The sequence below is a fragment of the Dama dama genome, chromosome 19 (assembly GCF_033118175.1).
Source record: "Dama dama isolate Ldn47 chromosome 19, ASM3311817v1, whole genome shotgun sequence".
NCBI lineage: Eukaryota > Metazoa > Chordata > Mammalia > Artiodactyla > Cervidae > Dama > Dama dama.
The window spans coordinates 4,969,894-5,546,609 of NC_083699.1; the positions used below are offsets into that span (position 1 = coordinate 4,969,894).

The window sequence follows — 576,716 nt, forward strand, 5'->3', positions numbered from 1 at the left end:
TATCTTCTTCTTGGGTTGAACCCGTGATCATTATGTAGTCTCCTTCTTTGTCTCTTATAATCTTCTTTGCTTTAAAGTCTGTTTTGTCTGATATGAGTATTGCTCCTCCAGCTTTCTTTTGATTTCTGTTTGCATGGAATACCTTCTTCCATCCCCTTACTTTAAGTCTGTAAGTATCCCTGGGTCTGAGGTGTGTTTCTTGTAGAGAGCATGGATGGAGGTCTTGTTTTTGTATCCATGCAGCCAGTCTATGTCTTTTGGTTGGTGCATTTAATCCATGTACATTTAAGATAGTTATCGATATGTGTGATCCTGTTACCCTTTTCTTAATTGTTTTGGGTTTATTTTTTGTACGTTTTCTCCTATTCTTGTGTTTCCTGCCTAAAGAAGTTCCTCTAGTATTTGTTGTAAAGCTGGCTTAGTGGTGCTTTTGCTTGTCTATAAAGCTTTTGATTTCTCCATCAAATCTGAATGAGGGTCTTGCTGAGTATTTTGGATTATAGATTCTCCCCTTTAATCACTTTAAATATATTATGCCATTCCTTTCTAGCTTGTAGTTTCTGTTGAGAAATCAGCTGATAACCTTGTGGATGTTCCCTTGTATATTATTTGTCTTTTTTTCCTTGTTGTTTTTAATATTTTATCTTTAATTTCTATCAATTTGATTACTGTGTGTCTTGGTGTGTTCCTCCTTGGATTTATCCTGCCTGGGACTCTCTGTACTTCCTGGACTTGGTTGACTATTTCCTTTCCCTTTTTAGGGAAGTTTTCAACTATTGTCTCTTCAAATATTTTCTTGGGTCATTTTTTTTCTCTCTTCTCCTTCTGGGACCCCTATAATGCAAATGTTGGTGTGTTACAGTTTGTCCTAAAGCCCTCTTATGCAGTATTCTTTTCATTCTTTTTTCTTTATTCTGTTTGAGCCTTAATTTCCACCAACCTGTCTTTCAGGTCACTTATCTGTTCTGCCTCAGTTATTCTGCTATGGATTCCTTCTAATGTATTTTTCATCTCTGTTTGTTCTTTAGATCTTCTAGGTCTTTGGTAAATATTTCTTGCATCTTCTCCATTCTTTTTCTGAGATCCTGGATCATCTTCACTTTCATTGTTCTGGATTCTTTTTCTGAAAGACTGCCTATCTCCACTTCATTTAGTTCTTTTTCTGGGGATTTATCTTGTTCCTTCATCTAGAACATAATCCTGTGCCTTTTCAGTTTGATTAGATTTCAATAATTGTGGTTTTCATTCTGGAGATTGCTAGACTGTAGTTCTTCTTGCTTCTTCTATCTGCCCTCTGGCAGATGAGACTAAGAGGCTTGTGCAAGCTTCCTGTTAGCAGCAGCTGTCAGTGGGGAAAACTGGGTCTTGTTCTGGTGGACAAGGCCTTGATAAGTAAAAATTAACCCAACTGTCTGCTGATGGGTGGGACTCTCCTCCTTCCCAGTTAGTTGTTTGGCCTGAGGCAACCCAGCCCTGGAGTCTACAGCCTTTTCAGTTCAGTGCAGTCACTCAGTTGTGTCCGACTCTTTGTGACCCCATGAATCGCAGCACGCCAGGCCTCCCTGTCCTCGCCAACTCCTGGAGTTTACCCAAACTCATGTCCATTGAGTCAGTGATGCCATCCAACCATCTCATCCTCTGTCGACCCCTTCTCCTCCTGCCTTCAATCTTTCCCAGCATCAGGGTCTTTTCAAATGCGTCAGTTCTTCGCATCAGGTGGCTAAAGTACTGGAGTTTCAGCTTCAACATTGGTCCTTCCAGTGAACACCCAGGACTGATCTCCTTTAGGATGGACTGGTTGGAGCTCCTTGCAGTCCAAGGGACTCTCAAGAGTCTTCTCCAACACCACAGTTCAAAAGCATCATTTCTTCAGTGCTCAGCTTTCTTTACAGTCCAACTCTCACATCCATACATGACCACTGGAAAAACCATAGCCTTGACTAGACAGACCTTTGTTGGCAAAGTAATGGCTAGGTTGGTCATAACTTTCCTTCCAAGGAGTAAGCGTCTTTTATTTTCCTGGCTGCAATCACCATCTGCAGTGATTTTGGAGCCCAGAAAAATAAAGTCAGCCACTGTTTCCACCATTACACCATCTATTTGCCATCAAGTGATGGGACCAGATGCCATGATCTTAGTTTTCTGAATGTTGAGCTTTAAGCCAACTTTTTCACTCTCCTCTTTCACCTTCACCAAGAGGCTCTTTAGTTCTTTACTTTCTGTAATAAGTGTGGTGTCATCTACATATCTGAGGTTATTGATATTTCTCCCAGCAATCTTGATTCCAGCTTGTGCTTCCTCCAGCCCAGCATTTCTCATGATATACTCTGCATATAAGGTAAATAAGCAGGGTGACTATACACAGCCTTGACGTACTCCTTTTCCTATTTGGAACCAGTCTGTTGTTCCATGTCCAGTTCTAACTGTTGCTTCCTGACCTGCATACAGGTTTCTCAAGAGGCAGGTCAGGTGGTCTGGTATTCCCATCTCTTGAAGAATTTTCCACAGTTTGTTGTGATCCACACAGTCAAAGGTTTTGGCATAGTCAATAAAGCAGAAATAGATGTTTTTCTGGAACTCTCTTGTTTTTTCGATGATCCACCGGATGTTGGCAATTTGATCTCTGGTTCCTCTACACTTTCTAAACCCAGCTTGAACATCTGGAAGTTTATGGTTCATGTACTGTTGAAGCCTGGCTTGGAGAATTTTGAGCATTACTTTGCTAGCGTGTGAGATGAGTGTAATTGTGTGGTAGTTTGAGCATTCTTTGGCATTGCCTTTCTTTGGGATTGGGATGAAAACTGACCTTTTCCAGTCCTGTGGCCACTGCTGAGTTTTCCAAATTTGCTGACATATTGAGGGTAGCACTTTCACAGCATCATCTTTTAGGATTTGAAATAGCTCAACTGGAATTCCATCACCTCCACTAGCTTTGTTCATAGTGATGCTTCCTAAGGCCCACTTGACTTCACATTCCATGTCTGGCTCTAGGTGAGTGATCACACCATCATGATTTTCTGGGTCATGAAGATCTTTTTTGTACAGTTCTTCTGTGTATTCTTGCCACCTCTTCTTAATATCTTCTGCTTCTGTTAGGTCCATACCATTTCTGTCCTTTATTGAGTTCATCTTTGCATGAAATGTTCCCTTGGTATCTCTAATTTTCTTGAAGAGATCTCTAGTCTTTCCCATTCTATTGTTTTCCTCTATTTCTTTGCACTGATCACTGAGGAAGGCTTTCTTATCTCTCCTGGCTATTCTTTGGAACTCTGCATTCAAATGGGAATATCTTTCCTTTTCTCCTTTGCTTTTTGCTTCTCTTGTTTTCACAGCTATTTGTAAGGCCTCCTCAGACTGTCATTTTGCTTTCTTGATTTTTTTCCTATTTTTTTTTCTTTTGCTTTTGCTACAGCCTTTATGGTAGGGCTAGTGGCAAGCTCCAAGAGGGCTCACACCATGGGGCAGCTCCCCGGGCTGCTGCTGCCAGCGTTCCCATCCCTGCAGCAAGCCACTGGCAACCCAGGCTTACACAAGAGACCTTTCAACACTAGCAGTCAAGTCTGGTTCAGTCTCCTGTGAGGTTACTGTTCCTTTTCCCCAGGTCCCGGTGTACAAACAAGAGGGTTTTGTCTGTGCCCTCCAAGAGGAGACGCAAGAAACATGGGTTCAATCTCTGGGTCAGGAAGATCCCCTGGAGTAGGAAATGGCAACTCACTCCACTATTCTTGCTGGAAAAATTCTATGGACAGCAGAGCCTTGTGGGTTAAAGTCCATAGGGTGGCAAAGCGTCAGACATGACCAAGCATACATGCACAAGAGTGGAATCTCCATTTCCCCTAGTCCTATGCAAGTCCTGCAGTTCAAACCTGCTGGCCTTTAAAGTCAGATTCCCTGGGGATTCCTAGTCCCTTTGCCAGATCCTCAGGCTGGGAAGCCTGATGTGGGGCTCAGAACCTTCATAATAGTGGGAGAACTTCTTTGGTATTATTGTTCTCCAGTGTGTGGTTTGTTCAGCTAGCAGAAATGGGATCTGATTTTATTATGATTGCACCCCTCCTACCATCTCATTGCAGATTCTCCTTTGACATTGGAATCTTTTTTTTTTTTTTTGGTGGGTTCCAGCATCCCCCTGTCGATGACTGCTCAACAACTAGTTGTGATTTTGGCACTCCCGCAGTAGAAAATGAATGTACATCCTTTTACTCTGCCATCTTGAACCAGTCTCCTCCTTGATTCAAACTGTAAATAGAAGAAGCAAAAATGAAAGAGTATATCCTACCCTCATTGAAAACTGATTCTCTTTTAAAAATCAGAATTATGAGTAATTTGCCTAAAGGAAAGTAAATAGGCTTTGAAGTCATTAGAACTGGATTAGAATCCTGGCCCAAGCATTGACTGCCTTTGTGATTCTAGGCAAATTATGGACTTTTCTGAAGCTAATTTCTCTTATCTGTAAAATTGGAATAATAGCATTCTATCTCACAGGAAGGCTGTAAAGTTAATTCTTACACAGTTGACTCTTGAACAAAGCAGGGGATTAGGGGTGCTGACCTTCCACACAATCAAAAATCTACAAATAATTTATAGTTGGCCTAATACATGGTTTCTCCTTCCTGCTGATTCCTACCTGTCTCAGGTTCTTTCATACTGTGCTCCCACATCTGAGGATTCAACCCACATGGACAGTGTAATATTGTAGTATTTACTATTGAAAACAAGCAATGGATTAGTGGCCCTATGTGATTCAAACCCATGTTACCCAACAGTCAACTTTAACAAATGCTAGTTGCTTCCTCCTTCTCCTTTTCAAGAAATTCTATGTAGGAGAACATTTCCCATGAGTCACCCAATCTTTAATACTGCTTGCAGCCAAGTACTTCTTTCTAGTCTGTTAAGCAGGATGCACAGAATGATAAAAAGCATTCATTTTATGGATAAGGAAACTATAGCCCACAGGGGCGCAGGTCAGGCCATAGAAAACAGGATATAATTCCAAAAGTCTTCCAGTTCATTCGTGGAATACTTACTGGAAATCTATCAGACATCACATGCTGTGCTAGGTACCAGGAATATAAAACTGGGAAAGGTGATTGAGTTCAGCATCTTCTAAGCGAGATAAACACAATCAACAAACTATAGAATGATGATGTGTGATGGGTGCTAATATTTCTCCTGTTGAAGAAATTTAAGAGGCCAGGGCTGCGTCTGTACCAGAATATGAATGTGAAAATCAATTGATTCCAATTAAAGAGGCTGCAGAATGCTTCAGTTTGAATCTTAATAGAAGGAAAGTGACTTTCTACAGTGTTTTTGCTCATCCTAAAGCCTCAATCAGACATTCATTTATTTACTCTTTCATTCAACAGACATTTTTAGAAGACCCACTGTGTGTTGATATCATACATGGAATCAGGGATACATAGACAAACACAGTAAGATTGCTTCCTCGAAACTCAGAAACTGAAAAAATATAAATTGGCAGCTTTTTAGGCTTATAATATGTATATGTTTTAAAGAAATCTTAGGAGTAATCTAAAGTGTGATTTCTTAACGCAGATACTTAAAGAAAGTACTACAATTAGAGCCTTATTACTTCAAACATCTATCTTCAGTATAGAGGACTCTTCTCTTTTGAAAAGCAAGAGGAAAAGATGATTTTTGCAACTTGGTTAAGATTCATATTTGTTCATTGGCTCTCATGAATAAGCAGTCTGAATTGCCATGGTTGAGAATTGATTTCTAATGCACGTCAGCATCACTGCAGTATATTTTCAAATCTCAAAGCTTTGCTCTGACCCTGAAATAGAAATTATAAACTTGACATACATATGTATTTATATTGTATATGTGTGTAATTTTTCCACCAAAGCATACTAACTCAACTAGTGTACCACTATTAAAATACAATAGCAAAGTTATTAAATTAGTGTTACAACAAAATCTATATCTATTAATGGGTCTTTCTTTTATTTTTTCCTTGTATCTTCTAAACCATTTTCTCTTAAAATAAGCCGACCTCCCAAACTCTAGGGCGTTAGTGTCAGCACAGAACAGGCTGATGGACTAATCAATTTTTTGCTTTTTAGCATTATCTTCAGGGCCTAGATAAACATTATTTATTCATTTTTGTTTGGAACCAGCTTCATGGAACTATACTGAAGGGATTCAAGACACTATTTTATCTCTATAAATATCTTCTGGTAGTGGGTATAGCATATAGGAGAGAAGTGTTGCTTTCAAAGATTTATAATGACCTCAATTACAACACTCTGAAGAAAGGAAGTAGAGAGAATAATAAATATTCTGTGGACGCCTTTCCTCCAAGTCTTCTAAGGTCTCTTTTCCCCAAAACATCTCCAGTCTAGTATTGATTCAGAAAAGGGGGCCCATGTTCTTTTTTAAAACTTCCTTTTTGCAACATCAAGAGTTCTGCGATGGATGGTAGAACTGTCAAAACAATTTGTGATAGAAAAAACTCCTTTTTAGAGCACAATGTCTCCATATAGTGTTTCTGCAGCCTAATCTGAAATTATGCATTCAAGTCATGATGCCTCTCTACTATAAGAGAATATCACAGAACACCCTAAGCATGGATTTTAGACCATAACAATTTTGATATACGAACTGGTGTTTGTTAGAAATAATGTCTTTTCCTGGGAAGCTTGATCACAGGAAAGCTTTTCTTAAGTAAACACTCCAGGGAATGGCAAAAAATCGATCATCTTGTAGAAAAGGTCCTTCCCTAAAGGTCAAAGCCACTTTCATATGAAGTGCAGGTAGTTATTTATATAGAATAGTTTCAACGTAGTGAGGTGTGCCATAGCTGCTTCTTTTCTTTTCTTTAGTTTGTAAAGGCAAGATCATATGTAAAATCCACACCTCTTCTTGAGGTTTGTATACAGATGCTAAATAATAAAGTCTCTTGTAGATCAGACTCTATGGGTGATGCTGTGGAAACAGAAGCGTGGGTTACTGGCATCTCCTTTTTTTAAAATACAATTAATTAATTTACTATTTTTGGCTGTTTCCACTATTTCCAGCAAGAGGGGGCTTCTCATTGCAATGGCTTCTGCTGCTGCAGTGACTTCTCTTGTTGCAAAGCGCAGACCTTAAGCGTGCCGGCTTCAGTAGTTGTGGCACATGGGCTTAGTCGCCCCGCGGCATGTGAGATCTTCCCAGAGCAGGGATGCAACCCAGGTCCCCTGCGTTGGCAGGCAGATTCTCAAGCACTGAACCCCCAGGAAAGCACTGGCATCTCTTAACATACTCTGTTTATCTCAACACACTCTCATGCTCTAGTCCGTCCTGTTGTTAAAATAATGAGGTAGCCACCTCCTAAAAAGGAGGAAGTTAACTACTTGATGATCATGACCCCCTGGTGCCTAAGGATTGATAAGGTCAATAAGGTCAATCACCCTGTTACTTCAACATCAGCTAATCTGAGGATTGTGCACAGGCTCATCACTTAGCCTGCAACAGTACCACCTCCCCTGGCCTTTAAAAATGCTTTGCTTGAACCCTCTGGTGAGTTCAAGGTTTGTGGGGGCATGAACCCCCCCATTCTCCTTGCTTGACCCTGCAATAAACTTCTCTGCTCCAAAAAAAAAAAAAAAAAAAAAAAGAAGTAACATTATTCACATTGTAAAACACAGATCTTGATAAATTCTCTTCCTGCATCTCTGACAGCCTTCTCTCTACCTTCCTGTTATTGTCATTTCTGTCTCACACACATTGTGTTCTGTCACCGAACATCTGGGCAGATCAGAACATATCTGTGTGACACAGAGGGAAAGGAAATGCTTCACTGGGGTGTAGGTATCTTAAAGTGCTTCACTCATCATGACCGTTATTGCCATTCTTTTGTTCGAATCAGGGGAGCAGAGTAAAGACGGAATGAAGTTGGCATCTTTCCGTGCCAGTTCACAGAGCTTGGAAATAGTCTTGCCTTCCCCGACAGGCCCTCCTACTCTGATTACTTATAAAACCTGTCACTGAAGAGAAACTTCTGCCACAGATCATATGGTCTTATGGCTTTGATTCTTTTGGCTCCAAAGCCAACAAGATGTTTTCTTCTCAAACTGAACTACTTCATCACGCATCACAGCAAGCCAGAGTGACATGCTGACTACTATGCTTTCGAGCGTGCAGCTTCCACATCCGAATTGTACTCTCAGAGCGCCACCCCCCATCTTGAGACCCTTAACAGAGAGCTCAGTAGATTTTGATTCCTCTCAGATAATCAGGTGTTACATTGGAATTCATGTCAACCGACGTGCCTGCTCTGTGCCAGGGATTCACGGGGAGCCCTTCCTCGGTGCAGGGCTCCAGCTTCCCTCCCCTTGGAAAGCCCCGTTCCTGCTGCCTCAGCCTTGAGCCCTCACAGAGCCTGTCTTCTGTCCTTCACACTCAAAGCCACACCTCTGCTAACTCCCTCCAGAGGAATGAGTGTCTTCGCACCCACCAGAGACTTGACTTCTGGGGAAAGAGTACCCTGCCCAGGTTGTAACCAGGAGACACCACTGCTCCTGGCCATGGGGAATGGCAGACATCAGTTCCCTTGTTCACTTTAAGTGCCAGCTAAATCCCCCTTTCCACACACCGCTATAATCCTTGCTCACCACTCAGGTGTAATTCCTTCCAGTCATCTCTCTTCTGTCCGTCCTGCTCTGGACTCCCCCCTTAAACCTCTTTTCTGCCTTCTTTTGCAACTCTGTTCCACCGTTAACAACCCCCCACCCCCCACCATTAGCTGCTTCCCTGAAGACTCCATCCCTTGGCCTTGAGACATCCTTATTCTAAAGGCTGCCCCCAGGCCGCAGCCTGCCTAGTGGTGGCTGCCTACCCTCCAAGTGCCCGGAGCCTCTCCAGGGGTCCCCAACCCTTTTTGGCCCCAGGGACTGGTTCCATGGAAGACAGTTTTTCCACAGACCAGGTCGGGGGCGGGGGGGGGGGGGGGGTTGGTTTTAGCATGATTCAAGTGCATTACACATATCGTCACATTATTTCCATTATTACATTGTCTCTACCTCAGATCATCAGGCATTAGGTCCCAGAGGTTGGGGTCCCCGGCTTCCACCATTCACCTCCACCCTCAGGGAAAATGCACCCATGCCATGAGCCTCTTGACCTTCACCCTCCGGCCCCTCTTTACCATTTCAGCATTTCAGACACCTTATCACTGTCCATCACTAAAGAATGTTCCCCTCAAGAGGGCTTCATCTCCATCCCTCAGCATCTATGCAGCCTGGGTGGTTCGACATCCAGATGGATGGCTGACACCCTGGTCTCTGTCACAGAGTCCTCTGGTTGACCACTCACCACTTCCAAGTTTTCCTGGGCACGCATTTCCCTGCTCCCTGGCACAGGGGTGTGTCCCTAGGACTGAGTCTTAGCCAATGTGACTTGGGCATAAGTGATATATGCTGCTTTCTGGTTTGGAGCACAAAACCCTCTCACCCATGATGCCCAAACCTCTTCCCTCGTTTACTGATTAGTGTGGAGAAGCTCAGAGTGGCCTTGGGACCCACCTGGAGAAGGTGTCAGAGGTGCAAGGTGACGGCAGCGTGGTTCCTGAGTGAAAAGAGCTGCCCAGAGAGGGACATCCGCAGCAGCCTCTGATGTGAGTGAAAAGGAAGCTTCTTGCTGTGTGAAGCCAGTCAGCTTTTGAAGTTTGTGACAGCTGCTAGCCGTTTGCCTTAAAATATCCCTCATCTCATACGTGTAGCTGACTCACTTTGCTGTGCGGTAGGAACTAACATGACACTGTAAACCAACTATTCTCCAATAAAAGTTAATTTTTTAAAAATCCCTCATCTCAAATAACCTTCACCCCACTTTAGCCACCCACTCCCACGGTCCCAGATCACAAATATCCCTCTTCATCTCAACCACTCTCATACCAAGATCTTCAACTCATTTCACATTCCACCCCCTCCTAAATGCATTTGGGAAAGCCTCCGGCCTGTTGGAGTCCAGTTATCCCCCTCTTCTGCCCTTCTCCCCGGGGGCTGGTACAGCCGCGGCGAGCCCCTCCGCGCGTGGACCGCCCCGTGGGCCGTCACCGGAGCGGCTCCTGCGCGGGGAGTCCTGCTGCGTCTGCTTGGTCCCCCGTCCTGCGCTCTGCCCGCCCTACGCCTGCGCCTCTGTTCCGCAGCGCAGCCCAGCCGTGCACCCCGGAGCACGTCTTCCCGCTCTCCACCACCGCCATGAAGCGCTGAACCGCCTTCCATCAAAGGCCGGTCCCCTCACCGATGCTGTCTGTCCCCTGCGCCAGCCGTCCGGACCGCCCTTCCCGTGGAGCATCCCTCCTCAGTAGCTACAAATGTCCCTTCCCCGCAGGTCCCTTCCTGTTGCCGGCCCTCACTCTCCCCATCCTGCTCTTCACAACTCTCTCCTAATCTTCACAGATAAACTTCCTGCAGGAGTGCCCTCCCCTGCCTGTCCTCCGGGATCTGCCTTCACCGTATCAGTGAAACTGTCCTCATGGACCTCACCCATGACCCACTTATTGAGTCCAGCGGACACATCTCAATTCTTATCTTATTGACCTCTGGGCAGCATTCCACAGTGCTGGCCACTTCCTCCCTTAGAAACAATCTTTTCCCTTGGGTTCAATGACTTCTTACTCTTCCGGTTTTCCTTTTAAGTCTCCATTTACCTTTTTTTTTTTTTTTTCCTGTCAATTCAGAGTTCTTTTTGCCTTAAGCATTCTTATGTCTCTCTAAATATACCCTCCCTGGGCAACCTCATCCACCCTTATATCTTCAAGGAATCTCTTGTCTGATGGTTCCTAAGTGAAAATATCCATTCTAGATTCTTCTCCTGAGTTAGGGATTCATCTTAGTCCGTGTGGGCTTCCCAGACTGCACAGTGGTAAAGAATATGCCTGCAGATGCAGGAGATGCAAGAGACACGGGTTTGATCCCTGGGTTGCGAAGATCTCCTAGCGGAGAAAAGAGTAACCAACTCTAGTATTTTTGCTGGGATAATCCCATGGGCAGAGGAGCCTGGCGGGCTACGGTCCATGGGGCTGCAAGGAGTTGGACACGACTGAGCGACTCCGCACAGCACAGCATGGCACTTTTATCTCAAAATTTTCAAAGCTAAACTCATGACCTACCCTTTCCATGTCCCACGGGTTTCTTCCGTTGCTGTTTCTATCCTTGAAAAAGGCTTCTCCATCGACTCATCATCTGTGCCCAGAAATTCAAGAGTCAACCTGATTCTCCCCTCTCCGTCCACCCTCACGTCAACCTATTATTCAGCTCTGTAGATTCTCCTCTTAAATTCCTCTTGAGTCTGTTCACATCATTCAACTCCTGTTGCCACTGCTACATCCCAGTCTCCATCAGGTCCTGTCCCAGGGGGCCAGCACCTTCCTAACTAGTCCTGAGGCTCTCACTTTCCCCCTTACTGCTGCTGCTAAGCCACTTCAGTCGTGTCCGACTCTGTGCGACCCCATCCCTGGGATTCTCCAGGCAAGAGTACTGGAGTGGGGTACCATTGCCTTCTCCGACTTTTCCCCTTAGTAATCCGTTATTCACATGGAAAAGTCATTGCTATCTCAAATGTGAACACAGTTATCTCCTCTTCCCACTTAAAATGCTTTGCTCGTTAGTTATCTATTTTATGCATAGTATTGATAGTGTATATCATAATATTGTCATAATATTCTGCCAGTGTCATAATATTGACAGTGTATTGTATTGACAGTATATGTGTCAATCCCAAACTCCCAATTCCTCCCACTTCCCCTGACCCCCTGGGTATCCATAGATTTGTTCTCTACCTCTGTGTCTCACTATTTCTGCTTTGCAAATAAGATCAACTATGCCATTTCCCTGAATAAGAAGGAAGTCCGAAACGGAGGGGTTATGTGTGTATGTATGGCTGTTTCAAGGCTTCCCAGGTGGCGCTAGTGGTTAAGAATCCACCTGCCAATGCAGAAGACTTTAGCGACTTAAGATCAGGGTTCGATCCCTGGGTTGGGAAGATCCCCTGGAGGAGGGCATGGCAACCCACTCCAGTATTCTTACCTGGAGAATCCCATGGACAGAGGAGCCTGGCTGGCTACAGTCCATAGGATCGTAAAGAGTTGGACACGACAGCAGGTGTGCACAGGGCTGTTTCATTTTGCTGAGCAGTAGAAACGAACACAACATTGTAAAGCAATTACACACCAATAAAAAAATGTTTAAAGAAATCAAAATACAAAAACAACATGTTTTGCTGACTTTCTCTTTCCCTGAGGATTGTAGTCAGCTCCTAGACTCCACTCCAGACTTACAGAAGCAAAATCTATAGAAAACTCTCATAAAAATTCTTGTGTTAATACTCCCCTGATATGCTTGCTAAACTGACAGCTTCTTAGATCTGTTTGGAGATTCTGGCTCAGTGAGCTCGAGATGGTGCCCAGAAATGTGTGCTTTAACATGTCCCCCGTGTTCTGCTTGATTGTCAACAGAGTTTGGAAAACTCTGCTAGGCTTGTAAGCTCCACGAGGGCAGGGATTGGTCCTATTCTTTCTGTATTTGTATCTGTTATCTTTAGGCCCCCATGCAGTGCCTGTGTGTGTTGATAGAAAGATGGGAGGAAAGAAGAGAGTGATGTGTGAAATGAACATGGCTTTTATAGTGCTGCCAATTTACTGAGTTTGTGGTGTGGCTTCCTGGAAGTTTAACTGGTAACATTCAGTGTGAAAGGGACAACTTATCTACCTGCGTAGGTAGCCCAACTGCCTTTCTAGTAGAGAACCAAATCAAGGTAATCATGCTTAGAATGCAACTGAAGTCAGCTACACCCATTGTTTCTCCAGCGGAGTAACATGTGTAGCTCTTTGAAAAATAAAAAACATTCTGACGGAACCCGGGGTTGATCGTTATTGTCTTTATTATAATGTTTCTTAAGTATGCGTAAAACCATATATACATGTGTTATACTTGTAGAGCTTATATTATTATAAACCCAAAACAAACAAATAAAAGTACAAATAGCAAAACCAATAAAATTCAAGTTAGTAACATTAATTCAGAGTGGTGGCTGGAAAGAAATTGCTTTTCACCATATGACTATTGTATTGCTGCTGCAAAGCATTCTTGGTGTTTGGCCTGCCTTTTCTTTTCTTCTTCTTCTTTTTTGATATTTATTTATTTCTGACTGTATCAGGCCTTTGTTGTGGCACTTGGGCTTCTCTCTAGTCATGGTGCAGGCTTATTTGCACCATGGCATGTGGAATCTTATTTCCCTGACTGGGGGTCAAACCCACGTCCCCTGCATTGGAAGGCATATTCTTAGCCATTGAACTGCCACTGGATGGCCCTCACCTGCTTTTCCTATCCTATATATGATTCAGTTCTTCCACAATGTCACTTATCAGGTGACCACTCAGATGAAATGGCATATGCTCATACCCCACTGTTTTTTTTTTTTAAGATTATCATTTAAGTGAAAACACACATGAAAAAATTTTCATAGAGAAAGGTCCCATCCCAGAGAATGCACCCATGGATTCCATTTTCAGCAACATGCTGTAACCGATGGACTGATTTGCTAGGTTGGCCCAACAGGGGTTGTTCACACTCATGCTCCCCTGCTGATCAGGAGGATGCTAGACAATTTGGTGAGCTTCTATCCCCAAGACCTAAAGCAGAACTCATCATCAGTTACCATCTTAGCTGAATGAGTTGATCCTGGTATAGGAGCTTTCAGCATGCGAGCATGTTGAAGGATGGGCAACCACTGTCCACAAGCCCAGTGGGCTGTGCACCTCCAACTCACTAGCTTCCTAACTCTCCCCAGGAAGAACCTTGGGATCACTTGGCTATGATTACACCAGCAGCCTTCCCCGGGCTTCCCCCAGGGATTCTACTTCAAAAGAGAGAGGATGTCCTCACCAACTCAGTCTCCTGGTAGTTTCAGTTATCAACAAATTGGCTATCTGGGGTGTGTGTGTGTGTGTGTGTGTGTGTGTGTGTGTGTGTGTGTGTGTATGTCCCTTGAGAATTTACATAAAGTGAATCCAAAGGCTTTACCACCTCTGGATGGAGGTAACTATACTGCCTGCTGTTGAAAGAATTAGAGAAGATTGTGCTTGCTAAGTGTCCATTATGCCTAAACTAATCTCAGCGCAAGGGATGTGGAGCAACCAGATCCCTCTCTCTATGGTAAGATGTCCTTTAGGAGAGAGATGCAGATGGGGGAACAAGACTGGATTTATAACAGTGTGTTACATAAATTTTAAGTCATTGCTAACATATTTTTAAAAAATATTAGTTTGTTTATTTGGCTCTACTTCATTTAGTTGCAGAATCTTTAGTTCTGACATTCAGGTTCTAGTTCCCTGACTGGGGATCTAACCCTGGCCCTCTGCATTGGGAGCTCAGAGTCTCAGCCATTGGACCATGAGGGAAGTCTCATCACTAATGCATTTTTAAAGCATTGGTTTAAAAAAAAGTATACTTGATGTAGTTGTTTTGTTTCATTTTTGAGGGAGAGGGGATAGAGAGCAAAGAAGTACCTCTGTAGCCAGTGAATCCTAACACCGAGCTTCATTGCCTGCTGCTTCTGCCTACTTCCCACTGATCCTGGAGAGCACACTTTGGAGTTGGAAATGACTTTCCAAAAGGCCTAAAACACATTTAAGGATCCTTGACAAAAATAGTTATGAAATCATAATATTTATGTGGCTTCTGGCAACAGGAAGCATCAACCTCACATCAACAGTGATGTCATTTTTGTGTCATCCCTCTCTTGAAACCATTATGCAAATATATGCAAAGGTGGAGATTTAAGAATATATGCAAAGATGGAGAGTAAAGAGCAAGGCCTCTTTGCATAGTTAATAACTAAGTATTTTTTTCCTTATTTTGTAATATTTACAGCACCTAACATATCTAACTCTCCATGGGTTACAGGAATGTTAGTGTTTCAAATCATTACCAAAATAATTTCTAAGATTTTTTTTGAAGGTCTTAAGGAGCACTTCAAAATGCATTCTGAGCCCATCTTTTACTATGTTTGTTGTTGTTGTTGTAGCTTTTGCATAGAAGCACATATCTGCTTAAAACATCACATTCTGGCCAAGTCACTTTGAGCCCTTGTTTTTCACAGAGCATGCCAGTGGACAGAGGAGACTAACTTCATTCCACTAAGAGAGCAGGGAACCTACCCTTGGTGGTTCCCACCCTGCAACTCTGCTCAAAACATGTTTGCAAGATAAGCTATCAATTCATTCTTATTTTTGTTATTTGATGGCGGCCCATGCCCTGAAATCAAGTGAGCTAAGGGAAAATGACAGAAGTGTACACACACATACACGAGGAAAACTAATCTTACTTCTTCTCATGGGCTGTCTGTTGTTGAATATCCCAAAATGCTGTGTCAGCAGTCATATATATATCCAAGTGCCATATTTTAATCTGCACCTATTTTAGAGGCTGATGGGAACTGCTAGGAGATGTTCTACCATTTACTCCAGGATTCAGACTCAGATAAAGACCATCCCTAAGACAATTCAGTAGTGAACCTGGACACATTTTGGTATTCTGTATATCGAAAGTTGAATGGAGATCACTTCCTATAAGGTCAAGAGGCCTTTGAAAGTTCACCAACTTGGTCAGTTCTGGAAATTCTTGATTACCTCTGAAGCATGAAGTCAGTATTGGCTCACTCCAATAAGACCCACATTTTATTTGCAAACTCACTGACCCAGGTAATCAACATGTGATCACAGGAGACAGACGTGGTTGAATAATTAAGATACACCATAATCGGGACTCCAAGAAAGGTGAGTGCAGGGTGCTATGGAATCAGAGGGGGCAGGGGAGAGTGGGGCCGGTAGGGAGGCAGCGGGTGGCATGGGCATCCCATTAACATTTGTTAACGTGAAATGTATCTTGCACGGGGTGACATCGTAGCTGGGCTTTACAGGATGAATAGGAGTTGACAGGGCAAAGGAGAAAAGAAAGTGCATTCGGAGGGGATGAAGTGGTTCAAGAAAAGGCCACCTCAGTGTGCAAGCTTGCTCAAATCTCAGGAGACAAAATACTAGAACCATAGTGTGAAAGGAGCTTACATATTAATTACCTAATCCCACCCTCTAATATTACACAAGGACCAGAGAGGGTGAAGAGGGTGCTCAACTTTGGAGGATCTGAGATTCCAAATCTTATGCTGAAAAGTGGTAAAGAAGCAGGAAGAACCAGGCATTTATCCTGCTTTTACTATATAAACCATACCTCAGGAATATCTATGAGCCAATTACAATACATAGATCCTGGTTAGATCCTGATTTAAGCAAAGTATAAAGAAAAAATCAGGGCAATTTAATTCTAGTATTTGACGGTTTAAGAGGATATTAAATTTGGGGGAGTAATACAGTTATTTGGTTCTGTTTATAAGAAAGAGTCTAATCTCTTTGAAATATTTAAACATGAAATGATATGATATCTGGTATTTGCTTCAAATAATCCAGTGTGAGACAAGAAGGCAAAATTTAGATGAAACGAGTTTGACTGTAAGTTGATAACTGCTGAAACTGAGTACATAGGAGTTTATCAAACTTCCTCTACTTTTGTGAATGTTATTGTCCACTATAAAATGTTCATCAAACAGACGAAAGTCTGCCTGATGAATCAGTTGTTCTGAAAATCAGGACTGGATTCTCATCTTATCCCTAGGAACTAACAGCTACCAAGATTTACATTTATAACTAAAGTAGTTAGATTTTAAGCATTTTTGCCTACTTAAAGAATAATGATGAAATAATAGGTAACATGCAGAGTATAAATGGACTTCAGAATGCTTCTAAGTTGCTTTGCATCTATCAACTCATTTAATCTTCACAACAACCCTATAAGATAGTTCATTATTATTATCCTCATTCTAAAGATGAGAATAATAAGAGACAAATAATTCACCCAGGGGCTCACAGGTAGGAAATGGCTAATCTACTCACTTAACCAATCTGCAGCATGGTTCTCAATGACATTTACAGGTGGAGGAGAAAAGCCAGTGGCTTTAGTTACATGTTGTATCACTCATCTATTGCTGTGTAATAAACCACCTCAAACCAAGTGGCTCAAAACACCTATTATTGCTCACAGCTCTTGGGTTGGCTGGGCATGCCTGTGTTGCACCTGGCTTATTCCTGAAGCTGCATTCTGCGGGAGGGTTAGCTGTGGCTTTGGTCAGGTAGGATGGCTGGTTCTCTTCTCCATGGCAGAAGCTGAAAAATCTCAGGAGGAAAAAATGGAAAAAAAAATCCTAGAAAGCTAGGCGGGCGATGAGAGGAGAGACTCTGTGCACCGATTTTATACTTTTTAAAGTATTTATCAATATTACCAACATATGCAAATAGATTTTAAAAGATATGTATTTCTAGGGACTTCCCTGGTGGTCAAGTGGTTAAGATTCTATGTTTCCACAGCAGGGGACGTGGGTTTGATCCCTGCTTGGAGAAATAAGATCCTGCATGCCATGTGGTGCAGTCAAAACTTAAATTAAAAAATATAACGAATGGACTGTAGCCTTCCAGGCTCTTCTGTCCATGGGATTCTTCAGGCAAGAATACTAGAGCAGGGTGCCATTTCCTCCTTCAAGGGGTCTTCCCAACCCAGGGCTCGAACCCATGTCTCCTGAATATCCTGCATTACAGGCAGATTCTTTACCACTGAGCCCCCATTAATGAGGGGAAGCCCCCATTTAAAAAAGTAAAATAAAAGATAATTATTTCTAACGCGTTTGCAATGACCCTATAGCCCCTCGGTTCCTCCTTTTCATAGCAGTCATTCAGCTCCCCAGAGGCAACTACTTTCAATTCTGTTAGCCTTGTCTTGTGATTCCCCCACCACTTTTTAGCATGTTCATATATACCTTCTCTTGCTTGCCTTCATAATATAGTCATATTTCTATTTTTTTCTATCAAAGCCACATGTAGTTTTTATTTCTATTGTTAGTTCTTGAGCCAAGTATTGTACAAAGATTGTTCTTCCTTTCTTTAATTACTTCTCTCCTAAAATATTTATCTTATTTTTAAATTACTGGAGTTTTAAAAAAAACAAAAAAACAAAACATAGTTGATATCTTCCTACACACTGTAATCACTTTATGAAATACCCCCTTAGTAACTGTTTTCTACACAGTCAAATCTGTCAGAAAATTTCTCATTCTTTCTTCCCTATTTTGGTTTTGTTTTTGGCTTTCATTGAAGAATTTGTCCGGAAGTCCTCTGTTCTGCCCTAGGTTGAACTGATTGCTCTTTGGGCCTGTTGCCCAGTTCTCCTCCAGCAGCCTCCCTTACCAACATTTTCTTTGCTTCTTTGTTGCATTTCTTGTTTTCTCAGATCCCTCCCTTTTAGTTTATTTCCTCATAGCACAGAGATATGGGGAGTGGGGTGGAAATACACTCTAGTAACACTCTGAGAAAGGTTGAACAGGAGACTTTTGGTTTGGAAATTCTATAAATCCCCAAAATGTCTTTATTCCTTCCTATATTGGATTTTCTGGGTGCAGACTTCGAGGCTGGAAATTGTTTTTGCCTTAATTTAAACCCATTGTTCTACTCCTTCAGAGCTTTCTACTCTTACACTTGAGAGAAACAGTGATGTTCTGATTCCTGACTCTGAATGTGATCTATTTTATCCAGTATGTTTTTTGAATTCTTGTTTTCTGAAACTTCCTATTAACATGCATCAGTATATATATATATATATATATATATATATATACATATACATATATATATATATATATATATATATATTTCCATTTGTTGTCCTGGGAAATAGGTGGGGCTTTCCTAGTCCTTAAGTATAGAAAACTTGTCTTCTTCTTTTGATAATATCCCCACATTTTCTCTTTTCTTCTTTTTATCAAACTCCTATTATTCAGCTATTCAATGTCTTATAATCTTCAAATGTTCTTATTTTTGCTTTCATATGTACCATTCTTTTTAAATATTTTCTGAGAGATTTTATAGACTTCATTTTTCAACCTGTATGTTAATTTTTTCATTTTTATTAATATGTCCTTGATTTATAAAAGGTTCTTGTTTTCTGATTACTCCTTTTTATGGTATATTCTTCTTATTTTATGGAAGAAAGTGTTTATTGTATCTCTGAGAATATTAGTTATATTTACTTTTGAGTTTTCTTCTCCTTCTAGTTTTCTTTAGGTTATTATTTTTTTTTAATCTAGTCTTTGTACAAATGTCTGATGGCCTAGAGCTCTCTATTTTATATTAAAGAGTCAAATAGTAGAAATCTGACTGGAACCTCTTGTGCATGAGTGGGGCATGACCATTGGTAAGCTTCCTATAGGTCAAATGAGCTAGAATTTTCACTGGGGAACCCTAAATATCAGTAACTGTAGTGTTTTTCATCCTTAGGTGTCTTGAATGCCCAAACTTTTCTGAGACTTCCATGAGACAAATTGGCTTCTCACTAGCACTAAATTTTAATTTCCTCCTCTCTGTTAAGTGACTTACAATTCTTCCTTCTACCTTTTCTATTTGTATGGAGTAGTAGGAAAGATATTTTCTAGTTTATTAAAAAATGGAGTTTGTGTTTCAGTTTATTCTTCTTGTCATTTGGGAATAATTTTAAAAGAGGAAAGACAGGAGTAACACCATCACTCCACCACCTAGAACTGGATTGTAGAGATCTTTTTTGAAAAGTATAAGAAAGAGACTTTGGGGTATGGTGAGCAGAATTCTTTATCATCTGAGTCACCAGGGAAGCCATAAATAAAGATGGTAAAGAATCTGCCTGCAATGTGGGAGACCTGGGTTCAACCCCCAGGTTGGGAAGATCCCCTGAAGGAAGGCATGGCAACCCACTCCAGTATCCTTGCCTGGAGAATCCGCATGGACATAGGAGCCTAGCGTGCTGCAGTCCGTGGGGTTGCAAAGAGTTGGGCACGCCTGAGCGACTGAGCACCACACAGCAAGCAGAATTCTAAAGATGTCCTCCCTCCAGGGGAGCAGGGAGAAGGCGGGATGAGTCGAGACTGTAGCACTGACTTGTATACACGACCACGTGTAAAGCAGATGGCGGGTGGGAAGCTGCTAGCTAGCACGGCGAGCTCAGCTCGGTGCTGTATGATGGATGACCTTGAGGGGTGGGACGGCGAGGGGGAGGGGGAGGCTCAAGGCCAGGGGGTGTGTGTATACGTATAGCTGATTCGCAACTGTGCAGCAGAAACACAACAGTGTAAAGCAATTAAACTCCAATTAAAAACAAATTAAAAAAATGTTTTTAAATAGAGAGGTCCTCCCAAGATTCTTGCTCAGTGTTCATTCAATCAAACACTAATCTAAGGGTAGCTGTGAAGGAATCTTGCAAATAGAATTAAGGCTACTTAATAAGGAGACTGGAGAAGGCAGTGGCACCCCACTCCAGTACTCTTGCCTGGAAAATCCCATGGACGGAGGAGCCTGGTGGGCCGCAGTCCATGGGGTCACTAAGAGTCGGGCACGGCTGAGAGACTTCACTTTCACTTTTCACTTTCATGCATTGGAGAGGGAAATGGCAGCCCACTCCAGTGTTCTTGCCTGGAGAATCCCAGGGACGGGGGAGCCTGGTGGGCTGCCGTCTATGGGGTCGCACAGAGCCGGACACGACTGAAGTGACTTAGCAGCAGCAGCAGCAGCAATAAGGAGGTTATCCTGGATCTTCTGGATGGGCCTAGTGTAATCACCTGCGCCACTGAAGTCAAAAAGAGTCAGAGGGGGGCAGAAGAGAGGAAGGAGCGTGAAGCAGAAGGAGTGATCAGGGAGATGTGAAGCTTAGAAAGGACTTGATGCTCACTGTTGGCTTTCAGGTGATGAGTGACCACGCGCCAAGGAACGCAGTCCACCTCCAGAAGCTGAGAACAACCCCATGTCAGCAGCCAGCCAGAAAACAGGGGCCTCCTTCTGAAGGGTCTGGAACTGAATGCTGCCACCCACCCAAAGGAACCTGGAAGCACATTCTGCCCTAGAGCCTCCTGATAAGATCCCAGGGTGGCTGACACCTTGATTTCAGCATGGTGCCCGAAAGAATACCCACCTGGGCCTGCTGGGCGTTGGACTTTCAGATGATAAGTGGTGGATTTAAAAAGTCGCTGAATTGTGGTCATTTGTTACAGTAACAATAGAAAACAAATACAGGGAGACCACTGTCAGCCTGTGAAAGAGGCAGGAGGAAAGATGGGGAAAGTGGACAGGAGGAACTTCTGCTGTGCATTGTAAACTGAGAACCACTTGGGTATTCCTGGGAAGACTTGGCTTCACATGAAATGAGCTATAAAAGTACTTGGAGCTGCAGATTTCATCTTGGAGTTAGGAGGATGGAACTTATTGCCAAAAAGAGATAGTTACATTGTTTCAACATGGGTTGGAGATTAGGTGCTAACTGAATGACACCTCTGCCTATTTCTGTGCTCGCCTCCCACCCTGGGATGGGCTTGGCCTTCTGACTTGATCTGGCCGATGAGAACCCAGCACACGTGGTACGAACACAGGCTTGATGAGCTGCAAGCAGCAGTTTGCCTGGTTGCAATGCTGCTGTGAGGACGTCTGCGGCTGGTTGCATAGGGGGAAGGGGAGGCTTGAGGGGCTGCAGGTTGACTACTCTGTAGAAATAATTGCCCTCTTATTCTGTTTGCATGGAAACATTGATACATTTAAGACACTATTTTTAAAAGCACAGAATCCACTGCTTTGGACCTCTCATTTGCCTCCCAACTCCCAGAGATTTTCAACTCTGCCCTTGTCGCTATTATCACACAAAGGACCCAGACTCCGCCTCAACAGACACTGCAGGGCGAGAAGGAAGATGGAGGGCTTATCCCACGCATATTAATTTCTCTTCTTTTATTCTGTCTCACAAGTTAAAAAATGACTCTCATTGTCGTTGAGTGAGTGGTGGTGCTTCACTTCTCCATGTCTAATTTCACAAATATGTGCTTCAATTAGCTCCTGCAAATGAAATAACTTAAGTCCTCATTCAATTTTCTATTTTAGAAGCACCATTAATCTGGAAAACAAATAAAAATAAATTAATTTTTAATGGCTAATGTATATTTGCTCAAAATGAGACTTACAACATTAATAGAGCTTTAAATAGAAACGACAAGACATCAAACTCTGTGTATTCTAAGTGGGCTAATTCTCTTATGCCGTGTATCTAAGGATCAAAGGCAAACCTAGTCAGAAGTATTCAGAAAGAGGGGTTTTGTTTTTGTTTTTCACTTGTCCTTTTGTTTTTAAGACTGAGAACAATCTATTCTTTCCCTAAGCAGTTTGACTCCGGGATTATATCTTATCCACCAGGCACTATTGATAGGAAGAAACTGGACAAGGACTTCTGAAACCAAAGTCCAATCAAACCGCATTTAATGGGAATATTCAGGGAATGAGTCATTCCGGTTAATTAAATTTTCTGGTTAACTAAAAATTAACCTGACACCCTTTGTTCAAATCTTTTCATAGAAAAATCTTTCTAAAATGCATTAGTCCCTTTAATGCCTTAGGAAGTGTAGGGTGGTAAATGTAATTGAATCTTTGTTTGACGATTGAAGTCCTTGCAGTGCCCCAGAAAATCATTATGAACATAAATACTCATTGTACTCTATGGTGGATGGAGCAAGTCAAGGAGATTGTGTCGAATGGGCAATCAGCTCAAGATGTAATCTGAAAGGAAATGTGTGTGTCTGTGTGTGATACTTATCACATATGTTCCACTTGTGTACTTTTGTACTTTTCTCTTAAAATCATAAATAAAAATTAATCTCACTAATCAAGTGTCCCAGTTAAGTCAAAAAAATTTTTTCCTGTATGATCATAATTAGATTTCTGTGGACCAACTTTAAAAGGATATGTGTGTGATGCCCCACCTTATAAATGATGACACAGCTGTAATTTTTCTCTAGGAACTTTTTACCTTCACCTCCTTTGTTTTGCTATATAAAAAGACAACATGCTAATATTACAGACAGTATAACAATACAATTATTTTTATTTTCTTGTCTTTACCATTTGCATGCGTATTTCCACAAAGTAATGATCCTAGTGTAATATGATTTTATTTCTTGCTCTATTTACTTAATACTATATAAGAAACACCTTCAATATTGCCACTCAATCTTTATATTCATTCATTCATTCATTCACATATTCATTCAACAAGTATTTATCGACTGGAACAAGATGTTTTAGGCACAGTTCCAGGCACTGGGTACATAGCAGAGAACCAAACGGACAAAAATCCCTATCACGGAGCATGCGTTTTTATGAATTATTTTAAGTAGCTGCATAGCTCCCTTTTGCTTTTAATGTATTTTCATTGTTGGCACCCTTTGGCCGTAGGGCCCTAGGCTCCATGTGTTGTCTCTGTAACATTCTGTATGGAAACTAGCTCTTAGGATGCAGGAAACTCACTCACTCTAAGGTGAGAAAATAACAGCAGCTAACAGAGCATTTTAACCACACTCACCCTTGTGCCACGCATCATTCTCAGCATTGTATCACACGTTACTTTAGATGGCACAGCCAACCCCCTGAGGGAGGTGCTGCTAACAGCCCCGTTGCTCAGAAGAGGAAACTGAGACACAGTTGATGAAAGATATAAAACAATGTCTTTGCAGACCACTGATGCAGTTATTCTGGCTAATCGAAGTAACAGAACCTAATTTTTTGTATTCTACTCTGTTTTCCTAATTGAAGCATAGTTGATTTACATCAATGTGGTAGTTTCAGGCATACAGCAAAATGATTCAGCTATCTAGATATATATGTACATATGTATCTCCACGTTCTTGTTCTGGTTCTCCTCTGTTATAGTTTTTATAAGATATCAAATATAGCTCCCTGTGCTATATAGTAAATTCTTGTTACTTTGTATATGGTGTTGTGCATCTGTTAATCCCATATTCCCAGTTTATCCCTCTCCCCTCCACCTTTCCCCTTTGGCAACCACAAATCTATTTTCTATGTCTGTGAGTCTGTTTCTATTTTGTAAATAAGTTCCTTTGTATCATTTTTATAGATTCCACACATAAGTGATATCATATGCTACTTGTCATTCTCTAACTTACTTCATCAGTATGACAATCTCTAGATGCACTTATGTTGCTGCAAATGGTATTATATTTCATTCTTTTCATGGCTAATATTCCATTGTATGTATACCACATCTTCTGAATCCATCCCTTCGTCGACGGACATTTAGTGAACATAACTTTTTTTGAGTGGTCATTATGTGTCAAGTATTGTTCTGGACTTACTAATTTAATCCTCACAACAGTCCTATTGTAAAGTGAGGAAACTGAGGCACAGTTTCATAAGTGACCTGTAAAAGTCACACAGGGAGGGATGAGGTCTGAACCCTGGCAGTCCTGCAGAGTATATCGTCTCAATTTACTTGCTTCCCACCAATTGATATCTTAAAGTCCTATTCTTCCAGAGGGCATTTGTATCATAAGAGCAGAAAAGAAATGTTGCATCTCTAATATGTGACTTCTGAAGCAGGAAACTGTGATCCTTCTCCATTGACAGTATACCATTTGGACTCTGCTGTTTTCATCCCAAGGACAATTTGACCAGATCTCTGCAAATATTAAACTCGTGAGAAATAACCAGCTGACAGTGGCTAGTGCTGTTCACAGATAACATTTATTAGAAAGGGACAAACTTGGCTGAGGAATGACATCTTTTTAGTGATACCGAAAACTAAAATTTGATGTGGAAAATTAGATTCAGAAATTATCAACATAAAATTAAAAAACAAAAAGAAATTATCAACATAAAATTCAAACTTCAGGAATGAGACCTTAGTAACATTTAGGTCTGTCTAATTTAACCAAGGTAAAGACTGAAATTAGTAAAAATGAGGGTAACAAAATAAAAGACAAGGTGGCAGAAATATAATCAGTAAAGTTTGGTGTGGACAAAAACTTGAATGGTGCATCACACTTCTGTTGGAAAATTTTACATAAAGGACAACTGATTCCAATGAAAACTATTTCAGTATAATAAAAATGAGAGTATAAAACAAAAATGGAAATATTTTCACTATAAAAAATTGATCAAGGATTTAAATTAATATTGTGGCTCTTACCCTGGAAAACATATACTAGTTCTTTCAAGGTGAGAATTAATTAATGTGACTGTCATTCTGATGATAACACCTTATTCAGACATTCTGAGACAAAACATTCTCAGTGTCAAATCGTGGAAGCCAAACATCCTGGATTAAAACTATCATGCTGGAGATAGGACTGAGCTTGTTGGGTGTCTACTCGTAATCCACTCCCCTCTTTTTGTTTAGGTGTCCACTGCCAATAGCCTGTGGTATACATCATTTTAAATCCATTTAGTTCTTATAAACATTCTGTAGAAATTAGTTTGAACCTCAAACTCAATTTGGCATTTAGACTTAGAAGCAATAAACAGACACTTACTGATCATCGAGTATCTGCTTCTGCTGCTTTGTTCGCCGCTGTGGGCATCCATCCAAGAAGACCCAATCCTTGATTTCAAGGAACTCAAAAGCAAATTGGAGAATGAAGACCCACGATGGCATCACTGGGAATATGAGAGAATATATGATACATAATAAGTGAGCAATAACTCAGTGTGAAAATGCCCTTTTTAATTGAAGTGTAGTTGATTTACAAGAGTGTGTTGATTTCTGCTCTGCAGCAGAATGACTCAGTTATACATATATTTACATTATTTTTAATATTCTTTTCCATTATGGTTTATCACAGGATACTGAATAGTTCTCTGTACTGTACCGTATGCCCTTGTTGTTTATCCATCCTACATGTATCAGTTTGCATATGATAATCCCAGACTCCTGCTTCATCCCTCCTCCACCTGCCCTCCCACTTGGCAACCGGAAGTCTGTTTTCTCTAGGCTGTGAGTCTGTTTCTGTTTTGCAGGTAGGTTCATTTGTGTCACATTTTTAGATTCCACGTGTAAGTGATATCGTATGGTGTTTATCTTCCTCTTTCTGATTTATTTCACTTAATACGATAAAATCTAGGTCCACTGGTGTTGCTGCAAATGGCATTATTTCACTCTTTTTGTGGCTGAGTAATATTCCATCACACACGCACATATACATACACACACATACATGCAGACACACACATACATGCAGACATACACATACATGCAGACACACACATATACACATATACACACAGAGATACGCACACATACACACACACATATACACACACATACATGCAGACACACACATATACACACACATACACACATACATACATAGACATACACACATACACACACACATACATGCAGACACACACATACACACACACACATACACAGAGAGAGAGACACACATACACACACACAGAGACACACACACATACACACACATGCACACACACACACATACACACACACGCACACACACACGCACACGCACACACAGAGACACACACACACACACACAGAGACACACACACATACACAGAGAGACACACACATACACGCACACACATATACACACACATACACACACGTACACACATGTACACACACATACACACGCAGAGAGACACAGACACACACATACAGACACACACACACATACACAGAGAGACACACACATATACACACATACACACATACACACACATATACACACACAGACATACACACACATATACACACACATACACACACTCTACCTCTTCTCCATCTGTTCATCTGTCACTGGACACTTTAGTTTGTTTCCTTGTCTTCATTATTGTGAATTGTGTTGTCATGAACATAGGAGTGGATGTATCTTTTTGAATTATAGTTTTGGTCAGATACATGCCCAGGAGTGGGATTGCTGGATCATGCGGCAACCCTACTTTTCAGCTTTCTGAGGACAGTCCATGCTGGAGAACGCCCTTTCTCACGGCTGCTCGGCGCCAGCTGTGGGACGGAGCCCTGGGAAAGCACACAGTGTGTGCCTGCTGAAATAGACGGCGTCTCTTCTCTCAGACCCACTGTGCGCATGGAGGTTGTGCCTGACTTTTCTTTGGAACCCCAGCACTCATCCCAATACACTATTATGGGTACTCAACATATATGTGATAAATTAATGAAAGGTTGAATGAGTGAATAAACAAATAGGAAAGTTCAAACGGTACTCAGGGGTTAATAAATGAACTAGTCTAGGCTGGAAGTGCGACTAATCTGGAGGTGGGTGGTTGTCAGCCTACGCTGGACTTTATCCAGCATGTAATGGAGAAGCATGATAGATTTTCAGCATGGTAATTATGAAGGGTTAAAGTGACCCTGAGAACAAAAGCACCAACCCTTTATTGACTGGACTAAGTACTTTGTGTGTGTTAACATGTTTAATCCTCATCATTCTAAGGATTAGGTAATATTAGCTCCATTTGTGTTAACTGAATCTCCAAGAGGCTAAGGAAATTATTTAGGAGCCCACAGATAGCGAACAGCCTAGGAGGGACTTGAACCCTGGCGTGCTTGACTCCAGTTCCTATGCTTCCCCCGCTCCCTTGGAGAGTCACTGATGGTGACAGGAAGTGTGGACAGGATGATACCAGGCCATTTGCAGCTCATACTCTTGGGTCTCTGAAACTCGAAAAAGCAGATCTGTCATGGTGTGGGTCAAGCAGGGACTTAGTGATAAAAAGAGACAGATACTTCTTTCATTGTGTGCTTTAAATAATGCCTCTCCCAAGCCTAGAACCCCTCCTAAGATGAATTGCTTGGAATTCAGAAACAGAAAGTGAAGTGTCCTGTCTGTTACTGTAAGATCAAGCTTGACTTCATTTCTGTCTTCAATTAATTATTTTCAATCAGATAACAGTTAGATTTTGCTCAGTGAACTCAAAAGGGAAATTTCTGTTTCCCATCCTCTTCTGACCTTATTTAATTATCTGAATATTGGCATTTAGTATTTGACAAATGCTAACATCTACTGTCGGGTATTCGTGATAGTAAAGCCACAAATTCTTTCCCACTTTAGAAAAATTGGTTCACTGTGAATTAATTTTGATTCATGTCAGCAGCGATGATCATATAACATTCATTTGTTATTCAGATGCTATTACTTGCATCGTGATACAAATTGCTTTATAATTCAGTCTTTATTTTCTGGTCTCCTGAAATAATATATCCTCAGTAGGTGAGGCCTTTCATCGAGAAATTGCTCCCGAATATTCTGTGTTCTGATGCCACCTTATTCTCTTCAGTGCAGAGTTTCGGTGAACTCCTGGAAGATTTGAAATCTGAGGTCTGTCTACTGCTGAAGTACCAGAAGCAGTAAATGGCCCCCTGTTTTGGTAGGTGATTAAATAACAAAGTGCAGCTGAGGCATCTCATAATCTCCAGGCCCAAATCATGTCGCTGAATGCATTCTCTGACTGTGGGAGAAATCGTTCTAATACACGGGAGAAGAGGAGGTGAAAGAAACCAGCCTTTCAAAGCTTCCTGCCACGGGAGGACTGGGGTTGTTATCTTCCTGGGGGATCATTGACATCCCGTCAGCACTGAATTACCACTGGCTTCGCTGAATGGGTCTGGGAGGATGAATCTGAAATCAAATGCCGGCTGAAGGGCACAATCTGTGAAGAAAGGCAGTGGATGTAATTGTTCAATCATACATGAAGGGATGGAAGTTTGGTTTATTCATAATTGAGAGTGACTGAATCTTCTTGTCTCTGGGTGATGAATAGGTATTCTAGGGAAAAACTATTGCATCTTAGGTGCCTTCCACCCTGAGGATTCCGCAGCCTTCTCTTCCTCACACCGTTTCACCTTCTCATTCCAGCTGTTGCCCATGGGAAAGTGCAACAGCTGAGACTCAAGCTTCCTGCATGTATGTGTGTGGGTGTGTGTGGGTGTGGGTGTGGGTGTGGGTGGAAGGGTGGGTGTGAGACCCTTCAACCCTATGAATTGTAGCCTGCTTTCTCTATCCTTGCGATTTTCCAGGCAAGAATACTGGAGTGGCTTACCATTTCCTCCTCCAGGGGATCAGGCGGAGGGATGGAACATCTCCTGCTTCTTGTGTGTTGGCAGGGGATTCTTTGCCACTGTGCCAGTTGGGAAGCTTATGCTTCCTAGCCATCTCTAATATATTGAGGGAAATTGCTTTCCTGTAGAGGGCTTCCAGCTACTCTACAGAAGTATCACGGACTCGATGGACATGAGTGAGAGCCAGCTCTGGGAGTTGGTGATGGACAGGGAAGCCTGACGTGCTGCAGTCCAGAGTCAGACAGGACTGAGTGACTGAGCATGCAGATGCACACTTTCCCATAAAGGATTAAATTAAAAATGGTAATCATTCAGAAGGGTGATCCTCATTGAGTGTTCAAGTTTGTGGCTTTTAAATTGCAACCCACAAGCATTTCAGTTGGACTAGTCGCCCTTGGAGCTGTTGGGTGGGTGTTTGAAGCTGGATGCAGGCACTGTTCTCTGAAATCTTGCTTCTCGGAGCATCTCTGGACATGACCAGCAGCCTCAGCCTCTCGCGGGAGATAGTTAGATATGCAAAACCTCAGGCCCCACTCCAACCCTACTAAATCAGAATCTGCCCTTGAAGATGATTCCCAGGGGAGTCATATGCACATTCAGTTTGAGAAGTGTGGCACTGAGGGGGGAGGGGTGGCAGAGGGAATGTTGCGAAACGCCTGAGGGAACCATCCAGACTCATGGGCAGAAAGATGTAGCAGAGGAAGGAATGGTGAACTAGCTTAGAAACTGGAAGAAAGCATTTCTCAGAAGCTGAAAAGGGACATTCAATAAGGAAAGGGCTGGACCCTAAAGTCAAATATTTTAAAAGGCTTAGGGAGGGTATGTCTGTAGAATCTGCCTGGCTCTGGCATGAGAGAGCTTCTTGGGGCAGACGAGAAGCCAGATTGTGAGGAATGTGGTCAGCAAAGAGTGACTGAAGGGTTTGCCTTGCTCGAGAAGTGCGGCAGCTTCGGTGTTGCAAAGAGGTGGGAGAAATGCTTTGGGGGTTAGGAGCACCTGGTCATGGCAAGGGGAAAGCAGAGAGATGGGAGTGCTCAGACGTGCTTCCTGAAGAGGGGCCTGGCGGGCGCTGGGTGGTGGTGGAATGCAGCTCAGGTAGAGCAGGGCCTTCCCTGCAGGATGGAGAGGAGGCGTCTCCCCGGCCCCGAGACGAGCGACTGGATGATAAGAAGATAGACGGAGAAAGGTATGCCAGAGCCTGAGAAAGTCTTCTCAGTTCTGGAGGAGGGAGACCCTCCAGCTGAGAATGGATACAAGAATGCAGAGAAGGCTGAAAAGGTGAAACAGTTCATGTTTTACTCTCTTAAAAAACTCTTACAGTGATGAAGGGTAACTTTACCTTCCTCTTCTTGAGATTACAAAATTATCTTTAATAACCAGTATAACTGGGAGACTTCCCTGGGGGTCCAGTGGCTGGGATGCTGAGCTCCCAATGCAGGGGGCCTGGGTTTGATCCCTGGTCAGGGAACTCGATCTCACACGCCACAACTAAAAATCCCACATGCCGCAACAAAGATCAAAGATCCCAAGGGCCACAACGAAGACCTGGCGCAGCCTAATAAATATTCTTTAAAAGCAACAATGAAACTGTATAACTGGGTACTTGCTTAGATGTCTGGGTTGGGATTTCAGCAAGTTGGAAGCCGTCGCTTTATGGATGGCTATGTGTGAGCCAGCACATGCTGCTCCGTACATCCAAGCAGCCCAGTTTATCCACATCAGGTAGTTCTTTCTCACATCCCAGCCCTTTGGTTTCTGACCCCAAGGCTATTGAATTTGTAATCTTGAAACGCCTCGGTTCAGTTCAGTTCTGTTCAGTTGCTCAGTCATGTCCGACTCTTTGCGACCCCATGAATTGCAGCACGCCAGGCCTCCCTGTCCATCACCAGCTCCCAGAGTTTACTCAAACTCATGTCCATTGAGTCAGTGATGCCATCCAGCCATCTCATCCTCTGTCATCCCCTTCTCCTCCTGCCCCCAATCCCTCCCAGCATCAGGGTCTTTTCCAATGAGTCAATTCTTCGCATCAGGTGGCCAAAGTATTGGAGTTTCAGCTTCAGCATCAGTCCTTCCAATGAACACCCAGGACTGGTCTCCTTTAGGATGGACTGGTTGGAGCTCCTTGCAGTCCAAGGGACTCTCAAGAGTTTTCTCCAACACCACAGTTCAAAAGCATCAATTTTTCAGCACTCAGCTTTCCTCACAGTCCAACTCTCACATCCATACATGACCACTGGGAAAACCATAGCCTTGACCAGTCGGACCTTTGTTGGCAAAGTAATGTCTCTGCTTTTTAATATCCTATCTAGGTTGGTCATAACTTTCCTTCCAAGGAAAGTTTTTTTTTAATTTCATGGCTGCAGTCACCATCTGCAGTGATTTTGGAGCCCCCAAAAAGTAAAGTCTAACACTGTTTCCACTGTTTCCCCATCTATTTGCCATGAAGTGATGGGCCCAGATGCCATAATCATAGTTTTCTGAATGTTGAGCTTTAAGCCAACTTTTTCACCCTCCTCTTTCACTTTCATTAAGAGGCTCTTTAGTTCTTCTTCACTTTCTGCCATAAGGGTGGTGTATCTGCATATCTGAGGTTTTTGATATTTCTCCCGGCAATCTTGATTCCAGCTTGTGCTTCTGAAACTCCTAGTCACACCCAACTGGGCAGATCTAACAGCTTTTTTCCATTTATCTTCTCCCTACCTTTCTGCAACATTTGAAAGTATTGACTAGTCCCTGTTCGATAAAACTGCCTTGTATATTTTTAAACCAACACTATTTAGGTATAACTTACATTCACAGAATGTACCCATTTTTAGAGTGTAGTCTGTTGGGATTTGACAAATGTGTATTCTCAGAACTACCACCACAATTAAGGTAGAGAACACTTCCATCATTCCATAAGACCCCAAGAGACCACAGGAGTTTCATATAAATATAACCAAATAACAGGCATATAACAGGCATTCTTCTGTGTCCGCTTCTTTGTTCTCCCCCAAACCCCTCTCCCACTGAGGCTGCCCGTTGAGCAGAGGTCCATGTGCGCTACCGTGGGCCTTGCTGGTTATCCAGTTTAAATATAGGGCATGTGCACGTGTCCTCTGTCAACTTCTTTTGCTTGACGTGATGTTCTTGAGATTCATTCACGGTGCTGTATGCATACAGTATGTTCTCTTTTATTGCTGACTAGTACTCCTCCAATGAATTGAAAACCCACAAATTTTTTTTTTTAAGATAGGAACAGCACCTCAAAGGGAAATGTACTTCTCTGAAAAGGCCTGAAATGTTCTCTTCTAATTTAATGTAATGTATTTGTTTTTGGCTGTGCGGGGTGTTCATTCTGCTGTATGGGCTATTCTCTAGTTGCAGTGAGAAGGTTTCTTATTGCGGTGGCGATTCTTGTTGCGGAGAATGGGCTCTAGCGGGCGTGGGCTTCAGCAGCTGGGCTCCCGGGCCCTGAGCGCCGGCTCAGTACTTGGGGTGCAGGGCTCAGTAGTTCTGTGGCGTAGACGGTCCTCCCGGGCTAGAGAGCTCACCTGTGTCTCCTGCACGGGCAGGCGGGTTCTCTTTATCTGTCCACCTGCTGGTGGACATTTGGGTCGTTTTCAGGTTTTAGCGATCATGAATAAAACTGCTATGAACATTAATATACAAATATTATTTAGGGGGAGTCTATGTTTAGAAACACTCCACTCTATGGTAAGTACACATTTAAGGAAATGCCAAATTGTGTTTCCTAAGTGGTTGTGTTTCTAAGAGCAAACTGAAAGAATTCCAGTCGCTCTGCATTGTCAGTCTTTAATTTTAGTCATTCTAATGGGTGTGTAGTCGTGTCTCTTTGTGATTTTCACTGACGTTTCTCTAGTGATTCATCGGGTTGACACTCTTTTTCTATGTTTATTTTCCATTCCTACACCTTATTTTGTAAAGTATCTATTCAAATACCTAACCCCCTTCTAATGTTTTATTATTCTTAAGTTGTGAGAATTCTTTATGTATTCTGGATACCAATCCTTCGTCAGATATATTTATTATAAATATTTTCTTCCAATGTATGAATTGCCTTTTTATTTACTTAACAATGTCCTAACATAGCAGAAAATTTTAAAATATTTACTTATGTATTTTTGGCTGTGTTGGGTCTTAGTTGCAGCACGTAGACTCTCTAGTTGTGGTGTGTGGGCTCAGTAGTTGCCCTGACGCATCTGGGGTCTTAGCTCCCCCACCAGGGATCAAACCCTCGTCCCCTGCATTGGACGGTGAAGTCTTAGCTGCTGGACCACCAGGGAGTTCCCAGTAGAAATGTTTAATATTGTCAATGTGTGGCAAAAACCACTACAACATTGTAAAGTTATTAGCCTCCAGCTAATAAAAATAAAAAAAAAAAGAAATGTTTAATATTGCTGAGACTAAATTTATCAGTTTTTCCTTTCGTGATTTATATTTTGTGTGTCCCAGCTAATGAATCTTTGCGTATTCCACAATTAAGGGAATTTTCTCCTATAAAGCTGCCTTCTATTTAAACTTGCTACTCCTCCACTTGGTGATTTGCACCATCCTAAATTATTTCCTTGTGGTCTATTTCCTTTCTGACTCCTCTTATTCCTGTCTCTTAATCATGGACATTTCCAAGCTTTTTTCTCCCTTTGATGATCAAATAACGCATGTTCGTTAAAGAAGAGCTAGAGAACAAAGGAAGTGCAGTAACCATGATAATAGTAGCACCAATTTCAAGTGCAGTACCAGCATATGCCAGCTGGAGGATGGTAAGATATGATGGTTAGGAGAGCATATCTGGAAGTCAGGGTTCCTAAGCTTGAACTCTATTTCTCCCATCTGCTGGTTGCATGGTCTTGGGCAATGTTTCACTCCAGGAAAATTCACAGTATCCGATAGCAGTTTGCAGTAGGATTTTTCGTAGCAAAGCCTACAGAGAAAAAGCATCAGGAAAAAGACCTACGTCTCCAAGGTCTAGAAAATGAAAGTGTTAGTTGCTCAGTCCTGTCTGACTCCTTGTGACCCAGTGGACTGTGGAGCCCACTAGGTTTGTCTGTCCATAGAATTCTCAAGTCAAGAATACTGGAGAGGGTAGCTATTCCCTTCTCCAGGGGATCTTCCCAACCAGGGGTCGAACCCAGGTCTCCTGCATTGCAGGTGGATTCTTTACCATCTGAGCCACTAGGGAAACCCTCAAAGTCTAGAGAGATAAGGCAAAAACTTCCAAAGCTCTTCCTCACCTGAGGCCCGACAAAATATGCTTTCTCTCTACCAGAGAAGCACAGGGACCTGGAATATCTCTGCCCAGGGAAGACTCTTTGAATCTCAGGATCCAAGACTTTTATGCAGGGGTTGGTCGCATAGGCATCTCCAGCTACACAATCTGCCTTGGCAATCAAAACTCAGGCCCCAACAGTAAAACCAAGTACCAACATCATCAGTCTGATGTTATTGCAAACAGCCAGACAAGCCAGTAGAATGTGGTCCACTGCTCCTGGTGTATATACCAAAATCATTCGTCACCAATAGGAAGAACTCTCTGAGGGCCACATTCTCAGGGATTGTTCGAGGGTCAGTAGTGGTTCCCTTGGAGACAGGAAGGAGTAAGTGATCCTACCTGCTGCGTTTACTCTTTCCTCACAGGTGCGCTAAGTCACTTCAGTCATGTACGGCTCTTGGCCACCCCGTGGACTGTAGCCCGCCAGGCTCCTCTGTCCATGGGATTCTCCAGGCAAGAATACTGGAGTGGGTTGCCCTGCCCTCCTCCAGGGGATCTTCCCAACCCAGGGATCGAAACTGCATCTCTCTCTTACATCTCCCGCATTGGCAAACGGGTTCTTTACCACTAGTTTCACCTGGGAAGCCCTGTAGCCCTTCTAAAGCCTCTTTTCTTTATCTGTAAAATGAAAAAAATAAATCCATAGGGTTCATAGGATTGTTATGAGAATGAAGCAAGATTATACACACAGAGTTTTTAGCACTATTTTTTATACATTGTTGTTGCTCAACAACTATTGGTTATTATTAATATTAAGTATTTCCCTTTTCTCTCATGAAAGGATAACAGTACCTCTTTCATTGGGTGGTTGGGAGCATAAAATACAGGTCTAATAGGTACAGAGTTTGCCACAGAGCTTTGCCCTTAAATCTTCACTAATCCTGGTGCCCCCTGTTCCCCCACAATCCACAGGAAACCATGATTAACATTTTGTCAAAGGTGCCTTCCACTCAGTTTATAAACAACTCATTTACGCTGTGTTTTCAATAAAGCAGTGGAAAGATTAACACCCTTTTCAAAGCTAACCTCCAGAACTGTCTCCTAAATGTTTCGTGATAGCAGATTCTCCGATGACTGCAGTATCTGACTGTCTGGGAGGTCACAGCAAAGGCTGGAAGCTTTCGGAGGTTACGGCCATGTGATCAGGGCCATGACCCAGCCTCCCTCTCCTCGCTGGGGCCAGACAGAGGGCTGCTAAGATTCAGGTCTGTGAACACGGATGCGCTTCACTTTCCCTCTCTCATCCAATAAGTAGTTCTTAGCTTCTGAGCAGCAAACATGATTCTCAGCACCACGGAACAAGAGCCATGGAATCCCTGCCCCGCGCCTCCTGCTTTTCCCTTATTTTATGTGAAAGCACATGTGTGTGTGTGTGTGTGTTTTAATCTTTTCTCTTTTGCTTGATAATCTGCAAGAATGCTGTATTAATTTTCAATAATTCCACTTTCTCATCAGAGCTTTAGTCATCTCATTCTTCTTCTACTGACAATTTATACATTATTTACTTACGCTGATGACTTAACTCTTTTAAACTTTGTATTTTATACTGGGGTGTAGCCAGTTAGCAATGTTGTGGTAGTTTCGGGTGGACAGCAAAGAGACCCTGTCATATATACATGTATCCATTCTTCCCCATATTCCTTTCCCATCCAGGCTTCCACAGAGCACTGAGCCAAGTTCCCCGTGAAAGCGTATGTTTTACATTAAGTGCCTTTTCATCGCTTCCGTGGTGGCTCAGCTGGTAAAGAATCCGCCTGCAATGAGGGAGACCTGGGTTCGATTCCTGGGTTTGATTCCTGGGTTGGGAAGATCCCCTGGAGAAGGGAAAGGCTACCCACTCCAGGATTCTGGCCTGGAGAATTCCATGGACTGTAGTATAGTCTATGGGGTCGCAAAGAATCAGACACAAATGAGCAACTTTCACGTTCACTTTCTGTTACTAATAGTGTTTTGGGAATATACCCCCACTGGATAAAATTGGAAAATGCAATAATGACTCTTGTCTTTTGCTTTGTAGTTTTTCTCTTACATAGTTGAAGTCATACTGCATCCAGCATTTTGTTATTTTCTCCCCACCACCCCCAGTCCCAATTATAAGTAGTTTTCCATGTCAAAAATTTTTTCATAAATATTTTTTCCTAAATTTTGCTGCAACAGAGCAGCAAGTCCTTGGATTCATGTGATATCCTCTTAATCAATGGCTTTGCAGCTTTTTGGACCACAACTCACCAAAGAAATATGTTATACAATGTTACTCAGTACTCACACACACACCCCTGAAACAGAAGTTTCATGAAACAATACTTACCCTTACTACATGCTATACACTTTGATATATTTTTTCTATTCTCTATAAATTATTTTTCAAAGACGGTAGTCAAATATACTAGGGGAACGGGTTACTATTCTTTTTAAAAATATATTTATTTATTTATTTGGCTGCTCCAGGTCTTAGTTGCAGCACATGGGATCTTTTTTAGTTGCCATGTGAACTCACAGTTGCAGCATATGGGATTTAGTTTCCTGACCAGGGGTTAAACCTGGGCCTCCTGCGTTGAAAACACGGAGTCTTAGAACTGGACCCCCAGCGAAGTCCCATCCCTGCTCTTAATGTTCTTGGGTTCCCAAAGTGGGATAAACGAGAATCGGTACCTCGCTCTTCTTTCCTCACACAGTCCATTTGTCTTGGTTTGCTCCTCCCTAAAATCAGAGCTTGAGGTAAGGGTTGGGATGGGATGCTGGTTATTTATTTGGGATGTGATATCGAGAAACAGAAGCATGAAGAAAGATAGGTTAAATCAAAGTGTATGATGGAGCTAGTTGCTGCCATGGGCAAGTGGGGCTCAGTCCACTGGAGAAGCCACTGGGAATGGAAAGAAGGTCCTCAGAATGTTCCCTCCAGTGGATGAGTGGCTGGGACACATTAATCTACTGACTTCCATCCTTTGTTGGTTGAGGGTGTCCAACCTGCGTCCCCATCTGACTGCAGAAAAGTGGAGAGGCAGAAGGTGAGTGCCTGGACGGGGCCGTCATCATGCACAGAGGCCTCCACTGAAATGTGAGCGAGCCAGAAGTGTGCGGTGCAGAGGGCAGACGGGCCGGGAGAGGAACTTCAGGCTCCTCCAGCCAGAGCGCCTTTCTCCCTCCTGCCGGGCAGCCTGTCTCAGAGTCTTTCTGCCATGGCAGACAAGCAGAACCTGTCAACTGGACTCCTCCAGGCTTGGCTCTTGACACATAAACACCATGTAGAAAAATCTTCTGTCTTTCTCAGAAAAGCTGTTTTCTTGCTAAGATCTGATTTCAATGGAGGCTGTAAGTGTCTCCTAGACTGAGGGTACCTCCATGTCTCACTGATGCCCGTCATTGCATCAGTGGGTGGGGGGATTCAGGGCTATGGAAACCACTCTAAAACAAGTTCCACAATGTTCTTCTCTTACTTTTAATTGTGATTTGTAAATACTCATAGTATAGGATGAGTGTACTATAATTTATTTAATTATAAACTTTTCTGATGTTGGACATTTACTTTGCTTCCATCCTTGCAGTATCAAAAATAATGTTATAGCAAACATCATTGTGCATAGTTCTTTGAGTCTCATATCATTTTTTTTAGTCTCATATCATTTTACCAAGATAGAAGTTAAAGTAGAAATAGAGAGTTAAAGATATAAAAACTGTGAAAGCTTTTGATCCATTTTGACCCACTGCTTTCCACAAAGTACAAATTTAACCAATGGATACATTCACCAGTCATGTTGTGTGTATTAGGCAAACTTTAAAACATTTAAAAATATTCTCAATGTTGAAAGTTTAGAAAGCATAGGAAAGTAAAACAGTAACAACCCACATTCCTGAGACATCCATTAATAGTCTAATATATTTTATAGTTTTTCTCACTCATATATAATGTATATGTGTAATTTAAAAATAAAATAGGATATACCACATATAGAGTTTCATATTCTGGCTTTCTCCTTTAATATTACATCCCACTTTTCAGAAAGATAATTTTAGTGGTTGCAAAATGTTTCATCCTTTTGCATTGGGAATTATGTTTGGCTCTCACGAACGGAGTTTGACTGGCATAAACATATAACAGTTTATTTTTTTCTCATATAATGAGACATCTGGAAGAAACCAGTCACCGGCTTTGTTACACGGGTTCAAAGATGTCACGACTGCAGTCACTACAATTCTCCTGGCTTTTCTCTCAAGGACCCCAAATGGCTGGTGGGGCTTGAGCCATCATCTCAGTGATCAAGACAGCTAGGTCCAGGCAGCAATCCAGGTGCTTGGAGGTCTCACCCAAGGACTTCTCCTTATATCTTACTGGCCGCCTTATCTGTAAAGAAGTCTGTGAAATGTAGTATTTTTAGCTAAGGGCATTGCTGATTGTAATAACAGAGGATCTTGTTTATAACAAAGAGGAGGATGGAAATTGGGCAGCTAAGCTATCTCTGCCACAGCATTATATGGTGTAATATTTTATTTGACTAATTTCCTATAGAGAAGTATTTAGTTTTTTTCTAATTTTCACCATTATACCACTTGTCATGGTAATCATCTTTGGACAAACATCTCGATATCTCTTGTTATTTCCTTATGATGAATTCCCAGATGGAATTAATAAATCAAAACATGGAATGCAAAATTGCTTTCCGGAGAGATCTACCAATTACACTCTCACCAGCATGTAAAACCACTGGGCAGTTTTTCTGAGAGTCATTCATTGAATACTTGCTTTCTGTCCAACACCAGATGGTCCCTTGAGATTTTTTTTTCAAATAGTAATATCATTCACGAATGTTAGAAAATGCAATCAGCCCTTAAATAGAATATGTTAAAATGGCAATGGCTGAGCACTCTGCCTTTTATTTAATTAAATATATACCAGAAGAAAACGTCCTCGGAGGATGCACCTGCAAGGTGACAGACACATTTCAGACTCGTATGTTCTTATATTTGATTTATGAAGAAGTCCCTAAGATGGCTTTGATACCAGTAATGACATGGCACCGTGAGAGAAGGGATGACAAGGAAAAGACCCACCTGAGAGCCGATCAAGAAATCTAAGTCAATTTAGGATATTTAAAACTTAATATTAGAAACTATTATAGAAGACATACATCTTAACATCACCATAGCTATTCTGCGAGCCAATGCAGTTTTAGCAAAGTTTTGAAGCCCTGTCTGTTGAGTTGCATTCTAATGAAACTCGTGTTAGCAGAAACAACTCACAGCTGTGTCACTGAGCTGAATTCCTCCACAACCAGAAGCAAGAGCCAACATTTGCCATATTTAGAGGTGTATACAGTTTTCAAAAGTGTGAGTAGCTCAACTGTGTCTGACTCTTTGCAACCGCATGACTGACACCCACCAAGCTCCACTGTCCATGGAATTTTCTAGGCAAGAATACTGGAGTGGGTTGCCATTTCCTTCTCCAGGGGATCTTCCCAACCCAGGGATCTAACCCAGGTCTCCTGCATTGAGGGCAGATTCTTTACCATCTGAGCCACCAGGGAAGTCCCAGTTACCATGTTCTCAAAAAATTCATACTTTGAGTGACTTTCCGGTAAATTAAGTTGAACTTTTAAATGCACCCTGGAACTCAAATGGAAAGAACTCATAGAAGCCTCTGTTCAGGTTAATGCAGTAAAATTTACAAAGGGATTGCAGCACATCCTTTATTAAAGAAGATCATTTTCTAAATAAGAATAATTACCTGCTAATTCATGTTTTGAGAGTCTGCTTTTGTACTTCAAGTTTCTTTAAAGCAAGGCTGGGCTTTAAGTCCTGTCAAAATTTTCCTGGCCTTTAGCTTTCCTTGCTCAAGAAAAGATGAAAGCCTTTGGAAAAAGTGATATCCGCATGTGAGCTTTTAGAATTTAGTCTGTGTTCTAAATAGAGATGTGCACAGTCATCTAGGTCCATGAAAAGGTTTTTCAGGCTGTGTCTTGAACCTAGGGAGCAGAAGCTATTGTTTGTTCAGGAGGGCGGAGACCACACCACAAAGATGCTTCCCGCCTCCCAAGGGCACAGGCAGTCCCAGTGCTTAAAACTAGACCTGGGATGGAACTTCTCTGGTGGTCCAGTGGTTAAAAAAATGCCCTTCCACTGCAGGAGTCATGGGTTCAATCCTTGGTGGGGTGGTGTAGCCAAAGATTAAGAAAACAAAAACAAAACTAGTCCTGGCAACTTCCTAGGGAACAAATGCACATAGTTATGAAGTGTGTACAACAAATCTTTTTGTTCTCTCTAGGGTATGTTTGCCTCTATTTCAGTTGTTTAAATTGTGTCAACCTAGGACCAAAAATCTTGATGAAATAAACTACAAAAAAAAAACTCCAAAAAACTAGACCTGGCACATAGTTGGTGGTCCAACAACATTCCACTCTAGTATTCTTGCCTGGAGAATCCCAAGAACAGAGAAGCCTGGTGGGCTACAATCCATGGGGTTGCAAAGGAAAGTGAAAGTGAAGTTGCTCAGTCGTGTCTGACTCTTTGTGACCCCATGGATTGAAACCTACCAGGCTCCTCCATCCCTGGAATTTTCCAAGCAAGAATATTGGAGTGGGGTGCCAAGAGCTGGACACAGCTGAGCTCGGACACAGGCACTCGATGAATTCCCCTCAAGGCGGAGCTGGGACATTTGTAATTAGGTAAAATGAAACGACTGTGTTTCCGGACAGCTGTGGACAGAGCCGCATTTTAGATCACAGATCCTGGGACATTTTTGAGCTAGAGGAGGTAGTTCGAACTCCTTTTTTGAACTAGAGGAGGTAGATTACATTACATCATAGTAAAGCAAGCATCTTTACTAATCATGTTTAAATACTTTATACTTTAACTTAGACATGAGCTTTGAATTCATCTTTTATTTAACAGTATATATTGGGTGATCAGTCAGTTCAGTCACTCAGTCGTGTCTGACTGTTTGCGACCCCATGGACTGCAGTACACCAGGCCTCCCTGTCCATCACCCACTCTCGGAGCTCACGCAAACTCATGTCCACTGAGTTGATGATGCCATCCAACCATCTCATCCTCTGTCGTCCCCTTCTCCTCCTGCCTTCAATCTTTCCCAGCATCAGGGTCTTTTCCAATGAGTCAGTTCTTCACATTAGGTGGCCAAAATATTAGAGTTGCAGCTTCAAAATCAGTCCTTCCAATGAATATTCAGGACAGATCTCCTTTGGGATGGACTAGTTGGATCTCCTTGCAGTCCAAGGGACTCTCAAGAGTCTTCTCCAACACCACAGTTTAAAAACATCAATTTTTTGGCGCTCAGCTTTCTTTATAGTCCAACTCTCACATCCATACATGACCACTGGAAAAACCATAGCTTTGACTAGATGGACCTTTGCTGGCAAAGTGATGTCTCTGCTTTTTAATATGCTATCTAGGTTTGTCATACTGGGTGACAAACAGACAAAAAGAAAATTAGTAAATGAATCAATTGAACTATAATTCCCTGAATTAAGTCTTTAAAACCATCAGTGAATGACGATAATGTGAACGTGACCATTTTGTACTTTACGCTACTGTTTATATAATTAACCATTCAGAATACCAGAGTTGCTTCTACACTTGTGACTTTATTCTTTCTTAAACATTTACTTTTATTTCATCAATATACTGAGTATGGCTTGAGCATTTTTGATAATTTAGTTATAATACACTTTTCAAAAAAACATTTATTTATTTGGCTACTCTGGGTCTCAGTTGCAGCAAGTGGGATCTAGTTCCCTGACTAGGGGTTGAACCTGGGCCCCCTGCATTAGAAACATGATGTCTTAGCCACTGGACTACCAGGGAAGTTCCCATAACACTCTTTTAAATTCAACCAAAATTTAATTAGCATATACATGCTAAAACAGCAGTCTGTAAATTCCTCTATTGCTTTTGTCACTATAATTATAATCACTTTCATTTATCAGTATTATTAAGTCAGTTCAGTTCAGTCGCTCAGTCGTGTCTGACTCTTTGCGACCCCACGAACTGCAGCACACCAGGCCTCCCTGTCCATCATCAACTCCCGGAGTTCACCCAAACTCATGTCCATTGAGTCAGTGATGCCATCCAACCATCTCATCCTCTGTCATCCCCTTCTCCTGCCCTCAATCTTTCCCAGCATCAGGGTCTTTTCCAATGAGTCAGCTCTTTGCATCAGGTGGCCAAAGTATTGGAGCTTCAGCTTCAGCATCAGTCCTCCCAATGAACACCCAGGACTGATCTCCTTTAGGATCGACTGGTTGGATCTCCTTGCTGTCCAAGGGACTCTCAAGAGTCTTCTCCAACACCATAGTTCAAAAGCATCAATTCTTCGGCGCTCAGCTTTCTTCACAGTCCAACTCTCAAATCCATGACCACTGGAAAAACCACAGCCTTGACTAGATGGACCTTTGTTAGCAAAGTAATGTCTCTGCTTTTTAATATGCTATCTAGGTTGGTCATAACTTTCCTTCCAAAGAGTAAGCCTCTTTTAATTTCATGGCTGCAGTCACCATCTGCAGTGATTTTGGAGCCCCCAAAAATAAAGTCAGCCATTGTTTCCAATGTTTCCCCATCTATTTGCCATGAAGTGATGAGACCGGATGCCATGATCTTAGTTTTCTGAATGTTGAGCTTTAAGCCAACTTTTTCACTCTCCTCTTTCACTTTAAGAGGCTCTTTAGTTCTTCTTCACTTTCTGCCATAAGGGTGGTGTTATCTGCATGTCTGAGGTTATTGATATTTCTCCCGGCAATCTTGATTCCAGCTTGTGTTAGCCACTGATTATTTTGTTTACTGTTTATCAGTGTAGTTACAATAACTCTATGAGGTGCTTATTATTTTCATCTTAAGAAAGTGAGGCAGAAAGATAGAGTGACCCATCCAATGTTACACAACCCATTGTTGAAATGGTAATGTGAGAATTTTGAACTCAAGCACATGTATCTCCTAATCCATATTTTAATCACTATCTTCTACTGTCTCCCAAATAATTTCAGTGTGTTTTCCCACTAAGATTTAAGCTACTCAATAAGGACTGTGTTTCTTACTCTCTGGAGATTAGTCTACTGGGAGGACTCAGGAAATGTTGAAATAAACTAAACTTAGATTTGAACTTTGATCTCTAACATATATATTTGTAATTACAAGTGAAAGTTGCTCAGCCATGTCTGACTCTCTGCAACCCCATGCTCTATACAGTCCATGGGCCAGAGTACTTCTCCAGGCCAGAGTACTGGAGTGGGTAGCTGTTCCCTTCTCCAGGGGATCTTCCTAACCCAGGGATCACATCCAGGTCTCCCTCATTGCAAGCAGATTCTTTAACAGCTGAGCCACCAAGTTTATTCTAACATAAGAGTAAACAACAAAAAAAGCCCTATAAAGCTGTTTCTTCACAAGTAGTTTGCAGTTGTAGCTAACCTGTTTTTTTTTTCTGTTCTGTTACTTAAGAACTGATAACCTAATAGAAAAATGGACAAAAGACAAAGCTTAACACACACACACACAAAGATAAAAATGTCTAAACATATAAAAAGATGTTCAACTTTATAAAGATAAAATAAATTTAAATTAAAATGGTAAAAAAAAATTAAATTGGTAATATAAGATTTCACAATTACCATATGGACAAAAAAGTGAAAAGTTCAGCATACACGGGGCTGTAGAGGTTTTAAGATAATAATGGGGCTTCCCCGGTGGCTTTGCGTGGTAAAGAATCTGCCTGCAATGCAGGAGACCTGGGTTTGCTCCCTGGGTTGGACAGATCCCTTGGAGAAGGAAATGGCCACCCATTCTGGAGAACTGCATGGATATAGGAGCCTGACGGGCTGCAGTCCACTAGTCAGATATGACTGAGTGACTAATACTTTCACACTTTCACTGTTTCTCATATATTGCTGGTGGAAATGAAGAATGATAAGCCCCTGTGGAAAGAAGTTCACATCAAAATCTAGCAAAATATTCATTTGCCCTTTTTGATGCATGAATGCAACTTTTGAGAATTTAGCTTAGGAGCCTCTCGCTTCAGTTTTACCCTTCAGTACCTGCTCTGTGATAATGGGCTGGACTCCAGGCCATTCTTCGGGTCAGAGTGCCATGCTAGGCTTTGTCGGTAGAGGGCGCTAGAGGGACACCGCAGGAGGAAGGGGCTCTGCGGTTCTGGGGTGCTGCGTTTGGTTTTCGCTTACTCCTGCTGTGGGGTCCCTCAGTGGCTTGCGGTGGAGACGGGGAGGGAGGGGAGGAGTTGACGGAATCGGGTGGTGCCAGAGGGCCCAAGCCCTTCGTGTCCTTCCAGCCCAGCCTAGACCTTGTGACCAGCTTGTTACGGAGCTTTTGGTGAGGACGCCACGTGCTGCAGGAGAGCCTGTGACCGCCTCTGTATGCTTGCGAGCCAGACACTGTCCTGCTGCGGAAAGCTGCGGCCCAGGGGGCGCAGCACGTTCGCCACCGTCCAGGATGCTGCAACCGCATCTTACCCAGCTGTGCTGAGCATCATGGGAAAGGTTCCCCTCCGTGTGGTCCTTCCTCGCTTGAGTCCTCTCCCTCAGCCGAAGAGCATCCTTTAGAGCAAGGGTTGGCAGACGATGGTCCGCTGGCCAAATCCAGCCTATTACCTGTTTTATAAATAAAATTTTATTGAAGTGCATCCATGCCCATTTGTTTTGTATTGTCTGTACAGTGTGAAATGATTGTGACAGAGATAGTATAGGGAACAAAGACCAAAATATTTACTATTTGTCTTTCTGTATAAAAAGTTTGCTAATCCTATGTTAAAATTCTCTTTACACCTTTATGTTATTTTCTTATCATAGCTTAACAATTTTTAATCGCAAACTTTTCCTATTTAAATCACCATGTGGTTTCTGTCTTCAGATAGATACTACCTCTAACAATACAAAAGTACCTATGCACAAGGTTTTTGTTTTTTTTTTTCATTTATTTTTATTAGTTGGAGGCTAATGACTTTACAATATTGTAGCAGTTTTTGCCATACATTGACATGAATCAGCCATGGATCTACATGTGTTCCCCATCCCGATCCCCCTTCCCACCTCCCTCCCCATCCCATCCCTCTGAGTCATCCTAGTGCACCAGCCCGGAGCACTTGTCTCGTGCATCCAACCTGGGCTGGCGATTGCACAAGGTTTTTTATTGGAAACTTACTTGTTTTTGCAGAAAAAATAAATAATCCAAATGCCTTAACGTGAACGTTGGTTTAATAAACTATAATATCCATACAGAAAGGACTCTGTGACTATGAAAAGAATTAGGAGATCTCTGTGAACTGGTACGGAGTGATTTCAGGGTATGATATTAAGTGGGGGGAGGGAGGAAGCACTAAAGAATATATAAAATATACCGTTTCAGTAAGAAAGCTTATTTCTCAAAAAAGAAACATGGGAAAGATAAGCCAGAAGTTAATAACATCCATTACCTACACATGGTGGATTGGAGTAGAATGAAAGGAATAAAAGAGGAATCAACACTTCCCTGCACATACCAAAATAGTTTTGACTTTAAAACCTTGTTAATGTTTTACATATTCAAAAGTGAAATTAAATCTACAAGTATGAGAAGAAGAAAAAATCGAATGCAAACAGAAACCAATACACAGCATTTTGAATTAATAGCTAGACCACATGAAAGAAAAAAGAATTAATTTGAGTAACATTTGAATCAGTACTTTGACCAAATACATTCAGTTCAAAAAAAGTAGTAAAAAAAGAAATCTTAAACCATGCTTAATAGGTTTATTTTTTTTTTGTAGATAAATGTTACAGCAATTCTGAAACTATTTTGGTATACTGTGCAATTAATTAATGAATAAATATACTGATGCATTAGGAGCCAGGTTCTCATTATGGGAGAGAACACATATAAATGTGAGCTGGGAGAAGACTAAAAAAATATCAAAGTATTTGTTGCATAGGAGTTAAAGTAATGTAGATAGGTAGATAGACATATTGGGAAAAAAAAACTTGAATAGCAATGAACAAGGTACTGCCCAGCTTTTGGTTTTTAAATATCACTGCACTGGCGACATCAGTCCTGGGTGTTCATTGGAAGGACTGATATTAAAGCTGAAACTCCAATACTTTGGCCACCTGATTTGAAGAGCTGACTTATTTGAAAAGATCCTGATGCTGGGAAAGATTGAAGGTGGGAGGAGAAGGGGACGACAGAGGATAAGATGGTTGGATGGCATCACCGACTCAGTGGACATGGGTTTGAGTGAACTCCGGGAGCTGGTGATGGACAGTCAGGCCTGGCGTGCTGCGGTTCATGGGGTCGCAAAGAGTCGGACACGACTGAGCGACTGAACTGAACTGAACTGAACTGATACTAGAAGGAACAAAAGATCCTTGAAAAGATGACTGATTCCAGCACTGGAACAATTAAAGAACAAGATGAGCCAGGATCATCTTATCGTGTCAGCAGATTAGAATGTGCTCAAAAAGTTGTGAGAACCTGTCTAAAAGATATGGGAACTGGTTTGGAGGGGCTTCTGCCGATTACTGCTGCTGCTGCTGCTAAGTCGCTTCAGTTGTGTCTGACTCTGTGCGACCCCACAGACAGCTCCTCTGTCCCTGGGATTCTCCAGGCAAGAATACTGAAGTGGGTTGCTATTTTCTTCTCCAGTGCTTGCATGCTAAGTCACTTTAGTTGTGTCCAACTGTGTGCAACCCCATGGACAGCAGCCCACCAGGCTCCTCTGTCCACAGGATTCTCCAGGCAAGAATCCTGGAGTGGGCTGCCATTTCCTTCTCCATCTGCTCGTCAAACTGAAGCAAGAGAAGCATCAGATAAACAATGATGTTAATAGATTATATTGGTTTTCCCAGGTGGTGCAGTGGTAAAGAATCTGCCTGCCAATGCAGGAGATGGGAGAAACACTGGTTCGATCCCTGGGTCAGGAAGAGCCCCTGGAGTAAGAAATGGCAACACACTCCTGAAAAATTCTGGCCTGGAGAATCCATGGAAAGAGGAGCCTGGCAGGCTACAGTCCATGGGGTTGCAAAGAGTCAGACATGACTGAGCATACACGAGATTATATTACCACTAAGTAAGCAGACAGTTCATTTATAGATCTTAAAAAAAAAAGAGCTAAAAGGGTCAAACTTCTTAAAGAAGGTACAGAAAGTATTAGAATAAATAAGGAGTACTCATATAGGATGGGGCTTCCCTGGTGGCTTAGCTGGTAAAGAATCTGTCTGCCATTGTGGAGACCCAGGTTGGATTCCTGGGTCAGGAAGATCCCCTGGAGGAGGAAATGGCAACCCACTGCAGTATTCTTGCTGGGGAAATCCCATGGACAGAGGAGACTGGCGGGCTATAGTCCATGGGGTCACAAACAGTCGGACCCAACTGAGTAACTAACATACACTCATATAGTATAAAAAAAGAAAAACCAAAATGACAACTATGTGTAATCCTGGTTTGGGAAAAAAATACTATAAAGAACACAGTTGGGACAACTGGCAGATTTGAATATAGATTGTGTATTAGGCAATAACTGTATCACTGTTAAATTTCCTAAATCTGATCATTTTACTGTGGAAAGGAATGTCTTTGCTGTTGAAAGACACATAATAATGAATTTAAAGGGTACAGGGTCATGAAAGCTGTAATTTACTCTCAAATATTTCTGCCAAAACTACTGCTGCTATTACCATCTCTAATAATAATAATAAACAAATGTGAAAGTATGTTAATTGGTCAATGCAGATGAAGTGTCCGTGTCTCTTTTTATCAGCCACTGGCCACACTGTGTGGTTGCCAAGTCACGTGACTGGTCAAAGACTCTTGTATTAATCAACCCTTGCTATTAATTAGCGTAAACTTTCCCGGTCCTTTATTTCATCTCCTCTAGTGCTGGGCTAAGGTGCCATCCAAATGTTACCCCGTTTCATCTTCACAAAAATCCTATGAAGTAGAAATTATTTTCTGCATTTAAACAGGTGAGACAACTGAAGTCCAAAGAGGTTAAGTGACTTGCCAGAGGTCATTGTTAGTAAATTACAATGTAGTCATTCAAACCCAAGACTCCAGGTGCAACTTCATTTAGCCTCCCTTCAGGCCTCAGGAGCCCAATGTTGTGACCATCAGCAGATGCTACAGAATCAGGAAGCCAAACTGAACAGTTTTGCAAGGTTAGAAGGGAGAGGCTTAGAACAGAGGTTCTGGCAATTCAGTAATTAAAAAGCATAATAACGTGAGGGCAAATGAATATCTACAGATTTAATGTCCATATTATTTCTTCCTAAAATGACCTGCAATTTTATATTATTTTCTGTTCATCAGAACTACAGGCTAGACATCAGGCTACACATGCACCTTTATTGTTTTCTGATATATATAAATACCATCTTGAAATATTAATATACATAGAGTCTTGTGTTTTCAAACTTCCTACTATGCTCCTAAGTCACTTCAATCATGTCCGACTCTGTGCGACCCCATCCCTGGGATTCTCCAGGCAAGAACACTGGAGTGGGTTGCCATTTCCTTCTCCAATGCATAAATTGAAAAGTGAATGTGAAGTCGCTCAGTCATGTCTGACTCTTCACGACCCCACGGACTGCAGCCTACCAGGCTCCTCCATCCATGGGATTTTCCAGGCAAGAGTACTGGAGTGGGGTGCCATTGCCTTCTCCGAACTTCCTACTATAAAGAAACATAAGAAGGAATGAAACAAAAAATAATTTCCCTGACATTTAAAAAAATCTATGTATAAGGTTAAAACATCTAAAATACTCAAATTTTGCTTTGTTTCTTCCATTTAAGATATATGTTCTTAGAACATGCGGTCTCCTTCATTCTTTTTAAGCAGCTGTCAGGGGTTCCATTGTAAGGTATCAATACTCGTGTGTATACATGGTTTTGTGGAGGGGAGAGCTTATGCATGTGTGTGATTGTATATTCACGTGGCTCTGCCTTTGTGCTTATGCCTGTGACTACTGCCTCCTACTGGTGACTGTCTCTTCCATGCGCCAAACACCTCCTGGAAGTACAAGGATCATGTCCTTGTCCAACCGACTCTGAATTCTCAGCATCTGAGCAAAGTGGTTAGAACGATTGTTGAGACATAACTTTCACTGGCACATGAAAACGTCTTTGCATATGAAGAGCAGTGGCAAAGAACACAGGCTCAGACCACTGGGTTCAAACCATCCTTCCACAGCTTACTGTGAGGCCCGAGATGTTTCCTGGGAACATTCCTTGGCCTTCCTGGCCTCTGTTTCCCCATTGTTGTTGTTCAGTCACTAAGCGGTGTCTGACTCTTTGCAGCCCCACGGACTACAGCACACCAGGCTTCCCTGTCCTTCACCATCTCCTTAAGTTTGCTCAAACCCACGTCCATGAGTCGGTGATGATATCCACCCATCTCATCCTCTGTTGCCCTCTTCTCCTGCCCTCAATCTTTCCCAGCATCAGGGTTTTTTCCAGTGAGTCAGCTCTTAGCATCATGTGGTCAAAGTATTGGAGCTTCAGCTTCAGTGTGAGTCCCTCCAATGAATATTCAGGATTAATTTCCTTTAGGATTGACTGGTTGGATCTCCTTGCAGTCCAAGGGACTCTCAAGAGTCTTCCAGCTCTCACAGTCATACATGACTACTGGAAAAATCACAGCTTTGACTATATGGATCTCGGTTGGCAAAGTGATGTCTCTGCTTTTTAATGTGCCGTCTAGGTTTGTTGGGCTTCCCATGTGGATCAGTGGTAAAGAATCCGCTTGCTATGCAGGAGACGCAGATTCAGTCCCTGGGTTGGGAAGATCCCCTTGGAGGAGGGCATGGCAACCCACTCCAGTATTCTTCCCTGGAAAATCCTGTGGACAGAGGACCCTGGCGGGCTGCAGTCCATGGGGTTGCAAAAACTCAGACATGATGGATGCAAAGGAGCATGCACACTAGGTTTGTCATGACTTTCCTTCCAAGAAGCAAGTGTCTTTCAGTTTCACGGCTGCAGCCACCGTCTGCAGTGATTTTGGAGCCAAAGAACATAAAATCTGTCCGTGTTTCCACTTTTTCCCCTTCTATTTGCCGTGAAGTGATGGAACCAAGTGCCATTGTCTTAGTTTTTTGACTGATGAGTTTTAAGCCAGCTTTTTCACTCTCCTCTTTCACCTTCATCAAGAGGCTCTTTAGTTCCTCTTCACTTTCTGCCATTAGAGTGGTTATCATCTGCATATCTGAGATTGTTGATATTTCTCCCAGAAATCTTGATTCCAGCTTGTTCTTCATCCAGCCGGCATTTCACATGATATACTCTGCATGTGACTTAAATAAGCAGGATGACAATATACATCCTTGATGTACTCCTTTCCCAGTTTTGAACCAATTTGTTGTTCCATGTCCAGTTCTAACTGTTGCTTTATGACCTGTATGCAGGTTTCTCAGGAGGCAGGTCAGGTGGCCTGGTATTCCCATCTCTTGAAGAATTTCCCACAGTTTGTTGTGATCCACACAGTCAAAGGCTTTATTATAATCAATGAAGCAGAAGTAGATGTTTTTCTGGAATTCCCTTGCTTTCTCTATGATCCAAAAGTGTTGACAGTTTGATCTCTGGTTCCTCTGCCTTTTCTAAACCTAGTATGTACATCTGGAAGTTCTCAGTTCATGTACTGCTGAAGCCTAACTTGAAGGATTTTGAGCATAACTTTACTAGCATGTGAAATGAGTGCAATTACGTGGGTGTTTAAACATTCTTTGGCATTACCCTTCTCTGGGATTGGAATGAAAATTGACCTTTTCTGGTCCTGTGGCCACTGCTGAGTCTTCCAAATTTGCTGGCATATTGAGTGCAGCACTTTAACAGCATCATCTTTCAGGATTTGAAAGAGCTCAGCTGGAATTCCACCGCCTCATCTGCTTTGTTTGTAGTGAGACTTCCTAAGGTCCACTTGACTTCACACTCTGGGATGTCTGTCTCTAGGTGAACGATCACACCATTGTGGTTATCAAGGTCATTAAGACCTTTTTTGTATAGTTCTGTGTATTCTTGCCAACTGTTTTTCATCTCTTCTGCTTCTGTTAGGTCCTTACTGTTTCCAGGCTCCTCTGTTTATGGGATTCTCGAGGTAGGAATACTAGAGTGAGTTGCCATGCCCTCCTCCAGGGGATCTTCCCTACATAGGAACTGAACCCGCGTCTCCTGTGTTTGCTGCATTGCAGGTGGATTCTTTATCCATTGAGCCACCTGGGAAGTTGTGGATATTTTATCATTGGAAATGGGCATATCTACAGTGCATTCTTGGTCAGTTTGTCTTACAGCAGAATCAGAGAAAAGGCTTTGAGAGCACATGATTTATTGAGGGGAGATTCTCAAGAGACTGACTAGTGGGCTAGGGCAGGGCCAGGTTAGGGTGTGATTCTCAGAGGGGGTCTAGCTTCAGTGTGATCCACAGGGGACTTATGAATTAGACCACAAAGTTAGTCCCACCATTAAGGCAAGGCAAGGGGCTGGGCTTCCTGGTTGGTGCTAGTGGTAAACAAAAAACCTGCCTGCCAATGCAGGAGATGCAAGAGATGAAGGTTCAATCCCTGGGTCGGGAAGATCCCCTGGAGGAGGGCATGGCAAACCACTCCAGTATTCTTGCCTGGAGAATCCCATGGACAAAGGAGCCTGGTGGGCCATGGTCCTTGGGGTCACAAGAGTTGGACGTGACTGAAACGACTTAGCGTGCACACACCCAAGGCAAGGGGGCTAAGTTTTCGTGCCCCAGGTCCCTCAGTCATTGGCTGCTGAAAGTCACCCAGGATTGGTGTGTGGTATAACCTCCTAGGGCAGCTCCTTTGAGTCGAAAGGCAAGTCTCTGGAGAAAAGGGAGAGCTGTAAACCTTTAGAAACCTTCCCCCACAGCAGCTGGGGGTGGGTGTGCCTGCTTGCTCAAGGGGACTGGGGTACCAACAACAACTACTCCAGTCCCCAGCTCACCAGGTCATGATGAGAGTTAACCATTGCTGTTGTTCAGTCACTAAGCCAAGTCTGACTCTTTGCAGCCCCATAGACTGTAGTCCACGAGGCTCCTCTGTCCATGGGGTTCTCCAGGCAAGAATACTGGAGTGGGCTGCCATTTCCCATGTGACACGTAAACCACTCAAAATGAGAACAGGTAACATGTATTGTGCTTAAACCAAATTTTATTCCAAGTGCTTTGACCTTAGAAAACGGTATCGTATAAAAGAAACCCTCTAATGTCAGCTAATTTTATTACCTCGTTTAACAGCTGATTTCCTAAAACATATTAAGTATTTAATAAATGAGGGATAAAACACACGTGCAAGGAAGGTGGCCTTCTCGTCTCTTGGATTACTGTCTGTATTCCTCACTGTTCTTGTTTCATTAAGTTTTCATACAGTATTTTGGACCTTGTGTATCCTGTGGGTATTGAGTTAACATGAGCTATTTCAGTCATTTTAAAGACTTCCATATTTCTATTTTTAATGATGTTCAAGGGGTGCTTGAACAAATGTGCATGAGGTTATAGTGAGAGGGCCCAGGAATGCCTGGCCTGCTTGCTGGTTATCCCCATCCACCATGCTGGGATTCCTAAGCAAATTGGGCAAGCAGGGAAAACTGGGAGAGAAAAATCAACGAGCCCTTTTAGCAGCAACAACTGGTGACTGTGTGCACCAGTCAGGATTGGATCAGAGAGGCAGGAGCATGAAGAGAGCTACCTAGTAAGGGGTTTAGGGAAGGGACTTGACCTGACTGAGCGGTGGGAGCTGGGGGACCGTGTGTGTGAGGCTGTTGGCTCTGCTTCTTGGCCTGGGGACACAGACTCTGCAGGGCAGGCTGTTGGGAAGGGAAATTGAATGTGAAGTGGGGGAAGCCAGGATGAGCTGGAACCCGGGTTTTTTCCTGGTGTCCCCAAACCTGCCACTTTGACAATAGGAGTCCTGCAGGGGTCCAGCTGGTACCTGTCACAGAGCCTCGCAAGCCCCTGACTCAGGAGCCAGAGGAGCTGAAGGGGGATGGATGGGGTGGCAGTGGGAGTTGTTGTGGGTAGGGCTACAGCACGATGCCACCAAGGTGCTGGGGACCCCTAGAGCAACCTTCCCATTAGGCGCAAAAGATGCCCCCTTCTATCTTCTAAATCGTGCACAGAGTGTCTTTTAGGCCCACACAGACTCAGGACTACGCAGGGGAATCTGGGTGGCACAGTTTCAGTTTAGCTAAGTTGACACAATACAAATGGCCACACTTGTTGGCAAGATCAAAGTGAGCTTCGGTGTCCCTTTGGCTGCAGATATGGGACGCTTCAGGAGTCTTTGCCCCTAGTGTGATGATCAAACATGGGAGGGAACTACACAGCCATGAGGACAGAGCGGTGGTGGCAGGAGGTGTGATCACACCAGGACCGTTGCTGTAACCATCCACCACATTCGGCAACCCAGGATGGGGACTGCTCTGTCAGCCTGATTCCCGAGGGGCCTTGAGGATCACAGGCCCCACCAGGGCCCCGTGAAGGACAAAGAGATTGAATGAGACAGAAATCTAGTTTTAGGCCACCGGATTTGGAGGTCCTCACCAGAGGTCAGCCTAGACTATTCTGACCAATGCATCTCCTTCTCTCCTTTCTTATCTGTTTTTCTTAACCAATAATTGATAACTTCCAGGAGGCCTTACAACCTGTCTTTCTATGTCACATACCTCTAAATCTAAATCCTGGGAGCCTTGGAGGAAGAAGAAGACAGAGGCAAAGAGGGAATTAGGAGAGGTCCCAAGTCCATGGACCACTCATTCACCCTAAGAGCCAGGCCTTGTTTAACTCTGCTTAACACACTGAGAAAAGAAGTTATGAAATACAAGCCAGGGTGAAGGGAAATCTGTGCATGTGCCTTTATAACATGTCCCAGGAATGCCCTGGAATGCTGGCTAGATCATTAATTCCTCTCCTGGAAGGGGAGCTAATGAGCTGAGCTGGTGAAGACAGAGAAGGATGATGTTCCATTCCTTGCCATGCTGGAAGGCTTTATAGTTTACAGGAAGTTTTGTACTATATAGTCCATGGAATTCTCCAGGTCAGAATACTGGAGTGGGTAGCCATTCCCTTCTTCAGGGGATCTTCCCAACTCAGTGATCAACCCAGGTCTCCCAATTGCAGGTGGATTCTTTACCAGCTGAGCTACCAGGGAAGCCTAAGAATACTGGAGTGGGTAGCCTATCCCTTCTCCAGTGGATTTTCCCGACCCAGTATTTGAACCAGGGTCTCCTGCATTGCACACGGATTCTTTATCAGCTGAGCTACCAGGGAAGCCCTTACAGGAAGTTAGTAGTGTTTAAATGGATGGTTGCATGATTACAACATTCCATGGTTACATGGCTGAGGGTGCAGTCCTAGGATTGTGTCTGATTTGAACAGTAGCTCTTATGATGAGTTTTTAGCATTTTTCCTGTCCTTGGAGTTCCCAAATGCTCCTGGCCAGGAAGGAAATTTTTAAGGCCTTCTGGAAGTTATCAATTATTGGTTAAGAAAAACGGAGAGGAAAGGTAAGAAGGAGATGCATTGGTTAAAATAGTCTAGGCTGACCTCTGATGAGAACCCCCAAATCCAGTGGCCTAAAACTAGATTTCCATCTCATTCAATCTCTTTGTTCTTCGCAGGACCCTGGTGAAGCCTTTGATTGTCAAGGCCCCTCGGGAATCAGGCTGATAGAGCAGTCCCCGTCCTGGGTTGCCGGATGTGGTGGATGGTTACAGCAACGGTCCTGGTGTGATCACACCTCCTGCCACCACCGCTCTGTCCTCATGGCTGTGTAGTTCCCTCCCATGTTTGATCATCACACTAGGGGGAAAGAGTCCTGAAGGGTTTCAGTCATGTAGTCAAGGAACACTTGTCACCTCTCGCTACCTGAGAGGTCATGACCAGCGTTATGACACCACCTAGCCACAGAGGGCCGTGAATAGATACCTTACCAGGTGCTAAGAAAGCCAGAAATTTTCAGAGGGAACCACTGACTCACACAGAGATGTCGGGGGTGGAGTAGAATTCTGTTCAGTCAGGACCTCTGGGGAATGAATTACAATGACCAAAGATATCTGAGAGTCTTCCCTCATCTCTCACCCTGTACATGACAATAAATGTCTATCCCCAAGTCACTGGTTCTTGAAGAGATGGGAATTCTTAAAGAGATGGGAATACCAGACCACGTTACCTGGTTCCTGAGAAATCTGTATGCAGGTCAAGAAGCAACAGTTAGAACCGGACGTGGAACAACAGACTGGTTCCAAATCGGGAAAGGAGTACGTCAAGGCTATATATTGATTATCACCCTGTTTATTCAACTTATATGCAGAGTACTTCATGCAGAATGCCAGGCTGCACGAAGCACAAGCTGGAATCAAGATTGCCGGGATAAATATCAATAACCTCAGATACATAGATGACACCACCCTTAAGGCAGAAAGTGAAGAAGAACTAGAGAGCCTCTTGATGAAAGTGAAAGAGGAGAGTGAAAAAGTTGGCTTAAAACTCAACATTCAGAAAACTAAGATCATGGCATCTGGTCCCACCACTTCATGGCAAATAGATGGGGAAACAATGGAAACAGTGAGAGACTTTATTTTTCTAGGCTCCAAAATCACTGCAGATGGTGACTACAGCCATGAAATTAAAAGGTGCTTGCTCCTTGGAAGAAAAGCTATGACCAACCTAGACAGCATATTAAAAAGCAGAGACATTACTTTACAATAAAGGTCCATCAAGTCAAAGCTATGGTTTTTCCAGTGGTCATGTATGGATGTGAAAGTTGGACTATAAAGAAAGCTGAGTGCTGAAGAATTGATGCTTTTGAACTGTGGGTGTTGGAGAAGACTCTTGAGAGTCACCTGGACAGCAAGGAGATCCAACCAGTCTATCCTAAAGGAGATCAGTCCTGAATATTCATTGGAAGGACTGATGCTGAAGCTGAAACTCCAATAATTTGGACACCTGATGCGAAGAACGGACTCATTTGAAAAGACCCTGATGCTGGGAAAGATTGAAGGCGGGAGGAGAAGGGGGTGACAGAGGATGAGATGGTTGGATGGCATTGCCGACGCGATGGACCTGAGTTTGAGTAGGCTCCTGGTGTTGGTGATGGACAGGGAGGCCTGGCGTGCTCCAGTCCATGGGGTTGCAAAGAGTCAGAGACAACTGAGCAACTGAACTGAACTGAATTTGCTGATTCTTCAAGATAACCTCCTGTTCCAGAGTCTTCACTTGCTCTTCATCACCCACAGCATAAGACCCGAACTCCTTGTGTTGTGGCCAGTCTATCTGGGCCGACAGGAAGATTCAGACATGTCAGGTTATGCTAGGGGACAGGTGGTCACAGAGGCCTTTGCCATCAGGGCTCTAAGAAGAGACCTTGAGGGCCCTGAGTGAATAAAAGTCACAGAGTGGAAAAAAGACAATGTCTGCCAGCTTGGTCCAATACCAACACCTAGGTATAGTGCTATGCCTGTCACTGAGATGGGTTTAGGCCAGATTTCTAGACAAGGGGCACTACAAAGATCAAAAGGGTTATTTTTAGAAAAAATATCTGGAAGTTTATTCAAGGCAGCCTTGTTTGGGATGTGGGTAATGTAAAAGGTGAGGGTAGAGATTGCCTCCTCCCCAGTGGGAAAGCCAGCCAGGCATCTTTGCGCTGGTGTTGTTATCAGGGACAATGGTAGGGCAGGCCTGGGCCCAGATGAACAAACTTGGTGCAGTGTGGTTTTGGCAGATATGAGTGGGAGATGGAACTGGCCGTTTTGATAGCAAGTGAAGCAACCATGCCTTGACGGCGGTAGTGAATGTCAGAGGTAATGGCTATACACACATGCCCAGGAGAAGATGGATCAGATGAAGGAGACAATGGGCATGCTACAAGTTAGCCAGAGAACTGGGTTCCAGGTGCAGAGAGGGCCCACTCAGAGAGCATCCAGAAGTAATTCATTCGTCTATTCAACAGTTAACGGGGCACCTACTATTTAGGGAGTAATCAGAATGAACACAGTTCCTTTATGGTTACCAGAGGGAAGGAGCTGGGGTAAGGGAGAGTTAGGGAGTCTGGAATGGACATGTGCACATTGTTATATTTTAAATGGATAACCACCAAGATTCTGCTATATAGCACAGGGAACTCTTTTCAGTATGTGGCCGCCTGGATGGGAGGGAAGTTTGAGGGAGAATGGATACATGTGTATGTATGACTGAGTCCCTTTGCCGTCCACCTGAAACCATCACAATGTTGTTAATCAGCTGTACTCCAGTGTAAAATAAAAGGTTTTAAAAATAATGAGCAGAGTTCCTGACATCATGGAGTCTACATTCCAATGGGAGATACTGGCACACACACACAAAATCCAATTGAATGCATACATAAATGTCCTTGTGTGTGTGTGCCTGCTAAGTTGCTTCAGTCATGTCTGACTCTTTGTGACCCTGTGGACTGGAGCCCAGCAGACTCTTCGGTCCATGGGGCTCTCCAGGCAAGAATACAGGAATGGCTTACTGTGCTCTCCTCCAGGGATCTTCCCCACCCAGGGATCAAACCTGCATCTCTTATGTCTCCTGCGTTGGCAGGCGGGTTCTTTACCACTGAGCCACCTGGGAAGCCCTTAAATATTTGTTATATAATATAATAGAATTTCAATAGTGTATATATATACTATTTTGACTTCCCTGGTGGCTCAGACGGTAAAGCGTCTGCCTACAATGCGGGAGACCTGGGTTCGATCCCTGGGTCGGGAAGATCTCCTGGAGAAGGAAATGGCAACCCACTCCAGTACTCTTGCCTGAAAAATCCTATGGACAGAGGAGCCTGGTAGGCTACAGTCCGTGGGGTCGCAAAGAGTCGGACATGACTGAGTGACTTCACCTTCACTTTCATATACTATGTTACTGTTTACTATATGCTTTTAGATAGTGTACTAGGTAAGAGACTTTATACTTCTTCAATTGTGAATCAGTAAAATTACATTCCTATAATCCTCATTTTTACTCCTAGGCTTTTGCAGCTGGGAGATCTTCAAGGTCATCTGTAGTACGGCTGCTGCTCTCAGAGACTCCACAGGCCTCTGCTCTCAGAGTCTCTGCTCTCAGAGACTCCGCAGGCCTTGACTGTGAAGGAGGATGAGTCCTCAGCTGCCGGAGATGGGGAAGCAGGCTGGGTCGGAGCGGGTCTAGGCCCAGGGACTAATGCTGTCATCACCAAGGAAGGGACACAGATGCTACCACTGCAATGGCCAAAGGACGTTTGAAATCTTGTCCTAGTCTAGGTCAGCAGTGGTGACCAAAGTCACCAGGTGGACCACGCCAGGAAGCTCTGGTCACAGGTGCTGTCAGTGACACGGAGGCGAAAGGTCTTGGTTCTATGAGAGTCCTTTCTGGAAGAAGCAGGATGGTGCCGACGGCAGGCACCCACAGAAGTGTCCAGTAACCTGGAATGTAGGCACGGGCTGGGAAGGTTGTCAGTGACCCATGACTCAATGAATATTTATAAAGTTCCTATTGTGTGACAGGCTGTGTGCTACGTGTTAGGAATGCAGTGATAAAGTCTCAAAGACCCTTCCCTAATGGAGCTTATATTCTGCTAGGTCTCGGCCTAGAGAGCTGTAGATTCTATTCCTAGCTGAGATCTATATTATAAATTATGAACCAAGTCTAGTGGTAGAGACTGGCCAGATATCCTGGGTGGCAGCCGCAGTGTTATGGCTCTACAAGAGATGCTGAGAATTCTGGCCAGATCAAAGAATTGAGGCAGGAGATGAGGATGGAGTCCTAACACCATCAGGATCAGTCTCCGTTAACTCAGAGCAAAGGGGTGTAGTCTGCAGAGTCTGGAAGGCAAGCCATCCATGACTGACCAGGGTTGGGGACAGCCACGGTCCTCCCAGCATCCGTGAATATCAGTGCAGCTCAATCACCATGCCCTGCAGCCCGCAGCCCGTGACGAGGAGTCACACACACTCAGCCCTTTTTGCTTTGGCTTTTTTTCTGATTCTCATTACCAGCCCTTCTCCCCTCAGATTCATCATAGGAATGTCCCTCAGTCTTGGTGACGGGATTGTGCTTCTTCTGCTTGACCCTTGGGTCCCTGTTGGATTTAGCTTATACTCATTCTCAGACTCACTAAGCTTTTAACTGTTTGGGGTGGAGTTCCTATCCTGAATATTCCTGATGCCAGGCTTTCATGTCTGCTCACCTGGCCTGCATCCTGGTCAAACCCGCACCAGCAACCTTTAATAGAGTCCTGATCATTTTGCCGTGAACCCATGGTTCCAGGGGCAAGCCTGTTGCTATAGCAATATGGATGAACCACCAGGCACACACTGTCACTCTGCTTTGGGACTCTGAGGACTCCACGAGAGGAACACCAACCTCCCGAGGGAGATAACCAACCCTGTGGGCCAATTACCAGAGGGGAGGGCAAAATGCCTCCCTCACTTAGTCCTGGCAGGCCCTGTGGCCTGCAGTCCCCCTCCTCCCCAGAGCAGCTTCTGTTCCTGCCCCTAGGGAGATCTGGAGGGAATCCAGAGAATTGCCAGGTCTCATTATGCAGCTTTGAGCCTGCATGTTGATTCTCTAGAGAGGCCAGAAGGATGACATTTCTCTTTTCTCACCTAACTCAGGAAGTAGAAAGAGGATAGTCTCACCTACACACCTGGTAATCCCTCTAAGAAGGTTACACAGGTTTTTGCCCTCAGAGTCTTGGAGATCAAATCCATCAAGGCTTTCATTTCTGTTTTCCTTTGTCAGGGTCCAAAGTGCAGCCTTCGCCTCCATGCCTAAGTGGTCATTTGATCCCCTCCCACCATCATTCTCATGAAGCTTTGTACATCCTTCTGTCCCAGCCTTGCACTCCTCTCCTCATTCTCCTCCATCTTGACCTCTTGAATCCTTTCTCCATAACTAGCAAATTGCCCTACCTGCACAATTTCTTTTATAGCACTCCCTTACCTCCTGCCTCCTCTCTTGCTGAAGCTGTCTTCATCTCTGAGAGTCCTCTCATGTGATTACTATTTTCTTCCATAGTTTTCTACAAATAATACAAACTCAACGAATTGGCTTAATGAAGTAGGGTTCATCTTTCTTCACATAATCAGAAATGTGGATGTAGATCACTACTTGTATTAGTTTAGTGGCTGGTCAAAATCCAGACTCACAGCTCTGTGATCATCTTTGCCTTTTCTTCATATTTGTAATCTCTTTGTCACGATATGGCTGCTGCAGTCCAGCCATCACATCTGAATTCCAGGCAGAGCTAAGGGTTGGTGCCTGCATCAGGAAAACAAAAACATTCTCAGATTCCCTAGTGAAATTACGTTTAGGTCTCATTGGTTTAGAAGTGTACCACATGGCCACCCTTTGATGCAAGGGAATCTAGGAAGGAAATCTATACTCGCTGGCATATTGCATCCCGGAACAAAATCAGGATTTTGTTAGTAAGGGAGAAGAGGGATAAAGATATCAAGCAGAGAATAAGCCGTGTCTGCTGCAGTCTCTCTCTAACTCCCCAACATTATATTTTCACTATCTTGTTAAAATCCTGCTTCTTTGCACTCATGCCATTTAGGTCTCCTACTTTGCCCCCTGTTGCTGTCATCTTTTGGGCAGGGGTTCCTCTCATTCATTCTCTATGTTGGCAATGGGTAAAAAGCCCACCACTCCATTGGACAAGCCAGTTCTTTGTCCCCTTCTCCCAAGCCTTGATCAGTCTGCGTGACAGCTATGTCCAGGTGAGTGGCCTGTTCATTACCATGGCTACTCAGATGCTCTTCTTCCTTGCATCTTCAATGATTTCCTCTCCATTTCGGCCAGCCATTCCCAGGTACAGTCCCTGGATATTACCATTACCTGTAATATTACTCCTCCAAAATTATCAATCTGAGTACTGCTTTGTTTTACTGTAACCACCCCTGCTTCCTGCTGTTTATTCTACTGTTCTCCCACCAGCCCTTCTTTAACGTTATTGGTACTGTCTGTCCCCTGCAATCTTCCAATTCATCAACTTTCCCCTTTCTTAACTTCCCTTATGATGGGAGTTCATGAGCAGTATTTCTAGACTCCCTTCTCTGCCCTATACTTCTCTGCTTCCAGCTCTACTGCCCTAGACTTCCTAGTCCCTCTGTTGCCTCCGTTTGTCTACACTTCTGAACCCAATTTTCTGTTTCTCTGTGCCTACATCCAAGCATCTGAGTATTACCCAATGAGGCAGATTGATTCCACTGTAAGTTCAAGATCATTAACTTCGAACAGGTCTTCACACCACACAAAAACTTACTACAGTCCTATCTCTCATTTTCCCATTTCCACAGGGGTTGTCCCAAGCCTCTCTCCTTTCCTGAAGCCTCCAACCTCCCTTCTTTTCTTCCCTGACCTCCTCGTATTAAATTGCTGGGAGAGTAGGATCTCACGTAGAAACTTTCTTTATCTCCTGAGTATTTCCGCAGCTGTCCTGTGGGTCTCCTGTTCTAATAACAGAGCTATTCAATAACCCCCCCATCTAAGGAGAATCCCCTTTTGCCTTCCAAGAAGCTTACACTTTCTATTTCTTTCTCCTTCCTGTATATCCTTTTTCTCTTGCCTGAATCTTTCCTGCTTTATTTATATGTCTTCTCATGTAAAAACAAAATAACAATTATAATCCACTTTCAGCTCCTACCTGATCTCTCTTCTCACCTTCAGAGGTCAAATTCTGTCCAGAATTTTCTGTCTCCATTTCTCTTATTGCCCAGCCTCGATCCATACTGTTCCATTCCCCAGTCCTACCATGTACTTTTGCTGGAATTGTGAACTATTACTTTCATACCTAAAACAGTATTTCATATTTCTCTTACTTGACATTCCCTAATTTGGGGGAACACTGCCTTGTACTGACTTACAGGATTCAACTTTCTGCTAACTTTCTCTCCATCTCTCCAGCTGTTCCTTTTCTCTCTCCTTTGCAAAATCATCTCTCTCTTCTTGCTGGTACATAATGGAGGTCCTCTGGACTTGTTTCGAGAATCTCTCCTCCTCCATCTTATACTTTGCCTCTCAGGATGCATGCATATCAAGTTTATAACTTTAGTCCAGAATTTTCTGTGCCCCTGATCTATATCAAATTTTCAACTTAGTATTTTTCATATAAGATATGCATTTATTTAGGTTATCTGTATTAATGATCTATTGCTGTGTAACAAATTACCCCCATTATCTCATAGTCAGGAATCTGGGCATGGAGGGGTAAGCTCCTCTAGCTCAGGCTCCCAGGAGGCTGAAATCAAGGCATTGGCCAGGGATGCAGTCAGCCCAGGAAGACAGAGGAAGACCTACTTCTAAGCCCACTCATGCAGCAGTTGGTAGGTCTCAGATCCACACTGGCCATTGCTCACAGACATCAGTTCCTTACCCTGGTGCCTCTTCATGAAGCTGCTTTGAGCTTGGCAGCTGGCTTTCCCAGAGTGAGAATTCAGAGAGAGAGGGAGGGGAAGAGAGCAGCCTCTTTATAACTTACTCTCAGAAGTGACATTCTATCACTTTTGCCTTATTCTATTCATTAGAAGTAAAGCAGTAAGTCCAGTCACCCAGAAAGGGATTGTATAAGGATGTGAATACCAAGAGTCAGGTATTAACATCATGTGACTTGTCACATGACCTCCTATTCATCACCCTATTGCGGTACCTACAGCCCTACACCCAGCACCGGAAACGGGGCTCCACTCACAGTTTCTCTTTTTCAGTGACTGATACCTCCATCAATCCTGTTCAGCGACCCAGAAGCCCAGGGATCATTCTGGACTGTCTCGTCAATCTCAGCCTCTCATATTTGATCATAACTAAGTTCTGTCAGCTTTTTTCTCACCTATCACTCAAATCTACTCACTTATCTCTACCCCTTCAGCCTGACAGAAGCAAACACCATTTCCTGCTTGGGCTTGCAGTTATCTTACTGACTGGTCTCCTACCCCATCCACTCAGACCACTTCCCTTCCAATATACATTCTATGTTGCAGACAAAATAATCTCTTCACCATGGAAATCTGATTGGGACACTCTTCTGCTTAAAACCATTAAATAGCTTCCCATTTCCTATTGGAGCACTGAAGAATTGATGAGCAAATTGTCTGAGCACCGAAGAATTGATACTTTTGAACTGTGGTGTTGGGGAAGGCTCTTGAGAGCCCCTTGGACTGCAAGGAGATCCAACCTGTCCATCCTAAAGGAGATCAGTCCTGGGTGTTCATTGGAAGGACTGATGCTGAAGCTGAAACTCCAATACTTTGGCCACCTCATGCGAAGAGCTGACTCATTGGAAAAGACCCTGATGCTGGGAGGGATTGGGGGCAGGAGGAGAAGGGGACGACAGAGGATGAGATGGTTGGATGGCATCACCGACTTGATGGACATGAGTTTGAGCAAGCTCCAGAAGTTGGTGATAGACAGGGAAGCCTAGCATGCTGCAGTCCATGGGGTTGCAAAGAGTTGGACATGACAGAGCAACTGAACTGAACTGAACTTCCTATTGGAGAAAGACAGGACAGCTCAATAACCTATATTGTTCTTTGTGGTCCTTTCCACCTCCCAACCTCACTCACACCAGCTTCCCTCTCTTGCCCCTGTCCAAGCATACTGGCTTTCTTTCAGCCCTGCTAGCCACAGGGCCTTTGCACATGCTGTTCCTCTTTAAAACATTCTTCCATCTTTTTGCCCAGTTAACTCCTATTCTGAGCAAGCTCCAAGAGATGGAGAAGGACAGGGAAGCCTGGCGTACTGCAGTCCATGGGGCCGCAAAGAGTCAGACAGGACTGAGCGACTGAAAACAACAACTCCTATTCAGTTTTTAGATCTCAACCTCAGGATTGTTTCCATGGGAAACCCCCCTTCCAGAACCTCAGAACGCATGTCCTTCTCCTTGAAGCTGTTGTCACAGTTGCAATTTTATACTAGCTTGCATGGTTGTTCGTCTCTTCTATAAGAGCCATCTACTCACCTCCTCGTTGTTGTAGCCACAATATTTAGAGTATCTGGTGCACAACAGATACTCAATAAATATATGTTAAGCAAATTGAATTTCTTGAGCAAAACTCTTCCTTGGTGGCTCAGACAGTAAAGAATCTGCCTGCAATGCAGGAGACCCGGGTCTGATCCTTGGGTCATAAAGATCCCCTGGAGAAGGGAATAGCGCCCCACTTCAGTGTTCTTACCTGGAGAATCCCATGGACAGAGGAGCCTGGCAGGCTACAGTCCATGGGGTTACAAGGAGTCGGACACAACTGACTGTCTAACACACTTCCCAAATAGATGAAGTCAAAGGTCTACTGGCTTGACGTGGTGGGTATCACTGAGTCAGTATGTGAGTTAATTCTACCTGCTTATTCAGGATTCTCGAATGCTCTGGGCTTTACATCCAGATCTGAGAAGGTCTCTGTACAGATTTAGGGATGAACTGGCTCAGACCGCTTATCTTGGCAGCTAAGCCTACGTCACTGACCTTTGAAGACAATTAGAGACAAATAATCACAGGCTATCTGGCCATACCTTCTTGCCTGCTGGACCTGGCTGAACGTGGTTTGTTCTGAATGGACCACTGGGGTTTGTTGTTTCCTTCTTTCACTATTAGATGGGAGCAGCTAAGGATCCACTGTGGCATATATGACTATTTCCATTACTTCTCTCCCTGCAAATGCCATAGCCTACTGGTAATGGAAGATACTGGCTTTGCTCATCTATCCTGTCCATAGTTCCTTGTAAGAATGAGGAACTCAGGCTCTGCCAGGACTCTACTGATCTCTCTGTGGTGTGGATATGAAAATGCTTTTTATTTTTGCTCCTCTCTACCTAGTTTACCCCAGAGTGAATCAGAATGCCCCAAAGCGCCATCTCCGGGGCATTGACAAGCTTCAAGCACATGAGGCAGTGGGGTTGAAAATGACTTCTCTGTCAGACTGATTTAAGCAGTTCCAAACTCATTGTGTCCCCTTGCAATGCTCCCACTGCTCAGGAGTGGAATCCTCCACTTTAAAGAAGAGGAAATAAAGCCTCCCTGGATGATGCCTCAACTGACTTCCCAAACTTAACCCATGTCAGCCCGGACCCCTTCAGCATATTGTGAAAACAACTTGATTTTCAGATTAAGTTGAATCTTTGAAGTAGCAGGAATTTAGCAAAGAGGTTTTTTTTTTTTTGTTTGTTTGTTTTTTAAAGCAAGGAATGGCATAGTGAAATGAGGATTTTTGAAAAATTAAACTGGTAACCTCTTGTGTTGGGTTTCAAAAAGAGAATCGGGGCAAGGACCCAAGTTGGGTTATAAGGAAAATCCAAAGCAAGAAATGTTCAGGGCTTAGACTAAAGCTGTAGCCGAGGGATTATTGAGAATTGGATGAATCTGAGAAGTTTGGGCAAGAAAGAATCAATAGGCCTTTAAGAGTGGGTAGAGCTATGCAGTGACTCTACAGGGACAAGTTGGGAGATGTTTGCTGTCTATTTGAAGAAGCACCAAGTGCTCCTTGCCTCCCACAGTTATCACAACCACTTTCTGTTCACCTGGGCCAACAGCTCCTGACTCCTCCAGGCTCCTTTGCTGATTTGACTCCATCTTCATTTGCAACATGTGCATGTCTGTGACCGTGCCTGTCTCTAAGACATGCCTTTTGTTTTCACTTTGCAAGTCCACCCTCCACAACTATAGCCAAGAGCTGTTCTCCCTTCTATCCCGATCCCTGTAACCTCAGCCACCTGGTCCTGTCCTGCAAATAAGAAACTGGGGCCAGCTAGGGATGCAGTGATGAACATCTTGAATTGAGGAGGTGGAAGAGTCCTTTTTGAGCATCAGTAAAAAGAGGCTGGAGAGGCTATGAAAAGCATAGATTGGAACAGAAGAAGAGGGGAGAGACTAGCAGGTAAGGAACAGAGAGGGAGAAGAGCTGGGGGAGGACCAAGTTGAAGCACATTGGGCAGGCAGAAGTGGCCTGGGCCATTGACTTCATCTGATCACTTGTGGCCACTTCTGGATTAGTTGAGCCCTGATTTTCCTATTTGAAAACTAAGCAGAAACTCTGTTTCTTCCGTCTTCTTGCTGACATTTTTGGCTGATTGATAGCAACTCTGCCAGAGGGTGAGCAGAAGAAATGAAGGAAGATAAAAATCAAATTGCTAAATTTTATGATTTGTTAACAGCTTTGGAAAAAGGCACAGTGGTGAGAATGTTGGGCAATGGTTTAGCAATATTAATTAAAAAATGCTATTATATAAAGGATTCATGTAATTGATTTGTGCACTGCTATTCCCCAAATGCTCCTGAGATCAAAGTGTTGGCAGCATTTATATTTTATTCCTTAGAATTTAAACTTCAGATTTAACAAACAGTAGATACCAAACAGTCTTTGATATGTCTAGTAGGTGGGGGAAAAGAGTTTCTTCTTATATCAAATTTGATCCAGTTAATTTAGTTTATCATTTCAATCTGTCAAGATATTTTGTGTAATATTCAGATTCTGCCTTCCATGTTGTCTGTGTGACTGTAGCAGGTATATCAGGAAGTACAAGAGTATGTCCCTGGAACTGGGAAAAGAATTCTCTGAGAACTGAAATACTTCATATAGAATAAATATAGGTTTGTAAGATGCACTTTCATCAGATGTAAAACATCCTAACAGAGGAGTTATAATCTGTAACTAATAGATGATGAAGGCTGGATCTCTAACACTAAGAAAGCAGTAACCAAAGAATTGGATAACTGAAAATGAACTTCTCTTTCTGTATATGTCTCTCTCAACAGGAACGTCTGAAGCCAGCCCTGGTTAGCAGATGTCCCCGTATAATAGGGCACTCATTCTCTTGGGCTACAGGAGCCAGGTGGGTGAGCCCCGCTCTGAGGGGAGCCGGTCAGCTGGGGCTGTGACAACAGGCTGCACTCCAAAGGGCAGGTCTGCCTCCACACCAATTCATTAGTGTCATTTGAGAATGTGGACCCAGTTCAGGCTGGTTTTTCTAGAGTTCAGGAGTGACCGTGCAAGTCCAACATAAACAAACCTAAAAAAAAAAAAACAAAAAAACCTGCAGACCACCAGGAACCCCGGCCATAGAGTAAATAATACAAGCATTGGAGAGAACAAGTGTTAGCCACTCCGTCGTGTCTGACTCTTTGTGACTACAGCATGGGCTGGGCTGGCCTGGCTTCTCTCTCTATGAAATTCTCCAGCCAAGAATACAGGAGTGGGTAGCCACTTCCTACGCCAGAGGATCTTCCTGACCCAGGGATCGAACCCAGGTCTCCCAGGTCTCCCGCGTTGCAGGCAGATTCTTTACCAGCTCAGCCACCAGGGAAGCCCAATACAAGTCCTGGTCAGTAACAATTCTCCAAAGGCACCACTGCGCTGAGGTGTGGCATGTGTCCCATTCCAGTCACAAGGGAGGTGAGTTCTACCGTGGGGGCACTCTGTGAACGTTCCCCAGAGATGATTCAATGCTCCTTGCTTTAATTTTACGCTTACTAAAACAACCTTCTCCTTACTAATGTGTTTTTACAACAAACTTGAAAACCAGCTGGAGGTGATCTGAATAAGGCGCTATCCCTATTTCAGTCCCTGGAAAGGGCTATTCCAGTATGTCAATAAATGAGCATTCTGATCTTCTGCTGAACTCTTTCTTGAGTTTGGGTAGCATTTGTCTGATGTAGCAGCTCTGGGTAAAGGAGTAAAATAGGATTCTGGTGCCGAAAACCTGGGTATGTGCACCACGGTCCCTCTGTAGAAACCAACGAGCTGTCCTTCTTTTTGTAAATGTGGCACACACCAATTTGATGGTGAATGAGGTTAAATATTCAGCCTTGTCATTGGTTCAGCTCTGTAATTCAAAACTCACTTATCTCATCCTTTGATTTTTAGTCCCCAGAGTTTTCTTTCCAGGTCCTTGCCTTCGTGACAATCCTGCCTCCTGAGCTACTAAGTGCTCTTTGGGTATCCACTGTCTTCCCAAGTTGTCTTTACGTTTGTTCTTTACTTTCTGACCTTTCTCTTCTTTAATTCCTTCCATTATTTTTTGCTCTTTTAATCTGGAAACTCTCCTGCTTTCTCAGTGATTTAACTAAGATCCCACACGTTACAGGTTCATGAGGACGGAAACATCCCTTTAGAGTAGGGCTGACGGATATGGTAGCCACTAGGCATATGTGGCTGCCAAACACATGAAATGTGGCTGGTCTGAAATGAGATATGCTATAAGTGTAAAGTGTACACCAGATTTCTAATACTTACCAGGGAAAAAAAAGGCTGTAAAATATCTCGTTCAGTTCAGTCTCTCAGTAATGTCTGACTCTTTGCAACCCAATGGACTGCAGCACGCCAGGCTTCCCTGTCCATCACCAATGCCCGGAGCTTATTCAAACTCATGTCCATTGAGTCGGTGATGCCATCCAACCATCTCATCCTCTGTCATCTCCTTCTCCTCCCACCTTCGATCTTTCCCAGCATCAGGGTCTTTTACAATGAATCAGTTCTTTGTATCAGGTGGCCAAAGTATTGGAGTTTCAGCTTCAGCATCAGTCCTTCCAGTGAATATTCAGGACTGATTTCCTTTAGGACTGACTGGTTGGATCTCCTTGCAGTCCAAGGGACTCTCAAGAGTCTTCTCCAGCACCACAGTTCAAAGACTGGCCACATGTTGAAATGCAATATTTTGCTTATATTGGGTTAAACAGAAGTATTACTAAAATTAATTTATCAAGTTTTACATTTTTAATGTGGTTACCAGAAAATGTAAAAGTATATATTTAGAATAGCAATATAATTCTATTGTCAATACTGCTTTAGGAAGTCTTTATGTCTGTATTCTTTACATTTCTCTAAACAGCCTAAAGACCATATTAAAAATTTCATTTGGTTGGAATGTCCCCAGATGAATCCCCCATTTGTCTTTTCCTCTATTTTGATTCCTTCTCAAATCATTCTTATTTTCCTTTGTCTTATTTTTAAGAGCCTAAAAGAAAGGGGGAACTTTTATTTTTTTGATTCAGAACCAGGCATGGGATAAATACATTTAAATGTAATGGGGATGTAAGAAAAACTGAAAATAAGCAAGACTGCCTCTAGACAATCTGTTAACAAAACACAGTAATACATACACCTGGGCAAGCCTCAGTCCCATGGGGAAAACCAGCAACTTTAATTACTTCACCTACAGGTGCTACACGGAGAATTGTTCCTTTCCACTTGAGTGGAAGCATGCACTGTGCCAGAGTGAGCTGTCGGGAGTTTTACTTCTCTTCTACAAGATTTGTCTTCCGAGGTTCCCTTCTATAAGTGTTATGTAAACGGTAATTAATACAGGTAGCACGCTGACAATAAAAGGAGAGTCAGAGGGGCCCAGGTTTGACCCCGGCTCTGCCACTCGCTAACCCAATGGCCTTGCGCCAGCGAACTTCACCTGCGGAGCCTCCAGTGCTAATTTGTAAAATAAGGATAAGGGGACCATTGCTTCTGGAGGGCCAGCACCTTGCTTCTGCTCCTAGCCATTCTCTACCCTCATTTTCTGAAATCTGCTTGGCGAATATGATTATGTCTCTCTCTCCCAAGAAATGTTATTCCTCCCCTCAAGCCTCATGAAAAGAGTTTTGAGGGGATCACTGGTCTGGACATTTAACCTCTGTCTGCTGCAGTTTGCAAGAACCCAAAGAAGTAGTCTCTGACCTAGAGTTGAGATCTTTCAAGGTGAAGAACTGTGTTGCAGAACGTGTCCATGTGGGCAAGGAGATAAGGCTGGAGAGAAAACGCCTGCCCCAGAGTGTGCACAGGCAAAGGCGTCTATGCATTCCCCACAGACTGCATGCAGGGAGAAAAAGCCAGCCCGTGAGCTGTCTTCAAGGGACCTCATCCAAGAACACAAGAGAGGACTCAACTGTGAGGGACTCCTTGCAGAATTTTGAAAAACCAAGACTAGCAGAAAGGACAGAAGCAGCTAGGAAGATCCCTGTGGCTCAGGGATCTTTGAGGAGTCCTTGGATGTGACCCAAGAAAAAAGGTCACACCCCTTTTTACAAACTTCTTAACATGCCTCAACCCACAAAAGCAGCCCTAGAGATTTAACTTCATACCTGGAGGATAAAGTCCCATATGCTTTGAATGGCTTATAATTCCTCCTTCTCTGCCTGCATTTCAATCCCTTTCCCTCACCAGCTGTGTTAAACTTCTTCAGGCACCTGAACTCATCTCTTCTTGCTAGGCCTAAGCTGGGGCCTCTCTGGGGAGCCTCTGTGCTCCGAGTAATTCATATTCTGTACAGACTGTTCCCAGGCCTAGGGAAGGGAGGGTCATTAACCAAAAAGATAAGATGCCCCTTATGCAGGAGACCTGGGTTTGATCCCTGGGTTGGGAAGATCCCCTGGAGAAGGGAATGGCTACCCACTCCAGTATTCTTGCCTGGAGAATCCCACGGACAGAGGAGCCTGGAGGGCTACAGTCCATGGGGTTGCACTGGGTGACTAAAGCTTTCACTCCCACAGGAACAGTAGCAAACGAGACCCACGTTATTTGATAAAGAAGCTGTGCCTCTCTGCTGTACTAACCAGCACCGTGATGGAAGTTCAGGCGCAGGAGACCCTGTGGCTAACTGGCCTGAGTGAGCCTAAAGATCAGCTCTGGAACGGAAGGAGTGAGAGGGTGAGGTGGGGATGGTGAACAAGACTGTTCTGTGCGGCAAGTCTGAAAGTATGCCAATAAATGATGAGATATTAAAAGAAGAGAATGACCACTTCTGGGAATATATCTGAAGGAAATGAAAACACTAACTTGGAAAGATACCTGTAACCCCAGTTCATAGCAGTTATATCCCTAGTTCATAGCAGCTATACTTACAGTAGTTAAGACATGGAAATGACCTAAGTGTTCATTAATGGACATGTGGATAAAGATGTTGTGGAATATTATTCAGCCATTAAATAAACAAGGAAATCCTACCATTTGTGACATTCTGGATGGATCTCTAAGGCATTATGCTAAGTGATATAAATCAGACGTGTGTGCATGCTCAGTCATGTCCGACTCTGCGACCCCATGGATTGTAGCCTGCTGGGCTCCTCTGTCCATGGGATTCTCCAGGCAAGAATACTGGAGTGGGTTGCCATTTCCTCCTCCAGGGGATCTTCCCAACCCAGGGATTGAACCCGTGTCTGTTGCATCTCCTGCACTGGCAGGTGGATTCTTTACCACTGAGCCACGCGGGAAGCCCGGTTAGATAAATCAGAAGACAAAGGCTGTATGATCTCACTTATATGTGGAGTCTAAAAACAAAACCAAGACAAAACCAAACTCACAGAAAAAGAAATCAGACTTGTGGTTACCAGAGGCAGAGGCTTGAGGGATGGGGAAACAGAGGAAGGTGGCTGAAAGATACAAACTTTCAGTTATAAGATAAATAAGAGCTAGGGGTGTAATGTACAGCATGATGACAATGGTTAGCACTGCCATATGGTGTATAGGAAAGTTGTTAAGAAAGTATATCCTGAGTTTTCATTACAAAAAGAAAAATTTCCCCCTTTTTTCTTTCCTTTTTTATTCTATCTATATGAAAGGATGGGTGTTAGCTGAACCTATTGCAGTAATGATTTCACAATATATGTAAATTGAACCATCATGCTGTATGCCTTAAACTTGTACAGTGATGGATGTCAGTTATTTTTTCAATAGAACTGGTGAAAAATATAAGAGAATGAAAATGATGTTAAGGGTACCGAAAGAATCAAAAGATGATTTTGTGCCTCTAGAGTCTGAGGTGGGGGCTTCCCTGGTGGTGGTCGATAGGGGTCCACCTGCCACAATGTAGGGGACACAGGTTTGATCCCTGGTTTGGGAGGATTCCACATCCCACGGAGCAACTAAACACAGGCTACTGAGCCTGAGCTGAAGAGCTCTCCAGTTGCAACTACTGAGCCTGTGTGGAGCCTGCGCTCTGCAACAGGAGAAGCCACTGCAGTGAGAAGTCCACTCGCTGCAACCAGGAGCAGCCCCTCCTCGCTGCAACTAGTGAAAAGTCCGCACGCAGCAGGAAGACCCAGGGCAACCAAAAATACATACGTAAAAATTAAAAAAAAAAAAAAAAAAAGAGAGTTCGAGGTGGGCTTCATACAGGAGTCGACTCTAAGGACTGTCCTTAGGTGGCTATCGGAAAGTGAAGCGCCCAGGAATTTCATATTTGGAACTATGAGTGAGAGGTAACTGAGGTGAGGGATTAAGGAGAAAAAATTGGGTTGGTAGGAGGTGGCAGACTGTGACAGGTGCAAATGTCAGGGTGAGGGAACCGAATATCCATGAGAAGTTCATGTCGCGAAATGATGATTTGTGAGGAATGATGAGCTTATGGAAGCTATTTTTAAAAAAAAAAAATTCACTTTTTAGAAAAATGTTGAAAGGGCCAAAGAATCCATGCCAGACTGTCTCAAAACAAGGGAGGGGAAAAAGAAGGGAGATCAACAGAACTCTCCTTTTCCCCTTTCCCCAAACACTAGGAACACATTATTAACTCACTTTGACTTTAAAATCTTTATGGTCAGATATGATTTTGAGTGCTTCAAAAGTTTTTCCTTTGTGGAGGCCAGCTGGAGACTGTTGCCTAGGTATTTCAAGGGAAGAATTGAGGTTACATCTCCCAACCAGCTATCACCAAAATACCACTGGAGATCCATCTATCCACACACCTATTCACCCACACCCACACCTACTCATCCATCCCACCAGCTAACAAACATCTTTTTGAGTGCCCACTACATGCCAGTTTCCATGCTGTGCACCCAAGTCACCACAGTGAACAACAGTGTCTTTTCCAGTTTATGTAACTGTGTTGGGGGCAGGAGAGATTAAACACAAACAGCAAAACTTTTCTAAGTTTTGCTTAGATGTCACAGATGGGAGATGAGTACTTGGGGGTTCATTATGCTATTTTTTCTGCATTTTGGTTTGACAATTTTCATAACAAAGTTAGATAACTATTTCTCAAGCAAGGAAGCTAGATTTGACAGATACCTATACCCCAAGGGCAAATTCAGCTTTGAAGTAACAGCCAAGGTGTTAGTGGAAGAGAAGTCCTTTGGGGTGGGTGCAGGGGAAACGCTTCTTGGTGGAACTGTTCTCTAAAAGTATTTGCTCAGATTGAGTCAAGAATCCGGAAACTACCGGCCTGAATTGGCCTCAGCTGCGTTGGGAAGTGCTAATAGGTCAGAGTCAAGAGTTAAGAGCTAGTCTCCTATCCCCAGTGGCTTATATCCACCCCCCACCCCCCCCCCGCCCCCGCCTTTGCTTCAAGTCATCAGATTTGAATAGATAATCAGGTTTAACCAACATCTCCTAGGCACATACGCTGTGCCTGGCACTGTGCAAAGGCTTTGGGGTTAGATTTGACTCGCAGCATCTTATAGAGAATGAAATAGGAGTCTTGAGAATTCCTCAAGGTGGGAGGAACTTAGGCAAGAGCGGCTCAGGAACCCATTCCTCCCAATTCCAAGTTGTGGGAAATAGATCAGAAACTTGTGATCAGTTTGCTTGGCGGCTTTGAGCAAGTCACCGGGCCTTCCTAATGTGACTCGATTTCTCTAATCTATAAAAGGGGTACAGTAAAACCTTGTAAGTTTCTTTCCTTTTTTTTTTTTTTAAAGGACCAGAGACCTTTACTGTCAAGATCCTGGCACGAAGCGAGGGCTCCATAAATGGCAGCCATCATTCTTGGCCAAGCGCGGGCGCATCCTCCGGGGCGCGTCTCCCGCTGGGCCCCTCGGGACAGACCGGGCCCGCCTCCGCAGCTGTAGCCTCGCAGGGCTCGCGGCAGGTGGCCCTGCATCTGGGTGCCCACGCCCCAGCGCTAGCGGGGAGCGCGGGCGGATTGGATGACCAAGGTCTCCCCGGGAGGATACCCCCGCCTCACTCCACACGCGCGGCGCAGGTGAGGTTTCCGGCCCAGGCCACGGGGACAGCGACCTTAACAGAGGTCGAGGCGGACAGCCCAGCTCGCGGCCGGGAGAGGGGTCCTGGGGGCGCCCCCTGCCTCGCCCGGATTCACCCCAGGGCCAGCCCGGGCGCCCGGGCCCGCGGGCTGCGCGCTCTGCGGCTGCGAAAACCCGGAGAGGCGGATCGGAGCGCGCTCGCAGCCAACTCCTCCGCGGTCCGGCAGCCGAGCTGGGCATGCTCAGTGTGGCCGCCGCGCCGCCGTCCGCCAACTCGGAAGCTCGCGCTCCTCGGCCGTGGGGGCGAGAACGCCGGCGGCGGCGAGCCGGCGTCGTCCGCCGCCCCCAGACAGTGGCAAACTTCGCGGCGTCCCCGGAGCTCGCCCGGGCGAGACTGATACCTTACAAACCGGCTCAAATCCAGTCCCCCCCCGCCGCCCCCCATCCCAGCCCGAATCATGGAGGCTGCAGCCGCCGAAGTGCTGCAGCTGCCGGCAGCCCCTGCCCACTAGCGGGGGACCAACAGGTAAACTGTCGGCGGCGGGGGCGGGGGGAGGAGCCGCGGTCGGCGTGAGGGTGGGGGGCGGCGGGCTGGAGGAGCCCGAGACGCCCGCGGGCTCGCTGCTCCCGTCGGCGCTCGCTGCCGACCCTCTTCGCGCCCCCTTCCTTCCCCAGCCCCTGGAGGGGCAGCGAAGGGTTAAGTCGGCCCCGAGCCGCCGCGAGCGCGGCCCCCTCCAGCCGCCGCGACCGCCAGCCGCGCTGCTCGGCGCCTGCCCGGAGCCGCCGAGGGCACCGGAGCCGCGGATGCGCCACCGGAGCCCGGCCGGCGTCTAGGAGGCACTGGCTGCTTCCCCGCCGTCCGCATCCCTGTCCGTCCCCAACCCCCCTCCGGGCCAGTCTCCCTCCTTCCCAGCCGGGTCCGCGCCCAGGTGGCGGGGTCTGCGGGGCGCGCGGCGAGCGGGGGAAGGGTCCCTGTCTTAGAGAGGGGGGGCGGGGGCGGGCTGCTCCTCTGTCTCCTCTCGGCTTCGGCGGGCCACCCTCGCCGAGGGCGAGCACTTGAGCCACCCGCCTGGGGCGCCAAGAAAAGTTTTTCCCCCCCCCCCCCTCCCCTGTGCCCCTCCCCCACCCCCACCCTGCGCCCGGCTGGGGTGGGTTTGGGTCCATTGGTGAAAAAAGTCACACGTTCCCATCAGCTGCTCCTCCCCGCCGGGGACAGGGTGGCGGGGCGCGGGGGGGAGGGTGGGAAGGGAGGCCGGCGCCGCGGAGGCCCCGGGCGGACCTCCGGGCTCTCGGGCGGCGGTGCGTCCCGGGGCGGGGGGCTCCAGCGCAGCAGGGTGCCCGCCGAAGGCTGCCCCCATCAGTCGCGTCTGCGTGCCGGGCAGCGGCAGCATCCAACCTGCTTTATTCCTGCCTGCAGCGCCACGGCGAGTGAGCGAGCGAGGAGGGGGAGAGGGAGTCTGTCTGCAAACTGCTGCTCCCTGGTGCTCAGAGGCGGCTGCTCCAGCTCCGACTCTCATTCATTTCGCCGGTTAACATGAGAGATCATGGCCGCCTTCGGGCTTCTCAGCTATGAGCAGAGACCGCTGAAACGCCCCCGACTCGGGCCGCCAGATGTCTACCCGCAGGACCCCAAGCAGAAGGAGGTAAGGGCGCCGGCGGCCTCCCCAGCACCCGGGGCTGCGCTCCGCAGCGCTGACCCAGGGCCAAGTTGGCCCCGTGGGCATCGCCGCCGCTGCGGGGGTAGGGTCGGCAGAGAGGGGCTGGCGGCGGGGGCCGGCCCGGGGGGGAGGCGCTGGGGGGACCCCTGGGGGCGGAGGCCGAGCAGCTGGCAGGCCCCGCGCTCCCCTGGGGCGCTCGCTCTCCCGGTGCCGGGTCGCTTCCCGGTTACCGGGCCTTGCGCGGCGCAGCCGGGCGCTTCACCCGGTTCTTCCTTGCGGAAACCCTCTTGCTCTCTCTCCCCCCGCCTCTGCCTGCCTTATTTTTCTCCCCGCCGCTTCGGTAAATCCTCGTAAACTTTTTGAAAAATGTTGGCATGCAGTGCCTCCGACACAGGTCTTGGGTTTTGCGCCAGCTGAGCAGGGACGGGGGTGGGGTGGGTTGGGGAAGACCTTTTCTGTTCAAATTTTCCACTTTGGAGTGGAAGTCGGTTTTGTCCAGGTGATGAATATTATAGCTGTTTGAAAGTACTTTTGTCTCCCCTCTTCTCTTTAAAAATCAATTTAACAGGGAAACACTGATTTTCTTCCCCAGAGGCTATTGGTTTAATTGCTGGAGGCTGTTTTGTATATGTAAAAGCTGTCAGGTTACCTTGGAAGGGAATGGGTCCCCGGGTTGCTTGTTTCTTTGAGTGAAATTAATTAGAGAAACCTTCACTCTTGAACTAGCCTCAGTGGCCAGAGTAACCATGGCATTTTGTAGTCATGTATATGTTTGTCAGTAGTTAACAAGTAATTATGTAACAACTCTCCAGTTATAATGATCACCCCTGACTACACGATTTGCCCAGGGATTTGCCTTTTTTTTTTCCTTTTTTAAGATCACCTGCTACCCAGCTGTGCTTTGAGCTTGCCAGCTGCAGCCCACCCATCCTCTGTTTTCTTCAGCTAAACATGAAGTGAGCACATTTCAGAACTTCTCTTTCTGGGAACCTAAAAAGCTTCTATTAAAAGTTTACAGGGCCACTAATAGCATAATAGCTCTTATCCTCTGGAGAAGGGGACAACAGAGGATGAGATGGTTGGATGGCATCACCCACTCGAGGGACATGAGTTTGAGCAAGCTCCAGGAGTTGGTGATGGATAGGGAAGACTGGCATACTGCAGCCCCTGGGATGGCAAAGAGTTGGACACGACTGAGTGACTGAACTGAATATCACAGAAAGGGCTTTCTAAAGAAGCCGAGGAGGGTCCTTAAGACTTCCCTTTTGATAAATGTATCTGTTTCAATAATAGAGGAAGAATGCTTGTTCTGGTTAAACTATTCTGTTGATAATGTTTCACAAGGATGAGGAGTGACAACTCTTTTTAGAGGTTTAGCATGTTAAATGTGGAGTAATTCAGATAGAAGCTGGGAAGGTTTGACAGGTGGTTCTCGGTGGAAGCTTAACTGGAGGACAGGAGTTTGATGAGATTTTGCAGATTTTTTTCCCACCCATCTCTCCCTGCTACTCCTACCCAGAATAAAGTTCAGTGTTACAGATGAAATAACAAACACTAGCAACTGGGTTTAAAGGAAGTTAATAAACATTTGTGGAAGAGGATTATTAAAATTTTGCTGGGGGTCAGGGACACTGGCTGATTTTTATTATCATGTAATTAATGCCTCATCACATCTTATCAGAGGGCAGCATAATTGATAGCATCTGCCCAGTTAAGAGGCTTCTCAGATAGTGCAGTGGTAAAGAACCTGCTTGCCAAGTGCAGGAGATGTAAGAGAGAGATGCAGGTTTGATCCCTGGGTCGGGAAGATCTCCTGGAGAAGGAAATGGCAACCCACTCCAGGATTCTTGCCTGGAAAATCCCCCATGGACAGAGGAGCCTGGTGGGCTACAGTCCATAGGGTCGCAAAGAGTGGGAAATGACTGAGCAGTTGAACGCACACAAACACATCCTTCCTCCCCTTGTTTCCTTGTTAAGGAATGGGGACCTGGGATGCCTTGTGGGACTATTTAACGTTTATTCCTCAGGTCAACACTCATTCAGGTTTGGGGCCTCTCTGATTTGGGAAAACATTAATTTTGGATTTTAGGGTCTCATGACAGTTCATGGGAACTCTAAAACTAGAAGTGACCTGAGAGATCACTTTTTAGAACTTCCTTTTGACAAAGTGAGGCCCAGGAGAGTTTACCTGACTCTAGGTGTGTTTATAGGGTTAAGCAGAGGAGTTGGACCAGCAAAACGGTGTCTTCTGTCAAGACCAATACTGTGTTAAGGATGATTTATGCTAAATTGTGTTGTTCTAATGTTATTCCCTTTCCCTGGAGGCAACCAGCATTTTATCTCTGGAGCAGAGTCAGAGTTATGTGGGGCTGTAGCCAAATTTGAATACAATATGGAACAGGTGCTTGGCTGTTCTGGGGCGGGGCTGTGGTGAGCAGTGTTTCACAAGCTTCGGTTATTTATGTGTTGCCTCAAGAGCTCTCTCCTCCCTCCATCACCTGTACTTCTAATTTTTTCTTTTCCTTTTAGGAAACTTCTTCTGTTTCCTAAGCAGTAATTCACAAGACGTCATGGATTTGATGTGATAGGTAAAAATTCATATGAAGTCATGTCTATATCCCATTTAAAATTTTTATTTATTCGATATTACGTATGATTATTTGTCCTGAAACAAGACCATAAATGTTAAAACTTTAAAAAGTTCAGTGGAAACCATTGGTGTAGTCCTCAGAGAGACTTGCCCCAGATTGTGGGAAATGCTGACTTTAATGGAAGTGTGAGCTTCCCATGTAGGCAGACCGGGATTTGGATTCTGGTTCAATCTCTTTGCGTTTGTGTGGCCTGGGGGCAAGCTGTATAACTCCTCATTTGTAAATTAGTAACGTCGTGCTATTCAGAAAACTTGAAGCACTCTGGTTCTAAACCTATTACATTTTGTGAGGAAAAACCCTCCTCTTGCTAAAGCTATTCTTATTCCTGTAACTGCAGCTTTTATTGTTGTTAGCCGGTGCTAATAGTGTTCCCGGGGGACAGGATGGACCTTTGCGTGAAGACCCCCTGCAGAGGAGTGTAGGGGAGGGCTGGGGTGGGAACTGGAAGCTTTAACTTGCTCCATCGATGGATTCTATTCATTTCAGAGCTCGCTGGGCCTCAGTGCTCCACAGGACTTGAGTGTATCTTGTGTTGCAATGCTTTATCCTCTGCCCTCAGGCCTTGAAAACAGGGCCTTCGAAAACTGCACGGGCTTCTTGATTCCTCCCCCTCCTCTCTTAGACCCCATGATGTTCACATCATCTCGTCCAGTCCATTTCCCAAGTATGTTTCCAATCCACCCGGCCGCTCTCCAGCTTCACCAAATGTGTTTGACTTCTTTTCTGCTTCAGGCTGACTCTTCTCTGCCCCGGGGCACCTGCCACCTGGATCCCGTCTGCCTTTCCACCCTCACTGCACCATTTCACCTCGCTGTTCTCACCCAAGCCTGTGGTTAGGAGGGTAAGCTTTGGAGCCAGTATGCTTGGGTTTGAATCCCGGCTCTGCTGTTCACATATACTCCCTTATGCTCTCTGCGCCTCAGTGTCCCCTCTTGCAGATTGGGAGTGAGAATACTTCCTTCTCCGTAGGACTGTTGGAAGGTTATGTGGATAATAAACATAAAACACAGAGAGCAGAGTAAGGCATGGTTTCCACACCCAAGTGTTGGTTGTTCTAAACCCCCGTTGGGCTGCTGCTTCATCATTCAGGTCTCAGGCTAGACAGGCCTCTGAGGAGGCTGCTGGGCTAAGTATGTAATTTGTAATTTTGTATTTATTTGCATGTTGCCCCCTGCCGTTTCTCCAGGGCAGGGAGGAGAGCCTTTTAGGAATCACGGGAGTACCCGGCCCCTCCTGCAGTTAGTTCCTAGGATGCCCAGGGCATCGGTACTTGTAGGCATGAAGTGGGAATGGATGAAGAGAAATCTGGTAACTGAGGGGTGGGGTGTTGGGGAAAGTCTAGGTTAAGGCAGCCTCCTTGCCATCTACTTTGGAGGCTACAAGGCTGAAAGCAGAGTGAAACTACAGAATTATGAAGGAAGAGTTTTTACTTTGGGGGTAGAAGAGGCCTCAACAACTGAATAATAGTAAATGTTTTTAGGAAATCAAAGTAGTTAAATAGGTTGGGGCGACAGTGAGATTTCTAGGCATCAGGAGCCATAGAAGCCCATCAGCAGGGTCCTGGCGGAGGATTGCCTGGTGTGCAGGGAGCGAGGTTTGGGAAGGGGTATGGTGGGAATGGCTGCGTGGGGATACTCCTGTGGGGCCTGTTAAAAACAGATGGCTGGGATTTTCAAATTGAGTGGGGCTGAGAGGGGGCTCCACCTCACTTGCATTGCTAACAAGATCAAGGTGATTGAGCTGCTGGTCCCGGGCTCCACTTTAAGGCAGTGACCTAGAGAGAAGATGGGATCCAGTTCTACAGGGGCTGGAGAGCTTTTTCCATTGCAGGCAGGGCAGGATTAGATATGTCAATATATGTGGCTGAGGTTGCAGCAGTTTAGTCTCACAGCTCATCCAGGGCATGGTAGGCTTTCCCCAGAAGGCGTCCCCTCCCTTAGCTCTAAGGGAATGAGATGTCTTAGCCCCCTCCTATATCTTTCCATCACACTTGGAATAACACTCAAACTCCTTAGCAAGTTAGGCCTTCAAGGCCCTACCAATCTGCCCTTGCTCAGCTCCACAACCTCTGCCTGTAGTTAGCCTCTTGGCTCCATCACTTACTGCCTGTTGGGCTCAGATCTGACCTGTGGGATGGGATTCTCACCTGTTCCTACAGATAAAATTAGATCTGACCAGTGCCTGGCACACAGATGGCGCTGAGTATAGTCTGGCTGCTTTTAGTGTGACCCTTCCCTCATTAAATGGTCCCGGGGCTTCCTTGTCCTTCTAATAGCACGCACAGGACTCTGCCCTTGGAGGGCTGGCTCCTTCGTGACTCTCTCAGCCTCCTCTGGGCCGTGTGCTGGGACCACCTCTCTGCTCACAGGCCCAGCTCCTTGGGTCTGGGTTCTTGTCCCTCGTTGCTCCTGCGGTCACGTCTCTTGTCGTTTACTTACAGAAGATCCCCGGCCAGGAGGCCTTGCTGTGCCCCATCTTCTCTCATCCTTGTTAGTTCATTGTTTTGTGTTAATTTTTGTTTTTGTTGTTATGATTTTACTTGTTTGTATTTTTGGCTCCGCTGGGTCTCTTGCCTCTCGGGCTTTCCTCTCGTTGCCGGGAGTGCTGCGTGGCGGATGCTCCAGCTGCGGTACGCAGGCTTCTCGTTGCTGTGGGACTCTTGTGAAGCACAGGCTCTGGGGTGCGTGAGCTTCAGGAGCTGTGCTCCCCGACTCTGGAGCGCCGGCCCTGTGGTTGTGGACCCGGGATCGAACTCATGTCTCCTGCATTGGCAGGCGGATTCTTCTCCGCTGAGCCACCAGGGAAGCCTGTTAGTACGTTTTGTACTGCTTGTCACTGTCTGAAATTCCATCATTAGGGTCCGTATCCTCTCCCTTGTCTTCCTTGCACACCAGGATGTCAGCTGCATGGGAGCAGGGGCTTGTCAGTGGCGTTCACAGTTGGGATGAGACTAGGTGCTCAGTAAATAGTTCTCGAGGAAATGAATAAAACGCAGAAAGAACTCTTAATGAGCAATTGTGAGTATTTATAACTTGACTGTCCCAATGCTTGTTTTATTTTGGTAACGCCTGTTTTCTTGTTAGCATCTAAAACCCTTAAAACATTAAATGCTTATTTTAGTCACAGCTGGGGAAGTGGAGGGGAGGGGAGGGAAAATTTGTTTCTCAAGGATCTTTGAGAGGGAGGATGTTGATGAAGTTGTTCTGGATGAGCGACAAGTTGACCAGTTCCCCGGGGGGGAATAAAAGGCAAAGATGGTTTCAGAGAAAACTTACTCCTGAGATGAATTGACTGGCCCCAGGGCCCCGTGATGGAGAAGGAAATGGCAACCCACTCCAGGATTCTTGCCTGGGAAATTCCATGGACAGAGGAGCCTGGGTCACAGGTGTTGAACGCGACTTAGTGACTTTAACCACCACCGCCAGGGCCCCATCATTTACCTACCTCGATACCGGTGTTTGGGAGGGATGTCTGTATTTAACTTACGTGGAAATTCTGGCCTGAGACCCTTAGGCCAGGATCAGTGTAACAGGCACTGGGTCAGATTCTCCTGCTGCTCACAGGAGTGTTGCCACCCCAGGCAGAGGAACTCACGCGGTTGTCATTTCCCAGGGGCTGTCATCGCCTGCAGGAGCCTATTGTCAAAGATGCTCCTTAAAAATGCTGCCGTAATGCCCTGCCTCCACCCCAGACCTGCTGAGTCAGAATTTCTGGGAAGGACATTGAGGAATTTGCATTTTAAACATGCTTTCTAGGTGATTCCTAAACATACGAAGTTTTGAAAACCACTTCTTTAGTTTGTGTCTTTACTTGTAGAGACTATTATAAGCCAAACTCCCCCTTAATCCTACCTGCTCCCTGCTATTTGAGGTGTTGGAGTCTTTAGATAAATATGTCATTCGAAGTGTTAGTATAATGCAAATGCATTTAGCTGCTTTCCCCCCTGAAGTTCTTTTCTGATACTCATGGTTCCCAGCATAGGCTTGTTTTCCATCAGCTGTGTGTGGTTATGGCAGACTAGAATCCCACGCCTCAGGCTTGAGATGGTCACAGCTCCCTTTTGTGTGCACTTGGCTAAGCCACTCAGTGTTTCAGTTCTTGCTCTGTCCATGAGCATGTTCTTTGAACATATTGGAGACTACAGAATTTTATGTTTGATCATGGGCCTCGGCTTCCAGCTAGGCTTTTGGGGAATATTTGTAAGGCTGTTCATTTGGTGAGCAGCCACCATTCTTCAGCCTGGTGGATCTCTCAGTTAGGCTGGCACCTGTAGATATAAAATGTGACTCCTTCGGAAGATGGAAGACCAAGAAGTGAGGTCCGGAATGCAAAGTGCCTTGAGTGAGCATGAAGTGGGAGAAGAGGAGGATGAATGGAGCCCTGGGGTTTTAGTTGAGCCAGTTAGCAGTGCCTCTCCTGGCTGTGTGTCCTCGCAGGTGAAAACAGCAGGGGTAGGAGCATGGACTAAGTGGAAATTCAAAAGAATTGTGATGTATTGGGTTGGCCAAGAAGTTTGTTCGTGTTTTTCCATCGATGTTGTAGGAAAAACCCGAACAAACTTTTTGGCCAACCCAATGCTTGTTCTGAATGCTCTTTTAATGAGGTTCTGAACCCCAATTGTGAGACTTCTTGACAGACTAGACAGGACTTAGAGCAGGTGGAGGGATCCGTAAGGAGAGTGAACATGATTGAAGGTTTCCTTTCCCAGTGTTCCCTGAGCAGTGATGGGAGGAGCTGGTGGACTTAACCTGGAGAAGGGCTGACCTCAGGTCTGATCTGGGAACGCCAGGTCGGGGGAGGAGTCCAGGGGGAATGTGGAGGGAGGCGCTTGCCTCCTACAGATTCCCCTCTGAGAAGGGAGCATGGAAACACTTGGACTGTTCATCATCTTTAGATGATTTCTGAAGTTGGATGATGGCGACAAGGGAGTTCATTATACTATCCTGTTTCTCTGTTTTGGAAAATTTACATTAAAAAAAAGTCTTATGTTACACAATAAAATGATTTCTACTTTAAAACTATGATGCCTACATAACCTGGAAGAATTATAACCCACATGTAGACAATTGCTGTCTCTTGAGAATGGGTTTGTTGTTCAGTTGCTAAGTTACGCCCGACTCTGTGCGACCCCATGGACTGTATAGCCTGCCAGGCTCCTCTGTCCATGGGATTTCCCAGGCAAGAATACTGGAGTGGGTTGCCATTTCCTCCTCCAGGGGGTGTTCCCCACCCAAGGACTGAACCCGCGTCTCTTGTGTCTCCTGCATTGGCAGGCTGAGTTTTTACCACTCTGCCACTAGGAATGGCGTTAGGGGTGATGATTATTTTGTTTTGGTTACTAATCTGTATTCTATGTTGTAACAGTTGATGTGAACTACCATTGTTATTGGAGGACACAACTTAAAGAACAATTACTAGGTGACTGATTGAGTTTACAGGAGTGCAGCTTTGTTGTGGGTTCCAAACCAAGCTAGAGTCTCTTTAGCTGAGGTTTAGGCAGAGGGATCTCGGGGGTGTGGGTGTAGGCACTTGTGACCTGTCAAAGCTGTGATGAGGCTGGGTTAGGGGCTGTTATGTGAGCCTTCCAGCTCTATCACTTAAGCTGTGTGATTTGGGGTGCTGTGTGATTTTCCTCACCTATGAGCTGGAGAGGCTGATACCTCATCCTCTAGAGTGTGGGAAGGAGCGCTGTAAACTTATTTGTTACCACATGTTGAGGTATCAATCCAGTGGCCTGCCAGAGCAGGCTTATAGCAGCTGATCATTAAAATTTCAGGAATTTTGTGAGCTGGTTAATATCATGCTGGTGGCTTCAATTTTGGCACCAAGGGAGTATTTACACCAAGGAAGCTGGCAAATGCTATAAATTTGGGGGTTTTGTTTTTAGTTTTTTCAGGAGCTGGCTGTGAAGCATTTACCAGCACGGTGCTGGATATGGTTGTATTGTATTTTTCTGTAAGATGTTGTGCCAAAAACCAAAAAAACTTTTTGGCCAACCCAGTGTGTACCAGGTGCCTTGTTGGCTACTTCACCATCAGTCTTATCCCCATTTCCCCTACCTATGCCGACTTCCCACAAAAAAAATTTTTTCCCCCCAAAGCCAGATCCTCACTTTCTTTGCCTCTCCTGCAGCTTGATATGACTGAATTCTGGCTAGATAGATTTAATGGAAACCTGCTTTGTGGCTGACTGCTGGGGAAGAAAAAAGTACAGACATGGGAGACAGTGCCCTCTTTTAATGCCCTGAGAGCTTCTATCTTGGGAAAATTAATAAGAGGGGGTGGTCGTGGGAGCTAGGGCACCTGTCTTGTGACCATGAGGCAGTGAGCCTGTGGATGAAAGTGGAGATGACGGAATGGCTTTATGAAATTGTAAAGCTACTGAACTGATGGTGGGACCATCTCTCCATGGGCTTCTTGAGAAGGAAACAGGAGCTGCCCACATGGTTTAAACCATCTTTGAACCAGTTGTCGGTCTCTTGAACGTGTCTGATGTTGTCGTGATGTGCATACTTGCCTGCTCAGTCGTGTCCGACTCTTGGCCACCCCATGGGCTGTAGCCTGCCAGGCTCCTCTGTCCGTGGGATTTTCCAGGCAAGAATGCTGGAGTGGGTTGTCATTTCATACTCTGGAGGATCTTCCCGACCCAGGGATTGGACCCATGTCTCTCACATCTCCTGCATTGGCAGGCGGGTTCTTTACCACGAGCACCGCCAGGGAAGCCCAGCGTTGTCATGGTGCTTCCCGTTTATATCCTGTGCCCCTCAAGTCATCAGAGACAGAGAATCCCAGAGAGCACACCTTCCCAGAACTCTCCTCCGAGTACAGCGGGAGACAGAGGTCACTGCGTCCTGTCTGTCTGATGGTTGATTCTGCGCAGAGCCGCTCAGACGCGGAGGGTGTGCTCGGGGGCTCCTTCATTTCCATTTCTGGTGGAACGCGTGGTGGTGGGAAGAGGAGGAGAGCCCTCCTCTTCTCTGTCCAGAGAGGGGGATCCTGTGAGTCTGTTCCATTTTGGGGGGAAGCCGGGTATGTGTGGAGCTGGATGGGTTGCTCTGACTTCCTCATGCAATGCCAGCAGACGCCGAGCCCCACAGAGGTTAAGGCGCCTCTTTAAGGCAGATCTGGGCGCAGCACTTGGGTGCCCTGACCTGTCCCTACAACTTCATTGCCCTCCCCTTGGCACACAGCCTCCATCGCTGGTAAGCACCCTCGTGTTGCCCTACTCTGCGTTTGAGGGCACCCAGCGCCTCTGTGAGAGCTGGGGGCGGTTCAGCCACGTGTCTGATCTCGGAGCTTGCCAGAACCTTGAGTGGTGTCTCCTGGGCAGAGGGAGGAATACTCTGGAAGCTCAGGCACTCTCATCTTGCTCTTTCTTGGTGGAAGGCTCTTAGCCCTGTCTGGAGCCTCTGGGGCAGCTAGCTAGCTCGGTCACAGGCCTTTGTGGAGTGTGTTGGGGATTAATCCCATCTAGCTTTCATTTTCCTGGTTGAGATTCTCCTTTATTTGTGGGTAGCTTCGTTGGAGTTACAAACACACACGGTGTACCGTTTGCCCGCTTTCAGGGAGCAGCGTTTATTAATACAGGGTGTTCTGTATAAAGGGGTCCCTCTTTTGTATAGTCATGAAGTGCTAGGGCCTGAGAAGAGGAGAAAAATTTTAGCTCCCGGGTTTTATTTTCCACCCTCCAAGGGAAGTAGGACTCTGTATGTGCGTGCCAAGCAGACCCTGTCGTTCAGTCATTATTAATGAGTACCTTGTGGGCACTTTGCCTGCTGTGGCTTCATGAGGACAGGGCCTAAGACTTGTATTTCCTGCCATGTCCCTGGCTTGGAGCACAGTGCCTGGCCCACGCCTCGGGCTCAAAATGCCTTTCGTGAATGGGAGTGTGTGTGAGTGCTGAGCATGTTGGAGACGGGTCCCTGAAGACTTCAATCCAGAGCAGCGCTTTTCATCTGGGGTGATCCCCCTAGGGACACGGGCAGTGTTTGAAGATGTTTGGGGTTGTTACAACTCTGTGTGTGTGTATTAGCTGCTGCCATTGAGTAGGCAGAAGCCAGGGGACGATGCTTACATTCTCTGGTCCTCCAGACAGCCCCCCACAACAAAGGCTTCTCTGGCCTCAAATATCAGTGGTTCCCAGATTGAGAAAACCTGGTCTGGAGGGAGTGACATATCTGCAAGTAAGGGATGCAGTGTTTTGGATATTCTTTTTTTTTTTTTCAGTTTCCAAGTCATTTTATTCAGAATTTTGTGTTTGTTTCCTGAATCAATAAATACTATACAAAACAATGTAAAAATGGCTACCATTTTCTCTCCCCTGCTCCCCCCACCTGGGGACAATCTCCTGGGCTACCTAGCTCAGGGGTTCGCCCTCCAGATTTGGCCCAGCAGATGAGGTGGAGCAAAATTGTAGCCCCTACTGAATGAATGTTTTCAGAGGAATTCAGCTGGGGTGGGAGAGCCTCTAGGGTTTGGAGGTTGACTAGGTTAGGGAAATGGATTAGTGTTTTTGGGAGAAGAAGACTTCGCCTACCCCAAAGAAAAGGGTGTCTAAAATGTTCACGGTTCCTTCTTTTGCCTCAAAAAGTGACATTTATTCAAAGAGTCAAAGAAAAAAAAAAAAGAAAAAAATGACAAGATGTCCATCCCTTGGCTCCCTTCCCTCCCCCCTCCTGCTGCTCCTCAGCCCCCTCCAAGGTTTTATCCCTGGCTGGTGCTAGGTAGCACAACAGCCCCCCTCAGATGAGGTCAGCAACATTGAGGGGCATTTCCTCAATGGAGGTGTTGTAGAAGGTCTCGATGTCTCGAAGAGTCCTCTTGTCTTCTTCTGTCACCATGTTAATAGCCACACCCTTACGGCCAAAACGTCCACCACGACCGATTCTGTGGATATAGTTTTCCCTATTGGTGGGGAGGTCATAGTTGATGACTAAGGAAACTTGCTGTACATCAATGCCTCTGGCCAGTAGGTCAGTGGTAATCAATACTCTGCTAGAGCCAGAGCGGAACTCCCTCATGATAACGTCTCGTTCTTTTTGGTCCATGTGTCCGTGCATGGCAGAGACCGTGAAGTCTCGGGCATGCATCTTCTCGGTGAGCCAGTCCACCTTCCTCCGGGTGTTGATGAAGATGACTGCCTGGGTAATGGTCAGGGTTTCATACAAATCGCACAGTGTGTCCAGCTTCCACTCCTCTCGTTCCACATTGATGTAGAATTGACGGATACCCTCCAGCGTCAACTCTTCCTTCTTGACAAGAATTCTAATTGGGTCCCTCATGAACTTCTTGGTCACCTCAAGCACATCAGAAGGCATTGTAGCTGACAGCAAAACCACCTGGGTGTTGCTGTTGAGCTTCTGGAATATGTCATATATCTGGTCCTTGAATCCACGGCTTAACATTTCATCAGCTTCATCCAGTACAAACATCTTGATGTATTTGGGAGACAAGTATCTCCGGTTAAGCATGTCGAACACACGGCCTGGGGTACCCATGATGATATGAGGGGCTTCCATCTGCAGCTTCTGCACCTCAGCACGTACATTGGTACCCCCAATGCAGGCATGGCACGAGGCACCCATGTAATCTCCTAAGGCCATAACTACCTTCTGTATCTGCTGGGCCAACTCTCTAGTGGGTGCCAGGACCAAGGCCTGGGTGGCCTTTAGATCTAATTCAATCTGTTGCAGAATTGATATGGCAAATGTGGCTGTTTTCCTAGTCCCAGATTGGGCTTGAGCAATCACATCATAACCCTTGATACAAGGAAGAATGGCTCGCTGCTGGATGGCAGAGGGCTTCTCAAAACCATAGGCATATATGCCATGGAGGAGTGACTCTGAGAGGTTCATGTCATCAAAGCTGTCGACAGTCTCATTCCAGTTACTCTCGATGACGCCTTCGGGTTCCATCCCATCGGGGCCATTGTCTCTGGATCGGGAATCCTGACTCGCAGACATGATCCTTAGAAACTAGCTTGGATATTCTTTGAGAGGGATGTACAAAGTGCTGTGGAGATGGTTGGGAGCGACCCAGCTTTGGGCAGGACCTAGTAAAGGAGGAGGCTTCGAGCCCCGAACTTGGAGGACGTGTAGGGGTGGACGGGGCGAGGTGTGGTGTGCGCGTGCAGTGGGGAGCTGGGCTGGAGTGGGAGAGAAGGTTGGGATCAGTGTATGGGGTCCTTGGCGTGCTGTGTGGAGGTGTCTGGACGTTACGGTCGAGCCCATGAGGTGGTCGTTCAAGGGTGTTAAGGGAATGGGATTTAAGATGACTGAGGGTCGCAGTTTGAGGGGACAGTGCTTCTGAGGGTCACATTGGGGCAAAATGACCAACTGGCTGGATGGTCGCTGACCTCGCAGGCCCGGGCCCGGGTCTGGTAGGTTTCCATGGCTGCCATAACAAGTCGCTGCAAGTCAGGTGGCCTCACACAATGGAGGTTTAGTCTCTCGCAGCTCTGGAGGCCAGCCGTCTGGAGAGGGCATTGCTGGGGCTGGACTCCGGCTGGAGCCCTTGGGGAGAGTTTCCTCTCCTCACTCAGCCTTTGGTGGCGCCAGACATCCCTTGGCCTCTTTGTGGCCCACATGCATCTGTCTCATTTCTGCCTCCACCTTCACATGACTGTTTTCTCCGTGTGTCTGTCGTTCTCTGGGTGTGCCTCGTAAGGACACTTGTTATTGGATTTGGGGCCCACTGGAATAATCCAGGATGAACTCATCTTGAGATCTTTAACTTAATTACCTCTGTGAAGATCCTTTTTCCAAGTGAGTGACACTCCCAGGTTCCAGGATTTGATAGGATACTCTTGTGGGTCCTCTTGGCCTATGGGGCTTGGGAAGAAAGAGTAACGAGGATTTAGGAGAAAGGTTATTGAGGTGGTAGAGTTGGCAAAAGTGGATGTGTAAGGTTAGAGGGGCGAGTACGAGGATATACCAATATTTTTAGCTTAGAGCAGTGATTCCCAAATTTTCTGATTTTTAGGACCCCTTTGTAATAAACCTTGATTAGGATGCCTTAGAGCTTTTATATCTCAGTACTTAGGGTATTAGAAATTAGACCTGAGAAATATTAGAAGTATATAGTAATTCATTTAAAACTAATGATAAACCAATTTCATATTTAAAATGTTTTTATGAGCAATATTTTTCCAAACAAAAACAATATTGGAAAAAGTGGCATTTTTTACATTTTTGTGAATCTGTTTAGTGTCTGGATTCTCCCATCCAAGTACTAACCAGGCCCGACCCTGCTTAGCTTCCAAGATCAGACGAGATCGGGCGCATTCAGGGTGGTATGGCCGTAGACTGGATTCTCCTATCTAGTTCTCCACTTACTCTGTTACAATATGTTGCTTTGATTGAGGGATATGAAGAAAATCTGGTCTCACCAATACGTAGCTGGAAAGTTCTTGGGACCCCAGAGGTCTTTGAAATGGAGAACACTGGCTTATACACTTGGGTGGGTAGCTGATTGATGGTAGTCCTCAAGTGAAACCAAAGAACTTGTTAAATTTTTTTCCCAAGGGTGGGAAGGTTGGGGAGGGGAGTAGAGCGACCCAGTTCATTGTTTAATATTTTCGATTGGAGATGCCTCTGGGGAATCCAGGTTGCCCTGTATAGAAGTAGTACAAATGTGGATTTTGGTGTGATTTTTTTTTTTTTTTGTGTTGAAATCCTGGCACTGATCGCCTGATCAGAGTGGGCAGAGAAATACAGGACCAGGCAGACTGTGGCCCCCCGCCGCAGCGCCTCCAAGGAGGGGAGTTGCTGGGGGTGACGAGTGGTCCAGAGGGAGAGCTGGCGTCGCCGTCAGCCTCCTCTTGGTTTGGCAGTTTCCCTCTTTAGGGCCTTTGCACGTGGCTGTCTTCTCTTCATCACTGCTGCTGATGGTCAGTGCTTAGTACTGTTTATGTTTTTCTTATTTGTTCTGTCCTCCTACCAGTATAAGTTTCATGAAACAAAAACCATGTCCTTTTTTATCCCCCATTGATAACCAGAGGCAGAGAGAGGGTGTGGGATATGGTTGGGGTTAAATAAATATTTGTTGGTTGGATCTAGTAACTGGGGCAGTCATTATTAACAAACGGTTCTTAGAAGCCCTGTATAGGGCACGGTGATGCTGGGAAATATAAGACATGGTTCCTGCCATTGAAGAACTCTGTATGGAAGATTAGCAGCCCTTTGTGGTAGGAACTGATGAGGAAGGGGTCAGCTTTTTGAAAATTAGAGACGTCTTCAGAAATATGGATGTTTTCAAAGCCTTCTGGACAGGGGGTGTGAGCTAAGGCACTGAGATGGGAAATGGATGTATGTGATCTTCGGAGGAATTGGATGTAGTTCAGTAAAGCAAGAGTGTATCCTTGAATCCTAAACTTGAACATGTCTTTAGATTTGGGAGCAGTTGAGAGGAGGAGATTAAAACTGCTGGAGGGGGCTTCCCTGGTGATTCAGTGGTAAAGAATCTGCTTGCCAATGAAGGAGACTCTTGCCCAATGAAGGTTTGATCCCTGATCTGGGGGCATCTCACATGCCCCGAGCAACTAAGCCACGACCGCTGAGCCTGTGCTCTAGAGCCCAGGAGCTGCAAATGCTGAAGCTCGTGCGCCCGAAAATCTGTGCTCCCCAACAAGAGAACCACTGCAGTGAGAAGCCCACGCGCTGCGACTGGAGTAGCCTCCACTCACCGCAACTAGAGAGAAATCCTCGCAGCAGCGAAGACCCAGCACAGCCCAAGACAAGTAAGTAAAATTATAAATAAAAAATAAAACTGCTGGAGAGAGAAGAGCGACTGCTGGAGCAAGCCTGACTTGGTCCTGGGACCAGGGGACCAAGGTCCTACTGGGAGCGACCCCTTACGTGTAGCGTTTCACGTGGCCACCTCCGAGAAAGGGCGGGAGGCCCAACGTACACAGATCTCCCTGTTTACTTTTAATTTTCTACAAGCATTTCCAGAGTCATTCCGAACGTGTAGAGATTTTCCTCGGCAAGAATTAACTCAGCCTTCAACCCACATCCAACGTGCCCCAGCTCAGATATGCAAATGCTGCCTTGTTGTCAATTAAAATTTGGTGGAATTTGCTGCTTTCCTTTTCCAGCCATTTCATTCATGGATTAATCTCACAGGGTTATTGAGATTAGGACCATTTAAGGGACTGGCAGCAGGGAAGAGCTAAGACAAACGTATTTTGTCTTAAGTGTCATTGGAATTTTTTTTCTTTTTCTTTTTTGCTAAGGTGCTGGTTTACATAAAGGTATAGAAGCACCATCAAAACTATGTCCAACGCAGTGCTAAATAATTTATATTTTTCCCGAGTTCTGCAAGGAGGTTAATATTGACATTGCTTAGGGTTTTTTTTTTTTTTTTTTTCTCCTTTCTTTCTTTCTTTTTTTAAAGCTCTGCACAGTGCTTCTGTAGACAGTATGGAAAATATTTTTGGGGTTAGAGCTGTTTTTACTCTTTGGTCAGTTGTAGACTAAATGTCAACTGCTGCTTGAAAAAGGAAGATTGTGAACTGGAGACCCTATTTACATCTTGACTACTCGAGATCTGCTTTTAAGTCCCCATTAAATAATTGAAATGCGTTTGAAGTTATATTTTCATTTACTTAGTACTTGATACGTACTTCCCACTGCACTCCGTGATGTGGGGGTGTAGGAAAGAAATAGAAGTCTGCTTCTGTCCCCTCTAGAACAGTGCTTCTCAAAATATCTGTGGTGAAGGGCCAGTTTTTTTTTTAAAAATTAATTTTCAATCTGTTGCAGACCGATATAGATGTATGATAAAAATGAATCACTAGAAAAATGAAATGCGGATTGAATGTACTGGCAGTATCAAGTTGCTGTGAAAGTTTCCAAGCGCTTCTGGGTTTTTGCATGTTATTCTTGTTGAGGACCGGTAGCAGTTTCAGACCACACTCTTGAGTAGCACAGCTCTAGAAATGAACACCTGGCTCACTGATGCACAGAAAACAATGGGAAAAAATGACTCATGCATTGGCTTTTGTTTATTTTAAAACTGAGGAGTAACATATTCCTCATATTCAGTACTGAATAACATATTCAGTACGGTGTGGAAGGGCTTCCCAGGTGGCTCAGATAGTAAAGAATCTGCCTGCCATCCCTGGGTCGGGAAGAGTCCCTGGAGAAGAAAAGGGCAGCCCACTGCACTGTTCTTGCCGGGAGAACCCCATGGACAGAGGAGCCTGGTGGGCCAGTCCGTGGGGTTGCAAAGAGTCTGACACGACTGAGTGACCGACACTTTGACTTCACAGTGTATGAAGTGCCGCGTTCCATCAGGAGAGCCCATGTTGATTGTGTGGGTTATGCTGAAGGCTTTACATGTTTGGTTTTATGCCAGCCTCACAAACACCTCTTGGGTGGATACTATTATCTCCTTTTTACGAGTGAAGAAACTGAGGCACGGGGAGGAATCACAGGGGTCAGCTTTACTTTCCCAGGCTCCATTAGCTGTATGGTGATGGAGTTGAAGTTGGACGTCTGAGACTGGGCTGTAAACCACCCTGCTCTATATATAGGGAGGCTAAAAATGCTGTGTGAGTTCAGAAAAGAGGGGGTTGGAATCCTTGGAGGTCTCACTGGAGGATGTAGGTGTGAGGGTCAGGATGCGAGTGAGGGGGGACAGGTTGCACCCTATCTTTCCTAAGAAAGAGCTGCAGGTGGGGTGAGTGAGGTGCCACGGGGGAGAGGACGGAGCCTCTGAGATCAAGCTTGGAGTCCTGGCGTCCTGGCCGGCTGCTGTGGGGGGCGGTGATGAGCTCACCGGGCCCTGCTGTCAGATTTATCTCACTAGCTCATGCTTAATAAATCCGGACAGGGAGAGAGTGGAGTTGGGGAGGCTGCGAGGGAAGCGGCTGTAGTAACCGAAGCACGAAGGAAAAAGACTGATGAGGGCTTTAAACGGGACTAGAGAAGGATTGGCAGTTGGTGACAAATTGGTCAAAGGAAACGAAGGAGAGAGGATGTGGAAAATGCGTCCATTCCTTGGGCACAGTTCAGCTGGGATGGTAGTAGATCCTGTTGCTTGAGGATCTCCGGGTGGACACATATTTGTGCTCAGTCTTTAGAGAGTTACCTGATTGCTGGAATGGAGTGAATATTCGGACACCCCTTCTTACCCACCTCCCTCACCCTGTGGCATGAACTGGTTTAGTTGAAGGTCTGATGACTCAGAGGGCTTTGGTTTATACCACTTGTCCCCTGCTTTAAACCTCACCTTCAATACCTGTTATTCAGTCCCCCACAGGCTGCTTTGATGGTGGTAAACATCCCGAATTGCTTGGAAGGTTGGCTTAGCTCCGTGGAAGAGGTGGGAGTGAGCAAGCCTCCTGAAAATAAAAAGGGTGGAGGCTGAGAGGTGTTAACAGAGGCTGACTTTCAGGCTGCACTTTCGGAGCTGGACTCGCAGACATTGGCTTTCTTGGCTCAATTCTAGGTTTAGCATCTGTTTTCGAGTATGCAAATGAACAGCATCACCATCCCCACTAACAACAAAAAAGAGACATTCCCAGCTAACTCATCATTGTGGAGCAGTTATACCCCGATTAAAAAAAATAGTCCACATTAAAAAAAAAAAATCTTAAAAAAATAGTAAAAATCAAATAGTTATGAAATCTAAATAACCATAATTTGAAGTAGTATTTGAATGACAGTCACAGTGATGTTTTTGAAACCTAGCAGAGACCTCAAGTACTTCTGAAATCATCAGAAAATCTAAATAATTCTCACATCATTTTAGTATCTCTTAATATTTTTAGAATTTTGTAAATTCAGTGGATTTTTTTTAATTGTCAAACATGGTGAAAGGAAAGTGAAAGTTGCTCAGTCGAGTCTGACTCTTTGCGACCCCATGGACTATACAGTCCATGGAATTCTCCAGGCCAGAATACTGGAATGGTAGCCTTTCCCTTCTCCAGGGAATCTTCCCAACCCAGGGATCGAACCCAGGTCTCTTACATTGCAGGTGGATTCTTTACCAGATGAACCACCAGGAAAGCCCGTTGAATATGGTACATTAATTAAATAATGGATTAAAAAAAAGAGAGAGACATTCCCAACCTCTGTCCTCTCTCCCAGGCAGGAAGAAGGATGTCCTGAAGTTTTACTTGATTTTTTCCTGCATGCTTCTCGTCTCTGTCACCCATCAAGTTTCCCTTTTTGTGAATTTGCAGTTCGTTTGGTGGCAGTCACCGACAGCTTCCTCCTGGTGGGCACGCAGTGTGGGGTCAGGGGTGCACTTAGGCCCGGGGTAGAAAGAGCCAGGATGGGGGCACAGTGAGGCGCTGTATGGACAGTTAACTTCAGAGGTCAGAAACCGTGGCTTGGATTAGCTTTTTTCTGCCTTCGGATCACCTAGCCCAGCGGGAAGCAGATTTAGTACTACGTGAAAAGTATGATTTGCAGGAGGATTCTTCATTAAGATGCGATTGCATCACATGAGTCGTGTGGGACGGTGACTTACCTGACCTCTGGGAGCTCCAAAGAGGAAGCTGTCTTCTGAGGCTGCCTTATGTACAGTTCTGGGCAGGATCAACTACGGACACCGTAAGTGCCCTTTCCCACATTCTGCAAGTCTGAGAGGTCAAGTATTTTTCTCTGGGAGTTTTCCTGAGAGCCACATCCAGGTGTTTGATATCCGAGGGTGACATGCATTTGAGGGTGATTTGAATATGAATTAATAGGCTACAGCTACTTAGATAAGAGTGGAATAAATGCCGAGTGTATTTGGATGTAATTTGAATCAGAGTCTCTCTCACTTCCATTGGAGGGGGAGGGCCTGCCTGTCTCATGGTTAAGGGCGAGGGAGGTTTTGGTGGGGAGTCGGGTCCCCAAGAGTCTCAGCACATCATCCTTGGTGGATGTTTCCATTTGCTTCGTTGGAAAGTTACTGAGTCCCTGGATGTGCTGGTTGGTCAAAAACCATAATGGCAATGACTGTGATGAGCTTATATATGGATATGTTTTGGCCGCACCATCCCCAATCAGGGACTGAACCCAGGCCACGGCAGTGAAAGCGCCAAATCCTAACCTCTGTACGGCAAGGGAACTCCCATAAGCCTTTCTGAAAGTGCCTAGTGTGTACCTGGGACCATTTCGAGGGCCTCACATACGGTTTTCCTCCTATCCTTTACAATAGGCATGTGAGGGGTATGGAGGTATCTCCATTTCACAGACAAGGAGGGAGCTCGGATTCTAGTAGAGCTTGGCTGAAATCGTACCAGTCTCCCTCAAGGCCTCGCGGTCTTGGAGAGCCCGTTGGGCCTGTCGGGGGCCTGGTTCTCACGTGGTCACCGAAGCACGTCACTCGTCAGCCTCTCAGCCTGTAAATGGGCGCTCATCCTGCCTGAACCCTTTGACTCTGAGGAAGATGGGTGTGAACATTCTGGTAAGAGGCCAGGGAGTATTACTGTGGTCGTGATTTTCTCTTCTCTTTTGCCCGCTGCTCAGCACTGGTGTGAAGATCGGACCGCCTTCTTCGTGTGGAGCTCACACCTCTGGGGTTCATCTGGGTGCCCACCGTCAGTGATCAACGGCTGGCAGTTGGAGTTTTGGGTAGGGGTGAATATTAATAGCTGGGTAGACGAGGGTGGATGTGTAAAAAGCTGAGTTTCAGATGTGGCCTTGATGCAAATGTGGCCCAGGTGTCAGAGATGTGGGTAGGGGCGGGGAAGATGCTGGGTTGACTCAGGGGAGTCCTGCCTCCCCCTCCCCCCCTTCCTTGGCTCTCTGTTCAGGAGGCTGGTGGTCGTGCCTTCTCTCAGGAACATTCTGGCTGAGTTGGGGAAACAGACCACATACCCTTCTCGCTCCCTCCCCCACCCCCACCTTTTCCCCCTAAACTTCTCAAACAGCTATCAAGTCAGTCAGAGGAGATCCAACAGGAGTCGGTCCCCGTTGCCATAATGCCAGGGGCTGGGGCGTCCCCGACACACAGCCGGCTGATGCTGCTTTCCTCGGCCACGGGGACTGCCTTGGAGGCTCTGGCTGCTGCTGCCCTAAACTGGATGACGTAAAACCGCGGGGATTCACTCTCTCGCAGCCCTGGAGGGAGGCCCACACCCAGAGGAGGGCTTCTCCTGTCCTCTCCCGGCTTCAGGTGCTTGTGTGTGCTGGGTCACCCAGTCGTGTCTCACTGTTCGAGACCCCCCCGGACTGTAGCCCACCAGCTCCTCCGCCCGTGGGATTCTCCAGGCGAGAAGATTGGCTCGTGGGTTGTCATGTCCTCTTCCAGGGGGTCTTCCTGGCCCCGTGATTGAACCCGTGTCTCTCGTGTGTCCTGCATTGTCAGGAAGATTGTTTATCACTCTGCCACCTGGAAAGCCCCCAGCTTTGGTCGCCCCGTTTTCCATGGTTTGTGGCAGCATAATTCCAAACTCCACCTCCATCAATCTTCCTTCTGTGTCTTTTGTGAGGACACTGGCCATGTGCGTTTGGATCAGGACCCTAATTCAGTGTGACTTTAACTTGATTTTATCTGCACAGACCCTATTTCCAAATAGGTCACAGGTATGGGGGTTAGGCCTTTGACCTGTCTTTGCGGGGTACACAGTTCAGTGCCTGCAGGGCCTGTCTCTGACCCCTCCTGCACTCGTCCCCGGGTGGTCTGGTGCTGGACCTTTCCTTCTGGGTCCCCTCCTGTTTCATCAACAACTTCCAACTGTCTCACCACCTCGCTTATCTCCTGTTACTTTCAATTTCTCCCTCCGCTGGATTCTCTCTGTGCCGTCAAAACATGCACGTGCCTCTGTCATCTTCACCCCCGCTCTGCCCCGTCACCCCATCTTCCCATTTCTCTCCACCTCTTTCTCCAAACCTTGCGCACAGCATCCTGTGTGTTCATGTCTTCTTCACCTCCCGCTTCTTCCTCCGCTCCTTTTTGCTGGGCTTCTGCCCTCCTTTCCCAGAGACCCCTCTCCCCGGGCCCCAGCGGCCACATGGTGCCTGTCGTTCCCTCGCCTGGCCGAGCCGCGTCTTCCCTCAGCTCTTTTTTTTAAACTTTGTTTATTTTGGCTGCGCTGGGTCTCCTTTGCGGCGTGAGCATTCTCTAGTTGCGAGGACTCTTCTCCATTCTGGTGGCTTCTCCGGTGGAGTGTGGGCTCCAGTGGTTGTGGCATAGGGGTTTAGTTGCCCCATGGCATGTGGACTCATCCTGGACCAGCGATCAAACCATGTCCCCCACACTGGCAGGCAGATTCCTAACCCCTGGACCGTCAGGGAGGGCCCTTTCCTCAGCTCTGAGCTGAAGCACTCCTGGTTTTCCTTCTCTCTTCCCTGGCCGCACCATCGCAGTCTCCTTTGAAGGCTCTCCCTCCTCCACCTGGCCACGCAGTCCAATTGCGTGTTCCCTGGGGTCTGTTCTAGGCTGTCGTCTCTTCTCACTCACCCTCTCTTTGGACGATCTTGGCCACCCCAGGCTTCAGTTACTACCTAATGAAGACAACTCACACCTTGACGACTCCAGCAAAGACCCCTCCGCAATCTATAGGCTTCTAAGTGGCTGTAAGAAGCATCTTCTTTGGCCTGATGTCAGGGGACGTTCAACTTTAAGGGATCCGATATGTTGCGTTTTTTTCCTTTGTGTGCCATTTCTCAAGGACTCTCTGTTCCTCATCAGTGTCAGTTCCTGGAATACAGGAAGTAGAGCTGCGTGCAGCTCTCAGGACTGAGATCATGGGAGGGAGCACCTGCTTGGATTCCCTTCAGGTGACTGCCTTCAGTGACTCTCTTCAGCGACCTTGTACTTAATCGACTATCCATTTTGTTGCAGCTGGTGGAATTTCATTCTTTTTAATGGCTGAGTAATCATTTTACTGAAGATACATAAGCATGCATTTCTGCTAATAAAATACCCTTGTTCCACTAGAGACTTGGGTCCCCCGCGTCCTTCTTTCTGTCTCCGGCTAATGCTTCAGAGCGTGGAAACCTACCGAGCTCACTTTCTCGCCCGGGCTTTCAAGATCTCCTTGAGAGGACGCTCTGTGCCTTCGTGAGTGGTACAAGTCCTGTGTATGGACTTTATTGGTTTTCCATGTAACCCAAAGGATACTGCTTTTTCTCTCTCTCTTTTCGACAACTCCAGTCCCCAGGTCCTGGTCTGTAAGAGACCGCAACAGCCTGATACCTCAAAGTTCCATTTAAAACTGAACTTGTGATCTGCTCCTCTTCCTCCAGAAAACCCCTGTCATTGCTGTATTATGTCTTAAGTTCTCTTGCTATCCTAGAAATCCAGGAGACGTCCTTGATAGATAGCCTCACTCTTTGTCATTCCATCTGCCATGTCACCAAAAGTCCTGTTGAGTAGCCCCATAAAGATCCTTCCCCTTATGTCCATCGCTGATACTGCCATCTTGGTCCTAGCTCCCATCATCTCATGTCTTGACTCTTAAGGGAGCCTCTAACTGGTCCCAGTCGCCTTGCCCCCAGGCCTGCTATTTGGTCTGACAAACTCTAAACTGTTGTCTGCACTGTGGATCTATTTAGTTTGGATGATGTCAACCCACTGCATACAACCCTTTATGCTATTTTTTAAAAAATTCATTCGGGTCTGGTTAGTTGATTTACAATGTGGTGTGAATTTCTATACAGCAAAGTGATTCAGTTATGCATATTATATATAGACATGCATTGTTTTTCATTATTGTTTATTGATATATACTGTGATATATTGCTATATATATATATATATATATTGATACATACTGTGCTATACACTAAGACCTTGTTTTTATCCATTCTACAGGTAATTGTTTGCATCTGCTAATCCCAACTCCCAATCCATCCCTTCCCCCGCTCCTCTTCCCCTTAGCAGCCACAGATCTGTGCTCTCTGTTTCATATATAAATTCATTTGTCATGTTTTAGATTCCACACATAAATGATACCACGTGGTACTTGTCTTTCAGACTTACTTCACTTGGTGTGGTAATCTCTAGGTTCATCCATGTCGCTGCAGACGGCATTATTTCATTCTTCTCTATGGGTGAGTAACAGTCCTTTGTGCACACACACCGTATCTTCTGTGTCCATTCCTCTGTCATGGGATGTTTAGGTTGCTTCTGTGTCTTGGTTATTGTGAACAGTGCTGCTATGAACATAGGGGTGAGTGTATATTTTTTATAAAATTTATTTTATATTGGAAGATAGTCGATAACAGTGTTGTGTTAGTTGAATGTATCTTTTTGAATTATAATTTTGTCTGAATATATGTTCTGGAGTGGGATTGCTGGCTCTAATGGAAACTGTTTTTAGTTGTTTGAGAAACTGCAATATTCTTCCCCATAGTGGCTGCACCCATTTACATTCCCGCCAACAGTGTAGGAGGGTTCCCTTTTCTCCACACCGTCTCCAGCATGCATTTGTAGACTTTTTAATGAGGGCCGTTCTGACCAGTGTGAGATGGTACCTCATTGGAGTTTGGGTTTCTCTAGTATTTAGCACTGATGAGCCTCTCTGTGTGTGTCTGTTGGCCATCTAAGTCTTCTTTGGAGAAATGTCTATTTAGGTCTTCTGCCCAATTTTTTGGGTGGGTGGTGGTTGTCACTGAGTCGTATTAGCCGTTTGTGTATATTGCAGGTGAGGCGCTCGCCTTCTGCGCTGTTTGCAGATGCTCTCTCCCCTTGTGAGGTTGTCATTTTCTTTTGTTTACAGTTTCTTTTGCTGTGCAAAAGCTTATGAGTTTGATTTAGATGCCATTTGTTTGTTTTTTATTTCTGTTGCCCAAGACTGACCTAAGAGAGTGTTGGTTCGGTTTATGTTAGTGAATATTTTGCCTGTGATCTCTTGTAGGAGTTTTATGGTGTCATATCTTAATGTTGAAGCCTTTAAGCCATTGCGAGCTTATTTTTGTGTATGGTGTGAGGCTGTGTTCTGACTTTGTTGATTTATTTATATGCGACTCTCCCAATGCCACTTGCTGAAGAGGCTGTCTTTTCCCCATTGTATACGCTCACTTCTGTCAAAGATGAATTGACTGTAGGTATGTGGGTTAAAGAGGAGGGCATGGCAGCCCACTCCAGTATTCTTGCCTGGAGAATCCCCATGGACAGAGGAGCCTGGCAGGCCAGAGTCCACAGGGTCGCAGAGAGCCGGACACGACTGAGCGCCTCGGCCCACACAGCCTGTGCGGGTAAAAGCCCCGTGCTGTTCTTTAAAGGTGGAAGCCCTTCCCCGGGCCCACAGCACCCTGCGTGTGCTGCCCACGCCCGCTGCTGTCTCAGCTCACACCTGGCGCCCTCTGCCCTTGCTGTGACACCGTTCTCTCTCCCACTGTCCTAGGCCTGCAGACCTCACGCAGGCTTCTCCTGCCTCTGCCCTTGATGGACACACAATGCTAGTGATTGTTGTGTCTTCCTGATGAACTGACCCTTTTATCATTACGATATGTGCCTTTTTATCTTTGATAATGCTTTCTATCTTGAAGTTTATTTGGTCCAGTATTCATACAGCCTCCCTAGCCCTCTTCGGTTCATCGTTTGCATGTTGCTCATCTTTTCCCATGTGTTTACTGTCACCTTATCTGTCTTAATGTATTTAAGGTGCAGCATGCGACAGGGTTTGATTTCCTTATCTATCCCGACAATCCCTGCCTTTTAATTGGAATCATAGCCTGTTAACATTTCATTAGCATTTAATGTAATTATTGACATGTTTGGGTTTATTTGCCATTTTACTTCTGGATTATTAAACTCTTTTGAAAAATAATTTAAATTCACCTATTGACATTTTGGCTTACCGCTTCACATTTTATTTTATAGCGATTGCTCTAGGAATCACAGTATACATCTCTTAACTCCTCAGGGTCTTTGCAGAGTTGTTATTGTATCACTTCCCGCACAGTGTCAGCCTTGTTGTTGTGAGAGTCCTCCTCTTAACTTGGTTAGCGCGTCTCGCATTCCGAGGCGAAACGCAAAGGGGGTTTCTTCAGGGAGTTTTTTCCTGACTTTTCAGGTTAGGGTGAGCCCCTATCGATTGGGCTCTGAGCAGGTGGTGCTTCTCCTTGGGTCCTTGATCACAGTTGCAGTTTGCTCACGATGGAATCCCCAGTGCTGATCACACTACTGTATACTCAGTGATTAAATGCAGGGCAGCCCTGGGTTGTGGTTCAGAGAAGGCGAAAGATTGCGTAATGTACTCCAGGGGATAGGAATGGCATTAGGCGAGGCTCAGAGGTGGAAAAGACAATGTGTGTGGCAAGGAATATAATAGTCAAGTAGGTTACATGAAAGTTAAAATATGAAGAAAAAGCTCTAGTTTTTTTTTTTTTTTTTAAATACCAGTAACCACCATTTATAGAGCACTCAATATGGGGCCAGGCAGTGTGCTAAACTCTACATTTTATCTTATGTAACCTCAGCACTGTGAGTTATTCTTATCTTTGATTGAGGTGACCGAGGTGCAGAGAGGTCAGTTTATCTTGCTGTCTGTGATAGGTAAGGGCTCTGCATTCAAACTCAGACCTCTGTGATTCACCACTCAGAACGGAGGCGAGAGTGGGGAGCGGAGCTCGATGGTTCGAGGCGTCTATGCCCATCCTAGGGGCTTGTGTGTGTGAGTCCTGGCTGGAGTTAGGTGCAGAGAAGGCCCACGAATGTTACTGAGGGTGTATAGAGGGTGGGGCCAGATGTTTCCATTCGTTAGCTTCTTCCCAGGGGGAGGAAAAGGAAAGCCTCTGAGGCTGTTGAGAAAGGGGAGTGCAGAAAAGGCAGCCTGTTTCAGAAAGATTCATCCGGGCCATGGGGCAGGCTGAGCTCGGGCAAGGCCTGGACCAGGGTGGGGGTGGGAGGTATGAGGCCCGAGGGCAGTGGCCTGGCCTGCTATGCCAGTGGCCGCGGTCAGAGAGAGGGCTGTGTTCTCGTAAAGGAAGGGCTAGATGTGAGGTGTGTTCTGGTAGAAGTGTGCCTCAAAGTGGCTAATGATGAGGTGTGAGGAGAGAAAGAGTGTTCCTCATCTCTTGGGTCATCTGTATCTGCTAACAACAGAAAGCGTTGCCTGAAGACTGAATCTGGGCTGTGATGGGTGTTATCATAGCCTTACTGTTCAAATGGGACCTGCAGACAGAGAATGCTCTTCTGGGAGAGAGGCGGACAAAGCTAGGGAAAATAATCAAAGAGGTATTTAAAAAAAAAAAAAATTATTTGGCATCTGTAGTTGCAGATGCCAAGATCTTTAGTTGATCTTCAGTTGCAGCATATGGGCTCTATCTAGTTCCCTGAGCAGGGATCAAACCCAGGCCCCCTGCATTGGGAGCGCAGTCTTAGCCACTGGACCACTGCAGGGAAGTCCCATAAAGCTGTTTCTAAAAATTTTGTTTGTTTGAAGTAAGACCCTGGCCAAGCACAGCCTGTCTGACTAGTGCGCAGAGGCACATTTTCCTATCTCTGCGGCATCGTCGTCCATGGCGGCATTTCACTGACAGTCACTGAGTTAGTTTGTTAGATGCGAGTAGGTGATGGAGGCAATTGTGTGTCTCTGCACATGTTCTGTGCTGTGGATGAGAAGTCTGAAGGAGGTTAACTGTGTGTGCACACCTGTGTGTGTCCATTTATTATCTGCTTTTATGATGGTCATTGACAAGTGTGCTAAACTGACTTTTCCCCACTTTGAGTGAGAAAGAACTTAGCCAATTTCCAAACTAGACTCAAAATGTATTCACTTTCCTGATGAAACACTTACTGAAATTAAAAGATTGCTCTGAAATTGATCCAAAAAATAACATCACTCTCTGAAGTTCAAGATAAATGCCCAAGATTTATGGGTGCCTTTGTAGTTCACCCAAAGTATTGAAGGTCTGATTTTTATTTTTTATCAGTGTCAAATACAAAACTGCACAGTGAACGCTGGCCTTCTGTGTGAACATGGGCCAGTTTCTAGGCTTTTGTTACTGTTTGTGTCTGGGTACTTGTTTCCCTAAAACTTCTTTATACCTATCCTTTTATTTATTTTTAAATTTAGATAAAATTTATTTTTATGGTGTTAGATGTTGATTACACATTCTTTTCTGTGTACACATAGAAAAATGTGACATTCTTGAAAACCTCCACCTCTCGTTTTAAAAAATTTATTTTTAATTGTAGGATAATTGCTCTTCAGTATCGTATTGGTTTCTGCCATATGTCAGCATGAAATCAGCCACAGGTATACTGTGTATACACCCATCCTCGTGTACCTGCCTCCCACCTCCCGTCCCATCTCACTCATTTTTTAATGCAAAAATTAGTGTCCAGTTTATGATAAAAGGGAAATAAAAATTTCCAAGCAAGCAGAACTTGAATTTCATTTCAGTCTGTCTAAGGCTTATCATTTTAGTTGAAGTCAGTGATGAGGCGGATGAGTCATCCTTTCTCCATGTTGAGGTTACCTGTGGACCGCTTCTGTTTTAAAGATGGTTTCAGCTGGAGCCGTCCGCAGCCTGGCCTGGTGCACCCCTGCCCTGGGCCACCAGGCTGGACTGTGAGTACGTGTCCTCAGCCGGCTCCTGGCTGAGTGATGTTCGGGCTCACGCGTGTGTGTTCAGTGTTTGCCCCTGCTGCTGCTCTTCAGGCGCCCGCCGTGTCCGAGTCTCTGCGACCCCATGAACTGCAGCACGCCAGGCCTCCCTGTCCATCACCCACTCCTGGAGTCCACCCAAACTCATGTCCATCGAGTCGGTGATGCCATCCAGCCATCTCATCCTCTGTCGTCCCCTTCTCCTCCTGCCCTCAATCTTTCCCAGCACCAGGGTCGTTTCCAGTGAATCGGTTCTTCACATCAGGTGGCCAAAGTATTGGAGTTTCAGCTTCAACATCAGTTCTTTCAGTGAATGTTCAGGGTTGGTTTCTTTTAGGATTGACTGATTTGATCTCCTTGCAGTACAAGGGACACTCAAAAATCTTCTGCAGCACCACAGTTCATGATAAAAACATTTAGAACTCAGAGTTCATGGTTGGCACTTTATTTTTTATCCCCCACATTGTATAGTGGGAAAATTTAACCTCCAGTAGAGCTGGGTCATTGGAAAAGACCCTGATGCTGGGAAAGATGGAAGGCAAAAGGGGAAGGAGGCGACAGAGGATGAGACGGTTAGGTAGCATCACCGATTCAATGGACATGAATTTGAGCAAACTTTGGGAGATAGTGGAGGACAGAGGAGTCTGGTGTGCTGCAGTCCATGGGGTCGCAAAGAGTCATTCACAACTTAGCGACTGAACAACAACAGCAAGAGTTCATTTACTGAAAGTGGTTTGCCACTAAGACCCTGATTAGTGGTTGGGTGTGTCCTCAAGGGCTGGGGGCTTTAGTTGTCTCAGTTTTGCAAATAGGCAAAGCAGTAGCTGGTGGTTCTGTTTTTTTTTTTTTTTTTTTGAGAATTGTTGACTAGGTGCAGTAAAACAAGTTTCAATCTCTGTAAGGACCATGGTAAGGACTTTGGCAGTTATCCGTTTTTATTTAGAGAAATCTTTGAAGAGGGTCAAGGCTAGTGCAAGAGGAAGCTATTTGTGTTCCCTGGCTTGGGGATTTTATAAGCATGCTGTTTTAAAATCTGGACTCTCTCCCTTCTATTTTTACTTGATTAGATTTGGCAAACATCTTCAGAGCAAAGTGTCATAAAAGTTTGTAGTTTGAGTTCACATAACACATGTTACATCTTGTTCTGAATCTCTCAGTGCTGCCTTAAGGCCATTAAGTATCCAGGTCCTACCTCATTTTCCCAAATTGGGTTCTTCACGCGTCCTGGGGTCAGAGAGAATGTTTTTCCTTTAAAGGGGGTACCTTGCTGCGTTACTGGGGTTTGAGAAACGCTGTGCAAACAACAATAGTAAACACTCTGGAATTCGAATCTTACTCTGAGCTGGTTGTTTGGATTCCTGCCATCAACTTTCACTCTTCAGAAACTTTGGGAGAAAAAGCGTCATGGAGCCTGTTCTGGTTGTGACACTGTGGTGTTCACCCGTTTCCCTTAGTTTCTCTGGGAAGCTGACCTGAAGTTTTGTGTGACTAAACTTGAACAGACGTGCCCGCCGGGCTTGTGTTTTTAGCTCTGCGCGCCTCCTGGTGCAACTGAGCGCTCTGCAGGCCTGGTGTTTGCATTCGTGGGTCTGTGAGAAGCTAAAGGAGTGAGAGAAAGCCTCCTGACTGGTTTTCTTCCTGGGTGAGTGTGTGTGTGAGTGTGTGTGTGTGAGAGTGTGTCTGTGAGTGTGTGTGAGTGTGTGTGTGTGTGGCTTTGTGTGTGGCAGAGAGTTTGGACCAGGGACCTCCTGCTCCTGAACTAAGAGGGAGCACCCAGGCGCTCCCCAGTGGTTGAGTGCAGCCCGGCTGCTGGACATGGGGGCCCTGGTTTTCTAGAAAGCCATGAACTCCAAATCTTTACATCAGTGGTTCTCAAAGAGTGGTCCCTGGACCCGCATGACGGACCTAGGAAGCTATTAGAAATTCAGATTCTTGGGCACCTCTTCCCTCCGCAGCCCCCAGCTCCTGAACTGGGGAGCCTCAGGGAGGGGCCCAAGCAGTGGCTGTTGTTTAACAAACCCATTAGGATTCTGATGCTTGCAGAAGTCTGAGAACCGTTCACTGCTCAAGGCCAGGGTCCTTGTAATTTCTGAAGCAAAACCTTTTGCATTCCTTAGTGCTTGACTGGAGCGTCAGGTTATCACTTCCCTGAAGCAGAAATGGGACACGAAAACAGCAGTAATACTAATTGCTGGCCATTCACAGTGGTTGGGAACATGGATTCTTTCGAGTTCTAAACAACGATATGATCTTTCTTATTTCCTCAGCAGGGATATGGAGGTAATAGTAGTGGAAACCACTACTATCCCTGTTTCACAGTCGAGGAAACTGAGGCCCAGAAACAGTTCCAAAGCTTGCTTTGAGTCACTTTTATTTTTCAGGTTTTATATATATTTTTTAAAATTAAAATTTATTTTTAATTGGAGGATAATTGCCTTACAATTTTGTGTTGGTTTCTGCCATACATCAACATGAATCAGCTCTAGGTATATATATGTATGTCCCCTCACTCTTGAATCTCTTTCCACCTCCCACCCCACACGCCCCTTTGGGTTTTCACAGAGCACTGGATTGAGTCACTCTAACTGGAGTTGGAGGTTCAGATTCAGACAGTCTGAGGGCATTTCCATTCGGTGTGTTTGCATTCGGTCATCCTTGCCCCGAGGTCAGCACGGCCTTCACCTGTAACACATCTGGGGGCCACGGGGGCTGCAGTGGCTGGATCTGGATGTCCAGTTGTCAATCTTGTGGTGGTGTAGCTGGGGCGGGGCCTGTGTGAAGCTCCGAGGTTCTGAAATCTGGATTCCTCTTTTCAGAGGCAGGGCTTTAACAGCTAAAAGCAGTCCCTGTCAGTACACTCGGGTTTTCAGCCGGGGCGTCGCGGCACTCTGGAGGCAGGTGTTGACTGTCACTGTGATGGGGGGTCATTGCCATTTAAGGGTGGGCCAGGCGTCCGCAGTGTGGGCAGTCGGGCTCAGTGAAGAATTGTCCGTCACCGCATTGGACTCTCAGATTACCAGCAAACCTCCAGAGTCGCTCTCCCGGGTGGGAATGTGCGTGTGACCTTTTTTGCTTGATTATAGTACACATTCCCCTTGCGTGCATGCCTGCTTAGTCGTGTCCGCCTCTTTGCGACCCCATGGACTGTGGCCCACCAGGCTGCTCTGTCCAAGGGATTCTCTAGGCCGGAATACTGGAGTGGGTTGCCATTTCCTCCTCCAGGGGATCTATACCTCAGTATGTACTGAATCTCTGAGGAGTATAACTATTGCATTTGTAATATATTGGGAGAAGAGTTTATTTTGTTAGTTTGAAACTTTTACTGGGTGTTTTCTCCGTTTCAGAAAGTTTACGCCACGCTGTTCCTAATAGTTTGATCTGGCAGTGCAGTCCATCTGTATCAGTCTGCATTTTGTGGTGGCCGCATTAGGTTGATTCTGGGTATAGGAACAAACATTTACTAACTCTTCATGTCTCCCAAGGCCTGCTTCTCCAAATGAACTGCCTGGAGAATCTGTGGAGTCGATTGAGGGAGGGCCCAGGTGAGGCCAGCACAGCGGCCCACGGGCCACGCTTCTTGGGTGGTGGAGGTCCCGTGGTGCATGCCTCAGGGTTTTCTATTCAAGTACCTATGTTGTTATAACTTACTTTCATTAAAAATTTTTTTCTTAGAATGAGGGCATTACATTGATTAAAAAAAAAAGTTAAGTTACTGTCTATGAATTTCATTTCAGACTTGGGGGAAAGGGGCGTTTAAAACTACTTGCCTTTAGGATAGTGCCTTGGGCTTGATAGGGAGAAGCCACTGCTCTGGGAGGTGAGGTGACTCTAGTTATAAATTCAAACGGAATTAGGGACCCCAAGTTCATGGGGTAGTGAGTCACAGTATGCTTATATTAATTGTTCAAAGCAGGTTATCATACACTTATTTTTTCTATCAACAAACCTGTATTGAGTGCCTTTGGGTGCCCTGTGCCAGCCACTGCGCTGGGTCCTTGGCATGATTCTTTGCTTCTTTGGCATGATTATTTATGAACAACATAAAGACCTCTGTCCTCACAGGTCTAACTCGCTGGCGGGGGTGACAGGACAGGGATTTTAGGTGGTAAGTGCTGTGGACTGTCGGAAGATTAGGAGTGCTAGGGTGAAGGGAACGGGGTGAGCAGTTCCACTTTCAAATAGAGTCATCACATTTCTCATTGAGAACTGAGGTGGTCAGGGAGTCGGCCACGTGGAAACCAGGGGAAGGAGACAGAGGGAGAAGAGGGAGGGAGAAGACCCAGGGAGAATCGGCGCAAGGCCCTGAGGCTGCAGGACGTCCAGTGGCAGCCTTGAGGAGCTGGCCGGGAGTGGGGGGTGGGCAGATGTGTGCCTGGAGAGGAGCGTGCAGGGGGCGGATGATCAGGGGTGAGGTCTGAGAGGTGCTGGGTCTGAGGTGCGGCGTTATCGCATATGTTGAGGAGGAGGGTCACCCATCTCACTCAAGTTTTGCAAAGCTCCCCGTGGCTGCTGTGTGGAATGTGGCCTTCAGGGAACAAGAGGAGAAGCAAGGAGGCCAGTTAGGAGCCACTGCGGCGTTCAAGCCTGAGCTGATGGTGCCGCTGACCCGGGGAAGGCCGCGATGGTGGTGAGGAGTGGCTGGATCCTGGACGCATTTTGTGAAGTTCTGAATGCAGGCTTGGAAAATTCTCAGCACTCACGCTTCCCGGATCTGGGTCTGAGTTTGAGGAGAATCTGATGTGGCTGACAGACATGTTACCACGGTTCCATGTTCTTCCTTCTGAGGATTACGTGTGTATGTGTGTGAGAGAGAGAGAGAGAGAGAGAGAGACAGACAGACAGACAGACAGACAGACGTGGCTGTCCAGGCCAGTGGTTAGCAGTCAGTCACAGCAGGCAGCTAGCTGAGCAGGGGCTGCTTGTTGCTCAGTCTTGGCAGTCCCACGGGCCGCAGCATGCCAGGCTTCCCTGTCCTTCATCGTCTCCTGGAGTTCGCTCAGATTCATGTCCATTGAGTCGGGGTTAGTTTAGCATAGAAAGTGAAGTGGCACTAAATGGAGCTAGTTGGTCCTGAAAGCCTCACACATTTCCTCCTAATTAAGCCAGGACGTATCTTTCGTGAAAACATATGCTATTATTCAATTAGTGTTTCTTGTGTTACTCTGATGGTAAAGCAAAGATAAGAATTCAATTTCCTTGTCCTGTTCTCCTCACGACCCGATGTGTCCCCCTTCTTCTTTAGACTCCGAGACTGCAGAAATCCCATTCGCGTGTTTGCTTTATTTCAGTTGACTGACGCCTTTCTGACTTAAAATTTGCATTATGTGGTTTTCCCCTAGATTTCCAAATAATTAATTTGGAAATGCAGGAGCAGTTTAAGATGTCTTCTGATACGAACATGCAGTTCATTTTCTGTGCAGATCCTGATTCCAGCTACCTTTGTGCTGGAAGGAGACTTGATTACCTGAGAGCTCAGTTTCCTCTGGTGGGGTCTTCTGAAAGCCCCCCAAAACTGGGGCTGGCCGAGGTATTAGGCAGAGCTCACGCAGTTAAGTCAGGTGACATGGCAGGACTCCAGGAGACCCCAGTTCTCACCCGAGGTGACCTTGCGGGAGCTGTTTGTCACTAATGATTTTGACCTAAGGCTTCCTGCCTAATCATAGCAGTGATCTGATCAGTTTTGTTGATGTTTGTTGTAATTTTACACACGAAACAATTATTTGGGAAGAATTAAGTGTATATTTCATTCTTGGGTTGTGGCTATATCATTAACCCAGCTGGCACAGAGGCTGTTTCTTGGCCTGAAGTGAGAGGAGCAAAAGGTAGCTTCACGTACTCCATCTTTTCTCTCTTGTTCTTTCAGGTCTGTACTGGGAACTCTGATTTAGTTCGGTAACAGTGATATGGGCAGGGGAAGGTCGTCTTTTTTTTGTTTTTAAATGCCTTGGGCCATTTTTGATGTGTTGTGACCTTGGTAAGGAAAGTTTTCCTATGTCTATCTCGTAGGAGACCTTTTTAAGAAGGGTAAGAGGGATTGCTGGGTCATATGGCAGTTCTATTTCCAGTTTTTTTTTTTTTTTTTAAATTATTTATTTATTTATTTTTTTCCAGTGGGTTTTGTCATACATTGATATGAATCAGCCATGGATTTACATGTATTCCCAATCCCGATCCCCCCTCCCACCTCCCTCTCCACCCGATTCCTCTGGGTCTTCCCAGTGCACCAGGCCGGAGCACTTGTCTCGTGCATCCCACCTGGGCTGGTGATCTGTTTCACCATAGATAGCATACATGCTGTTCTTTTGAAATATCCCACCCTCATTTCCAGTTTTTTAAGAAATCTCCACACTGTTTTCCATAGCGGCTGTACTAGTTTGCATTCCCACCAACAGTGTAAGAGGGTTCCCTTTTCTCCACACCCTCTCCAGCATTTATTGCTTGTAGACTTTTGGATAGCAGCCATCCTGACTGGCGTGTAATGGTACCTCATTGTGGTTTTGATTTGCATTTCTCTAATAATGAGTGATGTTGAGCATCTTTTCATGTGTTTGTTAGCCATCTGTATGTCTTCTTTGGAGAAATGTCTGTTTAGTTCTTTGGCCCATTTTTTGATTGGGTCATTTATTTTTCTGGAATTGAGCTGCAGGAGTTGCTTGTATATTTTTGAGATTAATCCTTTGTCTGTTGCTTCATTTGCTATTATTTTCTCCCAATCTGAGGGCTGTCTTTTCACCTTACTTATAGTTTCCTTTGTAGTGCAAAAGCTTTTAAGTTTCATTAGGTCCCATTTGTTTAGTTTTGCTTTTATTTCCAATATTCTGGGAGGTGGGTCATAGAGGATCTTGCTGTGATTTATGTCGGAGAGTGTTTTGCCTATGTTCTCCTCTAGGAGTTTTATAGTTTCTGGTCTTACATTTAGATCTTTAATCCATTTTGAGTTTATTTTTGTGTATGGTGTTAGAAAGTGTTCTAGTTTCATTCTTTTACAAGTGGTAAATCCATGGCTGATTCATATCAATGTATGACAAAACCCACTGGAAAAAATAATAATAATAATAATAAAAAATAAATAAAAAAAAAAAAAGAAGGGTAAGAATTGTAGCTGTGTATTTTTAGACCACATTTTCATGTGGCATGTGTACTCCGGTGCACAGTGTCACGGAAATTTCTCTTCCTCGTCTAGGATCGAAAAGATGGCCTTTCAGCGCTGGCTTTGTCCAGTTACTATGCTAGCGTAGCCTCACTCGTCTCATCTGTAAAATGGGCATGAAGACACACACCTCCCGTCCACCTCAAATTTGGTAAAGATGAAGTGAACCAAAATATATGAAAGAACTTGGCAAGCTCTAAACTTTCCTTCAGTTGCAGGACGGTGGTGTTGTGTGGTTAGCACAAGCCTTGTGCCTAGGAACCCTTCATTTCTGTCTTGAACTCACTATGGGGTGTTGGGTACTTGAGTGAGCCAGTTTTCTGGGATATTGAACAGAGATACGCGTAGGGGCTGGCAATGGATGGGGAGTCAGACTGTGGGCTTTCTGGAAGCAGTTCTGATTTAGAGTCTATGATTTTATGTTTGTGGGGGAGGGGTTGCTTTGTTTTTTTTTCTCCAATTTGTTAGTGAAAAATTTTTATCTGCAGGCAGCGGTTGTTAACGTTTTGCCATCTTTGCTTTCTCTCTCTCTGCACATTTACGTGTTGATATTTAGCCCCTACTTCTGCATTCCTTGGTGAGTGTTCAGCAACTCTCTTCCACAGAGTATCGTGGAGTTTGTTCCTCAGGCTGCAGGAGACTGGCTTCAGTTGGGGCTTTTACATTCCTGGGACTAATCAGTACCTTTTCCCCAACAGGATGAACTTACCGCAGTGAACGTGAAGCAAGGCTTCAACAATCAGCCAGCCTTTACTGGAGATGAACATGGCTCAGCTAGAAATATTGTAATTAACCCATCAAAGGTAATGCTCATTGTTTCCTAAAACTTCTGAAATGTGTATGTGAGACCCTTGGCAACTAATGTTGATGCATTTGTGTTGTTTAAGCCATGATCCACATTCACAGTTCCCCCGGGCACCCTTCATGGTGTCCTGCCCCGGGGTCCCGTCAGGGATCAGGCTTTGCTTTTGGCTGGCGTGCCTCCTAACCCTGTCTGCATTTAGAGCAGTACTGCTCCCCAGCTTCCCTCACTGAGTCCAGTTATTTCTCTTATTGGCTAGGACTGTAGTCTAGATTTGTTTGATTATTTCCTCATGACAAGATTCAGGTTATGTGTTGTTAGTAAGAAGACTACACTGCGTATCAGGAGATGTGCAGTGTTAGTTTGCCGATTATTGGGTATCCTGTTTGATCACTTAAGGTGGTGTCTGCCATCTCTTTTCATTGCAAAAGTTGTCATCTTTTCCTCGTAGGGGTCTCCACAGGGGTGCTGCTTTGAGACCATATGAATATCCTATTCTGCAATAAAATTTTATGCCGTGATTTTAGCATCAATTGATGATTCCTGCCGAATGATTTATTTTGCTGATAGTTGCAAAAGCAAAAATGCTGGTTTTGTCGTTGTTCTTCCTTGTATGTTTAATAGCTGGCATTCTTTTGTAAAGGACACTGCATTTTAAGGGGTTCACCTTGAACCCCTGAATTCTTTTTAAAATCAGTTGTATTATCTTCAGTTTTCTTTTTGGTGCTCACATTGTCTCCCATTTGGCCAGTGGGGGCAACTTTAGCCTAGTTTTTGGGCCTTTTTGACACATCTCTGCCGTGTCGTCATTTCCTCACTTTTGACAAAATAGCACTGTCCAGGACCGTCTTGTTCTTTTCCTGCCCCGGCCCAGATCTGGTGCCTGGGTTGCTCAAGGCCACTGGTGTTGCAACGTCTAGGGCCTTTCAGTGGACAGAGATGACAGATGCATTTAGATTTCTTTCCTTCTTCCTTCCCTTCCTCCCTCCTTTCCATCTGTCCATTCTAACTCAGGTACCACAGAGTTTTTCCCTTACTTGTCCCCTTTCCATCGCTGTATCTCCGTTCTCTCAAAGCGAGAACCCTGGATCCCAGCAATATCGACATGTTTGTTCATTTACTCTGTCTTACAATATACATATAAAAAGTGAAGTTGCTCAGTCGTGTGGACTATAGCCTACCACACTCCTTCATCCATGGGATTTTCCCAGGCAAGAGTACTGGAGTGAGTTGCCATTGCCTTCTCCAGAGCATCTTCCCAACCCAGGGATCGAACCCGGGTCTCCCATATTGTAGGCAGACACTTTACCGTCTGAGCCACCAGGGAAGTCCTCACTGAGTCCAGTTATCCGTAAGAAGTTCCAGAATAAATTATACCAGTGTCATTCCAACAGCAATATTAATTTGTAACGTCTACAATTCCTCTACCTTTTTGTCTTTAGACTAACTTTAATTTTCATTAAGAAAATGTAGTCAGTGTTGTGTTAAAAATTCTTCTTAAATTAAGTCTTTTTTCTTTGTGATTATTTTAACAATTAGATATATAGATAGGTTTATCTGTTTCTGTTTGTATTCTTTTAAGGTTTGGTTTTTCATCCTTTCTGAGTTTTAACCAGAGATAAGCATTGTTAAAAATTTGTGTATTATATCAGATCTCTTTATATGCACAGATGTATACACGAGCATATGTAATTTGCTTAACTGGCAACTGAAATATTCAGTAGGAAGGCTCTTCACCTCAATGTGATTTGTAATAGCAAAAGTTTGAAACACTCTAAATGTCCATCAGCAGGGCCTTGTTAGATACAATGTGGGTATCCACACAGGACATTATTATGTATCTGTGAAAATGAATGAGGACGCGCTCCATATGCAAGTATGGAAGGAAGGTTCTCAGATTTATTCAGTGTACATAATGAGGTATAGACAAGAGAAAAATATATCTGTGTGTGTTTGTGTGTATTCACACATGAAGAAACACTGGAAAGGCATAAGAAACTAATCAAGGTGATTACTTGGAGGCAGGCATTGGGAGCTGGGGATGAGGCTCTTAACTTTTTTTATTTTGGAATAATGTGAGTATATCGCTGTTAGAATAAAATTAAATGTATGGTCATGTTTTTATTTATTTATTTTTGAGTTCTGTTATGAATTTTCTCTGAGCTTTTTTTTTTTTGGGAAGTTGACTTTGCTTACAGTTATTAAATTGTTCATAAAGTTTGTTAGGAATGAAAACATATATACAGTCCCTGTGTTCCATTGCTATTATTAAATACGTAGAAAAGAGTAATATTGCAAGAGATTGCCCAGACTTTTTAAAAATACAATTTTTGCAAAGCTCTTTAATGATTGGCTTGGTTTAATTGAATAGTCTCTTCAGATCGCTGTGGATATTCTTGATAGTTCTCAGACTAGTTTAAAATTGTTTTATGCCTTTATTTTGATTAAACTGCTCATATGTAATTGCAAATAAGGAATCTTTTAAATATAAAACAATCTACATAGGTAGGTGTTTCATGTCTCTGGTGCAAAGACCAAATACTGCTTGAGAAACTTGCTTATTTTCAAACAACTGTTTTTTGCTGAATTTTTGCATTTAATTTATTCTCTGGATATTCTGCACACTTTGCTTAAAAAATAAAACCATGCTATGAATTTAAGAAAAATAAAGTTCAGACTTCTTTTTTTTCTAATTACTATAATTTTTATTGCCATATTACATCAACTTGGCAAAACAAACTTTTTCATTGTATATCAATCTCAAGGAACAGGAGATGCCAGTTCACATTAGAATAGTTGTACCAGTTATTCACCCTGGTAGGTAGACTTGGCTAATTGTTTCCAACTGTGCTCCAGCCTGTAGACGAATGGTTCATCGAGTCGTGAGCGTTAACCAAGGCAGTGGTTCTTACCCTGCTGCAGCATGGTAGGCGTTTTGTTTTAATCATGGTTGCCGCTGTCTGCTAACCGTATTGAAGGTGTTTATTAGAAATTATTGTCCACATCCTGGTACTAAAGAATTTCCAGAGGACACAGTGTGATGCTGTGATAGGATTCTTGGAAATTCCAGCAGGTTTTCTGTGAATTGGTTGAGTTTTTCGATATTCCTCAGCCCCCTCCCCTCTTGTCCCTGTCTCCTCCTCTGTCCTCTTTAAACTGGTTAATCTGATGTGGTTAATCTGAAAACGCTAGTCACTCACAGAGCTCCCTTTGTTACTTTGTTCCATTCAGAGCAAGTAACATTAGCTTTCTCTTGAAACTCCTGTACTCATGAAATTGGCAGCTCAATCAAAAACGTTGAATATTTAATTTAATTGAACCTTTTGTAATTTGCCATTTAAATAAATTAGATTTCTCTAGACTCGTTTTTTTTTAAAAGGCACTGAGTGTAAATACAGAGTTTCCTTTCCAAAAATACATGCTATTAAGATAAAACAAGGAAAAGAATGATTACTGTGTGATTACTGGGTTCTGCTGTTGTATGCTACACCTCACAGGAAAAAGATTCTCTCCAAACGGGTGTGTATTATGAAAAAGACATAGAGCTGAAGATTAAAGCAGAACCCCTTCTCTTGAAATTTATTCAGTATGTAATTAATTTTATCTTGCAGAGATTTTCAAAGGTGCTTTTTTCCCCCTTGAACTGCTTGTGAGTAGTGAAACAAAGGTGCTCTGGGAGCTTCTGCGTTACGTTAGTGTAAGGAAATTACATCTCTTGGCTTCAAGGTCTCAAATTCCTCTTTTATTTTCTGATTGGCTCTTTGAAGATTTGCACTTAATACAAATAAAATACTAATATGTACATTACTAACATTCTTGCTTTTTATCTTTAAACTTTTTCCTTTTTTCCCTTCCACAGATCGGAGCTTATTTTAGCAGCATATTAGCTGAGAAACTAAAGCTTAACACTTTCCAGGACACCGGAAAGAAGAAACCACAAGTTAACGCTAAAGATAACTATTGGCTGGTTACCGCGCGATCCCAGAGTGCGATTCACAGCTGGTTCTCTGACTTAGCAGGAAATAAACCACTTGCTATTTTGGCAAAAAAGGTATTTAAGTATTTCTTGCATTGTTTTCCTTGTGGCCTTATAGAAATGAAGCTGTTGGGGATAACGTTGAAGTGTGCGTTTCTTTTCCCCAGTTCTCCACAGCTCAGAGTTTCAGTGGCAGGTGTGTGTGTGCTGCTTACAGGCTGTTGGCCCTGCATTTTGGTGGCATGTGGTGCCAGGGACATCTGGAGACCTGAGCAAGCCACACAGGAAGCTGTTGATACGGTAGACAGGGTTTTAAAATCAAGAACAGGCAGTGAGACTTCATTTATTCCTGTTACATGCGCAGTTTTCTTAGGCCGTGGTACCCAAAATGCATTGAATAGAAATCCTTGCTTTAATATTATTTCCTTGTCTTGAAAAGCGTCCTTCCAAATTTTTAACCTAAGTCTCTTTCTGAACAAGTGAGATAAAAGATAGTGATTCTGTGTGTGCGTGAAGAACATCTTTGAAAAAGTTTCAGAACAAAATGGGGCAGTTTTATTCATAGTTCCCAGCTTTTTGGAGGAGGGGGGAGTGGAGGGAGGGAAGGGAGGCTTCTTTTAGGATCTTTGCCTTTGATCATTTTCCTCAAATGGGAAATACTGCACACGTTCAACAATCTTACAGTCCCAATAATATAAAACGTCCTTTGAAATTTAGATGAGAACCAGAAACCTCCCTCTTAGTCTTGATCTCTGACTTCTTACATACCTTTCAAATAATTCCCAGGTCTTTCTCATCTCCCCTGAAACCCTTTAGTTTCAGGAGAGCCCATCTTCCATTCTTAAATGTTCACGAATGGCTTGGTGCAGGCTCAGGTGAGAGGAGAGCTCCTTTGCGTATTGACTTGTTTGTTTTCTAAAGCAGCTCTTTGAAAATAGTGCCTGTCGCTGCCGTTGGCTTCATTTTGCTCTAGTGTCAGAGCATCACGTTGCCTCTCATAGACGGTAGTGCCCCAAGGCAGCTGAAGTCCTTGCAGAGCACAATCATCAGCGTAACCCCCTCTTGCTACCCAGAGAGCGCCTGTCTCAACCCAGGCTGAACCACATAGCATTTCTTTTCCACTGTTCAACATTTACCATGTGGGCCCACGGGGGCGTGTGAATTGTATCTGAAGGCCACAGAAGTCAAAGGCCATCCTTCAAGACTTGATGTATTTCTGCCAATAGTTCATACCCTCCATGTGGGGTTAGTACCTTCCACTCCTCTGTAGCTAGCCTGATGTCTTTCTTTTTAGGTTTGCCTTTTTTGTAAGCTTTCAGAATGCATTTTTGGGGGATATTTCCTGCAGGCAAGTACTGGTGAGGAATTGATGCCCTTGCTTTAGGGGTGTAATGGCCTCTCATCTTTATGGAGGGCGATGAATTGCGGTGCAGTGTATTAGCCACTGTTCTTCTCTCTTTATTAGGAGCTGCCTCTGGCCAAGTCAGGTGTCCCTCAGGTAAGCTCCGACATTAATTCTCTTTGCAAAGTTAAAATATATTTTCTTTGTAAAACCATTGAATATACTTTGACTTATTCATTTCTTGGGCATTTCAAGAGCCATTCCTTCCCATCCCTTCCTCAGCATTTCATCCTCCTGAGATGGTGACGGTTCTGTAGAATTGGGTAGAAAATGGCATTCTCCACATGTTCCTTCATATTAGGAAGTTTAAATACATCTTGTTTAATTTCTGATATTTATCTGTGAGGTGGCTTGGTACAGAAGACCTTCATTTTCCTGTTAAGATCCTGAGTCATCTTCCAACTCTGATCTAGAGTTCAAAATAGTTTCCTGTATGGGGCGGCATCCAGTTTCCGGACCTGGTTTTCTGCTACTGTAAAGCTCCACAGCACCCCAGGTGTTTAGCCTCAGAGAGGTCTTCAGAGACTTATAAAAGGCCTCTTGATTCCATCATGGTCATAGCTAGATTTGGAAAAGGAGACTTCTTGCTTCTGGGGAGATCCTGCTAGCCTTTGGAACAGCTCACTAGGAATGATGTTTCACTTCCGGTGACTTTGATTACTGTGGTCCAGGAATTTCTGTTTGCCTCTATCACTGCCCAGCCTTTTTTGTAAGCTTTCAGAATGCATTTTTGGGGGATATTTCCTGCAGGCAAGTACTGGTGAGGAATTGATGCCCTTGCTTTAGGGGTGTAATGGCCTCTCATCAGGGGATGCTGATGGTAAGGAGCTTGCGAGGAGAAAGGTGATATCGGGGTGGCCCTTTGGCCGGTGGAAGACCACCACATGCCAGATGTCTAACTTTTCTTTTGGTACCTAGATGCAATTCCAGCTTGATTTAGAAACCAAACGGCTGCCCGGTGACTGCCTGGGTTCAGCTACCAGTTGAAGTCAGATGGTTTCTTGGCTGAAAATGGAATCCATCTCTGTAGGAAGTCATACTTCAGTCAGTGTAAACATATTTTCCTTCCTGAGTTGGCCCAAACTGTAAATTTGACAAAACCATCAAAATGTGTTTTCTTCCTTAATTAAATAACTTTCTTCACATATGTTCTTCTGAATTCCAAAGCCCTTGATTTGAGCCAACCGTTTTTCTTAGGGTTCTGCCAGCAAGGGCAGTGAGCTACAGGTCTGCCTTGTGCTGTTCATGGGAGACTCAGCTTTGCCCGCTATTTCATCTAAACGTTTCGCATGATCAAAATGTACCCCTTGCTTCTGGGGATATCCTTCTTGTCCGTTGCTGCTCAGAAGACATCCTTTAGGCTTCTATAAAGATACTATTAGTAATACTTCTGTGGAGATGCTAACTTTACTTTTTGCATCTGCCTCATTTTTGGGCCTTGATTTTGTATATAATACATAGTCTTTTGGTACATCTTACCCAGCAGGGAACCTGACCTTGACAGCTAAAATTTAACTCCCTGATACTGTACTGTACGTCCTCGTGAAAAATCCAGCAGTCTGGCCTCGTGCTTTTCCTTTTCCCCGCCTGAACGATAGTGAACCCAAGCCTGTGCTCCCTGAAAGATGGGTCTTGTAAGCTGAATGTTCAGGAAGTTTTCTTGTTAAAATGTGATCCACAGAGAGGACGTTTTCCAGCTTTAGGCTGCGTCACTTTCAGCCCCGTTTTAGTTTTGTGGTGAGCGAGGTAGTCGCCTCTGTCATGGGAATTACGTTCTAACATCAGCAACCTCAGCAGGGATAGCACATGGTCAGAAGTCTGTTACGTTGACCGTAAAATAGAGTGTATGGACACACTGCATCTCAGGGTCCGACCAGGCAGCTTTCCTTCATCATTGGAGCAGCTTGACGTTTCTTTGGGAAGAACCGGAGGCAAAAGGTATCCTGTTTTGAAGGGCTATGTACAAAAACCACTTTTTAATTCTAGGATTACACTGTACCAAGATTGTGAGTTGTCAAGTTTGTCACAAATGTATAATGCAAAAAAATCCACTGTCTAAGCCACTGGCTAAATGCCGTGCCTTATGAATCAGTTAGCTGGTTGGAAGCTTTGATTTTTCAAGACAAAATCGAGCAAGACTTTGGGGCATAGAAACCAGGGCTAGTGATGTTCACAATTGTGGTTTCCAGAATTTTCTTAGGACAGGGTAGAGTCCGTGGCTTGAGAATATTTTGGGGGGCATGGAGAAATCTTTGGAACTGGCAACAACGAAAGTTGTCATAATTTTGATAAATGTCATTTTTTTGCTTTATCCTCCTCACCCTGCTGAGAAGTGGACAGGATCAGTTTATCTCATTCATACGTGAAGAGCCTGGGCGTGATGGGTTTAATCGCACAGACCAGGGCCAGGAATGAGACACAGCGGTCCTCACTGCAGTTGGGGGCTGGGGCGGGGACGACGCCTGCTTCTCCAGCTCACTTTTCCCAGAGTGCTGCGTTGTAGCCAACGTGCCCTTTGTCCACCGTGTTACCCTGTATTCATAAATTGGATAGATATGTATAGATGAATGGGCTCTTCCTAGGGTATTTATGAGGAATTCTACAAGACCGGATTAACTCTTGCAAGCCATTCAGCAGTACATTGGGATCCTAATTTGCTAAATAGTACCTTTGTGGTCTGGAAGAAATAATTAACTGCCTCAAGTGCCCACTTTGAACCAGTGAATTAATTACCCAGCTATTTCTAGCGCTGTGTTTATTAGGCAGATTCACTGAGCCATCATTTTAGCCTCTATTTAAAATTTTGGCTAAAGGCTCTTTTAGAAGCTTTCTGGAAATTTTCATTCTTATGAAATGGTACAGTTGGAAAGCTTTAACAAAAATGCCCTTCAATAAGATATAGAGTGGGGATAGCTTTTCTCATGATCTGTCCTTTCCAATTTCGAGATTAAACTCCTTGGAGGACTGTCATGAAATGATTTCCCTCTATTGTTGACGCGAGGAGTAGCTTTCAGCATCTGAGAGCTTGAAAATAATTTGTTTTTATAAATAAGAAAGCACAACTGATAAAACTCGACCGCCAGTGTGCTAAACATAGTGTCAATTCTTTTTTCTTGAAGTTTGCTTGAAATGTTTTATTATTTTTTAAAAACCACATGTGCCGTTTGAAAATCCATCAGGATTAACTTTCTCAGAGGCAGCATGGACTTAGAGCCTCTTTCTTTCACTTCCCCTTTCTTTAGGCTGGCCTAGTGATGAACATAATATGGGACGATTATAAATATGTTATTTCTTCCTAGGTTCCCATCCTTAGTAAAAAAGAAGATGTTTTTGCATATTTAGCGAAGTATTCAGTGCCAATGGTTCGAGCAACATGGCTGATCAAGATGACGTGTGCCTATTATTCTGCCATTTCTGAAGCAAAAATTAAGAAACGTCCGGCCACTGATCCGAATTTGGGTAAGTGAGACAGTGTGATGCATTTTAAATTATCCTGTAAATCAGTGCTGCGAGCTGAGTACTGAGAAGGTCCGTTGGTGAAGCTAAGTCACTAGTGGTGTAGATGGGGGCTGGTTCTGTTTCCTCAGGCACAGATTCCCAGTTCTCTCAGCACGTCCGGTTGTTCTTAGCTGCAAAGTGTGTCCTGAACACTTCACCACCGCTGTGACTGACTTGTGCTTCCAGCCACCCCGTTTCTTGGCTGGAGAATGGTCACAGTCTGCTAACTGGTCCCCCTGCCTTTATCTTTGCTCCGGACATTCTAGTCTCTCTGCAGCCGCCATGCTGTCTGCTCAGCCTAAATCATCCCATTTCATGTTCCTGTTTATAACTTTAGGGTAGTTTTTCATCACAATAAGAATAAAGACCCCGATTCTCCCCCGCAGGGCCATCCGTGATCTGGCCCCCTCTTGCGCGACGTTTCAGCCACACAGCCTTCCGTCTGTTCCTCCGGTGTGCAGGCTCCTCCCTTTCCCAGGGCCTCTGTCCTCCTCCTCCCCGGTGCTTGGATTGTGGGGCTTCCCTGGTGGCTCAGCGGTAAAGAATCTGCCTGCTTGCAGGAGCCGATGGAGACGCGGGTTCGATCCCTGGGTTGGGAAGATTCCCCTGGAGGAGGGCATGGCAGCCCACTCCAGTGGTTTTGCCTGGAGAACCTCAGGGAAAGGAGAGTGGCGGGCTACAGTTCAAGGGGTCGGAGAGCCCGAGGCGGCGGGAGCAGCTCGTCACACGCCTGGGTGGTTCCTCTCCAGGGTCCGCAGCCTCGCTCTCTCCCCGAGGCCTCTGCTCGAGTGTCCTTTCCCCAGGAGGTTCTCCTGGGGCGCCCCGATAAACGGCATCCCCTCTCTCTCCCACCTTCCTCCAGTTCCGTCCTCACGTGTTGCTGTTTACTCTCAGCGTGTTTCTCTGTCTGAAACTGTCTTTTAAGACGTTGTGTCTGTCACCCCCTCACACCCGCGTGCACGTGTGCACACGCGCTGTGGTGGGCATTTGTTGAATGAACTGAAGGGAAGCTGTTTTCAGTCAGAGTTTCCACTCTTTGGCTGACTACAGTGACTCCTTGAGGCAGTGCTAAAACCTGCTTCATAGAAGATGTGATGCTGCATTAGAAATGTGCGCAGAGGATGACACATACAGATCCCACTGAGAGATTAGGCTTACAAATAATTCTTAATGAAATGGAGATGTGCTTATGGTTTCATAAGACAGACACCCCACCCCCACCCTGGCTGCAGAGCTCTGAGGAGGAGCAGGAATGGGAAGTTCAGATGTCTTCCGATGCCAGGGCTCCCAGGTGAGTGAGTTAGGGCATGAGGTGTTTGGAGAGGCGGAGGGAGCCCTGGTGAACCCTGAAAGCATGGAAACTTAGCTTCAAAGCAAAGCAAAAAAAAACGGCCTGATTTCATGGAGTAGCATTATCTCATGTCTGTCAAAATAACGAGCAAACACGAACTGTACCTAGAAAGCCAAACCAGACTGTTGTCTGTGTGTCCGTGGGTAGATGTCAAGAAAACAATGGGGGGAAATAATTCACCAAGTTACCAACGGTGGTCTCAGGGTGTTGTTTTCACGGTATTCTTTCACTCATTCTGTATCTTAATTTTTTTCATTGGTGAGTTAGTCGCTAAGTCGTGTCTGTCATGTCCGACTCTTGCGACCCCATGGACCGTAGCCCGCCAGGCTCCTTTGTCCATGGGGTTTTGGCAGGCAAGAATACTGGAGTGGGTTGCCCATTCCTTCTCCAGGGGATCTTCTGGACTCAGGAATTGAACCTGGGTCTCCTGCACTGCAGGCCGATTCCTGCATTACAGGTAGATTTCTTTACTGACTGAGCTACGAGAGAAGACCTAATTTTTTTTTTTTTTTTCATTAGCTTATTATTTTACTGGGGGAAACTGAAGAAATGCCCCCCCCCTCTTTAATTACTAAAATAGTACCTTCTCATTACAGCATTTTCAAATGGTGCTGAAGCAGATATAGTACCGTGTTTGTTTCTTTTCTCATTTTCCATGTTTTCTTGAACTTTTCTTCATTCAGACACAAACACGTATGTGCAGTTCTTCTTTCTCTCTCTCTCTCCTTCTCTATCTACCCTTTCTCTCTGTCTCTCTGTCTCTGCATGTATCTATTGCATTTGCTAATATTTCTCCCTACAGCTTGGATATCTAGTTGATTATGCATCACTTCTATTTTGATGACTAGCATCTAAAACCTGATGTATGTCAAGTGAAAGTCTTAATTTCCTACCATGCCTAAATTTACTCCTTCTGCCGACTTCTCCTCCTCAGTAAATGTTATACATAGTCACCGGGTGGATAGGGTAAAAGACATAGTCCTTCTGGGCTTTTATCTTTCAGAATTCGGCATTCACTCCCTCCGCAATCCTGTTGACTTTTAAACTACAGCCAGAGTCCAACTATGTATTCCTCTTTCCACTGCGTCTGCCCCGGCCCAAAGCACCGCCCGCCTCCCCTGCCCCACGCCTGCCCTGTTTCTTGCAGGGCCTGTAGCTGATCTGGTTTTGTTCTTGGTCCTCTAATGACAACTTCCTACTTGTAGCCAGAGTGGTCCTGCTAGGACATAAATCACGGCCCACACCGGTGCTCAGCGTCCTCCCAGACGTGCGCCTCGGTCCGCAGCAGCAGCCTGCGTGCCCGGCGTGGCCTCAGGCACTGACCTGTGGGTACCACGCTCCCTCCCGCCCGCAGTGGTCCCCGGGTCTGCTCCATCCGCTGCTCCCAGCCTCGCTCAGAGGACACTTCTGAGAAGCCTTCTCAGACCTCTGCAGCCAGAATGTCATCTTCCTGTCACTTTGTCTGTCCTGCTTCATTTTTCTTCATAGCTCTTGTTATATTCTAATTCATTGATCACCTACTTCTTCTGACTCTGAACTGTACTGTTCCTTCCTGAGCTATTTTGTCAGATATGTTTTGCGCTCGGTGTCTTAGGGCAGTACCCGGCACACAGAAGATGCTCAGCAGTGCTTAAGAAGAATAAATGGATAATTAGGCTGGAGGCATGTGTGTGTGTGGGGGGATGAGGGCTGGATAGTGCGTACATGGTTTCTTTTCTCTAGTTTGCCCCAGTTTGTAATTCTTGAAATTTTCAGCATCACTGGCTATCACGGAGAGAATCCTCTGTCATTCCTTAGATGCTCTTCATATTTTTTGATAACTTGTTCCTGTTTTCCTGATTTTAACTGTCACAATCACAAAGGAAAAAAAAAAAACCAAAACCAAAAAAAAAAAAAAAAAAAAGGGTTTTGCAGGAATGATTCAGATGAACCGTAAAACAACTTTAGGATAAATTAAAATCTGATAGACTCCCACCTTTTGTGAGGAATGTATGGTTGAGAGTTTTTAGGGGTCCCAGATATAAATGGATCACCTGGATGGATGGTTTCTGCTGCCAAATGGAGGAATGCCTGGCTCCAGTGTCTAGCTCAGAACATCAAGGACTTCTTATTGGATTTGTTACCTTTTTACTTATTTATTTATTTGGCTCCACCATGTCTTCATTGGATGCTTTAGTTGTGACATGTGAACTCTTAGCTATGGCATGTCGTATCTTAGTTCCCTGACCAGAGATTGAACCCTGGCCCCTTGCTTTGGGAGGTTGGAGTCTTAGCCACTGAACCACTAAAGAAGCCCCAGATTCATTACTGTTATTATTAATATCCTTACCAGCATAACCAGTTGGTTTGGGGTGGGGATTATTTTCTAAACTGCGCTGCCCCCCCCCCCCCGAGCTAAACTTCCTTTTGTTTGCACAACCACAACAGATAGTTGACTAGGTTCACCTTTCACCCACTAGCTGTGTTTTCTCATTTTTCATAAACCACATAACACACATGATTCTGTTTTTCACTTCAGTTTATTTACAAAGCATTGCATAGTCTTTTTGACTAGTTATGTGTGCTAAAAAGTGTGAATGTTAAATCTGTGAAAGTCACTTGCCCACTGTCCTTTTCTCATGGTAGAGTATAAAAGTTTTGATCTTAAAAGTAAGCATTTAAGGCTAAAAGTATTTTAAAAATGCATGAATTTTAGGAGTCCACCGCAAACCATCTCAGAAAGAGCTGTGGGCTGTAGTCGTCCTGGCCCTGCTGTGTGGCTGGGTGACTGCAAGTCGAGTCCTGAGTCTCTTCAGCTGTAGGTGCCCCCACCCTGATCCAGTCCCCATAGCCTTTCATCGTCACGGTCTTCAGCCTTTCTTGTTTGTGACCTTAACATGTTTGAAGGGGATAGGCCGGTTGTTTTGTCAGACGTCCCCTGGTTTGTATTTGTACGGTTACTGGTGATCAGATCCATGGTGTGCACGTTTGGTGGGAACGTCTCAGAGGCGTTGCTGTGAGTGTCTCAGCTCCTCCCAGCACATTGTCCCGGGACCGGTGGTGATAACCTTGAGATGGTGTCTCCCAGATTTCTCCCCTGAAAACTTGCTGTCTTATCCTTTGAAATCAAGAAGTAATTTAGGTAAACATCCAATTGCTCTTTCTTTATTCTTACCTGTGTTTAAGTAGTGTACTATCTATGCTACACTATAAGAAAGGAGCTCACAGTTTCAAATATCTGATCTCGATTTGCCACCCCTCTGTTGCACCTGGTACGTCTCACTTTATGCTTTGTCTTCAGCACCTCCTTCAGCTTCTATAAGCAAATGACACAGTGTATTTGGAAGCATTTGGCTGTGTAGACATAGCCGCAATGTAGCAACTTTCACACTCTTAGCAAGCTGTACAGCCAAGCAAGTATACACACACATATATGTGTTGGGTTGGATTAAATTGCATGCACTTCAGAAGATTAACTTGCAGTAATAGTGTCTGTGTTCTGGCTGCTATGGTGAGAAGAACCGTTCAGCACATTTGGGGCAAGATTGACAGTCAGGTGTCACCCTTTTCTGGCATTGGTTTTATGGCTTCTGTTGTCTTGATGATCGTGCTTAGGATTTGTAAAGTGTTTTCTGTAGAAATGGCCTTTATTCCTTTGTAATAGAAACATATGTTTTATTTTCAGTTCCTACATTCAGCGCTGGAACAGAGCTATAAAGCACTGCTGTTTGATTTTATTGAAGAGAGTTTTTCCTAAAGTTAAGTGGGCTAACAGCAACAAGGGAGCAGACCTGTTGTGTAAATTCTTTAAACGTGGCAATGCAGAAATCTTCACTGTCATTATGCAGAGTTACAGATCTCAGATGTAGATGAAGTGAGTTTCTGCCCTGGGGAGACTTGCAGGGGGCAAAGAGGTATCCAGTGTAGTGTGTACCCAAAGTAACAGGGAGTGAGAGGGGCCTTGGGTTTCTGGGTGAGGTTTCATGTGTAATTTCAAGGGGCTCAAAGGTTGTGTCATGGACGTGAGGCCCTTTTTTTGGGAAACAGATTAGAAGATTAAAATGCTTCGTGGTTAAAACTGCATTTAGGACAAATCCTAACATCAGAGTGGACATGCGTGCTAAGTCACTTCATGTCCAACTCTTTGGGGCCCTATGGACTGTAGCCCACCAGGCATTTCTGTCCATGGGATTTTCCAGGCAAGCATATTGGAGTGGGTTGCTATACTCTCCTCCAGGGGATCTTCCCAGTTCAGGGCTTGAACTTTAATCTCTTACGTCACCTGCATTGACAGGCGGATTCTTTACACCAGCACCATGTGGGACCGGGATTTTAAAAGAGAAGTGATTTAGGTAAGCTTGGGAGAAGAAACTAGTTCTCCTTTACAAGGCCTGAAAAAATAAGACATTACAGGTGGACACGATGTTTAGAAAATGCTGTCCAGTAGATATTAGTGTTAACAGACTTGAGGGAAAGCACTAGGCGTGACACATATTTGATTTTAGAGATGTTTTAGAATTGAATGGAGTTTTGTGTTTAAAACAAATATCCGTTCAGTTCAGTCGCTCAGTCGTGTCTGACTCTTTGCGACCCCATGAATCGCAGCACGCCAGGCCTCCCTGTCCATCGCCAGCTGCCAGAGTTGATTCAAACTCATGTCCACGGAGTCGGTGATGCCATCCAGCCATCTCCTCCTCTGTCGTCCCCTTCTCCTCCTGCCCCCAGTCAAGTATACCTGTCTTTAATATTTTGGGCTCACCAGAGAAAAGCATTTAAAATGGTAAGCTAGTACATAAAAAAGTGACACTCTACACAGTTACTGATTAAAATCTTCGAGCAGACTGGGGATGTGACTTCACAGTGAGTGACGCAAACCTTGTCTGTTCGTGTGTAGGCATCTCCCCTGCTATAAGGAGGGGTCTCACTGTTGCTGAGTTACTGAGTTATGAATGCATCGTATAAATCTAGTGTTTACCATCATTATTACTGTTAACAGCATCTCCCCCCCACTTAAACTTTCTATTTTGTATTGGGGTATAGCCAGCTCACAGCGTTGTGGTAGTTTTAGGGGAACAGGAGAGGGACTCGGCCGTACACACACATGCATCTGTTCCCCCTAAACCGCCCCTCCCATCCAGGCTGCCACAGACAGTGAGCCGAGTTCCCTGTGCTACACGTAGAGTAGGTCCTTGTTGGCTATCCGTTTTAAACACACCAGCGTGTGCGTGTCCATCCCAAACTCCCCAGCTGTTCCTTCTCCCACCCTTCCCCCTGGTACCAAAAGCTTGCTCTAAGTCTGTTTCTGAAACAGCATCTCTGGAACGATTGTGGAACCGCTCTCAACCCTGTGTTAAGCAGGACTTTGGTGTTCCCAACTTGTGCTGGGAAAGTGAGCTTTCCAGCCTCGGGATTGCTCCCCTTCTTGCGGTCAGGCCCCGGGATGGTGTTCCCTGTCGTGTGAGAGCAGTCGGTCCTCCGTGGGGCAGCTCGGGTGGCGGTGATGCGGTCTTCCCCATCTCTTCGCAAACATTGCTCCGGCTGTGTGTTTCCTCTGTCCCAGCTCTTGTTTACTATTCCGGAGCCCTGTGAGAGAGGTGCTTCACCCCCAGCTCACAGATGTGCACCCCGATGTGTTGGCTGCACGGAGCCCCTCAGCACACGTGTCCTGACTCTGCCCTGAGGCTTTTGCTGGGTGGGCGCTGTGCCTGGTCAGTGGGGACGGAGGGGAGAGCGTGGTCCCTGCCCCCTCGGTGTTCACAGCAGGGGGAGTGGACACATAGCCAAAGAGTCCGGACAGTGGAGGACGGCAAGGAGACAGTGACGCAAATGAAATGCAGACGGAGTCCCAGAGGACTTGGGAAGCCCAGGGAGGCCACAGGGAAAGTGACATTTGAGTGCAGTTTTGGAAGAAGCAGGATTTTCTGGGATGGGGATGGTGGGGAGGCAGGCTTGGGGGCTGTTGTGCAAAGAAGGGCATTTCTGGCTGAAGAATGAGATAAGCAGAGGAGGAGGTCTGATGCAGAACCGCCAGGGTTTACGTTCACCCGGCGCGTGGGTTACCCATGGGGCTGGGATGAAAGGCTGGCATGCGTGTTTGCTGGAGCGGGGTGGTGGGGACCCGCGGAAGGACTGTTTATCACTGTTACTGTTATAACCCTCCCTCCTTGCTTCTGATGTCTGTAAGTGGGCATAACTGATAGCATCTTCTGGATGAAATGAGTCAGTACCTCTATGGCGTTTAGAACAGTGTCCACCACGTAGTGAGTGGCCGGTGAATATAGAGTGTAACTAGTCTGCACTAGGACCCCAGTTATTACTAGCCAGTCTCTATTAATTATTTTTATATGTTATCCTGGGAATGTTTCAGACGTGATTTGTAATCATCGTAACACGCTTGCAATGTAGGTTTTATTATTTCGTACTGTGTATGAGGGAGCCGAGCCTCAGAAGTTAAGTAACGTGCTGGCACAGACGGAGTGGACCTACTGGAAAGTGTTTGCTCTTTCCTTCCCGCTGTGGCCTAAGGGTTGTTGGGCACAGGAGGGATTGTGTGGATGCTGTAGTTCTGGGCCCCAGGGGCCAAGAAGTGTTGCTAAGGAGAAAGGTAGGCAGACCCCAGGCTGCAGGGCTCCGTGGCTGTGGTCAGCATCAGAGCGGCCAGGACGCTGTTGTTCCCGTGAACGCCACTGGGAGCAGGCAGAGCGGAGCAAAGCCCAGGCTGCTCAAGCGGTGACAGAGAGATGAAATTGCTTTGCAAGATGGGCAGCTCTAATTCTGGCTGGGAAATGTTGGGCCTTCGATATGGTGAAAAGTGACAAGACATATCTTGGACATGAGGCCCTTTTTTGGGGGAAACAGATTAGAAGATTAAAATTTTTCATGGTTAAACTGCCCATGGGAGTGCTCTGTTTACCCCCAGTCATTTCCTCTCTACCCCTGAGGTTTTGTTGGGTTGGGTGTTTGGGTTGGATGAGAGACTTCTCTTGGTTGACTGTACTCTAGGAACCACTGTCCTTATCATCCCCCCAAAGCAGAGAAGAAACAGCTCCCCGCCTTGCTCACTGGGTAATTAATTTGTGACATACTCACTGAGCCATTTGGACTGGAAAAATAAGCCCTGCTAAACACATAATTGACAGTCTGGTTTCTTATCTAAGCCAACCAGCTTACTTTCAGTTCGGGTCCTTAAAGATGGTGCATGCTTTTTCTGATTCCAGGGACAAGCTTTGAGTTTCAAGTCAAGACTGCTTCCACATTTTCTTGTGTGGCTTGTCTTTTATTTGTAAGGAGCTATCCACCTTGTTTACTATGAAAATAACCGTAAAGCCTGTACAGATGTGCCTGTATAAGCATAATTTAAACTCATACTTTACCTAGGCATGAAAGATAGGTTGTAATTGGTGACGTAACTCTGGCTGTCTGTTGAAAGTCACTCTCCAATAGGAGGAACAGGACCTATGGGTGCAACTTTGGCACCTGCATCCTGCCCATTCCTCAGTAATTTTTCACCTGAAAGTTTAGCATCCATTGATGAATCAAGTTCAAAACCATCATTTCATTGGCAATGGCTAGATATTGACATTCTTCTGTAAGAATGGGCTATCCCTCATCACCTGTGATAAATCATAATTCTTTTCTGAAAAGGCAGAGTAAACACTAAATTCTTTTCCTATGATTATCACTTCTCAGAGTAAGAATTGTTGCAATTGCATGTTTAGCTTTTCAATAAATGAGTTTCTCTAATTTTTTTTCTGATTTTAAAATATTTATATTTGGTCATTTTTATGGGGTTACTGATACTTATTCATTCAGCATTTTACAACCAGTTATACTTGTTCATTTTAGTGTTTAGTCCAGAGGTGACCAGTGGAAGATGCTTCAGGCTCTTTTGTAAATCCTTTGACATGATACCATTTGACTTAGCGCACCTCCTTTTTGGGCACAGAAAGTCTTCCAGGCTCATCTTGTACTTTTTTCTGCCTCAGGCCTGCAATCAGCCATTTCTGTGTGGAACTCTACTTCCTTCTAGTGGGGAATGGTGTTTAGAAAGCCAGATCTGAATGCTGAAGAGATCATTGCCATGAGGTGTGCAATGGCATCTAAGCCATGTCAGTGGATGGATGGATACATACATGTCTGTGTGTGTGTGTGTGCACAGACGTGTTGTGCATGCATATGGGAGTTTTTATTTCTATTTCCAGTTTATCTCTAATGTTTCCCTTTAACATTAGAGATTATTATTGATTTCACATTGATCTCGTATCTGTTACATGGACAATGAAATGATTTTTAGTAACAAGGACCTGGTTACTTATTTGGTTTCCCTGCTGCAAACATACACTGGCTTCAGAATTGAAATCTATTTGATGGGAGAAAGGCAACGTGTGAGTACATAACATCTTGGTGGGAGGTGGAAGAGAGCTTACTATCCCACCGTCTTCTATAGGAGGAGGCCAGTAGATAATGGTTAAAATCAGGAAATACAGCAGCAAGTCCGTTATTTAGAGATAAAGCGGTAAACAAAAGAAGCACAGTGAATAAAAGAGTTGAACATAACTGCTTTTGGAGAATGGAAAATGGGGGAGTTTATGGACTGTAGGCTGCTGTTTTTCACAACATCATATGCAGCTATTGGACTTTAAGACATGTGCAGGTGTAACTTTGAAATGTTAATGAATAAAAAGTCAGCCAAGCCTAATCTCAGTCTCAAATTATTGCTCTCTGTTTTTGCATTGTTAATGCCTTTTCTGGAAGATATCTTGCTGTAAAAAAAAGTGTTTTGTGCAAAAGATTTGAAGGAAGCTCAGGTAATGTAGTACAGTTTTAGTTCTTCTTAAATGATATTTCAGGAGCTTATTCTTCATTCTGCCAGCTACTTTCTGCTTAAGACTGAAACAAAAATGGGAAGAATTTTGTATTCTTCCAGGTGTGTAGCTGTTCAGTTAATTGGCTATGTAAGGCTTACAGAGACTTAAAAGTTGTGGTAAAAAACACATCCGATTTATCATCTTAACCGTTTTCTGTGTATAGTACAGTCGTCTTTAACTGTCTGAACGTTGTTGGGCAGCTGGTCTCCAGAACTTTTTACCTTGCAAAATTGAAGCTCTATACTCATTAAATAAACTCCTCCTTCCCCTTTCTCCCCTCCCCTAATCTCTGTCAAACGCCATTATACTTTCCTGATTTATATCTTCAAAAGTTTATAACCTTTAAAAGTTCTCATCAAGTTTAATATGCTGCGGTGTAACTCTGCATTCCACATTTCCACCCTATGGAAACATATTTCAGCTTTTTCTAAAGTAAAAATTTTGCAGCCTGTTCCATGCTGGTATGCTGGTATGTGGTAGTGGTGGGTGTGTGTGTATTTATGATCAGTTAAATTTTTGATAAAGTCAGAGGTAATGTCTGCTCATGATTGCTTCTGAATTTCTCAGGAAAATGTTTTCAGAGAGCTTGTTATGTTTCACTTGAGTAAAGAGTGATCTATTATTATTTTTTTAAGGTATATTAAGATTCTCTGCATTGGAATAGATGCTGTGAAGAATTTTAACCAAAAGGAGGCTGTGCTCTTTGCCTTCAAGGGGGCTGCCTTAAAGGATTTTTGTGGAAACAAGATGCATACCGAAAACACACAGCCATAGTCAGAACATAATTACCTGTAATCCTATAAGAAGTGATGGGAGACTGGAAAAGTTAGGGGAGGTTTTCTGAGAGAATTAAGTATGAGCTGGGCCCTGAAGAAATCTAGCCTTTAAATAAAAATTGGGAAATTTTTGTTTTGCTTTTGCATTTTAAAAAAGTATTTCTTGATCCTAAATTATCTAATTGTCTTCCTCTCTGGCAAACTGAGAGCAAACGAGTTATGTTTATCGTTCTGTTACATGCACTGTATTTGCCTTGGTCTTTACCACTGCCACTTCTGGTCTTGGTTTGGGTGAATCACTTGGTCTTTTATTTCCTGTTCAGAACCCATTGCCACTCAACACTTTCTCTGTTTTCTAGTCACTTTTAATACTGACTCCTGGTCAAATTAATCATCTATAATAAAATACTGAGCAGCATCCCAGTTTAATGAAAATTTAGCTCTTTGCTCTTTATGAATTATTAGTACATACGTGTGAGTCTGCCTGTAAGGAGTCTTTGTAGTTTGCAGCCTGGTTTTGTATATTGTCCTTTGGGCATGTCCTCACAGAATCCCTCCGAGGTATCTGGGTGTCTCCATTTATTAAGTGGGTTGAGAAAAATCCATGAAAAGTGGGAGAACAGAGAGTTGGCTCCTGGACTTTCATTTCTGGGTCTCTGTCCTCTGCAGTTTCCAAGTGGCTCGTATCAGAGGGGTGACTGAGTCGGGGGCAGGGGAGTGATGTTGGCGAGAGGTGTGAAAGGTGTTTCAAGAAGCTCAATATTCAGTGAGGTTTTCACTGGTTGTGCATCTTGTAGATCTGTTGCTTAAAGCATAAGCAGGATTTTGAGGAAAGACAGCTGCTTGCATGACTGACAACTTTGTTTTGGAAGTAGATCACAGATATTCATGGTAGAAGACCACAGTAAAGTACTCAGAAGAACGTAGTGAAATCTCACTTCCCTGTCTCCTCCTGTGGTCTCCCAGACCCCTCAACATGTACCTCAGAAGGAACTGCTATTACGTTTATTTTGTATCTTCTGAAATGTGTTTTTATGTGCATGTTTTTATGCTCGTTTCAGAAAATTTGTGCTTGTTTCATGCTGTGCCCAGAGAACCTTGTTCTTGTAAGGGGCTCTACGCTACTAACTTTGTAATGACTTAGAAAAGCTGGATCTTTCCTTTCTGTAATTTGTACTGGAATGTTAATTCCTTGATGAATAGAAAGCTTTTTTTTTTTATAGCACAATTTATATATTTCAAATGGACAAAAAAATTAGTATCATTTACAGTTTCTTAAGATAAACTGCCTTTGAATGGGAGCTTTCTTTCCAGTACTTTAAGGTCTACAAGACGAATCTAGAAAATTTACTACTGTGGAAAATGAAGACTGCTTAAACTGAATGGGGGGCAGGGGAGGGCCTGTGGTTTTTCTTTTTGATTAATTGCTGTAACACTGTCCTTCAGGTGGCTGAGGGAGTTTCATATTTTCTTTAGACATCATTAGGCGCCGAAGCTCTTGCAGGTCAACTTTGATGCTATACGAATTCTGCCATTTTGCTAGCCCTGATATGGCTCTTGGGTCCACCACTCCATTAGAACTATTAACTCCATTCATATTAATTTTTGTTACAAATCTTACAAAGGGGGGTGCTTCTGGGTATTTAAGTCCACACTCTATTTTAAGGCTGTATATTCGGTTTTCATAAATTGTCCGAGCCCGTGGTGGCTGGCATCTCGCGTCGCCTTTTTTTTTTTTAAATTAAAAAAGATATACTCTTGAGTTTCAGAGTCATTTTCAGACAAAGTGTGTATAATCTTCCAAATGAAATCTGTAATAATCTTAGGCCTGTTTCAATTCACCATGATTTTGGAGTTGAGGAATATATATTGGGTTGGCCAAAAAGTTCATGTGTTTTTTCTGTACAGTGTTACAGACTAGCTCCAGCGAACTTTCTAGCCAACCCAATAGACTATATTTGTCGGATAGAAAACACATTAAGGATCCGTAAATGGTCAGTTGGAACGTCTTTGTGAGAGTAACGTTCTTGTTGTTTAGTAGCTAAGTCTTATATGACCCTTTGTGACACCATGGACTGAAGCCTGCCAGGCTCCTCTTGTCCATGGGATTCTCCAGGCAAGAATACTGGAATGGATTGCTATTCCCCTCTCCAGGGGATCTTCCTGACCCAGGGTTTGAACCTGAGTCTCCTGTGTGGCAGACGGATTCTTTACCACCAAGCCAGCTGGGAAGCCCTGAGAGTGACACAGATGGAAATAAATGTATCATACGCCAGTCTTGGGTCTCCAGAAAAAAACAACCCAAAGAAACAGGTGATGCTGGAGGAGATGACTAAGGGGATGGGTCTGCACAGTCTGTGTAGTCATTTTATACTTTAAAGCCTTAGCTGCATGGCATGGTTATCTGGCGATATGATGCCTGTAGTATTTGTACTCATGTTCCTCTGAAAGATACTTGTTCAGGATTACGAACCTGACAGCAACTGCGTTCAGGATGTTAAGTAGTCAACACGGTGCTGCTCTTTCCGTAGGAACTTTTACTCAGAGCACAACGGATCGTGGAATTAAATTTCAACACAAATGCAAACAGGAAAGAAAAAAGAGAGGCAAGTGTAGTTTGTTTTTGCTCTGCGAATGATGGGGGTTTTCTGCTGCCTCCTCCATGGCAGAAGCTGGGGGAAGGGTGAGGGTGATTGTGTGTCTGATCTGCTGACTTCAGCAGCCCTGGGGTGTCCCGTGGGGTCGCAGGGGACCTCCGACCAGCACTGCTCCTGTGTCTCCTCCTCACGTGTCCTCAGGAGGGGCCCCCTTTTACTCAGGAGTGCACAGAGGTGGGCTCCTCTGTCTCCTCCCCGGGCCTCTTGCTGTGGCTCTCCTCTCCTGGGGCCATGAAACCCTCGGCCTGGTCTCCTGACAGGGAAGGGAAGGCGGTGGGAGCGTGTCCTGAGCGGTTAATGAAACGCACAGTTTAGTATTTGGAGAAGGAACTTCCCTTTTATTCCGTGAGAGGGATATCGATCTCAGTGAGGCCAAGGCCATGACTCACTCGGGTATAATCAGAAGTCAGGAAAAACTTGAGGGACTTACCCTCCGATAGCTGCTGCTGCTGCTGCGGCGTGTCCGACTCTCTGCGACCCCAGAGACGGCAGCCCACCAGGCTCCGCCGTCCCTGGGGTTCTCCAGGCAAGAACACTGGAGTGGGCTGCCCTTTCCTTCCCCGCTGATAACTGTAACATTAACTCCAACAACCACCTTGGGCCCCCCGCCCCCCCAGCAGGGGTTGGGTCCTTGGGGGCAGGAGTTTCTTATGCACCCCTCCGTCAGGAGGAATCCTGCAGGCTGTGCTGAGGTGAGAAGCTAGTGGTGAGGCTGATGGGCGGGGGATAAGAGATTCTCATTCCAGGGGCTAGAATCGGATTCCGTAGTTGCCAGGAGTCTCGGCTTTGATGCATTGACGGGATTGAGCGATAACAAGGACCCTAAGAGTAACAGTTAGCACTTGTCTGCATTGGCCTGGGAACAGGAATCAGAGACCTGATGGCGAGAAGGGAAAACTGAACAAGTGCCAAGTGCCGTCCCCAGGTATCCGCACCTCGAAGGCAGATGGACAGGCAGTTTCCTGGCCGCCTTGGGACTCAGGTCCCTCTTGCTCCCTCTCCACCAGCCCTCCTTTCTCCTCTCCCTGCCTGAGACCTCCCGTTCCCTTGGTTGGCCGCTGGCCTCCTTTTTACGCTGAGCTCCTCCGGCATTAACTGTCAGCCTCGCAGTGGTGCGGTTACTTCTCCATCGCTGTGTCAGGGCCCTTATCCTTTGGGGGTGTTGTCCCTCCCCCCTCACAGAGGCTCGTCGGGCTTCATCTGTCTCCAGGCTCCCTCCCCTGCCTGCACCCGTCTCTTGAACTTCAGAGAGGGGCAGACTCCCCCCACTGCTCAGCCGCCTGCTTGCTCCCACCCCGTCGGACCCCCGTACAGACTTTCCTGCAGCGGCTGGTCCTCACCTGTCTGCCTGTCTTGGCCAGAGAGTTCCTGCTTCCGGCCAAGTTTGTTTCCTTTGCATCTCGGGGCTCCTGGCTGCCTGGTCCCGTAAGGTATCTAAGTTTGCTTCCTTTCGAACAACATGTCACAGTTGTAAGCATCTTCTATCCCACTTTATTCTCAAAATAACCGTACAGGCGAAGTCCACTTACCAGCCCTGTTTTGTAGGCACGTGACTGAGGCATGGGTGAGTGACTTGCCCAGGGCTCCGAACCTGCCAAGTGACTGGAGCCTGGACAAGTCAGGCCACCCGACCCCTGAACCCATGCTCTTCACCACCAAGCGGGTTAACCTACGCTGAAGGCTCAGGATAGGGCTGAGTGACTGCACAACCCATGTTTTCACTCTGCAGGGTAAACCTTCTTAAACCCGTGCCTGCTGGGTTCTTCTATTGTCATAATCTCATTGTTTAACGCATTGAACCCGCATATGATAAAGGTTCCTAATCCATGTCTTCACCCTGACCCTTCTGACCTGTTACCCACTTGCCGCTGGACATCTTTTCCCATGAATATCTTGACATCGCAAATTCAGGTATTCAAAACTGAACGTAGAACCGGGAAACCTGAATAAGATGGGTGGATTGTGTCCATGTCGATATCCTGGTTATGATCTTGTCCTTTAGTTTTGCCGGATATTAACATTTGGGAAAAGTCAGAACTTCCAAGTGGCACAGTGGTAAAGAACCCGCCTGCCAATGCAGGTGAGTCAAGAGATGTGGGTTCAGTCCCTGGGTCGGGAAGATGCCCTGGAGTAGGAAATGGCTACCCACTCCAGTATTCTTGCCTGGAGAACTCCATGGACAGAGGAGCCTGGTGGGTTATAGTCCACGGGATCACAAAGAGCTGGACATGTCTGAGCGTGAACACACACACACACAGAGGTATAAAGGTACATGGGATCTCTATTATTTCTTAACAACTGCTTCTGACTCTGATTGTCTCAAAGTTTAATTAGAACAAGATAAGGAAAGCAAACATATTCAGTTTAGCTCCCTCACCCTCCTCCCCTCTTGCCGTCTGTTCCACATCTCGTTCTATGGCACCATGATCTGCTTAGCTCACCCCACTGGCGAATCTTGCGGTTACCTGCATCTTTTCTTCTCTACTCATGGGCTCAATCACGTCTGGACCCTTTGCGACCCCATGGACTGTAGCCCACAAGGCTCCTCTGTCTGTGGGATTTCCCAGGCAAGAATACTGGAGTGGGTTGCCTCTTCCTTCTCCAGGGGATAAACACGACCCAGGGATCGAGCTTGTGTCTCCTGCCTGGGCAGGCGGCGGCTTTACCACCATGCAGGAGACGCAGGTTTCTTCTCCATTATCAGGTGAGTACAGTACCGCCCTCCTCTTTTGTTCCCTCCTCAGTTACCTGTCCACTGGCTCTGCAGTCTCCTTTTTATTTTGTCTCCCCTGCAACTTCGGAGAATCTTAATTTACATATCTGATTTCCTCATTCCTTTGCTTAAAATTCTTCAGTGTCTTTGAGTCACTTGCGGTGAAAGATCAGACTGTGTAGCTTGTCCCTGCCTGGGGACAAGCAGGTTATAACTGCAGGTTTCTGGGCTCCAGTCGAACCTTAAAGGGTAAAAAATCTCTGTTGAGGCTGAATCTGTATGTTTAACGAACCAGCGCCCTCTGGTGATCGTTCAGTGCACTCGCATTTGAGGACCACCGTGGGCCACCAGCTTCACCTCAGAGGTGCCCCTTTCTCCGTCTGCCTTGCGTCCTCTGCCAGGGTCCCCCTGCAGGACCTGCGAATCACACACTGCTGCTTCTGCCTGTGGAACCGCTTCGTAACTTTCCTCAGAAGTTCAGTTGCTCAGTCGTGTCCGACTCTCTGCGCCCCACGGACTGCAGCATGCCAGTCTTCCCTGTCCTTCACTGTCTCCTGGAGTTTGCTCGAACTTGTGATGTCCACTGAGTTGGTGTTATCCAATCGTCTCATCCTCTGTCGTCCCCTTCTCCTCCTGTCCTCAATCTTTTCCCGAATCAGGGTCTTTTCCAGCTGGTTGGCTCTTTGTGTCAGGTGGCCAAAGTATTAGAGCTTCAGCATCAATCCTTCCAATGAATTTTCAGGATTGATTTCCTTTAGGATTGACTGATCCTCTGCCCATGGAATTTTCCAGGCTAGAATGCTAGAGTAGGTGCCATTTCCTACTCCAGGGGATCGTCCTGATCCAGGGATCGAACTCAACATCTCTTGCATCTCCTGAATTGGCAGGCAGAGTCTTTAGGTAAAGAATGCAATGCAGGAGACCCAGGTTGGGAAGATCCCCTGGAGAAGGGAATGGCAACCACTCCAGTGTTCCGGCCTGGAAAATTCCATGGACAGAGGAGCCTGGCGGGCTGCAGTCCACGGGCTTCCAAAGAGTCGGGCACGACTGAGTAGCTGACACTTTAGAGCGCCACCTGGGAAGCCCCACATTCCCTCAGGACTGGGCCGAAACATCCCTGTGTTTGCTTACCGTTGTCCCACGGCATGTCAGGCCACTTAGCTCATTGCTGTCCGTGTCTGGGACCTTGTGTTTCTACCTCAAGGATGAATCACCTGAGGTAGGGACTGCTTTCATCTCAGCTTTATAGCTCCAGACCCCAGGGGAGCTTCTGGCCCTTAGTAGGCATCTAATGTTTGCTGCCACATGCCCATATATATATATATATATATATATATATTTTTGCCACACGGTGTGGCATATGGGATCTTAGTTCCCTGATTAGGGATGGAACTCCCTAACTGCCGCCTGCAGTGGAAGCACAGAGTCTTAACCACTGGACCACCTGTGAAATCCCCCGTGATTTTTACTTTATTTTGAGTTGTCACCTTCATCACCAAGTAACAGTACTTGGTGTCATTGCCAGTAAATAAACCCAGAGAGAAATAGCCCGTTAAAAATAACACGGTAAAATTACTCATCCAGACAAAAACAGATATTCACTATTTGCCACTCAGCACCAGTGTCCTACAGGTAGTTCTGAGCGAAAGGAAAAGCTTTTGAAGCACAAGAAAAAGTTTCAGGGACTTCCCTGGCGGTCCAGTGGCTGAGACTGGGGGCTGTCTCTGCCAGGGCCCCAGGCGCCGTCCCTGGTTGAGGAACCGAGGTCCCACAAGCCTCACAGTTCGACTAACGACAGCAAGAACACAAAAACCAAGAAAAAAACCTGGTGACCAAAAAAAAGTTCCGGTAACTTACTGCACCAGAGCATGTCATCTGCCACCCCCCGCGGCCACCCCATTCCCCTGCTTCTCCGTTCACTAGCGGACCGTTCAGCAGAACCAGCATTCCAGCCAGTGGGCTGACTCTCCTTTGCTCACACGTCAGCCTGAGGCAGCAGTTTTCACTGAGGCTATTCTTTATCCAGGCTGCTGATCAGCACGCTGATTTCCCCTTTCATTCCCCAAGTAAGCAGTGGCTGAATGGGGGATTTTGGGTTTTCTGTGAGTCATTTTATAGAATTCAACTGATTAACTTTTTAAAGGCTTTTGTTGTGGGCATTTCGAACGTAGAAAAATATAGGAGGATGTAATAAAGTCCCTACTAACCGTCGCCCAGGTTTACCCCTTCACTCTACTGTTGTTCAGCCGCTCAGCCGTGTCTGACTCTTTGTGACCCCATGGGCTGCAGCACTCCAGGCTTCCCCTGTCCTTCACCATCCCCTGGAACTTGTGCAGACTTAGGTCCATTGAGTCAGTGGTGCCGTCCGACCATCTTGGTCTGTCATCCCCTTCTCCTCCTGCCTTCAGTGTTTCTCAGCATCAGGGTGTTTTCAAATGAGTCAGCTCTTTGCATCAGGTGGCTAACGTACTGCAGCTTCAGCATCAGTCCTTCCAATGAACACCCAGGACTGATCTCCTTTAGGATGGACTGGTTGGATCTCCTTGCAGTCCAAGGGACTCTCAAGAGTCTTCTCCAACACCACAGTTCAAAAGCATCAGTTCTTTGGTGCTCAGCCTTCTTTAGGGTCCAACTGTCACTACCATACATGACTACTGGAAAAGCCATAACTTTGCCTAGACGGACCTTTGTTTGCAAAGTAATGTCTCTGCTTTTTAATACGCTGTCTAGGTTTGTTATAGCTTTTCTTCCAAGGAGCAAGCGTCCTAATTTTATGACTGCAAGCACCATCTGCAGTAATTTTTCAGCCCAAGAGAATAAAGGCTGTCACTGTTTCCATTGTTTCCACATCTATTTGTCATGAAATGATGAGACTAGATGCCATGATCTTCCTTTCTTGCATGTTGAGTTTTAAGCCAGCTTTTTCACTCTCCTCTTGCACTTTTCATCAAGAGGCTCTTTAGTTCCTCTTTGCTTTCTGCCTTAAGGATGGTGTTATCTGCATATCTGAGGTTATTGATATTTCTCCTGGCAATCTTGCTTCCAGTGTGTGATTCATGCAGCCAGCCGTTTCTCATGATGTACTCTGCATAATGCTGATGATGCCTAACTCTGATAATGCTGTGAAAGTGCTGCACTCAATATGCCAGCAAATTTGGAAAACTCGGCAGTGGCCACAGGACTGGAAAAGATCAGTTTTCATTCCACTCCCAAAGAAAGGCAATGGCAAAGAATGCTCAAACTCCCGCACAATTGCACTCATCTTCCACGCCAGTAATGCTCAAAATTCTCCAAGCCAGGCCTCAGCAATACATGAACCATGAACTTCCAGATGTTCAAGCTGGGTTTAAAAAAGGCAGAGGAACCAGAGATCAAATTGCCAACCATCCGGTGGATCATCGAAAAAGCAAGAGAGTTCCAGAAAAACATCTATTTCTGCTTTATTGACTATGCCAAAGCCTTTGACTGTGTGGATCACAATAAACTGTGGAAAATTCTGAAAGAGATGGGAATACCAGACCACCTGACCTGCCTCCTGAGAAACCTGTATGCAGGTCAGGAAGCAACAGTTAGAACTGGACATGGAACAACAGACCGGTTCCAAATAGGAAAAGGAGTATGTCAAGGCTGTATATTATCACCTTGCTTATTTAACTTCTATGCAGAGTACATCATGAGAAACGCTGGGCTGGATGAAGCACAAGCTGGAATCAAGATTGCCGGGAGAAATATCAATAACCCCAGATATGCAGACGATACCACCCTTATGACAGAAAGTGAAGAACTAAAGAGCCTCTTGATGAAAGTGAAAGAGGAGAGTGAAAAACTTGGCTTAAAGCTCAACATTCAGAAAACTAAAATCATGGCATCTGGTCCCATCACTTCATGGCAAATAGATGGGGTAACAGTGGAAACAGTGGCAGATTTTATTTTGGGGGGACTCCAAAATCACTGCAGATGGTGACTGCAGCTATGAAATTAAAAGATGCTTACTCCTTGAAAAGTTATGACCAACCTAGACAGCATATTAAAAAGCAGAGGCATTACTTTGCCAACAAAGGTGTGTCTAGTCAAGGCTATGGTTTTTCCAGTGGTCATGTATGGATGTGAGAGTGGGACTATAAAGAAAGCTGAGCGCCAAAGAATTGATGCTTTTGAACTGTGGTGTTGGAGAAGACTCTGGAGAGTCCCTTGGACGGCAAGGAGATGCAACCAGTCCATTCTAAAGGAAATCAGTCCTGAATTGAAAGGACTGATGTTAAAACTGAAACTCCAATGCTTTGGCCTCCTGATGCGAAGAGCTGACTCATTTGAAAAGACTCTGATGCTGGGAAAGATTGAAGGCGGGAGGAGAAGGGGGCAGCAGAGGATGAGATGGTTGGATGGCATCACTGACTCAATGGACATGAATTTGGGTAAACTCCGGGAGTTTGTGATGGACAGGGAGGCCTGGCATGCTGCAGTCTGTGGGGTTGCAAAGAGTCAAACACGACTGAGTGACTGAACTGAACTGAACTTTGCATAAAAGTTAAATAAGCAGGGTGACAACATACAGCCTTGATTTACTCCACTCCCGATTTGGAACCAGTCTGTTGTTCTGTGTCTGATTCTAATTGTTGCTTCTTGACCTGCATACAAATTTCTCAGGAGGCAGGTAAGGTGTTCCCATCTCCCAGTGAAAACAAGACTGGGAGCTGACTGTGGCTCAGATCATGAACTCCTTGCAAAATTCAGACTTAAATAGAAGACAGCAGGGAAAATAACCACTAGGCCATTCTGGTATGACCTAAATCAAATCCCGTGTGATAATATAGTGGAAGTGACAAATAGATTCAAGGTATTAGATCTGATAGACAGAGTGCTTGAAGAACTATGGACGGAGGTTCATAACATTGTACAGGAGGCAGTGATCAAAACCATCCCCAAGGAAAAGATATATGAAAAGGCAAAACGGTTGTCTGAAGAGGCCTTACAAATAGCTGAGAGAAGGGGAGAAGCCAGAAGCAAAGGAGAAAAGGAAAGATGTATCCATCTGAAAGCAGAGTTCCAAAGAATAGCAAGGAGAGATAAGAAACCCTTCCAAAGTGAATAGAGTAGAGAAATAGAGGAAAACAATAGAATGGGAAAGACCAGAGATCTCCTCAAGAAAATTAGAGTTACCAAGGGAACATTTCATGCAAAAATGGGCACAATAAAGGACAGAAACTGTATGGACCTAACAGAAGCAGAAGATATTAAGAAGAGGTGGCAAGAATATATAGAAGAACTATACAAAAAAGATCTTCATGACCCAAATAACCATGATGGTGTGATCACTCACCCAGAGCCAGACATCTTGGAGTTCGAAGTCAAGGGGGCCTTAGGAAACATCACTTCGATCAAAGCCAGTGGAGGTGATAGAATTCCAGCTGAGCTCTTTCAAATTCTAAAAGATGGTGATGTGAATGTGCTGCACTCAATATGCCAACAAATTTGGAAAACAGCAGTGGCCACGGGACTGGAAAAGGTCAGTTTTCATTCCAATCCCAAAGAAAGGCAATGCCAAGGAATGTTCAAACTACCTCACAATTGCACTCATCTCACACGCTAGTAAAGTAATGCTCAAAATTCTCCAAGCCAGGTTTCAACAGTATGTGAACCGTGAACTTCCAGATGTTCAGGCTGGATTTAAAAAAGGCAGAGGAACCAGAGATCAGATTGCCAAATCCCTTGGCTCAAGAGAATTCCAGAAAAACATCCACTTTTGCTTCATTGACTGCGCTAAAGCCTTTGACTTATGGATTACAACAAACTGGAAAATTCAACAAGAGATGGGAATTCCAGACCACCTTCACTCTTGGTCACTGTTACTTCTACCCTTATTCTCCTTCCCAGCCCGCTCCCCTGCCCCCTTAAAGCCATATCAGATCAGAGTGGGCCACTTTTAAAAGTTTTTTTTTTTTTTTAAATCTGTTTTTGGTTGCACTGGGTCTTTATTGCTCTGTGTGGACTTTCTCTAGTTGTGAGTGGGGGCTACTTTGGTTGCAGAGTGCAGGCTCTTGGCCCACAGACGTCAGCAGTTGTACACATAGGCTCAGCACTTGTGGTGTATGCATTTTAGTTGCTCCGCAGCGTGTGGAATCTTCCCAGACCAGGGATTGAACCTGTGTCCCATGCATTGGCAGGTGAGTTTTTATCCATTGCACCACCAGGGAAGTCCCATAGTAGATTGCTTTTTATCAGTGTGGAATAGTCGTCTTTTTTTTTTTTTTTTTTTGGTACTTCATGAAACGCTGGATTTTTATTTGTAGTAAAGTATTTCAAGAAAACATTAAGAATTCTATAATAGCTTTATTGATGTAATTTTTACTATTTTGCAGTTCATTTAAAATGTACAATTTAGAAGTTTTTCATGTGTTTACAGAGTTGTGAAACCATCATTACCTTTTTGAATTCTTTTATCACCCTGGAAGGAATCTTGTAACCATCAGCAGTCACTCCGCATTTCCCCTCAACTCCCCTCAGCCCTGTAGATGTGCCTGTTCTGGACATTTCATCTAACTGGAGTCATAACTTATGTGGTTCTTTGAAACAGGTTTCTGTCAGTTATGCAGTATTATGTTCATGCATGTTGTAGTGTGTTTCAGTAGTTCATGACCTTATATAGCTGAGTGGTATTCCATTCTGTGCATAGAAGATATTTTATTTTTCGAATGTGAGAGTTGGACCATAAAGAAGGCTGAGAGCTGAAAAATTCATGCTTTCCTACTGTGGTGCTGGAGAAGACTCTTGAGAGTTCCTTGGACAGCAAGGAAATCAAACCAGTCAATCCTAAAGGAAATCAACCCTGAATATTCGTTGGAAGGACTGATGCTGAAGCTGACTCTCCAATACTTCGGCCGCTTAAAGCGAAGAGGTGACTCATTAGAACAGACCCTGATGTTGGGAAAGATTGAGCGCAAAAGGAGAAGGGGGTAACAGGATGAGATGCTTGGATGGCATCACTGACTCCATGGACGTGAGTTTGAGCAAGCTCCTGGAGATACTGAGGGCCAGGGAAGCCTGGTACGCTGTAGTCCATGGAATTACAAAGTTGGACACAGCTTAGTGACTGAACAGCAACAAAATTTACTTACCAGTTGATGGACATTTGAGTTGCTTTCACTTTTTGGCTCATATGAGCCGTGCTGCTACGAATGTGTACAGGTCTTTGTGTGGACATGTGTTTTCATTTCTCTTGGGTTTATGACTACTTGTGGACTTTGGGTTACATGATAACTCTGTGTCCAGTCCTTTGAGAAATTGCTGAACCATTTTCCACAGTAGCTACATCGTTTTACATTCCCACCAGCAGTGTGTGAGGAGCCTAGTTTCAACACATCCTCACCAAAAAGTTGGTATTGTTGACCTTGTACTATCCTGTTGTTTAGTCACTGAATTGTGTCGGACTCTTACTGCCCCACCAGGCCAGAATACTGGGGTGGGCTGCCATTTCCTACTCCAGGGGATCTTTCTGACCCAGGGACCAAACCCACGTCCCACGTCGCTTGCACCTCCCGCCCTGGCAGACAGATTCTTTACAGTCGCGCCGCCTGGGCGGCCTCTGTAAGTGTCCCGATGGTGCCTTATTGTCGTTTTGATTTGCATTTCTCTGGTGGCTAATGATGTTGAGCATATTTTCATGAGCTTATCGATCATTTGTCTATATTCTTTGGAGAAATGTCTATTTAGCTCCTTTACCCATTCAAAAAAATGGATTAGTAATTGCTTTATTATTGAGTTGTAATCATTTATTATATACTCTTGATCCAAGTCCTTTATCAGATAAATGATTTGCAGACGTTTTCTTCCCATTTATGAGTATTTGTTGATGGTATCCTTTGATCAAGAAAGCATTTTAACAACAGAAAGTGAAAAAAATCTTTCAGTCTTTTATTGGGAGTTCACGAGTGTGTGTATAGGGCTTCCCTGTGTATAGTAGCTCAGTCGGTAAAGAATCCGCCTGCAATGTGGGAGATGTGGTTTTTGATTCCTGGGTCGGGAAGATGCCCTGGAGAAGAAAATGGCAACCCACTCCAGTGTTCATGGGAGAATCCCATTGACAGAGAGCCTGGCAGTCTACAGTCCATGGGGTCGCAGGAGTCGGACACGACTTAGCGCTATCTTTCTTTCAAGTGGGCTGTGCGCCGTCTTGTATGTATTGAACTTCTTTCCTCCCCATCTCAACCCCCTCCCCACTCTCCCATCGGTCTGTACCAGGCAGGTTTGCACCTAAGTTGGGCTAGTTAAATCCTCTGCACCCTGCAGTGTTGAGAAGCAGTCTTTTCCTCCCGTGGGTGAGCAAGAACCTTTTATAGTAGTGGGGCAGCTTCAGGGAGAAGGTTTGAGGATATAGGTTTTTTCCATTGAGCCTGTCATCTTTGACGTTAAGTCCGAATTCCAGTGGGTCACTTTAAAGATGTGCACCTTCATCTCTGGACTTGGCTGAAGTTTTTACAAATCTGCTTTACATAGTGGATTCCCACTCATTCTGATAAAAGGAAAGAATGTAGTAAGGAAAAGAAACTTTCACAAAATTAAAGGACATATATAATATTTTTATATGTATGTATTTATTGGGGTGTATGTGTATGTTTTATATTTATACTATACTTAATGGAAGTTCATTAAAAAGAATGAAAAGTTGTGTATTTGCATGGGCCTTTTGTAGCATGCCGACTAACAGATGCATAAAGACCAAGTGTGCTAGAGAGGGAACTTGGCATATTCCCCACAGTGGTGTTTGAAACCTTCTAGGTCTGCCTTGATAGGTTTAAACTAGAAGATGGAGATGTTTTTATGAAGATTTGGGAGACAGAATGATGGGGAAGGAGCTTGGTTTAGTAGCTTAATTTTGAGAGGACCTTATAGTGTGTTGATTGAAGTCAGTACTTAGGTCTTGAGTATGTAAGGCATGGGGATGAAAGATGGAGGGAATTCTACAACATCAGTTACAGGGTGATCCCTGCCAGGCGGTGGCGTGGTGTCCAGAGACTTTGAGAAGGCTGCGTGAGAGTTGTGACATTTGAACTGGGCCCACAGACGGTCACAGGTGACTGGGGAAGGTCCTGTCAACAGAGCATCACAGACGTCTCAGAGAAGCACCTTGATCCCGCAGAGCAGATCATGTTGGATAGTATTTGAAATGATTTTAATTCCCAGCTAAGGAGTTTGACCTTAATTCTTTAAGGATTGCAGATCCACTGAAGGCTTTGGAACCATGAAATTGACATTGATTGAGTCCATAAACACTTACCCAGAGTGTTAGGTTAGGCATTGCAGCTCAGCTGAGGTAGAAGCAGGGCCTGACAGCAACAGTTACGGCCTAACCTTTAGTTTCCTTTCTAAAAACTTTTCATCCCAGTAATGATGGGTACTGATGATGATGATGATGGCGGCCACTTATTGATCAACTTCTGTGATGCATGCACTGTGTGAAGTGACTCGTCTGGACAGTTACTGACCTGGGTGTATTATTGGGCTCTGTTGTAGAGCTGAGGTTGAGACTGGGTGGAGGCCAGGTGCCTTGCTCATGGCTCAAGGGTGGAGCTAGCGTGTGGACCCAGGCCGACCCCTGCCAAAGGTCACTCTGCTGGTAACCCTTGTTGTGGCCCTCTGTTGCTCCTCTGCAGGGTCACGCTGCCAAGACACTTCTGCACCAGCGTTGTTGCGTTTGGGGTCCTCTGTGTTTGCCCCCAGGGTGAATGCTTGTCCTCTGCTGAGCTCCCAGTTCTCTCAGGAATACTGCAAGTGTTTAGGCCCTCGGGGGTCATTTTTAATGTAACTTGACATCTCTCTGTTCTCCCCTATTATGTATTGTACTTATCAATTTGCATATTTTCAGGTACTGGAGTGGAGCATCTCACACCTGTGTTCTTCTACTTAACCTTTGTGACCTTGAATTGTGCCTACAGCTCCTGGCTTGGTTGGACGATAGGCTCCTGCAGGGTGAACTGCGTGGCCTCTGAGACCCCTCCTGTTTGGGGGTGAGGCATCAGCAAAAATCAGTGGCTACAGGATGCTAGGGAGGGCAGCGTCAGAAGGATGAGTCGGTCATTCTTTTTAATACTAACCCCTGACCCCACTCTCAGTAACATTCATGTTCGTAAACTTTCTAATAATCTGACTTTGTGGCCTTGAGCTCTACTTGATATCAGCGAACTAGAGATGTGGCCGTAGCCTCAGGGTTTTAGAATGGGTGCACTTTCTTTTTTTTTTTTTTTTTATTATTATTATTTTTTTTTTCCAGTGGGTTTTGTCATACATTGATATGAATCAGCCATGGATTTACATGTATTCCCAATCAAAGCAGCTTCCTTCATCACTCTCTGCATCCTTTGTACCTTTGAAACCTCCCCACCTCCCTCCCCCAACCATCTTCCTTAAGATCTCTAGCCATTCCTGTTTTCTTAGCTATCACTTAGAACTGAGTCCCCACTGCAGACCAGTTGAGCCAGCATCTGATGGGACGGGGCTGAAGATACTGGCCTTTGGTGAAAGCCGCCACGCCCGCCCCCGGGGATGGCGTCTGCCTGCAGGCCTGAGAGTCTCCCTTTCTTGCCACTGCTGCCCTCATTTCTTTCTTTTAACGACCAGTCCTAACTCAGCTTGAGAGGGGTTAGTGAATCTGAATAATTTTGAAAAGTACGGTACTTGTGGCCATTTTTTATTTTTAATTTTTAATGAAAATTTTGCGTGCATCCTAATTTTTATACTAGTTCACACTAGACTGTCTTAGGGCCCAGATCTCCAAATCCGTCTCATTGATAAGATAGCTTAACATCAGTTAAATACGGTGAAGTTAAAATATATGACCCAGAGATCTATATTTGAATTCTGTTTGCATTTTTAAAGGTATTCAAATTGTGGAGTAATATCTTCAGCAGTTTTCTAAAAAGATGCATTTATGTTTAATATAAACAGTCAAGCACACAAGAAGGAAAAAGCCTGAAAAGACATAAAGCTATTAAATGAGATTTTTTTTCTAGGCATATTCACATTAAAAATCTTCTATAGTGAGCGTGTGTTTCTTCCATATTTTAATAAAAACAATCTTGAAAGGAAAATGTACCCGAGACGAAGTAGGGGGTGTGTGAATGTGTGTGTTATTCTTAGCTCTTGAGGCTAAACTATTCTGAGTATTGAGAATAGGACTATGCTGAGAGTGAGTTAATAGCAAGGCTTGGCACACAAAAGCTAGGATTCGGATCCTTGTTATTTTTGTTTTTGCTTATTATAGCTAAGCTAAACTTGTCTCATCTGATGGTTGGCATTTTGCTTTGTTGAACAAGTGAGAGTCGTGAGATGATTAGTCCATAACAGGGGCACCAGAAAATGATGACACTAGTAATTTATTGTTTGTTTTTTTTTAATGATGATGGCGTAATTTTAACGATAATATCTGTTATTGATGGTGCTTTCTGACAAATGATTATACTAGGAACAGAATATTGACCTAGTGTCTGTTCATCTTTTAGCATTGGCTGATTACTGAAGCAATTTTTACTTAACGTGTGCATTTGAATTTCAATTTTAAATAAGACACAATTAGAATAAGTAGTTTCAACCAAAACCTGACAGTAGTTATCTCCCGGTTCTGTTGTCAAGTAATTTTAGTAGTGCTTAAAAAATAAAAACAAAACACTCAATTTCTAACAGATGTTTATTTCTACTCTTACTTTTGTTAGAATAGGTTCCTTTAAAATTGAGAAGGTTGGAGAACCTATTGCTGAAATAATGAGAAAACAGCATTGTGTGGTGATGTTTCAGGAGGCGGATTTCTTGCGAAATGCTGTTTCACTAATCCTTGGGGAAATTTGGCTGTGAGCGCGCAATTATTACATTTTTATCCACAGAAGGGCTAGAGTTGGCACCATGTCCCTCATGGTCGCCAAAGGCAACGCATTGATTTAATTTGTGCCCCTGTGGCAGATACTTTTGAGTGATTTAGTGATTTTTTTTTTTTTTTTTTATGCTACATTTTCTGTTTCCTTCCCAGTCTCCTGCCTTTTGTCGCCCACTGCTCTTTCTGGCTGAGTCCTGAGGCATCTTGTGTTGGTTGGGGAGCGCAGAATGACTGGAGGCCCAGATGGTTGTCCGGGGTGTCCCTCTGGTGTCCCTGGCAGGGGTGGAGCCTGGGCAGTGCAGGTGGGAGTGCTGGCCTGTGGGGCGGCCAGTCCTCCTAGAGACGGGCAGACACAGAACACCCCTTAATTAGGCACGTTGGAACTGTGCCCTGGGGCCCGAAAACTGTACCCCAAGAGAACTGCATTTGGGGAATTTTGAATTTTTTGGGAGGAGTACTGTGATTTTTTAAAAACAATTTGTTTTAAAAAAGTTTTATCGAAGGATAGTTTGATTTACAATGTTGTTAATTTCTGCGTACAACATAGTGACTCAGTTATTTATATATGAAGTGTTAATCAGTCAGTTGTGTGTGACGCTGCGACCCCATGGACTGTAGCCCGCCAGGCTCCTCTGTCCATGAATGCTTCAGGCAAGAATACTGGAGTGGGTTGCGATGCCCTTCTCCCGACCCAGGAATTGAACCCAGGTCGCCTGCATTGCAGGTGGATTCTTTACTGTCTGAGCTACTGGGAAAGCTCCCCCACCCCTACATACACACACACACATTCTTTTCCCTTATGGTTTATCACAGGATATTGAATACAGTTCCCTGTACTATACAGTAAGACCTTGTTTATCCATTCTGTATATATAGTAGTTTGCATCTGCTAATCCCAAACTGCTAATACATCCCTTCCGCACCCACCCCCTCCCCCGCTTGGCAGCCACAAGTCTCTTGTCTGAGTCCTGAATTGTGATTCTTGAATCACTCACCTCCACTGTTGTACTTCCTGTTTGTGCCTCTGATGTTTTTAACTTCGATGTGGACACCTCTTCTCCTAGGCCTGGGGTCACAGAGGCAGGCGGGGCGAGCTGGCCGACGGGCAGCCGCGTTACACTAGCTCACACTGCCCAAGGGCTCTGCACAGGCGTGCTTTTCTGAGCAGCGCTTATATATGTTTGCCAAAGCCATTTTTGTGTAATAGATTTTTGTTTTCTAAGTATACTGTTAAGATAACCAGAACGAGGGAGGAAAAGTAGATCTTACATTCACTGTATCTGGAAATGGCTTCTTTTTTTTTTTTAAAAAAAAAATGCAGAGTGGACGCAGATATCTACCAGGTACCTTCGCGAGCAGTTGGCCAAGATTTCCGACTTCTACCACCTGGCTTCCAGCGCGGGCGACGGCCCTGTGCCCGTGCCGCCCGACGTGGAGCAGGCCATGAGGCAGTGGGAGTACAATGAAAAGTTGGCATTCCACATGTTCCAGGTAAGCCTCCTACGGAACTCAAGACTGAGAGCAAGTTCCTTACACTTTGGTTTTTGGGGGGGTGCGATACATTTTATCATCATATGAACTAGTGCATTCAAAGAAAGCCATCCAGCATAACTCTGAATTTGTATTAAAGGTAACATCTTTGCCCCGAGATGACAGCTTCCTATTATACGTATTGATCGCCAACATTCAGTGATGTCAGCTCTTTTAATGCCATTAATTGGCTTATAATGGCACTATTAAATGTAATCCTCCCAAGCCATGTAATTTTGCAGAAATTGGAGATATTTATTCAAAGAATTTTTTATGCTGATGCCTCCTGTCTTATCGTAGATTTTCTTTAGAGCTTAGTTATTCTGTGGAAGGGTCATCTTAATTTTGTTTGGCTGCAGTTTAAAATGTGGTTGGGAGGATGGTAAGACGTTGAGGACTGATTGAAACTCCCTCCCTGAGACCCTGACGTGCACCATACTGGCCAGAAGGTGTCACCTGCGCTGTTGTCTGCCTCAGTCTTTGCTCTTGGTGAGAAGGGAGGAAGGATGTATTCAGCTGCAGTTGTCTTGTCAGCATAGACTTCTATGACCTGTTGTTGTGATGGGGTGGGTGGGTAGAAAGGATGTGTGCTTTCTATATTTCAACCCTTAGAACTTTAATTATAATTTCCAGGTGGTAAGCAACTTTTTCAAAGAGCTCAAAGTAGGAAACAGCCTGGTCTTTTGGGAGGTAGCTTTGTTAGTTTTAAATCAGTTAAGAAAAAAAAATGCTTACAAATCCTAATTTCATTTAGCAGAGGACTCCTTCGCTGCCTGCTCTGAGCTTTTATTGAGCTGCGGATTCAGCCTGCATCTTTGAAAAAGTGTCTCTAAGCACGCTTAGTATTTTTGAATGATTATTTTTTAGGAACATGGAAATCAGTATCTCCTTTATAGGAAGCAGTTAGGTTATAAACTGATGAATCTAACTTTAATGTTAACATTTAAAAGTTCATTTTATTTTAATTCATTGTAATCTGAAATGTGAAACTGACTGGAGTGTATATGTGTGCAGACATTTGTGTGCAGAAATAAGGGTACAGGTGCATAACAGAAGCATCTTGAGGATGAACATTATGTCATCCTTGGAAGTCATGCTTATGAAGATTCTTTTTTTGAACCTTGCATTCAGCATCTCTTAATCCTTAATGCAAAGTTCCATTTTATTTATCTCTTTAACATGAAGTTTACTTTATTGGTCTGATAATTTTAAATTGTACTTTTTCCTGTAGCTAAACTGTTAGCTGAAACATTTAAAAAATCATCCGTAAGGGGAATTCTCTGGTGGTCCAGTGGGTAGGACTCCCTCTTTCACTGCCAGGACCCAAGTTTGATTCCTGGTTGGGGAACTAAGATCCCTTGGTGCAGACAAAAAAGAAAAGAAATTAACAATAAGTGAATACTTTGATGTGAATGTGGTGTCAGTGTTATGTTTTAAATATAGAAACAATAACTTAGCAGTGTATTTTTAAATGAATTGTCGATCATCATGGTGGTGGACCGCTGGTTACATGGTCCATAGATATATCAGAGCTGCTGGGAACAAAGTGGGGCTTCATTCTGACCACTGAGATTGCTACCAGAGTGACCATGGACGCTTCAGTGACCTTCCCAGAAGACGTAACTTTGTGTTTCTATCTTTGTTTGTCTTGCGTTTTATTGGAGTCTAATTCTTTACAGTGTTGTGTTTCTACAGTCCAGCAAGTGAATCAGCTTCTCACATACACACACACACCCCACACACACCACACACACACACCACACAGACACCACACAGACACACACACAGACACACACACACACACACCCCACACACACACACACACACCACACACACACACATGCACACACACATACACATAAACATACACACAGAGACACACAGACAACACACACATGCACACCCCCCCACATATACACACTCACAGACACATACACACACACACGCACACACATACACCCCCCCACACACACAGAGACATACACACACCACACACATACACAGACACACAGATACATACACACAGACAACACACATGCACACACACATGCACACCCCCCCACATATACACACTCACAGACACATACATACACACACACGCACACACATACACACAGACACATGCATACACACACATGCACACACATACACACCCCCCCCACACACAGAGACATACACACACCACACACATACACAGACACACAGATACATACACAGAGACAACACACACATGCACACCCCCCCACATATACACACTCACAGACACATACATACACACACACGCACACACATACACACCCCCCCAACACACACACAGAGACATACACACACCACACACATACACAGACACACAGATACATACACACAGACAACACACATGCACACACACATGCACACCCCCCCACATATACACACTCACAGACACATACATACACACACACGCACACACATACACACAGACACATGCATACACACACACGCACACACATACACACCCCCCCCACACACAGAGACATACACACACCACACACATACACAGACACACAGATACATACACAGAGACAACACACACATGCACACCCCCCCACATATACACACTCACAGACACATACATACACACACACGCACACACATACACACCCCCCCCAACACACACACAGAGACATACACACACCACACACATACACAGACACACAGATACATACACAGAGACAACACACACATGCACACCCCCCACATATACACACTCACAGACACATACATACACACACACACACACACACATACACACCCCCCCCCCACACACAGAGACATACACACACCACACACATACACAGACACACAGATACATACACACAGAGACAACACACACATGCACACACACATGCACACCCCCCCACATATACACACTCACAGACACATACATACACACACACGCACACACATACACACACACCCCCCCCCACACACACAGAGACATACACACACCACACACACACACATACACATAAACATACACACAGAGACAACACACACATGCACACCCCCCCCACACACACACCACACACATACACAGGCACACAGATACACACACACACAGAGACAACACACACATGCACACACACAGATACACACACACACACACACCAGACACAGAGACATACACAGACACACACACATACACATAAACACAAACATACACACAGACACACATACAACACACACATGCGCATATACACACACAGACACATACATACACACATGCACACACAAATATATATATCTCTCTTTTTTGGATTTATTTCCCGTTTAGCTCACTTGTTTCTGTCTTGACTCTTTTAGGATGTGAATCATAATATAAAGCTATAATATGCCATTAAATATATGTGTACATGGAATGTCATAACGAAGTGTATATTTATGTGTGTGTGTGTGTGTATGAAGGCAGTAGATGGAAACGTTAGTAGTGCTTATCTTAAGGGGGCTATACCACCCCTGTGGAACATTTTGGAAATCTGTGGGCGTGTTGTTTCTAGTGTAGTTATGTCAGAAGTTTATATGCCATTTTATTATAAATTCCTCTCACTTTTTGTAGGCCATTATGTTGGTTTTTAAAGTCATATTTTGTAGGTGGGTTATGGTGTCTGAAATTCCTCTTAGGGCAGGGAAAGCGGCCCCAAGCGGCCTTGGCTCTGAGGGGTTTCAGCCTCTCCTGGAGACGGTGGTGTGATAGGCGCTTTTGTGCTTTGTAATGATCAGCGTCGGCCGAGTCTCCTCCTGCGCGGACGAGTTCATCGGTTCAGTTCGGTCGCTCAGTCGTGTCTGGCTTTTGGGTCCCGTGGCCTGCAGCACGCAGTGTACCGTGGGTTCTTAGGACACTGAAATCTAGCCAGGCACATGACATGCCCTGGGAATCTGAATGCTTCCAAATTTTCTTTCTTGTAGGAATTAATTTTTATCAATTTAGAATGAGGCAGGTATGCAGAAACAACCAAAAAAAAACCAAACTCCAAACCAACTGTGCAAAATAACACCAGTTACTTTCTATCTTCAGAATTTGAACTTTCATCAATGAGACTGCTTTGCAACAAGGAAAACAATAGTAAAATTACACTTACACATAAAGATAAGAGTGTGTAGTTTTTTTTTTTTTTTTTGAATTTTAGTTGGCTTTGCTTTAACATTATCAGTGTAATTTTTCTTTGTTCATCTAAGGAAGGAATGCTGGAAAAGCACGAATATTTGACATGGATCTTGGATGTGTTAGAAAAGATCAGACCAATGGATGATGATCTTCTTAAGCTCTTATTACCACTAATGCTGCAGGTATAGTACATGTAATCATGAGCCAATTGATTTTATGGGCTAGGAATGAGTCTGCTAAGAATGAAGAGGTAAGTAGAGGTGGCTTTTTTGAAATGGAAGGAGGAATGATCTTGATGTTACAACACTCGAAGTGATAAGAGGCTTTCGTGTAAGTTGTGAAGGTCACTTGTACTAGCCACGTGTTCCTTTCAAGTATTCTCACTCACATGAATTTCCCTTGTCCCTGAGCTGAGCAAACAGCTCTTTAAATACTGTCTCCTTCACATAGATCTCTGTGAGAACAAACCCCATTAATCTCTGTTTAGGGATACAGAGGGTCTTCTACATTCTTTTAATATTCTTTGAGCCCCTGGGGGTGGGAACATCCTATTTTCATGACTGTCCGAAGATGTGTTAAAATTTAGGCTATCTGGATGAAATTTATTTAAAGAAAAATTCCTGGAAAAGTAATTCATGTATTTGACCATTCAGGCCATGTGAAAGAGTGTCCAGTGAAAAGTAGCCAGTCCCTTCCAGAGACCACACCATGCTAGTGATCTGTCTTCCCCGAGATGTCTGTACCTGTGCTGTCCGCTCTAGTAGCTGCTAGCCAGCTGTGACGTGTGCGCCCTTGAACTGTGACAAGTTCACATTGCGATGTGTTCTTTGTTTAAAGTGCCCACCAGGCTCAGACCTGGTATGGAAAAAGGGGTATATAATATCTCGCTAATACTTTTGTGTTGATAACATGTGGAAATGATAGCATTTTAGATTTAGGTATAGTGAGCCAAATAAAATACATCTTTCTTTTAATTTTATCTTTGTGTGTGTTCCCCCCCCACCCCCCCACCAGTGGATACTAGAAAATTTAAAATTACATGTGTGGCTTGCATTATATTTCTGTTGGACAGCACGGGTCTGTATTAGTCCTTCTGAAAGCTTTTGATTTTGTCTGTAATGATGAGAAGCCTGGATGGTAATGGTTATCTCACCGAGCAGCTGGAGACGTGACTGAAGGCTGGTGTCCTTGTGTTCCTCAGTATTCAGATGAGTTTGTCCAGTCGGCCTACCTGTCCCGTCGTCTCGCCTATTTCTGTGCCCGGCGCCTGGCGTTGCTGCTGAGCGACAGCCCCGGCCTCCTTGCCGCCCACTCGCCCCATGTGATGATAGGCCCAAACGGCTCGAGCCTCGGGGCCCCCAGCCCCGGGCCCCCCGGCCCCGGCGTGAGCCCCGTGCAGCTGGCCTTCTCCGACTTTGTTTCCTGCGCGCAGCACGGCCCCCTGGTGTATGGGCTTAGCTGTATGCTGCAGGTAAGTCCTCGGCCCTTCCTGCTTTGTCTCCACATTCGGTGCAGCAGACAGCGGACTTGGGGTGATGCTTCACCCCCCACGTCACAACTCTAGTTTTATCCTGGTCTAAATAACTGATAGATGGAAGTTTCCTGTTCTTGTATCCCTGTGTTGGATCACAATGTGAGAGGATTCATTGCTTCTGTCTCGATGGCTATCATAGTTCTTTATTGGGGATGTTCTATGATGAAAAAATTGTTCAGGGAACCCGTGGAATAAGTCAGCTGTGTTACTGTTCTTTGGGGAAGACAGCTTCTCCCTGCAGCATTATGTAGCTTCCTCAGTCCGCAGCTTGAGATGGTTGCCTTCTCTCTCTGTTTAAGATCTGAATAGTTTTCTCAGACTCTGTTTAGCTGCCCAGCATCATTGCTGTGTGGTCCGGGAGCATGTCAGCCGTTGGGCCAGTGCTACCAAGAGTGAGATACAGCCCTGTCCTAGACCTGGGAGCTCACAGGTCAGTGTTCAGGTCACATTTCTTAGGCTCCTAATGTGTCATGCTCCTTAGTAAAGGGCTTTGAGATTCCACGTGCTGAGATGAGGGAAGGTTGGTGGAGGGATGCTCAGGGGACTGATTTGAGAAGTGGGACTTCTGGTTCAACCTAGAATTCAGGGAGCTTTTCTGAAGGAAATGGTCCGGGCTAGCACTTACCATATTGGTTTAAAAAAAACCCAACCAAACAAGGTGCAGACTGTTCTTGGCAGAGGGTACAGTGTGGAGAAAGGCCTGGAGGGTTGATGAGTCATCTTGTGGGCAGGTTGGCTTTCTTGGAACATAAAGTGTGCGATGTGTTGGGGGTCAGGGATAGAATACCCCCTGAGTGCCTTGTAATTAGGATGTCATTGGGAGGTTTTATGCAGGGAGTTTTATGGTCAGTGTGTGGTTTGTTAGATTGTTTTGGCCGCAGTAGAGGGAAGGTCTTTGGGAGTGGGGAGGCTAGGGGAGAGAACGACAAGGGAAAAATCAGTTTGGATGAGTCTGTGTAAGTTCAGTTTTGGACTGTCTTACCTCCAATTGATATGTTCAAGAGATGGTTGCTTGTCTGATTCTGAAGACAGGGGCAGACCACAGACTGGGCCACTTAGGGCCACTTAGGATTTGGGCCACTTGGCTGGTCAAGACCTGGAGAGGGAGCAATCTCCTGAAGAATTAGTAGTGAGGGATGATCTGTGGCCCTGAGGGAACAAGTAGGTAGGAGATAGCAGGGGGGAAGGTCCCAGAGGTGACCAGGGAGGTTTGGCCAGGCTGGAGAGAGAAGATTGAGGTGGGAGAGTATTGTTACAGAAACAAAGATGATGAGACTGTTATGGTCTCATCAGTTATAATTCAGTTGAAATGATAAACACAGTAGCGTTTGTCATGTTCTAGGCACTCTTCTGAGATGTAGGTGTATTGCATCATTTAGCCCTCAGAATCATCCTATGAGAAAGGAGCCAATGTCATTCCTGTAACAGGAATGATGAGATGGTGGCATAGGTCACGCAGCAGGTAAGAGGCGAAGCTGGAAATCGCACCCAATGGGGACCCAGAGTCCACACTCGTAACCACCACGTGGGACCGCCTCTGTGGGCGCTGCGGGAGGTTTCAAGGGGAGTGAGTGGGGCTCAGTGCCCAGGTGATTGGAGAGGTCTGATGAGGAGATGTCTGACAGTGCGGTGGCTGAGATGGTCAGTGAATGATAGTGAGGAGTCATGTGAAGGTGTGGGCCGAGGACCGCTGGAGATTTGAGAATCATTCCTGTGAAGGGAAGAGAGTTTGATGCTAGGTGAGTGGAGATTTAAAAAAAAATTTTTTTTTGCTTTTTGATGGGCAAGCCTGAATGTATTCCTAAGCTAAGGATACACTGGTGGAGGGAGTCTGAGGCTAGGAGCGGAGGATTGTTGGATGGACCGGTGCCCTGGATACCGGGGGCTTTGGAATTAAGAACGCAGGGAACTAGTTCCCTGTGGACAGGAGACGAGAAGAGGAAGGCCGTGGGGTGTGGGCCAGTGAAGACCGGTGCCCCTGCCGGGGGGCTTCAGGGCCTGAGTTTCATCTGGTTTCCATGACGATGTCTCCTGGGCCTCAGAGTCTAGTTTTTCAATAATTAACTTTGCATTCTAGAAGAGAAAGACTGCATTCATCCTCTGAGCTGGTGTAGCTGAGAGGCACAAGAGCATGGTGGGGAAGACGCCTTCCAGAGTCATCACTGCCCGGATCGTAGCCTCTGCTCGGCCGGGTGGCAGCTTTCACGTTGAGCCTCTGTTTCCCACGTGTGGATGGGGGCTGGTGAGAGCTCTTACCCTGCTGCTTCCCCGACAGTGTTCAGCACAGAGTGTCTGCTCAGTTTAATGAGAACTATAATATTTGGTCCACAGTTAGGATTAGTGCGTGTAGTGATTCCAGGCCTGAAACCCCCTTGGGCTGGCCACTTAGCCCCTCTGTGGCTTCCGTTCCTCTTTGGAACAGTTGGGAGATACCGCTTCCTACCGCTGGGGTGGTTGTGATGTGTGAGTAAGTTGGTCACACAAACTGCTTTAAGCCAAAAGGAAGCGTAGGTAACAGGGACCTTAGGTGGCCCGAAAGCCTTAAAAAACATTTGCTAACTGGCTTTTATAGAAAAAGTGTGTTGCCCAGGCCCCGTCCGGGGTTGCTGCCTGCCCAGCGTTTATGAGGCTCCATATCACACCGTTATTTGAGAGGTAAAAAAAAATAAAAATCTTTTTAGATTTTACAGCCTTAGAAATTACATATTTTAATTGGATGAAAAACATTGTTTGAGGAGACAATTTTAAAATTTATTGCATCTTTATTAAATTTCCTAGGTTTGCTGTGCCAGAATTTAGCTTACAGATTATGACGTTCCTTAATTTCTCAACAGGTGTATTTTTACCTATTGAAATGAATAATTCTGTCATAATTTTTTTGTCTCACCATTTGAAAAGTTGAGAACGGGTTAAGAAAAGATGTTCATGTTTTAAGCACACTCGTTGGAAACTGTAACATGACTTTTTTTTTTTTTAAAGCTCTTAAGCATTTGTGATACTTTTTTCCTCTGACTTTTACCACTTTATTTCCAGACTGTTACTCTCTGTTGCCCAAGTGCCTTGGTGTGGAATTACTCCACGAATGACAGCAGGAGCGCGAACCCGGGGTCGCCGCTAGATCTGCTGCAGGTGGCCCCCTCCAGCCTCCCCATGCCGGGCGGAAACACGGCTTTCAACCAGCAGGTAGACTTGCTGTTACGGTGGTCTGAGGGGTGTTTTCACTCTTGAGCAGCATCACAGTGCGGTGGGTCAAGCCTGGTTGCAGCAGCCTTGGGTTCTTGGGTGCCTTCTCGTCGCTATCTCCATCCCTCTGGGTGAAGAGGGAAGGCCACAGCCTCTGGGAGCAGCAGAAGTTCATCATGCTGTTCCTTTTCTTCTGAACGTCTTGCTGGGCTGTTCTTGCAGAGACTTCTGCCCCCCAGATGGTAATTATGGTGGTAGTTCTGGTATAAATGATCACGACACTCAGGGTTAATATTAATGTATCAGAGTCTATGTGCTAGTAGAGTCATATACTACAGAGCTAGAAGTCTGGGTATTTAGTAACTATTATATATTTTTATTAGGGCTGGGTTATTTGGTTCAAAGACTGAAGAAACTTGAACCACAGGACTGGGACAAATATTTAAAATAAAAGTTCTGTTTTTTTCTTTTTAAACCAAGCAGTTTTCTTAATAAAACATGGTTAGTTGCTTTCAGACATAGAAGAGTGGTTCAAAGATGGTATTTTTAGAACTTTGACCTTTCTCTATGATGTCCTGAAAATGTTTCACTTGTAAAGATTTTTTTGGGTCAGCATTTATTTTTGTGAGCATTTAGCATTGAACACTGGCATAGAGTCAGCACTTGTAAATTTTAAAATGCGCTTCTCGGGCAGCCGCCTGCATTTCCTACAATGCAGTCAAGACTGTGGTTCACTGTGGGATGCTCTGCCTCCGTGGAAAACCCTGACATGATTTAGACAGCTGCCGTGGCTTTCTAAGCACAGGTTAATGAGAAGTGATTATCTTTCAGGTTCGGGCAAGGATTTATGAGGTAGAACAGCAGATAAAGCAGAGAGGCCGTGCAGTGGAAGTCCGGTGGTCTTTTGACAAGTGCCAAGAGTCAACAGCAGGTACAGAGCCCGGCAGGGGGTTGGTTGGGTTTTACACTGTGTCTCTGATTCTGGGTACTCCGCCCTCGGTCTGAACAAGGATGCTTTGGACAGAGTTCCCTGCTGAGTTTTGGGACGTTCTTTGGTCTGTGCCCTTTAGATACGGGCTGTTTAGAACGTCAGGTTTGATTTTGTTGGCGATTCTTTTATGCGGAGAGTAGTAATGTCTTAAAATTCCTCTTGTCGCACCTGACGGTGATTCTGTAGTATGCTGCTCTGGTTCTGTTTGGCCGTTCTTAACTGCTTGCTTGCTTTCTGCATCTAGGGGTGACCATTAGTCGGGTTTTGCACACGTTGGAGGTATTGGATCGACACTGTTTTGACCGAACTGATTCCAGCAATTCAATGGAGACGCTTTATCATAAGATTTTCTGGGCAAACCAAAACAAAGACAACCAAGAGGTAGCTAATATTTTTTTCTTCTTTTCACCTTTAATTTTCTTAGCATATTTTCTTCTTTTTTATTCAGTTAATTCTGGCAATTAACTGAATTACACTTTTCTATGAAGTGTATGTAATATCCTGCAAGACATCTGCACTGTGAAATCATTCTTTTGGACTAAAATTCCCTACCACTATTAAAATGAAATGTCCATTGGGCTGGTCTGAGTATATTGGTTGGGAAGATTTTTTTCTTAGCCCTTTTATCATCACACTTACCATTTTGGTGTTAGTGGAATATCCTTCATCTGATTGTACATGATATAATGGTTTGGCTGTAATTTAGGGGGAATATGTTTTAATATTTGGCATATCAGAGAGCAGTGAATTAATATTTGTGTTCATCGTCTTTGAAAAATCTGTAGACAGTTTTTAGACAGGATTCTCTACAGAAACAGAACCAATAGAGGAAATTATATGTGTGTGTGTGTGTGTGTGTGTGTGTGTATATGTATATATGTAAAAATATAAAGGCGAGAGAGATGTTTGTTTTAATGTATTGACTCACCTGTTTGTAGGGGTTAAGAAGTCTGAAATGTGTGGGGCAGGCCAGCAGGCTGGAGGCACAGGGAAGCTGTTTCTTTTCTTTTCTCTTAAAGCCTTCAACTGATAGGATGAGTTCCACCCTCATTATGGAGGATAATCTGCTTTATTCAGAGTTTACTGATTTATTCACTAAAAAAAAAAAAAAATACACCATCACAGCACTATTTAGACTGGAGTTTGACCAGGAAATTGGCAACCATAACTTAGGCAAGTTGACACATGAAATTAGCCATCACAGGTAATTTTTATCTTACGCTTTCCTATCAGTGTCTCATTATTGAACTCCTCTAGTAACATAGAATTTTCAGTAATATTTTCTTAACCTTATTTTGGGAGAAGTAGAAGTTTTCTCTGCTTCTACATGCATGTAAAGCATGTGTAGCATATCCAAGTTGTGGAAGCACTAGGAATGCAGTTTTAGCACATGGTACCCACCTCGAAGGAACATTCAATTTAATTTGATTGAAATACAGTTGATTTATAGTTAGATTCAGGTATGCAGCATAGTGATTCAGTATTTTTTTTTTTTTTTTGTGATTCAGTATTTTTACGTTATACTCCATTTAAAGTAATTAAAAAATAATGGCTGTGTTTCCCTGTGCTATATACGAAGGAACATTATAGTTAACTGATCTTTGATTTTCATACTAGGCTTTGAAAATGCATAGGTGGGGAGAAGGGGTAAAAGAACAACCAAAAACTTCTCTTTATCCTACATTTATGTTAACCTTTATCCTACATGTGATGTGAATTTGTTCCAGGTTACTCTTTTTATACCTTCCCAGGTGGCTCAGTGGTAAAGAATCTGCCTGTCAATGCAAGAAACACAGGACACATGGGTTTGATCCCTGGGTTGGGAAGATCCCCTGGAGAAGGAGATAGCAGCCCACTCCAATATTCTTGCCTGGAGAATTCCATGGACAGAGGAGCCTGCTGGGCTATAGTCCATGGGGTTGCACAGAGTCAGGTATAGCTGAGCACATACACATGCCCTACCATTCTTTTTTTTTTTTAAGGTAATTTGCAAGTCAGTGCCTTGCTTCTCAAAAATAAGGTTCTTGACTGTGATGCCAAGTCAGGATGTTGGGAGTGAGGTCTAGGCCAGGTGTGTTTTGGATTCATCATGAGAGAGTCTCGGTAGGAACTCCTCAGTATTCCTGTAGGGCACACTGCTGGTGCGTCTGCCTGATTCTGCCTGTGGACGCAGTTAGAGTATCGCTGTGTTCTTTTGGTGTGGCGACCTGAAAGTCTCTCTCTTTGCAATAGAGACTTTTTATTAGATTAAAGGCTTTAAGAGTGCTAAGATTTTTTAATACACATGCACGCTAAGTCCCTTCAGTCCAGTCTGACTCTCGGTGACGCTGTGGACTGTAGCCCACAAGACTCCTCTGTCCATGGGATCCTCTAGGGAAGAAGGCTGGAGTTGGTTGCCATGTCCTTCTCCAGGGGATCTCCCCGACCCAGGGATTGAACTTGCATCTCTTACGTCTCCTGCACTGTCAGGCGGGTTCTTTACCACTCGCGCCACTTGTTAATTCACAGAGGTGAGCTATCTGCAGGGACAGTAGGGACACCCGACCTTCAAGGTGTCCTTTTAGATTGCTGAGCTTCCTGCACGAAGTGTGGAGCCAAGACGGTATGGCTCCTTGGAGGGAATTTCACCAGATCCTCCAGAGCCACTTAAGCTTTGTGGTTGGCCTGACATGTAACTTGCTAATGAATGAGCTGACCCACTGCAGGATTACATGCCTCATTCACCCAACCGAGCCAGCCTCTCAGGGAGAAAATGTGGAGGGTCTTACCGAGGACAGAAATGAGGTCTGATGTTTTTGAGTAGTCACACTGTAAGGTTCTGGGTTCTGTCTCACACATGGTTGCCTCCAGAGTGGGTCGTTGAGATGAGCTGCTGGGATAGGGTTGTGTGTGAGAAGAAATGACATTTAAAAAGAGTTTACACTGTAAGCAGCTCTGGTTTAAGTTTTATAGCGAACGTATAAAAATTATGAATAAATATGTGTATATGGCGAGCATTTATTAAAAAAGCGAAACGAAAGAAAATCCAGCTGAGCTGAGCGGCCCTGTGCGAGTTGTTAGGAGGTCGCTGCTCTCAGCTCTTGTAAGGAGGGACCGTTTCCAGGTCGGCTGTGGGGAGGCGTGTGCCACTAGAGGGCGCCATGTGCCCGGGGCTCCGCTGGAGTCACAGACTTGGTTGGGAGGAACGTCCATGCTACCCATTCAAGAGCGATGATATTGAATGTTGACTCAACTCCAGACAAATTTGATGTGTGAGTGGTTACTTTGTGGTTACTGAGCTGTTTTATGAGTAAGACGAAAACTGAATTTTAAATCTGTGATTCAGACTGGTCACCTTTTCTTAATAATCTACCAGAAAGAGTTAACTGGACAGATCCTTCTGAAATATTTATAACAAGAATTTTTGCAATATGACTTTGGCATCTGTTTGTGTGTGTATATGAAGGTACGTGTTTATATGCCTGTAAATGACAGTGGCTCATCTCTGTGTTTCCTCTTCACTAGGGTTTACTGTGTTCTTGACTTCTGAATTTTATTTATTTCTGAAATTCATATGTGAGCTGCAGAGCTGTTTTGACCCCTGGTCAGCTATGTGACTCTGAGCAAGTTGCTAACAGGCAAGTTACTTAATGCACTTTCTTGCCTTGGCTCGAATACGTCCTTGCTCTGTCTGTCTCTAAGAAGACATGAGCCCTTTGCCTTAAAAAGTTGTTACTGTTAACGCTAGTAATGTAACAGTCATTATCAGTATTATATTGGAAGAACCAATGTGATGAAGCTATAATTCTCTGATGAGTGGTCTTTCTGTACAGTGGTCTGGTTAGGATTCAGAAACACAGCTCACTTCTTTAAAATACACTTCCCCTTTGCTGCTTTCATAATTTGTTTTAGGACTTAGACAACATGGTAGGTGACAGAACAGCTGAGCAACCTCTGCCGTTGCAGGCAGGCTGAGGTTCGCTCTTGCCCAAGCCATGCGTAGGTAGGGGCGCCTTGGCCCCTGACTGCAGAACCGCTTCCCCACATCTCTTTGGGAAACTTGAACTTTACCCCATGGATTCTCTTTTCTCTGGAACTGCTGATATGGGAAATTCAGTTCTCTTCCTCTTGCGTTGGGCAGGGTGGGGTGGGGCCATTTGTCCAGATGACACACGGGGTTTGAGGTTCAGACCTGTGTGTCCTCGGTCTCGGTATTCCGTGAACGTCCATTGAGAGCAGTAATGCATGGGATGAAGGTGTTCGAGGCCTTAGTCCCGCCCCTGTGGTTGAACTGGGGTCTCAGAACGAGAGGAGGACAGTGTCCCGTGGGGGCCGGGTCAGGCCGTGGAGAGCATTATTCCCTTACACAGCCGCCCCCCACCGTCCCCCAGTTGCCTCGTTGGCCCAGCGGCCCAGCTGCTGCTTCCGAGTGAGGGCCTAGGTGGAAACACAGCACCCAGAATCCTTGACGTTTACTTACTCTAGAGGGATGCTGCTTGGCTCTGCCTTCACTGCAGTGTGAGGGTTTGTGGGCTGCCGTGGACAGGGCACCCAGAGGATGGGGCCAGGGTGACCGGGAAGGGGCCCCACTTTCTGAGGAGGGCGCCCTGTCTCAGCTTCTGCTTGGTTTTACAGACCCACTGTCGCCTGATCACCCAGCCTGTCAGGAGAACCTGGATGTGAGAATTTGTACGTGAGCTCTCCCAATCATAAATCTCTCTGCCAGCCAAGCAGGGTGTCTTTGTGGTTACGATGCTATTTCATGAGTAAGACGAAAACTACGTTTTAAGTCCTTAATTCAGATTGGTCACCTTTTCTTAGTAATCTGTCAGAAAGAGTCACTGGACAGGTCCTTCTGAAATATATATATAAGAATTTACAGTATGGCTTCGGCATCTGTGTGGGTGGGGGCCGTGTTTGCTCAGATGCCTGCCCCCTTCCAGGCCCTGCTCTGCGTTTTGTACACTTACTCACGTCCTTGCTTGTTCAGCATTTCAGAACTGCTTCTGCTCTGCCTGCCGCGTGCAGAGAAGACTGGCCCCCACGAGGCGTTGCCGTAGGGGCCGTGGGGGCCTCCTAGGGCTCCAGGCCGTCACAGCCTGTCACACGTGACCCGCAGGCAGAGTCACGTTGCTGACCTCTCCCCTGAGCCGCGGGGAGGGAGGGCCCCCGATCACTTCCTTTTGTGTGACTTCTCCCCTGGTTTGTGCTGGGTGTGGTGTGTGTGGGGGTAAGCAGCTGTGTCTCCGGGTGCCCCGAGGACACGGATAGAAGGGAAAGTCAAAAGGAGGCAGGAGGAGCGGCCTTTGGCTTCTCTCCCCGGGGCTGGAGGAAGCCGCCTCTCCCCTGAGTGATGCGAAGGCCGGACCAGCTGCGGTGGCCGGCGCTGCTGGCGGACGCACGCTTCCTCTTCTCTGCTGTGAAAACCAAACCGATGTATTTCGTGTTTCTATTTATTTTCTATCCAGGCTGTTCACAGAGCGCTCCCTGGGCAGGTGTGATGAGTTCACACAGGTGTTTTTGAATGGAGAATCCAGAGCAGGCCTTCCTTCAGCTCTGGTCCAGGCCTCCGGGGCCAGTCCGGCTGTGCATCCGTGTGGCCGCAGGACTCTGCCCGCACGGTCCGCAAGGCCTCAGCCCCGTTTCTCTTCTGTCCCAGCTCTGCTTGTTCCGTGTCTCCTCCTGCAAGCGCGGGGCCCTGCAGGCCCAGGGCAGCGTTGCTCCTGCTCAGCAGCACATCATCAGCCATGAGCGCCGCGCCGGGGCCCGGAAAGCCCTTGCGAGACATTTACTGAGTCGGTGTCTCGGGTGCTTGTAGAAAAGCTGCTGGGACCACGAATGGGAAGCAGCCACCCCTCTGAAGGCTTCGGCTTGTGGGTGTGAGGGCAGCCGAGACCCGTGCAGCGTGTCGGGTTCACCGGGGTTCAGGCGCGAGAGGCTCCGCAGCGGTGCCGGCGGCAGGGTGCCGACAGGACAGCTCTCCGCCGGCGAGGCGGAGTGCGTGCCTTTCCTGGATGGCGTCGCAGACAGCTCGCCTGCCTTGATGAGTCTCAGTTCTGTGTTTGTGAAATGGGTATTCTGTCTGCTGATGGGAAAATTGCACAAAACTGTAGGGATGAAACATTTCAATATTTTATAGCTGGTAGACAGGTACTCAATAAATGCCAGCTGCTGTCCTGACTGATGGGTTTAGGGAGGCAGTGAGATGGAAGCAGTGTGATCCCTTGGGACCTCTGTAGGTGTGCATGCATGCGCACGCACACACACGCGCACCCTTCTACCCATCTCATGCACACACACACCCCCACTCATCTCTCACACACACACACACCACCCACACCCACTCATCTCTCTCACACACACACATACCCCTCTACCCGTCTCACACGTGCACACACACACACCCCTCTCTACCCATCTCATGCGTGCACACACATGCCCCTCTGCCCATCTCTCTCACACACACAGCCTTCTGCCCATCTTATGCACACTTGCACACACACACCTCTGCCCATCTCACAATCCACCAGTCCATAAAGCACAGCCTAGACCTATCAGCCTTTTTCACGTTCCTGGATTCTCACAGAGGCTTGACCCTCTGTAGGGAAGCAGGTGGACAGAATCAGCTCGCCTCCCCAGACACTGTGTCTGAGTACCGTGTTATAAGAGAGGTCATGCTCATTTCAGTGCTTAGGGTTGTTTTTTTTTTTTTTTTTTAAATGTTGTTGAAGAAGAAGTCACCTTTTAAAGACCAGGAATCAAGACTTATGTGTGCAACTTAACTTGCTCACTTGTATCTGACTCTGCGACTCTATGGACTTTATGTAGCCAAGCAGGCTCCTCGGTCCATGGGATTCTCCAGGCAAGAATTCGAGGGTGGATTGTCATTTCCTTCTACAGGGATCTTCCTGACCCAGGGATCTCCCGCACTGACAGGTAGATTCTTTACCATTGTACCACCTGGGAAGCCCTGGACTCAAAGAGGTCAAATGAGGCAAAAGTCAAGCGAACCCGGAAAATACCTCAAGTCTGGCTCCGATTAAGGTGCCCCGTGCCGAGCTGTTCGGACACTTGTCAGCGCTGTAATGGCTCAGCCGGAGCTTGTTGAGCCTCAGAGTGAGCCATCTCCCTACTGATGCCCAATGGAAGCATTGCTGATGTTTGACAGCTGCCGTTTTCTTCTTCCTTAAATTAAATCTATTAGGTAACGGGCATAACGTACTTAGGGGAGAAAGGGGTGTGGCCAGACACTTAGACTTTGCTGTTATTGAATCTGATTAGGCTGGGCTGGGCCTCTGGTTTGTTTTCCATTTTTCTTCAAACTTTTCTCGGATACTCTTTTGGCACTAGGCACCGCCATAAGAAATTTTCCCTGGCCAGTGAGACACCTGTTAAACAGTGTTTGTTTGTTCTTTAATTCCCTACTTTACAGGTGCAGGAACCGAAGCTTATGAGGATGAGTAAACAGTCTGAGCGTGCACCCAGCTCGCTGGTGGGTGGACAGGGGTGGGCGCCCTCGATGGTTCCGAACAGCATTCTTAACCAGTGCGTCTGTTTCTTACGCTGTTTCTCTTTATTTGTGTTGTCTTTTTTTTTAAATTGTGTATTTTTTGGATGCACTGGGTCTTTGTTGCTGCGTGCAGGCTTTCCCTAGCTGGGGCACCCAGGCTCATTGCAGGGGCCTCTCGTTGCGGAGGACAGGCTCTAGGGTGTGCGGGCTTTGGTAGCTGCTGCTTGCAGGCTCTGTAGCTCTGGCGCATGGGCTTGGTTGCTCTGCCGCGTGTGGGATCTTCCCAAACCAGGGTTTGAACCTGTGTCCCCTGCAGGGACAGGTGGCCTCCCAACCACTGGACCACCAAGAAAGTTTGAGTGCTGCTGCTTTTAAAAAACCCATTTGATGTCAGGTAACTAGCTGAACACGCACGTGTCAGATGTAATTTTGGGAAAAGGAGGGAACAACTTGTGTAACTGTCATGAACAGGTCTCCATATTGATACGGGCATATTGGTTTATGGGAATATCCTCTAACTGATTTTAAAAGCTTGGCAATTGTAACGTCGTATTTACCTTAGACAATCCTCAAGTTGAAAAATTTGGCCTTTGTAGGGCGTCACAACTCTGAGGCCAGTTCAGATGTGGACGTGGGTCCGGGCTCTGCAGTGGAGTGGTTGGATGGCCCCAGCCTGGTTACTGGGCAGCCCACTCCAGTATTCTCGCCTGGAGCCTGTCAGGCTACAGTCCATAGGGTTGCAAAGAGTTGGTCACGACTGACGTGACTTGGCACACAGCCAGCGATCATTCTCTTTGTGCGGTGGCCTTAGTAATGAGTCCACTTCTCATGGTGGCACGTGGTAAGCACTTAGGAAACGCCACTTGTTACGTTCTTAGCTGGGCAGCTTTGGTTGTCAAGTGACTTGAACCTAGCACTGTGTTTTAGAAATTTACATTTCCCTTCTTAACTGTAGGTTTCTTTCATAAGAGGCAAGCAGTAAAGTTTGTTGTACCATATGGTGACAACTTTTGGAAAAAGCCTCCTGTTTCAGTTATTTTCAGTTTGAGAGATGTGGCACTTTTCAAGGACCTGGAGTGATCTACTTTGTGATTCTAATGGATCTCAAATGATTGCTGTTACTGTGTAATTTTGTATTTCCCAGAACTGTTTTCTTAATTCATTTTGTTATTTAAATGATGATGATTTAACTGAGGGATAGGAAATTAATTTTTTTGGAAGAGTGCAAATTAATGACAGTTGACTTAAATACTCAGAGCAATTGTTTTAATTTTCTTATCTACCTCCTGTCTTCTCAGAACTTGGAGTAGTACTATTTTTAACTGCTGCTTGAAAGAAAACAAAGGGAAGTCTTTTTTTTTTTTGCTTTTGTGGTGTATGTTGTTTTTCTTAGATGTCACAGGACCTAAAGACTATCAACACTGATTCTAAGGATGTGAAACCAAGGAAAAACTACTTTTTCTGCTCAAAAATCAGCTGTCCCAAATATCTTTTGGAAGAGTACATATGGAAATGCTCAGATACAGAAAGATTTTTAAAAGAATGAATACTACTTATATTTCAGTAACACATCTTCTGAGGGTGTGGTTGATAATCTGAGTGTGTGGTGGCTCTGTTGGAAATGCCGCTTGTGACTGTGTGTGCGACAGGCTTACGTTCTGTTAGCAGCCGAGACCAGTTTTTACCTCGCGTAACTCTTGAAATTCATCCGGATCTCCATCATTATGTGTTGTTATCATTACGTACCATGTTATTCATTGGTGCTGTAATGTGAACGATGTCTTTGTCCAGAGATGACCATTTTGTTTAATGTTGACTAAGAGTGATTAATTATATTTATCAGCATGCCCTTTTAGTCTCAGATTAAAAAGCTACTAAAGAGCTTTGTTCAGTATCTGATCTCAAGTGCTTTTGGTTTGCTGTTGCTTACAGTAACGAGTCATTGATTTTTCCTGTCCTTTTTATGGTACTGTTTTATAATGTAGTATATTAAGAGATTTTTTTTGTTTTAAAATAGTCTTACCAGGTACCTTGTAATTACTAAAGGAAGCCTGCTTCTCAGATGTAGTTGCCAGTTTTTTCATTTTTTGTTAAAGAATAGACCTGTGGTTAGTTTCCAGAGATTATTAGATTATTGAGTGATTGAATAAGAAGTGAATTAAACTTAACCTATTTAGTCTGTGTCCACCCTCTCCTAGGAAAGAAAAAAATGTATCAAGTCCCCCTTATGACGAGAATCTCTCTCTGCCTTTGGAGTGTCTTTATTACAGATGTAGGTAACGCCATTAATGATGATGGCTGCAGCAAAATTAATAATGATTTTAGTTTCCTTATTTATGGCTGCACCAGGTCTTCGTGGCTTTGTACCGTCTTTTTCTCTTTTGACGAGCAGGGGCTGTTCCCTCGTTGGGGGAGTGTGAGCTTCTCGTGTGGGGGCTTCTCCTGTGGCAGAATTTCGGCTCTGGGTTCTCTGGACCTTGGTAGTTGCAGTGCATGGGCTTAGTTGCCCTGTGGCTGTGGGACTAGGGATCGAACCTGTGTCCCTTACATTGACAGGTGGATTCTTAACCACTAGACCACCAGGGAAGTTCCTAAATTTTAGTGTTTCACCCCTAAGAGTGGGTCCCGTGCTTATGAGGCCAGATGGACAATGCTGGTAGTTGAAGGATCTTCTTGTTGTTCAGCTGCTAAATCATGTTTGACTCTCTGTGACCCCATGGACTGCAACATGCCAGGCTTCCCTGTCCTTCACCATCTCCCAGAGTTTGCTCAGACTCATGTCCATTTGATTCGGTGATGCTGTCCAACCATCTCATCCTCTGTTGTCCCCTTCTTCTGTTGCCCTCAATCTTTCCCAGCATCAGAGTCTTTTCCAATGAGTTAGCTCTTTGCATCAGATTGGAGCTTCAGCATCAGTCCTTTCAATGAATATTCAGAATTGATTTCCTTTAGAGTTGACAGGTTTGATCTTCTTGCTGTCCAACGAACTCTCAAGAGTCTTCTTTAGCACCACAATTCGAAAGCATCAATTCTTTGGTGCTCAGCCTTCTTTATGGTCCAGCTCTCACAACCATACATGACTACTGGAAAAATCATAGCTTTGACTATACAGACCTTTGTTGGCAAAGTATTGTCTCTGCTTTTTAATATGCTGTCTAGGTTTGTCATAGCTTTTCTTCCAAGGAACAGCTGTTATTTAATTTCATGGCTGTAGTCACTGTCCATAGTGATTTTGGAGACCAAGAAAATAAAATCTGTCACTGTTTCCACCTTTTATTCATCTAGTTGCCACAAAGTGATGGGACCTGATGCCATGATCTTCGTTTTTTGAATGTTGAGTTTTAAGCCAGCTTTTCACTCTCCTCTTTCACCCTCATCAAGAGGCTCTTTAGTTCCTCTTCACTTTCTGCCATTAGAGTGGTATCCTTTGCATACCTTCGGCTGTTGATATTTCTCCCAGCAATCTCAATTCCAGCTTGTGCTTCATCCAGCTTGGCATTTTGCATGATGTACTCTGCATATAAGTTAAATAAGCAGGGTGACAACATATGGCCTTGACATACTCCTTTTCCAATTTTGAACCAATCTGTTGTTCCACGTCTGGTTCTAACTGTTGCTTCTTGACCTGCATACAGATTTCTCAGAAGGCAGGTGAAGTGGTCTGGTAGTGCCATCTCTTTTTTAGTGAATTTTCCACAGGTTGTTGTGATCCACACAGTCAAAGGCTTTAGTGTAGTTAATAGAGCAGAAATAGATGTTTTTCTGGAACTCTCTTGCTTTCTCTATGATCCAGTGGATGTTGGCAGTTTGAGCCCTGGTTTTCCTGCCTTTTGTAAATCCAGCTTATACATCTGGAATTTCTCGGTTTATGTCCTGTGGAAGCCTAGCTTAAAGGATTTTGAGCATTACTTTGCTAGCATATGAAATGAACAAAATTATACAGTAGTTTGAACATTCTTTGGTATTGTCTTTCGTTTGGATTGGAATGAAAACGGACCTTTTCCCGTCCTGTGGCCACTGTGGAGTTTTCCAAATTTGCTGACCTACTGCGTGCAGCACTTTTAACAGCAGCATCTTTTAGAATTTGAAATAGCTCAGCTAGAATTCTGTCACCCCCACTAGCTTTGTTGGTAGTGATGCTTCCTCAGGCCCACTTGACTTCGCACTCCAGGATGTCTGGCTCTGGGTGCGTGGCCACACCATCGTGGTTATCGGGGTCATGAAGACCTTTCCTGTATACTTTCTTCTGTGTATACTTGCCATCTCTTTTTAATCTCTTCTGCTTCTGTTACATCCTTATCCGTTTCTGTTCTTTATCGTGCCCGTCCTTACATGAAATCTTCCCTTGGTATCTCCAATCTTCTTGAAGCGATCTCTAGTCTTTCCCATTTTACTGTTTTCCTGTATTTCTTTTCATTGTTCACGTGAGAAGGTTTTCTTATTTCTCTTTGCTCTTCTTTGGAACTCTGCATTCAGTTGGGTAAGGATCTTACTGATTTTGGAATTTTGGGTCAATCCTCTCTCATTTGTTTTCTTTATGAAAGTTATTTCTTCTTGTGATTTCTACACAGATAATACCTGAAGACATTCTTGATATCAAGAAGTCCCTTTCAGCCCACAGCTCAGATCCTTGTCCCACTCTTCTGCCCAGAATGGGGGCATTTTGGCATGTGTCCCCACTGTGGAGACAGATAGCTTAGATTTGACTCTTAGGTCTGTGACCTATTAATAGCATCTTTAAGTCATTTAACAAGTTACTTAACCTTTGGCCTTGGTTTACTCAACAATCATAGGGTTGTTGTGAAAGTGTCAGAGCAGAGCAGACTGTATGACAAATACTTGTTACATACGGAAGCTGAAACAGCCATGTTTATCGGTCCATATCCTTTGGATACTTTGCTTTACATTTATGTGCTTGTATATGAGCAGTTAAGTACAGTAGGTTAGGGGGACATAAATGGGATTGCTTTCTACAAAGTATAGGGTTGCTTTTTTTTTTTCCTTCTCATGACTGCTTAATATTCATCACTTTTTTTGTTGTTTATTTTCTTCTATTCATGATGTTTTCCAATTCTCTGGGTTGGTGGGAGGGGGGATAATCATTTTATGCACATTGTAGTAATCTCGTCATATCCATTCAAGTGTTTATGTTTCTTTCCATCGGTTCAGTCTTTTAGAATGATGGTGATGGTTTTGTGGCCAGCATCCTTGACTGATTAAGTTAGGAATGGGAGTGTTTCTCGTGTCTTACACTTAAGCAAGTGTTAGATTGAATCAGTTATTTTTTCATATTAAGTAATTGCATGTGTTTGTCAGGGGAGGGGAAAAAAACATAAACCCCACTCACCCCACCCTGCCCAATCCACCTTGTTTTTATCCTTGGTTTCATATAACATATTGCTTGCCTGACTCTGCGACCCTTTGGACTGTAGCCCGCCAGGCTCCTACATCCATGGAATTCTCCAGGCAAGAATACTGGAGTGTCGGTAGCCATTCCCGTCTCCGGGAGATCTTTCCAACCCAGGGATTGAACCCAGGCCTCCCGCACTGCAGGCGCATTCTTTACCATCTGAGCTGCCAGGGAAGCCTGCCTTGCTTTTGCTCTTTGATTGACAATACCTATTGAATCTGCTGTGTGCCAGGGGCTGCAGTAGATACTGAAAATGGAAAAGACAGATCCCTGCCTTGTATAATCATCTCATCTAGCATGTGTTAGAGAAGGAATGAAATCTTTGGTAATTCATTCCTGTGGTTTTAGTTTCTGCATGTCTGTTACATTACAGGTCTGACTCGTCCCTAGAGAGATGGAGGTCAGGGCTGGAACAGTGGAGTGGGCTGGGAGGCAGGCTCCCTGGGGTGCATGTGAGCCCCTTGGGAGATTTCCTTGTAAACATGATGCTCCTTGTGCTTCCTCTGATCTAGGCTCACCCATTTTGGGAGCAGCAGAATTAGATCCCCAGTTCTGCTACTTTTGATCTCAACCTTGGCTTTCTTATCAGTAAAATAGGAACTGCAACACCTGCTTCAGAGTTTGTTTTTAAGGTTGGAATGCTGTCTGTCAAACACCCAGTATCTGCTGAGTAAATGTGCTCAGTTATTACTACTGCTGTCACTGTGGTTGGGAGGTTACAGTTGTTAATATTCTTTTGCCATGGTCATGTTTTCATTGGGATCAGGGCTAGGTCCCACATTCCTGACCCTTGGTGGTGGTTTAGTAAGTCATGTCTGACTCTCTTGCTACCTGTGGACTGTAGCCCACCAGGCTTCTCTGTCCCTGGGATTTCCTAGGCAAGAGTACTGGGGTTGGTTGCCATGTACTTCTTGAAGGGATCTTCCTGACCCAGGGATTGAACCCACATCTCCTACATCAGCAGGTGGAGTCTTCACCACTGAGACTCCAGGAAAGGCCTCTCGACCCCGTAGTTTGGTGTTCTTTCTCCGACTGTGACTTTGTGAGTCAGGGCTCATTTTCTTTGTGTCTCTCCCGGTCTGGTGTATCCCGTTTGCCTGTGTGTAGTGATAGGTTCGGAGAAGGCAATGGCACCCCACTCCAGTACTCTTGCCTGGAAAATCCCATGGATGGAGGAGCCTCATAGGCTGCAGTCCATGGGGTCTTGAAGAGTCAGACATGACTGAGCGACTTCACTTTCACTTTTCACTTTTATGCATCGGAGAAGGAAATGGCAACCCACTCCAGTGTTCTTGCCTGGAGAATCCCAGGGACGGCGGAGCCTGGTGGGCTGCCGTCTACCAGGTCGCACAGAGCTGGACACGACTAAAGTGACTTAGCAGCAGCAGCAGTAGTGATAGGCTAGGAGGTACGTGCTGTGGATTTTGTCATCTTCATACTAACTGTCAAAGTACCATTGTGAAAAGTTATTTGTTGCTGTCTTTGAAGACTCCAACTCTGGCTTACGGTGATTGGGATGATGAAGTACTTTTCTTGAATGGTGCGGAGGTGTGTTTTTCTCTGCTAACGGGTATTTAAAGCCAGTAGCCGTGAAGCTGTGTTGTGAAAGATATGTATCACATGGAAATAAGTATTTTTGCCCAGGGCAGCAGAATACTGTGATGCTGGAAGCACTAAGAGTATGGGCGGGAGAGCCCAGAGAAGCTCGGAGCCATTGCGCTCCTGGGGGTGGGTCGGGATGACCTTCCAGGTTCTTTTAACACAGTGGTGTTCTACTTAACGGCGTGATGGAAGAACCCGAATGATGTTTTTGGCCAACCCAGTAGTTTATTGGGCTTCTCTGGTGACTCAGTGGTATAGGATCTGTCTGCCAATGCAGAAGACAGAAGAGATGCAGGTTCGATCTCTGGGTTGGGAAGATCCCCTGGAGGAGGGCATGGCAACCCACTCTAGTATTCTTGCCTGGAGAATTCCATGAACAGAGGAGCCTGGTTGGCTACAGTCCATAGGGTTGAAAAGAGCTGGACTCGATTGAAACGAGTCGAGATAACCTCAGATATGCGGATGACACCACCCTTATGGCAGAAAGCGAAGAAGAACTAGAGAGATTCCTGATGAAAGTGAGAGGAGAGTGAAAAAGTTGGCTTAAAGCTCAACATTCAGAAAACTAAGATCATGGCATCCGGTCCCATCACTTCATGGGAAATAGATGGGGAAACAATGGAAACAGTGACAGACTTTATTTTCTTGGGCTCCAGAATCACTGCAGATGGTGATTGCAGCCATGAAATTTTATTTTTTTTATTTTTTTTTTTCCAGTGGGTTTTGTCATACATTGATATGAATCAGCCATGGATTTACATGTATTCCCAATCCCGATCCCCCCTCCCACCTCCCTCTCCACCCAATTCCTCTGGGTCTTCCCAGTGCACCAGGCCGGAGCACTTGTCTCGTGCATCCCACCTGGGCTGGTGATCTGTTTCACCATAGATAGCATACATGCTGTTCTTTTGAAATATCCCACCCTCACATTCTCCCACAAAGTTCAAAAGTCTGTTCTGTATTTCTGTGTCTCTTTTTCTGTTCTGCATATAGGGTTATCGTTATCACCTTTCTAAATTCCATATACATGTGTCAGTATGCTGTAATGTTCTTTATCTTTCTGGCTTACTTCACTCTGTATAATGGGCTCCAGCTTCATCCATCTCATTAGGACTGGTTCAAATGAATTCTTTTTAATGGCTGAGTAATATTCCATGGTGTATATGTACCACAGCTTCCTTATCCATTCATCTGCTGATGGGCATCTAGGTTGCTTCCATGTCCTGGCTATTATAAACAGTGCTGCGATGAACATTGGGGTGCACGTGTCTCTTTCAGATCTGGTTTCCTCAGTGTGTATGCCCAGAAGTGGGATTGCTGGGTCATATGGCAGTTCTATTTCCAGTTTTTTAAGAAATCTCCACACTGTTTTCCATAGCGGCTGTACTAGTTTGCATTCCCACCAACAGTGTAAGAGGGTTCCCTTTTCTCCACACCCTCTCCAGCATTTATTGCTTGTAGACTTTTGGATAGCAGCCATCCTGACTGGCGTGTAATGGTACCTCATTGTGGTTTTGATTTGCATTTCTCTAATAATGAGTGATGTTGAGCATCTTTTCATGTGTTTGTTAGCCATCTGTATGTCTTCTTTGGAGAAATGTCTGTTTAGTTCTTTGGCCCATTTTTTGATTGGGTCATTTATTTTTCTGGAATTGAGCTGCAGGAGTTGCTTGTATATTTTTGAGATTAATCCTTTGTCTGTTGCTTCATTTGCTATTATTTTCTCCCAATCTGAGGGCTGTCTTTTCACCTTACTTATAGTTTCCTTTGTAGTGCAAAAGCTTTTAAGTTTCATTAGGTCCCATTTGTTTAGTTTTGCTTTTATTTCCAATATTCTGGGAGGTGGGTCATAGAGGATCTTGCTTTGATTTATGTCGGAGAGTGTTTTGCCTATGTTCTCCTCTAGGAGTTTTATAGTTTCTGGTCTTACATTTAGATCTTTAATCCATTTTGAGTTTATTTTTGTGTATGGTGTTAGAAAGTGTTCTAGTTTCATTCTTTTACAAGTGGTTGACCAGTTTTCCCAGCACCACTTGTTAAAGAGGTTGTCTTTTTTCCATTGTATATCCTTGCCTCCTTTGTCAAAGATAAGGTGTCCATAGGTTCGTGGATTTATCTCTGGGCTTTCTATTCTGTTCCATTGATCTATATTTCTGTCTTTGTGCCAGTACCATACTGTCTTGATGACTGTGGCTTTGTAGTAGAGTCTGAAGTCAGGCAGGTTGATTCCTCCAGCTCCATTCTTCTTTCTCAAGATTACTTTGGCTATTTGAGGTTTTTTGTATTTCCATACAAATTGTGAAATTCTTTGGTCTAGTTCTGTGAAAAATACCGTTGGTAGCTTGATAGGGATTGCATTGAATCTATAGACTGCTTTGGGTAGAATAGCCATTTTGACAATATTAATTCTTCCAATCCATGAACACGGTATGTTTCTCCATCTGTTTGTGTCCTCTTTGATTTCTTTCATCAGTGTTTTATAGTTTTCTATGTATAGGTCCTTTGACCAGATGGCTTCACAGCTGAATTCTACCAAAAATTTAGAGAAGAGCTAACACCTATCTTACTCAAACTCTTCCAGAAAATTGCAGAAGAAGGTAAGCTTCCAAACTCATTCTATGAGGCCACCATCACCCTAATTCCAAAACCAGACAAAGATGCCACAAAAAAAGAAAACTACAGGACAATATCACTGATGAACATAGATGCAAAAATCCTTAACAAAATTCTAGCAAACAGAATCCAACAACATATTAAAAAAATCATACACCATGACCAAGTGGGCTTTATCCCAGGAATGCAAGGATTCTTTAATATCCGCAAATCAATCAATGTAATACACCACATTAACAAATTGAAAGATAAAAACCATATGATTATCTCAATAGATGCAGAGAAAGCCTTTGACAAAATTCAACACTCATTTATGATTAAAACTCTCCAAAAAGCAGGAATAGAAGGAACATACCTCAACATAATAAAAGCTATATATGACAAACCCACAGCAAGCATCACCGTCAATGGCGAAAAATTGAAGGCATTTCCCCTGAAATCAGGAACAAGACAAGGGTGCCCACTCTCACCACTACTATTCAACATAGTGTTGGAAGTTCTGGCCACAGCAATCAGAGCAGAAAAAGAAGTAAAAGGAATCCAGATAGGAAAAGAAGAAGTAAAACTCTCACTGTTTGCAGATGACATGATCCTCTACATAGAAAACCCTAAAGACTCTACCAGAAAATTACTAGAGCTAATCAATGAATATAGTAAAGTTGCAGGATATAAAATTAACACACAGAAATCCCTTGCATTCCTATATACTAACAATGAAAAAACAGACAGAGAAATTAAGGAAACAATACCATTCACCATTGCAACAAAAAGAATAAAATACTTAGGAGTATATCTACCTGCAGCCATGAAATTAAAAGATGCTTGCTCCTTGGAAGAAAAGTTATGACCAACCTAGACAGCATATTAAAAAGCAGAGACAATACTTTGTCAACAAAGGTCCATCTGGTCAAGGCTATGGTTTTTCCAGTGGTCAAGTATGGGTGTGAGAGTTGGATGATAACGAAAGCTCAGTGCCAAAGAATTGATGCTTTGGAACTGTTGTGTTGGAGAAGACTCTTGAGAGTCCCTTGGACAGCAAGGAAATCCAACCAGTCCATCCTAAAGGAAATCAGTCCTGAATATTCATTGGAAGGACTGATGCTGAAGCTATAACTCCAATACTTTGGCCACCTGATGAGAAGAGCTGACTCATTTGAAAGACCCTGATGCTGGGAAAGATTGAAGCCGGGAGGAGAAGGGGACGACAGAGGATGAGATGGTTGGATGGCATCACCGACTCAATGGACATGAGTTTGAGTAAACTCTGGGAGTTGGTGATGGACAGGGAGGCCTGGCGTGCTGCAGTCCATGGGGTTGCAAGGAGTTGGACATGACTGGGCGACTGAACTGAACTGTGCTGAGGCCTTTTATCCTCCAAAATGTTTCACAAGACTGAGCAGAGAGCAGTGCATGTAGTAAGTCCCTGGTAGAGTGATTTTTTTTTTCCTTGTGTTGAAAGAATTGCCCCAAGTCTTCACTGCCCATCAAAGACCCACATCCAGAACGTCACACTGAAGATGAGAGGGTGGGGCACTCCAATTAATAACCCGTTCCTTGAACCACGTGGGGCAGGAGACGGAGCAGTACCCCCAGAAGAAGTAGGAGTGCTGATCCCAGGCAACGGGGAGAAATGGTGGGTCGGCCGAGCTGACACTTTGTCTGAGGTTGAGAACTTCCCTTCTTGGGAGGATGTGAGCTTTGCTAGTAGTCGTGTACCTCTGACTTCCCCTTTCCTGTGTTCCGTTGCAAGCCTGTCTTATCTGCCTTTCCTATTTATGCATCTTTACATAGATATTGAAATATTACTCTTTGCCGCAGAAAAATAAAAACAAAGCAGACATCACAAAATTTCCGCTAGTTCCTCTGCTGAAAGCAGGTGCTCTGACCTCTGAGTCATCTGTGTGGACCTTTCTCTTCCTGGCAGATCGCCTGCTTTCTCTGATCTGATCCATTAGGTGCCTCTTTCAAACTCTGGAGGGAAAGTTTGTCAATTTTGGGAGCTGGGAGGGCGAGTGTCTTGGTATCATGCTTCATGGTTGTCTGGAAGACTCAAACGTTTTTACTTTAAGATAATTTCCTTGGGCTGTATTCTTGAGATTGACTGATTGCAGCAAATAATATGAACATTTTAAAGACTCTTGTTTTATTGTAGAAATTAAGTCCAAAAAGAAAATAACCAGTTTTTATTCATACAAAGTAATATATGAGACTGTCTATATCTGGTGCCTAAAAGTCCTGGTGGCAATACGTATTTATTGATGAGTTAGTAAGTAAATGAATTAGTGAGCCTACTACCTATTTTGTGGTTCTCTTTGGTGAGTTATCATTAAACTCTTTTTCTTAGGTTTTTAATCTTTTTTATTGTAGCCTTCCTATAATTGCCATTTAACCAGCAGTCCTCTGCCCCTGTAATTCTTCAAAGCTCCACATTACTTTGGAAAAAAAGGACTTACAGTCGCTTTACAATGGGGTGTTTCCACTGTACAGCAAAGTGAGTAGCTGTACCCCCCTTTCTGGGTGTCCGTCCCATTTCAGTCACCACGGAACATCACTTTGCATAGATTTCTCTGTGCTTTGAGTAGATCCTCATTAGTTAATCTATTTTATACATAGTGTCCGTGCTCTACGTACAAGTCAATGCTAGCCTCTCAATTCACCCAGTCCCCTTGGTGTTCATTATGTTTGTTCTCTGTGTCTGTGTCTCTATTTCTGCTTTGCGAATAAGATCATCCAGAGAAACACATAATTGGAAAAAACACGCACCCCAGTGTTCGCCCCAATGCTACTGCTCTAAGAAGTTATCAAAAGTCTAGTGGCTTAAATCAGCACAAATTTACCCTTTTGTGGTTCTGGAGGTTAAGATCTTGAAAGAAAGTGTTAGTAGCTCAGTCGTGTCTGACTCTTTGTGACACCATGGACTGTACAGTCCATGGAATTCTGCAGGCCAGAACACTGGAGTGGGTAGCCTTCCCTTTCTCCAGGGGATCTTCCCAACCCAGGTCTCTTGCATTGCAGGTGGATTCTTTCCCAGCTGAGCCACAAGGGAAGCTCGATGATGATCTTACTGGGCTCTAGTCAAGGGGTTCGCCGTCTTGTGTTCCTTATATGGGCTTTTGGGAGAAACCGTTTCCTTCTGTTCTCCAGTCTCCAGAGATCACCAACATTCCTTAGCCTGCGTCACCTTGCTCCATCTGCAGAATCAACAAAGTGGCCCCTTCACATCTCCCCCTGCCTCTGAGTCCTGTTTCCGTTGTCGCATGTCTGACTGACTCTCCTGCTTTCCCGTTTCCTTTAGAAGCTCCCCTGTGATTACCTTGGGTCCGCCCACGTCTTCTGGGGGAATCCCTTCTTCCTAGGCTCTTATCTCAATTACAGCTATTACACAATCCCTTTTTTTCATTTACAGTAACATGCTCACACATCCTGAGCTTGGGACATGCACATCTTTAGGGTAGAGGATTATTCTGCTACCATATACTTATTTCTCCTTTTGTTCTTCTCAGTTTTTTAAATTCCATTTTTTTTCCTTCTCTCTCTCTTTTTTTTTTTGACTTGCCACTCGACTTAAAGAATTCTAGTTCCCCAGCCAGGGATTGAACCCGAAACTGGGTCCCATCAATGAAAACACAGAGTCCTAACCCCTGGACCACTGCTCTTCATCTTGGTTTTGAAATTTAACTCATTCCTCAAGCCTTTTCTTGAAAACCACTTTCTGAAACGAACAACTAATGATTTCCTTCCATCTTTTCTCTCTGCTTCTGTTAAATGTTTTTGGCTTTCTGAGATGATTTTTATTTTCTTTTTTTAATGCATCCAAATTATTTATATATGTGTATGACTGTCCCACTTAGGTGCCATGTCATTGAACACAGGTTTAGTTCTTATCTTGAGCTGCTAAATTAACTCAAAATTTTGCCTTGAAGTTATTTTGTTTTAAAATAGTATTTACTAAATTTCATTTTACTTATTGATTGTTTTAAAGAAGAGGTGCTTCATATTTTTAGACATTTGTTTACAGGATAAAAATGCATTTCAACTTCCCCTATTTGAAGTCATGATGTCCTATTGACAGTTACTCAAATTAACTTGTAATATAGCATCAGGCAGGCAAATTGAAGCCGTCCTCTAATAATTTTCTAAAAATTCTTTAGAGCAGAGCATTGCTGGGGCTGGGGGTGATGGGTATCTGTACGTGGGTGTCTGTCTGTGTGCCTCTTGAACATGTCTGGTGGGGTGTACCCTGGGGCTGGTGTTCAGAGTCAAATAAGCAGGAGCTCCTCCTTATTTTTGATAAGAAGCAGAATCTAGAAAAGACCTCTTGCTAAAACCACTTAAAATGTAAATCAAAATTTTCTGTAAATATGGGGGTAGGAGGATGTTTGAATGGGAAGTTACCTTGGAAAGTAATGCTAAATTTTAAAAATTCATGTTATAACAATTTTTCAGTAGTAAAGAACAAAATGCTTTATGACTCAAATATATAAATATATATGTAATTATTCATATTGCAGAGATAGTTTCCTTTCTCTGCAGGTTGGTATAATATCACCTGATTTTCCAATATGATCTTCTTCTAAGTTAGTCATTAAACTTTTTTTAATGTCTTACTGTTTTCTTTTAAAATTGGCACCTACTGAGCCTGCCTCTTATTCCTCCACTGCAACATCCTAAGGAAAGAGTGGCACTATTTGGCAGGCTGTTTGATATTCAGAAAGGAGTGGACTTTTTGGAATCTGGCCAGTGTTGGGAAATACTTATTGGTAAAATAGATTTTGAGATGTATAACTTTTTATGGGCACAAGCCGATTAAAATTTTATATTTTAAAACTCATCTTTTAGCAGCATTTCTCCCTGATTTTCTTAATTCCTAATGATTATGTTTTGAGGCCACTTGCTGCAGTGAGTAGACTGCAGGCCTGTTTCTTCATGTTTGTATCTTGGTGTCTATAAACTATCATAGATGGATGCTCATCGCTTATGAGGGGCTTCCCTGGTAGCTCAACTGGTAAAAAAAAAAAAAAAAAAAAAATCCACCTGCAAGGCAGGAGACCTGGGTTCAGTTCCTGGCTTGAGAAGATCCGCTGGAGAAGGGATAGGCTACCCACTCCCGCATTCTTGGGCTTCCCTTGTGTCTCAGCTGGTGAAGAACCCGCTCGCGGTGCGGGAGGCCTGGGCTCTGTCGCCCATGCGATGTGGAAGCGCAGGTGCCTGGCCTCGGTCACTTCCCGCCCCCACCTTCAGAGCTGTTTGCTGCTTTACAGTGAGTTCCCTTTTCTGCTTTTCCCTCTAGAGGGTAAACTTTTTGAGAACAAGGGCCAGATCTTTAAAATTTTGGTTTCCTCAAAGACTGGCATATCCTGGGTGCTTAATAAGTGTTCTTGGAAATGAATTCTCTCTTTCTTAAGACTGATTTTCTAGCATATTCCTGCCCCAAACCCGTGGTTTCTGTATGTGTTAAAAAGAAGTCTTTTCCTTCATAGTTTCTTTTCTGTGCATTTCCAGGTCAAGCAGAGCCTGTTACTTAAGTTGAGTGAGTCAGTTATTCTTTGGTAGCACATTTTCATTTTGTTTGATGCAGAGGGAAAATAAAAAACTTCGTAAATTTAGACATGATGCACATTGCTGACGAATTTATTTAAAACTGTTGGCTTTGTTTTTAAAGTAAGTTCTTTTATTCTTTTTAATATTATAAAGCTAAGCGTGCAGTGCATCACTGCATTTACATTTATATTTTTGCTTTTCCTGGGATTAGATTGAATCCAGGAAGGCATTCCACCCAGTTTGCTTTCTTTTTAAAAATGTTATGTTCAGTCTTTATACTTTGTAATTGAAATACTTCTCTTGTTTTACATTAATAGATTCAGAGCTCTTTTTGAGATATCTGCCCTAGATAACTTAACATTTCTTTGTTTTAAGATAAAGAACTTGACTGAATTTAGGATAGGAAGAGTAAAAATCTTGGAATAAACTGATTTTCAGGGTCTGAATTGTCTGCAGGTACCTAAAAGCTGGTTAGGGGTTCTTATCGTGGGATTATTCTTGAATGTCTTCTCAGAGTCCACAAGCCATCTGAAATGTTGTGCTAAAGTATGTGTGTGTATATGTATGTTTTTCTTGGGCCTGTGCCCATAGCTGTCATAGTCTTAATTGAACTTATGAATTCTGAAAAGTTAAGAACTTCTCACATAGCATATAAATGCTAGTACTGTGATTGTCTGGCCCTTTTGGCATAGTGTTTACGCCACTGGATGAATGTTAAAAATGTGCAGTTGATGTTCTGTGTCTGGAGGCATAGATCCTCCACAAGGAAGGTGAGATTGCCCAGAAGGACAGCCCCCCTTCTTGCTGTACGCCCCCCCCCCCCCCGACCCCGCGCCCCCCCGGAGCCGTCACTTGGGGCCCTGCGCCCTGACTTCTCTCTTCCTCGGTGTGTGGCCTCACGTCTAGGCCCCGGCAGTTATAGCCGGTCGTTCCGGCTGCAGTGCTGGGCCCTGCACAGGTCTGGGCTCCCAGCTTTTGTTAACTGGGTCTGCTTGTAACTCTGGCTCCTTCCTGTGCCTGTTGTTGTTTCCAAGGCAGCAGGTTTTGATCCTCGTCCCAGCCTCCCCTCCAGTTTGTTCCTTGCAGTTCCTGCTTGGACTGGGTGACTCGCTCGCCTGGCTTGTTGGGGTTATGTGTTGATTTGGGCCGTGTGAGTAAGGGCCCGAAGGGGTCAGCAGGGGAGTGAAGCTGGTACGTGGGCTTTGCACCAGCTGTTCTTTTTTTAAATTTTTTTTTGAGGTTTATATTTATTTGTGTTTTTTTAATTATTATTATTTCTATTTTTTATTTATTTTAGTTGGAGGCTAATTACATTATTGTAGTGGTTTTTGCCATACAAAACCATATGAATCAGCCATGGGTTTACATGTGTTTTTGATATTCAGTAGTCAATTTCCCTTTCTGCTTCCGTTGACTTCTGGAGGCTTGATGGGGCTGGGTTACGGTCTGTGCAAGTGAAGGCATATACAAGGAAACTCTTAATTCTCTTGGAATTGCCACAGACTCAGCTGTTCTAAGTGATTTCCGTCCTTGTGACTAAAGTTTTACTCTTTAAACCTCAACTGAAATAGATCTGGGAACACTTTCTGAAATGACTGTAATAAGATAGAAGAGCGCTTCAACAGTTTAAATATTCTGCTGCCCGCATCCTGAGGCTCATCCATCAGGTGGATGCTTCGTGGGACACGGCTGGTACCCGTTTCTCTTGGTCCGTAGGTCGCCCCCAACGATGAAGCTGTGGTGACCCTGCTGTGTGAGTGGGCCGTGAGCTGTAAGCGGTCGGGCAAGCACAGGGCGATGGCGGTGGCGAAACTCCTGGAGAAGAGGCAGGCGGACATCGAGGCGGAGGTAGGCTTGGCCTTCTTGCTGCTGCTTATTACTGATACTGCTGTGAACGGGATTCTGCTTCTTACTTTCATTGTGCTTTTTTTTTTTTTTTTTCTTTCTAAAAGAAAAAAGGAAGAATGTACAAATTCACATAAGGGCTTCATAGCATGACCACTCTAAGCTGATGAATCCCGTAATTTATATTCTGGACTAATTTGAAATAAAACTTAAATATCTGACTTAGAATGGAAATCTCCCTCTGTGAGGTTAAGACATGCACACATACATCTATGTCTGTACGTTTGGTGTTATACACCTTTTATGTAGATGTGCACACGTGTCTTTAGTGAATATGGAAATACTTTCTTGAGGCCATTGTAACTGTGAGATTACAGATGCCAATTTGTGTTCATCTTTGAGACCGTGTTCTGGCCCCAGAGAGAGCGGTTAAAGCCTCTGCCGTCGATCGAAAAGGAACCAGTAAAGCTAACGTTGTCAGCACAGCTTTGTTGAAGGGGAGCGTCAGAATGAGCCCTCCTTTCTTCCCTTCTGGGGTGGAGAAGGCCTCTCAGCTGGGAGACTGGGGGGGCCTCCTGCCTCCGTCTCTCCCCCCACTCCCCAGCACCTGCCCCGCAGCCTCCAGAGCCGACTTTTCACAGTGGAAACGGATCACACTGTCCTCTTCCTGAAACAGCTGGTGGCTCCTTCTCAAGACTCCCAGAGCCTCGCCTGAGCCGCCCAGCTGCCCTTCCCACCCCGTCCCCCGCTCCCGTGGGTCGCTCACGGCTCCGGCCGCCCTGGCCTTCCTGTCCACACCACACTCACGTTCCTCTGGGGGCCTTTGCTCCTGTTGTCCCCTCTGGGTGACACGTTCCGTTCCCCCTTTCACACGGCCGTTCCCGTTTTAGGAGGTGTCACTTCCTTGTCTAGCATCCCTGTCTAGCACGTGTCACCTCCTCGGGAGACGCCTTCCCCGCCACCTCATCCACGCTTACGGCACCCGGCCTTCGGCCTGTCCTCCGCGGGCCGTCCTGGTCTGCGGTCCTCATTGCCTTCTTTTTCAGCGCCTGTGAGTGCGAGCTTGCCAACAGGGGCTTTGCTCACCCCGTGCAGTGCTGCATTGCTGATGATACACCTGCTTCTTACGACAGTATTAACAAAAACGAAATAGGAAGAATATTTTCATAGACATCTCCTTTTGTTGGGAAAGCACCTTTCGCCAAATACAGAGGGTCATGTTGTTGCAATTGGGGCTTAAAGATATTGACGCTAAGGTGTAAACCACATAGCCCCTTTTATAATGGCCAAATTAAGAAAAGCGTTTTATTGCTTTTTTCCTACATATTTATGAATGGACTGTATTCTAAAGAGAAATGCAGTGGTTAAACTTTAGTAACTAAAGTTGATTCCTCAGATTTCATTGCTCCCACTGGATAATTTTTATTCTGTCTTCCCTTCCCTCTGTGTGTGTCCCAGAATACACACACACACACACACACACACACACACACACAGACATATTCAGAAGAGGTTCACACACAGATGACTGTAATTTTATAGGTATAAATGTATCCATCTCTAAAAATGTATTCTTTTAGAGATGTTTAAGATAATTGATTTCTATTAAACGCCATATTCAAAATTTGACCCTTATAAAGAGGATGGATTGAAGAAATCATATCTAATACTGTTTTGATGCTGAAATGGATAATGAAAATGGGAAGAAACAAAGGAATAGCAAAAAGAATAGAAAATGAGGTTCTGATTGCTTCTAAACTGTTCCTTTGCTGGTCTTCTAGTAAGTTCTGACCTTCAGATTGTAGAAGTTAAACAGCTCCTCTAGACGTGTTTGTTCCCTGAACTGTGGAGATTCCGGGAGTTTCTGAGAAAGCTAATTGGTGAAGTGTGATGAGGGAAAGAATCTTGTTCGAGGAACATTTGACCCATTACTTCCCAACATACTCGTAAATTCACCGCCTGACAAAAGCAAGCACAGAACAGTCAAACTCAATAACACATGCCCAAATATTTCTTGGAGGGCATACCGTTAAAATGAACTATTGACAAGTGAAGACAGCCTCAGTTTATATTTTTGTGGTTTTACAGGAGTAATGAGTAGTTTATTGCATTGTACTGTGTTGTGCATTCAGTGGTTATTTATACCGTGCTGTGTAGCATTTATAATTCACACAGATAATGTTTTTCACAGGAGTTCTTTGAAATTGTTTGAGTTATTTTGGGGCAGTTGCTTCCCTGACTGTTCAGTTGGTAAAGAATCTGCCTACAATACAGAAGACCTGGGTTCGATCCCTGGGTTGGAAAGATCCCCTGGAGAAGGGAAAGGTTACCCACTCTAGTGTTCTGCCCTGGAGAATTCCATGTACTGTGTAGTCCGTGGATGGGGTCTCAAAGGGTTGGACACGACTGAGCGACTTTTCACTTTCTTTCACTTTCGCTTAACTTTCAGAAATTATATTCACTTTTGATGCATGGTCTTCAAATAAGTATAGAAATCTCAATTTTGCATGTTTTATCAAAGAATGTAAGTGTTAATGAAAAACCAACATATTTCTTGACCCATTTTGACTGTACTTGTCTTCAATAATTAACTTTGCTTATTTGTTTTTAATCTCAGAGATGTGGTGAATCAGAAGTCTTAGATGAGAAGGAGTCCATTTCCTCAGCCTCCCTCGCTGGATCTAGTTTACCTGTTTTCCAGAATGTTCTTCTAAGGTTTTTAGATACACAGGCCCCCTCGTTGTGTAAGTAAAGATCTTTGCTTCTAGATCTTAAACAAGGGGAGTGACCTTTTTTGGGAACTGATCATTTTTTCCCCTTATCTGTAATGTTATCAATGTACTTTGCACTGAATATGCTGCACATTTTACTGAACAAAATTTTGTAGCCTATTTTCAGTGGATACTTTTATGACAGTCTTCAAAGACTTGAACATTTCTGGAGTTTTAGTAGTTAAAACAATAGGTCAGTTCATTCTCTTGTATCTGATGGATTAATTTTCCCTTTCTAGATCTTTCTTATCAGAAGAGCGACATTAAGGTCCTGTGATGCTCACTACATTTATTGTGATTATGAACTTCTCTTCTTTCCCTGTTTTCTAAGTTTCCGATTTTCTAACTTCTAATGTTGAAAGGGGGCAAAGATAAAACAAAGGTACCTTATAAGCAGGTTTCTGACATAAGGAAATAGTTTGTGAAGATGGTTGACTGCTTGTCTATGCTGTCTTAGTTGTTGATGTTCTATCATGTTTTTTTTTGTGTCTTTATTATTCCATCGCTGGTGGGGAGTCGGGTGGGGGTGGGGAATAAACAACTACCAGTGGGTTTATACTGTGGGTGGAAACTTAAAAAAAAAATCATTTGTATAAGCTCAGTTGGCTTAATCTTATTCTGAGGTTTTCATGTGACAACGTACAGCAGGGAGTATCTTATCTTCAGTTCAGTTCAGTCGCTCAGTCACATCTGACTCTTTGTGTCCCCATGAACCGCAGCACGCCAGGCCTCCCTGTCCATCACCAGCTCCTGGGGTCCACCCAAACCCACGTCCATCGAGTCGGTGATGCCATCCAACCATCTCATCCTCTGTCATCCCCTTCTCCTCCTGCCCCCAGTCCCTCCCAGCATCAGGGTCTTTTCCAATGAGTCAGCTCTTTGCATCAGGTGGCCAAAGAATTAGAGTTTCAGCTTCAACATCAGTCCTTCCAATGAACACCCAGGACTGATCGATCTCCTTTAGGATGGACTGGTTGGATCTCCTTGCAGTCCAAGGGACTCTCGAGTACCTTGTGTCCTGGGGGAGACAGACAGTTGGTCTTTGCTCCCGTCATCCCATCCCCATTCCTGTTCTTTCTTTGGGAAAAAGTTCTTCCTCCTGTTCCTGACTTGCTCTGGATTCTGTTTATTGCTCTGTCAGGGGAAGCTCTTCTGCTTCTCTGAAGAGTTTACTCTCACCATTGAGTTTGGAGGTGGGCAAGAACAAACATACAGGCTTAAGATTTAGGGCACTGAGTTTATTGTTCCCTGGGCCCATCTCTCATCTTTCTCAGTGTTTAAGCTTGATGGTTCCAGGGCCTGAGCTTTGTAGGTTTAGTCTTAGCAGTTTAATCATTTTAGACCTTATCTCAAAGGTACAGATACAGAGTTTGAGAGTGCAGTTGCAATACTAAAAGTCATAAGTTAAATAGCTTACTTATGAATTTTAAAAGATGGCAGAGCTTCCTCTTGGGGCCCTTTTTATTGCATTGTTCCTTGTCCTTTTCAGTGGATTCCACTCCCTGGCTTTTTTCAAACACCATCTGAATTATGGTTCTGTTGTGAAGTCTCCTTTGAAAACGTGCACCACTCTCACCCCCACCACCCGCCTCCCCCCCAGTATACAGACGCTCAAAGTAGAACAGACAGTTATGAATCATGAATCATAACAGTTAGTAAATCAGAGGAGAGTAATCTAGCCCTCGTTTTTTTTTTTTTCCTTACTTGAAATTTTGTGTGTTTACATGATTACATAAATGGCCGTTCATTCGCCAGGGACCACTACCTTTAATTTTGAGATGGTGCTTAGAACGCTGGAGAGTGTTTTGCAGTTACAGTGGGAACAGAACTGGTGTACTGGTTCTGCGCTGAAAGCTCGAACCATTAGCACATTTTCCAGTAAATCCTTTATTAAAAAAAAAGAAAGTAGGAAGAATAGCGAACATGTTAAGCCTCAGTCATTGTCTTTACTCTCCGCCCCCGGCCCCTCAGTCAAGGACCCTGAACTCTTGACCGGCTCTGTCCCCTCGCAGCGGACCCAAACAGCGAGTGTGAGAAGGTGGAGTTCGTGAACCTGGTGCTGCTGTTCTGTGAGTTCATCCGGCACGACGTCTTCTCCCACGACGCCTACATGTGCACGCTCATCTCCCGGGGAGACCTGGCTGTCAGCGCCTCCACGCGCCCGCGCTCGCCAGCCGGGGAGAATCCAGATGAGCACTACCCAAAGGAGCACGACAGGAAGATGGAGGTAGGTCCTGGGGGAGGGCCACCCCTCGGGTCTGAGCACGTGCTGGTGGGAGGGGGATGGCTTTCGAGTTGTGCTCTCTGGTTTCAAAGCTCATTTATCGCTGCTTCTCACTGACACAAGAAATTGGGACTATAATTTATACCTTCTAGAATTTTCTTTCGGGTATGCTGAAACTGAAAAGATTTGATAGGCCATCACATTTTTCCGTGAATTGGAATTATGTGCTTCCAGTTGTATATATTTCTAATCTCCAGTTTTACTTTAATGTTTAGCCTCAAATTTGGACTTGTTTTGGCCCTGACGTCATGACTGCTGTTATTCTAAGTAGCGTCTTTCCCCCAATGTCTCATTACTTATATCGCTCTTTTATACTTATACTGCTCTTCTATGTGTATGTTTTAGTCATAACACATCATATTTTCATTTCAATTAATTGCAGATTTAATCTATCTTTCAAATGTAGAATTGCTCTTTTCAGCAATTTACTTAATGCTGTGAGTATGACTTTATCATTTTCTGCCAATTTTCTGATATTTTGGATGTTGTTTCAGACACTTATAGGACTTTTCAAGGCCAAAAACATGAAGTTGGTGATGGGAAATAATAGAAAATTGTTAGAGATTATGATGGTTTCTGAAAAATAAAGCCTCCTCTTGGTCCTGTGAGAGTTCCAGCATATGCTGTTACGATGTTTTACAATAATGGCTATCTTTGTAATTTAAAAATGTGCCTTTAAAATTGCACACGTGGATTTATAGTTTATACTCAGAAAAATTTTTGAAAATTACTTTTTTAATATGAATACTTTTGTTTCTAAATTTGTCCACAGTAAAAAAGTTGGAGTGAAACATAAAATTAGTTTACCTGTTTATGCTTTTTCCATGTTTCTCTCTCTCTCTCTCTTTTGTTTCCTGTTTTTGGACATCAGGGTGTCTTATATATTAAATATACTCTTAGATTTTTCTTACTAAGGCGAGTTGGTGAGCATGTGACTGGGAATAGCCCCAAGAAGGAAATTACGGTCAGTTTGTTTTTAGTCAGGAAGTTTGTGTAATTTTTCCTTGAAATAGCACGGAAGTTAAGTCTTCTTTATCATGAGGACGAAGAACGTGACTTTGTAAAGCAGCGTGTATCTTAACTTCCTTTTCTTTTATTGAGGAGAAACACACTGAGGGGAAAAGAGACAAAAGATGACTTAATGTCACTGTTATGTTTTAGCTTCAGCTTCTTAATGAACTACAAAATTTATAATGTGACTTTCTTTCTCTGGCAATTATCAGGAACAGACTATTATGGCGCATATGGGCATTGACTCAGGAACTCCTAATATTTTTGATGAAGTAGACAAGAATGACTTTAAAACTGACTTTGGTTCGGAATTTCCAGTAGGTTCAACTTTCGAATTCTTATTGACCATGAACCCCTCCTTCCCCCTCCTCTATCCCCAACTGTCTCCTCCTCCTGCCCCCTGCCTTGTGTATTGGCATGACCTTTGTACTTGTGATGTGAATGTCTTTCTCTGGGATGAATTCCACCCCAGGCCACAGTTCATCATCTCACGCAGCTGTCTCATTTCAGTTCATCCTCAATTTTGGCTGCATTGCCTCCTCTGGTAAATTAAAACACTCTCATCCTCCGTGGCTGATCGTGACTCCTTTGTTTAGAGCTCATTATCTCTCAGAAATCCATGAATATCATTTCATCAGGACAGGCCATGTTGGTTTGCTGGATGCGTGTTCAACTTCTAAATAACAGCTTTCCTGGCTCTGGACTTGTTGTACATTCTTCTACTTTATCTTGGTATAATTACAACGTGTTCTTCCTCAGGGATCTCAGGGTGTAACTGACTCTTTATGAAAACCCATGTTGGTTGGGGTACAGACTAAAACTTTTGCATCTGTTGTTCATGAGCTTTGTAAGTGAATTATTTCTTTGTATGTGTTTTTGTAGGAATGTAGCCCTATGAGGAAGACACTTAGTTATGAGTCTAGTTTTGTCTCTGGTCCTCTGGGGAGTGGAGCCGTGCACATTTCTGACCTGTATGTGTGGTTGCCACTCTCTCATCTTAGGAGTGGGGGATGATGCTCCCGATCTGAATATGAAATTTGTGGAAATTCACACAGTTCATTGTTTTGCTAATGGTTAAATAAGGAAAAGATATGGTATTATGAGTGTCTTGTGTGTTTGAAGTTGTGCGCTTTGGTTTTGCTCTTTCATTTACAGTCTCCAACATTTGTTTTACATGACTTAGATTTTTTCTCCCATGCCTGGAGAGTCCTGTGAGAATGCCAACCCTTCTCTGGGCAGAAGAATGTCAGTTAATGGTGAGAAGCTGTTGAAGAGAGAAAAACCAAGGGAGTTGATTTTTCCATCTAATTATGACCTCCTACGACACCTGCAGTATGCAACCCATTTTCCCATACCTCTGGTAAGTCGCGTGTCAGCCGGCAAGCTGATCCTTTCATTGTAGGGTCGTTGGTTATTCAGCTGCTTGCCTGAGTCCTGCATGTGAAAGAGGTGAGTTTTTGTGTTCACTGCCTTCTTTGTCTGTCAAGGTTCTCACCATGTGGCCTGTCTGCTCCTGTAGCCTACATTCGTGGTGTCGCACTACTGACTGGCTAGGTTTAGCAAAAATTTCCATTTTAGTATACTTGTACTAAGAGCATCTGAGTCACTGCAAATGATGTCCGAATGTATTTTCCTACTTCAGTCTGAAACTAAGTAGCTTTTACGTGCACTGTATTGTGGTAGGTACTTTTGGCATTATACAGATGAGTAAGAACTTTTGAGCACAGAAAAGATGAAAAAGACAGGGAGACAAATGTCTGTGAAATGACAAGCCCGAGAATAAGTGAAATAACTTGAGTAAAAACCCAAGTGTCCACTGAAAAGGGAGCCGCTTGGCCTTCCCAGAGCGCTTCTGCTACTCTGAAAGAATAAAGACGGGAGGAGGGCAAAACGTCTGGCTGAAAAGTCGACTCATGCTCCGTAGAAGAGGTCATATACGTGGTGGACTTGGATTTCTACCTGTTGACTTTAAGAACCAGATGATAGCACATGGAAAATGGTTGCTGGGAAATTTGGTGTTTGAGTCATAACAAGTGATGTGCTTTATTTTGAAGGGAAAATGAAAATTGGGTCACAATTTATAAAAAAATTTTTTTAAATTCTTAGGTTCACTATCCTTTTTCATGGAATTTTATTTTAACTTATTTCAGTCATTTTTTTAAATAGAAGACTATTATTACTACTATTCTTTTAAAAAATGTATTTGTGAGGTGCATATTATATTATTTCCTGGATACCTTTGAGGAGTTTTGCTCTCTAGGCTAAATGGTTTCTTAAATTTGTTTATTTTTTGGTTATTTTTGAACATCCTCTGAAATGACTTTCAAAATCACTACACCCACATATATTTTCTTCTTGTTAACAATTAAGAACCCCTTGTTAATTATCCTGTGTTCAGGACTATATTGAAAGTAACTAAAATTGTGTCTTTTTCATCACTGGTTGAATATACCAGTATTTTTCATCTGCTACCTGTGAGCATCACTCATTTTCCACATATTGGAACAACTTCACAGTGTATTTAGGGCAGCAGGAAGAGTAGCTTGATATTTTAGAGATATATCTGGAAGAATTCATGGGTGAACGATCATGATGTCTGATTTGTTTTGAACTAGCCAAAAAGATTCTGTACTGAAGTCTAGAGTTGAGTTAATGTTAATGTGCTGGTGTTAGTGTCCTGGTTTTGACAAATATATCATGGTACATAAGGCTTTAGCTCTAGGGTAAACTAGATGAAGAATATACGGGAACTGCCTGCACTATCTTTTTACTTTATCTGTAAATTTTAAATTATCCCCAAATGTGTATTTGGAAAAAATAGGGGAAAGGAAGGAGATATGGCAGAAACGTGAAAAGGGTTCAGGCTGGTTGAGGGTTCTGCTCGCTTCTCTTGGGCGAGCAGCGCTCTGTAGGCCTCCCTGTGGGTGTGTGTGGGTGTGTGAGAGCAGGGGGCTGCGTGAGCATGCGCTTCTTCCTTCTGTCACGTGTGTGAATTCATGTGACCCGTGGTGACACAGCTGTTCCCAGCACTTAACGTTCTCAAGGCTGTCCTCTTCCTTAGAGGAAAGAGCATGAATGATTCCCAGTGAGTAAGTCTCCTGATGGGTTATGACATAATTCAGCTGTGATGCGAAATCATAAAAGAACTGCTAGAAATTTGACATTATAGGATAGAGTTTTTTAATGGCCTTCTATTACCAGTTGTCTAGAAGCACCTTTACTGTGAGTGTGATTTAGACTAAACCATCAGAAAAGGGGAAATAAAAGCATATGCTAGTAAAACTATGCCATTGTGGATGCTGTAGTGAGTCTGACTAGCCTATTATGCACATGAGGAGAATACAAGAATATGATTTAAAAATAAAAAGTTCGTTTTTTACCGCCCCCGCCCCCACTTTGTCTCTAAAGTGTGGCTCTAGTGAGTGAAGGCCAAGGAGAGAAGACTAAAAGGCAGCTTGACTAAAAAAAGATTCAGAAAAGTAAGCTAGTTGCATATATGCTTTTGTGTGAATGACGTCCTAATCTGCTCATCAGTAAGACTCTGCTCTCAGTGGGCCACCAAGCCCAGGTTCTAGTGCCTGGGCATTCTGCCAGCCTCTGCCACAGGTCACCCAGGGTCATCTAGACCCTCTCTGTGTCAGACGTGTGATACCAACAGGGCTTCCTGTTGTTACCACTGGGCAGCTGGGGTTGGTGCAGTGCCTACCACATTAGAGGTGTAATGGGCACTTTTTTGGGTGCATTTTCTCATTTACTGTTCTCCTCAGACTGTACATCCTCAGAGAATGCGTAGTAACACTGTGGGCAGGAGTTGTCCAAGGTTCAGCGGTCAGAAAATAGTTTGCAGCACAGAGCTAAAAAATGAGCCTGGAATTCAAACTTGTCACTTTCCAGGAACACCATTTCTTTTTCCTTCCTTCGTTTCTTTTCTTCCCTCTTTCCTTATTTTTCTTTCTGTCTTTCTCGCTCCCTTCTTTATTCCCTCCTACCCTCCCTCCTATCCTTTGAGATCATTTATTTTTATTGAGGTAATGTTGATTTATAACATTAGAGGTATTTCATGTGTAAACATTTTATTTCTACTGCGGTATCCCCTGCAGCATGCTCACCACCTGAAACTTAGCTTCCCTTTGTCACCAAGCAGCTGATCCCCATTACCCATGTCATCCTTCTCCTCTGCTGACCATACTCTGTTCTCTTGTGTCTGCGTGCTTTTGCTCAAACAACACCGTTTCTTAATCATTGCAGCTAATGCAATTGCATTACTGGTTTTGATGTGGGCTTTTATAAATGAAACAAACAAAAAATACAAAGTCTTGTATGTGCTTATCTAAATGTTTTAGTCTTCCTTCCCTAAATAAGTCTTCATTTAATACCATCTACTGAGTCCTTTATGCTTTACTCGCATCTGAGAGAATTTGACCAGTGGGCTGTGACCCTGAGAGTGAGGTCACACATACATTGCGTGGCTGGCCGCCCCTGGGGTCAGACTCCCCTTCAGGACCTGGGAGGCACACTTCAGCTAAGCTCATGCCGCATCTCTTTCTAACAAGTCCTTGCGATGCGGAGCCGACGTGTCTATTTTAACACTATTTGGTGCTAGTTTTCCATACTTTGGATGTGAGTCCCAAAACAGTAGTTTTAGCAGTTAGTATAATTTAAGGACCCCCCCACTTGAAGATATTATGGGGTATGGTATTTACTGCTACAAACTAAAAATAAGAAATCACTGGATTTGTCATTACTAACAGTAGAAATATCTTTATTTATAACCTATAGGTAGAAATAAGGATATATAGTACATTCAAAAACCATGTTTTTCCAAACCTTTTTATAAGTAAAAAATTGTAGGCTATTGTGGCAGGACACACTTAGATGTTAAAAATTGGAGCATTGAGTCAAAAAGTTAATGTTTTTGAAGGGATGGATTAAAAATCAATCAGGCTCATGTGGTTTCAGGTAAGAAATCACCTGCCCTTTTTTTTTTAAAGTGATCTAAAGGGCTTTAAACTGTGTTGCTAAAGGGCTTTCTGGCAACTCACATAGAGAGTATTTTGCATATTTCTATCAGAAGTCAGCTCCAGGCCTTTAAGTGAATACCTAATGAATATTTCAGACTCTGTGTCATAGAACTCATTTAGGTTTTAAGGATATTGCAGGGTTTATATTGGTTCAAGAAGACTTTATAGCTTTTTGTTTTTTTGTACAAACATTTGTGTTAAGGAGCATCAACAACCGCAAGAGTACAGTTGGACTTGTGTTCAGAAACAGTTTGTCAGTAAACCAAGCCGCATTTGCCTTCTGCCTGTATTTTTACTTACGGAGGCTCTTTTTCCCCTCCTTCCCAGGAGTTTGTACACTTAATTGTCTAGTGAGGCAAGAAATTATAGCATGAAAAAAATCCCGTATTTTATGCATTGTTTTCAGGCCTTGATTTTTCTTTTTGAGCCTTGGACTCCTTATGGGAAGCAAACGTCTCAGTGATCTTTAATCGGAAAGCCTTTGAGAGATGATAGTACAGGATTGGATCGAAACACAGGTTGGACACAGCCAGGAGCAGTGTGGCCTCTTTTGCTTTGAAAAGTGAAATCCTGGTGGAACAGTCAGATATGACCTCTGTCTGGCTGAGAGTGTATGGGATTCGGACAGCGTGATAAGGAACAAAACAGATGATGTAGCCTGTAGTCACCAGAAGTATACTGACGAGAGCTCTCTTCACGTTTGGATAGTTCTCATTATCTTTGTTTCTGTAGAGTTGTCGAATTACAAGGCAGTTAGATATTAAGATGATGGCTGAGAAATTGAGGAATATTGCTACACTTATGAAATTTGTCAGCAAATGCCAGTTTCTTCCAAACTCCTTTTTGAATTCCATACAGCCCACGTTAGGCTTTTCCTTGATGTCTTTGATGGGAATGATCATGTTTGGCACCATTATAAGAAGGACCATTAGCCACACAACAGCTGATATCATTTTAGCAAACCCAGGTTCTTGTATTCGATAAATCTTGCAGCTGTATGTCAACTGAAGACAGCGATCAATGCTAACGAATGCTAAGAAGATTATTGATAAGTACATATTAATGTAGATGAGGCAGGCTGTCACTTGGCAGTGGAATATTCTCAGCTTCCAGGGTGCGACGCCCAAGTCAACAGTGATTTTCACCGGTAATGCCAGAGTGAGCAGGAAATCAGCTGTAAGCAAATTAATTAAGTATATGCTCACACACCTGTGATTAGTGTTTTTCTGTATGAAAGCCCAGGTTGCAAAACAACTTCCAATAATTCCAACGAGGAAAACTAAATAAAAGAAATATGTGAATGGCTCCAGGTCTCTGTAAACTGGACAGAGGGTAGAACTGTTGGTCATCTTCAAGGACAGTAGGGATGACCGTCCAGAAAGAACAAAACAAAGACAAAAAGCTGCAAAGAATCTGTTAAAAAAAAAAAAAAGAATGAGAGGGAAGGGAGGTTAGTAATTCAAATTAGAAATTGTTTTCTTCAAACACAATTGCATTCCCAAAACCATGGTTGCAGTCACTCTGCTTCTTAGAATTTTATTGGGGAAGTTACTTGATGTGTGGATTGGTGGGAACACCTTCGATTATGAGGAAGGAAGCCTGGAGTTTCCATGGTCTGATTTTGTGATTTTGGGAAATCCCGTGTAGGTTGCTGCTAGAAGCGATATTTTTGACTTCACACTTGTGCATCCTGATAGCTTGTTTGTAACCAGTTGGGTTGGAAGTTAGTTTGTAGAGGAGATAAGTGAACTGCATTTCTGAGAATTAGAGAGAGGAAACAAAAAAGTTTGGTTGCGGCTGAGCCTGAATCTTGCTCTCAATGAGGCTTCCTGGCTTTTGTTTTCATAGGTTGATAGAACTCTTCATGCTGGAGAAACCTAGGTGGAGAGGGGAGGTGAGAGTGGGCAGAAAATTGTACTAAAATCTAGAAGATTTTTATTTAAATAATAGGCCTTTTGTTGTGTACCAGAACATTTTTACAATCAGAATTTCATTTTTCTTTTAGCAGAAGAAGTTGTAGGATCAGCATCTGGTCTTTGCCTGATGTTCTGGATTATGATGGTATAGACCTGGTTTGGTAACCTACAACCACAGATGACTTTTACTCCTTGAAAAGTGACCCGTCCAAACTGACCTGTGTTGTAAGTGCAAAGTACACACTGGGTCTTAAAAAAGATTTAGTATGAAATATTATAAAGAGTAGTTACTCCTTGCACTATTCTTACAATATTTTACATTAAATTTTTAAAACCCAGGGTGTACTTTGCACTTAACAGCACAAGTCAGTTTGGACGGGTCACATTTCAAAGGCTTAAGGAGTAAAATTGTGCTATTTTATGCACGTAGTGCAAGAGTTAGTAAAATGTGTCAGTGACTTTTATATTGAACATATACTGAAATGATATTTTTGATACATTAAGTTAAATACATTATTAAAATTAATTTCTCCTGCTTTTGCTTTTTTCAGTGTAGCTGCAAGATAGTTTTAAAGCAGCTTTGTGGTTTGCTTTATATGTCTCTTATATGTGCTTGCGTAGATGTTTCCTGGTCAGTGTTGGCAAGAAGTTTGACCAAGATTATATTTTAAAGGCTTCTAGGGCAAGGGTATATGATTGTTGGTTACAAAGTTCTCAGGAGAGAAGCTCAGTTATATATATAGATGTATCAAAACATCTAACTTTAGCACTTGAGGGTTTTTTCTTTCTTCTTTCATTGTGGGTTTCAAGGCAGTCAAGGCCAGATGTGTAAGTCCTGCCCTTGGAACCATTGTGATTATCACTGATAGTGACGGAGTGTTGTCATGTTCTCTCCAAATCTGGAATATTGGATGATTTATAGTGTAAGTTAAATAAACTAGGCTTCATAAACTCATGCTCTTAGGGCTGTGGCACCCTTTTCATGAATATCAAACAACTTCCTTCCTTTGATTTATCGATCAGAAGATTGGTTTTGTGTTTTAGCAAGAAAAAACTCGTGTGCAGCTTTTAAAAATAGCAACCAGTAACTTTAGGGGCTAAGGAGGCCACTTCTCTGAAACATCCTTTTAAAAAAACAAAACTTTAGAAGCTTTTTTGAATCTTAATTCTCCTAATTATTTAATGATGCATTGGTTACATCTTGGGGTGAAATAATATGTAAGTGGATGAATAAGGCAGATGTATATAAAGCTTTGTAAATTAAAGAGACATTTAAAGAGTACATGTTTTTCCCATTTCCCTACTTGAGATAGGGCTTGAGAGTCCAGCAATAACATCATTCTGTACTAAACTCAGTGAAAGTCATCAGACACATTCTTTGTGTCTGGTACCAGGCCAAATACTTCACATGTACTTATTTAACCTTTTATTATTTCTATCATGTAGATGTTGTCTCCCTTACCCTTTTAAAACTGGGGTATGGAGGTACCTTATAAAACTAAAAATAGAACTAGTGAATGATCCAGTGAGCCCACTGTTGGGTGTATTCTCCGAGAAAACCATGATTCAAAAAGACACATGCACGCCGCTGTTCACGGCAGCATTGCTTACGGTAGCCAGATGTGGAGCAGCCTAAATGTCCGTGGGCAGGTGAATGGGTAAAGAAAATGTGGTCCATGTGCACAATGGAGTATTACTTGGCTATAAAAAGGAAGGAAAATAGGTCATTTATACCCTGTTTTATGGATGAAAAAGCTGAGGCGCCGCGAGGCTGAGTAGCTTGAGGTTGTCCAGCTGGTAAACTATGGAGCCAGGATCCCCAGCCAGACAGTCTGATCTTAGAAGCCATGTTCAAAACCGCTTTGAAACTGTGTCTGTTGTTACTTTTTGAGTAATAACTTTTATTGGCGTATATTGGTCTACAGTGTTGTGCTGAGTTTAGTTGCGCAGCAAAGTGAATCAGTTCTACATACATCGACTCTCTTTAGATTTTTTCCCCTGTGTAAGTCCTTACAGAGTACTGAGTAGGGTCCCCTGTGCTTACAGTAGGTCCTATTAGTTACCTGTCTTATATACAGCAGTGCGTTTGCATCAACCCCAGTGTACCCCTCCCCCCTCTATCCTTCGTAACCATAAGTATGTTTTCTACGTCTGTGACTCTCTCTGTTTTATAAAGAGGTTCATTTGTACCATTGCATTTAGATTCCACATGTGAGTGGTATCCTATGGTACCTTGTCTTATTTTTATTATGATATCAAACATTTTCTAAGTGCTCACTGCTGTTAGGAACTATAGTCTAAAAATGTTCATGTCAAAGAGCAGAAAGAAAATATTCATTCTTAAATTTTCCCCCTAAATACTAATGCAGGACATTCAGGCTCTGTGTGTTTTGATGTTTCCTTTTACCATAGATACATTTAAAAAACAAGCGTCTGTTGTATGTTTGAAGCCTCCACCTGCTTCTCTTTCAGAATTCCTGTCCGTGGGCTCTCCATACCGTCTGCACTGTCTTCCCCCCAGCTCTGTGGTTTAGTTGGTGGGATCCCTGCTGTTCTGGGAGCACTTCCTTCCTTCCTGTGTACTTTTTGTTGTGATAGGGTTTGGGGCTCACAGGACTGCCAGGATGCAGGGATCCCTTGTTGGTAGCATTTGGTCCAGTCTCGGGGTTTGATCACACAGAGGTCTGGCGCCTGGCTGTTGGCCAGGCTTCCCTGGCTTGGTGGAGCAGACTAGGGTCCCACCTTGTTGGCCATTTTCTAGGGGCTCTGCCTCTATCCTTCCCAGCCCCCATCCTGCCTATCCTAAATGCCCAAAGGAAGACCTTCAGATCTGAAGTCTGCTCTATGCTTTACTGACTTCCTTATGACTTGACTTTGGCTAATAACCATTTAATTATTAACTATTTATTCTGAACACTCTTTTGTCCTCTGGGTCAAAAGCTAGTGTCGGTATAGACGAGCCCTCACCTCCCGCCTTTGCTCATTGTTCCTTTACAGAGGTGCTAGCATTTTGGCCTAGATGCTTGTATTTCAGATGTTACATTATAATCGTAACATATAATGCATTTCTTTGAGTGCCCCTGTTGCTCATACAATTATACACTAAAGTCTCATTTTATAGGTGACTATGTGGTAAAGAGAAGGATTAGAGAATTAATTAGTTTTGATCAGTTAGCGTACTATGTATCTGGAACTGACCACCGTGGGTAATTTATTTAAAAATAATTACTGTGTAACTATTCATTCCATAATGCTTGAGAGTCATGCAGGGCCTCCCAGTTGTTTTTCTTGAACCTCTGTCTAGCTTGCAGTGAAGCCCAAACTTCTCATTTGAAATTTTTGGTCATATCAAAAATTTAACAGTTGTTAAATTACACTGTAATAGCATTCTGTGTTTTCCATTGTGAATTTGAACACTAAGTGCTTGATGAATATATATTGTTTTAACCAGTTATTAGCCTATGGAAATCTGAGTTGCCCCGGTGTATTCCAGCAAAATCAGGAAGAGATGTCTAGTGTTGCCTTTGTTTGAGAGTGCCCATTGCTTAGAACCTCGTGAGATAACTCATCAGTTGTTCTTTACAGAAGTCACAGCAGAGTTTTCTAGAAATTACCTCTCACAGTGTTTGTAGAGCTGTGTTGTGCCCTGCGGGGAAGAACTACGACCCAGCCTGCATCCACCCAGTTTTAAAGTCGAGCTACTGACTAGTTAGGCCAACCCATCAGGAAGCAGTGTTCAGTGTTGTGTGAATTAAGCCGTCTTTCTGAAAGGGATGGATGAGGGCTTCAGGTAGAAGAAAATTACAGTGTAGCTCACACTGAGAATCTATTTGGAGTTTAATCATTGGTGCCTTCTTGCACAGCACCCTTATCACATGTTGGCATTTTCGGCTCGCATGGTTTAAGCACTGAAAATCATAGATTTCCCTGCCACGTAAAGACACTGAATATATTAAGTATTTAGGAAGACATACCTGGAGGTGTATTCTCTGTGCTTCAGCGGGCCTTGCTCCAAGTCTTCAGAGAAACGTGAGCTGTCTGGCTAGCTTCAGCGGCAGTAGGCCCGCTGCAGGGCTGCCGGCTGCACTAAAAATTTCCTTTCCTTTTTGTGTGGTTTTAAAATGTTGCGTATTGACGTAGATGAGACTGTGGTTTGCAGATAGTTTAACTGTATTTTTTTCTTTTCTTTTTTTAAACACATATTTTACCTTTATGAAAGCCTCCTGAAGAAGTTCTTTTCAATTTTGTACAAGGTGTCTTCAACAGTTAAGATTTGTTTGTTCTTTTAGAGGAAAGATTTTTATTCATCTGTTGTAATACCTGTGTTTTTTTTGAAATCACCCAAGCTGTGTTTTTCATCATAATGAATTTAAAGAATGCCAGTTTTTGTGTCTTGAATGGTGTTATGAGTTAAAGATACCAGCTGTTTAAGCAGAATTTCTTTAGTATATATACTGACAGTCATCAGCTTTCAAAATTATAATTTTAAAAATGGTTGCAATTTTAATACTGCTGTGAGACATCTATTAACATACAGATAATATGTGATTTAATAGAGTCTGATACAGTGTATTTTTTAAATTTATCTTCATTTTTTGTTCATATTTTAGAAGAATCTGGAAATATAAGAGGAAAATCATCACGTACAGAGATAATCACGGTTAACGTTTTTGCTGCATGCATTTTTTGGCTTTGTTTTGTTTATTATTATTTTTTGTTTTGTTTATTTATTTAAATTAATTACTTAAAACCTTTTCTAGCTGTGCTGGGTCTTGGTTGCCGTGTGCATGCTTTCTGTAGTTGCTATGAACGGGACTGTTTTCTCGTCGCCGTTCATGGGCTTCTTTCTTATTGGGGTGGTCTCTCTTGTTGCGGAGCGCCGGCTCTAGGGCGTGCCAGCTTCAGCAGTCGGCAGCATGCGGGCTCAGTAGTTGTGGCACACAGGGTTTATTAATTACCTTGCGGCATGTGAAAACTTCCTGAACCAAGGATAGAACCCATGTCCCCTGCATTGGCAGGCGGATTCTTAATCACTGGACTACCTGTGGTGATGTCTGATGATACATATTTTAAAATTTTCCTGTGAGTATGCTCACATCATCTCACACCATCTCACAGAGGATGAAATGGTTGGATGGCATCACTGACTCAGGGGACCTCAGTTTGAGCAAACTCAGAGGGATAACGAAGGGCAGAGAAGCCTGGCGTGCCGCAGCTCACGGGCTTGCAAAGAGTCGGACACGGCTTAGTGACCGAACAACAACATGCCCGCATAAAAATGTTGCTGTGTTGTACGTACTGTTTTATAGCTGGGAATTTTTTTTTATTCAAAAATGTATTGGGCCTGTTTTTCTAAGTTATGAGAGTAAACCTGCAATGTTCTTTTGTCAATCTGGCCATAACGGCATAATGAATTGAGACAGGTACTTAGTAATTAATAACGTATGAAAAGGGACCCTCTTGTGTACATTCAAATCAGATAAATGTTTGTTCTTCCTTTGAGGGAGTAAGTAGTGTGGTCCAGAGGTGATGTGTCGGGGCAGATCATTGCCTGACCACTTGGGGTGGTGTCTGGATTTCTGTTGCTTCATTGGCCTAGTGGGTACCTTGGTTTTGTCTCTTTTTCTCCTAGTAATTCTTAGTTTTCTAAATAATAGTCAGAAGAAGCTTTGCTAGGGTCTAAAATACATTCCTTTGGTATTCACTCTTCAAAAGAAAAACCTCTAAAAGACTAAAGGGGAACTGTCAAGCTGGAGGGAACTTAAGGTGGATCTAGGGAACTTTTGAACACAACAGTTTTCTATAAGGACACTTATGATGACACTGTCCATTGGTTTCAGATACCCTGGTGGTCTTTCAGATTCAGGTAGTTATTATCATTTTGCAAAAGAATAATTTTTACGTATATTCACTTAGAAATTAGTGGGGAAAAGTGCCAATCTTTCTCAAACTTTGATTTGGGTTAGGAACCAGTGTTAACTTTCATCATAATAGGAAATGCTCTCTCTTTTAAGACACTAATATGTGCATCATTACTGGCTAGGACTCACTGAATAATGCACTTGTATTTTGTAGTAGTCAAGTTAAATGAGCAGTTATGATCAGGGCTTACACTCACTGGGGGATGGAGAGGGTGAGATGGAAAGAATTTGATGAGATGCAGGTGGCTGCCAGCTGAGTGGTGAATGGATTTAAAATATGGTACGAAGGAACATTGGCATCAAAGGTTTTTGGTAAAGTTTCTTTTTCTTTTTTTTTAGTTAGACATAGTTACGTGTGTATTTCCCTCTTCACTTCGGGGTATGGATAGAATTAAGAAATATATTGAACTGTTCTGAGTTTGTGTGTGTGTGTCTGGGTTGCCAAGTATGAAAGAGCTGAAGTCCCTTAGTTCTTCATGTTCTATTTCCTTTTGGGAATAATGAGAAACCAGTCTTTTAATCTGGAAAAGGGCATGGCAACCCACTCCAGTGTTCTTGCCTGGAGAATCCCATGGACAGAGGAGCCTGGCGGGCTGCAGCCCATGGGGTCACAAAGAGTCGGACAAAACCGAAGTGACTCACACAACACACAGTCTTTTAATAGTGAAACTGAGTGTGTTCTTCCTCATTCCTGACAGTGAGCTTGAGGCACCCTGGAGTTTTGTGGAAGTTTCTTCACAGTGGAAGAAGCATTCTTTTTTTGGCCTGCTGTCCACTGTTGTTTTTGTCTTTAACACTAGTTCCATTTAAATTTCCATAAATCACTTCTTTCTGTTTCATTAAGGACTAATGCTTGTCAGTGGGTATTTTCTTAGCATTCTAGGAAATTGCACGTCATCACTAACCCAGTATTTCAGAAACCCAAGTGGGAAGAAGTGAGGGGAAGTTGTTTTCCCCTACCTGGGTTGTGGCAATACTTTTTATTTAAGAAATGATGAAGCGTTTACTTTAAATGAGTATTTTGTATGTTTAAAAATTGAAAGTAAATTGCCCCATGAATTGACAAAAAAAAGATCTTTTTATAGTCTCTCCTTTATCCACACAAACAATAGTTTTGATCTTGTTGAATGCAAGTACCAAACAACTGTCTTTCAATAGACGCATCATTTTTAATGTGTAACATTCTTAAAATTTGCTTTTCAAACATAGCATGGTAACCTTTGGAATTAATAAGGAAGGAAGTTAAAAAAAAAAGATTGTTGGGGTAGGTAGCCACTGCCACAGCCAGGAACACACGTTTGAGAATTTATTTTCTTTGAAGAAATCCATAAAATAGAGGTGCTTTTTCTTTTTACAGATGGGGAAACTAGGACATGAGGGAATTTGAGGCCTTGCTCAGAGCTGCACAGTTAGACCCCAGTGTTCCCCAGCACTTAATTATTCTAGTTCAAACGGAAGTGTTGGATGGAAAATGTGGTTATGAGAGAGGCTGCCAGGTCGGTCGTATCCCGCCCCCCGCCCCCTGCAAACACGCACGTTTAGTGTTTACGGTTGTTTGAGCCTGAGTGCCCCTGGGCAGTGGGACAGGCCCCGCTGAGCCGCACTTTCCTCACGGAGTTTGCAACTTGAGATGTGGACAGCTCAAAATAGTTTGCATCCTGAAGGTTTTAAATGATCTTCAGGCAGGAGGCTGTTCCTTGGTTAACAAATGCCCATATCTGGAGCATTTCTCCAGCAGCTTCTGTGGCTCCAGGTCACCCTTCTCTCTGGAGTCATTGCGCTTTAGGTTTGCATTTTGAAAGTGTTTTTAAAGGTGGATAATCCCCTTTCCCACCTGAATTAGTCCAAAGACATTCTTTCCTAACTCTCAGATTGGCAGCTTCAGATCCGACAGTGACAGATGTGATTAGACAGACTAGTTTTAAAGTGAGATATAGATGCAGAGCTGCTAACAGGTTGCAGTTTCTTTCCGCATTGTTTATATTCTGCTTCAGTTTTCCCTTTTGAGTGAAGTGAAGCGTAAAAATTTGGGGATATTTTGAAGCCGGAGGTGTTTTGCATCTGCTTAAAATGTGAATTTGATTGCAGGGGTGGCTGAGTGTATGGAGTCACTCCCCTGTCTGGTGCTTTTCGATTTTCTGCCTTTTTATTGGCCGCACAGTGTTACCTGATCAATATATGATTCATCTCATCTTTCAGTTGGGAGGTGTGGCTGTGCTATTTGGTTCATGTTTATAAAATAATTAATAGCTGGGGAAGTCCCTTAAAAAGAACTTTTAAAGGTTATCTTGTGTCTTTTTAGTCACTGAAGTCCCTGTCCTTTCCCCCCTTGCCGCCCCCCGCCGCTTGAGTATGATATGATCAATTTCTCGTGAATCTTTGTTTTTTGGTCAAGTGGTTAAGACAAATTCAAATAACTACTTCTTGACTACAGGCTGCCTCCTTCACTTCCATCCTCCAGAAAGCGTTGCTTTTAGAAGGTCGCAGCGTAGAAGGCATGGGCAAGACAAGGCAGGACTGAGGGGTTGCGGGTGGACTGTGGGCTGTCAGAGCCTGTGGGGGTCCAGGAAGTGGTCTTTTAAAGACCAAAGGAGGTGAAGAGCTGCTCCTGAGACGTGAGGGAGCGGAGGTGGGCTCGGGGAGGGTGCACGCACCTGGGCTGTGGTGTGGGGAGGGCGTCTGGCGCCTCTCAGCCTGGGCTTGCGGAGTGTGTGTGTGGGGTCTGTGTGAGGAAGAGGCCCGGGCCACGTCTTGGAGCCGTGCGGTCCATCTTGGATGCTTTGGTTAGGAAGCAGTGCAGCGCTCAGGACAGTTGTCTGAGGAGAGGTCAGTTCAGTAGTACCAGGCAAGTGCGGGCATTGGAGGACGTGGGGTTGGATTGAGGAAAAGTGGAAGACAAGATCCAGGGTGGGGATCTCACCATCTTTCTAGACGAGAGGCAATGAGGATCTGGAACTGGCCCAGAAGGGATGGCCAGTTGGGAACGACTGTGGAGGTGAAGGCGCTGAGGAATGGGCCCGGCGGGAAGCAGGCTGTGGTCTTAGTTCTGGGATGGGAAGTCTGAGGAAAGAATCTGGCTTAGCAGGTAGGAAAAGTTTGGTTTATCGACGTCCTGTGTTTTTAGTGATACCTCATTATCTGATACAGCATAATTTGCTGCTTATTTTATCCCTTTTCATCTTGCTACCACAAAAGAAGAGCAGGTAACTTCCTTTTATTAGTTAAAACTCACACCATGGAAGGTGACTGGTGAAACAGGACCAACTCAGGCCTGGTCCCGTCAGCTGCAGCCCTTGCACCTGGCCTTTAACGGAACCCCTGCCCACAGCTGTGGACATTCAAGTCTGTCAGCCAGCAAGTCTCTTATATGGCACAAGCCTAATTGTAGTTTTTTAGTGGGGTCACTTAGAAATGATAAAACCTTTCCACGTTGGCGTCGTCTAAGGGATTAATCTAGAGACTCTGGAAAACACCCTTAAACTAAGCTTTGTTTCCACCTAAGATGACAGGAAGTTTGTGCCATTATTTCTCTATTCTGTACTTTGTCCTGTTGCTGCTACCTACGTGTTTTGACTATGGAGAAGAAATAAACTTTATTAGTACAGAAAATATCCATGACATCAAGAGATGTCATACAAATTACAAACACAACAGATCATCTGCCCAGAAGGACATGGGATTTCCTTTGGGTTAACAGCGCTGTGAGGGTTTGTGTGCTGGGGTAGGAAAGACCTAATACTCTGTGGTTTTCAACAGTAAAAGCTGCCACTTCCTTTTGGCCACCTCTTCTCTGCCAGATTCGAGTGATGTATGGATCACCGCTTTATGACAGGACATCCTCCTGATAGCTCACGGTGAACTGTGTCAGATTCGTGATCTCCGAAGAAGATTTAACTTCCGGACCAGGGACCAGGCTTGATCAGTCAAGAGCTTCTGTATAGCAGAGTTTTATTAGAGTATAAAATGGGACAGAGAAAGCTTCTGACATAGACATCAGAAGGGGGACGGAGAGTGGCCCCCCTTGCTAGTTTTATGTCTGTTAGAAAGCTATTAACAATTAAGAGAGACACTTCAAGGCTGACCTGCCCCCTCTCCCACAATATGCATTTTTGAGATAGGATGGCACAGGTGTGTCGTCCCCCAGCCATAAAACAACTGATATGAATAGTGGTTTGTTGAGCTGTTATCAGCCAAAAGTTAATTTTAGGTGGAACCAGTTTGAAGAAAGATAGATTCCAAAGCAAATACATAGTTTCATTAACATGACTTAAGAAAAATATTTCCATAAGAAAAAAGCATTGGTTAGTTCAAGTTTTGAGAAAAGTTAAGTTCTGGTGGAACCAGGTATCGTCCTGGCAACAGAGAATTTTAAGAGAAAAAAATCTGACACTTGTAGTTTGTTTCCTCCTGCCACTAAAGTCTGACACTTGCAGCCTATTTTCTCTGTTTTGAAGACCCCTAGCCTTCCTGCCTGTTAACCTCTCACTCCTGGAAGAAGCACTTTAACAAAACGTGGCTTGTGTTTGTCATAAGCCGGTTTTCAAAATGCTTTGTTTCATAGCACTGCTTGTGTGGAATGTTGTATTTTTTAGCTGCAGCAAATATGTATTACAAGTCTTGTTTATAAACTAGAACATATTACAGAAAATAATTTAAAAACTAATAATGATCTCAGAAGTTTCTGGATTAATCCACTTTTGCTGTTGCTCTATTTTTCTATTTTTTATTGTAGCCATGGACCTTTAAGTTTCTTTCTTAAAAAAATGCTCATTGCTTTTATTTACCTAACTTTTCAATATTTGAATAAACTCCTTATGATCTGACTTCTAACTCTGATAAATTTCTTACAGAAATTCCTCTCGCTAAAGTCTTAAATGATCTTTAAAAGTTAAATCCAAAGATTTGTTTGTAGTCTTGATCTGAATTTTTTTCTTCAGGTTTTAAATTGAAGGGTGACTGTCTTATAGTATTGTTGGTTTCAGGTGCATAGCAGTGATCACTTTTACACATTACAAGAGGATCACCTTGATATGTCTGGTTTCCATCTGTCACCAGTGAAAGTAGAAAGTGAAAGTGAAGTTGTGCAGTCGGGTCCAACTCTTTGCAACCCCATGGACTGTAGCCTACCAGGCTCCTCTGTCCATGGACTTTTCCAGGCAAGAGTACTGGAGTGGGTTGCCATTTACTTCTCCAAGTGATCTTCCTGACCCAGGGATGGAACCTAGGACTCCTGCATTGCAGACAATTATTTACCAGCTGAGCCACAAGGGAAGCCCATATTATTGATTAAATTCTCTGTTGTACATTACATTCACATCCCATGATTTATTTACTGTATAACTAGAAGTTTGTTGCTTCTTTGATCCCTGACTTGTTTCACTGATTCCTCCCCTCTGACTGCCCCCTGTTTGTGCTTGGTATATATGTCTGTCTGTGTGTATGTATATGTTTGTGTGTATCTCACATCATCTTTATGCATTCATCTATTGATGGGCACTTAGGTTGCTTCCATGTCTTGAGTATTGCAAATAATGCTGAAGTGAGCATAGGGATGCACACATCTTTTAGAATAAGTGTTTTTGGTTTTTTCGGGAAAAGTACTGAGAAGTATAATTGCTGATAGTTCTGTTTTTATTTTTGTTGAGGACCTTCCGTACTGTTTTCCACGGTGGCATTACCCATTTACATCACCACTGATCGTGCGTGAGGGTTCCTGGCCTTTCTGCTTTCTTGTTTATTTCCTTGGCTGTACAAAAGTTTTTTAGTTTGATGTAGTTTGTTTACTTTTGCTTTTGTTTCCCTTGCTTGAAACATATCCCGAAAAATTGCTTCCACCAGTGTCAAAGAGTGTACTGCCTGTGTTTTCTTCTAGAAGTTTTATGCCTTCAAATCTTAGATTTCAGTGTTTTATCCATTTGAGTTTATTTGTGTATATGGTGTTAGGAAATAGTCCAGTTTCTGTCTTTTGCATATAGATGCCCAGTTTTTGCAACACCGTTGACTGAGGAGGCTGTCTTTTCTCCATTGTATGTTCTTGCCTCCTTTTTGTAGATTAGTTGATTGTGTAAGTAAGGGTTCATTTTGGGCCCCTTTGTTCTAGTCCGTTGATCTATGTGTCTGTGTTTGTGCCAGTACCATCCTCTTTTGGCTACTATAGCTTTTCAGTATAGTTTTAAATCAGGCAGTGTGATACCTCCAGCTTTGTTCTCCTTTCTCAAGCTTATCTTGGCTTTTCAGAGGCCTTTGTGTTTTCACATAAACTTTAGAATTATTTGTTCTAGTTCTGTAAACAATGCCACTAATATTTTCATAGGGATAGCATTGATCCTGTAGGTTGCCTTAGGTGGTGTGATCATGTTAGCAGTACTGATTCTGCCAGTTTGTGAGCACCAGACGTCTTTCCATCTGTTTGTGTCTTCTTCAGTGTCTCACCCTTTTCCAAGTATAGGTCTTGTGCTTCACAAGTTCTGATACGCAGTTGCAGCTGTTCACCTCTTGGTTCACCCGTCCTTATTTGCATTGCATATTGTTTCCTGACAGATACTGCCTTTCATATTTCCGGTTTGCTTGGCCGCAGTGGCTACAGACGCATTGCTGGTTGGTTCGTGTCTTCTTTTATACTTTCAGTTTCTCCTCTGGTGCTGTAGTAGGGGTATGTAAAACATCAGGATGTAATAATTTGCCCTGAACAATGGGAACTGAATACAAACAAGCTACTTTCTTTTGCAGATATGTTTAGCCAGACAAATGCTATATAGCACACTTAGTTTTGCCGGGCATGCGTATGATAGAATTGTGATTTTGTTCTTTTTGGAAGAGAACATTTGACCCAGAGTTGGGAGCAGAGACTGGAAGGTGGATTCAGAGTGTGAAGACCTTCCCAGATCTTCCTCAGTTTAAAATGTGCCTTCTCACTGTTCTCTAAAATCTGATGAGGTCCTAGAACATAGAAATATTTAGTTTTGAAAAGTCAGTGGCACATAGGATTTCAAAAGTACTCGATATAACTCTTAGCTTGGGTTTTCCTATGCCTGCTCTCTCTGCCTTTTATTAGCTTGTCTGACCGAGTGTACTAACGCAACCACCCATGTCTTGACTGAGGAAATCTGGTACTGTTTTTTAATATCTTGACTATTAAGGGAAAAATTGACACTATGAAAAATATTTTTTTATTAGTACATATATGATAGGGCTTGAAAAAATATATATATGTAAACATACAAAAATGTTTGAGAAGAACATTTGAAAGTTGGGCTAAATATCTTCAGGCAAGTTAATAGCAAGGAAAGAATTTAGCTTTGATAACTCGCAGAGCCAGCGACCATATCCTATATCTGCACATATGAAATTTGTTTTTCATAAAATGTGATATGTAAATTTTCATTTTGTGTGTAATTTATCACTCATAAATTTTAGATTTTCTTTTTTATGAAGTCCAGTTGCTTTCTACAGAATCTGTTTCTTTCTGCTCCTAGGGAATAATGTATGTTGCCAGCCTGGGGGGTATTTGTGTGCATATGCCTTTTCCCCAATCAGCCTATATATATATATTTTTTCCCATACCATTGAGCAGAGGAAGTTGCTCACAACACATGCCACTACCTAGCTTCTCTCTGTAGAGTTCACTTAAACATATTCTAAGACCAGAACCCCAGGCTCATTAAGTGGCTTAGCTAACCTTCATATAAAGAATTTAAAAGTTACCTTATCCTCAAAATGCTATCAGAGAAAAATTACATTTTTTGCTGTGGTGTACAGAAGTTATATCTGCTTTCCTTTGAGATGTGATGAAATAAATCAGTTGGGGATTTCTTAAGTAATTTTCTCATTGTCTGCTTACCCAGGTTCTTCAAATCAGAGAAAACTTGACTTTTTTCACTACAAACTGGCCTCTTAAGTCCATATCAACTCTGCCTGCTTTTACACTGGTCTTTAATGACCCTGTTGAAAAAAACTGTGTAACTTAATTCTTGTTTTTAGAAGAAGACACACCTGTGAATTGTCTTTATTGCTTCCTATGTATTTGCTGTTTAAAGTTGTGTATGAACTGACCAGGCTACTGATTATACGTTTAAACCTTCTATTTTGATGGGATAAGATTAAATAATGTATTATTTTTCTCTTTGATGTTACAAAAGAAGCATGGAAACTTACCTATTAACTTTATTATTCCACTAAGTTGAATAGTGATGCCTAGAGATGATACTATTGTGGACACGTGTATTCAGTATTCATTCTGTTTTGTTATGGAATTGAAGATTACAGTATGCATGCATGAGCTTAATTTGAAAGGAGGTGGGAACTCACAAAGTATCTGTGCTTTCCCGTATTGTATTTTCCCTTTTGGTTTTGGAAGTGTCCGAGTCATGCTGAGTTTTTAATGGGATATGCAATTTCTTACACAAGACCTCTCTAAATGGCTGGCATAGAAAGAAATAAATAATGGGGTCCAGGCATACGTTTGCAGCTGACAGTAGCAGAGAGAATTCTTTCACATAGAGCAGGATTTCTTTTGCCTGGCAGTTGTAATGAGCTTCTGTTTGGCTCTTTGTGTAGGGGATTCTGGCAATGTGGTAAGGCACAAAGCAGATGAAAAACACGAACATAATGCTGAATATGTTGCGGCTAGATTTCTTCTTGACCGATATGGAATTCTTTCTGGACTTGAGATGGGACTTAAAGATCTTCTTCGTGATAGCAGTGTAGAAGACGATTAGGGAGAGAAACACGATCCAGAAGATGCCCACAAAGATGTAGCTGGAGACTTTGTGCCACTTGAGGCCCAGGTCGCTCTTAAGGTCCATGCATCTCACGCGCGCGGTCCCCGCCACACCCCGGTTGGTCAGGATCATGTTGGGAAGGGCAATGAGCAGCGTGAGGCCCCACACCAGCACCGACAGCAGTTTGCTGTAGCTTACGGACTGGATGAAAGACGTCAGGAGAGGCTTCACGATCTTGTAATACCTGTCGAAGCCGATGAGCCCGAAGAACATGACGCTGACGTACATGTTGATGTAGAAGAGCACGGCCGAGACCCGGCACACGAAGACGTTCAGCTGCGCGGGGCCCAGGCCCGAGTCCCCCAGGATCTTGAAAGGAAAAGTCAGGCTCATCAGGAAGTCGGCCACGACAATGTTCTTGAGATAGACGATGAAACTCTTGGAGCTGGGCACGTAGAAGAACACCCACCCCGACACGCCGTTGAGCAGGATGCCGGCCACGAAGATCACGAAGTACAGCGCGGGGATGACCTGCTCGGTGATGAGGGTGTTCGAGGGGCAGGACCCCTCCTCGGGTGGGGCGGCGGTGGCATTCATGGTCTGGCAACTTCCGAAGGCGTGGCCTGCAAGGTGATGTGAGAAGAGTCACTCAAAGCGCACACACAAACCTCTGAGTCGTTTGCTGAGGAATAAAAGCAGAGGGCAATAGATATAACCACGGAAGTAAAGTGTTCGTCGCTCCTTCGTGCCTGGCTCTTTGCGACCCCTTGGACTGCAGCCCGCCAGGCTCCTCTGTCCATGAGATTTTCCAGGCAAGGATATAATCAAGCCCAGCAAATTCTGGAAGCTAAGTTTGTGCTGTATTTGTTAGGTACCCGTCCCTTCCTCCCTTTCACCTTCTCTTCCTTCCTTTAGTAAAGGGAAGAATCGAGTTGACGGGTAACAGGAAAGAAGCGTTAGAGAAGCAGCAGGACAGCCTGAGAACTGAGGTGACCACGGAGACCAGGGTTTCCCTGAAATGCTGGGGGTTCCTGCAAAACTCCAGGGCTCTGGGAGGACTTATTTAAGTGTAGCCTCTGAGATGATAAAGCTATACAAACAGTGTCTGTTTCATAGTACGTTTAAGAGCTGTTGTTACAGACCCTACTTTTGAGAAAGCCCACCCTATGTGTATTTTAAACACAGGACCATGTCTTACAAGCATACACGGCCACACGTAACTGGTATTTTTGGTATAGGATTATGGGTACCTTTCAAAATTGAGATTTTTCTGTGTCTTTTCCCATTTAGAAGCTGATTTGCAGTACTTTTATAAATTAGTAAACACAAAAATGATAGAAGTACCTTAAACATTCTCAGAGATGTTCCCCAAAGTACATTCTAGCCTGTATAGTCCAATATGGAAGACACTAGCCATGCGTGGCTATAGAGGACTTGAAAATGGGGCCAATCCAGATTGAAATATGATGTAAAATGCACAATGAATTTTGCAGACTTAGTATGAAAAAAATTATGTAAAATATCTCAGTATTTTTGATATTTATTACATGTTGAGGTAATATTTTAGAAATATCCCCTTAAATAAAATATATTATTAATCTTAATTTCACTTAATTTTACTTATTTTAAAGAATATGGCTACTAGAAAATTTAAAATTACATATATGGGTCTCATCATATTTTTATTGAGCAGCACTGTCCTGGGTATTACCCAGAACCTTCTTTTGTTAGGGAATCTTGTGTAGTCTTCACAGATGTTGGACATAATGATTCATGGCAAGGAAGATGAGGAGTGAGGAGTTTTTTGAAAGATTATTTGATGTATCAAAGAGAATGTCCGCTGCCCATCTTATCTGTAATGGCAACGTCCTGTTTAACCCTTCGTTCTTGCCCTCAGGATAAAGTCCTTTAACTCTTAAACCCTGAGCTCCCAGAAGCCCCTTCTTGGTCTGATCCCGCCTGATTCTACCTCCAACAGTGAGCTGCTGCTGCTTTGACTCCTCCTGCCTTGCAGGCACCGTGATTGCTCTCACCTTGAACATTTGCACAAACTTCCGTTTGTGTGGAAGACTCTTGTGTACCCTCTTGGTTGGCTGACTTCTCGTCATCCTTTGCTAGAGGAAGATGCGACTTTGCTTAGGACTCTTTGCCGCCTTGGGCCTTGGCTGGGTGGACGGAGTATGAGGCCCCCTGTGTGTTCACGGTTCTGTGCCCTTCTTCTCTCTCAGCGCTCGTCCCTCTGGGTGTTGTTGGTTCTTTGTTTCCTCTGCTACTGTACGCTTTTTCAGGGTGTAAGGGGTCATGGCTTTTTTTTTTAACCATTGTATTCCTAGCATTACATTTAGGACATTAGATATTTATATTTGTGAAATAAATGAATATGCAATCTGGGAATACAAGACATGCATCCCTCTTAAGAAATTTTCATCTAGTCAGCGATCATGGGAAAGAAAGATTGTGGAGGGCACTGGGTTCCTTGAGGATACAGAATGTACCTTGTTCATCTTTATATTTCTGGTGCCACGTATGGTGCTTACATAGTGAGTGAAGGGTTAGGTCAGTGAATTTAAGCAGGTGTGAGAAGGTGAAATCTGGAAATGCGGAATATATGAAATCCAGTCACTTTGCAAATAAAAGTCATACTTGCAACCTTTGTGTGCTGTTTCTCACAGAAGAGCGTCTTGCTTCTGTGGACTCTTCCTATGAGCACATGACAAAACTAGAAACGTTTCTAGCCACTTGATTTTGCCCGTCCTTGGACTTCCTTCGGAGGGAAATCTAATGCCCTGTTCACTTCGATCTGATCATAATGGATTTGTACTTAACTTGCTTCTCTGTAGGTCTTCTGTGGGTTGTTTCATATTTAGATGCTGAGCGAAGGGTCTTTGTTTTCTATTGTAAACTGCTTACTGTGGGAGAGTCTGTATCTAGGAAATAATTGGTATTGTCCTCTGATACTAAGATGCAGCTTAGCCTAAGAGCAGTCCCACAGAGCTTGAGAGATGCCACCTGGCCAGTGTGCTGCAGGGCTCAGCTTGTGTGTTCACTAACTGTTGGATTCATCGCAGTTTAAAATATAAAGTTTTTAAAAAAGCAGATCTCGTGCTTAATTGGTCAGTCATGCCCAACTCTTTGTGACCCCCACGGACTGCAGCCCGCCAGGCTCCTCTGTTCATGGGGATTCTCCAGGCAAAAATACTGGAGTGGGTAGCCTGTCCCTTCTCCAGGGGATCTTCCCTACCCAGGAATCGAACTGGGGCTCCTACATTGCAAGCAGATTCTTTAACATCTGAGCTACCAGGGAAGCCCCAGTACATTGTAGAGAGAAATATTAACGATTTAATATGTAATTACATGCTGAAGTAGTGAAGAATTTCCAGAAATTATTTAATGAGTGCCAACTTTTTCTTTATAGAAGATTTATAGAAGCCAATATATAGAGGAACACAATAGAATGGGAAAGACTCGAGATCTCTTCAAGAAAATTACAAGATACCAAGGGAACATTTCATGCAAAGATGTGCTCAATAAAGAACGAAATGGTATGGACCTAACAAAAGCAGAAGATATTAAGAAGAGGTGGCAAGAATACACAAAAGAACTGTACAAAAAAGATTTTCATGACCCAGATAATCACGATGGTGTGATCACTCACCTAGAGCCAGACATCCTGGAATGTGAAATCAAGTGGGCCATAGGAAGCATCACTATGAACAAAGCTAGTGGAGGTGTTGGAATCCCAGTTGAGCTATTTCAAATCCTACAAGATAATGCTGTGAAAGTGCTGCACTCAATATGCCAGCAAATTTGGAAAACTCAGCAGTGGCCACAGGACTGGAAAAGCTCAGTTTTCATTCCAATCCCAAAGAAAGGCAATGCCAAAGAATGTTCAAACTACCACACAGTTACACTCATCTCACACGCTAGTAAAGTAGAGTCAAAATTCTCCAAGCCAGGCTTCAGCAGTATGTGAACTGTGAACTTCCAGATGTTCAAGCTGGATTTAGAAAAGGCAGAGGAACCAGAGATCAAATTGCCAACATTTGCTGGATCATTGAAAAAACAAGACAGTTCCAGAGAAACATCTATTTCTGCTTTATTGACTACGCCAAAGCCTTCGACTGTGTGGATCACAATAAACTGTGGAAAATTCTTCAAGAGATGGGAATACCAGACCACCTGACCTGCCTCTTGAGAAACCTGTATGCAGGTCAAGAAGCAACAGTTAGAACTGGACATGGAACAACAGACTGGTTCCAAATAGGAAAAGGAGTACGTCAAGGCTGTATCACCCTGCTTATTTAACTTCTATGCAAAGTACATCATGAGAAACACTGGGCTGGATGAAGCACAAGCTGGAATCAAGATTGCCGGGAGAAATATCAATAACCTCAGATACGCAGATGACAGCACCCTTATGGCAGAAAGTGAAGAAGAACCTAAAGAGCCTCTTGCTGAAAGTGAAAGAGAGTGAAAAAGTTGGCATAAAGCTCAACATTCAGAAAACTAAGATCATGGCATCTGGTCCCATCACTTCATGGTAAATAGATGAGGAAACAGTGGCTGACGTCTTTTTGGGCTCCAAAATCACTGCAGATGGTGACTGCAGCCATGAAATTAAAATATGCTTATTCCTTGGAAGGAAAGTTATGACCAACCTAGACAGCATATTAAAAAGCAGAGACATTACTTTGCCAACAAAGGTCCGTCTGTCAAGGCTATGGTTTTTCCATTGGTCATGTGTGGATGTGAGAGTTGGACTGTGAAGAAAGCTGAGCACTGAAGAATTGATGCTTTTGAACTGTGGTGTTGGAGGAGACTCTTGAGAGTTCCTTGGACTGCAAGGAGATCCAACCCGTCCATCCTCAAGGAGATCAGTCCTGGGTGTTCATTGGAAGGACTGATGTTGAAGCTGAAACTCCAATACTTTGGCCACCTCATTCGAGAGCTGACTCATTTGAAAAGACCTTCTTGGGAAAGATTGAAGGCGGGAGAAGGGGACGACAGGATGAGATAGTTAGATGGCATCACCGACTCGATGGACATGAGTTTGAGTTAACACCGGGAGCTGGTGATGGACAGGGAGGCCTGGTGTGCTTCGGTTCATGGGATCACAAAGAGTCGGACACGACTGAGCGAATGAACTGAACTGATACAGAGTAATAGTGAAGAATTTCTCAGAAATGATTTAGTAAGAGCCACCGTTTCTTTCCTTTCCTTCTGGGAATGTGTATAAAGACATTTTCCACAGAGTCTTGTGACTTATGTCCATTTGAAACACAGTATTTCTGTGTGTACCCTAATGCCGGGTCTTCCTTGGTGGCTCAGCGGTAAAGAATCTGTCTGCCAATGCAGGAGCTGTGGGTTCGATCACTGGGTTGGAAGAGTCCCCTGGAGCAGGAAATGGCAACCCACTCCAGTAGTCTTGCCTGGAGAATCCCATGGACGGAGGAGCCTGGTGGGCTGCAGGCTGTGGGGTCGCAAAGGGTTGGACAGCACTGAGCGACCAAACATCAACAACAACCGTGATGCCAGGGGTGGGGCGCTACGAGCTCTGGTTCTGCTCCGGCCCCTCAGTGTCAGAAATCGAGCATATACGCCTTGCGGTGCATTTCACGCCCCCTCCCTTCCTCATCTGACGTTGGTGGAAGGGGCTCGCTGACCCAGGCAAACTGCTAGAGCAGGAGTGCCTTCTGAAGTGAGTACTGAATCCTTGCTTGGATCTTTTTCTCCAAATGACATCTTCTTGCTCTTTTGGCGCATTTTGAAGCAACGGCAGATCAGAATCTTTCCGTGTGAGATGTGTTGACTGGGGAAAGAGGGTATCGCTGCTGCCTGAGCTGCTGTCTGCATACAGCAGAGGCACATTTAGGGTCATAACGGGTCATGAGCTATAGCTAAATCCGAGGCAGCATTAGCAGTAACTTTCATGCTTTTAAGTCTGTGTTTCTTACACAGTAGTGTTGATGGCGGGGAGTTGTGACCTCCTGGTACATAATTTGCCATCCTTGGTCTTGGTGTCTCAGGGTGTGGCAGCCTTCTCTGCAGTGATAGATCAAGAGATGTGTGGACAAAGAACTGTCTTAAGGTATCTGCAGCAGGTGAGGCCAGTAAGACATGGAGATCAAAAGGCAGGAATACATGTGAGAGGAAAATAGGATACGATGATAATACAGACAGGTGTTGCTTTGACCTTGTAACTTCTGTCCTGTCTCCTCTCCTTATCTTAAGTATAGAGGTGAGTTAGTATCCTGATAAAGAGACCTGATAAAACTTCAAACGCTGTCACAGATGGAGGAAATACTCACACATGGATGTTGATTTTATACTATAACGTGAAAAATAACCAAATAAATCACAAAGAAAGAAGGTCTCGGTGTGGCCCAACAATACTCCCTTCCCTGCCCCAGGCTCTCAGCTGATTTACTGTTTCTAAGCAGCTTGTCCCAGCCCATTAAAGGTGAAAGTGAAGTCACTCAGTAGTGTCTGACTCTTTGCGACCCCATGCACTGTAGCCCTGCAGGCTCCTCGGTCCATGGGATTTTAAAGGCACGAATACTGGAGTGGGTTGCTATTTCCTTCTCCAGGGGATCTTCCCGACCCAGGGATCGAACCCGGGTCTCCCTCATTGTAGGTGGACGCTTTACTGTCTGAGCTACTAGGGAGGCCCATTAAAGATGAGAGACAGGCAAAGGGGGAGAAGGAAAAAGGACAAGCACCACTGGATGATGATCTACTGAAATAAGGGGCATTCTGGAGAGCCGGTTTGTGGAAGTGTAGCCAGTCCTGCCCATGGAAGTTACTTCTAAGATTCTCTCTGAATGTCTATAGTGAAAGTGGGCATAGTGTTCACCTTGAGGCTTCAGGGGACATAAACAAAGCTCCCTGAATTCTTGAGCCTTCATTTAAGAAGGATTTTAAGATAAGCCATAACGGAAAAGAATATATAGAAAAAGAATGTGTGCGCACACACACACACATCCATTTATACTTGCTATGTGGCAGAAATTAACATTTAAATCAGCTTCGTTGTTGTTTAGTTGCTCAGTCGCGTCCAACTCTCTGCGACCCCACAAGCTGTAGCCCACCACCCTCCTTTGTCCATGGGATTTCCCAGGCAAGAATACTGGAGTAGGTTGCCATTTCTTTCTGCAGAGGGTTTTCCTGACCCAGGGATCAAACCCGCATCTCCTGCATTTACGGGTGGGTTCTTTTATCGCTGAGCCACCAGAGAAGCCCATAAATCAAGTAGACTTCAATTAAAATAAAATATAAGGCATTAGCTATTGTTAGGTGGAAATCTTCCTTGTTCCACAAATCCCGGTAAAGGAGAATGAAATGACGTGAAACATTTTGGTCTATATAAAGCGTCACTTTGGATCTCTGGTCATATAATGGTAAAATGGAATTTATGGGACCAAAAGACCAGTTGTTAATGTGTAGTAGGAGCCTGTGAATTTCTTTCATCTTTTCTTGTACAATTAGAACATCCATGGCAAAGTTTAATTTTTTTATTTCTTTTCTCCTTTTTTGGCAGTTTAATTTTAATCTAGATAGTGAGTATACTTGTTCCGAGTGAAACGTTAGGTCTCTGGAGTGTGCCGTGTTCGTGTTTTTGGGTTTTGGAGTATTTCACGTAACCTCAGGGCTCTCTCTTTGGGCAGAATCTAGTTGATCCAGGGCCACCCAAGGCAGTGCTCACTCACCATAATAAAAGTGTGTTGAGTAATTGCTCATCCTCTGTGTGATTGATGCGGTGAACCAATTTTCTCTTAAAACGGACCACCTTCCAATGTTTTAATTGTGTGCTATGATTCTACTTTTTCTGAAGAAGAGAAATTATTCCATCATAATATTTTGATGAAATTAACAAAGCTCTCGACAATGCTAAAGTATTTCTTCAATTACCTTTGTAAAAATTTTGTCCAGTGTGAGGTTTCCTTTCAATGAAATAATTTAGCCCAGTGAGCGCTTGTCATCTTGAAGTGGCCGAGGTGTTTCTTCACCAGTGATCCTGTATTGTAGTAGAAAAATGAAGATTTAATTACGTTAAATAAACACCAGAATGTTTTATTGAAGATGTATGTGTGGTAGCAGGGTACTTATTCTTTAAATACAGCTTGTATAACTTGAAATATTTCAACACATGCTTTTTTTGCTTTACCAAACCTCTTGTTGGTTGTCGCTGTTGACCATTATAGATTTGATGTAAACTCTGGTGAGAACCTTGTAAACTCTACTTGAGAATTGCGTGTTTTTAGTTACTGGTTTATTATTTTTTCCCCCTCTTTATGGGTTTAGATGCTCAAAACAGATCATTTAGATTACTGAAGTTAACAGACAGTTGACCCTTTCAGCCAGGAAATCATCAGCAGGCTTTCAGCAGAGTTTCCTGTGTTTTTTTTTTTTTTTTTTTTTCTTTAAACCTTTGTACCACGGACATTCTGGAGTTAGATGCTTGGTTGTGAGCGTTGTCCTCAGGATTGTAGGATGTGAAGCATCAACACCCTTGCCTCCTAGCTGTTAGGTGCCAATAGTTTTCTCGTCCTGAGTTGTGACCAAAATGTCCTCTAGGGGGCCAGATTGCCCCTGGTTGACATACATGGACTTTACCGAAAAAACCCCTGAAAGCTTTATGTTTGTTAGGAAGAGGACAGGTTTGGCAGAACGTGATTGGTTCAGTTCTGCCTTGGTCTGGGTTGGCACCTTTCGGGATTCTTTAACCCTTCTCAGACTTTAACGTGCGTACAGATTTCCTGGGGCTCCTGCTGAAGTGAAGACTCACATACCATAAGTCTGAAGTGGCTGTAATGTTGATGTTGGTATGACAAGGAGTACCCTTTGAATAGCAAGCTTTTGACTCTGTATACAGGAAACTTTAAGAAATATTTGATGAGGAGGGTTTAAAAAATTTTTTCTTTGCTGTAGTTGGGACTTCGGGTAGGAAAAAATTACATTAAAGGGAGCCTGAAATCTAGAATTTTTCTTAGAGCGTTTACTTGTTACAGATTTCATCATCATAATCTCATCCTTCTGGTCTGGATATATAAGTATGTATTTTACAGAGAGCCAGTGATAAAGAACATCGTATATTTACCTAGGATAGTCCTAAAAGGTCATGAGGTTCTCTTTATAAACAAGGAGATGTAGTTCTCTGTGGTGAAATATTGTATTTGATCCAGGGTGATACTGAGCTTGTTCTGGGCAGGAATGATACTATCTAACTTTAGGGCAGTGCTTACTCTTGGAGAAGGAAGGGGGGCATAGGGTGGTTGGACTTTAGCTGTATTTGTGGTCGTTCATCTCTTAAATTCTGAAGCAAGTAAACATTACTGTACCTAACGTCACTGTGAATTAATACTGGGCGGTTATTAGCAATATTGGTGTTACCACCATTAGTTTTTGTACTTTTGTGTACTTGGATTAGTTCATAATTAGGGAAAAAATGTATATGGAAAATGAATTGCTTTCAAATCACTCCTATATCACTGCCCACCTATGATGAGCATTTTGCTCACTGTTCTTTGTTCTGTTCTTAGCAAGTGACGGTGGTAGTTCAGCTGGTGAAGAGTCCGCCTGCAATGCAGGAGACCTTCCCTGGGTTTGGAAGTTCCCCTGGAGGAGGGTGTGGCAACCTACTCCAATATTCCTGCCTGGAGAATCCCATGGACAGAGGAGCCTGGCTGGACTGCAGTTCCTCCTTTTCGGGGTTGCAAAGAGTCGGACACGACTGAGTGACTTCAGCACAGCACACCTATGATGAGCATCGTCCTCCCTCTTCTTTGTTCTGTTTTAGCAAGCGACAGGCTCAAAATTCCTCCTCTGTACTCACAGTTCACACATCAGAAGCTTTCATTCCAGGTGCCCCAAGATCTTTTCATATGCGATATATGCTTGTTTTCTAGATGATTCTTCTAACAGTAGAAAAGAGTATAGATGTGTATAATCATTGTGTACATGTCCAAACTTACTAAAGCTGTTTTCTGAGCGTTGCTGTTTCTATCTCCCTTGCTGTAATGTGTGACTTTTTTTTCTTTCCTTGGGATGCCAGTATGTTGTATCCTAGATGGTTTTCAGAGCAGTTGTAATGGGTTGACTAGAATGAGGATTTATGTATGGGCTACTTACTCAGCCCAAATGTACTTGTAGTTACATTTTATAATATTTTATGTTATTAAATATTCAGCAGCATACTTTTATTTTAAAAATATTTTATACTTTTGAGTAGTAGTAATTAATTCTGTCATCAGTCTTCTGACCTATCTTATTCTATGGTCGGTTGAGTATTTAAGAATTTCTTCATCCTGACTCTTGGCCTTGCCTCTCTTTCCCAACACCGTGACTCCTGAGGAGTGGCTAAACAGTGTCTTTCTCTTCTAGGTCATGCTGCTGCGGCTGCTGCTAAGTCGCTTCAGTTGTGTCTGACTCTGTGTGATCCCATAGATGGCAGCCCACCAGGCTCCGCCGTCCCTGGGATTCTCCAGGCAAGAACACTGGAGTGGGTTGCCATTTCCTTCTCCAATGCATGAAAGTGAAAAGTGAAAGTGAAGTTGCTCAGTCGTGTCTGACTCTTAGCGACCCCACGGACTGCAGCCCACCAGGCTCCCCTGTCCCTGGGATTTTCCAGCAAGAGTACTGGAGTGGGTGCCATGGCCTTCTCCGCTTCTAGGTCGTACACCTGTTGAAAAGGAAGTCATTATAGGCTCCTCAGTTTAGTTCATAGAAGTTGCTGTTTTAATCTGTAACTGACCACCTGCCTTGCGCCTCAGAAAGCCATTTCCTACCCCATTTCCTACTTGGCCGCTGCTCAGACACTGACTGTGGCTGTCTGGCCCCTCTCTGCCCTCCCTCTCTCCTCTCTCTGGCCTGCACTCTGTCTAGGCTCAGTGAGACTCTTCACTTTCTTGTGTACCCGAAGGAGTGAGCACCTCCCTTATCTTTCTTCATCCCCATGAACATTAATGGCATTAATGTCAAGTGCTTGCCACACTTCTCAAAGGCTGCCAGGGACCTCATTTCTAAATTTATTGTCCCTCTCTCTGTCTTTCTGTTTCCTGACTTCCCTGTAATAGTTGATGGTATTGATTTTCGCCTGTTGAAACCCTCTGTTCATAAGTTACATTGTAGCCTTTGACTCCTGTATATATTGGATCTCCCTTTCCTTCATTTGATTACTAAATCCATCAGAGCATGTTTCCAGGCAGTATGGAGGTACAGTGGGACTTCCCAGGTGGCTCAGGGTTAGGGAATCCACCTGCCAATGCAGGAGATTCGTGGGTTCGATCCCTGGTCGGAAAGATTCTTTGGAGAAGGAAATGGCAACCCACTCTAGTATCGTTGCCTGGAAAATCTCGTGGGCAGAGGAGCCTGGTGGGGTCGATGGGGTCCCAAAGAGTCCGACATGACTGAGCGCAGCAGGCAGGCAGGCGTGGAGAGACACTGGCCACACTGGCCACACACTCAGAAAGTCCCCAGTCCAGGGGAGACGGAACGCAGCGGTGCTTTGGGTGCAGCAAGGGGCTGTCACTGAAGGAGGAGGCCTAGGAGCAGAACTGCCGCTCAGCACCTTCCAGCTTCAGGAATGGTGGCGTTAAGGCCGTCTTCTTGGGTCATGTGACAGTGAGGGTGGACAGATGCGTTAGGTTTAGCCAGTCAAAGGGGAGGGAGAATGTGTCGGACAGAGAGAGCTGCCAGGCACATCCACCAGGACCCGTGAGATGGTAACTCAGCAGGGGTCCCGTGGCTTGCGCAAGCTCGTGAGTAACATGATAGAGCCTTGTTAATCAGTTACTGTCACCACCATTTTGCAAATGAGGAAGCTGATGCTGAAAATGGTTGAGTAACTCATCAAAGGTGAACTGGGCAGATGATACACGATCCTACCATGTTAAAACTTGTGTGTTCATCCCCCAGCGAGGTCTTCCCTGCTCCCGTGGTAACTCAGGCAGGCATGTTTGGTGTGTGTCTGTGAGTGTGCACACGTGTTGCAGGCCCGTCAGCATTGTTCTAGAATGTTGTTTTTAGGAACCACTTGTCAAGTATGTTCTTTGGGGTGAGGTGGACATGTGACTGTGAGAGTGGGGTCTCGTGGTTAAGACTCTGCCAGATGTGGCTGCCTTCAGCCTCTCCAGTGAGCCTCCGGGTGCCACTGCATACAGAACCTCTATTTAATTTGCCAGTTTCTGAAAGTGTTTAAAAATGAACACCTTTCTGACTAGAAACAGACCACGTGTATTAGTGATTAAAACTAAGTGACATTAATCAGTTGGTGGTGGAGACCCTGTTGCTGCAGGAAACCCAGGTCTGCGGCTGCGGTTTGGATGCTGGGATCCCAGGCACAGAGGAGGACCCTGCTTGTTGCTGCCTCTCCCTTCCAGCCGGTTTTCTCTCTATGGGCGTGAGGTCTAACGTGACTCCTCAAACTCCTGGCCACCATGGCTCAGTGACCTCGTCTTCGGTCAGAATGTACGTCAGCAAGAAACGTGCTTTCACTTGTAAGTGGGCAGATGTTGTTGTCTCTGAGTTGTTTTTTGTTCAGTCACTAAGTTGTGTCCAACTCTTTGCAACCCCATGGACTGCAGCCCTCCAGGCTTCCCTGTCCGTCACTATATCCCAGAGTTTGCCCAAGTTCAAGTCCATTGGATCAATCAGTGATGCTATCCAACTATCTTATCTTCTGCCGCTGCCTTCTCCTTTTGCCTTCAGTCTTTCCAGCGTCAGGACCTTTTCCAGTGAGTCAGCGTCTGCATCAGGTGGCCAAGGTACTGGGGCTTCAGCAGCAGTCCTTTCAATGAGTTTTCAGGGTTGATTTCCCTTAGGGTGGACTGTTTTGACTTCTGTGCTGTCCCAGGGACTCTTGAGAGTTTTCTGCATCACCACAGTTCAAAAGCATCAATTCTTCAGTGCTCAGTCTTCTTTATGGTCCAACTTTCAGATCTATACATGACTACTGAAAAATCATAGCTTTGACAATCAGTTCAGTTCAGTCACTCAGTCGTGTCTGACTCTTTGCAACCCCATGGACTGCAGCACTCCAGGCTTCCCTGTCCATCACCAACTCCTGGAGTCCACCCAAACCCATGCCCACTGAATCGATGATGCCATCCAACCATCTCATCCTCTGTCGTCCTCTTCTCCTCCTGCCTTCAGTCTTTCCCAGCATCAGGGTCTTACGGACCTTTAATTGAGGAGCAGTGCTAATTCATTCTCACATTGGAAATACCTGCATGTTCTTCATAGGCTGAATTGCAGACACCTCAGAACGTCCTCTTCCACCAAAGCATAAGCTCAGCTCTGTCCTTACACCTTCAGGCCTCCTTCCTGGGCCCTCCTGTTTACAGACTGTCAAAATCACGAAGACTAAACATCTGTGAGTTTCTGCCACAAACAGCTGTTCTTTGATTCCATGTAATAATAGGTAGACTGATAACATGCAGACATAGTTTTTACTGTTTAATTCCAACCACCTTCCTTAAAATACATTTAGCCGAACTCGCAGCTAAGTGCACCAGTGGCATCTCCTCGACCCTGGGTCTGTCTTCACATCTTCGGGTGATGCAGGTGGATAATTAGGAGCTGGGGGAAGGGGTGAGGTGCTGCACAGGCCCTTCTGGGGCCACAAAAATGCCCCCCCCCCCCCAGCCTCTGTGTCAGTAACTGCATCTGGTTTGTCAGGGTGGATTTGGGGGGATTTTTCACCTACAGTCTTGGGGGTGCCCGGGATTTCTCATCCTTGGCACTGTAGACATTGTTTTGAATTGCAGTTCTCTGTAGATTTCCCAGATGGCTCAGACCATAATGCGTCTGCCTACAATGCGGGAGACCCGGGTTTGATCCCTGGGTGGGGAAGATCCCCTGGAGAGGGAAATGGCAACCCACTCCAGTACTCTTGCCTGGAAAATCCCATGGACAGAGGAGCGTGGTAGGCTGCAGTCCATGGGGTTGCAAAGAGTCAGACATGGCTGAGTGACTTCACTCTCTGTGGGTGAGTGGGCTGATGCATCATAGAAGGCTGCATTTCCGGCCTCTCTCCGCTAGGTGCCAGCAGCTGCCATGGTTTACGACATGAAATAGCTCCTTAATGATAGTTGTATTTCTTACCATTTTGATACAGGAATAGAATGTAATCAACTCTGTAAATTAATGCTAAACTTTACACATTGAGTAACTCAGCAGCAGGATGTGATTCATGTGTTTAGGTCTTGGAATGTGAAGTAGGTTTTCTTTACTGTCCTATTGGAATAATGGGCAGGCAGGGGAGCATAACGATTAAATGGATGCAGTGGACCTTGGTTAAAAGTACAGCTCAGTGTCTGAATAGCTGTGGTAGGCGATCATCTGGGGCTTCTTGGGCAGCTCAGACGGTGAAGAATCTGCCCTCTTTGCAGAGTGCCTCCTGATTTCTGTGTTGACGTCTAAAAGGAGAGGCAGTGGTTGCTACCGCGCAGGGTTTCTATTCCTGTAAGACCTGGTGCCCGGCAGAGTGTGACTCAGCGACTGGCGGGCATTCGGGGAGTGGGTGACTCAGCGGACAGCAGAATCGGGTCGGCTGTCTGGGACTCGCAGTGGGCCAGGACTTCCCCCGGGCCGGGCCCCACGTGTGCCCTGCTTCCCCACATCCATGTGAGGCGGTGGTTCTGCGCTGATGCAGGGCTGCAGGGGGCGCCTGAGATCCGTTTCTGAGCGCGCCGCACCTTTTCGGGGAGTCTGGCCCAGCAGTGTTTGCCTGGGGGGGCTGGGGAAGGCTGTGCCTCTGTGGTCCCTGGGTTCTAGTAATGGAAAGTGGCACCCTAAGTAGGGAGGGGTTTCCCTTCACTCCAGAGCATTTCACGCTCCTACTTGGCAGTCCCTGCAGGCCTGCGTCTCTGCTGAGAGTGATGGGAGCCGTGAAGCTCCCGTCTCCAGAGTCCAGGGGACTGATTCCTTCTCTGGAATTCAGTGGAGCCGTCACGATTCCTGACTCTGCCTCTCCCTGCCAGCCCCCCTTCCGCCCGCAGCCTGTTCTTCTGCGGCATTGTTTTGGAGTCTGTGTTTCCGTTCCCTGGGGGCCCGACAAGGAGATGAATCTCTGACCTCTTTCTGCTTCACTGAGATGGTGTTTCTCAGTCAGGCGTGCTGTGCTCAGGTCTTCAGACCTTGGGGCTTAGGGCCTTCACACATGCCCCTTTGCTCGGGGGCTGGGGAACAGATTTTCAATTCTGAGAAACCAGCTGCTTTCACGTCTGAGATGAATGTTTTATGTTTGTTCAAGATTCAGGCTTACATATCCACAGGAAAGGAATATAAAAATCCAGGACTCTATGTGGGAATGGAAATAGTACAGAGAAGTGATTGTCACACACTTTAAAGCCTAAAATTCATGTACTTCCTGACTGTGGGAGGAAATCAGTAAATTTTGATTCAGTAAAGTGTATTGTTATGAATTGGGAAATTCTTTAAATGGATTTGTATTTTGTTAAACACAATATATGACAGTGGAACAACTATAATTCACGTGAGAATGAGTAGGACTTAAATGTGACAGATGCATTTTCATGCGGCTTAAAGACAGTGCTCAGAGTGCATATGGATGAAGACCTTTTCTTTTTTGAGTCCTAGGCCCTTCCCGGTGGGATCCATTGTTGAATGTAAATATCCTCTTTAAATAATCCATTAGTGATTATTTAATTTTTCATATGGATTTCAATATGAATCAGTCTTACGTGTTTTGAGAGAGCTATCTTATATCTTGCCATACCCTATGGGAGCTATGAGTTGCCATTTCATCACTGCCTCAGATGTAGTTGTCTGAACTGTACAAAATCTGCTAATTAGAAGTGTTCCATTCCATCTGTACCGTGAATTGCATTTCATGTTCATGACCTACTTGGACAAGGACCAGTTTTATTTTACTCCATACTGTTTGTGTGTGTTTGTTTTTTTTTTAAATGCAGCCTTACCTGACTTCTAATCTTTATCCATATATTGTTGCTTTCCTCTTTTGTATTCAAGATCTGTCTCTGTCTTTAGACTATTTTCTTTCAAGGTATAAACCTGCAGAAGTTCTCTTGAAGTCGTGACACCCTCATAGCTATAAACTTGCTCAGGCCTTTTCCAACCTCACATAACAAAAGTAGAAATCCTCTGTAGGTGGCAAAGAACGTGCCCCGATATCAATGAGCTTATCTTGTTTCTGAGTGTAACTGCCCATTAAAGGGGACCAAGCCTCCTGGGGAAATGACTGATTTCAAAGTAGGCACAAGGAGAGTTGGGTCGATACCTTGTGGGCAGAAAGCAAGGGGTACTCAGACTAACGGGGATGTCTCGGGGGAAAGGGCGTGAGAACTGGCCTGGCGGCTCTGCTCAATTCAGCAGTTTGCATATCAGTCAGAACAACAGTACCATAAACACTTGTGAAAGCAAACCAGGTTCAAGAGTTGCTAGTACTATTAAAAATATAGATAAAAAAGGGAGGATGAAGGCAGGAGAATGTCTTCAATGAAGAATGTCAGCTAGAAAAGGTAGAAGGAATGATAGAAAGAAACCAGCTTTCAATCTCAGCATAACGACGGATTCAGGCAACAATCTTCAATGTTTGTGAAAAGTCAGCAAAAGTTTCTAAGAGAACAGGATGTTCTAATCTACACGCGTCACTCTCAGATAACTTAGAATAACAAAGGAAAAATTCTACTTTTTCAGTAGGGATATCTGACAGTCACTGAATAATTGAACTTACCAAAAATGGAATAATTTGATATTTCCCCCCCAATATAACTCAGATGTATACAACATACCTTGTTAAAAAACTAATCATGGATAAACAATTGGACAGATTCAGAGCATGATCATTCTATAAAAGAGCCAGCTCAGAACCTCTAGATAAACTAGTGTCATGAAAAGCAGACGGGATGGGCTGGAAGCGAGCAGTTCTTAGACGTCTCTACCTTCCTTACCTTTTCTTCTCAGTCACCTTTGGGAGCTTCTCTGCCTGCCCTGAAATCGGTGTTTATTACTCTGTTCCTGGCCATCTTTTCACATTCTCGCCCTTCTTCTAAGCTGAAGTAACCTTTGTTTAGAATATTGTTTAAGACGGTCATCTGTAAGACAGACTTTTCCTTTCATCTATCACACAATGCTTTTGGCACCTTGTATGAGGCAGTGTTGTTGGTATTGGGGATCCTGCCCTCTTAGTGCCCAGAGTCTTGGTGGTTGTGGTATCTGAGCAGCCTCCTCACCCCACTCTGCGCTGAGCACCTCCATTTCCTGCAGTCCTGAGTTGTCATCTAGGAACAGTCTTATCACCTCTTTCTACTCGCTTCCCATTTTACAGCAATAACTGCCAGTTGCTGGGAACTTTACCTAGGTATCAGACACAGGCAATGCTAATTCTTTTTAAAAATACTTATTCTTTTCAAGGGATTCCCTTGTGGCTCAGTCGGTAAAGAGTCTTATTCTTGTTCTTGTCAGTGGAATATTTGATATTCTGAAAAGAATTTATGCACAGAAGCTAAAGCGCACAGACAGAACACAGCAGATGTGAGCGCCAGAGCCTTACGGTATGACGTGAGCACGCCAGCCTTTCCCTCCTCATTCTCCCCGGGCTGTGCCTTCCTCCACGGGAGAGAACTCTGTCCTGAATTTTGTCTCCTTTATTTCCCATCTTGATTTAAATCTACATGAACATAGATTCCATTAGAAAATTGTTCGTGGTTCATGGTTTGCGTAGTCTTCCAGGACTTTTTTTTTTTTTTCCTTCTTTTTTTATCCCCAGCTCCGCATTATTGTTTCTAAAGGAATTGAAATCTTTGGAAAAGGCTTGGAAGTAGTTGCAAAAGATGAACATTCATTCATCCTTTGGCTGAGCATTTTAATTCCTAAGTATATGCTCTAGAAGAATCTCTTCCAGAGGCATTCCAAGGATGTACAAGAAGATGCACATGAAAGGATGCTCACAGAAATATTGCTTGTAATGGCCAAAGTGTAGAAATAGCAACTGGTTATTGACAGGAGAGTGGGTTTAACATTTCAGTGGAATTTTGTGTAGCAGTGAAAATGAATGAACTACAGCTGTGCTTATTTTAAATCCTCCTGATAAGAGAAATCCCATATTACAGTTGAGGAAACTGAGGTTTAGAGAGCTTGAATAACTTATCCAAGGTGTAAGAACAAGTATGTTGTAGAACTGAGAGTGTTATTCTAAAGCTCTAATGACTGTGGAGTATTGTTTCTTGTTGGAAAGTCTTGGCTTTATTAGCTTGTCTGTTCACTGAACGGAGAGAGAGCTTTGTATTTTCGTCTAGCTCAACAAATGGATCATAGTAGGAGTTGAATGAATTTCTGAAGACATCCTTACTTTAAATAGGAAGAATGCTATGTAAGGGAGCTTAGTAGCTGGAGTGAGTTCTGAGATGGTAACCAGAGCACCTGCAAACCCAGCCCTTTCAAGCCCTCAGGGACTGTAGCATCTTACCTGTATGCTCTGTCCTTGGTTTCATCCCCTGCCCCATCCCAGTGTATGGCTGAGGGATGCCTGGCAGGTGTATGTCAGCATCACTTGGATTATTACTACCCCGAATTCCTTAGCCACGTCCCACAATTGCTCTCCTGGTGGACAGCAGAGGCCCTTCTTTAGCTATGTGGCTTTTTTTTTTTTTTTTTTTAATTTATGATATGAACCTGCCCAGCCTGCAGCAGCAAAAGTGTCAGCAAACTTTCTGTCTCTTGAATGTCCCTGACATGGTCAGCTTGTGGCAGAGTGCAGGCAGTTTGTGCATATGGGGTGGGGGTGTAGAGAACGCAAGGTTGCAGATATTTGTTGCCTTTGGCAAGTAAACCAGTATGTGTCATAAAAAAATGTATTTCACTCTTTAATTTTTTTGGCTGAGTGGAACAAGAATTGAAAAGAAAAGCAAAAGCTTAACTGCCCAGCTATCCCCTTGAGCTTTTCCTTGCCTGCCATCCAGTGTCAGGAAAAGCTCTGAGCAGATACATGTTTTTTTCTCTGTCTCAAATAAATCATGAAAAGCTTTTGTTACTTTGTAAATTGGGGGTGAGGGGGCAGTGGGGGAGAGGCATTGGCAAGGGTCTACAAACATGACCCACCAGATTTTGTCAAGAACCACATAAGAGGAGCAGGAATATCCAGATAGATTTGCTTTCACACTGTCTCCGTGGTGATGCTGAAGTTCAGTTCTATAAAGATGAACCTCAATGACGCAGAGGTTCTCGGAGCCCTGACCTCACCTGTGGTTGTCTGTCTGCAGCGTCTTACTGTGGTTGCCTCATACTGATCTCTGTTAAAACATCAGTTTCTCAGGGAGGCCTTACTGGTTTACGACCCCTGACACAGCTGAGCACCTACCCAGCACACTCCAGCCTCTCACCAAGTTTTATTTTCTTCAGAGCCATCTTCATTATTTAAAGTGATACTTATTTTTCAATTTATTTTCTCCATCATCCCTCCATCTCCCTATTCCTACTATGCCATCCTCTTAAAGGTAGCTGTCATGAAAATAGAACTTATTTCTTTTCTTCAGTGTTAAATTAGTGCCAGGCATATAGTAGAAGTTCATTAGATATTTACTGAATTTATGAATGACTCTATCTGTACAACTTTGGTCAAATAAAGGACTCAACTGTTGGATGATGAGTCTGTTCAGGGCCTCAAAGTTTTATATTTTCTGTGTTTAATAGGTTAAAATGTATAGATATCTTTTAAGATCATTGGTGCATAAAATCAGATTAACCATAGCCTTTGGTTTATGGCATATTCTTATCATGCAAGGTTCATGCAAGGTTGACTTAAAAAATTCTTATCTTGTGTTCTTAATCACATTGTTAATTTCCTTCAAACTTGTTAACCAAAACAAAAGCCAAGACTGACAATAATAAGCTATTAATACGTGGAACTGAATTCTCTTTCTTCCCACATGCTGTCTCTCTGGCCACCATGTACCCTGAGCCCCATTTTTTTCATTTACTCAGTTTAGTTTTATTGTGTTTTGTTTCATGTGTATGTGTTCCTAAAAGTGTGTTGAATGCTTATGTGTGTGTATGAAATTGTGATCTTTAGGAAACATTCACAATCATTTAGTGGTTTAAATATATCACCCCATGCATTGCCCATGTTATTTGAGTGTTGCTATAAATCATCTGTTTTGGTGACTGCAACATTCCACTGTCTGACCATGCCACGGTTCATTCATTCAGCTTCCCGTGTTCAGCATGTTTCCAGGGTTTTGCCCTTTTGAACCATGCCACAGTATATATCCTTCATGTCTTTGGATGAACATGTGAAAGAGCTTCTTGTGTGCATAAATCTAGGTATTTAATTGTTGAATCACAGGTATATGAAGGTTAAACTATAGACAGTGATGCCAAACTGTTTCCCAGAGTGATTGCAAATCCTCTGTGGATACCAATCCTCATTTCCTATTTTCAGATTTACTCTTGAGAAATGTTACTCCATTGTGGTCTGATTTACATTTCTGTGGTAATAGTGTTAGGGGCATATCCTCATATGATAATTGGTTATTTCCACGAAATGTCTAGTTATGTCTATTGCTCATTTTTCTTTTGGGTTGTTTGTGCTGTTACTGATTTGTGGAAATCCTTCAGATACTCCTGATCCCTGCTTTGTTGGTTTCATATATGGTGAATATCATCTCTCAGGTTGTAACTTGTTCTTTCATCTTTAAAAGTGCATTTTGATAAACAAGTTACTTACTTTAATATATTTAAATTCTCACTTTTTTGAATTAATGCTGTTAGTATCAGAATACAGTATTGGCATGTCAGAGTCTTAGATAATGGTTTGGCATGGAGGCCTTGACGCGCTTTCAGGGGGATCAGGAGGTCACCCATTTTCAGAAGAGTGCTGACGGGGTGTTGGCCTGTTCCGTTCACTGTGCTGACACCTGTGCTAATGGTGTGAAAGCCTCAGTGTGTAAAGCAAACCTGCCGATACCTCGGCACACTTGAGGCCAATTACCCAAGTGTGTCCTGGAGTCATTTTGTAACTTACTGCCATGCAACCTGAGTAAACAATCAGAAAGCCAGCAGCACGTGGGGCTTCCTCGGTGGTCTGGTGGTTAAGGATCCACGGTGCAAGGCAGGGAGCTTCCTGGTCTAGGAAGGAAGACCCTACCTGCCGTGGGGCACCTGAGCCTCCGTGACCCCGCAGTGAGCTTGTGCTCTGGAGCTGGGAAGCCGCAGCTGCCGGAGCCTGCGTGTCTGAGCCTGTGCTCCGCAACAAGAGAAGCCACACACCGCGATGAGGAGCAGCCCCTGCTCGCTGCAGCTGGAGAATGTCTGCACACAGCAGCAAAGACCCAGCGCAGCCAAAAAATAAAAGAATAAATCTTAAAAAAAAAAAAACAAAAAACCCTACAAAACAGAAAAGGTTAAGTTCACTTTAGAATGACTGTGATGACGTGATATGTATTGTCCATTTGACAAATATTTAAATACTTCATGTGGCATTATAAGAATAGTTCGCAAAGCACTTCTGCTATGTCTGATGGTGGTCTAGAGGAACAATACTTGGGAGTGAGTTACGAGCTAGATTAGGTGCTTTTTTCACGGAACACCATTTTTACTGGAAAGAATGATCCACAAACTCTGGCAGTTTGTACTTGGGTATTTGGTGGACATTTTCTCAAAATCTCAAAATCAAGTCAAGGAAAAAAAATAGCAGTACATTCTAGTACTTGGAGATCAGTGCCACTATGATAATTATTTTTTGATACTGTGTAATGAAAAGTATACTTCAAAGTTCTGGATGAAGGTACCTCTCCAAATGACCAACGATTATATGATATAAAATCTAGCAGTGGTAAAAGATTTCCTCAAAGACTAAATTATACTAAAGGATTTTAATGTAACAAAAATTTAGTTTCTCCTTCATAAACCACCTTTAAGAAACTGCCACTGTTTTGAGTTTTGATGTGGTACCAAAGAAGATGGAAAAAGAAATGGCAGCCCACTCCAGTATTCTTGCCTGGAGAACCCCCATGGACAGGAGCCTGGCGGGCTGCAGTCCATGGGGTCGGAAGAGTCGGACACGACGTGGCAACTACACCACCAAAGAAGAAAATCCAGAAGGCCACGAAAATGCTTCTTCCTTGTCCTCTTAGAATATATCTATGTGAAACTAGATTTTTTCAGTATACTTTAACTAAAACTGCATTTTGAAACTCATCCAATGCAGATGTGGATGTGAGAATTTAATTGTCTTGGGCCAGATGTTAAAGAGATGAGCAAAAATGTAGAATCATGCCATTTTCCTCACTAAAACTTTTAGGGAAATATAATTACTTTTAACAGAAATGTGTTTTTAATGTTAACATTTAATGCTATCTTTAAAACAAATTAAAAATAAATATTTTATGAATTTCATAATTAAAATTTCTAATATAGTAAACATGGCAGGGTATAACAACGTAAGAGCTTTGGGCTTCTCAATAGTGTTCAAGGGATCTTGAGACCAAAGTTTGACAATTCTTGGCTAAAATATATTTTACTCTATTTTCTAATATTTTTTGGGTTTAGTTAGCTTATTTTATTATGTCAGTTCTTAATCCATCCCATATATGGACTGTCTGTAAATCCCAAAACAAAAAAAGACACCAGATCTTTATGAAGAGTGACTAAATGAAAAATGTATATAACTTCTGCCTATCATTGTAACTCCTGCTCATCAGATAATCTTTAATTTTTTTTTTTTATTTTTTGAGTTTTTTTGATATGGCTGTTAACTTGTTTGGTTGTCCATCCATCCATCAAGCATGAATTAAGCAAACAATACCTCTCATTAGTTCCTCCCACCCCATTCTGTGTAGGACCATCACCTGCGGGGCTCATGGGCCCTGACCTGGATCTCCACACCCCACAGCCATCAGACCTGCCGGTCTGGGCTGGAGGGACAGGTCTACTTGTTTACAGGGGTCGCCGGTGTTAGTTAGTGGCCAGTGGACCTGTTGACAGGTACTCACTACTAAAATACTGACATAGTGTCCAGTTTTCTGTTGGAATGATAGGAGATAAATCGGGAGAACTATTCATTTCCCCTTATTTTATGATTTCTTACTTGGCCTGATGACTGTGCGAATCAATTCAAGAAATTTCCTGTGGGATTTTACTCTTGACAGGACTACCTGTAACTTAGTAAGATACTAGCAAGGAAGAGGAAGGAGTTCTGTTTTTACTGAGTAGCTCCTAAGGTACCAGGTACTGACCTGTCTGATTGTCTTAGTAGTTCTTTGGGGTGATAGTTTTATTGTGATGGAGCAGAGGTGGATCACAGAGGCAAAGGAGCTAAAAAACAAAATGTCGCCCAAGCCCACAGTGGATTCAGATTCAGCTGTTTGTCTGAAAAGTGCCTGCTTTTTCGACAGTGGAAAATTTCCTCTCTAAAAATCCGAGTCCCAATAATATTGATTGTTTTATAAAATGTGATTATTGCCATTATTGTGTAAATACCTAGTTAAGGTGCAGAGCAGTCTCACATACTCTTGTTATCTCCCTCCAGCTTTTATTTGTGTATAAATCACAATTCTTATTGGATATGTTTACCTCCTTAGGTCAGAGACAGGATGGGGCAGGCAACAGGGCATTTGATTTGAAGCCAGATGACTTTTTCCTTTTAAGTTCAACCCTTGGACTTTATTAGTTGTGCTATCCTGTTTGAATCACCAAAGCTCTCTGAACTCTAGTTTCCTAATCAGTAAAACAGAGCCAGTGACAGAAGTTCTTTCTCAGTGTAATTTGGCTGCTGGAAATACCCACTTTTGATAACAGAATCTGTGCAGAGGCTTTAAAAACAGAGGAGTACTTGTAGGGATAATTAGAAGTCCTAAATCTCAGTAGTGCATATGAGTTATGTGGTGTTGTTTGTTATTCAGTCGCAAAGTTGTGTCTGAGTCTTTGTGATCCCACGAACTGCAGCATGCCAGGCTCCTCTGTCCACCAGTCTCCTGGAATATGCTCAAATCCACTGAGTCAGTGATGCTATCTAACCGTCTCATCCTCTATTGCCCTCTTCTCCTTTTGCCTTTAATCTTTCCCAGCATCAGGGTCTTTTCCAACGAGTTAGCTGTTTGCATCAGGTGGCCAAAGTATTGGATCTTCAGCATCAGTCCCTCCAATGAATATTCAGTCTTTCCAACGATTTCTTTTAGGATTGACTGGTTTGATCTCCTTGCAGTTCAAGGTACTCTCAAGAGTCTTCACCACCCCAATTCAGAGGCATCTGTTGTTTGGTGCTCAGCCTTCTTTATGGTCTAGCTCTCAAAACCATACGTGAAAAACTACTTGGGAAAACCATGGCTTTGACTGTATGGGCCTTTGTCAGCAAAATAATGTCTCTGCTTTGTAATATGTTGTCTAGGTTTGTCATAGCTTTCCTTCCAAGGAGCAAGTACCCTTTAATTTCATGGCTGCAGTAACCATGAAGTTATCCACATTCAAAATCTTCAGTGATTTTGAATTATGTAGGTTGTTAATAGTGATATTTCCCTCACCCTTTGATTGCTGGGGCTACCTTCTAACACTGTTTTCTTTTTTATTAGATCGAGTCATATAAAATTGCTAACATTTAACTATATTTTATGTGCAAAAAATGTCAATTTCATATGGCTAATGCAGATTTATTTAAAATAGTTTATAGTAAAATTACACATGAACAGTGAAAATCTATATAGTTACATAAAAGGGCATAGGACCAAAAGTCAGTAAGCCTTGATCTTGGTTATGTTTTACAAATTAAACTTTTATTATGGCTTTTCTTTCTCAAACTATCTGATGACACGTGTGAATGCTGCCTAGTAGCCAGTGAAATGTTTTCTGTTGAAGAAGCGCAGAAGGCCACGGAGCATTTTTCCCCAGAATGAGTTGTTGCAGACAGTTGGCCCAAACGGAGGAAGGAGGAATTAGTTGCAAAAGCCAGTCTCTTCTTTTTAATTGTGTTAAGTGTGAGATCTGCCCATATGTCTAAAGGTCTGTATATATAAGTGGATAGATTTTCTCTTGTGAATGCTTTCTTTAAGTGGAGAAAGCTGGCAGGGAAGTGATAGGTATAAAACTGAATTAGGGAAGACTCCTTTAGAGAGTAATTTATGAAGAAGGAAGTCACAACTTATAGCAAGTATTAAATTTAGTGATTTCTGAAGTTTTTGATGGCAATGTTTGTCATTGGCAAAATATGCTCTAAACCTCTGCCTTATTTCAGTTGAAGTATTCTTACAATCTCTCCAGAAAATGGAGCTCCTTAGCAAAAGATGTATTTATTGTTTTTTTTTTTTTTTTTGGACTGGGAAATAAACTGGAATGGATGTTAAAAATGAACTAAGTTTTTAAATTATTAATTTAGATTCTATGGAATTTACTACCCAACTTTCTAGAAAAACAAGCAATAGAATAAGTTTCACAAGTTACATACTTTGTTCTTTCCATCCACGAATTAGGCTTACAATGGTACCAGTGCTTGATACTTAAGAGTGTTATGTGAAATCTCAGAGGAAGAAATCAGAAGAATCAATCAAGATGGAAATGAAAACTCATAAGACATTAGGAACTGGGTCTAAGTTGGCAGAGGAGCAGGTGGACATGGAGTGCATCTGTCTCCACAGACGCCCTGGACAGCACTCAGAGATGCAGTGGTTCTCACAGAACACTGGCTGAATACCACAGGAGCCTCAATCACCAGGAAGGACTGTATGAATCCACACATGACTGGGTAGGATGAAAGAAGTGAGAAGCAGGAGGAGAGCAAGCAGGACCAGACTTGCACCCCGGGGGTGGGAAGCTAAAGCAGGGGAGAGATTCCTGAGTTCCAGGGAAATTGGTTGGGACAGAGGGAAGCACTTGAAGGATCAGAGAGTGAAGCAGCTGATCTGTGATAGTCTGCATAGAGAGCCACATGGACCATCTGCCACAGGCCTGTGTACCGCGTTCTGGACGCATGTCCACCAGTGCACGCGGGGGCTCGAGCTGGAGCGTGGGGAGTGGAGAGCAGTCCTGGGGTGAGGACTGCTGTTGATCGTGGGGAGATGGTCTGAGGGAACGGGAGGAAGGAAATCCGCAATAGGGAATGCCTGTGGAGGAAAACTTGACGGCCCTGGAGGCAGGGCACTGTTGCTGAGCCCCTCGAAGGGGTGGAGCCATCACCGTAAGCTCCCTCCCTGCAGGCTCGTGTTGGCCGCCTAGCAGGAGGGAAGGACCACCCACGGTTGCCTCTCGTGTGCCTGCTGCTAGAGGCTAGAAAAAGCTCCTGATAGAGCTGTATCCCTTGAGCCGATGGCTTCTGGCTTCCCTGTGCAACTGGTGCTGCCGGGGCCCTCACGATCCAAGCAGGCATGCCACCTCCCTGTTCGGCCCTCATTGCGGCAGACTCGGGTCCTCTAGGGCAGCCTCAGGAGCAGGCTCCTGTGCGTGGCCCACCTATAGAGGTGGGGATAAAACCACAATTGAGCTCCAGGGGCGGAACGACTGAGGAAGAGCATCAAAAGCCTTTCCATCACCTGCACGAGCTGCAGATTAAATCCACAAGGTCAGCTGGTAGACTGTGTCTGTGGATTGTGTGAAAGGGCAGTGTGTTCCCACAAAAGAAAATGCCCTGACTCTGGCAGCTGTGGACATCGGAGGCAAGTACATGTGGGAATAGGGACAGATTAGCAACTCATTCTATGTGGCCACCATCACCCTGTTAGCAAAACCAGACAAAGATATCAACAGAAAGAGATAATTACAGGCCAGTGTCACTGAACACAGATGCAAAAATCTTCAGCACAATATTAGCAGACAGAATCCAACAACATGTTAAAAGGATCATACACTATGATCAAGTGGGGTTTATCCAGGGATGCAAGGATTCTTCAGTTTATGCAAATTGATCCATGTGATACACTGTATTAACTAATTGAAGGATAAAAAAAAATACGATAATCTCAATAGATGCAGACAAAGCTTTTTGATAGTTTTCCACACCTATTTAAAAGTCTCCAGTAAGTGGCATAGGAGGAACCTGCCTCAATATAATAAAGGCCATGTATAACAGGCCTACAACAAACGTTATTTTCAGTGGTGAGAACAAAGTATTTCCTCTTAAGATCAGAAACAAGACAAGGATGCCTACTCTCATCCTTGTTGTTCAGCATAGTTTTGATCCTAGCCATGGCAACCAGAGAAGAAAAATTTAAGGAATCCAGGTTGGAAAAGAAGAAGTAAAGCAACCACTGCTTGCAGATGACATGATACTACACGTAGAAAACCCTAAAGATGCCACCAGAAAATTAATAGAGCTTATCAACGAATTTAATAAAGTTTCAGGATGCAAAATTAATGCACAGAAATACCTTGCATTGTTATAGCTAACAATGAAAAGTCAGAGAAATTAAGGAAACAACCCCATTCACCATTGCAACAAAAAGAATAAAATACCTAGGAATAAACCTAAGGAGACGAAAGATCTGTACGCAGAAAACTATAAGACACTGATGAGAGAAATCAAAGATGACACAAACAGATGGAGAAATATATTCTTGGATTGGGAGAATCAATATTGTGAAAATGGCTCTACTACCTAAAGCACTCTACATATTTGGTGCAATCCCTATCATATCACCAGTGACATTTTTCACAAAACTAGAACAAAAAGTTTTACTGTTTGGATTGAAACAAAAAAGACCTTGACTAGCCAGAGCAATCTTGAGAAAGAAGAATGGAGCTGGAGGAATTAACCTTCTTGGCTTCAGACTATACTACAAAGCTGCAGTCATCAGGACAGCATGGTATGGGCACAGAAACAGAAATATAAGTAATTGGAGCAAAATAGAAAGCCCAGAGATAAACACACACATCTGTGGGCACCTTACCTTTGACAGAGGAGGCGAGAATATACAATGGAGAAAAGACAGTCTCTTCAGTAAGTGGTGCTTGGAAAACTGGACAGCCACATCTAAAATAATGAATTAGAACACTTCTAACACCATACACAAAAAGAAACTCAAAATGAACTAAAGACTTACATGTAAGATCAGAAACTATAAAACTCCTAGAGGAAAACATAGGCAGAACACTCTTTGAACATAAATTGCAGCAAGAACCTCTTTGACCTACCTCCTAAAGTAATGGAAATAAAACAAAAAATAAACAAATGGGACCTAATTAAGCTTAAAAGCTTTTGCATAGCAAAGGGAACTATAAAGATGAGAAGACAATCTTCAGAATAGGAGAAAATAATTGCAAATGAAGCAACTAACCAAGGATTAATCTCCAAAATGTGCAAGCAACTCATGCAGCTCAATAACAGAAAACAGACAACCCAATCAAAAAATAAGTGGAAGACCTAAACAGACATTTCTCTGAAGAAGACATATAGGTGGCCAATAGAAACATGAAAAGATGCTCACCATCACTCACTATTAGAGGAATTCAAATCAAAACTACAATGAGATATCACCTCACCCTGATCAGAATGGCCATCATCAAAAAGTCTACAAACAATAAATGCTAGAAAGGATGTGTGGAAAAGGAATCTCCCCTGAGTTGGTGGGAATGTAAATTGATGCAACCCCTAGGGAGAAGAGTATGGTGACTATTCCTAGTTAAAGGGTGTTCCTAGTTAAAAAGGTATGAGAAGTATTCCTAGTTAAAAAACGAGGAATAAAACTACCATAAGAAACAGCAAACTCTCCACTAGAGATGTAGCCTGAGAAAATGATAATTCATAAAGATACATGTATCCCAATGTTTACTGAAGTACATTTTATAATAGCCAGGACATGGAAGGAACCTAGATGTTGAGCCACAGATGAAAGGGTAAAGAAGAAATGGTACATACCTACAATGGGATATTACTTAGCCATAAAAAAGAAATGAAATTGAGTCAGTTGTAGTGAGATTCAGAAGGAGAAAACAAGTATCGTACATTAACTCATATGTATGGAATCTGGAAAAACTGGTACTGATGACCTTTTTGCAGGAAAGAAGTAGAGACATAGATATAGAGAACGGACTTGCGGATGCAGCAGGGGAAGGAGAGGGTGGGACAGATGGAGAGAATAGCGTTGACATATATATGCACCATCGTGTGTAAAATAGCTGGTGGAAAGCTGCTATATAGCTGCTATATAACAGGGATCTCAGCTCAGGGCTCTGTTCCCACTTAGATGGGTGGGATGGGGGTATTGGGAGGCAGACTCAAGAAGGAGAGTTACGTGTATACATGTAACTAAATCAAATTGTTGTAGAGCAGAAACAAACACTACATTGTAGTTATCCTCCATTAAAAATATTTTTTCCCCTTTATTTAATTAAAGAGGAAAAATAAATAAAAGGAGATTTGTGTGAGAAATTCATACCGAAAGGCAAATAACAGATGTTGTGAGGAAAGAATCTATGCAATTCAGTTTCTTTAAATTTTTAGAAAGGAAGTCATTAGTGAAATATTTGAATTATTTTGGGGGATTCTGTGTAACACTATTAATACTGGCTGGGGAATGTAAATTATTATTAATGTGAGGAGTTTCAAAGTAGAAAATATTTCATGTATGAGAGCTTATAATAAACACTCCATTAAAAAAAAAAAAAAAAAAAAAAAAACAGAAAACTTCTGAGACATATAGTACAAGCTAAAATTAAAACAGCAACTGAGGCTCTTAAAATTCCCGAAAATCAAATGGGACTCACCCTTCAATCCACACAGGTAGCCCAGGCATTTAGCGCTTCAGAGAAGACTTAAAATGCTCGCTTGCATGAAGTATTTCATCTTTGCTTTCAGTTTTCAGTGGGGTTGTGGCCTTTTGTGCTGTTACACCAAACCTGTTTTTTCCCCCTCCAGTATTTTAGTTCTTTACTGGATTCCCTCAGCTCTGAGGATTACATCATAACCCAGCTGTATTTGTGCTCTTTACCATTTCCAAAACTGATTTTAACTCACTATCCACAGACACACAACACTGTCTTATATTTTACAAGCAATAAGATAAAGTTTCTAAAACAGGAGTTTACGAAAGCCTGTGCATAAGGTCGTGAAAGAAAATCCTGCTTCATGCAATTAAAAAGAACATTTACAGAGAAAAATTAATTGGACCTAGTTTAGTCTTGGAACCTGGAAAAGTAAAATCTCACCTGTAAATCTGTCACTCTGTCTATTATAAAAAGGAATCTAGGACATAAGTGCAAAAGGCCCATTTTACAGTGGTATCACAGATATTCTTTAAATACACTCCGCCTTGGATGGGCTTTTTTACTTACCAGTTTATCCAGTCTCTTGTGGTTTCTAAAGGCAAGACTGGCTCAGCCACTGGGTGTAACATCTGACGTTGAGGGAAATCTGCTTTGCTTTCTGCCTGGACTCCTGCTGTTGACCAGTGGGGAATGCTGCATTAGCTCTCAAATGAAACATTTAAAGTGCTCTGTGAAATGCTGACATCTCGCCAAGGACTTGAACGTCAAGTACCACAGAGCTCTCCGGAGCCCAGCTCTCTCCTCTGTGCTTGTGTGAGTTCAGTCTGATTTGCGTTTAGGGTGACAAATGATCCAGGCTCGGCCAAACAGTAACCGGTATGAAACTGGGTACCGAGAGAGACGGACAGACAGACAGATGCAGAGACAGGGAGAGTGAGAGCCAGTGAGCAAGAGTGAACGTGAGCGAGTGCAACCGATCTGGTAAGTGAGCGCTCCAGCTAGCAGCAGGAGGCAGGATCTTTCCCATGCCTGGCTGTGACCTTTGACTGTGAGGCTGTTGTAAGAATAGCTTCTGTATTTATTGGGACATATTTCCCAGTTGTAGTTCACACGGCCTCACTAACTCCTTGAAGAGTGTTGGAAAACTAAGAAAGTATTTGAGAGAAAAGCAGACCAGAACATGTCCCACTTTGAGTGCCGGGGGAAGGAGTGAGGAGACTCTGTAAGTGCGTGTTTACTGGAGTGTCCTGACCAGCAAAGGCCAAGATCATTATCAAATGAGATGAGAGATTGAAAGGACCTCAAAGCTGTCTCCTTTGAGCCTGAGTGATTTTCCTGTCTAGCCTCACCCGGTTCTGGGGGGCGAGGACGTGAGGCTTGCTGGTTCCCATTCTACTCCAGGAATTAGGCTTACACATCCCCAACCTGGACTTGGTGCTGTTGGGCCTCCTAATTTTTCTCCAGGTGAGCACGCTGTTTGTCTCTAATTTCTGAGTGCCATTGAGTGCTAAGTCACTTAAGTTGTGTCTGACTCTTTGTGACCAGGGTTCGCAAAGGCTTCTCTGTCCATGGGATTCTCCAGGCAAAAATACTGGAGTGGGTTGCCATGGCCGCCTCCAACCATCTTCCCAACTCAGGGGTCAAGCCCAGCTCTCTTGTGTCTCCTGCATTGGCAGGCAGATTTTGTTTTTAACCACTAGTGCCCCCTGGGAAACCCAGGTGGCTAATTTCTGGACTGTTGCCTTCTTTAACAGGTTGTTGCCAGGGATCCTTTCCTTTTCTTACGTAGTCCTCTGGTTTAATGCAGTCATGATACGTCTCCCTGGAGGACGAGCCTGGATCTCCCATACTCTGCCAGTTCTGGACCGACATCATCAGCTTTACTTACTTTACCAGTTTCTTTTCCCTTTGTCCTTAGACAGCGTGCTCATTATCAGATATGTATATTATCATTATCAAAATGAAACAAAACCCCTGAAAGCCCTGATTGACCTTAAGTCCCTTTTATTTGGTACTATTATCCATGGATCACTCAAGCGCTATAAAACATTAAATTCTGATTCACTGTCTCATAACTATCCAGTCAATCACTAAAATCTGTTTTTTTTTAATACCTAAATATTTCTTATCTATGATTCTCACCAAACTCAAAGTCATTTTTGGCCCGTACTCCCTGCCTCCAGTCTTTTCCCCACCCATAATAGCTGCCGTCCAGTCACCCGTGAGTAGGATCTTTCTAAAACCCAAGCATGCCGTGTCCTTTTTGTGGCTCCTTATCACTGATAAATTCATGGTATTTAATCCGTCAGACTTGGTGCTCTATGGCTGGTTTGATCTCCTTGGGACTTCCCTGGTGGCTCAGACGTTAAAGCGTCTGCCTACAATGCGGGAGACCCGGGTTCAATCTCTGGGTCAGGAAGATCTCCTGGAGGGGAAATGGCAACCTACTCCAGTATTCTTGCCTGAAAAATCCCATGGACAGAGGAGCATGGTAGGCTATAGTCCATGGAGTCAGACACGACTGAATGACTTCACTTCACTTCACTTCACTTGATCTCCTTGCAGTCCAAGGGACTCTTAAGAGTCTTCTCTAACACCATAGTTCAAAAGTGTCCATTCTTCGGCGCTCAGCTTTCTTTTATCATCCAACTCTCATATCCATATACTACTACTGGGGAAAGCCATAGCTTTCATTATATGGACCTTTGTTGGGCAAGTAATGTCTCTGCTTTTTAATATGCTGTCTAGGTTTGTCATAGCTTTTCTTCCAAGGAGCAAGTGTCTTTTAATTTCATGGCTACAGTCACCATCTGCAGTGATTTTGGAGCCCAAGAAAATCAAGTCTGTCATTGTTTCCATTGTTTCCCCATCTGTCTGTCATGAAATGATGGGAATGGATGCCATGATCTTCATTTTTTGAGTGTTGAGTTTTAAGCCAGCTTTTTCACTCTCCTCTTTCACTTTCTCCTTTTTCACTCTTTCAAGAGACTCTTTAGTTCCTCTTCACTTTCTGCCATAAGGATGGTGTCATCTGCATATCTGAGGTTATTGATATTTCTCGCAGCAGTCAGTCTTGATTCCAGCTTGTTCTTCATCTAGCCTGGCATTTTGCATGATGTACTCTGCATATAAATTAAATAAGCAGGGTGGCAATATACAGCCTTGATGTACTCTTTTCCCAGTTTTGAACCAGTTTGTTGTTCCATGTCTGGTTCTAATTGTTGCTTCATGACCTGCATACAGGTTTCTCAGGAGACAGGTAAGGTGGTCTGGTATTCGCATCTTTTGAAGAATTTCTTACTGTTTATTTGTTATCCACTTAGTCAAAGGCTTTGGAGTAGTCAACAAAGTAGAAGTAGTTGTTTTGCTAATGGAGTAGCACTCTCTGTGACCTCCATGGACTGTAGCCTATCAGTCCATGGGATTTTCCAGGCAAGAGTACTGGAGTGGGTTGCCATTTCCTTCTCCAGGGGATCCTCCCAACCCAGGGATCGAACCCAGGTCTTCCACATTGTAGACAGACGCTTTTACTGTCTGAGCCACCAGGGAAGTCTGGAGTAGAAGCAGATCTTGCTAACGGATGCACATGAATTGAGATAAAGCAGAGATGCTCCCAGACCCAGTTCGCAGCTCTGACATCTTCATGCTGAGAAGCTGAGTGTAGTTCTGGGGATGGAGCTGGGGGTGCCACTCCCACTGCTCAGGGCTGGGAGCTGCCTCTGTAGTGACTCCTTGAAAAACAAATGCTGAACAGTATTTTTGATTATTATTAAAAAAAAAAAGTCTTCAAATTTCATTTGGTGCTTTGAAAAGTGGAGATGATACTCATGTCTGAAATTTTATTATTTGTGTACCATCTGCTCTATTTATTATATCTGATTTGCATTGACATGGCATCGCCTTAAAAATCAAATATTTAGCTTTCCTCTAAGTAGAATGACTTTGAAATTACAGATTTTATGTGTTTAATCTTTTAATTAAAGTAAATGCATAGCTAGTTGAGTAAACTTTACTCAACTGCAAGTTGAGTAAACTTGTCTCAGTTTGATCCTCCTGAGTATTTCTCAGACCTGTGGGAACCCAGGTTCAGACACAGTTTGGTCACCCTTCCTCTGGGAAGCTGTTTTTTCCTTCCAAGTTTTACTTACAGTGTTTGGTATGTTTCATAAAGGCGACTTCTAAACATTGATAAAGGCCAGAGTAAAAGTTAATGTGTTCGCTTTTAGTTTTGAAGGCTTGAGATCCATGATATAAAAATAAACTGACTTTTAAAAATACTCAGTTTGACATGCAGGAATAGGTTTGTTTGTTTGTAATCCAGTAACTGCTAGAACTAGCTCACTTACAATGAAACCTTGAGCCAAGAGCATTTTTTTAATAACCAAAACCAGTGCTTGGGGCTGTGCACATCAAAACTGGTCCAGTTTTATGGGATTAGATAATGATCGCAGTGTTAAAACTAACAAGAGCTACATGAGAATGCCAAAGGGGGGAATTTCTTTTTTAAAGGAACTTGTACTTTTATAATGGTTCTATTTTCTAAGCTGAAGGGAGAACGGGAGGTACCTGAAACTCAAACCTCTTGAGTCGTATGAATTCCACACTTTTGGGAAATTATTAGTGAAGAGCAAAGGTGAGCCCTTGGGGAAACCTGGAGGTATGACAGGATCCCTGAACAACGAGATAAATGTCAGTGCCTTGGATTCAGGTGTGTCCAGTGTGAAATAGAACAGTTTAAACCAGGAGGATGTCCTGTAAGCTAGATAATTTAAGAGGCACACAGCCTTTTACAGTATTTTAGTTGATCGTGTCTGTAGTTCTGCACTGTCCCAGTAACCACTGAAATAACTGTCTGTCCCAGGAGGCACACTCACCACACTCTCCCTCAGGTTGCCCTGAGGCAACAGCGACAGGAGATGTGGCTTTGACCGTGTCCCTTTTCCAAACACATCATCTCTTCTTCCACCACTGACTCTGTTCAGATTTGCTGGATTGGCCCCTTCCTTCCATCTCTACCTGTTGACCTCTTGTGCATTTCTTAAAACACAGGCCAGACTCCACCACCTGCGGAGCTTTTCTTTATCTTCCCCCTAAAAATGAACGAATGGTTATCCCCATGGTGCTTAATTTGAGTTTTGATTAGGCCACTCTTGACAGTGTATATAACCTTCTACTGAATTGCTGATAGTAATGGCCATCTCCTTGTTTTGGGGAAAGGAGAGTCTTTCGCTTATGCTCCCTGTGTCTGTCATTCATGCAGTCACCTGACTTGTTGGGCTGGAGGACACAATATTTTTCTGTGGCCTCTCTCATCCTACATGGCCAGGTTGGTTTCCTTGGCTTGGCACCTTACCTGTTAGCAATTCTTGGGCACCCTCTCTCCTAAGACTCCATCTCAGTGAGAAGGCAAGATCTTTCAGAGACAAGGACATGATTGTAAATGAAGGTGAGGACCTCCACTGGACTCCCTTCTTTTTTTTTTTTTTTTGTACTCCCTTCTTTGTTTTCCTAGTCTAAGAAATATAAACATCCTTTTAATTTTGATTTCTTTTTGTTGGTAATTCGAATTAAACTAATTAAAAAGTTTTTTTGTTGAAGTTATGCATTTATGTACTTTAAGTAATCAATTTTATAAAACTTATAAAAAAATCCTGCCCCTTTTGTGTGCCCCAGTGCCTCCCTCGATCACTTTTTTAGCTACTACTTTGGGGTGTCAATCCCTATGTTCCTGTTGTAACTGAGAGTTCTTGTCTTCCATGCGTGTCTCTTGATGTGGAAAATGAAGATACAGTTCCTTTATTCTCCATGCTTCTCTTCACCTAGATAATTATGTCTATATTTTTTTTGATAAATCAGTAACCTTTATTCAAATGATTAAAACCATGGCAGCATTGTTTATAACTGAGGCCCATCGCTTACATTAAAAGGGATCATAATTCCCCAGCTGTCTCTGTCATCAGGAGAGACTGTACCCTTTTGCCTAATGCAAGCAGGCTTCCCTGTGCATCCAGGCTGCCCATTTTCCCACTTAGAATGTTATGATATGTAAAGAAGCTCTATAAATGTTAGCTCTTGTTATCACATTAATATTACAGTTTGAGCCAGACCAAATTTAGTCCAGTTCTTAACCATATGCAAATGAATAAGCCTGAAAGTCCTTTTGCCAGCAGCTGCATTTAGAGAAAATGCATGAGGTCCAGGTGTGTGTTTACATAATACGACTTTTATTGGATGGATACTTCTTAGTATTATACCTCAACAGGCAGAGAAAATGTGTGTTGTTGACACATCCTTGTTATTCATTGTTTTCTGATATATTTCACTGAAGAGCCCTTCCAGCTTATTCGTTTTAGAATTTTGCTTTTGGCAGCTTGCAATTATTGCTATCTTGAAAAAGTCCCATTCGCGATATATAAATGCTTCCAGAACTGTGTTTTTCATTCTTTCTTGTAACCTGCCACCAAAAGCCCAAATCAGATTGTGATCCTTTGCCTTTTGTAGTTTCTCCAGAAGCCTTATATTATACTTGATAAGCAAGGCCCTTGATTTTATTCATTTAAAAATACAGACAATCACTTAAAAGGTAAAAGTGTCTGAGTCATAAATAGGCAGGCTGGGGGTTGTCCTGTGGAGTTGATGAGATTGTCGGGAGACCCGTTTCATGTAAAAATAAGCAATCTGCAAAGAGAGCTAACAACTGAATAGTGGGGATGTGAGAGGAACTCTATGGCTTTCATTAGTTTGTAAAAAAAAAATCTTACTTTGAGGATTCATGCTAATTGATAACCCTCATAGTGTGAGAATGTGACTTAAATGTCTACCTAAACCTTTGTCATAGTTCAAAAAGGGGAGGGTGTCTCAATGATGAGCACCCAGGAAAGAGAAGGTCCACGGCAGGCAATTGTTGCTGAGCAGACACATGTGGGCCGGAAGCAGCACCTCTGTGCTGGGGTGCGTCTGTTGCAGACTCGTCATAGCCCGTTTTCCTGTAGCCTTTCAGCCCTCCTCTAGGGGATCTTGAGCCATCTGTTAGAGTCCGCCCCTGACATGAAACCTCTGGCCGTCTTTGGCTAGAGTTTCATCCAGCACAAAATGAAGGGAGGAAAAAGCAAAACTAAACAAAACCATAAACACCAGCAAAGTTGTCTACTCAATCGTGGAGAAAGGGTCAGGATGGGATTAATCTGTATTTCTTTAGAGCTAATCGCATATAACACAGAGTCAACCTGGGGTACAAAAGTAAGCTCTGCCTCTTAGCAGCCTGGGGATGGTGGGCGAGTTATATCCTCTCTGCATCCCTGTTTCCCTTAGTGTCACCTGCCTCATTCAAGTTGTTTGAAAGTTTAAATGAAATAATGTGTATTTTCTTAATTGCTGTTCTCAGCCAGAGTAAGTAACCAGTGAATGGTAGGGGCTCTTATTAATATGAGCAAAGGCTAATTGTTGCCTCATAATTTTCTTGAAGCTGTGTTATCACTGAGTATGTGGGAGGTACAAAATGCTATCTTTGAAGTTTTAATAAACATTGATTTCTATGGAAAGATCCACATTTGAACAGAAACTTTGGCTCAGTAACCATCGTTATGGAAAAACTCATTTATAACTTGTGTGTGTGTGTGTGTGTGTGTTCAGTCATGTCCAACTCTTTGCAATCCCATGGACCCCTCCAGGCTCCTCTGTCCATTAGATTTCCCAGGCAACAATACTGGACTGGCTTGCCATTTCCTTCTCCAGGGGATCTTCCTGATCCAGGGATCAAGCCTACATCTCCTGCATCTCTTGCTTTGGCAGATGGATTCTTTACCATGGAGCCACCTGGGAAGCCCCTTTTTGTAACTTAGCCGTACTTAATTCTGAGAGAAATGCTTCCAAACTGAAAACATAATTTCACAAGGGAATGAGCAATATGCAGGAGCCTGGAAGCCTTTAGAGATGGCACATCTCATCTGATGGAGTACTTCAGTGTTTTCACTTCCCCGGACTCCTAGGTGAGGAAGCCAGGCATCCAGTCCCTTTCCTACCCCTCGTTCCATCCCTCCTTTCACTCCATCTCCACAGCGAGTGTGGATGGAGTGTGCTTCCTCTTTCTTGACTGTATCCAACTCCAGAAGTTGTTATGGTTCTACTGTTTGTTCCTAATGTAGACAAACCGTGTGGTCTAAAAGTACCTCTCCATTGCCAGAAATCACGTCGGCCTACTGCCCTGCAGGAAAGACCAAAGCTTATTGTGCAGATAGCATTATTTAGCAATGTCTAGATGAGTTTCTGTTATTAAAGGTCTAGGAGATGAAGCAAATTCATAGTAAAGGCAGGAAACATTTATTTTTCCTTAGGCAAGGAGAGCAAAAGCCCAGACAGGATATTTTGTAAATATTTTTTTAGTTCAGCTGACTGGTTGTTAATTTATTCTGGTGTTTTGTGGGAAATGACAGAGGCTTATTTTATTTTATTTTTTTTAATAGGCCATTGCGGGGAAAAACAATGTTTGAGTTTGCTCAATAATCTCTTGCCATTTACCAAACCAAATATCACTTATCAACTCTACGTATGAAGTATTTGCTATTTGTGTGTAGTTCAGATGCTTATTATCACCCTGTTGGAAGCCTTTTGTTTCAAAAGACAAAACAAAAAAGCAGCACCATGATGCAGCTGCTTCTGAAATAAAAGAGATGGTATGGTTTTAAAAAGGAAACGATTATGAGAGATTGTCGACATTTTCAATCTGTCAAGTTTTCTCACAGTCATTTGGGATGGTTTCTAAGTGATCTTGCCTGGCAGGCATCTGATGTACAATCTTTCTCTGTAGCTGTAATTTTACAACTTCAGCTTAATCCTTGTTTTACTGAACGCCAGTTGGCGTGTTTTAGTGAGTCTAAATATTTATAGGATCTTAGCTCTGCGTATTTATCTTTTAGGCATTTGTGACATTTCTTAACATGTGGTCGAGAGGATGTAAGAGGCATTATGTCTGATTAATTGGGAGGGAGAGCCCCAGAGTGTTTGCCCTCATAAGACCGGCTCAGGCTCTCCTGGCTGTGGGTCCTTGAGCGCATTACTCAACCTCTCTGTGTCTCAGCAGTCTCTTCCTTGGGATGATCCCTGCAAAAGCAGTGGAAATATTTAACTCAGCATATTCTGTGACCATAAAGAAAGCTGAGTACCGAAAAACTGATCCTTTCAAACTGTGGTGCTGGAGAAGACTCTTGAGAGTCCCTTGGACAGCAAGGAGATCCAACCAGTCAATCCTAAAGGAAATCAACCCTCACTACTCATTGGAATGACTTTTGCTGAAACGAAGCTCCAGTACTTTGGCCACCTGATGTGAAGAACTGACCCATTGGAAAAGACCCTGATGCTGGGATAGATTGGAGGCAGGAGGAGAAGGGGGCGACAGAGGTTGAGATGGTTGGATGGCATCACCGACTCGATGGACATGAGTTTGAGCAAGCTCTGGGACATAGTGAAGGAAAGGGAAGCCTGGTGTGCTGCAGTCCATGGGGTCACAAAGAGTTGGACATGACTGAGTGACTGATCAACAGCATTATATGCCTGCCAAGCACATGAAGAGCAGAATGAATGTTGCCTGTCATAGGTCTTATTCCGCACTGGAGAATTAAAAAAAAACTTGAAATGCATTGTAGGGAGTTTCTTATCTGTCAAAGGTAATGATTGCTTGGAGAAAACATGATTTTGAAATGGCACTTTAAATATAGTACTTATGGATCTGTATTTTATTATAATTTTCCGCTGGCCTATGTTCAGACTATCTTCTAAGTGTCTTTGCACCATTTGGTGTAGATGAGGTTCTCACAAATTTTTATATTACAGGTTTCCTCCACATATGATGACATTTGAATGGTAATTCATATTTACTGCTTCCTTTCCCACTGTTTTTTTTTTTTAACTCATTTTAGACATTTTGTTTGAAGACAACATAAGAATCAGTATGTTTTGGCTTTAAGTTCAATTTTTCTTGCATGGAGCTCTATTTTTTATAAAATAAAATAGTGAAGGTGCAGACTCAATAAACATATTCTTCCAATGTGTGGGTCATTATGGTGCTGAGATATCTCTAGGCCAACCTTTGTGATTCTGATTCATTCAGAGGCACAAAATCTAGTTCATACACTACTTATTTGTGGTAGATTAGGAAGATCTGGAAGCTACCTAGTAGCTAGCTCAGAGGCATAATCAAACACTCCAGACCCTCACACTTATTACTTCTAATATAATTTCACTACTCTCTTTGTTGACTTGCTGCTGACATAAAAAAATTTTGGTCTGTTCCAATATGAGTGCCACATAGACACCAGGTAAAGAAAATTTCCTAATGTCTTCTTGGAGGAGGAAGGAGACCGAGGTGATGAATGGAGTGTAGTCTGGGACTGGCCCTCGGGTAAATTCCACGGTGCCCCTGGCAGCAGGAGAACTGGCACTGTCTAAGCTACTTTCAGAGTCTCTGTTGGATCACCAGATTTGTGACACATCCCGAGGAATGTGGGGAGCTTTTCCTTTGTACCTGGGTTCACTTTAAATTGACCATCAGAAGCTGATGTGCTTGGGCCCTTTTAGGGTCCTGCGGGCAGCGCTGTGTCTCTGCCGGCTGGGGCAGGTGTGAGGCTGCTCTGGAGGTGGGCGCTCTTGTCTAGGCTTGGCCTTTGTCACCCGGGGGATGGCGCTGACAATGCTGCCTCCCTGGCTGAGTTGCTGTGTGCATTAGGGGAAATAGTGCCCATGGAACGCACGCAGTGTGTGGCGCCAAGTAGAACTAATAAATGTTAGTGTTATTTCTGTTGATTTCTCCAAGTCAAGATGATGATGATAATAATAATTGTATTCTGTTCCTCCCCGCATGCCCTTCAGTAGGCATATCTTAGAAACAGGTTTAGCATTTTGATTCTTGGAGCGTCCACCTGTATGCTATAGATGCACCATCTCTTAGAGGTTGTGCAAACAGGATCTCAACGCTTCGTGTCAGTGGTGAGGTTTGGGGAACTTTGGGGAAAGGTGTGAACAAACATGGGCAGGAAGTGGGGATGGAGATGATATTGTAAGGATATGCTTTTTACTTAGAGGCTCACGGGCTCATTTAATTCCTCAGTTTTAATGAGTGAATTGCGTGAAAGATTATCTAAGATCCTTTCCTTCTCAAATTTTTCAGTCCTCCTTAGATTTTTCAGACTTTTTCAGGCAGTTGTAGTATGTTTTAAGATGTTGACTCAGACTCTGGTTCTGGCAACATGTTCTCAAATGGGGTTTGTGTGTATGGTGTGTATGTCTGGTTTTGTTTTGAGGGGCAGAGCAGTAGAATGCATTTTTTCCTTACTGAAACCTTAAATGGAACTCGATTGGTTCCATGTAAACAGGTGAGAGTATACCTTTGAATGCTGATGGGGATGCAGCGAGGACTTGTCCTGCCTACTCAGTCCCTACCAGTTGCCCACCAAGCTACGTCTGTGATCTCCTGTGGCTAAGAAATGCAGTTTGAAAACCGTGCCATTCTAGTGAATTCTGTGAAACACTTTTGTTCTAGAATAAGTCTATCACACAAGTTGCAGCGGTGGGCTTCAGAGATACTTTAGTAGTTCAAGACCACTGAATTGACATTTAGAAGCTGCGATGGAGATAAGAGGTAACAAAGGGATGGTTGCTAATTGAATCTGGTGTCTTTGGGAAGTTACAATATCAGGACGCACAAAACTCCAGTGAGATAACCAATTAATTCAGGCTTGGGTTTCCTCCCTTCCCAGACCTGGTTGCGTTGGTGTGCGGTCAGCAGGTCTGAGCTTGTGTGCTGGACCAAGCAGTAGGGGTTTGCCTCTTTACCACAAGCTCCCTGGCCCTTCCTGGGATAATGTGAGCTGCTTTCTGGGTCAGATGTCTTTGGGGGCTAGAGTGTTTAAAATGGAAACAGCTTGTCTTAAACCAGGACTGTCTAGTAACTTCTCATTCGTGCTATGTTTGAACATGTCCCCCTTTTGTGGTAGCTGCAGTATCCATATGCACTTCAGGCCTTTCCGAGATGGGCCTAGAACACAGAGAGGACCACGGGGCCGGACAGTTATCTGCCCTGCAGGGACACGCGTGGGCCGTGGAGCCCCACGGGATCAATAGTAACATAGGCGCCAAGGTATTTGCCTTTTCTTTGAGTGACAGTGCCTTCCTCTTTTGCATTTTTATTTGGCGTGTGCACGTGTATGTTCTTCTTAAAGTGAGTTAAGGTTTTTGTTTTTGCTTAAGATAACTTAATTTCTCTAATTCTGATAAGTACATGTACTTATGTATATATTAAATACATGATTATTTATTATCATTAATCAAACTTACACCCCCCCCACCCTTGTAAAAAGCATTTGGTGATGCTCTAGAATGGAATGGCAAGAAAAAAAGGTTCACTTGAAGCCTTGAGCTCTGTTTGCATCTGATTACGGTGCTGTAGGACAGTGGCCGCGTAGCTCGCTTTGAGAAGGTTGCTGTCTGTGACATGCTATGAATATCTCCTTTTGAGCTGTAATGTATTTTTCATCTCAGCTTTAAGATTGAGGAGAGACCTTTTGATCTGAGCTTCCTTGCTCCAGGAAATACTTCAGAAGAGACGTCACTTACCAAAGGTTTAACCAAAACAGGTTTGAATAGGGTGACCTCAGAATTTAGTATGCCAACTGGGGCACTTGTGAGAGCAGAAAAGGGTGTTAATTATAATTAGAGTGGGGCTTGCAGGAGTGAACTGGTTCTGTCATGGGCATATCGGACATATGTTTGCCCCACGGTAAGTACACTGTTGAGAGTCAGAAGAGAAATTTCGAAGTCCCCAAATCTTTTGAAAGCCCAGGTCTTACCTAAAGCCTTAAAATGAGCCTCAAGACAGACAGGTGCTACCTTGTCTGTCTTCGTAGTGAATGCTGCTGTGACGCAGGGTTGGCATTGATGAGTCCATTTATTGACCATCTGTTGTGTATAAGTACTCTGTGCCAGTATTCAGGAGGATTCTTTCATGAATTACGTAAAAGAGCTTGTAGCTTTTCCACACAAAAGTTTAAAGGGTCCTGGCTTACAGTTTATCCCCAGTGCCTTCTCTTTGTGCTGTGTTTATTCTCTGTTCTGATTCCTTCTTGATGTCTCTCTGCTAATCTGTCCTGGTCTCTCCCTTCTGTAATTCCAACATTTTAATTCTAAGTTATTTGGAGCCAAATTCCCCAGCCTCCCCACCTTTTTTGGTTATGTGATAAATATTTCAGATCTGTAATCTGAAGTGGGGAGCTCAGGACGTTTTCTAGTTTGGGGTCAGCTAGCATATTCATCTTACTGCTGGGGATACAGTGAGTCCTCACTGTATTGATGGATGTAGCTGATTACTATTAATCATTTAATGGTGACTCCAAACTTCTTAAAGTGTGTTCAAGTTTGAGAATTACTATGAAATCGACAATGTGTAGCAGCTTTAGGTGGTGAAGACCTCTCAGAATTTGATGAAAGCCAGAAAGCTAGAAAAATGCACATCTATATTTTATATAATAGCAGGGCTTTGGGGAAGCCCTGTTTCAGTCCTGTGATATAAACTAAGCACTCTAGTTTTCAGAATAAATCCTATAAGAATTATTAGAGTAAGTCACACACCAGTGATTGTTCTGTTTAGTGGTTTGTCACTAGCTGTTGTTTTTTTTATTTTCCTTTCCGTGGAGAGTTCACACCCTGAGATTTTCTCCAGGCGTTAACCTGGGCCCTGCGGTGAATGTCAAGATGGTACCTGCTGGGTGGTCCTGACTCATGCTCTCTCAGCCACAGACTGGATGTGGTGTAGACTCTTCTGGTGGGCCCCCACCCAGCCGGGAGGGTGGGAGGAGACTTGAATGAATGTCCTTTACTTTAAACAACTTACTTTTAAAAATTAACTTGCTTTAATTTTTTAGTGAATTGCATTTACTGAAACAAGTACAGTTTTAAACATTTCTAAGGAATGCATAGGCAAATTAGAAATATGGATGAATAAAAAAAGGGTTAAAAGATGACAGGGTAACCAGTTATTTTTCTGTAAATGGTAAAAATGAAAAGTACAGGAATAGTCACTCGGGGACTTTATGCTTTCTAGTTATGCACGAGTTTAATAAAAATAGTAGTAATAACACCTAACATTTGTTGAAATTTTATAACATTCCAGATACCGTTGTGTTTACACACCCTATTTACAGTAACTCATTAAAACCTGATAGCTGATGTATGAGTAAGTGTTGTCATTTTACCCCAATATAGCAAGGGCAGTAAAGCTCAGAGTGGTTAAGCATCTTGATCGAGGTCACACTGCTGGTAAAGATTTGAGTTGAGAATTTGAGACGTTTATTCTCTGTCTCAAATGTGTACCCTCTTCTGGTCTTCTAGGGTAATAAACACCACTGTGAATCACTGCTGGGTGGTGGTGGGGTGCAGGGGGAGGAGAGGAGACCCCTTTAGGGGAGTGTGTTGGGGCTGAGCGTTGAGAACTATGATGTTTCTGTGTGGATCAGGTTGTGCAGAGATGGGTCAGTGACTCAGGAGTACACGCAGATCTATGCTTTGTACCCTTTAGTAATTAGGCTGATCATCAGCCTCACCTTGAAATATCTGTCATTCCTTTGTAATCAACAAGTGGAACTGTTGAGAGAATGTCTGCTGATTGATATCTTTCAACTTGTCTTAAAATGAGGGACTCCTGTTTAATTTTTAAACTGGGTATCATGACATCCCCCGTGCTGAACATTCACAAATAGCTGGACTTAGAAGGAAGTATACAAATGTAGTGTTCACAGATTACCGATATAATGAGGGCTGACAGAATTACTGTAGGTCACTGAGCCTTTGAGTAACATTTATTTGTAAAGTTGCCTTGTACTTGATCTTGAAGGTAACCCCAATTTGGGTCATACTGACTTTCCACAAAGTCATGAACTTTGGATGTTTCATCATTAAAATTAATAACAATTTTCCCTAAAATTATTTCCCAGAAACACTAACATTTTTTTCTGTAATGTTATTTAAAAGAAAGAATCCAGGAGCAAATTTATCTAATACACTTAGTGAATAAGGACTTGTCTCTGAGATATGAGTAATGTAGAGGTTAAAAACTCAGGCTACAGGGTTGAAATTCCAAATTCCTGGATTAAAATCCCTCACTTAGCAGCTCTTTGAGTCTGGCTAAAATACTTAACTCATCATGGCAAATAGAAGGGGAAAAGTGGAGGCAGTGACGGGTTTTGTTTTCTTGGGCTCCAAAATCACTGCAGATGATGACTGCAGCCAGGAAAGTGAGACGCAAGCCTAGATATTAAAAAGCAAAGACATCACTTTGCTGACAATGGCCCATATAGTCGTATCTATGGTTTTGTCATGTGCGGATGTGAGAGTTGGACCAGAGAAAGACTGAGAGCTGAAGAATTGATGCTTTCGGCTTGTGGTGCTGGAGAAGACTCTTGAGAGTCCCTTGAACTTCAAGGAGATCAAAATAGTCAATCCTAAAGGAAATCAACCCCGAATATTCGTTGGAAGGACTGATGTTGAAGCCTCAATACTTTGGCCTCCTGATACAAATAGCTGACTCATTGGAAGAGACCCTGATGCTGGGAAGATGGGCACAAAGAGGAGGGGGCAACACAGAGAAGAGATGGTTAGATGACAGAACCAGTTCAGTGGACACGAATATCACGATCCAGAGATGGTGAAGGACAGAAGAGCCTGGCGTGCTACAGTCCATAGGATCCCGAAGAGCTGAGCTCGAGTTAGCCTCTGATCACACACCCGCTCACCCCCACACACCCACCCACACTCCTGCCTCTCTGCATCCCATAGGATTGTTGTAAGAATTCAGTGAGATAACACTCATTACTCATGAAGCATCAGTATGATATTGAAAGAGTGGAAAGCCCTCAATAAATGTTCATGCATGCTTGCATGCTAAGTCACTTCAGTCGTGTCCAACTCTGTGTGACCCTATGGACAGCAGCCCACCAGGCTCCTCTGTCCACAGGATTCTCCAGGCAAGAATACTGGAGTGGGTTGCCATTTCCTTCTCTGCAATAAATGTGAGCAGTTGTTAAATCCTTGAAAAGCATAGGTTGCTATCTTACCATTGCTCCCCACCCACTTAGCAGTATGTCTCCATGGCTTTTCCATATCAGTGTTTTTTTAAGATTTTTTTTTTTTTTTTTTTCATGTGGACCATTTTTAAAGCCTTTATTGATTTTGTTGCAACATTGCTTCTGTTTCATGTTTTGGATTTTCGGCCACAAGGCCTGTGGGATCTTAGCTCGCCGACCAGGGATGGAACCCACGCTCCCTGCATTAAAAGGTGAGGTCTCAACCAAGGACCACCAGGTTCTGGACCTCGCCCCTGTCAGTTCTTAAAGCTCATTTCTCTTTTGAATCGTTGCACATCATCCCATTGAAGGAGAGAATCATTAAAGGTTATTTGGATTATTTCGTATTTTTCCATCATTATAAATACCTCATACTCTTACTCCCCGCTCCTCCGACATTCCCCTGAAAACTCTGAAGGTCGTATTTTGAGATTGGTCTCAGTACCACTGCTATAATGATTTCCATTGTTTTATAAACACTTGTTCAATGGGGTATCAGGCAGAATTTGTGCTCATTTAGCATAAAACTAAATAATTATTGGACATCTAGTCCTATAAATTGGAAAATTGAGGGCAGCAGGAATGAGTTCTCTCAGATAAGGAAGAGGAAACTGCCTAAGAGCCTTTACTGAAAACTTCTTAGGGCCCGTCTCTCAGAAACTCAAACCTAAACTCGTGAGCTGGTGTGTAATTGTGGAAGGTGCACATAAGCCAGCCTGGAGAGGGTTCTCATTTATATTCGATGAAATGCCTCTTGCCTGAAATTGTTCCTCCTTATACTGCAGTTTAGTTTGTGTGTATAAAAACTTCCTCCTGGTCATGATCACTGCTGGGAAGCCTCCCCTCCTGCTTCACACCTTCTCCCTCCAACGCCCACGGCCTCTTCTGTGGCCAGCTGCCGGAGCCCACACCCCATCAGGGCATGCCTTTGGTGGCACCCACGGGGAGAGATTGTGACTGAGATCTGCTTGTGGCCTGCCAGGCCCTCTCTGACCCGGCTGGTCTTTGCCCGGGTCTCTTGCTGTTTCCTGTGCTCTCAGCCGCACTCCTGTCGCAGCTGCATCAGCCTTCTTGCTGCCTCTGCGCCTCCTCCTCCCCGTCCTCCCCCTCCAGCATGTCAGCCCCACCTGGAAAGCTTTGCAGACGCGCTTCCTCCCCGTGTCTTCCTCACTGTGCTCAGGTCCACTGTTCTGGCCCCGGCGTCTTCACTGTGGCCACACCTGGTCACCTCATCCACGCGGCATGCCCCGTTAGGTCCCGTACCGCCCCGGCCCGTTCTGTCTGTCGGCTCCTTCCCCAGGACTCTGAGCTCCTGAAGTCAAGCACTTTGTCAGATGAACGGCTCCGTGGCCGGCACAGCGGGCACCATGGAAGTACTCAGTAAAGCCGCTTGAACTAACGAAGGGATCAAGGCAGCAGCGGGGCTTGTAGACGTTCATGTATGATACTGCGTTTCGAGGCTTTAGTCTGAATAGCGATGACAGCAGCAAAGAGCAGAGCACGTGACCTTTCAGAGAGTTCAGAAAAGCTGTCCTCCAGTGTATTTTTCAGAGCATGGGCTTGTAATGGTTGCTGAGCAATTTTCAAAAAACAGAAATACCGTGGCTTGATTTCTCACCTCTGAGAACTGTCCTTGGCTTTTTGATTTTCCTCTTGTGTTTATATCTTGTGTCATGAAAGTGGTTTTGAGTCTTTGTTCTCATTTTCTCAAATGCCCACTTGCAGAGTGCTTCCCCTCCTGCCCTTCTTCCCCCCTCGCATTAGTGATGACAGTCTTACAGTATACCCAGGCTGCCTTCTCTCCGGGGGCGTAGGAAGTATGTGGCTGGCTCATCCACAGTCATTCCTGTCTCTAAAGAGGGGTCTGAGCAGTGGTTTCAAGCTTTTTCTTGGCTCCTGGGCTGGGCTCCAGGGCTTTTCAGGGGAGCTGGAGTTCTTGTCTTAACCTCATTAAGAGCCTTTCTGTTTCCATCTGTCTAGTGTATGAGTGTTCCCTATAAGACTTTGTTTGAGTAAGATGCGCCTCATGAATGAAACAGTATCAGAACACTTCTGATGTTGAGATGTCACTTCCCTTTTCAGGGAACAATGAGAAGACTTGGAACAGGGAGGGCCATGTATCCCTGAGAATTGAAGGTGGCAGGCAAAGGCAAGGGAGGCCTGTTCTCGATGATTCTGCCTGGTTCTGATCCAAGGAGACGTTTGATTGATGTCTGTGCCTTAAACTTAATCACAGGGGTTTGTGAGCCACTGGCCGAGGCTCTGCGGGTGGTGTACACAGGTGCCCTTGGCTTCGCTGCCACCGTCCTTTGTCTTTTTTCAGTTCCTCCTTTCCCCTGAGTGCTTCTATTTGTGGTGCAACACTGCCAACATCGCTATGGAAGTTTTATGCTACCGGTTGCTCCTGGCACTGTGCGTTTGGGGAAGGCCCATCTGATTTCTGTTAAATCTTTTGATTTTCCTGCATGCCCTCAATTTCCAAGTCTTTTAAAATCCTCCATTACAATGAGAACATGAACTCATCCAAGTAAAAATGTAAACATACTTGTAAAGTATTTGAGCTTATCACTGAATGTATCTGGAAATTCCAAACAGAAGAAGTTTCTGGGCTCACATTCACAGTACCCACCAAGAGGGAAAGCAGTTAGTTCTTGAGTGAATGAACTTAGCATGAAGCACAGGTTGCCTCGACTCTGGACACAGCTATCTTTGCACAAAAGCACTTGTATAATAGTGTGGTGGTGTGTGTGCATTTCTGACTGCCACATTTATCTTAGCTCTATGAGATGGGGGTGCTGCATGTGATTTTTCTTGAATATTCTTTTGTATTCTAGCTCTTCGAAGTAAATGAAGGAGTGAATAAGTAAGTGACATGAACAAATCAGTGGAAAGGAACTCCAGCCATAGGAAAAAAGCTCTAAGACTTGGTGGCTTGGCACAGGGGAAAACGAAGTATGTAAACAGTTGGGTGTCCGGAAAGGAGAACGGTACGGGTCAGAACAGAAAGTAGATGTGACATTTGTGAGGAAGAAGTGACCTCTCAGTCAGAAAGTGGCATCCTCATGGCCAGCTGACCACACCTTGCAGCTGGTGGGATCTTAGTTTCCAGACCAGAGATCGGACCCGGACAGTGAGAGCACAGAGTCCTAACCCCTGGACCACCAGGGAGCTCCCTAAGTTTCTGTCATTTCTATAAACTCCTTCCTCACTGAATCAGCCTAGCCTCTCGTGGGATCCTTTCAGCGTGGTTTAATAGGGATTTGAGGGGAAGCTGGGCTTCCCTGGTAGCTTGGCTGGTAAAGAATCTGCCTGCAATGCAGGAGACCCTAGTTCAATTCCTGGTTCCGGAAAATCCGCTGGAGAAGGGAACGGCTACCCATTCCAGTATTATGGCTTGGAGAATTCCATGGACTGTGTGGTCCATGGAGTCGAAGAGTCGGACCCGCCTGAGCGGCTTTCACTTTCACTTGGGGAAAGCTGGGACTTAACTTCATGGCTGACGGTGAGTTGGATCAATGCTGCGAAGTACAGGAGAACTGTTCTAATTAAATGATGTGGGCAGCTCATTCTAGGCTGTGAACAGTGAAAGTGAAAGTCACTCAGTCATGTCCGATTCTTTGCAACCCCATGGACTATACAGTCCGTGGAATTCTCCAGGCCAGAATACTGGAGTGGGTAGGCTTCCCCTTTTCCAGGGGATCTTCCCAACCCAGGGATCAAACCCAGGTCTCCTGCACTGCAGGCAGATTCTTTACCAGCTGAGCCACAAGGGAAGCCCGAGAATAGTGGAGTGGGTAGCCTATCCCTTCTCCAGCGGATCTAGCTATGAGGGAAGCCCGTTCTAGACTGTATTTCTTGCATATTAGAGTTTCTTACATTCTTTCCATGAAAAGTTTATTTTTGCTTATTGGAACCGTTAAGTATTTCAGGGAATGTTAATATATTGACTTAAGACAATATGTCTTACTGGGAGTTTGTGTGCTATCTTTATTCCTTTTGACCTTCAGCTGTAGAAAGGATCGTACACTTAGGAAGGCATAAAAAATAATGGAGTGCTGTTAAGGAAATAATGGTAATTGAACTGCTTGATGAGAAAAGGAATTTAAATACGTAACTTAACCAAATTCAAATATCTAGACACAAACCCTTCTTTTCTCTTTAAAAAGAAAGAATACCAGGTTTATATGGCACTTTCTCTTCTTTTCAACCTAAATTATAAGTAACCACTGTTGATTATTTCCAAGAGCTGTTAGCTTGTGAAGCTGAACCATCATTAAAAATAGAAAACTTGCAAGCTACAAATGAGTGCCTAAGTTTTTGTTTAGATGTAGTTTTCCTATGGCATTTCATCAGTTGTAGTGTGGAAACTTAAGCTAAAGCAGAGTAATAAGAAATGAGCGTTGCTAAACAAAGAGTGTATTTTGGTTCAAAACTATTAAGGAAGCTATTAAGATTCCCAGGTGGTGCTCATGGTTAAGAATCTACCTGCCAGTGAAGGAGACACGAGAGACATGGGTTCAATCCCTGGGTTAGGACGATCCCTTGGAGGAGGAAAATGGCAACCTAGATCGACTGTATTACTAAGTACGTATGAAATGCTCTGTGATCCTAGTTAATTTATTAATTTCCCCAAGCTCCAATTAAATGGGAAAGAATATTTTTACTATTCTCGATTCTTCATTTTCTTAGTAAAATCTCAAATAGACTTTATGTGAATAGCAGGAACATTTGTCTTTGTTTTTTGATTTGACAGGTTTTCCAGGTAAAGTATTAGTAAAACATTTTTCAAAGTCATCTAAATCCTACAAAACAATGAGAATGTTTTAGACTATAGAAAATATGTCCCCTGAGAGTAATTTTTTTTTTTTTTTTTTTTTTTTAACATTTATTACTCACTGTAGAGTCAGGTTTCAATAGAACTGCTGTGAATCACTGAGTGTTTTTATGGAGCCTAACTCATTAAAGAGAATTCGGTCTACACTAATGACACAGCAGTTGTTGTAATGTGTGTACCAAGAAGAAAAATGTCGTGAGCACAGTGCTCTCCTTCTTTTTTTTCCTGTGCTGGGTTAAACGGTTAACTTGTGTAGAAATACAAACTGCGGATGATCCCTGTCCTCCTCAGAAGCTTATCCTGAGACAGGGCCAGAACAACAGTTCTCAACAGATGTTTCCAGTTTGCCCCTTTGGGCTACAGTCATGCCTTTATTCCTGTCTGTAGGTTTTCCATCCACAATGTCCCTGAGCCTCAGCAAATGCCCCTCCACCAGGCTTTCAAAATACATTTCTCTTAAGCTGTGGGGCACACATAAGTGAATCAGCAATGTTTATAGAGCACTTGTTCTCTGTAAAGATCTATCATCAGAAGAAGGGGAGAAGTTGAAGAAGCAATTCAGGATGGCTCGTATGCCTCAGTATAAAACTGGAGCCATACAGCTTCCAGAGGAAAACAGAATATGTTCCCGATGTTGGATAGAGGAGGATTTCTTAGGATATAAAAAACACTAAACCATAAAATAAAAAATTAATAAATGAGACTTTATAAAACTTTAAATCTTTCATTTTTCCTTAGATAGCACTAAGAAAATGAAAGGCAAGCCATAGATTGAGAGGGAATATTCACAATTTATATCTCTGTTAAAGGACTCAGACTACTTAAATAACTCTATAACTCTCTAAGAAAAAAGACAAAGAACTGTAAAAAAAAAAAAAAATACCCCCAAAACTGAAATGAAAAAATCATAAAGATACTCGACCCAGGAACACATAAAAAGATGCTCAGCATCATTGGTCAACAGGGAAACACAAATTAAAATGAGATCCTACTTTATCCTCAAGAATGGCGGAAAAATAAAATAAGTACAGAAAAGCTGAGAACACTACCTATTGACAAGAAAATGGAACAGTAAATAGTTCATACATTTTTGGAGTGTAAACTAGAAAATCTACTTGGGAAAACAGTTTGGTAACTTCTTATCAAGTTAAACATATAACTACTTATGAGCTAGTAATTTAACTCCTCGGTGTTCACCTAAGAAAAATGAAAGCATATATCCACAAAAAAGACTTACTGGAATGTGCATAGGAGCTTTATTCATAATAATAAAAAAACTGAGACTGACCCAAATGTTCATCAGATTAAAATGAGTAAACAAATCATGATACACTTAGGGACCATCACTTAGTTATCAAAAGAAATGATACTTGTCAACAATATGAATACATCTCAAAACAATATTTTGAGCCAAAGAAGTCAGAAAGGAGTATGAACTATGTGACTCTATTTAAATGCAGTTCTACTGCAGATAAAATGAAGCTCTAGGGACAGAAATCAGGAACATGGACACCTGTGACTGGAAAGGAGTTTACCTGGTGTCAGACTCATTGAATTTACATTTAAAATGCTTTCCATTTTATTGTAGGTAGTTTATACCGGAGCCTGAATTCAGGGGGGAAGAAATCAAAGCTGTAAAACTTGCCCCTGAGCAGTAAGGCTATTGAGCAGATAGGATGCAGTTGTAAACTACGTGTAAATGACACAGATGTTAGGATAGCAGAGATACACAACGGATGCATCATGTGACTGCAGAGGAGAAAGCAGACCAGATGGGAAAGGTGCTCTGGGCCATAGGTGGTTTGTGTTGTTTGAAGACAGAAATATATGTTAGTAGAGATTAGGATTGATGGGAAAATATTCCAAACAAGGTTAGGGCCTCAGGACAGAGGGTCAGGATAAAAATAAAAAAAGACATGTCTTGAGGTCAGTCAGCGTATGAATTGAAGCTGTTCACATACTCAGCTTTTCATGTCCCAGCCCTCTATTGATCTATCACTTTCCTCTTTCAAGAAAGTGGAAGTCGCTTCAGTCGTGTCCATCTCTTTGCAACCCCATGGACTGTAGCCTGCCAGGCGCCTCTGTCCATGGAATTCTCCAGGCCAGAATACTGGAGTGGGTAGCCATTTCCTTCTCCAGGGGATCTTCCCAACCCAGATATCGAACCTAGGTCTCCTGCATTGCAGGTGGATTCTTAACATCTGAGCCACCAAGGAAACCCTCTTTCAAGACTTGGCCTAATTCTGTTCCTTCCATCTGTTCATCGCTCCAGCACACCGTGTTCTTTACTATTTCTGAGCTCCTGTTTTAACTCCACAGCATAGCCCCTAACTTTTCCCAGGTTATATCCTGCACGTTGAGTGTGTATTTTCTCATAATGTATTTTCTGGGGGAAGGTGGTTTTTCTTTTACTGCCCTAAGTGAAAGGCAGAGTCCACAATCAACTGTTAGGTATGGGTTTTGAATTCAGGTTTGATAGCTGTTCAGGAGAGAACATCTACTGGAATGTACAATAGATTTACTACATTAAGAGTGCCATTAACACTGTATTATATGCAGTGTTATGTGTACATATGCTACATTATATGTACACGTGTAAGAGTGTTAATGGCTATAATTTTTTGTCTGTCAACTATGTATCAGGAATTATGATAACCATTACAACAGTTTTTCTTAGGTATTTTTATTCTATTTATACAGAGGAGTAAACTTAGGAGGCACAGGTTAAGTAACAGGCTGGAATGTGAATATATTTCCTTGGCTTCCACTGTTCTGGAAGTCATCAGACCACTGTGTTTGTGTTACTGACAAATAAGTTTATGTCAGTGACAGCAGGAGTCGATACCACTTGTACTCTTATGTCACGCCAGTCACTCTTTGGGCACTTTATACGTATTAATTCATTTGACTGCCATAAGAAGTGAGGGAAAGTGATTCGTATCGTCATTAAGTAACTCTATCAGGGTCATCATATCAGAGTAAGCCGTATGGAGTCAAGGCTTGAATTGGTCTGATTCCAGAATACACGGTTTTTGCTCTTTATTGTTACGCTCTACTGCTTGGCTTTGTGAACATAAGGACTGGCAGTCTCTCTCAGTGAGAGTAAGGCATGCACTTTTCCTTGGGTGGGGTAGGAATAGGAATGGATTTAGATAAAAACTACTGAGGCAGAATGTTGTTTCCATGACATATTTAGTTAGTTCCTTAGATTAAGGTTCTCCTTATTGCCATTCATCCATAAAATGTTTGTGGAGAAACTTTACTGTGTCTTTTCCTTATTAGGTTAAGACAGATTCCATTCTGTTGAGGGCTTAAGAGTCTAGGTCTGGGTTTTTTTTTTTTTTTTTTTAACTCTTGTGGCTTCTCAAGTATTTAAAAATTCTCATACTACTTGAACTAAACTAAGAAACTGGTCATGACTGGCAATATGCTACAGTTATTTATGAAGGAAAATTAATTACAGAACTCTCATCAACAGAAGCATATTCAAGAAAAAAATCTTGCCACAACACCGAAAAATAAGGCAATAAAGATATATTATGTATTTTAAGTTAAAATAATGTATTTAAAGGAAATATTTATCCTTTTCTAAAAGTGATTAAGAGATTTTCCAAGTGGTCTAGTGGTAAAGAATACTTCTGCCAAGCAGGAGTCAGGGATTTGATCCCTGGGTCAGGAAGATGCCCTGGAGAAGGGAATAGCAACCCATTCTGATATTCTCCATGGGAAGTCCAGTGGGCAGAGCTTGGTGGGCTACAGCCCACAGGGACACAAAAAGCAGACAGGACTTAGCAACTAAACAAGAACAACAAACACGATTGCTGCTTAGTCTGGTTTTTTGGTTAACCAGCCACCTGCTTCAGGGACCCTGGCGACAAGGACTACTTGTATTCAAACTCTTTATAAGACTTGGTGATAACAGATGCAGCAAATCTTACATTTTAGGTTTTCTTTTCCTCTTAGAACATATCCTTTCCCTTCCTTTTTTCACTTCTATAAAGATTTGCAGAGATATTTATAGTAGGGAAAGAAGTAGTGAGATCCTTTGTGCAGAAACATAATTGGCAGTTTCGGGGCCAGGAAAGAGAGAGTAGGAAACAGTAGAGGGCAGCTTCTAGGACAGGTAAGAATATTCAGTCCTGCTGTCAATATTCCAGGTTGTCACAGTGTGTGCAGGGCTGTCAGCGCCTACTCGGGTTAGGTGTGGGATGGGAATCAAGTCAGTAGATGCTGGTTGGCTTCTGAAGAGACCAGGGTCCCCCCCGAACCTCTGTTAAGAGAGTGTACCCTGCTTGCGTGTTTCATTAGTTGCTCCGTTGTGTCAGACTCTTTGGGACCCTTTGGACTGTGGCCTGCCAGGCTCCTCTGTCCGTGGGGTTTTTCAGGCAAGAATACTGAAGTTGATTGCCTTTTCCCCTCCAAAATGTAACCTAATGAGTTAAAACCTGCCCAAAGATTGTTGTCATACTGAGTAAATATCATTTCCCAGAGGAGAAAGATTGACATTGAAAAGGTCTGTGTTTGTTTCTATTAGAACGTGAGCTCCGTGAACTGAAGGCCTCTTACAAACAGTATCTCTAGTATATAGAATCTTGGCTGCCACACAGTAAGGAATCAGTATTTGTTGAGTGAATAAATGACTGAAAAAGCTCTAGGATGAGAGGAATGTATCCTCTGTAGCAGGATGGAAATGTTCTTTAGATGAAGCTTCCTGGGAGCTCTCTTAACGACCTTTGACCTTAGGGCTGGACTAGCTGGGAAGATCCTCCCTTGATAAAAGAAGGATTAAGACACTTCTGGCCAGCTTGGTGTGGGTCAGTCATGTGATAAAAACATGTGTGTGATCCTAGAAGATTGAGAATCAGATTCTTTTTCCTAGTGATCACACCAAAGTGTACGATCTCCAATGGGCCAAGAGTGAGATGCCAAATAGCTGACCTTCCTGTTTGCCTTTGAGAGCTTAACTTCCACAGCAGATGTTACATAAATGAGTAGAAGCCACTGACCTGTTTCTGACTTTTATCTGAAAGATAAAGGGTCAGGACAGGGTATCCGAGGCCTTTGATGCTTTTAAGAAACAGCAGATGGAATACTTCAGTGAAGAATAAAAAGCCAACAATTTAATTTAGGCTGAGTGAAGACAAAGATTTCAAAGGAATGGAAAATGGATAAGATCCAAAAGCCTATGACCAATATTTCACTTTACCTTTAAAAGAACAGGTGGAATGAGAAGCTTTGTGGTGAACTTGGTTTTTCTGTGAATTAATATTGCCAAGTTACTACTGCAAAAATAAGACTATCAGTTTACCTACTAGCTTTTCACTCTTCTCTGGTACTAGTGGGGAAAAGGAAACTCCCCATAGAGGAACCAGAAGATTTAGTAAAAAGGATTTTGAAGACCTGATAAAAGACACTTGATACCACATGCTGGGAATTTAAGGCAGATTTTATATAGTTTGTTGGTGGGTACTTTTTTGGAGACGACAGGATACCTCTTCTGAAGCAGCTGTACTCCCTAGACTTTCATGAAGCATCTTTCAGTGTTGAGGGTGGCTGTTGGTTTAGTACCAGGATATAGCAGCAGTTATGAAGTGAATTTGAAATCCCTAGTGGTAAATAGAGTCCAACCAATGAAACCCCTTTATGGCATCCAATCCGAAGTGCAAGGATGACCACATAATTTATTGTCCAAACCAGGACGCTTCTGAGGTGGAAAGGGGAAACTATTTACAGTTGTGTCAGAAAGTGAAAACTGGGGCTGTCCCTGGACTCAGTGAGTGACACTACCCAATGGAACCAGAAATGGAACTTGCAGCAACATCACCCGGAAGGCTATTAAAACACAGGTTGCTGGACTCTACTCCCAGAGTTTTATATTCAGTAGCTTTGGGATCAAAATTGTGCCTGTCTGACAAGTTCATTGGTGGTGGTATTACAGCTCATCTGGGGACTGCAGTTTCAGAACTACTGTGCTCCCTAGACCAGCTTGGCACTCTTATGCTAATGATGTAATTTTTAGTTGAAAGAAACTCTCCTTAGTGTTAAATCCTTCTTAACCTTCTACATGTGAGGATATCCATGAAGAAGATGACAAAAAAAACTTGTGTTGGATTTGCTTTGACCTATGTCTCTGTGGACTTGTCTATTCTTGATTTTCCAGAGACGGCTCTCCTGGTACCAACCCAACTCTCAAAAAGATGTGAAAACCAAATGAAATAAATGTGACGTTGGTTTCTTACCACAGGGGTTTCAGCGTAGGGAAGCCTCAACACCTAAATCTATCCCAGAGACATTTTATAGGTTGAACATCCTTATGAGCAGCAGTATTCCTGCACTCTTTGCTGTTGCATCTGTAAAAGCAGGAACGGGGCAGCAGCAGCTCTGCTGGGGCCTTCCGAGAAAACGCAGTCGGGGTTCCTGTTCTTGGCTCATCTGCTCACAGTGGCGCAGCCTGACCCAGAAACACAGCTTCACCATGAGCCAGCAGTGCTGACCATCAGTACTCGAAAGTATTGCTTTTGTCATGTTGGACTAAATGAACTTCCTGTAATTGCATCATCCAGAACTCCTACCTTATTGCAGAAACAAAGCTAGCTCTTTGAGCATTGGAGGGGAGAAAAAAAAGCAGCATACGCACAAAACCCTCAGTATTTTTCCTTTTTTCTTTTTCCCTCAGTATTTTTCAATTCGGCAGTTGATTTTTAGAAGCATCCTAGATCTGATGGGAAATATTTTGACTCTGTTTCTCTTCCTTTTTTAATCAAGGATAATGGGAGGATAATATGGTGCCTTTTTTTTTTTTTTTTTTTTTTTTTAGGGCTTCCCTGATATCTCAGTTGGTAAAGAATCCGCCTGCAGTGCAGGAGACCCCGGTTTTATTCCTGGGTTGGGAAGATCCGCTGGAGAAGGGACAGGCTACCCACTCCAGTATTCTGGCCTGGAGAATTCCATGGACTGCATAGTCCACGGGGGTTCCAGAGAGTCGGACACGACTGAGTGACTTTCACTTTGCTTTTTAAGCATTTGTTCAGCATTTTCCCCTCTCTCTTACTGACCTGGATTGAATGAGAAACATGTTGATAGGTTTATTAGTAAGGCAGATGTGAGGGTGAGTCACCGCAGATCAGTGGCTCTTAAAGTGTGGACCCCAGGTCGGCAGCGTCACTGTCACCCGGGACTTTGTTCAGATGCAGGTTCTTAAACCCCACTCCCAACTTATGAAATGGAAACCTTGGGGTGTGGGGCCCAGGAACATGTGTTTCCACAAGCCCTCTGGGTAATTCTGATGTGTAACAATGTTTGACAGGCACTGTTGTAAGTAAGTTTTTGGAGGGGGGGGGATGCCGTGCCCCCGTGCCGCATGCAGGCACTTAGTTCCCTGACTAGGGATTGAACCCGTGCCCCCTGGAGTGGAAGCTAGGAGTTTTAACCACTAGACTGCCAGGGAAGTTTCTGTAAATGGTTCTATGTCATATCTATCTATTTTGGTCTACAAAGGTACTGAAATGTCTAAATTATGCTTTCCAATGGTCTGATATATAATTATGCACAATCTGCCTTGATCAAATGTCTTTATAAGAATAGTGAAAGCAGTGATGATGTTAACCAACATTTTCTGAACATTTTCTACATCACTATGTTGACGACTTTACAAGTAATGTCTGATTTTAATTCCGTGCTAATGCCATCACTGTCATACAGATAGGGGAATGAGACTCAGGAGTGTGATAACTGGCCTCTTAGAGGTGATTTCTTGGTATTTTGCTCCCTGGTATACTCCTAGCTGGTTTAATGTGTGTCTCCACTCCGCGCTCACCCCCACCCACCCCCGTTCTCCTGATTTTAAGAGACTTTTTCTACTCCTCTCTCCTTCACCCTGTTGTATCCTATTTAAATATGTCAGGGATGATTGTAACTTATTCTTTAGAATAATTTTTCTCTCCAGTATGTGTGTGTAGCATTAGATTGAACATTGTTCTCCCCGGGGAATTAGAAATGCCATCCTACAAGTGCGTGACTGCGGATGAAAGTGGTTGAAGAGGATCGAAGGACACGCTTCAGTGAGGAGGGCTGGTGACTGGCGGGCAGGGCGGCAGGGCCAGGAGTGTAGCCGTGGGAAGGCTGGGCGGACTGAAAACCTGTAGGGGTCAGACCCCTGCCCCAAATGGAATGCCAGGCCCTTCCTTGTGACCAGGGGCTCAGGCTCACTGGGAGGCCAGCTGAGTGACCCTTGTTGGGTGGTTACATCCTGTCGGCCTGCTTCCTCAAGTGTGAAATGGGCCCTTTTTGCATCTCAGGAAACAGGAGTTCTTTCCCCTGCCCTTCCCTCTCTCCCTTCCTGGGTCTTCACACTCTGAGTATCTTGGTGACCCTTCATTTCTTCCTTACTCAGCCATAACAGGCATGAATGTTATAAAATGGCAATGTAGTTTATATGTAAGTGTGTAATTGTGTATATGTGTGCATCCTCTTATGTGTATGTTTATAGATTTTATTGAAGTATGAAACTTACTTATGTTTACAAATCATAAAATGTTATTTTGATATTTTAGAGTGAATACATTGTTTTATTTATTTTTAACTTACCTAGATTTTTCTGCTGCCAAAGCTGTTTTCAAGTCTGTATATTTTAAGAAGATGAATGTACAAGCTATAGTTTTCTTTCTTTCTTTCTTTCTTTCTTTCTGTTTTACCAGTGTGACCTTTGGCTCATTTTTCTCTTGTTTGAAAAAAAAAAGAACATTTCTGGCATGAGATTGGTTGACTCTGCTGACAGTGTGGATGTATAATGATTCCCCTGTGTGTAATTTAAATTTATAATGTTTAAGGTTTTTAAAAATAATTTAGCTGGTTAGTCCTAGACCATTATAAGTAACAGATGAACTTAAAGTTTTGCTATGCATAGGCCAGATGTTTATAATTCACTTTGAAGGTAAATATATACGTTACTAGGTTTTAATAGGGTTACTTATCCCAATAACAAAGATAAAAGCTTTTATCTATATAAATATATGTACAAATAGATACTGACTGTATACCTATGCATACATGAAATTGTAAGCAAAAACATATTCACACTGACTTATAAGTATTATTGTCATAATTGAGTTTGCAGTTTCGATAATACATCTACAGGCTTTTGAAATGTTTGTCCTGGATGAATACCTTTGAAGCTTTTTCTCTGATAGCTTCTCATCACAGATGTAATTTGACAACCACAATCAGAAATCCTAAATAATCATCAGTGGTAAAATTTCAGATTTGGATCCTCAGACCAGCGTGAGCAAATACGTTACTGTATCAATTGGTTATAGTTCTCAAACCCAAAGTAGCTTCCTGAGGATGGAGAGAGTCTATGCTACTCAGCAGGGTCACTGCCAAGCCCAGAAATCTCCTTTTCCATTCTCATGCCCCTTTCACACATGCTGAAGTCATTTCATGGAAAGGCTATTTCCTTACCTGTTTGTAGTCTTTCATCTGTGAGTCAAGCAACAACCATTTCAGAATGTCTCAGCGGACGCTCCAAGTGGAGACTGTTAGACTCAGGGTTCTTGCTCGTCTTCAGGAACAGATGAGAATCAGGAACTTGATAGAAACCACGAGATAGGAGGTCGACTGTCTGTCACGCTGCCGAACTGGTTGGTCAGAACTCACTCAAGGCTGGGAAATGGAAACAAGCAGGAAGAGAGAGGTGTTCGGATCTCTGTGGTGTTGGGCCAGCCTCCGCGTTAGTTCCTTTCTTTCAGTGATCCAAAAAAAGGTGTGGTGCCTTTTTTTTTTTCTTTTTCCTTCTTGAAATTTTCTACTACCTTCCCCCGCCACCCCACCCCAGCATTGCCACGTCATCTGGCAAATGAACAGCCAGGCAACAACCTGCGTGCTTTTTGTTTTCATACCTTGCTGTTGCCAAATTCAGCATGTAAGAGGTGGAGGGCTGCTCGAGGTGCCGACCTCTGAAAGAGAGGACCAGCTCCCTCTGCCGCACCTTCCTAAGAGGAAGCTGTTGTGGGGGGCGCAGACCTTCTCTCTGCCCTTCTAGGCATGAGACTGATTACCAGGAGAAAAAATTTAACAGCAGGTGTATGTGGGAGAGGCCAGGAAAACTGAGTAACTCACCAAAATGGCAGAAGTCAGCACCTCACACACCATCTTCAGCTAAAGACAGAAGATGTTAGGGGTAGTGCTTTGGGAATTCAAGAGGGAGGAAGGAAATTCTCAGGAAGATGAAAAAGAGCAAGCGTTTGCCGAACTGATGTTTGCGCTGCTGCAGAGAGACAATGGGTCACGGGGAGGAGACGTTTGATCAAACAAACGGTGCTGGGTCCCTCTGTGTCTGCCCAGCTAGTTCCTGTTGCACGGCGCGTATCTGCACCGGCAGCGCCCTTGAGGGAAGAGATCCTCCGTCTAAATTCTTGTAGGCAGTTAGGGGAAGGTCAGAGGTTCCCGCGTCTCTGGGGCCTGGCTTGCTTTCAGCTCACAGTAACTGGCAGATCAGAGACGCACATCTGGGGTTGGCAGATTCTGCCCCCCTTTCCGTCAGCAGCAGCCATGCAGTGTGGACAGCTGTTCCCCAGCAGGTGGTGGTTGGGGCGCCCCGGAAATGTGAACCTGGCATTTGAGCAAAGAAGCATTCTGGCATCCCCGACCCCATCTGTCACATAAGAGGTGCTGCTATTGACAGGTTTTTTTCCCACATTAATTTTTCCACATTTGAGCGTTACTGACAAATAGGTCACCAGTAGGACCTCGGTAATCTCATCACGTGTTAATCTTTTGCTCAATGTGTGATGCTAATATTACTGTTTTGAAAGCGAGAGGCAGGGCCCTCTCTGATTTTTGGTTCCTTGCAGGCCTTATACTATCACTTGTCATGTCCCAAGGAGGCCTCCAGTGTCTTTCCCCCTGAAAAACAGTGTGCAGTTAATAGGGGGAAGTACTCAGAATTCGGCTGTAAATCCGTCATCAAAGTGTGTGACTCAGAAACAGAGAAGAAACTGTGCCCTGGAAGGCTCTCTTTTAATTTTTAGTTTATGTTGGGGTGTCGTTAATTAACGATGCTGTGTTATACTCTCAGGTATGCAGCGAGTGATTTAGTTACACCTGCACGTGTATCTGTGCTTTTTCGAATGCTTTTCCCATTTAGGTCCTTACAGAACATTGAGCAGATGGGAGACTGTTTATTAGGCGGCTGCATTGCAGGTGTGTTCACTCAGGTGCCCACACTGTGGACTCATAGTGTAATGTGTCAAATTTAATTGGATCTAGAAACCGTAAGAAGCGTCTGCAGTTATAGTAGTCAGTAGTGCTTACTTATATACTTACGATGTGCCCCAGGCTGTTTCAGATGCTTTATATGTACCTGCTGTGTAGGAGGCAGTATTCCGCGCCTGGGGATGACGTGGGGACTAACTCAGACCCAAGTCCCTTTCCTCCTGAAGTGCGTTTACTTATTTTGCGTCTTATAGACAGACTCAGTAGTAACTGTTAGTCTCTCAGTTATGTCCAGCTCTTTGCAACCCCACGGACTGTAGCCTGCCAGGCTCCTCTGTGCATGGGGATTCTCCAGGCAAGACTACTGGAGCGGGTCGCCATTCCCTTCTCTATGGGATCTTCCTGACCCCGGAATCGAACCTGGGTCTCTTGTGTTGCAGGCGGCAGTAGTCACTATTGATCCTTATTAAGCTCAGCAGAGGCCCCTGGGGACCCAGAGCTGGTTTAGGAAAGCTTCTCACTTGACTCTGCCTGGGGGCACCCATTCCCCATCCTTCCCCAGGGCCTATATAGAGTCCTTCCTGCTGCTTTGACCACTGGGGCTAAGAGCCCCCGTGTGTTTGCAGAGGCTCGCTAGCTTCAGCTGTAGGCAGATCTGGTGGGCAAACACAAGTACAAATGGATATAAGGATGATTACCAGGGCTCATGGCAGAGTCCTTCAGATGTCACTGTGCTGATTAAATGGGCAGTTTGGCTCTGGAGGCTTCCTTGGTTTATTGCAGGAGGCTCTGCTTATTCTGACAGTCTCAGAAACACCCACTCATCGTCCCCTTGTGCTCTTAGGCGTCTTGCCTTCTCCACGGGGTGCTCCGCATGTGTGTGGAGCATGACTGTGATGGAAATGATCATTACATTAAAGTTTACTTGATCTGCTCGTTTTCCTCTTAATACCAGGAGTTGCAAAGCCCAAGGCCAACCAAAGGGATAGCCCTGCGTACGGGTGGTCCCCTGATAGCAGGTAGTCCAGACAAGTGTGAGACCCTCGGGGAGCCAGGAATCGTGAAGTGTAGCGCGCATGGCCCACCCAAGTGGGCAGCTGCTCCTCAGCTCGATCTTGTCGGCGCCCCTCGCTGCCTCCTCTGCGGACAGGTCAGTGCTGTCAGAACCTCGAATGGTGTTTCTGTGCATCACTTTAAACACCTGTTGTGTTTGTGTGTTTTAACTCATGGGGCTCTCACAAGAGCTCCGTGAGCTGGGTTGGTTCCACCTCTTTCTTAATAGATGCAAAACCAAGGCTCAGAGACGCTCCACGGAGCCTCTCCTGGAGCCCCGGCTCCTCTTAACTGCACTGTTGTGTCTGCATGTTGCCGTCTTAAGTCAGATGCTTCTGTAGGCCTGATGTCTTGTGGGCTGAAACAGACCCTGACTGTGCTGGCTCGCGGAAGGCTGGTTTGTGACCTCTGCTGTGTGGTGAGTTGTCTAGGCAGGAAGCCGGGGGATTCAGAGCAGTGCTCGCCAGCAAGGGCTGGACTGAAGCTCAGGCACACAGCATCCCAGACGTTTGACGGAGGAGGGCTCTCTTTGTATCAGACCCTTTTGCGCCCAGTTTACTTGGGGGCCATCTGAGGACCAGCTGTTTCTATATTTACAGACGAGAGAAGAGAGCTTGGGAGGATTTAACCAAGTTGTTCAAGTGAGGAGGTAGCTGGACAGGACTTTGCAGCCGAAGTTTAAACTCAAGAGTTTAGGATTCCTTCTCCGGTTCAGCAGATCTTTCCTACATCCCCATGAACAGTGAACACTGATTCATTAATTCATCAAGCATCAGACAGTCCTTGTTGGGCACACAGGAAGAGTATATTTTCTCATCACGAAATCTGGTTGCATGCCCATGTCACATTTTAATCCAAGGTAGAGATGGCTCAGATGGTAAAGAATCAGCTTGCAATGCAGGAGCCGGGTTCTATCCCTGGGTCGGAAAGGTATCCTGGGGAAGGGTAACTCACTCTGGTATTCTTGCTTGGAGAATACCATGGACAGAGGAGCCTGGCAGGCTACAGTCCATGGGGTTGCAAAGAATTTTTGGATATGACTGAGCAGCTAACACTTTGACAGAGGGAGATGGCAGGCATTTAAGTGATGCAGGTGATGATGATTCTAGATGCCAAGAAGAATGATAAAGTTAGTGGTTAGAGGCTGTGCTTGTCTTGGAATTAGGGGAGATGAAAACTAGGTGTCCAGGAAAAACTTGGTGAGTTATCTGATTATCTTGTCTTCTCGAGATTGCATATCTCAACACAGAGTGTCTGCGCTGGTAGAACTTTTGGCCGTAGGAGCTTATTGCCAGTGGGGCAAGGGCTCGTCTTATGTTTTTTTATTTTTATTTATTTATTTTAAAATACTGATTTGTTTGCCTGCCCTGGGTCTTAAGTTGCGGCATGTGAACTCTTATTTGCAGCATGACCAGGGATTGAACTCGGGGCCTGCGTTGAGAACTCAGAGTCTTAGCCACTGGGCCACCAGGGAAGTCCCTTGTGGTTTCTCAGAAAATGTTTGAGAGGGTTTTAAGGAAAACCTGAAGCTGCCACCTGTTTTCCCCTGTGTTTCTGGGTTGCCCTTCTTGCCCTTCCAGTCACCTGGGAACTCGGAAGCAGTTGTGACTCTTTCAGGTCATTGTTCGTATACTTGACTGGCCATCAGTACCACCTGGGGAGCTTTATATGCAGATTCTAAGACCCTACTTCAGCAAGCCGGTCACAATCCATGTTTTTGGCTCAGAACTCTTACTGTCAAAAGCGTCAGGGTGTGTCAGAAATGTGGCCTGGGGGGAGCATCCTGGCCGTGCTGTTTTGGAGCCTCTGATCCGACAACACTTGGAGGAACTTCTATCCTCCCTCCAGATGTCTTGCCTCCTGGTCCTTATCAGTCACTGTTGGAGCTTTGGACACTGTGTTGTATGTAGACTTGTGCCCCGAGAGCAGAAATTGTGATGATCGGAGGACTAGGAGGGTGGTATTAGTGAGAGGAGAGGATCGTAGAGAGACAGAGAGAGAGGATAGAGCTAGAGCTTACAGAGATCAGGTAAAACCCAAAGAGGAAAAGCGAGAATATCGTCAGGGGCTCATGCAGCAAAAACCGTGAGGTCTGACTTCTGGGCCCTTAAGTTTCTATTTCAGCCTGTCTTCTCTTATCACTGCTTTTCTGCATTGGATGTCAGTGAATGATACAAATCTGTTCTTACACTGTCTATCGTTATTCCTTTGTAGCAGAGAAGTTTTCAGAGTGGAGACTTCCTTTATTTATGCACCTCACCCTGTGTGTCCATCAGATTTTGAAAACTGGCCTCAGGTGTCCCAGAGTGAGGAGCTTGTGGAAACCTGGGCATATTTGTGACTCAGAGCTATTGCATTGCAGGATGTAAAGTCCACCTTGCATTACCATTTTGTATTTTCCTCGAGATTTTTGCTGGTCATTTTGTGGATATGCTTAAATGTGATGATTAGCTTGTAAACATTTTTCCCTATTAGAGTTGGAAATAATGTATCTTATTATTATTTGCAAAAATTTTTTATCCTGACAAACTATTGATCATATTTTGTGTATTTAAAAGATAGTATTTTGTTATGATGGTTAACAACACAGATAACTTGGCTTTATTCAACACTGGACACCAGTTTCAATATTAAATAAATAATAAATGATGATGTAGTATAATGGCTAGAGGACATATTTCCTTCTTCCAGGATTCTTAAAAAAAATATAAAAAGATAATAAATGTTCTGTTTTGGTTTTGTCTCTGATTTTTTTTTTTTTTTTTTTTTTTTTTGATGCTTTGTTTTATGCTGAGTAGTTCTGTGTTCCCTCAACTTATTCCCATTTCACTCTGTGGAACTCTGAAGATTAAAATACTATAGGACTTCATCCCCGTTAATCTCAAAACCCTCCACATACCCCCAGTGTGATTGCCACCCCTCGCCCACCCCCATGCTCACACGCACGCACACATTTCCTTTCCCCAGCATCATTTCCAGGTCGGACTCTGCCTCGTCAGTGCCGGGGCTGGTTATATATAAACATCCCTTGGGTATTTGTCCTTCAAATAGAGTGAGTCTAATGCATGGAATCCTCCAGTGTCTGTTATTGTTCCCAGTCAGTTTCCATCCAGCCTGTCAACGATTGCCGTAAAAGTCGGTTTACTTATTTCTATAAATGTCTTAGTTTGTTCCTTGCCCCCAAATCCTTTTTCGAAGTAAGTACAAAAGTGACTTTATTGTTATAACCTTATCCCCCAATTTTTTCCCCATTGACTTTGTTGGACGGTTAGCCACACCAGAACATTTTGCTGTTTCTCACTTGCTGTCTTGGTACTTACTCACGTTAGCCCTGTATAATTATGTTTTTTATTTCTCTCTGGCGTGCTGCGATTCATGGGGTCGCAAAGAGTCGGACACGACTGAGCGACTGAACTGAACTGAACTGATGACTTTGTAGTATCCCATAGTTTATGTAGTCATTATATGAAGATTTTTGATGAACCTATTTTAACTGCAGGAGCTATTTACTGGGTTATATAATTTTTTAAAAAATTAAAAAGGCTTTTCTGGCAAGTGATTTATTACGGTGTGTGTGTTTGTGTTGGGGGGAGTCATGGTTTCAACAGGATTCTACCAGACATTGAGAAATACACTGGGTTACGAATACAGAGAATTTTAGTACAAGACCCATTAGAAACACTATAGGAAACTATAGAGAAATTAAAAGGGAGTGAGTTTAGGGAGTTCCCTGGCGGTCCAGTGGTTAGGACTTGGTGTTTCGTTATTGGGGCCAGGTTCAATTCCTGGTCGGGGAGCTAAGATCCTGCAAGCCTCACGGTGTGGCCCAAAAAGGGGAAGTGAGTTTGAAAGTTGCCATCTTAAAGGATCTGTGAAGGAGCTGGTATCTCAAGTGGTTCTTGTTGGATGTCTCTTTGATGTCTAGACTGAGCCTAGAAAGTCCTTCAGGATAGAGAGAATGGTGTGACCAAAGGCACCAGCCTGGGAAGGAAAGTCAGCGGAGGTGGGTGGGACAGAGTGTGAGCGTTTTGATCATCATGCTGAGGTGTTCGTAATTCGTGATACCGTGACATGTTTGAGCTTTCTGGTAAAAATAATTGAAGATGGCAAAGTCAGTGCATTGATTTAGGGTAGTGGAAGAGGGTGGCAGGATTTATGTCTTTAGGACATAATTACCCACTATTTTGTAAAACAATGCTTTCTTTTTTTTTTTGTAAAGACTCTAGAAATGAGCAACAGGCACAGGAATTCATTGGCAGTTGTGTGCTCCCCTTTATGGGAAAGTTGTAATTGGAGACACAAATGTCTGTTACAGTATCTCCCCCTACTGGAAGATTGGCAGAAGTGACAGTTTTTAAAAAGAACTGATGTGAGCAATATTTACATGTTTTGTAGACTAACAAAAACCTCACTTTGAAATAGGCACTAATACTGAGTCATGAGTCGAATGCCTAGTTAGTTGAATTACTCAAAAAAATTTTCTTAGTTGCTAATAATAGATATAACCTTAAGAATCAGACTGAATGAATTTCAGTCTGTGATATTAGCAAAGAGTCAAAATTGAGAACTCACTGTCACAAAAATAAAATCTCAGTGCATGTATTTCCTCCTGTAGGCATAGTTTTTTGAGAAGATGGCCATGAAGCAGAAGCGGCTATTTTCTTTTATCCCTCTGAGCCTCCAAAATAATATCCTTTCTCTTTATTTCATTCTGCTCCCATTTGCTCTTATGACTCACCTGTCACTAATTCCGGGCATGTCTCTAGTGTCTTGGCGTTGTTCATATTCTTCCTATGTCGCCTTTTTTTAATATCCATCCCAGCCAGAATGGGCAGTGGCAATCTTTGTTGTCCTATTCTGGTCTCCCCAGTGCCCACTCCTGTAGCAGGCACTGAGAAATGTTTGTTGAGTGAATATGTATTATCCACATGGGAGAGAGGCAAGGAATGTCCCCCCAACTGTTGTACCTGGTCCTGTGGGTAAAGATAAATGCGATGGACTCCCTGGGCTTTCCAGGTGGCTCATTGGTAAAGAACCCACCTGCAATGCAGGAGATGCAAGAATGGTGGGTTCAGTCCCTGGGTCGGGAAGATCCCCTGGATAAGGAAACCCAGGCAACCCACTCCAGTATTCTTGCCTGGGGAAGTCCATGGACAGAGGAGCCTGGCGGGCTGTCGTCCACGGGGGTCACAGAGTCTGACATGACTGGGCGTCTGAGCACACACAGGATGAGTCCCTTGCAGCGGCAGTCTCTGACCTTTTCGGCACCAGGGACCAGTCTCCTGAAAGAAAGCTTTCCCGTGGACTGGGCATCGGGGGTGACTTGGGGACGATTCAGCCCCGTGACGTTTATTGCACACTTTATTTCTGTTACTTTCACATCAGCCCCACCTCTGATCCCAGAGGTTAGATCCCAGAGGTCGGGACTCCTGCTAGACGATAGTACACCGCTTTATGAGACGATTTATTTGCTTAGCGCTCTGCTCAGCTTTTTAGTAAATCATTTGAACAAGTTAGGAAAGTGAGTCTTCAGAAGCCACTGAGAGAAGCTTCAGTCAGAATGAGACTTAACGGATGTCGAGAGTAAATACTTCATTTTGATTATGTTGAGGAAAATAATAAAGAACCTGTAATAGGAATGGAAAAGAGTTTTATTTGAGCCAAACTGAGGAATAAAGTCTGGGGCACAGCCTGTCAGATAACTCTGAGGAATCGCTCCAAAGGAACATGGTTTTCAGTGCAGTTTGATGTCAGAACAAAGAACATAAAACAATCCAGGGATGCATTCCTTCAAGGTTTCAAAAAAAAAAAGAAAAAAAATCCGCACATACACAGCGAATCAGTATGGACTTGGCACCTGGGAGGAGAGTCTTATCATCAACAGAACACCAGCATTGATGTCCCAGGAAGAGAGGCATTTACTCTTTATTTTTGATGTGGACATTGTTTACTTCTGGTCAGCGTGCCCTTTTCTTTAATAATCAAACAGATGTGCAGTGTATGTTTGATAGGCCACCAGCAGGTGGTTCTGCTAGCACGGAACTCAAGTCAACTCATATATAAGGCATATATATATATATCTCATATATAAGGCAGAAGACTTTCCCATGCCTCCGTGTGCGAACATTTATCAGCTCGATAAATTTTCCCAGAGTTCTTCTGATAAACAGATGTCACTTGTTCAGCTGTGTGATGTGTGGGATGAGCAGGCACTCGCAACTTTAGGGGAAGGTTTGGTGGTGGGGAGACTTGAGGGAGCTTGTCTGAGGTTAAACTGAATGCAGGGGGTTTTTGTTTTTTTTGTTTTTCCTGTTTATTTTTTTGCCCAACGAGTAAGCCATACCTGAAATTTGCAGACTCAGTTGTCTTCGCTGTCTAGCCAGCTGCTATTAGCTGAGCACACTTGTATATTCCTCTGGTTTGTGTGAGTGTTGTGTGGTCATCTTTGGCAATTTAGTTTCCTTGGCGGTGCGACTGAGAAGGTTTTCTGCGGTTTTGGGCCATTCATGCTGTAGAGAGCTACATATCTGTCCAGTTAACGTTTGGAGCACAGTGGTGAACTCTGGGCTGTTTTTCGCAGACCAGTTGGCGTCATTAGAAGGAAGACTCGGTGGGGCCACGCTTCTGTGTCTGCTTCTTGAATGGGCTGCTCAGGGTGCAGCTGTGCGCGTTGCCCTTGTCTGATTCCCAGGGCGGGCACAGACGGGTTGATTGAGGATGTGTGGTTCCACTTGTGTGACTTTATCATGACCAGAAGGCTCATTGGGTTCCCATGTTCTGTTTCTTCTGGAGCCTGGCAGACTTCTCATAGGCGGCGATTATCTAACCCTAGTTGTATAATAGTTCCCTGACACCAGTACCCTTATGGCCCAATATCCTGACCCCTTTGTTATCTGACCAGTTTGTTTAGTTGTCTCTGCAGAGGCCTATGCCTTGGAAGGCTGAATGCTGCAGCCTCCTCTTCTAAAATCCTGTTGAAGTCACACCAATCATAAATTTTGTACTTAGTTGTTAACAATGTGACAGATTCGTGATGGTTTTGCTGCAGAGGAGAGAGAGAATGTAAATTAAAATTTAGATTATGTATGCTTGCCAAGGCAAAAGTACTAAATTTGGTGAGCAGGGTTCTTTCTCGTGCTATTAAACAAAGCCATTCGCAGTGAGCACTGACCTAGAAACCATTATCCACACTCCCAGGAAACCTCCATTAGAGATTTTTGTTGGATAGTTGTGAATCCAGCACCCAGGGGTTCACAGTTTGTGCCGGTAAACTGGACAGAGGAGACTTCACGGTGGGGCTTCAAGCTGATGAAATGGCTGGGTTTCTTGATCTCTTTTTCCTTGTCCTAAAGGGCTTGTTTAACTGGGTAACGCAGTCCTAACAGACGTGACTTTTCAGATGTGCTGTGAGCACAGGGGCCATATGTCCAGGTTTGTTTACACTGTCTCAGTTTACACCTGTGCCAGCTCAGTAATTGACACTTCCACACTCAGAAGTAGCCGGGTTTTGGTCATGAATTATATGCTCATCTGAATTGTTGTTTAGTGACTAAGTCATGTCCGACTCTTTGCAACCATATGGACTGTAGCCTGCCGGGCTGCTCTGTCCATGGGGGATTTTCCAGGCAAAATACTGGAGTGGGTTGCCATTTCCTTCCCTGGGGGATCTTCCCGACCCAGGGATTGAGCCCGGGTCTCCTGCATCGGCAGGTGGGTCCTTTACTGCTGAGCCACGAAGGAAGCCCCCTCGTCTGAACTGTGAGGGAGTAAAATGACCAAATAAGTGTGATTGATGGACTTAATGTTCTCTTAATAGTGAGTGTAATCTTTCAGGTTTAGTAAAGGAATTATTGAGGCTTTGCCTAAGAGTGCTGATTAGCGTCATTCCCAACCTTATTTGCAGTGGCTTGTGTCTAGCATTTGGTAACGTAAAGCATTTGCAAGGCTCTTGGTCGTATCAGTAACACCTTAAGGCGTGTGCTTCACATCATTTCTGAGCCTGACTGAAAGCAGAGCTTCTGGAGCGAGGTGGCCTAAGTCTGGATCTCAGCAATAGCCCTCTGACCTGTGTGTCCCTGAGAACGTTACGGTAATGCCAGTGCTTCCTTGGAGTTTGTCAAGGGCATGAAGGGAGTTGATACAGGTCGGGAGCTCACAATGATGCCCGCTTTGTAGGGAATGCCAGTAAAAGTTAGCTATTTTTATTTCATTAGAAGATAACTGTGTAGTGTTAGAAGTTCTAGAAAGGCGTGTGTGCGGGCCTAGGCCAGAATGGAAAACTCGAGGCTCCTAGCAGAAGTGCTGGCAGCTTACCATCAGGGTGAGGTGGGCGCACTTTCCCCTCTCAGCTGCACACAGTGGGGCGGGGCCGAGGCTTTCTTGTGCTCCAGGTCCTCGCTGGCCCGGGAGCTCACACCGCCGCCTCCAGCCTGAGCGAGGCCTGACCCTGGGCCGTGCGGGGCGGAGGCCGAGTGTGTGCCCCGCGTGTGAGGGCAGCCTTGCAGGCCTGGGTGCAGGGCTGCTTAGTGGGGGGAAGGAAGGAAGAGCCACTGGATGACTCTGCATTTCCATTCAGGCGCCTGGGTGATGGTGATGGTGTTAATCAAATCCAAGGGTACGGAGCCTCCTTGGATGCGATAAAGTGATGCAGTCCTCATTTTTATGGTCCCACACTACCATACAAAGTGAGGTATGCATGTATAGATAGATTATATTATAAATGTACTAAAAATAAATTGAACTTCCCCAGTGGCTCAGATGGTAAAGAATCTGCCTGCAATGTAGGACAGAGACCTGGGTTTGAGCCCTGGGTCGGGGAGATCCCCTGGAGAAGGGAATGGCAGCTCACTCCAGTATTCCTGCCTGGAGAATCCCTTGGACAGAGGAACCTGGCAGGCTACAGTCCACGGGGGTCGCAAAGAGCTGGACGTGACTGATGACTAGCACCACTGGTTGTGCTCATTTGTGCTCAGACTCTCAGTCGTGTCTGACTCCTTGTGACCCTGTGTGCCACAGCCCGCCAGGCTTCTCTGTGGGATTCTCCAGGCAAGAATCCACGCTCTGCTCCAGGGGATCTTCCTGACCCAGGGATCGAACCCATGTCTCTTATTTCTCCTGCATTGGCAGGCAGGTTCTTTACCATCTGGGAAGCCCTAACGCTATTACTACTAAAAATACGTTGAAGCATATCTCACAGAAAGAGTACATTGGGTTCGATGGAGTTGAGAAGCTCTGATCTAGGTGACTCCAAATTTATATCACATAAGTGTCTGGCCCAGTATTCATCTCCTTACACATTCGTTTTTTCCATTGTATTTAATGTTGGCATTTCTCCAGCTGCATAAAATAGCACATAAAAATCTAAAGATACAGTTGATATGGCATTTTGAAAAAACACAGAATTTATTTTTGGTAATTGACAGATGACCTCACTGTTACTGAAGGTATTTTGCTGTGGGATACTAGTAAGAATCTTAAGAATGGGAAGTGATTTTTAAGGTGTATTTTTGTGTGTGCTCAAGAATCCCAGGGACAGAGGAGGCTGGTGGGCTGCCGTCTATGGGGTCGCACAGACTTGGACACGACTGAAGTGACTCAGCAGCAGCAGCAGCCGTCGCTTCAGTTGTGTCCAACTCTTTGCAACCCCGTGGACTGTGGCCCTCCAGGCTCCTCTGTCTATGGGATTTCTCCAGGCGAGAACTCTGGAGTGGGTTGCCAGCTCCTTCTCTAGGGGATCTTCCTGACCCAGAGATTAAACCTGAGTCTCTTATGTCCCCTGCATCGGCAGGCGGGTTCTTTACCACTAGCGCCACCTGGAAGCTATCATAGGTTAGGGAGCTGAGTTATCTTTGGTATACTGAATCTCTTAGCCCTAGTTATAAGTACTGTGTGTTTACTTCTGTGTCCCGGTAAACATGTCTAGAGTGTTGTTGGAAAGTCTTGCTTGTAACGTTTAAAGCGAGACTTAGAAGCTTTGGCCAGTCTGGTCGACTATTCTAGACTCTTGTTGATAACCCAGGTGATCTAATCTGATGGGTGGCTTGTTTCTGAGAGCTGCTGCAGTCAACAGATTTCTCTGGCATTATTCAAAGAGCAGCTGGACACTTACTAAGAATGCTTGCCTAGGAAGGTGTTTGAAAGAAAGGAGTTTCTGATTTAATTCCATATCTTGAGTTTCCAAATGAGGCAAGGAAAGGCTAGGTGGTCTAATAGCCACATTACACCATTTTCTTTAAATCATTTTAGATGATTTTTTAAATCTCATTATTGTAGCTTATAACAAAAATTTAAGAATATTCAAAATAAAAGTTGCCATTTGAATCCCCATACATTTCTTGATAAGTTAGACATTTTAACACTGACAGTCTTAGTCCAATTCTAATAAATGATTTTTGAAAGAGTAAATTATATTTAAATAAAATTTTTTTTGTATGTCAAAAAGCACAGTCAATATTTGTTCCGGTTTCCCTGTGAAATCTATGTACACTTCAGCCTTTTTAGTTTTCTTTTTTTTTTTTTTAAGACACATCTGTAACTTACCTGGAGAAGGAAATGGCAACCCACTGCTGTATTCTTACCTGGGAGATCCCGTGGACAGAGGAGCCTGATGGGCTACAGTCTGTGGGGTCGCAAAAGAGTCGGACAAGACTTAGCAATTAAAGAACAACATAATTTCTTATAGGTCTTATGTTTTGTCAAATATTTCCATCTTATATTTATCTAGGCAGCTCCAGGACTGATGTGCCGTCCCCCGCACAGCGGCACCCCCTCCGCCCCCGCCAAACACACACTGCCTTTTGTTAGCGCTAAAGATGCCTGGCTGAAGGAAGACCAGAGGGAAGGCCTAGGCCATGGAAATGTGAAGTCACAACAGTAAATAGGACTGGAGTCGTTTTCAGTTGTTTTGTGACTTTTACCACTAGATGGTGATAGAGGCTAGGGGGCGGAGCATAGCTCATTCAGCATCTACCAGATGTTTATGTTTAAATTTGAAAATGTTTGATCTTAATGCTTTTATAATTCACTTAGACATATCCAAAGAGTATTGTAAATATCGTTTTAGCCATAGTGTTTTTTTTTTAAACATAGTATGTTCCTAGTATTTATTGATTTGATAAGCTGTTTTCTTGTGGTATTCTGTTTGAGAGAGAATCTCTATTTACGAGATTTAAGTGATCCTCGAGCTTTATTTTGCTCTTGTTTTTTTACTTTATTTTTTTCTTGTATATCACATTTCTCCACAGGGATCATAAAATTTATGTTTGAGATTGTACTGTGTATTCACAATTTTGACTTAGTCTGAACTTATGCATTTTCCAAGTTATCATTCCTTTGAAACTTTGAGAAACAAAATACTGATATACTATTTGGAAGTGAGAATAAAATGGTATGAATGGTATAATGAATATAACAGAGTTAGTAATATGCACACTCAAAAGATTTTCTGCAAGGTTAGTTTCTCTGCATGTAATTTTTATGAATAATAGGAAAATTTCTTTTTGAAATTATCTGAATATATTTCTCATTTGCATAAAATAAAAATAGCTATGTTAAAATTGCTGCCTTAAGTGGGTCCTAAAATACTGAATATAATCCAAAAGTTCCATGTAATAAATTTTAGATTTCAAATTTAAAATAATTTCCAAATTATCAATTAATTAAAAACGAATCAAATAGAATTTCTGCTTTCTTCAATGTTAGTGCCGCAGTTTATATTAACTTATGACACCAACACAATATTTTAACTTATTCCTGTGGATATTATGTTGGTCATGTGACTGATTCATTCTTGGTTGTGACCACAGTGTGAGTATTGGTGTAAAATACAAGCAGTATAATTTTGATGCTTTTGTAATGTGGCTTTAAAAAAATGGGGGTAATACTTTCAAATTTTTTCCCTAAGTCAATGTTTTAAGCTATCCCATTGATTTAATAATGTGATTTCAGAGAATAAAACCACAATATTAAATGTCCCCATTAACTCTACAGCAGTACAATTTTAGAAACATTAAAATGGGATTGAAATATTTTAAGGACCTCTTAGAATTGAGGCCTGAAGTTTAGAGAATTAAATGCAGTGTGGGGGTTAGCTTCGCTAAGTTTCAGAACACCAAATGGAATCATTTGAAGAAGATGACAGGTTCTTATTTTTTAGGCATGTTCTAAGGTGAGCATGCCTTTAACAGAACAGAGACTGACAGACACACACGCACAAGGACTGTTTGTGAGCCGTGATGTAGAGACAAGCAGAGGAAGGCGAGTCTAGGACACGCTGTCTGAGGGTTTTCCCAGCTGCGGCGTTGCCCCTCCTCTTTATATGGGGCAGCTGTACCTCAGCCTGGGTGTTCGGAGGAGAGTGGAGAAAGGAATTAGCCTTTCAAACTGTCTTCCTAAGTACCTGCTGTAAGCATGGCTGTCTTAACCCAGCTGGTGAACACAAGGAGCAGCAGGTGGCGGTAGCCAGCACGTGTCCAAGAGAGATGTGTGTTAATTCATGTACTGCAGGTCCCCTGGAGTTTATGGAGTTGGAATCTTGATGAGAAATAGATATTTTGATGAAGGTCCTTAGACAGTTCTGTTAACCTCTTTGCTTCCATCCTTTCTGTTAAACCTGACTCACCTATTAGACCCCCTTTCTGCTCTTGAACCTAACTTTGGTAGTCACTGTTGGGCTGAGTTATTCTTGGGCCCTGCTTCCTTCGTTTTTGCTCACTTTAGCTTTTCGGAATTTTGCAGATCGTTTGTACGAGTTTAAATAAAATGAAGCCTTGCACTGTGTTACACCTGTACATCTGCTTTGTCTTCATTAACCAATATGATACCTTTTCATCAGCAAACATGGCTTCTCTCCTGGTCTTCTAATGCTCCCCTGGCTGCTCCCCATGTTAGGAACCTAGACAGTGGTCAGGCAGCTAAAGGCTTTGAAAAAGCATAAGGTTCAAAGGTTTATATTGAAGAAGGAGAAATTATTCTAAGATTTTAAGTTAACCCTTAATCTTTTTGACTTGATGCATTGAGCTCTACAACTGAAGGTTTAAAATGAATGATATTCCTATTAGAGATAGGATATAATTTAAAACTATAGTTTTTATAAAATAAAGAGTATTAAATGGCTTTTAAATAAACGATATGTACTTGACTGTTAATGAAGGCTTTTCATCTTCTGTTCTCTGCCCCTAGCACATAAGGATTCAAATGCAGCATAGGGGTATAATAACAGCACTGTAAGGTCAGTGTTTTATCAAAATCTACTTGTCTTAATACTTAGTCATACTTTTTTCTTCTCTGAAATAACCTAAATTTAAAATCAGTTCAGTGACTCCAGTCTTTCAAGTGCATTGCTTAAAAACCTCCTTGCCTACTTGCACTATGCAAGTTTTCCTAACGTGCATAAAACGTAAACACAGACAAGGGACTGTGGCTAACGTTGTGGACAGGTCAGAGATACGACGACAGAGAAACCTAGCAATCCATGTTTACTGAGTTACATCTGCAACAAATGAGCTGTGTTGAAAACAGCATTTTCTTTCCCAAGTCTTAAGGATCAAGGTCAAACAGAGTTCTCTCTACTTCCTGTCCTCTCAAAAGTGGCTTCAGAGCATCCGCACTTTCTGGAAGATGACTGCAGTGTGCTGGCATAGCTGTGGCTTTGGCTGCCCCTGAAATCTGCTCCTTAAACTTTGAGTCATGATCCCCGCTGCTCAGCCATATGCCATCTCGCCAATTTCACTTTCTTCATTATGCCTTAATGTTTTCCTCAGTTTCCAAATTATACCCCAAATTCATAATATTTCAGTTCTCTTTTCATCCACATTTTGATGGGCTCAAGCAAGGATAGTGAAAATACACGTTTATTTACACTTTGTACATACTGGCAAACAGGAGTGGGCTTCGTGACCTTGAATTCCTACACGTCAGTATAATCGTAGTATATGCGGACCTCGGATCTTCTGACACTCTGTAGTGATCGGATGCTTTCACTCCTTGTTCTGATGTTTGATTTTTTGAATAGCCTTCTTGAAAATGAGCGACACATGAAAAAGTAGATGATGGGGTCCAGGCACACGTTGCACGCAGACAAGAAAAGCGTCATTTCTTTGCAGTAATACAGGATCTTGTGTGCCGACTCATCTAAAAGTCTGTCCAAGTGACTGAAGGTGAAGGGAATCCTGCACAAGTGATAGGGTAGAAAGCAGGTGAAGAACACAGCCACGACCACTCGGATGCTCTGGTTGTGCTTTCGCTTCCGGCTTGACTGGCTTATGAATTGCCTGCTGGATTTGTGGATATACCTGGAAATGGCTATGTAGCACCCGATCAGTATCACCAGCACGGCCACGAACAAGCAGCTGTTGACGTAAGTGATGGCGTGATGCCATCTCACTCCCAAAGGGCTCTTGAGTTGTGTGCACTCATGAATGTTTTCCCTGGTTGGCTGGACGTTGGTCAGAATGATGTTTGGCAAGGACAGGACAGCCATGAGCACCCAGACACAGACAGACAGAACCTTTGTGAAGGTTACGCTGTACATGCGAGAGTCGCCAAACGGCTTTACCACCTTCAGGTAGCGATCGATGCTGATCAGCCCCAGAAACACGATGGAAGTATACATGTTGGCGTAAAATAGAACCGAGGAGTACCTGCAAAGGATGAACCTGAAGTACCACGGTCCCAGTCCCGCGTCATGGACGATGCGAAACGGAAATGTCAGCGTCATCATGAGGTCGGCCACCACTATGTTTTTGAGATAAAATATGAAGCTGGTTTTATTCCTAATGTGAAAGAAGATCCATACTGCTAGACCATTCAGCAAGATGCTTGCCACGAATATAACGAGGTAAAGCCCAGGCAAGACGATAGTGTCGAATTCGTTGTGAACGGTGGCGTTCTTTCCGAGTCTGTCGCTCGTGTTACTTGGGGTGTGATTCCCTGGGCCATGCGGCTCATCATCTGTGGGAGAAGTGGGGAGATGTCAGTTCATGTTTTGCACACACGCCCTACTCATGCCAGGCTTCCTTACAGGCTGAACTACTGATGTTTCAGGCTAGTTTAAAAAAACATCTTTAGTAATTTAAAGAGTCTGTTTAGTGCACTGTTAATGTTTTGAGTGGCTAAAGAATTGGTGACCTCACACAACACAGTCCTACTCTATAGTACAGAGAGCAACCCTCAGGATCCTGTAATGAACATGATGGAAAAGAATATGAAAAAGAGTATGTGTTTTATTCTGCTGTATATACCAGAATCACTTTATCACTGTATGCCAGCAACTGACACAACATTTTGAATCAGCTGTAATTCGCTGAAGAAACACACACTCAAAGCATTAAAAACTGTTCGTGACCTCACCCCGGAATCCCACTTTCCCCACCAAGTCCTTCGAGTAAAATGTGAATTTCTGGTTGGTTGTGCTCATCATTTGGATGAAAATAAATATACCAGTGAAAATGATCTTGATTCAACTTTTATTTCAGTTTTGATATAATTACAAATTGAATAAATTGGGGAGCAGCAAATTAAAATTTTGTACAACAGAAGGGTAGCATGCAGTTATTTTAGTGTAGGTAGGCTCTTTGAAATTTCTTTTTCTCTCAGTTTTAAGCTATTTGAAATGAGAAAGAATAAAACTAGCAGGTCATTTTGAATTACTTGCCAGTGACTTTTTTTTGGGGGGGGGTGTAATACTTAAGAAAGTTTAGGGAGCATTGTTAGGAAGAAAGACAAAAAGGGACAACTGTCATTAGTATTTAAATTCATTATCAAGGAGGGCAATTTTAAAAAATAATTGCCGCCTGGTACCTATTTTTATTTGTAAGCTAGATTCTGCTAAGAATATGAAAATCTTGAACCTTTTGCTCTTTTGAAATCTTGAGTTCATGAGCCTTACCATTGCATCACGTAATCAGTGAAACAGTTTGTGAGCACTGGATTGCGTGACAGCCGCGAGAAGGGGCCCCTCAGATCTCCGGCTGCAGGGAAGGTCACTGACGGGCAGCTCTAGCACGGTGCCCCGAGCCCAGCGCTGTTTTCCTGCTGATGCCATGCTTCCGTGGGTCACTCCTAGCCAGTGACGGGGCACAGCAGGCGCATAAAGACAGGCCTGCTCCTGGGGCAGCAGGGCTTCCTCTGATGATGACTTTGGCTGGGGCACTTCTCATCAGTCTGGTCAAAACTTCTTCCAACTACACAGAAATGTGAATCTTCCTATTTGCTCCCTGCTCCCTTCTCTCCTCCACAGGAGGTGGACCTGCATCCCTGTCTGCAATCCCTCTGGGCATTCCCCTTAAGCCACATGGCTACTTTTATCTGCTGCTGCTGCCCTTTTTTTTTTTTTTTTTTTGAAAACTGAAACTAACTGTTTACAAGTGAACTTTTGGGGTGTGACTTTACAAGAAAAGTCATTTCTGAATTTTCACGTCTCACTAATAACGTTTACTATAATGACAATTATGCTTTGGAATGGTTTTGTTTTGGGGCTAAGAGCCTGATTTTAGACTTTTCCCTACATGACAGGCAGCGTAGTATGTACTTTGTTTTCCTTCTTTGAAGAAGTGAACCAAGGATGAGTTTTGATGATTTTTAATCCAAAAACAGGTCCTTAAATTGCTGCCTGAAATTTTAAGTGTGTAGGCTCTTCCCAAGTAACCTTGTCCTCTTTTTAATTCTTTTCCTTTTATTCTCTGCTAGAAGTGTTCTTAAAAATTGGTTTCCCTGGCTTAAATATCCTTAAACAGGCTGGTAATTGATACCTGGACTAGCCTGTTATGATGAGACCCACAGTATTTATAAGTTTACAATGCCTGATTCAGCAGCCATCTGTATCACGGTTGCCAGTTATAAGCATCGTCTTGAAATATTGTTCAAGCCGATTTTGACTTAATGAAACGTCTCGGTCCTGGCTGCTTCTGTGCCAGCAGATGCATATCAGCGTGCATAACCTTAGAAGCTTCTTAAGATATGCAGTTTTACCTGGGCTAAGGTACCTGCCTGAATTAATTTCTTCAATGAAACTATCAGCAGTCCCTTTCATCTAACCCAGAGTAGACACCTAAAGGAATCATGGGGAGGACAAATAACTTTTAACCAGGGTGAGTGGTCCAACTGAGGGACCCCGCCCGAAAAGCGGCGGCTATACCATCTCCTGGAACACTGGCTATAGCCTGTAACAGTGATTTTCAAAGCCACGGTGAGTGCAAACAGAAGGGTTCCCTGGCCACAGGCACGTACTGCGTGTGTGGTCTCTCAGTCCTAGGCAGCTCTTAGAGTGTAGCCCGCCAGGCTCCTCAGTCCATGGGATTCTCTAGGCAAGAATGCTGGAGTGGGTTACCATTCCCTTCTCCAGGGGAATCTTCCTGACCCAGGGACTGAACCGGAGTCTCCTGTGTCTCCTGCATTGCAGGAGAGCCATCGGGGAAGCCCAGCGTACACACTAGGCATGGAGTATTTCAACCCTTAGTGTCAGCTCCCTGGATCTGCTATGCCTGTCCATTGTGAAATAGAAGGACCCCTACTTCTCTGGGTTGATTAGGAATTTTGTGTCCATTATATACTTTCAAGTTTTAATTGTGTGAACAAGCACTCTTATTAAATAACAATTTACTGATCAGTTATGGTTATTATTAAAGTCAGTCTTAAATCAGAAAGTCAGAAATAGTCCTATGTACTCTGAGTCATAAATAATAGCAGGGCCGACTGACCTCTTTTCACTGTTTTGTAGCTTTGAGAGTGTCTGCCGATCCTGTCACCTCACAGTATTTGCATCCTGAGTTTTATGTATGAGATTAACAGTTTGGAATACAGGACTTCTTACTTCAGTGGAATAGGCTTGGGCTTGGTTATTACTTCATTTGCAAATTTCACATTTATGATGCAGCTTAAACAAACTAGTGGTTAAAACCTGTTACGGGTCATTCTATGAAACAGTATATGGTGGTCGAGGGAACAGTCATCTCTGGGCTGCTCTGGAAGGCTCAAGACTGAATATAGAGAGTTTCTTGTGACACTTGATTTTTTTTTTTTTTTTTTAAAGAATTAAGACTATGGCATATTCTTTCCTGCCAGCTACCTCCCATCATTTCTTCTCTTCTGTATCATTGCCCCCAGTTTCCTAACGCCTGTGGCTATGCCCAGAAGCAGTTCTCCGCAGTGTTCCCACTCAGGAACAATGTCCATTTAAAGTGAGTGGCTTTCTTTACCCAGGTGGTCTTATCATGTGGTTCTTTGCTGTCAGTAAGGAACCTGGCTGAGTTAGGAAACATTTTTAATGACAGGTATGATAGTGATTCAATTAGTAAAAATTGGAAGCTGTTTTTACAGCATAAAGGCTATTTTCTTATATCTCACACACTCCTTGTTTCCTTGGATGTTATTCCCAGTGTTATTTAGCTCAGAGCTTGATCACAGAGGGAGAGTGACAGTCAAATTTCCTTTCTTATTTTCCCCCTGCACTCCTGCCTCCAACTCCTTTTAAATTAAGTTAGCAAAGGCAATGACCTAATAACACTAGTACCAAAGTGAATCATCATTTTGTGCCAGTGTGTGTCTGAGGGTGGGGCTTCCCAGGTTCCAAAGTGGTAAAGAATCCCCTTGCTAATGCAGGAGACGCAGATTCGATCTCTGGGTTAGGAAGATCCCCTGGAGAAGGAAATGGCAACCCACTCCAGTGTTTTTGCCTGGGAAATCCCACGGACAGAGGAGCCTGGCAGGCTGCACTCCATAGGGTCGCAAAGAGTTGGACACGACTGAGCCTGCATGCGTATGTGTGAGAGGGGTGTTGGGGTGTGTGTGCTGGGGCTGTGGTTGCCTGTGTGTGTGTGTAAGGGGGATTGTGTGTGTACTGTGTGGCTGAAGAAATGCATGGATTTTGTAGTCAGATAGCTCATTAGTCCTACGTGGCTCCTGGAGTGGACAGTGGAGGTCAAGGGCATTGCAGTCCTGTTTGTTAATGTTTTTTTCAAATTACGGTTTTTTGGAGTATGGTTGCTTTACACTGCTGTGGCTGTCTCCACTGTGGAGCAGACGGAATCAGCCATGTGTGTATCTCCTCCCTGCCGGCCTTCGTTCCCTTCCAGGTCAGCGCAGAGCGTTAAGCAGAGTTCCCTGCTCTGTATAGTATGTTCTTGTTAGTTACCCATTTTATACAGAGCATCAGTAGTGTGTGTGTGTGAATCCCCATCTCCCAGTTCCTCCCCCATCGCCTTCCCGCTTGGTATCCTGTATGCGTTCCCAGTGTCTGTGTCTCTATTTCTGCTTTGCAGATAAGGTCATCTATACCATTTAGAAAGTCCTCTTTGACAGTGCTGGTTCAGTCACCTCTTGGCTTTGTGAAATGGAATAAATAGCAGCCATTTTGCTGGGTCTTCTGAGAGTTAAAAATGCTCTGCATACGTTTCAAGCGCAGCATCTCGTACTTAGTAGGTGGTCTCTCTCAACGCCAGGCCGTGATTTGGATTTGTGCCATGAGGAGCAGTCACGTTCTGAATGAAGCGTGATGAAGACTCTCGCTCCTTTTGCCTCTGGAGACGCCCCGCTGCTGCTCGTGGGGGCATGTCACACTTCGGCACTGGATGTGAAGGCATCAGCGCCGTGTCGCCGCTCTGCCTGCCGGGCGGGAAGGAAGTCCCGAGGTCGTGCAGATGCCGGGCGTCACTGCCCGGGTACCGCTGCCCTGCACGCTGTGTTCTGGTTACCCCGTAGCGCAGGTGGGTGTTGTCTTTGGTCTGGACTGTTCCATCCGGCAAGGGGTATGTGCTTTAGTTTCAGTGTGAAAGACTTCCCCAATTGTTACTTTAATCTTCCCGTCCTTTTAGAGATCATCTCTAGGTGAAACAGCTTAAGACAAAGTGATGGCAAGTTAGAGTTCTCTCGGCAATGCCATCCTGCATGTTTGCTGTTTTACATTTAATGAAGGCAAGGATAAATGCAAGTTTATTTTGTTAACTGATTTGCCAACCACCAAAACCCCTAAACTGACACATGGTGTAAATAACTGTTATTGATCAAGTACGATTTTCTTTGCATTTTCCCCTACAGCTTACCTGGTAATTTTGCAAGTGTCAAGTTGAGCCCCATTCTTTAGTTGTCAGGGACTGAAAGCAGAAATCTGTGTCAGGAAACACTCGGGGACAATTCAGTCAAGGGGTCAGCATAGGTTATTCCTGGTTTGATTTCTAGGGGAAAAAAGAAAAAAAAAAAGCAGTTGAGTGGGAATTTGAATACATAGTACTTTGACCTTCACTTGAAAAGAAAAACTAAATGCCCCTTGATTCAGAAAAGGCCTACTGTTTTGTTATGAACAGCTGTGCCACATAAGATTTGTCTATTTTTGTGTACTCTTTCCACCTGCCAGGGAGCATGGGACATTTCTGTGTGTGCCTTCTCCATCCGAATGCCGCTGTGTGGCCCTGGGAAAGTTACTTAACATCTCTGTGACTTGGTGTTCTCCTCTCTCACATGGGAGTGGAAATAATCATACAACAGAATTATGTGACATAGTCCATAGGAACCTGGGTCCAAAAGTGTTCTCAGGACACATTAGCCTGTGTCTGGCCATATCGTTTCTACTTCATCCTACCCCACCCCATCGACCTGAAGCTCAGCACGTGTATTTAAATGCACCTCTGATGAGACTTATATGCAATTGGAGATTGTTAAAAGTTAGTTAAAAGATCTCGGACCGATGTATGTTAGAGTTTTATAAACTCAACTACCTTCAGTACCCAGTCTTATAATCTCTGGGCTTCTAGTTCTGGCTTTACACTAACTAGCTGAGTGACTTCATCATGTCACTTAACCTTTTTCAAACTGGACTGAAGGGTCTTAAAAAAAAATCCCCAATGGAACTCAGGTTTTTGTTGGCTTCTATGTTTTCCTCCAACATAGGTTTCCGTTCAGAATTTAATACTGCTTGAACCTTTATCTTGACGTTCCTATATTTCTCTATGATAACTGTCTTCCATCCAACCTCAGAGTCTGGCTAGGAGTGAATAATTAAATCGGCTTTGAGTGACTAGTTTTTGAAATTTTGGCTGAAACCTCAAATCTTTCTGAGCTTCAGATTCCTCACAGTCTTTTTTTCTCACGATTGCCCAAGGTCGCATGTGCACGGGGTGCGTGTTAAACGGTGACAGTCCCCCCACTTCTCCTTTGGCAGCCTGCTCCTTGTCTGCTCCTCGTTTTCTGACCTCCCTCAGGTGTTGATCAAAGAGAGAAGAGATCCTGGGAACTGATTTGCAAAGTGTGCTGCCGAAGTCAGATGTCTTTTGGGAAGAATTCACTTTAGGGGAAGTCACGCTGTTTCTCATGAAATGAAACCGTGTGAGACTGTCATGCCCCCTCAGCAATACTGTTTACAAATACCACAAAGCTGCAGAGAGACCCCAAGTAACCTCATCCCCTCCAAGTCCAAAGTAATTTACTGGTTGCGTAAGCAGTTATGTCTGCTGGTCAGCAGGCTCAGGGTACTTTCAAAGCAAAAGCATATTGAAGAATTGGGCAGCCTGTGGAGAGGCACGTATTTCTTTGTCTGTTATTCTGGCCTTGTCTTCTGTTCCCGAGTGGCACGTGACATTTGGATGCTGGATTTGGTAGTAGATGGAAAAAGTGGTGTCCAAATGTTGAGTGATTTCCTCCCCACTACCAGTCATCTCTTGAGAGTTTAGACGCCCTGTCCATGTCTCACCTTGAATCATCAGGGTATATGGTACATAGTGAGTAGTCAAAAAGTGTTCATTGCTTTATGGATCACAGACAATAGACACCCTCTTAGACACCCTGCTTTTTGGGTGCCAGTGTTGCAGTCTTTTTAAAGTAAGGCAAGGAGGTGAAATCCTACTTTCTTTTATTAAAGTTTACTGGGGTTGAAGCAGTTTTCTAAACTTTTTAATAATGACCCTTAGATTTCAGTACACCTTATTTTCTTGAATCTAACTTCTCATGGAAATGTTTCAGGGAGTTTCCATGAAAGACATCTCCAATTTCATGTTCCTCTGTGGGAGAGTTATGTGGTTTTTCTCTTCTTGACTTCACTTAAACTTTACTTGATAACAAGAAATCCATTATGGCTTATCCCCACTGGAGGAAAAGCAGTATTTAGTGGGTGGGCCACGGTTGCAGTAATAGATAACAGACAGTCATTAAGGAGGACACTGAAAAGATTCTGGGAGAAAATATTTGCATATCATATTTATCTCTGATAAAGGATTAAATTCAGAATATACAAAGAACATTTACAACTTCCTAATAAGAAAACAGCCCAACTAAAAAGTGGTCTAAAGATTTGTATAGACATTTTATCAAGAACACATGAAAATATGCTCAGTATCTTTCGTCATTAGGGGGATTCAAATAAAAACCACAATGAGGGCTTTGCTGGTGGTCCAGAGGCTAAGATTCCACACTCCCAGTGCAGGGGACTCGGGTTCTATCCCTGGTCGGGGAACTAGATCCTGCATGCTGCAACTAAAGATCCTGTGTGCTGCAACTGAGACCTGGAGTGATCTCAGTTTTTATACATACATAATATTCATAAGTTATGTATGTATTTATAAATACATAAATATTTCTTTAAAAAAAAACACCCACACAATGAGATAACTATTTTACATCTACCTGGCTATAGAGTGGCTATAGATGAAAAAGCTGGTAACAAGTAACGCCAAGTATATATTGTCGCAACCTCATACTTTGCTGGTGGTAATTTGAAATGATATGGCCACCTCAACAACAGTTTGGTAAATTCTTAGAAAGTTTAACCTACATTTATCTTACCCAATAATTCTACTTGTAGGTATCTACTCAAGACTAATGGAAATATAGACCTATGCAGAGACACATATGCAAATGTCTTTAATAGCATTATTCATAATAGCTAAGAAGTGGAAGATTTGAATCAACCCAAATATCAGCTGATGAATGAATAAACCAAAGATAGTATAGTCAACAGAATGGGTAAACCAAAGTTGATATAGTCATAGAATGGTTAAAGCAAAGGTAGTGTGGTCAAAGAATGGAATACGACTCAGCAATAAGGAGGAGTGAAATTCAGCTATAAGATGGATGAATTAAAAAACATTCTGCTAGGGAAAGAAGCCAGATACAAAAGACCACATACCATATTTCAATGAAATGCCCAGAAGAGGCATACCTATAGAGGTGGAAAGTAGGTTAGGGCTGAGGGTAGGAGTGGAGAGATTAACTGTAAGGGGGTGAGGAATTTTATTAAGGTGAGAAAAACTGGATGATGATGGTGGTTTCACAACTCTATAAATTAATTAAAAATCATCGAATTGTACCTTTAAAATGGATGAGAATTATTGTATGTAAATTTACACCTGAACAAAATTAAAAAGGAACAAAGAGTACACAGAAGAGAAATAGATACAGGATAGCGATTCACTGTGCAATCGTATGAGTTTTATAGACCAAGGGGAAGCACCTTATGAGCACATTCCTTATCATGTCTTGAAGAAGACAGTGAAATGCAAAGTATATTTAGCAGGAGTTCCGCCCCTTGATGTAGGTGTGGGACATTGCTCAGTGATCTGGATGATTCATGTATGAGTTTCTTCTTTTAGAATTTGGTTCAGAATCTAGAGACCCCAGCTGTGGGTGGCGATTTGTAATTTGGGGATATCATTATCTTAATTCCCATTGAAATTATGTGAATGAGTTTGGTCTTAATTAGTTCAGGCATGATACATGGATTTTCTGGAATCAAATTTGTCTCCCAGGTTTGGGAAGTACTTTATTCTCCTCAAGTGGCTTGTGAGAGTTTCCTTTTGCCACCTCCTTCTCTTTTACCACTTTCTCTAGATGAATTACTCCCCCAAATTTGGGTCATAGATCCTCATTTTTTCTTTTTGTTTTTCTCAAGACTGTTCATGTCTCCTTGGATGCTCAGCCATCACCTCTCTTCCATAATCTTCCTACCCTAAACTTCTGTTCATTATATCATCTGTGTTCCTCAGACTCAGCATCTCTAAACTTTAGCTTTTTTTCCTTTCTTCACCAGAAGCCATTTTCCTTGCATCCCTCTTTATGAGTATTTGCTTCAGCTCTCGGTCGAGAGAGTTTAAAACCTCAGTACTGAATTGGATCCTTCTCCCTTGGTCAGTCACTTGTCTAGTCTTGCTACTTCTTCTGTTATAATGTCATTCCTTCACTTCTGCCATCACCCTGCTGCTCAGACCAAGGCCCTCCGAGCTTCATGTGTGGCCCTGTACTGACCTCCTCCCTGGTCTTTCTGCTGCTTGCTTTTCTCCTCTCAGATTCTTCTGCTTTTTGTTAGATTCTTCTTTCTAAGTTACCCATGTCATCATGTTCTCTCACCCAAAGTACAGTCTGATAGGGAACTTCTCAAATTACAGTGACGAACAATACATAAGGAGTTATTTTCTTAGTGTTGGAGATTATGGAGTGTGGAAGCTGGAAGATGCTGGCTTCTGATAATTAAAAGGTGGCTCTCAACTTCAGGAGAAATCTTGTTCTATAATTAATCCTCTGAATCTGATGGCAATTGTACCTCCTCTGTAGAATCATCATGAGGTTAAATTAGAATATATGTTTATAAATTGCGTGCTTTGTAAATATATGTTTATAAATTGCGTGCTTTGTAAATATATGTTTATAAATTGCGTGCTTTTGCTTGTGTTGTTGCCATTAATCCTTGCCTACATGAAATTCAAGACCATTTTCATTTGATGAGGAATTCTTTATGCTGACTGTTGCCTCACAGGGGCATGCCTTGCGTTTAACCCCCTGCCTTTCTTCATACTGATTCCTGCTCTTGAACGACCTCCTTTCCCCTCCTTTCTTCTCCTCTTTCCCTGTCTTGGGAGTCTCTACCTCCCCATCAGTGTTAACCATAATCTGACCTTTTCTGTGAAGTTATTGTCTAAAAGTCTACTTTTAGACATGTTCCACACTCTGGGAATTATAAAGATGAAGGGTAAGTTTCTGCCCTCAAGGAATTTTGAATCTAGTTGAGGATCCAGAAGTAAATAGACCACAAAATACAGAGTCCAAGGGGGAATGCTGTAGAAATCCAGTTGTGGTGGTGTCCCCTGATGAAAAGCAGCAGAGGTCAAGGAGGTTCCATGGGCGCCTCGATGCCTGGGTTGTGGCTGGTTTGCCGGATGTGAGATGGGAAAGGAACATGTGGAAATGTTCAGCATGGCCCAAGATAATGTCACCTGCTAGGGAGATGATGGCCTCAGGTGGCAGAGGGACGGGACAGCTTTGGGGCACACTGAGGAATGAGTGGCTGCTGATGCAAAAAGAGGAGGCCCCGTGGCCTCCCAGTGTGAGGCAGTGGGTATTGGTCTGTCTCCCTGGCAGTAGGGCCCGTGAGAGGAGGGGCGTGTGGAAGAAGGGGTGGAGAGTTCAGATTTCCCTTTGTGGATTTCAGGATGCCCGTGTAGTATCCATGTGGAGATGTCTACTGAGGAACTGAAGTTGAGGTCTGGGGCCTGGGGAGGTGGCCCTGGCTGGTGGTGTGCTTTTAAAGTTGGCAGAAGATCAGGGGTAGAAAAAGCAATGGGAATGGGTGCGATTGCCCACCATGACCCTGCCCCATTGAGAGTAGGAGAGGGCTGCCTTTGAAGTTTTTCAGGAGCAATTCTCCAGAAAGGGAAGCGCCTGGAGGAGTGGTCAGAGGACTGGAAGGATTATCAGACAAGATTCATGTCCTGTGAACTGAGACTTGAGGTTACGAAATAAGAAGTTGTAACTAGTTTTATCCTGCAGGGAAGTCAAGAGGCCCAGGACAGCAAAGTGCTGTTGGATGGAGTTCAGTAACAGAGAGGTCACTGCTGGTCTTTGCCAGAGCTGCCTAAGTCATGGTGTGTGAGTGTGGGGGGGCAGAGGCAGAGGGCTGATAACAGAGGGCTGAGACAACTCTTTCAAAAAAGAAAAACATGTCTGCCCTGGGAAAAAGAGAGTGGGAGGGGTGGGAGGTAGAGATAGATACAGGACGGTGGACATTTCTGCTAAGCTTCTCACTTAATGTCTTAACATTTTAAAGTATGTTCCTCCCTTGGCTTAAAAACAAGCGAGAAGCAACCCTAGGCCCTAGTACGAGCCGAGTAGGGGGCAGTGTGGTGCCCGCCTAGGCTCTGTGAGTCTCCGCCTCTCCATCTGTGCAGTGTGTGCGTTGATGCATCCTTTGTGGGGTGACTCCAAGGTTGACCTGAGAACATGCACACAGCGCCTGGCACCGTGGTGCAGGGTGAGATCTGAGTCCCACAAGCCCCTGTCGCTTGTCGCAGGCACACGGTGGAATGCAGTTGCTGGCTGATGGGTTGGACGCAGGGTGAATGGAGGTCTCGCCACCTTGTTTGTGCTGAGCCTGTTGGGTGGTTTGTGGTTTCAGTTGCCCAGTGAGGAGGCCTTTGACTGAGCTCTTTGCTCCAGAAGCTTCCTTTCAGTTGCCTCTGATCCTCATCTGCAGGCTGTCTTTGTTCAGCAGCAGCATCGACATTCCTTCCCGCCCCACCCCCCACCCCTGTGCAGTTGATCGCAGAGCATCTGTGCAGATGTTGCACCTCCCAGCGCCTGCAGGGTGTTGCAATGAACATTGCTTCAGCCGTGGTTATGGGCTTGGGTCCAGGGCCTTGCTGTCGGGCGGGAGCCCCGTCCTGCCACCTACGGCTCCCCAAGCTGAGAGGTGATGAAACCTCTCAAGAATGTGGTGTCTGTGGCAGGTCTGGGTTTCACAGCCATTCCTGAGGTTGGATAGTATTGATGCTTAGAGACCTTCTGGCTTTTATCTGGCCAGCCATTGATAATTTGATTGTTTTCATAACCCTTAACTATTCATAATGGTGTTACGCTGTTGTTAGCTGTAAGCTGGTTTTTTAAGTGAATGAAATGAAATAGATGGACATGTCCATCTGGAAAAGGATGCCCTAGAAAAGGGTGGATGTGTCCTCAGTGTCTTCTTGATCTTAGGCCTTGAACTTGGTGCTTGGTTTCTCCTGCAGCCCTCATAGCGGCCCGTGCCCTAGGCGTGTTTTGTTCCTCTCTTCCTCCCCAGCCGGGACGATCTGAGGTTCAGACATGTGAATTAATATGCCCTGACAGAGCTAGTGATAGTTGGGATCAGGATTCCTGCCAGATCTGATTGAAGCTGTATCCATGTTTCTTTCTACTATCCTTCCCTAGAGTCCCAGTGCGGAGCAATTTTCCATAGCTGGTATTGGAGGGTGGGAAGTGGGAGGGGGAAGATAAGGCAGAAGCACCATTTGTTTTCCCTGCTGAGGCCAAGAGGGAACTGCTGATCTTCTAACCTGGAGGTATAGTTTGGTTTGACCTGAACCATGTGGAAAGCATTGGGAAATTTCCCTCTCACCTTGAGAAAGATCTGCCCACAGCTGAATGTGAAGTGTCCAGCAGTGTTTGCTGCCTCTTCCCTTTGGGAACCTGCTCTCTGGGTCACCAGCTCACAGCAACCTCTCCTGACTTCCCTGGGCCTCCTCACTCAGGAGCTTTGCCTGCCTGGTCCTATAGACCCTGGCTTTCACAACTCTGGATTCATTTATCATTTATCCTTATGTGATGACACTTGACCTGTACGGATCATCCAGTGGCCTGTTTTGACTATAATGTTGACTATATGTTGACTATAAACATACCTTTCTTCCTCTTCTTCTGCCCCCTGTCTGCCCCCTTTCTTGCTTCAGTGACCAACATTGAGGATTCATAACAAATGACTTTCCTGGTACCTCTCGGCAAGCCAGAAAGAATAGTGGCAGGTGAGCTTGTTTAGGGCACCCCTGAGAACAAGTTAATTGTCACAGTTGAGCTTTTCACCATGCGCAGCCCTCTGCTGACGCCTTTTCGTGAAAACACTACTGGTTATATCAGACTGCTTTTATGGTTGGGAAAACTGAGGTTCTGGGTCTCCAGGAAGGAGAGGTTTACTCACCGTGTAGCAGCTTGAACCTAGGTGTGTAGGACGCGCAAGCGTCTGCTGTGCCCTGGAGGGGCGATGGGGAGGCTGGGAAGCTGAGCATCCGGGGCCCCAGAACTGCTGCTTTGGGCACCCAGCCTTGCTCCCGTGTTTCCCGGGTTAGGTCTTGGCTCGGGTGGGGAGCTGCTGTGCCAGGCTGGGAACTCCCTCTGCAGCAGGCGGGGCCAGCGGGCATGCCCGCCAGGCTACGGCTGTCTGTGCCTTTGCTCTCCTGGCTGTCCAGGGTCTCATCACTGCGCTTCTGGTCAAATGCCAGTTAAATGCTCACTCCCTAGATGCAGCTGCTCACGGTTTTTTGACTGATCATTTGGTGGTGGTGGTGGTGGTTCTCGCATGGCAGAGCTGTGGTTTAATTTGCCCTCCACTTCTTGTGTGTTTCTTTAGAAGCTCACATTTGGAATCACGTTTGGAGCTGCAGGAATTTCAGATCGGAGGGGTTTTGTTTGTGTTCTATGACTTTCTTACAGAAAAACTGTATTAAAAGGTGGATACTAAATGGGGACACTGCTGTAATTCCTGAATATGAGTGGGACGGTGTCATTCTTCTGCTGCCTGTGTGTAGTGTTCACAAGAACCATCTAATGTGAAGCTTCTGGTAAGAGGTGCAGCCTTCCTTGCATTTTGGAATCACCTGTAACCTAAGACTGTGTGTGTATGTATGTGTGTGTGTGTGTGTGTGTGTGTTCCTTGCATTTTGGAATCACCTGAAACCTAAGACTGTGTGTGTGTGTGTGTGTGTGTGTGTGTGTGTTCCAGTACTGCTAAGATAGAGCTCTGCTGAAGGCCTTAGGAAAGAAACATGTTACCTCACTGGCTATAATTTACTTCTTTTTGTAATAGAATTAGGTCACTGTATTCATAGGGCACTTCATTAATGCAAGCTTGGAGTCAGTAACCCAAAGGTGTTGGAATGCCAAGCAAACAGCCTTCATTCTGGTTTTTCAGGTACCACCCTGAAGTTCTTTTTACAAAGTTACGCTTGACGTCTGTAGCCTACAATTAAGCAAAATTTGGTTCACACTTAGATTTAGCATTCTTTTTTCCAGATGGCCTCTGATTAATTTTTTACTTATTGATTGATTGAGGGAGGGCGGTGGAGGAGGAGGGGTATGAACTGGGCTGTAAACTCCCTGAAGGCAGGGTCTGTGTCTAGTGCTTCCTTATTCCCTTACCTCAGCCCTGGTTATTGTGCAGGTGAGGAGCCCAACGTCACACAGACAGTGAAAGGCAAAGCCAGGAGATGGGGTCCAGTTTCTGTGACCCCAGAATAGGCTGCCTCTCTGCTCTGCTACTTGGCTGGATCAGCAGCCCCTCAAAAGTAGGCTAGACAGTGTCCTGGACCTCAGGTGTCAGCTGTTGACTCTCTCTTTGACCCCGTGACCCTGGGCAAAGCATTTTAGCTCTCAGAGTTTTAGCTTTCCCACTGTTTGTGAAATGAGGAAAATAATAGATATGTGGCCTGGCTCCCAAAGGTGCTATGAGAATCTGAAGAGATAGTACGTGCAAGTCTATTTTATACTATAAGTGCTACAGTAATATAATTCATGGCAAAGTAGTGGAATTCATGTCAAATATTTTTTTCTGCTTAATAATAAAAAAATCTTCCCCTGTGCCTCATATGGTAAAGAATCTGCCTGCAATACGGGAGACCCAGGTTCAATCCCTGAGTCAAAAAGATCCCTGGAGAAGGGAATGGCAACCCAGTCCAGTATACTTGCCTGAAGAATTCCATGGACAGAGAAGCCTGATGGGCTACAGTCCAGGGGATCACAGAGTCGGACATGACTGAGTAACTGTCACTTCACTTCATAAAAATCTTATTACTCTATAGTCAAATTTTATCATTTCCCAAGTTGAAATGTGTGTTTTTGTGTTCTGTTTAGGTTAGGCAAAGTCTAATGTATACATAGGGAAATTCTGAATTATTAATATGAGTTTACTGGTCAGAGAGGTTAAGGGCTATACTCCCAGTAGGAGTGTGGTATTGAATGAATATATTCTAAACCAAACTGCATTTCAAGTAACTTTAAGTCCCTTAAAAATTCTCAAAATCTAAGACCCCAGGTAAAGTCTTTAGCTGTTTGATTACCATTTATAAACCTGTTAAGCAAAGAGAGTGTTTTTCACAGGCTTACAGAGATGTTGTTTGGAGGGTCATTCCATGGCTTAAGCACTATACTCAAGGGTCACAGTTATTCTTCATTGTGATGACAGTGATGATGGTGGTTGTCATGGTCACCATTATACTGTCATCAGTATGGCAGTGGGTTGAGGGTGTAGGTGTTCTCAAGGCCGCTCTCAATAGAATTGGGTGTAAGTTTAGCTAGCCTAATTTTTTGAATCAGTTTAAGTAAACTGTAATGCTATTTAAAGTAAGGAAACGAGACGGGTACCTAACAGACACATCTGCCTTCTGTTGCAACCCCTCCTTCAGTGGTAGAGATTCTAGTGAGATTTTCGATGCCAGCGGGTATTGTGCAGTTCTCATCGGCATCAAATCCTCACTGTGTCTCATTTTCTCCTCTCATAAAAACAAGAACTAGAATTTTGGGATTAACAGATACACACTACTATATGTAAAATAGAGAAACAACAGGCAACTACTGTGTATCGTAGGGAACTATATTCAGTATTGTGTGATCATCTATAATGGAAAAGAATCTGAAGGAAATTATCTCTATCTGAATCAGTTTGCTGTATACCCAAAACATTGTAACTCAACAATACTTCAATTTAAAAATCAACCAATCCCCCTACCCCCATATGTAGTAAAAGGCTATGACATCACATTTAATTCATTCTCCCTGTGCGTGTGTGTGAATACATATACACCCACATACCCACACACACACAACATTTTCTTTAAAGTAGTTCCTGCTGTCAACTTCACTGGCATTAATTACTTTTTTCTTTTTGAATGAATTAAACACAATACAACCCGAGAAGAACTGAGAGAATAGGAATTAGCAGTTGATCTCCTGGGTGGGGAAGATATCCTGGAAAAGGAAACGGCTACCTACTTCAGTATTCTTGTCTGGAGAATAACATGGACAGAGGAGCCTGGTGGCCTACCATCCATGGGTTTGCAAAGAGTCGGACATAAGTGAGTGGCTAACACTTTGACTTTCATCACCTGAAAGGCATGGCCAAAGACCTGGGGATAGCTGAGCAGATGCTGGTCCTCTGATATTTCTGAGCAACCCATTGTGAAGTTAGGGGACTGTTGCAGTGGAATGCAAATCCACATAAAGCCCCATATCTGATGTCACTGAGGAAAGTGAGCCAGGTATAAGAAGAAATAATCACTGGTATCAGCAGGCCAATAAAATAGAGCTAACAGCATGTTAAGAGAAGTGCCCGGGTGGCTGGGGGCTGCGGTGAACAGGGCAGTGTTGCCCCGTGGCCAGGCTCTGGGTTGTTGCCATGCGGGTGTGTGGGTCATCTGCCACAAGACTGTAAAAATGGATTTTTGTATAAAATTACATGGATTTTAAATTCTGGCTTAGCTTTATTAAGACAGACCAAATAAAGCTTGTCTGTGGCCTGCAGTTTGTGACATGTAATTTCTAGGTGGGGCTGCCCCAGCTCTCTCCATGGGGTTCCTACCAGTACCTTGGGGTTCCTCGAGCCTTGGTACCCACTGCCAGCTCCAAACCTGAGCCTTATTTTTCGTAATTTTCCCCTCATTGAATAATTTCCTTCTTACGTGAAATTGATGAGCATGTAAGTCAAGCTTTGAGGTAGTTTACAGTTTTAGACCTTAATGGCATTGTAGTTAATTTGGGATGAATACTTCTTCAAAGGTTTTAAGGTTTTGTCTTCCTTGATGCTGATGAATTAAGTTGTACTGTTTGGAAGTGTTTTTATAGGTCAAATGGCATTTTCATATGGTTAACTTAATATGTCTAGTGCTTGGGAAATTTTGATGATTAGAACAGGCTTCCCATGTGGTTCAGTGATAAAAAAAAGAAAAAAAAAAAAAATCTGCCTGCCAAGCAGGAAACCTGGGTTCAATCCCTGGGTCAGGAAGATCCCTTGGAGAAGGAGATGGCACCTCCAGTATTCTTGCCTGGGAAATCCCCCGTGGATAGAGGAGCCTGACGGGCTACAGTCCATGGGATTGCAAGAGTCGGACTAAACAACAACAACAATAATACTGGGGAGAAAGGCAGAGAGGTTTTGCTAGATTAATTACGGAGAAACAGCAATGTAGTAAAACTGTGTTCTCCTGTCTGCCTCCGTAGGATGGCTTTGACCGAGCTTTGAGTTGATACCTCCGTGCGGTTCCCCATTTTCACTGTGTCTGTTCTTTGGGTGTTGAACACAAGTTTGTTTTTCTGTGTGAGGACTCATCGCATGAGAAAAGTTCTTTAGGCTGCATGTTGAGAATAGTGTTCCTTGATGCTTGTGCTTAGTCGCTCAGCCTTTTCCGACTCATTGTGACCCCTCTGTCCATGTATTTTCCCAGCAAGCATACTGGAGCAGGTTTCCGTTTCCTACTCCAGGAAATCTTCCCGACCCAGTGATCAAACCCATGTTTCCTGCATTGGCCTGCGGATTCTTGACCACTGAAAGTGAAAGTCACTCAGTCGTGTTCGACTCTTTGTGACCCCATGGACTGTACAGTCCATGGAATTCTCCAGGCCAAAATACTGTAGTGGGTAGTCTTTCTCTTCTCCAGGGGATCTTCCCAACCCAGGGATCGAACCCAGGTCTCCTGAATTGCAGGCGGATTCTTTACCAACTGAGCTGTCAGGGAAGCCCCCCTTGACCAGCGCCCTGTGGGAATCCAGTGTTCCTTTAGGCCTGCTACTATTAATTATTTATCAGAACTGCATCGTTGCGCCTTCTTGTTTTCCTTTTAGAGTTGAGATAGGAATTGATGCATTTGGTGAACTAATCTCACGTGGCTTTGATTTCCCTCTATTGCGTTCCCCAGGCTCCATTTTTGTTAGCATTCATTTGAACTTATTTGATATTGAGCGTCTCTGCACACTACCTCAGATCTTTTGGGGGATTAAGCAGGATCTAAATAAATAGCCATGTGAGGGAGTGCGTGCCTGGTGTAAAGTCAACTGGGGTGTAATTCATGGCAGAGGATGGGAAATACACCATCTCCGTTTGAGGGTGTCGTGGGGAAAGAGATGTAACATAGAGATGTTGGGCTTGGCCACCCTGGTTGCAAGACAGCTGTGTTGCCGGGAGTGTCTTCCAGGATCGAGGAGGGACCGGGGAGGCCATCCGGGCAAGTGTTGGGCGCCCTGGCACTCATTTATCATGTGCCTTCACTTTGCCCTCTCAGACTCCATTCTCCTTTGGCCACTTGTTTAGTGTCTGCATGGCTTGCAGTTTCATACAGATCGTAAACTGGTTCTCACAGTGTCCACGCCGAGCCTCTCATGAGCCGCCTGAGTGGGTACCAGTCAGGTACTCAGTGTTTCGAGGGCTTAAGATGATAAATGGAGATGATACTTGGGGTGTTGTACTGTTGTCTGTAGACATGGTATGAATAGTTTTTTTTTTTCATACTACAATATATGTCTATATATGTGTGTGTGTGTGTGTGTGTGTGTGTGTGTGTATTTGTTTTATATTTGTAACACAAAATTAGAATGAATCTTTTAGGGTAAAGGGAAAGGAAAATATTGATGTTGAGGAGGTAAAACCATAGTGTCTATTGAACGGTGATCACAATATGCTTATTCCATTGATATAGTGACCTTTTATAATGGGATCCACTGTTCTTTTATTCATTCATTTTGCTGTGTTATATGAGTTCCACATGAACAGTTTTGGCACAGTACAAAATTTTGTCCTGCTTAAAGTCTTCCTTTTCCAGGATTTTAAACATGCTTGGTTTAAACAACTCAAAATCAGTGCAGCTGTGCTTATTTAAGGTTTGCATGTTACTGGACACCCTGGGCAGTTGCAAGGTACCCAGTCATGATAGGAAGGACCGTTCTCTTTAAAAATAAACCGGTAAACAGTAAATTGCAGTTATTCCAACTTGGCTTTTAGTCTGTTTGTCTAAGTTGTTTTGAGAAGCCCATTGATGATTTGTTTTCAGTTTCACGTCTCACCTTTGGGTTTGGCAGGTATGAGGAGGAACAAGTTTGGACAGGCAGGTCATCCTCCCCAAAAGCAGAGTGGCAGGCCTAAAATGCCTGCAGTCTTGAGGCAGCTGGTGTCCGGGAACTCCTTTCCTGGGTCTCTCCTGTCAGCCCCCAGCGTGTGAGACGCAGCTGACTGCCGGCAGCCCACTGTTTTCTGCTCTGATCCTTCTTTCTGCAGCTGGATCCCAAGCTCCTGCAGTGCAGGGACCATGGATTATTTTGTTTCTGCCGCCCCCATGACTCGGGCCTCCACTCTGAAAGCAACCAGAATCTTGATATTTTTTTTAGCAAAGGATCTCTTTAGACTCTGAGACTTAAAAACTGGTGTTGAAAGCCAGTACTGTTTCTAACCTGAGAGCATGTCCAGACTACAGGCAGTGCATCCTCTGCAGCTGAAAGGTCTGTTTTTGTCTTTTTACTCACAATGGCAACAGTGATGATCAGAGTATGGGTTCAGCAAGCACTGCCTGTGTAATTTTGTGCCTAAGACTATTCTAAGTTATTTAGATTAATTTTTTAAAAAAAAATTGGCTGTGACATGTGCCATCTTAGTTCCCTGACCAGGCATTGAACCCGCGGTTCCTGCATTGGGAGTGCAGTGTCTTAACCACCGGACCACCAGGGAAGTCCCTAGATAACTTGTGAAAAAGACATTGGAATCAAATTCCAGACCTGCCACTTACTTGGGCAAGTCGTCTAATCACTCCATACTTCAGTTTCCTCTTCTGCAAAACATTAATATAGGATTGATTTGAGGACTGAATGAGATATTACCATAGTATTATGTCCTTCAAGCTTTCGAAATCTTTAATTGAAGCTTGGCATCTAGGAAGAACTCATTATACAGATGCTTTCCGAATGGTAGTAAGAATAGTCTGCCCCTTTTCCAGTTGATGAAACTGAGGCTTGCAGCGGTTCCTGCAGCACAGACCAGCTGCTGTGGCTCGCCCTGGTCAGAGGCCTGGTGAGGGCAGAGCCTGCATGGGGACACAAGTTGGTCTGAGTGACGGGCTTAACTCCTCTTTTCTTCTACTTCTGTACAACCCCGGGGGTTCATGTGATGATTATAGTCTGATGTCCCCTTTGTGAAAACTAGGTAATAGCCCCAACTTGATTGCAGGATGTGATGTGCCCAAGACAGCCCCTTACCTACTGCAGTCAAGTAGCGTGGTAAATAAATTACAAATCCATGTGCTTTTACCCATTACATTGTGTGTACGTGCTAAGTCACTTCAGTTGTGTCCAAGTCTTTGTGATCCTGTGGACTGTAGCCCACCAGGCTCCTCTGTCCATGGGGTTCTCCAGGCAAGAATACTGGAGCGGGCTGCCATGTCATCCTCCAGGGGATCTTCCCAACCCAGGGATCAAACCTGGGTCTCCTGTATTGGCAGGCTGGTTCTGTACCACTAGCACCACCTGGGAAGCCCACCTATTAAATTACTGATGAGAAAGAGATCCCAGATAGCAAATACAGAGTTTACTTAGAACTCTAAAGAGTGATGACTCAGAGCATGGCTGTCTGCAGGCAGACTTGGGTCAAGCTCAGAGCTCTGGTTCCTACTTGTTTATCACTGAAGCCTTAGTTTGCTCAGCTGTAAAATGGAGGTAACAGCAGTGTATATCTTAAGGTCGTGTGAAGTTTTTTCTTGTAAAACAATAATTTATGTTAAAATATGCAGTAGTCTTAGACATATGTTAAGCTACCAGTGCATGTTAATGATTGTTGTTTTAGTATTACAGTTTAGAAGGACAGTTTTGTGTTGTAAAGGTTCTATCTAAGTCATTTTAAGAGTTACCTTCTTCTGAAATGTGTGAAATTATTATTAGAAATTGCCTTTAAAAAAGAAAAAGAAATTGCCTTATAAGAGAAATTGTGGAATCACTGATATGTATGACTTCATGTGATGGCTTATCAGTGCTCTTCAGATGCATTTTTAGTGTAAGTTTTTTCATATTGGTTAATAAGAATGTCAATGAAAGATAAGATGTGCTACTTCAATACAAAATGAAAAATAAATATTCTATTCTGCCCATATTTGCCATGTAAGGAAGTTGGAAAGTTTGGAAATTGTTGCCAGGTTGTATAAGGGCTTGACTTCCAATCACTGGCCTGAAACAGCAGGTTCGCATCTTATTTCTTGTTCACCTTGACGTTTTCCACGTGTTCTTCTCATCTAGTTCTAAACCACAGTGCCTTGGTTGCCTCCGCTCTCTCCTCTCTTCTTTAGAAAGTCAGCAGCTATAGGAATTCCAGCTGGCCCTTGCCTTCCTATGGAGGCAAAACTTCCAGCAGAGGAAGCAAGAGGAGACTGTAGTCACCTGTGTCGAGGCTGGGATTGGATGGACATCACGTAGCTGCCTGGGACAGAAACGGGCGGGACCAGTCTTCCTCCTCCTCCTCGTTAGCATCTTCTTTTGACTCAAGCCTTGGGTTCTTGATAACCAACCGGAGTGCCTCAGTACATCTCCTGGATCAGGGGAATCTAGTCACACAGGGGGCCCCTCATGACCTCTGGTCGAAGCCCCTCATTTTACTTGGGAGAGGGCAGTGAGCTCCTGAGGAAAGAAGAGGCTTGCTCAAGTCACACTAACTCTTGGCGTCGCCAGCCCCCACTCTCCAGCTGGGCTTTCTGCTCTAAACCCAAGTCCTGTCCCACGCTCGTGCACGTAGCAGTCCTGTGGAGACGGTGGGGTGCTCCCGGGTGATTTCACGTAGGTTTCACGTCCCTTCTCTCCTGCCTTCACCGTCATCCCCCTTATTGGGCTCTGAGCGTGTTTTCCTAGTTTTCCCTCAGTTTATAGGAGTGCAGAGAGTGAATGGCCATTCATGTCTCCTCTATCTTAAATTTCTGTGGCATTTTCTCAGAGGACAGGACTAAGGGTGGAATATTTTTTGTTTTTAAAGGAAGTGAAACCCCAAGATATCAAAGAAGGAAGGAAAGCAGACAGGCTCCGAAGGGGCCAGATAACACTCAGCTAAATAAAAACAACCACTCTAATTTAGTTTTCCATCTCCCACTTATATCCTGGAGTGCAATAAACCATCTCAATATTCTGTCTGCCAGGAAATTTTTGACTCAGTCTCTTCATGGAATAGGATTTTCTGACTAATTACACTTTTTCTTTTCTAGGCTATATCCTTAAATATGGTATTCAACAATCTGACTGCTCCTCCAGCGTCTTCTCCTTCACCCACATACACTCAGAACACTTTTCAGATAGGTGTTAGGAACAGTAGTCTCAGGACAGGATTTTGCTGAAGCGCTCAGAGAATACATCCCCTTGATTCCTAGTTTCAACCTTGAACTGGCAGAAATAATAATGCAGTATAAAAAGATGATAGTATAAAATCAAAAGTTTCTGGCTCTGTTTGAAAAACCACAGTTTTTGTTGCTCATTTTGCTAGTAAATTGGAGTCTCTAATCAGAATTATGAAAGAAAACTCATGTTAAAAATGTTAATATGCCTAATGTGAAACCAGACCCCCTTTGAGAATATGATACAAAATACTGTAGCAGATGAATCTTGACCTAGTAAATCGAAAAAATCTCCCTACCTTATGCTCACCTATCTTTAAAAATCCTTATTATAACTTAGAAGAGTTCACATTTCCTTCTTGATTCCCTCAATGAAATAAAAGCCTCCCCGTGACTTTGAACATGAACCAGACCCAAGCTGTCCCTAAGCCATTCGCCACTAGCTAGGCGGTTTGCTCAGTGCCTTCCCAAACATGTTCTAGCATGATCTCTTAAGGAATCAGGGCAAGGATTGCCGTGTTCTTTGTGTTACAATGAAAAGATTGAGATTCTTTTATCAAAATGAAGCAGTTGGGAGAGAAAACCCATCTTTTTTTCTTTTTTCTTTTCTTTAGATCTCCTTTTAAAAGAAAAGTGAATGAAGGATTATGAAACAAATTTCAGTATGGCGTCTAGGGAAGCAATTATAATGAACTTTGGGGTTTACTCAACCAATAAAGCAAATCTGATTTAAAAATTCACTTAATAGAAGTGGTTTCCTTAACATCATTTCCACATTTGAAGGCATAACGCACGGTTTGCTTAACAACTGCCTGCCTGAGCTGGGAACAGTGAAATTCCGTGAAGCACAATGGCCCGCATTTCAGAAATTGTTCCCTCCCAAACAAGACTCGTGGTTCTAATTCACTTAGATTTCTAACTCTTGCTTTCTCTTCAGATCTCAGATTTAAGCAGAGGTATAATTACAGTCTTAATCAGTGCTATGTCCTACCAACCATGGCTTTTAAGAAAATAAAATATTTCATTTACCTTTCATTGCTGTGGCTGGCTGTCCATTCACCTCATACAGGCGTCTTCAAGTCGAAACAGGTTTCCCAGTGTCAATTAAGAGTAAGCCTTGAAACTAAAGCTGGCAGGGAAGTACGCTTTTTGTTAAAGCATAAAAAATAGTCATTTTCCCGCTCCCCTGCCAGGGCAGGTGGGTCTCCCCTGCCTGCCTGAAGCCTGTCCTTTGGGGCCCTTTCGAGCCCTCCTGCTCCGGAGCAACTGGGGCAACTGGCTCTCTTGCTGATGGAAATGACTCACACCTGAGAGGAGGCGAGGTGTGTAGCCGGGGAAAGCGCTTCCTGAACCCGCAGGAACGAGACAGTGATTCACCTGCAGGGAACACAGAGGGCTGGAGCCCGGAATGCCGGAGGACGGTTTAGGGAGCAGGGTGTCCAGTCTCAGGCTGGGCCTTGCCGAGTCAGACCCAGTGCTGAGAGGGGTTTGCTGCTGGTGGTGGGGTGGTGGGAGGACAGACTTCCTGTTGCTAGTTGGAAAATACGCATTTACTAACCTTCCCACTAATTAAATTTGGAGTTAAAGCGGATCAGACCATCTCTAATAAAAGACGTTTCAGGATAGTATTCTACACATTTAAGAACAGAATTAAATATGTCGATACTGGTGATTGATAACTTGGGAAACCTGTGGTGTTGCTTTTGAGAATCTGTTGAAATCTATATACTTGTTTTCACCTATACATAAATCTAAACGTTCAGAACATTTTAAATAAAATTACTTAGGTGTCCAGTTTTCCTAATCTCTTGAAATCTACAAGACAACTTTTTTCTCTATTAAAAGATCTTCCCATAATGATAAAGTTATGTAATCAAATCACTTTTTCCTATTTGTAATTAATTTTAGAGCTTCCAAAAAATGTCCCGAAGACTCCAGTGTTTTCTTGAATGCAACATTCAAACAAAGAAGTAAAAAGATAAAAAATTTATCACATATAATCAAAACTTGTTATTTTCATGAATGAAGAGAAAGATAAATGAAAATAATGAAGGTGGAACATTTTTTGAAGTTAGTTAAATCAGTAATAAGTATTTAGTTAGTAATTTGCTTATGCCTTAAGGAGATAATGTATATGTACTCATTTTTTTTTTTCAATGTATTCAATGTAAATACCAAGAGTTGAGTAGTTGTTTCTTCTATTGCCTTTTTCTAAACAAACAAAAACAGACAACTAAAATTTAATGGTTTTCCATTCCATTCTGTTCAGGGTGGACTAAGTATGTTGTGGATGAGTAGCTAGCCCTAGGGAAAGCCTCTGAACAAAAATTAGCCAACTTAATAGTGGTTCAGTCTTACAAGAACTTATCAGACTTAGCAGCCATACTTCATTCAGGTTGGACTCTGCTGATTGTCCTTTGGTACTTCTCCAGGGATTGCCCTTTATCGCTGAAGCCATTTCCCTGCATCCTGAGGGGGAAAGTTATGCCATGCAGGCCTGAGTTGGAGAGACTTTGTTTTTCGTGAGTTGAACTTCTTGCGGTTTGTCACTGTGACCCCCAAATAGTAACTGATGTGCTGCCCAAATGGGAAACCTCACTGCCAGAATAACCAACTGCCAGTCTTAAAAGCATCCATTCAAGGGAGCATACCCCATGTAGTCTCCTTAAAAGTATGTTGGGCAAAGACCTTCTCTGCAAAGTCTGAGGATTATCATCCTTCAGTTCCAGTGGTGGGTAGGAATTCATGTGAGGGGGCGTGTATGGACAAACATTTCCCAAGCTTCTGTGGAGGGGAATAAAGGCAGTTCTGTTATCTGCCTCATTTTTTTTTATTGGAGTATAGTTGATTTATGATATTGTGCCAGTCTCTGCTGAATAGCTGAGTGACTCAGCTATACCCATACATACATTATTTTTTCAAATTCTCTTCCATGATGGTTTATCACAGGTTACTGATATAGTTTCATGTGCTATAAATGAGGATCTTTTTGTTTGGTGGTGGTTTGGTCACTAAGCCATGTCTAACTCTTGTGACCGTAGCCCACCAGGCTCCTCTGTGCATGGGATTTCCCAGGCCAGAATTCTGTAGTAGGTTGCCATTTCCTTCTCCAGGGGATCTTCCCAACCCAGGGATCAAACCTGCATCTCCGGCATGGGCGGGTGGATTCTTTACCACTGAACCACCAGGGAAGCCCAAGTATGTGGCTAAGGTCTGGAAAAGATTAGGCCGTGCCCCGGCCACCCTCAGGAGGAGAAAAAGAGGACCACCTACTGGACTGACACCAGCTCCAGCTACCGACTCCGGTATTCTTGCCTGGGGAATCCCATGGACAGAGGGGTCTGGCGGGCTACAGTCCAAGGGCTCGCAAAGAGTCAGGCACAGCTTAGTGACTAAACAGCTGGTCATATAACAGTGGGATTGTGTATATTTAAAAGCTTCTTTCACTGGTGATGCAAAGTAGGTTTAGTAGTGAGAAAGTTAACATGAGGTAGCCTTTATGCATTCATCTTAAAGCCCATTATGCGTATCTCAAGTTGGGACTTGTAAAAGCTGGTCATACTTACTTAGCATTCAGAAAGGGAAGTAGTACAGGTTTAGTCAGAAAAAAAAAGTGTAATGCTTTGATGAAAAGAGCAGCTAAGAAATATCCCATAACTTTATTATTATTCAAATCACTGAAAGGTTAACCGGCATAATTTTTTTCTGCTGATTTTTATAGCAAGTCTCACATTTCATAAAAGCCACAGGAGACTTTATAACCATAATTATCTTGCTGCTTCATTGGAAGATCCTATTAAATGCAGAGAAGCTCTTTTAATAATTTTCTTCAGCTATTGAAAACCTCAAATTTATTTTGAATCCAGGACCACGGACGTCCTAGGATATGCTTGTGTTTCTCTACCAGTACAGTGTTTTTTTAAAAAAAATTTTGTTTCATTATTTTCTATAATAATATTACTTTTAGATATGTTACGCTTACAGGTAAGTTGAGATTATAGTTCAGCCAAATTTTAAACTTTCATACTGGTAGTTTTCACATCCTCCCCTTTCCCTCTCCTTCAACACGTTTTTGAGGGAGACCTATTTGAAGTTGAAGTCATTGTGACCAGTGTCCCCAGCCCTCACTGCTTCAGCATGTATTTCCTAAGAACTAGGGTATTTTCCTACTAATCACGGCACTATTATCAAACAAGCGATTACTTCTGAAGCAATAATAAATTCAAATGTTTAGTCTGAATTTTTCTATTTCCCAGTAACATTCCTAATAATTTTTTGATGTGAAACTAATGAGTTTTACATTGCATTCATTTTTATTTATTTTTTTTACTGGTTTATTCTTTTGTTCTTTAGAACAATCTGCTTTCTTTGTTTTTTTCCTTAATTTCCTTGGCTTTTAAAGATTGGTTTGCTCTGTATTTGCTAGGTCCAGCCCATGGGACACTTAAATGGAAATACTTTTAAATGTTTCTGAGGCCTTTTGGACATATTAATCTGAAATCTACATTGGCGTTTAAAAGCTTGAAGTAAAATATGAATATCTATAACTCTTGTTTTGGACAAAGACCTGGTTCATGACTCCAAAATCACTTTTGCTTTGGGATATTGGACAGTTGATTCAAATTTTCTTGACTTCATTGTTCTGCAAAACTAGGATTCATTCAGTGAACTTTAGAAAAGAATCTGTGTCATCTTTCAAAATATGTTCTTAAAGAGACAGAAGGACTCAAGGAGAGACTGTTTCTATAGTACCTTTAGAGGAATGAAAATAGGTAGTGGTGTTGATAAGTCTTCCTAAATCCTGGAGTAAACTCTTTACCCTACTCCTGCTTCCTCACTTTTTAGTATGAGTGAAGTGAAAGTCACTGAGTGTCTTGACTGTTTGCGACCCCGTGGACTATAGCCCGCCAGGCTTCTCTGTCCATGGAAAATCCAGGCAAGAATCCTGGAGTGGGTAGCCATTCCCTTCTCCAGGGATCTTCCTGACCCAGAGGTTGAACCTGAGCCATCTGCAGTGTATTGCTAAGGCTTGCCCTGGTCTTGTAGTCACCTCTCCCTTGCATAGGTTGCTTCCTCTCTGCTCCCTTTATTTGACTTCTCTGCATTGGCCTGGCCCCAGGCATAATGTTCCCATCTCCAGTGTTGGTAGGCACAGAACTTGTTGCCTAATTTTCTCTGTCTCTATAATCTTTGATGCATCCATTTCTTCTTAAAGGAAAGCACACACATAAAGGGCCTCCAAATCCTTCCCAGTACTCGATCCCATTATTACTAAACAAAGATGAGCAGGGGTCTAATTGAAACATAGTTCATATGATATGTCTTTCACATGTAGTCAGAACATACAACAAGGATTTTACTAAAATCACCAGATCTTCCTGTCCCATCTCTGTGTACAAAAGTCACTGTAATTGTGGCTTACCATGTAGTCAGTAACTGGGATTTGTGCTGAGTATAATCATTACAAACCCTTTAATGTTGTCCACACTGAGATTGGTATCTTTAGGTCCCTATGTTTGAATTACTGTGTTCAATCTGTCATTTGAGATGATTTGTATTTATTAGGTCTGCTTTAAATAAAGCTGCTTACCTTTTCCTGGTATGAGAACTTCATGTGTAATGGTCAATTAAAGGGAAGGGATGGTGTGGAGGCAAATCTGGAGATACGCCTGCATCTGACTCCTGCCCTCACATTGATGCTTTCTTCTGTGTTCTGCTGTTTGATCCAGCTCCTCATTTTGAAAGTCTTGGTTGTGAGGGATGCTATCAGTACTGACGAGAGTCCCGTAACTGGGGGTCCTGAGATTCTGTCGTGAACTTCAGCCTGTCCACTTAGGAGCTCTCTTACTTGGGGCAAGTCATTATTACATCTGAGCTTCAGTTTCTTCTTCTGAAAGAAGAGTGTAAAGTGTAAATGGGATAATCTATGGGATAATTCCTACAGTGTTTGAAACTTGGTTGGTGCTTAGTAAACAGTATCATTTTTTGTTTGTTTTGTCTTGCTTTTGTTTTTGATCAGAGGACAGAGCGAGAGTATATAAATGAATATGAATAGCAGTAATTTCTCTGAATGTAAAGTTGGAATGGTTATAAATTCCAGCTAGAAAGTCAAAGTCAGTTAATAATGTTTTGGTTGCCCTTAGAAAGCGCTTAGTTTTCCTTTAGTGATGACATGGTGATTGCTTGAAATACTTTTTATATTCTTTCTTGATCGCTCTCTCTTCTGAAAAGGAGGAAATCAGGGCTAGCTTATTCCAGATTGGGATACTGTGGGAAGGTGTAAAAGCTGAGGTCAGGCTATGTGGGTTAAGAAGAGGAGTGGTCTTCGCAGGGTTATGGCATTAATGCTTCGCTCATGAGTTCAGGCATCCTTCGCTATGGGACATTTCAGTGATAGAGCTAAATAGAATAAAAAGCATGAAAAGCATAGAGTAATATGATATAAATTTAATGCACAAAGCTAGTATTTTTTATAACTATGAAACTATTCAGATATGTATTAGATAAAACTCTTTAAGTGAATACCACTAAGTATGATCACATACAGGCATATAATGTTTAAGTTGAATTTAAAAAATAAAGTTGAATGTTCTATTGCCATGCCTTAGAATTTCTGTCCTTTATTGAGCCCTTCTTTGCCTGAAATGTTCCTTTGGTATCTCTAATTTTCTTGAAGAGATCTCTAGTCTTTCCCATTCTACTGTTTTCCTCTATTTCTCTGCATTGATCACTGAGGAAGGCTTTCTTATCTCTCCTTGCTATTCTTTGGCACTCTGCATTCAAATGGGAATATCTTTCCTTTTCTCTTCTCTTCTTTTCACAGCTATTTGTAAGGCCTCCTCAGACAGCCATTTTGCTTTTTTGCATTTCTTTTTCTTGGGGATGCTCTTGATCCCTGTCTTCTGTACAAGGTCAGGAACCTCTGTCCATAGTTCATCAGGCACTCTGTCTATCAGATCTAGTCCCTTAAATCTATTTCTCATTTCCACTGTATAATCATAAAGGATTTGATTTAGGTCATACCTGAATGGTCTAGTGGTTTTCCTCACTTTCTTCAATTTAAGTCTGAATTTGGCAGTTAGGAGTTCATGGTCTGAGCCACACTCAGCTCCCGGTCTTGTTTTTGTTGACTGTATAGAGCTTCTCCATGTTTGGGTGCAAAGAATAAAATCAATCTGATTTCAGTGTTGGCCATCTGGGGATGTCCATGTGTAGAGTCTTCTCTTGTGTTGTTGGAAGAGGGTGTTTGCTATGACCAGTGCGTTCTCTTGGCAAAACTCTATTACCCTTAGCCCTGCTTCGTTCTGTACTCCAAGGCCAAATTTGCTTGTTAAGAAGAGGTGGCAAGAATACACAGAAGAACTGTGCAAAAAAGATCTTCACAACCCAGAATCACGATGGTGTGATCACTCACCTAGAGTCACACATCCTGGAATGTGAAGTCAAGTGGGCCTTAGGAAGCATCACTATGAACAAAGCTAGTGGAGGTGATGGAATTCTGGTTGAGCGATTTCAAATCCTAAACGATGATGCTGTGAAAGTGCTGCACTCAATATGCCAGCAAATTAGGAAAACTCAGCAGTGGCCACAGGACTGGAAAAGGTCAGTTTTCATTCCAATCCCAAAGAAGACAATGCTACAGAATGCTCAAACTACTACACAATTGCATTCATCTCACACACTAGTAAAGTAATGCTCAAAATTCTCAAAGCAAGGCTTTAGCAATTCGTGAACCATGAACTTCCATATTTTCAAGCCAGTTTTAGAAAAGGCAGAGGAACCAGAGATCAAATTGCCAACATTTGCTGGATCATCGAAAAAAACAAGAGAGTTCCAGGAAAAACATCTATTTCTGCTTTATTGACTATGTCAAAGCCTTTGACTGTGTGGATCACAATAAACTGTGGAAAATTCTTCAAGAGATGGGAATACCAGACCACCTGACCTGCCTCTTGAGAAACCTGTATGCAGGTCAGGAAGCAACAGTTAGAACTGGACATGGAACAACAGACTGGTTCCAGATAGGAAAAGGAGTATGTCAAGGCTGTATATTGTCACCCTGCTTATTTAACTTATATGCAGAGTACATCATGAGAAACGCTGGGCTGGAAGAAGCATATGCTGGAATCAAGATTGCCAGGAGAAATATCAATAACCTCAGATATGCAGATGACACCACCCTTATGGCAGAAAGTGAAGAAGAATTAAAGAGCCTCTTGATGAAAGTGAAATAGGAGAGTGAAAAAGTTGGCTTAAAGCTCAACATTCAGAAAACTAAGATCATGGCATCTGGTCCCATCACTTCATGGCAAATAAATGGTGGAACAGTGGAAACAGTGGCTGACTTTATTTTTCTAGGCTCCAAAGTCACTGCAGATGGTGACTGCAGCCATGAAATTAAAAGACGATTACTCCTTGGAAGGAGAGTTATGACCAACCTAGACAGCATATTAAAAAGCAGAGACATTACTTTGCCAACAAAGGTCCATCTAGTCAAGGCTGTGGTTTTTCCAGTGGTCATGTATGGATTTGAGAGTTGGACTGTGAAGAAAGCTGAGCGCCGAGGAATTGATGCTTTTGAACTATGGTGTTGGAGAAGACTCTTGAGAGTCCCTTGGACAGCAAGGAGATCCAACCAGTCAATCCTAAAGGAGACCAGTCCTGGGTGTTCATTGGGAGGACTGATGCTGAAGCTGAAGCTCCAATACTTTGGCCACCTGATGCAAAGAGCTGACTCATTGGAAAAGACCCTGATGCTGGGAGGGATTGGGGGCAGGAGGAGAAGGGGACAACAGAGGATGAGATGGTTGGATGGCATCATGGACTCAATGGATATGAGTTTGAGTAAACTCCGGGAGTTGGTGATGGACAGGGAGGCCTGGCGTACTGCTGTCCATGGCGTCACAAAGAGTTGGACACTGAACTGAACTGATGCCTTAGAATGTTACATTTGTCAATTAAGTTTTATTACAGAAGAGGTGACTGTTCACATGCTGAGTGAAGCTCTGAGTTTTTTAAATCATTGGTTTACCTACCATGGGGCTTACCAGGTGGCTCAGTGGTAAAGAATCTGCCTGCCAATGCAGGAGATGGTGAGTTCGATCCCTGGGTTGGGAAGATCCCTTGGAGGTGGAGATGGCAACCCACTCCAGTATTTGTGCCTGGAGAGTCCCATGGACAGAGAATCCTGGTGGGCTTCTGTCCATAGGGTCACAAAGAGCCGGATGTGGCTGAGCACAAGTTGCCTACTGTGAGTCTCAAGTTCAGTTCCTTTCTCCTTCAGTTTTCCTTTCTCTTTGAGCACTCCTCCCCGTGTTCTCAGCTCACATGCCTCTCGCTTCATGGTGATCCTCAATCCCTTTCTCCCTGCAAGCACTCTATCCTACAGTGGGTGCGGGCTGGGCTTCAGAAACCCTGGGCACGTGGGCTTGAAACGTTGGCATGCCCGTTTTGTGACCACAGCTGGTTTTCTTGGTCGTGTGGCTCCATCCGTCCTGTGACTTTTGCCCCTGCCCCGTTGCCTCTTTCGGGAGGAGCATCTTTACTCTGCACTGCATGAGACACACAGGAAGGAGCGACTCTGGCTCCTCTTGGGAACGCGTGGAAAAAGCTGAGCTAGTGTAACAGCTGTCCTTACTTCCTCCTTGCAATTCTTGTCATCTGACTGGTCCTTCATGGCAAGAGTAGCTTGTCATCCCTCCCTTGACATTACAAACTGGGGCTCCACCCACCTCCTCCTTCGGGTGACCACTGACATCACAGTTGTCCATTCATCACATTCGACCTCCCAGAGTGTGTGATTCTGTGGACCATCACTTCTCCTTGCATCTCTCTTGTTCCTTGTTTCCCAGGGAACGTCTTGTTGCTCCCTGTCGTTCATCGATCCAGTCCTGAGCACCGTTCCTCTTTTTCTGTCTCTTCTGTCCATGAGGCTTGGGTAGCGTGGCCTCTGAGGTGCATAGCTCGTTCCTTATTTTCCCCCTTTCTTGGGAAAGATGATTCCCACAGCTTCTGATCTGGCTGTGTCTTGAGAGCCCGGGATCCATATTTTGCCCCCACTACGTAGACTCCTTGACTCCTTGACTCTCTCACTGGTACTTCATACTCAACACACCATCACAGCACAGCACATCACCCAAGCTGATGTTCCTCAGGGCAGTGATTCTTGATTGGGATGGGGTCCAGGGGGTACTATGGACCCCATTGAGAATACATTTTGCATATTCATCACATACGTGTTATATAGAAACCCCTTCTCTCCTGTGATGTTGGACTCAAACCCTCTCTCTCTCTCTGAAAATGGCTCTGAGATCCATATCAGATTTCTTTCCACTTGGCTCTTAACACTGTATAGATGAAAGACTTCTTTAATTGATCTCCTGGCCTCAGTGGCTCTATTAATCCAGAATCACTGTCTTGCTGACAAATTGATTTTCCTAAAGCACAGCGCAGAGAACATAGTCTCCACTTCAGCCACCGGCAGTGGCTCACAGAGAACTCCAGACAATCCCTGAGTGCTGTGCCGCAGGGCCCATGCTCACTTCTCAGGCTCGTCCCCACCCCACGCGTGCTTCAGCAGTCTGGACACCCCCACTCCCCCGGGCCCTGTGGCCCCTCTCCCTGGACCCCAGCTCAGGGACCAGCCTCCTGCGCCGTCCTCCGAAGGCTCTGAGTGCTGCAGGGTACCCTTTCAAAGGCTCTGGTTCTTCATCAGGGCCCAGTTCACACTTCCCCATCCTCCGAGCCTTTCCTCAGTTTCTCCATCCGGCATTAGCTGTCTTTTTCCCTGAGCTGCTTTGGTGAGCTAATTCTGTCTCCTATTCTGGGAGCCGATGGCCAACAGGTGAAGAATGCACTCCAATGCCCAAAACACAGAAGACGTGGGTGCGATCCCTGGGTGGGGAAAATCCCCTGGAGAAGGAAATGGCAATCCGCTCCAGTACTCCTGCTTGAAAAATCTTAAGGACAAAGAAACCTGGCAGGCTACTGCCCAAAAGGTTGCAAAGAGTCGGGCATGACGGAGTGACTCAGCATATTCCACGAACCACATTTTTCTTCATGGTGGTCTGTGTGCAGCCTCCAGAGAGGCCAGGGGCCCTGCATGAAGCTCCCGATGGAGGGTTGGCTCAATGAATCAGCCATCCTATGCTTGGTGAGGTTACCCCTCTTAAGAGCTGGAGGGGCCGCACAGGTCTCTGTGGACTCGTGGTGGAACTGTCATACCGCTGAGGTTGTTGAGATGCTTTTGTGTTGAGAGCTCTCTCTTTGGGAGCCCCCTCCGCATCACTGTCAGAGCAGGGGCTTGAGGTCACCCCTGGCGGAGTGTGGCTTGCTGTGTGTGTCAGGTGTGGCCTGGAGGCCCCCGCTGGGCGTCTGTCCAGCTCCGTCCCTGCTCTGGGCTGGGGTCAGGGCCTCCAGCACAAGGGAGCTGTTCACTCCGTGCCTCAGTTTCCTTTCCTGGTTTGTCCCCTTCGGGACAAAGGGGACAGTCTCCTGGGACAGAGTGAGAGAGGCCATGACCCTTGTAAGGTCATTCATCGCGACGTGCCGCACACATAGTAAAGGAGGCTGAGGCCCTGGGAGCTGCCTGTTAGCTTCGAGGTCAAGGATAATTAGCCGGCTGTCTGTGGGCTGCTGGGGCCCACACACGGATGTGTTGTTTTTGTGGGGCCGGGGAGTGTGGGAGTGGCTATGGAAGTTTTGAAAATAACAAGTAATAGGGCAGAAGAGACTGGATTTAAGATTTCTCTCGAGAACATTAGAAGATCTATGGTAGGTAGTTGTTAAGAATAGATGGTTAAGCTCAGAAACCAGCATCTGAATGAGTCTTATCCTTGCTACTTACAAGCTGTTCGACCCCATGCAAGTTGCTTAACTTCCCTGTTTCTCAGTCTTTATATCTAAATTGGAAATAACTATAGGTCTTCCCAGGTGGCTCAGTGGTGAAGAATCCACGGGCAGTGCAGGAGATGCAGGTTCGATCCCTGGGTCGGGAAGATCCCCTGGAGGAGGAAATGGCAACCCACTCCAGCATTCTTGCCTGGGAAATCTCATGGACAGAGGAGCCTGGTGGGCTACAGTCCCTGGGATTGCAGAGTGGGACGTGACTGAGCATGCACACATAGTACTTGATAGGCTTCCTGGGATTATTAATTGGAACAGTGTACTTGAAGATCTGGACACGCTTCCCTGGTCCATCGTAAATAGTAGATAATGTGTGCTGTTTTTGTTGTTGCTGGTGCTGATTTTATTATTGCTGTGGCTACCAGCTAGCAACTCTGGGCCCAAATTCCCTCCTGTGCCAACAGTTGGCCCTGAGTAGTAGATGCCCCCCTCCGTCCCCTCCCCAGGTGAGACACGAAGTCTCCAGGTAGCCATAGTTCATGTCGCTGCCTGTCACCTTATGTGTGTCCTGCTCCCTTAATAACAGTTGTGTTTGTTCCTGGTGACAGATCCTGCCGCTGGGCATTCATGTCCAGGAGTACTGTGCTTTATGGTTCTTAACACATGTCCCAGATGGATGGCATCGTCATCTCCTCTCCTGGAAACTTTGTCCCAGTTTTCAGCCCAGACCTAGTGAATCAGAAACTCTGGGGGCAGGCCAGTGATCTACTCTTAGAGCTGGTTCTGGTACCTGTTACAGTTTGACTACTGATTTCACACATGGACTATATTCATATTACCTATGTTTGGTTTCCATGTAAAATTTAAAATGTTGTGTTTTGTTTTTAGCCACTTCAAATGATGTGTAAATTCAACGCTTTTCCTCAGTAGGGCTGCTTTTCAACCTGTGCTTCCTAAGCTGTTCCACACAGCTGGGTGTGGGTTCCTCTGCTTGGAGGTTTTGTTCTGGTTGACATCTATGTGGGTGTGAACTTTGATCTGTTCACTTACTGGAGGAATACAGATTATCCAGGGTGATGGTGAGAGAATTTTAGAAAGGAGACCTTAGAAAGTCATGGAACAAGCTGCATTTAAATGAACCTGGAATGTATGAAGTGGTGAGATTAACAGGATTGAATTGAACAGTTATTCTGTATTCTCATGTCACCATCACTTTATCAGCCAGCTACTCCTGTGAGCTGGGAATTCACGCCGCTTCTCTGTCTCTCCCTTCCCCCCTTACAGTGCTCTCTCTTGGTTTCCGAAGAATAATTCTGTGTCGGGGTAATACCCTCTCCTACTTCCCCTGCATCAGGGGTATTTGGAAGGCCTTATTCAGTATAAATATTTACGTTTTAGATTTTTATGAAAGCCCTTAATTGTGCTGTGAGCTTACGGAGTTTACCAAAGCTCCTATTTCCCCCCATCTGTCTTCTTCTGTGTCACTAATGACCATGGGTCTAGGGCCCCACGCTCTGAGTCTTCTAGATTTTAGTACTTGTGATCGCTAGATGGAAAGTTCTTCTCAGGTAGTTGCTTTTCATTTTGTGAGTATGATTTTAAGATGACTCTTCTCTAAGTTCTTGGTAGATTATTTCGTTCTATACCTCAGGTACTCTGCTTTTAACTGTAATATTACTGTAATGGAATATATATATAAAATAAATATCACTCTGGAGGACAGATTTGCTACTGAAATTTTATCTTGAAAGATATTTCTGAAATATATTTCTTGTCTTTATCCATTCAGTGTATACTGAAACTATTTAGATGTAAAATATACATGGGTTATATCACCAAGCCTAGTTGGATGGGTGACTTCAATGCAGTTATTTATAATACATTATTAGAGTCTGCTCATGATCACATAATGTACTCAGTAAAGGTAACATGGATTTAGTGGCATCTCTTGATAGTCATTATGACTTAATTCTTTTTGCAAATAAAAATCAGGCACTCAAAGTACTTTCTAAGAGTTTTGCTGATTATGATATGCTACAGTTACAAATTTTGTTTAACCAAAACCAACAGTGCATAGCTTAAGCATTTTGTCAGTGGCTCTAAAACTGAAATGATGATAGACATTAGCCCCCAAGCTATACATGTACTGTTCAGTAATCCTCCTTCCTTCCTGGTCATTCACTAGTGAACCCAAGAACGCCCCCTCTTCCCAGGCTTCTGTGTACATGCATAGGAGACCAACTAAAAAGAGCTCGAGCTTTTAAGAAATTTATGTCATGTTTTGAAAAGTAAAACATCAGTGAGAATTGGCTTCCCTTTTGCTTTTCTGGTATATAAAAATAAAGGTAGTTTGGTTTGGTATATTTTATCACATATTTATTGCTTGCACAATGGGCTACATTCTCTGCCCTCAGAAGTGCACATAGGTTATTAAAAGAGTAGATACATCTGTGAATCAGTAATTACAAAGCAGTGTGATCATTACAATATTTGAGGTATGACAACATACAGATGAGGGCGTGATCAGGTTTGGGGCGATGTTGGGAGGTGAGCCAGATGAGATTTCATGGACTGAGTGATGGCAACTTAGAGTTCCATGGATAGGTAAACGTTTTCTTGGTGAGTCAGAGGGAAATTTACAAGTTCATTGACACAGGGGTAAAATAGGAACATGGCATTTTCTGATAGTTATAAACATATATAAGAGAGTTCCAGGGATGGAAGAACAGTTTGGAGAAAAGGCTAGAAAGGTCGGGCACGTTCTAGGGTCTCGGGGCCATGGAAGAAGACGTGGGCTTCACATTCTGATGGTTGTGTTGGAGCTACTGGCATATCTGCAGAGCATGAGTACTCCTTTGTACATTTTATCTAGAAGGCACAAATCAACACCCACATTGCAGATGAACATACTTTGAGTTTTTTTTTTTTTTTTTTTTAACCACAAAGGTATTCGGGAAAATGCAGAGATATATAAGTACAAGTAGGTCATCATCCTCTAAAAATTTCCCAGTATGGATATTTCTGATTGTGGGTCAACATTTCTATCTATAAACATACCAAGAAATGGCATAATGACACATTATATTTAAAATATTAGTAATTTATTATCTGTTGAAAGTATCATGGGTGATACCAAGAAAACATGACATATTTTCTGTTTTTAAAACATGTTGCCTTTCTTAAAGAGTCTGACCCCCATTAGAGGATACCTTCAGGAATACCGCTAACTGTAGGAAATCTGCGTTGAGATTCTGCCCAGATGCGGGAGAAGTAGTTGTTTTCAACCAGAGGTGTGAGGAAAGAGCATGGAGGTGCTGGAAGGCTTTGCTGAACAGGTGGAATATTGAACCACCGTTAGAGTATCTGCTGGGCAGAGGGAAGATTCCAGAGAATAAGAATACAGTGTTCTTGCTCCTGAATTGTACACACTTAGGCTGTATTACTGTATTTTATATGACTTAATAATGCTGCTTGTCCATCCTATAGTGTGGTGGCATACTGGGGAAGAGGTCGTTTGTAATTGTAAGGAGAGTCACCTTCATCTGGTGTCAAAGGGCTTTCTGACCTACTCCCCAGAGGCTTTCCATCTAGCATCCGTTTCAACCTCCAGCTTCAGTTTTCACCAAAGGACTTGCAGGTTGTTTTTCTTGTTGGTTTTTTAAATTGGCAAGTGGGATAGAAAAGCAGTAGGGTTGTTTGAATTACATGTGCAAAAGAACGTGAAGAGGCATTTTAGAGTGAAGGAATATATTTTTTTATACTTAAAAAAATACGTGTTTTTAGAAACATACATTTCCCCATAATACACCTTTTCCAAAGTGGAAGTGAATGCTCTTGAAAAGGTGACCTCTGGTGGCCACCATTTGCTTCCTATTGTGCTTCCTCCTACTAAGGCTTTATTCTGCTACGGAGAGATTGCAGTGGAATTAAAGTTGACATGATCCTTTCTATAAACCAGGATAGTAAAAAAGTAACAAAACTTTTGTTCTAATCCATTTTTTTTTCATTGCCTAGGTTTGATTCCCAAGTAAATTGTCATTTGAAGTCTCATCAATAAATAGTTAACCATGATAGAGTTATCACCCTAGCGTTATATTGTCCGACTGACTTGTCTGATTTTCCTGAGTGAATGCTGCAGTCTGTCTCCCTTTCATGCACGGTATCCTCTCCGTGAATCTTTTACATAAGAATATATATATTAAGGGATCCATGCAAATGTTAGTTGCTGCCAGAAAGAGAGTTGTTTCCTTAGCTAGGAACAATTGATTTTGCAGTTGACAGTCAGTCTTACTGTTGGTTTGACTGTGAGTATATGGGATTCTGGAGAAGTGGAACGGGGCGAAACACAGAAAGAAGACAGCCACGACAACAAACACTTTACCTCCTAGCCTTTTGTTGTTCTTGCTGTCCTTACTCTTGGACTTCCTGTAAGAATCATACACCTTTTTTGCAATGACCGTATAGAAGAGAAGCATTAGGACAAAAACAGTCCAGAAGATGAACTGGGAAATGTAATTCACTGCTTCATGCCATTTCAGCCCCAGAGGACCCTTTAAGGAGGCACACTTTTTCACAGAAGATGGTGTTGCTTCCTTGTTGCTCAAGATCATGTTTGGCAGCGAGAGGAGGAACAGAAAGAGCCAGATGAAGGTTGAGACCCCTTTGGCAAAAGCAGGTTTTTGTACGAAGAATTTTCCGAAAGGTCTGATGATCTTGAGGAACCTGTCAAAGGCTATGAGCCCCAGCAGTGTAATGCCCACGTACATGGTATCATAAAAGATAACAGCAGAAAAACGACACACGAAGGCTCTGAGCTGCCAGGGTCCGAGCCGCGCATCGGAGAGGATTTTAAATGGAAGTGTGAGCGTCATTATCAAGTCAGCCACCAGAGTGTTCTTGAGGTATACAACGAAGGTGGAGGAGCTGGGAATGTGGACGAACACCCACAGGGCCAAAGTGTTCAGCAGGATACCCGTGAAGAAAACAACGGTGTAGACGGCCGGGAACACCAGCTGTGCGGTCTTCAGGTCTCTGGGGCACCGCTCAGACCCATTGGAGTCCTTCACCACTGTCACGTTCATGGTTTCCAGTGTCAGCTGTCAAAAAACACACACACAGAGTAAAACAAGAAGCATGTCATGATTTCAAAAGGCTCCTTCTTGAAAAGATAGACGTTAGGTTTGCAGCGTTTTTACACCTTAAATTTATTCATCACATTTAATAACTCAGTTGAGAAAGCACATGTTGCTTCTGGCTAGCATTTTTAAAGCCCATAGTACAGTTTTGGTACTTATTTAATAGTCCCATTGCTTTCATACCCTTATGAAATTCAAATAACAGATTCTACCCCGTTCCCAGGTTCTACTTTTACTTAACATGGCAGTAAAATAAAACTGCCTAAGAGGTAAAAGTATTCATGCTGGATTGCTTACATCGTGTCATTTCCTGTGCGTATAGTCTATGGTTTATAGAATGTTAAACTTAAAGCATTTTTCCCTCTTGAACATATTCTATCATTTATAAGCAAGCCACTCATAATAACAATTGAAATTCACCTCTGTTTGGAAGGAAACTCAGCTCATTGTCTTCCGATCGATCGAGGCAGTCGTTCGTTCAGCCCATGAAAGGCGTATGAAGCAAATGCTGTTCTGCTTTCTTATACTGAGTTTCCTTCCTCATTTTCACGTGTGCGGGGACATCCATTAGAACCTCTTCACATGTAATCCTTTGAGGGGGTTCTCTAATAAGGAACCTCTTTATTTTAAACTTATGTACTGTTAATGTACTATGGTTTGAATAAATCAGTTCAGTTGCAGTCATTTTTATATTTTTCTTGTATAATAACTTCCCTGCAGTTTATCTTCTCTACATGTTCAATGAAATTTTTAATGCCTTAAAATAACAGGAGGGAGAAATATGAAGAAGATAGCCTTAAATTATAGGAGAGTAAGTGTTGACTCTAAAATCAGACAGCATCATCTGCACCCTTGTAGACTGCTTTTTTCAGAAATCTGTGTTCGTTGGGATGACCTGATGATATCTATAGACATTTATCTTAGTCTTTTGTTTGGTCTTTCAACCTTTGAGAGATGAAGTGATATATTTTCTAAGAGGTAAGGCCTATTAGACCCAGATTTTGGGGGTTAGAATTTCAGATTAACCAATTACTGGGTGGTAGATAATAGACAAATGAGTTAGTAGCTTCATGCCTCATTTTCTCCCATCTGTACAATGGGTTTAATAATACCGCATGCTTCAGTGTTTAGAGACTGAGATGAGTGCCTAGAATAGTGCTGACTACATGTGAAGCATGAAAAAAAGGTTAGCTACTCAGTGCCCTGGTGAACGAACTGCAGATTTAAACGGACATACACTGTTTTACTTACGAGAAGGCCATTTTTGGAACTCTCTTCCTGTATTTGTGACTTAGTGCTAAAGATTTCAGGAATTTCATCAACCTTGCGCCAAGTTCTGTAAAATTTCTGAAAGGATGTAATTGTTGCTTTTGTAAAGAGAAAGTAGTTGTCTATGAAGAAATGTTTCCTCACCAGATAAAGTGAAGGAGGAAATCAGATCTTATGAGGTAATGTGGCGTTCTCCATGGTAAGTTTCACTTCATATTTCTTGCTGTGAGTTTTACCACAGGATTGGACTAGACTGTTGTGTGGGCTTGATGGAGCATTTTCGGTGAATTCTGAGAATTCAGTATCCCACTGGACATTTTTCTGAGAGAATAGGATGCCTAATGATTTGGGTTGGAACCACCATCGTGGTGGCACAGTTGAAAAATTGGTGTTTTGGCAGACGGGTGGAGAAGGAAGCTGTGGTCCATATACACGATGGAATATTACTCAGGTGTTAAAAAGAATGCATTTGAATCGGTTCTTCTGATGTGGATGAAACTGGAGCCTATTACGCAGAGTGAAGTAAGTCAGAAAGAAAAACATCACTATGGTATATTAATGCAGTATATATGGAATTTAGAAAGATGGTAGCGATGACCCTATATGCGAGACAGCAGAAGAGACACAGATGTAAAGAACAGACTTTTGGATTCTGTGGGAGAAGGCGAGGGTGGGATGATTTGAGAGAATAGCATTGAAACATGTATATTATCACATGTGAAATAGGTCGCCAGTCCAGGTTCGATGCATGAGACAGGGTGCTCGGGCTGGTGCACTGGGATGACCCTGAGGGATGGGATGGGGAGGGAGGGGGGAGCCTCCCTGTACATGTGTCAGGATGGGGGACACATGTACACCTGTGGCTGATTCATGTGAATGTATGGCAAAAACCACTCCAATATTGTAAAGTAATTAGCCTCCAATTAAAATAAGTAATTAAAAAAAAAAAGAAAAATTGGTGTTTGACGTAGATAAATTGTTTCTTGGAAATACAGATTTTGAGTTTTATTAATGTAATGGAACATAATTAAAACATATATCCTTTTGTTTGCTTCAGTAGAGGGTGAAAACAAACTTACAAAAATTTAAGTAGAGGGAATAGACCTATGTAATTAAGTATAAATATCCCGATGGCTCCAAATCCATTATTTAGATGCAGGTTTGGGATAGTTTAAGTTTAAACAAGGGCAATGCTGTACAAGTTAATTTCATAATATGAGAACTGGAAATCACTTTTTGGTCAAATTTCAAAATGCCAAAGAGTGGGAAACCTCAAAAGAGGAACTTATTTACGGTGGCATTTCTAGAGTTACAGAAGTATCTGCTCTTGAATGTAGGTTTCAAAATGTTTGACCGCAGGAAACATCCAGCAGACTGCTTTATGCCTGTGTGCTTCGGTACATGTTGGCCAGTGGTCTCTTGGTTCGCAGCAGTGCTGGGGCCCGCCGGGGGACGGCGCTCTGCCTTTGATGCTGCTCCTGAGAGGCTGTGGTGGGACAGGGGCACCGCTCAGGAGCCAGAGTGCCTGGGTTCATTTCCTTACATTCCAACTTGCTTTTCTTGTGACCTTGGTCAAGTTAGTTATGCTCTCTATAAAACCATTGCCCCCTCATAACAGTGAAAATAAATAATAGCATTTGCTTCATTGGGTTATTAAGGGGACAAAAATGTTTGAATGTTTGCCAAGTGCTTTGAATAACGCTTGTCAAATGGTTCATGTTAGTAAGTTTCTTGTTAAGTGAAATTGAAAACAGAGTATTCTCTATACCTCTATACCTATATTCAGCCCACTAAAGGAGTGAATCAAAGAAGATAACCATGAAAGGTCCTAGAAATTATTCTGATTTGGCAGGTTCCTAAACAAAACATTTAAAATCTCATCAAGCTCAAAGGGAATTTAGTCAAAACCAATGAAATCACACTAGCTATACTGTTGTAAGTGATTATGTGGTCTGTCTTAAGGAAATCAGTGCTGAATTGCAAGGACTGATGCTGAAGTGAAGTTCCAATACTCTGGCCACCTGATGTGAAGAACTGACTCATTGGAAAAGACCCTGATGATGAGAAGGATTGAAGGCAGGAGGAGAAGGGGATGACAGAGGATGAGATGGTTGGATGGCATCACCGACTCGAATATGAGTTTGAGCAAGCTCCCGGAGGTGGTGAAGGACAGGGAAGCCTAGCCTGCTGCAGTCTGTGGGGTCACAAAGAGTTGGACATGACTGAGCAGCTGAACTGAACTGAATTCTTACAACAAGCTTAGAGATCCGTCCCATTTTACAGATGAGAAAATGGAATCGCAGGCATTAAGCAGGTTGCCCAAAGTCCTGCAATTGAAGCCCTCTGCGAACCCACACAGTTTGGTTCCAGAGCCCCCCGCTTAGAACCAGCCCCTCTCTCTTCTGACTGCCAGAGACAAGATGAGTGTGGGATTGCTTGTCAAATTTTGGAGTTTTTGGCCTGGGTGTTTCTTACTGCTAAGTGAGGAGGGATAATCCACTTTCATGGACTTGTGAAACTGTTTGTCTCAAAGTGAGGTACTCAGTTGAAAACATAAATTGGTTCACAGCAGTATGATCAGGAGAGAGTTAAATATGTAAGGAAAAGTAGTAGAAATTAGAAGCCTGCCAAATGGAAATAAACGAAGAATTTGTCGTCTCCTTAGGGATTGTCTTTTGGATCAAACTCAACAGTATAAAGTTCCTGTCCATGTAACCAGTACCATATAAATAATAATTGAAAAGATGAGGAAGTATTTACTTTCAATTGAAATGAAAGTCAAAGTTGGAACTCCTGTAACTCATAGAAGAGCCTTTTACTTCCCATCGAAGGATGCCATGGTACTTTCCCAGATTATATGAAAGTGTTTAAAATCCCACACTGAATTAACCCAAAATGAAAGTGAAGTGAAAGTTGCTCAGTTGTGTCTGACTCTTTGCGACCCCATGGACTCCATGGAATTCTCCTGGCCAGAATACTGGAGTGGGTAGCCTTTCTCTTCTCCAGGGGATCTTCCCAACCCAGGGATCAAACCCACGTCTCCCGCATTGCAGGCAGATTCTTTACCAGCTGAGCCACAGGGAAGCCCCAAGAATACTGGGGTGGGTAGCCTATCCCTTCTCCGGCAGATCTTCCTGACCCAGGAATCGAACCAGGGTCTCCTGCATTGCAGGTGCATTCTTTACCAAATGAGCTATCAGGGAAGCCCTAACCCAAGGTGGTAGTAATCTAAAATATATTATGCAGCTTAACATTACTGTAGTGATCCATGTGTATAAATAAATTTGGTATTATAAAATCTCTACATATAACTGGAAGCAGCAATAAATTTACACTATTATCTGAAATATTTATATTAGCATCCAGTTTCATAATTTTATTATAAAAGGAAAAGAAGTTTGAAGAATTCAGTTATTGACATATTAATATACAGTAGAAAGTGAAAGTTAATCCCCCTTAAATATATGCACCAATGTGTGTGCAAATATGTGTATTGTGTATATATATATTTATATTTATTGACATATTGGATCTTTGTTTCATTCCATGTTAGTATATGAAGATTTACTAACAATCTTTTTAAAAAGGATATACTATATAAAGTTATCATAGTTTAGATAAGCTGCTGCTTTTGGGCATTTGATTTTTTTTTCCCTCCAATTTTTCTCTATTAAAAACATGCTGTAGAGCAGATACCACTCCATGTATTTTTATGTAGTTATTCTAACATATTTATCGAAAGTTTCCTAGAAGTGGGATTTCTGGATCAAAGGATATGCATTGAAATGTTGAATGATATGTTTAAAAAGTTTTCCGAAAGATTGTATTTATTTTCTGTCTCATCAAGTGGGATTATCCAACAAAATTGTTAAAAATCTTTTAAATCAATTCTAAATTTACAGGTGAAAAAAGTCATGTCATGTAAACTTAAACTTGTTTGTTAATGAGGGTGTACATCTTTTCATATTTTTTTAATATTTATTTGTATTTCTGTTGGGAATTGATTTCTCTTGCCCCTTTCCCATTTCTATTTATTTATTTTTTTAAAGTCAGGCTGTTTCTCTTATTGACTTGTAAATATATCTGCATATTTTGTTCCCACCAGCATCAGTGTAATCCCACTTTCCACTTTGCATGTTACCAGCCAACCCTTATGACCCAGATCAGCCAAAGGAACCCACAAGTGTTTCCAGTGCAAAGCTGCTGAAACATTGAGATGCACGAAGAGAGGGCTCTTGCTCTATGCAGGGCATTTCTCTGAAGTTTTGGGGTTCCAGTGCAGGCCTGTCAGTCTTCTAAACAGCCAGGTAGTAAATGTTTAGGTTTTGTGGCCCCGCAGTCTGTCGCAACTACTCAGCCCCGTCGTTGTAACAGGAAATCAGCCATAGATAAAACCTGGGTGGGGGTGGCTGTGTGCTAATAAAACCTTACAGACACTGAAATTTGAATGTCCTACAACTTTATGCAGTGTGAAGTTTTATTCTTCCAATTTTCCTCCTGCAAATATTTGAAAGTGTAAGAACCATTCTTAAATCACAGGTCGTATGAAATAGGTGTTGGGCTAGATTTGACCTGCAGGCTAAAATTTGTCACACCTGCTTTAGACTATTTATAGAAGAAGTCACTGGGAGAAAATGCCAGTAACTAGTATCATTAGGACTTCTTAGCCACTTTTATGGGCAAGACTATGTTTTGTCTGTCTCATCTTCTAAATCTGTATCTACAAAATTTGGCGTCTCTCTCTCTCTCTTTTTGAAGTTATTGTGAAATGAGAGAGATATTGTGTATATTAAAATTCCTAAAGCTAGAGATAGTGACATGTTCTGTGTAAAATGAGTACTCCATAAATAGTGATATCTTAACCTGTCTTGAATGGGTTCAGTTTGTTTGATAAAGGAATATATGCTTCTAATGTATTTGAATAAAAACTCTCAACTAAGTATGATTTAGAGGTTATCATAAATTTTTCATATTATGTATAATAACCTAGATAATTCCAAACATTTGACAAGTTTGTTTGTTTTGCAAAAGTATTGTAACACCATTAGCTTTTCTGGTTCTTTCTCTTATTGAAATCATCATCTCAGTGAATCAGTTTAATCCCAGATGAAAGATTGATTATTCAGGAAACCTCTGCCTGCCTTGAAGTCTTCCGACACCTGATGTGACCCTGGCAGTGTGACGTAGCCAGCTCTAATCTGTGGCCAGTCTGCCCTTGACTTGGCTGGATTGAGGAGTAGACCTGCCGTTTATGTTTCCCATATCCACAGTAAGGTGGTCAGATTTGTTGATCCTTGTTTCTTTTCCGGCTCAAATATCCCGGTGTTCTTACAGAACGCGTTTGCTCGTGTGACGTTAGAGTGCCTTGCGTTGGTCTGTCTGGCAGAAATGCCTGCTGCCTTTGCCCTCGCAGTGAGTCGGACGTGCATCTTTTTTGATTCATGTCTCTGTGTATCTCCACTGACATCCAGTGCTCGCTTGCAGAAGTGCCAGAGAAGGAAATGTGGCTGCTTGAGAACAGATACATCTAGAGAGTCAAACGAGCTCAGCTTTGTACTGAGATTTAACTTAGTAGAATAGAAGCTATTATATTGGAATTCAGTGAACTTCCTTTTACTACAGCTAATCCTTTTTATTTCTTCTCACATTATATTTAGATATTGGTATCTATGCCTTATATTTGGGAATCACCTCTCAGGATCATAAGTAATTGATAAACCATGTCCATTTCCAAGTGCGATGTGTGTTTTGTTTACATTGAAAAAACAATATGGCTTTTGTGGAATCTGACAACATTATAAATTTGACCTATTTTTTCATTTACGAATGAACTAATTGGATTCCCTGGTGGTTCAGTGGTAAAGAACCTGCCTGCCAATGCAGGAGCAGCAGGTTTGATTCCTCAGTTGGAAAGATCCCCTGGAGAAGGAGACGGCAACCCACTCCAGTATTTTTGCCTGGGAAATCCCATGGACAGAGGAGCCTGGTGTGCTGCAGTCCATGGGATTGTAAAGGGTCGGACGTGACTTAGCAACTAAGCAGCGATAACAGCAGTGAACTAATTAACATGAGATATCACCTTCAGAATAGATTTTGCCTAATAGTATGTAATAAAAAGGATAGTATCGGCAACTATCCTTTCTTAAATAGGTTCATTTGATATGAGAGTATAGAAAATATGAGTTGTAGTATCTCATAACTTTGAACAAAGAAATTCCAACAAAGTATGTTTTAGAGTTTAATGTAAATTATTTATTATATACACAAATGACAAACAGGTAACTCCCAACATTTTCATCACTTTCCTGTTAATGTTCATACTGTTCAACTGCATGATCATATTTAATTTGCTTTTCTCATAGGGGAAATGTTCATTAGCCCTAATCACAGGTAGTTTTTAGAAGCTAGTTAATAGAGATCGGTATCAAGGATGGCACTGTATTTACTAAAGTTATCAAAATATGAGTAAACCAGTTTCTGTGCTGTTAAGGAAATATTCATAAGTTCCTGGTATTTGAACATTGTAAAATAACTCTGTTTTAATAACATTGCTATTTCTGCTGTTTTTCTTGAGAAGGTAGTTTTAAAACCTTTTAGTCTGATCCGTTACCATTTCAATTAGTTTAAATCCCTTAAGTTTTTCCTCATAATCGAAAGTTAGTAGTTAGTGTTCTTTGCATGTCTCAATTACTTAAATTTTTATAAAGAGTATCACATAGGTCAGCATTTGGTTAAGGGACTGCAATATATATATATATATATATATGAGCATGTATATGTACATATATTAGTATATAATAATTGGTGTGATTTTATCAGATTTATCATTCTTAGCTTATTATAATAAATTCATAATAGGATTGTGATCAATGTATTTTTTTTTAATTACAGTATACATTATTATGTGGTTTACACCTTTTGTCAGAACTCCACATGTCATGCCTGTGTGTAGTTCTGCGTGTGGCATGGTGATTGGACGAAGTTAGTTTTGCTACATGGCTACATGTTAGGTCACTTCTCTGCTGCTTAAGATTGCTTTCAGTATTGGACAAGGAAATGAAAATTGCTTCCGTAGTCTTCTGTTTGTTACTTGTTTCAAGAGTTATTGTTACTAACCCAGCTACTTCTTAGGCAGTGTTAATATTTTCCACATAGTGCTTGCCTTTGGGGAGTCATATACACTAATAGGCTGAAGTATCGCCTCAGCTTATTTACATTGGTGTCTCTTCACTTGGGTCACTGCCGTCCTGTCCTTTTTTCCTCTTATCATGGGTTGGAGATGATGCAGAACCGGAACATCTCAGCATACTCATCAAGGAATTTTTGAAGGATTTGCAAAGGAAAAAGTAGATGAATGGATCCAGGCACGCGTTTAAGGACGTCAGCCAGAGTGTGCTCTCTTTCACGTAGAACAGAGTATTCTCAGCTGCGCAGTCAAAGACATCCCGGGTTTGACTCAGGGTGTAGGGGATTCGGGCAAAATGGAACGGAACAAAACATATGAAAAACACAGCGATGATGATGAAAACCTTGATGTTGACCTTTTTCTTGGGGACTTTGCCAGCGCCCCTTGTTCTCACATATGACTTGTACAGTTCTTTGGTAATGAGCGTATAGCATACAATGACAATGAGAAAATTAATCCAGAAAATGACTTGACAGACATAATTGACTATTTCATGCCAGACCAGACCAAACTCTGACTTCAGAAATGAGCATTTCTTCACAGTCTTGTCACTCGGCCTCCTGTTGGTCAGAATCATGTTAGGCAAGGAGATTAAGAACATGAACGCCCAGATGACAACCGAGAGGACCTTAGCCCCCAGGAGATTGTTGGGGTTGGCCGTCTTGAAGGGCCTGGTGGTCTTCTGGTAGCGATCGATGGTTATTAGCCCCAGGAATGAGATGCTAATGTACATCGTGAAATAGAACACGACGGAGGTCACTTGGCACACGAAGGCCCTCAGGGGTCCTGTTCCCAGCTTAGTATCGCTGAGGATTTTGAATGGAAAAGTCAGAATCATGAGGAGATCGGAGATGACGGTGTTCTTAAGGAAAATAATGAAGTTGGATTTACTGCGGATCTGAAAGAACACCCTCATGGCCAGGCTGTTAGTGACGAGCCCCACGAGAAACAGGACGGTGTAGAGGAGCGGGAAGAGCGCCTGGGTGATGTTGTAGTCTCGGCTGCACTGGCTGCTGTTCCCCGCCACGGAGCTGAGGTTGGCCATGGCGCTACCTGGGGGCGGAGGGGGAGATGACCGTCAGGTCCCTGCTGCCCGATTCTGCCCTCGTTCTGTGGGCAACGTTTTCAGAGAGACCGCTCCGGAAAAATTAAGCTGCCTGATCCTCATGGGGCAGTTAGTAAAGAACACAGAAAAACCAAATCAAAATATTTCATAGTGGCAGATACTCTATTTGCATAGTGAAATAGTCTGAAGAACATTTTATGAAGATGTGGCTGCTTTGTGTTTCTTATTTTTTGCATGTTTGCCTCTTACAGAACATTTTTGATCTTAGGCAAAAGTGCATATATGTAAAAACTAGAAGAGAAATACTTAGGCTATGCCTTATTCTTCTCCAGTTTCATTTCCTTACCTTCTGGCTTTGTTCTTTTTATTCATAGTCACTTTTCCTATAGCAATCCTTACTCCTGGACTTCATTTTCTCTAGTACCTTTAAAGGGTTCTAAGGAGAAATGACTGATAATTGCATAGTAGACTTTTAAAGTAATAGTGAAAAGAAGTTTGTATAAAATCACTTGTATAAAATTTATTGTTAAATAAAGAGCAGAAAACAAATTTTTCCCTTTATAATTGGAATGTATTTCTGCCTCTGTATTGCTCTGTCATCCGTTTGAAAACCAGCCTCACAGAGTATTCTTTGGCTGCAAATATTTTAACCCATGTGCATCTCTTTTCCAGCTTTGCTTAGTAAATTTTAAGGTTTCACGCATGTTTTCTTGACTGTCATTCAGGGAAAATTTTTAAATGGTTAAAAAAAAAATGAGGAAATGATTTCTGTATGTAGTCATTAGATGGCATTCCTCAAAATACCCCAGGCATACTTTCTAGGTTTATAGCGTGTATAATGGTAACTAAAATAGAATACCAAGATCATGTCCCTGCCTGGATCCATAGGTTTTTATACAACAGGCAGCTATAAAGGAAATTAACACTTGACTTGAATATATTAACTTGAATACATTATTTGGCATCTAAGTTTTGAAATTTAAAATGAAATTTGTAAAATTTGAATTCATCAAAAACCAATGGGATTGATTGTAAAGAAAATATTATTCCTAAATATAAGACGTGGTAATATTAAAGCACAGATACCTCAATACCAAGAAAAAACTTCTAAATTCCCCCAAATGTCAATGGAATTCTTTTTTCCATCCTTTCATTACTGAATGTTAAACAAATTGAGGTTTATGTCATACACCTCCTCACCAGTTTAACTTTAAAAAAAAAGACTAAATAAGCCCTAGAATTTGATAGAAGATAACCAACTTAACCTTACTTGCTACTGCTATTTTTCTTTGTTTATGCTCTGATAGTTTTGGAAATTATATTTTTGAGAATGCTCATTATTCATAAACTGTTGCTTGTTTAACAAGTATTCTTGACATGAAGAACTTCAGCTCCCCCTAACTATTAGCAAATCTCATTTTATACTCAAGATAAAATAAGTAAGACCATTTGAATTTTTTTTCCATGTTCTGTATAATTTCTTTTTAAAATGCTGGTTATCTCCAGCGTCATTAATGCAGCTTGTATTTTAGTTTATATTCCATTTAAGTACTCACATTGATATTGCTATTAAAGGTTTCCAACTTAAGAAAACTTGAAAAAAAAATATACACACACACATCATAGTGCAAATACATATGCTTTTCAAATACTTCTGGGTATAAAATTACCTGGTTACTCTTGATTCTTGAAGAATTTGAATGTATCCAGTAAGTGGTAGTTAATACAGGCTGTAGAGTGGCATCTGTTATTTTCCTTTTAATGTCTTAGTTTAGCTGCTCACACTCTTTCTGATAGAGAATCTGCTGAGGTTTCATCAGTCAGGTCTTGAGTGTTCTAGAGAGAAATAGGGGGAGAGAGGAAGAGGACTTCACAATCAGAAATTACCTTCAGATGCCGTGGACCCAGGGCTGTGCAGACACTGTATTTCCGTCTGGCCCGCTTTTAGGACTTCTGCTTTTATTTCCTTGGGAAATATGGGGCACGGTGGGTGAGAAGTCATCTTTTAAAAAGCAATTTAAAATCCTGTGGCTTTTTACTGAAACCTGCTGTGGAGTTGATGCTTTGTGAGCTCTTGGGGTTATTTCCCATGCAAATGATAAGTCCAAGAGATCAAGCCTACTGATGTCTGCTTCCTGGAGAAGGCTGCAGACTTGCTTTGTCAGATGGTTGTTTACCTGAAAACATATTGTGCCCAACATTGGTGATCTATTGCCTTTTAACAAGTAATCACATTAACTCGTAATGTGTGCTCATTAGGGATGTTAGGTCTCTTGCTCTTTGTTTTTTTTCCTGGTTAATAATGTCATTATTTTAAATCTGCATTTGATCAGCTCTTTGTAGGCGACACAGTTTCCTCCCATTATAAAATTGAAGATTCTAAAATTACATTAAGAAAGAAAAAAACAGTTGTATCCATTGCTAGGCTTATTATATAGGACTTTTATGCCTGTCTTGAGTAGAGTTTAAACAGATTTCTTTTGACTTTGCCTTTGTTTTTTGGGGAAATATATAATTCAATGAGGGCTTTCCAGGTGACTCAGTGGTAAAGAATCTGCCTGCCAGGCAGGAGACATGGGTTCAATCCCTGAGTTGGGAAGATCCCCTGGAGAAGGAAATAGCTACCCATTCCAGTATTCTCGCCTAGGAAATCCTTACAGCCCATGGGGTTGCAAAGGAGTCGGATGCGACTTAGCGACTAACAACAATCTTTCAGTGATGAGCCTCAGTGTCACCTTTATATAAATATTGTGGGTAATCACGCTTGTGCACACACTCACACACTGTCTCGAGCTATAATGTCCTTCTGTCACCAGCAGATCCACTTGGGTAAGTGTCTTTGTTGTAAATACATCTTTTGGTTATTTATTTCTTCTGAGTTTTTAGTGCGTCTGTCTCAGTGTAGATTAGATGACCTTCAAGGACGGTCTTTAAAGCACAGAAGAGCGGCTCAGTGTCACCTGAGGAGTCACGAGAAATGCACTTTCTTGGGCACTGTTCTAGCCCCGGTGGTTCAGAAATTCAGGGATGCGGCCCTCATCTATAGTTTCCTCACCTGTAGTTTCCTGTATGAGTGATGCTTCTATACCTTAAGGGTTGAAGACCACTGATTTAAACTAGCTGAGAATTTTGTTGGCATTATGGATTTGAAATCAAGCTACAGATTTGGGTAATTTCAGTTGGAAATGTCAGTCACATCATGGTCCCCATCTGTTAACCATCTAGACATCGGTTTGATGATATAGTTTTGGAAAATTAACTTATTTGTTGGTTTAGAGAGAGATCATACTTTTGGAAAAAGTTTTTATGCCACATACGCTTCAGAATAATAATAGCCCGCTTTTGGTTTCTTACACTGTTGTGAATTAACTATTCTGTGAAGTAGATAATCATCTTATTTCTATTCTCTGGATGATGAAAACGAAGGCGCAGAGCAGCGAAGTTAGAGACCTGATTCCAGCTCATGCTCTCTAGTTCTAGAGCCTGCACCTGTGACCTCTGGGTACAAAAGTCTTCCCCATCTTACCGTCTCCACAACCCTTCCCCCACACTGAGGCCCAGCAGTGAGAGGTGAACGCCATGAATGGAATGGCTATACTTCTTTTAGGAAAATAGGAGTCATACTTGCCTTTACACCAGATTGGTTTTCAGCTTTAAGGAATGTATGTGAAGTGTTTCTAAGACCTTAGGATGAAACAAGGCTGGGGGGCGGGGGAAATCCTGCCTATTTTCAACAAATTAATATGCCACACGAAAGGAACACTATTTCAGTATACTTAACTCATTTATGTTTCCAGATTTCTGTAGTGCTGTGACTAGTGAGTTGAGGGGTAAATGAAAGGCTCCAGTTCTTGATCTCTCCTCTTTATCTCTGCTCTGACTAACTCACAGCCACACCTGTCTGTGAATCTTCTCTGATGGTGTTTTGTCTGTCGTTGGAAGACAACTGGAAAAGTGAACTAATTCTGTATACCCTAGAATTTTTATATGCACATGGCTTACTTGGTTTCTTTTTTTATCGAGTCTGCTAAAGGTAGTCTGTTTCTCCGAAAATACATATTTGCTTCAAATAGGATTACTGGGAAATGGAGAGTGCCATGCCCTGAAATGGTAGGAACCTGTGGTCCTTGTGAAACTGGGTTGGGGAGGAGATGAAGAGGTAATGATGCCCTTGGATTAGCTCTTAATACTATTTTAGTTCTCTTGTCTTATGGTTTTGAAATGCAGTTGTGTTGATAGTAGTGAACGTTTTGATGAGGCACATGTGTTTTAAGGCGGTTCTCATGTCATCTAGTTTGGCTTTACCTGTTAGAATGTAGAAGTTTAGGTTAGACATAAGATAAATTCCAAAAGTAAGGAGTATTGGGCATTGTGATGTTTAGCAAAAAAACAAAAAAAGAATACTATCTCTGGTGATCCAGTTATTTGTCATCCTTGTCCTGCGTGTTTTGCTTGAAAGCAGAGGGGTGGTGTCTATAATTAATCCGCTTGACAGCCATAATGCTCCTCGGATGCTCTGAGTTTGTTGGATGAAGGCCTCATTTTGGCCATACTTTTGACTATAAGCTATTATCTTATGAAGCTTTCCTTTACAAATCTAATTATAGGAGCCCCTGATTCTCTTGATTTAGAAGAAATTACTCCAGGTCAGGCGTCATACTGCTGAGAAGCTGCTCCTAATTTCCTCCTCCTTTGGCCCAGCCTGCCCGCAGCGTGCACACCCATTCTCCTCCACCAGCCCAAGGCTTCTTCCTGCTGTAACACTGATTTGAATTTATTCTCTTCTGTACAGAATAATATGGTCCATTGAATGCTTCAACTGAAAGAAATAATGACTGGAGGTGAAAGGAGAGTTCAGAGCTCTAATAATCTCACCACTGTGGTCACATCCTTATGAACTCACACGCAAGTTTTGGCAACATTTCTAGTCACTTATTTTAAAGAAATGAAGATGACTAACATCAGACTTCAGTTAAATCCAGTTTTCCCTTCTCAGAACATTTGGCTTAAGGAACATCTTTCAATTTCTATACTATCAATGCAACACGCCTTCCAGAGTTTTTGGATGTGTATCCTCCTAATTGCTCTTAAAATCAATTAAGTCTTTGTGAGTTTGAGATATTATCTGAAGAAAGAAAACTGATTGATCTGGAGGATAAGATGTTCAGAACTCAGTTTACAGGGAGGTGACCTTCTTAACGCAAGGACAGCAGTGGGCTAGCATGAAAGGGGATGACTAGGCTTCCATAGACTGCCCCCTGGATTCTTTCTCCTGCCCGACAGATGTGTCCTTCAGGGCATCAACAAGAGAATTACTGATCTTTTGGGCTTCCCTGGTAGCTCAGACAGTAAAGAATCTGCCTGCAGTGCAGGAGACTTGGGTTTGATCCCTAGGGCTGGAAATATCCCCTGGAGAAGGGAATGGCTACCCACTCCAGTACTTTTGCCTGGAGAACTCCATGGGCAGAGGAGCCTGGCAGGCTCCAGTCCATGCAGTCTCAAAGAGTCAGCTATGACTGAGTGACTAACTCTTGCATTGAGCTTTTACAGCCATGCAACTTCAGAGTGTTTTAATACTTAACTGAAAGAGCTGAACTTAACTGATACCTTTGGTACTATGTGGTCCATTTTCTGAGATTGACCTTATTCTCATGTGTATGTTGCTATTTGAAGACTTGTACATTTTCTACATGCACAAAAAATTGATGTAAACCAATCTTGTAGGCTATTGAAAGCGAGTTTCTTTTAAAAATGTTGCCTTTCTTCCTTGAAAGCTAGTAACAGCTATCATGATTTCCCTAGAAAATGTTAAATGTCAGCAAGGCTGTCTTCATGCCCCATATACAGACTGACCAGTGCTTTGGGCTTCCCGCCCCCTCCACCCCCTGCCAGCTAGCTGCAGGCTTCTCTTGTCTTTTTAATTCCATCCCCTGACTCTTACCTCATGACTTTGCCTCTGGCCCATTCCCTGAGCATAATAGGGCCAGTGAACTGATTCAAGCGTCTCACTTCTTCACCTCCAGATTTCCCTGTATTTTCACCAGTTTTCATTTCTGTCTGTGGTTAAGTAGAAAGATGTCCTCGTCTTTCTTCTGAAGTTAAATCCAGACAAGAGGTCACTGTTGCCTGTCCCCTTTGTCAGTATTATCTGCCGTCCAGTCCAGATTTCCTTTCTGGAGACTCACTTGAAGCATAGCTTTGAAACGAGAGTATGTCATTGGTCATCCTAATAAAGTGATCGCTTTCCTCTCAAGCTATTTTTCTTTTCACTCAGCTGCTAGTAGGTGTGGGCTACTTCCCTCACAGTCACCATTGCACCATCACTCTTATCCAACCTCCTGTTTCCTCCTCTCTGCCCCTACCACTCTAGAGAAACTTCTCTTTTGAGGTTCACACGTTTTTTGGTTTTTTTTGTTTTGTTTTGTTTTAAGAAATAAGTCAGGGAAGCCAGCATCCACTGTGATTTCTTAACTGTTTTCAACACTGTTGATGGTCCCCGTTATTAACTATTGCTTCCCTCACTTCTGTGACCTTGACTTCTTTGGTTACTTGTTAATTATGGAGAGTGTATATCCATCATTTGATGACTTATTTATCCCCTTCACTGTTTCAGCATTCTTCCCTCCCATACCCCGTCCAAAGAGAACATGGGGGATTAGAGTCCGTTCTAGTGACATGTTGCGTTTTCCCCTAAGCTATCACTTCTACGCTATACCTGCTGTCAGACCACCTACTAGACGTTTGTAATATGTTCCCACCCACCCCTTGGATTTCTCTCACCTAATGGTGGGTTCATGAGCTCCCGACCCTTATAACCTGCTCCTTTACCCACCAGCAGATTTTATCTAGCGAGTCCACCTTGAAACTTCCCAATCCTTTCCTAACTTCTTTCAGGTACCTCTTGATTTTGCGTCTTATTTTTTATTTCTACCATTAAGACCTACTTTATACCCTACAAACTTTTTTGGTCTTTCTCTCTGCCTCTCATTTCTCATCTTCAGTTTTTCAACACTTAGTTATCAAGCCAACTTCTCTATAAAACAATGTTTTGTTCTTATCCTCACCCCTGCCCCATTCTTTTAGTTTTTTGACTGATCTACTCTATTATTCCTTGTTTCACATATTTAACAAATATTAAGCGCCATTAAGGAGAATGTAAATGTGAATAAAATAGAGCTGGGTTCTTCCTCGCAAAACTGACAGTCTAGTGGAGCAGACAGACATGTAACAGATGCTGAGAAAATAAGTGCTATACACCGTGGTAAATGCTCCAAAGTCTCTCCTCTCCATCCCTTCCCTTGTAGTGAGGGTTTTCACTAAACTCGGGTGACAGGAATGCTGTCATCCCACACAGCATTTCTACAAGTGCAGTTGAGGATGTTGAGAGCTCTTCAGGTGGCAGGAGGAGACCTGCAAAGGAAGGAAGTGCTCAGCGCCTTTGGGAAGTCCTGAGGAGTGTTGTAGGGAGCTTCCCCGGGGAGGTGCGGTAATACGAGTGGGCAGCAGGGGGTGCTGTATCTGACATGCCACTAAGCCTTTTTCCAAACACATCTCAGTTCTCACCCAAGCCTTGTAATAAAGGAGGTGTTATCAGTTTTTAGAGGAAGAATCTGAGGCTCAAAAAGGTTCGTTTTTCTGGACCATGGCGTTGGGAAGGGCATACCTTGGGTGCAGTCACAGCCTTGTCTTACCCTGATCTGGGGCTGTTACTTGACGAGTGTGGAGCCCTAGTACTCCATGTCCATAGAACACATGGATCTTTCTAGGGTACCTTCCTTCCTCTTCCCTGTTTGGGCTTCGAGCTCTGCAGATGCTGCCGGGATGACACTGGATCTGTAGTCCTTAATCAGGGGACATTCATCCATGCGTTTTTTCAGGGTTCGTAGTACCTTGGCTTGCTGTAGGTAGGTACTCTCTAAACAGCTGTTACTAACATCTTTCCATCGCCCCTCACACTCAAGTTTACACCAGAACCGCTTGACAGGTGACTTAAGCTGAAAACAATCACCAGGGCACATGACTGGCATCTGAATTTTGTGCAGTTTCCTCATCGCCTTTCTGTTCCCTTTGTAGGGCTTATATTTACACATCCCACCAGACAAAAAGTAAATATATCAGTAATGCTGTGGAGGAACAACAAAATCAGAGATTAGCGCAGTAGCTCAGGTTATAGAGCTATAGGAATCACTGTCTATGTTGACTTTATGCTGGAGCTAGGTCTGTCCGTTGAGACTTTGGAAGAGATTATGCAACTCAGGATATTAAATAACAACTTCTAGAAAACACTGCTAGCTATTTTTTTTTTTAAGAATGCACATTTGAGCACTTAAAATAACATTTGGGGACGTGGTAGCAAAATAGATTGGCAGATTATGCAAATATATGTTTCTGATAAAATGTTATAAGGAAGGAAGCAATGCAAGAAGTGGTGCCTTGAATGCAGGCAGGTGAGAGAAAGACAGAATGACAGAGACTGAGCGAAGAGGGACTGAAGCTGAGAGGAAACAGGGTCTGACTTCAAGACTGCAGAAGCAGAATGCGACTTCGTGCAGAGCACACGCATGGAGTGTACTCCGTATGGAACATTAGTGTTCTTCAGGTCACAAGGACTCTGCTCCTCTTTGCAGACACTGCTAGTTTATTTGCACAGAATCCAGTTTGTTTTCCCTGGGACAAATCTTTTCCTCATGTGAGCTTCTTAGGGATAGATACTATTAGTGATAGTAAGTACCTCACACGAGTAAGAAAAGGAGATGGGCTAAATGATAGAACTGGGAATTTTACCAAGAAAATTTAGGAATATAGGATCAAAGAGAAAAGAAGACAGAGAAGAATTCAAAACCAGGCATAAGAGAGGACATGTCTTGGATTATTTAACTTTGGTTGAGGAATGTGTTTTTATGATGCGCTGACTTAGTAATTTCCTCTCCTGTGTAGGAAAAACAGTGATTTGAATTCACTGTGTCTGGGGTGGGGGTGGGGTGGGGGCCGGAGGTGGTGTCAGAATGTGTTTGCATTTCCAACTATTTTTCTCACACCTAATAAGACCATGCTGTCTTTTGTTAACATTTGGAAAGAAATATACATTCTTGTGTCTTACACAGTCATGTTGGAAGTTAACGGAACTTTTTTTTTTTTTTTAAATAAAAGTACTTGAGGATCCTGGCCAAAATATAAAGTGTTTAAAAATGTTTAGTGAATGTAGAAAACCGAGCTTACTAAGAAATAACATTTTCCATAAGGAAAAATATAGCTAGTATGTAATTAGGATGTGACATTAATACCATGTTAAATTTTAAACAATGAAGAGTCAAAACTTACTCTGTAAGGTACGCCCACATCAACTGCTTCTATTAAGACTTCAGGTCAGTTGATACTTTTTTTTTTTTTTTTAAACTTTAGCAAGTTCCAAACTGGAAAAACCAGGGTGTTGCCAGTGGAGGTTGAGGTGAATTGAAAGGCGGGCCAGATGCCACCAGCACACGAGCCAGCATGGAGATGCTGTGGTTAGCGCATTTCATGTCCACGAACCCCGCCCTTTAAACAGGCCTTTCAAAGCGCCTTTAAAACGCCTTTCAAAACGCGTTTTCTCTTTCTCAGGATGAATCTTCAAGTCATGAATGTAACCAGCGCACAATCCTTCTTTACGGAGTGGGGAAAGAGCGGGATGAAGCCAGGCATCAGCTGAAGAAGATTACCAAAGATATTTTGAAAATCCTGAATAAGAAGAGCAACACAGAGACGGGGGGTAAGGAGCCCTCATGCCTTTGCCCCCATTGTGCTCTCTGTCATCTTCTGTCTTAGCAGGCTTTATCACAGCCATACGTGGCATGGTCAGCAGTGTTTCCTCTCCCAAATGACTGTTACATTGAAATATGAATAAGCACATTGAAATTTTAAGGCCTTGATTCCATTTATAGTAATCCTTGCATTTAAAATAGTGCCTTCCATGGATAGATAGTGGTAATTTTTACTTGTTCCTCTTTTTTTTCATATTTCCCAAATTTTATGCAGTAGTCATATATAAAGTATTAAAAGAACTTGCCTGGTGGGTCTGCAGGTGAAGAATCTGCCTGCAATGCAGGAGACACAGGATATGTGGGTTCTGTCTCTGTGTTGGAAAGATCCCCTGGAGAAGGAAATGGCAACCACTCCAGTATTTTTGCCTGAAAAATCCCACGGACAGAGGAGCCTGGTGGGCTACAGTCAAATGGTCACAAAGAGTTGGACATGACTGAGTGACTAAGCATTCGTGATAAAGTATTAAAAAGTAGAAAACCCTTAGTTTGGAAGAGGTCTGTTCCCCTAATTCCATCCTTTTCTCAAGCTTGGAGTTGGCTCATCATATTTTTGTTGTTGTTTAGTTGCTCAGTCGTGTCAGGCTCTTGGCAACCTCATGGACTTTAGCCCGCCAGGCTTCTTTGTCCATGGGATTTCCCCAGGCAAGAATACTGGAATAGGTTGACATGTCCTCCTCCAAGGGGATCTTCCTGACCCAGGCATAGAACCCACATCTCCTGCATTGGCAGGTGGATTCCTTACCACTAAGCCACCAGGGAAGCCTCATCATATTTACATGATAATTTAAATTCGTGAGAGTGTAGTGGCTGATCTTTTCTTACGTCATTCAGAAGAATAATTGCAATAGGTAGTAGAGGCTACTCGCATCTCCAAACAATTTCTGTTAAGAAGAAAGTCGGGCCTTTGCTCCATAACGCCTTTCCTTGGAATGCTCTTTCCTCAATCTTTTCACATAGTTTTTACAGTGAAGTTATGCCGTTGTGTTATGTCACCTTATTGCACAATTGGAATTTTGTAATTATCCACTTCACATTGGCCTAATTACCCTTTCCAAAGTTTATTTTATTAGATAGTCATATGATTTAAAATGTGATATCATTTTGTATACTCCACCACCACCAGTGGTGTTTATTTCTCTTTTACTTCGGTAATACAGTGGGAAAAAGTTTGGACTTTCCCTATGAAAATAGCACACTTCCTACACATGGCATAAATCACCTCTAGGAATTCCACTTTGCTGTTCGCTACAAAATAAATACTGTTTTATGAACCTTTTCCCAGAGGATCCAGTCTTAGGACTTTAATTGAACAAAATACTGAAGCTTGTCCACAGTAGATCTTTCCTACAGAAAAGTGCAGATATAACCAATGCAAATAGCTCTCTTTCCTCTCCATCCTTAGGGTGCAGATGCAGAAGTAAGGTAGGAGGGTGGCATGTTTTTCGGTCTTTAAGTGTGTTTTGGGCGCCTGATGTATTAGATTTCAGTGGGACAGCATGTTATTTACATCAGATTCCCTAACTCTCTTCTTTGGCCACATAAGGAGCTAGTGCTGTAGGAACTCCATGAGGTTGTAGAAGGGAAATGAAACCTGTTGCCATTATCGAGATTGTGAGGAGGGGGAGGAACTGTTCTGAAAAAACTGTTGATCTGCTATTTTTCTCTTTTCTCTAGTAAAGAAAAGAGGAAATAGGCTGAATTTCGAAGCTCAGCAGCTGGCTAGCAAACTGTATCCGAAACTACTTTTTTGTATATTTGGGAATGGGATGGACACAATCTCTTTAGGAGGTTCAGTAATACATGCTTTCCCTAAATTAATTTTAGCAGGTCTTTGCAGATCCTGTGGAATGTTTGGTATTGGAAGGCTGAGGGGTGGGACAAGGAAGGAAGCACTGCGGTGTCCCTTTCTGCTGAGTCCACTTCCTTTCTTCACGAAGCGTTTTTTTTAAATGCTCCACTGTCGTCTGTCCTATCTTTGGACTAGTCTCTTAAATAGGCAGTTCCTGGCTTGTGAGCTCACCAGGGGATAATTGCTCTCCCATGCTAATTTTTGAGATATTCAGTACCAGAGGCACTGCTGAGGAGAGGGGCATCTTCAGTGGGGATTTTGTCTTTCCCACATTCTAAATAAAACTCCTCATCAGTCAGAAATATGTTTCTTAATTTGGGGGGATAGCAAACTGCCTTCTGCTAAGGAGTCTTAAGTTTAAGTCACTGTGTAAACACTAGCATTGATATGCTGGTGAGGCTATAGAAAACAGGTTGTGTTAGCATGTGTTTGATTTCTGGTTACAAATAAAAACATGACTTTGAGGAACTCATTAGGTATACTCCCAGATCAGTCAGACTTTGCCTGGGAGGGTGGGGTGGGTTCATAATCTAATGCTGAAATGACATTTGTAGTGGAACACAGGCAAGTCTCACTCTATATTTACATTGGCAGGTTGTCTTCGGGTGTGAATTTTCAAACCATTAATGAAGTTTATCATAACACAAAAGCCCAAGCTTCTAGGATTGGAGATTCAGTATATGTGCTGCTGAAGTGAGCACCAGGATTAGAGTTGTTTTAAAAAAAATGGAAAACCAAGGCACAGAAATACAGAACAGACTTTTGAACTCTGTGGGAGAATGTGAGGGTGGGATATTTCAAAAGAACAGCATGTATATTATCTATGGTGAAACAGATCACCAGCCCAGGTGGGATGCATGAGACAAGTGCTCGGACCTGGTGCACTGGGAAGACCCAGAGGAATCGGGTGGAGAGGGAGGTGGGAGGGGGGATCGGGATGGGGAATACGTGTAAATCTATGGCTGATTCATATCAATGTATGACAAAAAAATAATAATAATAATAATAAAAATAAAAAAAAATAAAAAAATGGAAAACCAAAATTAAGTCACAGAAGAGCAATAATATGTATTCTGAAAGCAAATGAACATAAAACATGAAAATCTATGAATTACTATTATATTATTGCTTATGTAAATGTCATTAAAATAAAATATTCCTTTGAGAACCACCAGTAACTTCTTAAATTTTTTCTTTCACTTAGCCATGCGTAAGTAAATAGAGCCTATTAATGTAGACAAACCAATAAAGAGGCTTTTTTGAGTTCTCATACCGGCTCTTCATCCTCAATTCTGTTACTTTTCTTGATGACACACTTGGTTTTGGTCCCAAGAAAAACTGAATAAATATATTAACTTCACTTCCAAAGATCATGGCACCCAAGACTATTGGTGTAAGCTTTCGGTCTTGGATCAATGATGTTAGTAAGTGAAAATTCAAAACTTGAATATTTTAAACACACTTATGACCTGTGAGCAGCTATATGGAAGGCAAAATATCACATTTGTACCTTTGAGAATAGATACTGAAAAACAAGTAGGTTTCATGAACTTCTTTGTTCTTATTCTTTGCATTATATTTGCTGTTATTTGGCAAAAGTTACACATAATCTTGTACCTTATGTTACTCAGCACATTTAAATTCTGTTTGTTTGTTTTAGGAAATAAAACAGCCTGGGTTTTTTGCTTGTCTTTTGCCCCTAAACCATACTTGCTTGTTGTTGAAAGAGAAATCTCCTTTCTTCCTAATGTTGTTTTATAAAACATTTGCTATTACATTTGCCATTAGCAAGCCGTTTCAGTTCTGTTCAGTCGCTCAGTCATGTCCGACTCTTTGCGACCCCATGAATCACAGAACGCCAGGCCTCCCTGTCCATCACCAACTCCCGGAGTTTACTCAAACTCATGTCCATAATGATGCCATCCAGCCATCTCATCCTCTGTCGTCCCCTTCTCCTCCTGCCCCCAATCCCTCCCAGCATCAGGGTCTTTTCCAATGAGTCAACTCTTCCCATCAGGTGGCCAAAATATTGGAGTTTCAGCTTCAACATCAGTCCTTCCAATGAACACCCAGGACTGATCTCCTTCTGGATGGACTGGTTGGATCTCCTTGCAGTCCAAGGGACTCTCAAGAGTCTTCTCCAACACCACAGTTCAAAAGCATCATTTTTTTGGCACTCAGCTTTCTTCACAGTCCAACTCTCACATCCATACATGACCACTGGAAAAACCATAGCCTTGACCAGATGGACCTTTATTAAGAAAGTAATGTTTCTGCTTTTTAATATGCTGTCTAGGTTGGTCATAACTTTCCTTCCAAGGAGTAAGCATCTTTTAATTTCATGGCTGCAGTCACCATCTGCAGTGATTTTGGAGCCCCAAAAAATAAAGTTAGCCACTGTTTCCCCATCTATTTGCCATGAAGTGATGGGACTGGATGCCATGATCTTAGTTTTCTGAATGTTGAGCTTTAAGCCAACTTTTTCACTCTCCTCTTTCACCTTCATCAAGAGGCTCTTTAGTTCCTCTTCACTTTCTGCCATAAGGGTGGTGTCATCTGCATATCTGAGGTTATTGATATTTCTCCCGGCAGTCTTGATTCCAGCTTGGGCTTCTTCCAGCCCAGCGTTTCCCATGATGTACTCTGCATATAAGTTAAATAAGCAGGGAGACAATATACAGCCTTGATGTACTCCTTTCCCTATTTGGAACCAGTCTGTTGTTCCATGTCCAGTTCTAACTGTTGCTTCCTGACCTGCATACAGGTTTCTCAAGAGGCAGGTCAGGTGGTCTGGTATTCCCATCTCTTGAAGAATTTTCCACAGTTTATTGTGATCCACACAGTCAAAACCTTTGGCGTAGTCAATAAAGCAGAAATAGATGTTTTTCTGGAACTCTCTTGCTTTTTCGATGATTCAGTGGATGTTGGCAATTTGATTCTGGTTCCTCTGCCTTTTCTAAAACCATCTTGAACATCTGGATGTTCATGGTTCACGTATTGCTGAAGCCTGGCTTGGAGAATTTTGAGCATTACTGGCGTGGAAGATGAGTGCAATTGTGCGGTAGTTTGAGCATTCTTTGGCATTGCCTTTCTTTGGGATTGGAATGAAAATTGACCTTTTCCAGTCTTGTGGCCACTGCTGAGTTTTCCAAATTTGCTGGCATATTGAGTGCAGCACTTTCACAGCATCATCTTTTAGGATTTGAAATAGCTCAACTGGAATTCCATCACCTCCACTAGCTTTGTTCGTAGTGATGCTCCCTAAGGCCCACTTGACTTCACGTTCCAGGATGTCTGGCTCTAGGTGAGTGATGACACCATCGTGATTATCTGGATTGTGAAGATCTTTTTTGTACAGTTCCTCTGAGTGTTCTTGCCACCTCTTCTTGATATCTTCTGCTTCTGTTTGGTCCCTACCATTTCTGTCCTTTTTTGAGCCCATCTTTGCTTGAAATGTTCCCTTGGTATCTCAAATTATCTTGAAGAGATCTCTAGTCTTTCCCATTCTGTTGTTTTCCTCTATTTCTTTGCATTGATCACTGAGGAGGGCTTTCTTATCTCTCCTTGCTATTCTTTGGAACTCTGCATTCAAATGGGTATATCTTTCCTTTTCTCCTTTGCTTTTCACTTCCCTTCTTTTCACAGCTATTTGTAAGGCCTCCTCAGATAGCCATTTTGCCTTTTTGCATTTCTTTTTCTTGGGGATGGTCTTGATTCCTGTCTCCTGTACAATGTCACAAACCTCCGTCCATAGTTCATCAGGCACTCTGTCAGATCTAGTCCCTTAAATCTATTTCTCACTTTCACTGTATAGTCATAAGGGATTTGATTTAGGTCATACCTGAATGGTCTAGTGGTTTAGTTTAGTGAAATCTTTCTTGTATCTTAAACAGAAAAATCTGTAAAATGACCTTTGTTCCCTGAAATTAAACTTTCCCAAATAAGATGATGTGTGAGGAGGCTTTTGTTTCAGTAGCATTGACTACTTAGAATCATAGTGTTGGAAGAGATCCTTGAGATCATATAATACAGCATTTTTTTGCTTTTAGATTTGTGTTTGTAAATGCATATATTAAAGATATTTTAAAATAGGACCTAATTATTTTTGGATCTTATCCTCAGAGCTCTTAAGAACAAGACAATGAGCAATGTTCTTCTGGAATAAACAATGTTCGTAGTATTTCTTACTTTTATTTTTTCCAAACTTCTTTATGTTAAATTGGTAAAGTTAGCACTTTTCCATTAATGTGGACAGAGTTAATTCTTTCCTATCCCCTAAAATGTTAGGAATTGTGTAGATTTCCCTTTTTACATACTAAGTTGTTTTAGAGTCTCCTAACAAGATGCCAATGGAGTTTTCTGTTATATCCATTTGAACCTGGGTGATTTTTTTCCCCATTCAATATTGATATCATATTTTAAAAGTCAGTGAGTAAGAAATATTTAAGGAGGGATTTCTTATTAAACCTGGAGAAGGAAATGGCAGCCCATCCAGTATTCTTACCTGGAGAATTACGTGGAGAGAGAAGCCTGGTGGGGCTAGGGCTCCCGTCTCTCAGAGTCAGAAACAAGTGAGCAACTGTCATTTCTCATTAAGAGCCAGAATTTAAGTATATTACATAAATGAGAATGGTCAGTGTTTAGAAAATAATTAGGATTGCCTCATCAATATGGATCGATCTCAGAAGAATAGTACTGAGTGGAAGATGACAGATATGAAAAGTACATATCATGTGATTCCGTTTGTATGGAGTGAACAGCACTAATGTGAGCCCCTCGAGGGCCGGCTCCTGGCTCTCTGGGCAGGGCACGTGACTGCGGGGCACCTGAGAGGGCTTCTAGGGTTTTGGTCTGTGATTCTGTGATTGGAGTTCCATTACATGAATTAATTTCTTTTGTAGAAATTCAGTGAGTCTGTGTACATGTTCTGTATGTGTGTGATACTTCAGTAAAAAAAGTATCCCTGAAACAGGTCAAGAGCTTCAATTAAATGAAAAATAATGTATCCACTGTGCGTTTATTTAGTTGGAGATGAAGGACAGAAAGCCAGGAAGAACAAACAGGAAGCATTTCCAACCCTGGAGACCGTGTTCACAAAACTTCAACTCCTTTCATACTTTGATCAGCATCAAGTGACATCTCAGGTAGCCATTAAAGCTGATTTATTATGGAGCTGGGATGTTTCCTTAAAGCTCTTTCCCGCAGTGTGTGTTTTCAGCCTTCGTTGTTTTATAAATGCATTTTTAAAATATATTTGGAAGTGTCTTAAAACTGTAAAGTAGTTCAGTTTCAAGTGTTGGTTTACTTTTCTGAGGATTAACGTTTATCCTAGAAATATTTTTTACCTTGTGATCACAATCAGCCCTACATAAAGTATTCTCTAATGCAATACTTACATTATTACATTTTGTGTCCTACATTGCTGATTGATAAGGGAAAAATCTGTTGATGACTGAAACGAAGTACTTTGCAATTGGGAAGGAACCAAATCCATAGGTAGTCAAAGGAATATCTGGAAATTAATTAAGCATTTATAGTTCTACCTTTAGGAGAGTTAGGTCAAGATCTTAATGACAACTTGTCTTATTTCTTCAGATTATATTTGTTTTAAGGATATTGTTTGATTTGTACCTGATTTTGTTTTCTATAGAAATATGTTTCAACTTCTAAGTAGAATCATGTATAAATTCACATTTCTTACCCCCCAAAATTAAAATAATACATAAAAGGTATTTGGAATATTGGTCTTCTAATTGCTTTCACTCTTTTCACATAGATTTCTAATAACGTGCTAGAACAAATCACAAGCTTTGCATCAGGAACATCATACCATCTCCCATTGGCTCACCACATTCAGCTCATCTTTGATCTCATGGAGCCAGCACTAAATATCAATGGACTCATTGACTTTGCAATACAGGTATCAAAGGCATCCTGCCTTTTAGCAAAGCAAACCTACTAGGCATTGTGCAGTTTACAGGGAGCCACCCCGTGCAATTTTGTATAGTTGAGACATTCTGAGTCAACAGTATCTAACTAGCATTTTCAACTAGCAGCTGTGTCCATAATTTTCAATTAAATATAATTGGTGTTAAAATATAATAGTAAAAAATGTGAGAGTTTTGACTGTATTTCTTACTTGTCTTTTGTTATTTTGCTTAGGGAAAGGTGAAAATTTGTTTGCTATTTATAATAGAGTATATTTTAGGTAAGAGCAAAAAATATTAAACATTATTGATTTGTTCCACTATTTTTCTTGTACACATACTTGAGTTCTTTTGTTAGTGTATGTTGTTAGTGAGTAGAAATAAAACATATCTTTTACTTATCCTGTTGGAGGTGTTAGCTTTGTTAATAATAAGAAAATACTGATGAATAGCTTCCATTTATTGAAAATGAGGTGTAAATGGAAAAAAATCAAGAGGCTAGGGGTGTTTTTTTCCTGAAATTATCCAGTCCAGAACTTTGGCCCACCATAAAATTTTGGCAGCTATTTCAGTATTGAGTCCCTCTTGATGGCCTGGACCGTGATGCCCAGACAGAAGGAGAACTGTAATTTGGTAAAGGATTGAAAGTAAAAGCCTTTTAATTGCCTGAGGCTCTGCGATGGTGGTTTTATCTGTGTATAGTCCCGCGGCAGAACAAGGAAGGAGATCAGGCAGTTTTAGGATGACTCAGTATGTCCAGAGTTTGTAAAAGTTCACGTGTCTCCTTATTTGTTGTGGCAGCTGCATGCTTATTCGGTCTTTTTGCCCTTTGCAGCTGCTGAACGAGCTGAGTGTCGTGGAAGCGGAACTGCTCCTGAAGTCCTCCAGCCTGGCAGGAAGCTACACGACAGGGCTGTGCGTCTGCATTGTGGCTGTCCTCAGGCGCTACCACAGCTGCCTGATCCTGAACCCCGATCAGACAGCCCAGGTGTTCGAAGGGTTGGTATATCCTAGAATGTGTAATGTGGCTTTTTTTAAGAAGCTTTATTTTGAAATAATAACTTCATATCAAGTTTGAAAGAACAAAGGCCTTCCTATATGCCCTTTTCACAGGTTTAACAATAGAATGTGTATTTGTGATAAAGTTTTATAGTGGCTTTAAACGAAAAATAGTACTGTTTGTTTCATAAAAAGATGCATAGTTAAAGAATGCTTGTGCCGGGAAGCGTTTACCAGAAAGGTGATAAAAGCGTAGAAAGCCTGCCTGCCTACTTCTCTCTCCCTAGTTACTGTCGTCTCTGCCGACCAGAATCCTGAATTATTATGATTGGTGAATATGTGGTTGCTTTTTGTTCACGTAATTTCAGTTTCTATTTGGATGATCCAATTCCAAATAAGCTTTGAATACATATCATCTTACAGATTTAACTTTTCAATTTCATTTCTTTTATAAATTAAAGGAAAATTTTGATGAGTTAATCTAGAATAAATGACTTTTTGATTCTTAGTCTTTTTCCGTTTGGATGAATTGTAGGCTAAGGTTTTCTCTATTACTATTAGGGAAGTTGCGCTAAGTCATTACATCACTACCATTAGAGGCTGAAATTCCTGGGACCAGAGAAGTATAATGAGCTGTCAAAACACTTATTCTGAGCTCTCTTTTGTCCACTGCAGACTTCTTTCTCCGGGCTTTATGTAGACATAAAAGAAAGGCAACCTCTTTCTCTTTTAATTTTCCTCCTGTGCTCAAAAGACAAAGATGGAGTTCTCTGGTTTCACAGTGTCTTTTTTTTGGTAATCCAGCACATGTAGTCTATCTGTTCTAGAGTGGCATCCATTTAACAGCAGCTTTTGGAGGGAAGAGGAAATGCTACCACATTAATTCTACACATAGGTTTTTAAATTTGTAACTATTCTTTGGAGTCGATGTTTCTGTAATAACCGTATAAATAAAAAACCAGAACAAAGTAAATCCAATTATTGCTACATTCAGTTCATATAAGAGGCTGTCTCTTAACTACATGTGCTTTTCTTTAACTGCATTTCCCAAGATGAAACATTTTTACTTTAAAGTTGAAGTACATTTTTGACTAGATTTTAGGCTTAAGTAGAATTTTTGCTTTCAGATTTTTGTTAACATTGACCTTGACATAAGTATTTCTGTGCCTCCTCTATATTTGCAGCCATCCTCACCTAACAAATACTATCTTATCACTTGAAGACACCTCGTTTAATATCTTCTTAATCTTTCCTTCAAGCTTGTCTTTCATATTCTGGCCTCTTTCTTCAGTTTTTTCTCTGTGACCGGAGTCAGCAGAAGTTTTTTTCTCTGTTGAGCCAGTTGTTAAATATGTTAGCCTTAGTGAACCATAAGTCTTCTCTTCACATGAGAGAAAAGCCACAGATAATAAACACTTAGATTATTCCTAAGTGACATCTGAAACATCCGTGATACTCTTAAATGTAAGAAAATAGCTACCTTAGAATCCAGAAAATACAGAACTGTTTCACAGCCCTCAGCTACCCAGTGGAGTTGAATAATTAGTACCAGGGTACTGACACCCAGGCCTGTCAGTTGGAGTGGTTGGTGAAGCGTTGCACCCAGCATCTCATAGCTGATAAATCTGCCAGATTGCTGAGACAATCAGCAATCATTCACGCAGCTCATTCATGCTGTTTGATTTACACCATACTTTTTAAACTGTGAATGGAAATGCCCTAACTGGTCATGAAATTAAAATAATAGTTTTTCACAAGTACTTTTTTTTCCCCCCTTTATTTTGAAATTTATGTCATTATCATTTATTTTGATATTTTAAATGTTTATAAAATCATGTTTGATATTCACTTTATGTTTGTCTTTTATCATATATGGTAAAGATAAGTACTTTTCCCAAAACTGTTATTCTGGGTTGGGTTTTGTGTTTTTTTTTTGCACTTATATAAGCATACTGGATCTTGATGTAAAATGTCTTGTTACTTCTAGGAGGTGGAGGGAACACTGACTGGCAATTTTTCAATACGTTTGTTTTCTTTAATCACAAAGTAATTCTCTGCTTTTTCAAGGTATACCTGGAGCTATTTTGGTTTATATAGGGAACAGCTGATTGAAGCATCTGTTTGCTTCTTAACTGAGGGACACTTTTGATGTGACTGACAGCTGTTTTCAGTTGCCTGCATCTGCTGCTGGCAATTCAGAAGCCGTGGGATGCTACATGGTTATTTCTTTGCGTGGTTTGCGAGGTCCCACCTCTGATGTTGGGCTGGATTTCTTTCTGGGTGTTGGCGCTTCTCTGTCTTATTTTGAAAGGCATTTCTCATTTACACCCACAAAGAAAAAGCCCACAGCATGGCAGACCCATTTCAGGGAACACTGCACTTCCTCTGCTGTTGCCGGCTGAACAACGAAGCTATCAGGGTTCTGCGGATCCCAGGGCGGGAATAACGAGTCCAAGTCTGTGCGAGCCCTCGAGTCACAGGCCTTGGGAAGGATGCTCAGTGGTATCACCTGTGATTCCAGCGTCCGTCTCAGCCTTGTCATCCCAGGCCGCCTCCCACCTTCTCAACAGCAGAGAAGGTTCTAGACTGGGCCTCTGGAGACCTGAGTTCTCTTTTTGAATCTGCAGTAAACTAGCTCTTTGCCTTGTGGGCAAGTTCCATTACCTTTCTGAGCCTCAGAGCCTTCTTTGTAAGATAAAGAAGGTGAATCAGATGATTTCTGAAACACTTTTCAGCCTTAATCATCTTGAGTCTCCTGTGGCACTGTTGTAGTAGCACTGAACCCCGTAATCACATGCAGCACGGCGGCGGAGTCTGACTCTGATGGGTCGAGGGACCACTGGTGTGTCTGCCTGTGTCACGAGAAATGGTGTGTTGTGTGAATGGTGGCCCAAGAGGCCATCTTTCTGATCTGGGAAATTGGAGTAGTGAATGCTTCTTCTGAATTGCAAGTGTCATATCACCAAAAAGAGGGGGTTTGGAGTTCTTAGTTAAGATTAACTAAAATACATTTGTTTCTAGTTTGGATAAACAAGGAGAATGTGACCTCAGACCAGGAATTTGTGTTTCATGCCTGAACCAGCTTATGGTCTTAAAATTGAACTTATCAGACTTACTGATATGAAGAAATGGCTCCTTTACACAGTGGACATGGGGTCCTTTGCACATTTCCTGAATTTATCAGTCTTTTTACTCAAGAGGAGATTCTCTACCAAAACTTTTGTGTCCTGGTGCAGAAGCTTTATTGATGGACCCCTCCCTATACATCTTCTGTCTGGAGGAATTTCTTTCATTTCTTATTGTTAATGGCATTTCGGGAGTTTTAAAAATACTTAATGTTTCAATATCATAATAGAAAAATGATATTTTATTCAGTTATTTACTTGCTATAATGATTAGTGTTGACAGTCTGATATCTTTTTTTTCTTACTCAAAGTAATCAGGAACATATTCTCACTCTAAAAGATTCAAGCAATGACATATATGTTGACAAAGTATGTGTCTCATGTCCTCATATATTTTTCTCCTTAGATTGTGTGGTGTGGTCAAGCATGTTGTGAACCCCTCAGAATGTTCTTCCCCTGAAAGATGCATCTTAGCCTACCTCTATGATCTCTACGTGTCATGTAGCCACCTCAGAAGTAAATTTGGAGATCTCTTCAGGTGGGTAGAAGAAAGTCAAAAGAATAAGAATAGCTTTATGCCCCTCCCCCCCCCCCTTTTTTTGGTGGGCCAACCAATATTGTCATCCTTTTTAATAATGAGAAGTAATCCTAATTATATCTGCCAGAATTCCTGTTGAATTACATCTCATTGTACCTGTAACCTCCTATTCCAAATTACTGTTCATGTTTAACTCTGATTGCGATTTTGGTAGAAGAGAAAGCATTCTGTATTTTGCAGTTGCTATTACCCCACCGTTTGCATACTTACTTTCTCCCTGCATTTGTTTCTTTGACTCTTTTACCTTCCTACTTGAAAGAGCGTTTCCGGCTCCCTGTCATTCTCTGCAGTTTAGCACTTGTACCCGCAAGAGGTGGACAGGTGCTGGAAACTCCTTACTTACTTAATGTTGTTTGAGGAAGTTTAGATGATTAATTGTAAGTTGGTGGAGGGAAGGAGATGGTAATAGCTGACAAATTTGTAATCTAGAATCAGGCAAGAAAAGAATAGTCAGTTATGATTTTCTTCACTCTCTTGTCCTTTGCATCCAGTTTGTTTGTAAACCTGAGAAACTCTGTCTTCCAGGTACATCTAGAATCTGACCACTCTTTCTTGTTTTGCCACTCCCAGCATGCTCATCTCTTGGTTGGACCATCACAGTTTCCTTCTAACTGCTTTCTTGCCTTGCATCCTTGATTCTCTTAAGAGTATTCTCAACATGTCTTCAAAAGTCATCCTTTTGAAACAAGAATAACTTGACATATACCAGTGGCTTCTTATCTACTCAGAATAGAATTCACGACCCTTCGGGATCTACTGGATCCAGCTCTGTCTTCTCTTTCTCTCTGTTCAGATTAACCACATGGACCTCCCTGTCGGTCTCCAAACATTCTAAACACACTCCCATCTTGGAGCTGTTGGACTTGGCGGTTACTGCTCTTGTAAAGTTTTCCCGCAGTTATTCACTCACTCCCGCAGTTCACTCAGGGCTCTGCCTCCCTGATCAGCCCCTTTGAAATAGGACGGCCCCTGCTCCCACTCTCTGTCATTCTCTGAGTTTTATCATTATTCCCCCTCCCCGTTACGTGCATTATACACTTATTTATGGTCTGGCTCCTTTCTAGAATATAAGCTTCTTGAGAGCAGAAGCTTTATATTTTCTTCATTGCCCTATCCCAGTACCTTGAAGAGTATCTGGCTCATACTAGGCACTGCAAAAAAAAAATCTGTTTAAAGAATGATCTATACCAAAAACAATATCTGTGATATTTTTAATGGTACTGATAAAGAAAAAAATGTGAAAGTTTGTCTTTATGAAATGAATTAGGTTTAAAGGTAATCCCTTATGAAATATTAATATTTTTCCCCAGAAATAAGGTAAAAAAAAAAATGCCCCATGTTTTTCTGTTACTTTGCCAAGAGCTTTCAGTTTACAGTTTTCACAGAGCCTTCTCATACATGACTGGGTTCTTGCAACAGCCCTGTAAGTTTCTCAAGAAAGCCACAGTGTTTGACCCCGAATGCTCCTGCAGGGTAGAAAAGCATGTTAAGTGAGTTAATTCAAGTAATGCACACGGGCTGTGTGGAAACTTAGGAGACCGACAATGAACTGAGGGGCTCCTTGGCATTAGCAATTAAAGACATGGAAGCAAGCTGCAATTCTCTTGGAAAACCTTCAAGTCAAGCATTATTTGTAGTCTAGGATTAAGAAAATGGTTGAAGAAAAGGTAGATATGCAGAGAGATGTCTATTAGTATATTACTAAACCAGTTTTAATGATTGGATCTGAAACATCATCTGTAATGTGTGTAAGTGTAATATTTGAAGGAAATAGATCACTAGTCACATCCACTTAGGACTGAGCAGGCTTCCCTGGCGGCTCAGGTGAGTAAAGAATCTGCCTGCAGCACAGGAGACATTGGTTTGATCCCTGCATCAGGAAGATGCCCTGGAGAAGGGAATGGCAACCCACTCCAGTATTCTTGCCTGGAGAATCCCATAAACAGGGGAGCCTGGCGGGCTACAGTCTAAGAGGGCGAAGAGAGTCAGGCGTGAACCGAGCAGCTAGCATTCACTATGGCTGAGCTGCTGCTGTGTGCCAAGGGCGCGGCTGGGTTATTTTCATCAAGATCTTTAATCCTCCTAACAACCCCAGGAAGCAGGAATAATTTTTCCTATTGGTAAACGATTGTCCTTCATGATAAGTTAATAAAGGATGAAGCCTACATTTGAATATTCGTCGTTTTGGCCTTGAGCTATGTGTTGCTTTCATTACTCTCTCTGGTTTTTCTGATACATGCAGTTTCAGAAGGAAATGAGTGTTTTTATTTGCTTGTTAACTCTATTTGCACCAGCAGCAGAGTGTGCTAAGAGTTTGACAGTGACGTTGATGGCAGCTAATGTTTCATTAAAACCGAGAGCTCATCTGGAAAGAGTGTAATAAGTGAAACAGGAAGCCTCAAAATGAAGGGTGAGGAGACTCACCATGAACCACAAAGTTCAGGAAAATTATAAGAGGAGGCAGGAGGGCATCAACTTGAAAGAAGTCCCTAGAAAAATGAGGCTGACTTATAAAAAAAAATGCAGAAAGAAAAGCAGAATTCTTTTGCTTTCTAAAGACAGACTTGGGTAGATTGTTAGAATTAAGTGGGAAGTTGGAAAAAAAAGAGATACTGCTTTGCCATTTGCAGGACTCTGTTTCCTTAACACTCAGAATACCGGGAGGTGGAGGAATCCAGGGCCTGATGCTAGGAAGGGGGCCAGCAGAGAGAAAAATGGGTTTTTATTTCCTTTTCAGTGGGCAAGTGAAACAAACTTAGAACTATCGCTAAGTGAGAATGTATGAAAAGTTGAGTGGAAAGCATGGCACGGGTTAAGACAGGGAAAAGGGAGATTTTAAAAGTGCTTGGAGGACTTGTCTAGTGGTCCGTGGGTTAAGAACCCACCTTCGAATCCTGTGGACATGGGTTTGGTCCCTGGTCAGGAAAAGATTCCACATGACGTGAGGCCACTCAGCCCATGCAAGACGCAACTCCTGAAGCCTGCACGCCGAGAGCTTGTGCTCTGTAGCAAGAAAAGCCACCACAGTGAGGAGCCTGAGGAGCCCCTGCTCGGCACAGTGAGGGAAACCCTGCACGCAGCAGCGACGACCCGGCACGGCCGTAAATGAACAAGATTTCAAAGTTTAAAGAAATGAACAAAAGCACTGTCATTTTGATCAGGTCATGAATTCAGCTTGCAAACTTATGTCCTTCAGCAACCACGGACAAGCTTTTATATAAGTTGTCTGCCAAGAAAAAGCATGTAGAAAGCTGTGTTTGCTGCCGTTTACACGGTGGCTTTAGTCCTCCCTCTTGGCCCAGTTCTTCCCAAGCATATCTGGGACTTAGTTTCACCTGGGACAGTTTCTTTTCTTTTCTTTTTTTTTTTTTTTTTAAGCATACAGAATCCATACACCTAACAGTGAGGTCCAGAAGTCTTTTAGTTTTTATAAATTCCCAGAGGTGATTGTGAAGGAGAAAACCTGAAGTCACATTTTGGTAAACACTGAACTGAGCAATCTCTGATTTCTGGAAGCACCTGTCAGTGGTAACAGTTTGGGGTAAAGAGTCTATAAATCTTTTCATTTGTGAGGAAATCATTCCTGGCTACTGTTTATACAGGAGGCATAAAACTAGGGCATGTCACCTTGATCAGAAATAAATTTACTGAAATTTAAAAGGAAAAGACTTTCTGTTGCTTAAGAGTGCTCTTGTATAGAGAACGTGAAGTGTTGTTTATGGACTAGTTATCCATAGCAAGTGGGCAAGGACAGCAAAGTGCACGTGGGGTCTGAGCTCCGAAATCAGGTCATCCTTCGGCTGCAGAGCGAGATTTGAGAGGATGCTTGCTAACTCCCTTTTATACACTCAGACAATATTCTGTATATTATTCTGTATAATTCTGAATACTGTAAACCAGGTTCTTAAAACACCCTAGATACTGCGGAGAAGCACAGCATGATACATTTTTAGGAGCAGTATAGTGGTTTCTTTACTTTCATAGAATTTGTATTTGTATATTATCTGTATCTGCCTACTAGAATTTAAACTCCTTGAAGGCAGGGAGTGAACCCCTCTTTCCCAGGTAGGCATGGCACATAAACCTCCCTGGATATCCCAAATGGAGAGGAATAGTTTTACAGGATGTATGATTAGGATAAAAACACCAAGTTATTCCTGGTGTGTAAGCCAGTCCGTTTTTATTAGTCTTAAGTTACGACACTCACTGTTCAGAGAAGTTGTTGGACGTCTTAGTAGATTATTTTATTTTTAAAGCATGTAAAATGTGGAAATGACCTAGAAATTAAGATTAGTACCTGAATGTCTTATTTTTGTTTTGTTCTTCTACCCACTTAGTAACTATTTATTGAACTAGAACATTCTAGGCACTGTGCCCAATGCTGATTATTAGGAAGTTGGAATCAAGAACCCATAACGTGAGCTTTCTTTAGGAATACTTTATAGCTGCCATTTAATCTGTCCTTAAATGAAGTCACTTTCTAGTTATTATAGTTTTGTTTTGTCTTTTAACTCTTCTTCTTGTAACCTCAGTAGTGCCTGTTCAAAAGTAAAGCAAACCATATATAATAATGTGATTCCTGCAAATTCCAACTTGCGATGGGATCCAGACTTCATGATGGATTTTATTGAGAATCCCTCAGCCCGTAGCATCAACTACTCTGTGCTGGGCAAGATCCTCAGTGACAACGCGGCCAACCGCTACAGTTTCGTCTGCAACACCCTCATGAACGTGTGCATGGGCCATCAGGACGCTGGGAGGTGAGCCGGGCTCCACGGTTACACGCGCAATTGTTGCATGGTTGCTGCTTTGAAATTCAGATCTTTAATTTCAGACATTTGGCTCTGTTTTTTAAATCTTATTTTGTTACTGAGTTTACTTCAGCTCTGTTACCGGGTGCTTTTCTTAACCTGGCTTATTGATCTGACGTAAGATGCTCTAGATACAGTCTCTCAGTTGTCTGATCCGTTTTCAAAAACATATATGACAAAAATACCAATGAAAAATACACATAATTTTGGAAACGTTGGATTTAGGTCTTCCTTTTCCTTTTTTTTCATGTTTTTTAAAAGCATGAATTCATAGGTCAGATTTGTTCACAGAACTGAAAGCATGTTAATTGATATCTACGCTGGTTACTGTTTGTTGCTTGGCAGCATTAAATATTAGAAAGCATGTGAAGACATCTCCTGTCTCTTCCGTTCCGTATTCTGGTAGGTAGTTTGTCAAGTGGGTTTTTATTATGTCCTTGAATCTAAGAAATGAAGCCCATGTTCGCTGATGCTGAGACTGTGTGTTGGTTGAGTTTATCCTGTGTGAGTATTTGTCTTTGTCTACCTTCTCCTGTGTTCCTCTTCTTCTTCGTAGGATTAATGACATAGCCAACTTCTCCTCCGAGCTGACGGCCTGCTGCACCGTTCTCAGTTCAGAGTGGCTGGGGGTCCTCAAGGCCCTCTGTTGTTCTTCCAATCACGTCTGGGGCTTTAATGACGTACTTTGCACTGTAGATGTAAGTGTTCTGTTTCATTTAAAAACTCAGCTGTGCAACTAAATATTCAGTTAGTAATTTTTTTTTAGTTGAGTCAACTCTTAACTGAAATATTATAAATTTGTTTTCCTCTCTCTCTGTGGAAGTGATAAACCAGAGTGTGATTGCCAGGGATAAGTAAATGTAAAAAAAAACAAACAAAAAAAAACAACAACAGAATAACTAAAATAGCCTACTTTAGAGTGGAGATGCCAGGAGTCTCCTTGTTTGTTAGCTGAGACTTCTTGCCTGTGGTCTCCTCAGAGTAGTCTGTTCATGTTTACTAAGTGCCTTGGGTCCTTCATGGGGCAGGGCAGAACTTAACTAAAGCAGTTTGCATTCTGAAGTCAGCCAGTTTGTTTTCTTAAGGTGAGAAAAACTCTCTTACGAGTATTGGTTCTGTTGTGTGGGATTAGGATGTCCAGGCTCAGAATTATTGGGGTGTCCAGTCTTTCTTAGTGACTGTGTCTGAAGGTTTTTGAAGAGATGTCCGTTACAAAGTTATCACAGATTTCCTCAACTATCACAGTGCATCAGTGTGTGAATTTCTTAAAAATCCATCTTGATTCTTTATTTCTGCCTGTCACTTCGGTCACTTCCTGCAGTAATTCATGTTACATGTTAGTGTATCTCATATATAGAAGAATTGTATACATTATAAAAACTGCCTCTCAATTAAAGTTTTATTTCCTGGTTCTGGTGTCTCAAGACCACATGGGCATTCCACTTTATCCTGTGGGCACCTAAGATGTAAAACTCATATCCAGACAGCAAAGACCCACATGTCTGTCTTTAACACAGGTCCTTAATCTTTCAGTTGTTTTTGTTTCACTTTACCTCTGCCTGTTCCCTCATCTGTAAAGTTGGAATTAATAGTATGAACCTCCCGGCACTGTGTTCTTTCTCTGTAAATCTCTCACCATAGTTTTTGACTTACAGGACAACTTAATGTGGAGGCTGCCATTACAGCTGTTTTTCTTATTCTTTTCTGCCAAAGTCTTGTGAGATCTGTAAAGGGTAGACATTTCACTCTGAAGGAGTGATTTTGCCTCCTCTGATTCTCCTCTTTCTTTCTTTTTCTCCCTCCCTCATCTTCACTCTTCTTTAAATTTAGGAGTCGGTGAGAATTTTCACAGTTGCTTTTAAAAACTAATTTAATTATCTTGCAAAATTAAGATTAGTTATTCCTGAAAGAAACACCAAAAACACTCACAAGGCTTGTTTTTCAGTTAGGAGAACGTACTTGTTTTCCATTGCTTCCTAATGATCTTACCCTTCAATATCAGATTATACTGCATTCTGCCAAAAAGACTTACTTTTATGTTATATCACTTAGAGATATCTTGATTTTGCTTTGTTTTATTGTTTGGTTTCCCAGTTATATATACTCAAGGTACAGCTTAGTATTATCTTAAAGCTCTGGGATGTGGGTGAACCTCATTCTTTGTCTTAAAAAATAGAAAAAAAGCCTGGAGGGTAATGCTCATAAGTGATTTCCCTCTACTGGTTCCTTTTGGGATTTGAGATCTTATTGGTATTGCCTGCGTGCTCTTAGATATGAATCTTAAGATGTTACTCCAAAGGGTGTTAGGTATTAAAACGTGTCAATGTTTTTCTTGAAGGTGAGTGACCTTTCATTCCATGATTCATTAGCTACTTTCATTGCTATTCTGATAGCACGACAGTGTTTCTCCCTGGAGGACGTCGTGCAGCACGTCGCGCTGCCCTCTCTGCTGGCCGCAGGTAAGGCTGCCCCCGGAGCTGCCCTGCTGGTCTGGCGGGCGTCTCGGTGCCGAGGAGGGGCGGAGCAGAATTTGAGCAGACATGCCTTGGGCAGTGGTACGCCCTCAGGGTAGAGATGGTAGAATTATAATCATTGTTCCAAACAAAAGTCACACTGATTTCAACGGAGCAGGTTGGAAACGGCTATTTTAATACTTGTTTTTAAGAGAGCACTCGGGTTTCTCAGAAAAGAAATAGCCAGTGCTTTGCTTTTTACCGTAAGGAGCATTTATTTAGATTATTCCAGAAACCTCAGCTTACGAGAAGTGCAGAAGATATGTTCTTCAGTGTGTCGCAAAACTTGCTTTTAAAATCCTCTCTCCTAGCTTGCGGAGATGCGGATGCGGAGCCTGGGGCAAGAATGACATGCCGCCTCCTGCTTCATCTCTTTCGAGCTCCCCAGGCCTGCCTGTTACCTCAAGCAACCGGTGAGATGACAGTTGAAATCTTATCTGATGATGTTTTCATTTGGAGCTTTAGGTTTAACTTGACCAAGTAGGCTGTCCATTCTGTAATCTCCTTCCTGATTTTGCTGGGCTTGTTTCAAGGTGATGAAGGAAAGGGGTTGTCAGCACCTTTCTTTTACGTAATATCAGGATATATTGAGAAACTCACATCAGCAGTTAATAAACAATAAAAATACCTCTCCTCCTTGTCCAAGTCATGCTGGTGGGCAGTGTGATCCTCCAACATACTCTGCTGGTTATGAGCCAAACCCTAGCAGCTTAGGGCAATGGCATTTCATTTATTCTTTTACTAAGGTGAAGGGAATAGGTAAGAATTCTAGGCATTAGAATTTAGTGTAGTCTGTTCCTAAAGATCATTTCTATGTAAATGTGTGTGTGACATCAGCAGAAATGGATAAAAGTGCTACTGATTTTCTTTCAATACATCTCTCTGAAGAGCAAAGCAATTGTCTTAATTATTAAAAAAAAAAAAAAAAGAAAAAGTACTGGATACTGGCAGTGTCTCTTGGTGAATCCATGAACCGTCAATTAAAGCTAGCTAATAGCAATTAAGCGTCCACGGCCTAGCAATGAAAGGCCCTGTTGACTGTAAATGGTTACAAACAGTGATTAATGATGATGATGAATCTGTTAAAGCTTTGTTGTTTTTCTCATAGGCAAACCTTTCCCTGGAATAAGATCATCTTGTGATAGACACCTCTTAGCTGCTGCTCACAATAGCATTGAAGTGGGAGCCGTGTTTGCTGTCTTAAAAGCAATTATGATGCTTGGTAAGATTATCCTGGCACTGAGCTTAGTTAATCACCAGAAACAGGCAAAATAATTTCTATTCAGGTTTAACTCTCATTAAAATTATTAGAAATACATTTTTGTTTGTTTATTCTCTTGGAAAAATTAGTTGGCTTTATCCAAGTTCATGTTCAGTTGGACTCCAAGAAGTCTGTCCCTTTCTTACATTTCTGGGGGAATTCAAATACTTATTTTGTGTGGCATTTTAGCTGCCCACGGGGTTGTTAGGATTTCAGTTGTTGGCTGAAGTCACACTTTGTGATGAACTCGGTTGAATTGGTAATCTGCGTAAAGGTTTACATTTTGTGTTATATTCCTGGACTAGAACACAAGAAAATCTGGGTTTTAATCTTAGTTTTTCATTGTGATCCTGAAAAAGTTTCTGTCCATCTGCCTTAGTTTTTTCATGTATCAGGTGATAATTACAATGATATAGATATTGTTGATAAATCAGTATTAGATATCATACTTTTTTTCATTTAATTTATAATAGATTTTTTCATTTAATTTATAATTTATGTTCAAGACATCCCTGTATCTTTATTGATATGTGTTCTCCAGGAATAGTAGTACTATCTTTTCTGTTCATTTGCAGTGTAGTACCTTAAAACATTTTTATTCTGTAAACCATTCAGGATTTGAAGGATTGGGAGGGATTCTTGAATTCATACTGCCTAATTTCAACTTAAGGTACCCTCTTTTGCTCTTGACTAAACAAAAATTTAAAAAAATTACCTCTTATGTTCCAAAAGAACTCCTTTTGGCAAGAACTGAATTTGCTGAGTTGAGAGGTGTTTTAGATGAGTCTTAAACATGTTTTGGAATGTATCCTGACCCTTTTATACCTCTCTCTAAGAAGTGCTGGGGCTTCCCTGATGGCTCAGATGGTAACGAATCTGCCTGCAATGCAGGAGATCCAGGTTCAATCCCTGGGCCGGGAAGATCCCCTGGAGAAGGAAAAGGCAGCCCACTCCAGTATTCTTGCCTGGAGAATTCTCCCATGGATGGAGAAGACTGGTGGGCTACAGTCCATGGGGTTGCAAAGAGTCAGACACGACTGAACAAACAACACTTAAGTAGTGTTTGGAGATGATGAGGGTAGGTAACAAGAGTTTTCATAAAACAGGCTTTTAAAAGTTCACCTTAACACAGACACACACACACACAGAGACACACACACACACACACACACACACACTCCTGTTGAAATGCCCAGGGGTTCTGTATTTGAAATGGAAAGGTAGAGCCACATGGAGGGCCACACTTCTGCTCTGAGCTCCTGGTACTGTACTGCCAACATGAAATGCTCATTTCAGGAAGATTTCTCTACTTTTAATATGTTTGAAAGGAAAGCTGGCCAGTCAATTCTATTTAATAGATAAATATAGGGACTAAGCAGTCAGGGACTGACTTTTTTTTACTGTGGTATTTCTAATGCCCATCAGGGAAAGATTTTCAACAAGCTAATGTTGAAAGTGTGAATGCATATGTGATAGGCATTTTCATAGCAGAAACCAAAATGTGTACCATAGAGACATTATATTATCCCCTTGATTTGTGGGACTGGTTTAATCCCAAGCATAATTTGCCAACCTCTTTAAGTATACATATTTTAATATCAGTGCCTAATCACCAGTTTAGTTTTTATCTCATGGCCTTACCTTGACCTTTTTAAGTGGCCCCAGTTCTTGGTGGATTCTACACCTTCCTAAGTGATAGAAGGTTCTTCAGGTCTGAGAAGTCAGGATGAGGCTTGTTGAAGAGTCAAGAGACCCTTGGACCAGGCAGGCACTGAACACTGTGTCTGTTCTGTTGTCTCTCCCATTGCAGAAGCTCCTAGCACAGCCTTCCTGACCTTCTCAGTCACCCTAACATCTAATCTGAAGAAGGATCTCCTAGACTGGGCTGGCAGAGGTGTCTGCCTCCTTGCTTTTGCAGTTCATTTGCCTCACTGTGTCCTTATCAAAGTGTTCTCCCAACTCCTGTCCACTGGGGTCTGTGTTGAGTTAGAGAGATAGGACTGTTTTATAGAATTCAATTTCTAATTTCTCTAGTAGTTTAAGGTGTGGAAATAGTTGTTTATAGGGCTTCCCTGCTGGCTCAGTGGTAAAGAACACTCCTGCCAACTCAGGGGACATGGGTTCTACCCCTGGGCCAGAAAGATTCCCTGGAATAGGAAATGACAACCCACTCTATTGTTACTTGCCTAGAGAATTCCATAGATGGAGGAGCCTGGCAGGCTACAGTCCATGGGGTTGCAAAGAGTCAGACATGACCGAGCACGCATGCCCATGATATTTATGGGCTTCCCTGCTGGCTCAGTGGTAAGGAATCTGCCTGACGATGCAGGAGACACGGGTTCAATCCCTGAGTCGTGAAGATCCCCTGGAGGAGTTAATGGCAACCCACTCCAGTATTCTTGCTGGGGAAATCCCATGGAGAGTGGAGCCTGGTGGGCTATAGTCCATGGGGTCGTAAAGAGTTGGACACGACTGAGTGACTAAATAACAATAGCAACAATAGTTGTTTATATCATCTAAGGTTGGAAATAGCCTGCCAAATGTTGGTACATGTAGAATTCAGTCTTTGTTCCAACTTTTGAAGAGCTTTGTTGAATTAAATGAATGCCTATGAGTGAAGTGAACTTGGTGCTTTTTTGCCTAAATATTTGAATGAAAAATGTTTGATAATATGTGATAAGATACTGAGTTAAAATGTATTGTGTGTTCCTCCCCACCCCTTAAGATTTTTTAAGTGAACATTCACTAAGTGATTCTAATTTTTAAAATTCAACAGACTCAAAAGTTTTTCTTGATTGACTTAGGGGTTTTAAAAGGCTTTTTGCACTGACCTGAGGTTGGTTTCCCTTACAGTGAAGTAGTGAGGGCCTTATCTAAACTCATTTGTTGGTTACAGGAATTTTTCCTGTTCGATGCTTGTGATCTTTGTAAGTAAATAGACAAGAGTTTGGAGGCTCTGTTTCCGTTTGGCAATCTTTTTTTTTTTTTTTTAAACCAATTTACATTAATTTTTCACTTTTAAAATATGACAAATTTTTGTCTTTCATGGCTAGAGAAGATTTCTTATTTTCAGCTATTGAGTAATTTTGCTCAGTTTCCACCCCCCCCCCCCCCCCCCCCCCCCGGAACTTTGTTGTGAGGAAAACACTTTCCTGAGCTTCATTTTGCTGAGTATATGAGAGGTTGACCAGGTGAGGTTTCCTAATTCGGACGTTTACAAAGAGGAAAGTGGAGGACATGGTTATTCAATGAAGGCCCTATTTTCCAGGGCCTCCTTAGTATGCGTTGCCCTTTTCCATTCCCAGGGAAATAAATCTCTCTTGTCAAGAAGTTGATAGTAAGGTGGGCTAAGGCAAAACTTTTCTCTTGACCTATGGATAGAAAATAAGTCATTCATTGTAAGAGAAGAAATGAAAAAGGGACACCTAGAAGGGTGAGTAACCCATTTTTCCTTGTCTATTAAGTCAAATGAGTTTGCATACATTTGTGCTTGAAATACTGGTGAAATCAATGTTCTGTGATTATTACGTGTGATTCATAATGGCCTTTTCCAAGTTTGGTGAAAGTATAATTCTATAAATGAAATAAAAAATGAGCCTTGAACTTGTTTTTTTTTCCCGTGTCTGATGGAACTTCTCACTGTTCTAGCATTTACTGTCTTGATCCCTTCTCTTTGTTGCTGAACAACTTACTTTGCAATAATGATCCCATTCGTGTATTTTAAATCTCTGAATGCTTGCCTTATTTATTTCCCAAATATTTGGCAATATTTTGAATTTCTGTGATTTTGCTTTTGTGATTCTGTTATGTAGGAGATGCCAAAATTGGCAATAACAATGTCAGCTCTTTAAAAAATGAAGACTTCACCATGAGGGGTTTACGACGTGATGGGAATGCTGAGGATATCTGGACTGCCTCACAAAATTCAAAATCCTGTGGGAAAAGCATTTCCATAGAAACAGCCAATTTAAGAGAATATGCTCGATATGTACTGAGGACCATCTGTCAACAGGTATTTTTCAGATTTAATTTGCCTTTTACTTTGAGTGTATTACTGTTCTTTTGGAGAGAAAGGCCCAATACTGTAGGAAACTTGTAAATAGATAGTCCTCTTTTGCCCTCTCACTTTATTTTGAAATAATTTCAGATTTTCTGAAAAGTTGTAATAATTTATAAAGAAGTCTAGTATACCCTATACACAGATTCACTAATTTTTTAATATTTTACTGTATTTGCTTTATAATTCTATTTGTGTGTGTGTGTGAGTATGGTCTCATATACTTTTTAATTCTTATGTTTTTACTTAAGCATTTGAGAGGAGATAGAATAGTGTTCTTTTTTTACTTTTTAATATTTCAGCATTTATCAACATAACTAAAATACAGTTTTTAAAAGGAAGGAAATTTAGCATTGGTATCTTAAGTTTTTCTCACCTCTAGGCCACATTCCAGTTTTGTCAGTTGTCCCAACAATCTTGGCTTTGTCTGAAGTTTCCTGTAGGTTAGTGTCGGATTATGCACTCCTCACCATGATACTGTAGAAATATGTTATATTCTTCTCAGGTAATCACATCCGAAGACACCTGAGGCCCATTTGTACCTCATTGGTGGTGGTAGTTTTGATCAGGCTGTCTCCATTGTACGGTTTTTATAATTTTTGTGTTGTATGGTTATCATTTTCCCCCTTGGAATTAGTAGACAGTTTGGGGGACACTGTCTGAGACAGTGCAGGTTTTCTGCTTCTCATCAAACTCCCTCACCTCCCACAGAGCATCCATTTTGATTCTTGTCTAAACCAGTCTTGACTATGATGGTTGCAAGGCGGCTTTTCCCAGCTCCTCCGCTGTGTTCACATTGATCAGTTTGCATTCTCCTCTGAGGAAAAGCCCAGCCTTTTCTGCCTTCCCTTCCTTTCTTCCACTTATCTGTCATCCACACAAGTCACAGTATGCTGTCCTCAGTTCTTTTCGTGTTCAGACTGTTGCAGGTTTGTCCAGAAGTGGAAGCCTTTTCATGCTGTCTCTTGTGTTATTTTCACATCTCTCTCGCTCTCTCTCTTTTTTCAATAACAAGTATTTTCTTTCTTTCTGCCCTATCTTATATTTTTCCTGCCCCAGACTAGAATTACTCATCTTTTCACGGAAGCTTGGTTCTATTTAGAAGAAGATGGTGTTTACAAATCAAGGTCTGAGTTCTGTGTGTGCTTATTGCTGTGGGCAATGTGCGTTTATTGCTTCTAGGCCGTTTTAGCAGACAGAACTGGGGGAAAAAAGCATCCATATACATAAATGTGTGTATGTATAATCATGAGTTTATACTGATACCTCCAGTTCTGATCAAACAGCTCAAGTTTTTGTTAGCATCCCTTCAAACTGTGTTGAAAGTGCTCTCTTCCATAATAAGAGTCCTGGATACCAATAACATCAATCATTTACTGATTTGTTGAATTCTACAATATACCTGAAGTAGTTTTAGAATTACTACACCTATACTACTATGAAAAAATGAGTCTCCTAAAAGGAGTTGAGAATTTGCTTATTTTATAATTCTTTTTTCCCTAAGGTTTTACAGTATTGTGTTAAAAAGTTATTCGACCTTTCTTCTTCAGTATGGATATATTACTCACTTGAAATAGAATTGATTTCATTTTGTTTTGCTTGTGTTCAGTTTAGATTTCTTTCCTACCATATCTGTCTTTAGAATAACATACTCCCAAAGGTCAACTGGGGTTCCCTGGTGGCTCAGCAATAAAGAATCTGCCTTCCAATGCAGGAGATGTGGGTTTGATCCCTGGGTGGGGAAGATCCCCTGGAGAAGGAAATGGCAGCCCACTCCAGTATTCTTGCCTGGGAAATCCCATGGACAGTGGAGCCTGGTGGGCTCCAGTCCGCGGGGTCACCAGGAGTGGGACACAGCTTAGTGGCTAAATAACAATAGCAACAGCTAAACAACTGCAAAGGTCAGTCTGCTAGCGAGAGGGCATGCTCAGAGATGTGCATCTCTTTCCCTCATCTTTTCTACACTCTGTTCCTCCCTGCCTCAGGTAATCAGTTTCATTATTTTCTGATTTATCTTTCCAGTTTTTATTAAATTCTCCTTTCCTATTAAAAAAAAGGCATAACCATATATGCTCTTTTTCACTTTGCTGTTGTTATAATGTTGAGAGAGTCCTGTTTTTCTTAAAGCATACTGTAATCATGGTAAAAGTTAACTATTAGTCATATATATGTGGAGAGTGTGCTGAGTTGTGCATTGGTTTCTAATTGTGGGTACACACTGGAGAGTTTAAAAACATTTTGATGCTTAAGAAATTACTGATGTCTGGATAGCATTACTGAGATTGATTAATTGCTGTGATATGGAGCCAGATCATCCTTCTTTCAGCAATTATACGTGTAAGAAATTATCCTAAGAACATAATTGTACAGAGAACAGATGTGCACAACTATTTAGAAAGGTAACATTATTCACAATGATATCAAAAAGGAAGACAGTTTTCTCAGTGTTATTACTATGTCCTATCTATTCAGTGGGGGTATATTACAGTGCATTCCGTTCTATATTATAATATAGAATCACTACTGTTACTAGCAAGTTAAAAAAAAATGATTACGAAACAGTACTTAGAGCAAAGTTTCATTCTCCAACTGAACATGCATACTGAGCTTTCTCCCACACCTCCTTTTTTTTTTTTTTTGCATATTTCTTTCTTGCATTCCTTTTTTAAAAAAATTTTGTGACCAAGATTCTGCTTTATACTTTTAAGAAGTCAAAATACTGGAAAATTTCTAAGCCTTTTCCCTCCTACTTTTTCCATCTATTATTTTCTAAATGGAAAATTCCCTGTCCGCTTTCTGTTATGGGCCATGAGTTTAGTACAATCTAATTGCCATCTTATTTTTAGGAATGGGTAGGAGAACATTGTTTAAAAGAACCTGAGAGATTATGCACAGACAAAGAACTTATTCTGGACCCTGTGCTCTCAAATATGCAAGCACAGAAATTATTGCAGCTGATCTGTTATCCTCATGGCATTAAGGAATGTACGGAGGGGGAGAACCTCCAGAGACAGCATATTAAACGCATTCTTCAGGTGAGTGAAAATACTCTAAAGACTGTGTTTCTGTCATTTTGACACATTCTTTGTGTTTGTAACAGGAGTTACTGACTCTCTTTTTGTCATTGCTAGCTAATTCTTTTTTTTTTTTTTTTTGAATTTTATTTTATTTTTATTTTATATTGTAGTGGTTTTTGCCATAAAGATGGTAACGATAACCCTATATGCAAAACAGAAAAAGAGACACGGATATACAGAACAGACTTTTAGACTCTGTGGGAGAAGGCGAGGGTGGGATGTTCTGAGAGAAGAGCATTGAAACAAGTATACTATCAAGGGTGAAACAGATCACCAGCCCAGGCTGGATGCGTGAGACAAGTGCTCAGGGCTGGTGAACTGGGAAGACCCAGAGGGATGGGATGGGGACGGAGGTGGGAGGGGGGATCGGGAAGGGGAATGAACACATGTAAATCCATGGCTGATTCATTGCTAGCTAATTCTTAACTTTAATTAATTCTGATTTTTATTCCCCCAATTTTCCATCTTGTGTAACAGCCACACTTTATTGCTGGGTAAATACGCAAACTGCAAGTTGTTTACAGCCATTATGTATCTATAAATGCAGATATGTTAATTCGTGTCAATATTTATTGTGTTTACATGAGAAATAAGCTTTGTAGAAGGACTGTCTTCATGATGTTATTCATAAAATATCAAAATCATTTTGTAATGGAGTTCTTTAGATAGACTTTGGGAGAATAAATGATTGTCGTATTCATTTCCAATGCCCAGCTGAGTAAGGCACGTTATTTTAATGTCGCTGTTTTTTCCCTTGTCTCTATAATGAGCGTATGTAATAGACTTGGAAGCCTTCTGTGTCGTATGAATCCCTTTATTGTGTGTGATCTTGTTTGTTTTGAGAAAGAGAATACTGCAGGGGATTCTTACACTTTAAGACATATTTGGTATTCTTAACGTGCTGACTCCATTTTCCCCAGAATCTTGAGCAGTGGACGCTGAGGCAGTCCTGGCTGGAGCTGCAGTTAATGATCAAGCAGTGCTTGAAGGACCCTGTGAGTATATTAATGAAAGCACGAGTGTGCGTGACATTTTATGGAAAGCAACACAGTCGATGCTTGTGGATAAAGTGAAACACAGGCGTGCTTGTTTTCTCATGTCTGACTCCAGGGCTCTGGTTCGGTGGCTGAAATGAACAACCTGCTGGACAATATCGCCAAAGCAACGATAGAGGTATTCCAGCAGTCGGCTGACCTAAACAATAACGCTTCTAACGCTGGCATGGGCCTCTTCAACCCAAACGGGATTGGAAGTACTGATACAGGCGGCACGAGACAGAATGGAATAAAGACATTTCTAAGGTACTTTTTTTTTCCTGTGGTTTTTTTTTCTACAAAGCTGTCATTCATTGTTCACATATAACTGCACATTTTACTTGGATAATGCAGACTTTTTCCTCATAAAGCTGCAGGAATGTGAGGAAAATAATTGCTTGTAAGTATCCATTATCATGATTTAATATGTTGAAGGACCATGCTGCTGGGCTGCATGGAAGCTGAGCATTCTACATATGCGGCTAAGCAGGCCCAGGCTCCTGGGAACCGCGGGTGACGTTCCAGAGGGGTGAATTTCTTTCATGTGCCTTGAGGCTGCCCTGTTCCGTGGTATTCCTAATAGAGGAAACACTCTTTCTGCCATCTTTTTTAATTGGCAGTTTTGCTAAAATGATAATTACCAAAGGCAGATAGACTTTTATTTCATCCTTTTGGTGTAAAGTATAACTGGTGAATTTTGAAACTTTAGAAATTGGTTATTTATATGCTTAAATGTGATCAGAACATTTCATATTTTAGCCATGACAGAAAGGCATATTGCTTGCTAGACAAAAGGACTGTCAGTGTTCAGAAAGCCAGAATCATAGAAAAACACTTTTCCAGACTTAAAAAAAAAAGTTGAGCTATAGTACCCTCGCAGAATCCCAGCTTTTGGTGCTTTCCATAAGCACAAAGAGTGTGTGGAAATGTCTGGTATTTGGTGAGAGGAAACAGTCTAGAAGCAAAAGGCAAATGTTAGAATAACCCATGTGTCCTGTGAATGTAAGTTTCGCTCTGGAGTTTCTCCCAGAACTTGAGAGCAGAGCAGAGGGATGCCCCCATGGGTATAACACCTATTTCCAATTTTAGTTCCTCCGAGCGCAGGGGAGTGTGGCTGGTGGCGCCCCTCATTGCCAGGCTGCCGACTTCTGTGCAGGGGAGAGTGTTGAAAGCAGCTGGGGAGGAGCTGGAGAAAGGACAGCACTTGGGCTCTTCTTCCAAAAAGGAAAGAGACAGACAAAAGCAGAAAAGGTATGGCTGGAAGATTTGTTTCTTTGTGAGAGGTTAAAGAATGCACGTGCTCATTGTACTCTGTTGTTGGTGGTTATTAAGAGTTGCTAATCATGTCTGACTCTCTGCGACCCCGTCGGCTACAGCATGCCAGGCCCCTCTGTCCTCCACTGTCTCCTGGAGTTTGCTCAAATTCATGTCCATTTTGTCTGTGATGCCATCTAACCATCTCATCCTCTGCCACCCCATACTTGGCTAGCCCTCGATCTTTCCCAGCATCAGGGTCTTTTCCAATGAGTCGACTCTTTGTATCAGGTGGCTGAAGTATTGGAGCTTCAGCATCAGTCCTTCCAATGAACGTTCAGAGTTGATTTCCTTTAGGATTGACTGGTTTGATCTCCTTGCATTCCAGGGGACTCTCAGGAGTCTTTTTCTAGCACCACAATTTGAAGGCATCAATTCTTCTGCCCTCAGCCTTCTTTATGGTCCAACTCACACATTCATACACGACTACTGGACAGAACATAGCTTTGGCTATATGGACCTTTGCCTGCAAAGTGATGTCTCTGCTTTTTACTGCGCTATCTAGGTGTGTTACAGTCATTGTACTGAGAGTCCACTGAAATTTCGTCTTTGTATGGAATTGAAAATAATCTGATAGGCCAAGTCCTGTTACATAAAGTTTCCAGATTATAATCTGTAATACACTAGCATTCAGTTCTGCCTGTGTTCCCTAATCACTGCTGCACTATTAAAAATACTTCTCAGCTCTGCTTCAGACCTGCTGAATCAGATCTATATATCCACAGTCCCTGTATTCAACAGTTGTTTGGGTTTTTTTTCTTGTTATTTAGGTACTTATGCTTAAATTTCATGGAATAATTTATACTTCTGTCATGCTGCACCCTGAAATAAGTTACTAATATTTTTAACATTTAGGGCTCTTATTTTAGCCTATATATATTAGGCTAGATCCTAATATATAGGATCCTCCAAGTGGAATCCTCCAAGTTGAATGTTTTTTTAAGTTTTATGGCCTGGAAAAGGTTTAAGTAGTTCTATTAGAAAAATGATTATGTTACTGAAAAAGAACATAAACACATTCTAATGTAAAACCATGATGAATTTAGCACCTCAGAGGTAAAAGGAAATTCCTGACATTGAAAAATAAAAAATTCTGAGCATTCTGAACATTTTGGGTTTCTTATGCTCTAATCAATAATGATTTCTAATGCCCTAATCTGTAGCTGCCATTTACTAAGCCCTTATGAAATGTTGGCCTCAGTATAGGACTCATTACATACGTCTGTGAACTTTTAAAATCTCCCAGCAGTCATACTGAGGTGCTTTCATTATGTCCTTTTTACAGAAGGAGAAACTGAGGCACTAGAAAGTTAAATACATTTCTCAAGGACACGCAGCTAAGGAGGTGTGAAGCTGAAACCCAGGTGGTCTGGCCTCTGAGTCTGTGCTCTTAACTAAAGTACATTCTGGTATTGGCCTAGCTTTGCACATGTGTTGCTTGGCATCTGGTTGCTTCATCCCCTTTGCCAGTATTTATTAACCAACCAGATAACTCAGTTTTAATTCTCAGAGTTGATAGGCTAACGATGGCCTGTCCATTGTCTCACTTCCCACAGGAATCCTAGATGCTGTTGCAGAGATTGAAGACGGCTCTTCCTAAATAAGTCAGTCTCTCTAAGCTCTGCTACTGTAAAATGAAGCGGATTGAAATATTTTGACCTCGATCTCATTTTAAGAAATCTTTCTTTGCATTGTAGCAAAATTAGTTTATCAACATGTCAGCCGCTTCTGATCATGTAAGAAATAAGACTAAAATACCAATTTAAAATAAATTTTGCAAATCAAGTATCTTGAAACTCTTTTGCAAGTCCAGCCTGTGGAGTGGAGTGGAGCTGTGCGCTAGGCCTCTGGCAGGCAGAGTGGTTCTGGAGGCCTCAGACCTCGGTGCTCATCTCAGTTCTACTCAATGCCCGTCTAACTGGTCTTGAGAAACGTGCTGAAAAACAGCACAAGCATTGCAGTCCTACCAGGCCCATTTCCTGGACCCTGAAAGACGGCTGGTGGCTCAGGGGTAAAGACTGCCGGCCAGACAGGAGACAGGCTTGCTCCCTGGGTCGAGAAGATCCCCTGAAAAAGGAAATGGCAAGCCATTCCAGTATTCTTGCCTGGAAAATCTCATGGGCAGAGGAGCCTGGTGGACTAAAGTAGACGGGATTGCAAAGAATCAGACGTGACTTTAGTGACTAAACAACAAAATACAAATACTGTGTGAGAGAAGTTTAAAAGTTTTTCTTTTTATTCTGTGTATACAGTGATATTCCTCCTGCTGTGTGTCTTTAAGTTCAGTTTACTGATACAAACCATGCATTCGCTGCTTCCTTCCCACTCCCCTGACCCCCCACTGAGATGCAGTATGAATTTATGCTCGTCTGCAGATGCCTTCAAGGGCAAGAGAACAATATTAAATTATTTAGAAGTATTACGGTGGTTTTAAACCTTATTAGTCAGAGATATGATTTAACTTTTCAAGCAGTCTTGGCTATTTACTACTTCCCTCGCTTTTCTAATATTAGAATAAATAAGAGCCGGTGACCCGAGGGCAGGAAGCCAGTGCTGCGCAGGAAGTAATCTGTTCTTTCTAACTCGATCTGCTCTTATCACTTCCTTTGTAGTATGTCTCTCTTGAGTCAACAACCATTCCTCTCACTGGTCCTTACCTGCCTTAAGGGACAAGATGAACAACGAGAAGGCCTTCTAACATCTCTGCAGAATCAAGTTAACCAGGTAAAGTACAGTAGAATATTGAGCTAGGCAAGTATTTTCCTAATGGCATTCATTTGTTTCCCTTTCAAACACTGAGCTTAAACTAATAAGGGCAAAGCATGTTTTGATGAGATGCAGGAAAGCACCACCCACGTCCTGTTCTCCCACCTGGCCTTCTGGCCACCCTGAGGTCAGGCATTGGACAGATGTCTATAAAAGTCACATTTTGCAGATTGCACATAACTTGGTCATACCTGCTCCTTCTCCGGACTCTGCCTCTTAGGTGAGGTCCTGGAGCAGTCCGTGTTGCAGGGCTCATGTCAGTAACAGAGAGCCTGCCCGCTCCCCAGGTCTTCTGCTGGGCTTCCACATGGCAGGGAAGGTCTCAGCGTGAGCTCTGTAGGTTCAAAGCTCAGCTTAGCTGCCAGAACCAGAGAGATGCTGGTGTAGGGCACAGGATGTCTGCATGCTTGCACATGCTACATCGCGTTGGTTGTATCTGACTCTTTGCAACCCTATGGACTGTAACCCATCAGGCTTCCCTGTCCATGGGATTCTCTAGGCAAGAATACTGGCGTGGACTGCCTTGTCCACCTCAGGGGTCTTCCCAACCCAGGGATTGAACCTGCGTCTCGTGAGTCTCAGGCGTTGGCGGGCAGGTTCTATACCGTGAACCCCACCTGGGGAGTCCCAGGGCACAAGATACTCGTTGCTAAATCAGAAGGCATTTTTAGTTCATTTACAAAGACTTTGGACTTTGCCTTTCCACCAGCTGTGATTCTCATGGTCACTATTTGAAACACTTATGTTCTGTGTGCCATAAGGAAACTGAGTGATCAAACTGGAATTTGAAAGTACAAAATGGGGAAGAGCGGGTAGATTGCTTCTGTGGGGTGTTTTATCCTACAGCAGTGCCTAACGGAGGCCTCCCACAGGGCTGCTGATTCTAGACCCTGTGTCTTCGTTAATGGTACTGGATGAACCTGAACAAGACCCTTATTCGGTTCTCTAATCATCTGCTACCTTTTGGATATGTGAGATTTATCTCTGCACCACAGCCAGAGTGATCCTCTTAAAGTGTAAACCACATGTTTTTCTGGTGCCCAAATGTTGCAGTGTTTCTTATTGTGTGTGTGTGTGCACATGCTTGTGCTCGATTGTGTGTGGCTCTTTGTGACCTCGTGGACTGGAGCCTGCCAGGCTCCTCTGTTCATGGGATTCTCCAGGGGCTCTTCGCAACCCAGGGATCAAACCTGTGTCCCTCTCGTCCCCTGCATTGGCAGGCACATTCTTTACCAGTAGCACCACCTGGGAAACCCCTGTTTCTGACCATACCTGGAATGACACTTCCCCGTAGAGGCTTATGTGACCCCCATGACTTGTCCCTGCTCCCACCTCTGTCTCGCTTCTTGCCTGACCTGGCCTTCCTCACTCCATTCTGTACGCAGTGACCATGTTGCTGTTCCTTGATCTCGCCAAGCGTCTTCTTGTTGCAGAGCCTTTCTCCCCTTCCCTGGGAGGCATCGACATGGCCCGATCCCTCAGTTCAGCAGATCTCTGCTCAGCCCTCACCGCCTTAGTCCCCTCCCCTCCCTGAGTTCCACCCCCATCACTCTCTAAAAGGACCACAGTCGTTCTCTGTCACCTTGTCGTGATTCTTACCACTTGCTCTGCTTACTTTGATTTGTCCTACTACCAGAATGTCAGCTCCATGACAGCTTGTGGGCTTTTTTAAACTGCCTTGCAGCCTTCACCTGCCTTGGGGGAGATTCTTCCGTATCTTTTGATGAGGTCTGAGAAGCGCTCCACATCTGCCATGTGGCGTACTCACAGATCGTCTTTTGGACTCAGTTACTTCTGCATATGACTCATTTCAGCTCTTTTGAGATGATTCTCAGTATATGCCCTACTTCAGAGCACTTTTTTTTCTTTTTTGCTTATACATCTGATTCGGGAATTTCCCACTTGTGGTTTGCCTTTCCTAAGCAACCTGTCTCTTCCCCAGCATTTGTCTGAATAAGTGAGGAAACATTTATTTAATAAATTGGTATGCAACTCGGCTGATGTCCAAGATGTCACATTTTTCAAAGTTGGTTACATTACCTTTATCAAGGAAGACAAGTTTATTGACTAGCAAGTCTCCCCTTCAATGAAACATCAGAATAATGTATTTGCTAGGATTCACAGCCTGTCCCTAGAAATATAAGAGAAGACTGATATAAAATGTAATTCTGTTTCTCTTTATCTTTATGGTGGTGGTGTAGTCACCAAGTCATGTCTGACTCTTTTGCGACCCAATGGACTGTAGCCTGCCAGGCTCTTCTGTCCATGGGATTTTCCAGGCAGAAATATTGGAAATAGTGGGTTGCTATTTCCTTCTCCAGGGTATCTTCACAACCCAGGGATCGAACCCACACCTCCTTCATTGGCAGGCAGATTCTTTACTGCTAACTCACCTGGGAAGCCCCTTTATCTTTACACTTATCTTTATAAGACCAATGTAATGATGTATTTTTAAAATATTCTTTATCTTTGTTAATGCTTAACTTTATGATCCTCTAAAGCATTTCCCAAGACTTATCAACAGTGTATGTAATTACATAAGATTTTTCTTAACAGGATATATAATTAGATAACAAACAAAAAATAGCTATATTCCTATCTGTGTGGAGGAAGGGGAGGAAAGCAAAATTTTATCCGCCCCCCCTTTTTTTAATTTATTAAACTAAGAAGTTGTCTTCATCACTTAAAAACTCAGTTTAACTTTAAATACGAGAAAAGTCAAATTTAACAGGGAAAACAAGTATTGGGGTTTGTGTTCATTTATTTTCTGGTTTAGATTTTAAGTAACTGGAGAGAAGAACGATACCAGGATGACATCAAAGCACGGCAGATGATGCATGAGGCGTTGCAGCTCCGCCTCAATTTGGTAAGAGACCCTTCCAGTGTCTTTCCTCCATTAAATTTATCTTCATGTGAAAATAACTCCGGCTTTCCACTCCTGCCGTGGTCACAGTCTCCATTACAAGGTGAAGCCCACTGTTTGCTCTCTCTACTGCTTCCTTGGCTCTCCGACCTTCTGTTTTCCTGGCCACTGTCCTTCCTGTCTGGTCTGGCTTCTAGATAAGAGTGGATATTTTTGGTGTCGTCTCGGCTTCTGCATCCCACCCCCGGTGTCTCTCTCTCTCTCTCTCTCTCTCTCTTGTTTCCGTTTGTGCCAAGCGTAGGTCTTAGGGAAGTACTGACTTGAGGTGAGCATTAGCTTCTACTCTACTTGCTTAAAAACTATTAAAATGTTCTTTAAGTCAAAATGTTATCAAACTTTCCATCAAATTGAACATAAAGAGAAATCCCATAGGCGAGCTTTATAGAAATTTAACATTTCCTTCTCCGGCGGATTCTTTTGACTCTTCCTTTTCTCAATGCACAAGACCAGATAAAAGCTACTGTGAAGGATGGCTTGCCTGATACTTAATATTAATTCCCACTCGTGAACGAGCAGTCCTAAGGGCCAGGCCTTCCACTCATCATCACTTCTGTGTTACTGGCTCTTTCCAGGTGTTAATTATGACAACAGGCTTAGATTCAGTAGTAACTACAACACAGAATTTGTATATACTGAGTCACGCAGTTTGCGTCTGTTCAGATTTAATTGGATGAAAGTTACATAATGAAACTGAATATCATGAAATTTTAGGAACAACAGAGAGCTAATTTTAATTCCTGTTGATGACGTGTCTACACTCTATACCTCCTCCTTTCTTTCCCCTGAGTGACCAGCTCGTGTGCTAACGGAACCAAAAAGACAGGCAAATACATAGCTAGTTGACAGAGAAGACAGGATAACCCGTAGCCTTGTGTAAAGTGGTGGTGGTGGTTTTTGCAACACTATGCTGGTTTTTCTCATCGTATTTTCTTATGTGCTAGGTGGGAGGAATGTTTGACACGGTGCAGAGGAGCACCCAGTGGACCACAGACTGGGCGCTTCTCCTCCTGCAGATCATCACTTCTGGAACCGTTGACATGCATACTAACAAGTAGGTTCTTATCATTTCCCAGTGGCTCTGTTTCATAGATGTGTAGTGGAGGCGTTCATAACCTGGCCACAGATTCTTCCACATCAGACACTCTTAGGCTACCATTAACAGCTCTATGCCTTAAATAAAATTGCTCAGTTAGTCAGCAGTACCTTGGTTTTGCTTTAAGGTGCCTATCTTTTCTTTCTCCTCCTAGTGAGTTATTCACAACAGTTCTTGACATGCTGGGTGTTTTAATCAATGGGACCTTGGCCTCTGACCTGTCGAATGCATCCCCAGGGGGATCTGAAGAGAACAAACGCGCATACATGAACTTAGTCAAGAAACTGAAAGTAAGTTTGTGGCCTCTGCTTAGGAGTTCACGTGGTTTCTGGATTTGTCATTTAGCGCACGTTATTTTATTACTCCTTAAATCAGACATTATTTTTCACATTCAACTTAATATCAGGTGATTATTTTGCTGTTAGTTTTACCTCAGCATCTCAGTACCCCGAAGTTAGAAGTATATATAGCTTGAAGATTTTTCTTAAAATAATTAAACTCATAAAACATATTTGATTTTTTAAGGGACTGTAGAAGTCTGTTATCAAATATGTAACCAAAATGCCAACATTAGATTCAGGATAAACTTCATCTCCCACTGGCAACATGCAGTTGAATATTAAGCATTTGCATTGCTATTTCTAAATTCAATTCATTTGCCTGGCCCCTAACACAGTTTTTAAAATAAGCTACAAATGAACAATGCAGGAAAAAAATTAATATATCAGATGACCTTACTAATAAAACAGCCAATGGTTACCTTGCGGCCTGACTGTGGATTGGAGAACGTGTTCCGTGCCGCGGCTCCTGTCCTCGGGTTGCAAATACGGCTCTGGGTTTTTGTCATTTCAGCACTGTGATGTTTGTTGTGTAACAAGGGCGCCTTCATGTGTGTTCTATTTTCTACTTAAATAGAAGAAATGAAACATATGCATCACTGTCGATGAGAGCTGCCCCCTAGACCCTGTTGAAGGTTAAAGAACATTCCAGCTATGAAAAGGAAATGTTTCATAGGGGAACTTCCTCCTTTGTTAACAATTTCTGTCTCACTTCTGTCTCTCTCACTGTCTCTCTTTTTCAGAAAGAGCTGGGGGACAAGCGGTCAGAAAGTATTGACAAAGTTCGACAGCTGTTACCTTTGCCGAAACAGACATGTGACATCATTACCTGTGAACCGATGGGCTCCTTGATTGACACAAAGGGAAACAAAATTGCTGGATTTGATTCTATAGATAAAAAACAGGCAAGAGTAAATGTTTGTTCCTTATGTATATAAATACATACACTTATACTTTCTTGTCTTCCTATAGGGCATATGAAATATCTTAATTTTATTGTTTCTTGATTTTTTAAAACATATCCTTGTCATTTAAATGCAGTAGTCTTTGGCATTATCATACAGATAATGATGTTGAAGATCTTCATTTAAATGTTTTCCTGAATTTAAGTGAATTTTTGAAGCCCATCAAGGGAAAAGTAAGTAAAACCTTGTTTAAAAAAAGAAAAAAAGGACTATGTTTGGTAGATTAAAAAATTTGTATTGATAAAAGTCTCCATATAGTTTAAAATTTAAAATTTACATGGCTTTAAAATTTAAAGCTGTTTAAAATTTTTTTAAGTGATAGCACTTTATTTTCCTATCAGCTGAACAACATTTAATGAACACTTGATCTATAAGATATTAAATATGGTTCTCTAAAACTTGAGTCAGTCTAAAGCTCTAAAACTGAGTTCAGTTGCTCAGTCATGTCTGACTCTTTGCAACCCAATGGATTATAGCCCAAGGCTCCTCTGTCCATGGGATTTCCGTGGGAGAATACTAGAGTATTCTAGGCAAGAAAACTGGAGTGGGTGGCCATTTCCTACTGCAGGAGATCTTCCCAACCTGGGGATTGAACCCAAGTCTCCTGCATCTTCTGCACTGGCCTGCGGATTCTCTACCACTGCATCACCTGGGAAGCCCAAAACACGAGGAACACTGTCTGTTATGCTTTCAGTGATCATTGAACAGCTGTGGGGTTCCAGGATAACAGAGATGAAGGGCAGAGCTCCTACCCTTAAGGGGACGTAGGTAGACAATTACTGTGTCATGCTCCCCACGTGACACAGTGGTAAAAGAACCTGCCTGCCAATGCAGGAGACACAAAAGATGCGGGTTCGATCCCTGGGTTGGAAAGATCCCCTGGAAAAGGAAATGGAGACCCACTCTGGTGTTCTTATCTGGAGAATTCCAAGGACAGAGGAGCCTGGTGTGGGCTACAGTCCCATCCATGGGGTCACAAAGAGTCGGCCACGACCAAACGGCTAACACACACCATGTTGTGAGATTTGTGTGTCTTGGTGCAGAATGTTAGAGGACCCTGAGAAAGACCCATCATACTCAGATGAGGGATAGGTAGTCCGAGCAGGATCCTCAGGAAAACTGACATATCATTTTTGGATGAATAAGAGTTAGCCAGGAGGTAGGCAAAGTGTGGTACAGGCAAAGGGAAGTGTTTATGCAAAGGCCTGAGAGACTGTAGCTCACAGGCAAAATGCAACTCTTCAGTAAAGCAGAGAGCCCTGTACGGATACCCACGCAGCTGTGGAGGGAGAAGACTCTAGAGTCAGGCGCAGGTTGACCTTGCACCTCTGTCCTTCCCACTGGCGACACATCTGGAACCCGTTTGGATGCGTGGTCTTGGCACCCAGGAAAGAGCTCTAATGTCAAGACAGATACTAGGAAACAGTCAAAATACAGGTGGTTAACCGAGCCGTGGTTTTGGATGAAGCCACCCATGGAAGAGTGTGTGTGGCTGGGAACAGGAGCATTCACAAGTTATTCAAGATGACTTGAGCAGTTATCTTTAGGGTCACTTTGGAGAAAAATATTTTCCACTTGGCGTGGTAGGGAAAGGCCCAAGGGATAGCCCCAACTCATGTTCAAAATAAGAAACTTGTAGATTCAGAAAGAGAATAACATTTCCTCTCCTCAGCTCAGTGCAGATAAGCTTGAATTGAAGCGCTTTATTTGTACCTGTTGGCACACGTTAATTCCGTAATAATATTACTTAACTACTTAGAGACTGCCTAATTAAGTACATGAAAGATGATTGTGTTGAACCGAGTCCATACATGTTTGGATGGAAGTTAATTTGAGCCCAATTAGATGTTGAATGTAATTTGACTCTTAAGTTTTGTTCTATCTCAAAAACAGTAAATAGATTCCAAAAGTTTTTAGTACAGTAATATCAAATTTGCAGTGTTTGGTTTTTTTTTTTTTTCTTTCTTTTTTTTTTGGCTAGGGGAAGAAAAGAACCTAAATGAAGAAAATGGCATTTACAGTAAAAGTTACTGGGCTGTCTGGTGTCCCAGCCTCAGCAGAGGGTCGTGTGGTGTAACAGACCGTAGATCTGGACTTACTGGCCTGGAATGTAGCCACTGCCCTCAGTGATCTAGTATCAGCCTGGACTCATTAGTTAACCCGACGGCTCTGTGCTGGAGTTCTTTAAGGCCCCCTCGAGCCAGAATGGTCTCTGAATCTGTGTCCTAAGCAAGCCTGGCCTCCATATCAGCAAAAGATCTGAGCATGTGGTCATAGCTCCTTATTTCGCCACAGGGTCTCCAGGTCTCCACGAAGCAGAAGGTGTCCCCGTGGGATTTGTTTGAGGGCCAGAAGAACCCGGCTCCCCTGTCCTGGGCCTGGTTCGGGACCGTCCGAGTGGACCGGAAGGTGATCAAGTATGAGGAGCAACATCACCTCTTTCTGTATCACACGCACCCCACGCCCAAGCCCCGCAGTTACTACCTCGAGCCGCTGCCCCTGCCCCCCGAAGAGGAAGAGGAAGAAACCACATCTCCCATCTCTCAGGAGCCTGAGAGGAAACCAGCTGAGCTGTCAGATCAGGGAAAAACCGCAACAGATGAAGAGAAGAAGACAAAGGGAAGGAAGCGCAAGACGAAGTCCAGCTCCAGGGCTGATGTGAGTGTGGGAAGCAGAGAGAGACCATGGGTGCGTTAGCATCTCGCAGACTCACTAGTCCCCGGATTACGTCCCTAAGAAACGTTCCCAAATGCAGTGTAAGCCTGTTTGGAAGTTATCATGAGGGCTCAGGTGTAATTAACAGACCAGCACGCAAACTTTTCACAAATAACAGGATCATAGTTTCTGATTTTACCTCTTCTACTTTTTAAATAACTTTAATTTTAGGCTTTTCCCGTGAATAATATTTATTTACTTCTTCACTGTCTCACAGTTTCTCAAATTTAGCACTTGAAATTTTTGACCTAATAAAATCTCATCCTTGTATGTATTTTTATTATTAGGTATGTCTAAAATATTTTTTGTATTTTGAGCAGTTGATATCTGTAGTAAACTAACGTAATAACTGTCTTCCTCAGATAGGATCCTATCTAACATATCTAATAAGATGGTTCTGAGGTTTCATCGTTTACTATTTCATCGTACTCTCCTGTATATTTCTACTTCTTTACCATATTTTTTAGATTTTATAAGAGAGAAAGTGAACATAATTTAAAGCAGTTTTAGCTCTTGTTTCCCTGATAGCCTTCCCTATCTAGAATAACCTTTTCTTGAAAACCTCAGAAATCTATGAGATGTTAATTTAGAAATAATTTTATAGAATCAATGTGCAAAGTGTCTTATCATTTAAATTCACCCGAAAAATACTCCAGAGGGATTTGTGATGTTTTTCTATAAGATTTAAGAGTTCTTATGGTGCAGTGGAAGAAATATTCACAGTTTGTTGACCTGTCATCATGACTACTTATTCTTATTGTCCACCTAAGTCGAAACCAAGACATTTTTCCTCAGCTGATAGCTTGGTGATTAGTATTATTCTAGAAATGACCACCCTCCCTTTTGGATCCCAACTTAAATGTCAGTGCCCTCTTCTCATGGAGCCTTCCAACAAATGTGTCTCTATTTTGAAAAAGATGCTTAATAAGATCCAGACTGCCACTTCTGCCAGTCTGGGTCTCTTAACCTGTTTATCCACATGGATGGATTTCTGTTCTTTTCAGATGCTTTAAGAGACATCAAGCTCATCTCATTCCCCAAGCGAGTCCTGGTCATGTCCTTTTCTCCCACACTTCTGAAGTTGCCTCTTTTCAGTCATATATATTTGCAGGGAACTGAGCTTCTATTTTTCCTTCATCCTTCATGGCTAGAGAAGGAGAAGCAGTGGGGAAAACATTCAGGTGTGATCCTTAGAGTCTCTGCACCTACTCCGAGGAAGAGAAAGCCCTGGGCTGGAGGTGTGGCGAAGGGCAGAGGGGACAAGATGTGGGGGGTGGAGCGGGGGAGGCTGCTTCTTTACCGTGCTTTCTTGAAAGCTGGAGCTAAGACACTGTCTAGGCCGGAGACTAGTTTCAAAGTCCTGTGCATTTCTGGCTAATTCTCATCCAGGTCCAAGGTATCAGGGAAGCCTTCTGAGATGAAATTATCGGGAGACTCAGCAACTGAAGATGCGTTTTCTACTCTAGGTGATGGTCAGCAGTGGTGTTTTAAATGTACTTTTAATATTTATAAACAGATTTCTGAAATGATCCTTTTCCATCTTCCCCCACTGTTGTTGTTCGGTTCAGTTGTATCTGACTCTTTGCGACCCCATGAACTGCAGCATGCCAGGCTTCCCTGTCCTTCATTATCTCCTGGAGTTTGTTCAGACTCAAGTCCACTGAGTCGATGATGCCATCCAACCATCTCATCCTCTGTTGTCCCCTCCTCCTCTTTCCTTCAATCTTTCCCAGCATCAGGGTCTTTTTCAATGAGTTGGCTGTTAGCATCAGGTGGCCAAAGTGTTGGAGCTTCAGCTTCAGCATCAGCCCTACCAATGAATATTCAGGGTGGATTTCCTTCAAGATTGACTGGTTTGATCTCCCCACTGCAGCCAGGTCCATTTTCAGTCGAGCAAGAGTTTTAACTTAAAGGGGTGTTTTGCAGAGAATATATTGAGACTCTTGCCCTCCTTCTTCCACTTTATCAAAACAACCTTGTCTGCTGGGATAGGAGCTCTCTCAAAGAAAGCAGCAGGAGGAATTTGCATTAATCACCTGTGTGTTGTGTGGAGTAACTTTGGTCTTTAACTTTGTGTTGAAGGAGTATCCGCAGAGCGGCATGTACCGAGTGCCTCCCAACTACTCACCCGTCGCCTCCCAGGTGACGCACCACCCGCAGCCCACCCTGTGGGGCTACAGCCTCATGGGTCAGCCCCAGCAGCCCGGCTTCTTCCTTCAGAGCCAGCCCGTCACCCCAGGTAAGTGAGGACAGAGCGAAGTCACCATCAGGTGACTCCAAGAGGGGAAGGAATAGCTTGGGGTTCTCTTCACTCTTACAGAACTTGCATATTTCAGGGAGTGAGTGGGTGCTCAGGACATTTCTGCAATTCTCTCCACTCAGTTTCTTCCTTCTTCTGAAATAAGGTTTCAGTGACTAGTTTATGTGCCACTTTTGGAATTTTCATCCAGTGTTAGAAGGAAATTAGCCACTGATCAATATCTCAGGTGTAATATATAAACCTGATAAAACTTTTATGCTGTGAAAATTTCATTCACTTTTATCAGATATAATCCTTATCAACATGTTAAAAGATTAGACAGTATTTCAGTGTCTTTTATTGTTTCCTCATGTTATGAATTTTAAATTGTTCATACCATGTACGATCTCAGAAATTTGGTGCAGCAGATAGATTTAGATATCAGTAATAAAACCTTCCTAAATCACAGTAAATGTTAGTATTGCTTTGATTTAAACCCAAATAATCTTTAGATACAGATTTTCTAAATTAAAAAAAAAAAAAAAAACTCTTAGTTAGAAATGAATTTTTTCTCTAAATGAAAGTTTGCTGTTTCTGCAAAACAGTTTCTTTTGAAATTTCAGTCTGCATTTTGTTAGAATGTGCCACTCTTAACATATAATATTTTTCCTCATTCTGTGTTATATTGTGATTCTTTAAATTGTATTTTGAATATTACATTTTGAGGCCTCAGGAAGAAACCCTCTCCTGGAGCTTGCTCCAACTCATGTCCATTAAGTCAGTGATGCCATCCAACCATGTCATCCTCTGTCATCCCCTTCTCCTCCTCCCCTCAATCTTTCCCAGCATCAGGGTCTTTTCCAGTGAGTCAGCTCTTCACATCAGGTGGCCAAAGTACTGGAGCTTAAGCTTCAGCATCAGTCCTTCCAATGAATATTCAGGACTGATTTCCTTTAGGATTGACTGGTTTGATCTTCTTGTAGTCCAAGGGACTCTCTCAAGAGTCTTCTCCAACACCACAGTTCAAAAGCATCAATTCTTCAGCCATCAGATTTCTTTATGGTCCAACTCTCACATCTATACATGACTACTGGAAAAACCGTAGCCTTGACTAGATGGACCTTTGTTGGCAAAGTAATGTCTCTGCTTTTAATATGCTGTCTAGGTTGGTCATAACGTCTCTTTCAAGGAGCAAGCATCTTTTAATTTCATGGCTTTAGTCACTATCTGCAGTGATTTTGGAGCCCTGAAAAATAAAGTCTCTCACTGTTTCCATTGTTTCCCCATCTATTTGCCGTGAAGTGATGGGACCAGATGCCATGATCTTTGATTTTTGAATGTTGAGTTTTTCACTCTCCTCTTTCATTTTCATCAAGAGGCTCTTTAGTTCTTCTTCGCTTTCTCCCATAAGAGTGGTGTCATCTGTGTATCTGAGGTTATTGATGTTTCTCCCTGCAATCTTGATTCTAGCTTGTGTTTCATCCAGACTGGCTGGGGCCTTACAAGTAGGTTGTTGGGTGAGTGAATGTTGACTACAAAGAGCAGACTTTTGTTGTTCAGTCTCTAAGTTGTGTCCGACTCTTTGTGACCCATGAACTGCAGCATACCAGACTTAGCTGTCATTCGCTGTCCCCCAGAGTTTGCTCAGACTCATGTCCGTTGAGTCAGTGATGCCATCCAACCGTCTCATCCTCTGCTGCCCCGTTCTCCGCGTGCCCTCAGTCTTTCCCAGCATCAGGGTCTTCTTCCAGTGAGTCGGCTCTTCGCATCAGGTGACCAAAGTATTAGAGCTTCAGCTTCAGCAGCAGTCCTTCCAATGAATATTCAGGGTTGATTTTCTTTAGGATGGACTGGTGTGATCTCCTTGCTGTCCAAAGGACTGTCAAGAGCGAACTCTCAAAGCAGTAGTAAGTGTGGAAATAATACATGCTCATCCTCTCTTTTGACTTTCTCTCCTTACTTCCAAGGTCCTTATGAATTTAAGCATTTTTAAACTTTTTAGATATTGAAGTCGAACCCAAGGACTGTCTCTAAATTGAAGGTTCATTATTTTATATAGGCACATACCCTTTCCCCTCACCCCAGAACACTATAGAAGGTGTTCATAAGTAGGGAGACTTTAGGTATTAGGGAAGTCTTAATGTTTTACGATGTGTAAGGAAAAAATTTGAGGAAAGCAGTTAATTGTGGGGATTTTACATTTGTGATTTAATAGATTTTCATAAAGTTACGCATCCTCTGCAGTTGAAGAAGAGTGTGTACAGCCCGCTTCCACTCATACATTTTTTAAAATTTACTTTGATTACACCGGGTCTTTGTCGCTGCGTGGGGGCTTTCTCCAGTTCTGGTGAGTGGAGGTACCCTCTTGTTGTGGAGCATGGTTCTAGGGCTCGCAGACGTCGGCGGTCGTGGCACACGGGCGCGCTGGCTGTGCTGCGTGCGCGTAGGCCTCCCCGCACGTGGGATCTTCCCTGACCGGAGCCTGAACCCTTGTCCCGTGCATTGGCAGGTGACTCCTTACCACTGACCACCGGGGAAGTCCATTCACACGTTCTTATAATGCAAAACGGTGCTCTTCACAACACACACACACGAATCTTAGCAATCTCTTTCTTTTTCCTGTGTACACATGAGGATGGTAAAGTTTATAAGGAAACATATGTGAATAATAAACACCACTTGGTGAGAGTTGAGAAAGTTATGTAAGAAAATAAAGCAGAGTTCAGCATACTTGTTCTTATTTCTTTAGGTGATTCAGAGGTATAAGATTATATGAAAGTTAGGAAAATTCAAAGAGAGTAGACCATAGTCTAATCTTGAAAAAGTATGTCCTGCATAAAATGAGTCATTTAACTTTATATGTGTTTAGTGTACATTCAGTTCTTGCTTCAACAAAAGTTACCTTGCCACATAACTCAAATTGACCTCTAACTTTTTTCCAAATGTTCTTTGGATGCTGTTGAATGACTTCATGAGCCTTACTGCTCATTTTGATACTGAGTCTTTAAAAGAATGTAGGCTTTTCCAGTGATCAGTGTTAAAATGTTTGTTTCACATACCACATGCTTTTAAAAAAGGTATAATATTTGTAAGGTATTTATATAGAAGTTTTCTTACATACAGTAAAGAATACAAACTGTATGATGAGTTGAGGATTGGCAGCTATTTGAAACCAGCAAATCTCGTCATTTTTTTTCCCCTCTTAAAGGCATTTGACAGATTATGTACGTAAATGTGTTCAGGTTTTCATTTGCTTTTTTTAGCCTCACTATAATTGATGTTTCTTATTTGTTTTAGTTATGCACTTCAAAAAAGATGTGTTTTGCCTTTGGAATCATGGTATTATTTGAAGTTTCCAAGCATTTCAGGTTTTTGGAGTATTGTCATGCCTCTCTACCACAGAACAGGCATTTTTACTTTGCTGTGTTAAAAAATCTTAAATATCATGAACATCAAAAGGGTCTCTCTGCCTAGCTTAGCACACTTGACAAAATACATCACAAAAGGCAACACATCTTATGAAAGTAACGTGTTCCCGGGCTTCCCAGCTGGTGCTGGTGGTAAAGGGCCTGCCTGCCAGTGCAGGAGACGCGGGCTCAGTCCCTGAGTCGGGAAGGTCCCCTGGAGGGGGGCATGGCAGCTCCCTCCAGTATTCTTGCCTGGAGGATCCCACGGACAGAGGAGCCTCGTGGGCTATAGTCCCTAGGATCACAGAGTCAGCCAGGCCTGAAGCGACTTAGCGCAGCATAACACGACATGCTCTTGGGGGCCTCATAAATGTAAACCCGCATGATTCTGAAATTGTGCCAAGGATTCTGCACCTCAGGTGTTTCACTTAGCAAAGTGGGCCCTCTGAGAAGACATTCAAATAGTCTCGTTCACTGGACATCACCCTCCCCATGGTCTGGAATTTATGCGATGCATAACTGGTCTTTCAGATTCGTAGAGGGTGGGGCAGCGCTCTGCTTCCCAGCGTGCCACTAAAAGGAGGCTCAGAAGGTGAGATTTCTGTGTTTTGATCAAATCAGGAAGAGTCGCAGCGGCACGCGCAGAAAGCCCTTCCTTCTGCTTGCGTTTAGGTGGCTCCCGCTTGGACCCCGCTGGCTCCTTCGTCCCCACCAACACCAAGCAGGCCCTGTCCAACATGCTGCAGCGGCGCTCGGGGGCCATGATGCAGCCGCCCTCTCTGCACGCCGTCACGTCGCAGCAGCAGTTAATCCAGATGAAGCTTCTGCAGCAGCAGCAGCAGCAGCGGCTTCTCAGGCAAGCCCAGACGCGGCCTTTCCAACAGGTTTGTCCAGATGAGCAGTGTCTCCCGCATTTCATTAGCTCCTCTAGCAAGGAGTGGGTGTGGGCGTGTGACTGACTGCTCCTGCGCGGGCATCCCTGATTACCTCTGTGAGTGCACGTATCTCTCATGTACAGGTTTATGCATACTTCTCCCCTCCTTGTATTTTGCCATTATCGTTGATCAGAAAAGAACTTGAAACGTCTCAAGTTGGTTAAAAGTATGCCTGAAAACAAAACGAAGAGCTGATCATTTTCTGATCACTTACACGCGGCAAGATTTTTATCCTTGACATGACCTTATCTGAGCCCTCACTCCCTGTTATAATTATCAGCATACTCTGTGCACCTCTGAGCTATGCTTAAATGATTCATTCATTATTTGCTGTATTACTTTGAGGTCGTATCTCTGAAGCACTGACGTTCCTTAGGCTTTCTCCTACAGTGCCCTGCATTGCCCTGACTCTGGCTTTATACTTCTGGCTAAAATCTATAGAAGGCAAAGAGTAGACTACAAGTAACAGTCAGGATATGGATATCTTTAATTACTGATTTGTATTATTTCTATTTTTATGTCCTATAAAAATAGAAATAATCTCTATTTTTTTCCCAATTTTTTTTTTAACGCTCTGGATAATAGTGATTGTTTAACAAAGCATTGGTGGAAGTCACACAAAACATCGTACAGACTGAAACTACAAATCTGCACAAACACATTAAAGCAAAGAGAAGGAAGTGCGAATATGGCTTTTTCTTCTGGTTTCTGTATTCATTTTGTGTTTTCCAAGTTTTCTTAGGAAAATTGTGCTTTGATGATGCTAATGATAGCTGCTAACACCAAGAGAGCACTCACTATTTGCCACAACACTCGTAAGCATTGCACTTTCATGGACTGATTATCTTAGATCTCACCGCAGTCCGAGGAGTGAGGTGCTTTATGACCCACAAAGGCAGTAGCCAGTCTACAGGTGCGTCCTGCTCTAAGAACAGCCACAGGTTTTCAAATCAGCAGGGGATGCCAGCGCTCTTAGAAGCAGTCTTTGTGTTTGGAGTAACTTTGTAGACGTGCCTGCATTGTGCGGCTTGCAGCTTACAGTCCGCTTAGTGATGTGGGGGATGGGAGTGGTAGGGTTAGGTGTGTAGTCTTAACAGAGCTCCATTAAAAAAAATTTTCTTTTAAACCCTTGTTTTAAGAAGGACAGGAGAGAGCAATCTAGTTTGAACCACACAAGATTGTAAACAGCAGTCACAGTATGCTCGTTTGCCCCGACCTCCCAGGGAGATCTGATTGTTCAGACTCCCTGGGTATTAGGAAAGATGGGCCCAAGTTGCTTCTTACACAGAAATGATGAGAATTTGATGAAAATATTTAAAAAGCCTTGGTTTTTCTCTAAGCAACAAGTGGGATTTTAGCTCTTTCTGAGGATGAACAAAAATAGTCACACCACTGTTTCCAATCCTCATGGAGAAAAAATTTACTGGAAGCTGAATAATCACTCTACTAGAATAAATTCAGCCCCCTTTTAAAGTAATAGAAGCCTAAGTAAAATTTACCTTCCAATAAGTATGTTTATTTTTTCCTTATCTACCTTTTTTATCACAAGGTGTTATTTGACTTATTAATAGCCAACTTTCAAACTGTTACTGGTGAGTTCAGTTTCGAATTTCTCTAAGTGGTTCTTAACACTGGGGATCAGCTTGCCAGCCTGGTTATAGGTGAAACGTCTATCCTCAAAAATTCACTTCCTGGTATCAGCCATGAGAAGCAGTTTTTCCCTGAAGCAAAAGAATTTTTTAAAAAGGGAATTCAATAGAGAAATCTTCATGTATTCAAAAATGTCTTTGCATATTTGGAGGTAGATTTATGACCTAAAATGTACCTATAGGACCCCATTATTCACACCACTCAAAAATACCTATTACTCTATTCTTTTATGGGCTTCTCAGATGGCGCTAGTGGTTAAAAAAAAAAAAAAAATCCAGCTGCCAATGCAGGAGACTAAAGAGACACAGGTTCGATCCCTGGGTCGGGAAGATCCCCTGGAGAAGGAAATGGCAACCCACTCTGGTATTCTTGCCTGGAGACTCACATGGACAGAGGGGCCTGGTGGGCTACGGTCCACAGGGTCGCACAGAGTCGACACAATGGAAGCGACTTAGCGTGGCATTCTTTTATACCATCTGAGGTCGCACAGCTTCTACTAACAGGAATTAACTGCTAATTTGTTAACTGATTCTTTTGTAGTAATTTTATCACACCTCTTTTCTTTTCTCTTTTCTTTTTCCCCTTGAGAAGTCGGGAGTTATTTCTTCACGTAGTAAAAGCTCCACTGCACGGCAGTGACTGTCAGCACGCCTTGTCTCGTTGCGTTCTGCTTTGTTGTACTTCACAGATTCTGCACTTACTGCAAATGGAAGGTTTGTAGTAAACACAGATTGACAGCCCTGCGTCGAGCAAGTCTCAGGACTGTTTTTCCAGCAGTATTTGCTCACTTTATGTCTGTTACATTTTTGGAGTTCTTGCAATACTTCACCCTTCATTATTATTGTATTTGTCACGGTGATCTGTGATCAGTGACCTGTGATCTGTGATCAGTGATCTGTGATCAGTGACCTGTGATCTGTGATCAGTGATCTGTGATCAGTGATCTGTGTTATTTCTGTGACTCTCTGAAGGCTCAGATGGTTACAGTTTTTTAGCAATAAACTGTTTCTTAATTAAAGCATAGTTTTTAAAAGACACAGTACTGTTGCTCACTTACTAGCTTATGGTGTGGTTTACTTTTTAAATTTTTATTGATTTAATTTTGACTGCTCTGGGTTTTCATTGCTGCACCTGGGCTTTCTCTTGCTGTGGCAAGCAGGGGCTACTCTCTAGCTGTGGTCCTTGAGCTTCTCTTGTTGCAGAGCCTGGGCCTGAGAGTGTGCCGGCTTCAGTAGTTGTGGCTCACAGGCTTAGCTGCCCTGCGGCATGTGGTATCTTCCTGGACCAGGGATCGAACCCACGTCCCCTGCATTGGCAAGTGGATTCTTAACCACAGGGCCACCAGGGAAGTCCTATAGTATAGTTTAAATATAACCTTTAGATGCACAGGGAAATCAAAAAATTCAGATGATTCACTTTATCCAGGGGATCTTCCCAACCCGGGGATTGAACCCACATCTCTTGGGTCTGCTGCATTGGCAGGCCGGTCTTTTCCCAGCAGCGCCACATGCGAGGCCCTGCTTTTCGCAGCATTCACTTTATCGCTGTGATCTAAAGCCAAGCCCACAGTACCCCAAGGCGCGCCTGTGCGGTAGTCATCTCTACTCCTCTCCTATGTTCTTTTTTAACAGAAGCAGGCATTTTTTCCCCCTACCTCATTTAAGTGTTGGTTAATCAAGAGAAATAGCATTCTTTAAAGGAAGAGGAATGCATACATGATGCAGACACAGGGTGGAGTGGTCCTCCATAGAGCAGATGAGATCGTAGGTAGCATTTCTAGAGTGCCTGCACCAAGGAGGTTCTGAGGGAAATGTGAGTGCCTTCCCTTTCTCCCAGTAGATCATGGATTAATATACATAGACTCTAGCTAAATATGGTATTGTGGCAGAAAACAAATTGTCATGTAATCTTTAAAAACTCAAGGTAGAATTATAAGGAATATAGGTTGATATTGATACATTGCTTTCATATTTTATTCTTGATACAGTTAGCTGTTTTCTAGTAACTGCTGACCCCTGTGCTTCATAGTAAGAAAAGTTGATTCTGATTTTGGCAGCAACATTTTCTCAAGTTAAATGCATACCCCAAATGTGATTCTCTCTAGCTGTTTAAAACTTGTGTTTTTTTCTTTCTCAGTTTTTAGCTAGTTACAGATATCCAATTTCTTAAATGTAACAAGCTTGATGGAGAATTTCAAATTATCTTAGCTTTCAAAATTGATCTTGGTATTGTGACAGATCCTTTTAGAGACTAAATTGTTCCTCTGAACCCTGGATGTGACTGCTCCTTTGGCTGGCTGTACAATGACACCCAACCCCGCACTTGCTAGCTGACCCTCTCTTCTTAGCTCAAGCATTGGGTCTTTATGATACTTTGTATCATTTCATTTCCTGAGCAGAGGGTAGAAATCTATGAGACGGTTTACTGAATGAATTCATGTTTTGAGCAGCTCTTTCCAGAGCCCTGAAACAAATCTTTACTTATTTATGTCGACTGTGCTGAGTCTTTGTTGCTGCTTGCAGGCTTTCTCCAGCTGCAGCGAGCAGAGGCTCCTCTCGAGTTGCAGCGGACTGGCCTCTCAGTGCTGTGGCCTCTCATTGCAGAGCACAGGCTTTAGGGGGAGCGGGCTTAGTAGCTGTGGCGTGCTGGCTTAGTTGCTCCATGACATGTGGGGTCTTTCTGGACCAAGGATCGAACCCATGTCTCATATATTGGCAGGTAGATTCTTAACCACTGGGCCACCAGGGAATTCCAACCCTGGAGCATCTTTAGCAACCTTAATCCTTAGCAATGTGATTTTTATCCACAAATTCATCTTGTAGCTCTTCCTTTGAGTGCTTCCAGAAACTCTTCCCAACAGTGACCTCTGCTATGCTTGTTTTGAACACATAGATGGGGCAGAGAAGGCCCAAGCTCTTGAATTGCAGATATGTCTCAGACCTGGCCGAGTCATCCTAGCCTCTTTCCATCTAATGGAGAGAGTTGATGTATAATGGAATCTCTCGCCTTAGATGGTGCATGAGGAAAACTAGAGTCCCTTTATAAAGTAACTGATTCTGCTTCAGAGGCTGAATATATCTGCTTCAGTTGGACATGCAGTTTTCTGGTATGAACCATCTTATATTTCCTCAGGAATATATTAATAGTGTTGTATATTAACACTAGTGCCAAAAAAATGGTGCTAAATATAAAATAGCATGGATATTGTTAGGTATTGTTAATCAAATTATTTGATGGAATGACTTATTATAATCAAGTGTATTTTCTTATGACTTTAGTGCATATTGACGTGCATGAAGATGTTTTGGCGAGGAAACTTGTTTTTATTTTTCCCAGTTACAGTCTTCATCCAGAAAAGTAGAAATGCTCTCCCTCCATTCCTCACTCAGTGTCCCTCATTGAAATGGGACCCAGCGTCATGATTTTTGCCATCTTTCTGCTCCAGAGGCTCATCTATAAAATGGAGCTAATGTGATGCTTACTTCATAGGCTTCTTGTGAAACTGATGACTTAACATGTGTAACAGCCCTCAGAACAGTGGCTGCGTTATAGTGTGTTCTCAGAAAATGTTGGCTCCCATACTTCCTGTTACTGTTTCGTTAGTATTATTTTATGGTTGTATTATTTCAGAGGAAATCCTTGCCCCATAAATGATCTTTGTTTTCTTAAATATGTTAAGGACTAAAAATAAATGTACATCCAATGCTTTACTTGCATAATTACATTCATTGTCCCATTATGACTGGTACTTAGTGGACACCAGTAGAAGAGACCAAGAGAAAGAAACATTGTTTAGTTTTGCTAATAGTCATTTTGGCTTCTTGGAGCATTATGTTTTCACCATCTAAATTCTGTGATAACAAACTTTAAAACGATGATTCCAGTTTCACTATTAAAGGTATCACTGTTGTATTTTATTTCCCACATATCTCATGAGAACTATTGTAAAATCCCGAATTTTGGTTATAATAATGCCAAATGCTGCTTAAATTGTTTTCCAGTTACCATTTTATTATTTCTCATATTTTTCTTTGGATAGGAGATACCTTCCTTCCCCACCCCCACCACATCAACCTTCTAGGGAAGGGGGCTTTGCAGGGAACTTTAAGCTTTGACACAGGAAGAGGACCCAATTTTCTGCCTTGATTTATGATATCACCTAGTCCTGATTCCTCCTTTTCAGGGCACACAATCATCCTGTGTTCTTTGGAATAATACTAGAGAGTTTGAGAGTCCAGTGAAAGACAGGCAAAAGTTATGTTTATCTTAATTTGATTGAGCAGATTTGGAAGAAAGCAATTCACTGCTGGCTAGAAATAATGAGTCCCAAGGATATTCATGACGTTAAAGAGGAGGATTTCTGCCAGGCAGAAATGATGTCTCAGTTATAGCACATGGTTACTTGGATATCCTGAAGTTGGCGCTTGGTTTGCTTGTTCTCTTGTTAGTGTTGGGTGAGAACTGAAGAGTGCAGCGCCTTACAGAAAGCCTTATCATCGTCTGTCCCTGCCAGCGAGCATGGCTGGGCTCAGAGAAGGCTTGGAGACCCTCCCAGAAACTGTGGAGGAGAGAGGGATTCAGCAGGCCCCCGCACCAGCGCAGCGCTCTCTGCAGGGAGTCCGGGTCGCCAGCAAGGGGCTGGGGCTCCCCGCAATAATGGCAGCTGACACGCTTCTAAGGTTTTAATGAAAACACTGAGTGAGTCGGAGCCTTCCAGAGTTGTTAGCGCCCTGGCAGAAGTGACCCTGCAACGTCCTGAATGTTGCATGGCCTCTCAGATTGATGGAGCCCATTTGAGTTATTTCCAGTTTTTTGTTCCTGTTAACCATACTGCAGTAAACATTTCTGTATACTTCTGCTGCTTGTGCAGAGTTTTAGGGTATGTATGTGGAAGTCAAAGTGGAGATTTAATTTCCAAAGTGGTGGTGATTCCCATCAGTTATAAATGAGTGTTTTACTTTCTCCACATCTTCACGAAACTTTGATTAACCTTTTAATTTTCTCACTCAGATCTGGTGAAATGGTACTGTATTATGACATTTTAATTTGCACTTTCTGATTACCTGTTAATTTAGGCATGTTTTATAATTCTACTAGCTATTTAAATTTTCCCTTCTACAATTTACCAGATTGTATAATTTGAACATATTTCAAAATAATTTGGTTCTTATTTGGTAAAGGCATGCAGATCAGTCTTATTGAAACGAATCTTGAGTTTTGATAAGAATCTTTCATGCATTTACTCAGAGACTATGATTTTTATACCTCTCAGTGACAAAAATGAACTTATGAGAACAAAATCCACTGAGCTAGTAAATATGTCCTAACACCTATCACTTTGTTCCTTGGGTGGAAACTGTGTCCAGGAAAGTGGATGCTCTGCTTATTACTTCATAGCTGGTATTTCTCTATTTATTTGGATGATGAGGAAGGTGCCCATGTCATTTTCTGAAATTATGATTGTGCAAATATAGTGATCCTGAAGATAGTGTACACAGCTTGATTTTTATGAATGGAGAGAAGATAGGGGTAAGGGGTGAGAAAGTGAAGCACTCATACAAAGGTGATAAAGTTGGATATAAGACAGATGAATAGATACAATGAATTATGTACTTACCCCTAAAAGAGAATAGGTATTATTTGCTTGGGAAATGATTTTTAGTTCCTATTATAGTAAACTGCTTTTTTTTTTCAATTAAGGTTGTGAATTTTTTATGTCATCGCTATTTCTAAAATTCAGTGAACAGAAAAACTTTAACATCTCAAACAAAATGTCACTTGGAATCCATTTATAAAAATGATTAAGCAAGGAAATCATTGAATTGAAAAAGAGGAATTTTTTTTCCCCAGTGTGGAATTTCCTTTTTATTAATAAATCAGATTCCCTGTTAGCATGTAAACACTAGTGGCACTATAAACAGTTTTTGTCTATTTTGGCTGATTGAATGTATGGTTAAAGTGATGCTGTGTTTTCATTTGCATTTACTGGCGATGGAGCAATCTAATGACCTCTTCCAATAATATATGAATTGTTCACTTAATGTCTTGTCTGTTTCGTGTGACCCAAATGTCCTGAGCTCTTCTGCCCCGATTCTGGGCTGGGAAGGTCTCAGGCACTCTTTGGCTCACACGGGGGGGCCCAGCACGCTTTTTGTTCTGGGAAGTTATCTGGGTCTGATCGCGTCTCTGCTTCCTGTCTGTGCCCATTTAACCTCCAGGTGGCGCTACTGCGCCTTTGTGTGACTGTTGTCCTGTCTGTGCCCCAGCCTATGGCGAGATGGTTTGGCACATGAGTGAACATGACCTGTCTTAGGGCCTGGGGTTTTAAGTCTTGACTCCCTGAAACGCTGTTTTAAGATGAACTGATTCTCACGTGTTTTGGCTGCCCACATCGTCAGGCTGAAGAATCTTATCTGTGTTGTCTGCCGTTTTCTCGCTGTCCCCTTTCTGTAGGACTTCTGTAACTCTGCTGTCTCCCTTCTGGAAGACTTTGACAACATAATGGTAACACCCCTGCTGTCATCCCTCATACTTTCTTTTCTTTCTGTCTTTTTTTTTTTTTAATTAAGTAAACGTTTATAGCATTACTCTTTGAACATCAAAATGAGAAGCAGGTTATTCCTCTATAGCTGGTAATAATTGCAGCCTTCATTTCACTGTTACTCACTTGGTTTACGTTTGAGACCGTGACACACAAATCATGAATGCATTGCCCATGTTCACTTCAACAGAATTTATTTCTGGAAGTGGTCCCCTTTGACTGCCTCGTGCTTCCCATCACATACGTGTATGGTACAGAAACCAGTGAACGTTTGTGGCCTGGACTTGGGAACATAGGCGAGTTCGTGCACCACCATCTCAGCCCCACTTTCAAACCCATCTATTCCTTCTCTCTGTGGTAACTCACATCATTAGTGGAGGAACGCATGGCATGCTGACTCATAGGCCAATGCAAGATAATGAAAACTGTGGTCATGAAATTGCCCCACTCATCACATCCCACTCACTGGTTCTTCCTAAATTCTCAATAGAACCTATCATCTCTGTTTTCTTTCCGGTATGGAGAAGTTTTTTTTTTTTTTTTTTCCCCTTTTGAGCATAGGTCTTGTGCATGCATGTCATAAGACCTCATCTCTACCGCTTTGCCTGGGCTAGCTAAGAATGCATGTTTTGCATTAAATGACTTATAGGTTTCTATATCAGGTAGCCAACCCACAACATAAACTCAAGAAGCGTTAGAATAAAACAGAGCACACATCTCAGATGTGAATGTAAGTCAACTTGTTTCACTATGAATTTAATGGGTAACATTTTCTGTACCTTGGTGAAAATATCCTGAACTGCAAATACAACTTTGACAATATTTAGGTGATGAAATACTGCCATGTAGGCAATTTCATTAATTGTTCTTTAGGCAAAGGAAGGTTTGCAGACTTTTCTGAAAACAATCAATTTTTTAATCAGTTTTTCCTGATGTTTGTAGTGTACAGAGAGCAAGCAAAGTTTCTGTTTGTTTAAAAACTTGAATTAAACTATCAAATTTTAAAATACCTTGCATATAGTTTATGTTTGCTGTAGGGCAATTATTGTTCAGATGATAATGTAATTTAAACAATATAATTTGCATTTAGCATTGATTTTACTTTTTAAAAAATAGACAGAATATTTTGTTCAAGTATTTAAAGTTAAAGGAATATATATAACCTACATATTCACTCAAATAAATGGAAACGTCTGTGTATATCTTTGCTGTCCTTTTCACTATTCTTATCTTTCTTTAATAGTCTCCAATGTTATAAATTTAATGAATGCATATATTCGACTAATCAATATGCTTTATTCATCATTTGTGAGCACTTTAACAGTTGTTTATTGTTATTGAGGTTTATTATTGAAGTGTTTATTTCAAAATGAACCTGTTTGTCCCAGTAGTTAATGTTACTGCTAATTGATCACCAGACGAGTTATATTTGATGTGAAAGCTTTATGAAAGAATCAAGCACGATGGTCAGCAAGACCTCTTCTAGTTAAAGAATTTTCTGTGTATCTTTGTCTGCAATCAGAATACACCCGTGTGATGTGATGCCGAAGCTTCTAGTCCACACCATTTGTTGTTTCATCTTGGACACCATCACTCAGTACCTTCCAAACAAGAGGTTTGAAACATTACCCACTGGTTCTCGTTGGGTGACCTTTATTATTATTCCTAAATCAGCATTTTCAGAAACACAAAACAGCATTTCCAGAGTCACAAAATCTGGCTGTGGTTTTTCAGGTACACTTCTCTCTCCTCACAACCCTTAAATAGTATTGGCAAGTGACTAAATAGGAATTTGAAAATATCATTACTAGTGAACAACGTGGAGAGAAGTTTCCTGATCCTGAAGTGCTGCTGATTGTAATGCTTACTGTCTGCTCATTGGAGTCATAACCAGCTCTCCTTTAGAAAGAGAGCCTCTCATTCTCTCAGTAGTTGACTCAGAGAGTGAACTAATGAAGAAGACCCAGAAGATTGAAAATTGTCTTTGAGGATGATTTATCAAAAGTTTTAAACCTACTGCATCCATTCATTTCATGCAGGAGGTTTTCAGTCGATGTCTGTTTGAGCTCAGATACTCTCTTGTCTAATGAAAAATAAAGCAGTGAGAGAGAGACTTGTTCTTATAAAGGCCAGGAAGAAGAGGCGTTACTGAACATCACAGCTTTTTTAAAAGTTTTTAGGAAGTGGAAATTTTAGAAAAGAAAATGGATTGCTATTTCTTATCCAGAGCCAAACCTAAAGCAAAGTGTTTAAAATCAAGCATGGTAGGAATTTACCTTGTAGGAATTTACAAGGTAAATTTATCTTGTGGGAATTTGCCTTGGGTCGCAGGGTAGAGATGGGTTCATGCAGCTGTCAGAATTGCCCAGTTACCTGTTTGCTACTCCCTAAATCAGGTACCTGAGCCAGGGGAGCTGAAGCCAGAGCACAGAGTGGCACCTGGCTGGACCCAAATTCTCCATCAGAAGCCAGCCTCCTGAGCCGCCCTTTACACTCACAAAAACGTGAGCTTAATGCTGCCTCTGACTGTTTCAGTTAAGCGGAATGGGAGGGCAGTTGAGCTACTCTCTAGGTACTAATAAAGCGAAAGAAGAAATCATTAGAATGACAGATGCTAAGAATTGAATTGAAAAGTGAGTTTTTAAAACAAAAGATGATACTCAAAAACATGGGGCACTTGGAAGGCGCTTTGGTAAACTAATTTATGCTGAGATATACATCTCAATTTACCTCTGGATCTCTTCTTCAGCAGATAAACTAAATTAAATCTTAGATTTCCTCAATAGATATTTATTGAGCACTTACTATATGCCAGATACAGTGCTAGGAACTGATTTTGTTTTAATCAAATAAAGCCTAGATAGTTTTCGGAAAATAGCAGATAAATAGGTTACATGTGACAGAGGTGACCCTGAGTCATGATTTGCCAGGAGTGGTCTCTGCCCTGTTCCCCTGGCCTGTCTCAGTTTGGATGATACATTATGTAGTCCCTTCCTGAATGCAGCAAAACCATCCTATTAATATCTTAAGTCTTTTACTAACTTCCAGTTTCTAGTTCTCTTACTTATTCCCACATTGGAGGATTGGTCCTCATTTCAGCATCTTTTAAGTTAAACTCCAAGAGATAGTGAAGGACAAGAAAGCCTGGCGTGCTGCAGTCTGGGGGTCTCAAAGAGTCAGATGCAGCTGAGCAGCTGAATAACAACAAAAACAACAAAAGTTACTAAAGAACTTCTTGGTCGTCTCTTCTTTACTCAACAGATTGAATATCTCTACAAATTGAAGTAATTTGTTCCTGGCATCATGCTGGGAAAAACCAGATAACAGCAGGAGGTCATTTCAGTTTGGGAAAAGAGGGATATTTTTCATTCAGGGCAAATAGGACTATAAAGCCCTAAGGGAGTGCTGGCTGATGTGAGCTATTTGTGATTTGCTCAGGGAAACTATTGAAAGTTAGAGCCCTGACCTCCTGCACTTAAGGAATGAGTTGGGCAAAACATAGCATTGGGAAGAAACACAGTCTGTTTATAAATAAGCAGTTTACCTTTGGACTAAAAATGGTTCACTGAAGAATGCATGAAATTATAGAAATTTTTTTACCCCTTCTTGCTTTGTTTTCAAAGTTATAATGCTTTTTCTTGAATGTTAATTTTGTGGTTTTAAAAATGGAAATAGTTTACAAAACATATTTCTTAAATTTCCACAGTCTCAACTATTTGTCAGTAAAAGTGTGTTGCCCAGTAACTCAGATACTTACCCTGTTAGTGTTTTTGGTCCTCCTGTCCCCCAACATATAAGTCAGTTTCTTCTATAAGATTCTTTAGGAAGCAAAGGAAGAGTGAAGAGCCAGAAAAGATCTGTAGATCTTATCTTGTTTACCTCCAAGCCAAAAAAGGGCATGGGCATTTTAGACCACTTAGGTCTAAAATGGATCTCAGGGATCTCAGGTCTTAGGGATCTTAGGTCTTAGGGATCTCAGGGTTCTAACTCACATAAATGATTCATTGTTCTTTTCTTGTGTAAAAGTCATAATTTACATATATTGTCCCCACCAAGAAGCACAGCAGTATGTTTCAGGGACTTAGGATGATGCTGTCAGCGAGCACAAATTCGAGAAGTGTCATGTAAAGATCTGGTTGATTTAATGACTCACTGGCTTAGTGTCTGGAGGATTGAGCGCTGCTTGGATAGGTCAGGGCGATCCTTGTATGCTCCAGATGGCCACACTGCCATGACATGTGATCTCCTAGAGGGAGCATGGGATATTTTTCTGTGGAAGCAGTGACAGATTTTTTTTTCCCTTGGGCTCCAGAATCACTGCACACGGAGACTGCAGTCATGAAATTAAAAGATGCTTGCTCCTTGGTAGAAAAGTTGTGACAGACCTCAACAGCGTATTATAAAGCAGAGACATCACTTTGCCAACAAAGGTCTATCTAGCCCAAGCTGTAGTTTTTCCAGTAGTCATGTATGGAAGTGAGAGTTGGACCATAAAGAAGGTTGAACGCCGAAGAGTTGATGTTTTTGAATTGTGGTGCTGGAGGAAACTCTTGAGAGTCCCTTGGACAGAAAAGAGATCAAACCAGTCAGTCCTAAAGGAAATCAACCTTGAATATTCACTGGCTGACTGATGCTGAAGCTTAAGCTCCCAATACTTTGGCCAGCTGATGCAACAAACTGACTTATTGGAAAAGCCCCTGTTGTTGGGAAGGACTGAGGGCAGAAGGAGAAGGGGACAACAGAGGATGAGATGGTTGGATTGCATCATTGATACAACGGACATGAGTTTGAGCAAACCCCACAAGACAGTGAAAGACAAGGAAGCCTGGCGTGCTGCAGTTCACGGTGTTGAAAAAGTCAGACTCGACTTAGCGACTGAACAACAGCAAGCAAATAGAGATATAATTACACTTAGTAAATTCAGCTAAAATCTCAGAGTATCATCATGGTACCCTACACTGGAATGTTACATTCTTGTTGAAGCTGTTATGTATAGATACCATAGTAGATACTTTCAGAAATTTATGTTTGGTCCATGTATGTGTGGTCAGTCACCTTAAGAGAGGCCAAAGTTTCTTAAATGCCCTCAAGTGACTTTATATGTGGGGATCAGAGAAAAATGCTGATGTCTGCATTCATTTCAGAATCTCACTAACAAGTCTTAATAAAAATTATTCTTTTCTTATTGGGGTGAATTTAAGAGGCTATATGTCCCTAAGGAATAAGCGCCAGATGAAATTTTAAATATTTTCATTCTTGATATCACATATGAAGGCATCTTATCGTCATGGAAAAAACCCTGGGCTGTGGAGGCAGGCTCACGTGGGCGCTAAGGGCTTGGCCAGGTTTAATCGGGTGAGTTTGCTAAGCTGCCTGGGCTCTCTGAGCCTGACGTTTCCGCCTGAAGAAAATGGGGACCAAGTTCCCTCCCTGCAGAGCTCCTGTGAGAAAATGGAGAAAGGAATAAAAAGCCTAGTCCCTGGCATATAATAGATGCCTAATAAGTGTTGGTGTTCTCCCTCTTAAGCTAAATGTTTATACCTTTTTTCCTGCCAGAAATATCTGTGCTTCTTTCCAAGAACATTAAAATTGGTTTTACATTGCTATATTTTAGCACTTTAAAAAAATGAGAACATCTAGAATATAAAATGATACTAAAATATCCTAGAATAAATCCCATTTCTTTATAATTAGTAAGGCCTGGAAAAAACCAAGGGGTGGTCAGAAGCTGGTCCTCTTTCTATGATTAATACTACACACTTCTGTGAAATGGCCTCTGCTGCCAAAACACACAATACATATAGCTGCTTTTAGGAATATAGTTTCCCCAGGCGAAAATATGTATTAAATTAAGACTGGTGAACAGATGTTAATTGGTTTTATTTTATATTGCCGTTGGTTAGAATTGCATTTGATATTAACACATTATAAAATTTAATTGGTTCTATTGGTTATTAGAGTCATAAAAGATAACCAAATTCTTCCCTTGCATACGTGGCTTAAAAGGCAGTTTTTAGGTCCCTCTGAAGAAGTATCATTAAAACGTCATGAAGATTGTTACCTGTCACTTGTATGTACCACATGTTCTCTTAATTGATGGGCACAGGATGAGGCAAGTCTGTGGTTTCAGATTTCACACTTAGAAGCTCATGTCTTTTACTCTAGAGGGGCCTTTGTGACCCTGGAGTGTACAGGAGAGCTGTCTCAGATTCTCTCTGATGAGCAGACCATTGAATATTTTGGCTTGTGTTTATGTATGTCTTATCATCTGGGATAGCTGTCGTCGTCTTTGGAAGAAATAAAAAGTGCAACAATCTCTAGTGTCAATAGGAAATTGATGAGAAATAGTATTTAATACCGTTCAGAACCTGCACGCGCTGTTCTGACGTCGGGTTTGGTGTCACGGGTGCTTGGGGTTATGAACCAAGAGCTGGAATCACACCTTGCTGTTATGATCAAGAGCCGCCTCGGCTTTGTTTTCCAGGGCCAGCCAGGGGACCAGGCTGCTCTCTTTGCTGCCCAGGCACGGCCCTCCCCTCAGCTCCCCCAGTATCCGGGACTGCAGCAAGCACAGGTACCCATGTTTGCTTTGTAGATGCTACTGGGATCTCTAATGCTCTTTGTTTGAAGGTGGGAACCAAGTAAGTAGGGTATCAGTTCCCTCATGGGGTATGGAACTTGGTCTCGTCTTCTGCATGTAGATTATAACTGACATTTCACAGAAATCTTTACCGGTGATTATCAAACAAGTCTGGGGATTGATTAAAGGGCATAAAACACTTTAGGAAATTGTTAGAATTAGAAATATCAATTCATAACTTTATGTTAATAATGATAGATATTGAAATGGTTATTAGTCCTATAGTACTTACATTGTAATACATAATGATGTAATTTTTGATGGAGTTTTATGATATTCAAAAATAGCTTCGAAGAGGAATCATGGTAGAATAAGAAGAAGACTGGCCTTGGCATCATGCCTTGACAAAATTCCTGACAACCTCTAAGCTGTGTAACATTGTGAGAGTTACTCTGAGTCTTGATTTCTGTCTCTGTAAAATAGAAGTGAACAGTGTGGAGATTCAAGACCACCTATAGAACTAGTGAAGCACCAGGTACACGGTAGTTACTCAGCAAATGATAGGTTTGCCTTAATATAATGCAAATCTTGAGCTATTTTTTGCCAATAGTTTTGTCATTTCTCCTCCACATACTTTTACTCTACCCCTCTCATAATCAGGACGCCAGGGATGTTGGCAGGACCTCTAGTTGGGGCCAGCAGTTCACACCGTGTCCACAGCTGAAAGGAAGGCTGAGATTGGCCTTCATGAGCACCAAGCCCCATGGCCTGCATCCCTGCATGCTGTCTGCAAGAAAGTCATTGTCCATCACTCTATCTTCCAAGTCAGAGCCGTTCAGCTACCTCGAAATGTGGTACTTAGAGGACCCAAAGAGTGGTCCTCTTCTATTTTAATCAGCACTCTGTTCTGTATATTATAGATGGTGACCCAGCAGAACCTAGAGCTTTTCATTTACATCAGGTGTCAAGATTTGAAGAAACAGCCACTATAAAATGTTGAATGGAGAAATTGAGTATCCTGATGATATTATAGAGTGCTGAAACAGGCTACTGTCCAACCAGAACTCAAGGGTATCAAATAGTCACTAATGACACCTTCATTGGGCTTTCATGGTGGCTCAGACTACCGGTAAAGCATCTGCCTGCAATGCAGGAGACCCAGGTTCAGTCACTGGGTTGGGAAGATCCCCTGGAGGAGGGAATGGCAACCCACTCCAATATTCTTGCCTGGGAAATCCCATGGACAGAGGAGCCTGGCGGGCTCCAGTCCGTAGGGTCACAAAGAGTCAGACACGACTGAGCAGCTAATACTTTCAGTGACACCCTCGTTCTCTGGTTAATTGATTTTTCTTCTTGTTTGTTAACTGGCTAGTTACTATAGGCAAATTTATCAGACCCAAGGAAGTGTAGTTACATACCATACTAGGAACGTGCACTCCATTATTTTTATTTGTCTTGAGTATGTGTAGCTTTTCTGAAACAGCATTAGTGATGCTTGAAATCTGTTGAACACTGATATCATATGTGCACTAGAGGTATGCATGCTTGCCTGATTATTTCTGTGCAGAAACATGCCTTTCCTTTCCTGAAAACAAGCATCTGAGCTTAAACCTGATTGCTTAACCAAATGAGGATTCATGTTTTGTAATGGAACTTTTTGGTGGATCAGTACACAAGTTCATCCTATAATTTTCTGACTCTTCTCTTGGCCTCCAGAGTAGTCTTCCTCATATTTTGAGTTAAAAGAGCCTTGGAGGACAGCACATCTCAGGGAGCTCCTCCTGGCTTTGTTTTTGCCCTGTGTGTCTTAGCGATAGGAAAGCTGGTAAATGGAAACGCTGACTTCTCCCCTTGTGCCTGCCTGCAGACCATGCCCCAGGGCTACACAATGTATGGAACCCAGATGCCTTTGCAGCAGACCCCTCAGCAGCAGGCTGGCAGCGTGGTCCTGTCTCCTACCTATAATTCCAGAACCTATCCGGCCGCTCACTCCAACCCAGCGCTCATGGAGAGACTCAGACAGATGCAGCAGCCGCCGAGCGGCTACGTTCAGCAGCAGGCGTCACCATACCTGCAGCCCCTGACCGGCTCCCAGAGGTGATGCATGTGGAAATGGTTACAGTGGTGGCCACTCAAATCCTCATCTTTACTGCGCTTCCCTCAGGATATCGTGTTTTATGATTGTTCTTGTGAGCTTGCTTATTTTCACATCCTTTTCTTTCTGTCGTCTCATTTTTAGCAGCATCCAGATTGTGGTTCGAGAGAAGCAATGCCCCGTTTATTTCATTCAAGGCTTGTTGTTTGGCTCACACCTCCCTAGTACTTGTGTAATATTTTTCAGTGATAACACTATGTTAGCTCCAGTGTTCTTTTTTCCTTCCCTTTTATAAAAAGGTTTTAATTTGTTAAAACCTTTTTTTAATTGGTAAAAAATTGTTGCTTACCCCTAGCAATGCCTTACTAGAATATGTTGGTTGGCACCTTAAAGCCTGTGATTACAGTTCTCATCACACGTGGTGTGCACAACAGTTCTGTTAAATATCTCAGTTTTTACCTTTTCCACTTCAGAAATGGCTGGCGAAACAGGGCCACGAATGTCTCTTCCTCAGTTCTCGCTTAACTGGAAGTTGTAGACATAGTGTATGACTGAACTGTCCATCAGAGTAGCTACTAGCCACGAGGGCTGTTTTAATTTAGACTAATCAAAGTTGAGTTTAAAAATGTTGTTCCTCAGCTCTCAGTCACGGTAGTCACATCTCAAGTGTTCATTAACCACATGTGGCCAAGGGGACCGGCTTTGAAGACCTGTGGTCTGTGCGTCAGGCAGGGCTGTGTGTCTCGAGAGGCCCGTGCGGTCGCTGCGACCGCTCCGCTGTCACTCACTTGAGCGCCTTCCTCATCTCTGATCGGAGAGCCCTGCGTTCTGTTTTGCGCTGAGACCCAGAAACTGTGTAGCCGGCGGCCAGTGGCTGTCTCCCTGGACAGCGCGGACGCAGTGGCCGTGGGATGTGCCGCGTGGCGTCGGTCAGGGGAACTGAGTTCCTGCAGAATGTCGGAGTTGGCTCTCCCGTGGACAGCAGCTTTGCCCTTGTGTGTTAGCGTCAAAGAGCGCGTGCAGGTCGACTCCAAGTAATCGCCATTTGGAGAACCGGCACGGTTGATGGCAGCACATTTGGGAACATGAATAAATTCAGAAAACATGCATTGTATTTATTATTTGTCTGGTAAGTGGCAACATACCATACTGCCTAAGAAACCGAACTTCAGAGCCCAGAGTCCTGGGTTTAAATGCCAGCCATGCCACTGCCTGTCTTGCTGCCTTTGGTAACGTACTTCTCCAGCTGTTTTCTCACTTTAAAAGTAGGGCTCACAAGACTGCTGAGCGCGAAGGAGGGCTGTGGGGGTCGTAAACGAAATAACAGATTTCAGATTTTTCCCACAGCGACTGCTCCAGGTAAAACGCTTGGTTAATGTCACTTATTAGAAACTATCGGAGCATTTTTAACAAGTAATTTACGCGTGTTGCAATCTCACTGTAAGTAGCAAGCATGCTTGCTGTCCTTTGCCAAGTGATACCTGAGAATCTAGGTGACCTTAACCGCTGGCCTTTGTTGCATCTGAACTGTACAAAGTGATTATTGTTTCTTTGTTTCTTTGTGAGTATGTGTCCAGCTCCCACGGCAGTGACTAAAACCTTTGACGGCACACTTGGGCCTGAAAACAAGTTCTTTCTTCCTCACCAGGCTGAATCATCAGTCGCTTCAGCAGAGCCCTCTGGTGGGCGGAGGAATCGACGCGGTGCTGACTTCCGCACATCCAACCCTTCCCTCAGGGCCCTTGTCTCAGGACCCGCTGAGACCCAGACAGCCACAGGTCCGACAGCAGCCCCGGCTCCTCCAGGTAGGGGCTGGGAGTGAGCGAATCGTGGGTGGACTCCTCCGCAGCCTTAAGAAATAACAGACGCTTCAGACTATAATTTCCGAGTTCCAAGGAACCCTGTGTATTTGACACTAGGAGCTAAATTGGTGTCATTTAGTTCCAGTTTGGCAGGGGTCTTCTCCCTCCCTGCATCCACCAGGTTGCTGTGGGCAGGAGAGAACATAACGTAGACATCCCTTTGCTGTTCACGAAGGTTCGGGAGGGTAACTGGATGCCTTTATCTTGACAGTGTAAGCCTCAGTTTCCCCAGTCACTGTTTCAAACTACAGACCATGTGATTTGAGTTCAGAATTTCTTGTGTGTGTTTTTCTTTTTTTTTAAAATTGAGCTATCCAGAGTTTTCATCATATTCCTAGAGGGGCCTGTAATGCCTGTAAATGTTCTGTTTAACACCTCTAGTCTGATCGGGCTGTGAAGTTGGAGTGATGTAAGGAGGATGTTTCAAAGGGATATTTTATCTTGTCTCTGATAGTATCCAGACACTTGTCCCTTTGCTTATTCATCATAAATATTTGAGTCTCCTAAATAAAGAACTCTTCCTCTCGGCACAGTCTGACCTCTGCCTCCATTGTTTACGGAATGCAAGCTATTATGTTTTGCCAGTTCCATTTGTCTTTATTATCAGCAAGCCTGTCCTGTGTTATTGGACTGGAAATTGCTTGATGAGTCTATACAGTGGACTCTAACCTTATCAACAATCCAGCTTAAGATGCACCGTCCTTTTATGCATTTCTAAGAAAGGAGAAGAGAGCAACACCAGGAATGGCCGCGCCAGTAAAGCTGGGGTCCCCAAGGGTTATCGGGGGTTATGGTCTTCATGTGAGGTTGATGAGAAATAAACCAGTTGTGCAGAAAGGGGCAGCAGAGGAACCTTCATGTCTCAACCTTGACACTGATGGTGGGGAGGAAATATTTGAACCATTAGCTGACATGGGTTTCAGGTCTGAATTCAGTATGATCCAGCGAATTCTGGCTGGCGGTGCCATCAGGTGGACAACTGAAGCCAACACAAGTCTTCAACAAAACTGCGCTTCACAATTATAAGATGCTATGAATTACATCCAGTTTTCACCTCTTAACATGTGGAAAATTGAGAAAGCATATGGTAATTGATTTCAGGGAGTGTGGCCTACAGATGGCCAACACCACTCACTGCATACACATAGTCTCCAACATGGTCAGAAACTCTCTAATCTTTAGCTTTATCATAAGTAAAATGGAAATGATTATAGTGCCCACTTCTTACATGTATAGTGAAAATCTAATAAGAAAATACAAGTAAAGCACTTATTTGGTAATACTATCGTTAATATGACTGTTAATACTTGTAGTGTTATTTTCTTGAATCACAGTTTTCCTCAAGTTCTGAGAATAGGTTTCAGAACTTTCTATGACTGGTGTTTACATTTTCTTCTGTTTTAAAAAATATCTCATTTCCAAATCACGGAGGAAAGTTGTTCCATTATTTATTTACCACTTTCTGTCTTCCACTAGTATTTTTTACTGCAAATTTTGAGAATCTTTCTTATTGGTTACTGTGTACTTTTTAACCCAATTCACATGATAATGTCCATCTAATAATTTTTTCATTACCAGCACATTCCTTGGAAATTAGGAAAAATGATTTGTTTCTGCATCCAGTTTACACTTTTTCCTTTTTTGGTGATTAGCTTCCTCCATAAAGAGACAGATTAATAATTACAAAGTTGGGTTGACTTTTCCTGAACAGGCTCGCAGAGAGCCCAATGGAGAATTGGTTTCCTATTGCAGTTGCTGTATGTCTGATCCAACTTGTATTTTTCATGGTGGAAATGGCCCACCCAGACCTCAGCTCGGATTCCAAATCCAGGACCCTTGTCACTTAGAGAAAAGTGCCATCTGACAATAGCCATTGATTACCTTGCCCTAAAGAAGATAAATTGGGAGAGAGTATGCCAACCAAGTGGAAAATGCAGAAGATGAAAAGAAGTCTGGTGCTAACATCATCAGGATGAAGTGTTTGGGTGGAGGAGACTTTAAAGTTCGAGACAAACTACCTCCTAATATTTTCTGCTCCGTCATGTCCCACCAGATGGGTGTCTAGTTTATGTCTAGTTTATAATTCTTTTGTGACTTGGAGGTTTTTCCCAAGAGCCATATATTTGAGCCAGTGTTCATGGACATAAGCTTATAATTTTATGCTGGTAATTTACACCAGGACTTCTCACATCTAAATCTTCTTTTAAAAAAAATAAATAAATTCAGGAGTTCCTTTAGGTGTCGTAAGGGATGAAAAGATAACTAGTGAGCAGTCCTTGTCTCACCTGGTAGCGTAGGATGGGATAAAGTATGTGGAAAGTCAAATGGCACGAATGGAAATGGTTAAGTACAAAGAATGTCCCTGGACGGTGTCAGGTGGCTTAGACTGTGATCACTGGGACTCCAGTGGCGGAGATCCTTAGTGCTGGAGTAGTCTGAGAGTGTGTGGAGGAGCAGACTTGGGTGTTGCCCTTGAAGGATGAGTGATGTGTGGCAAGAAAAAGATGGAGGAGGCAGGTGCATGTCATCTTTGTTAGAACAGAATAATCAGGTAGAAGGTATATTGGGGGAGGAAACTGGAGTGATACTGTGGCGGTGGTTTAGTCACTAAGTCGTGTCTGACTCCTGCGACCCCGTGGACTGTAGCCTGCCGGGCTCCTCTGTCCTTGGGATTCTCCAGGCAAGAATACTGGAGTGGGTTGCCATTTCCTTCTCCATGGAATGATATTAACCTCCTACTTTAGCTGTGTAATTCTTTTTCTTTCTTTCCAGATGCAGCAGCCCCAGCAGCCCCCCCAGCCTCAGGGGTCCTCGCAGACCCAGAGTCAGACCCTTGGTCTCCAAACAATGCAGCCCCAGCAGCCTCTGGTAAGGCCTAGCATTTGAAAACCAAACATTCGGGTTTCTTTTTTTCTTTTTTGCTGGAGTTCTTCAAAGGCAGATTGTGTTTTTTCATGTCCCATAAGATTGTTAAGAACTGAAAAAAAACTAAATATACCCTGCCAGTTTCTTCCCTAGAACTTTATCAGAGAAGGATTGTGTTACTGTTGTAGTCAGTATATTTGTTTTCATGGAAGGTATAAATAAATATTTAGGGTTCAATAGGTCATATAATTTTACCTCTTCATTCTATGGACTAAATGTTTATATTGAGAAACCAAGTTTTTTGTAAACAATGTTAAAATGATAACTTACCATGGGTATGCTTAGAAGATTATCATACTTGGCTCTGAGTTTCCTTTAAGTAGAGTACTTTCTAAAGTATCATCTTTATTGATGTAAAAGAAACTCCCAATTTTTAGCCTGTGTCGGCATTTGCTGCAAGAATTTTCATGGAATTCATTTCATATAATTTTGTGAATTTTTCATGTAATCTTATAATCTGCTTCTGTGGCTTTGTAAACCACATTCTGAAATGTCATGCATAGTATCAAGCAACGTGTGCCAAACCTCAATAGTTTTTACTTTTACCAGTGCCATATACCTTCTTTATTATTTACCTACTATTTGTCTTTAAATTGCCTCTTTTCCTACTTCCTTGAACATACTCTAAAAAGAAGCGTTTTATCACTGCCATCAATGGTAGTGGGCACATCCCTTGTCCTGTGTTGGAAATGCCTGTGAAAATAGGTACTTACTCTGCGTGTAATTCAGCCACAGGAGTTGGGTGAGTGAGCACATGCCTGAGATGGGCTGTATGACTGCATGCCTCTCACACTGTGGGAAACACTGATGTAGATTCTTTTCTAAGACAGAATTTGAAATATGTGTGGTTTCTCAGTTTTTAGTAAGAAGGAACAGTATGGCCAGGGCTCTAGTATATTAGGTGGGATAGAGTGAAGTTAGGTGGTGATGGGCTGATCATGCCCCCATAAGATGGAAATTGGACACCTTGAGGGAATTTAATACACCCCTGCATTGGCCAGGTTGATCTTTGTTTTTAAAGAAATCCTTGAAATGTAGTAGACTGCAGCCATGAAATTAAAAGACGCTTGTTCCTTGGAAGAAAAGCTATGACCAATCTAGACAGCATATTAAAAAGCAGAGACGTTAGTCTACCAACAAACGTCCATCTAGTTAAAGCTTTGGTTTTTCCAGTAGTCGTGTATAGATGTGAGAGTTGGACTATAAAGAAAGCTGAGTGCCAAAGAATTGATGCTTTTGAACTGTGGTGTTGGAGAAGACTCGAGAATCCCTTGAACTACAAGGAGATCCAGTCTGTCTATCCTAAAGGAAATCGGTCCTGAATATTCATTGGAAGGACTGATGCTGAAACTGAAACTCTAATACTTTGGCCACCTGATGGGAAGAACTGACTCATTTGAGAGACTCTGATGCTGGGGGAAAGATTGAAGGCGGGAGGAGAAGGGGACGACAGAGGACGAGATGGTTGGATGTCATCACCAACGCGATGGACACGAGTTTGAGTAAGCTCTGGGAGTTGGCGATGGACAGGGAACCTGGCGTGCTGCAGTCCATGGGGTCGCAAAGACTTGGACACGACTGAGTGACTGAACTGACTGGGAAAAAAAAAAAAAATTGATTCTATCACAGAGTTAAAATTATATGACTGGGGTGGAAATTAACTTCAAACTCTTTCCATTATAATTGTTGGCAGAAGTTCCACTTAACACAGAACCGAGAGGAGACCCAGGTCCCACATTGCACTGGAATTAAGCATATCTCATACAGCAAAATTTGGTACCTTTCTACTCCTGTAATAGTTTCATAAATGTTTAGTAATTTTTTGTGTGTAGAGAGCGTGTATCACACATTCAGCGTTGACTTCTAGGTCAGTATTGATATGTTTTAATGCAGCAGGTTGTATTTCATTCACTGGCTTAAGACACTTCCATCCCAGGGACTGAGTGGATCAGTCAGGTCAGGCTCGTGATTCTTCTTCAGTGTATTCCAAGGAAAATAATTCCAGAGAAACAAAGACCTCCATTCACAGTCATCTACATAGAAAGTAAAATCCACAGTAGGCTTTTTCTTTTTTTTTTTAAGCTTTAAAAAGCTCCCTTGAGAAGCACATGTTTTATTTTGATACTTAGAGCAATGCATTATCTGCTGCTGCTCAGTCAGTCGCGTCCAACTCTGTGCGACATCATGGACTGTGGCCCGCCAGGCTCCTCTGTCCATGGGATTCTCCAAGCAAGAGTACTGCAGTGGGCTGCCATGCCCTCCTCCAGTGGGTCTTCCCAACCCCAGGTCTCCTGCATTGCAGGCAGATTCTTTACCACTGAGCCTCCGGGGAAGCCCGACTCATTATAATCTAGTCAGCAGCCATTAAAGGCAGATGTGTTGTACATCCTAAGTTTTAAGATGAACTGAGAAACTTATCACTTAGAGTGATAGACTTCAGTTAATTTCCAAATTAGAAGTTATAGGGATGACCAGTGATCTCGGACTTTTGCATCAGTATAATTCTTTTTTGCATGCTTAATTACAGCACCCTTATTTACATACCCTCTTAAGCTTATTATTAATATAAAGCATGTCTGTCAGTGTGAGTAGCTGTGAAGAAGTCAGTCCACTGTATTGCCCTGCTATCACTTGTTTAACCACCCTACCCACTGGCGAACATTTAGATCATTCCTAGTTGCACATTAGTGATGCTGGGGATATTTTGTTATATATCCCATTGCTCTTTTTTTTCCTTTCTCTTCACAGTGAAAGAAAATAGAAGTATAAGAAAAAGGTTCTAGTTGTATATTTTCAGAAGAGCCGTGACACAAAGCCTCAGCAATATTAACACAATTTATTTCTTTTTATCTTTAGGTATAGTTCCTTTTTTATTAGTTATATGTATTGTATTTATTATAATCGTCTCTAGCAGATCCAGTTCTTGCTCCTGGCTAGTGTTCTTCCTTCCCTGCTTGTCTGCTTGCCTGGTGACAGAGTGGTAAACTGGCCATTGGAGAGACACCAGCTCGGAGGCACTCACAGCTGTCCTTGCCGCAGACTCAGGGGAGAAGGGATGGTGCTAACGTGGCCTCCACCCTCCTCATGACTTGCCCTCCTGCTGTCTGGTGACATCCACAAGTCTACACGTGTATACTCAGATGTGCAGTGGAGGCCAGCACGGTGCCTAAGGTCTCGGAGCACAGAGGTGATGTGCCAGGCTCGCTTTCTGCCACCAAATGGCTTAGAATCGTCGAAAGCTGTTAGATGGCAGCCTGGCCCCTGGAAAGCGGTGGAAGCCTGGTGAGGTTGTGTTTGTTTGCCAGGGCTGTTGTAGTGATATACCGCCAAGGGTGTGGCTTGAACAATCAGAAATTTAGGGTCCCACCGTTCTAGAGGCTGGAAGTGCAAGATCATCGAATCAGTGGAGCCAGTTTCTCCCGAGAGCCTGAGCCACACCTCTCTCTGAGCTTCTGATTGTTTCCTGGCAATCTTGGGCATTCCTCGGCTCACACACACATCACCCGATCTTCCCCTTCATCCTTTCATGATATTCTCCCTGTGTTTGTGTCCAAATTTCCCTTTTTTAAAAAAAAAAAAAAAAGGCTCTGTTTCCAACTGAAGTCACTTTCCGATGTACTGATAGTTAGGACGCAAGTGAGTCTTTTGGGGAGAAAATAATTCAACCCCTAACAGAGGTCAAGAGGAGTAGGAGAAGTATGGGAAGCCTTGAAAGAGAAAGTTGAATGCAGGGGACCTCAAAATGCATTTGTATTTGATTTACTGCTTTTGACTTCTGGTTCCTTAACAGGCTGTCTCCTTGCTGACAACAGCAGCTGGGTCATGTAGACAGTCATCATCAACACCCCTGTGGGCAGGTTCGTCATTTCTATAAGTGTACCTAAGAGTCAAAACGGACTTACAACAGAACCAGTGCTTTTTCAGAAAGTATCATCAGAAAATAGAGCTTTCCTCTAAGAAAGAAAATATGAGAAAAGCCCATGCTTACAACTTAAATCGGGAGTTGTCATCTGCTTACTTAAGTCACTTGTCTTCTGTGAAGGAAGAACATCTGGAAGAGAGTGGGTGCCTTTGCTGAAGAATTAGATTTGGCATCTCAGGCTTTAGTCTGTATTATGGTTATTGACTTGGAAAATACTTTTAAAGCTCATGAGTTGTTATGATTAAATTAACTATGTTAGCAGGCTGTGATTTTTTTCTTTAAAGTTGCTTCCAGCTTTTAAGAAAATAATGTTTACATTATCGTGCTCTGTAATTTCTTTTCATCAGGTTGCCATAGTTGGGTGGCCAGGAAAACATGCTAACAGAAAGCTTTGGAAAGATGGCTTTTAAAATTAACTGATTGTTGTGTCGATATCATACTGTGTTGAATACTTGCTTTTAAAAATACACATAATGGCAGAAATAGATACTTAAATAATTGCATTAACTTTTAATCAAAGATAAGGGTAGAATTGTCATATAATTTTCCTCAAGGAGTTCATATGTTCCAGTCAGAAATTTTTCAGAATGCCTCTGGAACTCCAAATTAGCCAGATAATATTATTCTTCTTTTCAAGTGAAAAAAATTGGGTCCGTGGAACTTATTGAGCCAGATTGCCTTCCTTTGTATGAATATGGATCCATGCCCCCCCCCCCGCCCCCACCAGAAGGAAAAAGAGAAGTCATATTTACGGAAGGAGGTGTGGGGAAGGCGTCCTTGGGAGATTTGCGGCGACAGCACTGATACTTTTGGTTTCTGTTTTTCACTGAGAAGAAAAACTAGTGCAGATTGGAAAAAAAAAAAAGGCTCAGTGGAAGTTGCTAGTTAGCTTGCAAATGAACACCTGCTCAGTACTCTGAAATCCACTGGCTGCTGGCCCTCTCTGTGTCTGCCATCCGGGACACGTGGTTCCGTCCACGTGCTCGGAAGAGGGGCCTGGGCAGCGCTGCAGTCTGTTCTGCCGAAGCTGGTAGAGGCAGGGCCGCGTCCTGTGGGTCAGAGGAGGCCTGTCCGGAGCCTGGCGGCCGGCGGTGCGGGTGTGAGCTGAGTGTGGCCTTGGTGCTGTGTCCCTTTGCTCACTGATGGTGGGGTCACAGGGCTCAGGACAGCTGTCAGGAGGCGAGGGCCGTGTTTGCTCCCTTTGGCGTCCTGGAATCCAGAAAAGCACCTGGATTTGGATAACTCGTTTGTTGGATGTCCCAGCAATGGAGCAAAACACCCAACACATTATTCCTAAGCAAAGGGACACATACCAGAGATTTGACTCTGCTTCTGCCCTGCCATCTCCAGGGTGAGCCTTGCCCCCGCTGAGAGGTCAGGAGGTCAGTGGGCCAGCACTCCATCCCGAGGTGGGTGGGGGACGGGCCTGTGGGGTACATTAACTAATTCCCACGTGCATCTGATTAAGGTAACCTTGCATCCGAACGCATCCTTTGTTAGGATGGTCATAGGCCCGGCTGAAAGAAGCAGGGGAGAGGCGGAAAGAAAAGGAAGGCTGGAGTGGTACTCTGACATCTGAAGGTTAAGGAAAAAAGTCAGTCAGCACTATGAATGACGTTAATCAAAGGTGATGTTACTTCTGCCACATAGGGTTTTTTCCCCTCCCTCTTTGGAGTAACTACCACACTTTCTTGTGTCAACTTAATGGCTGGAACCAGGGCACTCAGGCCCTCAGATTGTTCTGCACACACAGGACTCTGGAAGCCGGCGCCTCCTCGAAGTGTGGTCCTCCTCGATGCCTCCCTGGTCTCACCCCTACCCAGCCTCCCTCCTCCACCAAGCAGGAAGGTGCAGTCCCGGTGGGGTCCAGGCCTCTGCGCCCATGCTCTTGTCTCCATTCACCCAAGGCCAGGCCTGTGGGACTGGACCCAATCCTCCCGCCAGGCAGCTTTCAATTTGCGGCTGCAAATGGTTTGTAATGTAGTGATACCAACTCATCAGCTGGTGATGGGTGAGGGAACAAGGATATGTGACCCCCTGGGCACCGCTGGACTCCGTCCTCGGGGCTCCTCCGGGAAAGACTCCGTCCCCACCTGGAGATGGGTTTGGAATGGAGCAGGCCCTTTCAGGTGAAGGCCAGGTGTGGACCAGGCGTGGCTGCCGGCTTTCTGTTCTTACCTCTGGTGGGCGCTGACTCTCTCCTTTCTCCCGATGACAGTTCCCCAGGCAAGGCTTGCAGCAGACCCAGCAGCAACAGCAGACGGCTGCCCTGGTGCGGCAGCTCCAGAAGCAGCTTTCCAGTAAGTATGCTCCCTCGGAAACACACGGCTTCCAGGAGGCGGAGCTACATGCGCTTGGCCGCTCCTCAAAAGCCACAGTCTTCCTCACCGCTTTCCTGTTCGCTTTAGTCCTGGCTGTCCCTACTGTGTTCAGTCTTGATTTGAAGGCTTCTTTTCCTGCAAAAGCCCCAGTCTTTTCCTTGAGTTCAGCAAAGATGTCTTCCTCTTGCTCCCATCTGAGTCTAGGAATGTTTCTTTCCATCTGGAGGACCCCAGGAAACAATAGGTTCTTTTCTTGGAAAGTTAGATGCCCCTGAGAGCATCTTGGCTGATGCCCTCAAGTGTACTAGGGGGCAGGTTCGGCACTATGACATTACACGTGTTAATTCACTTAATTTCTAAACCACCTCATGTCGTTCAGTTGTATCCGACACTTTGTGACCCCTTAGACCATCAGGCTCCTCTGTCCATGAAATTCTCCAGGCAAGAATACTAGAGTGGGTTGCCATGCCTTCCTCCAGGGGATCTTCTCAACCCAGGGATTGGACCTTGGTCTCCCACATTGCAGGCAGATTCTTTACCTGCGATAAGGTATTAATTGCTATTCCCATATTACAGATGAGAAAACATCTAGAGAACAGGGACACTGACTTGTCTGCCCAAGGTTCCTCAGCCAACAGCTGGGACTAAAACTCAGAGTGACTCGTTCCAGAGCCGCCTTTTAACCAGGGGATAGATTCTGCTGCGACATTAGCAGTCTCCTTTGTTGAATAAGGGCGGCGAAGCTGAGCTGCCCATTGCACATCTCCAGAGGGCTCCGTCTCTGACGTAGTCTATATGCATGGGGCCTCTGGATGTGAACAGCCCCCCCAGAGTTGTGCGAGCAGCAGCTGTTTCTAAGCCCGTGTCGTTCCTTTGAACCTGTGCATGGTTCTTGTCTGTGTGCATAGACATACGTGCGTAGGCATATGCTCACGTCTCACACACGCGGCCTTCTCACGTGCATACACTCTTGCTTGGTTCTCTCTGATGTATCTATGGCCATTTGCAGAAAACTGCCCACTTCAAGATACTTCTCTTTCAACTATTACAATGTCAGTTAAAGTAGAACCTCTGATGTGCTGTTATGAAGTTTAGAGAACCTTTAATGTTTTATGATACTTAACAGTCCTTTTTAATGTTAGTGTCTAGGTGGTTCAGGGATAGAGACTTTTGATGGGCCAGTGACCCACATCCCAAGGCCTTTTGCAGGCAGGTGCAGGGCCGTGATGTAGGGCTGGCCCCTCTGCAGAATGAATTCAAGGGTGCTGTGAAGACCTGGCCACTCAAGTGTCTGACTAGCGTTAGGCTCCCGGGCCAGTCTGTTCTCCTGTTCCCAAGGCTGGTACTGAACGCAGTGACACGTGCATACCGTCTGTCTGTAGCATAATTTTGCATCTGCAATTTTGTTTGAATTTCTTTTCTCTCGTTAGGTAACCAGCCACAGCAAGGAGTGACTCCCTACGGGCATCCTTCACACTTCTGAGTCTGGAAGAGGACAAAGATACAAACTTTTTTGTTTGCACTGAAAAATAGAAAATCACATTTAATGCATTAGTCATCTTCAGAAATGTCTGTTTGTTTTTTCATTTCTTTGAGGTTTTCTTATATTTTACGCCACATTTCATACAAAGGTGTTGAAACAAAAAGTGAAGGAAAGGGTTTGGTTTGGTTTTGTTTCATTCAACTTGAAAAGTAGGTTTAAAAATGTAGGTCATGTGGGCCTACTGCAGGAAGAGTTTGGTAGCAGACTTTTTAAAATTGGTGCTCTTATTGAATCTCGTAGTTATAGAAAGAATGAATAATGGTGGATTTAAAATATTTATGTATTCATTGATGATGATTTTTTTTTTTTTTTTTTTTGCAAACTGTCCTGGACCAAACTACTGATTTGAAAGGCATGTCAGATCTTGACAGGAAGGTGATCCATTTACTCCGCAGTCACCTTTGGTGGTGAAATGGACATCTATTTGCATTGCTCTAATTTAAAATATTTGTAATTTCATAAGCACTTTATGAACTTTGTTCTTATTTATGTAGGATTTTTCTTTGCTTTTGTTGTGGTCAAAAGGTGCTGAAACAGATTGTTGCTTAGAACCTAAACTTCTTAGATCAAGAACTTAACCCAAGGCTTCTGTGAGAGCCACTCCGAGGTACATGGAAACCCATTAGAAGTAGCTGTACTGAGTTTTTCCATGGCAAGATCATTGACCAGAGTCTTTGTGAAGGTACAGCATGTAAATTCTAAAGGCGGGAATGAACCACAGTGGAATTGATCCAACTATTTGCCAGATTTGGCAAAAATGACTCTGTCCAGTTTTGGTTCTCCTGAACCTTTATGCCAACTTGAGGGAAAAAAAAAAAAATCTCTCAGCTGGCCTGAGATTCCACAGTGCTCAAACTTGACATGGTTTCCAGAGAGTATGGCCCCCAAGTCCAGAGGGCTCTGGTTTTCATAAGAGATGTATTTGCTGTTTATTTTATATGGTAAGTATTTGCTATTTTGAATTTAATTATTAATGTTGGTGTCTGTCTTGGTTGTGTATTGCATATACTGCATTTATAACTTGGTGCAAAAAGCACAAGTAAAGTAAATTATACATAAAATTTATTATAAAGAAATAGTAACTATTTTAACTTTGTTCAAGTATGTGGTAATTTGCTCCTATTAGAGTAAAAAATACAGTAAATTATTATCAGTTTGTGTAACTTAAGAGTATTCCATATAATATTTTTTTAGACTTAGATGCATAAAATTTTGAATGTGAAAAATTGCAGGGCATTTTAAAACATGTGGGGGAGTATTTTCCCATGTTCTGTGTCAGTTCATTTTCTTTTGCCATGTGAATTTACATGTAATATAGTCGCACATACTGTGAATAGATTTGTCTATAATGAGCAAACCATGTAGAACTACTTTTTTTAACTGTAGCTGGTACAACTTCAGTAGATCATTTCCTTTGCCAGTCATTATATAAATAATTTATATCTTCCTAGGTGAGTTACTCACTGCAAAGTCTGACTCATGCAAATGACCTCAAACCCATGTCCACTCGCTTAGCTGTGGCAGCGTCCGTGTGAACTGCTTTGTACACTGTGAAACTATGTCACCCCAGCCCACGCATTTCATGTTTACTCTGGGCTGGGAAAGGCTTTGCCAAAACATTAAAGACCATTCTTCCCACTCATTTAACACGTTCTATCTGCTTTCAGATGGATCTTGACATTGCAGCTAGTTTTGTATATCAGGTTTGGTTTTCTTGTGTTTTTTTTTCCCCTTTTCAGAGTGACAGAGTTCATAAAGTTATTTTTCTTCAAAGTAATATATAACGACTGCCTTGGCAAAAACAACCGAAATGTGAATGTCGTGCCTAGTGAGTAGGAGTCATGTTCTGTCCTGATTGTTATTTTTCTTCTTTTCAAGAATTACTGGTGTTTGAAATGCCACTTTTCAGTTTGAACCATATATATTTGTAGCTCAATATTGCAAACAGCAGTAAGACTGTTTCAAGAATGAGTGTTATAATTGCATAGCATTTGTATGCACTTTATATTTTGCAGAAGTTACTGAAATTAATTTATTAATCATTTTGCACATGAAAGCTGTAGGGCATACCTTTTTGTTGTCGTCTCCTATTTTTCAGGTGGGAAAGCTAAGATATGGTAAGGCCGTATGATTTGAAGATGCTATAGAGAGTCGAGGAAACACCTAGAACCGGTTTTCCCCTGTGTACTATACAGAGAGAAACCAAAATTTTCAATCTATTCTTATATTTCCTCCCACTTAATTCTCTCTCCCGTGAGTTTTCTTTTCTTTTTAGAATATGCATTAATTTGTCTTGAAATGATCACAAAGGATAACCCTGTCCTTTAGAAGAACCTTGGTAATTAGCTTGGTGAGAGAGAGAGGAGGTTATCTTGGGGAAAATGTGGCCCCCCGTCCCCCTTAAAGACTTTGAAATAGAACGGAGCTAGACACAGGAAGCCCTTCCATACACCTGTTTACACTGTCGGCCCCTCCCTAGGAGGGTTCCATTTGTCCTCCAGTTGATCCCTCTGGGCCCGGAAGTAGAATGAGAGCGCTGTTAGAGTGAGTGTCCTTTGACCACTTGTGGTCACCGGATACCAAAATCAGAGACAGTAGGAGACAGGTCACCTCTTTAGGTGGAGCATGCCGAAACTCAGTGTGATGACGACAAGTGAAGTGTCCCCCACCCCCCATCTTTCTGAAATGATACACAGGGGCAAACGTAGTTCTCAATTTTGTGTGCTGAGATACTTGAGCAAGACTGATGGCATTTTCTCATTTTTCATTTATTAAGGCTCCTATAATTCTTCTTAAATAATAGACAGATATTTAAATAGATGCTGAAGAAATTACACTGGAAAATGCTAGCCTCTAGAAAAGATTAATCATAATGTCCTTAATTCAGGTTGAATTAAGCATGTGATATAAATAAATTCAGTGAATTACAAAAAGCAAGATTTTGTAGAGTTGATCAGATTTTCAGTACAGTGACACTCTATGTATTCAATCCAGATTTCCCCGAACATTTCCCCACCACGTAAAGGATGCTCACTTAATGAAATAAATGCTCATAAAGCAGTGATTCCTCCTAAGAAGATTTTCCTTATGAACAATTCCAAACCAGGGGTGCCTGAGCTAGATTTTGAAGTTATAAAGAAGTGTCGATGTATTTTAAAAGCTTTTCAATGGCTTTATTTGGGATAGAAGTTATCAACCCCCTTTTCACATTTTTGATGTGTGGGTGTTAAGTTGCTTTTTACAAGAGGAAAAGTCAGCCTGCATTTATTTTTAAATGCAGTTATTAAAACATTTTTTTTTGTATTCCCCATCAATGAAAATTTTCAGTATGTACAAAATGGTGAATTATAGAACAGTTCAGTGCTTAGTTTCTCTGGGTCTTAGTAAAATATTTATAAACCAACTGCAATATTTATACATTAGGATGGCAAACTTACGTCAAGACTGCAGATTTAGTCTTTTCCATTGTGTCCTGCCCTCGGTGCCACGCTTGTAACATTGCTAGAAGGTGGACACTAGGCAAACAGGAGTGAGAGAAAAAGAAGTCCATTCTTTAATGAAGAATTCAGGTACATTAGACATTTGTTACTTTATGGTCAAGAGTTTCCTCTTACTGTTCATTGTTATTTGTTGGCAAAATAAAAGTGCCTTAAGTTAAAAGTTTGTTTTGAGATCCATTTAAAAAAAAATCAGTATCAATTCATAATGCATTTATTTATAAGTCCCTTTTTTTTTGCATGTCTATTATAAATTTAATATTGTAAATGTATTCAAATTCATTTACATGCCTATGGCTGCCTTTGATTAAACTTCTTCCAAAAACTGAATTCTGTCCAGATGTTGACTTTGTTCAGGCAGTTTTATGTTCTGTTAGACTACTTGAATGTAAGTTGTTGCATAATCGCTTCCAAGTGAATTCTTTGCTGTGCATCTGTATATCCCAGAATCCGAGGTCTGTGGATTCCGAATGACTAGGGTACCTTGTGGGTGAAAAGGCCGGTTTGTCCGTGTCCTCCCCCTGTTTGCCGCGGAGAGCAGGGAGTGGTCAGGCGCCTCCCATGTGATTTCTGGTTTGGGGACCCCCAGAGCCTTACAGTGGAGCTGGACGGCCATGCCTGTCCTTGTGCGGACGCTCCTGGGCAGGCGACTGGTGATCCGGGGAGCGTAGGCTACAACCATTACTGGCACGGTGATCAACGCCTGACCGATACTATTTTGAGCCTGACAGATGTAGTTTCCTCTGTCATAAGCTGTTGCTTCTTTGATGACTAAGGTGCCATTTTCATGCAAGATGTATTTTCCATCAATCTGAGGCCTGTCTATTATGTAGCCACTTGGCAAAGTCCATTGGACACGTGGCTTAGGGCTTCCGAGGGAGACACAGTGCATCGATACAGTGTCCCCACTGAAGCTGTACAGTGTCCCTGGTTCGTAAGTTAGAATCACCGGCTTCCGGCCAATTTCTAATACAATCAACTTCTCAATGTAACCAACTTTATTTCTTGCGCCACACCGATATTTTCCTGCATCATCCCGTGTTGTCTTGTAAATGATGAACGAACCGTTACTAGCTATTAGATACTGAGAATTGTGTGGTCCACTGGGGAACTGTGTGCCATTTGGTAAAATCCAGATTATTTCAGGTGGTGGGTTTCCATCAACAGAGCAATTCAGTGCTGTGGACTTTCCAAGCTGGGCAACTACTTTTTCATTAAAGGGATTTCTGAACGTCGGCCTTCTCAGCATTTCCACCACCTCTAGCCGTATCACCAGCACACTCTCTCCTCCTTCATTCCGAGCCACGCAGGTGAAATCAGCGGAGTCTGAAAGCCTCATGTTCCTGATTTCCAGGGTTCCATTTCTGTGGACGGTGATTCTGCTGCCATAGTATGGAGCCGTGAGGAAAATATTCTCGGGCATGATCCACATGATTTGAGGAGACGGTGTCCCTTCCGCTCTGCAGTCAAAGTGTCTTTTGGAATGTCTCACAGCTGTGGCTTTAATGACAGTTTTGTTTGCATACAGACCATTGATTAACGGCGGCTTGGAGACCACATCCAGCTTGTAGGCTTTGGTGTCGTCCCCGCTGGGATTCCGGGCCACACACACGTACTGCCCAGAATCGAGCAGTCTCACTCCACTGATGGACAAAGACCCATTCGCATGGACCGTGTACCTGTCCTTGGAGAATGAAATCATGTCATTGGAAGGCAGCAGCCAAAATATTTTTGGCTCGGGTTCTCCAACAACCTCACAGTCGAGGACAGCAGTGTCTCCGGCCGTGATTCTCGTGTTGGTCTTGTAAGTCTGCTGGATCCGCGGGGCGGCTGTGATGACTGTGAGGTGCACTTGCATCTCGTCCTTCCCGAGGGTGTTCTGGGCGTAGCAGGTGTAGTTCCCTTCCTCAGCCATCCCGACCTTGTTGAAGTATAAGGTTCCGTTGTGGAAGAGGGTGAGCCTCCTGGTCCTGCGGCCGCTGTCGTCGGCCTGCATGGCGCTGTTGATCATCGTCCCGTCAGGCAAACTCCAGGATATCTCGGGCACTGGTGAGCCGGAAGCCTTGCAGTCGACCTGAAAGTCTTTCCCGTGAAACACTTGCTTTTTAAAGTGGTGCTTGTGGTCAATCTTGGCCGGTTTCCGTCTTAGGCTCACGTGCATCAGGGTCAGATCGTCCCCCATGTTGTTTCTCGCCACACACAAGTAGTCTCCGCCGTCTTTCTCTGTTACTGACCCAACGAACAAGGATCCATTTGGGTAGACATGGATTCGGCTGCCCATTCTGAGGAAAGAAGAGACTGGCTGAGGTGTGCAGCTATTAGCAAGGGTAAGAGAGTTATATTAGCTGACACAGGGCTACATGTTGCAGTGAAATTAAAATTAGTACCGACTTCTTTACTGTCTTTTAAGCTGTTCTGAAAGATGAAGTTAACAAATAAATTTTGTGCAGACAAGTAGTATTGCTTAGATGGACTTCAAATGCACCTCCTTTGCATTTCAATTTAAAAAGTTTTTAATGATGATGAGAATGTTAGAAATACCAGTTGCCTAGACCCATGACTGTCCTGACCACTTTACATGGCAGATGATCATTTTGTGGTATATGTCAGTAAAGAACAACTCTCGTACAAATCTACTTGCTCAGAAAAGATACCAGATTTTCCCTTTTAAAGAGTATTAATCAGTTATTTGGTTAGAAAGTAAATTTTACTTTTTTTTTATAAAGGTAAAATTCCTTAGAAGCACACTAAAGCGTTATCTGTCTCTGCAGGCAACTGTCCAGTGACTCTGGTCTCTGCCTCATGTTGAACTGCATGAACATCCCTTTTCTCCGAAGCACTACACGGCCTGCTGTTATCACACAGAACCACCAGATGGCAGAATTTCCCTGAAAAAACTAAACATAGTTTTCCAGAAAGACCAGTGGCAGCTGAGTAACTGCTAAAAACGCAATAAAAAACACCTATAGGTGAAAATATTCATTACATGTGTTTCTCCTAGTTTTTTGGCAACATGAGCCAAGAAGGCGGTGAAAGTGTGTATGACCTTTCACAGCATAACCGCTAAACAAGTCCAACAGCCTCAAGTCATTTTTTATCTTCCAGCAAAAAACCTTAAGTAGGAAGAGTATTGCAGGACAACTTACAGCTGCTGCTGTCTTTTTTTTTTTTTTTCTCCTTTTCTCAAGCCTGGAAAGAATTCACCTGGCATGTAAAGCAAGGGAAAGTCATCATAATGGATGCACTTAAGAGTGGAAACCACAAGGGTCTTTGCATTTATTTTTTAATCTTTAGGTAGTTCCTCACCATACAGCTGGGGGAAAAAAAAGTACTTAGAGGTAGTTACTTGCCCTTTTCACCATGTTACATTGCTACCTGCTGTCATTCTTTCCTGATGCTAAGAACACTGTTTCTCGAGCTTGGGTGCACATTAAAATTATTTGTATAAAATAGTGCTGACGCCTGGGTCCCGCCTCCAGAATTTCTGACTTGTGGTGTGGAATGTGACCTTGGCCTCAGTTTTCCAAATGACTCTCACGTGCAGCAGAGTCTGAGGACCACGGCTGTAAATCTTTGTCCTCAATGCAACTCCCTCATCACCTACGTCAGAGTTACATGGGGTCTCATTTAAGATGCATATTTACTGGTTTCATTGTTCAGAGATTCTGATCCAATAGATCTGGCCACGGATTGGGTAACCCACTGTTTAACAAGCTTCCCACGAGACGATATGAACAGTTACATGTTTGCAGACCAGTCTCAAATTTGAGTGTGCACCTGGACGGCTTTTAAGAACACAGATTGCATGTTTTGATAGAGAATCAGGTTCAAGTTCTCAGGTGATGCTAGTGCTATTGGTAGCGGGACAACCCTTTGAAAACCAGTGACTTAAAATGACCTTCCCTGACCTCGAAATCTGATACTTCTAGAAGTTGTTATATATATATATATATATATATATATATATATATATATATATATAAAAGAGAATTGTGTTTCCTTTTACAAGCTGATGTTTTTAAGAGAAAACTGACTTTGGAAAGTGGACGTTTTCCTTGAGTAAAAGAAAGGGAATTCTTTTATGAAGATTAATGGACAATGAAGCACTTGCAATCTTTTTAAAGCAGTGTTTCTTGGACCTTACAATGCATGAGATTCACCGGGAGATATATATTTTTTTAAAGAAGCCTGGGTGAATTTATTTGTCCAAGTAAATGACATGCTTCAGTGATCACGTGCTGATTTAATGAAAATACTTTTAATTAGTTCTATGATATTTTTGTATCTCTTTTATACAACAGATATATTACCATCCTAACTATATTTTTTTCCCCAAACTTTAAACTTTTTATTTTGTGTTGGGGTATAGCCAGCTAATAGTGTTGTGGTAGTTTCAGACTGAGCGAAGGGACTCAGCCATACATATATGTGTGTTCATTCTCTACCTGGGATACTTTTAAAGTGCAGATTCTGATTCTGCCCATCTGGGGTGGGGCCCGATGTTCTGTTCTTGTAACAAATTCCTTGAGAAGCAAAGATCCGAAGCAGAGGAAACAGAATTCTGTCTGAAACATAGGTCAGGTAAGTCCTATTGAAAGTCGTGGAGGTAGACCTATAGTGTTCTAAGTCTGAGATGGTTAAAAAAAAAATTCAGAAAAGGCTTTCTTAGTTCAGCTGACAACTAGGCTTTAAAAAAGTAAAACATTCTGCTTATTTTGGTCATGTTGGAGTAGACTTGTGTGAGTGTAGCTATGATGAAAATTTTCATTTTTAGAATCTAGAACCAAGAAATGGGAACAGCAAGGACTCTATTTAACAGCAAAAGTGCCCTTTTTATTTCTGTTGATATCTTAAGCACCTAACTAAAGAGCATTCTTGCCTTTTTGAATGGGTTAGTTGCAGAATAATCACTAAAAGTGTAGAGTTAGCAGACAAGCTGTGTAGTTCTTTATAAAAGAATGCAGGTACCTCTGGTGGGCCTGTGATAGCATCTGTGATCTGACACCCTCTGTTGGCTTTTCCACAGTGTGAACAGTCTTTCCTTGTTCCATAAGTGCTTTCCCAAAATGAAATAAAAACAGCCTACCTGATTTCTTTGCTATTAAACTCTGAAGGGTTTGTTGGACTGTTCAGGTCGAGATTTATTCTCTGAGATGCTAATGTGTTTTAGACATTCCTTTGGATTAACTTTTTAAGACATTCCCTTACATTTTTTTCATACCTCTTCCATTCTTAAAAACCGACTTAATGTCTAGTAAATATTTTGGACATTGTCTTTATAACCTAAAATTTGAACTTTATTTGTAATGCCCATCACAGGTGTGATGCCTGCTATTCTTACGTTGGTTTCTTCATGGATAGTGAAACTGCGTTCATGATTACAAAGAATAATGAGCAGTTTCTAGGTAATTGAGAAACACCCTCATGTGCTGCAGGGTGATTAAGAAATAGGTGTGCTGATATAATTAAATATAAAAGTTGGTAAACTGTTGAATATATGTGATGCCACAAGTGGGTATATGTACAGTAGATGACAGACATAAACATGTGTCTTACGAAGTTTATATTTCATAACTCAGCATTTTTAAATTTCAAATCTAAATTTCAATTTAAAATTCAGGTAATTTTTTTGAGATTTGAACAAAAGTTTAATTTGATGAACATATTATAAAACTCTGCACTCCACACTTACCAAAGGTATCTCTGCAATGATTAATTATAGATACGGTCTATATTCTTATTGTTGTGTTAGATATCCCTAAAGTTTAGCCACTACCCATTCCTGAGTCATGCAAAGTTATCACTTGTTTTCCAGGAGCATTATCTTGGGCCGGGTTTACAGGAGCCTGATAATGACTGACAGAGGCATGTGAAGAGTTTTTCTTGTCCCTTCAAGATTCTTATTAGCATCAGATCAAACTCACAGCCATGACTCCTTCAGCTGAAGATAAGCTCAAATTAGTTCCTTAGAAACTACTGATGCTGTTTATACTTGGGATGAGTGTAAAATTTAGGTAGTTTTGATGACTTATTTGAAAAGCTTGAAAATTAACATTTACTTTGGCATCAAAGATCACAAGTAAAATTCCTTAACTATATCCATTACCAACTCATACTTTGACACTAGGAAAAAAAAATCTATTTTACACACAAACTCATGTATAAATTTACTTGCATGGATAGTTTCTATTCATAAACATTAAATGGAAATGTTCAGCCCATCTTTTCTGTCATATTGTGAAAAATCATTGCATGAAGTCATGCAAATAGCAAAAATTAATAATCTAGTAAATTATTATTTTTTCAAAGAGATTTAATTGCTACAGAAAACAGATAAAAATCAATATGCCTGAATCAGAACATACTAGAGGAAGTCTGTATGTGTATATATGTTGTCTGACACCATCAGAGTGATGGAGGTCCTGCATATGTTTCACTTTGTGAAGCCTTAACTTCATAAAGTGCTTTGCAGTTTTGAGGTAGAATAAATGAAGTATGGATTGCACTAAACTTGAAAATGCTTTACTAGGAGACTCTAAAGAGTAAATTAATGAAGTGCATCTCTTCAGACCTTGTTTGCATCACAAAATTCCCTCTTATTTTTGGATAGAAAGATTATAAATAACATTTACACAGTTGCTGTTTTAAAAAACTGTCACAAGTATGGAAGAAAATGAGATTTTTAAAAAAAATCTTTTTTTAACTATATAAACTCAACAAGAAATTGGCCCTTAGGATACAGCATGTAAGAAACTTTCTTTTTACATAATTTATATTATTTTATATACATCTCAAAAGGATTAGGTCTCTTTAGAGCAAGTTACTTTTATGAGCAGAGTCTGTGCGCTAACATTGCTGCAAGCCTCGCTCTACCACTCTCTCCATTTCAGAAGTTGTAAAGCTAAACAGATGAAGAGACCCTCAACCGAAAGGAACGGTTTACCTGTGCCACTGGTCGACGACAGCCTTGGATGGGAGCCTCCAGATGATTTTCGGTTTCGGCTCCCCAGTGGCTGAGCAGTTCAGCAGTAGTTTGTCCCCCAGATTCACCTCAGTCCATTTCTGGGATGCAAATTCGATCCTGGGGATGGTCTCTTGTTCTTCCACTGTAATGATTACCACCCTTCTCTCTGAGCCAGTGGAGCTGGTAGCAATGCATTCATAAGTGCCCCTGTCTGAAGAGGCTACATTTCTTATAAACAGAGTTCCATTTGAAAACAAGAACTTAGAATTGACGAATTCTAATGGTTTCACTTCAGTGCCATCCGAGAGGACCCAGTGAACACTGGGCTGAGGGGTGCCTTTTGCAGTACAGGGCAGTTTCAAAGTTTCACCCCAGGTCCCTGCGATAACTTGCCTCTTTTGCTCTAGAATCACGGGTGGGGCCGCAATGACTTGTATCTTAACCAGCAGTGCATCCTGGCCCACTGAATTGCTGGCCACGCATTTATAAAAGCCTCGGTCATAAATGCTGAGATTGTGGATGACCAGAGTTCCGTCAGATGTCACCAGGGCCTGTCTGTTCCCCTTGGATGATTCAGAGATCACCGTTCGGTTTGCAAGAATCCAGGAAATTGTAGGGCTGGGCCTCCCATCAGCTCTGCACGTCAACTCCACTGTGCTTCCAGAATGGACTGTGATCTCCTTAGTACGTCTCTCCATGATCCAGGGGGGATAGGAAACCACAGACAAGGTGACATGGAGGCGGTCTGTGCCAAATGGATTGGACGCTGAGCACAGGTACTGTCCACGGTCCTGAATGTCCACCCTCTGTATGGCCAGGGTGCCATTGGAGAGCACCTGGAACCTGCTATTCAGTTCCCTCTTAGACAAATCAAGTCCTGATAAGAAAGAAATTTATAGTCATAGGTCATCACAGTTTAGACGGAAAACAAATTGCTCACGTGGAAGTCACAAAAGGAGAGCTATTTTTTTGTTAGGCTACTGGGAACAAATAAATTTAAAATTAAGATCCTTAGTCTTCAGATTGCTAAAATTATTTCTGGATTAAAAAAAAAACAAAACCCTAATTTTAATGTAAAAGACGGTTCAACACAATGACCTTTTTCTAGGTCTGCTTTAAAAGTATTTTTTTTTTTAGTGGTCTTAACATATGTTTGAAAACCACCTAATGAGCAAAAAGTCATGCATATATCAAGTGAGGATATTAATAGTTTCTGTGTCTTGGAGAAATTTCATGTTGATTCTTTGAATATGTAACCCTGAAATGTCACACAGTATTTTCCTTGTTTTGTTACTAAAGACTAAGTGTAAAGAAACCATTTCAAATACCTGATGAGACTCTGGTCCAGTGGATAGTGGGCACAGGATTTCCAGCAGCCTCACAAGGAAGAAAGGCATCTGAGTTAGCTGGAACAGTAAAACTTGCTGCTTTTCCTCCAATTATTCTGGGCCTTTCAAATGTATCCCTAGATAAAGCGTCAAAGGGGAGGAATTCGGAAGTTGTTATTTTTTGAATTGCTGTTTTATCAAAGCCACTTTCCTTTGCATTCTTCCGTATATCCCAGTTGGAAGCATGAGTGGTGACCTCTGGCAAGCCTGGGGTGGGCAGTACACTCACTACGGGCTTGTTGCCTTTTTCAGCAATTTCTGGGTGTGACTTGTGCCAAAAGTGGTTTTCTGACCAGGGAGAGGGAGTCAGCTTAGAATCCTGTGGTTTAACTGTTACTAGCGCTGGCATAGGAGTAGAAGGTAACAGATTGGAGTAGGTGAAGTGAATGGTTCCAACTGCAGATTTGGCATTTGGGTGAGTTTGGGGAGATGTTGCTGCTAATGGCTGAGGAGTAGCATTGTGCTTTGAGGATTCATGTGGCTCAACCATGGTACCTGTCATCATCCTGAACGTGGGTGTGGCCGTATCATCAGCGACCTCACTTTGATTACTCGGGGGAGGGGGGGTAGGGATTGGCATTGGAGTGGCCCTGGGGCTCAGGAAGGTTGGCCTGGTTGCGTTTCTGATTGTGTTCCTGGTAGTGGTACTCTGCAGTTTGGTGGACAAAGTGGTTTCAGAAGCAGTCATATTCTTCAAAGCCCGAGTGCCCTCCTGGGATGGTTGTTCAAGTACAGCTGTCAGATTCAAGCTTCCTGGATGAAGACCAGTTGTGCCTGAAATTTCATTTGTGTTCTCTGGAGGAGAATGAGTGAAAGCAGACACACTGGGCTTGGCTGAAGTTTCCGCTGCTGCTAGAACAGGAGGTGTCACAGTGGTGGATGTAATGAAGCCAGAGGAGTGGGTGGGAGAGATACTTGGGTCACTCATATTCTTCTGAGGCTCCTTTTTTCTTGGTTCTTTTTGCGCCCTGGGCCTGTCTATTTGGGCTTTGTTGATAACGATAGATGCAGGGGCAGTAGGCGTGGTCGTCAGTACATCTGTTTGCGTTGATGTGGAATTTGTACTTGATTCGTTGCTTGAGCTACTAGGAGGTGTAGGGTAAATGGGTAGGGAGGGCAGCTCCTTCATTGTTGGGAGACTTACAAGGCTGCGTGTGTTAGTGTGACTGAGGTGAGTTGTGGCTGGTGTTACAGATGGGATTTTCATTACACTAGCTGAGCGTGTTGTGAAATGGAAGGGAGAAACTTTATCTGTGGGTAAAGCAGGAGATATTTTAGGAAGCACCCTGTCTGTGCTGCTTTGTAAGCCAAATTTATGCTGATTCTTTAGCTTTTCTCTTTGGATATGGTTATTTACAAAGATCTGATGCCAAGGGATTTTCCTCCTTGAAGATCTGGTAATAGCTGGAGTGGTAGGCACAGGTGACTTGATGGTAGGACCCGGAAGTGGTGATACAATCACAGAATATCTGGTGGTCTCATTGGCTTTAGACCCACTTGGGTAGCTAGTACCTGTTGCCTGAGTCATAACTGCAGTGGTTGGAGTCACGTGGGTACTTTGAGCACTGAAGTACTTTGTCATGGGGGTGGGCTTCTCAGCATCTGCGTCTGGTTTGTTCTCAAGCAGTAATGATGGGTTGTGAATTAGAGTTGTAGGTTCTTCTGCTGTGACGCTGGCAATTTCAGTTTTGGGGAGGGTGACGGGGGATAAGCTGGGAGAAGACAGCGCTGCCTCATCAGTGGTGAGTCTTTCTCTGGGAGAACAGGATGGGCACGCCAGTCTGATCTCTGGGGCTGGAAACGCAGTGGTGCTTTCTTCTGAAGAGCCTCTGGGTGTGGGCCGTACAACGCTGAATCTGTGCGGTCGGAGAACTGGTGTCCTGTATGGGCTGATGATTCGCCCCCTGCTCCAAATTTTGCGCCGTCTTCCAAAGCGCCTGGACAGCGGACCGTTCATTGTACTCTTTCTTGGAATATGTAACGGAGAAGGAGCAGCAGTGTGTGGGCCTGAAGGGAGCTTAGTGGTGCGAGGTTTGTGAGTACTGTGAGGAGGAGCATGATGGCTCCTGGGTTCACCAACTCCTGTTATAGATCTCTGATGACTCTTTGTGGCGTTTACTGACCCTGAAAATATACCAGCTTTGCTGACAGCATTACTCAGCGTTTGCATATGGATATCTTTGATCGCTGTAGCCCCCACTGTTACTGGGGATGCAGTTTGCAAGGGCCCTTTTTTTTTCTCCACGTCGTCAGCATCCTGAAATGGAGTTGCTTCCGTTAGTAGAGGAAACACAGTGGGTAAATTTGGGTTGGTTGTGTCTTGCATTTCGCCTGATGTGGTTGGGTTTATGTTCTTTGGTGTGACTTGAGTTTTAATAGTAGTAGATGGTCTGAAATCTCTTGGTTCTTCAGGTGATAGGGTCTGTGGACTCACAAGTGGGGCGACTGGGGTGCCCACAGTTTTACTTGTCACAGGGCCGCCAGGTGACATTCTGGAATCTGCAGCCACTGTCCTTGTCAGAACGGCTGGAGCTTTAGTTGCTGGGACCGCAGGTTGCTCATCTGGAGGGAGCATGCCTGATGAGTCTGCTTCCTCACCGGGTATACCCGGGACTGGGGTGACTGGCAGAGGTGGCTTTCCTGTGGTCTTCTCTTGCTTTTCGGGCATGACATTCTTTTTAGCTTTCTCCAAAAGCGCTGCCCAGCGCCGTGGGTCAATCCTCCGGGCAGAGGGAGGGAGCTGCCTCCTGTGCTCCCTGGAACGCCAGCTGGCTGACGCTCCACGCCTCTGGGATGTTAATACCCGCTGTTTGGGATTCTTACTTGGGCTCCCGACGTGTGTTCCAGCCTCAGCCCGCATGGGAGGAGACGTGGGGAGATGTGCAGCCGGTGGATCCTGAAGCCGACCCATGGAATTGGGCTCATCAAACCCCGATCCATCTGATTCTGCGTTACGCTCTGCTGACTTTTCCCCTTTTATTTTGACCAAAACTTGGTTGACTAAAAAATCGACCCCCGCTGGGTTGGCTGCTACACAGCGATAGTGACCCTGGTCGTCTTGAGCGACATGCAGTAGTCTTAACGTGCCGTTGTCAAGAATCTGCTTGTCTCTTGAGGACTGCTGCAGCACAGTGTTTCCTGGGAGAACCCAGCTAACAGAGGCATCCGGGACGCCGGTAGAACGGCAAGGAAGGTCGAGCGTTTCACCGACGGAAGCCGCGTGACGGGCCCCATTTTCCTGATAGGCTTCCACGCGGGGCTCTAGCACGGTAACCCTGTACGTGAGGATGTCTGCATCGACGCCGTTGGTGCTTATGCAGTGGTATATGCCAGTGTCAGAGCCAGCAGCCATCTGGAGCCCCAGTTTTCCACTTTTGCCTATCAGGATTCGTCCATCCTCACTCACATAAGGGGCTCTCACTTTACTTCCATCGGCCAGAAGCCACTCCAGATGTGGGGGAGGCTCTCCTTGGCCAGGGCAGTCTAGGTCAATGGTCCCACCCACCAAAACAGTGCGTTCCAGCTTAGTATTGTTATCTCTGGAAATCATGGTCCACCGGTGTCTCTCCGGCTGTCTCTCTGACCTTGGTAGAGTGACGTGGACATCACTGGAGTACTGGATCTGCAGTGTACTGAGGGTGGTGGCAGTTCTGTTTAGCTGCAAGGAGATTCGGTCTTGCATGAACCACGGGGGATCTGCTCCGAGACCAGCCTCGATGTTGGTAAAGATGTCTTCAGGCCTCAGTACCACCTGTTTATATTTGTAGCAGGGTTGTGGGGTTTCAGTGAACACGTGACTCCTTTCTAGGATCAGAGGGGAGTCACCGTACAAAGCCAGAACCTGCCAGACTGGCTGAATGTGGCTGTCATCTATGTCACACACCAGAAATGTTGACAGTGAAGCATTCAGCATGATGTCGTCATTTTCTGCAGTGAATGCAATGGATGAGGTCGTTGCCGGCTTTTGGATACTGCAGATCATGTTAGCTTCATTTCCAGCCTGGTCTGTTATATTCAAAGTCAGAGAGCCGAAGGGAGCCATGAAATCTTGGGGAGAGATCGACACAGAACCACTGTCTTCCGGAACAGTCAGGCTCTTCAGCTTCAGAGAGGGGTCAATGGTGGGCTTGGCACACAGGAAGGCTGCCGCTGGGACCATAACCAAGGGCTTGCCTTTAGAGGTCCTGGGGTTCATGCAAAGCGGGCACTGCTGAGGACTGGAGGGACTTCTGTCTTTTTTGCATTTTATGATATCTAGAAAAAAATGACAATTATTGCCCATTGTGGCTTCTTCACGAATTAACATTTAAACCTTTTGAATAAGTAACTTTTGTTAGAATTTGAAACAATTTGGAAATTTTAGTGTTTCCTTTTTTTTTGTCTTTGGATTGATTTCTGAAAATGTTATTGTCTATATACCCTGCCACAATATTAACATCCATAGGCACAAGGATTTTGTTTCTCTTGCTCACAGCTATATTTTCCATGCCTAAAAAGCACCTGGGGTACATATTTGGTACTCAGCATTAATTGAGTAGTTCCCTTATCTGGCAAAACAAAATGATACACTTATGTTTGTCACTTTTTATTAGCTTATTATTTAGTTCTGTTTCCCCATTTAATGTTTTAAGGCTCAGGGAATTTCAGTGTCCTTTAAATGATAATTTGTTTGATAAGTTACCATTTATACATTCTTGGATATCATTAAAAACCCAAGTTTCTTTCCATTACTAAAAAGAATGATGAATGAATTACAAGGTACCTTGGCATGGTCTAGCTTGGTCTCAATAGGAATGGAGAGAACAAGATGGATGCTGGAAATAATGAAGCCGGTAGAACCAATCAATAAAGAGGTGAGGATGTGGCTGAGCAAAGACGGTTATTAAGAAGAGTGCAGAAAGACTCGGTATGATGTTGGCACCAGAGGTAGACTCAGGTGAGGAGGATCAGGTTTAATGCAGAGAGAGGAAAGCTGTGCCCAAGCAGTGGGCGGCCCGTGAAAGGTCTGACATATATACTATATACAGGTACGTTCAAAAGCGTTTTATTTCTGCTCATTTCATTTAGTATGAATAGAATATTAGATTTCTAATTTATATTACCTGAAAACTTTGATATAGTTCCATGTATTTTGGCATCGAGTATTACTGATAAAAGTCTATAAAATTTACTAGTGATTTAAAAAAAAAATTTGAGTGAGGCTCTAATCCAATTCTGAGAATATAAAGAAATACTCTGTTTAAAAAAAAACACACAAAAGAGGAAATTAACAAGTGATATAGTATTTAAAGTACAGATTTTGTTCAAATTTCACAAAGTTTTACGCTAGTGACCATTATTTGTTTTCATATCTTATTCAAGATTCCACATTGTATTTAATTGAGCAGCTTCAGTTGCATGCAACAAATTCTGGCAAGTTCTCTTTTCATTTTTATTCTAATTTTCCTTGTCATGGCATCTTAGATACACCTATCATTTAAAAGTGGACATTTAATTTCCAAATACATGGGATTTTTGTTTAAAGTATCTTTAATATTAGTCTCATTTTGATACTAATTTGTCATTTAAATCTTTCTTCTCTGCAAAAAAATAAAATTACTACTCTGGTGAGCCTGTTTAAATGGCTGGTCACAGCAATACTTGATAAGAGATACGGGGTTTTACCTTATACAAAATACAGCTAGGGACTTCTGTCCTGTTCCATATCATGCATTTAGACACAGCATGTAAAAGAAGCACTGTTAGAAGATCTCATTTGACAAAGTGACTGCACAGGGTCAAATCACCTTCCTGTAATTGCGCAGTTCCTCAAAGGCCTGAGATAAACCTCTCTGACTCCAAACTCTTCAGTGTGACGGGCACTGTCATATATATCTGGCTCCTCAGCATTCTTCAGCAAATTGTAAAGCCCCAGCTTACCCAGAGGAGGTAGCTAGCAAGCTTGTCAAAGAGGCTTTTATCAACCACCTACTTATCAACCAGCTGTGACCTTTTACTACTTCCCAGTAGCCTGGGCTCAGACCCTGCTATAGCCAAAAAAAAAAAAAAAAAGGTAGACTTCTGGTTTAAAGGTAGACCTCATCATAGAATTATAGTCACATCTTGGTTTGATTATTGCTCAGCCCTGGACATCAAGTATTTTAGCTCAGTTGCAAATCTGATCACATTATTTCCGTTCTCTCCATCACACCAGATTCCATTCACACAGAAATGCCTGCTAGTCCTCAGCTCTGCCATAGCCTGTCACGTTTTTAGCATACGCTGTCCTACTTGCAGCACGCTTGCTGTCTGATAGGCTGTCTTCCGTCACTGCCCAACTACTTCCCTCCTTCGTCAACAAGCTGGAAGAGCAGTCCTTCTCAGGGGGCTCCCTGCTTTATGTTCTCGGGGTACCTTCCACTTCTATCCTAGCCCTCATCACCCACTGGTAGGAAGACCTGTCTAGTTGTCTGTTTATCTCCAGCCCTGGCGAATGGATGGAAAGAGTAGAGAAAGGAAGGGCAATCTAATTCTAAGACCACATTTCTCCCACATTTTAGCTTATAAATTGAGATGTGTCTGACAATTGAAGTTGTCCTACAGTCGTGACTGGCCAGGTGGAAGCCTTGATATAGCTACCACTGCCGGCACACACACCAATGCTGCCATGGCCACTTATATGTGTAGTTTTCAACTGAGTTACATGCACTGTTGGTATTACATAAAGATTACACTGTGCTTGCCATAAAATAAGTTATTATGCATATAGAAAGGCTTGGAAACAATAAAAGGACATAAATTTAACATTTGTGATATAACTGTCAGAGAAAAGGCCACAAATCCACATTTCCTAGAAAAACAACACCTAGAGCTTTGTGAAACCCAGGAGTGGAAGATAGCTGTAAACAGATGAAGCTGTGTTACCTCTGACTACTGACCACATAGGTACAAAAGGACTGCCAAATGAGACAATTGAAGGTATGAGGAACTATCAGTCTCTTGAAGTAGATGAAAAAAAAGTCAAAGCAGAAGCTGATGTGACTGGAGAGGAAGAGAAAAGGGAACCCTCCTACATTGTTGTAGATGATGTACCCAGTACGTGGAACACTATCTAGGTTCCTTAAAAAAAAAAAGAGTTAACATACGATTCTGCAAATCGTACTCCTGGACATATATCCAGAGTAAACTCTAATTCAAAAAGATCCATGTGCCCCAGTGTTCATAGAAGCACTTTTTACAGTGGCCAAGACATGTCCATTGACAAATGAATGGGTAAAAATAATGTGGTATATATACAATGGAATATTATGCAGACATAAAAAGAATGGAATAATGCTATTTGCAACAACAGGGGTGGACCTAGAGATTATCATACTAAGTGAAGTAAGTCAGACAGCAAAAGACAAAACCCCATGCCAGCCTATACTACCCCATGCCAGGCAAGCTGGGCGACGTATTGCCCTCTTCATGAGCCTTACCCTGTTTTTATGTACACAGCAGTTTCTCCATCCCAAATACATTATAGAAAAAGGACTAGACTTTGAGTTTCTGCTTTTCTACTTTCTAGCCACGTGAGCTGGGTGACGGTGAAAATCATGGTAATCACGTTTGTTGAGTGCTTACGTTATGTCACACATTGTGCTAAGCACTTTATATGTATTATTTTAATTATTTTTTTCAGTTACTGGTATCCCTATGTTACAGGTGAGAAAACTGATCTGTAAGAATCTAGATGACTAGCCCAAGATACCCAACTTTTCTAGCCTCAATTTCTTCATCTCTAAATTGAGGATTAAATAGAAAGCATCGAGCACAATGTCAAACACATTACCTTCCTGCTCACTCCCTATTATTCCTTCCTTTTCTTTTGGTATATTATTCAAGGCAGAAGTAACTTACTGATTCTGGCTTCTATAGAACTAAATTATCAGTATAAACATTCTGCCGTTTTTCACCCATGCCTTATTGTCTTTTTATGTGTTGAGCATATTTACCTGCAAGCTTGCAAACTCCTGGAGCGCAAGGGTGGTGTCTTTTGGCCTAAAGCAGTTCACTTTTTGACTAATTATATTGACTAACTGTATCTACACATACCTATGTATGTATGTATCTATATATTTCACCACAGCAACTGCAGACTTTTTCCACTTTTCTCAGACTTCCAACCTTGACCCCTTCCTAGCACCCTCCTTAGTCACCTATCCTACAACTTAACAAAGAAGGAAAACCCTTCCACCCATGGCTGGGTCTCTTGCCATCCAGCCTGTTCAGGGGACTGGCTCAATTGAGGATCTGCTCTTTCTGCAATGTTGCTACCTTCTCTCTCCCAAAAATCTCTCCTTAGCTTAAATGTGCTCATGTCTGTTTGATGCTCAGAGAGTCCTGAGTGATGGCATGTTTCCATCTGGCGGTCACCCTTACTCCCTCACTTCAAGCCAGGTCTCTCCAGGGTCAACTGTAGCCCGGTCTCCCCAGCCCCTGCATAACAATCCAGCTCTCGTTGGCTCTTGCCAATCAGTCACCACTTAGATGTCAAAAACTAATGGGCTCCTTTCAGTCATTCCCTACAGACTTGATTAATTGAAATAGTGCGATTAGTTGTTAACCCATTTTCTCAAAAAGAGTGTAAGCTCCACAATCGCTTTTGCATCCCTACGGTCTCTCTGACTTCTTGTAACTACTTGTTGACTGGATGCATCTTGCCTCTTACTTTGCTGTCAAAGCACGTTTTACATTCTGGTTGCTTATCTGTATCCCCACCAGAAGTGTAGTTAGGGCAGACACAGAGCTCTTGGTGGTTGCTTCACTGAGCACAAGGCCTTGGATAAAACTCCAAAAAATATGGATTGACCAAATGACTGAAAGGAAAATACGAAGAGGGAAGGGTTTCTGTGCCTTGTGGTAAGCAGGGAAGAGTAACACATGATACATTTCTTAGCTCCCAATCTTGCTAAAAGCCAGAAGTGATAATTGGATAATTGACCAGAATTAAAGATTATTCATTGATGAATTAAGACAGTTCATTCTCACTGAATTATTGAGATTTCATTTTCTTTCCAGCTAAATTTGCTTTGACCTCCCTCACTAGTAGAACACCTCCAGGCAGATTCCGTCTATTGAATTATAACAAAGAAGTAGTCTAGGTACCTGGCTTCTCCCGTAACCAGCCAGACAGCCATTTCAGTCGACAGTCGCAGATCCAAGGATTCCCATGAAGATAAAGGCTTTCCAGATCAGACATGTAGGTGGCCATCTCTTGAGGGATGGAGCTCAGAAAGTTATCAGACAAGTATAGGTACTTAATGAAAGATATTTTAAATATCCGGAGGTAGCGCAAGGAGACAAATGTATCCGGATGAAGCTTAGTGAGTTGGTTCCCTTCCAAGTGCACCAGTCGGAGAGAGGTGAGTCCATAAAAAACCTCTGGGTTTATAAACTCAATGCTGTTGTGGTCCATATGCAACCGTGTCAAGCTTCTGAGGCCATAAAAAGTGTCCTTCTGAAGTTTGCGAACTTTGTTATAGCTCATTTTTAAGACCTAAGGACACAAAGAACACCCTTATTTTGTCAAAGGAATTACCACAAAAAGGACAAGCATATTCATAATAAAACATACACTGAGATTATCCAGTCCTTGTGTGGATCCTAATTCTACAAACTACCTGAAAATTAAATATGGAAATACCAGGGAGATTAGAACACTCATGAACAGTTCATGATATTGATGAATTAATGCTATAATGTTAAGGTAAAACAATATTTTACACTTATTTTTAAAAGACTATTTTATATATATATATATATATATATATATATATATATGTAAGTACTTATGGATTAAACATGATATCTCAGATTTATTTCAAAATAATGCAATGAAGTAGGAAAGTAGTGGGGTGGAAATATGGGTGAAACAAGTCATTTCCCCCCTCCTCCTCGAAAACTACTGATTTACTTTGTTTCTCTGGCTTTGCCTATTCTCAACATTTAAAATAATGGGTGATACAATATGTGGTCTTTTGTGCCTGCCTTTTTCCAACTAGCCTTATTTTCAAGACTTCGCACTGTTGTAGCATGTAACTCAGTTATTCCTTCTTACTATTGAGTAGTAGCCCACTTTATACATGTAACACGTTTTGTGTATCCATTTATGAGCTGACAGACGTTTGGGGTTGTTTTTGTTTAGTCTTTAGCTATTAAGAGTAATGTGATTTTAATTGAAGTTAAGATAATTTTTCAATATTTCAGTAGCGCTTAGGTATTCTCCAATTCCTTCTCTGCTACCAGCTGAGCATACTCTTTCTCCCAAAAAGAAAAAAAAAAAAAATGCTAGTAAAAGCAATGATTTCTTATCATATTTTCCTGATTTGACCTAATCTGTCATCTCTGTTGAGAATGCTTTTCTGGAACGCTAAGTTTCCTAATAAGCAAAGAAAATTTGGCGACATGGAACAACTTTTTGGCCCAAATATTACCAAACTCAGTGTTCATCAATATCTGTTGAAAACCTGGTCAAGAAAAACATGTGTGAGTTCCATGAAGAAATTCCATCTAATCTGCTGAAGATATATATTGCAAATAAAGCCTGATTAAACCAAATCAACATAATCACTTATCTAGACTTAAATCTATGGCTTTACACAGCCTTGATGTGGTGTGAAAAGATTCACTGTACACTGGCAATTTATCTTTTCTAAGGGTAGAACTGACCATTTGCTTTACTGTACTATATCTCATCTATGAGGACCTTTGGGAGACATCTTTTTCTAATTTAAAATCAGGTGTGTACTTCTAATTTAAAATCAGGTTGTACTTCTGAACAGTAGTTGTACTTTTTAATTTATTTAAAAAGTAACAGACATCATAAATTGAATTAACTTCTCTAAAGCCTCAAGTCCTGCTTACAGCAGACATACCAATCTTTATGCCTGATGTTTTCCTGCATTCCCTTTGTTCTTGTTCCTAAGAGTTCTTCCTACTTTCTACTTTCTTGCCTACTGGAATAGTAATTCTTAAAATATTTGATGCATACTTAGAAGTCCTCATAACTTAAAAAAATTTTGTTAAATAAAGCAATGCAAAAGTAAAGTGAAACTTACAAAATATATTGCTCTACCACCACTATGGAAAGCAGTATGGAGGTTCCTTAAGCAGCCAGGAATAAAACTACCATGTACCCCAGCAATCCCAGTACTGGGCACATACCCTGAGAAAACCATAATTCAAAAGGACACATCTAACCCAATGTTCATTTCAGCACTATTTACAATAGCCAGGACATGGAAGCCACCTAGAGGTCCATCAACAGATGCACGGACAAGGAAGATGGGGTACATAAATACAGTGGCATATTACTCAGCCATCAAAAGGAATGAAATTGTCAGTTGTAATGAGGTATGAACCTAGCGTCTATCATACAGAGTGAAGTCAGAAAGATAAACACAAATACCATATATGAACACATTTATATATGGAATCTGGAAAAATGGTACTGCTGAATCTATGTGCAGGGCAGGGCCTTGTGGATGCAGCAGGGGAAGGAGAGGGTGGAAAAGACAGTAGCACTGACGTGTATACACGACCATGTGTAAAACATAGCCTTGGGAAGCTGCCATGTAGCTCAGTGATGCTCTGGGATGACCTAGAGGGCTGGGATGGGTGGCGGTGGGAGGGAGGGTGTACATATATGGATATTTATAGGTGATGAAATGGCAACCCACTCCAGGACTCTTGCCTGGAAAATTCCATGTACTGAGGAGCCTGGTAGGCTACAGTCCCTGGGGTCGCAAAGAGTTGGACACGACTAAGCGACTTCATTTCACGTTGTATAGCAGGAACTAGCATAACATTCTACAGCAAGTGTTCTCCAATTAAAAATAAAAACATACTCAAAAAGATGTTTTAAAAATATATTGCTTACAAAAAGCTAACTTCTGTGTAAAGATAGCAATTATTTTATAAACTACATTCAATTTCCAGAAAAACATGACTAGAAGTGGCCTTTAAGAATTATATTTTCAAGGTTCAGTAAACCCTGGGCATTGATACTTCTTTCTGTGAGCCTAAGGTAGAAGAAAATCAGAATTTTCTTATTCTAATTTCCACATACTATTCCACTTGAAATCAGTTCTTTGACATTTTCCCTTGATGTCTATGTCTGATGTACAGAATGTTAATTTTGGGGTTCTCTAGGAACAGGTAGCTTTTGGAGGCACTTAACTTGCCCCTTCCCAACATCAGTCTCACCTGCAATGCTTGCAAATCCGAGAAGGTCTTAGCAGGGATTGTGTGAATTCCATTGCTGTGTAGCATTAGTAACTCCAACTTGTTCAGGCCAGAAAAATCTGCTTCCGTTAATCTAACCAAGTTGTTGTACCTGAAATAAGAACATCATTCTAGACATAAGTCTGCCAATTAAACTTCAAATGTCAAAGCAAAACCCAACAAATGCACACACAAAACTGAATTTCACTCCCCACCTCACACACACAAATACACACCCCACTAAAGATTCCCTGTGCTCTAAGGAGATAACCCAATGCTTGAAATGCTGAAATTCATCAGGTGCCATGGAAGGTCAACCCCTTCACCCAGCCCTTGCAGTCTCAGTTACAATGATCCTACTCACATTCCTGGAACATGCTACATCCCTGCTCATTTTCAAACTTTTGTACCTTATGTTTCTTCAGGTTGGAATGCCCTTGACTCCAGCCCTCTCTATTTGTGAACACTGTTAAGACCCAGCCCATTCCCTAATGACATTGCCCCTCATTCTCCCAGGTGGAATTCATCATTATGAAACAATGGTTAAGAAGCCTGGGCTCTGAAGTCAAATTTAGATATGATTATGAACTCAGGTACCTGGCTCCTGGGAGTAGGGCCAATGCTGGGTTAAAAAAAAAAAGTCTGTAATCTTTCTTTGCCTCAGTTTCCTTGTCTATAAAATGCAAATAATAGAACCTACTTGAAACAGGTTTTGAGGATTAAATGAATGCACTCATGAAGAGTGCTTAGCTCAATGCCAGGACACAATTAATGTTAGTTGTTACCAGTAGTGATGGTTTCCAAGACACATCGTATGCTGTATTACAGTTCTTATTGAATTGTACTGATTATACATCTGTCTTTTCACTTTAACTGGTTTCTACACATGAATAATGTATCCTTCTTCATTGTATCCCTGGTACCATCCTTGTGTTTGGTCCATAGCAGGTGCTCACTAAGTTAGTCAAAAGATGTTAAGTCTGCCTTTTCGTTCATTCACACACGTTTTTTCACCAACCTTTAAAATACAGTCACTTTTTAGCAGATTTAATTACTTATGCATTTTTTAAGTATTTTAAATAAGTCAGTTTCTATGGGAAAAAAAATCCAAAAGCCTTAAAAAAAAAAAGATCTAGTTAACTTTCCATACATATAGGAGGACACTTCCCTCTTACGGATATTATCATAACTCTAATTCTTAGCAGGAGCTATATTATACTCAGCAAAAATAGAGCCAAAATGAATCTTTTCTATAATCATGGGGCTCTCAGTCTACCATGAATGACTTTGGGTTCTAGAAAAACTTTCCCCTAGTAAAAGCTTACCAGGGAAAATTTTCTCATTGCCCCAGAAAGCTTAAGATCCTCAGGCACTCATTTCAGAAGGAAAGTATTATTAAAAGAATTGTGGTTAATCTACCAAAGTTACAGCTGTTTGGGGGACATCACCAGTGTACTCAGTCCCTCCTTGAGAAGGAAGCAAGACAAGCACCCTCACGCACCCTAAATTGATACGTTCCACGTTGGGTGGGATGCTCTCTGGGATGGAGGTGAGGTACCGAAATGTGCAGTGCACCTCTGTAGGCAGGTAACAGGCGCAGCGGCGAGGACAGGCCCTGCCCCTGGGGAGGGCTATCAGGCAGGCTGCAGTGAAGGAGAGCAGTAAGCTGGTGCTTCCCCTGCCTTTCGGCTTCATCCTGAAAAAGCATCATACCTCAGTTATAAATATGGTTTGAGCAGAGTTCCAGTAGACAACACACAGTAACTGGTAATCTGGGAGACCGTCCTGTAAGGTTATTAGGGACCAATTTCATTTGCAACTTTTATGGTAAAGCTAACTACAAAGCCATAGTGTGTGCTGGCCTCATCTGGACTCTGGTGACAAGCAGGGTATTTATTGTGAAAATTCCTTTACAGATTTTTACTTCTTAGGAATCCCTTTTACTTAGGGATTCATTAAAAAAAGAAAATAGAAAGCATAATGGAGATATTGTGACAACTGAAATACATAAAGTTTACTTTCCTGTGTATACATTAGTTTTAGACTTTAAAAAATTTTATTATAAAGCTAATACGTGTGCAACACTGAAAATTTAGAAGTTGTAAATAAGTCAAATAAAGAAAATAAAATTACTTATACTCCCCACCACCCAGATATAATCAATGACATTTTGTTCTATTCCTTCTAGCCTTTTCTTTATTGGGTGCGTGTGTGTGAAGTTTCATAATATATGTTTTATCACCGAGCATGTTTGGTTTTTCATTTTCTTAAACCTTCAAAAACACTTTTAGTTAGAGCTGTAATCACTGAAAGGATGAATAAATGTCTTCCTAACGTCCTAAGTCTTTGCCAAAAAAAGACAAATTATACATGTCACTGCCAAATGATGACCATAGCGAATAGTAACTGACCAGCTGAGAGGGCTTGAGCCTTATACCTGCCCTACAGTGGACCATGCTGACCCCTCGCGGGCATGATGCTGTTTTTGCTCTGCTTAGAACATCCCTCTGCCTCTTCCCTTGGTCCCTTCTCCTCACATCTGCCGTGGGAGAGGGGGTGGGGGCATAAGCAGGGAAGAAACATGCCTAGCTTGTTGGAAAAAATGGTATCTGGTACCCACATGTGAGGCAAGCCCAGGGATCCAAACCAAATTTTTGCCTGCAATTCAGAAGAACATTCAAAGACATAATAAGATCTCTATTATGCTTTTCTAAGAAAAGTGATCTTCATAGAATGGTTTCTTTTAGATTCTACCAGCAACCATCCTTTAACTATAAACTACATTTAAAATAACACGAATGCTGAATTGCTGTATCTTCATATAGATAGAAATATCATGGAATTAGAATTTAGCCCAAATTAAAACCTAATACTGGTTTAATCAGATGGCCACTTTTGTCATTGTAACTGTTACCAAATATTTAAATAAATGTTATGTGACTGGAGACAACATTTCTACCTTCTTATAATTAGGTAAGCAGAGAAAAGAATAGGTTGAAGGCAGTTCTGTCGTTCAGCTAGAAAAACAGAAGTTCTGGGTTTGCCCACTTGAGCGTTACTGAAAAGAGAATCAAAAGTCTGAACACATGGGAGTGGATTCCCATAAACTTAAACCTGAAAATGTATATAATGAAATAGAAATTGACCGTACCTGAGCTCTTCTGTCGTCGTTCTGAATCCCCTCCTGACATAGGCGAAGCCTGAAAATCTTCCCAAGAAACGGAGAACTGTGCCCGCCGCTGAGTGAGGGCGCGTGCCCTGCTGCTCAGGTGGGCGAATGGCTCGCCTTTCTGATCACCGCTCAGGGGCCCTGCTCTGCAGAGAGACCTGGAGGCGCTGGGACGGCTGCCGCGTACAGAACCCAGAGCCGCCCGTCAGAAGTGTTTCTGCTGCTGTTACAGAAACAAAGCGCAAAGTGGAGGTTTCCAAGTGTTCTTTCTCCTCCCTCAGCAGCGCGCTTCAGTCCCCCTTAAAGCTGCCAGTGTAGGTGTATCCATGCCCATCACTCCAGCTTACCCCCAAGTCCCAGGAGTTTCTCCTCCCGTAGCCTTTACGGGCAAATCTATCACAAATGCCCACAATCAGGGTCTCTCCCTACTGATGACTCTTTACTAAGAGTGTGCCTTCTGTCCGGCAGCAGTCACTGAAGAGGTGATTTTTTTTTTTTTTTGCTTTAATTCCTTCCCTCATCGGCCCTTGCTCCACCCCTCCCGACTCTCACCCCTCCCTCGCGGCTCTCCCTGCCGGGACTGGGGCAGAGGACCAGCTGCATTCCCAGGCCGAGTCCCTGGCCGGCGCGGGCGCCGGTCCTCTCCTCTTCCCAGCAAAGGACGGACGGAGCCGCTCACCTCTCCGCCCAGGTGACCCAGGGGCGCCCGCCGCTGGCATTTCCCGAGTTCAGCGGCGCGCGGCCAGGGACCGTCCGGAGCCGGGGCAGGAACGGCGGGCGGGGCGACGCTGACACGTGTCTGGGACCCAGCCGAGGCCCCGCGGCGCAGACAGATAATAAACGACCACCCAGTTCTGTTTCTGAGAACGCACGGACGCCTGCTCGCTTCTCGTTCCCTCCGCTTTTTTGCAATTCCCAGGATTTCTCAGGCGCATTCCGACTGTTGCTCCGGGCAGTTTCAGCTGCGGAACCTTACCCAGTTTATCTCCTCCACCTGTTGAGTGTAAGGACTTGGCTTTAATCACTGCGAGCTCTTCTCAAGTCTGAGGGTCCCCAGAGTCAGGTCTGAAGGCTGAGAGGTAGCAATGATAACCTATGATACCTGCAGTTTGATTTCCGTGGGCCAATTTTGGAGAAACCTCTCTTGTTGAAAGGGATTTCCAGTGCACTGGGTTTAAATGCTGTTTTTCTTCTGAGGCTGTGGTTTTGGGACCAGCAGCGTCAGCATGATCCTAGACCTTGTTAACAAAACATAAATCCTTAGGCTCCATCCCAGACCCAAAGAATCAGAAACTGCAGGGATGGAGCCTGGGGTCTGGGTGTTAACAAGCCTTCCAGATTGTTCCCATGCAACAGATTTTGAGGATTTTTACCGGTTTAAGGAAATAACTTCTTATAATGACAACAGTGTTTACTCTGGCAATATTATTATAAGCATTTTACAAATACCAACTCATTTAAACTTCACCAAAAAATCTAAAAGGAAAATGTTCATGTCATTTTACAAGTTAGGCATATAAAGTTTAAATGACTCACCACAGCTTGTGAGTAGAGAAAGTTGATTCCAACCCAGGCAGCCTGGCTCTCCAGCCTGAACGGTTAGCCACAAAGCTTCAGCCGCCTCACTTAGCCCACTTAGCCAAACATTGGGAATGCCCCACATCCAGCAGCTAAACGTTTAAGTGATTTATAGTTAGTAATAAGTGAGTCAGCGACCATGGTCGAATTATAGACTCGGGAACTCAGAAGTAACTATAGAAGTACATGTGATATGAACATGGTTTTTAAATCTGCAGAGCTGACATGGTTAAGTTAAAAAGTCACATGTGATGTCCAGACTTAGACACTTGCTTGGGAAATATGGCATATTTGTGGGTTCTTGGCATCCAGTTTTTCTTCCAAAGCTCCTTGGTGACCAACCTCATGGCATCATACTCTCTTGTTAGTTTCTAATGCAGGTCTGGGCTTGCAGACCCTTGCTAGGATGAATCGCAGAAAGATGACCATGGCATGTTACAGAGCTCTCTCTTTTCCCAGGATGGTTACATGGGTCATTTTTTGTTTTTGTGTTTTGCTGTCAGTTTCAAAAAAGAACTATTGTTAGGAATGTTTGCTTCTTTTAAGAGTTGTTATAAGATATTTCTACAGCTGCTTTGTGTCAAGAGTTCTCCATGTACTTTCTACTTTTATTTAATCTGCCAGAATTATTAGAAACTTGAAGGCATATTGGGACTAATTCTAGTTCAACTTGCCCTATTTAATAATGCATGCTGTGTGCTAACTCATTGTCTGACTCTTTGCAACCCTGCGGACTGTAGCCTGCTAGGCTTCTCCGTCCATGGGATTCTCCAGGCAAGAATACTGGAGTGGGTTGCCATGCCCCTCTCCAGGGGATCCTCCCGACCCAGGGATCAAACTGGGTCTCTTAAGTCTCCTGCGCTGGTAGACAGGTTCTTTACCACGATCGCCACCTGGGAAGCCCTAAATAACAACAGTAGCAATAGTGGTAAGAATCATTGCTATTATTGTCAGAGCATGGATGTGCCAGAGGCTTTCCATGTGTTGTTTAATTCTCAGAAATATTTTCATGAGGTAGGCATTAAAATTATACCAAATTTCAGGTGGTATTCTAAATAATTCAGAGCCAGAATATAGTGCTGAATTAATTTTAAAACTCTAAGGCCCCATTCTTAAGACCCATGTTTCCCAGCTTCCTCCACTTCATATTTATACTATCGAAAATTTTGGAGGGTCCACAGCATATGAAGGATTAAAGTTTGACCATTCTCCTTTCTAACCATACTTTATAGTGTTTCTATGGATTCTTAAGGTGTATAGATCAATTTCATGCTTGAATATGGCTTCATTTAATGTTTACAAGAAATAAGTAAAATTCAATCATAATAATTCCATTTTATACAGGAAGAGACTGAGGTTGACTAGGTATATGAATTGCTAAGAGCTCGCATTTGATATTAATCTGAACTCCTAACCCTGTACTTTTTGGACTATGGACTGTATTTCACCTACACCTTCCGAATGGTTTGCCATTTTAATTACCTCCCACTATACCTAGTATTTTTCTTTAAATCACTCCTTAAGTCTTCCCCTAACTAAACAGTAAGATCAGTAAATTCATAGGTTTGATTTTTTTTTCTAGTAAACATGACAATAAATATACATCTTTTTTACCCTTTACATCAGCCCCTGGGAATTTACATCTCCCCCATCTCTATGTCATTTGCTTGACTTGTTATCATTTTTGGTATTTATGAACTTCTTATTCTTCATCTCTAATATATCAACTGTGCCACTTTTCATTTCACCCCCAAATATTTCAGAGCAAATGATACCAACAAATCAAGTCTAACATGTTACATCATATAGCACCTGGCAATTTTAAAAACTCCTTTTGTTTGTTTGTTTGTTTGTTTGTTTTTTGGCCAGGCCCTGCAGGATCTCAGATCCCCTACCAGGGACTAAACCCAGGCCATGGCAGTGAAAGCCCAGAATCCTAACCACTAGGCCACCAGGGAACTCCTGAACTTAGGTATTTTTTAAAAACTCACTCATATGTATTTTGGGCTTCCCTGGTGGCTCAGATGGTCAAGAATTTACCTGCAATGCAGGAGACCCAGGTTTGATCCCTGGATTGGGGAGATCCCCTGGAGAAAGAAATAGCAACCCACTCCATGGAATTCTTGCCTGGAGAATTCCATGGACAGAGGAGCCTGGCGGGCTACACTCCATGGGGTTGCAGAGTCGGACACAACTGAGTGACTAACACACACATACACATATGCATTTCAACAGATAAACATAATGTTAAAATTACTGTATCTCTTAATTAGGACTGATCATTACTAGCTCCCAGCCCTACAATTTTCTTATTAACTAATCAGTTAACCAAAGAATCAAGTCATCTGCTTAGTGAATACAACAGCAGTGAAGTAGACTAAAATCCTGGCCACTTATTTTGTGCAATTTTATGAACTTGCCTAGTAGAGCAAGTGATAAGTGCCACGAAGAGAAACAGTGCAGAAAAAGGAGATTGAAGTCAATCAGTATCCCCCTGACCCAATACAATTGCATCTCAGCCAACTGAAGTTAAGCTGCAAACCCTAAGGCACTTATTTATCAATGAACCATGAGTATTTCAGGCTCCTAACCATTTAGACTTTAGAAAGATATGTATGGGCACAATTTTGGAAGATATAGAGGCATTTTGAAATGGATGGTCCTCTTGTGAGCCCATAGGCTAGATTATAGGAAATACAAAAGTTACTTAGGAGGCAATTGTGATAGTACTATCTCAAAATGACAAATTAAATTAGTGGTTTTGAGAGTAAAGAAAGATATTAGATATAGGAGGCATGTAGGGACCAGAATGGTTAAGAATGTATAATGGAAAATGAAGGGAGAATAAAGGAGAAATAAAAGAGAAATGATGGATGAATTTTAACATTTTTCTTGGCTGACTTCCAAGGATCCTGGGAAAACTAGGGCTGAAGCAGATAAAAGTGAGAGCCCCACACAGATGCGAACCTGCGGGAAGACCAAGACAGAGGAGGGAGCACTGTAATGATCAAGTATCCACAGTCCTCAAGACTTTAGAAGCAGACATCTATGGAGCAGCCTTACTGACTGTGACATTATAAACTGATCACTAAATGCTACATGTTGCTTTTCTAACAGGTCCTGTATCAAAGGCCATCGTTGGTGGATATTTGCAGTTTGTCATGATTTCTTAGGGGTGGGCAGGATATACATCTAAGGATTCTCACATCTGTGAGATGAAATCTCAAAAGCTGTCCAAAGGTGAATGTCCTGTGTGTATGAAAAGAGGGTGGTACAACGTTGGTTGAAGTCCACAAGCGTCTCCTAAGAGCAAACAGTGTGTGAGCCAGTAGTTACGGAAAACGCAAGAGCATTGTAGTCAATCTCACTAACAACCCTAGGAGTTGATTTTCGAGGATGAACAGCCTTGAGGTGGTTTCTGAGGTCAGCCACTGGGAAGCGGAGTGAGGAATACAAAACTGTAATTATGGGTAGGGCATGCACAATGTCTAACTAAGCCACTGGCCACTGTATGAAGCTTTCTTCTCACTGAGGTATTCTGGTGTTCAAGTTTTGTTTTCATGATACACATGGTAGGGATTCTGGGTGGAGTGAGTTCTAGAGAATCATCACATCCTTGGCAGGCAATGCCTTAAAAATTATTTTTTTTTAAAGATTTTTTTTTGATGTGGACCATTTTTGTCTTTATTGAATTTGTTACAGTATCATTTCTGTTTTATATTTTATTATCATTTTTGGCCACAGGGCATGCAGGATCTTAGCTCCCTGACCAGGGAGCTCACCCCCTGCATGGGAAGGTAAAGGCTTAACTACTGGACCACCAGGGAAGTCCCTGAAAAATTATTTTTTAAAGCCAATGACTACATTACTTACATTCTTATTACTCCCTTCTACTGTTCTCTTATCTCAGTTTGAGTCTTTGCCTTAATTCTGTATTTTATTAGAATCTTGCCCTTTCTTCACAGATACCAAATGCAATACTTTCCAGATCCAGTCTCTCCAATGATAAGGAAAAGTAATAAAGCCGTATATGTGGGTGTGTAAATATATATATATATACAGACATGCATACACACATATACATGGCTGCCTTTTCAACTACTTTACACCATTAAGCATAGATAGGATAAGTGAAGGAGTTTCTAAGGGGATGGGTGTCTTGGAATTTTAAGATTTATTTTACACACATCATAATCACAAAAAAATATAGAAGTTTTTCTTTTTATTCATCACTATAATTTTAAGTCACTAAACATAGTTGTAAAACATATTAGACACTCTCTTGGAATAAGCTACAGACATGTTAGGGCATTATGAAAGAACAAAGATTTATGTGGAAAGATTCAATAAAAAAGATTCCAAAGACCACAATCATCACACAGTTACTCTATTTTTTCACTTCTTCCAATAGAGAATTTTATTAACACACTCTGAGAACAACCACAGAATGCAGAGGCAAGTCTATGGTTTTAGAGCAAGAGTCAGAAAATTTTTTCTGCAAAGGGCAAGACAGTATGTTAGGCTTTGTTGGGTTTAGAGTTTCTATCACAAGTACTCAATTCTGTCACTGTAGTGAAAGCAACCGCAGACATTATGTAAATGAATAAGCAGGGCTGTGTTTCAATAAAATTTCATTTGTAACCACTGAAGTTTGAATTGCATATAATTTTTATAATGATATACCAAAATGCTATTACTCTTTTGATTTTGTTTCAATCATTAAAAAAAAAAAAAATCCCTAACTCACACACTGTACAGAAACACGCAGTGGGCTGGATTTGACCAGCTTGCCTACTTCTGCGTTAGTGCTAAGCGTTCCCACTGGGTCCTCTGTGGTGGAGAGGTGATCTGATCTGAATCCGAGCATTCTGTGTCACATTAAACTGTGATCTAACTTATCAAATACAAAAGGGAAGGGTTTGGGGGTTTTCTTTCACTTCAATGTCTGGAATTAAATGGCCAAACATGATTTAAGAGGTTTATCTTCAGCAGTCAAAAGTTACTTTCTGGATGGATCATAGCTGCTTTGTAATTTGGAATTTCTTCATGCAATATTCTGTGCTAATCTTGCCAGAATACAGCAGTGACATATTCCAGCATTGTTGAGATTCTGACATATTACTTAACAGGATGCCTAACTAGACATAATTTAAAACCACAGTTCACAAGTAAATGCCCCTTTTCTTCTTGGAATTCTGTATTTAGGAAAGAGAGAATTTACTTCTGACCATTATGAGATGACTTAAATTCCAATGCTGTATAAGAATAAGCCATTTTGCATTTGAAAAGGACAAATTCTAAAAGATAAAAGGACAGCCAAGGCCCACACTTAGGGACTGAAAAAGAGTATGCTATGGGAGGAAAAATGTAAGTGATGGGATGAAGTCATAGAGGCAGCTTTGGATGAGATAAAGCTCTTTCAAATTAAATTACACTGATATATGTTCAGGGAAGGTTAGCCTAAACCAAAACTATCAAGAGTAAGGCTAATCAAATACACAAGAGGAGGTATTTAATTTGCTATATCTCCCAACACCTGAACTCTCAGGCAAATACTCTTTAAAGTTTCATTTATCTTATTTTTGTGCTAAATCTAAGTTAGGAAAGCTACATCTGTAAATTATAGCAGGGAGACTTTTCCATATCACATAGTTCAGATCAAAGAAATCCTAGCTGCTGCACTTCTAAGACTTGAAAGAGCTGAAGTTGAAAGCATTCACATAGATAAATTTTTCTTTCCTGTATAAAAATTAAATACAATACTGGAAGGAAAGTGGATATTGGCCATTCATAAGCTGGGATAGATTCACTGCAAGTCTTGATGAGGAAAATAGAAACTGGGTGACTCCTACATATATCTAAACCAGTTGTTCTTTCTGGTTAACATGAAAACAGAAAGTTTAAATGTCTTTTAACTAGCTTTATTTTCTACTCTTTTATAGTTTTAAATCTGTCCCTAAGAGGAGTATAACTGAGTCGTCTACTTACGACTCACTGTTTAACGTCTCCACTTAATAGATATAATATAGTATGGGAAACTCCTGGCTAATTTTACAGACATGCACACACAACAGTTCACCGATTAGCACAGTGGTTCAACGTATCCTCCATTAAAACAAAAACACAGAACAGAGCTTTCCTTGTTAGGACCAAGAGGTTTTACTGGGCTCTAAGAGCTCTAAATGTATAGCTTGTAAATATGTCACTTTCTAACAATGCCAGGGAACATGGAAAGCACACCTATGAAGTGATTTCAGAAGATGGATAGAGGTCCATTACCTATAAATTTTTTTTTATTGGGGTATAGTTGCTTTACAATATTGTGTTAATATATGCTGCCCGATGAAGTGAATCAGTTATCCATATACATACATCCCTTCCCTCTCGGATCTCCCTCCAACTCCCCGTACCTCCCACCCATCTAGGTCACCACGGAGCGCTAAGCTTAGCACCTGTGCTATATGTAACACGTTCCCACCAGCTGTGTTTCACACATGGTAGTATGTACATGTCAGTTAAAAAAAATACACACGTGCACCCCCGTGTTCCCTGTAGCACTGCTTACAATAGCTAGGACATGGCAGCAACCTAGACGTCCCCCAGCAGAGAACCACATCGATAAAGATGCGGTACATGTATACAGTGAAATATTACTTAGCCATGAAAAGGAACAAAACTGGGTCATTTGTAGGTGTGGATGGATCTAGAGACAGTCATACAGGGTGAAATCGGAAAGAGAAGTACCTGTAGATTATTCTATGGAGTGTGTTTTGCATCTTCCTCTTCAATGCCATCATTACCTGCATCAGTGATTCACCACATACCATGCACTCTACAGAAAGAGTTATATTATGAGGAAGCATAGTCTTTGCTCTGAGGAGTTAATATCCAATGAAGAGAAGAGGACAAAGGAGCAATTATCACCTTTATCACACTTACCTGTAGAGGAGTGTCCACCTAAATGACCATGTACGAAGATGGCCATATATTTACTGTTGCTTTGTTTTTTAAAAAAATGCCTGTTCAGGGAAGTGGCCAGGATGGTAGAGTAGGAAGACCCTAGCTCATCTCCTCTCATAGACACAGCAAAATCACAACTATTCACAGAGCAACTATTGATGAAAACGACCTAAACACTAGCAGAAATAATCCACAATTAAAGATAAAAAGGAGGAACAATAACAAGACAGGTAAGAAGACTATAAAGATAGTATATATACTTTACAGTCAAGTATAGTCAAGAGGTAATTACAGTTGCAGAGGTTCTCCCCAAGGAATGAGGAGTCCAAGCCACACATTAGGCTCCCCACCTTGGGGCTTCCTGCCCTGGGAAGATGAACATCAGAACATTTGGCTCTTAAGGCAAATAGGGCTTACTTTGGGGAGAGCCATAGCACTGGAGGAAATACAAAACTCCACTCATAAAGGGTGCACACAAAATGTCATACACTCAAGCCCAGGCAAGAAGCAGAAATTTGAAAGAAGCCCATGGGTCAGACTCATTTGCTGATCTTGGAGACTCCCAGAGAGGCAACTAGAGCTCATTTTGGGGGACACAGATGCTAACAGCGGGCATTGTAGGGAGCTCATTCTACCACGAAGACATTAATGCTGGCAAGCACCATTTTAGGTTGTCCCTCTAGCTTATTAGCACTGGGGCCTGGCCCCACCCAACATGACAGAACCAGTACTTGGCTGCCTTAGGTCACGCAGCTAGCTGGGCAGGGGCACAGCCACATCCGCCATCAGGCCAGCTGCGTTAGAACTCCTGGGCCCCCAGCTGCCACCAGGATGTGGCCCATTCTTAGAGGCCCAGGACCCAGCCTTGCCCACCCGTGTGCCAGCACCAGCACCAGGACCACCTAGGCCCTGGCCGCACCCAGTAGCAGGCCAGCATCAGCCCTGGGGTATCTTGGGCCCCTCAGCTGGTACCCGAGGGTCTGACCCCACCTACAGTGGGCTGACAGGCTGACACCAGCTTCAGCTTCGCTGGACCCTGCAGCCAGCCGTATCAGGAACTAGCCCACTCACCAGCAGCCAGAACCATCTCCAGGAACCCCCAGGCCCTGTAGCCAGAGACCATAAGATCCAGCTCCATTCCCCAGGGAGCTGGCACCAGCCCAAGGGCCCTTGGACTTGACCTGGGTACTAGTGGGCTGGAATCAACTCTGGAGCCCCAAGGTACCTGCATCCAAAGACCCCAGAATTCAGCTCCACCCAATAGTGAGCCCGCACTAGCCTCAGGATCCCTATAACCCTGCAGCCAGAAACCTTGGAACACAGCTGCACCCACTACTGGCTGATACAAGCACTGGAGCAAGCCTCACTCACGCGAGGGTGGGCACACACTCTCTAGGGCCCTGCAACTCGAGACATTGGGACCTGGCTCCACCCACCAGTGGGCGACTCAGAGGCTATCCAGGCCCGCTCACCTATGGGTCATCATCAGCTCCAGATGCCTGGGTCCTGAAACCAAAGACCCCAGGCCCCAGCTCCACCCACCAGAGGACCAGTACTATTTCCAAGACCTAACCCCCACCCCGCCCCCACCACTAGCAGACTGATACTAGCTATAAGACACCTTAGGATCATTATCCAGCCAGGATCCAGCCCCACTCACCAGCCCACCAAAATCAGCTTTTAGACACCCAGACGCTGCAGCCAGCTATGTCGGAAACCCACCCCATTCATCACAGGCCAACAGTAGATCAGGCCCCCTGGATCCACATCACCGATCCTAAGACCTGACTCTGCCCACCACCCCTCGGCCTCAGGAACTCTGAACCAGCTGTTTTGGGACAGAGCTCCACTCACTACCAGTGGCCAGTAGCCTCTTCACAGGGCAGGGTCTGACACCAATCAGACTGAGGGCAGACATGCTAACTGGGCTTCCCGTGGGAGTCACCACCTGTATCAGAAAGACCCATGGACCCCGCATAGGGCTACCCCTGGAGCACAGAGTTCTGGGGATTAGGGGGGCGTACACTGCTGGGACACACGTCTCCTATAAAAGGAGAGTTCTCCAAAACTGGAAAGTGGAACCAACCTACCAACTACATAGAAATATAAACAGTGAATTAGGTAAAATGAGTCAATAGAGGAATATGTTTCTAACAAAGGAACAAGATAAAACCTTAAAAGAACTAAATGAAGTAGAAATACAAAATCTACCCAGCAAAGAATTCAAAGCAATAATCATAAAAATGCTCAAAGGCCTCAGGAAACGATTGAATGAACACAGTGGAAACTGTACAAAGAGCTAGAAGACAAAAAGAAGAACCAAACAGGGCTGAAGAATATAACTGAAATTAAAAATACCCTAGAAGGAATCAACTGTAGACTAGATGATAAAGAAGAATGGGTAAGCAAACTAAAAGATACAAGTTCAGTGGAAATCACTGAACCTGAACAGGAAAAAAAGAGAATACAGTTAAGTCCCCTACATACAAACCTTCAAGTTGCAGATTTTCAAAGATGTGAAAGTGCATTCACATATTCAGTCGTGTGAGTTAGTTCACATGTTTGGTGCACACTGTCATGTATATGCACTCTCTGCAAGTGGCTGGGCATGTGTGTACTTTACTGTATAGTACTGTACAAAATACCCTAGTACCATATCTTTATTTCAAGCCCAGGATGTCTGAAAGCAAGTATAAAAGCAGCGGTGGTGTAGATGATAATACTGTACTTTTTAGGGTACTGTACTGGAAGATTAAAAATATTTTTGGGGTTTTGTTTTTATGTATTATTTGTGTAAGAAGTATTATAAACCTATTACAGTATAGCACTGTATAGCCAATTTTGTTAGTTAGGTACCTAGGCTAACTTTGTTGGACTTATGAACAAACTGGACTTACCAACATATTCTTAGTGCAACGTATTGGTATGTAGGGGACCTACCATAAAAAGAAGAGACCTCTGAAATAATATCAAACATACTATCATCTGTATTACAGGAGAGAGAGAAAAGAGCAGAGAAATTATTTGAAGACATAATAGCAGAAAGCTTTCCTAATCTGGGAAAGGAAACAAGTATCTAAGTTCCAGAAGCATAGAGTCACAAACAGGATCAACCCAAAGAGGACCACACCAAGAACATTGTAATTAAAATGGCAAAAATTATAGATAAAGAGAGAACATTTTTTGTGAGGGAAAAGCAACAAGTTATATGTAAAAAGTGTATGTAAAGAGTAAAGGAACTCTCTTAAGACAATTAGCTGACTCATCATCAGAAATTCTACAGGTCAGAAGGGACTGTACCAAGATGATATAGTTAAAGTGATGAAAGAAGCCTGCAATTAAGAATGATCTATCAAAAAAAAAAAAAAAAAAAAAGAAAGAAAAAGAATGATCTATCAAGGCTTTCCTTATGGTTTGAAGGAGAAATCAAAAGTTATACAGACAATAAAAAGCTAAAAGAGTTCAGTATCATGAATCCAGCTTTATAAGAAATGCTAAATTGACTTTTCTAATTAGAAAAGGCCACAGCTAGAAATATAAAACTGATTAAAGGAAACATCTCATTGGTAGAGTCAAACATACTGTAAAGGAAGTAAACAAACCACCTATAAAGCTAGTGAAAGGTTAAAGACAAAAGTAGTAAAATCATCTATAGCCACAATAAGTAATTAAGGTATAAACAAAACTAAAAGATACAAAATACAATGTTAAAAAATATTAAATTCTTGTTGGGGGAAGTAAAAATGCAGGATATTTAAACTATGTTTGAACTTAAGGAATAAGGCAACTTGAAATAATCATGTATATGTATAGATTGTTGTATATAAACCTCATGGTATCCATAAATCAAAAATATATAAAATACATACATACAAAAAAGAGAAAGAATCCAAACATAACATTAAAAGTGGTCATCAAATCACAAGGGAAGGGAGTAAAAGAAGAAGAAAAGAACAAAAAAGAACTGCAAAACACCCGTAAAAAATTAACAAAATGGCAATAAGTGCATACCTATCAATAATTACTTTAAATGAACTAAATGCTCCAATCAAAAGACAGAGTGGATGAATGAACACAAAAAAAGACTCATTATGCTATCTACAAGAGACTCACTTTAGATCTAAAGGCATTTTACAGACTGAAAGTGAAAGGATGGAAAAAGTTATACCATATAAATAGAAGTGAAAAGAAAGGTTGGGTACACAATATTTATATCAGACCAAATCAAATTTAAAAGAAGACTGTAACAAGAGACAGATGAGGACATTACATAATGATCAAGGGAACAACCAAGAGGAAGATATTAACAGACATAAGGACAGAAATTTACAATAACACAATAACAATAATGGACATAAACACTCCACTTACATCAATGGACAGATCATCCAGACAGAAAATCGATCAGGAACCACTGGCCTTAAATGAAACATCAGATCAAATGTACTTAATATACATGAAACATTCCATCCAAAAGCAGCAGAATACATAATCTTTTCAAGTTCACATGGAAAATTCTCCAGGATAGATTTCAGGTTAAGTCACAAGTCTCAGTAAATTTAAGAAGATTGGAATCATATCAAGCTGCTTCTTCTGACCACAAGGATATGTGACTAGAAATCAATTATAAGAAAAAACCTGCAAAACACACAAGCATGTGGAGGCTAAACAAAATGCTATTAAACAATCATGGATCCCTGAAGAAATCAAAATACATCTGGAGACAAATGAAGACAGAAACAAAACAATTCAAAATCTATGAGATGCAGCAAAACCAGTTCTCAGAGGAAAGTTTGTAGCAATAGAAGCTTACCTAAGGAAACAAGAAAAATCTCAAACAACTTAACCCTATACCTAAAGGAACTAGAAAAAGAAAAACAAATGAAACTGAATGTTATTAGAATGAAAGAAATACTAAAGAACAGAGAAGAAATAAATGAAAGAGACTATTTTTATTACACAGAAAACAAAGGAAAATGAATGAATGAAATTAAGACCTGGGGATCTGGCTAAGGGACTCAGTATCCCCAAGGAATCTGACTTTGAAGGTCAGCAGGATTTCGTTACAGAACTTCCATAGGACTGGGGAAACAGACTCTCGGAGGGCACAAACAAAACTTTGTGGGTACCAGGACCCAGGAGAAAGGAGGAGTAACTCACAAGAGATCTAACCAGACTTTCCTCTAAGTGTCCAGGAGTCTCTGGCAGAGGTGTGGGTTGACAGTGGCCTGCTGCAAGGTCAGGGGCACTGACTACAACAGTCCTGGGAGGGTCAGCACGCTGGCATAAGTCCTTTTGAAGGAGGTCACCATCACCACCATTATACCTACCATAGTTTGGCCTCAGGCCAAATTACAGGGAGGGAACACAGTCTCACCTATCGGCAGAAAATTGGATTGAAGATTTACTGAGCCTGGCTTTAGCCACCAGAACAAGACACAGTTTTCCCCATAGCAAGTCCCTCCCATCAGGAAGCTTCCACAAGCCTCTTAACCTCATCCACCAGACGGCAGACAGAATGAAACCACGCACCATAGAAAACTAACCAAACTGATCACATGGACCACAATGTGGTCTAACTCAATGAAACTATGAGCCATGCTGTGTAGGGCCACCCAAGATGGATGGGTCATGGTGGAGAGTTCTGGCAAAATGCGGTCCACTGGAGAAGGGAATGGCAAACCACTTCAGCACTCTTGCCTTGAGAACCCCATGAACAGTATGAAAAGTAAAACAGATGTGGCACTGAAAGATGAGCACCCCGGTAGGTAGGTGTCTGATAGGCTACCGGAGAAGAGTGGAGAAATAGCTCCAGAGGGAATGAAGAGGCTGAGCCAAAGCAGAAACAACGCCTAGTTGTGAATGTGTCTGGTGGTGAAAGTAAAGTCCAGTGCTCTGAAGAACAATATTACACAGGAACCTGGAATGTTAGGCCCATGAATCAAGGTGAATTGGAGTAACAGGCAAATTTGGCCTTGGAGTACAAAATGAAGCAGGACAAAGGCTAATAGAGTTTTGCCAAGAGAACGTGCTGGTTATGGCAAACACCCCCTTCCAACAACACAAAAGATGACTCTGCACATTGACATCACCAGATGGTCAATATTGAAATCAGATTGATTATGTTTTTTGTAGCCAAAGATGGAGAAGCTCTATACAGTGAGCAAAAATAAGACCAGGAGTGGACTGTGGCTCTGATAATGAACTCCTTATTGCCAAATTCAGACTTAAATTGAAGAACATAGGGAAAACCACCTGACCATTCAAGTATGACCTAAATCAAATCCCTTATGATTATACAGTGGAAGTGACAAATAGATTCAAGGGATTACATCTGATAGACAGAGTTCCTGAAGGACTATGGGTGGAGGTTTGTAATCAAGAAGCAGCTGTTAGAACCAGACATGGAACAACGGACTGGTTCCAAATTGGGAAAGGAGTATGTCAAGGCTGTATATTGCCATTCTGCTTATTTAACTTATATGCACAGTACATCATGTGAAATGTCAGGCTGGAGGCATTGATCACAGGAGGCAGTGATCAAAACCATCCCAAGAAAAAGAAATGCAAAAGGACAAAAAGGTTGACTAGGGAGGCCTTACAAATAGCTGAAAAAAGAAGCAAAGTGAAAAAAGAAATGGAAAGACCTACCTATCTGAATGCAGAGTTCCGAAAACAGCAAGGAGTGATAAGAAAGCCTTTTTAAGTGAACAATGCAAAGAAATAGAGGAAAACAATAGAAAGGGAAAGATGAGATCTCTTCAAGAAAATTAGAGATACTAAGGGAACATTTCATGCACAGAAGGCACAATAAATGACAGAAATGGTATGGAGCTAACAGAAGCAGAAGATATGAAGAAGTGGCAATAATACACAGAAGAACTATACAAAAAGGTCTTAATGACCCGGATAGCCACGATGGTGTGATCCCTCACTTATAGCCAGACATCCTGGGGTGGGAAGTCAAATGCGCCTTAGAAAGCATCGCTACAAAGCTAGTGGAGGTGATGGAATTCCAGCTGAGCTATTTCAAATCTTAAAAGATGATGCTGTTAAAGCGCTGCACTCAATATGCCAGCAAATTTGGAAAACTCAGCAGTGGCCACAGGACTGGAAAAGGTCAGGTTTCATTCCAGTCCCAAAGAAAGGCAAAGCCAAAGAATATTCAAACTACTACACAATTGCACTCATTTCACATACTAGCAAAGTAATGCTCAAAATCCTTCAAGCTAGGCTTCAACGATATGTGAACTGAGAACTTCCAGATGTACAAGCTAGATTTAGAAAAGACAGAGGAACCAGAGATCAAACTGCCAACATCCATTTGATCACAGGAAAAGCTAAAGAATTCCAGAAAAACATCTAATTCTGCTTTATTGACTACATGAAAGCCTTTGAATGTGTAGATCACAACAAAGAGTGGAAGATTCTTAAAGAAATGGGAATACCAGGCCACCTTACCTGCCTCCTGAGAAGCTTGTATACAAGTCAAGAAGCAGCAGTTAGAACCAGACATAGAACAACAAACTGGTTCAAAATTGGGAAAGGAGTACGTCAAGGCTGTATATTGTCACCCTGCTTATTTAACTTATAAAGAGTACATGTGAAATGTTGGGCTGAATGAAGCTCAAGCTGGAATCAGATTGCTGAGCGAAATATCAATAACCTCAGATATACAGATGATACCATTCTTGTGGCAGAAAGCAAAGATGAATTAAAGAGCCTCTTGAAGATGAAAGAGGAGAGTGAAAAGCTGGCTTAAAACTCAACATTCAAAAAAAGATCATGGCACCCAGTCCCATCACTTCATGGCAAATAGATGGGGAAACAATGGAAACAGTGACAGACTTTATTTTCTTGGGCTCCAAAATCACTGTGGATGGTGTCTTGGTCATGAAATTAAAAGACATTTGCTACTTGGAAGCAAAGCTATGATCAACCTAGATAGGATATTAAAAAGCAGAGACATTTGCCAACAAAAGTCTGTATAGTCAAAGGTATGGTTTTTCTAGTAGTCATGTATGGATGTGAGGGATGGACATTAGAAAAAGCTGAGCACTGAACAATGATGCCTTCAATCTGTGGTGTTGGAGAAGACTCTTGAGGGTCCCTTGGACAGCAAGGAGAGCAAACCAGTCCATCCTAAAGGAGATCAGTCCTTAATGTTCATTGGAAGGACTGATGCTAAAGCTCCAATACTCTGGCCACCTGATAAGAAGAGCTGAGTTACTGGAAAAGACCCTGACACTGGGAAAGATTGAAGGCAGGAGAAGAAGGGAATGACAAATGATGAGACGGTTGGATGGTATCACCTACTTGATGGACATGAGTTGAGCAAGCTCTGGGAGTTGGTGATGGACAGGGAAGCCTGGTGTGCTGCAGTCCATGGGGTCTCAGAGTCAGACACAACTGAGTGACTGAACAACAACAACTTGTAGAACGGTTATTATCAGAACGACATGAAAATAAGAAATGTTGGCAAGGATATAGAGAAAAGAGAACAGTCATGCACTGTTGGTAGAGATGTAAATTGATGCAGGCACTATAGAAAACAATATGGAGATTCTTCAAAAAATTAAAAATAGAACCTCCATAGGATCCATCAGATCTAGTCCTAGATATTTGTCTGGAAAAAATGAAAACACTGATTAGAAAAGATATATTGACCCCTTGTTCATTGCAGCATTATTTACAGTAGTCAAGATATGGAAACAGCCTAAGTGCCCATCCACAGATGAAGTGATAAAGAAGATGTGGTATAAACACACAATGGAATAACACTTAGCTATAAAAAAGAATTAAGTCTTGTCATTTGCAACAACATGGATCTACAGTGTATTATGCCAGGAGAAATAAGTCAGAGAAAGACAAATACGATATGATTTCACTCATATGTGGAATCTAAAAATACAAATGTAACAAGACAGAAGCAAACTAATAGATACAGAGAACAAACAGGTAGTTGCCAAAAGAGAGGGGGATGAGGCAGGAGAGTTAATAGATGAGGAAGATTAAGAGATATAAACTTCCAGTTGCAAAGTAAGAGAGTCATGGCTATGACATTTTCGGTATGTAGGTCATAGTCAATAACTAGGTAACATCTTTTTGTATGGTGATATACTTAGACTTACTGTGGTGGTCATTTTGAAATGTACAGAAATACTGATCACTATGATGTTTAAAAGGAACTGATATACTATTGTAATTCAATTATATTTCAATACCAACCAATGAGCCAACCAAACAAAAGAACTCATAGAAAAAGAGATCAGGTTTGTAACTTTTTCTTTTTCTTTAACGTTGTATCAAACTATATGAGTTGATGGATATTCACTAAACTCAGTGTGGGAATCATTTCATGATATACTTAAGCGAAATCATTATGCTATATACCTTACATTTATATAGTGCTATATGTCAATTATATCTCAATAAAACTAGAAGGGAAAAACACAAAAAAATCTCCTTTATTTCTAGTTTGCTAAATATCTTTTACTATTTTACCTTAAACATTTTAAAATTAAACTAGGACACACAAACTGAAAAGTACACTGTGGTAACCATATAATTCTTCTTAAAAATATGTCCACATCTAAATACCTAGAACCTCTGAATGTCACCTTATTTGGAAAATGTCTTTGTATATATGATTACATCATGGATCTTGAGATGAAATTATCCTGGAATGTATAGGTGAAACTTAAATGTCATCAGAGGTATCTTCATAAGTGAAGTGAAGTGAAGTCGCTCAGTCGTGTCCGACTCTTTGCGACCCCATGGACTGTAGCCTACCAGGATTCTCAGTCCATGGGATTTTCCAGGCAAGAATAGTGGAGTGGGTTGCCATTTCCTTCTCCAATCTTCATGAGAGAGAGGCAAAGAAAGATTAGAATATACAGAGGAATGGTGCTCTGAAGACGGAGGCAGACATTGGACTGATGCAGCCTTAAACCAAAGAATGCTGGTAGCCACCAGATCCTGGAAAAGACAAAATGATTTTTGCTCTAGGGTCTCTGGAGGAAGTGAAGATCTGCCAACACCTTGATTTCAGATTTTTAACCTCTACAACAGTTAAGAATAAATTTCTGTAGCAGCCCTAGGCAACTCATACATGTACAAACCAATGTGTGCCGCTCAATGGATTATCAAAAAAGCTAACATTTATAACCGCCATCGACTCAAGAAAGATTACTAACATCCTCTCATTCTTCTAAACTTTTCCATCCTCCCTAAATGTAACCACTACTTTGCTTTCTATAACCATAGTTTATTTATGCCTGTCTTGAACTTTAAATAATTCACACTTATCTTCTGTACTTTCTTCTTCTTCGTTTTATATTGTTTTATCCATGTTGCTGTGATAGTTGTAGTTAGTTCATTTTCATTACAGAATGTTATTCTATTGCATGGCTATACCATAATTTATTTATCCATTATACTACTGAGGGGTATTTGGGTTGTTCCCAGTTTTAGGTCATCACGATGTTGCTATGAACATTCTTATACACTGTGTGTACATATCTTTCTCACTTCCTTCCTGTTTATTCTTAGGTGTCATTGCTGGATTATAGGCTTTGCATATGTTCAGCTTTAGTAGATAATGCCAAACAAGGCTGTCGCACTGGTTTACACTCCCCCAAACAGTGTAAATATGTTTCATATACTCTTTAGGATTTGCTATCCTTAGTCTATTACTTTCAGGTTTATTTTTTTCTTTTTTTAACTTTAGCTGTTCTATTAAGAGTGTATGAGTACTTCATATACATTTAATATACATATATAATACAAATTTTTATATTAAGAAAAAATAGTAAAATTTCATAAGTATACAACTCAGTGAAGTGAAAGTGTCCATTATACTGCCATCCAAATCAAGAACATTACCAGCATCCCAGAAGTCTGTCTCTTATTGGCTGTGAGTACAAGTTCTCTGTTCCTCAAAGGTAACCAATAGTAATTTCTCCTCTATGAATAGTTTTTCTGTTTTTGAACTTTATATTAATAAGAACACAGAATGTATCATTCTTATGTTCATTGATAGGTCCTAAAAGAAGTGACAGAGTCACTGCTCAGATTTTGGGTTATAAACACCATTTTTCAATAAAAGGAAAAAAAGCTCTTTGGAGAAATAGCTGATTCCAGGGCTTGAAAAGGAAAATGAATCTGGATCATCTCATGCCAGGAAGTAAGAAAAGTATTTTTTAAAAAATGGAGGCATGTCAACAGGACTTAGGAATCAAACTGACACACATTTAATAGATTTGGAACAATTTGAACAACAAAATAAATAATTATAGCATTATGTTATAATCCAAAGAATAAAATGAGTGTCCATGACTTCATGCTAATATCAACAAACACTGGAAAGGGGACAGATTATTCTTAGAGGAGAAATTCAATTAATAAGTATAGAAAGAAAGAGAAATAGAAAAATCCCCATTAGAACACCATGGTAATAACTAACAAATTTCATTGATGAATGCTAAAATTAGTGGATGAAATTTAAAGAAAAAAAGGATATTTGCATAGCCTCCAGAAACTTTCCTGAAAATATATTTTTAAAATACTCTAGTGGTTCTATCGTATTTCCATAAATTCCTTGATTTTCCTCTCTCCCCGAGGTAAAACTTAATCCCTCTCCCCTTGAGGGGGGTGGGACTTAAGGACACACCTATGATGAAGTCTGGAGAAGGCAATGGCACCCCACTCCAGGATTCTTGCCTGGAAAACCCCATGGACAGAGGAGCCTGGCAGGCTACAGTCCATGGGGTCGCAAAGAGTCAGACACGACTGAGTGACTTCACTTTCCTTTCTTTTCTTTCACTATGATGAATAGAGAATGGAAAAGAAAAAAGTCATAACTTTACAGTGGAGAAACCTGACGGACACCACCATAATCAAACGATCAGTGTTAATATCACCAGGGATGCCATGCTGAGAGTATGCACTCCCTGATATGATACAATGAAATGCTTGCCTTCACTGATGTTTTTCTCAAAGATCCAGCACTTCAGTCTAATAATGAGGAAACACTAGATAAGTCCAAACTGAGGGACCTTCTACAAAATACCTGATTAATACTCTTTAAAAGTCCTCACATCAAGAGGCATGAAAAGATCCAAGAGACATGGAAAGACCAAGAAACTACCATAGGTTAGAGATAAGGAAATGTAATCATTAAATGCAAGCTGGTATCCTGGATAGGAACTTGGAACAGAAAAATGACATTAACAGAAAATCTGGGAAAATCTGAATAATGTCTGTAGTATAATCTATAGTAGTAAGGCTATAGTATCAAGGCTATGGTCTTTCCAGTGGTCATGTACTGAGGTGAGAGCTGGACCATAAAGAAGGGAGAGCACTGAAGAATTGATGCTTTCAAAGTGTGGTGCTGGAGAAGACTCTTGAGAGTCCCTTGGACTGCAAGGAGATCCAACCAGTCCATCCTAAAGGAGATCAACCCTGAATATTCACTGGAAGGACTGATCCTAAAGTTGAAGCTGTAATACTTTGGCCACTTGATGTGAAGAGCCGACTCATTGGAAAAGTCCCTGATGCTGGGAAAGATGGAAGGCAGAAGGAGAGGGCGGCGACAGAGGATGAGATGGTTGGATGGAATCACTGATTTGATGGACATGAACGTAGGCCAACTCCAGGAGATGGTGAGGAACAAGAAATCCTGGCATGCTGCAGTCCATAGGGTCAAAAGGAGTCGGACATGACTTGGTGACTGAACAAACAACCAAACAAATTATTTATCAATTCTTAGTGTTGATGGGTCGCAAAGAGTCAGACTCTCACAAAGAGTCAGACACGACTGAGAGACTAACTGAGAAAAACTGAGTGTTGATGGGTATCTCACGGTTATATAGGGAAGCTGGGTAAAGAATATGAGTTAACATATGGAATCAAGAAAAATGGTTTGATGAACCTATTTGCAAGGAGGGAATGGAGACAGATATAGAGAAAGGACTTGTGGACACTGTCGGGGAAGGAAAGAGTGGGACGAATGGAGAAAGTAACATCGACATACACACTACCATGTGTAGAATGGATAGCTGGTGAGATGTTACTATATAACACAGGGAGCCCAGCTTGGTGTTCTGCGATGGTCTAGGGGAGCGGGGTGGGGGGAGGGGAGGGAGGCTCAAGAGGGAGATGATGAAAGTATAACCATGGTGGATTTGTGTTGTTGCATGGCAGAAACCAACACAACGTTGTAAAGCAATTTTCCTCCAATTAAAAAATAAAAATAATTATTAAAATAATTTTAAAATTAAATAAGGGATATGATAACTCTCTGTAACATCTTTACAACTTTCTGTAAATATAAAATGATCAAAAAATAAAAAAACTTAAAGAATTTGGACTGTGTAAAACAAACAAACTGAAAATAATTAAAAAAATCCTTCAACTGGTGGGTGGATAAACTATGGAATATCTGTACAGTGGAAGACTCCTCAATAACACAAAGGAATGAACTACTGATACACACAACCACATGGATGAATCTCAAAAGTATTATAGTTAGTAATAGAAGTCAAACTCAAAGTCATGTATGATTAATTTTTATGACATTTTGGAAAAAGCAAAAATGTAGTGATGAAGAACAGATTAGAGGCTGCTTGTTTTAAGGGTTGGTAGGAAGGACTTGACTTTAATGGAGCAGCATAAAGAATTTTTTTTTGGAGTAGTGGAGTCCTGAAGCTAGATTGTGGTGGTTGTTACACAACTCTATTTATCTGTCAAAACATAAAACTATATAACATGAAAAGTCAATTTTACTTTATAAAAAAAGTTAAAATGAAATTGTAAACCAAGAAAATTAACAGTATTTGCTGAATATCTTGACACTAATAATTTTTATATATTGCAAATAAAGATAGAAATATACTATACATGTCAAGTTACATATTGAAAATATATACTTTATCAAAATGGAGTCAAATTAAAATAGAAGGCCTAAATAATGTAGCAATTTAAAATATACAGTTGACTGTAACAATTTGCTCACAAAGAAAACAGACCATGATGATTTTACCAAGAAAAGGTATTCCAACCATAAGTAAACTATTACAGAGTATAGAAAAGAGAGGAGAAAAAATCCACTATTTTGTAGTTAATTAATGTAACTTTGACTCAAACTCAATGAGGATTGTATAAGAAAGTTATAGGTCACCATTGTTGAGTCCTGCCCCCAAGGCAATAGAAGCAGAGCCCAGAATCAAGGTCACCTCTGAAGCTGATGGAACCCCTTTTTAAGCATTGCTAAAAGTCCCCTGATCATCACTAACAAGCTTCCTTACTCCCAATTAGGCAAAGATGCCCACTCCAGTAAACACCCTTTGGCGTCCCAAGCAATCACCTCAGAACAACCTTCCAACCGGAATTTTCTTTGTCTTGAGGCTATAAAAATTGACTATTAATTCACAAAAACGGTTGGCTTTCCCTGGTCTCTCAGGAGGCTGGCCCACTGAGCTTGGAGTGCCCACTTATCTCTGCTCTTTGTTCTTAATAAACACTTCTGTTCAGAAATGTCCTGTGTCTGGAAATTCTTTTCCAACCTGCTCTTAGTCTGCCTCAACAATCATCTCTCATGAAAAATGATGCAAAATTAAATAAATACCAGGATCAAGTCATGTATAATAATTAAAAAGTTGATACACTAGGATTAAGTTAATTTATCCTACAAATTCAATTGAATTTAATATTAGAAAATTAAGTCAATAAACATATTAAAATATGAATGCGTTCAAGGGGAAAAGCGGGGCTTCCCTGGTGGCTCAGTGGTAAAGATTCCACCTACCAGTGCAGGAGATACGGGTTTGATCTCTGATCCAGGAGAATGCCATATGCAGGGGAGCAACAAAGCCCGTGCACCGCAATACTGCGCCTGTGCTCCAGAGCCCAGGAGATGCAACTGCTGAGCCCGTGAGCCTCAGCTACTGAGTCCTGCATGCCCTGGAGCCTGTGTGCTGAAGCAGGAGAAGCCACTGGAACGAGAAGCCTGCACGAGGCAGCTAGAGCGTAGGCCCCACTCACTGCAACCAGTGAAAGCCAGCATAGCGACAGAGTCCCGGCACAGCCAAATATACATCAATAAAGTTATTAAAAAAAAATTTTAAGAAGGTAGTAAAGCAATCCAATCATCTCAATACAGGAGCAAAAAAAAAAAAAAAAAAAAAAAAATGCTTGAAAACATTCAACAATCAATCATGACTTAAAAAATAAATTAGCAAACTAGGAATAACAGGAAACTTCTTTACTTTCATGAAGCAGTCTTCAAAAACCAACAGCAAACATCTTACAAGGCGATGTTGAAGCAAACCTCTTTACTTGAGGACTTCTGAAGTGCTAAGCCATCCCTTTAAAATCAAGAACAAAACAAGACGTTTGTTACTCTCACTTTTGCTCAATCTCTAGCTAGGGCAGAAAAGCAAATATATATATTTGTAAATATGTGTGTGTGTGAGGGCGTAGCGTTTGGAAAGGAAAAACGAAACCTTTTAATCTCAGGTAATAAAATTGCCTACCTCAAAAAATTCAAAGGGATCCCAAATAAATTATTAGTATTAATGAATTTTCTAGCAAGTTTGCTAGACACAAGATTAATATGAGAAAATAAAGTTTTGCTCTATGTAATTAAATATCAATAAAAAATGTAATTTTAAAAAAGTAATGGATAAAATATGAAAATATCAAAGAAAAATTTTAACAAAGGTGTATACAACTTCAGAGATCTATGAAATAACTGAATTATAATAAATAAAATATAAATAAATAGAAGGATAGTAAATATTTAATAGGACAGTGAAATACTGTTTCCGGAAGACTCAATTAGTAGCAATTAATAGGGTTTCCCATCTCTTTCAGAATTTTCCACACTTTATTGTAATCCACACAGTCTTTGGCATAGTTAATAAAGCAGAAATACATGTTTTTCTGGAACTCTCTTATTTTTTCAATGATCCAGCAGATGTTGCCAACTTGATTTCTGGTTCCTCTGCCTTTTCTAAAACCAGCTTGAACATCTGGAAGTTCCCGGTTCACGTATTGCTGAAGCCTGGCTTGGAGAATTTTAAGCATTACTTTACTAGCGTATGAGATGAGTGCCTCTTGAGAAACCTATATGCAGGTCAGGAAGCAACAGTTAGAACTGGACATGGAACAACAGACTGGTTCCAGATAGGAAAGGAGTACGTCAAGGCCGTATATTGTCACCCTGCTTATTTAACTTCTATGCAGAGTACATCATGAGAAATGCTGGGATGGAGGAAGCACAAGCTGGAATCAAGATTGCTGGGAGAAATATTAAAAACCTCAGATATGCAGAGGACACCACCCTTATGGCAGAAAGTGAAGAAGAACTAAAGAACCTGTTGATGAAACTGAAAGAGGAGAGTGAAAAAGTTGGCTTAAAGCTCAACATTCAGAAAACTAACTTCATGGCATCTGGTCCCATCACTTCATGGGAAATAGATGGGGAAATAGTGAAAACAGTGTCAGACTTCAGTTTTTTGGGCTCCAAAATCATTGCAGATGGTGACTACAACCATGAAATTAAAACACGCTTACTCCTTGGAAGGAAAGTTATGACCAAGCTAGACAGCATATTAAAAAGCAGAAACATTACTTTGCTAACAAAGGTCCGTCTGGTCAAGGCTATGGTTTTTCCAGTGGTCATGTATGGATGTGAAAGTTGGACTGTGAAGAAAGCTGAGCACTGAAGAATTGATGCATTTGAACTGTGGTGTTGGAAAAGACTCTTGAGAGTCCCTTGGATTGCAAGGAGATCCAACCAGTCCATCCTAAAGGAGATCAGTCCTGGGTGTTCATTGGAAGGACTGATGTTGAAGCTGAAACTCCAATACTTTGGCCACCTGATGCGAAGAGCTGACTCTTTTGAAACGACCCTGATGCTGGGAAAGATTGAGGGCTGGAGGAGAAGGGGATGGCAGAGGATGAGATGGTTGGATGGCATCACCGACTCAGTGGACATGAGTTTGAGTAAATTCCAGGAGTTGGTGATGACAGGGAGGCCTGGCATGCTGTGGTTCATGGGTTCGCAAAGAGTCGGACATGACTGAGAGACTGAACTGAACTGAAGACGGTTTCCATAATAGACTCAAGCAGTGTGGAAACTTGATTTATGACATATATAGTGTTGACAGATGTTTCAATAAACTGGCTAGGATAACTGTTAAAAGAAAAAGAAAACATATAAAATTTGACCTGTACTTAACACTGTGCGAAAAAGTCATTCCAAAATTATAGTCTTCTGAGTGTGGCTTCTTTCACCCATCGTAATGAATTCAAGAATTATTCATGCTGTTGATTTCAGCAGTAGTTTGTTCTTATTGTTGAATAATAAACCATTGTGTAATGAACTAAGTTATTCTCCAATTGAAGCTTATTTTTATGTTTATTTTCTTCAAATTATGAATAAAGAAGCTATAAACACTTATAAAAAGTACTTGTGAAAACAAAATTTTTTATTTTTCTTGGATAAATACTAGGAGTCCCATAGTTGAATCATATGATAAGTATGTTTTTAACTTTACAAGAAACTTCTAAAATGTTCTCCAAGGTGGTTGTACCATTTTACATTCTCACCAGCAATATTTGAGTTCTACTTACTGTCCATCTTCATTACAACTTGTATTATTTTCTTGAATTTAGCTATTCTAATATGAAAACTTATTAAACATGGTTAAATATGAAGCTAGCTGTAGGATTTCTTTTTCCTTTTTTTTTTTTTGATAGTTGCCCTTTATCAAGTTAGGAAAGCTTTCCTATTCTTGGTTGCTAAGAGTTTTTTAATCATGAATTAATAATGCACTTTGCCAAATGCATCTTCTGTTTTATTGATATAATCTTATGGGGTTTCCTTTTCTGTGAATTAATAGAGTTGACTTTCAAACGTTGAACAAGACTTTCATTCCCTGTATAAATTTGAATTGGTTGTGATTGTTTTATTATTTATAATTACTGCTGCATTAAATTAATTAATATTGGTTTCAGAATTTTTGTGCCTATATTCTTGTGGTTTATTGGCTTGGAGCCTTCTTTTATTATCTTTGTCTGGTATCCGGGTTATTCTGGTTTCATAAAAATGAGTTAGGAAGTTTATCCTTCTATTTTCTGGAAGAGCTTGGATAGAATTGGCAAAATTTTATCTCAAGGAATTTGTCCATTTCATCTAAGTTATTAAGTTTATGGGCAAGAGTTGTTCATGATGCTTTTTCATTGCTTTTTAAATGTCTAAATCTGCAGCGATGTCTCTTACATTTTTAGTCAGTTCAGTCGCTCAGTTGTGTCCGACTCTTTGTGACCCCATGGACTGCAGCATGCCAGGCCTCCCTGTCCATCACCAACTCCCGGAGTGTACCCAAACTCATGGCCATTGAGTTGGTGATGTCATCTAGCCATCTCATCCTCTGTCATCCCCTTCTGCTCCTGCCTTCAATTTTTCCCAGCATCAGAGTCTTTTCAAATGAGTCAGTTCTTCGCATCAGGTGGAAAAAGTATTGGAGTTTCAGCTTCAGCATCAGTCCTTCCAATGAATATTCAGGACTGATTTCCTTTAGGATCGATTGGTTGGATCTCCTCACAGTCCAAGGGACTCTCAAGAGTCTTCTCCAACACCACAGTTCAAAAACATCAATTCTTCGGTGCTCAGCTTTCTTTATAGCCTAACTCTCACACCCACACATGACTAATGGAAAAACCATAGCCTTGACTAGAAGGACCTTTGTTGGCAAAGTAATGTCTCTGCTTTTCAATATGCTATCTAGGTTGGTCATAACTTTTCTTCCAAAGAGTCTTTTAATTTGATGGTTGCAGTTACCATCAGCAGTGATTTTGGAGCCCCCAAAAATAAAGTCAGCCACTGTCTCCCCATCTATTTGCCATGAAGTGATGGGACCAGATGCCATGATCTTTGTTTTCTGAATGTTGAGCTTTAAGCCAAATTTTCCACTCTTCTCTTTCACTTTCATCAAGAGGCTCTTACATTTTAGATTTTTGTAATTTGTGTCTTCTTTTTCTCTTATTCATTTTGGGTGAAATTTTATCAATTGCATTAATCTTTTCTAGCTTTTGGTTTCACCAATTTTCTATATTATCTTCTTATATTAAATTTCATTGATTTGTGTTCTCAATTATTTCCTTTCTAACTTTGGGCTTAATTTGCTCATTTGTTACTTAAAACTTCGGTTATTGATTTGAGACTTTTTGGTCTAATATAAGCCTTTACTACTATAAATTTACTTGTAAACACTGTAGCTATATTCTGAAAATTTTAGTAAGTTATATTTTCATTTTGCTAAACCTACTTTCTAATTTCCCTTGAGAATCTCCCTCTTTGATTCATGAGTTATAAGTATTGGTCATTTCCAAATCTTTGGGAATTTCTAAGATATCTGTTTTTGATTTCTAGTTTAATTCCACTATGGTCATGGAACATATTTTGTATGATTCCAGGCCTTTTAAATGTATTAAGATTAGTTTTTATGGCCCAGATTTTTTTTGGCAAATGTGCAGTTGAAAAGAACATATATTCTGCTATTGTTGGGAGGAATGCCCTTCTATAAATGTAAAATAGTTTTTGATGGTGTCAGATCCTCTGTATCCTTGCTAATATTTTGTGTCTTTTTCTTTTTTTATTGTTTATTGAGAGCAGAGTGTTGAAATGTCAAACTATAATTTTGGATTTGCTCTTCTTGCTTCCACTTTTATGAGCTTTCCCTTTGTGTATTTTGAAGCTCTTGTATTAGTTTTCTACTGTTATGCAACAAATTATCACAAAATTAGCAGCCTAAAATTGCAGTGGGAATTCCTAATAATGTACTTTCACAGCCTTGAGAAATTCCACAAAAATAGCACCTGAAAAAACAGCATATATTAGGAAACTGTGTTAATGATTATCTTCCATGTTTTTCTTAAGAATAATCTCCTTGTTAGAAACCCCAAGGCCAGACCCAGAAGGAAGTATGATCAGCATCATGAAAGCATGGACCTTGGAACATGGGGTGGGTTTCAGGAATGAATGCTGCTTATGCACTTGCCAACTGTTTCAGAGATTAGCCCAAAAGGGAATGGCCTGGGGTAAAAACAAGGTAATCTCGACTATGTCGGTGTAGTGTCTTGGAAAAGATAAGATCAAAAAAGTCTTGTAGTCTACAATTAGGATTAAAAGCTGGACTCAGAGTGGACTCTGCACCTCAGTCCAATAGAGGGTGCAGGTCCCCTGACCCATTGCACCAGATTTTGTGTTCTGTTTTCATTCTCATCACTCGCTCCCAGACCATTCAGTTCAGCTCAGTTCAGTTGCTGACTCTTTGCGACCCCATGAATTGCAGCACACCAGTCTTCCCTGTTCATCACCAATACCCGGAATTTACTCAAACTCAGGTTCATCCAGTTGGTGATGCCATCCAGCCATCTCATCCTCTGTTGTCCCCTTCTCCTCCTGCCCCCAATCCCTCCCAGCATCAGGGTCTTTTCCAATGAGTCAACTCTTCCCATAAGGTGGCCAAAGTACTGGAGTTTCAGCTTCAACATCAGTCCTTCCAATGAACACCCAGGACTGATCTCCTTTAGGATGGACTGGTTGGATCTCCTTGCAGTCCGAGGGACTCTCAAGAGTCTTCTCCAACAACATAGTTCAAAAGCATCATTTCTTCACTCAGCTTTCTTTATAGTCCAACTCTCACATCCATACTTGACCACTAGAAAAACCATAGCCTTGACTAGACGGACCTTTATTAACAAAGTAATGTCTCTGCTTTTTAATATGCTATCTAGGTTGCTCATAACTTTCCTTCCAAGGAGTAAGCATCTTTTAATTTCATGGCTGCAATCACCATCTGCAGTGATTTTGGATTCCAGAAAAATAAAGTCTTTCACTGTTTCCACTGTTTACCCATCTATTTGCCATGAAGTGTTGGGACCAGATGCCATGATCTTAGTTTTCTGAATGTTGAGCTTTAAGCCAACTTTTTCACTCTCCTCTTTCACTTTCATCAAGAGCCTCTTTAGTTCTTCTTCACTTTCTGCCATAAGGGTGGTATCATCTACATATCTGAGTTTTTTGGTATTTCTCCCGGCAGTCTTGATTCCAGTTTGTGCTTCTTCCAGCCCAGCGTTTCTCATGATGTACGCTGCATATAAGTTAAATAAGCAGGGTGACAATATACAGCCTTGACGTACTCCTTTTCCTATCTGGAACTAGTCTGTTGTTCCATGTCCAGTTCTAACTGTTGCTTCCTGACCTGCATACAGGTTTCTCAAGAGGCAGGTCAGGTGGTCTGGTATTCCCATCTCTTTCAGAATTCTCCACAGTTTATTGTGATCCACACAGTCAAAGGCTTTGGCATAGTCAATAAAGCAGAAATAGATGTTTTTTCTGGAACTCTCTTGCTTTTTCAATGATCCAGCGGATGTTGGCAATTTGATCTCTGGTTCCTCTGCCTTTTCTAAAACCAGCTTGAACATCTGGAAGTTTATGGTTCATGTATTGCTGAAGCCTGTCTTGGAGAATTTTGAGCATTACTTTACTAGCGTGTGAGATGAGTGCAATTGTGTGGGAGTTTGAGCATTCTTTGGCATTGCCTTTCTTTGGGATTGGAATGAAAACTGACCTTTCCAGTCCTGTGGCCACTGCTGAGTTTTCCAAATTTGCTGGCATATTGAGTGCAGCACCTTCACAGCATCATCTTTCAGGACATAAAATAACATTTATTTATTGTTTCCCAGTTTCTCTGGGTCAGATATCCAGATACAGATTAGTTATGTCCTCTGTTCAGGGTTCCCTAATGCTGAAATCAAGATGTGAGCCAAGTCTTTGTCAGCACCTGAGGGTCAAGTTCCTCTTCCAAGATCACTTAGGTTACTGGCATAATTTTAGTTCCTTGATATTGTCTACCTGAGGTCCCAGTTTTCTTACTGGCTACTGACTGGGCTTTACTCTCAATTCCTAGAAACTTCTACAGTTCCTTCCTTGTAGCACTTCCACAGACCCTTTAGCAATATGGCAGCATACTTCTTCAAGAGCTATGGGGTGAATTTCTTTCTCCAAGAAGAGACCAATTACTGCTTTAAGGAGGGTTTTCCTGACTAAATTAGACCCACAAAGGAAATCTTCCCTTTTGACCAACTTAAAGAAAAACGTTGACTTGGGAACCTTAATTATATCTGCTAAATCCCTTCATCTTTGCAAGGTAATATAACCTAATTCCACAAGTGATATCCTAGTGTAGTTGCAGTTTCTGCCCACACTTTGAAGGTTGGAATTATACAGGGGTGTACACAGGACTGGGGGTGCCAGGGAGGGTCATCCTGGAATTGTTCCTATCACAACCTTGGCGCTAGGTATGTGCATATTTAGGGTTGCTATGTCTTTTTTGGTGAATTGACCCTTTTAACACTATCTAATATTTCTCCCGACCCCTGGTAATTGTTTTTTGCTCTGAAATCTTTGTCTGATGTTAATACAGCCACCATAGATTTCTTATGATTAGTGTTGCATAGTACATCAGTTCTATGTTTTTAATTTACCTGTATCATTCAATTTAAAGTAAAGTTATGAAATATAGCTAATCTGACAATTTTTTTCACTTAGTACATTTAGACCACTTATGTTTAATGTGGTTATTGGTATAATTAGATTCACTATTGTATTATTTGCTTTCTGTTTTTCTCTTTATTTTTTTGGTTTCTCTATCACGTTTCATGCCTTCTGTTGGATTATTTTAATTTTTAATTTCGTTTAAATTTATCTGTTGGATTTTTGCCTTTCTTTTCTGTTACATTTTTAGCAGTCTATCTATGGATTATACCATACACAGTATTTTACATATATATGCATGCGTGCTTTTGAAGTCACTTCAGTCTTGTCCAACTCTTTGTGACCCTATGAACTGTAGTCCACCAGGCTCCTCTGTCCATGGGATTCTCCAGGCAAGAATACTGGAGTGGGTTGCCATGCCTCCTCCAGGGGATCTTCCCGATCCAGGAATCAAACCCATGTCTATTACATCTCCTGCATTGCCGGCTGATTCCTTTACCTCTGAGCCTCTGAGGAAGCCCTTTATATGTAAATCCCTCAGAGCCTTCTTAAAGTGACAATTTTCAATTTTAAATAATATGTAAAAGCATCAAAATCATTTGTTATAATTGTTATATGTATTTCATCTACATATACTGAAAACTCTCACCAGCAAATGTTATAATTTTTGCTTTCTATAGTCATTTAAATTGAAAAAAATGTGAGAAAAATAGTCTACTTTATTTACCCTGATATTTACCATTTTGTTTTTCTTTCATTCTTGAAATTCTAAGTTTGATACTTTCATTTTCCTTCAGTTTGAGGAACTTCTGGTAGTATTTCTTTTGGAGAAAATCTGTTGTAAAATAATTCCTAGTTTTCCTTCTTCTCAGAGTGTCTGTACTCTTGAATCATATTTTCTCTTGGTATAGAAGTTGATTTAAAACTGTTGACAGTCTTTTACCAGCAATTTAATGATGTTTTCCTACTGTCATCTAGCTTCTATTGTTTTTGATGAGAAATTTTGTTTCCTTACAAGTAATAACATTTGGCTGCTTTCATTTTATTTTCTCTTTTGTTTTTAGTAGTTTTATTAAGATATATCTGAGTATGGTTTTAAATTTATTATGTTTAGAATTTGGCGAGCTTCTTGAATCTGAAAACTTATGTCTTTTATCAAATTTGGAAAGTCTTTAGCCATTCTTTCCCCATACCAGTTTATGTTTTTACTCTTGTGGGAAACCAGTGACACAAATTGTAAACATTTCTCATTTTCCTACAAGTCCCTGAAACTTAATTTTTTCAACCTTTTTGTCACTATGTTCTTCAGAGTGGGTAATTTTTATGTGACTGTGTTTAAAGCCTACTCAGTACCTTTTCTTCAGTCTTCTCCTTTCTGCTATTCAAGATATCCAGGGAAATCTTAATTTTAGTGTCATATTTTCAGTTAGAATTTTTAAAATATTTATTCTATCTCTATCTGTATGTCTGAAAGTTTTATATTTCCATTTACTTCCAGAGTGTTCAGATTTACCTCATGGTTACCCCAAAGTGTATCTGATACTTCCAACATTTGAGGATCTCAGAGTTTGTGTCTGTTGACTTGTTTTTCCTTTGAGAATTGGTCAGATATCCTGTTTGCAAAATTTTTATGTCAAATAATTATGAATGTTGTTATGGAAACTTTAAATATGTTGTGAGGTTCTGAAGCCTCATTATAATCCTCAGGAAGAATGTTGATTGTTTTGATTAACAGGTAATCTAGCCATATAGGTTTAGACTGCAAACAAATTCTGCATTGCTTTCTGTGGATGTTGGTTCCAATGTGAATTTAGTTTTTTAAACTTTTGGTTGTAATGTTTGGGTCTTTCACTCAGGGGTTAGTCTGGGACACAGTACAGTTTGTGCAATAACTAGAGTTTATGAAACATTTGCTATGCTTTTGTGTCTGTGCTATACTCAAGTAACCAATTCATAGTGTTAAATCTGGGGCTTCCATCTGTTCATACAAAGAATTTTGGGACCTGCCTCTCTCTCTCCTCTTATGGATTTCCCCTCATTTTCTAAATCCCAGAGGCCCCATTTCTCAATTTCTCTGAGAAGAAAAACGGCTTTCTCTGAGTTTCAGGCGTCTCCCACTGTTATATGATTCTGTGAGATTTTAGCTGCCCTCAGGGCAAAGCAGTGAATTAGAAGGAACAACTAATAGGATTTCCCCCAACGGTCATCCTACCATAGAGGTCCCTTTCGTGGGCTCCCTGACCAGGGTGACGCATTCTCTCTCAGGATTGTAGGTGTCTGTGCCACCACTTGTGTTACGGCGGTGCAGATCGCTGTCTGGGGCTTACCTGTAGGCTGAGCTAGAAAAGGAAAAGAGAAAAAAAAAAGTGAGATTTCCTTGACTGTTTCTTTGGGAAGCCATTTGCCACCTCAGAAGGACATTCGAGTAACACTTTGGGGAGACTCCCATGGTGGAGAACTGAGGTCTCTCGCAACTGGAAACAAAAATCTCTTGTCAACAGCTGTAAGAGTGAACTTGGGAGCAGGTCCTCCAACACCAGGCAGATGCTGCCTCCTTTAACGACGAGCTCCATTCAGCAACTCACTGCAACCCAGTGGGAGACCCTGAGTCAACCTCCCAGCTATGTGGCTTCCAAATAGTTGAGTCCCAGAAACTACTAAGACGATAAATGTGTGCTGCTTCAAGCCACTACTTTTTGGGAGGTAACTTGTTACACAGCAATAGAGGACTAAGACATAGTATAGTTAAGGGAGCATTATAAAGAAGAGAGACAGAAAACGGAAGAGAGACAGAATTTATATTGTAGCTCCAAGCCTAAGTTACTACTAATGTCTAATAAATAAACACTATGAAAAGAGAAAACACAGAATTTTCTGGTTTAGTGTCTTTAAGTTACCACAACTATAACTCACCTTCTCCAAAGTACCTTATAAAGTTTTGTTCCTTGGAAAAAGACCCAGAATTCCAGATTCTCAAGAGTGTTATTTTGGTTGATATAACACTAGTTTAACTCTAAAATGCTATATTCTATGAAATAAAAAAAGAGGAAGAAGAAATAATGATTTAATTAGAATTTTCTATCCAGTTAGGGAGGAAGATGGGGTGGAAGGAAGGAAAGTGGATATGTTCAAAAACCTTAGGCAAATCTTGAATGAGAATGCTACAGATTCCTATTATAACATTAACTGTATAAAAAATAATCATAAAGGCAGTCTTACTAATTCAAGTAACCAAAAACTTGTACTTTTCCCCTCCTCTGTATTATTTAGTGATGGCTTTTTTTTTTTATGGAAAAGAGGGGGTGATTTTATGAACAAATAAACATAATTCAAGAATACAAATCTTTTTACTTTAGTTCAGTATTTAATAATCAAATTTTGACTGTAACTACATTTGGTTAATGCTCACAAGATAATAATCCCTTAATATTAGAAATACTGGAAAGTTTACCCTTTGCTCAGATATTCAGTCCAAAATACAGCTTACATTAATGGCAGCTCTCTTGGCCCTCAATGGTAATGAATTATATCACACCTCTGTAAAACACATGTGCCAGTATTTGCTGGCAAAACAAAACAATCAGCAGAGTTAAACAATTGTATTTTCTTTAATGCAGTGCCATTAAATTACAACCACATTTCAAGGTAAAATATTCCACATGTTTCTCAACAGCTATCTGGAAAGGGCTTAGTACTTTTAGTAATTCAATATCAAAGTTTTTGAGAAGCACAGAAAAAATCATTTGAGAGCACACTCAGTGTACTGTGAGGAAGAACATTCTCTTGGTCTGGCTACTCACTATTATATGAGTGAAAAACACCAGTGCATATGTTGAAGTCTGCTTGGAAAATGGAAATGGCATACTTTCCATCACAGTTTAAGACATACATAAGTGTTCTTTTTCTTTCTTTCAAGTAAAACTTATTCTCAAGTATAATAGTTTTAGTACAGGCTACTCCAAAATTGCTGCCTCTGCAATTTAGAAGTTGCAGAACGAAAAAGTTTCTGTGGTCAAAATACTGAAAGGTTGTTGCTGAACATGCAAAGACGCCAGGATTCTTGGCCTCCAGAGGAGAAGAATTCAATCCAGGGCCAGAGACGAGGCTTGATTGCTCAGAGCTTTTGTGTAATAAAGCTTTATTAAAGTATAAAGGAAATACAGAAAGCTTCTGACATAGGCATCAGAAGGGGGCAGAAAGAGTACCCCCTTGCTAGTGTTAGCCATGGAATTATATACTCTCTAATTAGTTAATACAGTGAATCAAAAGAATGTCGGAGGTTGTAAAGACCTCACTAGACCTACTCCCATAATTTACACCTTAAGATAACAGGATTAGCCAGAAGGTTTTTTTAGAGACTGTCCTCAAGCAGGATACATTATTGTTATATAATCCTAAGGAATGTAGAGGGACAAAAAAAGTTTGTCCTTTCTTGCTCTTTGAGAATTCCAGACCCCTCTCTCCTTGGGGACCCCTGGACTTCTTATCAATCTGCCTAGGAAGTGACTCTGTCAATACCAAACCCTAAACACATTCCTGTATAATACAGAAGGTCAGTTGCAAAATGAAAACAGCACCAATGCAATTATGTAAAAACTAAACAGGACCTTTGGAATGAAACCTGTTATGACGAAGAATATGACTGACCGTGAGTATCAATGAATATTCATGACTTACTCAATGTAAATGAGTCAAGCTTGGAACTTGTGGTATTTGAGCCCAGTTCTACAATGCCCATGAAAAATCAGAAGTAAAATGAAAATATTATTGAGGCTGACAACTTGCAAATGTAATTTTCACTGTTCTCCCCAAGAGACCTTCCTCACAGCTAATGACAAGCTGGCCAAATGACTTGTTTGATATTCACCTTTTTTATTCCCCCTGACTGCTCACAGCTGAAAATATTCTTGAGGAGTGAAATGGTCAAAAGACATCTAGACAGAAAAGAAGGGGACACAAGTCAAGGGTGGTGGATTACTCACAATTTGAATATTTAACCACCAAATCATGTAATTTTCTGGAAATGAGTAAACTGTATTTAGACATTTCTTACTGTGTGTGTACATGTATGCATGTGTATATATGTATTAACATTTCTTACCACATCTACACTAGGCTGATTAGGACCAAAGTTTCACCTTCTACTTCTGACCTTAAAGTTTCTTTGTATTGAGGTTTGGTGGATTATTACCATTTTTGCTTACATCTATAATACCACTGGCCAGTATTGGTCTATGATTTAAGTTTTAGTCTGACGCAGGTGTCAAAATCTATATGATGCCATAATAGTAAAGAACTTATGAAATACTTTGATTATTTGGATAGTATAGAAGCCATCCTTGCCCCTGAAAGACAGAACAAATTCCTTGCTGGTTTGCGTGCATGCTTTCAGCAAGGTAGATATTACCTGAAGTTCACACGGCTCATCAGCGGCTCTGAAGTCAAGTTAGCCACATAATGTTTAGGACATAAAGCTATAAAAGTAAGCATTCAAATTAAAAATTCAGGCATAGTTTAGGTTTTGATGGGAAAGGAGCTAAAAAGCAGGTGAAAGTGAAAGTCGCTCAGTCGTGTCCAACTCTTTGCGACTCCATGGCTGTAGCCCACCAGGCTCCTCTGTCCGTGGAATTCTCCAGGCGAGAATGAGCGGGTGTGTTGTCATTCCCTTCTCCAGGGGATCTTCCTGACCCAAACTGAAGCCAGATCTCGCCCACTGCCACCAGATTCTTTACTGCGTGGGCCACCAGGGAAGCCCAGGTAGCTGGTTCATAAATGGAATAAGCAGGTCATGGTAGAAGAAAAGGAAGTGAAACTTTCCCCTCACAATGGACCAAATGCTTCACTATTGCTTTTGTACAGTTTCAAAAAGTCTACTTAGACCTGAACATCCTGATTATTTCAATTTCAATAGCTCAGCTATCCTCAATTGAGGCTAATAGTGGTTTAGGAATGGGCTACTAAAAAGGATGTTTTGGCTCCATATTATTTAAGTAGTATTTTATTTGGAGAGATGTTTCACTCAAATGTTTACTTTAAAAATTCCTTAATATGCAAAAGGGAGCCATAGGATGTATTTACATTTAAAGTGGTAGCAAGTTATACATTTTACTTTTATACAGGCTTTCTTTTCTTTTTTTTTGAGCGACTGAACTGAACTGAACAGTTCAACTGGGCATTTTATTCATATCGATTAATATTAGAAGGGGACCCAAAGAAGCCACATAACAGCAAAGTGTCTTGAATATATCACTCAATCTCCATCCCAAGCCTCCATAAATGTCTTTTTTTTTTTCATTTATTTTTATTCATTGGAGGCTAATTACTTTACAATATTGTAGTGGTTTTTGCCATACATTGACATGAATCAGCCATGGATTTACATGTGTTCCCCATCCCGATCCCCCCTCCTGCCTCCCTTCCCATCCCCTCCCTCTGGGTCTTCCCAGTGCACCGGCCCTGATTATACAGGCTTTCTTGCACATCTGTAGATCATTAGTTAAACATTTGTTCAAATAAGAGAAAGCGTACAATTCCTTTGGCTATGTATTTCACTTGAATTATTAATCTTGTTGAAAGTCTGGCAGCAAAACATACTCAGAACAATTCCTTCATTTTATTTGACTTCAAAAAGCTTGCCAGTGCTCACAGTAGATCTTTTCCTAAAAGGTAATGCTGACAGAGAACTGAGCGAAGGAATACATTTAGAATACTTAATTAAATGATGTCAGTTTGCCACTGGCAGAGAACTGTGTGTATTGTGTTCTGCAATAGAAAACATGTGGCAATACATGGTAATTCTTTCCAAGGATCTAGAGAAATGATTTCACTTCTTCCCACCCAATTCTCAGTAACAGCAATTAAGAATTACAATAGAGTTTATGCAGTTGAACTAAGTTGGTGACCTTCTTGGAGGTCAGAGAATGTGCTTTCAGGATCTGTGGCACTCTAGAAGCTCCCTACAAACCAGGGTGTTGTGTTCATAGTAAATGCCTGATTAATATTTTTTATTTTAATAAATAAATTTTGGTTCCTTGAAAACCACAGAGATGAAATGCTATATCTGGGCTCCCAGGTCCCACTGGTGATTCTCTTATCTCTGTGCGTTGCACCCAAGTGGTCCAGCCTACAGAGTTAGAGTGCCTCATTCACTGCAAGTCTATGACTTCTGATGGGGCTCATGTTGTCATGTGTCTGAGGTGTGAAACCAAAGAATAAAAAATGAAGCCTGCATGCAAAGGAATGTACTTCTAAGGGCTTGATAGGTGTGCTCACTGCCATGTTATTTTTAACAGCAAGTTAGAATCGTTCCTTTTCTAAAACCAGGTTGAACATCTGGAAGTTCACGGTTCATGTATTGCTGAAGCCTGGCTTGGAGAATTTTGAGCATTACTTTACTAGTGTGTGAGATGAGTGTAATTGTATGGGAGTTTGAGCATTCTTTGGCATTGTGTTTCTTTGGGATTGGAATGAAAACTGACCTTTTCCAGCCCTGTGGCCACTGCTGAGTTTTCCAAATTTGCTGGCATATTGAGTGCAGCACTTTCACAGCATCATCTTTCAGGATTTGAAATAGCTCAGCTGAAATTCTGTCACCTCCACTAGCTTTGTTCATAGTGATGCTTTCTAAGGACCACCTGACTTCACATTCCAGGTGTCTGGTTCTAGGTGAGTGATGACACCATCGTGATTATCTGGATTGTGAAGATCTTTTTTGTACAGTTCTTCTATGTATTCTTGCCACCTCTTCCTAATATCTTCTGCTTCTGTTAGGTCCCTACCATTTCTGTCCTTTATCGAGCCCATCTTTGCATGAAATGTTCCCTTGGTATCTCTAATTTTCTTGATGAGATCTCTAGTCTTTCCCATTCTGTTGTTTTCCTCTATTTGTTTGCATTGATCGCTGAGGAAGGTTTTTTTTTTTTTTTTTTAATCTCTCCTTGCTATTCTTTGGAACTCTGCATTCAAATGGGAATATCTTTCCTTTTCTCCTTTGCTTTTCACTTCTCTTCTTTTCATAGCTATTTGTAAGGCCTCCTCAGATAGCCATTTTGCTTTTTTGCATTTCTTTTCACAATAAACTGTGGAAAATTCTGAAAGAGATGGGAATACCAGACCACCTGACCTGCCTCTTGAGAAACCTGTATGCAGGTCAGGAAGCAACAGTTAGAACTAGACATGGAAAAACAGACTGGTTCCAAATAGGGAAAGGAGTACATCAAGGCTGTATATTGTCACCCTGCTTATTTAACTTCTATGCAGAGTATATCATGAGAAACGCCGGGCTGGAGGAAGCACAAACTGGAATCAAGATTGCCGGGAGAAACATCAATAACCTCAGATATGCAGATGACACCACCCTTATGGCAGAAACTGAAGAGGAACTAAAAAGCCTCTTGATGAAAAGTGAAAGAGGAGAGTGAAAAAATTGGCTTAAAGCTGAACATTCAGAAAACTAAGATCATGGCATCTGGTCCCATCACTTCATGTCAAATAGATGGGGAAACAGAGGAAACAGTGGCTGACTTTACTTTTTTGCACTCCAAAATCACTGCAGATGGTGACTGCAGCCATGAAATTAAAAGATGCTTACTCCTTGGGAGGAAAGTTATGACCTACCTAGATAACATATTAAAAAGCAGAGACATTACTTTGTTAATAAAGGTCCGTCTAGTCAAGGCTATGGTTTTTCCAGTGGTCATGTATGGATGTGAAAGTTGGACTGTGAAGAAAGCTGAGTGCCAAAAAATTGATGCTTTTGAACTGTGGTGTTGGAGAAGACTCTTGAGAGTCCCTTGGACTGCAAGGAGATCCAACCAGTCCATCCTAGAGGAGATCAGTCCTGGGTGTTCGTAGGAATGACTGATGCTGAAGCTGAAACTCCAATACTTTGGCCACCTCATGTGAAGAGTTGACTCACTGGAAAAGACCCTGATGCTGGGAGGGATTGGGGGCAGGAGGAGGATGAGATGGCTGGATGGCATCACTGGCTCAATGGACATGAGTTTGAGTAAACTCCGGGAGTTGGTGATGGACAGGGAGGCCTGGCGTGCTGTGATTCATGGGGTCGTAAAGAGTCGGACACGACTGAGCGACTGAAATGAACTGATAATCAATTCCTAATTTATTGATGAAGACCTTAGAGTCTTTAGATCTGGTTGAAATTCCATCTTTTTACTTTGAATGGAAGAAATCTGTAGTGCAAGTAAAATGTGAACTAGATTATCTTTTTGAAAATGATTATTTAAAAATCTTAGCATTATTTTTTAATATTACTGCTGTTATTCATTACTAATAAATTCTACTTATCCACTGTAGCAGATCCAATCAAGTATCTACTTAGGAGTACTACCTTGATGGTTTGATTTATTCTTCTAGATGGTAATATAACTGTATTAAAATAAGACATCTAATCCTAACACCTAGTTTATCCCTCAATATGTAAAGCTTTATCTTACCAAAGTTTAATAAATCCACTAGATTACCTTCCCTTTAGGAAAAAAACTGAATCTGTGTGTGTGTATCCTCCAAGTACTAAACACAGTCCCTGATAGTTAATATCTGGAGAATGAACTAGTATATCTTGCTCTTATTATTTTGACTTGCAAAGAAATTTTTGCTGTCAAATTTTACATGGGGATGTTATCTTCATTTTGTTAGAGGGCAGTCCACTCCAGAAATAAGAAAGTTCAGGTACAGCTGATTACTTTTTTAGATAAATATAGCATTCAACCACCCCATTCCAGTACTCTTGCCTGGAAAATTCCATGGATGGAGAAGCCTGGTAGGCTGTAGTCCAGCAGCAGCAGCAGCATTCAACACCAGAGTGGGGAATAATAACTACCAGCTATTGCATGTGCCAATATGTCTAGCTCTTTAAATCCATTTTCTTAGGTAATTCTCCCATTGTTCATAATATCTACAAATTGATATTATTAATCCATTTAACAGATGAAGTAATCAAAACTCAGAAAAGCAAAAGTGATAATGCTGCTGCTGCTGCTAAGTCACTTCAGTCGTGTCCGACTCTGTGTGACCCCATAGACGGCAGCCCACCAGGCTCCCCCGTCCCTGGGATTCTCCAGGCAAGAACACTGGAGTGGGTTGCCATTTCCTTCTCCAACGTGTGAAAGCAAGAAGTGAAAGTGAAGTCGCTCAGTCGTGTCCGACTCTTGGCGACCCCATGGACCGCAGCCTACCAGGCTCCTCCACCCATGGGATTTTCCAGGCAAGAGTACTGGAGTGGGGTGCCATTGCCTTCTCTGAAAAGTGATAATAATTGGCGCCAAAGCTTTGCGGTTTCAACAAAGAATTCTCTCTCACTGACACTGCTTGTCCATAACACATCTGCAGGTATACTTGCCATCATCTGTATCCTGTTACTCAGCCTTATGGAGCAACCCCTATCAGGGTTGTGGCCAGACTCATGGCAGTGATAAAAACATCCCAGTAGATCTTGAGTCACCTCTTAAACACTGTCTCTGACACTTTCGCTCATTATCACTGGTGAAGAAAAGTCATGTAGCCAAGCTGGTTTCAAGGAAGCACAGATATAAAATCTTCCCACGGAGCCAATGACCATGCATGCATGCTCAGTTGTGTCTGACTGTTTGAGATGGGCACCTCAAAAAGGGGAATGGATATTTTGAAAAAGAATACAAAGAGCTGGGCACAACTGAGCGACTGAACTGAACTGAACAATTTCCCACCATAACAACAAGAGCTGATCTGATCACAAGCTTGTGGCTAAGAGAAAAATAAAAAGGTCACTGTCCAAAAATGCAAGGGCTGCTAACAGCCATGGAGATGATCCATGAGGCAGTTTGAGGTTTTCTATTCTTCCTGTTTTCTTCTTAGCTTTATCTGACGCTTCTCTGTCTTCTGCACTTCTGTTATGTAGGTTGGGTTTTGAATTCCAGCTCACTCATGAGCTGACACAACCTATCAGCCTCTCTGAGCCATTTTTAAAATCCATCTGTAAAAGAGGGATCCTTGTCATACCTACTTTCCAGGATTAGATATATTGAAGTAATGCACTTTGTATAACGCTTGTTATTTTTAAATAATGGTACAAGGAACTACCACAAATGATCAGCAAATAAAATATCCCTCAAATTTGAAATCTAAGAATGTCATAACAATACCTCTACAGATCCCTTTAAGAAATGCTGAGTTAGTGGTTTGACAGAAAGGTGTAGGATGTAGGTAGATGGATGGAATTTTAGAAAAACAAACACAAAATGGTAATCAACAGATCTATGTCTCAACAACGGTCAGTCAAGCCCTCATCAGAACACTGAGTGTGTAGGTACAACAATCTGGAAAGTACAGATTCACAAACTTCTGCTTATTCAAACTTTTCACATAAATTTAAAAATATCATTTTAACATTGTTTTTGGAAAAGCAAACAGTCAAAGAACTCTTTTGCTCTTGCCAGTAAAGTTATGTAACATCTTAGCATTTATTTCTCAACATATTTCTCTTTAGTTCTTCTCTTCTTTATATCAAAGAGTCCCAGATTAGAACTATAAACAGTGATGAATCCAGACACTGCTAAGATAATGGGAAATTACTTAACAGATCCTCCTCTGTGCCTCATGGATCCAGCCGCAGGACTGCATGTGTGGCTGTCTGCCTTATCTAAGTGTTCATATGACACTTAGGACTCTTCACAGCCATGTTTCATGGAGCCAAAAGTTCAGAAAAAAAATTTTTTTATCTGTAAAGTTTCAAACAACAAGTTTTATCAGATTTTGTTTTGTCTTGTTTTGTTTTTTTATTGTGTGAGTATGTAGACTTGGCCAGAAGGTTTTTCATAGCAACAACAAAAACAAACTCAGGAGAAAAAATAACATTCTGTAAGTAAACTTTTATCTAAAAATAGAAACTGTCTAGGAGTTTAGACACAGCCATGAATTCAAGTATAAGGGAAGGTGGGTAGGGAGACGAATCGATGGAGTAACATGTATTTCAGGCAATCTTTGCCTGGTATTTTGGCATGGTATTCACAGGACCTTAACTCCACTAAAAAACAAATAAACAAAAGCAGTCTCTATCACTTTTGCCACACCCACTGCTGTTTTTTTTTTTTTTTTTTGTCCTTGGGAAACAGCATGCAGGATCAGGATCTCAGTTCCCCAGTGAGGGACTGAACTTTAGTCATCCCCAGTGGAAATATGCAGTTTTAACCGATGGACCGCCAGGGAAGTCCCCCTACCTCCTCTTTTCAGCTAAACCCTAGTAAAGAAAAACCCAGAGCATAGGGTGTTTATTTCAATTTAGTTTTATGTAATGCCCCAATTCTCCATTTTGATTATTCTAAAGTTATATATTAGCATTACCAAACTGCTTTAAAATATTTGAGACTTGAAATGGGAAGACTTCAGCTTCCAATATTGGTAGGCTTGGTTATCTGGACCTACCCTCTTGCTGAAAAGAGCTAACAAGCTCAAACAAATTGTTAAAAAAACAATCCTTCTTAAAAAATATAAAGAGCTGACAATACAGGAAGGAAGTCCTGACCAAAAACTGAAACAAAAACAGGACCCTAGAGAGAGAGAAGGAAGCCTGGGAATTGCTTTTATCCTGAAGCCTTTTGTGACTTAGCAAATCTGAACTTTCATTTTGAAACCTCTTTAGTAAGAGGAACAGAAATTATATGCTCATGTCTGGTTGAAAAGGGAATCCAACTGCAGACTGTCTCCAAAATAAACTGGGACTCCAGGATCACTCAGAATAAATCTGAAGTAGAAAAGCCCTCAGAAGCCCTTGAAACCTGAGATCGTATTACAACGGAATAAATTTCTAACCCTGAACATAAAATAAAGGGTCAGGACTGATAGTTACGATGCAAAGGCAAGTCGTCTCTGGAGAAATAAATCTTTATAGTAAGCCTCCAAATAATCCTTAAATACATTTTCAAGTACAGTGAGAAATATGCAGTCAAAGATAATCCGGCTCAGTAGGAAGAAACACAGCAGGAGTAAAAACAAACAGCTTGTGTAAACAACTGCCCCAGCTATCGGAATAGCTAAATCAGTTCAGTTCAGTTCAGTCGCCCAGTCGTGCCAGACTCTTCGCGACCCCATGGACTGCAGCATGCCAGGCCTCCCTGTCCATCATCAACTCCCGGAGTTCACTTGAACTCATGTCCATTGAGTCGGTGATGCCATCCAACCATCTCATCCTCTCTTGTCCCCTTCTCCTCCCACTTTCAATCTTTCCCAGCATCAGGATTTTTCAAATGAGTCACTTCTCCGCATCAGGTGGCCAAAGTATTGGAGTTTCAGCTTCAGCATAAGTCCTTCCAAAGAATATTCAGGACTGATTTTCTTTAGGATGGACTGGTTGGATCTCCTTGAAGTCCAAGGGTCTCTCAAGAGTCTTCCACAACACCACAGTTTATGGTGTCAATTCTTTGGTGCTCACCTTTCTTTATAGTCCAACTCTTACATCCATACATGACCACTGGAAAAAAACCATAGCTTTGACTAGATGGACTTTATTGGCAAAGTAATGTCTCTGCTTTTTAATATACTGTCTAGATTGGTCATAAGGTTTCTTCCAAAGGGCAAGAACATTTTAATTTCATTGCTGCAGTCACCATCTGCAGCGATTTTGGAGCCCAAGAAAATAAACTCTCTCACTGTTTCCACTGTTTTCCCATCTATTTGCCATGAAGTGATGGGACTGGATGCCATGATCTTAGTTTTCTGAGTGTTGAGTTTTAAGCCAACTTTTCCACTCTCCTATTTCACTTTCATTAAGAGGCTCTTTAGTTCTTCTTTGCTTTCTGCCATAAATATGGTGTCATCTGCATATCTGAGGTTACAGATATTTATCCTGGCAATCTTGATTCCAGCTTATGCTTCATCCAGCCCAGCATTTCTCATGATGTACTCTGCATATAAGTTAAATAAGCAGGGTGACAACATACAGCCTTGACATACTCCTTTCCTGATTTGGAACCAGTCTGTTGTTCCATGTCCAGTTCTAACTGCTGCTTCCTGACCTGCACACAGATTTCTCAGGAGGCAGGTAAGGTGGTCTAGTATTCCCATCTCGAAGAATTTTACAGTCAAAGGCTTTGGCATAGTCAATAAAGCAGAAATAGATGTTTTTCTGGAACTTTCTTTTTTTTTTTTTTTTCATTTATTTTTATTAGTTGGAGGCTAATTACAATATTGTAGTGGTTTTTGCCATACATTGACATGAATCAGCCAAGGATTTACATGTGTTCCCCATCCCAATCCCCCTCTCCCCCCACTTCCCTCCCCGTCTGATCCCTCTGGGTCTTCCCAGTGCACCAGCCCTGAGCACTTGTCTCATGCATCCAACCTGGGCTGGTGATTTGTTTCACCCTTGATGTTCTGAGAGAATACCACTGAAACAAGTAAACTCTCTCGCTTTTTTGATGATCCAGCGGATGTTGGCAATTTGATCTCTGGTTCCTCTGCCTTTTCTAAAACCAACTTGAACATCTGGAAGTTAACGGTTCATGTACTGTTGAAGCCTGGTTTGGAGAATTTTAAGCATCACTTTGCTAGTGTGTGAGATTAGTACAATTGTTCAGTAGTTTGAGCATTTTGTGGCATTGCCTTTCTTTAGGATTGGAATGAAAACTGACCTTTTCCAGCCCTGTGGCCACTGCTGAGTTTTCCAAATTTGCTGGCATATTGAGTGCAGCACTTTCACAGCATCATCTTCCAGGATTTGAAATAGCTCAACTGGAATTCCATCACCTCCATTAGCTTTGTTCGTAGTGATGCTTTCTAAGGCCCACTTGACTTCACATTCCAGGATGTCTGGCTCTAGGTGAGTGATGACACCATCGTGATTATCTGGGTCGGGAAGATCTTTTTTTATAGTTCTTCTGTGTATTCTTGCCACCTCTTCCTAATATCTTCTGCTTCTGTTAGGTCCCTACCATTTCTCCTTTATTGTGCATATCTTTGCATGAAATTTTCCCTTGGTATCTCTAATCTTCTTGAAGGGATCTCTAGTCTTCTCCATTCTATTGTTTCCCTCTATTTCTTTGTATTGATCACTGAGGAAGGCTTTCTTATATCTCCTTGTTTTTCTTTGGAACTCTGCATTCAAATAGGTATACCTTTCTTTTTCTCCTTTGCCTTTTGCTTCTCTTCTTTTCTGAGCTATTTGTAAGGCCATCTCAGGCAACCATTTTGCTTTTTTGCATTTTTTTCTTGGAGATGGTCTTGACATCCTGAACAATGTCATGAACCTCCATCCATAGTTCTTCAGGCACTCTGTCTATCAAATCTAATCCCTTGAATCTATTTGTCACTTCCACTGTAAGGGATTTGATTTAAGGTCATACCTGAATCGGAGAAGGCAATGGCACCCCACTCCAGTTCTCTTGCCTGGAAAATCCCATGGACAGAGGAGCATGGTAGGCTACAGTCCATGGCGTTGCTAAGAGGCAGACACGACTGACCGACTTCACTTTTACTTTTCACTTTCATGCACTGGAGAAGGAAATGGCAACCCACTCCAGTGTTCTTGCCTGGAGAATCCCAGGGACGGGGGAGCTTGGTGGGCTGCCGTCTATGGGGTCACACAGAGTCAGACACGACTAAAATGACTTAGCAGCATACCTGAATGGTCTAGTGGTTTTACCTACTTTCTTCAATTTCAGTCTGAATTTGCCAATAAGGAGTTCATGATCTGAGCCACAATCAGCTCCCAGTCTTGTTTTTGTTGACTGTATAGAGCTTCTCCATCTTTGGCTGCAAAGAATATCATCAGTCTGATTTCGATATTGACCATCTGGTGATGTCCATGTGTCGAGTCTTCTCTTGTGTTGTTGGAAGAGGGTGTTTGCTATGACCAGTGCATTCTCTTGCCAACACTCTATTAGCCTTTGCCCTGCTTCATTCTGGACTCCAAGGCCAAATCTGCCTGTTACTCCAGGTGTTTCTTGACTTCCTACTTTTGTATTCCAGTCCCCTATAATGAAAAGGACATCTTTTTTTGGGTGTTAGTTCTAAAAGTCTTGTAGGTCTTCATAGAACCCTTCAACTTCAACTTCTTCAGCATTACTGGTCAGGGCATAGAATTGGATTACTGTGATATTGAATGGTTTACCTTGGAAACGAACAGATCATTCTGTCGTTTTTCAGATTGCATCCAAGTATTGCATTTCAGACTCTTCTGTTGACTATGCTACTCCATTTCTTCTAAGGGATTCCTGCCCACAGTAGCAGATATAATGGTCACTAGCAGTCCACTGCCGACCCGTACCCTCCACAGGAGACGCTCAAACACAGTCTGTCTCAGTCTCTGTGGGGTCTCTGGGTCCTGGTGTGCACAAGGTATGTTTGAACCCTCTGAGATTCTCCAAAATGGACAGGTCATGGTGGACAGTTCTGACAAAACATGGTCCACTAGAGAAGGGAATGGCAAACCACTTCAGTTTTCTTGCCTTGAGAATCCCATGAACAGTATGAAAAGGCAAAAAGATAGGACACTGAAAGATAAACTTTGATGAGTTGAGTTAAATTCACCCACTCCAGTCTATTTTAGTTCGCCGATTCCTAAAATGTCGATAATCACTCTTGCCATCTCCTGTTTGATCACTTCCAATTTGCCTAGATTCATGGATAACATCCAGGTTCCTATGCAATATTACTCTTTACAGTACGGACTTCCACTACCGGTCACATCCACAACTGAGTGTTGTTTATTCTTTGGCTCTGTCTCTTCATTCTTTCTGGAGTTATTTCTCTAGTAATCTCCAGTAGCCTATTGGGCACCTACCCACCTGGGGAGTTCATCTTTCAATGTCCTGTCTTTTTGCCTTTTCATACTGTTCATGGGGTTCTCAAGGCCAGAATACTGAAGTGGTTTGCCATTCCCTTCTCCAGTGCACCACATTTCGTCAGAACTCTCCACCATGACCCGTCCATCTTGGAGACGCTCAGAGGGTTCAAACATATCTTGTGCACACCAGGACCCAGAGACCCCATTGAGACTGAGACAGACTGTGTTTGAGAGTCTCCTGTGGAAGTATGTGTCAGCAGTGGACTTCTGCAGGGGCAGGGGCTCTGGGTGTAGTAGACGTGGGTATGGCATAAGCCCTCTTGGAGGAGGTCGCCATTAACCCCACCCTAGAGCCGCCAGCACTTACATAGGACTGGGGAAACAGACTCTTGGCGGCACAAACAGAACCTCGTGCACCAGGACCCAGGAGAAAGGGGCCGTGACCCCACAAGAGACTGACCCAGGCTTGCCTGTGCATGTCCGGGAGTCTCCAGTGGAGGTGTGGGTCGGCAGAAGGTTGGGGGCACTGAGTGTAGCAGTGTGTGCGTGGGACCTTTGAAGGAGGCCATTATCTTCATTACCTCCTCTACAGTTTGGCCTCAGGTCAAATAACAGGGAAGGAACACAGCCCCACCCATCAACAGAAAATTGGATTAAAGATTTACTAAGCATGGCTCCACCCATCAGAACAAGACCCAGTTTCCCCCTCAGTCAGTCTCTCCCTGGAGAAGGCAATTGCATCCCACACCAGTACTCTTGCCTGGAGAATCCCATGGATGGAGGAGCCTGGTAGGCTGCAGTCCATGGGGTCACTGAGAGTTGGACACGACTGAGCGACTTCCCTTTCACTTTTCACTTTCATGCACTGGAGAAGGAAATGGCAACCCACTCCAGTATTCCTGCTTGGAGAATCCCAGGGATGGGGGAGCCAGGTGGGCTGCCGTCTATGGGGTCGAACAGAGTTGGACACGACTGAAGCAACTCAGCAGCAGCAGCAGCAGCAGCCTGTCCCATCAGAAAGCTACTGTAAGCCTCTTATCCTTCTCCATCAGAGAGCAGACAGACTGAAAATCACAATCACAGAAAACTAACCAGTCTGCTCACATGGACCACAGCCTTGTGTAACTCAAATAGGTAAGTAGCTATTTAAATATTTAAATAGCTATTTATTTATTTTTTTATTAGTTGGAGGCTAATTACTTCACAACATTTCAGTGGGTTTTGTCATATATTGATATGAATCAGCCATAGATTTACACGTATTCCCCATCCCGATCCCCCCTCCCACCTCCCTCTCCACCCGATTCCTCTGGGTCTTCCCAGTGCACCAGGCCTGAGCACTTGTTTCATGCATCCCACCTGGGCTGGTGATCTGTTTCACCATAGATAATATACATGCTGTTCTTTTGAAATATCCCACCCTCACCTTCTCCCACAGAGTTCAAAAGTCTGTTCTGTATTTCTGTGTCTCTTTTTCTGTTTTGCATATAGGGTTATCATTACCATCTTTCTAAATTCCATATATATGTGTTAGTATGCTGTAATGTTCTTTATCTTTCTGGCTTACTTCACTCTGTATAAGGGGCTCCAGTTTCATCCATCTCATTAGGACTGGTTCAAATGAATTCTTTTTAATGGCTGAGTAATATTCCATGGTGTATATGTACCACAGCTTCCTTATCCATTCATCTGCTGATGGGCATCTAGGTTGCTTCCATGTCCTGGCTATTATAAACAGTGCTGCGATGAACATTGGGGTGCACGTGTCTCTTTCAGATCTGGTTTCCTCAGTGTGTATGCCCAGAAGTGGGATTGCTGGGTCATATGGCAGTTCTATTTCCAGTTTTTCAAGAAATCTCCACACTGTTCTCCATAGCGGCTATACTAGTTTGCATTCCCACCAACAGTGTAAGAGGGTTCCCTTTTCTCCACACCCTCTCCAGCATTTATTGCTTGTAGACTTTTGGATAGCAGCCATCCTGACTGGCGTGTAATGGTACCTCATTGTGGTTTTGATTTGAATTTCTCTAATAATGAGTGATGTTGAGCATCTTTTCATGTGTTTGGTAGCCATCTGTATGTCTTCTTTGGAGAAACGTCTGTTTAGTTCTTTGGCCCATTTTTTGATTGGGTCATTTATTTTTCTGGAATTGAGCTTCAGGAGTTGCTTGTATATTTTTGAGATTAATCCTTTGTCTGTTTCTTCATTTGCTATTATTTTCTCCCAATCTGAGGGCTGTCTTTTCACCTTACTTATAGTTTCCTTTGTAGTGCAAAAGCTTTTAAGTTTCATTAGGTCCCATTTGTTTAGTTTTGCTTTTATTTCCAATATTCTGGGAGGTGGGTCATAGAGGATCTTGCTGTGATTTATGTCGGAGAGTGTTTTGCCTATGTTCTCCTCTAGGAGTTTTATAATTTCTGGTCTTACATTTAGATCTTTAATCCATTTTGAGTTTATTTTTGTGTATGGTGTTAGAAAGTGTTCTAGTTTCATTATTTTACAAGTGGTTGACCAGTTTTCCCAGCACCACTTGTTAAAGAGGTTGTCTTTTGTCCATTGTATATCCTTGCCTCCTTTGTCAAAGATAAGGTGTCCATAGGTTCGTGGATTTATCTCTGGGCTTTCTATTCTGTTCCATTGATCTATATTTCTGTCTTTGTGCCAGTACCATACTGTCTTGATGACTGTGGCTTTGTAGTAGAGTCTGAAGTCAGGCAGGTTGATTCCTCCAGTTCCATTCTTCTTTCTCAAGATTACTTTGGCTATTCGAGGTTTTTTGTATTTCCATACAAATTGTGAAATTCTTTGGTCTAGTTCTGTGAAAAATACCGTTGGTAGCTTGATAGGGATTGCATTGAATCTATAGATTGCTTTGGGTAGAATAGCCATTTTGACAATATTGATTCTTCCAATCCATGAACACGGTATGTTTCTCCATCTGTTTGTGTCCTCTTTGATTTCTTTCATCAGTGTTTTATAGTTTTTTATGTATAGGTCTTTTGTTTCTTTAGGTAGATATACTCCTAAGTATTTTATTCTTTTTGTTGCAATGGTGAATGGTATTGTTTCCTTAATTTCTCTGTTTTTTCATTGTTAGTATATAGGAATGCAAGGGATTTCTGTGTGTTAATTTTATATCCTGCAACTTTACTATATTCATTGATTAGCTCTAGTAATTTTCTGGTAGAGTCTTTAGGGTTTTCTATGTAGAGGATCATGTCATCTGCAAACAGTGAGAGTTTCACTTCTTCTTTTCCTATGTGGATTCCTTTTACTTCTTTTTCTACTCTGATTGCTGTGGCCAAAACTTCCAACACTATGTTGAATAGTAGTGGTGAGAGTGGGCACCCTAGTCTTGTTCCTGATTTCAGGGGAAATGCTTTCAATTTTTCACCATTGAGGGTGATGCTTGCTGTGGGTTTGTCATATATAGCTTTTATTATGTTGAGGTATGTTCCTTCTATTCCTGCTTTCTGGAGAGTTTTAGTCATAAATGAGTGTTGAATTTTGTCAAAGGCTTTCTCTGCATCTATTGAGATAATCATATGGTTTTTATCTTTCAATTTGTTAATGTGGTGTATTACATTGATTGATTTGTGGATATTAAAGAATCCTTGCATTCCTGGGATAAAGCCCACTTGGTCATGGTGTATGATTTTTTTAATATGTTGTTGGATTCTGTTTGCTAGAATTTTGTTAAGGATTTTTGCATCTATGTTCATCAGTGATATTGGCCTGTAGTTTTCTTCTTTTTGTGGCATCTTTGTCTGGTTTTGGAATTAGGGTGATGGTGGCCTCATAGAATGAGTTTGGAAGCTTACCTTCATCTGCAATTTTCTGGAAGAGTTTGAGTAAGATAGGTGTTAGCTCTTCTCTAAATTTTTGGTAGAATTCAGCTGTGAAGCCATCTGGTCCTGGGCTTTTGTTTGCTGGAAGATTTTTGATTACAGTTTCGATTTCCTTGCTTGTGATGGGTCTGTTAAGATCTTCTATTTCTTCCTGGTTCAGTTTTGGAAAGTTATACTTTTCTAAGAATTTGTCCATTTCATCCAAGTTGTCCATTTTATTGGCATAGAGCTGCTGGTAGTAGTCTCTTATGATCCTTTGTATTTCAGTGTTGTCTGTTGTGATCTCTCCATTTTCATTTCTAAGTTTGTTAATTTGGTTCTTCTCTCTTTGTTTCTTAATGAGTCTTGCTAATGGTTTGTCAATTTTGTTTATTTTTTCAAAAAACCAGCTTTTAGCTTTGTTGATTTTTGCTGTGGTCTCTTTAGTTTCTTTTGCATTTATTTCTGCCCTGATTTTTCTTTCCTTCTGCTAACCCTAGGGTTCTTCATTTCTTCCTTCTCTAATTGCTTTAGGTGTAGAGTTAGGTTATTTATTTGGTTTTTTCCTTGTTTCTTGATGTAAGCCTGTAATGCTATGAACCTTCCCCTTAGCACTGCTTTTACAGTGTCCCATAGGTTTTGGGTTGTTGTGTTTTCATTTTCATTCATTTCTATACATATTTTGATTTCTTCTATGATTTGTTGGTTATTCAGAAGCGTGTTATTTAGCCTCCATATGTTTGAATTTTTAACAATTTTTTTCCTGTAATTGAGATCTAATCTTACTGCACTGTGATCAGAAAAGATGACTGGAAGGATTTAAATTTTTTTGAATTTTCCAAGACCAGATTTATGGCCCAGGATGTGATCTATTCTGGAGAAGGTGCCGTGTGCACTTGAGAAAAAGGTGAAGTTGATTGTTTTGGGGTGAAATGTCCTATAGATATCAATTAGGTCTAGCTGGTCCATTGTGTCATTTAAGGTTTGTGTTTCCTTGTTAATTTTCTGTTTAGTTGATCTATCCATAGTCGTGAGTGGGGTATTAAAGTCTCCCACTATTATTGTGTTACTATTAATTTCCTCTTTCATACTCGTTAGTGTTTGCCGTACATATTGCGGTGCTCCTATGTTGGGTGCATATATATTTATAATTGTTATATCTTCTTCTTGCATTAATCCTTTGATCATTGTGTAGTGTCCTTCTTTGTCTCTTTTCACATCCTTTATTTGAAAGTCTATTTTATCTGATATGAGTATTGTGACTCCTGCTTTCTTTTGGTCTCCATTTGCGTGAAATATTTTTTTCCAGCCCTTCACTTTTAGTCTGTATGTGTCTCTTGTTTTGAGGTGGGTCTCTTGTAGACAGCATATATAGGGGTCTTGTTTTTGTATCCATTCAGCCAATCTTTGTCTTTTGGTTGGGGCATTCAACCCATTTACATTTAGGGTAATTATTGATAGGTGTGGTCCCGTTGCCATTTACTTTGTTGTTTTGGGTTCACGTTTATACAACCTTTCTGCATTTCCTGTCTAGAGAAGATCCTTTAGCATTTGTTGAAGAGCTGGTTTGGTGGTGCTGAATTCTCTCAGCTTTTGCTTATCTGTAAAGCTTTTGAATTCTCCTTCATATCTGAATGAGATCCTTGCTGGATACAGTAATCTAGGTTGTAGGTTATTCTCTTTCATTACTTTCAGTACATCCTGCCATTCCCTTGTGGTCTGGAGGGTTTCTATTGATGGATCAGCTGTTATCCTTATGGGAATCCCTTTGTGTGTTATTTGTTGTTTTTCCCTTGCTGCTTTTAATATTTGTTCTTTGTGTTTGATCTTTGTTAATTTGATTAATATGTGTCTTGGGGTGTTTCGCCTTGGGTTTATCCTGTTTGGGACTCTCTGGGTTTCCTGGACTTGGGTGGCTATTTCCTTCCCCATTTTAGGGAAGTTTTCAGCTATTATCTCCTCGAGTATTTTCTCATGGCCTTTCTTTTTGTCTTCTTCTTCTGGAACTCCTATGATTCGAATGTTGGGGCGTTTCACAGTGTCCCAGAGGTCCCTGAGGTTGTCCTCATTTCTTTTGATCCTTTTTTCTTTTTTCCTCTCTGCTTCATTTATTTCCACCATTTTATCTTCTACCTCACTTATCCTATCTTCTGCCTCCGTTATTCTACTCTTGGTTCCCTCCAAAGTGTTTTCGATCTCATTCATTGCATTATTCATTTTTAATTGACTCTTTTTTATTTCTTCTAGGTCTTTATTAAACATTTCTTGTATCTTTTCAATCTTTGCTTCCAGGCTATTTATCTGTAACTCCATTTTGTTTTCAAGATTTTGGGTCATTTTTATTATCATTATTCTAAATTCTTTTTCAGGTAGATTCCCTATCTCCTCCTCTTTTGTTTGACTTGGTGGGCATTTTTCATGTTCCTTTACGTGTTGGGCATTTCTTTGCCTTTTCATCTTGTTTAGATTGCTGTGTCTGGAGTGGGCTTTCTGTATTCTGGAGGTCTGTGGTTCCTTTTTATTGTGGAGGATTTACCCAGTGGGTGGGGTTAGACGATTGGCTTGTCAAGGTTTCCTGGTTAGGGAAGCTTGCGTCAGTGTTCTGGTGCGTGGAACTTGATTTCTTCTCTTTGGAGAGCAATGGAGTGCCCAGTAATGAGTTTTGAGATGGGTCTACGTGTTAGGTGTGACCTTGGGCAGCCTGTATGTTGACGTTCAGGGCTATGCTCCTGCGTTGCTGGAGAATTTGCGTGGTATGTCTTGCTCTAAAACTTATTGGCTCTTGGGTGGTGGTTGGTTTCAGTGTAGGTATGGAGGCTTTTGGACGGTCACTTATTACTTAAAGTTCCATGTAGTCAGGAGTTTTCTGGTGTTCTCAGGTTTTGGGCTTAAGTCTCCTGCCTCTGGATTTCAGTTTTATTCTTCCTGTAGTCTCAGGACTTCTTCAACTATACAGCACTCCTTTCGAAGACAATGGGCTGCTTTTCTGGGCGCCTGATGACCTCAGCTAGCGATCAGAAGTTGTTTTGCGAAGTTTGCTCTGCGTTCAGTTATTCTTTTGATGAATTTGTAGGAGAGAAAGTGGTTTCCCCGTCCTACTCCTCCGCCATCTTGGCTCCCTTAAATATCTATTTAAATAGGGAACATATATGGAAGATGGATAAAACTTATTCTTTGTGATTTAAGTATGCATATGCATTCTGAAACGAAGTCAGGAAGAGGCCACTGTTTTAAAAATTGAGATATAGGTGCTTTATAATATTGTATTAGTTTCTGCTGTACAACAATATGAATCTGCTATATGTTTACATATATCCCCTCCCTCTCAGACCTCACTCCCACTCCATCCCCCTGTCCCATCCTTCTGGGTCATCACAGAGCACTGAGGTGTGCTCCATTGCGATAGAGCAGGTTCCCACTAGCTATCTATCTATGTAAAATATATAAAAGTATACACTGTCTGAGGAGGCCTTACAGATACCTGTGAAAAGAAGGGAAGTGAAAAGCAAAGGAGAAAAGGAAAGACATACCCATTTGAATGCAGAGTTCCAAAGAATAGCCAGGAGAGATAAGAAAGGCTTCCTCAGTGATCAGTGCAAAGATATGCAGGAAAACAATAGAATGGGAAAGACAAGAGATCACTTCAAGAAAATTAGAGATACTAAGGGAACATTTCATGCAAAGATGGACTCAATAAAGGACAGAAATGGTAGGGACCTAACAGAAGCAGAAGATATTAAGAAGAGGTGGCAAGAATACACAGAACTGTACAAAAAAGATCTTCATGACCCAGATAATCACGATGGTGTCATCACTCACATAGAGCCAGACATCCTGGAATGTGAAGTCCAATGGACCTTAGGAAGCATCACTATGAACAAAGCTAGTGGAGGTGATGGAATTACAGTTAAGCTATTTCAAATCCTGGAAGATGATGCTGTGAAAGTGCTGCACTCAATATGCCAGCAAATTTAGAAAACTCAACAGTGTCAGTTTTCATTCCAATCCCAAAGAAACACAATGCCAAAGAATGCTCAAACTCCCACACAATTGCACTCATTTCACACACTACTAAAGTAATACTCAAAATTCTCCAAGCAAGGCTTCAGCAAAATGTGAACCGTGAACTTCCAGATGTTCAAGTTGGTTTTAGAAAAGGCAGAGGAACCAGAGATCAAATTGCCAACATCCTCTGGATCATCGAAAAAGCAAGAGAGTTCCCTTAAAACATCTATTTCTGCTTTATTGACTATGCCAAAGCCTTTGACTGTGTAGATTGCAATAAACTGTGCAGAATTCTGAAAGAGATGGGAATACCAGACCACCTGACCCACCTCTTGAGAAACCTGTATGCAGGTCAGGAAGCAACAGTTAGAAGTGGACAAGGAACAACAGACTGGTTCCAAACAGGAAAAGGAGTACATCAAGGCTGTATATTGTCTCCCTGCTTATTTAACTTATATGCAGAGTACATCATGAGAAATGCTGGGCTGGAAGAAGCACAAGCTGGAATCAAGATTGCCGGGAGAAATATCAATAACCTCAGATATGCAGATGACACCACCCTTATGGCAGAAACTGAAGAGGAACTAAAGAGCCTCTTGATGAAAGTGAAATAGGAGAGTGAAAAAGTTGGCTTAAAGCTCAACATTCAGAAAACTAAGATCATGGCATCTGGTCCCATCACTTCATGGCAAATAGATGGGGAAACAGTGGAAACAGTGGCTCAATTTTTTTTCTGGGCTCTAAAATCATGCAGATGGTGATTGCAGCCATGAAATTAAAAGATGCTTATTCCTTGGAAGGAAAGTTGTGACCAACCTAGACAGCATATTAGAAAGCAGAAGCATTACTTTGTTAACAAAAGTCCATTTAGTCAAGGCTATGGTTTTTCCAGTGGTCATGTATGGATGTGAGAGTTGGACTATATAGAAAACTGATCACCGAAGAATTGATGCTTCTAAGCTGTGGTGTTGGAGAAGACTCTTGAGAGTCCCTTGAACTGCAAGGAGATCCAGCCAGTCCATCCTAAAGGAGATCAGTCCTGGGTGTTCATTGGAAGGACTGATTTTGAAGCTGAAACTCCAATACTTTGGCCACCTGAATCGAAGAGCTGACTCATTTGAAAAGCCCCTGATACTGGGAAAGATGGAGGGCAGGAGGAGATGGGGATGACAGAGGATGAGATGGTTGGATGGCATCACCAACTGGATGGACATGGGTTTGGGTGGACTCCAGGAGTTGGTGATGGACAGGGAGGCCTGGCGTGCTGCGGTTCACGGGGCTGGAAAGAGTTGGACATGACTGAGCGACTGTTCTGAACTGAACTGATACATTGACAAGGTATTGTATAGTCTTGTCAATCCTAATCCCCTAATTTTGATCCAATAAAAGGAATACATTAATTGGGACTCTTGAAGCAGACTATACGTATTTCCAGGCAGTGAATCTGCTTGCACTAAAAGTATACAAAATGATACTGGAAATTCAAGTTACCATGGTAAAGAGTCTTTCAGTCAATGACAGTTTAACTGGATAACCTGTTAGTTTCCCTTCAAGTTGCAATATCATTTCAAGAATCTAATTAAGACCAGGAATTAGGCATCATGGATGTGACTACACAGCTAAGAAGGCAATAATTTTGCCATAATGCAAATTATATTACCTAAATACACCACTCAATTATAACTTTTTGTCTGCTGTGGTTTTCTGTAAGCTACTATTCATTGCTTATGATGTATTTTAACTATGAAATACTTATCTGAGAACTATTTTACTTAGCTGAATTCATAATAAAAATTTTGTTTACAGAATAACTGAAACATATATATAAGATGTTATGATGTTTAAACTGTGTTTCCTTTCCAGATATTAGCATCTATTATTTCTCTTTATTTATAGTCCTGACATTTTAAACCATAAAATATATCTTCAGAATAATATTTTAAAAGTTAAAATATAATTCTACATGTTTAATTGGGAAAATAGTAATAAAATAAAATGCTTTTTCAAAAAAAAAAAAAAAAACACACAAGCAGAATGAACATCGGCAGACCCATAAGATCTTCAGATGTTAAAAATACCAGTCACAGACAATAAACAAACTACAATTATTATTACCTTTAAATAATTAAAAATAAAACACAAGCATAAAGATATTGGCAGGAACAGCAAGCAATACAAAGTGACATAGATTTCAAACCAATCCAAATAGAACTTCTATATAATAAAAATTAAGATAGATTGGACACAAAGAATTAATATACTAGGAGACTGGAAGAAATGGTACAGAATGCAGCATAAAGAGACAAAAAGATAGATAGAAACAGAAAAGAGAATCTGTGATGTGGAGTTGGGAATGAGAAGGTCTAACATATTTAATCAGAATTCTAGAAGTTCCAGAGAGAGAGAGAAGGCAAATATAATATCTGAAGAGATATGTTGGAATGTCAGCAGGATGGAGGGCTAGAAGATGCCAACACTTATCTGCCTGACATATAAGCAAGAATAAATAAGCAACTAAAAACTCAAGAAAACAGTTCAGGGAGAATTTTAGATGATAAAGTAGCAGCAAAAAGACCCATGGAGCTTAAAAATTAAGGATGGCCACAAAAAAGTCCCAGAAGTATTTTCCCTACATCACTCTGTTCTGTCAGTCTGGAGCTGCTCGACACTAAGAGGGGTCCCCTCAGAGGAATTTTGACCACTTGGAGAACAGGCGAAGCCCAGGAAGCTTCACAATTGTGGACATTTGCAGCTTTTGCTACAGAGGTCCCTCAGTCTCCGCAGATGCTGATCCTAGCTAATATAATAGCCGGGAGGGCCTCCTCCTCCTCCTCCTTTCAGAGGCTAGAGCTGTTGCTAAGGCGAGACTTGCCTTCAGGGGCTCCCTTTGCTGTTGGCCCCACTCTCCCTTTGCTGTTGGTAAGGTGCCATAGGACCTCACCATATACCTGTCTGGAGCTGCCATTGCTCTGGGCCCACCCCTGACCCCAGGCTAGGGCTTCATCCCACCGTGACCAATCTCCACTGCCCTGAGCCATGCCCCCAGAGTCCAAAGTCTCTCTTTGACTATCATTACCTGATGATGTTGCCTCCCCTTGAGTCCCACTCACCAGGTTCCAGGTTGCAGCTCTGAATAGCCATTTCCAGAGGCACTAATGCTGCTCTGAGACCCAGCCCCCCATCCTAATTCTAGTATTTGAACCATCATTTCTGAGACTGCCCTCCTGCTGCCCTTCATCCTACCTCCTGGGTTCTTCCACATCATGGCCCTGGCCCATCAGTTCCAGAGATGCTAATGCTGCCCTGAGCCCCACCCCACCCTCATCTCAGCTGTGGCTCTGGTCCATCATTGCTAGGAGCAGGTTGCTGTTGCCCTGATCCCGGTCCCTAGATGAAGATCTTATCTTTTATGCATCAGTGCTGGGACTGTGCTCCTGAGTGAGACTGAATCCCACTTCCCACATCACAGCTCTGACCAGTCATGGTCAGGGTTGTGCAGTCACTGCTCTGAGCCCAGGTCCTCACATATGGCATAAATAGACTGCCAGCAGCCATACTACTGTGACCGCACGCCCACTGGGGCTAGAGCTGAGACTCTAACCCACCTTCCCGAGGCTCTACTACTGTCGCGTCTTGTCTGCTGAGTCCAAGTCTCTGCTGCACATTTTCATCTCAGGACCTGGACCATTGCTGCATTCATACCACCTCTTACCCTCATCTGTCAGCTGGAGTCACAGTGGTGAGCCCCTGAGACCCGGGCATTACTAGTTCCATGGGAAACCCGCACACATTCACACCCGACCCTCAGAGTCTGGCTAATGTTAGCCCCAAGCAATGGAGCGCATGAGACTGGACCACGGTGCCTTTCCAGGAGCCAAAGATGCTGCATTCCACCTGGTTGGCACCTTTACAGCCATTTCAAGGTGAAAATCTTTCCTTACTGAAGCCAATCTGAAAAAAGTCAGATAACTGTGTCCTCAAATGCATAGAAAACAATGCAAACCTATCGGAAACATAAAAAAAACAAGGAAACATGATACACCAAAGGAAGACAATAATAATATTTCAGTAACCATCCCTAAAAAAATGGATAGGCAAGTTATTTGAAAAATAATGTAAAATAATATAAGAAAGCTCAGTGAGATTAAAGAGAACACATACAAACAAATGATGAACGTAGGAAGAATGAACAAAACAAGAAATTTAATAAAAAACAGAAATGATACAAAAGAACCAAACAAATTTTAGAGATGAAGACTACAATGATAAAACGAAAAATGCAATAGACAGCTTCAGCAGCTGCCTTAATCAGGTAGAAGAACAAACTTGTTAGCTTGAAGATAGATCTCTTGATATTATCCAATCAGAGGAAAATAAAGCTAGAATTAAAAGGGAATTAAATTAAAATTATAATTAACAAAAGCCTAAGTGAACTAGGACATGATTAAAAGAAAAAATATTCACATTATGAGAGTTCCAAAAGGAGAAGAGAGGGAAAAAGGGATAGAAACCTTATTTAAAAAAATAATGACTAAAAATGTCCCCAAACTGGGGAGAGATGTGACCATCCAGGCATAGGAAGCTGAAAGATTGCCAAACAGATTCAACTCAAAGAGATCTTCACTGAGATACATTATATCAAGCTCTCAAAAATCAAAGAGAGATCTTGAAAGCAGTAAGAGAAAAAAAGGATCATTACACTATATAATGCCCATTATACAGAGTGAAGTAAGCCAGAAAGATAAAGACCATTACAGTATACTAACACACATATATATGGAATTTAGAAAGATGGTAATGATAACCCTATATGCAAAACAGAAAAAGAGACACAGATATACAGAACAGACTTTTGGACTCTGTGGGAGAAGGTGAGGGTGGGATGTTTCGAGAGAACAGCATCAAAACATGTATATTATCTATGGTGAAACAGATCACCAGCATAGGTTGAATGCATGAGACAAGTGCTCGGGCCTGGTGCACTGGGAAGACCCAGAGGGATCAGGTAGAGAGGGAGGTTGGAGGGGGGATCGGGATGGGGAATACATGTAAATCCATGGCTGATTCATGTCCATGTATGACAAAAATCACTACAATATAAAAAAAAGAAAAAAATAAATAAAAAAGACCATAAAAAAAAAGGATAATTACATACAAAGAAATCTTGATAAAGTAATCAACAGACTTCTCAGCAGAAACCTTGTGGGCCAGGAGAGAGTGGGATGATATATTCAACATGCTCAAAGAAAAAAAAAAAAACACGCCAACCAGGAATAGTTAACCCAGCAAAGCTGCCATTCATAGGTGAAGTAAGACTTTCCCAGACAAACAAAAATGAAGGGAATTTATCACCACTAGACCTGCCCTACAGAAAATGCTAAAAGGAGTTCTTTAAGCTAAAATGAATGACACTAATTATTAACATATGAACATATGAAAATATAAAATTCACTGGTAAAGGTAAATATATAATATATAAAAGTAAATATACAATCTAATACTGCATGGTGGTATGTAAATTTCTTTGAAATCTAAGATACAGAGATAAAAATGTTGAAAATAACTATAAAATTATATTAATAGACACAACATTTAAAAAGATGTAAGTTAGGAAGTCAACATAAGTAGGGGGCAAGCAAATGGGTAGATCTTTCTTATGCAGTTGAAGTTAAGTTGTTATCAACTGAAAGCAGACAATTCTAACTACATGGTGTGTTATGAGAACCACATGGTAACCTCAGAGCAAAAATCTGTAATAGATACATAAATGATAAAGAAAAAATAATCAAAACGAGCCACTACAAGAAATCGTCAATTCACACACACAAAAGACAATAAGAAAGGAATTAAGGAGCCACAAAACAATGAGGCAACAGTGAACAAAATGTCAATAGTAAGTCTTTACCTATCAATTATTTTTAGTGTAAATAGTTTAAATTTGCCAACTAAAAGACACAGAGTGGTTGATGAATAAAAAATAAGACCTATCTATATACTTCCTACAATTCTCACTGAAACATTAGAGACACTCTTAGAAAGTAAATGAATGGAAAAATTATTTCAAGCAAATGGAAACCAAAAGAGAACAGGGATAGCTATATTTATATCAAACAAAATATACTCTGAGTAAAAAATTATAACATGAGGCAAGGAAAGTCATCATATAATGATAAAGGGATCAGCTCATTAAGAAGATACAATTATAGATATGAAGAAAAAGTGAAAGTGTCAGTCGTTCAGTCGTATCTGTTTGTGACCTCGTGGACGGTAGCCCACCAGGCTCCTCTGTCCATGGGATTCTCCAGGTAAGAATGCTGGAATGGGTTGCCATTCCCTTCTCCAGGGGATCTTCATGAACCAGGGACTGAACCTGTGTCTCTGCATTGCAGGCAGATTCTTTGCCATTTGAGCCATCAGGGATGAGATAAAGAAGGTCATCATATAAAGATAAAGGGGTCAATTCATCAAGAAGATACAATAATTACAGATATACATACTACCAGTTTTGCAGCACCTGAGTATATGAAGTAATTATTAACAAATATGAGGGGAGAAATGCCAACAATGCAATAATATTAGGGGAATTTCAACAGTATAATCCAGAGAGAAATGTAATTCAGAGAGATAATCAGTAAGGAAATAATGGACTTGAATGACACTTTAAATGAACCTAACAGACATATACAGTGCATTCCATTCAATAGCAGTAGAATATGCATTCACGGGCACATAGAACCTTCCCCAGGATAGATCACACAATATGTCATGAAACATGTATTAGCAAATTTAAGAAGGCTGAAATAACACCAAATATCTTTTCCAACCACAACAGTCTGAAAGTAGAAATCAGTTAGGAAGAAAGCTAGAAAATTCACAATGTGTGGTGATTGAACAACATACCCCTGAACACCAATGGGTCAAAGAAGTCAAACAGGATATAAAAAAATATCATGAAACAAAAGAAAGCACAATATATCAAAACCTATGGGATGCAGCAAAATCAGCTCTAAGATGCAAGCTTATAGTGATAAGTATGTTTTCTTATAGTCTTCTTATAGTAGGAAATAAGAAAGATCTCAAATAATCTCATTTTACAACCTCAAAGAACTCAGCCTACCAGAAAGAAGGAAATAATGAGGATCAGAGCAGAAATAAAAGAAAAAGAGACCAGACAAATAATAGAGGATATCAACAAAACTCAGAGCTGGTTCTTTGAAAAGATAAGCAAAGTTGATAAACCTTTATTTGGATTAATTAATAAAAGGAGAGGACCCAAATAAACTCAAAAATGAAAGAGGAGACATTACAACTGGTACCATAGAAGTACAAAGGATGAGAGACTACTATGAAAAATTATATGCCAACAAATTGGATCGCCTAGAAAAAACTGGCAAGTTCCTAGATACATATGACATATTAAGATCTTATCATGAATAAGTAGAAAATTTAAACAGGTTGATAACAAGTAAGGAGATTGAGTCAATACTCAAAATCCTCTCAACACAGAAAGCCCAGGATTAAACTGTCTTACTGGTGAATTCTATCAAATATTTAAAGAATTAATGTCAATTCTTCTCATACTTGCCTAAAAAACTAAAAGGAGGGAACACTACCAAACTTATTTTTGAAGGCCAGCATCTTGCTGGTACCAAAGATACTAGAAGAAATGAAAATTACAGGCCAATATCTCTATTGAAATACTATTTCATCTATAGGTTCATTCATTTCCTTAACAGCAGTAATAGTAATAGTTTTTACTATCTGAGAAGTATTTGCAACAAAACAAGAAGGCTTGACAGTAGACTTAACTACTACATGCCTAGAATGATTAAATGGATGTCTTCCACCATATCACACATTTGAAGAACCTACATATGTCAATTTAAAATAGATAAGAAAGAAAGGAATCAAACCCCCCGACTACTGGTTTCAAGCCAACATCATAGCCATTATGTCTTTCTCAATTAACAAGGTATTAGTAAAATATTAAATAATTTTGTTGAAGTTGTAGGTGAAAAGCCTGTATATCTCATTGGCATATCCTCTGCAACTAGGCTTTTAAGATGCAACAACACCCATTATAGAATAATTATTACATTTTCAAGATCACACATTAATGATCATTTTTTAAAATTAGCTTGCTGGTTCTATATATTATTTCACTTATATTAACAAAACTTACACTTGCACAATAGATGCATAAGAAGTAGAGACTATTTGAACAATCTTACTGGTTATTATCTTAATCTTAACTGCCCTTCCATCACTATGAATTCTATACATAAGAGGCAAAATCAGCAATCCATCTCTTACAGTAAAAACTATAGGATACTAATGGTACTAAAGTTTTGAATATACAGATTATGAAGACTTGAATTTTGATGCCTACAAAATCCTAACAATAGAGTTAAAACCAGGAGAGTTGTGACTATTGAAAATAGATAATAAGGTTGTGTTGCCTATGGAAATAACTATCTGAAAGTTAATTTCCTTAGAAGATGTACTACTTTCAAGACCTGTACCTAAACCAGGGTGCCCAAACCAAACAACCCTATCAACATGACCCGGCTTATCCTATGGACAATGCTCAGAAATTTGTGGATCAAATTACAGTTTTATACCAATTGTCTGTCAAGTTGGTACCACTAGAATACTTTGAAAAATGATTTGTATCAATACTATAGATTCATTAAGCTAAGCTAGCACTAGCCTTTTGAGTTGGAGATTGGAAGTTAAATTCCCCTTAATGATATGCCACAGCTATACACATCAACATGATTTATTAATATTTTATCAATGTTTTTATCTTATTATATTTCAACTAAAAATTTCAAAATATAATTACTGTTAAAATCCAGAACCAGCATCTACTAAAATACAAAAACAAAACACCCCTTGAGCACTAAAATGAATGAAAATTTATTTGCCTCTTTCATTACCCCAACAATTCTAGGACTCCCTATTGTCATCCTTATTATTATATTCCAGAGCATACTATTTCCAACATGTGACCAACTGGTTAATAATTGTTTAATCTCTCTTCAACAATGATTGGTCCAACTCACCAAAACAATCATCAATGAAAATATGAACAATGAACAATGAAATAATAAGCATTCATAACAGTAAAGGACAAACTTGAACACTAATATTACTTATTCTATCTATTGGGTCAACAAATTTATTAGGATTATTGCCACACTCATTTACATCAGCCACACAACTATCAATAAATCTTGGTATAGCAATCCCTCTATGAGCAGGAACCGTAATTACAGGTTTCTGCAATAAAACTGAAGCATCATCAGCCCATTTTCTACAAGTGACACCCGTCCCTCTAATCCCTATACTAGCTGTTATCGAAACTATCAGCCTTTTTATTCAACCAGTAGCTGTAGCTGTAGGCTAATGGCAGCATCACAGCAGGACACTTGCTAACTCACTTCACTGGAGGAGCCACCCTGGCATTAAGAAGCATCGGCACCACCACAGCCCTTTTACATTTTTTGTCCTAATTTTACTCACCATTCTTGAATTTGCCATGGCCATAATTCAAGCCTATGTATTCACACTATTCAGTTCAGTTCAGTTCAGTTCAGTCGCTCAGTCGTGTCTGACTCTTGGCAACCCCATGAATCGCAGCACACCAGGCCCCCTGTCCATCACCAACTCTTATTAGTAAGCCTTTATTTACATGATGACTCATAAAAGTGTGTGTGTGTGTGTGTGTGTGTGTGTGAGACCTACCAAACCCATGCCTACCATGTAGTAAACCCTAGCCCCTGACCACTCTCAGTCCTTTTAATAACATCTGGTCTAATTATATTATTCCATTTTAACTCAACAACACTACTTCTACTTGGCTTATTAACAAATACCCTTACAATATTATCAATGATGATGAGATAGTCAAGAAAGTGCCTTTCAACATCACTACACACCAACTGTTCAAAAAGGACTTTGCTGTGAATTTTTTTTTTTTTAATCATCTCAGAGGTCTTATTTCTTGTCGGTTTCTTTTGAGCTTTTTATCACTCAAGTCTCACACCAGCACCTGAGCTGGGTGGATGCTGACCTACTACAAGCATTTGTCCTCTCAATCCTTAGAAGTCCCGCTCTTGAATACCTCTGTACTACTAGCCTCTAGAGTATCAATCACCTGAGCCCATCACAGCCTCACAGAAGGAAATCAAAACCACATACTTCAAGCTCTTTTTATCACAATTGCCCTGGGCATTTATTTCACACACTTACAAGCCTCAGAGTGCTGCAAGATATCGTTTACCGTATCAGATGGAGTCTGTGGCTCAACTTTCTTTGTAGCCACAGGATTTCATGGATTACATGTAATTAATGGGTCAACTTTCCTTGTTGTTTATTTTTTATGTTAATTAAGTTTTCCTTTTACATCCAATCATCACTTTGGCTTTCAAGCCACTGCATGGTACTGACACTTCATAAATGTAGCATGTATCTATCTATTGCTGAGGCTCATGTTCTTTTAGTATTAAGTAGCACAACTGACTTCCAATCAGTTAGTTTTAGCATAGCCAAAAAAAGAGTAATAAACCTAATACTGACACTACTAACAAATCTAATTCGAGCCACACTACTTGTCATCACTGCATTTTGGCTCCCCCAATTAAATGTCTACTCAGGAAAAACAAGCCCTTAGTGGGTGCAGATTTGACCCCATGGGATCAGCCCATCTTCCCTTCGCCATAAAATTTTTTCTAGTAGGCACTATATTCCTTCTTTTTGATCTAGAAATTGCACTCCTCCTGCCACTTCCCTGAGCATCACAAATAACTTAAATACCATACTTATTACAGCCTTTTTTCTAATTTTATTATTAGAGGCAAGCCTGGCCTATGAATGAACCCAATAAGGATTAGAGAGAACTGAACATGGTATTTAGTTTAAAACAAATGGTTTTGACTCATTAGATTGTCATTAAATTCATAATTACCAAGTGTCTTTAGTATTCACAGTACCCCTTATAGGCTAATGTATCAATTCTATTTAATATCATCCTTACTATGATTAGAAAGAATAATGTTACCCTTATTTAAATGGCAACCCTAGTAATCCTCAACACACATTTCGCCCTAGCTAACATAATGCTTATTGTGCTATTAGTATTCGTAGCCTGCAAAGCAGTGCTCAGATTGTCTCTACTAGTAATTAATAGTATCAAACATGTATGGCACTGATTATACACACAGTCTCAATCTACTCCAATGCTAAAAATTATTACTCCTATAATTGTACTAATATCCCTAACTTATTATCAGAAAATAACATAATCTGGACCAACACCACCACTCACAGCTTACTAATTAGAATCACATGACTTCTTCTCAATCCGTTCAATGACAATAACCTCAATTTCTCATTAGCTTTTTCCCTCTGACTCCCTGCCAACTCCACTGTTGATTTTAACTACATAATTACTACCCCTTATGCTAATGGCAAGCCAACACCATTTACTGAAAGAATCCCTAGCCTCCCCCCCACCGTCCCAAATTTTTATTAGTTATGTGCTTTGCTCATGGCTCAGTCAGTAAAGAGTCTGCCTGCAATGCCGGAGACCAGGGTTTAATTCCTGGGTCAGGAAGATCTCCTGGAAAAGGAAATGGCAACCCATTCCAGTATTCTTCCTGGAGAATTCCATGGACAGAGGAGCCTGGCGGGCTGCAGTCCACACAGTCTCAGAGTTAGACACGACTGAGTGACTAACACATATTAGCTACATTACAAAAATTTTTAATTATAACACTTACCACCATAGAATTAATTCTCTTCTATATCCTATTTGAAACACACTAATTCCAATGCTCTTTATCATTATTCGATGGGGACCCAAACAGAACACCTTAATGCAGACCTCACCTTATTTTATATACTAACAGGGTCTCTCCTTCTCTTAGCGACACTAGATTATATTAAAAATTCAGTAGGATCCTTAAATTTCCTAATACTCCAATTCTGAGCTCAACCAATATCCAGCTCAACCAACATCCATGTCTAGCATGCACAATGGCCTCGAGGGTAAAACTACTGTTTTATGGCCTCTACCTTTGATTACCTAAAGCACATGTAGAAGCCCCTATTGCAGGTTCCACAGTACTTGCAGCAATATTGCTAAAACTTGGAGACTATGGTATATGATGGATTAAAATAATTCTAAGCTCACAAACAGACTTCACAGGATATCCGTTCATTATACTGTCCTTATGGGGCATAATTCTATCTCAATTTGCTTATGTCAGGCAGACCTAAAATCACTCATTGCATATTCTCTGTCAGCCATATAGCACTTGTCATTATAGCTATTCTTATCCAAACACCCTGAAGCTATATAGGAGACACTGCCCTAATAATTGCCCATGGCCTTACATCATCTATATTATTTTGCCTGGAAAATTCAAACTACATGTGAATCCACAGCTGAACAATAATTCTAGCTTGAGGCCTACCAACGTTTCTTTCACTAACAGCAATCTGATGACTCTGCTTGCTGTTCAGTCACTCAAGTTGTTTGTGAATCTTTGTGATCCCATGGACTACAGCTCGCCTTCTCTGTCCTTCACTATCTCCCAGAGCTTGCTCAAATTCATGTCCATTGAGTCTCTGATACAACCCAACAATCTCATCCTCTGTCGTCCCCTTCTCCTCCTGCCCTCAATCATCCCGAGCATCAGGGTCTTTTCCAATGTGTCAGTTCTTCACATCAGGTGGCCAAAGTACTGGAGCTTCAACTTCAACAGCAGTCCTTCCAATGGGTATTCAGGGTTGATTTCCTTTAGGACTGACTGGTTTGATCTCCTTACATCCAAGGGACTCTCAAGAGTCTTCTTCAACACCACAGTTCGAAAGCATCAATTCTTTGGTGCTGAGCTTTCTTTATGGTCCAACTCTCACACCCATACAGGGCTACTAGAAAAACCATAGCTTTGACTATACAGACCTTTGTTGACAAAGTAACATCTCTGCTTTTTAATATGATAAGTTCATCATAGCTTTCCTTCCAAGGAGCAAGCATGTTTTAATTTCATGGCTGCAGTCACCATCTGCACTGATTTTGGAGCCCAAGAAAATAAAGTCTGTCACTCTTTCCATTTTTTTTGCCATCTATTTGCCATGAAGTGATGGGACCATATGCTACAATCTTAGTTTTTTGAATGTTGTGTTTCAAGCCAGCTTTTTCACTCTCCTCTTTCACCCTCATTTAGAGGCTTTTTAGTTCCTCTTCACTTTCTGCCATTAGGGTGGTGTCATCTGCATATCTGAGGTTATTGATATTTCTCCCAGCAATCTTGATTCCAGCTTGTGCTTCTTCCAGCCCAGTGTTTCTCATGACGTACTCTGTATATAAGTTAAATAAGCAGGGTGACAATATATAGCCTTGATGTACTGCTTTCCCGATTTGGAACCAGTCTGTTGTTCCATATCCAGTTCTAACTGTTGTTTCTTGACCTGAATATAGGCTTCTCAGGCAGCAGGTAAGGTGGTCTGGTATCCCCATCTCTTGAAGAATTTTCCACAGTTTGTTTTGATCTACACAGTCACAGGCTTTGGCACATTCAATGAAACAGAAGTAGATGTTTTTCTGGAATTCCCTTGCTTTTTCTATGATCCAGTGGATGTTGGCAATATGATCTCTTATTCCTCTGACTTTGCTAAGTTCAGTTTGTACATCTGGAAGTTCTTGGTTCATGTACTGTTGGAGCCTAACTTGAAGGAATTTGAGCACTACCTTGCTAGAATGTGAAATGAGTTCAACCTGTGGTAGTTTGAACATTCTTTGGGATTGGAATGAAAACTGACCTTTTCCCATCTTGTCAGCACTGCTAAGTTTTCCAAATTTGCTGGCATATTGAGTGTAGCACTTTCACAGCATCATCTTTTAGGATTTGAAATAGCTCAACTGGAATTCCATCACCTCCACTAGCTTTGTTCGTAGAGATGCTTCCTAAGGCCCACTTGACTTTGCATTCCAGGATGTCTGGCTCTAGGTGAGTGATCACACCATTGTGATTATCTGGGTCGTGAAGATCTTTTTTTATAGTTCTTCTGTGTATTCTTGCCACCTCTTAATATCTTCTGCTTTATTAGGTCCTTACTGTTTCTGTCCTTTATTGTGCTCATCTTTGCATGAAATGTTCCCTTGGTATCTAATTTTCTTGAAGAGAACTCTAGTCTTCTCCATTATATTGTTTTCCTCTATTTCTTTGCATTGATCAAGGCTTTCTTATCTCTCCATGCTATTCTTTGGAATTCAGAATTCAGGTGGGTATATCTTTTCTTTTCTCCTTTTCCTTTCGAGTCTCTTCTTTTCTCAGCTATTTGTAAGGCCTCCTCAGACAATCATTTTGCCTTTGTGCATTTCTTTTTGTTGGGGATGGTTTTGGTTAGAGCCTCCTACATAGTGTAATGAAACTCTGTCCAAAGTTCTTCAGGCACTCCGTTTATCAGATCTAGTCCCTTCAATCTGTCTCTTCCACTGTATCAAGCTTTACAAACCTAGTCCTACTCCCAACTATTAACTTAATTGGAGAACTATTTGGAGTAATATTATCTTTCTCATGATCAAACATTACAACAATTTTAATAGGAGTTAATATAGTAGTCAGTGCCCTATTGTCTTAATATATACTAATTACAACACAGTGAGCAAAACACACATACCATATTAACAATACCTTTCCGTCTTTTACACAAGAAAATGCCCTCGTATCATCACACATTTTACCCCTTCTACTCCTATCCTTAAACTCAAAAATCATTCTAGGTCTTTTTTACCTTAAATATAGTTTAGAAATAACACTAGATCGTGAATCTAGTAACAGAAGACTGTACTTTATCAAAAAATTATGCAAGAACTGTTAATTCTATGTTCCCATGACTAAGAACATGTCTTTTTCAAACTTTTAAGGATAGTAGTTATCCATCGCTCTTAGGAACCAAAGAAATCGGTGCAACTCTAAATAAAACCAATAAACTTATTCTCCTCTTTCACCCTAGCCCCCCTACTTATACTAACAATACCTATTATAATAGGAGACACTAACAGCTACAAAACCACATGTTAAAACTTTTTCATATGCCTTCATGAGTTTACTACACAATAATATTCATTTATATATGACTAGAAATAATTATCTCAGACTTGCACTGAATACAGTTCAAACTCTCAAACGATCAGTTTCAAAATAGACTGTTTCTCAATGATATGTGTACAGTAGTGCTACTTGTCACATGATCAGTTATAGAATTCTCAGTGTGATACATGCACTTAGATCCCAATATTAACTGATTTTTTAAATAGTTACTCCTTTTTCTCACCACAATACTAGTTCCTGTCATCACTAATAACCTCTTCCAATGATTAATTTACTGAGAAGGAGTAAGAATGATATCCTTCCTACTTATTGGGTGAGGATATGGACAGGCAGATGCAAACAGAGCAGCCCTATAAGCAATCTTATATGGCTATGTTGGTGATATTGGTTTTATTATAATAATAGCATGCTTCTTACTCAACTTTAATGCTTGAGACGTCAACAAATCTTTATACTCCATGTAGATAATTCAAACTTACTTTTACTGGGTCTTGTACTAGCCACAGCCAGAAAATTTGCCCAATTTGGTCTACACCCCTGACTGCCCTCAGCAATAGAAAGCCCCACACCCATCTCTGCTCTACTCCAGTCAAGCACAATAGTATTAGCCAGCATCATCCTACTCATTTGCTTCTATCCTTCAACAAAAAATAATAAATTTATTCAGTTATATTGTGCCTAGGATCTATCACTACATTATTCACAGCAATATGTGCCTCCATCCAAAATGATATAAAGAAAATCATTGCTTTCTCTACCTCCAGTCAATTAGGCCTAATGACAGTAACAACTGGCATCAACCAACCTTACCTAGCATTCCTCCATATCTATACTCACACCTTTTTCAAAGCCGTATTATTTATGTCCTCAAGGACAGCCTTGATTTTCTACATCAATCATTTTTAAAAACAACGCCCTCCTAGTTAATTCTATTAAACATCTACTAATTGAAGTATTTTTGCTGGTTTTATTATCTCGAACAATATTCCCCAAACAACAATCCCCCAAATAACTATACCCTCTCACCTCAAACCAACCACCCTAGCTGTAATTACACTAAGCTTTATCCTGGCACTCAAAATTAGTGACATGGCACAGAACGTGAAGTCCAACTGTTCATCAAACACTCAAGTTCTCCAACCTCCTAGGATATTTCCCACTATTACACTCCACCTAGCCCCTTATTTAAACTTAACAACAAGCCAAAACTCAGCTTCTTCTCTCTTAGACTTAGTCTGGTTAAAGAACATTTGCTAAAAACCACCTCCCTCATTCAGATAAAAACATACATTAGTATCAGACTAAAAAGGATTAATCAGTTAATTAATCAATACTTTCTTTCCTCATTACTTGGCTCATCACATAATCTTATTTAATTTCCACAAGTAACTTCCATAATAACCTCAACACTGATCAATAATGATCAACCAGTCACAATCACTAATCAAGTACCATAGCTATTCAATGCCACAATCCCCATGGCCTCCTCACTAAAAAACCCAAAATCTCCTGTATCATACATTACTCAGTCTCCTTGACCATTAAATTTAAATACAACCTCTACTTCTTCATCCTTCAATGTGTAGAAAAGCCATTGGAAATTCCATAATTAAGCCGGAAAGAAATATTCCTAAGACAGTCTTCTTAGAAACCCAAACCTCAGGATATTGCTCAGTAGACATAATCATTGTATAACCAAATATCATTAACATCCCACCTAAATAAACCAGGAATACCATTAATCCTAAAAAAGACTCACCAAAATTCAGTACAATATCACAACCAACACCACCACTTACAGTTAACCCAAGCCCTCCATAAACAGGTGAAGGTTTTGAAGAAAACCCTACAAAACCAATCACAAAAATAGTACTTAAACTAAATACAATGGATGTTATCATTATTCTTTCATGGAATTTAACCACGACTAATGATATGAAAACCATCATTGTTATTCAACTACAAGAACCCTAATGACCAACATTTGAAAATCACACCCATTAATAAAAATTTTTAACCACACATTCATTGATTTCCCAGCCCCATCAAACAACTCATCATGATGAAACTTTGGTTCTTTATTAGGCATTTACTTAATCTTACAAATCTTTTTAAAATTTTATTTATTTATTTATTTTTAAAATTTTATTTTTTATTTATTTCCCATTTATTTTTATTAGTTGGAGGCTAATTACTTTACAATATTGTAGTGGTTTTTGTCATACATTGACATGAATCAGCCATAGATTTACATGTATTCCCCATCCTGAACCCCCCTCCCACCTCCCTCCCCATCCCATCCCTCTGGGTCATCCCAGTGTGCCAGCCCCGAGCACTTGTCTCATGCATCAGACCTGGACTGGCGATCTGTTTCACACTTGAATTTAGAAAGATGGTAATGATAACCCTATATGCAAGACAGAAAAAGAGACACAGATGTACAGAACAGACTTTTGGTCTCTATGGGAGAAGGCAAGGGTGGGATGATTTGAGAGAACAGCATCGAAACATGTATAAAAATTTATTTATTTTTAATTGAAGGATAGTTGCTTTACGATATTATGTTGGTTTCTGCCAAACATCAACATGAATCAGCCATAGGTATACCTATGTCCCCTCCGTCTTGAATCTCCCTCCCAATCTTACAAATCTTAACGGGCCTATTTTTAGCAATACATCACACATCAGACACAATAACAGCCTTATCATCAGTCACACACATTTGCTGAGACGTGAATTATGTGTGAATTATCTGATCTGTGCTGTGTGCTTAGTCGCTCAGTCATGTCTGACTCTTTGCAACCCCATGGACTATAGCCCGCCAGGCTCCTCGCTCCTTGGGGATTCCCCAGGCAAGAATACTGGAGTGGGTTGCCATGTCCTTCTCCAGGGGATCTTCCCAACCCAGGGATCAAATCCAGGTCTCCTGCATTGCAGGCAGATTCTTTACCGTCTGAGCCACTGTGAAAGCCTGAATTATCCAATACATACACGGAGAAGGCAATGGCACCCCACTCCAGTACTCTTGCCTGGAAAATCCCATGGACAGAGGAGCCTGGTGGGCTGAGGTCCATGGGGTCGCAAAAAGTCGGACATGACTGAGTGGCTTCACTTTCACTTTTCACTTTCATGCATTGGAGAAGGAAATGGCAACCCACTCCAGCATTCTTGCCTGGAGAATCCCAGGGATGGGGGAACCTGGTGGGCTGCCATCTACGGGGTCACACAGAGTTGGACACGACTGAAGTGACTTAGCAGCAGCAGCAGCATACATGTAGGATGTGGCCTGTATTATGGACTATACACACTTCTAGGAACATAAAATATCAGAGTTATCATGTTATTCACAGTAATAACCACAGCATTCATAGGCTGTGCATTACCCTGGGAACAAACACCATTTTGAAGGGCAACAGAAATTACTAACTTACCCTTAGCAACCCCATGTGTATCAGACAAACCCAGCTGAATGAATCTGAGGGGCTTCTCAGGAGACAAAGCAACCCTCACACAGTTCTTTACCTTCCCCTTCATTCTGTCATGATTTTTGAAGAATTTGCCATAGTCCATTTACTATTCCCCCACAAAACAGGATCCAACAACCCAACAGGAATTTCATCTGACATAGACAAGGTCCCATTTCATCCATGTTAAACAATTAAAGACCTCTTAGGAGCTTTGTTCCTAGTTCTTGTGCTAATGATACTAGTCCTATTTTCACCTGACCTATTAGAGACCCAGGTAACTACACTCCAGCAAACCCTCTCAATACATCTCCCACATCAAGCCAGAATGATACTTCCTATTCGCATATGCAATCCTAGACCAATCCCTAACAAACTAGGTGGAGTTTTAGCTCTAATCTTTTCTATCCTAATCTTGGTATTAATACCACTACTTCATACATCTAAACAATGAAGCATGGTATTCTGACCATTCAGCTAATGTCTGTTCTGAATTCTAGTAGCAGACCTCCTAACACATGAATTGGGGGTCAACCAGTAGAGCACCCCTTAATTATTATTGGACAACTAGCATCTATTATATACTTTTTCCTCATCCCAGTATTAATGCCAGTAACTAGCATTATTGAAGACAATCTCCTAAAATGAAGAGTCTTCATGGTATATTCATTACCCTGGTCTTGTAAACCAGAAAATGAGAACACTAAATCTCCTTAAGACTCAAGGAAGAGGCTAAAGCCCCACCATTAACACCCAAAGCTGAAATTCTACTTAAAATCCATGAAATTTTTTTATTATAATACATTTCTAAGACTTTTAAATACTATGTCAGTATTAAAATTATTCAGTTATTTAAAAATTCCTTCTATGTGCTTTGCGCATACCTGCGTGTCCACATACCCACATATATATGCTACTAGTACATAATACATTATATGTATAATCGTACATTAATTTATTTACCCCAAGCACATAAGCATGTGTGTGTGTGTGTGTGTGTGTGTGTGTGTGTGTGTGTAAATTTGCTTCAGTCATGTCTGACTCTGTGACCATATGGACTGTAGCTCGCCAGGCTCCTCTCTCCATGGGATTTTCCAGGCAAGCATACTGGAGAGGGTTGCCCTTTTCTTCTCCATATAAGCATGTATGTAGCATTATTAATATCACATGGTACATATAATTATTGACCATACATAGTACAGTACATCAAATGAGTCCTTTTCAACATACATCCTGTCCATTAGATCATGAGCTAAGTCACCAGGCCACGTCAAACCACTAACCACGGCAGGGACACCTCTCCTCACTCTGGGCACATAACTTGTGGGGATTTCTATTGACAGAACTTTATCAGACATCTGTTTCTTCAGGACCATCTTACCGAAAATCACCCACTTGTTCCTTTTAAATAAGACCTCTTGATGGACTGATGACTAACCAGCCCCTGTTCACACAACTGTGGTAACCCGCATTTGGTATTTTTTAATTTGGGGGAATGCCTGGACTCAGTCATGCTCATCTGAGGCGCTGACCTGGTACATTGATTGTAGCTGGACTTAACTGGACACTAACTATCAGCATAATGAGAGGCAGGTGATTTTCTGTCAATGGACTCAGGACATAATATTATTTCATATACTAAATGATACTCCATTATTTTCCTTTATCTCCCCCTGCCTTAGGTATTCACAACCTGCATGGACAACCATCCCCCTCAATCCACAAACCAATTTATCAAAACCTTAAAACTAGATACAAGAATTACACAAAATATTTATATAAGTATTTTCACAGCTATTCAGTAACATAGACTGCTAATGTTGCTTAAGTACTAAAGCAAGGCACTGAAAATGCCTAGATGAGTATGTCAACTCCATAAACATATAGGCTTAGTCCCAGCATTTCTATTAATTTTTAATAAAAATTATATATGCAAGCATCCACATCCCATTGAGAATGCCCTCTACATCACTAAGATTAAAAGGAGCAGGTATCAAGCCCACTAGCATAGTAGCTCATAATGCCTTGCTTAACCACACCTCCATGGGAAAGAGCAGTGATAAAAATTAAGCCTATGAATGAAAGTTTGACTCAGTTATACCAAACAGAGTTGGTAAATTTTGTGCAAGCCATCGCAGTCATATAATTAACCCAAATTAATAGAGACATGGAGTGAAGCATGTTAAAGAGATTTTACAAAAATAAAGTTAAATTTTACTTAAGCCACAAAAAGCCATAATTATAACAAAACTACATGATGAAAGTAACTTTAATAGTATTGCCACATGACAGCTAAGACCCAAACTGGGATTAGATACCCCACTATGCTCAGCCCTAAACACAAATAATTACACGAAAAATATTATTCACCAGAGTACTAAGAGCAACGGCTTACAACTCAAAACACTTGGCAGTACTTCACACCCTTCTAGAGAAACCTGTTCTATAATTGATAAACCCCTATAAACCTCACCAACCCTTTTGCTAATTAAGTCTAGATACCGCTATCTTCAGCAAACCCTCAAAAGGAATACAAGCATAATCGTGGTACACAAAAACATGAGATCAAGGTGTAACCTATGGGATGGAAAGGAACGGGCTACATTTTCTATGTTAAGAAAACTTCATACAAAAATTCTTATGAAAATTAAGCACTAAAGGTGGATTTAATGGTAAGTTAAAAGTAGAATGCTTAATTGAATAAGGCCACGAAGCATGCACATACCACCCATCACCCTCCTCAAATAAAATGCTTAAAATTCTTTACAAATATTAACTATGTGAGAAGAGACAAGTCAGAACAAGGTGAGCATACTGGAAAGTGTGCTTGGACGAGTCAAAGCACAACTTAAACAAAACATCTAGTTCACACCTAGAAGATTTCGTGATTTGTGAATGCCTTGAACCAAAACTAGCCCACTATTTTCCCTGTTACACTAACACAGTCGAATCAAGTAAAGCATTTACTAAACTATTTAAAGTATAGGAGACAGAAATTTAAAGAATCCATGGTGCTATAGAGAAAAGTACCACAAGGAAACAATGAAAGAAAAAATTACTAAAAAGCAAAGACTACCCTTTGTGCCTTTTGTATAATGAGTTAACTAGCAAAAATTTAACAAAGAGAACTTAAATAACCTGAAACCAGACGAGACTTAAAAACATTGATCTGGAACTAACTCACCTATGTGGCAAAATAGTGAGAAGATTTGTAAGCAGAGGTGACAAGCCTAACGAGTCTGGTAATAGCTGGTTGCCCAGATAATGAATTTTAGTTCAACTTTAAAAAAATGCAAAAATCTCCATAAGTCACACTGTATTTTTAAAATTAGTCTAAAAAGATACAGCCTTTTAGAAATGGGTACAATCTTTACTAGAGAGTGAAAACAAGCAATATCATAGTTGGCCTAAAAGCAGCTATCAATTAAGAAAGCATTAAGTTTCAACAACAAAAATGCCTTAATTCCAATAACAAGTAATCAACTCCTAGACCCACTACTGGACTAATCTATTAAATAATAGAAGCAATGATGTTAATATGAGTAACAAGAAACATTTCTCCTTGTATAAGTTTATGTTAGCAACTAATATTATTCTGACAGTTAACACTAAATAAAAATAACCTAACATTAAAATCATTTAGTAATTGTACTGTTAACCCAACACAGGCATGCACTCAGGGGAAGATTAAATGAAGTAAAAGGAACTTTACAAACACAAACCCAGCCTGTTTACCAAAAGCATCACACCTAGCATCACTGGTATTAGAGACACTGCCTACGCAGTGACAATCGTTAAATAGTCATGATATCCTGCCCATGCAAAGGTAACATAATCATTTATTCTTTAAATAAAGACTTGTATGAATGGCCACACAAGAATTTTACTGTCTCCTACTTCCAGTCAGTGAAACTGACCTTCCCATGAAGAGGTAGGAATAAATTAATAAGATGAGAGGACCCTATGGAGCTTTAATTAATTAACCTCCCCCCCCACCCCCCAAAAAAACCCCAAAATTAAGCCACCAAGGAATAACAAAACTTTTACTGGGTTAATAATTTTGGTTGGGGTACCCTTGGAGAAAAAAAATCCTCTGAGTGATTTTTAAAACCTAGAGCTACCAGTCAAATCACATTGTCACTTATTGACCCAAGAAATTAATCAACAGAACAAGTTACCCTAGGGATAACAGCAAAATCTTATTTTAGAGTTTAGATTGACAGTAAGGTTTATGACTTTAATGTTGGATCAGGACACCCCAGTAGTGTAACCACCGTTAAACTTTCATTTGTTCAATTTGTTCTTTTACCATGGATTTCAGTCCACAAGATTCTCCCCCCAACATTTTATTTTTCCTTTTAGAATTTTGTATCCTTCCAGGGATATCCTTGTATATACAGTTGACCTTTGAATGACATGAGGGTTAATCTGCATATAACTTACAGTCAACCTTCCATATCTATGGTTCCCCCACATCTTTGAATTCAACCAGCCATGGGTCATGTAGATTGTGGTATTTACTGTTGAAAAGTAGGCATGTATAAGTGGACCCCTGCAGTTCAAACACACATTATTTAAGGGACAACTGTACTTCCATAGAGCTCTTGACTTCATAAAAAATGGTAGGTTACAATAACACATTGTTATGTACCTTTTTTAGATATTCAGGATTTTATTTTGTAGTTACCAGCTAATCCTGACCAAGCTTTTGTCTTAGAACAAGGACTTCATGCAATGTTTCATAAAACAGTGCAGAGGTCACAACTTCTGACACAGTTTGCCAAAGTATATGTAAGTGGTTTAGTTTGTTAAGCATGTCTTGGATAGGAAAGTTAATACCTATATTGTGAAAGTACTTCTAATGCAGTTTAGGGGAATGAAAGAGAAAACGCTTCTCAGATGTATAAAACAGGCAAATAAAATGGATCAAGAATTTCCTTCCTCTGATGAAAAGCTGCATTCACAGAAATGTTCTAATAAAGAAAACTATAGTATTTTTACATTCAAGAGATTCCACATACTGGCTTGAGATACATAGAAATGGCAAGTTTCGGGCTTAATTTAGTAGATTTTGATATTTTTCCTTCCTTCCCACTCCCTTCTTTTCCTCTTTCATTATTTCCTCTTCAAGTAAAATGACCCTTTCAGCTGTAGTATTTTCACTCTGAAATAAATGATTTTTGTAATGCATCTTTTAAATTCTTTTATTCCACTTTAAGATGAAACCCTTCCAATCCTGCTTCACTATGGCAGAGTAGAAGACGTGCACTCATCTTCTCCTGAAAGAATACCAAACTCGCAACTAGCTGCTGAACAACAATTGACAGGAGGATGTTGGAACCCAGCGGAAAAAAAAAAAAAAAAGATACCCCACTTTGAAGGACAAAGGAGAAGCCACAACGAGGTGATAGGAGGGGTGCAATCATGTTAAAGTCAAATGCAATACCCTTGGAGGGTACAAACAAGGCCTTGTGCACACTAGGAGCTGAGGGAAATGAGCATTCTCCCCCAAGAGACTGAGCCAGAAATGCCTGTAGTGTTTAAGGGTCTCCCGTGGAGGCACGGGTCAGCAGTGGCCTGCCATGGGGACAGGGGCACTGGTAGCAACCCTCTTGAGAGGTACGGTGTGTTGGCATAAGTCCTCTTGGAGGAGGTCACCATTAGCCCTACCACTGATCCTGGAGCCATACCACAGAGCCGCTGGGTGGGTGACCAACAAACTGGAGAAGAATTATACCAAAGCATTGTTGTGAAGGTTCTAGGCCCCATTTTAGACTTCCCAACCTGGGGATCTGGTAAAGGGACTGGGAATCTCCAGGTTTGAAGGTCGCATGTTTGATTACAGAACTTCCGCAGCGCTGGGGGAAACAGGGACTCTTGGAAGGCACAAACAAAGCCTTGTGCACTCAGGACCCAAGAAAAAGGAGAAGCGATCCCACAAGAGGCTGAGCTGACCTGCCTCTGAGTGTCTGGGGTCTCCTGCAGAGGTGTGGGCCGACAGTGGCCTGCTCTAGGGTCAGGGGCACCAGTAGCGGCAGTCCTGGGAGGTGTGGCATGTTGGCCTAAGTCCTCTTGCAGGAGGTGCCATTAGCACTACCATGGAGACTGCAGACTCAAGGGATGGGCCACCTCAGGCCAAACTGCAGGGAGGGAGCAGAGCAAAAAAACTGGATTAAAGTTTACTAAGCATGGCCTCACCCACTTTCCCAACAGCCAATCCCTTCAGGAAGCTTCCACAAGCCTCTTACTCTCATCCATCAGAGGGCAGACAGAATGAAAATCACAGTCAAAGGGACTAACCAAAATGATCACATGGATCACAGCCTTGTGTAACTCAGTGAAACTATGAGCCACGCCGTTCAGGGCCATCCAAGATGGAGGCATCAAGGTAGAGAGTTCTGACAAAACGTGGTCCACTGCAGAAGGGAATGGCAAACCACTTCAGTATTCTTGCCTTGAGAACCCCATGAACAGTATGAAAAGGCAAACAGATAGGACACTGGAAGATGAGCCTCCCCACCAGGTGGGCAGGTGTTCAATATGCTACTGGGGAAGAGTGGAGAAAAAGCTCCAGAAAGAATGATGAGGCTGAGTCAAAGCAGAAATGACACCCAGTTGTGGATGAGTCTAGTGGTGCAAGTGAAGTCTGATGCTGTAAAGAACAATATTGCATAGGAACCTGGAATATTAGGTCCTTGTGTCAAGGTAAACTGGATATGGTCAACCAGGAGATGGTAAGAGTGAACATTGACATTTTTGAAATCAAGTGAACTAAAATGGACAGCATTCAGTGAATACAATTCAGATGACCATTATGTCTACTATTGTGGCAAGACTCCCTTAGAAGAAATGGAGTAGCCCTCATTGTCAAAAAGCAATAGAATGGGAGACTAGAGATCTCTTAAGAAAATTAGAGATACCAAGGGAACATATCATTCTAAGATGGGCACATAAAGGTCAGAAATGGTAAGAACCTAACAGAAGCAGAAGGGATTAAGAAGAGGTGGCAAGAATACATGGAAGAACTGTACAAAAAAGGTCTTAATGACCCAGGTAACCATGATGGTGTGGTCACTCACCTAGAGCCAGACATCCTGGAGTGTGAAGTCAAGTGGGCCTTAGGAAATATAACTACAAACAAAGCTAATGGAGGTGATGGAATTCCAGATGAGCTATTTCAAATCCTAAAAGATGATGCTGTGAAAGTGCTGCGCTCAAGATGCCAGCAAATTTGGAAAACTCAGCAGTGGCTACAGGACTGGAAAATGTCAGCTTTCCTTTCAATTCCAAAGAAAGGCAATCCCAAAGAATGGTCAAACTATGGTACAGTTGTGTTCATTTCACATGCTAGCAATGTAATGTGCAAAATCCTTCAAGCTAGGCTTCAACAGTACATGAACTGAGAACTTCCAGGTGTACAAATTGGATTTAGAAAAGGAAGAGGAACCAGAGATCAAATTGCCACCATCTGTTGGATCATAGAAAAAGCAAGGGAATTCCATAAAAACTGAAATAAAGAAGCAGTCAATTCTGCTTCATTGACTACACTAAAGCCTTTGACTATGTTTCCAACAAACTGTGGGAAATTCTTACAGAGATGGAATACCAGACCATCTTACCTGCCTCCTGAGAAACCTGTATGCAGGTCAAGAAGCAACAGTTAGAACCAGATGTGGAACAATACACTGGTTCCAAATTGGGAAAAGAGTATAGCAAGGCTGTATATTGACACCCTGCTTATTTAATTTCTATGCAGATTGCATCATGTGAAATGCCAGGCTGGATGAATCCCAAGCTGGAATCAAGAAGGTTAGGAGAAATATCAACAACCTCAGATAGGTAGATGATACCACTCTAATGGCAGAAAGTGAAGAGACACTAAGGATCCTTTTGATGAGGGTGAAAGAGGAGAGGAAAAAGCTGGCTTAAAAATCAACATTCAAAAGACTGAGATGATGGCATGTGGTCCCATCACTTCATGGCAAATAGATGGGGGAAAAACTAGAAGCAGTGACAGGTTTTCTTTTCTTGATTCTAAAATCACTGTGGACACTGACTACAACCATGAAATTAAAAGATGCTTGCTCCTTGGAGGGAAAGCTGTGACAACCCTAGATAGTGTATTAAAAAGCACACAGATCACTTTGCTGATGTTCATATAGTCAAAGCTACAGTTTTTTCAGTAGTCATATATAGATGTGAGAGTTGGGCCCTAAAGAAGGCTGAGAATTGAAGAATTGATACTTTCGAATTGTGGTGCTAGAGAAGACTTTTGAGAGCCCCTTGGACTGCAAGGAGATCAAACCAGTCAATTCTAAAGGAAATCAATCCTGAATACTGCTGAAGCTGAAGTGCAAATATTTGGCCACCTGGTGCAAAGATCTGGCTCACTGGAAAAGACCCTGATGCTGGAAGATTGCAAGCAGGAGAAGGATGAGAGGATGAGATAGGATGACAGAGGATGAGATGGTTGGATGGCATGACCAAATCAATGGACATGAATTTGAGCAAACTCGGGGGGATGGTGAATTACAGAAAAGCCTGGTGTGCTGCAGTCCTTGGAGTTACAAAGAGTTGGACAAGACTCAGCAACTGAACAAAAACAAAACAAATTGCATTTCTAGGAGCACATCACATATGCTTATTATATACAGCTTTTCCTGGCATATTTTTATGTAGTTCAGAGAGGGACATCTAAGACTCCACTAGAGAACATGGCTCATATACATCCATATTATATGTTTGAGTTCCAATTTAGTAACCCCAGCAGCTACAGATAACCACAAGTAAAACAAGATTTTAAAAAAAGTACAGTAGCAGCCAAATTTCCTAATTGTATCTGTTTTCTGTAGCTGTGAAAGAAATTACCACAAACTCAGCTGCTTAAGAACAATAACACAAATCTATTGTTTCACAATTCTTTGGTCAGGAGCAGTCTGGCACATTTTAGCCAGATGCTCACAAGGGCCTCATAAGGTCTGGAATCAAGGTGTCAGTCAGCTGCATTCTCATGCAGAAGCTGACTCGGGAAGACATCTGCTTCCAACACCATTCAGATGGCTGGCAGAACTTAGTTCTTTGAAGTTGTAGGACTCAAGACTCAGTTTTCTTGCTGGCTGTTGACTGGGGACCTCTCAGCTCCTAGGTGCTGTCCTCATGTCCCCGCCACGAGGCTCCCTCCACACGCTGAGATGCCACGTGACTCTCTCACACTTCTTCAGGAAGAACCCAACCTTTTTAAAAGCTCGTCTGATTAGGTCAAACCTACCAAAGATAATCTCCCTGTTAAAGAACTCAAACTGATTTGGGATTTGATTATATCTGCAAAATCTCTCTCATCTTTTTAAATATAAAGTAGCCAGATTATAGCTGTTTCAGTCATAGCCACTGTCTCACTGACTCAAGAAAAAGGGATGAGTTTGTGTTAGTTGCTCAGTCAAGTCTGACTCTTTGTAACCCCATAGACTGGGGCCCACCAGGATCCTCTGTCCATGGAATTCTGCAGGCAAGAATACTGGAGTGGGTTGCCATTTCCTACTCCCAGATCAGGTATCAAACCCACATCTCCGCTTCTCTGTCTTCTGCATTGGCAGGCTGATTCGTTACCACCAAGCCACCAGGGAAGCAGATGATACAGAGCATACACAGCTGGGGGAAGATATCTTGGGATCACAACATTCTTCCTGCAACGTCAACTTAACCCTTTGTTGCTCCAAGACCCCTTGTCACTTGAGCACTTTAGTGTTAAGGAATAAAATGTCTAGCATTTGATCACAATACTTTTGAGTGTAACATTTGGCAAAACTCAAAGGAAAAATTTAAGCTACATGCTGAAGGGATTAGACAACAGAGTGAAGGCATTAAAAGATGAAATGTCTGCAAATCTTGTTCTTTTTCAAGAAATCCTTGGTCTTTCAGATTATCTGGCCCCAAACACTTGACCAGCCACTAACCCCTTGCTCTGCAATCCATGCCTTTCTTGTTTCTTTTTCCCAACTCATGTAACCCTGTCAATGAACTGGGTTTTTGTTTGTTTGATTGCTTAGTCACTAAATAATGTCTGACTCTTTTGCAACCCCATGAGCTAAAGCCCACAGGCTCCTCTGTCCATTGGATTTTCCAGGCAAGAATACTGGAGTGGGTTGCCATTTTCTTCTCCAGGGGATCTTACCAACCCAGGAATCGAACCTGCATCTCCTGTATTGGCAGGCATATTCTGGACCTCTGAGCCAGGTAATTTTCATGCAATTCTCAATTTAGACTGAAATACAATTATTTCAAACTAATTCTTCAAACAATCTTGATATAATGTAGATATGCTTCATGTTGTTATTTTTTAAATTTTTATTTAATTTTTGTCTATGCTGGGTCTTCACTGCTGTGCATGGGCTTTCTTTAATTGTGGGAATGGGGGGCCACTCTCTAGTTGCAACGCGCAGGTTTCTCATGCAGCTGAGCATGGGCTCTAGGTGCTCCGGCTTCAGTAGTTGCAGCACGTGGGCCCAGTAGCTGTGGTTCCTGGACTCCAGAGTACAGGCTCCATAGTTGGGCACACAGGGTCAGCTGCTCCGAGGCATGTGGGATCTTCCCTGATCATGAATGGAATCCACGTCTCCTGCATTGGCTGGTGGATATTTTATCTGTGAGCCACCAGGGAAACCCCCATATTGTGTTATTTTTAATTGTTTAGTATCTTTTAAAACCCTGAAGTCTTCAAGATCCTTCATAGCATCTACTTCATAGATTTTATAATTACTGCAAAGTTTTTATTGTCAATTGAAGGTTAGCCTCTTCCTGTAATTTCTGATCTATGGTTTATCAGTTAATTTTTGTTTTTTCCCCTGTATAAGTTCTTTAGGGTCTTCTAGGTCCTCCACTACTAAAACAAAAAAGTGTCATTTCTTTCCTTGATGCTCGTAATCTATCTCATGTGGTTTCCCCTTTTCAGAAATATTTGCTTCCAGATTTAGTTCAGTCTTCTTCCTTTCCTTCCTTTCCTTCTCATCATTCCGCCTGTCTCTAATGAGATTATGCTTCCTCCCCATCACCCACTCCCTACTGAAAGCCCTTCCTCCTACTTTTGCATCAGATGCTTCATTGAAGATGCGCGTGCTTTCCTGCTGTCATCTCCATCCAAGCATGTGTGAAGGTGACAGCAAGTGAGTGACCAGTATTAAGTCACTGAATTTGCTTTTGTTGACCTGACCTAAAGCGTACAGATCTAAGTTTTAAAATTTGTAGAAAAGATTTAAAGACAAAAACAGCTAACATCACTCTATTCCACTGGCTGCAAAAACCACTACTGATTCCAGAATAGTCATTTTCCTCTTTGGAAACTTGTATCTATCAGAATTCTTCTAGATGTAAGTGACAGAAAATCCCTTCCAACCTGGATCAGGCAAATAGGAATATTTTCATCTCACTTAGCTTGAATGGCCCAGAGGACGCCACTGGGAGCTGGACGCACCCCTCTTCTGGCTCACTTAATCACCACACTGCTTCCATCCTCAGACAGGCAATTCTCTCAGCAAAGATGGCTATAAGGCAGTCCATGCCCAGTGAAAAAACAAAACCCCAGAATTTCTCCTGGGACAATACATTTTTGAAGAGTGACGAATGGCTTTTCTATATACAAGTAAAAGAAAAGATATTTCAAGGTCCCTATAAATACTTTGGAGTTTAAGGTAACTTCTGAGTTACTTTACACTGTACATACTCAATAGAAATGCTAACTGATAAAGGAGCACGTGAACATTGAAGTCCCAGCATTAATTGCTCAAAAAGTTGTTTTTTTTTTTTTTCTGGTGTAAAAGAAAGGAAGGTGAATGAGAAGAAGAAAGAGTATCATTTTGGTAACCTCACTTTGGATTTTATCTCCAGCAATGAATAGATGTGTAACCTGAGCAAATTACTTGATTTTTAAGCCTCAGTTTCTCTCCACCTTGGAGACTGTACTTACAGACTGCTTTTCTCCCAGTATCATGCTGATGAAATGCAAAAATGCCGTGAGTTAAGCTCTTTACATAGTACTTGCACATAGAAAGCGCTCATCAGTTAGCATTATTAGCAAGGAACTTGAAACATAGTAATAGACTCTCAGATGCTGGTTATCCATTTTCACTCTGTTCATTCTCTCCTTTAGGCAATGGCACCCCACTCCCGTACTCTTGCCTGGAAAATCCCATGGACAGAGGAGCCTGGTGAGCTGCAGTCCATGGGGTTGCAAAGAGTCAGACACGACTGAGCAACTTCACTTTCACTTCTCACTTTCATGCATTGGAGAAGGAAATGGCAACCCACTCCAGTGCTCTTGCCTGGAGAATCCCAGGGACGGGGGAGCCTGGAGGGCTGCCGTCTATGGGGTCGCACAGAGTCGGACACGACTGAAGCGGCTTAGCAGCAGCGGCAGCATTCTCTCCTTTAGCTGTAGTATTTAGCTTTACTCTGTTAATTTAGTCTATTCAAGGACTGACCCAACTTTTGTGGGGTTTAAATCTTATACAATTTTGAAGGCCTTTTAAGAGGAAAGCATATGACATTGTGAATAAAAATTAGAGACATATTAATTTGAAAATTATATTTAAATTTTAAAAATTATAATAAACTACAAATACATAAATGATGGAAAAACCTTAGAAATATCACAAATCCAGAAAATTAATTATAATTTTAATAAATTAACTCCTGACATACTTCTGAACTACTTTTTTCTTTTTTGGTTGTATATTCTTCAGTTGCTATCTCCTATCACAGCAGTTTCATAATGTTTTCAAAGGAGAGAATAAAAAATTAATCCAGTCTTTCCTTAGGATGGTCAGTCAAGTTTATTTTTAAAGTATTGATGGTTTAGTGAAGTTTCTTTCAGCTTTAGAGCTCATGACTGATAATGCCACCCATGGAACTCCCGCTCCAATTTCCCTGAGATGGCACTACTTAATGGGGGAGATCCTCAGATGATTGGAGCATTTGCTCTCAATCTGGATGTCATTGGCAGCTTCGGTTTCTAGGTTCTCCAAGTCCTAGCCACTGCTGTTTCCTGTTGCACCTCTTCCACTAATCCTGTTGTGGGCAGGGGAGGTGGTGGTGTACCTTCATGATCTCATAAAGTCTATCAACAAGCTTCGAGTGAGGATCAGGGCAGAATTTCATTCATGTCCTTTTCCTTGGCATCAGAGAGCCCAAACAACTCTTTGAGGTCCTTCTGGGACAGGATTATCACTGTGTCCTGGAAGATGCGGAGGTAGACCTGGTAACTTGTAAACCTCCTCTGTGGATCTAAGACTACCAATAGGGCAGAGAGGATGATTCTCCAATCTAGGGTAGTTATTCTTCCCTGTGTAGGATTTAACTAGCAAAGATTGGATATTTCAAAAAAACCCCAAATGAACTTTTTGGCCAACCCAATAAAAATATAGAATGCATGCAATATTTGGGACAAATCAAAAAGTTATTCACTATTTATCTGAAATTCAAACTTAACTGGACACCCTGTATTGATTTGGCAACACTAACATTGTGGCCCTACAAGGCAGCCTTGGAAAGAGTCCATGAAGATAAGATGCCCCCAAACTGAAGTTTCACCAGCCCCATTTTAAATCTGCTGTCTGATTCTAATGTAAAGCTTAACATTTGTTCCTGTTAAATGAGATGTTGAATCCAAAGAACCCAATTTGAATAGATGCTCAAAAAGATTTTTATTTTTTTATTTTCCCCTTTCAAATTTATTTTGTTCAGTTTGGCTCATTATTCCAACCTATTGACTATTTCAAGTCTTAGTTCTATAATACATTACAGTAACTATCCCTCTAGTTTTGTCTAATCCTTAAGTTATGGTTAGTCAGCCTCTTTAACATCACAACACAGGCAAATCATGTTCATTGTTGAAGATTGTAAGAACTGTCTTTCTGGGTCCTACTGCTTTTGTAAAACATCAGGCCTAGTAAGGGCTAGATTGCAAAACTACAGAAATTAAATTTATTCTTTGATTATGGGACTCATTTCACAATGTATACATATATTAAACTATCACATTGCACCCTTTAAATATGTTACAATTTTGTCAATTATACCCCAATAAAGCTAAAAAATAAACACAATAAAGTTCAACACTTAAAAGCAAAAATCCATGTATTTCATTTATGTAAGATATAGTTAAGAATTATGTTTAGTACTAGTTGTGGTTTATCAGCTTTTCTCTCTCTCTTATGGCCTGCTTCAGGACATAAGAGAAACAAGTGTGCGATGTACTAAACCACCTGAGGAGAAAAAATAATTCTTATATAAGAAGAAGGTACATAGCTGTTTGTATAAAATGTCATTGCTTATGAAAATGAGAATTAAAATAAAATAACTGTACCCTTTTTTTTTGTTCTTCTTCCTCTTTTTTCTCTTTTCTGTTTTATAATTTTAATTTTTTAAAACCTATTTTTCTACATTTATTCCTTTGTTTGCCTTTCCTACTGTTCTTTTCCCCTTGCAGTTAATCTTTAATGTACATAAATCTTCTTCATCTACCTCTATTTAATTTTGTATATCTATTCTTTCTTCTTTCCTTTCCTCTCAAAATATTTGTTAGTTTTGCTTTCATTGCTTTATTTACAACTTGGCACCTTGCTTTAGTTTTGTTTTCCAGTTTGTGCTTAAGTTAGTTTTGTTCTTAACTGGTAAATATAATTTTTTATTTCCTTTGTTTGCCAGATAAATCTATTATACTTTATTTTTGTTGGACTGTTTTCACTTTGCTCATGGGTATATGTGTATATGTGTATATTCCATTATTTTAATTATTATTTGCCTAATTTTGTAACTGCCATTTGTCTGGGATTCATCTTTGGTTTCTCATTTTTGGATATTTGTTTTAATCTCAATGCCATAACAAACCACTTGTGGACTCTCTATTTCTAACCAGAGACCAAGCCCTGAGCCTTTGGAGTGGGAGCACTGACTCCAAGACCCTAGACTACCAGAGAACTAACCCTAGGGAGTATCAAACAGTGAGACCTCATACAAAAGAAACCACTTGAATACAAGACCTGGCATCACCCAACCATCAGTAACACCCTGTGTAGATGCCTCATCTAAACAGGAAACAAAACAAAAACACAAACCCAGTCATCAGCAGACAGGATTACCACCTCACCCATCAGAAAATTACTAAGGAAACACAAGTCTTAAATGATACATTAGATGAGATGGATCTCTTGATATCTTCAGGACATTCCATCCAAATGCAGAAGAATACACCTTCTTCTCAAGTGCACATGGAACATTCTATAGCATAGACTACATCTTGGATCACAAATCACACCTTAGTAAATTTAAGAAAATTGAAATCATATCAAGCATTTCCTCTGACCACAACTATGACACTAATATCAATTACAAGAAAAAAAACCTGTAAGAAACACAAACACATGGAAATTAAACAACACATTTCTAACCAACAGGTTACTGGAGAAATGAAAAGGGAAATAAAAAAATTTCTAGAAACAAGTGACAATGAAAACACAACTCAAAACCTATGGGATGCAGCAAAAGGAGTTCTAAGAGGGGAGCTTATAGCAATACAATCCTACCTCAAGAAACAAGAAAAACGTTGAATAGACAATCTAACTTTACACTGAAAGTAATTGGAAAAAGAAGAACAAGAAAAACCCCTCAAAATTAGTGGAAGGAAAGAAATCATAAAGATCTGAGCAGAAAGAAATGAAAAAGAAATGAAAGAAACAATAGTAAAGATTAATAAAACTAAAAAATGATTCTTTGAGAAGACAAACAAAATTGACAAACCCTTAGCCAGACTCATCAAGAAAAAAGAAGAATCAAATCAACAAAATTAGAAACTAAAAAGGAGAGGTTACAACAGACAATGCAGAAATACAAATGAGTATAAGAGACTATTAATGAACAACTATTTGGCAATAAAATAGATAACCTTAGAAAAGTTCATCTTCCAAGACTGAACCAGGAAGAAATAGAAATTATGAACAACCCAGTTACAAGCACTGAAATTGAAGCTGTGATAAAAAATCTCCCAAGAAACAAAAGCCCAGGACCAGATGGCTTCACAGGAGAATTCTATCAAATATTTAGAGAAGAGCTCATGCTCTTTAAAACTCTTTCAAAAAGTCTCAGAGGAAGGAACACTTCCAAACTCATTCTATGGGGCCACCATTACTCTGATACCAAAACCAGACAAAGACAACACCAAAAGAGAAAACTACAGGCCAACATCACTGGTGAACATAGATGCAAAAACCCTCAACAAAATTTTAGCAAACAGAATTCAGCAACAAATCAAAAAGCTCAAACACCATGATCAAGTTGGGTTTATTCCAGGGATGCAAGGATTCTTCAATATACAGAAATCAATCAATGTGATACACCATATTAACAAATTGAAAGATAAAAACCATATGATAATCTCAACAGAAGCAGAAAAGGCCTTTGGCAAAATTCAGCACCCACCCATTTATGATTAAAACTCTTCAAAAAATGGGCATAGATGGAAGCTACCTCAAATGGTAAAGGCCATATATGATAAGCCTGCAGCAAACATTATTCTCAGTGGTGAAAAAATGAAAGCTTCCCCCTAAGATCAGGAACAAGACAAGGGTGTCCACTTTCACCACTATTATTCAACATAGTTTTGGAGGTCCTAGCTTCAGCAATCAGAGAAGGAAAAGAAATAAAAGGAATCGAGATTGGAAAAGAAGAAGTAAAGCTCTGACTGTTTGCAGATGACATAATACTGTACATAGAAAACCCTAAAGATAATATCAGAAAATTACTAGAGTTCATCAGTGAATTTAGCAAAGTTGCAGGATACAAAATCAATACACAGAAATCACTTGCATTTCTATATAATAACAATGAAAAATCAGAAAGAGAAATTAAGGAATCAATCCCATTCACAATTGCAACAAAAGAACTGTACACAGAAAATTATAAGACATTCATGAAAGAAAGAAAAGATGACATAAACAGATGGAGAGATATTCCATGTTACTGCGTAGGAAGAATCAATATTGTGAAAATGACTATACCACCAAATGAGATCTACAGATTTAATGCAATCCCTATCAAATTACCAATGGCATTTTTCACAGAACTAGAACAAAAAATTTCAAAATTCATATGGAAACACAAAAGACCCCAAATAGCCAAAGAAGTCTTGAGAAAGAAGAATGGAGCTGGAGGAATCAACCTTCCTGACTTCAGATTATACTACAAAACTACAGTCATCAAGACAGTATGGTACTGGCACAAAAACAGAAATACAGATCAATGGAACAAGATAGAAGGCCCAGAAATAAACCCATGCACCTATGGGTACCTTATTTTTGACAAAGGAGGCAAGAATATACAATGGGGCAAAGACAGCCTCTTCAATAAATGGTGCTGGAAAAACTGGACAACTACATGTAAAATAATGAAATTAGAATACTTTCTAATGCCACACACCAAGATAAACTGAAGATGGATTAAAGACCTAAATGTAAGGCCAGAAACTATAAAACTCTTAGAGAAAAACATAGGCAGAACACTCGATGACATAAATCAAAGCAAGACCCTCTATGACCCACCTTCTAGAGTAATAGAAATGAAAACAAAAGTAAACAAGTGAGACCTGATTAAACTTAAGAGCTTTTGCACAGCAAAGGAAACTATAAACAAGGTGAAAAGGCAATCCTCAGAATGGGAGAAAATAATAGCAAATGAAACAACTGACAAAGGATTAATTTCCAAAATATACAAGCAGCTCATACAACTCAATGCCAGAAAAGCAAACAACCCAATCAAAAAGTGGGAAAAAGGCCTAAACAGACATTTCTCCAAAGAAGACATACAGATGGCTAACACACACATGAAAAGATGCTCAATATCACTCATTATTAGAGAAATGCAAGTCAAAACTACAGTGAGATATCACCTTACACTGGTCAGAATGGCCCTCATCAAAAAGTCTACAAACAATAAATGCTGGGGAGGGTGTGGAGAAAAGGGAATGCTCTTGCACTGTTGGTAGGAATGTAAATTGATACAGCCTCTATGGAAGATGGTATGAAGATTCCTCAAAAAACTGGAAATAAAACCACCATATGACCCAGCAATCCCACTCTTAGGCATATACCCTGAGGAAACCAAAATTGAAAGAGAAACATGTATCCCATTGTTCATTGCACCACTATTTACAATAGTAGAACATCGAGCAATGTAAATGTCCATCGACAGAGAATGGATAAAGAAGTTGTGGTACATGTACACAATGGAATATTCAGTTCAGTTCAGTTGCTCAGTCATATCTGACTCTTTGCAACCCCATGAATTGCAGCACGCCAGGCCTCCCTGTCCATCACCAACTCCTGGAGTTTACTCAAACTCATGTCCATCGAGTTGGTGATGCCAACAAGTTATCTCATCCTCTGTTGTCCCCTTCTCCTCCTGCCCCCAATCCCTCTGAGCATCAGGGTCTTTTCCAATGAGTCAACTCTTCGCATGAGGTGGCCAAAGTATTGGAGTTTCAGCTTCAGCGTCAGCATCAATTACTCAACCATAAAAAGGAACATATTTGAGTCCATTCTAATGAGGTGGATGAACCTATTAGACAGAGTGAAGTGAGTCAGAAAAAGAAAGATAAATACCATATTCTAATGCATATATATGGAATACAGAAAAATGGTACTGAAGAATTTATTTACAGGGCAACAGTGGAGAAGCAGACATAGAGAATAGACTCATGGACATGGGGAGAGGAGAGGAGAGGGTGAGATGTATGGAAACAGTAACATGGAAACTTACATTCCCATATATAAAATAGATGGCCAACAAGAATTTGCTGTATGGCTCAGGAAACTCAAACAGGGGGTCTGTATCAACCTGGAGGGGTGCGATGGGGGAGGGAGATGGGAGAGAGGTTCAAAAGGGAGGGGATATTATGTATACCTATGGCTGATTCATATTGAGGCTTGACAGAAAACAGCAAAATTCTGTAAAGCAATTATTCTTCAATAAATAAATAAATTTAAAAAAATAACTAGTGAAAAAAATGTAAAATTTCAGAGAACAAAGAAACTAGAGGAATTTATTTTCTCTTCTAGCATTTACTATTTTCAATGACAGGACTTGATTGGGTCTATTTCAATGCATTTAATATGGAGAGCCCCTAAGGGAAGATTTTTGGGTGGTTAAAAGATATTTTTGGGGTAAAAGAGTTTGGTGGGGGGTAAAAAGTTGGGTTAGTCTGCAGTGACCTGTTCTTGATGAAGCCATTCTAATTCTGGTCTTCATGCTTCCTTTTCTAAATGTTCAAGTATTCTTTTTAAAAATGTAACCCTTCTAGGATTTTTGTCAGCCCTGTGATCTGTAGTTCAATAAATCTAACTTCCTCTTCTGAAAACTGGAGCAACACTTTCCATTCTTCAGTCTCCGGGCACCTCTCCTGTTTTCCATGGTTTCCCAATGATTACCCACAGTGATTCAGTAATTACAGCCATACATTCTCTATGTAGCCTGCCTGAGATGTAGTTTAGCCAGGCCAAGGGATTTGAAATAACCAGAGCAACTAGAATCTCTCTCATGGTTTCTCCTGCTTCCTAGGTTTCAAATCACTCTAATATTTACTCCCCACTTTTCCTGATCCCATGAGTTAGCAGAGACAGATGCTTATGAGATCTTTAATAGTGGCCAAAGTTTACATTTAATTCCAGGTCTTTGGAAGGACCTGCATCTAATCTTCAGAGGCAGAGTCAAAGGCTCATTCTGAGACACATCTAATAAAAAATATTTTATACTCTTAGAAGTTGCTCACAACTATGATGTTTCTCTTCTGTGACCACCAGAAGCATAAAGACCATGGAAGTCTATTATTGCTTGTTTTACTGTTTCTTGAGTGTATTTATTTAATAATCATGACATAAAGCTTAAAAAGCCTGGGCCAGCAGTTCTAGTTCAAGATGGTCATGTAGGAGTATCCTAAACTGACCTTCTTTCACTGACACGCCACTTCTACAGCTACATGTAGAATAATTTCCTCTGAAAGAAACCTGAAAACTAGGTGGGCAATTCCTACACATTGCGTAAATGAGAAACCCTCACACTGAAATAAGTAGGAGAGGCAGAGACACAATCTCATTGTAATCCCCACCCCTGGCATGGAGACCTACAAGTGGAAGGGAACACACAAGTCTTAGTGTTTCTCTGAAAAGAAAGTGGAAGTGAAAGTCATTCAGTTGTGTCTGACTCTTTGTGACTGTGACTATACAGTCCATGGAATTTTTCAGGACAGAATACTGGAGTGGGTAGCCTTTCCCTTCTCCAGGGGATCTTCCCAACCCAGGGATCAAACCCAGGTCTCCCAAATTGCAGGCAGATTCTTTACCAGCTGAGCCACAAGGAAAGCCCAAGAGTACTGGAGTGGATAACCTACCCCTTCTCCAGAGGATCTTCCTGACCTAGGAATTGAACCGGGCTCGCCTACATTGCAGGAGGATTCTTTACCAACTGAGCTATCAGGGAAGTCTCTGTTTCTCCCTGAGGAGCTACTGATTTGAACTCTGTATCAGGCATCGCAACTTTTAAGACCTGATCTTAACAGATGAGTCCCCAAAAGGTCTAGCTTTGAAAACCAATGTGTCCACAAGCCCCACAAGACTCTAGTGAGAAAGAACTCTTTGAGGGCTTGCACAGACTTATTTGGCTATTCCCAAGGTCCAGAGCTGAGGCAGCTGATTGAAAAATGCTCTGTCTTCCTGTGAAAGAGTCCTGTTTACTTATCTTCATAACTGTGACCTGAGAGCAGACTTGTAACTAAAAATACATGTAAGGACCGCCTATAACCTTCTCCAAAGACTTTGGGTAGTAGGTAATATCTTCATCTTCTTTCTCTGCCTCACTGCCAGTCACCAGTATGTCTCGGAAAGGAATTTGTATACACATCTGGTGCCCCCTTTTTGCAGCTTCCACCCAGGGAACATCTGTTGGTCACCTGGCTCTGGTGGCCAGCAGGGTCTATGTTTGCAAGTCCCAGAGCACTGTAGCAAGTGGAGAAACAGTTTTTAAGCAGAGCACAGAGATAGTAGACTAAAATAAACTCAGAATCTTTCTGTGAATGCTTATCTTTCTAGATGTGGCCTGATGGTTTATAATTAAACACAGACCTAAGGACTTAGTACTATCCTCTCCAGAGACTAGGGAGACAGATGGGTGTTATCTCTGTGCTCCCCCTTTGCCCTGACCCAAGGTGCTGGTGTCTCTGAGAAAGAAGCTTGTGTACGTATCTGGGGTCCTGGTTTTTGTGGCTTCCACCTAGAAGACACATCCCTTGACAGCCTAGATTTGGTGGCTAGTAGGACTATGTGTTCTCAGATTCTACAGGATGGTAACAAACAATAAAACAATCCTTAACTGTTACTCTAGAGCTCAATGCAGTGGGAAGAGACGGTCATGCCATCCCATGGTTTTCCTCTTAAAGCTATATTTGCATACTTTAAAACCTGCTCGACGAGAGTCTGGTTTCTAGTCAGCTTGAATCTAGGTGCCAACTGAACTCCTCCCCATGGGGACACTGACAGGTCTTAGCACACCTTCAACTATGGGAAGCCACTAGGAATGAAGCTGGCTCCTTGGGTAATCAGAGCTTTGAGAGACAATCAAGAGCTAGGACAAGGCTGATCACCTGTATGAGGCTACTCCTTCAAGGCTGGAAGAAGTGGTTGTTTTATCTAATGCATAAGTCTTTAGGGCAAAGACTGTAATAAAAGCCTTTACTCAATAATAAATAGGTCAATTGAACAAGAAGCTGTAGGATTTGTAAATATTTATACACCTAAAATTGGAACACTTAAAGATATAAAGCAAGAATTAACAGACCTAAAGGGAGAAATGATGCCAACAGCTGAGTCATTTTTAAAGGGCCTGATGCTGGGAAGGATTGAGGGTAGAAGGAGAAGACAATGTCAGAGGATGAGATGGCTGGATGGCATCACAGATGCAAAGGACATGAACCTGGGCAAACTTCAGGAGGTGGTGATGGACAGGGAGGCCTGTTGTGCTGCAGTCCATGGGGTCTCAAAGAGTCAGACACGACTGGGTGACTGAACAACAACAAGAAGAGAAATAGACAATAATACAACATTAAGGGATTTAAAATTCCATCTTTTTTCAATGAATAGATCATGTAGACCAAAAAAAAAAAAAAAATCAATAAGAAAATATTGGCCTTAATAACATGTTATACCAGATACACTTAAAAGACATATACAAAAAATTCTGTTCAAAAGCAACAGAATATACATCTTCTCAAGAGTATATAGTACATTCTCCAGGATAAATTATATATTAGTCCACAAAATACATCTTAATAGATTTAAAATCATAATCTTTTTTGATCACAACATTACAAAACAAAAATAATTACCAGGAGAAAACGGAAAAATTCGCAAATATGTGAAGATTATACAACATGCTAGTGAATAACCAATGGGTCAAAGAAAAATAAAAAAAGAAATAAAAACATAACTTGAGACAAATGAAAATATGATATACCAAAATTAAGGGATGCATCAAAAGCAGTTTAACAGGAAAATTTCTAGTGACAAATGCCTACATCAAGAAACATCTCAGATAAACACATAACTTCACACCTCAAGGAACTAGAAAAAGAAAAACTAAGTCTAAAAGTTAGTAAAAAAGAAAACAAAGGTGGAGCGAAAATAATGAAAGAGACTAAAAACACAATAAAATATATCAATAAAATTAAGAACTGGCTGTTTAAAAAGCTAAACAAAATAGACAAACCTTAGCTAGATTCACTGAGAAACAGAGGCAGGACTCATAAAACCAAAGTGAAAGAGGGGACATTACCCCTGATACTACACAGGATCTATAAAGGATCATAAAATGTTACCATGAACAACTATATGCCAACAAACTGGACAACTTAGAAGAAAAAATTTTAAAAATAGCCTAGAAACATACAACTTACCAAACAGAATCATGAAATATAGAAAGTTTAAATAAACCAATTTCTAGTAAGGATACTGAATCAGTAGTCAAAAAAATCTCTCAACAAATATCCACGACATGATGGCTTCACTGGTGAATTCTAACAAATATTTAAAGAAAAATTAATACTAATTCTTCTCAAGTTCTTTCAAAAAATAGAAAAGAATGAGCCAATCTAAAACTAATTTTAGGAGGCCAACATCACTCAGATACCAAAACCAGAAAAGGACCCCAAAAGAAAAGAAAGTTGCTGGTCAATATCCCTGATTAACATAGATATAAACACACTTTAAAGAGCATTATTGCATAGTAACCAGGAATGTTAGGTCCACGAATCAAGGCAAATTGGAAGTGGTCATACAGGAGACAGCTAGAATGAACATCGACATTCTAGGAATCGGTGAACTAAGATGGACTGGAATGGGTGAATTTAACTCAGATGACTATTATATCTACTACTGTGGGCAAGAATCCCTTAGAAGAAATGGAGTAGCCATAATGGTCAACAAAAGAGTCTGAAATGCAGTACTTGGATGCAATCTCAAAAACAAAAGAATGATCTCTGTTCATTTCCAAGGCAAACCGTTCACTATCATGGTAATCCAAGCCTATGCCCCAACCAGTAACACTGAAGAAGTTGAAGTTGAACGGTTCTATGAAGACGTACAAGACCTTTTAGAACTAACACCCAAAAAAGATGTCCTTTTCATTATAGGGGACTTCAATGCAAAAGGAGGAAGTCAAGAAACACCTGGAGTAACAGGCAAATTTGGCCTTGGAGTACGGAATGAAGCAGGGCAAAGGCTAACAGAGTTTTGCCAAGAGAACGCACTGGTCATAGCAAACACCCTCTTCCAACAACGCAAGAGGAGACTCTACACATGGACATCACCAGACGGTCAACACTGAAATCAGATTGATTATATTCTTTGCAGCCAAAGATGGAGAAGCTCTATACAGTCAGCAAAAACAATACTGGGAGCTGACTGTGGCTGAGATCATGAATTCCTTATTGCCAAATTCAGACTTAAATTGAAGAAAGGGGGGAAAAGCCACTAGACCATTCAGGTATGATCTAAATTAAATCCCTTAAGATCATACAGTGGAAATGACAAATAGATTTAAGGGACTAGATCTGATAGACAGAGAGCCTGATGAACTAGGACATTGTACATGACATTGTACAGGAGACAGGGATCGAGACCATCCCCAAGAAAAAGAAATGCAAAAAGCAAAATGGTTGTCTGAGGAGGCCTTACAAACAGCTGTGAAAAGAAGAGAAGTGAAAAGCAAAGGAGAAAAGGAAAGATATACCCATTTGAATGCAGGGTTCCAAAGAATAGCAAGGAGAGATAAGAAGCCTTCCTCAGTGATCAGTGCAAAGAAACAGAGGAAAACAATAGAATGGGAAAGACTAGAGATCTCTTCAAGGAAATTAGAGATACCCAGGGAACATTTCATGCAAAGATGGGTTCGATAAAGGACAGAAATGGTATGGACCTAACAGAAGCAGAAGATATTAAGAAGAGGTGGCAAGAATACCCAGAAGAACTGTACAAAAAAGATCTTCATGACCCAGATAATCACAATGGTGTCATCACTCACCTAGAGCCAGACATCCTGGAATGTGAAGTCAAGTGGGCCTTACGAAGCATCACTATGAACAAAGCTAGTGGAGGTGATGGAATTCCAGTTGAGCTATTTCAAATCTTAAAAGATGATGCTGTGAAAGTGTTGCTCTCAGTATGCCAGCAAATTTGGAAAACTCAGCAGTGGCCACAGGACTGAAAAAGGTCAGTTTTCATTCCAATCCCAAAGAAAGGCAACGCCAAAGAATGCTCAAACTACCGCACAACTGCAGTCATCTCACTCACTAGTAAAAAAAATGCTCAAAATTCTCCAAGCCAGGTTTCAGCAATATGTGAACTTCCAGATGTTCAAGCTGGTTTTAGAAAAGGCAGAGGAACCAGAGATCTAATTGCCAACATCTGCTGGATCATTGAAAAAGCAAGAAAGTTCCAGAAAAACATCTATTTCTGCTTTATTGACTATGCCAAAGCCTTTGACTGTGTGGATCACAATAAACTGTGGAGAATTCTGAAAGAGATGGGAATACCAGGCCACGTGACCCAGCTCTTGAGAAACCTATAAGCAGGTCAGGAAGCAACAGTTAGAACTGGACATGGAACAACAGACTGGTTCCAAATAGGAAAAGGAGTACATCAAGGCTGTATATTGTCACCCTGTTTATTTAACTTATATGCAGAGTACATCATGAGGACCCTGGGATGGATGAAGCACAAGCTGGAATGAAGATTGCCAGGAGAAATATCAATAACCTCTGATATGCAGATGACACCATTCTTATGCAGAAAGTGAAGAAGAACTAAAGAGGCTCTTGATGAAAGTGAAAGAGGAGACTGAAAAAGTTGGCTTAAAGCTCAACATTCAGAAAACTAACTTCATGGCATCTGGTCCCATCACTTCATGGCAAATAGATGGGGAAACAGTGGAAACAGTGGCTGACTTTATTTTTTGGGGCTCCAAAATCACTGCAGATGGTGATTGCAGCCATGAAATTAAAAGACGCTTGCTCCTTGGAAGGAAAGTTATGACCAACCTAGACAGTGTATTAAAAAGCAGAGACATTACTTTGTCAACAAAGGTCCATCTAGTCAAAGCTATGGTTTTTCCAGTGGTCACATATGGACGTGAGAGTTGGACTGTGAAGAAAGCAGAGCACTGAAGAATTGATGCTTTTGAACTGTGATATTGGAGAAGACTCTTGAGAGTCCCTTGGACTTCAAGGAGATCCAACCAGTCCATCCTGAAGGAGATCAGTCCTGGGTGTTTGTTGGAAGGACTAATGCTGAAGCTGAAACTCCAATACTTTGGCCACCTGATGCAAAGAGCTGACTCATTTGAAAAGACCCCGATGCTGGGAAAGATTGAAGGCAGTAGGAGAAGGGACGACAAAGAATGAGATGGTTGGATGGCATCACTGACTTGATGGACACGAGTTTGGGAAACTTCGGGAGTTGGAGCTGGACAAGGAGGTCTGGAGTGCTGCAGTCCATGGGGTCGCTAAGAGTCGGACATGACTGAACGACTGAACTGAACTGAAACATGCTCCACAAAATATTAGCAGACAAAATTCAACAAAACATTAAAAGGATCATACCCCATGGTCAACTGAGATTTATTCTAGGGATGCAGTAATGGCTCCATACCCACAAAATCAACATGATACGCCACATTAACAAAATGTATGATAAAAAATCACACGGTTATCTCAACAGATCCAGAAAAATAGTTTTACAAAATTTGCATCTATTTATAATCAAAACTTCAACAAACTGGGTAAAGAGGGGATGTACCTCAATAGAATAAAGGCCATATATGACAGGACCACAGCTAGTAATATACTAGACAGTGATAAGCTGAAATCTTTTCCTCTAACATCAGTAACAAGTCAAGGATGCTCCCTCTTATCACTCTTTTTCAACATAGTATTGGAAATCCTAGCCACATAAATCAGACAAGAAAAAGAAAAGTCACTCAAATTGGAAAGGAAAAGTAAAATCATCACTATTTTTGGATGACAAATTATAGAAAACCCTAAAAACTCCACCAAAAAACTATTAGAATAAGTGAACTCAGTAACATTGCAGAATACAAAAATCAGTTGAATAAACTGAGAATGATCTATTGAAAAGAGAAATTAAGAAATTAATCTCATTTACATTGCCTTATAAAGGATAAAATACCTAGGCATGAAATTAACTGAAAAGGTGAAAGACCTATACACTGAAAACTACAAAATATTAATGAAAGAAATTAGAGAGGACACAAATAAGTGAAAAGATTCCATGATCATTGGTTGGAAGAACACTGTTCAAATGTCCATACTAACCAAAGTAACCTACAGATTTTAACACAATCCTTATCAAAATTTCAATGGCATTTTTCACAGAAATAGAACACACAATTCTAAAATTTGCTTTGAGCCAAAAAAGGTCCCCCAATAACTGAAGAAATCTTGAGAAAAAACAAAACTGGACGTATCATGCTCCCTGATTTCTGATACTGTTACAGACTATAGTAATCAAAACAGAGTGATATTGGCATAAAAACAGACACACAGATCAATGAAAGAAAATAGCCCATAAATAAACCTGCATATTTATGAGCAATTTATGTATGACAAAGGAGGCAAGAATATAAAATGGGCAGAAAGCCTCTTCAATAAATAGTGCTGGGAAAACCAGACAGCTATCTGTCAAAGAATGAAACTAGACGATATTTTACACCATACACAAAAAGTAACTCAAGGGATTAGAGACTTGAATGTAAACCATGAAATCATAAAACTTCCAGGAGAAAACAAGGCAGTGAACCACATGACATTGGTCTTGATGATGATTTTTTTGGATTTGGCACCAAAAACAAAGACAGCAAAAATAAAAATAAGCAAGTGCAGCTGCAAGAAACTAAGATGCCCCTGCACAGCAAAGCAAACTATCAACAAAACTAAAAGGCAAAGCTAGAAATGGGAGAAAATATCTGCAAATCATGTATCAGATAAGGGCTTCTTAGGTCAACTATTTACTATATAAAGAACTCACATAACTCATTGGCAAAAAATCCCAAACAATCTGAAGAGGATCTGAATAGACATTTTTTCCAAAGAGGACATACAGATGGCCAACAGGTACATAAAAAGATGTTCAACATCACTAATCATTCAGTTCAGTTTAGTCCAGTCACTCAGTTGTGTCTGACTCTTTGCAACCCCATGAATCACAGCACGCCAGGCCTCCCTGTCCATCACTAGTTCCCAGAGTTTAGAGAAATGCAAATCAAAAACCACAATGAGATATCACCTTACACACGAGAAAGGCTATTATAAAAAGGGTAAGAAATGTTAAGTGTTGGTAAGAATGTGTAGAAAAGGCAACTCCCATGCACTGTTGGTGGGAATACAAACTGGTGTAGCCACTATGGAGAAGAGTATTGAGGTTCCTCAAAAAATTAAAATTAGAACTACCGTACAATCCAGCAATTCCACATCGGGGTATTTATCCAAAGAAAATAAAAACATTAGCTGGAAAACTTATCTACACTTTCATGTTCATTGCAGTAGAGCCAAGATACAGAAAAATTTAAGTGTCCACTGATGGATAAAGAAGATATGTGTGTGTGTGTGTGTGTGTGTATAGTTGTTTAGTTGCTAAATCATGTCCAATTCTTTTGCAACCCCATGTACTATAGCCCACCAGGCTCCTCTCTCCCTGGGATCTCCCAGGCAAGAATACTGGAGTGGGTTGCCATTTCCTTCTCCAGGAGATCTTCCTGATCCAGGGATCAAACCTGCATCTCCTGTGTAGCAAGTGGATTCTTTACCACTGAGCCACCTGGACAGGCCATATATGTATAGTGTGAGTGTGTTTTTGGAATGAGAAATCAAATATTTATATATATGTATACACATACATAAATGGATAAAGATGTGGTATACATATATGCACAGTGCAATATTATGCAGCAATAAATAGAATGAAATCTTGCCATTTGCAATAACATCAATGGAAATTAAAGGCATTATGACAAGTGAAATAAGTCAGAGAAAGACGAATACTGTATGTTCTCATGTGTGAAATCTTAAAAACAGACAATAATGAAAAGTTTATAGATTCAAAGAAGGGACTGGTGGTTGCCATTAAGTGGTGGGTGAAGGGTGGGTGGAATGGGTGAAGGGAGTCAAAAGGTACACACTTCCAGTTATAAAATATTCTGGAGATGTAATTTACAGCATGGTTACTGTAGTTAATGACACTGTATTGCACATTTGAAAGTTGGTATGCTAAGAATAAATTTTTAAAATTCTCATCACAAAAAAGAAAGAAATTTGTAACTATATGTAGTGATGGACATACATTAACTAGACTTGTTGTGGTGGTCATTTCACAATATTACACAAATATTGAATGTTGTACACTTGAGCCTAATATAATGATACATGTCAATTACATCTATCATTTAAGAAAAGAAAAAAGCCCTGGTGGTCCAGTGGTTAAGACTCCATGCCTCCACTGAAGGGACTGTGGGTTCAATCCCTGATTGGGGAACTAAGATCCCATGTGACATGTAGTGCTGTCAAAATTAAAAGGCCGCCTGATGCCATTTTCTTAATGAAAATAACCTGAACTGTTTTTGTTTGCTTGTTTATTTCATTTTGTCTTTATTCTCTCTCACTTAAACATTGATGTTATAATGATTACTAATGATTAGATATCTCTTTTCACAAGCAACTAATAGTAAAAGAAACTTTAAGATTACAGCCTAATTGGAATGAGAAATCTAAATCTTTGGATGATACACTGGACTATGAAGGTGAAAAAAGAGACAATGCACTCAGAGGTCCTGTGGATCTGTCTCTTGCTTTGACAACACTTGGATGGAACATACCCAGGGACACCCCTCACTCCAGCCTCCAATTATTCTTCAATTTTTCCTTTAGTCGCAAATTTCAGAATCAGCCACTCAGCTGTTCTCAATCACCGGGACAAGTCAACACCATTTTTTGAGCTTAAATCCTTATTACTGACCAACCATGAGCCCCCAGATTCATTAGAATTATTACACCAAGGTAGAGGCCACTGTCATAACTGCCTGGTCAACATGCATCTGCAGGCCTCCTACACCTCCCTCCCTTTGGGCTTCTATTTCAACCTTGACAACGTGGCTGTGTAGGGCGTGGGCCACTTTTTCCATGAATTGGACGAGGAGGAGCATGAGGGCACCCAGTGTCTCTTGGAAATGCAAAACCAGCACAGCGGCCGCACCCTGCCCCATGACACGCCGAAGCCGTCTCAAGAAGAGTGGGGTAAAACACAGGACGTATGGAAGCCTCTCTTCTCTTGGAGAAGAACCTGAAGCAGTCCCTTTGGGATCTGCGTGGCCTGAGTTCTGCCCGTACAGACGCCCACCTCTGTGGCTTCCTGGAGAGCCGCGTCCTAGGTGAGGAGGTGAAACTCACCCAGAAGATGCGTGACCACCTGACTAACCTCTGCAGGCTGGGCAAGAATCTCTTCTAAAGCCTCACCCACAACCACAACTCGGGGGCTTGGAGCCCAGGGGCCTTTGAGGAGTCCCTCTGGTGTAACGACTTCTGCCTGAAGCCCCCTCTCTGCAGCCACTTGGCAGCTTTTTAACCACCTTGGAGCACTCTCCTGAGTCTTGGACCAAATGGAAACCATAAAGCTTTTTGCAGCAAGAAAAGAATACCTAGTTTTTATATTAAACAAACACAATCAGCAGGCCTTTGATGCTGTATTTTCCCCATTAACATTGCTGACATCAGAACATAAAATGAGTTCCCACAAAGAAAATTTGATAAAAAACAACCAGGATACAAGCATTGTTTTAAGAGCACTATTCTTTTGACTCCCCAAGTCGAATGCTTGTCAGACACTTAGTAGCCACATAAAAATGTTTGCTTAATTGAGTTTATATGCCACATGATAAAAAAAAAAATGCAAGTTAAATCTTGGACTCTGAAAACAATTATAGTTATTTCACAGATAGCAATGATTCAAGGAAAGAGAAGGGATTATGACTGAACACAGATACAGACTGTAATAGCAACAAATGGAAATAATGTTGCAAAAAACAATATTTAGCTTTTATTAGCATTTGAAGGGGCAAATAAAGAGTAAATTTTTTTTTTTCTCCCAGTGTTCTTTAAAAAGGTGGGATAGAAGCAAACGTTTCAGCCAGATACAAGGTAAAACCCAGCTTCTTAGCTATTAGAAAGGGACATAATTGTGTGTCTGCTGGTACAGAGCCACAGAATTAGGGACTTAACTCCTACCTTTTCCCAGCTGAGTTCATATGAGACTACAGAAGTCATAAGCCGTCTTCAAAACTGCAGGCCTTTGCATGGAGACTTGCTCCTGTAACCTTGAAGGAGATTCAGAATGTGAACCTCCTCATGCCTGCTCTCAAAAGAAGGGGAGTGGCCTGCCTGACACTTTATTTTGAGCTCTTCAACTAGGTAAATTCACTCCACCTGGAAGTTATCATGCTAAAGATGGAGCATGAGACTGCTGCTTAGAAAAATCCCTCTTCCTGAAAAATCAGAGAATCAAAAGTTGTTTTTGCTCTAGAGTATTTTAACACTTTTTGGCTTAGAATGTGTTTACATAGTCAACTCCTTTCCAAAGTCTAGATGGTAAGCAGGGCACATATTATCCCTATTTTTGTAATTAAAGAAATTGAGATGCAGTAATAATGTATAACAATCACTTGAAACTAATTTCATCAAAATGAATCATAATCTAACACCCATCCTCCCCCAATACCTAACTGGTAGTTTCTCCAGTACTTAGATAATGAGAAGTTCTTGATGATTCTCAGGTTGTAATCCTTTCAACTAAGTTGATTTCAACAGCCTTTTATCTACTTATCATGTAACTATGGACTGGTGATGGAAGTAAAGTCCATGGTGTAAAGAGCAATATTGCATAGGAATCTGGAATGTTAGGTACATGAATCAAAGTAAATTGTAAGTAGTCAAACAGGAGATGGCAAGAGTGAACATCAATATTTTAGGAATCAGTGAATTAAAATGGATTGGAATAGGTGAATTTAACTCATATGACCATTATATCTACTACTGTGGGCAAAAATTCCTTAGAAGAAATGGAGCAGCCATCATAGTCAACAACAGAGTCTGAAATGCAGTACTTGGATGCAATCTCAAAAACAACAGGATGATCTCTGTTCATTTCCAAGGCAAACCATTCACAATCACAGTAATCCAAGTCTATGCCCTGACCAGTAATGCTGAAGAAGCTGAAGTTGAGTGGTTCTATGAAGACCTACAAGACCTTTTAAAACTAACACCCCCAAAAGATGTCCTTTTCATTATAGGGGATGGAATACAAAAGTAGGAAGTCAAGAGATACCTGAAGTAATAGGAAAATTTGGCCTTGGAGTGAAAAACGAAGCCGGGCAAAGGCTAACAGAGTTTTGCCAAGAGAATGCACTGGTCATAGTAAACACCCTCTTCCAACAACACAAGAGAAGACGCTACACACGGACATCACCAGATGGTCAATACCAAAATCAGATTGATTATATTCTTTGTAGCTGCAGATGGAGAAGCTCTATATAGTCAGCAAAAGCAAGACTGGGAGCTTACTGTGGCTCAGATCATGAATTCCTTATTGCCAAATTCAGACTTAAATTGAAGACAGTAGGGGAAACCACCAGACCACTTAGGTATCACCTAAATCAAATTCCTTATGATTATACAGTGGAAGTGACAAATAGATTCAAAGGATTAGATCTGATAGAGTGCCTGAAGAACTAGGGATAGAGGTTTGTGACATTGTACAGGAGGCAGGGATCAAGACCATCCCCCAAAAAAAGAAATGCAAAAAGGCAAAATGGTTGTCTGAGGAGGCCTTACAAATAGCTATGAATATAAGAGAAGTGAAAGGCAAGGAGAAAAGGAAAGATACACCTATTTGAATGCAGAATTCCAAAGAATAGCAAGGAGATATAAAAGAGCCTTCTTCAGTGATCAGTACAAAGAAACAGAGGAAAATAAAAGAATGGGAAAGACTAGAGAGCTCTTCAAGAAAATACCAAGGGTATATTTCATGCAAAGATGGGCTCAATAAAGGACAGAAATGGTATGGACCTAACAGAAGCAGAAGATATTAAGAAGAGGTGGCAAGAATACACAGAACTATACAAAAAAGATCATCATGACCCAGATAACCATGATGGTATGATCATTCACCTAGAGCCAGACATCCTGGAATGTGAAGTCAAGTGGGCCTTAGGAAGCATCACTATGAACAAAGCTAGTGGAGGTGATGGAATTCCAGTTGATCTATTTCAAATCCTAAAAGATGATGCTGTGAAAGTGCTGCACTCAATATGCCAGCAAATTTGGAAAACTCAGCAGTGGCCACAGGACTGAAAAAGGTCAGTTTTCATTCCAATCCCAAAGAAACGCAATGCCAAAGACTGTTCAAACTACTGCACAATTGTACTCATCTCATATACTAGCAAAGAAATGCTCAAAATTCTCCAAGCCGGGCTTCAACAGTCCGTGAACTGTGAACTTCCAGATGTTCAAGCTGGATTTAGAAAAGGCAGAGGAACCAGAGATCTACATCCACTGGATCATCGAAAAAGCAAGAGAGTTCCAGAAAAACATCTATTTCTGCTTTATTGACTATGCCAAAGCCTTTGACTGTGTGGATCACAATAAACTGTGGAAACTTCTTCAAGAGCTGGGAATACCAGACCACCTAACCTGCCTCCTGAGAAATCTGTGTGCAGGTCTGGAAGCAACAGTTAGAATTGGATATAGAACAACAGACTGGTTCCAAAACTGGAAAGGAGTATGTCAAGGCTGCATATTGTCACCCTGCTTATTTACTTATATGCAGAGTACATCATGAGAAATGTCGAGCTGGATGAAACACAAGATGGAATCAAGATTGCCAGGAGAAATATCAATAACCTCAGATGTGCAGATGATACCACCTTTAAGGCAGGAAGCAAAAAAGAAAAAAAGAGCCTCTTGATGAAAGTGAAAGAGAAGAGTGAAAAAATTGCCTTAAAACTCAAGATTCAGAAAACTAAGATCATGGCATCCAGTCCCATCACTTCATGGCAAATAGAAGCGGAAACAATGGAAACAGTGATAGACTATTTTTGGGGGCTCCAAAATCACTGCAGATAGTGACTGCAGCCATGAAATGAAAAGACGCTTGTTCCTTGGAAGGAAAGCTATGACCAACCTAGACAGCATATTAATAAGCAGAGACATTGCTTTGCCAGCAAAGGTCTGCATAGTCAAAGCTATGGTTTTTCCAGTAGTCATGTATGGATGTGAGAGTTGGACTGTAAAGAATGCTGAGTGCTAAAGAATTGATGCTTTTGAACTGTGGTGTTGGAGAAGACTCTTGAGAGTCCCTTGGATTGCAAGGAGAGACAACCAGTCTATCCTAAAGGAAATCAGTCCTTACTATTCACTGGAAGGACTGATGCTGAAGCTGAAATTCCAATATTTGTCCACCTGATGTGAAGAACTGACTCACTATAAAAGACCCTGATGCTGGGAAAGACTGAAGGCAGGAGGAGAAGGGAACAACAGAGAATTAGATGGTTGGATGGCATCACCGACTTGATGGACATTAATTTCAGTAAGCTCCGGGAATTGGTGATGGACAGGGAGGCCTGGTGTGCTGCAGTCCATGGGGTTGCAAAGATCAGACATGACTGAGTGACCAAACTGAACTGAACTGAATGAGGGCCTCCCAGGTGGTACTAGTGGTGAAGAACCTGCCTGCCAGTGCAGGAGACATAAGAGACGCGGGTTTGATCCCCAGGTTGGGAAGCTCCCCTGGAGGAGGATGTGGCAAAACCCACTCCAGTAATCTTGCCTGGAGAATCCCCATGGTCAGAGGGGCCTGGTGGGCTACACTCCATACGGTCACAAAGAGTCGGATGTGACTGAGCAACTTATCTAGCTCACAGCTATCTATGGGTGGAGAGGGACAGTGAGGGAACTTGGAGTGAGGAGCCTCTGGCAGAACCTGTTAGCCCCAGACCCAGAGACACAAATGATAAGTCTCCCCTTCCTATACTGTGTGTCTCTAGTATCATTATTTGGGATGGAAGTGGGGATGGAAGTGAGGAAGACTTTTTAAAAATAAATGTACACATCATAAGCATAGCATTCAATGAATTTTTACAAAGAAATCCCATCTGTACCAATAAGGCAGCATAGTTTAAATTTTTTTAACAGAAATATAAACACACAGAACTGTATTTCTCCTATAAAAAATCAGCTCAATAGATTTTCAGAAATTGAATATGTGTGTAACCAACACGAGATCAAAAAATAGAACATTACCATCACTTCTGATCCTTTGTTCTCTTCTGATCATCTGAATTAAGAGAATATATTAATTTTTCAACTTTTTTATGAATGGGATCATACAGTATGTATTCTTGTGTCTGGCTTCTTTTGCATAACATTATTTTTGTGATATGTATCTGGGGTATTATGTGTATTTGTAGATCATGCATTCTCATTAGTGTATTGTGCTTCATTGTGTGAATACACTTGCTTTAGTTATCTGTTTTACTTTTGATAGCTTCTGGGTATTTTACAATTTGGAATTACTATGAATAGTACTGATATGAACATTCTTATTCAATCTTTTGGTGGACAAATGTACTTACTTCTCCTGGGTCTATATCTAGAGTGTTATTGCTGGCTCAGAGGCAGGCAACTGTTTGGCATTCATAGGTGCTAGACATTGCCCACAATGTGTACTAATTTACACTTCCATAGCAATATATGAGACTTCCAGTTGCTTCACATCCTCACAAACTGTTGCCATAGGCTCCCAAAATGTCCAGCTTAATCCCAACAACATGTAAATATGCTATGTTTTGTGGCAAAAAAACTTTGCAGATCTATACTGAAAATTCACTATTAATTCCGTTTCTTTCAGAGGATCTTCTCAGTTCTTTACTCTTAAAATCTGGACCAACACTCTACATTTTAAGTTTGATTATCAGAAAAAATGATTTGAACCAGTGCAGAGGGGAGACAGCAGAGGGATTCTGGTTCCAGACAGTGGGAGTCATGCTGCAGTTTTTTATAATGTGTACGGAAGAAATGATTCAGTTTAAGACTGAAAAAACAAACACCTAGACCCTCAGAACACCTGGGGTACATTTTAAAACTATTTATATCTGACACAATAAGCTTCCCTGGTGGCTCAGGCGGTAAAGAATCTGCCTGCAATGTGGGAGACCTGGGTTCAATCCCTGGGTTGGGAAGATTCCCTGGAGGAGGGCATGGCAACCCACTCCAGTATTCTTGCCTGCAGAATCCCCAGGGGCAGAGGAGCCGGGCGGCTGCAGTCCATGGGCTGCAAAGAGTCGGACATGGGTGAGTGACTAAGCACAGCACAGATGGGTAAGCAGTGATTAACATTCACAAACTGTCAGTTCTCTAATATTAGTCACATTTTGGATTTTCTAAAATTATTCAAAATATGTTTTATGAACCTCACATCAGAAAGTCAGACATATCTGCTAGAGCAGAACAACTTTTAGACAGAATGTCTTTACAGTGAATGGGAGGCTAAAAAACATCTGCAATGATACAAAACTGAGTTGAGTCATATATAATCCTACGTTAGAACTTCATGTCAATGAGATTAGCTAGCTCACCAAAGTTCTTTATTTACTAGGTCATAAAGTCAGGTTTCTTATAACAATATAGAAGGGATTTAAACACATTATGTGAGTACTTTTGGAGATTTCCCCACAGTTGTGCATTCATTAAAGTTGACACTTCTTTAAGGAGGAGGATATTTCTGATTTTATGTTTTCTATTTTTACTAATTGACTTTTTTCTCTCTGTGTGTATGTCTTAGTTCTGTTTTTCAAAGTGCTTATATTTCCTTATTACTTCATGTTTCTAATATCTCCTCATACCCTCTTCTGAAATCCATGGCTGTTTCCTCCTCTCACCTCTCTAACATTTATAGAAACTAGAATACGCGTGTGTGTGTGTGTGTGTGTGTGTGTGTGTGTGTGTGTGTGTGTGTGTGTGTGAATGGATGGTTGGATGGATGGATGCAAGTCTGGTGCCCATGTTGAACCAATCAGCTGTGGAGAGGAAAGGAACTGGAGGCCAATGAGAATTAAGCGCTATTATTTATGAGAGTCCGTTAAGCAGGGCAGCTTCCTTAGAAAGGGCAGGGTATGTGAAAGCGACTGTGACTGACATTCTTAACACGTTCTTTGGCTTCATCTCAATCTCTTTTCCTGTGCCGTCCTTTAAATTACTATTGCTTTGACCAACTCCTTTCATTCTTTAGATGTTCCCTGGATAATCTTATGGCTTTCAAAGCACTACCTTTAGCTCAAATGGCTCAAATGAACTCCAGATTCTGGGTATCACATTGGCACTAAACTCAGCAAATTCCAAAAGAAACCCACATTTTACATTTCCACGCTGCAAACTTCTCCTTTTCTTGTATATCTTATGTCAGAATGATGAAATGCATGCAAATATTTGTTTTATTTATATATAATATTTAACATGATATAAAATGCACACAGTGTAATTAATTTGCTGAGTTTTTTCATCATGGTAAAAATCTCCCTTCCTCTAATATAATCAAATTCATTCAGAAGGATATTTTAAAATAAGAAATACAAAAATTTATGTAGATAAAAGCAAATCTTCCTCTCATTTCTGATCTCCAGACTACATTTCTCTTCCTCATAGGTAACCATCATTCCCAATATCAGCTGCATCCTTGCAAAGTTATCCTTCATATAAATTTATATGCATGCATAGCTTTCTTAAAATATATAGCCTGCATTATATTCTTCTAAAAGTTTGGGAATCATTTGAGCATATTCCTTTTCCTTGCTTTTTTTGCTAACAAAATAACTTGAATATTTAAAAATAAAATAAGCACAGAAATAGTTAGGATTTACACAAGAGAAACTGGCTATAGTTTTCTCATTTGGGTTCTTAAAACTAATTCTACTTTAATCCTGTTAAAACATATCCTTTTTTTTCCATTTATTTTTATTAGTTGGAGGCTAATTACTTTATAATATTGTAGTGGTTTTTGCCATACATTGACGTGAATCAGCCATGGATTTATATTCTTTTAAGGAGAAAGTACTTTAAGCTACTAGTGATTTGAAATTTGTATTATATACTTGCTAAAATAATAATTTTTATGAAGATACTTATGCACATTTTCCCTTACTGTCTAGAATCCATATATTTTTACATTTTTAGCTAATTTTTAACGTATGTACCACTCTATTTCCAAACAATATGCTCATCTTAAAATTACATTTTATTTCACCAATCCTGCTGCTGCTGCTGCTGCTGCTGCTAAGTCACTTCAGTCGTGTCCGACTCTGTGCGACCCCATAGACGGCAGCCCACCAGGCTCCGCCGTCCCTGGGATTCTCCAGGCAAGAACACTGGAGTAGGCTGCCATTTCCTTCTCCAATGCATGAAAGTGAAAGTGAAGTCGCTCAGTCGTGTCCGACTCTTTGCGACCCCATGGACTGCAGCCTGCCAGGCTCCTCCGTCCATGGGATTTTCCAGGCAAGAGTACTGGAGTGGGGTGCCATTGCCTTCTCCGTCACCAATCCTAGACATCATCTACTGATGCTGTGTTTGTTAAAAAGCAATGGTTAACCTCATTTTACACAGTCCCTCTTCTACTAATTCCCCTACTGCAATCTTCCAGTTTAATTATATACGAATTTTGATTAAGACGGAAGAGATCAAGATGGTGGAGCAGGAGGATTGCGGAACTCATCTTCCCCAGTGAACACATCAATATGTGGAACAATTCTCATTGAAAACTAACTGGACACTGGCAGAAAGATTCTTTACAACCAAGGCTGTAAGAAAGATCCAGATAGGAAGGGAAGAAAAGTGATTAGGTCAAGATGTGTGCCCTGGGACGGGACTTAAAAGAGGAAAGAAATTACATAGGTAGAGATCCTCTCTAGGGAGTGAGCGCTTTGAGCTACATACTGGGCATCCCAGCCCTGGGGTCTGACACTGGGAAGATGAATATCTTTGATCAGAGGACTGGTGGGACTAACAGGAGAACCGTGAGAAGCTTGGACTCCATTTGTGAGGAGTGCACACAGGCCAGTTTACTCCTGAAACAGGCAGAAAAAGTGTACTGAGACGATGTCTAATGCTGACCGACATCTGTTTCCCATGAGCAGTCTGCTTGCAGTGGTCCCCGAGCCTAGACTGCTCTGGCTGCCTCTGGCCCACGTCCCAGCGCCACGCGGCGGTGAGGGCTGCTGCGGTGCCAGGGAAGAGCTTGGCTGCGAGGCGCGGAGGTGACTGACCTGGCCACTCCTGGTCCTACGAGCCAGCACATCAGAAGTGGTTCTAGTCGCTGCCTAAAGCCGACGCCGAGGCAGCCTGTGCCCAGACTCACCCCGAGGGCCTGCACCAGCCCCTCTTACCCCAGCATTGCTCGCCTCTGGGAGAGGATACCAGTACAGCGAGAGGGGCGAACACACACTCAAAGGGCATCTCAAACCTCACCCTCAGATCTTTTGCTCCAGAAACTTGAAACCTGCTCCCACACCAGACTGAACAACGAAGCCACTGAGGACAAGCCCTAGCTCACAGCTGGCTCTGGCCCTGCCCTCTCCATCTCAAGCCCCATCTCCCTCCACGTGGAGAGTTGCCAGCACACCCTGGGAAAGACGTGACTTGTGTTGATGTCAGATCCAGCTCTCCGACCGAAGCCATAGGGCACAGACAGACTCTGCAGGGACACTCCCGCGCAAGAAAATCCTTCAAGACTGCACAGAAAGCTGTTTCATGAATTTTATAGATAGAAAAAGATGAGTGAAATGAGAATCAGAGGAATTTGTTTCAACTGAAAGAGCGAGGAAAACCTGAAAAAATAATGGACAAAACAGAAATAATTTACCAGAAAAAGAGTTTAAAATACTAGTAATAAAAATGTTATTAAGGGAAAATTAAGGACGACAGTCTGAAAATTTTAACAAGGAACTAGAAAATATAAAAAAGGAACTAGTCAGAACTGAAGAATAAAATAACTGAAATGAAAGATACACTAGAAGAAATGAACAGCAGAGTAAGTCATAAAGATTTGGAAGCTCTAATAATGGAAATCGTCCAATTAGGGCAGCAAAAAAGAAAAACAAATTGAAAACTGCAAATAGTTCAAGGGACCTCCATACCAATGCGTTATGGGGGTCCCAGAAACAGAAGAAGAGAGAGAAGGGGGTAAAAAATGTATTTAATAAAATTATGGCTGAAACTTTCCAAACCAGAAGAAGGAAACAGATATTTAGGTATAGGAAGCACTGAGGGTCCTAAAAAAGATGAACACAAACAGATCTATGCCAAGATATTTCATAATTAAAATGATAAAAATTAAAGACAGATAATTCTAATGGTAGCAAGAGAAAAATAGTCATATACAAGTAACATGTAATATTAATCAGCTGATTTTTCTGCAGAAACTTTGTAGGCCAGAAAAGAGTGGCATGATATATTCAAAGTGTTGAGACATGAGACACTCTTACAAGCAACATTATTATTTATAATTGAAGAGATACAAAGAACCTGTCATATAAGCAAATATCGAAAGAGCTCATCAATAGTAAACTGATCCTAAAAGAAATGCTGAAAGATCTTCTCTAAATGGGAAAGAAAAGGCTATGACAAGAAGTAAGTATCTATAGAAAAATGCCACTAGTGAAGGCAGATTTATAGTAAAGACTGAGAATCAACCATGGAAATAAGCTATTATGAAAATTAAAAGACAAAAAATGGAAAATCAACTATAGCTATAATTATCAGTAAAGGAATAAACAAGATGTAAAATATGACATCAAAAACACAAAATAAAGGGGAGGGAAGTAAACATTATAGATCTTTTATTATGTGTTTGAATTTAAATGACTATAAATTTAAAACAAGTAGACATAGTTATAGGTCAACATATATAAATTCCATGGTAACCACAAATCAGAAACCTACAGTAGATACACAAAAACTAGAGCGACAGGAGCACAAGCTTACTACTAAAGAAAAACCATCAACCCATAAGGGAGTAAAAGCAGAAGTGAACAGAGAAGAGTTACGGAAACAACCAGAAAAGGAATAACAAAATGGCAATAAGGACAAACCTACCAATAACCACTTTGTAAGTCAATGGACCGAATACTTGAATCAAATGTGCTCAGTCTAGATGGCTGATTGGATTAAAAAACAAAGATCCCTGTATATCCTACTTATAAGAGGCTCCTTTCAGTATTAAAGATACAGCATCAACTCCCAACAATCTGGTGTAGTAAAACTTTAAAATCAAAAACCATTTTTTCACAGAGAATTTAAAATGCATGGCTCTGTATAGTCCCTTTCCCTAAATTTTAGTCTTGCTGTGCAAAGTCTTGCTATTTGATTTTCCATTCCTCTATTCAATGAGCTGTTTTCTCTTCCTAAAAGGTTTGGTATGGGGTCGGGCATGGGGAGGGGCTCTTTGTCTTATATCCTGAGGTTCTAAAATTTCACTGTGTTGTGTACGATTCACATATGATGATATATGTACTATATGCACTACATGTGAGATAAACCCTTCCCCATCTGGAGGTTTTTGTCCCTTGATTCTGGAAACAGTCTTTCATTTATTTATTTATTTATTTTTATTAGTTGGAGGCTAATTACTTCACAACATTTCAGTGGGTTTTGTCATACATTGATATGAATCAGCCATAGATTTACACGTATTCCCCATCCCGATCCCCCCTCCCACCTCCCTCTCCACCCGATTCCTCTGGGTCTTCCCAGTGCACCAGGCCTGAGCACTTGTCTCATGCATCCCACCTGGGCTGGTGATCTGTTTCACCATAGATAGTATACATGCTGTTTTTTCGAAACATCCCACCCTCACCTTCTCCCACAGAGTTCAAAAGTCTGTTCTGTATTTCTGTGTCTCTTTTTCTGTTTTGCATATAGGGTTATCGTTACCATCTTTCTAGATTCCATATATATGTGTTAGTATGCTGTAATGTTCTTTATCTTTCTGGCTTACTTCACTCTGTATAATGGGCTCCAGTTTCATCCATCTCATTAGGACTGGTTCAAATGAATTCTTTTTAATGGCTGAGTAATATTCCATGGTGTATATGTACCACAGCTTCCTTATCCATTCATCTGCTGATGGGCATCTAGGTTGCTTCCATGTCCTGGCTATTATAAACAGTGCTGCGATGAACATTGGGGTGCACGTGTCTCTTTCAGATCTGGTTTCCTCAGTGTGTATGCCCAGAAGTGGGATTGCTGGGTCATATGGCAGTTCTATTTCCAGTTTTTCAAGAAATCTCCACACTGTTTTCCATAGTGGCTGTACTAGTTTGCATTCCCACCAACAGTGTAAGAGGGTTCCCTTTTCTCCACACCCTCTCCAGCATTTATTGCTTGTAGACTTTTGGATAGCAGCCATCCTGACTGGCGTGTAATGGTACCTCATTGTGGTTTTGATTTGCATTTCTCTAATAATGAGTGATGTTGAGCATCTTTTCATGTGTTTGGTAGCCATCTGTAAGTCTTCTTTGGAGAAACGTCTGTTTAGTTCTTTGGCCCATTTTTTGATTGGGTCATTTATTTTTCTGGAATTGAGCTGCAGGAGTTGCTTGTATATTTTTGAGATTAATCCTTTGTCTGTTTCTTCATTTGCTATTATTTTCTCCCAATCTGAGGGCTGTCTTTTCACCTTACTTATAGTTTCCTTTGTAGTGCAAAAGCTTTTAAGTTTCATTAGGTCCCATTTGTTTAGTTTTGCTTTTATTTCCAATATTCTGGGAGGTGGGTCATAGAGGATCTTGCTGTGATTTATGTCGGAGAGTGTTTTGCCTATGTTCTCCTCCAGGAGTTTTATAGTTTCTGGTCTTACATTTAGATCTTTAATCCATTTTGAGTTTATTTTTGTGTATGGTGTTAGAAAGTGTTCTAGTTTCATTATTTTACAAGTGGTTGACCAGTTTTCCCAGCACCACTTGTTAAAGAGGTTGTCTTTTGTCCATTGTATATCCTTGCCTCCTTTGTCAAAGATAAGGTGTCCATAGGTTCGTGGATTTATCTCTGGGCTTTCTATTCTGTTCCATTGATCTATATTTCTGTCTTTGTGCCAGTACCATACTGTCTTGATGACTGTGGCTTTGTAGTAGAGTCTGAAGTCAGGCAGGTTGATTCCTCCAGTTCCACTCTTCTTTCTCAAGATTACTTTGGCTACTCGAGGTTTTTTGTATTTCCATACAAATTGTGAAATTCTTTGGTCTAGTTCTGTGAAAAATACCGTTGGTAGCTTGATAGGGATTGCATTGAATCTATAGATTGCTTTGGGTAGAATAGCCATTTTGACAATATTGATTCTTCCAATCCATGAACACGGTATGTTTCTCCATCTGTTTGTGTCCTCTTTGATTTCTTTCATCAGTGTTTTATAGTTTTCTATGTATAGGTCTTTTGTTTCTTTAGGTAGATATACTCCTAAGTATTTTATTCTTTTTGTTGCAATGGTGAATGGTATTGTTTCCTTAATTTCTCTTTCTGTTTTTTCATTGTTAGTATATAGGAATGCAAGGGATTTCTGTGTGTTAATTTTATATCCTGCAACTTTACTATATTCATTGATTAGCTCTAGTAATTTTCTGGTAGAGTCTTTAGGGTTTTCTATGTAGAGGATCATGTCATCTGCAAACAGTGAGAGTTTCACTTCTTCTTTTCCTATGTGGATTCCTTTTACTTCTTTTTCTAATCTGATTGCTGTGGCCAAAACTTCCAACACTATGTTGAATAGTAGTGGTGAGAGTGGGCAACCTAGTCTTGTTCCTGATTTCAGGGGAAATGATTTCAATTTTTCACCATTGAGGGTGATGCTTGCTGTGGGTTTGTCGTACATAGCTTTTATTATGTTGAGGTATGTTCCTTCTATTCCTGCTTTTTGCAGAGTTTTAATCATAAATGAGTGTTGAATTTTGTCAAAGTCTTTCTCTGCATCTATTGAGATAATCATATGGTTTTTATCTTTCAATTTGTTAATGTGGTGTATTACATTGATTGATTTGCGGATATTAAAGAATCCTTGCATTCCTGGGATAAAGCCCACTTGGTCATGGTGTATGATTTTTTTAATATGTTGTTGGATTCTGTTTGCTAGAATTTTGTTAAGGATTTTTGCATCTATGTTCATCAGTGATATTGGCCTGTAGTTTTCTTCTTTTTGTGGCATCTTTGTCTGGTTTTGGAATTAGGGTGATGGTGGCCTCATAGAATGAGTTTGGAAGCTTACCTTCATCTGCAATTTTCTGGAAGAGTTTGAGTAAGATAGGTGTTAGCTCTTCTCTAAATTTTTGGTAGAATTCAGCTGTGAAGCCATCTGGTCCTGGGCTTTTGTTTGCTGGAAGATTTTTGATTACAGTTTCGATTTCCTTGCTTGTGATGGGTCTGTTAAGATCTTCTGTTTCTTCCTGGTTCAGTTTTGGAAAGTTATACTTTTCTAAGAATTTGTCCATTTCATCCAAGTTGTCCATTTTATTGGCACAGAGCTGCTGGTAGTAGTCTCTTATGATCCTTTGTATTTCAGTGTTGTCTGTTGTGATCTCTCCATTTTCATTTCTAATTTTGTTAATTTGGTTCCTCTCTCTTTGTTTCTTAATGAGTCTTGCTAATGGTTTGTCAATTTTGTTTATTTTTTCAAAAAACCAGCTTTTAGCTTTGTTGATTTTTGCTATGGTCTCTTTAGTTTCTATTGCATTTATTTCTGCCCTGATTTTTAATATTTCTTTCCTTCTGCTAACCCTGGGGTTCTTCATTTCTTCCTTCTCTAATTGCTGTAGGTGTAGAGTTAGGTTATTTATTTGGCTTTTTTCTTGTTTCTTGATGTAAGCCTGTAATGCTATGAACCTTCCCCTAGCACTGCTTTTACAGCGTCCCATAGGTTTTGGGTTGTTGTGTTTTCATTTTCATTCATTTCTATACATATTTTGATTTCTTTTTTGATTTCTTCTATGATTTGTTGGTTATTCAGAAGCGTGTTATTTAGCCTCCATATGTTCGAATTTTTAACAATTTTTTTTTCCTGTAATTGAGATCTAATCTTACTGCACTGTGGTCAGAAAAGATTACTGGAAGGATTTCAATTTTTTTGAATTTTCCAAGACCAGATTTATGGCCCAGGATGTGATCTATTCTGGAGAAGGTTCCGTGTGCACTTGAGAAAAAGGTGAAGTTGATTGTTTTGGGGTGAAATGTCCTATAGATATCAATTAGGTCTAGCTGGTCCATTGTGTCATTTAAGGTTTGTGTTTCCTTGTTAATTTTCTGTTTAGTTGATCTACCCATAGTCGTGAGTGGGGTATTAAAGTCTCCCACTATTATTGTGGTACTATTAATTTCCTCTTTCATACTCGTTAGTGTTTGCCGTACATATTGCGGTGCTCCTATGTTGGGTGCATATATAATTGTTATATCTTCTTCTTGGATTGATCCTTTGATCATTATGTAGTGTCCTTCTTTGTCTCTTTTCACATCCTTTATTTGAAAGTCTATTTTATCTGATATGAGTATTGCGACTCCTGCTTTCTTTTGGTCTCCATTTGCATGAAATATTTTTTTTTCCAGCCCTTCACTTTTAGTCTGTATGTGTCTCTTGTTTTGAGGTGGGTCTCTTGTAGACAGCATATATAGGGGTCTTGTTTTTGTATCCATTCAGCCAATCTTTGTCTTTTGGTTGGGGCATTCAACCCATTTACATTTAGGGTAATTATTGATAGGTGTGGTCCCGTTGCCATTTACTTTGTTGTTTTGGGTGCACGTTTATACAACCTCTCTGCATTTCCTGTCTAGAGAAGATCCTTTAGCATTTGTTGAAGAGCTGGTTTGGTGGTGCTGAATTCTCTCAGCTTTTGCTTATCTGTAAAGCTTTTGAATTCTCCTTCATATCTGAATGAGATCCTTGCTGGGTACAGTAATCTAGGTTGTAGGTTATTCTCTTTCATTACTTTCACTACGTCCTGCCATTCCCTTCTGGCCTGGAGGGTTTCTATTGATAGATCAGCTGTTATCCTTATGGGAATCCCTTTGTGTGTTATTTGTTGTTTCTCCCTTGCTGCTTTTAATATTTGTTCTTTGTGTTTGATCTTTGTTAATTTGATTAATATGTGTCTTGGGGTGTTTCGCCTTGGGTTTATCCTGTTTGGGACTCTCTGGGTTTCTTGGACTTGGGTGGCTATTTCCTTCCCCATTTTAGGGAAGTTTTCAGTTATTATCTCCTCGAGTATTTTCTCATGGCCTTTCTTTTTGTCTTCTTCTTCTGGGACTCCTATGATTCGAATGTTGGGGCGTTTCACATTGTCCCAGAGGTCCCTGAGGTTGTCCTCATTTCTTTTGATCCTTTTTTCTTTTTTCCTCTCTGCTTCATTTATTTCCACCATTTTATCTTCTACCTCACTTATCCTATCTTCTGCCTCCATTATTCTACTCTTGGTTCCCTCCAAAGTGTTTTTGATCTCATTCATTGCATTATTCATTTTTAATTGACTCTTTTTTATTTCTTCTAGGTCTTTATTAAACATTTCTTGCATCTTTTCAATCTTTGCTTCCAGGCTATTTATCTGTAACTCCATTTTGTTTTCAAGATTTTGGGTCATTTTTATTATCATTATTCTAAATTCTTTTTCAGGTAGATTCCCTATCTCCTCCTCTTTTGTTTGACTTGGTGGGCATTTTTCATGTTCCTTTACGTGTTGGGCATTTCTTTGCCTTTTCATCTTGTTTAGATTGCTGTGTCTGGAGTGGGCTTTCTGTATTCTGGAGGTCTGTGGTTCCTTTTTATTGTGGAGGATTTACCCAGTGGGTGGGGTTAGACGATTGGCTTGTCAAGGTTTCCTGGTTAGGGAAGCTTGCGTCAGTGTTCTGGTGCGTGGAACTTGATTTCTTCTCTTTGGAGAGCAATGGAGTGCCCAGTAATGAGTTTTGAGATGGGTCTACGTGTTAGGTGTGACCTTGGGCAGCCTGTATGTTGACGTTCAGGGCTATGCTCCTGCGTTGCTGGAGAATTTGCGTGGTATGTCTTGCTCTAAAACTTATTGGCTCTTGGGTGGTGGTTGGTTTCAGTGTAGGTATGGAGGCTTTTGGACGGTCACTTATTACTTAAAGTTCCATGTAGTCAGGAGTTTTCTGGTGTTCTCAGGTTTTGGGCTTAAGTCTCCTGCCTCTGGATTTCAGTTTTATTCTTCCTGTAGTCTCAGGACTTCTCCAACTATACAGCACTGTTAATAAAACTTCTAGGTTAATGGCGAAAGATTCTCCCCTGTTAGGGACACCCAGAGAGGTTCACAGAGTTACATGAAGAAGAGGAGAGGGAGGAGGGAGATAGAGATGAGCAGGAGGAGAAGAAGGGGGACTCAAGAGGAGAGAGACAGATCTACACAGTTGTCTGTTCCCAGAGTGTTCTCCGTAGCCCAGACACCTACAGAGATTCACAGAACTGGATTGGGAGGAGAAGGGGAAAGGAGGAAATAGAGGTGTTCTGAGGTAGAAAACAGAGAGTCAAGATTGGGAGAGAATAAACAATACACTCCTGAATAAAAATGGGAACTGAATTTCGGTTTAAAAATAGGGCTTCTCTTCTTCTTCTTTTTTTTTGTAAGGTTATAGTGTATTGAAAATGAAAATTAAGGAGTAGTAGAGGAGTACTAGAGGACTTTAAAAGAAATAAGAGAAAAAGAAAAATAGAAAATAGAAGAGAAAAAGGAAAGAAAAAAAAGAAGAAAAAAAAAAGAAAAAAAAAAGAAAGAAAAAAAAATTTTTTTCCCCTAATTAAAAAAATCGTAGAACTCTATGGAAATGAAAATTAAGGAGTAATGGGGGAGTAATAGGGGATTTTAAAGGAAAATAAAAGAGAAAAAAGAAAAAATAAAAAAATATGTGTAAATCTATGGCTGATTCATATCAATGTATGACAAAACCCACTGAAATGTTGTGAAGTAATTAACCTCCAACTAATAAAAAAAAAAAAAAAGTAAAAATATATCTAGGAATTTCTCTGGAGCTGTTGCGGTCTGTGTGGGTTCGGCTCAGTTTCAGATAGCTCCTCGTTCCAGCTTACGCTTCTCGATATCTACAGGCCCCTTCCGGTGTAGTTGGTGTTTTCTACAGGGATTTTAATCTGTTGCACCGGTCCCTTCTGAAGCGGTTCCCTTTGTTTATTTGGCTTCTGTTTGCCGGTCTCTTCAGAGCCTCATTTCCGCCCTGACACAGGCGGGCGGACGTGGACTCTTATTCAGGTAGCTAGTTCCGTCGCTCCGCGGGGAGGGGCTGGCGCTGCTGGGAGGGGCTGACGCTGCGGGGAGGGGCCGACGCTGCCCTCTCCTTCTGCGCCGCTCAGGCTTCCTGCTGCTCTATATGGAGCGCGCCCCGCGCTGCGCGAGGTTCCAGCCCTCGGGTGTTCCACAAAAGCGCGGAAGGAAAAGCTGCGCCTGCTCTCTGTGCCTTCCCCGTCAGAGCGGTCCAGGCAGCCAGGGGCTTGGTGGGCGCACTCTCCCCAGGTGTGGCGCGCCCCCTCCCTTCCGCGGACCCAGTCTCAGTTTCCGCCGGCGCCAGTCGGGTGCGCGCGCCTTCTGCCCTCCGCGTCCCCAGCCCCAGTCCCCGCCCGCGCCGGTCGGGTGCCTGCGCCCTGTGTCTCACCGCGACCTTCCCCTCCCCCCTGCCTCCTGCCTCCGGCGGGGCTGGGCCGGTCCGCAGCCTGCGAGCTCCTCTCTGGACCCTCTCGGTCTCTTTGTTCTGCGAACGGCCGGCAGTGTGTTCGGGCCGGTTAATTTTCTCTCTCTCTTTTGGTCTCCCACAGTTCATGTTGGCAACTCACAGAAGCTCCCTCCGATTGTCCTCAGGGCACTCAGGCCCGGACCCTACCCCAAGCAATGCCACCTAAGACTCCCTTCCCCGGACAGATCTCCGTCCTTAGCTCTTTTGTCTCACTTTTTATCTTTTATATTTTGTCCTACCTCCTTTCGAAGACAATGGGCTGCTTTTCTGGGCGCCTGATGACCTCAGCTAGTGATCAGAAGTTGTTTTGTGAAGTTTGCTCTG

The 576,716-nt window shown here is 42.2% G+C and overlaps 9 protein-coding genes and 1 pseudogene across 31 annotated transcripts; 1 reads left to right on the top strand and 9 right to left on the bottom strand.

The window, feature by feature from the left end:
* The first annotated feature begins 74,438 nt into the window (after positions 1 to 74,438).
* On the top strand, positions 74,439 to 430,233 carry MED12L (mediator complex subunit 12L). 6 transcript variants are annotated; one of them, XM_061168108.1, is made up of 46 exons: positions 74,439 to 74,676; positions 75,568 to 75,793; positions 111,805 to 111,909; positions 115,768 to 115,959; positions 117,350 to 117,382; positions 120,586 to 120,745; positions 150,312 to 150,481; positions 154,736 to 154,846; positions 155,866 to 156,135; positions 159,232 to 159,381; positions 160,213 to 160,312; positions 160,617 to 160,753; positions 184,744 to 184,875; positions 187,490 to 187,616; positions 189,656 to 189,870; positions 192,122 to 192,298; positions 348,822 to 348,969; positions 355,896 to 356,014; positions 356,647 to 356,790; positions 357,633 to 357,796; positions 361,328 to 361,459; positions 366,052 to 366,279; positions 366,887 to 367,028; positions 368,669 to 368,789; positions 369,155 to 369,256; positions 369,952 to 370,065; positions 373,917 to 374,116; positions 377,008 to 377,196; positions 378,159 to 378,233; positions 378,349 to 378,539; positions 379,362 to 379,523; positions 382,199 to 382,310; positions 385,129 to 385,218; positions 386,217 to 386,326; positions 386,523 to 386,658; positions 387,450 to 387,611; positions 389,967 to 390,329; positions 392,469 to 392,625; positions 396,705 to 396,916; positions 411,643 to 411,732; positions 413,606 to 413,835; positions 415,482 to 415,638; positions 418,468 to 418,563; positions 422,411 to 422,477; positions 424,761 to 424,842; positions 426,294 to 430,233. In XM_061168108.1, exons 2-46 carry the CDS (start codon positions 75,695 to 75,697, stop codon positions 426,295 to 426,297), a joined length of 6,477 nt encoding a protein of 2,158 aa, XP_061024091.1. In that variant the 5' UTR covers positions 74,439 to 74,676; positions 75,568 to 75,694; the 3' UTR covers positions 426,298 to 430,233. The 6 variants fall into 6 exon arrangements, with proteins under 6 accessions (XP_061024091.1, XP_061024092.1, XP_061024094.1 ...); XM_061168109.1 differs by lacking the exon at positions 422,411 to 422,477; XM_061168111.1 differs by lacking the exon at positions 422,411 to 422,477 and having other exon boundaries at positions 413,710 to 413,835.
* On the bottom strand, positions 86,666 to 88,431 carry LOC133074164 (eukaryotic initiation factor 4A-I-like). The gene has a single exon (XM_061168105.1). It carries the CDS (start codon positions 88,418 to 88,420, stop codon positions 87,200 to 87,202), a length of 1,221 nt encoding a protein of 406 aa, XP_061024088.1. The 5' UTR covers positions 88,421 to 88,431; the 3' UTR covers positions 86,666 to 87,199.
* Positions 133,120 to 138,274, bottom strand: LOC133073807 (ubiquitin-conjugating enzyme E2 variant 1-like). Its single transcript, XM_061167818.1, has 2 exons — positions 138,259 to 138,274; positions 133,120 to 133,482 (listed from the first exon to the last, which is right to left on the bottom strand). Exons 1-2 carry the CDS (start codon positions 138,272 to 138,274, stop codon positions 133,178 to 133,180), a joined length of 321 nt encoding a protein of 106 aa, XP_061023801.1. The 3' UTR covers positions 133,120 to 133,177.
* On the bottom strand, positions 196,100 to 201,988 carry GPR171 (G protein-coupled receptor 171). Of its 2 annotated transcripts, none has more exons than XM_061168136.1 (2): positions 201,850 to 201,988; positions 196,100 to 197,372 (listed from the first exon to the last, which is right to left on the bottom strand). In XM_061168136.1, exon 2 carries the CDS (start codon positions 197,306 to 197,308, stop codon positions 196,349 to 196,351), a length of 960 nt encoding a protein of 319 aa, XP_061024119.1. In that variant the 5' UTR covers positions 197,309 to 197,372; positions 201,850 to 201,988; the 3' UTR covers positions 196,100 to 196,348. The 2 variants fall into 2 exon arrangements, with proteins under 2 accessions (XP_061024119.1, XP_061024120.1); XM_061168137.1 differs by having other exon boundaries at positions 196,100 to 197,836.
* On the bottom strand, positions 207,566 to 273,578 carry P2RY14 (purinergic receptor P2Y14). 13 transcript variants are annotated; one of them, XM_061168118.1, is made up of 6 exons: positions 273,237 to 273,572; positions 272,580 to 272,780; positions 242,748 to 242,853; positions 240,365 to 240,447; positions 220,425 to 220,530; positions 207,566 to 213,139 (listed from the first exon to the last, which is right to left on the bottom strand). In XM_061168118.1, exon 6 carries the CDS (start codon positions 213,111 to 213,113, stop codon positions 212,100 to 212,102), a length of 1,014 nt encoding a protein of 337 aa, XP_061024101.1. In that variant the 5' UTR covers positions 213,114 to 213,139; positions 220,425 to 220,530; positions 240,365 to 240,447; positions 242,748 to 242,853; positions 272,580 to 272,780; positions 273,237 to 273,572; the 3' UTR covers positions 207,566 to 212,099. The 13 variants fall into 13 exon arrangements, with proteins under 13 accessions (XP_061024101.1, XP_061024105.1, XP_061024100.1 ...); XM_061168122.1 differs by lacking the exon at positions 242,748 to 242,853; XM_061168117.1 differs by lacking the exon at positions 240,365 to 240,447 and having other exon boundaries at positions 242,748 to 242,850.
* Positions 288,786 to 295,457, bottom strand: GPR87 (G protein-coupled receptor 87). Its single transcript, XM_061168128.1, has 2 exons — positions 295,421 to 295,457; positions 288,786 to 290,333 (listed from the first exon to the last, which is right to left on the bottom strand). Exons 1-2 carry the CDS (start codon positions 295,452 to 295,454, stop codon positions 289,291 to 289,293), a joined length of 1,077 nt encoding a protein of 358 aa, XP_061024111.1. The 5' UTR covers positions 295,455 to 295,457; the 3' UTR covers positions 288,786 to 289,290.
* On the bottom strand, positions 328,296 to 330,235 carry P2RY13 (purinergic receptor P2Y13). Its single transcript, XM_061168135.1, has 2 exons — positions 330,121 to 330,235; positions 328,296 to 329,661 (listed from the first exon to the last, which is right to left on the bottom strand). Exon 2 carries the CDS (start codon positions 329,644 to 329,646, stop codon positions 328,645 to 328,647), a length of 1,002 nt encoding a protein of 333 aa, XP_061024118.1. The 5' UTR covers positions 329,647 to 329,661; positions 330,121 to 330,235; the 3' UTR covers positions 328,296 to 328,644.
* Positions 336,699 to 387,257, bottom strand: P2RY12 (purinergic receptor P2Y12). Of its 5 annotated transcripts, none has more exons than XM_061168130.1 (3): positions 387,129 to 387,257; positions 340,892 to 341,057; positions 336,699 to 339,318 (listed from the first exon to the last, which is right to left on the bottom strand). In XM_061168130.1, the coding sequence occupies exon 3, from the start codon at positions 339,198 to 339,200 to the stop codon at positions 338,181 to 338,183; it is 1,020 nt and encodes a 339-aa protein (XP_061024113.1). In that variant the 5' UTR covers positions 339,201 to 339,318; positions 340,892 to 341,057; positions 387,129 to 387,257; the 3' UTR covers positions 336,699 to 338,180. The 5 variants fall into 5 exon arrangements, with proteins under 5 accessions (XP_061024113.1, XP_061024116.1, XP_061024115.1 ...); XM_061168133.1 differs by lacking the exon at positions 387,129 to 387,257 and adding an exon at positions 348,543 to 348,607; XM_061168132.1 differs by lacking the exon at positions 387,129 to 387,257 and adding an exon at positions 345,163 to 345,468 and having other exon boundaries at positions 336,699 to 339,208.
* On the bottom strand, positions 429,937 to 454,130 carry IGSF10 (immunoglobulin superfamily member 10). Its single transcript, XM_061168107.1, has 7 exons — positions 453,650 to 454,130; positions 452,000 to 452,194; positions 450,481 to 450,610; positions 447,382 to 447,772; positions 438,196 to 442,509; positions 436,847 to 437,744; positions 429,937 to 432,185 (listed from the first exon to the last, which is right to left on the bottom strand). Exons 2-7 carry the CDS (start codon positions 452,191 to 452,193, stop codon positions 430,277 to 430,279), a joined length of 7,836 nt encoding a protein of 2,611 aa, XP_061024090.1. The 5' UTR covers position 452,194; positions 453,650 to 454,130; the 3' UTR covers positions 429,937 to 430,276.
* A 71,749-nt stretch (positions 454,131 to 525,879) lies between these two features.
* LOC133073854 (NADH-ubiquinone oxidoreductase chain 6-like) lies at positions 525,880 to 526,408 on the bottom strand (annotated as a pseudogene).
* Between the last annotated feature and the right edge of the window lie 50,308 nt (positions 526,409 to 576,716).

Excerpts from the sequence above, each read along its gene's own strand:
- P2RY13 (XM_061168135.1), bottom strand. The coding sequence starts at position 329,646 with ATGAACGTGACAGTGGTGAAGGACTCCAATGGGTCTGAGCGGTGCCCC.
- LOC133074164 (XM_061168105.1), bottom strand. The coding sequence starts at position 88,420 with ATGTCTGCGAGTCAGGATTCCCGATCCAGAGACAATGGCCCCGATGGG.
- P2RY12 (XM_061168130.1), bottom strand. The coding sequence starts at position 339,200 with ATGGCCAACCTCAGCTCCGTGGCGGGGAACAGCAGCCAGTGCAGCCGA.
- MED12L (XM_061168108.1), top strand. The coding sequence starts at position 75,695 with ATGGCCGCCTTCGGGCTTCTCAGCTATGAGCAGAGACCGCTGAAACGC. Across the intron at positions 117,383-120,585 it reads CCAAGTCAGGTGTCCCTCAG|GTTCCCATCCTTAGTAAAAA; the intron begins GTAAGCTCCGAC and ends ATTTCTTCCTAG. Across the intron at positions 366,280-366,886 it reads GGCCATCAGGACGCTGGGAG|GATTAATGACATAGCCAACT; the intron begins GTGAGCCGGGCT and ends TCTTCTTCGTAG.
- P2RY14 (XM_061168114.1), bottom strand. The coding sequence starts at position 242,209 with ATGCCTGGGCTACCTGTGTGGATTGAAGG. Across the intron at positions 240,448-242,180 it reads CTACCTGTGTGGATTGAAGG|ATGTGGCTGTCCAGTTTTCC; the intron begins GTGAGTCCCATT and ends TCATTATTTTAG. Across the intron at positions 213,140-240,364 it reads TCTCGCCTCCTCTGTCAAAG|GCCACGCCTTCGGAAGTTGC; the intron begins GTAAGGTGCCCA and ends ATCACCTTGCAG.
- GPR171 (XM_061168136.1), bottom strand. The coding sequence starts at position 197,308 with ATGACCAACAGTTCTACCCTCTGTCCAGTTTACAGAGACCTGGAGCCA.
- IGSF10 (XM_061168107.1), bottom strand. The coding sequence starts at position 452,193 with ATGAAGCCGAAAGGCAGGGGAAGCACCAGCTTACTGCTCTCCTTCACT. Across the intron at positions 442,510-447,381 it reads CTGGTTACGGGAGAAGCCAG|ATATCATAAAATGCAAAAAA; the intron begins GTACCTAGACTA and ends ATTTTTTTCTAG. Across the intron at positions 432,186-436,846 it reads GTCGTCGACCAGTGGCACAG|AATGGGCAGCCGAATCCATG; the intron begins GTAAACCGTTCC and ends TTCTTTCCTCAG.
- GPR87 (XM_061168128.1), bottom strand. The coding sequence starts at position 295,454 with ATGGGGCTCAACTTGACACTTGCAAAATTACCAG. Across the intron at positions 290,334-295,420 it reads GACACTTGCAAAATTACCAG|ATGATGAGCCGCATGGCCCA; the intron begins GTAAGCTGTAGG and ends CTTCTCCCACAG.